The 576,716-nt window shown below is 38.7% G+C and overlaps 6 protein-coding genes across 25 annotated transcripts; 3 read left to right on the top strand and 3 right to left on the bottom strand.

The window, feature by feature from the left end:
- Positions 1-60,565: 60,565 nt before the first annotated feature.
- On the bottom strand, positions 60,566-95,773 carry EPM2A (EPM2A glucan phosphatase, laforin). 9 transcript variants are annotated; one of them, XM_071433330.1, is made up of 6 exons: positions 95,368-95,382; positions 95,037-95,143; positions 83,430-94,216; positions 69,477-69,603; positions 62,990-63,231; positions 60,566-61,576 (listed from the first exon to the last, which is right to left on the bottom strand). In XM_071433330.1, the coding sequence occupies exons 4-6, from the start codon at positions 69,539-69,541 to the stop codon at positions 61,296-61,298; spliced, it is 588 nt and encodes a 195-aa protein (XP_071289431.1). In that variant the 5' UTR covers positions 69,542-69,603; positions 83,430-94,216; positions 95,037-95,143; positions 95,368-95,382; the 3' UTR covers positions 60,566-61,295. The 9 variants fall into 9 exon arrangements, with proteins under 9 accessions (XP_071289431.1, XP_071289439.1, XP_071289424.1 ...); XM_071433338.1 differs by lacking the exons at positions 95,037-95,143; positions 95,368-95,382 and adding an exon at positions 95,412-95,545 and having other exon boundaries at positions 83,430-83,604; XM_071433323.1 differs by having other exon boundaries at positions 83,430-92,561; positions 94,107-95,504.
- Positions 95,774-110,426: 14,653 nt separating this feature from the next.
- Positions 110,427-127,762, bottom strand: FBXO30 (F-box protein 30). Of its 5 annotated transcripts, XM_071433265.1 has the most exons (5): positions 127,481-127,762; positions 126,223-126,413; positions 122,875-122,979; positions 114,179-116,276; positions 110,427-113,339 (listed from the first exon to the last, which is right to left on the bottom strand). In XM_071433265.1, exons 4-5 carry the CDS (start codon positions 116,258-116,260, stop codon positions 113,136-113,138), a joined length of 2,286 nt encoding a protein of 761 aa, XP_071289366.1. In that variant the 5' UTR covers positions 116,261-116,276; positions 122,875-122,979; positions 126,223-126,413; positions 127,481-127,762; the 3' UTR covers positions 110,427-113,135. The 5 variants fall into 5 exon arrangements, with proteins under 5 accessions (XP_071289366.1, XP_071289376.1, XP_071289358.1 ...); XM_071433275.1 differs by lacking the exon at positions 122,875-122,979; XM_071433257.1 differs by lacking the exon at positions 126,223-126,413.
- A 33,532-nt stretch (positions 127,763-161,294) lies between these two features.
- On the bottom strand, positions 161,295-209,248 carry SHPRH (SNF2 histone linker PHD RING helicase). 2 transcript variants are annotated; one of them, XM_071433226.1, is made up of 30 exons: positions 209,033-209,247; positions 205,963-206,632; positions 205,396-205,525; positions 199,272-199,490; positions 198,872-198,950; positions 197,939-198,089; positions 196,534-196,639; positions 195,810-196,066; positions 193,777-194,472; positions 191,071-191,322; positions 190,223-190,301; positions 188,173-188,336; positions 187,826-188,082; positions 184,945-185,066; positions 182,365-182,453; positions 180,525-180,614; positions 179,844-179,951; positions 179,202-179,344; positions 176,700-176,873; positions 176,321-176,383; positions 175,065-175,290; positions 174,047-174,190; positions 172,754-172,855; positions 171,853-171,924; positions 169,925-170,113; positions 166,371-166,463; positions 165,737-165,823; positions 165,099-165,277; positions 163,257-163,337; positions 161,295-162,044 (listed from the first exon to the last, which is right to left on the bottom strand). In XM_071433226.1, the coding sequence occupies exons 2-30, from the start codon at positions 206,599-206,601 to the stop codon at positions 161,948-161,950; spliced, it is 5,088 nt and encodes a 1,695-aa protein (XP_071289327.1). In that variant the 5' UTR covers positions 206,602-206,632; positions 209,033-209,247; the 3' UTR covers positions 161,295-161,947. The 2 variants fall into 2 exon arrangements, with proteins under 2 accessions (XP_071289327.1, XP_071289335.1); XM_071433234.1 differs by lacking the exon at positions 165,737-165,823 and having other exon boundaries at positions 209,033-209,248.
- A 19,379-nt stretch (positions 209,249-228,627) lies between these two features.
- On the top strand, positions 228,628-415,840 carry GRM1 (glutamate metabotropic receptor 1). 6 transcript variants are annotated; one of them, XM_071433206.1, is made up of 10 exons: positions 228,628-229,219; positions 230,741-231,638; positions 266,683-266,932; positions 343,078-343,313; positions 366,721-366,967; positions 373,135-373,303; positions 375,191-375,317; positions 380,729-381,659; positions 398,422-398,502; positions 409,037-409,175. In XM_071433206.1, the coding sequence occupies exons 2-9, from the start codon at positions 230,876-230,878 to the stop codon at positions 398,480-398,482; spliced, it is 2,784 nt and encodes a 927-aa protein (XP_071289307.1). In that variant the 5' UTR covers positions 228,628-229,219; positions 230,741-230,875; the 3' UTR covers positions 398,483-398,502; positions 409,037-409,175. The 6 variants fall into 6 exon arrangements, with proteins under 6 accessions (XP_071289307.1, XP_071289300.1, XP_071289315.1 ...); XM_071433214.1 differs by having other exon boundaries at positions 228,629-229,219; positions 409,072-409,210; XM_071433199.1 differs by lacking the exon at positions 398,422-398,502 and having other exon boundaries at positions 409,072-409,316.
- A 32,607-nt stretch (positions 415,841-448,447) lies between these two features.
- On the top strand, positions 448,448-470,010 carry RAB32 (RAB32, member RAS oncogene family). The gene is made up of 3 exons (XM_071433155.1): positions 448,448-448,916; positions 466,041-466,318; positions 468,469-470,010. The coding sequence occupies exons 1-3, from the start codon at positions 448,688-448,690 to the stop codon at positions 468,616-468,618; spliced, it is 657 nt and encodes a 218-aa protein (XP_071289256.1). The 5' UTR covers positions 448,448-448,687; the 3' UTR covers positions 468,619-470,010.
- A 6,903-nt stretch (positions 470,011-476,913) lies between these two features.
- On the top strand, positions 476,914-575,814 carry ADGB (androglobin). 2 transcript variants are annotated; one of them, XM_071433136.1, is made up of 35 exons: positions 476,914-477,014; positions 489,725-489,869; positions 492,865-492,957; positions 495,195-495,266; positions 496,502-496,690; positions 499,315-499,454; positions 500,712-500,798; positions 502,333-502,544; positions 505,672-505,782; positions 512,556-512,650; positions 515,028-515,202; positions 515,930-516,020; positions 518,765-518,909; positions 527,784-527,829; positions 529,370-529,535; positions 531,432-531,495; positions 533,113-533,215; positions 534,371-534,503; positions 535,989-536,103; positions 537,533-537,700; positions 539,663-539,801; positions 545,228-545,422; positions 546,831-546,924; positions 548,461-548,595; positions 549,396-549,549; positions 552,662-552,849; positions 554,444-554,628; positions 559,611-559,807; positions 560,973-561,084; positions 566,593-566,699; positions 568,206-568,361; positions 570,202-570,310; positions 572,352-572,439; positions 573,604-573,787; positions 575,414-575,814. In XM_071433136.1, the coding sequence occupies exons 1-35, from the start codon at positions 476,953-476,955 to the stop codon at positions 575,561-575,563; spliced, it is 4,605 nt and encodes a 1,534-aa protein (XP_071289237.1). In that variant the 5' UTR covers positions 476,914-476,952; the 3' UTR covers positions 575,564-575,814. The 2 variants fall into 2 exon arrangements, with proteins under 2 accessions (XP_071289237.1, XP_071289245.1); XM_071433144.1 differs by lacking the exon at positions 505,672-505,782.
- The last annotated feature ends 902 nt before the right edge of the window (positions 575,815-576,716 follow it).

The raw sequence follows: 576,716 nt of genomic DNA, 5'->3' as shown, positions 1-576,716 counted from the left end.
GCAAAGACTGCAACTCAGTCTTCCTTACTCACAGCACCCAGTGAGTTCTGGTGCACAGCAGTCAGAAAGAACACTGATGGTCAATGGGAACATCTGACCAACCCATTGTGTCAATCAATCACAGAATTACTGAATATGCTGAGTTGGAAGGGACCCTCAAGAATCATGGAGTCCAGCCTCCAGCCCTGCACAGCACCATCCCCAAGAGTCACACCAGGTGCCTGAGAGCATCGTCCAAACACTTCTTGGACACTGTCAGGCTTGGTGCTGTGACCGCTTCCCTGGGGAGCCTGTTCCAGTGCCCAAACACCCTCTGGGTGAAGAACCTTTTCCTAATATCCAGTCTAAACACCTCCTGACACAACTTCAGGCCAATCCTTCAGGTCTTATCACTAGACTCAACTCAGTTGTACAGTTAGACAAAAAACCTGCTGTGAAGGACAGGGAGAACAAACAGCACAAAAAAGCTAGTGCCATTCCCCCTGGTTGCAATTCCCCCACACTTTCTGTTTCCCAGGGTGTTCTGAAGAAATAACCAAGAGGTAGCTGGGAACCCAGATGCAATAAAGCTGGGAGTGAAGACAGAAGAGGTATCAGATACATAAACAGTGGGTTTATGTTTCTAGAGATGTAAATATCATTTATAAAACTTGTCCAGAAGTTCAAAATCAAGCAAAGGACAGTAATGAACATCTTCAACACTGAACCACTAAATTAAATATGACATTAATGGGAACCATTTAATGTATTTCAGATCTGCTTTGATGGCCATTTTAATTAGATTGTTGATCTGCTGCTGACAGCATCAAAAAACCAAGGCTTGAAATACAGAACCTCATCAGATGTTGCTGGGTCTCAATTTCCATGTATAATTAATGAGATAAGTCTTTCTCTGGACACCGCTTGTAGGAGGGTAATTTGATTCACATGTCAGGCACATGGGTATTCACTGGCAGCTCTCCAGACTGTGACCTGAGCCCAGTGGTGGGCTGCTGCATCTGCTGTGACAGCCTCTCCCTGATTACAGGGCTAATAGGGAATTGGTCTGATTTAAAAGTCTTGTTTGTCACGGCATGTATAGACAAGAAGGTTAGATGAATTCTAATGGCAAGAAGGGTAAAGGTTACAAATACATCTCATAAACAATCAAAATTCCAGCAGAACTAAAACCTTATATGAGAAAGAGTATCCTACCCATTTTGATTTCATATGTAGGGTGCTGTCCTTCCTCTATCTTCCTAGAGACCTAAGGAAGTAAAAGGTCAGATTCTTTTGAACTCAAAAGAAAAAAAGGAAGGAGAGCAATTTTTCCGTGACCGTGTTAGATAGATACTTCTGAATGACACTGAAATGGTAAGAAAAAGAAACCTTATTTTTCAAAAGGGAAACCACACCATAACCTCATCATTTCAAGTACATGGCTAGTCACTCACCCTTTAGAAATGCACATGCATATTACAATTTATAATGTAACATTTGACTGTCAGAAAGTTTTAAAGTCAGCCTGTCTGCAAAAGTTGAGGCACGGAGCAGATAGAATTTGTGCCACTGTCCTCTGTTACCTAGAAAATTCTGGCAGTCCAATAGCATTTACTGTAAAGCTCCACTACTGCAATAGGCATGATTTAAGGAACTCTATCTTCCTTTGCTAGGAGAGCAAATATCAGCTCAGTAATAAATAAGACTGAAAACAAAGTGAGTAATTTCAAAGGGTCATTTATACCTTCAGTGCTGTACCTTGTACTTGTCATCCAGCCTCAATAAAGGTTCTGTAGGAATTACGAGCAAAGACTTTTGGAGAATAAAGATTTCCAAGTTGTGGAGGTATTAAAAAAAATGTCCTAAATGCAATTTCATTAAAAAGATCAATGAAAATGTGGCATGATCCATTTATTCAAATGAGAACTAAGTTCATAGCAAATCCATTATAAATATTAAGCATTCCAAACTTTCCTTCATTATTGTCTTATGGAACATACTGGATGAAATGTTCAAAATCAGTAGCAACATAGAGAAGTTCTTCCAGAAATCTCCATTAAAGCTGTCTCATAAAACAGAAACAAAGGCTTATGAAATTAGAAAGCTAGAAATGACACACAATGCAGAAAACGTTGTTGACTTACTTTGTAAATACACTTCTTAAGCTGTGAAACTTCTTCATCATAATATACAAAGAACTAGTTAGGATTCAGATAAGTGAATTGGGCTTTTGTAGTTAGCTAGGGCCTTTAAGTTCCATTACATTAATCAGAATGTCATGCTATATGTAAGAAAAGGGAAAAAAACAGGATGTATGTAAAATCAAACATGGTCTGTACAATTTAGAAGTCAGAGTGACTCCACTGCTCCTTGCCCTTCAGTAAGGTCCACTGCTTGTAGTAACCTCTTCCTTCTGCAAACCTGAATTCAGTTGTTATTATGTGGTCTGATGTTTTGTTCCAGGCCTGGAGTGCAATTCTGAATCAAATGTCCCCATCATCTCCAGAACTCCGCTACACACCTCCTTCTGTGGTACTAGTGACACCAAGACCCTTTCTGTTTTTATGGAGATCATTGACAGCACATCATGTGAACAGGCTTCAGATGACAGGAAAATACACTATGAGGGAGGGTCTTCAGAGGGTCTTCATCCCCACTGGACTGTGGGGTCCAGTGAGATTAAGTCCTTGGCCATTGCAGGCAGCAGGTTAAAAACATCCATAACAAGTTGAGAAAAATAGCAATCCTTTGGAGACGTACTGGGGTAGGAGCTCCAGCTTTTTCAGATCCCACATCAAAGATCCTGTTTACAAAAGGCAACACTGTCCTCTTAGCAGCTTGCCAGGTACCACAAGTCTGGCTATTTAGTCTATTCACCACTATCATCTACTCTTCTTTCTTCTCTTCCCCATTCATTGCCTTTCTTCTTGCTCATTTGCATGTCACTCTGCCAGAAGACTCCCTCTTTCTGATTTCTTGCCCCTTTTCCACTCACTGTGCTTCTGCAGAGGACACAGAGATGAAGGAAATATATGAAGTACACAGGTCTCTGTAATGTGACCCTCAGAACGACAAGGTAGTAATTGTTCTCTTCAAGAAATGAGCAGTAATTATTATGCTGTGAGTAAAAATGAAGTAAGGGCTTGAATTGACTTGTAATCTTTAAGATTAAAGACTTTGTGCACAGCAATTGATGTTTTCTTCAGATAAAACCCTAGGTCCTCCATTTATATGTTTTTGCTTTATCTCTTCGTCTTAAAAATCTTTCCCATTTGAATTTTCCTGACTTCAGGAGTGTTAGATAATTAAAACACCTACATGAAGTGCATTATGAACCCAACTAAATCACCTGAGCTATTGAAAGAAGTAAGTAGTGTGTGACTAGCAGCTGCAATCACTATTCAGTTAACAGCTGTGTGCATTATTCAATTGACGAAATTTGTTTGAACAAAGATCCACGTTTAGACCTGCATCTCAGGCTGAATGAGGGATGGCTGAAAGAGATGGAGCAGCATAGGACTATATTGCATAAATACTTGGATTTTTGCAAATCCAAGTATTTATGCAATATAAATGATAGTATAATAATAATATAATAATAATATATTATAATAATATAAATAATAATTGTTTATATTATATTATAATAATATAAATAATAATATTGCAATTAAATACTTTAGATCTGACATGTTCTATTATGTTTTTAAAAAGCAGGGGAAAATTAAACATCAGGCTGCCACATATCAGGTCTTCTCAGTTTGTAACTTGGCTGTCGAAACTAAAACTTCATTATTATTTAATTTTCTTAGTTTGATTTAAGTGAAAGTCTTTGCCTTTAAGGGGTAGCCTATATCAGTATTTCTGGAGATTTTGCACCTCTTGCAGCTCCTATTTCTAGGAAGGATTTCCCACTGTAGACTGGCTTGGATGCGTAACTTGAATTAACCTTATCAACAACTGAAGGGACAGGTGGCAACAAGGCAAAGGATGGAGCAAGTGCACTTGATCAGTGCTGAAGAAGGTTGGACAGTATTAATCCCAGGGACAGACTGACAGCCTGGGGGACTGGCACAGGAGTGTTAATCCCAAATTGTGAAAACAATTCACGACCCTGTATGATCCTGTAATTATAACACAGGAATAAGTGCAGCTTCTATGTCTGGAGGAGAATGGAGGCTGACAATGTGAATAACTGGAAGAGGCTTTTGCAGCCTGCAGATGTAAAATAAGAATTTCTGGGGAAGCTGGCTGTACAACAGAGCAGTTATGATCTTCACAATCCCCCTGCAGAAAGCCCAGCAGTCATCCCTCTCTGTGACACTCTTGTTTGCAGGTGGATACTTCAGGAAAGAGTACTGAAAGCTCACCTGGATTGGAAGAATTCCAACCCTCAGACACCTGTCTTAACAAGTGCTGATGTGCTGTAAACAATACTCCAGTAACTTTTCCTGAAGGAAAACAACAGTAGGTGGCAAAAATTTGTGGGTTTTGCACTTTCAGTTTAGCTGGGTCTGTCTTGGAGCATTTTCAACAAAAAAGGAAAAGTATCTACATTTGGCACCTAATATAGCATCTAATCATGTAACTACAAACTTCTGCCAGGAGATGAATACCTGTTGATCAATATATACATATTCTATATATCTCAAGGCATGTTTTAGTAAGCTATTTTATTACATTGACTTAATTAGAGGAACCTATGAAAGCCTTGAGCTATGAAATGCCTATCTTCTGCACATGATGCAAACCTGTTAAAAATTAAAGAAAATCATAGACTTCACAGTTAATTATGGTCAATTATGAGCATTTTACTCTGGAAAATGCTCTTCAAGCTAAACTGTTATATAACAATTTCCCAACCAAATACCTGCTTTCCTCTGACCCAGTGTCAATGCATTGATAAATTTAATGCCCATGATTGCAAGAAAGAGAGAACTATAAACAGAGACATCAACTGTGTGTGTGGCCCTGAATAAGCCTTTTCTTTTTTTGAGTAGCAGTATCATCATATGAAGTTTATCAATAACTAAATATTTTTAATGCATGTTCCGCAGTAGTACCATCAGATGCCTGGTGATCTTCAAAAAGCTTGAAAAGTGCCTGTCATTGGCCACCCCACTGGCCTAGGTTCATTATAGCTGATAATGCACACACAGCATAAAATATCCCTCAGTTGGATGAATTTATTCTGCTTCTTCACCTCTCCTTTACCTTGCACTCACAATGGGATCCCACCCACAGCAAGGGCATCCTAGTTTGGAGTTTCTGTTTCCTCTTACTGCTGTCTTATATAAAACCAGTGAGAGAGAAGACAGATCACTCTACTGGGTTGCTGGCAGCTCAGCAAACAACCAGAGAACCCCAGTTTTGGTGAAGTGGGCAGCCCGGTAATGTCCCAGGGGTAAATGTCAGACCATGCTCTCTTCACTGTTTGCATTTGCTTATAAAAAAACAAATGGGAAAAATTGGGCAGTGGTTTTCTCTACTTGTGGATGCAGCTGGCAGTAGGCAGATGAGAGTAAATGAAACAGATACATAGCTTATGATCTCTACTCCCTGCCTCAAGATAAGAAGGTTCCAGAAGGTTTTGGTTGATAGAGTATATGTACACTGGTATGAACTGTCCATTTTGCTGACAAATTTCCTTTGAGCATCTCTGAGGAATCTACAGATATTGATTAAACTTCATAATGCCCTAAAGTATCTCAGATTTCTGTTCCTATATAACAGATGAGTAGCCTGAAGGGCAGAGGGAAGTTTTGCCCAAGGTCATAAAATGAGATATTGACAGGATTAAAAATAGGTCTCAGGAATCATGGTATGAGTCTTCCTTAAATACAGTGCCTTTCAAGAACAAGAGGACATATACTGCAATCATGGTTTACATTTCCCAAGGCTTTCCTGTATAAAATATACTATAACAACTGACAGAATGGAGAAGAAAATGTGCAGTATCATGCAGAGGTATTTTATGAGATTGTGAGAGAGTTTCCAGCCCAGTTCTTTTTATTCCTTTTAAATAAGTGAGAAAGATCAGAAAAAAAAAAAAAAAGAAAAAAACATCAAGCAGTCCTCTTGCAGCTAATAAATAACACCAAGAATTGGGAAAGTACATGTCACTTTAATCTGCCACAATTTTTCTTTTTATTTGCCAAACATCACAGTAAGGGAAGATGAGGATATCTGCCTTCTATTTGTGAAAGAATTACCTTAGGCAATTTTTACCTAAACTTCTAGAGCTGGTTGAAATGTTTTCCATAACAAAATTGAAAATGTTTGCAGAATATTTTTATACCTGAATAGAGAATTAAAGTGGATGTACTGTTTTTCTCCTTGCTCCTCTCTCCCCTTTCTACTTGAAAGCTAGATAAGGTAAAATGGATGAAGTGAGGAAGAAGAAAATTAACAGGATTTGGAAAAAAAAAAAGGGGATATGGGATTTTGAGCATTGTATCAACAGATCAGGAAAAAAAAACCTTCCAGAAATGAAATATTACAGGAATTAATGTCTTGAAATAATGTTTTTCATTGTATTCATACTTGAAAATGGCAAAAAGTTTCAGGCTATATGAATCTCAAGATGAAAATATAAATCAGTAATGTTACAAGTTTTCTTTTTCTTGCTATACAATGTTTCCAGAAAATTATTGTTTTGCTATTATACCCTTAATTACGATTACTGGGTGTTATTATCTTCTTAAATTTAAAAGTAAAATCTTATCCTAAAATATTTATTTAAGTTTATGAATTGAGAGTAGTTCTACCAGTGCTTCTAAGTTTCAGAAAATGACAAATGTGATTCACCACCCCATAAACCTCTATAACAAACTGATGAATCAGGCCTGGTGTTTTAAACAAGGCACCACTTCTGGAAACTGCAAGCGACTTGTGCAGCTCTGATAAGTCCAGTAAGTGACTTCCATTGGTTTTAAGACATTCCAGTGTGCAGTCTCCTGTAAGGCTAGATGGTGCTTTTTGAGGGACTGGATCCCACTGGGGTCATGCCATATCTCCCACTGAGCTGGAGGCAGGGCTGTACTTCCTCCCTAAACTGCTGTGTTTAGGGTATTCAAAATGCAAGGTGCAATGGATCTACAGTGCCATATTGTGTTTATGGCTTCTCAGGGATAGTGCAGGGAATGAGGACTTAGAGGCTAGTGGGACACAGTGACACCTCTGCTCCCTTCTTTTGTTTTCATGCCCAATTCCATTATCTGTGGTATTTTATATTCAGACTTGCATAAAAACGCAGCAAAAAGCTATTACCTCTTTATCTTACTCCAGCTGGAATTTAAAAATAATTTGATTTGCATTACTTACTTACTGTATCACTTGTGAAAAATGTTGTGAGGATCACAAAGAGGGAGTAGAGATTGGAGCAGTAGGATCACAGACTGGGACAACTGGGTTTGCTTACTCCAGAGAAGAGAAGACAAAGGGAGATTTAATTGCTCACCTCCCCTTCCCAAAGGGGGGAAAACAAAAATTTTGACTCTTCACAGAAGGGCACAATGAAGAAAAGAGGTGGCAGTCACAAGTTGCAAGGAAATTTCAACTGGATATAAGGAAAAAATCACCATGAGGGTGGTTCAATGCAAGAACAGATTGCCCAGAGAATCTGGGTATCTCTATTCTTTCCAAATTTCAGCTGGGAATATCTTTATGCTACCTGCTCTGACATTGAATTTGGACCTATTTTGAGCATGTGCTGGACAAAAAGCCTTTGAAGAATTCTTTTAATGTATATTCTGATTATTTTTTGGGAATGCACCTAAGCATCATTCTGAAGATGAAAATGAGTAAAGGGAAATACTCTTTTAAAGTATGTTTTTCATTTATACCATGAATATAATTGGTTGAAAAGAGCACAATAGTAAAAGAATTTATTTTTTAAAGTGTTGGAAGGAGCAATTAAGGTTTTATAGCCTCTGCATTTGCTAAACCCGAGCATTGCCTACATGGCTTTCAAAGCAGAGATACACAGAGCAAACACTTTGCCACATTAAAGATTCCCTAGACTACCATCGCCTTTTGTTTCTAATCAACATAAGAAGCTTATCAAAATTTATCAATAAAGCAGGTGATGAATCCCCATGTGAAGTATAATGCAAGCAGGGGTTAATTAGAAAAGGGAAAGGTGAAGTTGCAAAGCTGTCCTTATGTAAATCCAGATCCCTGACTCTGTAAATTAGGGATGAGGGCTTCGGAAGCATCACCTGCAGTTTTGGCTATCAGCTAAGCTGTACACTGCTTTTCAATTATTGCAAAGTCCAGTCAGAAAGGTTTGGAAGGCACTGCTCAGCAAGACTTTCTGAGGAAACACTATTTTGGAATGGTGCAGGGTAGGATGAAAACTGGGATTTTGATAACTAGGCTACAATCTGTGCCAAACTGATAAAAAAAATCACACCAAGGAATATCTACCACAGCTTCTATCTGGATGTTAGTCCAAGCGCTCATAGTGAAGCATTTATTCTGCTAAACAATTTTTATTCCCATTTTTGATATCATTCCTGTAGCCAAGAGGAGTCTGGAAATATAGGATACTGACAGGGAAAAATTGGAATCAGGGAAACATGACATAAACTGCAAGTGAGTCGTGAGAATGAGATAAATCAAAATCTTTGGCAGGGAACTCTGCCAGACTTATTACCTTATATTATTCCTAATCTTAAATAATTTTCAAATGGCAGCCACTTTAGAACAAACTATCCTCCCCTCATGTGAAAAACTCCTAGATTCTAAATATGTGAGAAAGCAAGATTCAGTAAGTCATTTTCTAGCTCTAACTGGAGGATTCAGACACTCCTTTCCTTCATTATACATTAAGCTCCTCTGTTGTATTTGCTAGAACATAAACAAGAATGTCAAGCCTAGCTCAGAGTTTTATATAAAATGATTTATAGGATGGAATTGGTTGGGACTATTCTCAGAAGAAATCCCAGAGACCTTCCCATGGCCAATAGAAATACATAAAATTGGGTAGCCCCAAGGGTATACATAACCTTAAGTGACCTAATGTCTGTGCTACTTCTCACCGACATTATCCCACATTAATGCAAATTCGTAAATGTGGATTCGTGGTGTGAATTCATTGGTTGCATAAGTGCTGATTTATTGCTGTTTATATAAAGAGAGCATCCCCAGCTGGACTTAAATGGCCTCTAGGAGCTCCTTATTGTGTGCTCTGCTACAGGGCAAGCAGGGTGAGACTTCACATCACCCTTGGGGTCAGTAAAAGTTGGGGGAATATATGAACTCACTTTGCTGTTCAAGCGCTTGCTCTGGGTTGACAGAAAACCATGCTCAGTAATTCTTTTAATCCCCTCTTAGGTTGGTTAGGGCTTTCCATACTTATTCAAGCTGGAGACATGGAGACATGGGAAACATTTCAATGGGATGTTTCCTTACTTGCAGCAGCACATACAATCTGGAATTGAATTGTGAGCCTCTCCAGCAATTCTGTATATTCAGGTGTATTATCAATGGCCTCCTCCCACACACAGCACACCAATGAGATGGGCTGTTGGCAAAAAAAAGTAGAAAAATTACAGTTTGAGGAAGACATCTGTGTCAGAGATATCACAGTCTAAGGAATTATGATTGAAAATTAGTATTCTTATGCCATATAAACAGTTCTATTGCAAATATTTGCAAAAAAGTACATGAATGTGTAGACATAATGCTTTTTCATTAAAATCATCCTCATTTTAAAGTCCTAAATCCCTGTAAACCCCTGCCTCTATGCAGCTTTACTCTTTTTCCATTCCTCCAGGAAAGAAAATAAATGGGATTTTTCTAGGATGATTTATGTGACTTCTCAATCACCAGAGCACAACCAGTTGTCTCCATTTCATGGGAGATAAATAAAAGACTTGGATGTGCCTTAAGTACCATCAATCAGAGGTCTATTTGATTCAGTGCTTTACACATCACAGCTCTCACTTTTTCTACCCTGGACTGCAAAGTGTTTCCTTCCTAAGAAGAAGACAATGTTTTCTCTGTCATAGGGGAAAGATTTTGCACAGTCTACACTTTGCGCTTAAGATAACTTTTCTGAGAGGGTTTAATCTCTTTTCAGAGTGTCTTTTCTTGCAGTAAACACCTGCTCAGTTTAAAAATTTCTCATTGCTTTTAGGATTTTAGGCAATTTCAAAGTGAAGGTGTCTTTGGAAGCCTGTGTACTCAATACACATAGCTACTACCCATGTTTAAAATATTACAGCTGTCATTGGAAGCTGCCTTTCAATCAGTGTTAGCCAGCATAAAGTGACAGAACAACTCTGCAGGCATTTATCATTCCATTTCCTGCTCAGTAGTACATTATTCTCTGCTCAGTCCTTTTGCACAAAGAAAAAAAGAAACATTGTATAGTGTGCCTTTCCTTGGGAACTTTAGTACTATTATTGATGGCTTATTGTTAAGATGTGTTAATGGGTTTTCTTTTTTCATACAAGTCTTGGTGCTGAATACATATTTCCATAATGAGGTTTTTGGAAACCACATAGAGAGTGTCAGACAAAAAGTATGAGTAACATTTCTGCTACCATTTTCCATCATAGTGTTGTGACAAAACCATGAGACCTCTTAGACTTTCTGGGCTAAACTTATAACATCTATTCTGATACTGACTTTGCTTGTGAACTGATTTTATTATAGCATGGAACCATTCAGTTCTGGCGTCTGCAGAAGAGTTACATAATTTTACATCAAGGATAGAAGAAAGGTCTCTCACCCAAAAAAAGAACTTGCACTTAAATATGCACACATTAAAAGAAATTATTAATAGAATTTTAAAAAAAAGAGAGTTTGAAAACTGGACTTGAACATATAAATCATTGTGTCTACACGGAGACTTTGCTTGGACTCCTTTCCCCTCCAAACCCTCGGTCTCTGCAGGATGAAGACCATCCAGAGCAGACTGTGTTTCTTTCTTTACTGGGGCACTTAAGGAGATGATGAAATGCCTGTAATAATCATAACAAAGGTTATGCAGAGTCTGATTCTGCAGAGAGCATCTGACAGCACCAAGACAAAAATGGTTTTGTTTCCTTAAGTCTTCCCTGCTCCAAGGGCCTTTGTATGGGATGTGCAGCACTTCCTTGCGCTTTCATTTTAATAACTATCAACAAAATCTCTTACCAAGAAAGCTCATAATAGGTTTGATTTTTTTTTTCTATTTAGTACTTCATATTTTAAATACTTAAATATTTTAAATCTTATCACAAGGATTTTTGGATCGTTATGGATGGAATGTCTTTTGGCTTATTGCATGGAAAACAGGATCTCTTGGCTGTTTGGAGAGGAATCTCATATAATCCTCTATTAATATTCCAGGAAAGGTTTTGACTGTCAATGTATTCTCATCAGTCTAAAGGTTTCCTTTTTTTTCTCCTTCTGAATTGACATAACTAATGACAAGGAGCAGTAAAGTTTGAAGACAAAAGCCACTTCAGTCCTTTACAGCTGGCAATTCCTCTGCCTTCTTATGCTTGTGCAGGAAGTTAAAAAAACTCAGAGCACAAAGAAAAGGTTAGCATCCAGGAGGTGTGATTTATCTGCTTCTGGCTCCTGCACTCATCTGCTGTCAGGCTCAGATGATGTTTGTAGCTGCAGCTTTCAAGACACAAATTAACTGCAAAGTTTTTGCTGAAGACTCCCAGCTGAAAGGCTGGAGAGGTGGAGGGGCTGGGCAGAGGACATGGAGCAGAGGATCTGGAGAGGGCAGGGGAAACTCAGCAAGAGACTAGTGTTTTTTAAATACCACAGCTGGTTGGGGGAAATTGTAGATAGCAAAATACTTTTAGATAATTGCACTGTTCTCTCCCATAAGCTTTTGCTATAGATTTCTCATAGTTTGAAAGGGATGGAAAATGTCTGAACTCTTCAGAGTTGTGCCAGATAGTCTCAGCAGGATATGTTTCTTGGTGCCTGGCTTGCAGTAAACATAAGCTATTGACAGAAAATATATCCAATATGAAAAGAAATTGTCCCTTACCAAAAAACAGAACCTCATCTAAGAAATTCATAGAAATCATCTGGAGAAGGATTCTGTAAGAGAATAAATGCCTAGATGCTGACTGTATCTTCCTTTGCCAAGGTCTCTGGTAAGCTGGGAACACAAGGCAAACCTCTGGTACTGACTGCAGAAATGGGTTCTGTCACAATGCTCCTTGGGCCCATTGTGGTGAGAAACCATCACACATCAGCACAGAGCAGTGCCTGGGGAGGCATTGGCTGAGCAAAATTGCTCTGGCACCAGCCTCCTCAGAGTACATTTACCAGTATTTCGTATTTCTCATGCCCTCAAACATCCACCTCAAGAAGGGCCCTTTTGCTTCTTGTCCATGTCAGCTGTTTATTTATTACAAAATGCATGTACACAGAAGAAAAATAATTTTTTTTTAATCTCCTTTGTCCTTCCCTGACACATTTCTCTCCTACTTACATTTCAATTCTTCCTTTACCTCTGATTACTTACCCCAAAATTCCCAACAAGCAAGAATTCAGCATGTGGCAAATGCTACCCTTAAAATCCCAAACACCCACACACCAGCAACCAGGTGAAATTAAACCAGGGCAGGCAAGAAAAGTTATGAAACTTCTAAACAGTGAATGTTTCTGCAGAAGTTGCAGATACAATCAGACTGAAGAAAGGATAAAACACGTGGTTTGCAAACAAGTAAAGGAAGTAAAATCTATAAATCTGTCAAACCAGCAGACCTAAAGTTGTAACCTACATCAAGGAAATGGCTGTTAATATTTTTTCAAAGGGAAAAAAATATTAAAGAAAATCATCTTCAGAGACAGTCACTTGTCAGAAGCTGCCTCATGAACTCCTATTAAGGTAGCAATAGATTAAAATCTAAAGTGGCCCGAGTGCACGTTTGTATCTCAGACTGGCAGGTGCTGGTGATAGGTAGGAAAGCCTTTTCTGCAGCAGGTGGAGCCATCAATTTTTTAGAATCACTTTGAGCATTTCCACTTAAAACATTTACTTGCTACTAAAATGAGCTAGAATGTTGTCAATTCATTCTTGAACTAACCTGCTCTTTTCTAATGTGACACAAAATCTTTTCATGGCTGAATTGAGGTTTATAATAGAGTGCAAAAATTACTGTCTGGCTGAATTCCTGAGAGTAAGGACTCAATACTCTGTGGACTTAGCTGGACTAAGCAGCTGCTCATTTGAAGATGTGAGGGACAGGATTGGATAACACTTACAGTCTGAAATGCAGAGGAGAGAATTCTATATTGGTCTGGGACTGGCATTTTCACCATCCTCTCTAAGGCTCCTAAATATACCACCACTGAATATATCAACTTTTTATTGACTTTGTAAAGAGGGTGCCTCAGCAGAGAGGAAACAAAGACAAGGAACTACTGCAATACATAACTGTAAATGGTTACAATTTTTGGATGGAAGTTAGAGTTGAGATCTGTTGTATTCCCATGGATTAGTTCACAGGCACTTTGGGAAGTACAGAACTGGAAGCTGCAACTTGTGGCATCATTAAATATCTATGCTTGTTGCCCTCCCCAGCTGCTTTGAGAAAGCTCAGCTTCTAAAAGGTTTGCAGAAAGCATTCCCTGCAATTCCAGTCTCTGACAAACAGCTGACAGAATCTTTTATTGTGAGCTGTGTGCCAGACAGGCAAGGCAGACTTGCTGCTGTCTGGACCTGGAAATTGCCACCTAAACACTAGGGTCCCTACGTGTTTTATTTATGAAAAAGGATATAATCCCCAAGACTGACTGGAAATCAAACATTTTGTTCTTGCTACACCGCTGTTGAGAAGGAGAGTCCTATGGTTGCATCTCAAAACATCAAAGATGGAACACTTAGCTCATCTTTCTTATTTTAACATTATAGTTATGGATCATCTGTGTAATAATTCTTATACAGAGCATGGAAACATAAAGGATTCACAAAATATAGTAAATAAATAAATAAATAAATAAATTATTGTGTGTGTATATATACATGTATACATGTATATATACCTTTATATATGTCTATGTTCTCTCTAGTTCTCTGTAGGCTTCTTTCCATGCATATTTCCAGTTTGAAATCTGAAGTGGACCACTAGAGGAAGATCTACTTTCATCTATAGATGGGCAAACAGCTCAGGGACTTCCTGAACTTTAATATCAGCCCATATGCAGCCTCAGTTATTTTTCTTTGGATGCTTTCCATTTTTTGCCAAGATGTATGAAGAACAAATTTGATTTCTTTTTCACTGTTCTGGCACAGACACTTAGGCTTCTGAAAACCAGTTAATTACATAAAGCACTTTCTTTTAAATTCTACCAGTTTCAAATCACCATGGATATGTGGGGACAAAGGACAAGAGGCACAGAAGAACTGGCACACTGTACACCGTGAAACATTATTAGGCAGTATCAACCCAAGGAAAGTACCATTTTGTTCTACAGGGACACTTTAAAAAAGATTAATTCTCTCTCTCTCTTTCTTTTTAACAAGCTTCATTTCCAATGTGCTACCTTTTCTTTCAAATTCATTCTTTGTGTTTTCTTTTCCACAATTCTAACATGGCTATTGCTTTCTTTATAAAACTTTTTTCCATTGGATGAATTCATCCTCTTTCTTATCTGCCAGAGTTCATTGTATCAGGTGATTGAAATACTTAGTCTACTAAAAAATTGAGTGTCCAGACAGAGCTGATCTGTGCTGACCAATTAGTGCAAAAATTCTTTGGTCCTGGGGTGAGAGGAAAGTTTTTGTGGACTGGCAAAATTTTCCCAATGTAACTCTGGAAACTTCTAATGAGCAAACATCATTAATAAATTTCTGAAAGTCCCCTCTCTGCACCACTGTCGTGTAATATGGCAGTTGAAAGAAAAAGAGAAAAATAAATAGAATGGAAATGACAAGGGAAAAGGAAAAAGGAATAAGGAAAAGGACAAAAAATAAAAGGGTTCTTTTTTTTGTCTAGGTAGAACAAGCATCTTTACATTTAGCTCTTATTGAGATTACACTGTGAAAATCAGTCAAGCAAGACCCTGACCACTCACTATCCCATCTCACAGAACCAAAACTAAGGCTTGGAAATCCAACAGTGCTTTCTCTGTCCCTGTTACAAGGACTTGTACAAACAGCTCATCCAGGAATATTACATAGATAAATGAGCCACTAAACTCTGGCGTGGAACTTTGGGGTACATCAAGGATGAGTGGGTGAACCTGGAATCCACAAATGTGGTGGAATTTCTGTAAGAGGAAGAAAAATTTAGAAATATCTACATACATGCACTTCGTGTTTCAGGAGAGAAGGGTTGGCTTGTGTTCTTTTACCACTCGTATTTTTAAATCTTGATAAAAAAGATTGAGAAGATCGCATTCAGCCTGAAAAGGAGAGAATCTCTTACTGAGTAGCCAATCAGAGGTGCTGAGAAGTGACAGTTCTCAATTTTGAGGATTGAGGAACCCAGCAGGGCACTGAAAGCAGTAACTACACTAGAGAGAAATACTAACCACAGAGGTAAAAATGGAATTGACTGCATAAGAGTTGATAGAAAACATTTAAAAGCTTCTACAGATCATTGCATTCAGGAAAAGAAAATAAAAAATAAAAAGTTAGAGGTTTTCTGAAAGCTCCAGAAGTGAAAAATGTTTGACTTGTTATAATGGTGGTACACACTGAAACTCATTCTCTTAAGAAATTAAGAAAGATCTCAGGGATCCAGGGAAGAATTAGTATAAACATTTAAATGTGTGTGAGAGCAAAAATGAGAGAAGAGATCCTTTTAAAGCTTGTATTAATGTATCCTCAAAGCAACTCTAGTTTTGTTAAAAGAAACTTCTTCCAATGGACCTGATATTTCACCTGCACGTCTGAGATCTGACATGAGGCAGATCTGGGCTGGGGGAGGTAGGGGAAGTACCCAGTACAGAAAAGAAAGAAACTTCTAAAGTTAATAGCAAGCAGGCACAATGTTGAAGGAGAAAAAATAATGTCAGAGGAGAAAAAAATTTTTATGAAAACACCAGTATATTGAATTCGCAGGGAACGCCCGAGAGGGGAGAGAACGATGCATTGACTCCATCTTATCAGAAGGGTACTTAATTACTTTATTATGATATATTATTCTATACTATATTACATTATATTACATTACATCTAAACTGAATCTGCCAAGCACTCAACTCTGCACACAACTGCCCAGCATCTTGTGACAGCCAACAGTCCTGACACACACACACACACACTTGGCCCTGATAGGAAAGTAAACAAAACACCATCACTTTGGGTAAACAATCTCCATATTGCATTCTACTTTTGCACAAACACAGGCACAGCAAGTGATTAGAATTGTTTTTCCTTTCTCTGAGGTTCAGAGAATGTGAAACCCAGAAATATTCTTGGGAAGAATTTTGCTTTGCTTTTCTCTGTGAAGAGAAATGTGGTGACACCAGTAAGTTTCCAAATGGAAATTCCTCCTCTGTTTCCATACAAGAGGAATGGCTGCTAATTTGTTCCATCTGTTCTGGCACTTTGCACTGGGCTCAGTGAAGATGCTCAGCCCTGTGCAGCCAGGGGCTGATTCAAGCTGCATTACAAGTGCACACCCGTGACACTGCCCTGGGAGCTGCCGTGGCCCTGCTCTCACTGGGGAGGGCAGGAGACAGAAGGAGGGACAGTGTAGCTGCAGGGGCGTGTTTGCCACCTCTGCATCACCAGCATCCCTGCAAAGCAGCAGGCAGCCCTGGAGGAGAAGGCACAGCAGCCTCCTGGGACCACCTGGAATTCATCCTGCCTGCTGGGTTTGGGGTTTCCTCTCAGATGTGTGCCTGAGTGGCAGCTGCACCAGCAGCAGGAGCAGTCCCAGGACTCCAGCAAGGACATGGAAGGCAGGGGCCATCTCAGTGCCTCACAGCATTGTCCCTCTGCTCTTTGGTGGCATAGTTCCTCTCCTGCTTGACTCCTAATGAGTTCCCAAGAGCAGAGCATGTGATAAAGGACCAAGATTTCCAGCTACACTAAGCCCTCGTGCCTAAAGTATGCTAGCATGGAGGTCTCAGTGAGCTGTCCTCTGAGGTAATGTGTCTTGAAAAAGAGCTTTGAAAAGATTTCCCACTTGTGGCTTTAATTCTGTACTACAGCTGCAATTATTTAGTGTGCAAGGGTGCATACCAGGGTGTGAGGGAGCCCCCAAGTGCTGCTGTTAGGGGGAGAACAGCAGGATCAGAGCAGGGAGGGCTGAAGCCAAGAGCCAGGAGCTGGAAAGATGCACTGTGATGAGGACTTTGGCAAGAGCATGCTTGAGACCACAGACAAGGAATCACAGAGTTTGGCAGAAAAGGAAAAGGAGAGAACATGGGCATAGGCAGGATTGTGAGGTCAGAGGGGCCAACTCTGCCCAGGAATAGGGGGGCACCAAACAGGATGTCCAGTCCTGGGTGCATCCAGCATCCTGCTGCTCTTGGGGATGCAGCCAGCAACCACGGGCAAGCTTCATTTCTTCCATACTGCTGGGCAGAAAGGGCAAAAGGGCTCAAGGTGCTGACAGAAAGGGCAGGAGCCATCATCTGAATTTTATTGTGTTGTCTTTAGGAGGCCTCTCCATCCCTCAGAATCCTGACCTGCAGACCTGCAATGATGCTGCTTGCCTTCCCCACTGGAACTCTGCAAATCTCAGCTCATTAGCATTTGCAGCCTGCTTTAGAGCCCTTAACTGAGATGTGCTAAAGAAGTGAAACACATTAGGTACAAAGCACATGGATAATACTGATACCCATACAAAATATGCTTCAATAAAAGCTTAATAACTTACCAAGAGGCAATAAACCCAAGTGTTACCTCAAATGCATTATGCATGGCTAATTTCAATTGCTGGCATGTTTCTGCCTTGGAGAGACAATCAGCACACACTATTTCAGAAAAGGTCTTCACAGATAAGCAAAACATAATATAATAGTCTCCTTAGCTGGCAAAAATCAGTATCACTCCTGTGACTGCTGAGTCAGTTTACACCACTGCATAGCTGGGCCCATTTTGCTTGGAATGATCAAAATGACCAATTTTCCTCACCTGCTGGGACATTTGGGCACTGGGGCTCAGAGATGGAGCTGCTGGAGGACTGGGGTTCCCCAGACAAAATTACATACTCAATTTCAGTCACAAAGATTATGTCATGTTTGTAATCTATTTCTGAATTGAAAGAAATTCTTGAAATGGCCCTTGGGAATTGAGGGCACAGTGGCATTGTGATCGTTTGGAAAAATGCCATAATTACTTTTTCTATAAAAAGAATATCCACATCATACATTGTGGAGGAGAGAAGTTTTAAAGAGATGAGGCAAACTGACCTGAGTAGATTAAAGCTGAGGCATAGATTTTTTAGCAGAATGAGGTAGTATTGGATAAAATGGTTTTACTCTTGTCGCACTGAAATAATCATTGTAGGCAGCCCTTGTTCTTGCAGTGAGTTGAAAATTCTAGATCCTAACTGTAGAGTCAGTTCCCTGATCTCTAACTGCCTCTTAATGTGAAAAAGTGATGGAAATAATTTTTGTCATGTTCTTGCATGCTGAGAGGTCATAAATAATTAGAAGCATATTTTGTGAATTATGCCCAACTTACCAGCAGAAAGACATCCTGGAAGTTCTAAGCCTACTTGCATTGAAAAAACTAACCAACCAATCAAAAAAAACAAACCAGAGCAAATTGTGTTAATTGTCTCTAAAGACTTTTTATATTCTTGTATTCTCAGTGGAAAAACAGAAAATTGTATTTTCCTCCCTTTTTTTTTCTTTTTCACTTTATAGTTAAGCAGGAACATTTCAAACATTGTTCCTACACAGAAAATACCATGTATGTTCTTAATGTTCTGTGCTCTGAGCAAGCCTCATGACCTGGCTGAAACTTAAGCTCATAGGTGTGTGAAGACTAAGAATTCTCATCCCCCTTGTCTTTCTCTGTTTTGAAGGCTGCTTTTTCTATACACAAGGATCCCCAAATTCCACTCACCACATGGACTGGCTTCAATGTTCTTGTTTTTTTAGCCTCCTGCTCACTTCCCATTCCCAGCACCTCTTTCTCATACCCACACTACTCACCCCTTGCAGCAATTTGCAGTTAAGCTGTGAAGTTGCTCAGAAAACTAACATGGCCAGGAGCAAGTAATTTCTCAAGTCATTTTTCAGCCACTTCAGTCCCATATGTACTTCACTGAATGATGGCACAAACTATTTGCCAGTCCCAGAGGGAAGAGACTGAGTAGTACAATCTCTTTGGGAGCAGCACTGAATTATGCCATCCTAAGGTGGCTTTCCAAATATGCATGATACCAGTATCAGGCTATTATCATCCTGCCAGAGTGCCAGATTTTTAAGAAGGAAGAAGTGTTCTTACCCAAATGTTTGTTTCTGCTGCTCTTGCAGTGCTGAACAGCTCAGTCCTGGCACATGCAGTGGCTGCAGGGGAAAGGGGCTGTCACCTCACCTCCATGCTGGGGCTGTTGCCCTGTTCCCAACTTTTTAACAGATCCAGCAAAATTATATGCCAGCTGATGTGACAGAGACTTAATTTTCAGGTAAACCAGCAAACTATGTATACTGTGCATTTTAATTGAGCAAAGCTCAGAAATTAAAGCACTGGGCTCACACTGCACAAGGAAGTCCATGGAAGTCGCTTTGACACCAACTCAGTGTGCAAGCTGAGCTGCATCAGTGCTGTGATTCAAGAATATCCAAATGCCATATATTCTCAAAATTCTTCAGCTGAGCAATTCATGCTATTTTTTAGAAAGCTGTTTATAATCACCATAATTGATAAAATGCAGGAACACACTATGAAAAGGAAAAAAATCATCCTTTGAATGTCATGGCACAGCAGGAAAATGAGCAGGATGGTATTTAAACTGTGAAGTAATGTGCACACTTACAGTATAAATGTTCTTTATCAAGTATCATCAAGAGGATGACAGGCAAAATATGTTATATAATATCTTGCAAGAAGATGAGACACAAATCCCAACATAAGGAAACAAAAAGGGCTGATTTTCTGCTCTTTCCCAAATGGTAGAGGGAAGAGGGAAGAAAAGTTCATGCAAAGGTTAAAGCAAATTTGTGGAAAATTGGAATAAGTACCACCAAATTAAATAAACAATTAAACTCAGTGTCCAAGACACTTCAAAGATACAAATACCATCAGCAGATACTGGAAAGTAGTAGCCAACAGTTGTGTGGTAAGTTAGTCTATTACAAAGTAGACAAGTAAAAATAATGGATTTGTCTTTACTTTTCATATTGTTATAGTTTTATTCAGGTAATTTATGTAAACTCATAGTCAAGAGGGACCTCAGGTAGTACAACTGGTGATACTATTCACCACATCCCTTCTTCTTCTTCTTCTTCTTCTTCTTCTTCTTCTTCTCCTTCTCCTTCTTCTTCTTCTTCTCCAAACTTGTTATTATTATTATTATTATTATTATTATTATTACTTACTTACTTACTTACTTACTTACTTACTTACTTACTTCCTCTTGCTATTAATGTTTATTACTTACCATGGATGCACCAGAAAAATAAGGGCAGTAACTGTTGGTACAGCTTTGAGTGACTGTCCTCTTAAAAATTAAATCTTACTGCATTTTGGGTTATTTAGTGACTCCAGTGACTTTGTACACAGTATCTAAGGACATAAAAAATATATAAGACAAGAATAAAAAATTCTTTTATGCATTTTGTTACCAATTGTAAGAGTGACTCAGAAGTTCGCAAATAAAAACAAAATCATCCTTCAAATTCATTGCAGAATGAAGTTCCTTATGACACTGGTGAGCAAGCTCAATAATTTGTTTAATGAACTCAATCACAAATGGAGACTACACTGGAGATTGTTCAGAAGCAATTCAAAGTTCTTCTCAAAAGTAACTGTGTCGGGCATTTGGGCACTAAACCTCACACAAGTTTGAGAGGACACAGAGCTGGTTGCACTACCTGTGCCTCATACAAGTGTTTGTCAAAGCCAAGGGAGCAGGGAGGGGAAACAGTGACTTGTACCTGAAAAAGCACTGCTCCTTAATTCCTGCTGGTTTCATGCTGGGTGGGGGGAAGGAAAACAATCACCTCTCAGGCAGTGGCATAAACAGTGAGACAAAAGGCAGTTAATAGGCTTTTCACTATATGCCTTTTCACTCAATAATCTAATTTTAGATATATATCTATATATCTTTTCAAAATGGGCTTGTGGGGAGGTGCCCATGCTGGGATTCTATCTCTCTGCCAGGCACTTTCCACAGGGGCTCTGCTTCTCACAGTATCCCAGCACAGACAGCATGCTGCTTGCAGTGGTAGGGACATTTTCTGGACTCTTGGCTCTAATTCAAGTTTAAGCTCCTCTGCAAGGAAAAGCAGATGTCCTGGAGGGAGGAAGAATTGCTCTCTGAGGGCTCCCTTTGATGGCTAAGCTGTGTGATGAGCAGGGATGGAAACAAGGCACCAGCTGTGTTTCCTGCAGGAGCTGGTCCCATCCAGGGACACGTTTTGAGCCACCCCCTGAGCTGGATGCTCACGGGAGTCCTGTGTCCCAGGTTCCATGCCCTGTGCTGTGGTCCTGACTGCACAGAGGATTTGGCAGAAGCCAGCCCAGCACCCTGCAGTCCCCACTGCAGAGCTCCTGCCATGCTCAGGACAGCTTTAGACGAGCTTGGTCACAAACTTGGATCTAAACAGCCAAAGAGTACTGACATCTCATTGCAGGCTCCTCTGTCTGATACACTGTTCTGAGCCCAGATTTTCTCACTCTTAGTTCAGCTGTCCTTTTCAATAATTTTTAAACCAACATTTTAATTTTTGTTGTAATTATTTAGAAGAATTAATTTGCTCCTCACTATTCTCCCAGAGACTTGCACATCACTCAATCTTTGAACCCCTTTTGGCAGGGGAATAGTTTTGTTTTTCTTATTGAGCAAATGAGCTCTGTTCTTTTATTTTTATTACTGATAAGGGCATTCCATACTTCACTGGTAATACAGGCCTGAAGTCCTGATTCAGCACAGAGAAATGGCTCCAATCCTCCATACAAGATGAGGCTTTGGGTTAAGGAACACTTGACCGAACCCACAGATGTCCCAGTAAAATTCCTTTTCTGTGATTTTGCTGCAGTGGAATAATTTTCTCCCATGAAGAAGATATATATGATAAATGATCAGGTTATTTTTATTCTAAATTGTATTTTATATGAAGAAGTCATCAAAAAAGTGAGGATCCAAGAGGTTCAGTGTTTAAAGCCAGAAGGAGTCATTAGATCATCCAGTCAGGCTTCTGAAACATCATAGGCCATTAAATTTCATGATGGTATCTTATATTAAATCCAAAGGCTTTAGAAAAACTAAAGATTTTCAGGCACTCACATCTTTTGAGGAGATTAAGCTGCTTGTTGCAGCAGAATAGCAGAGAGACCAAGCTGCTGCCAGAGGAGCAGTGAGTGAATGGCAAAGAATTGATTAGGTGCAGGACATTCCTGGAAAATAGTGCCCTCATCACTGGGGAAAGTAAAAAAAAAAAAGCATCTGCCAATCTTCCCTGGGGTTTAAGCCACATTTCTGACCTCCAGGCTGAACACATCACGGACAAAGCAAGCAACCTGTATCAGCAAATCAAGGTTCCCAGGCAGTCAGTCCCACTGACTCGAGAAACAAGGCAGACTCCCTTGGTCAATCTAACCACACTGAAGAGTCTGCAGCATTTTGTCAAGACAAAGCATTAAATCCTCTTTCCTAAGAAAGGATTTTAGATGATCCTTTTCTGTTCATCTGATGGGAAATCAAGTCAGCACAAAGAAAGCTGACTGAAAGATTCAACTGTACTTCCTCAGTGGCACTGGTTGGTGGGATGGAGCAGCTACAGAGTTGACCGAGGCAAGGGGAAAAGTCCTCACCCAGCACCCACCAGTCTTGCTGGGTCCTCCTCCAGCTACGAGACTCTAAGAATAGTAAACTTGGAGTTAAGATCATGCTTGAAAGAAAATCCTGTTTTACATTCACAGCTTTTATAGTACCTGGATTTCTTAACATTTAAGAAAACTGACTCTATTTAACAGTCAGCAAATGTAAGCTTTGGTATAGAACAAGTGAGTAGAAAAACAAAAAAAAATTCTTTTCCAGGGAAGTTAGTAGAAGAATGATCATCTTGTTGAAGTGCCTAAAACTGCTGCCAATTAGGGTATATATTTATCATATGTTCACGGACTCCATTCTGCTGTAAGCTTCAAACATTTAAGATTAAACTGTTTCTTACCTTTTAGTGATTCTGAAGAGACTGAAAGATCCCCAAAATCCAGAAGACCAGACGGATATGGGCAAACCTTCATTATAATCATCTCACAATGAGGCAGCTGCATTCAAGTGAATTGTTCAAGGGGAAATCTCTGAAGAGCTACTTTGTCATCTCACTGCATTGAAACACATTTTCTTTGATTACAGCTAAAATCTAAGCACTCATCTAATTCAGGAACTCTCAACGTATTTCTTAAGTGTTACTTTTTTTTATTGAGCAAGGATAAAGTAAACGCTGAATGTCATTGTAGTACCAAAGACATCCTTCTGGATTATAGGTGAACAGGAGTCACTAAAGCCTAGCAGGCACCCATGGGATGCTTAAAATGGAATATTCAATATTCTGTGAATATCTTCTTGCCTTCAAGGGATCCTCACGCAGATTTGAGTTGTTGTGTTGTCAGCCACCTTGCTTGCTGTCTTGAAATAGAGTGGTAACCCATACAAAAGCAAACTGCAGCAGTATTTAAGTTCCTGAAAGGACAGAGGAGCACATTTTCTGCCTGATACATTGAACTTCCTGAGTCTTTACTCAATTAATTTCTCAGAGCTGACAAGGCATCCTTTATGCTAGGAGAAAGTGACCTTAGCACCTCTTATCAATATCTCAACAAAGATCAGCTCTTGACTGGTACCTTTGGCTCATGTGTCAGCTTGTGCATGTCAGAGGAAATGACTCTGGGCAGCTACAGGGGTGGGTGGTGGTGTAGTGTGTGTTCAGTCTCCAAGCTCTCCAGCAACACAGTGCACTGAAGCAAGGATGTGAGTGGCGTTTAGTTCAGCCTGTAAATGAATAAAAGCAAAGTGTCATCCTGTGCTTCAAAATGAAAAAAAAAAAAAAAATCCTTTAGACAGACTGATCTAGTTTTATCAGCACTGACTTAAGTGGCAGGCCAGGGTGAAAGTCTTTTGAAATTTCTATTTGCCAGTCAACACAGAAAAAACTCTACCCAAGGTTTACCTTCTCTGACAGATTATTAGACCCTCAAATACATTCGGGGATCCCCTCAGCCTGGAGCATTCACAAAGCAGACTTCTACAATAGTAAAACAGCTGGTATAAATTAAAGTTTCGTGCAAGTAAACTATTTTCATGCAACTTTTTCAGAATTTCCATGTTGTTAGCAAGTAGCCTGTAACTTGAAAGCTAGCAGGTTTTTGTGTCAAGAAAAACTGATCACTGTTTTCAGTGATCCATCCTTCATGCTCCCTTGTGGCAGTAAAAAACAGGGCTATAGCAGCATAACTTGACTCAGAGACTGCCTCCTATCCTATAGACAGTGAGTAAAAAGTGGTTATTAAAATAGCAAGTATAAGGCAACAGTGTGTTTTCAACTTGTTCAAAGGGAGACATTAAGAACATAAGACCAGCTCTTTGCCATTCTAGCAAGTGCACGAGAGTTTCAGCCTAACAATTATCCACAATTATCCCTGTCCTACATTTATCACCCTGGGCACCTCAAAAAAATCTCCACAAGCTTTGGAATTGCAAGGAGAGATCAGAGGCTACCAGGAGAGTGGGTCATAGGAAATCAAATCACCTTCCCCGTTTCCATTTGTAAAAACAAGCTATGCATCTAAGGACTCTGCCTCCCTCCCTGCCTTCCTCCAGGTGAGCAGCACAAGCCTTGAAGCAATGCAGATGCATTACAGACACTGCAAAGCAGGGGTTGATCCAGCCAGAGACTGAGGAACTCAGAGCCAGTTCTGTGAGCACTCAGTGAACTTAATGAGAGGCTTTCCTTGATGAAAATTGGCAGCTGGTGACAAGTTCAGGTTTTGAAGGGATGTATTGTGAGGGAATATGCAGACAGCATTTACAAGAGCCTACTTCTCTTGTCTTGGTCTGCAAAACAACCCTGATTAGGTAAAGATGATAGCAGCTGTTTATCTTTGAAGGTACACAGCTATGAGTTTTACATATTTGCAACAGCACAGAATCATCTCTTAAAAGAAGGTTAAGTGTCAGTGCTTTTTTTGAAAGGCAGTATGATACAGCATTGATACTACAACCTTAGGCTCCCACTTATTTCAAAGGATCAATTGACTTCGTAAACTCAGAGACAAAAGTATCTTAACACACTTCATTTTAGCTAAAGTGAAAAAAGCAGCTAAAAAAAGTGACAATTATGTTCCTAAAACTAGAAATTGAGTCATTTGGACAAACTGTGACACTCTTGTCTCTCTCCCTGGCAATCAGAAGACAGCTATTTTCTCTAAAAAAAAAGAAACAACTGGCTCAATGTTAATTCTTGACCTCTATGACTTAACAAGGATTGTCTTACTGCACATCATTCACATGGCAGACAATTTTTATCAGTGCTGACTCTAAGATGTCTTTTTGCAGCCTATTGTCAAGGACCACTACCAAAATCACACTCTTCTTTTTTTCCCCCCAAAGAAATTATGCATTGTTGGTGTCCTTGGAATAGCCTGCCCATACTCCATAGCAAGGCTTTGAAAACACCAGGCAGAGCTCTCTGACAGTACAGTTTGATTTTACTGAGCCCAATTCACAGTGAGCTTGTTGCTCAGCTCTTCTAGTGCAAAATGAACAATAAAAATTGAATAGATCTAATTATGATGTTATGAATAGATCTATGTTATGATTTTTTCCAGGTGAACAGAACTCTCTCTGGTTTCCTAGTTCTGCATCTGGAGAAATAGGAAATAAAGACCTAAGTAACTTCATTTGAAAAAAAATCAAAAAACTCATGTGCTGCTTCATTGCTTTTTCTCCCCTTTCTATTAGTGATTTTACACTAACGTTGTGAGTGTAAACACATAGCCTATTTTATGTGCTTTATTTTGTGCAGCTAAAATAAGATTAAGTGCATTCCACCAAGTTTTGCTCCTGTTTCTACTAAACACTGTGTGAACAATGTCATAAACCCTTGTGAGAGCACCAGTCCAGGACTTTGCAAATTGTTGAGGTGCTTAGGAGCATGTGCTCTGCTGGCTGCTATGGTTACGCTTCCAGATCACTTGATAACTGTGACTTCAAGACCATTTGAAGTTTCCCATGCAGTTTCAAGCTTATGCCTAGACTAGATTGATTTTGACAATTTTAAAACATGTTCCAAACACACAACAAACCCTTTCAATTACCATGCTGCTGAGAAAGACAGCAAATTTCAGGTTCAATGTTGATTCCAGCTATGTAGGCCAGTAGATTTGCTCTTGTCTGGCTCAGATCAGCTTCTTCATTTTATCAGAGATAAAACCCTTTTTGCCACTAATTCTCATAATTATGTCAGTATTTTTTTCCTTCACATGGTCATTTAGTATGTCTCACATACTAGAAAGAGAAGGTATTCCACACTGCCCATAAAAATGTGCTAGATTTTTCTGGTATATTTTACATGTGAGCAGCCTGGAGGCAGAAAAACTTTGGTCAGCCTCTTTGTTCTCAGTTTAAACATCATGTGTTCAGTTATCACAATGAGAAAAAAAGCACTTATAGAAACTTTTCTATTTAATTGCATTCAATAACTGCTCTAATTTCTTGATTATTAATCTTCTTCAGACATTACTGGAAACCCAGATTTAGTGTTGCAACAAAAGTATGACATAAACTCCACAGAAAGTTTAGACTACAGAAAGCTAAAGAAAGAATTTTTGGCCTCTTTTTTCTTTGGAGAAGTACAAGCTTCAGGCAATTTTATGTTTGTCCCTTTCCATAATTTCACCTAATACCCTTGAATGCCTTTACTTGTTCTCTGTTCCTGTACCACAAATATCCCAACCAGAAGTGTCTTGGTCAAGATGTCACTACAGCCCTCCTGTGCTAAGCAGCTTCAATTGGAAATTCTCTTATACATTTCCATTTTTCTACTATGAAATCATTATCTGGGATGATACTTGTCTAAATTTAAAATATTTCAAAACACAAGGTAACACTTATTTTGGAATGTAAAATTACTCCCCACAAAAATCAGAAGATTCAAAATGAGGAGGTGTGGGAACAGCACAACAGATATGTAGCTAAATCATAGGAACTTTATCCCAGAGCTTCTTATGTTGATGCAAAGTTCCCTTGCAAGTTTCTTCTCCACTGAACGTAGATGCTCATGCAGAAAGGGCAAAACAAGGCACCAGTTTGACCACTAAGCTTCCTGTCCACACCACCATTCACTGCTGCTCTGGTTAGTGGTGCTCTACTAGTTGTATGACTGGGCAAAGGGGAAGAAAGATGCCTGTGAAGGCTCAGGCAAAGCTTGATATCAGTCTATGTGAGTATTCAATTTACATTGCTAATGCTGAAGCAAACTAGGTACCCATTATGTAAACAATAAGTGACACATCAGACCATTCTATGACCTAATGAAAGCTATAATTTTTTTTTAATGTTATAAGCCAACTGGAAAATGCTGATGAGAGAGGAGTCCTTTCCCTGCTATTGCAGCAATTTACAGTATGGGTTTTAATTAGTCTCTTCCCTCCATTGCCCCTGTCTTTCATTGCAGAACTGACTTGTTTTCTCATTTGAAAAAATCCAGCCCTCTAGCAGCTCACTGGTCTCTGGAAAAAGGATTAACATATTTGAAGTCATCACTAGGGGCTTCAAGCAGGTGTCCAGAAGAGCAGATGTGAACTACTCTCAGTAATTACTTTCAGCTCTCAATCTGTCCTTCAATGGCTATTGGAAATTTAACCTTAAAGAAGTTGAACGGCGCTTATTCCTCATCATCTTGAAAGCATGTAAAACTCAAAGCAAGAAAAGTTACAACACAGGAACTTTTCCAGCTTTTCTTGACACAAAAGCCCTTGCAGATGCTTCTGAGATGTGAGATTAGGAGAGGTGGAGATTTTGCCTGAGATGTCAGAGTACTCTTGAGAGGCTGTGACACAATGGAGGAGGTTGTGCTCAACCAGAATTTGTGAACAGGCCAGCTAGCAACACCTGGCCACAATAAGATCCAAATGACAAATATTTTCAGGCAGTGAATCTGTATTTCCTGTCTGTCTCTAGTGGGAATATATCTTTCGTTGTATTTTAACAATAATACTTCTACTTGACAGTTGCTTTACTACAGAGTGTAGTCTTGGACGTGCTTTTTCACTTTGTGAAATACATCCTTATAGCAAAAATTATAAGGGAAATGAAATTTCAGCTCTGAGCAAAGTGATTACAGCAAAGATAGACAGGAATTAGACTATCCAAAGAATGCAATTTTAGGCTTTAATGATCACAGGCTCTGTGCTGCAAAATGCTTGTGACAGATTATGTTAGCCACCATATAGCTCCCTGCAAAGAGCATGTCTCTCTCATCCTCCTGGCCACAGTGGGGTTCTAATCTTTTCCCCCCATTAGAATGGCACATTTTTGAAAACACCTTGGAAACTGTAAAATGATGTCTTGGGTTTTGGTTTGCTTATCTGATACTTTTTTATAGCATTTTCTTTGAAGATAATTATCAAATTCTCCCTGGACCACAACCCTAGAGTTTTACTGGGTTTCTGTCGTTCTGTTCTGAAGTTTCACAGTTTATGTCAGGTCTCCTACCTTAAAAATCATGAAGCCTATTTAAAAATCTATTTTTTGCATAGAAAAATCAGGCTGTCTTCATAAGCCTAAACATACTTGACCAGGCTTCGCAATGTCAGCGATCCTAATTTGTCAGTTTAAAATCCCCCCCAAGAACTCTGAATTTTAAGTTTAAAGGGTTTCTCAAAACTCCTTAAGTTTCCTTATGACTGTGTACAATCCTAAAATATATCAAGCCAGAATTGTCTTAAATCCATATGCATCAGGCTTTGAAGTAATCTTTGTCTCTGCCCTATTTCAATAGTTATATTTTCTAAACACTGATCCAATCAACTGAACAAGCATTTCCTGAACAATCATCATTTGCTGTTCTGCTGTACCTTAACTTGACAATACAATCTCCAGTTCCACAGTGAAATACCTATGGGGAAGATAAACCATGCAGGGCACAAGCCATGTACTTGACTTTATTTTGTGGTGGCACACGTCCATGGCAATCCTCCAGCCCTGAGCACCACAGTCATGGCTCAGCTGTGGCCTCTGCCTGGACCCAATCTCCCAAAAGATCCTCTGGAAAGGTTTCATTTCTCCTTCTCTCCACAGGTTTTTAAGGCAGGAGAATGTCATAGTTTCAGTACCAGGAGGGGTGAGGTTGTACAATATTTGGTACAGCTGGGTGACATGTAGGTAGGGTCACTGGAAGAGGGACAGGAATTTCTGGGGACATGGTGCTGCAACAGTCAAGGGCAGATGTTTGGTGGTTTTGGGTGAATTTGCACCTTAGTGGAGGAGCTGCACTTTCAGACTGGTGTGACTGTGACAGAGAGGTCTGATTCCATTTCAGAGAGAAACACTGCAGCCTTTTGTTGCATTATGAGATAGCTGAATTTCCTAAATACTGGCTAAAAAATGACACTATCAATACCAGCACAATGGATATATTACCCAGCACATTTCTTCATCACAGTTACAAGCAGTCAATGAGATGTAACACTGTTGGATTTCTGCAAGTGTAAAGGACATTAAAAGAGAGACAGCTAATGGACAGAATAATAGAAAGTAACTGTAGAATGATCAAGAATTGATTCATTTTACATTTAAAATCAAAGAACAAATAGGAGTAGGTCTTTAGCTAAAGATTTGGACTTCAGAAAAGCAAATTTAGAGAAGTTAAGGAAACTGATTAGCAAAATCTATTGGACTGAGATGATACAGCAGCTTGACAGTGGAAGGAGAAAGGAATTGATTGCTGCCTAAAGAGCTGAAAGTAAGAGAAATCTTTAACCTCAGCCAAAATAAAATTTATGGAAATGTATTCCACACACTAAATATCCACCTTTGATAAGATATTTAAAAATATAATATACTACCTACTATAAGGACAAAAGCAAAAATCTTACAAGACCTAGAAAGGCAAAAAAGACAGATATGTAAATAAAGCCAAATTTCACTGGTTAAGACATACAAGGATATAGAACAGTAAATGGCAAAAAGTAACCTGAGCTGGATCCTGTAAGGGGTAAAAATCTGAACCAAAAAAAATTGCCATTTGGAAATCTGTAGCAGAAGGAAACAAGGAAAATAAAATTGCCTGTGGGTCCTGAAGATTGGGTAACCTGTAGATTATAGATCAGTTAGGTATGATCCCAAAACAAATAAACAATTTACCCAGATTTCCAATAACCAAGGATGCACAGACAGCAAAGGCAGTATATAGACTGGGAATGGCAATAGGGTAATTAAACTTAGTTCCCAGGAGAAGAGAGAAAATTTAAGGAGGATCACAAATGAGTGTAGGAGGGGAAGAAGTGGGAGTAGTCTCCACACCAGAAATAAGGTCTTGTACATTATGTAGGTGTGTTTGTGAGCTGCTTTTAGGAAATACTCCAAATCCCCAAATCTGGTACTTTCTACATTGAATCTACTTACAAAAAAAAAAAAGAAAAAGAGAAGTGGGACATAAGATGAGAAAACTTCTCCACAAGAGATCCAAGCAATTATCTTTCTTTGACTTCAGTAATATGGCTTTAAAACACCTTTGGAAGGAAAGCAGAACACAGACATGGAGATAAGCACAAAGTGTCTTGCCCATACCCTAATCTCAAAAGGGAATACCTACTAAATATGAATTTCTCCCACTGGTCTTCTTGCTGCTCCTGGCTCTGCTCAAGTCCAGCTAACTCAGTGAGAAACCCAAAAACAAGGAGAGCACAGGAAGCTAAAGCATTTAATCATGTAAAATACACATTTTCTATTGTATTTATACCATAAAAACACACACCACAATCAGCTTTTTTTTCTCCATTTCATTAATCATTTTCTGTTCTCCTAAAGATTATCTTGCTCTTTGGCTAGCTGGCCAGAATTTTTTAACGTCTTCTGGTTTCCGTTCATTTTTCTTGAACTGATGACAAAACTCTCGACTGACGTATTTTGGAGGAGGGCTTGTCAGGACATTGCCCAGTGATATTTAAACTTCCTGAACTTAAAAATACCTTTCCTAAAGAATTCTAGGGGTATGTCTGTCTCTCTTATATGTGACAAATGGTAAGACACCTGTCATTGACAAGCACGTTCAGGTCTACCTTAGTCACTTCTCCCTGATCAGATTACAGTGGAAGTTTTTAATGGAGACCTTCTTGTCCTAAAGGTCTCTTTTAATGTCCTGTACTCAAACATTTTTCAGCCACATCCATCATCCTTCTCCTGTGCTGGTATACTCATTCTGTTCTGCAAGATGATGCTTCTCAAATCTGTCGATGCTGCAGTCATCCTGTTTGTGTGAAAGTCATTGATGGAAATGAACAGGCTCAGATCTTCTAGGAACATCCAACTACCTCATCTTTAAAGCTGACTGTTTCCTGTGCAGTGGATTCCTGGGTGTGCTCTAGGTGCCTATAGAAACTTCCATATCTGAAACAGGCTGTGGTACTCAAATCTAAAATGAATAGCAATCAAAAGAGATATGGAGTATCTAAACTCCATTGAAACTATCAGATGAATTGTAGCCTTTATCAGGATTTGTCTCTTTATCTGTTTCCAGCCCACATGAAACATCTGTCATGTAAACTAATAGTGTTGTCACCATCAGAAGGGGAATGTCATCATAAAATGTGTTGTCACGCTGAAAGGGGAATAAGGAAGATGTTTAAAACAGAGATACCTGGCTGTTTTGTAAAGGAAATCTTCTACCTAAAGAGCAGTACACCTTAGTAAAGGCTGCAGAAATATACCATATGCAGGCAAGCATGTAAAGAATAGGAAGAAATGCAGGGCTTTTCACTATTTTTCTGTTGCTTTTTACGTCCCAGTTTCCTGAAAATATTACTGCTTTCAGGAAAAAAAAAACCAAAAAACCAAAACCACAAGTGCCTGGAGAAGAGTTATGTGGAAGAGTCTCTCTGGCAATATGCCTGGATAGAGGCCTGAGCATCCTGGTCTGAGCTTGGCTGACCCTGCTTTAAGCATGTGAACTCCTCTGATGCCTCTTCCGATCTGAATTATCTGATGATCCAGTGAGGCCAAGTTGCCTCTCTGCAGCCCTGTAGCACAAGCAGAAAGGCTGAGCTTGTACAGCAGGGTTGTGCTGGCTGCTCAAGGGCACAAAGTGTCTCAGGCACTCCTGTCTACTTTCCACCTCTCCAGGGAAGGATGCCTAGCAGGTTTTGAAGGAGCTCCATCACAGCCCTGTGAGACCCAACCATAATGCTCTGTGGGGCCTTAAATTACACAGAGTGAGCAGCAAGAGCCATGGCACCAAACAAAGCCAACATCCATCACACTCCTGCCCTTTGAGTAGAGCACAGTGCCCCAGGAAAAGCTACCTTCAGGCTATTCTGACTGCTATGCTGCCCCCTGGCAGGCCAAAAAATAGACATGTAAAAGCAACTTGCAGTCATTCTCACTGCAGATATGTGCTCCCACCCTAGCACAGAAAGGATGATGATGAACAGTATACAGCCTGTCTCCTGCCTGAAACTGCCTTGCTGGCCCTGCTTTAGAAACCAAGAAAAGAAAAGGAATCAAACCAACTTCAGATCAAAATCTTATTGACCCCTGGCAAACAAACCTGCAAGGACTGCAGCCATCCTTGCCTGCTGCTTTTCTAGGTTGGCTGCAAGTGACCTCATGAGACAATGATAAGAGGAAACCTGTGCAACTCCCCTCCAGTGAGTAACCCTACATCTGAAGCATCCTCTAAAAATTTACCCTTGGATGATGAAAGAAAGCTGAAGAAATATTACAATACACTCAAAAGGTTTAAAAAACCTGTATTCCGAAAGAGACAGTAAATTCTGCCTCGTTCCTTAGAAAGCCTTCAGTGCATGCATTCAACAAGAGCTCTCTTGGCTGTATTTCCAAGAGTTGGGTGATGTCAAAGATTTAGAAGTCCCAAGGCTGTGTCCAAGGAATCAGGAAAAAAACAAAGACTAAGAACTTTCTGATAACGTCCCTGACTGTCTGTTATGGGATCTGAGTCCTGGCACAGCAAGTGCTTGTTTGCCTTTTGAGGGTGGGCTGAGGCATGAGTGAGAATTTGTTCTCCTGGAGCATGACAAAGAAAAGGGTAACCTGCTTCTTAACTGAACAGGAAAAAAGATTCAAGCCAATTGCTTTTCCAATGTCACCTGGCTTTCACTGAGTTGAAAACTTCTTTAGGAAAATTCTGGGTTTGATTTACTATTTGAATTAAAAATAAAAATAGTACATTTTATTCTTCCTATACCAGAAGTTCCAAACTAAATAATTTGTCTGCATGGCTTCAGCATTAATTTCTTGGGGTTTTTTCGGCTGTTCTGTGCTTTGTGGTTGCTGTTGTCATCTACTTGAGATTCCCATGGTGTCTGGACATACTGCTCAGACTATATATCTGATGGCAGTGATAGGCCTCCTTGCTCCAAAATGTTCAGTTTATTTGATTTCATATGACCTTTGTGATAAAAGTTTCTATTTCACCTTTTAATATTCCCAAAGGTAAATACCAAACACCAAAATACTGGAAATTCTTTCCAGGTAAAAAAATCCATTTTCCCATCATCTCTATTTTTAGTTGGATAAACAGAAAATGAAAATATCTCTTGCTTTGGCACAAAGGCAGGATTGAAATCATGCTCATTTTGAGTTTATTTTATTCTTCTGTGTGAGACACTGTAGAACAACACAGGACTCTTCAGGTTCTATTCCTCAGTGGGGCTTCTCATTACCCTGTCAAGCAGCACCCTCAGGACAGCAGGGTTAGCCATGACTGGTGGCAGCTCTTGGGAAGTCTGAAAGCAAACAAGCTGTATAAAAAAGAAGTATCAAGGAAAAAACCCCATAAAGAAAAGAAATAGCTTGGCACCATGCCAGCAGGCCAGAGCTCATCCCTACCCCTTTTGATTAAACTGTCAATACATATTTTCTGTGGTGTCCCAATGCCATCGTGTTTGTCTAGGGCTCAGTGACACTGGGAGGAAAGGATTTAGCTGTCTGCAAAACAAACAAAGAAGCAAAATCACAAAGCTAGAGCAGGTGAGACCAAAGGCACAAACTCTCTTTTTCAATCAATAGCTCCACAGTGCTCACAGACCTGATCCAGGAGCCCGGCTATAAAACAGATGATGCCTGTGTTACCAACAACACCCTGGCTACGAGAATCATTCCCCTCTTGTCAACAGCAGGGTAAATCAATCCCACTGATTTCCACAGAGGGTTATTCCTATTTATGCCTCTATTCATCAGGAGCCAGTTGGGCTCTTAATGTGTCCTGGACATCCTCTGTAGCCTGTACCTCTCACTGAGTGTACCATGGCTACTCTCACATGCAGGAGAGTTTTGTTGGTGAAAAATTACAAGAAATTTAATTATCGGTACACTTCTGACCCTTGACATACCCCCACACTCTCTCCAGCCAGCAAACACCCTGATTTTGAGGCTGGCATTGGAAGGCACAGCAGTGCTGAGGGCAGTCTCACTATATCACAGAGCCATGGGGACCAGGAAAGGGGCTGAAATTGTAGGTCAGGCTGGAGCAGTTGAAGTGGAGCCCAGCCATAACACAAAGGCTAAAACTAAGCCCATAGGAAATGTCATCAGACCTTTAGTTATTGAAGTTGGGCAGCACCTTGATCCTTTGTTGTTCTGAAAAGCAGACAACACATATGCCTGCAGAAATGGTGGATTTACCTCTCTGCACAGTTCAGTTGAATTCACAATAAATTTTAAAACACTGTCACATCTCCTCACTACCATTGTCCTCCTACAGCCCCTAATTGTCTCAAGCTAAGAGATTTAGAGAGAGCATTGGGCAATTATATTCTAAATCCAAGCCTTATTTCTTTTTAAAATTTACAGGCTTGACTTAATATAAAAATATTCCCTTTAGGGTTTCTTGGCAGAATTTGAAACATATAAAATTATTTCATAGCTGCAGGAAGGCATGCTTTCTGAGATAATACTGGTTTATGTAAAGAGATTATTCAAATACAGTGGCAGTCTCTTTCAAAATATAGGAAGGTTACATTCAGGAAAGATCATAAGATTGCTTAACAAGAATTTTGGCAGAGTCATGCAGTAAAGACTGTGGCAAGTGGTGATTCTGATTTGAAAGAAATTTAGCTAAGAGGATAAAACTGTGGATGGGAGAAACTCACAGAAAAAAATCTCTGGATGGGGCAAAACCCACAGAAACTCTTGGAGAAAAAGCCTGAGGTGATTGTCGTGGAACCAGAGTTAACCTGGGAAGGCCATGCTCCACTAGTGTCAAACTGGTACAGCACACCATGAGCAGGATTTTAATCTTTAAAGCTCTTCACCAGGCCCACTCTCCTTACTCCACTTAGCAGAGCAGATCTGGGCATTTTTCAGATTCTTCCATTACTTCCAACAAAGAAGTAATGGGTCCATTTTCCCAAAGTTCTTGTTTTGTTGTCAGAAAACTACAGCATTTAAGGTAATGACATGAAGTCTTGTTTAGCAGAAAAGTAGAAAAAGTACAATTTCTCTCAATCGTGTCCTGAAAAGCTACCTTTTGTTTAAGCAGAAGGGACAATGCTTCAAGGGATGAAAGCTCACTAAATCATTCGTGTGCTCTGGCCTGCTCTGCCAATGGCTTTCTAAGTGATGCCTTTTAACTGGCCCAAAGATTTCCTCCCCTGCTGACCTGGCAGACATGCAAGCAGATTGGTCTCCCACTCCTGGTTTTGGTGTGCATTATCCTTGAACTAAAGGATGCCTCAGTTTGCAGTTCAGCTGTGATTTTGCAGATGGTAAACAATGTGGATGAGACTGTAGAAAGCATTGCTTTACATCTTGGAGAGAATCATAATGGAAAGGACCAAAATACAGTACATCAGGCACATCAACATAGTTTTTTTTCTGCAGGACCAGTTTGTCAACCTCTCTACATGAGCAAGTGCTGTTTGTTTAGAGGACATACCCAGAAATATTAGTTTCTGCATCCCTGTTTTGAAAACACTCTTACCTTTCTGCATTTAGCAGCCTCCTGTCCTGATGTTACAGCAAAAACATGCTCTTTCCAAGCTTTTTGAAATGGCTTTATGACACAATGCAGAGTGAGCAAGCATAATGCTGACAGTATATGTGCAAACCAGAATGGAACAGCAGCAAATAGACTCATTACCATCCTTCAGCACTTTGCTTCCTTTTACTTAAGTGATGCCTTGTACACGTTAAGTATGGAAATGAAGGATTGCAGGTAGTCTGATTCAATTTATTAAGTATTAAGTACATATTTAAGGCAAGCCCTTGGGATGTTAAAACATCTTTAGACAGAGATCCTCCAATAACTGAAAGCAGATTGATCAAGTCACTAAATGACTGAACTAAAAATTGTATGATTAAAAGGTAAAAGACATGGTCTTATGTCTCATTCTAATGAAATCATAGTACTTCTTGTGGGTGTCTCTATGCAAGCTTTTTTCTTCCTGATCATCTTGGTTTACCACTAAAATGTGACCCCTTCTTTTTATGTATGGGCTTCCAGCATGGGCATCTTCAGCAGCCTTAGTGGTATTCAGTGTTGTTGTCATGTATTCAAAACTAAGCTTGTGCAATTCAGGACATGAAGTGTTTTTGTGGTGCAACAGGACTTTTAAATAAGTGATGCAATGTTTAAAAACAAACTTAGCTACACTTTCAATAATATTTATTACACATTTGTCATTATTTTTAACAGATGTTAAGGTGCCTTTGTATTAATAACTGGGGGTTTAGAATTATGAGAACAGCACATTTAAATGATAAATAGTTGTGTCAGTTTATCTAGTACCTATATTTGCAATCTAAGCTTTCTTCCTGAGGGAATGAGAGGAATACAAATATTTTTGGTATAAACTTCCTCTATAATTTTTCTTTTACTTCTAGACCTTCCTGTTGCTATCATCATCTTTCAAATATAAATAGATACAGCAGTTAATATATCTGGAAGTAAGCAATTAACCTAAGGTGTTTTTTCTTAATTAGAGTTGTAAAGATAATATGTTTTAAAGTTTGATGCTAGTCATCCATGTGACCTTAGAAAAGCAGATAACACTCATTTCTGTGAAGTCTCTCAGGAAAATGAACTTCATGATTGAGTGCCTAGATCAAAGCTTATCTGAAAGCATCTGAGTTACAAAGATGCTAAGTTCATCCACATCTTCCCTAAATCAGTTTCCACCAAATATCTGGCCCAGCATTCCCCTTTCTTGAAAGTATAGCCAAATGCTTAATTCCTGGAGTGAAAAATATTTCTATAGATTTAAACAGTATCAAGAAAAATGACCATCTTGCTGCACTACTGCTTGTCGGAGGCTGGTGTTGACTTTGGATGGATAATAATGTTGGTCTGCAAAGGAAAGCACAAGATATCTTCCTTGGCATACAGAAGAAACATGTTGAACTTGGAGAGACAGCACCAGGGCTTCCATGTGGGGGTCAAATACATCCCAAGGAAGTTAAGGGAGGTGAGTCACCTGGAAATACTCAGGGATGCAGTCTCATTATAAACTACTAAACACTATAAAGCTCAGCAACATCCCTGCTTTATGTTGCCTTCAAGCCCTAATAAAATAGCTTTTCTTCTGCTCACGTCCCTCTTCTTATTTACTCTTGCCAATCACTTTCTCAAAGCAGTAGATTCTCTTTTCTGAGTTGCATGTTGAGCTGTTTACCTACCTACATTTGTTTTTTAAAATGGAGAATTCCTATGTTTGAATGGAGTGCAAATTCCCAGGCTGTATATCTATGCTGTATGCAATACCACTGATTACATACAGTGCTCTTTTTACATGGGCAATAAAACATGAAAACAGTAGGTCTTTTTGGAGTTGTAAGTGTGGGAAGAAAGTGTTAGGATGCCTGATAAGTATTCTCAAAATGCAGCCAAACCACATTTTTATAGGGCTACCTGATGGGAAAGCAACACCAGCAAAGCATTTTCAGCTGGTGTTGAGATATCCAAGTGACTGGTACTGAACATTTCAGAAGGAGAGGTTTTCCTTTTCTGTACTGGAGAACACCAGAATAGACAGATATCCAATATTGAAGTTTGCCTTGGTCACTGTGATCATTATCCAAAGTTGTTTAAGAAAAATATGTATTTAGGGAACAGATACTTCCTATTAAATTTTAATCATGCAAGACTGAAGGGGAGCAAAATCCCTTTTGATGATTAACGACATCATGGCCTACAGTTCTGCCCCTACCTTGGTCGTGCCTTTTCACACTTCCTATGAGAAGTCGAGGCTCTAACATGGGAATTTAACAGGTTTGGTAAATTATTAAAAAACTTATATTAACTAAGGGATATAGAAAATTTTGCATTAATATTTTTAATGTAACTATCAAAAGATTGAAGTAGCTTTTGAGTTTAGGTTGGACTAAAAAGTAACCATTGACTCTCCCTTTAAACACTGTATAAATGCAGGGTTCACTTAGTGCACTATCCCAGCTCTTGCAGTGAAAGGGCAAATGAGGCAAGAACCTTCCCCTTGCAGCTCTTCCAAACCTCTCTTGCAGAGTTTGTATCCAGGCCTCTGTTTGGGATACAGCTGGTCAAGCAAGACACCAAAGTTTTGCTTTTCTTGATGTGTCACATCCACACAGTAACACAGCCCAGTTTGGAAGGCTCCTCTTTGCAACTCAGTGCTGTTCATTATTCCCTTATTGTCTGCCCATACGCAAACTGCAAATAAATAATGAGACAAAAAGATGAATTCTGGGACAAAAAAAGTGTCTATTTTCCCAGAACTTATGGATTTAATCCTACAGCAAGCTCTGAGGCTGCATGATCATTGTTCCCTTGAAACAGCAACACACAGTTCTTCACTCTCTGCCTGATTTATTGCCCACAAATATGAGCCTGTGTACAGGTCTTGTCATCTGATACACTTGTTTTAGTAGTCCATATAATATGAATTGACTACCAGAAAATGCATATTTGTTTCACAGCCAAGATGAAATACAAAATATATTTCCAACTCCACCATTTTCCCCCCTGTTTATTGATATATAAAGCCAAATGCTATTACTCTTACTGAAGTCAGTGGGATTAGGAATGGGCTAAGGAATGCTTTCATTTACATGAGGTTACATGGTGCACTTTTGTGACCAGACTAAATTTAAGAGAGAGATTTTAGCAGCAGACAGAGGAAAGCAAGAGGTAAAAGACAAGAGGGGAAAGTGGTGCTGCTGGGTGGCACTGCAGCAGGAGGAGGGGCAGAAAGCATGAGAGAGCTAGAGACCCTTGGAAACTAGCCTTCAGCTGTCTCCTTGGGCCCCTCATCACTCAGGCTTTAATGATCACCAGTTATTCTGGTCACTTCAGCTACATTTTGCTTCAGTATCCGGGCTGTAAATCAAACATGACAACAGCAGTCCATTTTACCTGGTTGTCATGACATCAAATGAAAGATGCATTCAAATAATAAGATAAGCAACCCAAGAAGTCCATAAGGAAAACAACACTTCTCCCTTTAGTCCAGCACTTAAGTGGGGTGAAGGAAAAACCAGAAAAATACTTAGACCTTTCCTTTGAAAAACGGAGTCAGAGACAGGAATGCAGGAGAATGTTGTGTATGCCACAGGGAAACTGATCTTCACAGGAACCATTACACCATGGCTGTCAGAAAACACCTAAAAATGTCAGCTAAGGACTGCTCTCAGAACTTGGGAACTAGGCTTGTCTAAAAGTAAACTGGTCAGAGAACTGAACCCCAAGAGAGATCACACCAAGACAGATCACACTTCAGAGTTACAACTTGCTGAAGAGACTACAACAAATATAACAACACAGAGAAAACTGTTTTTAATCCCCAGTGTCAGAGTACATCTGGCATCTGTTGGTCAGAGTCATGGTACAGTCCTGGGGAAATTCTGTTCCTCCTCTGGATCTATCAAATGGTGCTGTCCAGAGTCCCCAAGACAAAGATTTATACATGCTAAGGTTCAGGTGGGAATGCTCAGTACCTCCCCCAGGGCAGGGAGTATCACAATGGACAATGTAACCCTGAATCATGAGATATTTTGGGAGTCCTTGATGTTCTAAGTCATTGCAGCTGCCTGTTCTGCTGGTGCCACCGAGTCCACCACAGCCCATTAGCAGAGGTGGCCGCTCAGGCTGGGTGTGACTGTGCTGGTGCTCCCCCACTGGGGGGTTATCACAGCTGAGTTATTTGTGAAGAAAAAGAAACATTAGCCTGCCTTGCAGGGTTTGCCTCTTTCTGTTTATCTCATTTAACATCCAGTTTGTAGCCTGAGGTGCTGGGTGTGCACTGGGCAGCTCCTGCATCATTTCCAGTTCCTCAGAAATGGTGTGGAGGGGGGTCCAATACACAGTTTGGTTACACCCACAGAGTGCTAAACTGGCACCCTACCCCTGTAACCAGGACAAAGTGTCACCCTTTGCACAGACCGGCTCCCAGGGTGTCAGCATAGCCCACCTAGTCAACAGTGCCAAGTGCACATTTAGGTCATGCAGAATCCGAGAGATGACGAGGGCAAGATGACTTTAACAGGGATACTGATGGTGCTGACACTTGATGTTGCTTGGATTAGACATGAGCTCTCCATGGTGGTGAGCCAGCAACTAGGGAGAGACAAACTGACTGCCATCATAGTTCTTGAGTATATTAATGCTAAAGAGATCTTTGTTTCAAAAACTTTGGCATGCACAAAAGCAAGAGGAGATAAAAACAACACCAAATCACCTGCTGCTCAGTTCCTCTGGAGTTAAAAGCCAGAAGCTAAAATTTTTAAATCCTTTGCACCAACATCTCATTAGCAAATGTCTCTGAGCCATTGATATGAATAACAATTTTAACTTCAAATACCAAATTACTTTTCTACTGTTTGATTTCTGGATGATGTAAAAGCCTGACAGAGAGAGAGCACCAGGTAACATAGGTGAGACCAGGTGCTGCTACAGCTCTGAAAACCTGAGGCTGAGATTAAGAAAAGAAAAAGAATAAGCACACATGAAAGTGAGAACACATAGGAAAACAAGAGATGTAGCTTTCAGTTTTAATGAACACAAGCCTTGTTTCTGGCCCCAGCATTTTTGCTTTCATTCCTAGGACACACAGAGGTAACTCTGACACAGGCAAATTTCTCTTAATTCTAGGAATTGCCTTGTACAAGATTAAAATTTGTAAGAAGTCTAAAACTTTAAAAACTACTTGTGCAATATTTGTTCTCTCTTGGGATGTCACTGGGGATATCTGCCACAGCAATCAGGAAGGATCTGTTCCAAGATATGTTTAAAGACATTGCTACGTTCGTATTTTTGTGTTGTATTTTTTTTTATGTTGTTGTTTGTTTGTTCATGCCAGGTATCATTGACAAAATAGCAAATAACAGTAGGAAGCTCCTCCTTGATTTTTGTCTTCTCAGGTTTCCCTGTTAGAAGGGAGACCAGAGGAGACCAGAGGAACCTTTTATCTCCAGGAGCCCTGTGCCCTAGCACCTATGGTTCTAGTGAGTGTAGTTTAGTAACCTAGTGATGCAGGACAAGTTATTGTGCTTCTTTGAACAAATGGATAGAGAAAAAGTAGTTGCAAAGTACTTTTACTAATAGAATTATTACCTAGAATAAGGAATTACATGATCCATTAGCAACAAGTAAAAAATTCGATGTAAATATATAGAAAATATGGGTTTGAATATACATACATATTTATATTTAACAAGGAAAGTGTTATAAATGTAGCAGGGAAATTGCACTATTATTTTTCCAATAAGAGAATGAAGCTCAGAGCCTACAAGAAGTTTATTTTGTGTAGAGTTTTCATACTGTTAAACATACTGTGAAAATAGAAGAACAATCACATTTCACAGGAAGGGACCAAGACAGCAGGTTGCTTGTGTGTTGACACTAAGTCTCTGTAGTTGGGGCATGCAAATGCTATAAAAAATTGCTAAAGTTTTAAATGCCTTTCTGAATGAAAATGAAAAAAGCTGCAGAAAATCAAGGTCAACCTGCAAATGTTTCCCATAAGCTTGTTGATAAAAGCCATTTTCTGGCAAAGCTGAAGAAAAATGTTTCTGCCTGGTTTAGGCAGAATTCAACAAGTGAAACTGAACTTGTATTTACTTGGGGTCCTAAATTAGCACAAAAGCAGCAAGAGAAAATATTTGAATTTCAAACTGTGTTTGAAGCACCTAAAATGTTGTCTGGATACCAGGGTGACGGACATAGCTGTCACTCTGGTGAGCTGGGAGAGAGGAAGGACCAGGTCCTTCTCTGTCATTGCACTGGCAAAAGGCAGGGTGATCATTTGTAGGACAGGTACTGGGAGCCAGGGAGCTTGGACAATTAGTTGTCCTTCTCATGAATCCTGGCATAATCCCTCAATGCACCCACAAAGCAATCTGGCTGCAAGGATGCCCAAACTATTAACATTCAGGTAGTCTTTAAAATCTCATCAATACCTCTTGAATTTTATTTCTACTGAATTTAAGGGGTTTTTTCTGCCTTAGCCTTTCCCTTTTGTGTTTTTCTTTTTTCTATTTTAAACTTAACAAAGACAGGCCAATTATTCATGATACCTGATTAATCCAAGCATTCACTTGGAAAGATCCTGCTGTAGCCTGATAGAAAAGGTGTGATGAATTAAAAGCCTATCTTTTGAAAATCTTCACAGAATCTGAAACTAGAGAGAAACTTTTTCCAAAGAAATCTTACTTTTTTAATTTGTCTGTTTAACTTTCACCAGTATTTATATAAGTCTCTGGCAACAGAGGAGGATGGAAGGTGATTGATGTCCCTGTGGCAGGATGCCCAGATCCATGAGAGCCTTTGGATCTGATCCTGCACTGATCAAATTGGCCCCCTCTTGAGGTAAGGGGACAGGATTTTATTTTGTGTTCTATTTTCTTTTTTTCACTTCCCAAATTTTCTGCTGCAAAGAATATAATCTAATCTTTTCACATTCCTGACAAATTTCCTTCTTTCTAGGTGCTCCTATCTGCTCCAGCATGATGTACTTAACTAGGTGAACTTGCAATACCATTTTTAATTGTGGTTCCAGTTCAATAAAACCCTCAAGTGTTGAACTGCTTTCCCACACAGCAATACCTTAATGTGCTAATGGCCAGCCACTCATGTTAGAAATTCCTTCACTGAACACTAGTAGCCAAACCAACCAACCCAGAAAAGTAATTTTTGCTAAGGCAATAAATTGCTTTTCACCTTGCTATTAAAATACAGCTAAAAAGCAGTGGTGAAGAATGGTAAAAAAATTACATTTTCCATAGTATTTCAGGAGATTTATGCTGATAAGTTTTAACTCTGAAATTTCAAGTAACCTGAAATTTTTCATTAAAAGTTAGAAGACTGACAGTACTGTCTTTTCACTTGGAATGGCCAAAATCAGAAAATTTTTCTGAAAGGTACTATTTAATTTATTTTCTTCTCTTCTAAAATTCTAGGTATTCTCATTTCTATGCAAAGGACTTCAATTAAAAGTCTATCTTCTTTCCTAATAATAAAAATAAAACTATCAAGAGCACAGAAAAATACAGCCCTGAACCCTCTTGCTCAGTGGTGAGATAGATGTATTTTATTTGCCTAACATTCTCAGCATGATTGGCTGAAGTCATTTAAAGATGATGATCAATGAAATACTGTTATCCACTTGGTGGAGGGAATTAGGACATGGAAATTAGAATTTACCAGATGATAGAATTTACCAGAAATTTAGAATGGGAACAAAAACAAAGCCAGACAAATTTCAAGTTTTGTATCTCAAACTCACAAGCCCAGACAGAAAGAAAAGCATTCACAAGGAAATCACCATGCCAAGTCCCATTACCTTGGTTTTACTCTGTGAGACTGAGAAAATCATTTGCTCTCTGTTTCCAGCACCCTTCCTCTCTTTCTACATTGCCCTTTCTTCAGTCAGTGTCTCCTACCAGGTGCCACCCACATAACATCCTCCATCTTCTTTGGCAGCTTCCTTCAGGAAGTAGAAGCAGCTCACAATAAAATAGTCAAATAGTGCTTAAAGAATTTTGAGCCACAAAGGACACGAAACAACTCTCATCTCACTTGTGTGAGAGATGCTTAAGAAATCAATAGCACTCCACCAGAACAAAGTAGGTGCCACTGAAGGAGACACTTGGTGATCCCCCTTTATCCTGCTCTGGCTCTTCATCAGTTAGGAATACAAACCCTGGCCCTCACTCCTCTGCAGTCTTCAAGAGGGACACAAATCTAAAGACACTTTTGAGAGGCATTATTTGCTCTGTTTCAAAAGAAATGAAGGAAATTAATGTTTTGGGTAGCTATTGTTTGATTTATCAAATAGTTGATTTTTTTCCTTACACTGAGTTTTTTTGAAGGGTGTAAAAGCATATGCTTTGGTTTGCTCCCTTTTTCAAGCCGAGCAACTGAATTCATTCACAGTCCACTCACTTGAAGCAAAAAGCCTGGTTCTTTTCATAGCTCTTTGTCTTGTTTTACAGCCAATTGTTTGCTTCTGCCAAGTTTTAATTGCACAGAAATCTTGACGTCTGTGAGTGTGAAAGGAGGTTTTCCATCATTATGTCTGATGGCTGTTCTGCTCTGTCGGTGATTATTCATTTACCTCCCATGTTTGCAGCTCTTGGCAGCCTCTGCTAAAAAACTTGCAGCAGTTTGGTGTTACTTCCTATTTGTCATTCACAGAATCATTTGTTTTCTGTTCTAGGAAAACATCAACATCTTAATGCAATTTATTCTTCTGATTAACGAGAGAAGTAAACCCATACGTTTTTCTAGTTTACACCCATTTTATTCAATAAGATACAGTTGTAGTTGTCCAAGAATATTTGAATTGAAAGCACACCATGAAATTTTAATCCTCATGTGGAAAAGAAAACATTTTAGCTGATTAGTCTCACTTTTTCCTATCATCTGCTACAGGAAACAGAGATATTAGGGAAACGAATTTTCAAATAATCAAGTAAGCTTGGCAAAGCAGTATTTTGTTTCCATGTGCTCACTGTGACCCATGAGGAGGCAGCTGGGTTTTATCTGCCATAAGCAGTAGGTCTGTCATTGGGGAATATAAATCCTGATGTCCTCTTTGTGAATCCCAAGACTATGCCCAAAACAGAGACTAAAATTCCCATTTCCTAACAAGTCCATTTAAAAAGTATATTTAGACAAATAGTCTTTTTCTATAAAGGCTTTGGAATTAAATCGTTTCTTAGTTAAGTGTGAAACAGGTCAGAATCAGTCCTGATATTCACTGAGGCAAAGCCATGAGCATCAGTGGACAGATATGTATTTACAGAATATGCATTTGATCCAATCAGTACTGGTAAAAGGCATGAGACTGCATTTTAACTGGGATCCTGACTCTCTATGAACTTGGATGATGGTTTGAAGCTGTAAGAGGCACCCATCAACCCACCCTTGGTTTTAGCAGACAGCTTTTCACTTAAAAGGAAGATAATTTCTTTAAGCCTTAAAGACAATGCTTTTTGCTTGAATTTTTAGCAGGAAGAACTTAACTGCCTCTTACTGAATAAGTAATGATTCAATACATCTTAATCAGAGTACACATCCCTCAGAGACTGAAGTTCTTGGGAAATTTCACCTGCAGCCCACTTATAACACCAGTTTGACAAAGTTCCACACTTGTTTGGTACTATAAAAAATGCAGATGCATTTCATCGTCATCTCACTTGTGCTTTCTCTGAAGGACATAAAGTCACCAGCCCAGACCTTTCTGGTAAAAATAGGTATCAGATGTATAATTTCTCACAGCAGTTGTTATTTACCACCCCTCTTCTTGCATGGTCTGTTATGGTATGGGAATGGGTTTATACTGTCTTCCTACACAACTTACATAGACCTTGGTGTCTTTGACCCCATTTTTGCATGACAACAGAAATACCCATTCAAGTGCAAACTCTACTGCAAAGTTTTTAGAATGAGTGGTTGAAAGATAACTCAGTTTTCAATCTTTTGTTTTGCTGTGGCAGAAGATGTCAGGGTACCATGGATATGGTCACCATCAACTTCTGAGTCCAAAGTGCTGCAAGAGAATCTGAGAGCTCAGCAGCCCAAAACTTTCTCTGAGAAATAGCCAGTTCTGCATAGTGAACAAAAAGCCTTGAGCTTCAGCTGGGGAGAGTAATAGATTTGCTTCTGGGTGAAAATTTTCATCCTGTAAAATGTCCCCCAGGGCTAATTCTGTGGGTATCAATAAGAGGCTTAAAAATACCAATTTTACCATGCAAGTGAATAATCTATCACTGGCCTTTCATCAGCTTTACTGCTGTTAGTGGGCCTCATATGGGTCTTGCTGATATGCAGTGTTCCAGTAACTTTGAATATAGTTTCCTAAAAGGCTAGATAATTTTGTGCAATCATTAACCACCTCTTGCTACTTGGTATGCTGAAATAATAAGGGTAATTGAATATCACTCTTCTGGATGTATGCTAATTGCCTGCAGGGCTCTGGAAGGATGTTTCATCCCTGTACACCACACAGCATTATTGGATAGGTAATTGGCATTATGGGAGCCTTCCACCTTCCTCAAGAATATCAGTGCAGAAGGCAAAATGTCAAGTTAGATGAACAAAGGATTTAATACAGTTTGGCAAGCCCTCTGCTCCTATGGTGCTGTGGTGAGCAGCTGATTGCAGGGTATGCACCTGCCATTGTGTAATGAGGTCCTGAGCATCCCAGGTCACTAATTTTAACCTGAAACACTAGCAAAAGCCCCAAACTTCTCAACATGCTAATTTCTATAGCAAACTCCATTAAAAGTAATGTTAAGTTGTGAATTAAAATTCATTTATGCTTAAATAAGAATCAGAAGTGACTATTCCTGGTTTTATAAACACACCATCCCCTGAATCCCTTTAATCTTCTCTGTGTGCTGCTGAATGTCAGGTAATGGAGGCACAGTGTGAGTTCAATTAGTTTAAAATCTTATCATTGTAATTGGGCAGGATGAGCTGTATTATCTTGCCAAATAGGACTCAACATTTTGAGGTTATTTACTAATTTTTTATATTCTTCCAAATGCAATTAATTCCATAACAGTTAGAAGTTAATATTAATTAATTAACAGGGTTACTACATAATTGTATGTGATAGACATGCTCAAATGAGTCCTTTGAGACCGCTGCAAGGTAGAAAGGGGGATTGCTACCATGAATACCAAATCTCCTTGGCAGACTGACTCACCTATAAATGATGCCCAGGGATGATTAGGAAAATGGCCCTTGCTAAAGATAACTCTAGACCATGCACTGCCACACACGGTCTCAGCTTAGAGATGCAGCAGATCATTAAATCAGAAAAACTTTGGTGAAAGCAGGACTCTTGAAAAGCTGTGTACCTCACTAGTTTCATCTGCCTTAAACAGCATTTCACTGACTTCAACAAATTTCTGTCTTCAAACTCTTTTTCACTAGCTAAATATCCTTCCCTAAAATTTCAGCAAACTGGGGCTGAAAATCTCCCATGTAACAAGGTATTTCCTCTGGGGCTGCTCACCAAGGACCCCTGCTCATGCTTGCCAGCATGCTGCTGCTCTGCTTTCTTCCCTTCACCACCAAAATAGCCTCTTCCCAACAGAAGTAGGGACATTGAAGCGTTGCTTCTGGGCTGCTGTGCTGGCTGTCCTGTTTTCTTGCAGACAACAATGTGGAAGCCACATAAAATTATATCACTGACCATCCAGTTGCTGAATTAAAGCACTGTTGCTATTCCACCATTAGAAATGCCACTGTTTATAGCAGCTGTAAACCCTGAATGCCTGTGCTTATCTCAGGTGCTGAACTGCCTTTTTAGCTAGAGGAGGCTGTTGTGATCCTGTCCAATTTCCTGACTTCGTATTCATTGTGCATTAGTAGGGTACTACTGTTATGATCAAACTTTCCTGGAGAAGGAATTCATTCCATGCTCCTGACTTGGGCTGTCTAGGGAGCCTGGGCTTCAGCAGGATGAGTATGTGAATGAGGCTCCATCAATAGCCACTGATTTTTTTGCAAGGACATTGAGCACCTCTGAGAGTTAGAAAGCATGTACTACCTAGATAAATTCAGAAAAAACTGGAAATTTGTGGGTTTTGATCAATATACTAGCTATAGGGTATGACAGGCAAATCAGATACCTTCCACATTATGCCTGTAATACAAACAGGTTTGAACCAGGTAAGCAATGAGATGAAGTGAAATTTATTGTCAGAAAATTATTTCAGTTGAATATTCATTTTTTAGCTACACTTTTATGTGAAGGTCCCCTGCTGTTTCTGCTGGATTCTGCTTTGCTTCTGTCCTTCACTCTGGGACAGGGTTGTTATAGACAATTAAACACATATCCAATTTGTGCTCCAGAGACTGTGGCAGCTGTACCTCAACAGAGGGCGAAGCCAGAGCAGATGGATAGAAGGTGAGTGCTGTCAGTCCGTCGGGATTGAAGATGCCACAAAAATGCAAAGAGGACCTATAGTTTATAAAGAAAATAAATGTCCTGACAGCCTGATGAAAGACTAACTCAGAAACCCTAATTCCCCCAAAAGTTAAGATCAGCTAAGATTGATATGGCTGCACTGTCAAGTGCTTCATCTTTTTATCCTTTTTCATCTTTTTTTTTTTTTTTTTTTTTTTTAATGAGAAACCAGACCAATCCAATCTGAATGAGGAAAGTCACCTTCCCTGGTGCTCCATTTAATTTTCCTCAAGCAATAGAAATGAAAATGAAAATTCCATTTCAAAAACATGAAAAGAGGAATATTCTCATGAAGGTAGAAAAAGACTTCAACAGCCCCACAAGAGAAACTTTAAAACTGTCACTCACATCCCTAAAAAATGAAGCCCTACAAAACAGAATGTTCAAACCCATATGTGGGTGCTGCATTTTTTTTTCCCTCAAAGACCAATAGAAACTGTAGTGACTTAAAAATTCAATAAATGCATGGCAAGGGAACGCTTGAGGAAGGAAGGAGAGGGAAGACAGAGCTGAATTCAAGTTAGTTTGGAAGACACTTTCAGAAAAGAATATGAACACTGTTCTGGAGCTCCCAGTTCTGCACAACAGTCAGTAACAAAAGAAGATGCTGATGCATGGATCTGTGGCATTCACATTCTCCAAAAAGATTCCTTCACCCAGGCTTTTTCTCCTGGGAAGCTGAAAGGCAGCGAGAGAGGCCTCAGAGAAAAGGAAAACAATTCTTATCTCATTTGCTTCTCCTGTGTTGTGCTCATGTGAAATGTGTTTGGAGATTGTTTACCCACAGGTGATTGTTCCATTGGATTCTGGTGTGAGTTGTTTTCACTCATTGGCCAATCAGGGCCAAGCTGTGTCGGGACTCTGGAAAGAGTCACGAATTTTCATTATTGTCTTTTTAGCATTGAGTAAGTATCTTTTATGTATTCTATAGTATAGTATAGTATTCTTTAATATAATATAGCATAATAAAGTAATAAATTAGCCTTCTGAGAACATGGAGTCAGATGCATCATTGCTGCCTTTGATGGAGCGCCCTGCATTTACAATATGGATCAACACTTAAACCTGTAATACTTTAAACAAAGTGCTGGTTTTAGCTTTATTCTGTATTTATTGTTGTTCACATTGTATCTGTTTCACATGCACTTGTCCCAATTTCTTATAGACCAGATGTTGCACATCTGAAGCAGTGCCAAGTCCCATGAGATCAATGAAACTTTTCACCTTAACCAGAAAGCAGGATATCAGTTTGTTTTCATGGGTTAATCTTTGTGATCATGAGCAAAGCAATCATCTGTGGCAGGGTAGGAATTTCCCAATCCCAGTGGAAGTAACTCTTCACCTCACCAGTTCTAGCCCAGCCAGAAGCAATGAATTTGGTATCTGCTCCCCTGTTGTCTACTGATCTTCCCTTTGTGTTTATATTACAGCAAAGATTTCCAGTCAGCCAGCTTGACATTTTTCTATGAAATGACAATTAAATGATACAGCTAAAGAGCAGTATGCCAAGGAATGACCAATTCAAGCATGGCAAATATTGACTGAAACAGAATATTTCAGAGTATGAGGTACTCACTTGGATTTTTCCATAAGCACCTCAAATATAATCAGCATTTGTATTCTCAGAATTTCCACCTGCTTTACAGCCATGCCTGCACACCCAGCAGCAAGAGAAGCTCATAACACTGTCTGCTCTGTTGCTAGAGAATTGAAAAAATGGAACCTGCCCAAAATAATTAAAAAAAAATTGTTTCTACAGGTACATGCTTTTACCAAACTACAGAGAAGTAAAAGAAACAATGGAAATAAATCCTGTGTTGATGAGGTCAGGGATCTGAAATCTCCCAGGAGAGAGGATGAGCAAGGATGGAGGGAGCTGGTTCTCACACCACGAGGTGCCCTGAGGACACGGAGCACTGGCACAGTCTATTGCACTGCCAAGTGAGATCAGGACAAAGGCACTTCTAGAGGGCTCTCTCAGGATCCTGCATCCTCCACAGCAAAGTGTTCTCCCTGCAAAGTGTAATTGGAGTTCCCTGAGGTCTCTTGTCAGGATGTCCCCATTAGAGGGTTAATCACAGAAATCATGGGATATATGGGGTAAACTGTAGGGAAGGTTTGTCCTGCCTCCATTTCACAGAAACTTAGAGATATTATCATGTGAAATACTAGCATAAGAGAATGTGTTTTTCCCTTGGAGTATCTTGTGGAAAAGTAGAAGAAAATACAGTTTAAGAAAATTTCCTGTCACAATATGGCTACATGCAGGGTAAATGCCTGCTTTTTACCAAGTGCAAAAGCATTATCATGCAGGATAGAAGGACAGGCTCATGGCAAAGGCAAATTAATCACCAGAGAACGTGGTATTAAAGGATCTTCTGAGGGTTCCTATATTTCCATACATATTTCACGTATGTCTTCCAGTCAGCAAGACACAGAAGAAAATAAAACTCCAAGAAACAGCAATCTCTGTTTGGGCCCATGTGTGAACAGGAGATTTTGATGAGAATGTGAGGGACTTTTCAGTAGTATTCTATAAACATCAGGGGCTGTAAATCTAGACCCTTTTTTTCCTCTTACTTTTTTGGGCATGATGGGAATATCTTGTCAGAATTGCTAAACCACACACGCCCACACACTTGGATGTTCTCTCATAGTTTCTTCTTCTGGTGTATTTTGTCTCGCTTTCCAGGTCTCTCATTTCCTTTCTAACCTGGTTTCTCCAGCTACCCTGTTTTTATACAATTTAACAGCAGTTCATCTTTGTGTTTTGCTCTGCCTGCCTGCCCAGATAGGTGGTGGGGCAGTGGGGCTGGCAGGCAGGAGGCCTGGGCTCTCCTCTGCCCTCTCAAACATGCTGCCAGGTGGCTGAGCAGGATTTCACAATGCCCCAAACACATTTTGTGATGACTTTCAAAACACTGCTCATATAAAGAGGCTTTTGTGTGGGTTTTTTAAGCATGAGTCTGTCTCTGGTTTTGTGCCCAGCTGCAGGAGCTGGCATTGCTACAAGCTCTGCTGAAGGCTAATCCCCACATGCCATGCTGCCATGCTGAGCCAGGGCCTCCCTACCATGGCTTTGCTCTGTTTTCCTCCCTTCCCTTCCCCCTGCAGTGCCCCTGGCCAGGATCTGGACTGCCAGAGTCCACAGCACCACTGCAATGGACACCCACCAGCCTGGGCCCAAAGCACCTAAAAATTGTCCATAACTCAGAGGTAGAGGTCAGTCTCTGCTGTAAGGCTGCCCTCAAATCCCATCCTCTGGCACACAGACACGTCCCTGCAGGAGGGTATGACCTGTCTGTGCACAGCAGAGCTCTCCCAGATTGCACTGAGCTCCCACAGCAACCAAAAAGCCATCCCTCACCTTGACACCCACTTTCAGGTCATGATTTTGTATATCCCATTTTTCAGGAATATATTTCCTGAGGGAATTCAGCCTAGTTCAAAATTCCTCCACTGTGGCACAAGCTGTTTGAGAGTGGCAGGTGAAGGCTGTTGGAATGGCTGCAAAGGCACATGTCCTTTCCCTTTCCCTGTCTTTTTCCCCTACACAGCTACCCTTGTTAGAAAATCACCAGTAAACTGGTGTTTTCCATGACTGCTCTCTCTCAACAGACTGTTTTTCCCTTTAAATTATTTTCAAATGAAGGAAAAGACAACAGGAAAACCAAACTCTTTACATTATAAGCCTATAGTATTTCTGCATTCCAAGTACAGCTTTTCCTGGCAGTACAAGGGTGTCTTATATGGGCTAAGAATGGAAAGAAAGGAAACATTTCTCCTTTGGTAAGGCAGCACACAAACTGTCCTCTTCTTTGTTTTCACTAGAAAATGTTGGAAGTAGTTGAATGAAACAGTGATTGTACATACACACTTTTTTTTGTCACTTACAATGAATGGCAGCTGCAGAAGGAGCTGACATCCAAAGGCCCCCTTAGATTCTGGGGTGATGATGGTGGTGCCAGCATGGAGCATTTCCAGACCTTGTATACATCACCTTCCAGGGCTGGGATTTACAACATTGCAGATTCCTTAGTGAGTTAAGGCTTCAGAGCACAAATATCATCTACACAAATATCATTTACATTTAATCTCTTGATGCTGATGTGAACATATGCCTCCACTTCTCTCATCTTTTCTGAAACACCTGAGATTATGGTTTGGGCTAAGGTTTTGTTAATTCCCAGTGGAGTTCATCACCTGCTTAATATTCTGTTATGTGTGTGCTTAACAGAGCACATGTTCTCCAATGGAAAAGGTGGAGAACAGATTAATTATGCTCTGACTCTTCCCATATGAAAACTTTGGGATAGGAAATGCACTGCAAAACAAACAAAATAATGTGGTTATTCCTCCAGCATGTAGCAGACTCATGGAGTTTCATCCCAGAGGCCGCTGTGAACACTTGAAGCTTATGCACACTGAAGAGAGCAGCAGGACTTGAATAGAGATATATTCTAGATTACTGAACAGAGAAATTACATCAGCTCTGGAAATATCCTGAGCTACAGACACTCAGAGCCTGGGGGCAGCAAAGTGCCTTTGATGTTTGCCCTGGTGTCACCCTGCCCTTGGCTTCTGCTTTCATCCACCATCTGAGTGGGGTGTTGGGCTGGGGCAGCCCTCAGCATCACCTCATGTCACTGCTCTGTGCCCTGTGGGAGAACAACTTCATTAGCCTCACTTTAGAGGGACTGATGGAAAAATCCTGCTCAGGTGTAGGATCCAGTAGGGATATTTATATCTAATTGCTATGATTTCTGCACATCTCTTGTAAGTGATTCAAAGCCATGCAGAATTCTCACATGGTTTTGTGTTTCCACTGAATAAAAGCATTATGAAGAAACACAGGTGAAAAGAAGCAGCTGTGGCACCAAACTATGTATAGTATTGCTCTGTTTTTTTGGCAAGTCTGTAATGAACAGTTATCAAGATAGAGTACAGAAGCCCATGGAGAAAAAAAATTCCACAAGTCAAAGAATTTTCCTCAAAGTTTCTGTGGTATGAGTCATTTCAAATGGGAGGAGTAGCAAGGGCAGAAATTACACAGAAAAGTACAGGAGTAAATGGATACAGACTAGAGAAAAATGATGCTCAGACAAAATACAACAGCAATATTGCTGAAAAATGCAGACTCTCACCAAAACACTGCAGAGCTTAGTTGGATTTCCAGCTACTCATGTACACCTCCATCCTTTTAATTTGCAGTCTTGAAAACCCTGATCTTGGGTAGGTTTGCTCTTCATTTTATTTGTGAGCTCCATGGGCTTCTGTACTGTTCCAGGGAGGCATGTGGCACATGAACACAGATGCTCAGAAAGGTCTGTCTGTTGGTGTGCACAACAGATAATGTCAGATATGGTTTGCATAAAGAAGTTCCAACACTTATTACCACCCAATGTCTTGAAAAATGAAGTGATTTCACTTTGCCACCTTACACATCTTGTTTGAGTCACTGAGCCATGTAACGAGAGTGTCCTTATCCTCAAATTCATGGCATTTTCTGGGGCACTTTAGTTGCAGCAATGAACCAATTTTTCATTTGTTTCATCAAACATCACAGTGGAAAATGCAAACAAGCACTTGGGCACCAAGTGTAAAGTATTCAACTTGAAATGACTGTACTGGCACTTAAATTTCCACAAGCTGTGTGTATTTTGTTAGATCGATTTGTATCTAAAGGATGTGTGAGCTGAGCAGAGCCTTTCAGAGCACAGGAGGAGAATCAGCCCATCACCTGCCCAAGTCTACTGCTGAAAAAAGGGAGGAAAGGTACATTGATCTGTATAAGGTATGTTTTCTCTTTGACTTTAACAAGTTTTTCTAAATCATTTTTTCTCATGCCTTGCCAAGTGAAAAGCAGGTTCAGCAGGATAACAGCACATTCTGGTAACTACTGCACTTCTCATCAATGTTTGTTTTACAGATGTGGGGGTTTTAACAAAAATTTTAACACAATGAACCTTGGATTTTCATGGCAACACAAAAACATAATGGTTTCAAACATAGTTTTATACTGTCTGTGCTATCCAAGAATATATTTTAATCAGGAATACAGTTATAAGTATATAATATAGACATTTGAGTAAAAAAAGATAACAGTTCTATGTTTAGTAATACCCCAATAAACCAGACATAGAAGCACAGAAATTATCCTATTGATAAAATTTCCATCAATTTCTGATGCAATTCTTTGGAGGGTTTGTGGTTTTTTTTCTTTTTAAATCAGAGTGCCACCGAAGGATACCTTGAAATTACAGCTATTCAGGAAAGCAGAATAAAACCATGTTTATAGCTAAAATTAAGTTACTGATTTTAGCTCCATAAGCAGAAATACACAAATGGAGAGCTCAGCATTTTCTAAAGTGTACTCGAGTCATGTTCTCAGCAATCAAGAGAGACCTAATCAGATTTTTTGCTCTCAAAAATAATGATCTTGGCAGATTTTGTTAAATAGCTTGCCAGGCTTTGCTGTTCCCAAGGGTGTTGTGTGCTTACGGTGATTGCTGGGTGCTGAGATGTGTTTGTGCCTCACTGCTGTGTGCCCTCAGCCCCTGTGTCTGTGTCTGCTAACAGCCTAGGGAGGTATTTCCAGTGCTCTGAACCCCAAGTGCAGATGGGAGGCTGTGGCTCTGCTGCCCCCAGGGCACGGGCGCTGCTCACACCTCAGCCCTGGAGTTCAGGTGCTTCCCAGCCACTCTCGGTTCACACAGCTCTCCCCGTCTCCCCCCCTGCCCTTCCAGCAGCACTTGCTCCCCTCCTTCTTCTCAGGTGACATGAGAGCTCAGGAAGGAAGGTCACCTGGCCACCTCCCCTGCCTTATCCCAGCAGGCTGCTCATTTCTTCAGTTCACACATTTTCCTTCTCCTGTTTCTCCATCTTCCTCTAGTACAGAGGAAGATAACTGGTGACTAGTATATCTAGTTATTGCCTTACAAGACATTTTGCAGTCCTTTACATGAAAATTTCTGCAAAAAATGAATTTATTTTACCATATAAGGAGAGTAGAAGACTTCAGAAATTAAGAGCAGCACTTTCTGCTTTAGTTGCCCATGGCTGAATAGGTAAATTAGGCTTAATTAAAAAAAAACTAAGACCAAACAAATAATTGAGATTTTCAGTTGTGGTGAGAATACAATATCGTGATTGTTTACATTATTTTTGAAGAGGGAACTTGGATGGAAAGTGCCAGAAGACAACAACAACGACAACAACAACAACAACAACAAAAAACCTACATCAAGTCTGGCTAACGATGCCAGCATCTGTTTATTCATCCTTGTTCCTTGTTGGTGAGTAAGACATCCCAGGTGGGAAGAAGGCAGATCAGAGTCCTGGCTCTCATTGCTAGACCCTGAGCTGCCTGTGAGTGCCATCAAGCTGCAATACACATGTGGCAGGAAAGTATGTGGGGGGTCATGGACAAGTAACTCTCAGTGAAATTTAAGATGGTTATTTAGACCACATTAACATGGAGTCCCACAGTACCTGAAACACTGTCTGATCAAGTGCTCACAGCACCCCCACAGCCACTGTGACTGGAGGCACTGGGAACAGCACTTCTCCATTTAGCTACATGTTAAGAAACAGAACAACTCAAGTAGAGAGATCCAATAATCCATTTCACCTGTAGTCTGGCTGGTGCCAGGGCCACTGCTGCTAGTGAGGATTTCCCACTCTGGCTCTCTGGCTATAAGCACAGGTGTTTCAGGGTGGGAGACATCTGAGAGGCTTGCCTGTTTCAGCAAGACACATGTGAAGAGAAAGACTCCATCAAGATGTGGTTTTGTTTAGACTTCCACCTGCAGCTATAATTTAAGCATGCTTTAGGTGGTGCCCTTCCCATTAGCTCTTCCAAAGCACAGCCACATGGATCCTATTTCTGAACCACACATCTCTACACAAAGGATTTATGTGACTGCCAAACCACAGGCCACCAGTAACCATCTTTGTGCTCATGAAGCTTCACCAGTTTGAGTGCACTGCATGAGTTAATTGCCCAGGAGAAGGTATCCAAATGGTCTGTGTTCTTGAAAGCTTACCCTTCCATGTTTCTTTTTTTTTTATACAGCTAAATATTGCAAACTGCATTTTAAGCCTAAACACAGTCTTTATTTCTTAACCTCTGTGTTTATGCATTTTATTGAATTTTTGAAGATTGGATTAATTTTCAGCATCTGATTTGTTGCAGTGACTTTGGGCTGGCTGCCCAACTTAACCATGGCTGCTAGTCTTGGATGATGGCCTGACCATTAATTATTTCCCTGCTGAAACTGCATTACCACAAAATAAATTTTGTTATAATGACATTAAGTAAAGGCCACAGAAACCTGTCCAGCATTAGAAATTTCTTCTTGGAAGCTTTTTTTATGCTTTTTCTTCACATTATCTAAATCAAGAATGAGATATCATTTAATATTTTACCAGTTTATGAATAAACAGGCCTTTTATTTTCCTTGCTGTAAATATAACAGCATCAGCGATGAAGTAATTATCAAATCACAGACATTATCCTGCAATCTTTATAAATTCAATCTCCCAAATAAGACAAAACATTTAAGCACAAAAAGATTGAATCATGTCAGGTTAAGTTAGTTAACATCTTTAGTTTACACAATATAACAGTTGTTACTTCATAAGACAAGTCTCAGTATGTAAAAAGGGTTTGATAAAATACTCATTACTCATTCTTACAAACATGGAAGTTTTTTAGCCACAAAATTAAAAAGTAAACTATTTAGGACTCTGGTGAAAGGAAGAGCAAATACATCTAATTAAGAATGAGCACCCCATAGGTTGACTGTTAGCACAACTGAAGTGCCAACAATATGTATTTTGGTTACTTGTATCAAAATCCTGCAATTATCCTAATATATGGTAATGTCATTGCCTTTGAAAATACTGCTTTCCTGTAATAATTTAAGAAGCAGATCAATTATGAAATCATGTGGTTTGGTCTTGCTGTTGGTGATGTCGTTCTGCTGCTGAAAGACATAAAAATTGTTAATTCCTTTCTACTTCTACCATTCCCAGTCTGCTCCATTAGAGCAGCCCATTACCCTTTACATTAGATTCAAATGGAAAATAAACCACAGGGTTTTTTTCCTGCAGAATACTTTTTAAGAAATATCTGCAGAGGTGATTTACCACTGAGAATATAAACAGAGCTGGAGACATTCAGCTAACTTTTGCTGCATTAATCCAATTCCATTTTAGCTAACAGCAGCCTGATGTTCATTATCCTTCCAGAAGGTAATTCTTGCTTGCCAAATATATGCTTTTTCCAGTAGTTATTATGCTTCTAAGTATTTTCTCATTGTTTTCTGCTGCACAATATGTTTTTTTTAAGAATAATTTTTTTTGTAACTTCATCATTGGTTTGAAACATCTCACTGCAATTTAATTATGAAGAATAAGAGGAGTAACAGGCTAATACACTTACAGCAAATGTCTTTGGCTACTTTAGATTTTTTTTCCTCAATTACAGACCAGTAAATTCAGTGGGTTTTATAGATTAGAGCTCAAAAAGGCCGTCATGATAGGTAATGGAATAACTCTGACTTTTTGCATTCTTGTTTTAAATAGGGATGTTTATTACCTGATCCAGCACAATCTACAGCCTTTTTCCTTTCCTTTACCCACGTGGGCTTGACTGGCAGTCTCAAATTTTAGTTTCACTCCAGAACAGAGAGACTGTTTTGCACATGATTTTGTGCAGCACATACAGCTCAGCTGCCGGGTTTGAGACTTTTCAGCCATGGAGAACATCCTGGTATCACACCTGCAGCCAGAGCTTTGTTGTGCTTGCTGCTGTACTGGGAGGGAAAATCATAAATTTACAACATAAACTAAGTGATATCAAAGCTCAAAGTGCAAAACAGCAAGTAAGGAGTAACGGAGAAAGGAAGGTTTTCAATAGTCACACCAGACACACCAGTTCCCTTTCATCAGCTTGCCTCACCAATCTAAAAATGTCCTGCAGAAGATTGTCACTAGTACTTTTGTGATGTCCAAAGGAAAAATATTCACAAAACTATACCCCTCAAAGCCAAACCCATCCCTCAAGGAGCTGTGCTTGTTACAAAATCACTTGTAAGAGAATTGCTTAGCTCCTTCATGTGCATAGCCCTGGGAAAGAATATATAGTATTGTTTGGCCTTATAATGACACTGAGACACTAACTATCTGGAGTTATACATGTTTCCAATTCAAGCAGCAAATTCTTTAATTTCATGGAGGTAAAAACATGGCTCTAACAGGGCAGAGAATACTGATGCTCACAGCATCATAGCTGTTTTCCCCAACTGATGCTCTTCTGTGATGAGTTATCAAAACATTTTAACCTGGTTCCCATTATTATGGGCTTCTTGGGCCCCCTCCAAAATAATCATTACTGTCTATCTGATTCTAATTCTTTTTATAGGAGCTCTTTTTCTCTAAATTTTGTAGTGCTGTAGGACTAAAGTAGCAGGGAAATATACAAGTACATAAACAAGAGCCTGTCTTGACCCTTTCATCCAGATTACATCAAGAGGTTAGCCTGTGGAAAGAGCTAATGATCCAATCAGCATAAGAACACATTACAAATTTGAAATCCAATACATTATCTCTAGATGCAGATTTATTATGTAATTATACATTTGAAGAAATTGAATATTCTTATAGGTTTGATTTTTCTGTTGCTGTAGTCTCTTGCAATGATTCCTTTAGCATTTAAGTTCCTAGTTGCATTCCACAGAAAAGGTTTTGAATGAATGTTGCTTGACAGAGAGGTCTTCACTGACACATGCAGGAAGGTAGCAATGAGGGGAAAAAAGGATGCTACAAATAGGAGCAAAGGGACTGCAAACCCCTGGGATCCTCCTGGGATCTCTTTGCATTGTTTGTTAGTGTGATGTTGGCAAGTTGCTTTCATGCAGTTCATGAGCTAATGAAATCTCTATGATGTGTGCTCCCAAGCAGTTCAGCAGAAAAGCAAGCTGAAGTGGCAATAAGCAATGAATCAACAACCCCTTGCTGAATTGACAGTAAACAATGAATTAACAGCCTGCTAGGGCATCCTTGAATCTGTGACTCCTGTGTCTTATGGATTCCTGCCCTACAAATGAAACATCAGTCTGCTTCCATTGCCAATATAATCAGAATTAGGAAGTAGCCAATAGAGAGTGGCTGTACTTAGTCATATACTTATTTGTTTGTGCCATGATATGCACTGCTCAGTCCCAAGAGCCTTAAAACTATATATATATATCCATATATATATACACATTACCTGTGGAACAAGAATCAAATCTGCAAGTATTTGCCCCAGCATGTATTACAAGTTGCATCTGGAGGAAAGGGCTTCTGTCAGGGATGCTTGGAAACACATTTTAAGCTTGCGGTTTCAAATAAATCTCAGCAGAAATGTAGAACTTAAGCAACTTGTACTCTCTGTTTCTCAGGCCATTTTCCTTCTCTCAGTGCTTGATTTTAAGGAGAATATGGTCACAAAAGCTCACCAATTTTACTTTAAACTCAGTCAAAATGAGGTACCTCCTAGGCAGGCAGCAGTAGCTCTGCACATTTTCATGTGAGCCCAACAGCCAGACAGGAGCACTCACACACTCCCTCTTCTCTCTGCTCTGGGCTAGGAGAAGAAACACCTCTTTTAGTCTTTGAAGGTACCAGAGGTGCCATATGGTCCACACACCTTTGCTGCGCTGTTTTTTGAGATTTCCTGTCAAACCGACACAGTGCAAGACAAGACATGGGCTGTCACCATTAAAGTGGCTGGTTCCACTTCTATATAGAAATATGGGTTATGACTCTTTTTGCTATTTGTGAAATTGGGAGACAAAGACACATGACAAAATGGGCTGCTGGAATAGTCATTTTGTCTTTATTTTCTCATCCATTTTCTAAACAGGCAGTGTTATTTCAAAAAAAACAGAAATGAAGTCATGGTCAAAACCACACATATAATAACTTAAATAAACATTTTTCTTTTCAAGATGATTGAAGCATAGGATAAATAAAATATATTATTTTGGACATTCTCCATAAACAGCTCATATCCAATAGTTTCTCCATTAAGTATTCAGAAAATCAATATTTATTACTTAAACCACTCTGTCACTGACTGCATCTTTAGAGGAACAAGTTGGAAAAAATGAGATTTCACTGAAGAATAAACCTATAGAAATTAGGATGATGATCTGCTCCATCCTAACCTGAATCTTAATCCAGTCAATCTTTGTAATTTTTTCTTCTCACTTTTTATTGCCAACTCTGTTTCACCTCACATCTTGTTAAGCGTCTACCCTAAAACCTCAGTTCCTATAGGCAAGTAGTTAAAAGAAAATCTTGTTTCCCTTTGCAGTTTCTAGGTCTCATAATTGCACCAAAAGGCTTGAAAACAGGAAACATGTCAGCTTAAAGAAAGCAAATAAAAAACTCTAAGGCACTTTTTAAACAAAATTCTCATCACTTTTACAAGAAGCTTTTAATCTGAAGAGGTGAGGTGGGTGCCTGAGTCACAGAAATTTCTAAGTCCTTGAGGTTCAAGTGTAAGGATTCCTCTTCACCTTCCTTTTCTTCTTCTGCTTTTCTACTCATGTATTTGATATGAGGACCGAAGATGCCCAAATTTCTGGTAGAAATCTTCTTCAGCACGATTCAGAGCTTCCTCGTCGATGTAGACCGCTGGTCTCCGGGAAGCCAAGAAGTACTGCACCTTCCTCAGGCTCCATCCCAGCACATACCTCAGCCAGCCACTGACAGCAGCTGTAGACCTGCCCACACCAGCATTGCAATGGACATAGACAGTGTGTCCGTTCTGCAGCAGCCCGTGCAGCAGGCAGACAGCTTGTGGCAACATCTGCACTCTTCCTAAGGTTAAAAACAAGGCACGTTCATTTGCACTGCACAAAGTCAGTTCGTGGCTGAGAATCTCCCTGCACAGCCTGATGAATTGTGAAATATAATGGCAGACCTGGCATATTGCACTTTTTTCTTTCTTTTCTCAAATGACTTTCTAGGCTAACTTGTTGTTTTTTTCCTTGCAATATAGAATCAGATCACATAAAACTGTAAAATGCCCCAAGTCTTTTCTAAATATACATTCTGATAACATCAGATGTGTGTGGCACATTCATTTTCAAAGGAACTGAGACAAGGAAGCATATTATAGAGAACAGCACAACTTACATAGCATTAAAGTTAGCGAGCCAAAAATGATTTTTTTTTAATGCCAGAAGTTTGTGAAGGTACCTACAGACTGTTGATTTCCAAAGCATTTTAATGAAGGCCATCAATTCAGTAAGTGAGGGAGGGAGAGCAGAAGAACATTTTACTGTACAACTTAAAAGTGTTGTGATTTCACTGTGCACTAAGCATACAGTCAAACAACACAGAATAGGCTTCTCACTCTCAAAGGGATGAACATACCATATTTTCTGACACTTTTCTTCTGGCTATCCTGGGAAACAGGGCTGCAAGCAGCAGGGCCCAACTGCTCCTCATGGCACGTATGAGCACTGACATTAAGCCCTTTCAGATCCCTGTTTTAAGGTCTCCTGTCTTCCCTGATGTCCTGTTGCTGATATGACAGTTACCTATTTGGGCAGTGGTATTTCCCTGTGTTGAAAGCAGTCGCTTCTGCTGGCAGGCTGCTCACTTGAAAACACACTCACTTTCTAACCTTCTGGTTGGAAACAAGACTTTGAACTGAGCATTCCAACCAAGGACTTAAAAGTACTAGTAACTGACGTTACAGCTCAGGTGCTATGAGTATTTTCAATTAATTGCAAACTATTATACAAATGAAGCTATGGAGTTTCATCAGACTGGGATACTACAGTTAAAGAAAAAGTGGGTTTTGGGAAGGGAACACCAGTCACACAGCACTGTCTCTCCCTTTTTAAACAGCAAAGGTGGCAAGCTGCCCTGCTCTGCAAACTTGCAGTCTTCCACCTATATTTTTATTATATAGGCTGAACTCAAGCAGAAAGTAAAAACAGTCAAGCAGTTATTGATGTCAGATGGCTTTAAACACAAACACAAATAATACTGCCAGACACAAAGTACTTCAGATGGCCTCTCTGCCTACAAGAAAATATGAATAATTTGTTAAAGAAAGCACAAAAAGAAACTATACCCCATATTCCAGCTATATTTTCATGCAAAATGTGCACAGAACTCCTCTCCCCTCCTCCAGCTGTCATGAAAGTGACAGATTATTATCTCCAAGTGTTTGTTGCTATTAATTTACTGCAAGAGTGACATGACAGACATGAGCATTACCTTCAGTGCTCATGTCTGCAGTTGGCAGCCAGACATAGGCAAGACCTTCTTCCTTATACAGTTTCATGAGGATTTCGGGGCTCATGGGTTCTGGGTAGCGGTTGCAGCCCCAGGAATTTTGAACAATGTCAGATTCAGTCTGGAAGTTCATCACAGCTGTAACACCCAGCTCATGCTTCAGCTTGATGGTCACGTGCTCCAGCTGCCGAGGGCAACTTCCCAGCCAGATGTTTGGCAGAATCCTAGCATTGAGACAAGAGTGGGGTTGATTACAGTATCTTAAGGAAACTGCCAAGTTCAGCAGTGTTCCTGTTCCAAACCTGCTTGACAACATCACACAAACACTGCTAAGCACAGACTTTTCATGTCAGGCAGTAAGAAACTTCTCGTTTCATTACAACTTATTTTGTTACAGTTGAGTTGGTGATGTCTGACACTGGGGATCAAGCTCCTAGACTACACCAAAGAGCCAGATGTACTGAGAAAAAATTTCAGAGCACAGTTATAGCACAGGTCTCCAATGCATCATTAATCACTAAGCTTGAAGTAGAAGCTTACTAACATTAGGAATTCAAATGAAAAAACTCTGAAGATTCATGCAGTTTGCACACACACGAGAAAAAAACCCAACAACAACAAAAAACCCAAACAAACAAAAAAAAACCACCAAAAACAAAAACAACAACAACAACAAAACAACCTAAAGAATTCACATTATCCAAATCTGCATTTCTTACTAATAAGTCAAACTGAAAGAAGTAATCCAACTCTTTAGCTACCACTATAATGAGGGAAGTAGGGAAAAAAGCATTTTGAACAGCCCTTCTGTGATGAAACTTGAAAATTAATGAGTCATTTTCTTCTAATTTTTCTCTGATCTCTTGGAGGCTAGTGGGAATCAAATACAGAATTACAACACATGTATAGCTTCCCTCAAGGCCTGAAGGATGAGAAATTTTTCAGGAAAACAAGGTTTATGTAAGATGGGAAAGTAGCAGAAATATGGTTGTTTATCTAAGACTTCTATGGTTGTCCCATTGCTAATTATGATAAAACTATTGTATATTTCAACAGATGTTGACATTATAAACTGAATATTTAGAAACTTGTTTTCAAATGAGCGGTTTTAATATGCATATGCAATTAAACTGATGGCATCTACAATGGATTATTCAGATGCTCAAATTATTAGTGATATACTTTCATTTCTTTATGCTTCCATTGACTTCAATTTTGAACATGTAATCTACAAGCTAAACAAAATATCCCTGCATTTAGTATAAAACTTTGCAAACCTTATTAACTGCAACAAATCTGTAGCACTACTAACTACAAACTGAGCAAACACTATTAAATGCAAATCTACAACAAAAGCAAGATCATCAGAAATAAAATGTCTGCCATGCATGCCTTATGTTCTTTCCCAATTTTAACCTCAGCAACAAATAGGAAATTTTTAATGTTTTTTTCAGGAGCCTATAAACCACTCTTAAATCATCAGGTAGCTATTTCCATTTTACTGTTCACAGTAATAGGTACTAGCATTTAATTAAGACCTGTAATTGACTGTCATTATTAATTCCTGCTATATTAGTACTGCAATATTATCAAAAATAAAAATTCAGATCCAAGAAGAACTAATTATTATTGTTTCCTGTTTGTAATTATTGTTATTGCTATAACAATAACTGTTATTATTGTTTCCATGGTGAGTTGCATACTAGCCACACAAACACAGCCTTTGGCCTTAACAGCCACTGTTTCAATGGGACAAAACACTTGATCTCAATATGTGGTAACTGAGACCAATTTAAACAAATATATTACATAGCAAATAACCATTTAAACCATGTTCCAACAGTGAGATCACGTGAAAAGATTTGACTTAACTTTTGTTTCACATACATTTTCAAGAATTGCCCAAAATCCAACATAACCAGCTCAAGCATTCCCACTGATCAGAGGTGAAGCTCCACTGCAACAACTCCTTCAGTGCCTCCCTTCCCACATGCCAGCCCACAGCAACCCCCATCCCAACCTGAGCAAGGACTGCCACAGGAACCTGCCACCATGATTAGGGCATTTCAAGATGCTGAGCGTGAGCTACAGTGCCCTAACAGATGCTGACAAATGGCTGGAGATGAGCAATGGCCACAAAACTCCATTCCTGGGACAGAGAAATGGCAATATCACTAATAACTTGTGACAATATGAGGATATTATTTCAAGAGCAAGAACATTAGTACCCTTCCTTCAAAGGCTTTCCTGGAGACTCATACATATGTAATTCACTTGATACTTTGTGAAACATCTAATGCACTAAATTACCTTGATGGGAGGAAAAAATGTGTGTTTTCTAGGATTTGATTAAATTAAAAGTGACTAAAGCATTCTTGAGATAAATAAAATTCTGAGTAGTACTTTTGCTTACTGGTAAACCAATGCCATATCATTTTTTCCCTAATGATTTTCTAATGGATGAACATCACAGCTGTGCTATCTGCAAGACCCCTGCGATACAGACCATTTGTTTATTTTGTTCTTGCAGCCTAACAGGTCTTGTACATGACAAGACCTCCTGTATTGCAGAACACTAATTGCATTTGCTGAACAATCTGAAGAATTTACCAAATTTTTATCATTGTCTTTCCCCACAATTAACTAAACTAATGGAGGCATTCAGAAAATGACCTAAGAGATGTATTTAGGACAGGCAATTCTTGTGAATTTATTTTATGATCAGGTCCTAAATTTTAGCCTTTGAGAGGATCAAGATGTGGCCTTGACTTTGGTCTACAAGCCCCTTATCTACCCACCTACAATAAACTGTAATTCTTGGTCTTATTGGCTAAGGCTTAACCACCCTTTTACCATGCAGAAAACAATACTGCAGAGCTTTCCTATCAGCCAATTTATGTAAAACTTCTAGGATAATCCTACTGCACAGTACCTATATTCCTATTTGGCTTTATCTAGTTCAAACCTTACCTTTTTCTGACACCAGAAGGAAGTAATAAAGGGGTTGGTGCATGTGTGAGTACAGAGACTAATGGAGAGTTTAGCAGCTATATTTTATATAGAAATTTTTTTCATACCCCTACTAAGGGTTTCATTATGCTGAGGATCAGGAAAACATACATACTGAACCAAGCAAGAATGTAGTAATTTCATTTTTACATCTCTTTCCTTAATGATATAACTTTTAGTCATATGATGATATAACTTTTAGTTATATCATTAGGTTAATCATTAATGTCCTTCTTTAAGTTGCCATTAAATTTCAGTAGGTAGCTAGACTTTAGCCACAAGACCATTTGGCATGGGAAAGAAAGTTTTTTTATGTTCCCCTCTAAACTGTCAAGTTATAGTGCTCTGAGGTCTCTGACAGCCACTGCTTTCCAGCTCACATGTGGGTGTATTCCAGCAGCAGATTATGTGATCCCTAAGCACATAAAAAAATATTAGGAAATTATTAGTGATCAATAGACCTTTAATTTTTTCAGCTGAACCCCTTTGATGTTCCAAAAATATCAAAACAGGATGGTGTTTTAGCAAAATTCTGCTTGAAACTTTGCTTTCATATAAAAATGGCACTTTGTCATTGTACATCTTTACTCTCTGCATCAAGGATAATAAACCACGTTTGGCTCCAGAAGACATGGTCAATTCAGAGACAGTTTATCAATGAAGAAATCACCAAGAGTGATTTATACATCAACACTATTTAGTGATCTTCTGAGATTAAGACTTGAAGATTGTCTATAAGCCCTTTTTTATAGGTAATTTCTGTCAGCTACTTTCAGCCTGCCCTACCTACACTTCAGTTCCCCACCAGCAGTATGGATACAATATTTACCTACCTTAAAGGGACTTTTAGGGGTCCAATGGATGAATTAATGTGAGAAGCTTGAGGTTGTGGTAACAAGGACTAAATGTTAGGGAAATGTTATTCAGTTTATTTTTACAGAATCCAGACTGAAGGCTGACATATTTAAATCCTGCTTTTTGACTTATAAACTGAGAAAACCAACAATTATTTATCATTACCCCTGAGTAAATATGGAACATGCTGCAAACGCTTGTACACTTCTTTTCCAGCACAGGTAAATTATTTTTAATGATGTAGACATATATTGTGTTTGTTGGCTTCCCCCCAGGACCCTGCAGTCTGGATTAAAATGACAATTCAGAGTGAATTATATATAACATTTTTATATTATATACAACAATTCAGAGTGAATATATCTAAAATACCAAATGCATTCCATTTAATCAATGTGTTTGCAAATGTTCTTCCCCATCCCTAAGGAGAAAATGAGTCTGAGGCAGTGAAAAATTAGCATTGTGAATTTTTTTTTAATGGTGAAGACTAATTTTCAGGCTGGTTCACAAAGCATCACACACCATACCTCTCAGACTTGGTACAGTACCAAACCAGGCCAGCAACTGTATTTGTAGGGATGTGATTTCCAGGGAAGCTGACCTGACCTAGGGGAAGACAGCAGGCTACTGCATCAGGCAGTCAGCTCTTCCTCCATGACACCAGTGTCTACTCTGCCTCTTCAGCAACTCCAGTTTTACTTTTGCTAATAATGCTTTGAGACAAACAGATCCTAAATTGAAATTTCCTTAAAATGCTGAGTTGCAAGTTGGGATGACTTAGGTACTGCATCCAGATCTGAGCGATCATCATTGTGCTAGGAGAAGGCATCTTAGAATGCACCCTAAAATTAATCAACCCTCTAAGAGTTACAGTTCTTATAGAAAAGGATAGGATTTGGCACTTTAGGAACACATTTCATAAGAATATCTATCAAGTACTGACAGTGTCCTTTTATCTTGATAGTTGCCAGCTTTAATCAAAAGAGAGAACTTTGCAAAACTAAGAAAAAATAGCAGGGTATTTGTCATTGGTTATTGGCAACAATGATCTATCAATGATTCCATTTGTTTATACCAGTGATATTTTTGACCAAGGTCCAGTCTATTATTTTAAATGAAAAGTGATGGATTGAATCATCCCTCAGTGCCAGGTGAAGGGGTAGCCTGTGTTAAAGCTTGCACTCCACTTTTCTACACCAGACTTCCTTAGATCCCATTAAGCATCTGATGACAGTGAGATAAGTACTAAAATACACATACAACAAAACAAAGCCATTTAGCTGAAACAACAAACAAAATAATGATTAAATTGACTCTGTCCTCCCTCAAGACTCTTATTTCCTAGTAAGGTATAGTGTGCAACCTCAGCTACATGGAACTTGCAGTAAAACTTCTGCATTCCCAGAAGAGCAACATATATAATTCAGTGAATTTACCCCCAGAATTTTGTGTTGCTTCTAGGCATACAGAGTGGTGTTTTTGCACCAATGTATTGCTATTACCCTGGTACCACTACAAGCAAGCAGCCCAAAGGGAATATAGGCCTGAAGTACAACTCCATTACAGACGATTTTTGCAGCACTTGAACTGCTAGAGACTGTTTTCAATTACACTGCATTCCTATTTCCTCCCCTGATGGCATTGCAGTAGGAACTCATTCAGAATTTCTATAAGGTGGATTTTTAATCAAAAATTATGATCTGTCTGAACCAAAAGCTTCATAGAAATTTTCAACTTTCAGCCAAATTTAAACTAGTTCAGAGACCAGATGTCTGTTCCCTGTCTCACATGACACAAAAAAGAGATTTCCAGAAGTATTGCTTTGGGCACATTCAAAGTGAGAATAAAGGAAACCCTCAGCTATAGCTGAGATGCTCTTTCATCTTTTCTGTATTCTCTGCCCTGTGACAAGGCACATCACTTTAAATGGCAATACCACTGGATTATGATGACCCAGAACTATCATCCTCTATGTGCTCCTTCTTTTGCCTGTGGCATCCTTCTAACAACATATAGCAGCTTATTCATAGGTCTGTGTGTGCCTTCCCTGAAGTACCAAATTAGACATCTCTCTTCCAAGCCTTCCTTGTTCTTTTCTCTGAACCTGTGACAGTGAGCACTTCCTAGAAATCAGATGAGGTTCCTGTACTTTTGTCAGAGCAATCTGGAAACACTACTTAGATTGCTGTCTAATGCCCTGAAATGCATTCATAGACAGAGAAGAATTTTCAAATTACCAAATTCTGTTCTCCATTGGAAGATCTGAGCATGTTCAAATTTTCTTTGATATGTAGAAAACACACTGATTACTATCCTCACCTCTGAAAACAATTTACAGACACACCCTCTTGTCTCCACAATGGACACAAAGAACAGATTATTTCCTTCCACTCTGTAATACCCTTTTACTTCTCTCTAAGTTACTAACACACTTCCACACAGCTTTGCATTCTTCACATACACACACACACACACACACAGATGCACTTGTCAAATATTCAAAGCATCTGATCACTCTTGTTTGCCTTTGGACTCTCTCTCTTTTTGAATGCTATGCCCAGTACTGAAAAGAGTTCATTTCTGAGAAGAGCCAAAGATTACTTACTTCTTGTGCTTCAAAGGCTTTATCCCTCTTTCAAGTTCCCTGGCAGTTCTTCTACAGCATGTCATTGCTGACCTATATTCAACATGGGATTCCTTTTTCAGGTTAAGATCTTTCCAAACAGATGAACCTACTCAACAAGGAGAGACCAAAGTTTGCCCAAACCATTATTAGTTTCAATTGCCAGTGGTGTCAAATTAAACTAAATGAATATGCAGCAGAAGAGCAGATGAGATTCACAGTTGATGAATGCATCTCTGCAGTATGTCTTGGAATAAATAATCTCACATGCATATCACTGTGTGTTAAGCTAACTATAATCAAATAGAATGGGAAACAGTACCTACTTGTAGTGACACTTGGTGAAAGCATAGCTTAATAAAGAGATCAAAGTGGAAATATGAGCCTGTACCAAGAAGTGAACTGAAAGTAATAAAAAATGTATAGTAATGGTCCAAAAATCACTGGTCCTACTCTATGCACTCAAACTTTGAACTTTTTACTAATATTTTGTTGTATCAAGAAAGATACAGAAAAATGAAAATATTAAAAATCAATTCAGTAGATTCCAGCAATTTCTTGTGAAAATGCTTTCAAATGAGGACAGACTAAGGATTTAGCATTCTTAGGAGGGAATTTAACAACTGTTTAAAGATCATATGTATGAAAAGGGCAAACCAACTGGCTTTATCTAAATAAAAGACATAAAGAATATCAAATTCCATATAGCTTCACCTATAAAGTAACTGCCAAGATATGAGAAAAATGGCAACATTTTTAAAATAATTTTTTAATCTTGTGTCTTCCTCCAAAATATGGACAGCATGGACAGATACCAAAACAGAGGAGTCCCTTGTTTGTCTTGCACAGGAATTCTGGTTTTACTATAGTCTGCTTAAACAAAGGACAGAAAGATCTCTCAGCAAAATGCCTCCTTGCCAATGAAATAATAATGTAGGACTGGGAGGTTATGACACTGACATTTCATTGCATATTGCATAGGGTACAACGGTAAATGGTGTGATCTTAATCCCTTCTCCTGTTCATTTACTGATAAAGTCTCCTTGCAGAAGACAAACTGATGGACCTTTCCTGATGAGAGGCCTGACTTAAGCAGGATTGACTAGGAACAGTCAGACACACTTCATTTCCCAGCACAGAGTCAAGAAGTAGTAGCCAGAGCAGGAGAGCAAGGTTTGATGATGCTATGGTCTGACTCCAAGATAGAATAAACAGGCTTAATAAGACCACTCTTATCAATAAAGATGGAATAAATGGCCATAACCTTAGCAGAAGACACCAAAGAAAAGCACTGATTCATGATAAAACTATATCCCACTGAAATGACACAGCTGCAGACCTTGTAGAAACTACTTATATTCTTGAACAAAAAATTGCTCTTACCTAAATGTCAAATGTAGAAGGAGCACAAGTCATTGCTTATAAATTTGTTCTGCTTTACCACTGAAAGAGTGCAGTTTATTGTAAAGTTAAGATTTCTACCTCAGGGCTTTAAATGAGGAGAATTAAAGAGGCTACAGTGTCGTTCCAAGGTGGTTTTTATACTTCTCCTTCTTATTTGGAACTCTGATGAAAAGCAATTAAGGTCTGGCAAATTTTCTACTTAGATGTAATTTGAACTACTTATCTAGTCTCTCACATGGGAGCAGACTTGGAATGTAGAAAGAAACACCTGCTTTTATCACTTTAGAACAACACTTTGTCAGCTTAGCAATATGCAAAATTTCTCAAGCCCTTGAATTCTGAGTCTTATGCTTAATAGTATCTTACTTATTCCATGTTCACAAATCTGTGGCATAAAACTACCTCATTTACTGATTTGCCAAGCAAATAAGTCATTAAGGTTTGACCTCAAGCTGACAATGTGCTAAAAGTAAAGCAGGTAAGAATAATATCAAACCTGTAACTGGAATACAGTATTACCCAGACATTCAGCTACAAAGTGGTTCCAGTGTTGCACTGCCCTCAGGTTCTGCTGTCTTAGGAAAGGATTTGCATAGCATCAGCTTGATGGTGCAAAAGGGTTTGATTGTGCTCCCTTTACCCACCAAAGTGCTCTTACAGCAGGCACCATGGTGCCTTGAGGTGCAGACAGAGACACTGAGCAAATGTGTCCATCCTAAGCAAAGTCCAGCTCTTCTCATTCACAACCTTCTGGTGCATTCTGTGTGTGCTTCAGGATTGTCCTGGCTTTGAAGTCACCAGGGGTACAGGACAAAAAGATCCACATGAGAAGAATTAAAGTCACATAAGACTTTAGTCTACACATCCACAAAATTTTCTCTTTATGGCCCATTTTCCCCTTCGTCCCAAACATTCCCTTACAAGGAACATAAGAGCTTTATTAGAAGAAACTAACAAAAAACATCTCATAATAAGAGATGCAGAGATTGATAGCATTCCTAACATCCTATACCCTGCCAAAACAGGGAACTTATTTGATGAAAACACGTAGACAACTGGGAAATAAATCACATCCCACACTGCAAAAATGACAATAGTATTTGGATAAGTAGTAGCACTATGCTTAAAAGTCACAAAATAATCCTTCTGTTGCATTCAGTACTCATAGACCATCATCAGGAAAAATGGGATGAAGGAAGAGAAACACCTGGAGAGCCCAGCAGAGAGTGCCAGAACAATCAGAGTTCTAGAAGACAAGTTTTCAGAGCAAAGACTAATATCAGAATGAATATAGTGAGATATTCCAAAGTCAACCACTCTGATTCTGGGAAAAAAGGAGTTTCCAAGCATATATTAAAGCGCCATAGAGGAGCAGAATACTAATTTGTTCTCCAAGTCTTCTGTGGAGAGAACAAGAAGAAATTAACTTGAATTGCACTAGGAAGACTTAAATTGACATTAGTAAAGCTTTTTAATGGTTGGAATAGTGAGGTAATTGGATGGGAGAATAACTGGCCTATAGAGTCTCATCACTAAGATGAGATCATATTTTAGATCAGGCTGGATAAACTTGAAATGATTTAAATGTAATTGAGATTAAGTTGGGGCAAGGAAATGAACTGGATACTTTCTGAGGTCTCTTTGAGCCTAAGATCTATGATACTATAATCATAAACTTTAATTTCCATTTCTGGAAGCACTACCTATAGTCATTTATCAAGTTTCATCTTGAAATAATTTAGGTTCCTTTTCCTTCCTGCCCTATTTGAAAGGTCATGCCAGAATTCAGACATCATTCCTTTGATGACAGAAACCTTGTACTAAGTTACACTCTAAATTCATTCAGAAGCAATTAATATCCATTTGATCTTAAAGAAGGTTCAATTTCAATAATTCTTCTTCCTCCTTTGTAGCAATTCCTGAACGTCTTTTACAAATAGTAATAGATCCTCTCTCTTAGTCTTCATTAAACTATGCTGTCTATCCCAGGAGTAGTCAAACTATGGTAGCGGAATTCCTTTCAAACCAATTTATTTAGTTTCAACTCCAGTGGCATAAAAGTTGCACATCCTGTGGAAACCACTCTCATTCATTGCATATTTGTTCTCCAGACACAATAATAGATTAAATTTATCGAATTTTGTCTCTCAACTAAGCTCACATACTCCAGTAAGTTCAGTGGAATTGCTGTAATCAACCTTGCAGTACATTCAAACTTATACAGTGAAAAGACCCATAGCATAAACTCTTCTCCCTTCTTCACTTCATTCCATTAGAAAGCTTAAAGCAAATTATTTATCTCTTATACTTTTTTATAATCTATTTTGTCTCTAGTCTAGATATGATCTAAAGTAATGTGGTCACACAAAACTTTACCCACACAGCCAGAACTGAAATGTGGAAGATTAAATGTTATTCTCCGTGTATTCAAAGCGAAATATTTTATGTCACATTTTTCTATGTATTTCTACTGTGAAGATAAGAAAGTAATGATTCACAAGCACACCAATGCCTTGTAGGACAGGGTGTCCAGATCTAGCCTTACAGGACTTTGCCAGAATTTATTTTCAAACTTACACACAAGTTTCAATGGATGCCTAAGGAGCACACTGTATGCAGCAGAAAGCAAAATTTGCTTTTGTAAGGAACGACTCTTCTTGCACTTTCATTTTATAAACATTCTCTGAAAGCAGACAGTGTGCCAATTACAGAAATACAGCCTGAGAAGAGAATCAGGTTCCAAGGCTTGTACTGAACAACCTGGAAAGGAAAGGACTCCTCCATTGGCTTGTGAGCATTAATGCCCAAATGCTCCAATTAAAGAATCTTGTCTGATGCAGCCATAGTTGCCAATGGTTACTTCCTACATATGTCTCCGTTAGATTGCCAGCATTCCCACTTGTTTTGAATTAGAACGAATACCCGGAAACACAAGAACAACAGGCTGCTAAACTCAGCCAGACAGCAATAAACCATGAATGTCTTGGCATTAGGAACGAGAATTTCTAACATCAATGCTTAGCAATGGGAATGATGCCACTGCTGGCACCTGTAAGTTAAATCATCTCAACAAAATTGACTCAAACTGCTACAAATGAACTTTAGGTTAATGCCCAAGAAGATTTGGGAATCATTAATAAAAATATATTTTGTGTTCTTTCCGAGTTTACCTATTAGCAGCTGCTTAGTAATCTAGAGTGGGAAAACAATAAAAGATAAATCCAGTTTTCAAAACGTAGCATTTCAGATCCAATGGAAATACATTGCAATGCTTCAGAAACAAGTGCATATTAATGAAAATTGCATAATTGCAAAGCACAGATTATTGCTAGGTGGCCTTGTGATCCACATGGCACCATATGCACGTGTACAAAATAATGGAATCTCTCAGAACTCCAACAGCCAGAGAAAGATGTACATTTATCCCTGGTGGTACCATCTGCAAGCAGCCTTGATGAGCTCTGTATCTGTGTTCATTCCAGAATTTATCCAGAATTTCTAAACCCACATCAGTTCATTTATTTGAATTTTAAAGAGGGACAGATATGTACTTGAACAGCAAAGGCTGGGGGAAACATCTTAGAAATATGGAGAAAAATGGGGTTAACCTCACCACATCAGTTACATAAACATCTAAAATAAGGTGTTCTCACAGGAAAGTCAAATCGGAGGAATAACATGTGTATAGGGCTACCACAAAAAATTGTCAGAAAACTTCATTTTAGATAATGTACCTGGTTTCTAGATTCTAAACATAAGATTAATAACCCTGGTGGATGAGTAGCCAACATCAAATGTTGAGGCTGGGATGGTAATGGAGCTACTAAGATGTTCCAGAAGAACCTATGTGTATCTTTTTAACACAAAACTACAAAGTATAGTGGAATGTCTTGAAGAAGTCTTGGATGACAAAATGGGAAAAAATCATGAGAGTTTAATTTATGGACAATCAATGCTGCAGTTTTTATTGGAGCGCAAAGACTGACATGAATTACCAGGGGTTCTCTATTTTTTGAAAATGTCTCTTTCTTTTCCTTTCAGACTTCTTTCTTTTCCTAGCAGTATCATTGAGCCTGTTTGGAAATTGAAATTTCCAAGCATTTGAACAAATATTCTAAAGTGACCTACTGTTACTAAAGTTTGTTTAAATGTGTTTACATTATCAGCTGAAGCTTGACTTTGTACATTTGTTAAACATACTGGATAGCCTTATTACCAAGACTAAAGATATATTTGAGAAGCTTTTTCCCTTTTATCTCACCAGATTGAAGCAACTCATTGTTACAAGGAAGCTGAGAAATTCAGTCTTCTGCAGTGAAAGCAGTATCTAACATTCTTTAGGACTGGTCTGCACACAGCCAACCCTCCAAGCTGGCAGCTGGACCACAGAAAGAAGGAGCATTAGAGAAATTATTTTGTTAGGGAAGCTGCATATCCTCCTTATCAGATCATCATGGCAAAATGAAGGCACTGGATAGAACTGTTCTGAAGTGCTTTAAAAAGGCAGTCCTGGAGAAGTTACTTAAACCAAAAAATAATAATTAAAAAAGAAAAGGCTCCAGAAGCCCACCAACATCAATCCCCTTGTAGTAGTGCCCAGCATCCAGCCCTGAACTGAATGATAGTCACAGAGAGCCTCATTGCTGACCCACAGCTGATGGATGGGAGGGAAGAGGAGGGAAGGAAAGGGGAGAAAGGGAGAAAGTAAGCAACCACCTATTCAAATATTACTTTTTATATATTCCACATTTTCTTGTGTCTGTATGAACTGAAATGCATATTTTGCCTTTATACTTTTCTTGATGCTTAAAATCATATATTCTATTACTAGGTTTTTCACATCAAAGAAAAAAGACATTTCATTTAAACTTATAAACCATGCTGTCTACTGAACCAATAAAGAAATACGCATTTCTTAAAGCTTGGCAATGTCTATGACATTTGACTCAATTTTTATCACAGTTCATGGGAGGACACACATTAAACTTCTGAACAGCAGGGATTATGTACCTGACTCCCTGAAATTAAATTTCCCAAAGTACAAGCATTAAAGGAAGGAGCAAGAGATTTTCAGCTCAGCCTCTTAATATGTTCCCTGGGAAGACAAATGTAGTTCATTTCTTTGTTGGTTTTTTTTTCCTTACAGAGAGAAAATTATATATGGGAAAATACAGCAACCATTTGATAATCTCTATTTACTCTTGAGAAATAAAATATTTATGTTTCTGAGACACCCTTCAAAGGAACTAGAGCTATATTCCAGTTTCCTTTCTAATAAAAAAATTTTATCCTTTAAGTAGGACTCTTCATATTTTCACATGGAGCTTCATTTTTTAAATCATCTTGTAAATATCTGGAGCATTTAAGCATGAAAACTTGCATTCATATCTCTCAGCATTTACAAAAATTATTCATGATGGAGGTAGCATTCATAACTTGATAGCTACAGGTTGCTACTGTTTCAAATGAAGTATCTTAAATGTTTTTCCCATTTCATTTAAAATAACTATGCAGTTGTTTATTTCAGATTTTTTTGACTTTCAGATCACCTCTTTCAGAAATATAGTATACACTGGGCAGGTAAGTAAACACCAAACCATCTGGTAGTAATAAAACATCTGATGGTATCACTTTCCACATTTGGGGAGTAACAACTCAATTGTTCTGAGGCTGTTTTTCTGTAAGAGTCAGCTCAGGGTGGCTGGGCCAATCTGCCCTAGGAGCTGTGCCTGCAAAAAAATCACAGGAAGGTGAGGCAGAGTGGGTTTACTCTGCTAACACACATCTCTGGTTCAACAGGTTCATCAGGTGTAACTTACATTAGTGAAGGTTTTCCAACAACAACCAGAAATCTGAATTTACTCCCTCCTGGTAAGCAAAATACCAGTCAGGATGTGTACACAATCTCTGCTTTTCAGAAAGAGTTCTGCTATCTCTGGATAAAATGCATTAAGAAATGCCAGCAATTACCAGCACCTAATAAATGGATGTAAAAGCTAGGAGGAAATAAATATCTGCAAGACAACTGGAACATCATCTTCAGTGAGAGAGTGATGCTGCCCCTTCCTTGTCATCCCAGCTGTGAGCTAAATTGCCCAGGATTTCACAATCTCAGTCAATTTCATTCACAGCCAGCAACACCAGCAAATTGCTTTCCAATGGAGACAGAACTTTACTCCCTCACTGACAACCTGAATTTCAAAGAGTAAAGAGGCAGGAAAAAGGGCTGAAAATCTCCAGAATAAATATGAACAAGCAGCAGGGAGACACAGTAAAACACACAGAGAAATTAGAAGCAACAATAGTTTCTGCTCCCTAACAGTGATACCCCACAAAAAATTCATACTTACTGGACTATCAACATTTTTCTGTTATATCCCACAGAGAAAAACAGAACTACGTTTACTCCTCCAGCTTTTTCCACGGAGGCTTCCCAATCTTCCTTCTGTTTTTTTCTCCCAGAATGACACAGAATTTTAAGTTTTTCTTAAGAAGTAAGGAAATCATTTTGTGCAGAGGCACATCTATGAAAAGATCCATTTTAAAGATCAACAGGTTTTAAGTAAATATTACCTATTACCAGCCAATTGATTAAAGGCCTCATCTTCTCATCAACAGCCAGACTGTGCTTGCTGCCATTTTACTAACGAAATACTCATTCCAGAAAATCATCTTTTTAAATAAAGAATTCTCAAACACCCAATGCCAAAACCACATAAGAATGGCAGAATGGTAAAGAAAACTACAGGAAAAAACCTCCAGAAAAAACTCACAAGACTAACCAGACACCATGCTAAGATTTTCTTTAGCTTATTCACATAGGGAGTGTACTGTTCATCGGACATTACTTCAACTTCATCCCAAATCCTAGCCAAAAATTTGTGTCCCTCAGTCACTGAAGAAAGCAACAAACCTGGCAGCCTGCTGGCTAATGGCCATTCATCAGGTTTGACAGACCAGTCACGGTAGGTGGAAGTAATATTGGGGCTTCAAATGCTGGTGACAGTCATGTAAAAATCTTTCATCTAGAAGCTCGGTGACTTTTTTTTCTCCTGGAAAAATCACCTTTTCTAAAAGTAGATTTCCCTTGCTACCATGGCACTCACAAGAAATGCAATTAGAAATGAGTGACATCCAGGAGTTTCCATGTCAAGCTCCTTTTGGGTGCTCAGGCAGTAGGTCACAGCAAGAGAACCAGAGCTGTGCTGGCAACAGCTATTTGCTAATGCTCAAAAAATCAAAATAATTGAAAAGAGAGTTCCTGCCATCTAGTTCATCCACAGTATTCCACTTCATGGCATGTGATTGCATTGCTGGCACATCCTAACTCTATTTCTGTTCACAGTTCACGAGACTGAGATTTGTAGCTAACTCAATAATAGCCTGGCTTGAGCTATCCCAGCTGAGTGCCATCCTGCCTAAGCAAGATCACAAAAATTAGAAAAATAGAATAATTTTTTCCTGGTTTTACATTATTATGTAGGGCACAGTGTGGGGAGTTCACGAAAGGAGAAGCTTTTTGTTTGCATGGACAACAAATGAGGAAGAAAAATGCATTTGTTAGCCAACACAGAGATCACCCAAATTACATACATGAAAACAAATAAGGACTAAAAATGGATCAAATTCTAGCCTCATAATTTGTCTTCTCACTGCTGGTCCTGTTGCCTTACACTCCCTCTTCATTTTCAAGAACTTAAATAAAAAATTGATTGAGTGTCACTTCTTACACTGATTTGAAATCCATTTTCTTCACAACAGAGGCTAGTAAAAGCATTTCCCAGCTCTAGCTGGGGGTGATGTAGAAAAAATGAAGACACACAAAGGACAAAAAATAGAATTAACCTTTGAACCATTCTATAAAAGGTGATTCCCATTGGTAAGGAAACAATGGTTCCAATTCATATTAGTGTCAGACTATAGCTCAGTACAATAAAACAATTCAAAGCAGTAGTCAGATACCCTAGTTTATGGGATAAACATATCAAAAAAATGTGCCTTCGAATATTTTCATTACTTAATGTACAAAATGAGCAGATAACTTCACAGTTAGAACCCCAAGTACAGAAATCAAAGGATGAACTCTTATTGATGTTAAGTCCTTTTGATCAGGACTATTTTACTAGAATACAATCAATGAATTTTGTTCCAGAGCTCATTATTTCTTATTCTTTTCTGTAATATCACAAGTATTCTTTAGGCACAGGGGACAGTTAGCTCTCAGCCTTTAATGTTAATTATGGTAATCTCTGTAGACATCATCACGTTTTCTCTTAATTCATGATGTAGGCATAAAATATCAGTGCAGCTTTCTATTATGGTAGCACATGTCACTGCACTCTAGGGGGTTTTTGTGACAGCTTACTATTTGAAGCCTTTTTTACAAATCAGTAATAAAAAATAGCTAAGAATTATATTTAAAACAGAAAGGCATTTTATTTTGTGAATGAGTTACAACCAGTAAAAAGAGGAATTAAAGACTAAAAAAAAAAGTGCTCTCTCTTGTATCTTTTTCAAAGGCAATTCTAATTTCATACTGAACCAAATATACTCAACCAAGTTCTTTTTTACCACCTAATTAAAGATGCATATCAATCAAGTAAATGCTCATTTTTCCCATAGAAAGAAATTCTGTGCTTCATCAGCAAAATACTGCTCTAGCGCCTCCAAAAGGTAAAAATGAAGCATTTCTATTTTGCCCTGGATCATTCTTCATTCACTTACCTATCCACATTAACATTTACAATGAAGCAGGGACACACATCTTATGTGACTCTCCTGATCATTCCCATTCAACACCTAACTTAGGTTATAACCTATATTACTGGCAGTGTTGTAGGAAACTGTCTCACCAACAAGCCACAAAGCATTTGTACATACTACATCATAAATTGTGTTTCATTTGCAACCACTGAGAAACAAAAATAGTATTTCCAAGCATGGGAGTAAATTTTATTTTATCGTTACCTTAATTTTGTCTTAGGGAAAAAAACCATTGATGATAGCAACACATTTGTCAAATTCCCAATCACTCCATAAACATGAAATATTGGTATTTAATAGCATATATGTATATGTATATATTTGAAATGCAAAAAAGGTACTAAAGAAACCCATGCCTCAAAAAAATGTTGTCAGGACCCATGGCTACTCTCATGTAGTGACTCCCCTGACTGTGGATTGCTAATTGGGTATTTTCTGCCAAAATGTTTAACAGCCATACAATACCACAGTTACAGAGGTTGTTGTCTGGGGAATTCACTTACACATTCCAGTTTATCTGCATTTTACATGCAAAGCATGTAAAAATTATTTTTCTTTGTCAGATTTAAAAAGTATGACTCACAAAAAGCACACACCTAAAATTAGTCTAGAAACAGGAAACTAACTAGATGGCTTTTCCTATCAGAGATATTAATTTCCATAGCACCTAATTCTGTCATCAAGCATCATTGTCTTCAACATATTATTTAAGGATTTTGTAATTTCAGGTGTCATTCCCTCTCTTGCTCTTATGTAATGCCTTTCTTCTGAGAAATGCAGATGTTTTTACATAAATAATAAGGTATACTACATCTACAAATTAGGAACTTCTGCCTTTCACAGATGGAACTGAAACAGAGATAATATGGCCTAGATTCACAAATTTTCTGAAGTCATCTACCCTCAGAAAATATTACAATAATTCTAATTTACTTTGGAAAATTACTTCATCCTAAGTGAACTCTTCATCCTAAGTGAACTCTCCTACAATTTGAAGCCATCTTATTGCAGTAATAATCTTATTGCAGTAATTGTGTTAGAACACAAAAGAGAAACTGATTGTTTTGGTTTGGCTTTTTTTTTTTCCTGAATCAGATTTTGGTTAAAGGTGTCATTACATCTCCAAAGTGAATATTAATGCCATAAAGGTATCAGTCATGACTCCTAGCTGTGGGAAAGCTCCATTTCACATTTACAAGAAATTAGTTCAACTCCTGCTGTGCTTAAAAACCACATTATATATTCTCCTACCTGAATGACCAACACAAAATGAGTTCTCTAAACATAAGTTTAAATGTAAGTTCACTAAATTATGAGAGATGCATCTACATCAAATAAGAAAAATCTGATTCCTCAGAGCACTGTTGTCTGCCTCTGCATAGTGCAAAATTGGTTTTGGCTCCAGCCAGAGGCAGGCTCTTCTCATCCTGCTGCAATCCAGTTAAAGCAGAAGCTCATGTTTTATGAAGAAGCAAGATGGCAACAAAGCTCAGAGCAATTGTTTCTAATTGTGATTCAACAGAGGATAAATAAAATCAGTCACAAGGCTCATGTGGGAACCTCCTTTGACAGAGGAAAACCTTCTTTTCTCATTAATTCACACATGGCAGCCCTGTTAAGTGGAGCAACATAGAGGATGGGCTCACATCAAAAGTTTTCATTGATAAATCACTTCTTTCCAGCCTCCACCACTGTGAGGATCATACAAGGGGTGACAGGACTCAGAATTTGTGGTCATAATGCTCCTTGCAGCACTGCTGCCTTTAGTACAGCATGGAAAAAGGCAATCTTAGCTGGAAAACCATGATCTGATCATACTCTGATGAGAGTCAGAAAAGTCAGAAGGATTGACTTTTTGCTTCTGTTTGAGTTTGGTTTTTCTTTGGGGAGAATGGGGGGTATATGGGTATTTAAAAAAAATGTATTAATCTTCATAGTACTCTTCTGAATTAATAAATCCATTGCAAAATAAAGGCATTTTCATCAACTCACTTCAGCTGCTCTGCCAACAACAACAAAAAAATCTAAAATAGATTTTTATTTTTGGGCTGCTTTGTTATAACCAGCAGAATGGTGAATCTGCCCCCAACTGTTAGTAATTAAAAAAAACATTTAAGGCTGCATATCTTCAAAGTATTAGAAAAAATTATGTGACAGGACTTTACAGAGTACGCTTGCTTAATATAGCTCAAAGAAATGAGATAAGAGTTACTAAGATGTACATATAAGGTTGCCTTTCAATGAAGGTATGTGTGTGAGAGAAGGGAATGAAGGAGAAGGCCTTCATCTGCAAAAGACTACACAGCCCAGAAATTTTTCTTCAGATATCCTCTAGCAGAATCTGCAGCTCTTTACCTAATCTTTGAAACACATAGTCATGTAGATAAGGCAGCATTAAATGGATCACTGCTGCCTCTGGAAAGGAAGAGAAGTTAGCCTTTGGTACTTAGATATTCACTTTCTGACAGCTGTTCTTCTTTCTCAAGAAAGAGAGAGCTTGTCTCTGCCAAGCAAAGATTACTTGGGATTGACAAGTCTGTGCTTTGGAATAAACAAGTTCTTTACTCTGATAGGATGTTGGAAACAGATGTTTAAGATCCACATAACACTTTAGACTATCAGGCATACTATATAACTTGAGGGGGTCTCAGGGAAAAGGTCCCTCTAATACCTACATGTGCCTGACAGTGTTTATGAATCCCTGCTATTCCAAAAGATACCAAGGGGAAGAAATCTTTCCCTCTTACACTGCAAGTCTAATGAGGAAAAGACAATTCTCCTTCCTACTCTGTGAGAGGGTGGAGATAAAGAGCACAAAGAGGAGACACCATGGTGAGGTTGGTGTAGCTGATAAAGTGGTCTGGAGAAATTCACACAAAACAATGCTACAGCCTAATGAGAGTACAAGTTTGATTTCTTTGATTAGTTTGATTTCTTAAAAAAAAATACACATCCCTTTGGGATAACTAACTGTTCTGTAATGCATGTGGCATATCAGGACTGCCAGCATTCACACAACTATTATCAAAACTTCCTGCTGTATCAATTGGCTGGAGATAGATAGGGGAAAAAGCTACACAGGGTCCCAAATTCCTCAGTGCACTTTGCTAACCTCCAGTGCTCACCCTGTTGCTCCAAATACATCCTGTGCTTCATCTGCAGCCCTAAAGGCTGGGTGCCCTCCTCAAACCTTTACTGTCTCCTAATGCAAGCCAGGATGCTTCACCAGTGGGACAGCGGACTCAAGTGAGCACTATGGAATACAAACATTTTAAGGCTTGTCTAAGTTTTAATATTTTGTTAAATACATGCCCAGAAGCAGAAGTCATCAAAAGTTGCTGTCAGTAATTGTAGTGGCTGCCACACAAGAGTGACAACATGTCACCAGTAAACTCCAGTGCTGGATTATATTATTTTTGTTTCTCAGGACAAGTTCTTCAGTAAAAATATCCCAAACCAAACACATAAGATACATGCAATTTTACACATGTATATAGACAAGCATTTGAAACTGATTATCCAGAAATTGGCACAAAACTTTTTCAGATGTGATGCAATGTAACAGACATATACAGGGTAGAGGTATCCTTGAACTTAGGATCTGCTAAACTGACATTTAATTGCAAAGACATGCCGAATCTTTGTTAAAGTTTACTGTTACATACATACAAACACTCCTTACTTCAAATGCAGCTTTCAGATATGCCAGTTCAGATTTTTTGTTTCTGTAACATTTGACACCAGCCAAGATCTGCACATTTCTTTTACCTGGAGTAATGGATAGCTTGATGTCCTGCAATATTGAAATAGAAATCGGTTGTGTGTTTCATCTCATCAGTATGTCCAGAGACTTCAATCCAGTGTGCTATTGGGAGGCAGTAAACTCCATCTACTATGTTGCTCTGGTTGTAAACACAACTTCGATCATGATGGGGCCCACTGCCTAGAACAGAAGAAAGGACAGGTGCAGGTTGTGTGTCTGGATAATCTTCAAAAAAAACAAAACTGTAGGGAGACTTGAACTGAGCATTCAAGGCCAGGAGCGGCGTTTCCTGCTTCTTCAAACTGCATTATTAGCAACTGAAGTAGTGGCAACAGAAGCACTGCCACAAAGCAAATATTTAGCATTAAAATAAAATTTTGTAGATTATTTTAAAAATATATTTTAATTTATTGGTTATTTTAAAACCGCCACAATATTAAAAACTCCTAAATCACTTACAATGTAAGAATAATTAATTTCACTTAAGTTCCTCATTTGATGTCTCACAGTATGTGACCTCAGTGTTTAATATTCTTGCTCAGTGACCTCTCCCAAGGGTATCAATCTTGCTGTGTCTCACACATGCCATGGCAGCCTGACCTTGGTTCAGGCTGACTTCTAAGAAAGTTGTGCAGATATGGGAAAGACCTCAGAGAAAGTTCAGAGGACAGCCATGCATGCTCAGAAAGGAAAAACCACCAAAAAAGGTAGGACTGGTGACACAGGATTTGTTACCAGCTTAAGGATTCAGGAGGAAAAACATCAAGGTGGAAAGGCATCAAAGCCCAAAGAAGGTGGCAGCAATGTAGAAACATAAAAAGGTGGAAAGGTATCAAAGCCCAAAGAAGGTGGCAGCAATGTAGAAACAGCAATGTAGAAACAAGGCAGACTTGTTTAAAGGGGGAAAGATTTCCTCTTCCACCTCATTCACAGCTGCCTGGCCAGCAAAGACTCATCAGATTCCTGCTGCAGACCAGACACATTTAGATATCTAGCCAAGGAGTTCATTAAACCTTCTCTGTCTTTTATGTTTGTGGACCAATAGACACTCACTTTGTTATCTTCAAATGCATGTCTCACTTTGAGAGTCTGTTCATACCCAGTAGAAGCTGCTCAACGTGACCCATGGAGTCACAATTGCAATGGTGAATGACCACAACTACCTTGAATGGCCTAGTTTAAAGCAAGATTCTTTTTCTTATGATTTTCCACCAATATTTATTACCTCTTCTTCTTCTTCTACAGCAATAGTGTGAGCTTTAATCAGAAAACATGTTTTTAATCCCAGTTGCTTACCAGAGTAAGCAACTTGAATTGAAATGGGTCACATCATCAATCAAAGGTTATCTAGCCTCCAAAAATACAGTACATGTACATTCTCCCCCCAGAACCATCTTTACATACTTATTGTAATACTAATTGCCATGTAGGAATAATTATCGTGCAGATCAGAAGTGACTTAGTCTATGGCTTGCTTAAGCCTGTTACACTTATACATTATTAATGATGTTAAAATATTTCTGAGAAAAATTACGCCCAAAGGAATATCTTCAATTTCCCACTGCACGTAAATGCATGACCAATTTTCAATCACTACAGTTAGGGAAATTTGCTAGAGCAAGAGCATTTTGGGAGATGTACTAATACAATGATTAGAGAGTAAGAATAACATTTAAGAGGAAAGCTCAAACCATCTCCTTATTTCCAGATGACATGCAGGCCATTTTATCATAATTGTGAAATATTATTATTTACCAAAATGAAAAATAAAATATGAGGCGGAAAACTATTTTCTCTTTCACATTGCTGAGCAATCATGCATCACATAGTTTTTTATTATTTTGATTATAAATAAGGTAAGCAAGATCAGTATAGTTTCAGAAGCTACAAATCTCACCACTATATTTTTATTTCACATTTCTGATTGTTTATATATTCTTACCACTTTTAACCAATACAAGAAGACAACAGCATACATCAACAAATACAACAGTGTAACAAAATTAATGGATGCTTATGACATTTAATTAATGACTTCATGCATGCAGCCACAAACAGCACACCTTGCCTTCCCCATTCTAGTCTCCAACAACTGTTTGTAGCCATGCTCATCACTGTGGCCATGTCCTGCCATCTCAAGGCTGTGTCTGATCCTGACCCCCACACGCCCACAGGCCCATGTCCTGCCCCAGCCTCAGCCTGTCCCCAGGGAGATGCCTGATGCTCAGGGCTGGGGCTGCCCTCATTCTCCTGGCTGCCTGCTCCTGACTGCCAGTCCCATGGGGTGTCCCTGCAGTCCCCAGGGAGCTGCCAGCCCTCACTGTGCCCTGCCAGTTTTGAACCATGGCTTTTTGCTACTCCCAGCCCTGTGTTTCCTTGTACACAGGTACCCACCATGTGCTTCTTACTGCCCCATTTCCAATTGCTGCTGCTTGAGGTGAATGCACTTCTGCCACCTGCCAGTTTTACAGTTCCTCATCCTTCTCCTTCTCCAGCTTTAATTCTTGTCCCTTTTTTGCCTTCCTTCCTTCTCTATGACCTTCCTCCTCCCTGCCTTTTTAAGTGCTGCAACCTCCTTGCCGTGTAACCTTACCACCTTCACCATCATTAATTCCCCTAAATAGCCTAAAACCACATATGGAAACAGGGCCAAGAGTAAGTTGCCACAAGATGTTTATTTTATTTGTTCCCTCAAACAGGTTTGGTCAAATCTCATTCTGAAACACTTTCTTCTGTAATAAATATTTATCACTGTTGATTTTTGTGCACCACTGAGCCTCAGCCTTCCCACTGTGGCTTTCAGACAAACCTGAATCTCAAAAGGTATGGTTCTGATTTGCCTTTAATAATCAGGTAAACAGTAGCAGCTTGCATTCATATCAGATTTCATGAGAAATGCCTAGTTCTTTACTACTCCTTATGTTAGATATTGATCTATGAATTAAACAACTTTCCTACTGAAGTAAGACATCTGTGCAACAGAATGTATATCAACATATTTTCAACATATACATAAATATTCACACGTGATATAGCTTCATACAGGAAGGAAAGAGTGCTGCCATCTTCAATAAATACTAATTTGGGGAACAGTATGATCAAAGTGGACTGTCTTCAGAAAGACTTCTTAAGGGAATTATGGAAATCTGCAATTACCAAAAAAGATCAGGTTTCACTACGCAGGTAATATCCACATGATTACACAAGTGCTTCTCAACAGAGTTTGCTTCAATATGCATTTAACAAGGAAGTTTCAAAATGAGAAAAAATTATTTTCTCAGTCCACATCGTGTTTCTGCTAGCACAATCTGTCTCAGGAATTTCACCGTATTTTGGATGCCATAAGACAACAACGCAATTTTTATACTATTTCAACTTTTCTGTTTCTAGGGACAATAGTAAGGCCTAGAACATCAAATGTTCCATTCATCTTTGAAAAAAAGGAAAAGAAACACAAATGTCCTTTGAGAAAGGGCTCACACAACAGCAAACACATGGTTTTACAGCTAAACCCATTTCTACATCAGTATTTTCCTTCATCTTGTTTTTATTCGTATTCCAAGTGGAAAAACACAGGTTTAATTATTTATCATTGGGAAGCAATGATAAATACACAGTCATCTGAAAACATGTAAAATTCAACCATAAAAAGAGGTAAGTTAAATATTTGGATAGTACTGATCTTCCCATTAATTGATCATGCTGGCTTTCCTAATTAAAGAAGAAAAGCATTTTGGTAGAGTTTATTAGAATATAAGGTCCTATCCTATTCTAGGATAGCATTTTATTTCCTTTAATAAGGTCCATTTTTTTTAATTTAAAACCCATCTTTGTGAATCTTCACAGCAAAAGTGCTCATCTGAAAGAGAAAGATTAAAATAAGTTTCTAGGCATTAAATTATAAAGTTTTTAATTGCTTTTGCACTGGTTGATCTGTACTGCAGATGGTTTTGTGCAGAATCCACTGACATAGGGAATTGCCAGAGAGCAAAGCAACCAAGTAGCCCCACTTACAGCTCAAGCCTCAGAGAGGGGTGCTTGAAAATCTGCAGGACTGCAGTTTATGGCTCCTTGTTTAATGCATATGAAGGATGATCAAAGGAGCATAAGAAGTGGCTGTACAAATAACTAAACAAAAGAATAAAACCAACGATCTCCATATAACTGATAAATGGCACTGGTAAAAGGAGGAGACCTGAATGAAGCAAAGGAAAACTTTGGGTTTGATCCTCCTTGGGCAGGGAAGTTGGGCCAGACGACCCACTGTGGTCCTTTGCAACCTGATTAATTCTGTGATTCTGTGAAAACCAGAAGCAGGTATAGGAAGTGACACAAGATGTGCAAAGATCTAGGACTGAAAAAAGGTAAGCAGAGACTAGAAGAGGATGTTCTGAAATTCAATCTAATGAGGCACAGCCATGAAACACAAAAGCCTGCAGTTACTATTTTATTACAGCTGTACTGCAGGCATGAAAGAAGTATAATTCAACAGTCTGCCAACAGCACAGACCCATCTTGACACAGAAAAGAACTGCACACAGATTGCACAGAGTGGAGAAATTACCAGCTTGATCTTAAAAGATAAACAGAATATGGGTCAATGAAATTTCTTATCACCATTAAAGAGTGGTGAACAAAAAACACATCAATAAATGAAAAAGATGAGATTGCCTCTCCCACCGTCTCTGCAGAGCTCTTTGCTCCAAATCTCTGCTCAGCCACTGCTCTCCCACTTACCAGCTTGTTGCACATCTTGCTCCAAGTTTAAATTTTTTCTATTCTGTGTTATGTAAGGGGAGGTATGCAGGAACTACAGGGCACAACTGCAGCCATAAAGGTACTGTGTATCTCATCCCTGCCTCAGCCTGACCCTAAAACACAGATATGCAACTTCCAAACCTCCAAACCCAAGTAAGGTAAGGGTGTTTCTCAGTTCACTGCTACCTCTTTAAAAACCACAGGGCTACCTAGATAACCTTAGAGAAACATATTAACTAACTAACCAACCCAAACCACAAGCAGCCGGACAATTTTGAGATCACCTACTTACAAATCACTCAGAGGACAGACTAACTCCTATAATCTTTGTCATAAGTTTTGCATGAACCAGCACACTTTGAGTGTCAATTCAAAATTTTAACTAGGTCTAAATATTTTAAGTAATTCCATTTGTATTAAATTAGGTCCTTTAACAAGGTAAATGAGTATCTTAAGTTCATGCTTAGAAATTCCCCTAGAAGAGTTTAATATTATAAGCACTCTGGGGGCAGATAAACAGGGAGGCGTCAAGGAATAAAAGACTTTTATAAAAAAAATAGTAGTAGAACAGAAAGTAAAGAAAACATTTTTTTTAAAAAATCTCAAAAATAAAGCATTTAAAAAAATAAGTTTTTGCTAGCTTCCTTACCTTTTATACCAAAATTACAATGAAGAAAAGTCTCAAATTGTATTTTGGATACAAGTTTCAGTTATCTGAATGTGCTACTGCAGTCTTGTTATCACACATCACTCAAACTGAACTTCCTTCAGTACACTCACAATATTCAAATTTACTTACCCTTCACACCAGATTCTGTCACAAAAGTCTCCCTGCTGCCTGTGAACAAAATTCAATCTCTGATGTTTTGAAATAGGATCTGTCTCAATCTTGCCAAGACTGAATTGTTATTGATTGTTAAAAACCAGAGGTGGGGGCGGTTCCCCTCATTGAAACTGAGCGAGGTCAAGCTTTTGAGAGTTGAAGTCTGCCACAGGCTCTGGAGTCCCACCTTCCTCAAGTCTCAGCAAAGCCCTCAGCAGCAGCCCCTTGTTTTAATAGCTCTGACAAATATCTCCAATTCTGTATGCCATGTACGAAGCCTTACCCTTATGCCTAAGAAAAGCATACTTTGATTTTTAATGCTATTTTTTTCTGCTGTCAGCAAACCATCTTCCCCTTAGATTCTGTAAGTGGCAGATGAATTTATTGTATTATTTAAATACCTAGTATTAATGTAAGACAAAATTGTTAATTTGTCACACCTAATTAAGTAACTCCTTCTTAACTGGTCTGATTTTCAGAAATGTTTCCTTGCATTTGCAAGCCGAGAAGGGATACCCAAAAAGAAGAAAACCATGTGCATCATGCACCACATGTTTCTATTCTATCAGACTTAAAGCAGACTTTTCAATTTCCCTTTTGGTAGAGTTGCTATATAAAACCATGGAAACAAGTTCTAATTCTATTAAAATCCAGGCTGAATTTAAGACTTTTTAGTCTATTTATTTATCCTAAGAAAATTCTTTGATGGAATTTCATTTTGAAATTATGCCTGAATTAAAACTAAATGGTTTACAAGAAAGCCATTCTCAACACTTAATGCTATTCATCACCAAGGCTTTTCTTTCTTTTTCTTTTTTTCATCAGATATAAGAAAATCAGAATTTTCAAAAGCAACTGTCAAAAATATGTTTTATTTCTCTCTGTAGTTCTGCTCAGGCCCAGGTGTTTTTCAGTGGGAACTTCTATTGTAGTAAGAGATTTTAACCAAATGCTAGACTTAATAATGAAGTCAGAGAAAAGCAACTAAAAGCAAATCTTTCTCATGTATAAGACAGTTTCTTTTCTGACAGATGGTAGAAATAGCACTACAGGAAATACAGATCAGAGAATAATGGCTGATAGCAACAAAATGTATAATCTAATACTATTTTCCCATTTGCTTTGACACTGTTTACTGTACTGTCTACTACTGATTGCTACTTTCTGTCATACCAGAAGCATAGGCAGGAAATGAGCTGCATCAAAATAGCAACCACAGCAATACTTTAAACGAAGGATCATCCCAGTTACTTATCACTTCTCATTCTTGCCATTCAAAATAAGTTGCTGAGCCCTACTGCATGCTACCACCACTTGGAAGTGAGGGACAGGAAAAATGGTAAATACAGGATTTGCATGAACAATGCATTTATTGTAAATTTGCTATTATAACCGCAAAGGCTTTAATTAGACTCTCACAGAAATCAGAACTGGACCCTGATTATCTCTGTGGGTAGGAGAATATACATGCCTGCCAAACCAGAGAATATGTATTCGCAAGTAGATGTATTTATTTTTATTCTTGTAATTTTGCAGTTTCACATTGGCCACTCTGTGTTGTTTTACTGATGTCTGGTTGTCTGCTCAGTATAAGCTGGTTAATGCTGATAAGCAGACAGAAAGTAATGAGAATCTTGATGCCATTTAATTATACAAAAATGCATGCTATGTTTAAGTCTTGAGGGGGTTGAAGAACAAAACACAAGGAGTTACTGCACTTTGTAATCAAAGTTTTCCTCCATTCCTTAAGGAAGTATTGGGTTGAAGAATTCAAAGTTATCCACTCGTTAAGTTTTGTCACATCTGAAAGGTGCTAAGGTATCTAGCACGGTCCAGAAAGCAACAGCCTTGCAGGAATACAATGCCTATGATGCACAATTATTCAACTATCACATAGCTTGTGCTTTATGTCCATTTCTAGTCACCACCTACTTCAGAACTGGGACTGGGAAAACAAGTAAAATTTGGGATTATTTTCAAAAGCAGAACAGATTACACTAAATCCTAATGCAACATGCAAGTAGCTGCAAGACGCTGGGCAGCCGCTGGCTATACACAGGGAATATGGCACCACCCAGTGGGAAGAGCGCCACATGAAACATCTGCACTAAAAGAGCCATGAAGAAACGTAACTCTTCAGGGTTCACTGGGGGTTTTTTGTTGGGCTTCGTTTTGTTTGTTTCTTCTAATAATGGAATTACTTTTGGAGGAAAAAAAAAGAAAAGAAACCATGGATCTCAGTTACAGAAACATTGTATCCAACTGTACTTCCTAGAATGGCCTCAAAAGAATTTTTATTTTGCATATCCTGCTAAGGCTTAGCCCCAAGCATTTTTCATTCTGTTACAATCTCTCCATTACAAATGACAACTAGATCTTACCTTCTCATACAGCCTTAGAAGAATCCCCTCCTTTTAATTAAGAAGTTACACCTTTTTTATTCAAAGAGCTGAGGCCAAAAGTCAGATTGCTTTAAGTTTCAACACACTTTAAAAATGAAATTTTAATGTGCTTAATTATCACCAATGTTTTCAATCAATCAGGTGTTCAACCATTGAAACATATTATTAGAATTTACTTCTGATATTTTCACTGATTGTATTACAATTATGTGAAAACCTTTATTACTCCATAAATTTACTGATCTTTTGGTTTATTACAAACAGGCTCACAGGAGGGTGAACTGAAAATGTTGCAAGGTCAACATACCACAGGCTGAACAATGTAATTGTTTCCAAAATGCACTGTATTGTATCATTCGTTTTGTTTTGCAAACAAGACACCTCCTTTTCTCTCCTTCTCCCTCCTTCTCCCAAAACTAGAGATGGGGGTTTTTTGGAAGGATTAAGGCTCTGCTCACCTGAACAAATTACTAGAATATAGGCTGACCCTGCTTTGGAGCTTTCACTGGTCATACTGTATCTGGCAAGCTTCGAGCAAGCTCCTTCTACACCAAATTAAGAGCTACATGAAAATCACAGAATAGCAGAATGGTTTGGGCTGGAAGTAGCCTTCAAGAGCATCCAGTTCCAAGCTTCCCACCTCTTCCCCAGGCAGAGACAAGTTTCAGTAGACCAGGTTGCTCAAGGCTCCATCCAACCTGGCCTTCAACCCTTCAAGGAAGGGGCATCCACAGCGTCTCTGGGAAACAAAGGATCAATACTACAACACAAGCTTTTGTAGGTACTACAAGCTTATGTAGGTTTTGAATAAAATTTATTTTTCCCCTTCCCAAAAATACATCATATCAGCTGACTGTATTCCATCATCTCCAAATACAGTTTGGGGCATACCTCCAGTAAATTCCCTGTCCTTTTATGCAGCATGTTTCTTGATTAGCACCTACAGTTTATTTAGATGAAAGTAAGGGCATAAAGGTACAGATGAGTGTTTCATCATAAACTCACAAAAACAAACTCAAGCGTAAGTTTCATCTTGTATTTATTTAGTTTTGACAGTATGCACAAATACTTTTAGTTTCCAAGCTGAGAGATGTGAAGTCCAGTTCTGAAGAATCAACATCAGAAACAAAGTACACAGACAGACACAGGTGCAGCTGGGAGTAAAAAAGGTACATACATTAATTTAGGCTTTTTTCTAAACCTATTCCCAGATTCTAAAGCTCAGCACAACCAACCTGTTTCCATAGATACCTCAGCATATCACAAACCCTCCTGGATAGGAGGCTTCAGCTTTCACAGTAGGTAAGCAAGTACCAACCCTGAAGAAACCCCACACAGCTCATGTGACCTGAGCCAGAAACACTCAATGGCTTTAAGTGACAGGTCCTGGGTGCAGACCAGCAACATCTCCCTGGGACAGCAGGGTCAAGTCTCTGATCCTTCAGGGGCACAGGGGAGTCTCATCTCCCACTTCATCCTCCTAGGGAGGGGGATTGTTCCCTCAAGGCACATGCAGCAACCCAGCAAATCCTGCACAGGCCAAGCCTTGCCTGAAAGCTTCCTACCAAAAGCCACAGAGCACTGGTCTGTGACTTTGACTCCTCTAGCCCACAGAAATAACTACCCCCACTTTTCTCTTTCAGTCTTCTCACTGTATTGGAATGGCTGCAATTTGTACTCAAAATACATCATAAAAACAATATGCACTGCCAGTGGAATTCTCACACACATACATGTCTTAAGAAAAAAGCTGAAGTAATTTTCTTAAATACAGCACATGATTTCAACATCCCATATATGTAAACATCTGACATCCATAACTAGACTGATATCCATGGACTACAGTTTCTCTGGTTACAGATGGATGCCTCAACTCATAAACTTAGAGCAAGTATCATTCTGCACTTTCCTCTATCCCTCATAAACATGTCTTCAAAATTGCAGATGTTCTGCAAGTGCTAAGTGTTTCCCAAAGCCCATTTTAATTCTAAACATGCAGAATACTAAAGAGACAATGCACAGCATTTGTTTAGCACAAAAAAACCCTGTTCTTTTCTTTGAGAAGGGAGTTGTCTTTTCAAGTTGTGATTTTTACAATAATAAACAGATGACAGCCAAACTGTCATTGATCAACAGTTATAAAAAACCAAAAAAAAGAAAAAACATTAAAACAAATTAGATTAAAAAGAACTGCAAGATTGCTTAGTTATTGGATAAGAAAACATCCTTAGGCTCTCTTCATGTAATACATGATGAACAATAAATTTAAAGGTTTAAGCAAATTTGTGCCTTCCTGTAAATATCAACTGAGGAAAAAATTGTTGATATGAAGGACTAATTAAAAAACTCTTCTGCATTTAGATGATATGCCCACTTGCTTTCTATCATTCCTGCAAGGCTGAAACTGAGCTCAAACTCCTGAGCATTCACAATGACAAGAACAAAATGCCAGCCAGGTTAATCCTAAAACTGCAAATCTGCTAAAACACAGTATGTTTACTACTCTGACTACATTTCCTAAACGTGCTCCCTAGAACAGACAGTAATTTGAGCTACCACTACTCCTAAACCAGAGAATAACCATCAACCTTACAAGTGCTGACTCTCTGTAGTTATTCTCCATTATTTCTATAAAATTCTAATTATTTCTAATTCTACTATTATTTCTATAATTGCAGGGTGGGGACTGCTTTATATACCAGTATCATTGTCATATTATGTACAACTTGGCACCTTCAAAGAGACCCAATTCTGCTTCCTTGGACAGATGTAAAGATTTTTATTCCATAAATTCACTTTTCCTGCAATTCTGGAAAAGAAAAACATGGTTAAAACAGGCAGAATATACTATTTGTTTTTAGCTGCTAAACAAAACAATTACTATTGTATGATGTACATAGTCCTTTATGATGTAAACTTCTGTGAATGTAGCATTAACACAAAGTCTTTTCTTAGCATAAAGAAGAACAAACAAATGCAACAGTTATGACAACATGCATGTTTTAGTCTACATGACAGAAAGGCAGTTCAAAAGTGTGGTATGTATTCTTAAAACGGGTGAAGAGCAACTGCTCTACAACGTGTTATTTTGGTACATGGATTATTATGCTATGAGTTAAAAAATGCCCTCACAAATTACCAAGCAAGCTGTCTTCCTTTCACTAGGTCAGATCATTCCTCAGGAGGTATATTTAGAGTTCTATTTGACTCAACAGACGATTGTCTGAGTGTTTTCTTGTATTTAAGATACTTCAATGTACTAGAACAGCACATGGAAACTGACTAATTATTCAACATTTGAAAACACACAGCAGGAGGAAACCACGCTGGAAGTACTACTGAAATAGCAAGAAGACTGGAAAAGCTGTAATTGAACTTCTCCCTGTGTTTTTCTTTAAGAAATCACACTAGTAAAATTTATGAGCCTGAAAACGCCATCATGACATTTCACCCTAGCGAAATAAAATAACCCACAGCATAGTGCATACTAGGAGATCCAAATTTCTTTACTTCTGGGGAAAGAAAAAAAAAAAAACCAACAAACAAACAAAAAAAACCAAAACATCATGACAATGGATGCCTAAAGTAAGGGGAGGAAAATGAAACTCTTTCAAATAACTTTTACCAACCTAGAATGGCAGCCTCCTTCTGCATTCACCCGCCTCCATCACACGGTTAAAAACCATTTTTGTTTGCGAGAACCCGCGTCAAGCCACGGCAGCCTGGGCGGCTCTACCTGCAAGCACAGCTCCGGCCACCGCCGTGCCGGAGCACCAGCAGATCGGGCTCAGGCACGGCCCGGCCGGGACAGCCCCCGGCGGCGCCAGGGGCGGGCAGCAGCCAGAGCCAGAGCCAGAGCCAGAGCCAACCCTCGGGAGAGCCTCGCACCGCCCCTCCGGGCAGGCCGGCACGTCCTTGCGGCCGGGCATGCGAGGGACGGCGCGGGGTCCCCTCCGTTACCTTCCCAGAGGAAGTGGCCGCCCTCCCGCCGCAGGAACTTGTACCAGAAGGGGCTGGCGGCGTCCTCGTCCGGCAGCGCCACCTCCGCCAGCCACAGAGCGGGCTCCTGGGCGGGCAGCGGGGCGCTCGGCCGCGCCCGCCTCATGGGCACGGCGCGCCGCGGGTCCCACTCGCCCAGCTCCGGCCGCGACCCGGCCACCAGCAGCTCCGCGCCGCCCTCCGTCACCCGGGCGGGCAGCACCACGCCGAAGCGGAACAGCATTTTACTGCCGCACAAAGAACGGGCTTTATAGAGGAGCTCTGCTATCGCTGCGGCACGGCCCGCAGCAGAACCGCCGCTGGGAGGCCGCCCGGGCCCGCCCTTCCGCCGGGGCTGGGGGCCGGACACCGGCCCTGCCCCTGCCACCGCCCCTGCCCCGGACACCGGCCCTGCCCCTGCTCCTGCCCCGGGCACTGCCCCGACACCGGCCCGGGGCCGGACACCGCCCTTGCCTCGAACACTGCCCCGGACACCGGCCCGGACACCGCCCCTGCCTCGAACACCGGCCCTGCCCCTGTCCCTGCCCCGGACACCGGCCCTGCCCCGGGCACTGCCCCGGACACCGGCCCTGCCCCTTGCGGGTCCCGAGCGGCGGCTCCGTCGGTGCGGTTGTTCCCAGCGCTTGGCTGCCGCCCGCACGTAGCCGAGGGAGCTTCCCCTCCGAAAGTAGCGGCTGGGAGTTCAAACAACGCCGACCCTCGATCGCCTCCTAAAGCGGGGAGGGAAAATCCTGTCCGCAGCTAAACGCTGGCTCTCCTGGTTGCCAAAGGCTATGCGTCACGTATGGTGACTTTAACAAGGATTATTGCTGCGTTAAAGGAAGCCATTGCAATTACTCCCAAGAGCCCAGGCTTAATTTAGCGCAGCAAAAACATCATTGAAAATTGCCATATTTGCAGCTACAAACAAGGACTGGCTGCAAATAAAGCTTTAGTGTTCATGATGTTTATGTCTTCCCCGCTGACAGCCAGCCAGTCGTGGTGAGAAAAGAAATGTGAAATGCTGAGGGGGGTTAGAAAGCTTTTAAAAGAAATCTGGAGTTCGCTGAACGCGTTCTGTTTACAGCCAGAAGGGGAAAATTTGGCAACTCCTACGTGTAGCAATACTCAGGACTTAAAAAGACTGAGGAAGAGGATGCAATCCAACCATTTAATGGGCGGTCCCCGCTTGAATACACCCATTTCAGAAGCTTTTAAGGACAGAAACAGAGTGGTAACTTTATTTAGGTCAAGTTCTGGGAACAGGATGAAGGCCTTTCAATGAGTCAAAAGAAATCCTGCCTCAATCCTGCCTGTTTGTTTCCTTTATTCAGGGGTGATGACCCTGAAGTGTATGTGCTGCCAAATTTATTTTTAAGAGTGCTTTAGCCAATTTTCACTGATACTCACTGAATTTGGGTGATATTCTACCAGAGTATCTTTTCCAGACATAACCAAAGCAAATGAAATTCTCACTGTCCTTCATTTCTGCTGGCTTTACTGTAGCACTGCTGCTTTTGTGGAACATTTTAATTTTTTTTTCTCAACCTTACAGTCAAGCTACCCATACCCTGTCTCATTATTGTCTTTCAAATATCTATCTCTTTACCATACACCTTCATTTTAACATTATAGACGAGACAGAATGTAACAACTTTGGAGTTTTATCCTAAAGCTCAAGCATGACAGGAGTCCTCAAACCACCCCAGCATATTCTGTCTGCATAAAACCATATGCTTCTGCTCATTCCAGTCACAGTCTCAGCTTAAAAACTGCAGGATCCAATAGGACATCTGACTGGCAGTTTAGTTCCTGGCTGTTGTCTAAGTCCAAGCGTAAAGAAACCAGCAATATCCATCTTTGGACAAATTTGAACTGCTTGATGCCTGTAAATATTGAGTCCTCATCTTAGACCCATAGGCCTTGTGGAACAAGAAAAAATTGTTCTGTAGACTCTGATGTGCCAAGTAGTTTCTTTAAAAATAATTCAGTCCATTTCTTCTCCAGGATCAGCCTTAATCCATTTTGTGCCACTCAATATTGTGTGCTAGATTAAGGTTAAAGATGACAGAAAGTGGCCAGCTTGATTTCCTGTGATTTCCTCAAAAGCCCTAGTGCAGATTAGGGTTAGGTTGAGAGATCAACAGGAAGGGCTGAAAACCTGCATCTACTGATGGATCCTGCAAGACTAAGATAAAAACAGAAATGCAGACTGGCTTAGGATGTCCCATGGCTGGGTATAGTGGGAACACAAGAGCAGTTTATATTGGTGAAATTGCAGGCTGAATGGGGGTTGTGGACAGGATAAAATTTATAAGCATTAGATCTGACACTGAGGAGCTAAAGGTACTGTAAGGTTTGTTTTTATGGTCAATAAACAAAGGCAAATATATGTTTTTTTCCCCCTATTAGATTTGCATAGTCTATGATTTATCATCTTCTAAACTGGAATTTCAGCTGGAGTAAAGGCAGGGAAGGTGGGGAGGAGTTCCATTTATTGTTAGTGTTTGGGATTGAAGGAGTTGAAGAAGTACTTCCACAGCTGAGCCATTGCCATAACCCTAAATTTAGTTTTAAGTGTCACCCTAAGCCTCTTAAGGAATTAACAATAGTTTCCTTTGCCAAAATGACCTGTTATTCTAGTCCTGCCTGGCCAGTGCTCTTCCCCTACAGTCCTCAACACTATTCTGAAACCTAAAAGCTTTCTCTATAATCCAGTCATCTTTTACAACCACAAATTAAACATGACTATTTCCTTTTTTTTTTCCCCACTATAGTAAGTCCTCATTCCAACTTGGCAAGCCTTACAGTTCCCATTAAAAAGCTTTGGCTACAAGGGGCAAAACACTAATAGTCAAGTTGTTTTTAACTGTCACAAAAACTACTGTCAATTGTTGATTCCTGTGGGAACAAACTCCCATCTTAGTGGTCTGTCTGCATTGTAATAATAAATGCTGTGCATCTGTGCCCCTCACAGCTGTTTAGGATCTCTCAGTATACTTAGAGCAGCTACTTGCTGAGTGGAAGCCTCGACTGACCTCAAATCGAACAGTGAACTAGCAACACAGTGAGGCTTAGTGCCAAGTTTATTTTAAAGCCTTCAGTTTATTGTTTCTACTACCATCCCAGGCATTTGCTAAAGCTGTTTCTAACTGGCAAAAAGGGAAGAATTGTATGAAAAAAAAAGCCAGCTTATTTTTACACAGCATTAGTGTGCAAGAAGGGACTCGAGAGATCACAGTTTCTGCAAGAATCAGTTGCTTCATGGATTTCACCTAAATTGTACCAATACCTAGTAGCCTTATGTAATTTCTAGCTAATTAGCTGGTTTATTATCCAAAATTTGTGCAGGTGGTGGGGATCTCACAGGAGAACTCACTGAGGCTATGTACCAACTTAACATCAACCAACCATTAGTTATTCATTCAGGTTTCTGCCTAATGGCTGTATCTGAAAGGATTCTAGGGAAAAGTCTGCATGTCCAGAAACTGGAGCTGTGACTTTATTTGCAGACATGTAAAACACATTTAAAGGCATTTTCACTTGCTGTGCACTAAAATTTTGCAGAATCACAGTTCTAACATTCTGCAGAATTCTAATTTCTTACAGTGTCTCTTTCAGGGATAAAATTGTCCTGGTATTTTTGTGAACCCAAGAGTTTTAAACCATTTGTTCCAGCCCAAGAAAACTTGGGCAAAGTATTGCTGGCTGAAATTTTAGTAGACAGTAGCTGAGAAGTTTGACAGTATAGAGCAGTACAAAATTCAGCTTTCCAAGTGCAAAGTCAGATTTTTCTTCACAATTTTCTTATTTGAAAAGTGTCTACTAGGTATAGAGAGAGCACAGAGTTATCTGATCTATGTGAACACAACTAAAATGACAGTTGAACTTATTAGTTCCACGTTGGAGTAGCCTGTGTCTGCAGTATATGTGTTCTTTAGTGATTCCAAACTTTTACCCCATAGCCCAGTTTGCAGCTTGGAACAGCTTTATCTGTTATTGCTGTACAGTGCTCTCAGATGATAATATTTCCAAGTAGGGAAATCTGTAGTGAGGAGAGAGAGTTTGAATAACAAAAACAAAACACAAATACAGAAAGATCTGGTTGGAGAAGGGAGGGAGTGTCCCTGATTGCAAGTCGTGGATGATGTTTAGATTAGCAGTGCTCCTTCCTAGACTTGCCTTTCTTCCCTTTTTAGGTCATTTTCTTTCTTGTAAAGATACAGAGAAAGTGTTATTGCAATTCCCAAATGTTTCTGCTAATTATAGAAAAGAGAAAGGCAGCATGTGGTACACAGTCTTGCTTGTAAAAAGGCAAACATTTATATTATGTGATAAGCTGATTTAGATGTATTAGTGATTTGGGTAAAATATTCATTCCTGTAAAATTTAGACAGCCTGTATTTCTTCAAAGAGATTGAGCTAAATATAAAAGAAACCCTATTCTAGTGCAAATAATTTAAGACCATGTTTTAAGTGAAAATTCATTATGTTGATTAATCTAAACTAATCAATCTATGGACCCAGACCTTCTAATGGAATTCTAACTGTCCCTCTCATATTAATTCTGATAGAACTAACACTCTCACCAATACTTCTAATTTGGCAATACAGCAGCTAAGAAATACTTTTTTAGACTGAAGACTGAAAGAAGACTAAGAATTAAAGAACTTGTTAACTTGTTAGATAAGCACTGCTAGCCCTAATTTTTAGCGTTGAGCTGTGTCAGAGCAGTGATAACTGCAAGAACCATTTTAGCTGCTTATTGCTAGAAGCAACCTTTTACGCAGACTAAGCTACAGAAGTTCTGTCAGGACTGGCCATTTCAGGAACTGCATTGGAAAATTATTCTGCAACAATAGATAGGACACGACAGGAGATGGTTTCCACTTTTGCTTGGGGGTTTGTGTAGCATTTTTTAAAAAAAAGTTTGTTGTTTTTAGAAGCAACTTGGCAGTATAAATATGCAATAACATTACAGTAAACACTACAGAAATACATACAGGAATAATTGATCTGGTAGGTTTCTTTTTTCAACATCCAGTTAAGCCCTCTGCATCCTCCCCAGCCTCATATGCCTTGGGAGCTGGAAAAAGTCCCAACATATTTCAGCACAGGGCCCTTTCAGGATGTCCTATCAGCCTCACCAATGTCCAGAAATTAATGAATATTGCAGACTAGTCCTGCACATGGCTTCTTTCCTGCCCAGAGTGAGCCACACAGTTTTTGGAGGGATGCTCCATGTCATCTGTGGTGCATTTGCACTGGGATGCTGTGACCCAATCCAACCCAGAGTTCTGGCAGCCCTAGCAGGAACATGGCTCTTCTGCCAGGCACAGAGGGATGAGAGAGGCCAAGGGCTAACTTGGAGATCAAAGTACATGGAGCTTCTTGAGAGAAATACAGTATGTAGCAGTAATCATTACAGTATTAACTCATTGTAAGCTTCGTTTTGTAAGCCTGTTACCACCAATGTTATATCAAGTTTCTAATTAAAATGTCTACTTAAGGGAAAAAAGAAGTGTTCAGGCTTGTTTAGAAACAAGACAGTGTAAAAACAAATATGTGACTGTATAGAATAGCAAAACTTTATTTCATTAGTTAGGAGAATGCGATCTGACCCAAAACTTATGTGCTATAATATGATATTAATTTTTAAGTAGAACAATGTGCCTGCCTTTTTTCTGGGGACACTTAAATAATCCTTCCCCTTTCAAAAGCCAATGCTCACAGATCCTAATAACTGTGCCCCAGTCTAATGCACCCTCTGTACCTGTGCAGGGTTTCAGTGTTCATGGGATCCCCAACAAATTACTGATTGATAGAAAACTCCTGTATATTATACTCCTGGGGTCATTTAAAGAAAAACTTAATTGCTTACTTTTCATTATGCAGACCTTTTAATTGGAATTGTTTTATGTATGACCAGCAACATTTCAGGAAGTCACACCCAGCATTACATGTGGAGAAAAAGGTGAAAAAAGCAACCATGGGAAAGGAACTTTAACTGTTCTTTAACCCAAGCCTGTTTGACAAGAGAACTTCCTTCTCAATATATGCTTAAGCAATAGGTTTCTAGCTCCAAAGCTGACTGGAATTTAATAAACAGCCTAAAAAATGGAAGTCTTGCTGACAAGTCCAACTATATTTTAGGTAAGTCAGAAATAGAACCATTTTACTGCATAATGATTGAAAGCTTTGTAACAAAAGTTGTTTGGAACAGTAAAGGGAAACCTTTAATGTTTTTCAAAAATTTAAGCAAACAAAATTGAAGGATATTATCCTTCAAGCCATGGCCCTATATCAGAAAAGGGAACAGAAACAATTATTCATTTAAGTATACAATTCTCAGTGGTTATTATATGCTCCTCATAGTAAAAGAAATCAAACTTACCGGTGACTGGCCCTACCAATCAATTTATTTTTCCAGTTATATTAAAAAAGTAAAAACAAATTAAAGCCTTCTTCTTAGACTGAAATTGGATCAAAAAACAAATCCAGAAGTTATCTTTGGATCAACTCATGATTTTTAAGGTCTACTAAAAGTGGCAGCAGAAATATAAAAAAAAATCAGAAAGCACCCTGCTTCCTACCCAACAGTCCCGCCACATACAAAAAATAAGAAGTTATATCACCAGCTAAATCTAATAAAACAGATTTAGTGCTCAAGTGTATATAACTGCATACAGAGTATCTTACTCTCTTATCTTCTTTCCATATATGAATCTATTGCTGTATCACTGCATGAATACAACACATTGCTGCTGCTTATCTTTCTGGTTTCACGTATTTACCTAATTTTCCACTGCAAATCTCCTTATTTTAAAGAAACTTTATTTTGACTGCTTTGGCAAGCTTTCCTAAATTCACTTACCTGGCATACAAATAATCCTTGCAAAGAAACAAGCACTACTTTCATCCAGTTATAAAGAAACTCTGGGAAATAGGAATTGCAGTCTAGAATGAGAGTGTAAACAGCCTGCAACTTAGCAACCTTCCACAGGCCATGGCAACAGCTTGCAGCCAAGAACCAGGAGATGTGTATGACATACTTTGCAGACTAGATCATTGACAGGGGACTCCTGCTACTTAATTTGGTATGTGTATGTTGCTGTGTACCATAGTAACCCGTTTCCACTTGAGCTCAAGTTCTCACACAGATGCCTCCCCATTAGCACAGCCATCCCTCAAGGTAATGCCACAGAAACCTCAGCTGAGCTGTACCTGGCCCCTAAGTCAGCAGCTGATCACTTGGTTTATCTTCACCTCTTTGAAAGAATAATGAAGATCAGCCCAAAACCAGATCTGTCATGTGGAAGCACAGCACACACTTCAAATATTCTCTGTGTAGAGTTACACTTGAATTACACATACATTGTCTTGAACAGCTATAAGAACACTTGAATTTTCACATGACATTATCTTCCTCAGTGCTTACTTTTTATTCTTACTGCATGAAACTATAATGCAAGCTGTCTGAAACTTCTTACACCTGTGCCCTCTAAAGTGGCTTTAATTTTACTGAAAAATAGCATTGAGCTCTAATTTTTAGAGATTCCTTCTTGGTTTACTTTTACACATTCACTAATCTGCACTTTTCCATAAGCATAAATTCTCAAGCTAAGATCATTATGGCTTAGTGCTATATAAAATATTGTTGCCAAATGCTTTTCCTATTCTGAGATAAATCTAAACAGAAAAGGTAACGGATTCATATATTAATACCAGGCATTAATTTGGCATTCTCAAGTTTACCTCAAATTCCAGGTAAGTGGAATTATTTTCTTAAATTATCAGAATTAGTTTTTGCTTGATAGCAAATTCCTTGTCTGTGAAGCATGTAGAATAAATCCTGATCTGATCTCTCACTTTTTAGGTTCCTGCCCATAAAACAATGAAATGGGAAGTTTTAAATATATATTTATATAGGAATTGTCGGAACTAGTTCCATGCAAATTTCAAGCACTCTTGAGTTCCTGTCAACCAACTAACAATTCTTTGTAGCATGTAGTAGAATATCATGTTCCAAGTTCTCAAGAACATAAACTTATTTAAAGAACAGTTTTTTTACACTGCACACATTTATGAGTAATTTAAATTTATTACCAAATACAGTTATCCCAGTGGCTAAAATATTTCAAAGGAGGAAAAGGCAAAGCTGATAGAGCTGTTAGACTGGCACAATGGCCAGTCTGGATTGACAGGGGCAGCACAGTGAAGCACTTGATATGCCACTATTAGATTTCCTTTGGAAGCATCCACATTTTAAGTGATTTAAACTGAAAGCAACTATTAAGCTCTGCATTTTCACTTTGACTGTAAGTATAAATATGCAAAAAAAATAACTTTACCTTTATAATCAATGATATTGTTAGTGTTCACTGCCCTGAACTGTATTAAATGACACATCAAACAAACTATCCTTCAGCATTTTGCAAAGACTGTGGTGTGCTAACTCAATCTGTTGCTTCCACAATCAGAAATTCTGACAGTACCATTTCTGGCATTGTGAATTTGACCAGCATTACTGCACAGTTCCTCCTCACCAGAAAACAAGTGTATTACCTGAGGAGGTACTGACTGTGGGTTCCAAGAATAACAGAGCACTTGTCTTACCTTTGCTTTCTGAACTACCTCACTTTCAGCTGTACACACACTGTTTTCAAATGACATAAATTCTATCAATATAAAATAATAAGCTAAACTAATTGACAGGGTTTCCTTCAATGCTATTCCTTAAGAATGATTATGCACACAAAAGACACATTTAATATTTGCACGTTTATCTCCATGCTCCTTCAGTCACTGCACATACTTGTTTGTCTCCATCAGCCATCCTCCTGTGGGTTGGAAGCTTAGTCTGGCAACTTATCAGCATCAATAAAAAAAAAAATCAAGCCTGTTGCCATGTGTGACCAGTGGAACAATCCTTGCTACAGCATGCTCAAAGCCAAGTTCTGCAGGAGAGGTGGCAATCACAGACTATCCACATCTGTACAAAACAACCATCTGCAGCACAGCAACATCACTGTTTGATTCCAGAAGGACCCTATGCTGAACAAGCATGAGACTTAGACTTTTTTAGATCTAACACTGCAAGAGCTGAGCCCATAATTATTTGCCTCCAAAAGTAACTGAGCCAAGGTGGCATTTTGTGTTGTAATAACTCAATTATATCTACCTTCTAATGCTTTTCCTTTTTATATTTTTATATTTATGAATACAAACCAGTATTCATATCATTTTGGCTCCATGTCTTTGTAGGGAAAGTTAAACCAATCTTACTCAAATGAGGTTCAGCTACGTTTTCTGCAAAGTGTTAAACACTAAACCTCACAAAGCAGGTTTTTCTCTCTTCGTATTTAAAAAGCATGAAATAAAAAGCACTGTCAGTGCCTTCACTTGCTAGTAGAAAGATTCAGAGTGACTCCATTCTTTTTTGGAAGTTGAAAGCTAAGACTTCATGAGAAGTAACAGAAAAATCCACACCCTCCTTTGACTTTATTACCACATAAAGGATTATGTACCTCTGGAAACACATATTTCATTTTCTGTGCTTTCAGACCATCTATTTTAAGCCACGGGTATTTAACAGAGGTGGAAGTTTTAACTTAAAACTTTATGAAAATACAACTGCAGTTTATAAAGCTATGCAAAAAAATGGTCTTTTACATACATAATTTACACTAGTATGACTGGGGAGTAAGTGTCTCAGTAGGAACAGACAGTGGGATATTATTATTTTTTGAACAATGCCAAGAAAACTACAGAAATTAAGGAAAAAGGAAATATTGAAAAGAAGCTCTTCCCTGTCTGAACTATGCAGACACCAAGAGAGACTGATCCTTTTTCTACTGCTTCCCTCAGACGTGTTTTTTGCAAAGTTCTGTGGATTTCATTAAAGCTCACAAACAATCAGCTCAAAATGTAAAGGGGACTATTAAACTTCAGCAACTGATTTAGGTACTATATACATTTTTTGAAAACTGCAATTCTCTGCCATTCAGAAATGCTTGCAAATGTAACAGCCTTTTCTTTAGGGACAAGTCATCGACTAGAGACCTATAAAAGGGAAAGCTACTGAAATGTTTCATGGCAATTGCCTAGAGTGATGGATGAATGGCACACTATTACCTAGAAGGGGTTATTTCAGACCTGGAGAGTCTTTGGTTTAGAACTGAGACGTATTTTAAGCAGCAACCCAAGTGACTCGGATTAGAACAGCTTGAAAATTGTATGGAAGTCAAATGGATCCACTCATTTCCCCACAAACACCTCTTTATGTAAATTTAGCAATAGTGTTGGCATATGACAGAATGTGAACATGTACAAATGTCTATGCTATGAATTTGTGTAACACATAAGCTAACAAACTTGTTCTATTGAGACCAAAACCACTCAAAATCTGTGAAAAGTTGTTATGCACATAATAAATCCATCTGGTAGTTACTAGCAGTCTTTCCTAAGTTCTGGTAAGGTTTATGTCTATACCACTAGAGAATGAGTGGTTTTATTCTGCATTTATTATTCTGCATTTATTAATATTTGCTTTGCTGTAGCACATCTTTTTTCAAACATTACTACCTGCATAAATTCCAGGAGACAAACCAATTCATTTGATGTATTGATCCAACTAAGCATAAAATTAACTCTACATGGATTTCAAAGAATTACTATAGTCATAGCTTTAGCATCTCACTTCATTTAAATGTGACTAGATCTATATGATCCATATAGCAATAAATAGTGACTTTTTTTTTTTCCTTAGAAGTTGCATTATGGGTAAGTTCATGAGAAGCATTGCAATTACAAGCTGTGTGGTGTCTGGGGGCTGCTTACCCTTACTGTGGGTGAGTCCCTAGATAATGATCCTCATGATAGTTTCAGCTTGAGCACAACTAACACTTTACCACCATGGATGCAAGCAGTCACTCTAACCTGGTCAAAATATGGACAAAAAACATGCTCATATGATCTTCATGCAACCATGAGGTACTTTGCTTGAGATCTGAAGTCACATGGCATGCATCAGTTGGCCACTTGTTAACTTTTCCCCAAGCTCTGCTAGGTCACCACAGCTGCCAGGGAATATTCATTTACTCCATGAGTTGTTCTCACCAAGTACCATAGTTAACAGTAAATTGTTCAATTGCTGTAAACCAAGAGTGGCTTCAAGTTCAAATAGAATGTTCCAAAGGCAGGCTGTGCCCTACCTTTAGAGAAGTGGATTTTAAACCATTTTTGCTGAGAGCACATGCATGGTCAGAGCAAAATTAAAGAGTTACAATTTACCTTAACTGTCAAAACCATAAATGACTCCATATTCTCCACCTATTTCAATGATTTCTTACTTAGAGTTTATTTCATCTATGGATGTTCTGGCCAACCTTATTTACCACACCTCTACACAAGGTAACTAATTCACACAGGTTTCTGTTGTTATTCTGGGACTAGTCTAGTTAATGTAGTAGCCACAAGCCTGCTCCTGCAAAGACTCCCTTCCATGGGTGGAATCTCCTACCAGAAGCCTGCTCCTCTGGGAGCCTTCCACAGCCCACAGCTTCCCTCAAAGTAGATCCACCTGCACCCTACATGGGGTCCTTCACTGGCTGCAGAGCTGATACCTGTTCCTCTGCAGTCCTCCATGGGCTAGAGGAATGAGCTGAGTTACCATGGTCTTTTCCATAGGTTGCAGGGGAATCTCTGTTCCCACATCTGGGACCTCCTGCCCCTAACCCTTTGTGTCCGCAGGGCTGTTTCTCTCACTTTTTTGTCATTCTTCTCTCACAGCTGCTACATAAGTGTTTTTCACAGTCTCTTAAATGTTCAGTCTCTTCTCACAGAGCTTCCTCCCTTTGGATAGTAAAATTAGCAAATCTGGGATCATTAAAGTTTCACCTGAAGATCAAAAGGACAGTAGAAAAGTCACATTGCCAATCATACAGCTTTTGTAAATGTGTTTTGTTTTGGCTTTGGTTTTCATTAAAAAGAAGCACTTGCTTATCTACATGCAGGAGATTTCATTTGAACGAAATATGGAAACTGAGTTTTCTATTTACTTCCCAGGTTCTCCTAACAACCATTAATCAACACTGTTTATACATTAAAAAAAAATATATCACTGAGGATTTTTGCAGTTCTTGGGGTAGGTTTCTTTTTGGTGTGGGGTCTTTTTCTTGGTTGGTTTGGTTCTAACCTTTAATATAAAGACTTCTGTGTATACCCAAGAGGCCATCTGCTGAAAACGATGATTACAACTCCATTTAACTGATGTCAAAGATGCAGATCACTTGGATAGAGTCTGTTTTATCACAAAATATGGAAGGAATTATTGTTGTATGCAATCCCATCTACTCAGTAGTCTTACTGCATTGTTAATTCAAGAATATCCTACCCATCTGTATATTAAAAAACCCATGCCCAGTGCTGTACCTTATAAACATCTTGCTTGTAAGTAAAGCCACCTTGCTTAGGCAACACAGCATCCAGTCATCCCTTCCTCTTCAAATACACAATGACGTGAGACTCCGGACAGCTGATGCTCATAAACAGCTGTCACAGTTCATAGCACTAGTGCTTTACCTTAACCAAGGTTCAAATCTCTCTAAGCAGCACACCATTTCCTGTTTGCTGCAAAGGCCTCCGGAATCACAGGTGGAACACAACTATAGAATTAAAATACTACAGAGAAAACAATATTCAGAAGATTACACAACACATAACAATCAAACATTAACACTCCTGAACAAAGTCCAGTGTAGGTTCATACCAGGTCATTGATTGTTCATTTGTTAACCAGTCACATAATCAGATTAGTTTTGTCCTGCAGCCTACCCCTGTGCTATGAATACTAATGCCAACCCAACTTTCATTTTGCTAGCACAATTGCCTCCATTTAAATCACAATAAACTTGAAAGTAGCTCTCCTGTTACATACTTGAAAACAGATTAGGTTGAGAAAAAAGTCAAATGTTAAATGAAAAGCATATAGCAATCTATTTTTTCTGTTCCTTTCTTTAACATCTTGTAAAATTCTTTGCTCAATATGACATTATGATATTATGAAACTGAAACAATTTTGTGAAGTCATTTCATCTTTTCCTACTATGGTTTTCCTGCAGCTCGTTCATTTTATGATTTAGGTAAATATCTAAATGTCAGCCCAGTTTACGACAAAACTAAGAACCAGAACACTGAAATATCCTCAAGACAAAAATCACATTTTCCTGATCCACTGTACAAATCTAGCCCTAATGAAATTCTAGCTTTCCTGTATTTTGCAGTAAAACTCTGTATATGTTTTTTTTTCCTACTACTTGAGACTGTTAAGGAGGCTGTATATCTACTGCTGCATGTATCACAGAATTTAGTCTGTCAAAATGGCAGAGGTGTGAATTTTTGCCATCATACTGCATCTAATGATGATTAATAATGTTGTCTTGACCACCAGGTTATTATTAGCAAGATATACTGAATGCCATCAGTCTTACTCCTTGCATTCCCTAACACATTTTAGGTCTCTTTTTCTGGCAAATATCAATAAAAACCAAGTAGATGGATCCTCTGCCTCTGAAGGACCTTACTTCTCTATTATTCTTACCAAATACTGCCTTTGATACCACCAGCATGTAGAATCCACATCAAATACATACCTAGCATTCAGTAGTGAGGACTGCATTCAACTTAGCTAATATTTGATTCAGGAATGCAAGCAGTGCTTGGAGACAGTTTACAACTAAAGCACATTAAAGCACAAGTAGCAGCAGAATAACTCCTGCTGTTGTGGAAAAACTGATAAATGGCCACTGAAACACAGCTGCAGCATGTACAAGTCAAACTCCCAGCATTCTCACACAATCTCTCAGAAGAGTCTGTATATGCTGGGACTCAATGCCCAAGTTATTCTATCTCTTCATTCAGTTTCCCTCTCCAGTTTGGATTATTGCTTAAATATTCACTACATGCCAAAAAGTCACAGTGTGAGACACCCATTCTTCAAGCTCTGCTTTACATGCCATAACTTTTTATTAATCCTATCTGATTACTACTTTTTTCTCCGTGCTGTAAACAAAAAGGTTCTGCTCATCTGAAGATGATCAAAGCTGTATGAACAGACATTCTGATGAAAGAAATTTAAATCTGATATTACAGCAGGCATTGAACTGTCCACTGAACTTAAATCTCATTTTAGAAAATTACACGCAGCACAGAAGTTTAGCAGTAGTAATGCCAGAAAAGCAACCTAAAACATACAGGCAACCACCCTACAATACTTTAAGCATCAAGAAAGTTAAAGAAAAATATTTCTTACACAGCAGAATATCTAATCCAGTTATGGAGAGAGAAAACCAAAATGTGGTTCTGTGTAAAAAGTTAAATAGGCACAAGTTTTTAAGATTGATCTCAGTGCGGTTTGGGTACCATTTTTATTTGCAAGGACTATTAGTATGCCAGTACTAGCAAGTGTCAGGGCAAAACATAAATTTCTGAGTAGTCTTCTATTTTAATGATGTTTTATATTTTGCCATTCCATAAGCATTCTGAAATACAACCATTATCTAAACACCCTAAATTTTGTTTCTGTACTATTCTAACCAACAACTTTCTAGAAGAAGCTTTACTCACAAAACAACATACTGAAAAATGTTCTTTGCAAACCAGCAGTATATCATATTGATCAGATAATCTTTCCACTTTATTCAGAAAAATCAGTTAGAACAAACCTACAAGCTACAATATGTGTCTTCGGTGTTATGTACTCATATCTTTCATTATGGAAGGGAATCTATGCTGCATAATAGACCAAAGCAATAGAAATGGGCAGATAATCTGAAAATTAATGACCAATCTTCATACTGAAATGTGTATAAATATTAATAATTTCAAAATTATGCAATGTTTGAATGTTTGCAAATAGTTTCCCGTATGCAACTTTAGTTTTGGAGTACTTACCGGAATCCTATAAGCAGACACTGAGCACCATGCTTGAACACCCAAAGGCTGGGGATGAGCTTTAAAGAAAATACACTCATACTAAAAGAGAAACTCCAAAAGTTTTATTAAGATTTCAACAGACATTGAAAAAAAACATTGCATAATGATTGAAAACATAACATCTTAAACAAAGTAGCAATGTGGTATCAAGTAAAAGAAAGACTGGAACAGCTGTCTATATATGCTGTACACAACATGTACCAGGAAAGGGATATGACATTTTTAAAATTCAAGGGCAAATGTGAACAGGTCACATTTTGATAGACTGACTATACACCATAGATGTTTTACAAACTGCATAGCAGTGTAAAAAAAAGTTTTATCCTAAGTATACTGTATTTCTGCATTTGGAGCAGTTTACAAGGCAGATATGTTGTTTACAACATTGATATTTTAATAGCTCTGGATTCTCATAAAAAATAAACTAATTTAACAAAAAAGCCTGTATCTACATTTGAAAATAAAAGTGCATGTATTGAGAAATAGTGTTATTTCTTAAAAAGAGTACTTTAAAAGTTCATTTTAATAGATCAACAACTGATGATACTTTAAATGCAGTTCTGCACTGTGCTACAAGCAAGGTTCTAACACCAGTTCCTCTAACTCCTCTCCAAAAGCACCAAGACATGTGCCTGCCTACTGTACTTATCAGGGCTCTGGAGAGTTACAAAGAATGCAGAGTACCAAAACCACCACATTGCTCACTAAAAAATACCAGTAACCCAAGACAGATGTTTTGAAGTAGATTTAGCCATAAATGCGAGCATTATCTCCTCAACTTTCAGGATCCTTCCAGTCACACAACTACTTTTAAACACTGGAGAGCAGCAGCAAGGAGCTATTAGAGCTGAAAGACAAGAACTGATGAAAGTCATCTCCTGTCTTGTACTGAAGAATCTGTGGGTAATGAGCATTTCAATGTATTCAAGGAACCAGGCTGGGGGTGTAAGATTCCTACCTAAAACCTAGTTGGTATAGTCAGATCTCTACTTGAATCTAGATTCTCCTTTCCAGATAACTGTGGTAACAGCTAAGAATTACTACAAATGTTGCTAACTTCTGTAGAGGGTTTACTCCTTTCTTCTCTTTACACAACAAAGAAGAGAAGTTGTGGAATGAGAACATGCAGTTTGAAGATCCAGGCAAAGCTTCTATTTGAGTTCTTATAATTTCAACTCATGGCACTGTTTTTTGGGGGTTTTTTCTGAGCACCTGTAGCACTCTGAACAGAAAAAAAGGCAGTGAATGTTTAGCTGGACTGAATCCAGAATGGGAAATGCAGAGATCCCAAAGCTGTGAACTGCAGCCAGATTAGCCATAAACAAGTGTCCGGTACAGAAATTGCAAGTAATAAATTTAGCCATTTTTGTAAACATCTCCTCCTTACTAATCTCTTTTTTTTTTCCTATAATGGAAATACACACTGTATTTCATTGTTTCGAGCTCTGGTCTGTTTCTGTTTTAGTTTTGTGGCACAGTTGCTAAGTGCAACAGGCTAGAGACACCGACAGTAATACAAACAAGTTGGAAAGTCAGTTCAAGTTATTAAAGTTTTGCTATACCAGGCCATTTTTCATAGCATGTATTCTCTGTTCACAAACACTTCGTAAGATCTTTCCTTATGGAAGACTGGAAGCAAATTGGAGTTATTGGTTTAACAAATGTGGATTAACATAACATTTCTGATATGCCTTATACAATTAACAAATTATGTCTCATCTTATGAAGATGATACATTTGCTATACATACCAGTAATTTAAAATGCTCCTTATAAAAGCAGCATTTTTATAGACAAATTAACAGAAAAGGAGACAATACATGTCACAATACCACAGAACAAGTAAAGCCCTTTCATTAGCTGCTCTATAAATTCATAACTGTTCATCACATACTTTGAGTTTCTGACTGCTCAAGCAATTTAACCCTCAGCCAACTGCAGGACAAGGAAAAATTTTCTGAACATTTGACATTGATATCATTGTAGGTGTGAGAGTAAAAACTAGTATTCCATGGTTTTAGCTCTAAAAGTTTTGCTCCCAGAAGTAAAACAACTTGTTAAGAGTTCAGAAGAAGAATAGCAATTGTTGACATGTCAAAACAAAGTTGTACTAAAAATTAAGCTGCTGTAAATCTGAGTTCACTTATATCATTCCTAAAAAAACCTTTCTTTTAAAAAAAAAGCTGATCCTAGATCACCTGTTAACTAGGAAGAGCATTAGAACACCAATTTAATGAGAAAATATGTGCTTAAAAGCTGTGTTTGAGACTTCTATTATAAAGTTTTGAATTCTTCCTTATCTTTCAAATATTTGGATTATAATTTGTTTAAAAAAAAAAAAAGACCAGACACTGAAGGTACAGGATTTGGACAGGACTTTTCTCTCACTACAATTCAGTGTTTCCTATCCAAATGTGGATACCATTTAGAGGCCATTTTTGAAATGTTATCAGTCAACAGCTACATGGGCACCAGTGAATCAGAAAACACACCTTAGGATTTTGTTCTTAAATTACATAAGTTAGATAAAACTACCCTGTCCAGCAAGTTCCGAATTTTTCAAACGTTAAGGCAACTTTCATTACTTTCCAGCTAAACAGTATTATAAAAAATAAATGTCACTTCAAACCTTATATACACAGTGACAGAGTAGATTTAGCTAGAAAGTATCTTTAGTACATTAATAAAGTGTCTCGTAATATTACCGAGGTTATATCAGGTGCTTGAGTGTATGTGCAATTGGAGTGGCTGCAGTACCTAAAGTACTGGCTTCAAAACAGAGCGCAGCGAGCGTCCCTCCTTGGTGAGCTCTCGCGTCACACACATGCATGGCAGCGGCACAGCCTCCTCTCTTCTCTCCACGGCGTTGTAGCTACACTTCTTCAAGTGGTCAGCCATGCTCACAATGTCAGCAAACTTCCACTCATTCACAGTACAAAAGGCTGTACTGAAGCGCCAGACCTAGGAAATAAGCTGCACTTAGGCTCACAGTGTTTCAAGATACCTGAACTCAGAGCAGGAAATCACATGCTTGTGCTATAGAACTTTCAGGTAATGTTAATAACTCATACTAAAAATCAACATGACAAAAATACACTATACAGAACTTAGTACTGTTTGTCCCAGGCTGATCCAGACTCCAAGACAACTCTGAACACTGGGAAGAAACAAAGGCAATATTTTTTGTGTCCACAAAAAATAGATACAATTGGAAGTTAAATGACAAGGTATTTTAAGACCAGCCACAATAGTTTGTTTCTTATCAACTTGTGCAACTCCAAATGAGTGCTGCAAATACTCTGCAGTTTGGAGTGGGGAGAATGGTAAAAACTGCATTACACAAAGGTCATCCAAAGGTTTTAAATTATTTCAATATTTAAGGCATTTGGTACCAAGGCAATAGATATGATCTCAACAGGCTTGAAAATAAAAATTGCTGTAAACACTACACAGGCAAGAAAAGCAAACTTTTGTAGGCAGCTTTCCCACTTCTATGAAATACTGATCTTAAAGCAAATCATGAAGTAATCTTTCAACATTTTAAAATATTGGAAAAAACAGAAGCTAATTTACTTACATCCAGCACAAACTATACAGACCCTACTTCTATTTCTCCAAGTGTGGAAAAGACTGGGACAACTTGCAGCAATTTTCACTTTTTCTATACAACAATCTCTTTCTCAAAAGGTTATTACACCATAATCCAGTAGTAACAGACATAATATTAAGAAAAAAAACAGAAACAGGACCAATATAATACTTTCCCTTTCACCTTCAAAATAAAAAAAATAGTAACTTACCTTTTCTTTTACCTGCCAAGAACTTCCTTCTGGGCACTTTCTCTTCTCCCAAAGCAGTATCACCATTCCACGTGCTTGAAGCAAGCTTCCACACACGTCTCTCATTAAACGTGACACTCTTGAAAGCTGACATAAACTAAAGCCATCTAGAAAACTAGCAATGTGCTGCAGCACCTCAAAAGGTAGACTACTCAGATGGTCGTTGTGTAGTCCAATTAAACAGCTTTTTGCTGGTTCTACTAATACTGTGGATATACAAGGCTGAACTCCAAATGACCTTAAATGGCGGTCATGAATAATTTTTGCCCCTTGTGTTGAAGGGCAAAACCTTCGTTGAGAATATGTGCACCCATAATATGCCAAAGGGCACCTCTGCTCCATCCAGCCATTGAGGCCAGCATGAATGTCTCCATGCACATTCTTAAAATGCGACGAAAATTCGTTCCTTCTAAACAACTGTCCACAAACAAATGTAAACATTGAACGCTGTTTCGTTTGGTATCTAGCCACATATTCCAATACCAAATCCAATCCAAGGGTCTGGAATGGACTTGGATTTGAGAGCTGTGGGTTGGCATGATCACATGCAGAAGCTGAAGCTATTTCCCCCACCATTGTATTTGTGGCCAATATAGCAGATGGGAGAGAAAACGTCTGGGTCCCAAAGTCAACGTGATACACATCGACAGCGCGACTTTCTGATATCCCCCTACCTCCGGGAGAATCTCCTAGGCAAAACAACAGAGCTGCAGTGATTAGATCAATTCCCTGAAGACCCATAGGATCTTCTGTTATCTCCAAATCTGATGTATCAACAGCTTTGTCTTCTTTGGGTGTTGACCAATAATGGTTAACAAGGAATCTGTATGATCGATGCCGTAAAAGCGAAAATGCATCTATGTTTCTCAATCTTTCTTGCTCCACTTGTCTCTCTAACATTTCTTCTTCATTAGCATTATGGGGAAGTAGCACATGATTAGCATTGCCATTAACTAAGTGATCAGCTGGTATTACTTCAACTTGTGCTGTTATAGGGCAGGAGCTGCAAGACTCTAATGCTTCATCATCATGAGATGCAGTACATTCACCATTTGCTACACTGGACGGTTTTGAGTTAGATACACCAAGATCTTCACTGTGGTCCAACACCTTTGAACATTCATTTTCTACATTTTCTACATGAAAACCATTACACAAAAGTGAGGAGTTACTGAGGTTTAGATTTAAGTCATGGTTTTGCACTACATCATAACAAATATCACAAGAACCATTTTGCTCCATTTGTGAATTTTGACTCAGGCTATCAAAGTTAATTCCCCCAACTGCTCCTACATTATCTTCATCTGGATTTTCAGAGTCAGACTTTTTATCCTGAATAATGCCACTAGAAGCTTGTTCTTTAATCTTGGGATCTTCTTTCATTTCATGTGGTGAAATGCAGAGGTTTGAACTTAACATACCAATGTCCCTTGTAGCAGTGTTCAGGATATCCAGAGCAGCAGCTAAACTTCTTGTTGTTTCTACAGTAGCTTGATAAAGTGCACCATAGGACTCTCCATCTACAGGCATCAAACAGTTGGTATGCACTGTATCGGGGGCACTTGATTTGACAGAGGTTTGCTCTCTGGATTCTGGTATTTGATCACCTGCTTTTGACATCATAGTTGCTACTTTAAGTGATTCTAATAACATGCGCTGGTCTTGAAGAGCTAAAGCCATATCTAGCTGCTCCACCTCATCGACATCTTTACTCAGGTTTTCATAAGATTTTCGGTCAGCATAACTGACTGGCCATCTATTCCACTCCATGGTACAACATACCACACTTGCAGGACAAACTTCTAGATGATCAGCAATTTTGTTTCGGGCTACTATGAAGGGACATCCAAAGCCACTATTCAAACAAGGCACTCTTTCAAGGGGACATAACATGCGGTGTTCCTCAGCTTTACATGAGTGAAAAACTGCTCCACAAACCAAGGGGCAGCCAATCAGATCACAGGAAATGCCCGGCTCTGGTCTGGTCATACAACGACGGCTGACACAGTTCACACAGTGTAAGTGCTGCTGATGTTCCTCCATGACTGTAAATCCAATTCTGAGTAAAGAGAAAGGAGACAAGAGCATATAATGTTAACTCAACATTGTTAATATTTACTAGCTACAATTTGCAGTTTTGCATGCTTGATCAGTAGACATTTTAAAAAAACAAGTATGTAACATCTTATTTCAAAGAACTAGTGCTTAAAAGTTAAGCTGAAAATTAAAAATACACATTTGTATCAGAGCCCAGAACATAGTCTATGCATTTATTTACTAAGTCTAATATATGCAGCTTCAGTAAAGATGTATAATCCTTCCCTGTGGAATAGCCCCTTTTCCCCACTCATTGCAAAAAGATCATTCCATGAAAAACAAAGCATGACCTTGGACTATATAGCCAACAACAATTATAAATGATACAATTGCACAGAGTACAGTGACAAAATAAAGGAAACCAGATTCATCATCATGTCCAATTCTCTAAATTAAACAGAGGCAACCTGTTCCCCAGGCTGCCTGTCACCTAAGCCGTGGACACCCTCTTCTTGCAGTTCTGTTTAAGGCAATCTGCAGCCTTCAGTGAGCATCTTAATTCCATGCCATGTCCCATTCTCTCCCCACTCCCTGCTTCTGACAGACTGCCGTCCTTTACAACAGCTCTTCACTCTTTTTCTTCATCTAAAGCCTATAGCCCCTCCCTTTATTTTCTAGAGTAGTTGTTGTACAAGGGTAGCAAATAATACTACATAATTACACTACATATTAAATAAGTCCTTTTATCTCTCTGCAAACATTTACATAAAACTGTAGTTGCCTACATGGTCCTATCTACATGTCCACTTCAACCCACAAAAAGTAATTTTTTAATGCATCCCATGGCCACCCTGATCACAATACCAGCAATTCAAAGTGTAAGGATATCAACAACTCTGCATAACAAGGCCAAACAGCAATAAAAACCAAAATATATATATCTTGATGGTGCAATCTACAACAAGATATTGACACCAACAAAAAATTAAATTCTTAGTTGTGGAAAAATAAACAAAAAGAAAGAAAAAAAAAAAAAAAGAAGAGTAAACTTTGTGTCTTTGTATCATACTTTGAGAAAGTCTGGAACTGCTCTCCAGCTGGAGTGCAGGCCCACACAAGTTACCAAGAGCTTCCCTATGCTCTTACAAACTCCCTCTCAGAAGTGATATCAGTAGGGATTAAAGTTCAGAGGTATCAGTGAATGACTTGTACAGAGCCAAATCTCAAAAATACATTGTTCATTCCATCTTTTCCTTACTCCTCTCCCTCTAACAATTTTCTTGAGAAATAAAATGCTCAAAGAATTTAAGATTAATAAAAATGGTTCCTTATTCTGCTAACAAGTACTCTCATGCATTGTCTTTAGACTAAACACTTCAGGTTTAATGCATTAAACCTTCTTAAATTAAAATTACTCTAAACTATAAAAGGAAAACTGCTTCCCTTGAAACTGAAGGCAAAAGGAAACAAAAGTGCCTTTTAGACACTCCACCTTAAATAATTTAAAGCATTTAAACAGAAATATATTTGACACCTCACTCACTTGTATTCTTTTATAATGCTTTGAAATTCATGCCAACTTTAAGTAGCAATCAGTCCTCAACCCCCCATGCTTCGTAATTTGGATAACTTAAATATTTTAGCCACCCACTCTCCTGAACACTTTTAACAAAAAGGCATATGTGCTACACTTAGCAGGCAAAACACAGCTGAATTTCCCCCACCATACCTTAGCATTTATATAGAGTAACAGTAAGTTTCAAATAAATTGTCAAGTGTATCAGTTGCTGGACTCAGTGACTGACTTGTTCAACATTTTTGCAAACATCTCTGGTACACAATCTGCTTTTGACTTGCAAATTAAATCAGACAGCATCTACTACAAAGACATTAAACAGGTTCAGTAAAGAATGAAAAAATTATTTGACTTCTCTGAAGATAATTTTAGTTCTTCCAGCAAAGCCCGCTCTGAGTAATTTTGCCAAATACTGTGGCCTGCTGCTAGACCAAAGAAAATCTCAGAAATGTCTATCAATACTGAAACCAAACTACTTCTCCTCAAGTCAACAGGTGACCAGAGATCAAAAGGAAGCTCTCAGGTTATGTGTGTATTTTAAAGTGAATAAGACAAAATGGAAATAGCACTGAAAAAGACAATTGCTAGTTTATAATGCCAGGGCCTTTAGAGAGCCCAGCCCCTACTTCATCTATCTAAACAGAGTCCTGCTCCCACAAAGCTGGCCAGAAGTGAGCCCCTGGGAGAGCAGCCTGTGGGTGTGTTCAGGCAGGAGTACCAATGACTCTTAGGATGGGACAGTGTATTGCTAACTGGGCTCGGCTGCACAGGTCTCACCTGCCCATGAGGGCACCCAAGATGACCTCTGCCTCATTGTGGGGGTTATGGATGCTCTCACCCTATTGAGCAGCTTCACCAGAACTCCAGGCGAAAAGAGGGCACTCGTGTCATGAGCTGCCAATGCCCTTTCCCACGGGGTGGAAAAGCTGGGTACAGTCTGACAGCAGCCCAGGGGTAGTGCTGTCAAGACTCACAGGACACCCACAGGAGCAGGCGTGTTCCTCCACAGCGGCAAGGGGCTGCCCTGGGTGCTGCTGCCGCATGGCTCCATGCTGGGCACATCCCGGCGTGTGGAGCAGGAGAGGACACATGTCCTTTCCAGAGCCTCATGGCTGCCTGTAGCCCATTCCATACTGACTGTGACACTTCAGTGGGAATTTCACATCAACACCATCAGATCATGTCAAGATGTGTCGCATGACAGCAATGTGGGCCAAAATTTTACAACTTTTGGGCAAGGCGGATGATCCACTTTCACTCAACCCAGAAAGGGGACATATGTGAATTATGTTGGAAAAACAGCACACACTGCAAAGCCAGCACTATTCTACTGCTTCTAAGCCAAAGCTGGCCCACATGCAGCAGCTCAGAACAGTCAAACTGAGCTGGTGTTTGCCTGCACCGTTTCTGGAGACATACCCTAAATTAGTCAACCATCATTAAATAGTATCTTTAAATAGCCTGAGCTTACACAGAACATTCTATTAAGACAGAAAAACATCCTCCTCCCCAGCACACTATCACACTGGTCTTTACAAGTCAGATTGTGAAACTTGAGTTGCACAATGATACTGGCTTTTCTCAGGCTCCTGAACTCCTTTCACTCATAAGCTAATATTCATCAAAACTTAACTATTTCATATAAGCAAATGACCTTTCAAAGCAAGAAGGAAACAAAATCTGGTGAAAACATCAAATATCACTAACAGACAGTGTGTGAAAGCCAAAGCTGACACTAAAATCCCAAGTCCTATCAATAGCTAGATGCTAATTTGTTCTATTACAGATGCTTCAGATTGGTTTTATCAAGAAACAGTTATGCACAAAATCGATTAAATAGCTGAAGTAACTTATTCTCTCAGTTTTTATACGTAAGAATTTTACTGGTCACTAGTATCAAGAAGCGTGATATTAATTGCCATTTATCTTAAAATCCAAATCCTTTGGCTCATTTTCTAAACATATAATTTAAAATATCTTCAGACATCAGTAGACCATCAGCAGAACATTCACTAAAATTCTGTGTTCTGCTTACAAGCCTTAACTCCTAAGTACCTCCTGCAAAACTTCAATTTAGTCAGAATGTTGCATTTTATTTATAAGTTACTACGAAGTCTCTTTAAATATATTAGATGTCCTTTTATGCATTTTTAATTTTAATACTTGAGCTTCAAACTCAACAGCTGTTTTGGGCAGTCATGAGTTCCTGGACTGCTTGAACTACTTTAGACTTCTGATATAATTCAATTCTTAAATTGCAAATTAAGTCCAAAGGAAAAAAAACAAATTACCCTATCAAACTGGTAAAATAAATAGATAAGACCTCAAGAATTAGCACATTGATTAATCAGCAAATGGCCATGACTCACTCTATTTTGTAAGCTAACTTTGTAAATCGCAGAACTTAGCACCTCTTTCATTCATAGATTAAGAGCATTCACATATGAATAATTTCCCATTAAAGAACCAGGACCAATATATCATTAGTACTATACTGAGAACAAGAACCACCCTCTTCCCAAATACTGCTTTGTAAAGAAAAGACCTGTTGGGTAAAGGGGAGATAAAGAAAATTCTCGCTGGAGGTAACAAGTCCTTTTATTTCCTTTAATACAGCAAATTGAAAGGGCTAACAAAGAATGTCATTGCTGACATAAAGAAAAATACCTGTTGTTAAAACACCAATAATATTGACAGAGTTTATATCCCACTGTGTTCCTTGTCACAATATGGTCAGAAGACTGTCAGATCAATGACTACAGCAAGAACAAACAGCTGTCCTTTTCTGATAGTGTAGTGTCAGCAACCAGCTTCAGTTCCTTCAGTTCAGGGTGCTGAAGTACATACACTTGACTGTTACTAGCAGAGAAACCTAAAAATACATCCCGTTCCAGTGAGGTGACCACTGCTCTCAGAATTTGTGCCATCACTTGATGTTATTGTACATACTATACAGTCAGCTGACTAAATCAGCCAGAACATGCTTTGAAAATCTATCATAATTAAAAGGATTAAAATTCCAGCTGCTACAGCCACGTGATTTCCAGTTGCTGTTGTAACACAAACATTAAAATAGCATAATAAGGGTTTCAGACATGCACAATGCTTCAGCTGCAAGTGTGAGCTCTCACTTTCTTTTATACCACAAAAACTTAGTAATACTTAGTATTATCAAACCCAAAGCCTGCTTGCTCACTCACTCCTATATGAATACTTTGGGGCCAATAAGACAGGAAATCACAGCAACCATTACTGCTATTGAAGCCCTCCATTACACAGCCCCCTATTATTCATCAAACCTATAAAGCTCAACTACTTTTAGACTCTTCTATCAAATTCAACTGAATAGACCAACAGGTTCTTAAATTACTGCTTCAAGGAAGTAGAAGACTGGAGACACACAAGCTGTACTACAGGTTTAAACTCCCAGGAGCATCCAAATCCACCCACAATCAAATACATGCAAACCATACTAAAAAATTCCCTTTTGTTTTGGACACTGCAGAAGTGATGCCTTAAGTTTTAGTTTTTATATTTTTCATATCCTGTACTGCATTAGTGTATAACTCTGAACTCCACACAGAGTGTTAGTCAGTCCTCATCACAGTTTGTCCTGAGAAAACAATCCTTCCAGGCCTGAGAACCAAGGTGATCATCACAGCCTCAGGCCCATAAACAAAAGTAAATTGGGGGGGAGCAAGCTTGGGGAGTGTGGCTTCATTACCTGAAGCTGTAACTGGACAATTAACCCGTGATATGCAAATAGACTACACTTGTATCTGCCCAAAAAACTCATGACTGTCATCCATCTTAGGTACAGCCTCTGTGAGGCTCCTGCACAGCCCAAGGTGTATCTGTTGAAAGCCTTTAATAAATGCTCACTTTATTCTCTAACTCTATCTAGCCTCTGTTCAAGGCAGCCAGTCAAAGGCATCAGAAGAGACAGCTGTATATCTTCCATCTTTTTCCCAGGTTTGTTAGGAGCTTCTCTTTCAGATGCTGAACTTAAATTCTCAATCTTACACAATACTAATTACCACCCCCTACCCCTAAGTTCATCAGGACAGCCCTGATTTCTGTTACAACAAGGTAGACCAGGGAAGCTAAAACTATATTCAAAACAGCTGGATGGATGAGTGTTCATTGCATTCTCAAACATAAATTCATCCACAACAAAGACAAGAGCATCTTCCCTGGCTGGTAGTGACTGCGCATACTGAACGTACTAGAACGGGTTTACATTAATTTATTGTTAATCACTGAAAACATGAAAAGAGCTCCTATTACTAAAGCCCAAACTACTATCTAAGCAGGATGCTACTTCAACCATTACTATCATAGTCTACAGCTATTATTATGTATTACACAAAAGAGACAGAAAAAGGTTACACTAAAACATGGCTTTCTACTGCAAGAAAAAAACCCTCAGGGGGACACATACTTCTGGAAAGATTCTAGTTTTATCAGTGGTCTAACATCGAAGGAATATATACTAGCTGCTTCTTTAAGCATAAATCAAAGTTACCTATCCACCTCACAAACAAACCAGACCAAAAAAAGAGAAATCTCTAACTACAGCAGAAACAATGAGCACTAGAATTATAGGGAATTGCAACCTTTTTTATGCCAACCTTATAAAGAAGACTTTTCCCTGTCTGCCCCTGCCCCAAATATCCTCTCTTCCTAGTGGCAAACCAGCTTCCTACCATTCAGAGAATACAGAGAAGTGGACCCTCCACTGACGCCCTACCTGTCTGGCTTTGTTACATTATTTTAGAATAGAAGCTCTAATGAAATGATAGAACACTTTCTTCTATCCTTGTTAAACTCAGTTAAAAGAGTGCTAAAAATCAAAAGCAAAGCTACTAGGCTTTTCTTTAGAGTACTTTTGTGACAGATCTGCCATGCATTCTCGCTTCCTTGACAGATTTCCCTGAGAAGAAACCCAAAGACCTCAATGTGCCTTTGGGCACACATGGACACAGGACAACTGCACGAGGAACAGCTACACTTCCTGCATGGCTCAGGCACAAAAGCACTCTACCTGTTGAGATGGTGACAGGGCAGAATCACCTAGAGAGCCAGTAGATTTCATGTGTAAAGCACTTCTGAACTTGAACACAGAGTGACTCCTCGATTGCTGCAGATTCTGCAAGAAATGAGATCAGAAGTAAGGTTTCATTTCAGGTGTAGACATTACTTTATGTATGTACAATCCCCTGAAAAGGTATGCGCTTACACTGTCTGGGGCTACAAACACTTAAATTTTTTGTAGATTTTATGAGAATATAAACAAGTTTTTAATAGACTTCCCAAGTACAACCTAAGTTCTGTCATTTTAGCTTATTGCTAGCTGTTAGTCACACTGGATGGTAACCTAATTATATTTAAGGCTGTAAGAGATTATTAAAAGTTATTATTCTGAGCTACTCCACTTAATTCACTGCTCTGATCATTTCAGGAAGAAAAACCCCAAACTCATATGAAAGACTGCAACAGCTAGAGAACTAAAAGAAATAAATAAAGTTAGATTCTTTTACAAACTGCATTTTAGTCTAGTTAAAATTTGTCCATCTTCAGTCTTCATACATGGGAACTTATTGAGCAAGTTGCTTACTATTAAAAAAGTTTTTAATGTAACAAAATGCTTCTTCCATTCCTTCATTCCCAAGGATTACCACTAAAACTTGAGAGAGGTGAAACCGAGGTGATATGCCCAAAGGAACAATGATATTCTTATCCCAATACCAACTCACAAATCCTCCAGAAAAGCAGGAAAGAAAACAAGCCATTTCTCAGTAACCAGAAACAGAACTACTGGAAAAAATAATGCATTCTGTATTACAGTAGGTAGTTTTAACCATCCAAAAGAAACCAAAAATAAATCCTTCTTACGTAAGATTTTAATTCATACATGCTGCTGCCGAAGAATTCCTGACCTCTGCATACTTAGAGAAATCAGGCCAAACATCTCATTATTGTACTGTTTCAGGTCTTACTACACAAGTTTAACCAGGTCCCATAGCAAAATGAGAAAACAACTCTAAGTAAATAGACTATGAAAGCAAGTTCTCTCCAACATCCTACACTGAAGTGCAATGTCATGTATTCTGTCCATATTATGTTTTCTGTTAAAAATATACCCTTGGTTGTAGACAATGGCCTGGCTAATATGTAGCAAAACAAACAGTACACAAAAAAATTTAACAGACATACTCACAAGGATACCTTATCAGATTACACTGAAGTAGAAATGATGGGAGTTTGTCTCAAAATATTTTGAAGAATTTGAAGTAAAACAAAAATATTCAATATTATAAGACAAAGTTTTAATAACTTTATTCTATTTTCGGGTATTTCTTATCAAATGAAAGACACTTTTTTCAGCAACTGTTAGGCTTTTCCTCCTTCCAAGCTGCTTGGTTTAAAAACCAATAAAACAGTAAAAAAAAAAGATAGTTTTAAATAAAACCATTGTCTAAACCAAACCTCACCTATCTCAAACAGCTGATGACAGAAAGCTGGGAATATATCTCATAGTCAGCATGTCATACCAGCTCTTTCAATATGTTTCTAACATGAATGAAGAACTGGAAAACACAAACATCTTCACTACAAGTTCATACAGGGTTTTAGGACATCTGATTATTCATCAATTTGTTATCTCTAATATCATTTAGACCACCTTTTCCAAATGTCAACAGGCTTGATGCTATTTCTTTTTGCCCAAGGACTCCAGCTGAACGATCCTATCCAAACACATTCCTTATCTGGTGACAACAGTGACTCAGACAAAACAAGGTTTTGTAAGAGCATTAAAGCTTTGCCAATAAAGCACACTCCTATAAAGATCCTATTTGCAATGAATCTATCACACCAGCAAATTTCTCTGTCAAACAGGACTTCTGGAAAACTACAGTTTGTACTAGAGACGTTCCTAAATAGATAAATAAAAGCCTGAACTTCAACAAATCACCACCCACCTTCCAGCATCTCTGCAGCAAAGTCTGAACCAGGTATCACACTCAGCCTGAACCACTACCTAAAGTTTTACACGAACAGCTGTAATTATATCAGAAGCTTATCTCACTATGCCTCTTATTCTCAAGTCTTAAGTTTAGACCTATCATTTTTTCATTGTATCTCACATTAAGAGCTCAGATCAATGTTAGACATTTGGTAAGAAACAGCACAATCTACTCAACTGGATGTCGCATTGACTGTAAGGGTTTGCAGGGTCCTGAAGCTTCAAACAGCATTAAAAGATTACTAAAAGATTATAGTAAGACACCAGGTGTCGCATCAGAAACTATTAAAAACAGTAGCTTGCAAAGTAAGTCAGAATCTAGAGCTCCCCTGCCATTTTAACTCTCTTGGCCTGTTTCAGACCAGTTTATATTACAAGACTCTTCAGTCTTTTTCCTTCATTCAATATTGAGACTAGACAGTGCCCTGACACTTAGGACCTTACACAGATTTCTCTGTAACTATCGATAATGTAAATATTCATTTCTTTGTGGTCTGTTCAGGAATACTTACCTCCCCTTATACAATCTAACCATCTCACCAATAGATACATTATCTTTATTCTCATTATGCAGATAAGGAAACTGAAGGGAAATTGTCACCAGTACAATGATGACTATACGTGATTCCCTGCTCCCATCTTTATTCTACTGGATCTCATTGCCAGAGGCAAACAGCATTTGCCTCCTTTTAGACAGAGCCCACCAATGAAATAGGTCTATGGATATGAGGAAAATTTTGCTCCTTTTAGCTCAATTGGACTGAAGGCAAACCAGGGGTTTCTTACACAGCTGAAACCTGCAGCAGCCACAGGAACTCATCTGAAGACTAATAACCATATGCTTTCTTCTTCACAAAGTTGTAGACTACACCCTCTGCTGTAGACACTCCTCACGACCTAAAAACCTGGCTGTACAAAAACAAGCAGAAATCTTGTCCAGAAGCTTTCCAACCAGATATTGCTTGTTAAACACAACACTTATTTTGCCCATTAGACTTCTAACTTTGAAGTAGGAAGCAAGGGAAATATAACCTGAATTTAAGAAGTTAATTGCGTAAATGCAGAATTTAGTGCAAAAGAAAGAATATTCAGGCAGCAGAGTAAAAACACTGCTTTTGCATAGCTTTTACCCATTCTGCTGGGATTCTCCTGTTCTCTAACACCTTCCAACTTTGGAAGCAAATGAGAGAAGAGACCCCACAAAAAGTCTCAGCTTGCAATACAATCCCAATTCACTCTCTCTAATCTATTTCTTCTCTCGATGCAATTTGACCACTATGGAGAAATTCCACATAGATATTTACATGCATACAGAGTAAAGCTGCCAGTGCATTTTTCAGTATTCCAGGTACTTGACTTGCTTACCAACAAAGTTCTTCTAATACTTTCTGTACTTCTGGGAGAAGGGTGCAGGGGGGAATGCCATAGATAACTGACATCCTCCTCAAACCGGATGCGTGCACCTTAACCCCCCAAACCACAGCACCAGTTAAGGTGTATCACATCAACGTGAAGCAGAAGGCAGCAGGTGAAGGACTTAACCATCCACACCAATTCTAGAGAAAGCAGAGGAGATATCTTGTCTTAAGTGCTAGCACAAGCAAGGTGAGGCTGTTACTTCAGGGGCACTGGGTTTGGACTAGTATGTTAACAAACACTTCTCTGGCATTATTAACAACACAATCGGCAAAAGGGAAACAAGGATTATGAAAAGCTTCTCAGCCAAATCCAGTAGAGTTTTACAGAACAAAAGAAAGCCACCTCTCAGCCCACGGGTTATTTCCCTTAAGAATTTTGAAGACCTGCTGCGAACAACAGCGACGCTAGAACTTTTGGAAGTGAGGCCACACAACCGTTCCAAGACGCGAGCCGTTCAACAAGCCGCTGTCATCTCCCTGTATGCTTCTGATGGCCGACCCGTGGGGTTACAGGAGTACAACCACATAACCCCCGTAACCTTCTTCAAGGAGGGAAACAAAGGCTCCACCGCACGTCAAAAAACTGCCATTAAAGAAAGGGATCGAGAGAAGAGAGAAAACACCACCTCTTGCACGTTCTGAGCACATCTACTCGAAATAACACACACACGGGGGATTAGACAGGGATTTCAGCAATACCTCTGCACTATTTGCTCTCTTCTCCCTCCTTTCACGCCGAAAGGCGACTCTCCGACTGCGGTCTCACAGCCCCAGGCAGACCCCGGCCCTACGCCTTCCCCACGTGCAATCGCGACACCCCGACAGCGCTGGCAGCACTGCGGGGTCAGAGGGAGCGGCCGCGGCACAGCTCGGTCCGCCGCCACCCGTGGGCCCGGCGGCAGCGGCCACTCTACACGGCCCGGCCCGGCCCGGCCGGCACAGAGCCGGCGCTCCGGGCCCCGCGGGGCAGGGGGGCGCGAGGAGGAGGCGACGCCGGCGGAGCCGCACACGGAGCCCCTCGCGGCCTCTGCCAACGGCGACCTGTCAGGGCTGGCGGTGGGGAGGCGCCCCCGGGCGCTCGGGCCCCCGCCGGGCCGCCATTTGTTTACCGCCCGGCTGCCGGGCAGCGGGCGCGGCCCCAGGCGGGCGCAGGGCCCGGCTCTCCCCGCCACTCGCGGACAGCAGCAGCAGCAGCAGCGGCTCACCCGTCCCCGTCGCTCCGCAGGCAGGCGAGCAGGCGCGGGAGCCTGCGCTGCGCCTCGCGCTTTCCCCCCGCCGGGCTCCGGCCGCCGCCGCACTCGCTCCGCTTCTCTTCTCTTCTTGCTTCGCTTCGCTTCGCTTCGCTCCGCCTCTCCCGGCCCGGCCTCGCCGCCTGCGGGGCTCCCGGCGCGGCCCCGCTCCGGCCGCGCCCCCGCCGGCCGCGCGCGCGAGTGCCAGGCACAGGGCCAGGGAGCGCGCGGGGCGGGGCGGGGCCGCTGGGGGCGGGGCCGAGGCCCGGGAGCGCGCGCGCCGGCGCGGCCCCGTTCGCCCTCGGAGGAGGGGGCAGGGTGCCCGGATATCGCGCGCGCGCTCCCCCCTTCCCCCCGCGCGCGTGCGCGGAGGCGGCCGCGGCCGGGAGCGGCGTGAGGGGCCGGGAGCGGCGTGAGGGGCCGGGAGCGCGCCGCTTGTGGGTCCGGCCCGGCCTCGCCAGGAGCCCCTGCCCTGACCTGCCCCGCCCCTGGAGTCACTGCCCCGGCAGCTCTCCCGGGCCCTCCTGTGCAGGCGGTGGCGCAGGGTGAGGGCACGGCCAGCACGGCTGCTGCCTTGAGTCCAGACAGCCCCTCTCCGCTCTCCTGGGGCCAGATCACCAGCCTTGGTTCCAGCGTAGATCCACCACCACCACCACAATCCATCCCGTTAACCAAAGTCACCTTTTCGGGGCCTCTGCAGGCACTGGGCCTTGCTAAAGCTGTCACTTCAACAAAATCTTTCCTGGCAGCCATCAGTAACACTGCAGTATGCCTTTCGGTGTTACCGACAGTGCTTCTCTAACACCTTTCTTGGAGTGTGTTAGACTTCTGGTCCAGAACTTTATTCCCAGAAACTTGGCCATGCACCCACAGGTGCTGATTACTGAGCCTTCCTTGGCAGGTCCTGCCCTTCGGCCTATGGAAGCCAGTCCTTTAAGAGGCTGTAGCTAGGTAGGAATTATACGGAGTGTTATCCCTGTGAGGGTTCTGATTCCTCTTATGCATGCCATGTTTTAAGGGGCTGCAGTGTGTCTTAAGAGTCATGAGGAAAAAAAAAAGCAGTTTAATTTGGACCATACCCTTTTTTCAGAGGGAGAATATTAAATGTACAGCTAGATATGTGTGGCCACAGAAGATACAGAGCAAGGAGATTAGTTAATTGACAAGAAAAATATTCTGTAACTTCCAGGAAAACCTTGTTGGTCTGCACCCAGCTTTTGAAGACCTTATTTCCATGCTATTTGTGTAGATTTTTGTTGGAGAGAGGTTATACATGTTGAAGAGCTGGCCAAATGTATCCTCTCAATCTCTCAGCAGCTAACCCAGGTGTGGGGAGTAAGTAAAAATGTGACTGTTTCAAGTTTGACATTTATCATCTTAGAAGAGTCTTACTTAGAGAGCACGAAGGAAAGGCTCATTTCAATAAGAAATCATTTCCACATTAGCTATGTAAGACAAAATGTAAGATGACCTTAATATTGAGGCTTCATTGCTAACACTTCCTATAATAAGTACTCTCAGGGTTGCCCCACCCTTATATGACAGCCTTGATCTTCCTTGATCCTGAGGACAGGCCCTTTTTTCCCCTCATAGGTTTGATTATAGGATCTGTATATATTAATCTAGCCAAGTGAGCTCCAGAAGATGTTAGGGATTGGCATCATGACTCAGAGAAGCCAAGCAGAATCATTTCATCTGCTCATCAGACAATTATATAAATTGCTGGGCAGAATCCATGCAGACAGTCACTGGTTTTCCCAACTGCCTCTTGCTGGCAATGCCTGCTGTGGGACAGGTGAGGTTACTGAGCTGCTCACTCTCACCTCAGTGGAGTGTGCTCGCTGCCTGGCTGAGGTGTTCATTACACGGGCTGTGGCAGGGCTTTTGTGGCTGGCTGGCTCTGTGCTGGAGCTGAGCTTCTACGACAGGAGCAGGGCTTTTTATTTTAATTGCTTCTTTTGAGTGAGGAGAATGAATTTCTCTGGCTTGGACTTCCTTTCTCATACTTCAGCTGGGACTTGTCTGCTCATTCAGTCACTCAGGGAACAACCCGTTTCTTCTCTAATGCTTTGGTGCATATACTTGCTCATAGTCCCATAGCCCATAGTGCCCCACCTGACAGTCATCATCATTCTCATGACCTGCTTTTAAGGTAAACCGGTGAGTTTTAATCATAAATTTTGGCTAGTACCACTGACCTACAAACCAGAGGTCTTTGAGGATTCACTGAGTGAACCACTGGAGGGGTTATTTTCTACTGGCTTAAATCCAAAATGACTGAAACTTCATTCTGGTTACTCATAAATGGAAAATGAATATCCGTGTCTGGTCCACTCTTGTTCTGTACATGACACCGTCACTGAAGTCAACAGGAGAGTGAAGTGTAAATTCTTGAGGCAGTGTGATTTGTGTCTCTCCCTTCATCTGAAGTAAAGTCTGCATCAAATGCCAGGGCACTTGCTGAGATGTGCAAACAATCTCCTGTAAGCGAGTGGCTGTATGTGCAATAAACCACATTTATTCCTAAGGTTGTGGGTAGTCCAATTTGTTTGCTGTCACTTTCTACAAAATGTGAGTTATTTAAGCACTTCTAATTTCAAATTTGAACTATCACAGTCGCTTTTCTCTGATGGGTATTAATGTCTGGAGATTCTTTCAACATGGAGATACAGAGCGGGAAAACAAATTTCAAGTGTTTCCGAAATGCATTTGCAAGTAGGTTTACTAATGCGCGAGCGTTCATATTTAGCAGTGTGTAAAAATAAACAGCTGAGATCTGCCCACAAAGCCACACATGCAATTTGCACTGCACAGCTTTGACAGCAGGATGTTTCCAAACAACAGAGACCTCAAAAGAAGTTTTTTGCAGCTCTTGAGCTTGTATTTTCAACCTAAGCCCATTAAAAGGTCTGATACTTACTTTAATGCCTTTATGGTTATACCTTTTCAAGCAAAGCCTCTCCTCTTTAACAAGGTGTTTTGTCATTAAAAAAAAAAAAGCTATTAAGTAGCCTAGAGACTTGAAGTAGCATTGTAATCATAGTAATACTTAACTTTTTTAAAGCTTTTTGAGTCGATATTTTAAAACATCTGGAACATTGATTATAAAAGAAGCTGCCTGATAAGCTAATGAATTTTGGGATTTTCTGTTGTTTCATCCTGCTCTGTCTTTAGCATAAGAAGGGTTTTTTGGCAGGAAGATCTGTCCTGTGGGGTCAGATGTTTGAATGTCAGCATAATTGCCCACGTACCTAGTTACAACCATTAAAGCTGCAGTGGGTGGTTGCTCCAGTTGTTTTGTGGGAATTCTTGGTCCTCTGGCTCAGGTTCTGGGATATAAATACCTTCATAATCACAGAATGGTTGGGGTTGGAAGGGTCCTCTGGAGGCCATCTGGTCCAGCCCCCTGCCAAAGCAGATTCACCCAGAGTAGGTTACACCGGATTGCATCCAAGCAGGTTTTGAGTATTTCCAGCGAAGGAGGTTCCACAACCTAAAAAAGTCAATGAAATTTTAATCCTGCCAAATTGGACTCCTTTGGTTGATTGTAGACCCAGGAGGAAGAGTGTGATACTAAGCATCACAGTGGTGGTCTTCTAAACAAAAGGAACTCAGAATGATCCAGTGCCATACACATGTGCAGGATACGATTTTCTGGGATATGATGTTGCCTCTTCAACTCAGGAGTTGCTTTCATGGGGAAGAGCTGTTTTCAGCCATGTGGGTCTCTCCTGTGGTTTCACAGGGGCTTCATCCTGTATGATCCATCCTTTATGAGAGGATGAATCGGACTCCAGTCTAAAGGGACAACTGTCCATGATGTGGAGTTACATCTTCCATTATGGATGACAGCTAGGCTCTACAGGACTTTAGGACTGAATTGTTCCTAAAGTTGTCTAAGTACACATAGGCATAGGGAACCTGATGGAGCTGTGTCTGATTTGGAGTAGTGGAAAGAGGGAAAGAGGGCCTCTGACATCACATTTGAGAGGAGCTGTGTGAATGGCTTAGTTTTACATAGCAGCATCAGGAGACCTCTCTGAGCTCATGGCAGGTTTGACTTGGAAGCTGCAGTGCTCAGGAGGATCACTGCATCTCCTGAACTTAATAGCCCAAAACTGGGTTTTAGCAGAACTAGAGTGCCCCATTAAACAAATAAAAAACAGTGACATAACGTCTTCACTGGACATAATTCTCTTTGGCACTAGTAAGTTCTTTGTATAGCTATACTTCAGCAATTTTTATCTGTTAGTATTTTTATTTTTTCCATATGTTTGGGAATGTTCTTTCTAGCCAACCTTGCCACACTGTGTGACCTAGTTTTAGTAATTCCAAGCTACATCATTTGTTTTGGAAGTAAAAGCAAAAAGCTGGCTAGCATTGTCAGGGGTGATTAATTCAGAAGACTTAGAAAGATTCAGTCACTCACTAGTGCTTTTCATTTCTTTTCATTTTTCCCTTACAAAACTGAACTGGTGGTGTGACAAATGTCACTTCAGTTTTTATCTGAGGGGGAAAGGAGCTGAAGGTCAAGTCATGGAACCACCGAAATGTTTGAACTTGTCATGCAGGGCTGCAAGGGGAAGCAAGGGTGAAAATATCATATCCATGCTACTGCCTTCTGCACAACACCAAGGCTTATTTCTGACTTTGGCAGTATCATGATAGGTGAGAAGAAGAGTCAGGACTAACAGGAGTGCACTTAGAGCTCATTCATCAGCCAGCAAACTTGAAACCATTTGTGCCTCAAAATGTCTGGCTTTAGTTTTTACCAAAGCTTACTGCCAGGGAGGCATGGTAGCTCCCAGCCCTTCGGACTGATCAGGAAGCAGTGTGCTCATTAGTCATACAGGAACAGCTGGCTGGGCTGTGCACACATGTGCTAATCCAAAAGAGTACAGTGGCAAGGAAAGCAAGCTACATCATGATGTGTGCATGAAGATATTTCAGTTTTTTTGGATTACAGTAGACTTCAGTGTTAATCTCAAGACAGTCGTAAGAATTCCACTTCAAACCAGTGTCACATTTTTTACTTTAAAAGCATGATGATGATTTTCAGTAGGCTACATAGAATTTTCTTTTTTCTAGTGAACCACTTAGTTGGAGTTGCTTCCCTGTTGGCTGTTAGCTGCTGCTTAATAGGACCATAAGAGACTGTGTGAGTGGAAAATTAAGTTGAATTTATTATTTCTGGTCATTCTGCCATAATTAGTACAATTCTGATAAAAAATGGCAAATTATAAGGTGTGTGTATGCTTCTCTAAAATGAAAAGTCATTTAATGCTCAAAACTGCTTGCTCAGGAGCAAAAGCTGAACAAGGAGAGGAAGGAACAGCTCTATCAGCTCTATGAGGCCGTGTATAGGAGCTATCTCCTTTCAAGAGAGGGCTCTGACACCTATATATACAAACCAATATGTCATGTATTCCAGAGGCACAGGACAGCTTGTCTTGCAGCCAAAGCAGGACTATCTGCTACTTAGAGGACTTGTTGTGGAACACTAACTTTTTTTGCAGACACTCATTTGAAGTAATTTGAGGTGAGCAGTGGCCTGAACCTGCACACAGACATGGAACTACAGATGGCCCAGGGCAGCTTGTACAAGTGTGGCTGTACTGACCTCATTTTCCACCACTGCAAATTAATGCACTTCTTGCAAAAGCTGTGGGGGTTTTTTGCAGAAGTATTGTTCACAAAGATGTACTAACAGTCTCTGAGAATTGATTCCTAATCAAATATGATTTTAGTCATACAAGGGATACACCCAGCAACAAGAACAATGCAAGTAAGTCAGTGGGGCTTTATTGACTCTCCCAATTGTACTTATGGTTCAGAGCTGTTATCAGCAATGCTGTTCACATCCAGGCTGGGGAAGTTTATTTGTACATATTAGTGTGAATTACTAGGATGGTAAAGGACATACTGAAACATATGTTAGGATTTGAGCTCAGGTTGAAAGATATATTTTTACTTAGTGAGCTTGAAAGATTTCTGTTTCTTTGTCCCTAGTATTTGCCCATTCGACAAGAAGAAATACCCATATTTGCTTATATTTCTGTCTATAATATATAGAATAGTATATATTCACATAGAATACCTTTAAACATTATATTTCTATATTATATATAATTATAGGTAATTTCTATATATTATATAAAAATTAATTATTTTCCTGCCAATAAGAAATTATTTTCCTACTCTTACATGGAACAAAATTCTGTTTATGGCAGAAAGTCTAAGTTTTGGTGACCAGATGCAAACCACTGTGGCTGTTTCAAAGAATAGCTAATACACTGTTTACCTCTTCATGACAAAACTGACAGATGTATCACAAGAAATAAATCAGAGGCATTTTTGGCATGACAATGAAAGACAGAGGGCTGTCAATGTGATCCTAAAAGGAAGAATTCTAGTAGGATTTAACCAAGAGAGCAATATTACAATGAATTCTCATATTGGGAAGTATATGAGCAAAATGATGCACAGAAGCAGTTTATTTTTATGTTATTTGTACAATTTGCCTTTTACAGTAATGTCCTCAATTCCATTTTTTTTTCTAAGCAGGCTGATTCAGCTGAGACTCTCTGCACAGAGAAGATAGGTTATTCCTTCATATTAATTGCCTGTGCCTGCAATGACAGGTTAAATCTGGCATCCTGCACACTCCCTTTTTCCAAGGACAAAGCCTTCCCTCTCCCTGGGCCCTATATATAGAGATCAAGTTCTAGGGAATGATGCTGGGGAACTCCAGTGAGCAATGCTAGTGAATCTCTCAGCATCGTGGTTGGAATTGCAAAGGGAATTCCCCAAGTGCTCAGTCACCCGGGGAAAGATCTTGATATGCATGTCATTGTCTTGATTCAGTTCTGCAAAAATAGTGAATTTCAAAAACAAGACTGCAAATTAAGGAAGAACTTTCACCATCCATAATAAAACAGATCGGGATTCAGAAATTCTACCCCTTTCACACCCTTGCAACATACCCAGAACTGAACATCCAGGTCAGCTGCACAGACGAAAATAAAAACTTGCTTCACTGATTGGGCTCTCAGCCCATAACTCCCTCCCATCACAGCTGTGCATAGAAGTTACTGGGGCTGTAGCTATCTCTCCTGCTTCATAAACACACGTGCTGGAGGCTTGCAATGTCCCACTTAAAGAGCTTTTACAATACCAAAGAAAGAGGTCTGCAGAAGGATTAATTAGGCAGAATTTCAGTTTCTTGTCTAGAAGCTGGAGACTAAATCTTGTCAGGTTTATGAACCTTAGACCTCATAACAGCTAACAACTGCAAAAGGCTGAGGAAGGCCACTTGCTGTATGACAGGCTAAGAAATCATTGTCACTTTGTTCCAAAACCCGAAAAATTGCATGGCAAAGATGTACCCTATTCCACAAAGGGAAGATGAAGTCAGCTACTGCAAATAGATGCTGATGTTATAAGGCTGCACATTTTGAAGAAGATAAAAGGTCAGCAATACATTTTTAAGGGTTTCTTATCCTCCCCCATCAGTTTTATTCATATGGATGAGTAAATGTAAAACAGCTATAGTTTATAATAGTAGACACAAAAGGAAATTCAGGTCCCTTTAAGACAACCACTACTGGATAACCCCCTGTGATGAAATCAAAACTCACTCTCCAGCTACATTTTGAGGAGTCTGTTTCTTACATGAACAGTAATCAATGTTGAATATGGTTTACCCCTTATGGTACCGTGATCCCCTTTTCTTCATAATTAGATGAGGCTATATTAGGTCCTCATAGGAAAAATGAAATAAATCAGATGCAATGGTAAATTACTTATTTATGCCCTTCAAAAATATTTTATGATGACATTGGTTTGCCAAGGTTTTGAATCACAAGGTGAACTAAGGACTGGTTTAACAGGATCACATGTTCCTAAAGTTTTGGGGGTTTTGTCTTTTTAAAGGAAGTCATGCTGTTGTGTGGACAACTTACATAACAAGGTCTGAAGCAATACCTGACATTTATCTCTGGAAGCAGAAGCAAACCCTAGTACTGTTTTTCTCAGACTTTGTTTGTTGAGTGCATTTACAATCTTGTGACTTTCAGACTTAGCATCTGTTTTGGAATCTGTTTCCAAATGTCACAGTGTCTTCTGCTTTGATTTCTTCACTTGTTTAATGTCAGTGTGGTGACTTTCAGATATATCTTTAAAGAGATAAACTAGTTTATAAAACCTTGTTGCCATGAAGGAGCTGCCATTAATGACTAAACCTCTACCACCTGACACCTATCAAGTAGATATTGTATTTTGTGTCATGGTATCTCATAAGCACTAGGAATATGATATAATATTTTCTCCTCTGATCTACAAGCTATTCTCCCTCTGGGCTTTGAATAATAAATCTTCTTGCTATTATCATCACTATAGGATGCCCCAGCATAAAACAATCTGTTCTTCTGGGATATTATAGTGCTCCCATTAGACAACTCCTGTTTCAGGACCCCATAATTCATCAGCTGAATGCTTGTAAATGTCACCTGGTTATAACTCCTGTAGGAGCAAGTACTGTTGTGTGCTTCTGGCACTGCATACCTTGTCTGATGAGACAGAGACAGATTCTTTGCTGCTTGTTTTCCTTTGGGACTACAAGTGTGTCATTTAAGCTATAAACTACCATCACTATGGAACTTTTCTTTTTCTGTGCACATCACTGGACAGGCTGCTCTAGAAATAATAAAAAGTATCAGTCCAAATAATGTAGACAGAACACAAATTGATTTTAATGGGATTTTTGCCTCTTTAATCATGGTTAAATAGTTTGCCATCTAGCTGTAATTGTAAAGCTAAAGTAAAAACGTGTGCTGATTGCTCCTTACTTTAATTTCTGCCAAGTCACTGCACAGGCTTGCTGCAAGAATTATTATTCTTGTAAAGGGGATGCTAAAACCCCGTGGTTGAGCACTGCTCTGGGCTATGTATCAGCTAAATTATGGCAGCTGGGATTCAGAAACTGCCATCTAAGAAACTTGGCCCAGAGATAATGTAACTTCATCTTTATCCTCACATCACACATGCAGAACTTACGGGCTTGCAAGCAGCTGCTGGGACACACCTGAATTCTGCAAAAATCTGAACAGCTGGATTGTAAACACTCCATTCTTCAGTACACACAGGGTTTTGTCTTTGGTAACTTTTGGGTAAGTATATAACATAAAAGCTATGATGCAGTTTGATCCACTAAACTTTTAGACCATGGAATGGGTTTTATCAGAAGTGATTTAACTAAACAGCAGAATCCAGTGACTAGATTTGATATTCATGCATCCCACAAAATAACCTAACTGTGAACTGGAGGAATCAAAATCAGATTGAGAAAAGCAGTGAGAATTTGCGAAATTTCAATAATAAAGTGGTTACTTATTCAGAAGACTCTTTAGAAAAAGGTACTAACTCCATTTCCCTATTAGAAATCCCAATTTCCACTTCATTTTCAAATAAAAATTTTAAATTTTCACACTACTTTTTAAACATTTTTAATTTTTCCAGATTTGCCAGAGGATAGAAAAAGTGAAAGACTGCAGGAAAAAAAAATTGTTCTTTTGTCTGCACTTTCTTCTGTGAGAGTCTGAACAAAATCAAAAATCAAAAGCAAAAAATTCCTGGGGTGGAGTCAAAATATCGTTTTCTAAAACAAGGCGATGTCTAAACAAGTGTTGGCCACTGTGTTGGATGTCATATAACCCCCTCAAAAAAATTTGCCTCAATGAAGTTTTTCACGGGGTGAAATGTTCAGTGACATTTATTTTATTTATTTCAAGCCTTTACACACATAAGTTTGCACACTGTAAAATTCAAAATTGTCCCTTAAAGTGAAAACTATGATGATCATTTTATTGAAAGATTTAACTTGAAATTGCAAGACAGACTACCCTAAAATTACTGGCATGCCTGTTGTGGATTCATTCCAGAAATATTTGAGTGCTTCCACCAAAAATTGCATGAAGAGTTACATGCACCCAGCTGCAGGCCCTGAGGGAAGGGGCACACATTGTAAGGAATCCTGCTGGGGGGGCAGCTCCTACTAACTTGCCCATTTGGCTCATAGTCAGTAACCTGCCTTGCACAGTGGTCCAGATTAAAACCTGATGCTACAAGAAATACTTGCTTCCCTTGGTAAGCCAGAGCTCTCGGCTGAGCTGGTAAACCAGCAGAGATGAGGGTTTAGAGAGGAAGATGTGATGGGCAGCTGGGAGAGAGCAGTTTATTGGTGTCTTAACCTGGGTCAAGAGCAGCTGATGCTTGGTCAGACCAAAGCCCAGGTACCTGTCCCTGCAGTCTGCAGCACCAGCTATTGCTCATCCCTGGCTTGTCATTCCATTTATTACTGGCAGTTAAGCACATTAGCTTGGTGTTTCTGCTCAGATCATCATCAGCAAAAAGGTAATGTATTTAAATTATTGTCTGTCTTCATTTTAGTAATGCACAGAGATGGACTGCAAACTTGTCGCAGAAGGATGTTTTATGCAGGTTTACAGAGGTACCACAATGCAAATCTACATTTACTTAACAAATTTTCTTTTCCACCTACATTAGCTAGTGACTATTTTAATGCTTTCTTAAATTCTTGAGTAAAATTATATGGGAATGTGTAATTATGAAATTATGAAAATATGTAAATATGAAAATATGTATGACTTTATGGTTAGACTGTACATGTTGTTCAGCTAAAAATAATGCAATAGAATTGGTCAATATAGAGAATTTATCCTCTGTGGTAGATTTCTGCTTTGACTTTTCCTTTTGACCTGAATTCAAAGGATGACTCAATTTTTTTTGTTGTTGCCCATGAAGTAAGAATTCAATAAATTATTATTTTAAAATTTCAAGCAGCTGTTTTTCAATTATTTAATCTCATAAAGTAAAGATCTTTGTTTGGAACAGCTTCAACTTCATTCATAAACTATTACGTCCAAATGAAGCACACTGATTTTCTTCAAAGCATTGATTGTTTTCATTATTTTCTTATAAAAGTCAATATATTCCTGTGGAAAACTATTCAATTCAAAAAAAATTTCAGTCAGCCCTAGATTCAGATTAATGTTTAATTATCATATAGGAATACAAGCCTTTCTTCTATAGAGGAGCACTGGACAGCTGAGGACAGAAAAGCTATAGGAGCGCAGGGGCAGTGTTGGCAGTCCATGTCCAGGGAGGGTGGATGAGTGGACCAGAGCAAATACACAGTGAGAAAGTACCAGGTATGGACACCAGCAGAGAAAAGGTGAGGTATTCTGTGCAATCGCCTTCTCAAAAGTAGGAGAGCCAGGCAGAGAGCTCCAGAGACAAGAGAAAAGACAACCCAGAAGAAAATTAACCACAAAAGTACTAAAGGTGCTGTTTGGCCTGACTCTTCGACTGACTCATGGCAGCAAGGATGCCTGTTCCCTTGGTCAGCTACAGCAGGTGTGTCAGATGAGGCTTTGTGTTGCTCAAGCCTCCCATTCTCTGTGATCTCCTCTCTTGACCAAAAGCCATGCATTACCTACCAGCTAGGTGAGGACTCAACCTTTCTGACGGCATCCTTTGTGTGTAATACCCATGAAATGCATTTTTCTTGTGAGTTGTTTACTTTCCATCCCCATCTGACTGCCTCTGTCACTGTGGGGAAACAACAAAGGGTGCCTTTCCACCAACTCAGGATAGGAAAGTCAAAGGCTCAAAACCTGATGCAAGCCACTTCAGTCATCACTCATTATGCTAATCTAAAGCAAGGTCTAACTGCGTAATGGAACTTTCCTATGAAAAGAGAAAACTTCAGGAACCAGAATGAAGCATGAATAGAGAAGCATAAACAGGAGTGAGGAGAAGGACCTGGGGCTTATATCTTGGGGTGGTCATAGTGGTGATTGTCACTGTGACAGAAAGGGCACAGAACCCCATGGCAGAGCTTTGTGAGTCATTACCTTCTCTGCTATCTATTGCCATTTCACCACTGTGGCCTCAGAGGAAATATGGTAGTCATTGTCCTTCAAAAGTTTTTTTATTTAATTAACTCCTAATGAGAATATTTGTATTAAAACCCCCTGTGCTTAACAACTGAAATGATTCCTTTGTTACATCATTAAGCCTCTTCCCTGGATTAAATGTTGATGTTTATGAAGTGCCATGAGAGCTCTCTTCTGTTCACAGTTGGACTTGATGATCTTAAATGTCTTTTCCAACTTAAATGATTCTGTGATTCTGTGCTTGTGAAGCACAATAGTGGTAGCAGCTTTTTGGCATCAGTCTGTCTTCTAGCCTTCACCTCAGAAGTATTCAGAAAAATAAAATCACTTTGATGGATTGACCCTAGCTGACATCAGGTGCCCAACAAAACCACTCTGTTACTCCCCTACTCAGATGGACAGGAAGAGAAAATGGAGCACAAAGCTCATGGGTTGAGATAAGGACAGGCAGAGCTCACTCACTCATTACCATCACAAGCAAAACAGACTCAATGTGGGGGAAATTAATTGAATTCATTACTGATTAAAATCAGAATGGAATAGTGATAAATAAACCCAATTCTTAAAATCACCTTTCCCCGACCCCTCCATGTTCAACTTCACTTCTGATTTCTTTACTTCCTCCCCTGAGTTGTGCAGGGAGCAGTGGAATGGGGGTTTGCAGTCAGTTCATCACACATTGTCTCTGCCTCTCCTTTCTGCTCTTCTCCTACTTCATGGGACTGGGAGGCCATTCCCATGAGAGTGAGTCTTCCATGGACTTCTCCAGCCTGAGTCCTTCCCTTGGGCTGCAGTCCTTCAGAAACTGTTCCAGCATAGGTCCCACTCTGTTTCTGCACACAGCCACACAGCCAAAATCCTGTTCCAGCATGGGCTTCCCACAGGGTCACAGCCTCCTTTGGGCATCCACCTGCTCCGGCATGGGGTCCTCCATGGGCTGTGGGTGGATCTCTGCTCCACCGTGGACCTCCATGGGCTGCAGGGACACAGCTGCTTGCCCATGGTCTGCACCACAGGCTGCAGGGGAATGTCAGCTCTGGTGCCTGGAGCACCTCCTGCCCCCACTTTCTGCACTGACTTTGGTGTCTGCAGAGCTGCTCCTCTCCATTTGCACGCCCCTCTCCAGGTGTGCTGTGCAGCAGGGCTTTTTCCCCTTTCTTAAATACGTGATTCCAGATCAGCAGAGGCACAGTGACCAATGGGCTTGGTCTTGGCTGCTGGTGGGTTTGTCCTGGAGCCAGCTGGCATTGGCTCTGTCAGACATCGAGGAAGCTTCTGGCATCTTCTCACAGAAGCCACCTCTGTGGCCCCCCACATAATCAAAAGCTTATCACACAACCAAAATAGAAGCATATAACTTACCAAACTGATTTTAACAAAAACGCTGTCCTTCAGAGTTAAAAATGCTGTAACAGTTCATATATCCTCAAATTTGCATCTATAGAGAAATTACCATCTTCTATATTTGGTGTAATTGTTCTGTGAGCTATTCAGATCAATAGTTACAGTGAAACAGTCCATGAACAGTTCATAAAAAGCACATCTGAACTGAAAAATCACTCTTGCATGCTTTACATCTATCCATATTTTGGTGGTCTTGTTTTTATTTGCCTTCTTGTGTCTTTGAATAAATAGCCTCTTATTTTAAGAAACAAAATTACTGCTTTTGAAATAACATAAGCCAGTGTATTTTCCTAACTTTGGTGGTGCCAGACACATCGTGCTTCTGATGCCACTCTCTGCCAGATGATAGATGAAACTGAGTTCAGCAAAGCCAGAAGTTAAAACTCAAATCCTGCTCAAGTCACTAGGGCACAGGCACTGGAGCATGAGCTCAGTGCTGTGCTGAGTTGGGATCCATGGTGTGAAAGGCTACACTGAACTTTTCAGGAATGCTCAAGGTGGCCCAGAGCTGCCCATACTGTCAGATCAGCCCTTGGTCCATGGAGGAGCGTGTCCCCTCCACATTGTTGGTGCAGGGTGGTTCTGACATTAATCCAGTGTGAACCAGAAATTCCTCACTCAAAACCACAGGACACTAGGTTCCCACAAAAAGGAGAATTGGCCAGTCCCATGAATGTTCTCCCCTCAGGGGAGAAGCTGTTTTCAGGTGTTGGTCACAACCCCTGTGGCAAACTAAGGCATTAGCTCAAGAGCTTTCTGACTCTGAGACTTTTATCTGTAGGATCCCAGTAAGTGTACTGAAAATTTGCAGGGCTCTGTGGCCTGGGGAGAGGCCACAGCTGCAGTTAGTCATTGTATGTATGTAAGTTAATAATGAGATCTTACAGTTTGAAGCAGACCAGAACCCATTCTGTCAACCTCATTCTTTATGACAGAGACCATGTGAAAAGGCACTCTTTTAAGGTGAAGAACATTCCTAGACTTTAATTTTTCTCTTACTGCATCTTTAAACAGGACAGTTTATTAGCTTCAGTTAAAGGGAAAAATAGAATTACCTGATGTCAACAGCAGTTTTATTCTACCTGTCAGGCCATTGTGACATATAACTAATAGGATGGGTGTTGGCAAGCAAACACAATACTGATAAAAGTTCTTGTAGTTATACTGGAGATGTTGCTCTGTATTGTATTTGTGAAGACAGTATGTGCACCAGCAGAAGTCTGAAGGTTAATGAAGAAATATCAGGAGACAAGGAGGCTTGTCAGCAGCTGCTGTTTGTACAAACCTTCATAAAGGGAACATTTCCATCTTCATGCACGCACAGCTCCATTAGAAGCAATCACTGTTAAAAGCAATTATGTTTATTTCATTAGCACTGAGGCATGAGATTGCTCTGCTCCAGAGTCTGCCTTTCAGAATGGGGTGGTTTGAGGGGAGCCTTAGGCACATGCTGCAGGCTTGCTTTTGCTGGCACCCTAATACTGCCCTCATATCATTCTAGTGTCTCTGAGGGGGCACTGCAGTGCATTTCAGGGAGTCCCCTGAAGCACCACACCTTCTGTTTGCCAGCATGGTCCTGGCAGCTTCTGAGCCTACAGCCCACATACAACCACATTGGATAGAGGTGCAGTTACAGGGACAATAAAGTGCCCCATGTGTCACGTGTAAAGGAATGCCCAGGTGAGAGGGGAGACTTTGTCAGTGCTGAGAGGGAGAAGGGCCACATCCCTTCTTCCCTTTCCTGGGAAGTAAGCTGGTGGCAGCCCCACTGACCCATTGGCACAATGAACACATTGCTCACTAGCCCCAGGCTGCCTTCCACCCAGCCACAGACCACTGTGGGGTGGGTGGTGAGCACTTGGAAGTGCTGGTGAAGGCCTAAAAGGGAGGTGAAGGAGAGCTAGAGGCATTAGTGTGCAAATGTCTAGGGGAAGGAACACTCCAGGCTTGGGCTCATGAGGTCCTGGATGAACACCAGCTTTCAGCAGAAGCTGGGACCACATGGTCCCTGGGTCCCTTCCAGCCCAGGGGCTCTGGAACAGATTCTTTGAATGCTTGGCAGAACGTAGATGCTCTAGAAAACCTGAGAGGAAGCAAAACTTTGTGGTGGAGGGGTTGACAGAGGCTGGTGCCATGGCAGCGGGGTGGAGGTGGAAGGTGACATGCAAATTCCTAAGGAGACAGCCTTTGTTAGCTCTCAAAGCAGAGCAGCTTAAGAGGAGAAAATGAACATTCATTAGTCTAATTTCAAACTAACAGCTGGTGCCAGACATGATTAAACTCACACTGTGTAAGGCACTGAAGCCAAAAGTACACATTTTCTGCAATAGGTGTTCAAAACCTAGAATTCGGGCAGTCTCACTCACATGTCCCCTCCTTCCACATGCAGAGTACCCTGGCTTCTGGGAAACTGTTGTTCTTCTCAATTCCCCAAACTGCACAGCTACTTGTCATGATTTTTTGCACATTTTAATAATTCACACTGCGAATTATGGCTATCAAGCCAAGGAATCTAAGTGTAGAAAGCTGTTGTGCATTGCTGGATTTTTCTTCTCAAATTATAATAGATATTTAAAAAACCTTCTGGAATAGTAAATAGGAAATCTTAAGTAGTAAATAGTAAATCTTCTGAATTTGACCCTTCTTTATAGTTGTAAGATCCTTTCTTTAATGTATGTTCTGAAACTGCACACATAGCAGGTTTTTGTTCTTGTCTATCTAAAGATCTATTCCCATGGACTTTGAGCAACATCAGCTTCTTGCTTAGTGTCTGTCAGTCTTTTAAAGAAAATTTACAGTTTTGCAGAATAGGCATACTTGCTCTCATTGCCTCATGTTACTCAGATCTTACTACTGATATTAGTTATTCAAATGGTGCATTAAATTTACACAAATTCTTCATGGTCATAAAATTTTCTGGAAACATCAGGAGGCTTCACAGATGTTCAAATGAGTAAAAAGAAACTAGGACAGGTCAATAGTGTGAAGAAAAGACAGAGAAGGCATAGAACTGTGTGCCTAATACTCAAACATGTGCTATTCTGCAGTTCAAGCCCTCCCATCTGCAGCACCAGAAGAAATAAACACAACATTTAGAGAAAAATAGGTTTCTTTCTGAGAGCAGGCCATGGCACATATTGCCACTCTTCTTCCTCATTTGGCCAAATTGTTTTTAATGCTGAACATAAACATTTCCCTTTTCAAAACCATGACATTTGACATTTGTAATTCAGGTATAATCTGGATCTGGAATGAAATAATAACTTTTAGCAACTTGTTATGTATTAACATCAGGTAATTTTATGTACATATACTCAGGCTCTGAAAGAGAAACATTTAATTTCTAAAGAATAAACAAGGAGCTATTAATTACAGCTGTGCTATACAGCAGAAAGACCATAGGTTCAAAATAGTGAAATAGGGGCTTGGGTATTTTCTTAGAATCGAGCTTTCAGCCATGGCATGGGGAACTGTGAACTGTACTCCCACAGGATGCCCAGTGGATATCTAGGAGCTACACTGATAGAGGATACTGAGTTGAGGAGATTTATATCCTCATTTACCCAGAATTTCTTTGGTAGCTGAGTAGAGCTCCCATTTTGGCTCCACAGACAGCCCTGAAATAATGCAGGCAGAAGCACTGGGCTTTTTCTTGCAGAGTTTTGCTGTTAAATTGGAAGGGGCCAATCTCCTGTGTCTGATCATCTGCCTGGACATCTGAATTGGAAGGCAGCTATTATAAAATCCTCTGAGTTTGATTTAGGGAGTTCCAGTATAAGTCTTGTTCCACTTTTACTGTTTGATTTTTGCTGCAAAACATTTTCTTACTGTGATGGTTTTGGCTTGGAGAGAATGAACTTTCTTCACAGTAGCTGGTGCAGGGTTTGGATTTCTGCTGTAAACGGTGTTGGTATCTCAGAGATGTTTTCATTGCTGCTGAGCAGGGCTTACACAGAGCCAAGGCCTTTTCTGCCTCTCACCCCACTTCACCAGCCAGGGGCTGGGAGTGCACATGGAGTCAGGAGGGGACACAGCTGGGACAGCTAACCCCAGCTGACCACAGGGATGTTCCAAACCATATGGGATCATGCTCAGCATATAGAGCTGGAGGAAGAAGGAGCAAGGAGGGGACATCTGAAGTGATGGTTTTTGTTTTCTGAAGTAATCTACCCGTGTGATGGAGCCCTGCTTTCCTGGGGATGGCTGAACACCTGCTTGTCCATGGGAAGCAGGGAAAGGATTCCTTGTTTTGCTTTGCTCATGCACGCAGTTTTTGTTTTCCCCTTCAGCTGGGTGTATCCCAAGCCAGGAGTTTTGTCACTGTGCTGATTCTGTCCCCTGTCCCACTGAGGAGGAAGCCAGTGTGCCTGAGGCTGCGTGGCACCTGAGGTTAAACCACACACACAACAGGTGACATTTCCCAGGGCTGCAGTCTCAGCACGTTTTATGGATCAGCTGCCAAACTTAAGAAAGAAAGCAACAACAAAAAATTGTCTGGATGGAAATCAAATGGGTGTTTATCTCTGATAAAACAAGCAGACCAACAAACAGGAACATTTTGAACCAATTCAAATGTTCAGCTTTTCCCAGAGGTTAATTGCAAAATGAGAAATTATTTAAAAGCCATATAAATGTATTTCTTTCTGAAGGCATTGAAATAATTTCTTTTCCAACATGAAACAATTAATTAAAATATCAAATATTTCAGTATTCTTATAATCCGGTCCTTTTTGGTTTAACTGGATCATATTGCCAAATTCACCTTCAAATTCTATGTTTCTGCCCCCAAACCTGCCTTCTTACCATACAAAAATTAATTTTTCAACTAGGTTTGATTAATGGTCTGAGAGAATAATAAATTGCTCAGCATCATGTAAGAAGTCAAAGCACAACAGTAAGCACCGTGTAGGTGCTTCATATGCATTTCCAGCAGATGAATGCAAAGAAAAGCTGGATTCTCTTGTGTTCATGCTATTTTCCACATTATCTGTCCTTGCACACTGAAATGCAAGTCACTGTGCACCACTGACTGTAGGCAGGCAACAAATAGGAATGCAAGTCTCTCACAGCTCAGCAAAATGCATGGTAAAGTGAGAAAATAGAAGATTTTTAACCATCAACACATTTTCATTTGACTCAAATAGGACAAAAAAAGGATTTTCACATGATAAACCGAGCCAAATGTAATTTTATGTCACTTGTGATACAGGATGTAAAGACTGTAATCTGTTCATGTGAAAGTAAGAGAAAAGAGACAGATAAAACGTTCCAGGCTGGGAATTGCAAGCAAACCTTTACTCTTGTAGAAATATTAATAGAATATTAATATGATAAGACCAAGGTTTCATTGCAAACTCTCTTGTACTTAAAGACTCCTGATATTCTTTTTACATGCTATCCATCAAAATTCACAGTGAATGAGGCAAGATTCCCAGCTACTGCTGGAGGGGACAGTGACAGAGGCCTGATGATTCCTTGTCAATGCTTCAGAAGCCCATGACTGAGTGACAGGAATAACCTCTCATCACTTCAGGAAAGAGCCTTTAGGAAAGATCTTCCTCATCTGACTTCCCTGAGGCTCTGCTGATTTATGCCTGATGGGAAACAGGTCTTGTGTCATGTGAAGTCCTTGCAATGATCAGAAGAGATTTGCAGCTGGATTTACAAAAGGAATGGGATAGATGTTGTTTTGTCTTTTTTTTTTTTCCTAGCATTCTGGTCTTTCACTACACTGATGGCCTGGAGTTGTCTCCTTGAGCTACTGCTACTATTTCTAATTTCCAAAAAGAAAAATTCTATTTTCTTTAATACTGAAAGAATTATGAAGAAATAAAGAGAAAATGGTTTGAAACTTCTGCTCTTACCTCTGACACAAGGATGTCTAGTGAGTCATCTAAATTCAGATTAAAGTCTAGAGAGCCCACTGTACTGCAGGAGCTATTTCTCCATGGCATTCAAAGTCTAACATTATCTGGCTGTCCAAATTTGGTAAGTTTTACCTTATTCAGTGAGTCTGACTACAGGAATATTTAATTGTCACTGAGATGAAATGAAATTACACAGATTACAAGGGAAAAAGCCCATCAGATGAAGACATAAAAATACCCTATTTATTTCATGTGGATGAATACTTCCTAGAATTTGAGGATTCTTTTCAAAAGAAAGGTACTTGGAATCTCCACCTCATTCAGGTCCTTGGCATAGACAAGAGTTTCAATGATTTCTGTATAAACATTAAAATTAACCATTTGAGTTCATACAACTGAGGCCAGTTTGATTCTTCATCCTAATTCAGATTTACCATAACCTTCTTACCTAAAGTTCTACAAAAGATTGCTGGATTGAAATTTATGTGGAAATACAGCTGTTCTGAGGCTCAGTCACAAAAAGTACAATGAAATAAGTACAGCAAAGGCAGAAAAGTCAGAATGTCTATTTAATTAATGTCTATGTCTATTAATTTCCTATTACTTGGAGCATTTTATACATCCTGAATAGAAAATATATTCTCCATGAAATAGATTTTTGACAACGCTGATAAAAAATTTTAAAAAATTAAATATTTTGACATTTAAGAATGAATAATTCTTATTTTAAGTCAATAGGACAAAGAATTGTGAAATTCTTGCTCAAACCCTTCATGTTTCCACTCCATCCTGTAGGCTGTTTTCTTCCCTGTGACCTACCCCTTGCCACTCACTGCAGCTTTCCCATAAATCCCATAGTGCACCTTGGCCCCTGGGATATGTGAGGCATTTAGACTAGCAGTCTCAAAGGAACATGACTCAGGGAAAACTCTTACAGGAGCTGAATATTGTATTTAAGGTGTATTTTGCCTAGAAATCCCAAGTCAGCAGAGTAACCTGAGCAGAGTAACAACTTTGCACTTCACCTACTGGTATTGCCTGGTGAGCCCCTAATTGCGTGTGATGCTGTCTGTAGCACAGAGCTAGTCCAGCTCATGAACAGATCTAAGTTTTAGGAAGACATTTCTTTTCTTTGACTCGTGTTCAGATCAGTCTTTTCCCCCAAGCATGGGCTTTAATGAATGCATTGTTCTGCAGAGGCCAGAGATAAAGTCTGTGTGTCCCTGGCTCTCAGAGCCACAGGCACCCCTGGAGGAGAGCAGCCAGCAGCTCTTAGGGACATTCCCTGGGTCTGCTGGCCTGCCTGCTTGGCAGCCCTTTCCTTTAGGAACTAATGCAGTGGGGATGGGCATCTCAGGAGATAAAACTTAGTCTGGAAACTCTCATCCCTGGCTGTGTGAGGGGATGACTCAGAGCCCCTTCATGAAACGTTATCATGCTCTAATCGAATTTAGCAGTTCCCTGACTCAGAGATTGCTGGAACAATATTTCAGAAAAACAGTAATTACTGCCCCACACCTTGTCACACAGGGTGGTTAATGATCACTGAAATTAGGAACCAGCCCAGCACCTTTTCCACTGGTAGCAATAGAGACTCAATAAATCTTTTATGTATGAGAGCAAACAACCTCCATCATTAAAACAATTCTGTTACTCTTTTTTCTTTTTCATAGGCCAATTCTTCAGTTGTGAAATACATTGCAATCTTGAAAAACTTCCTTTGGGAAATAATTTAAACAACTATTGGGGCCTGACACCTTCTTTTTTCTTACACAAGCCACCCACCCACAATTTCTTTAATAGAGGACAGCGCATTAATTCATAGAAATGCAAACATTTCTTATGCTAGTGTCTTCTTAAAAAGAGCAACAAGAGTCTTCTGAGTAAAAACTGAACAAGAAACCAAGCCTACCCTATGCTCCAGTATTAGTAATACCACAGGTTCCCCTTTTGGAGTTTTACCAAGGGGCCTTATAGCCACAACATAGAGTTAAGGTTGAGACCAGCAGCGGATCAAGGCATGGCTCAGTTGTCAGTGGCTCTGGAATTCCAATTTGGGAACCAGTACAGCAACCTGGAGGATGGTTAAGAGATTAGGGGAACAAAACAAACAAACAAACAACAACAAAAAAAAAACAACAAAAAAACCCCACCTGAATTTCATAAATGCAATCCAAGGTGTTTATTTTAAATTTCATTAGTGCTGCTAAACATAGATTCTGGAGAACTGGGGATTGGCTGGTGGAGATCCAGAATATTTATGTGTTGTGTGCAAGAACTGAAGCACCTCTTCCCTCACCTCTGTGCCTAGCACACTGTGTCTCCCGAAAAAACAGGCAGGAATGGAAAAGAACATCCTTTATTTTTCTTCTCAGATGCTCAGACCTCAGCAATCAGTGCAAGGAACAAAGCCTAATGTGGAGTTTGTATTAGAGCATGTGTAGCTCGCTTTTCAGGTTCCTGTTTGCAATGACCCTCTTGGTGCTGCTTACACAGCAGCTTCCAAAGGCTGACCTGGGTACAATTATAGACACTGAGAGACTGGGAGGTACTGACACCTTTGGATGGGGTAGGGAAGAGTGAAATGTTTATCACAGACTGTGTACCAAGAGGCTTTCCTGCCCCTTAGTGTGAAAAGGGAATTTTGATGAGCTGCCCAGTAAGGCTGCTGGAACCAGGTGGCTTTGGAGGTGCCTACTCTGACACCAAATGATGGCTTGACAGGACTCCACACCAGTGTGCATCAGGCCTGAACATTCCCTTTTTCCATGCACAGCTCACTCTGATTTACAGCTGCACTGGCAGCAGAGCAACCACAGCTGAGTGCCAGAGGAGCTGATCTGAAAAACACCTGAAGCACCAGAGCAGTGACCCACAGACACTCCCACAAAAGACTGTAGCAATCTCCTCCTGCTGGCAGTGGAGAGGGCAGACCTCAAGCTGAAAAATGATCTGATAGAGGAAGGTCCAGATGTGTCTTCCCCTTTCTTTAGTGTATATATGAACTCTCTGGGAAAAGTAACAAGGAAATCCTGGCTATTGCAATAATAGTAGACAGGCAATATTCAGCCTCACTTTGCCATAACAGCAAACCCAGTTGGTGATGTGGAAGAGATGATCTCCAGCCACAAGAGCTGTTAATTTGAGTGTGACATCCTCTGGGGCTCAGCTCCTGACCAAGTGAAGCTGTGCTGGTAGAGTTGCTGAAAACAGCACCAAAAAGAAGTCCTGAACTTCCCCCTCTGGTAAATGAGGGACAGAAATCCAGCAACATCTCTGGTTCAAGGCTGGGGCTAAGATCCCAAGAAGGTGATCATGCCAGGGAACACTTTCACAGTGAAAAAACCATGATACCTTCAATCCAGCCTTTCCAATTATTTGTTACAACCTCTGGTATTTTGCACAATGAAGAGAAGATTATTTCTTGTGTTTGCAGAGTTTGCACAGGGAGAGCTCCAGCTCTCTGTTTACCACTGAGTCACCAGCTTAACATCAACTTGACCAAGGCATGTGAAGCTGCAGCCAGTTACTTCCACCTCGGTGGCAGCAGCAGTTCCCTCTCACTGCCAGCTAACCCCTGGCACAGAGCTCTGCAAATGCTCCTCCCACACTGCAGACAGGAAGTTCCTGCTGGTTTAGGACCAGTTCTTACTGTAACTGAAGCAGCTTATGATGGTTTTTATGTACTAATTGTCATCCAAATTGCCTCAGTGGCTGTCTGTTTTAACTTTACATGCTGGAGTGGCTTGTGAGCTGCAGGATGTAGAAAAAAAGGCTAAATCAATTTCTGCTTTGAATGGATGATTTGTAGTTAAGAAGGGGTTCAACTGAGAAACAAAAATGCAACCATATGTTGTATCTAACTCAGAAAGTCTGATGCACAAGGGAAGTGCATCTAAAATACAGCTTTTCCATTCTAAATATTCATCATCTTCATCCTCAATTTTCAAAGTAGTTCACTTACTGTTCTCTTGGAGCAGAGGCTGAGCCTGTAATTATCAAATGATGCATACCCTGGCTCATGGTAGACTGAGGCTGGAACTGCCAAGGGATGGGAGGCAATTGCTCAGCACCCATTACAATTTCACTGACACTTAGAAGAATTAGTGCAATTAGAAATTGCAAGACACAGGAAATTCTCAAGCTGGCTCCAGGAATCCATGGACGCTAATTTTAATCTTCTTGAATGTAGGTTTTCCTGCAGAACAGAAAGTGGGGAGCAGATGCTGCCCTAGAGAGCTCAAATATTTTTCTTGGAAGAAACCCTATGCTCCTGTGAAATAGTTAGCAGGGGTCTGATCTGTCTCTCCTTTCTGTAAACATCCTAGTGTTTACAGCAACATCACAATGTTAAATATTACTGTACCAAATCCACATGTCCCAAGTCATGAAAAACTTCTATGAAGGCAACAGGAATTCATCTCTGGAAAAGGCAAGCTGCAGCTTGCTCTAGATGGATGTAACCAGAGCCAAAGTTTACTCTCAGTTGCACTGGCACGAGCACGACAAAACTGCATAAAGCTTCAGATTTACAGCGGACTGACTGACAGCAAGACATGTCCCTAGATACTGAAACATATCCAAAGGAACCAACCTGTTTGAACATCTCATTGGAAATGGCCAGTGGCACACCTTGCCTTCTGATCTTTCACTCCAGCTGTCACTTCTGTTTGGCTTTTAACTGTTGGAGGTCCAGATTTCCCCTTTCCCTTTTCCATATGCATGCCTAAAAATTTTTGTCCTATTAACACACCGTCTTCCTTATTCAGAATACCATGTATAGTTAAGCACAGGAAAACTAGATGTAGCAATAATTTCTTATTGTGTGTGCTAGAAAGAAAGTTTCTCCCTCCAGGCATTACCCATGCACTCCCACTTTGCTTATTGCAGTTCTACTTCACACATCCCCGTTCCCATCCTTCCTGGATGAGGATTACAGGTCCCAGTCATCCACTCACAGTTCCTTAAGACAGGGGATCTCAGCAGGGGCTTGTGGAATTGACACAGGGACCATCCTGTGCAATATCAGCCTGGAGGGATTCAGGAGCCAGATTCAGACTCAGCCTTCAGTCATATGCCATGGGTAATAGATCCCCACCTGCCCAAATCCAGAGGGGCTTTCCAACTCCTTCCCAGCCAAACCTCAGTATGAAATGGATGTTTTCAGGGTGATTCCACTGAAATCCCACCTTTCCTTTCCGACCCTGTACATCACATGACAGTATTTGGAGCAGAAGGGATGTCTCTCTCTCCAGCAAGGTGTAAGTGTACTTCATTAGTGTGAGTGCTGGTACAGGTGATGCCATAAGGAGCTCCCCCATAACACGCTGTAATGGAAGCCTGCATCTCACCCACACCAGCTACTGAATCAACCAGACTCCACTGTGGACTTTCTGTGCAATCATCTTTTAACAACTGCACCCCAAAGAGCCTTGGTGCCTTCCTCTTACACTCTTCACGCTTTGCTGTTTGGTTGTTCCAAAGTGTAACAGATGTATAAAAGCCCTGATCAAAGGCTGCAGTGGTTTTGACGGATGTACTGCTTTTTTGATAGGAAAAATTTATCACCTGCCTGTTTACACCTGAGTACTTCAGTATATCAGGTCATAATATGCTCTGGTCTGTTAATAGCTGTGGTGTTTTTCCCAAGGTCACACTTTTTTCTACATTATAGAACTGACACCTCTTGAGGAAGACTGCCTGGCTGCTCAGTGCAGGACAGCTGTCTAAAGCTGTCAGCCAAGTGTGGGGGACATGGAAGACAACCCTGCTCTGCCTGCACACAGCGCTCAGTAGCGGGGAGTGCTGAAAGGAACCCAGCAATTCACAAGAGCCTCTGTGGAGCTGCCTCAATAGACAATAAATACCACAGTAAGAGCAGGAACAGGATCCCCTTGTGTGCCAGCAGGCACCGTGCGTGACAGCTTGTGCTGCATGGCTCCAGGAGCAGCGTGCCAGCAGCCCTGGGCATGCAGGCAGCCCAGGAGCAGCACTGTGCCAGTGCTGGCTGCCCCTGGCCCAGGTGGGCGAGCCTGCTCCCCCCATGGAATGGGGGAGGCTGTGGCTCCATCTCCACTCCGCTGCCATCTGGCTTTGGGCACACGTCCCTTCACCACCCTCATGTCCTTTGCAGCTTCTGTGCAGTGTGGTGGCAGGTTGTCCCTCCCTGTATAACTGCTCCACAGACCATTTAACTCCACACAAAATATCCTATCATCATTTGTACTTTGGATTAGATCCCACTTGTGCAGTGCCAGAAAAATAAGGCCTTGCTGCAGTGCTGTCTTAGAACTCAGTTAAGATACCTTTTTCAATATAGTTTCTCATGCTTTGTCAAGAAGTTTGGTTTTATGAAACGTATCAGCTATTTTCTTCATTCTTTAGGTTCTATCTAGGTATAAGTAAGTGCACATTTTTTAATATTTTATTAAATTTTGAAAAATCTCAAAAGGAATTATAAACAGTAACACATGAACTGCAATATACCAAAGGGCCAAAGAGGTCTCCTAATTATACCACTCTCTTAAAAATAGTTTGTATATATTGGGATTGACCAGGACTGATTTACAGTTCTAGGAAGGAAAATATGATACAACTGATCCAACAGATAACTTCATCGAGGAGATGTCACAGGCTTGCTCTCCATGGAGCAGGAGACTGTAACGAAGAACTGCTGTAGGGAACAGTGAGCTGTTTCCAGAAGTCAGCAGTTTTGGAGCTGGCTTCAACCAACCACACTGGAAAGAATAATTATGGACCCCTGTGCTTCTACACATATTGTAATTGCAGTTTTGAATAACAATTATTTACATATTTGCAGAGCATTTCTATCAACTGATATTTAACAGGTAACATCTATCAGACAACTCTAGTCACGTAGTGAGGAATAGGAACACAAATTATTAAGCCCTGTCTCTCAGAAGGGGCACCAGCTATTCTTCCACAAACCAGGAAGATGGAAAGAAAAGGTAATGAATGTTACATCAGTCGGTAGCAGGTTATTATTTCAGTAGCAGGTTAATTTAAGACAAATTTATGTTCAAAAAGGCTTTGAAATAGCTGCAAAGCTCAAGAGACACTATGATGCAATTTTGAGAGCAAACTCTGAGCGCAAAAGAAAGGCTATTGACGGAAACGTTAACTCAGAGACCAAGAGAACACAAAGTTGTACATTTATCCATATCTGATAATTTTCAAATAACAATTTAGCTTTGCTACTTTCTAAATAAATAATTTCATTGAAATTACAGTAGCTGTATAAAGCAACAAAACACAGAGGTAATCAAAATACTCTTTTCTTGGCTTATCATCCAGGAATTTCACTTTTGGAACATAACTGAACACTGTTCTTTTCTCTCCTGTGGGCTGGTTTCTGAAAGTCACTAACTTGCTGCTGCAAAAGCTGATAAGTGTCCGTGTTCTGTTACTTGAGCAATTAAATTACAGGACATGAAATTGCTTGCAAATTCCTGACAAAATATCTGTTAATATGTAGTTATATGAAAGAAAACATTTTCTATCAAAACGTGTGTAATTATAGATTTAAGTCCAGGGTTGCGACTTTGGACTTTAAAACCTCTCCATAGAATCAAGGGCCCCAAAAAATGGCCATAAGGTGTCCTGTGCCCAACAACAGGTTTCCTGAAGTGTGGAGTGAGTGGAAACTTAAATACTCTTCAGAAAACCTTTCCTCTCTATTTTAGAATCAAATCCCCCAGGACAGGGCTGGACACCCCTCTCTACCATTCCCCTACTCTCACATTTGTCCTCTGTGTTACAGCAGCAGCAACTGTGGAGTAAGCAGAGGTACAACCTCCCCCACCTCATTTGCTTTGGTGCTTCATGTCCTCTAATTCTATTCTAGAGGCTTTTAATAAGAGCTGTAAATTATTCAGGGTCACCTTTGTTAAGAACAAGTAACACAAAAGAAATACACGCCCCACGGGGAAAAAAGAAAAGCCCTACCGAATAGTAGTAGCTTGTTGATGAATGAAGCACATGTTAAGAATTCTAGAAACTTTAGAGGAAATCTATGCTTACAAGATGTTTGAAGATTACAATACACAAAAGGAGAGAATCCCCAGAAAAATCCATGGCATGTCCTTCATTTGACACAGCTGGCTCAAACCTTCAGCAAGATTTCTCAGCACTTGTTTCCCTGCACAAGAGGACTGGGCTGGGCTTACTGCCTCTCGTCCCCACTGCAAACATTCTCAAGATGCAGAATTTCCCAAGTGGCAATAACAAAGTTCACTGTCTTGCCCCTTCAGAGACACTTGTTAATTTACAGCAGAAGTGATTAATTACCTTGCCTCTATTGAGCAAAACTTGCCTGTTTGGTTCAGGGAGGCTAATCTATAAAAGTATATATTACAAGTTTAAACCACTATCCTTCACAAATCCACAGCAAACTTTTGACTAGGGAATCTTATGACTTAGGTGCAATTAAAACACATCCCAATGGCTAAAACTTTTCAGTATTAACATTTGTTCAAGCACTGCAAAGCACTTTGTGTTCAGAGCCCATGAACTTTCAGTAAGAAAGTGACTAATATCTCAAATCAGGAACATAGAAATGTGCCACTGCATTTAGATGAACATTTAGCTCCAATGAATAGGCTATACTTGCAATCTTTCACCCTTTGTTTATTCATTGCTTGTATCAGTGACTCATTCCTCCCACAGAAAAATCAGCAGAAGGGCACTCAGAGGAACATTTTACAACTATTCCTCATTTTTCCCCCTCAACCTCCTCCCATCTCCTCCAACTCCATCTAGTATAGATTCCACCTCCCCTGCAGCACGTGCACAGCAGCAAATATGAATGGATCACCTGGTCTAAGAGATATCCTCTCCATCACTTTTCTGGTTGGTGGTGAAGTGCTCCAAGCTTTCTACCTCTGTGGCAGGAATTGTAGGATGGAATGTCTTTTAACCAGATCTGCTTACAAGATCTAACAACAGGGGCAGCAGTTACCTGGTATAATCATGTCCACAACTCCTACGTTAGTGCATTAAGATTTTGTAGGCTAGAAGAGAAACAACACATTTAAATAATACTAGGTATAATAAATATAATTGAGGTTAGTCTAGAAGTCTGTAGTTTCCTGGGTCTTCCCTCATGTCCTTCTTGTAAACTGGAAGAACATTAGCTGACTTCCAGTCAGCAGGGACCTCCCCCGACCCTTGGTAGATGATCAAGAAGGGTTCTTTCATATCATACACCAGCTTCTTCAGAATGCTGGGACGAATCCCATCAGGCTCCACAGACTTGTGAACAGTCAGCCAGTACAGGTAGTCCCTTACAATTTCAGCATTCACAAACAGAAAGTCAATGTTCTCATACTTGTGAGCCTCCATCTCAGGAGACTCCAAGAGTGACGAGCCAAAATTCCATCAAGGTAACAAGAAAAGGCAGTCTAGATTTTCTTCCTTAAACAAATGACATAGTCAAGAGAAAGTCTGACAAATGAAGATCATCTGTTAGCATAAAGAAGTGACAATTCATAGCAACATAATATGAATCCCATTAGCTCACTTGCTCCCACAGGATAGAAGGAAAAGCAGCATAAAACTCCCCACAACTATCTAAGCCAGCCTACACCAACAATTTACATTTTGAGACAGCCTACAAACAGTCAGACCTTACACTTGGTAGAATTTGGAAAGGTAGTTTCTACCCAATGTGAAGGTTACTATCAAACCAAGAGATGTTATATCATGGAAACAATGACACCTGTTCCTCAACTGATAAAATTTGGTTGGTGTCCAGTTCAATGAATGGGGCTGGGCACTTGCTTGTGTAAGCTCTATAAATACACAAAGCAAAGGAACTTGGAAGGGAGCCCTGTAAGGCTGATATCTTGTACACAGAAGCAAGCCAAAGCAGAGGTTTACAGGTATCTCACAATCCAATTGTCCAAGAATTACTGTAATATTTAGAAACCCTATATCATCTACACCAGGTGACTTAATTCCTTACCAATATTTGAAAGCTACAAATTCAACTACCTGTCCTCTTTACACTTTGTATGACTATAGAATACAGAGTGCCTACTTGGGGCTTAAATCCAATACTACAGTGAATCAGTAGTTGCCTATTCCTTGCTCCTTCTCTAAAGAAGGGAAGTCAGTGGATTCACTGTGATTTGTGACAGTGGCTCAAGTGCACTTTATGAACGCCAAAACTAGAGACTCAGCAAGTAAAAACTAGTAAGCCTCATATCCTACTCAGTAAGTAGATTACTGGGGTCCTTTTTGTGTGCCAGTTGTACAATATAAAATCAGATATACAAAAGTTAAAAGACTGAAATTCAGTATCTGATTCTACAGTGGTGAAGAATGGGGTGAACAAAAATATTATCAGTACAAAAAAGAGTTTATACCAGGCCACTATTGCACCATATACTGCTATTGAGATCGCCACAATACAGAGAGTATCATCAGACTATTTCAGAAAGCTTCAACCCATACAGAGTAACGCCTTACCACTTCAGAAGCCTTCAAGCACCTGCTCTTACAGACTAACACCACATCACTTGAGAAGGCTGCAAGCATTGTCCCTTCTTGTTGTTTAGCCCAACCTCTTATACCCCTCATGTTGATGCATTGCACCTGTGTGCCCTCTATTCCCTTTGGTGATTGGTCAGTGCCCCTGGGCACTCCAGGTCTCATTGCCTTCAATGCTGCTCACCTGCTTCTCACAGCTGGGGCCCATTGGGGATGAGGCTCTGCCACAGCCCCACTCCCAATCACCACAAACTCTGTGCCTGCAGGCTACAATTCTCTTTACCTCAGGTACTTTTCCTGTAATACAGTAAGCTAGTTTGACTGTAGCCATTTTATGGATTATAACTCTTTTACTCTACTTCCACTGACCAAACACAAACAATTCTTTGTAACAAACTGATCAAGCTGGGAGTGGGTGGAGGGTGGGATGAGATGACCAACACACTAAAAGAGAAAAACACAGGCAGAGGGAGAGACAGATGTCTTGCACCTTATTTTTTCCTCCATTAAGAAATCCATTTAATCTACATTTATAGCGTATAATCTTGTAAAGATCTCACTTGTTTCAGGCAACCAAGAAAGGAAGAAAAAAGCACAGGCACAGTGTCTTTGTAGCTCGCCTTTCAGTCTAGAGAAAAGCATAGCATAAAGATTTTAAGCATTAAGTCTTTAGATTACACTTCAGAAACAGGCTTTATTTACAGCTAGACAAACCCCTAGATTTCTAGGTTTTCCTTAGAAACTCATCTGATTGCTTACCTTGGGAGAGCAATAAATTTCAAGGTTATTTTTTTCTTATACCAGTCAATGCAAGATTGACCAATAGAGACCTTTTTCCCTCCAAATTAACTGAAGCACAGTTTCAACTGAACAAATAAATCTGTGATTCCTGAAAGAGGTAATGTAGTCATAAGGACTGCAAAAATGGATGGAAAGAGGACAGCACTGTGTCAGAAGAGACAATGGTAGGGAGCTGTTAGCTGATCCCCAGCTAGAGTCCAGACAGAATTTTACAAGAGGATTTATGTCTAATTATGAGTTTAATCAGACACAATTATTTTTTATCTCTGTAGGATCCCACTCACAGATAACTCTAATACACCTGCACACACTGGCAGATGTGTGGTTTGGACGGCCTGTCTCGCAAAAAGCATCAACTCTGTCCAGTTCTAAATATGAAACTTGAATATGCAAGAGAAGACTGAGGTAAATATTCTTCTGTGGTACCTGACCTGAAATACGCTACAATGAAAATTGTCATATATCCTGGACTTTCATTAGTATGTTAAAAAGTTACTTAACAGGTTAAGATGTGAACCTATTCCTGGCACAGGCTGATTTAGAGAGCAAGGAGGAACCTTAAATTACAAATTCTCTTAAAGATCCACAGTGACATTCACAGAGCTCAATTTAACAACACAAGTTTAACACCTCAGTTTCCAAGATGATCATCTTGTGTGGTTCAAGGAAGTTCACTATTTGCATCAAGCTTTTACAGATACCAAAATGACAGCTCTGTTCTACAAGGCACTGAACTTTATATACAGTGAGAAAACCTGTCCCAAAATCCTCACCAACTACAATTTAAAAAACTCTTAACATTCTTTGTTATGGAAATGAAAGAGATGAAAAGTCAGCACTGAGGTCTTTGGAAACAGGTGAAGCCTCATTTTTCAAGGGACTGACTTCACCAGGTAAATAATACTGTTAACCTGGATCATATTTACATGTTTTAGCAGGAGAACACATGAGAATCTGGTACATGCCTCTGGTAGGTCCACACAAATGTTATGCAAACACTGCAGTCAGTATTTATAGGTTTGTATCTTCTCTGGAAAATCTAATTTCTATGAGTATACTGGAAGTCCTAGGAAAGGGCAGACTTTGTTCTCAGCTAAGATACTGTCTTTCAAAAGTGTTTTGATAGAAGGCAAAACCATGACAGTACCATGAAAACAAGCTTATTGTGCTTTGATAAGAGAAAAGCACTGCAGATGTACAAGCTACACCCTTAGCAGGAAAGAAAAAGAAAAAAAAATTCATTTCATGAGAAGTCTCTTAAGATGTCTGAAAGAAAAACCTTTGTCAAAGATACTAAATACTACAAAAAATGGAAAAAAGCATTAAATTTGGTCTCTGTATTTGATATTATGTAAAACTTGAAGAATTCATTTTACTACTGACACTGACTATATACTCTGACAGTTCAACCCTCCAATTTCAAGAGGTTCTTTAACACGACTCATGCCAGATTTTAATGTAATATATCCAGAACTGTAGCTGCTGTTGCTCCAGGGCAGTCAGGAGAGCACCTAGAACCAGATTTTATGTTTCATATAACATCCTATGCTGTTATATGAGTATAAAACAAGGTAAGCCAAGACTAAAGACTCACGCAGTGCTTGATAAGAAGCTATGCTTTTGGTTAGGAATTCAAAAGCCACATATTTATACATAAACAATGAAATCATCATATTTATATAAATAAGCCTGATGCCTTAAGATTTTAATCTTTCTATTTTTCAAATCCTGTACTGCATTAGTGCATAACTCTAAACTCCATATAAAGTGTTAACTACTGTCTTCACATTTGGTCAGACAAAGCAGTTCTTCTAGGCCTAAAACTCAAGGACACCCCACAGCCTTGGGCCTGAAAAGTATAAAGAAAAGTGAATTGGGGGTGTGTGGACTGGGGGAATATGACTTCATTACCTGAAGCTGGAATTGGAGCATTAACCTCCTGATATGCAAGTAGATCAAACTTGTATCTGTCTGGAAAATTCGTGACCATCATCCCTAGCCTTGGGGAGGCTTCTTCTACCCTTAATGTACCTGAAGGCCCTTCATTAAATATATCCACTTTTATCCTTTTAACTTTGTATGGCCTCTTTTTCTAAGTAAGCCTGAAAAAGGCATCAAGCCAAAAACATGAAGAGGCTGGGAAACCTCTCATAACTGACATTTTTCAGTTTGCTTTTCTGTCTTCACATTCACTGACAACTATTTTTCCCACATCTATTTAATTAAAATGGGAGCTATGAATGTAAACACTATGTGCTTCCACAGTTTGTAGCACAGATACATCCTTTCTCAGAGTGAATAGCAGCTCCTTGTGCAGTCACATTGTGTCATATAATATCAAAATTATCTGAAGCTGATGAGGAAATTGGAATGTTGCTGTCCTCAGAGTTCCTGGACTGTCTGTACAGCATGATCTCCAGTACACTGTAAAATAATTTGGGCTGGAAGGGATCCATGGAGGTCATCTGGTCCAACACACCACACATAGCAGGACCAGCTTCGAAGGTGGATCAGGTTGCTTAGGGTTATTTGAGTTCCCAGTATGTTCAAGGATGGAGATGTCACAGTTTCTGTGTAAACTGCTTGATCAATCTTATCTAAAGACCCCACCATCCATTCCATTTCTCTTGCTGCAAACTGAGGGAAGTAGCCTGTTGCTTATGCATACACATTTGCCCACTTGCTAAACACAAAATTGTGTTTAACACCAACTGCACAAATGAGCTTGCTTTTGTAATACCTTCAGAAATTAATGTTATATAAATGCACATCCATACCCAATGACAAAAGGCTTAAAATTTATCGTGCCTACCTTCAGCAGTCTGAAAGTTAGCCTAGATTGCTTTTCCGAACTATCTACTGTCAAAAAGGTGGGGTAGAGTGTTCTTGCATATCTAAAGATGAAGCTTCACAAAAGTTCCATTTCTCTCCACACTTTTTCTAACTCAGACCAGGAACCTAATAACTAGCCTGCCTACCATAATTTAATGTATTTTGTATATTAAAATTGCTGCATCTTTAAGGAGAAGAACTAGAAAAAAGATCACGGTGAGACAATGCATAGAGACACCAAATAATTACGAAGTGATCAGTAGTGTAACCAATTAAGTTTTGAAAATTCCGTAGCAAATGCTTTTCTTGTTTTTTCAAACAGAGCATTAACTTAGTCACAGCTTCAAGTGAAAAAATGTACAGCAAGTTCGAGTCTTTAACTGATCACCAGACCAACACACATACAAAAAGCATAATTTAATTATTATCTTTTTGCCGTGAGTAAGCATTAGCAATGAAATATTTAACTGTCAAAAGTCTTTATGAATATCTAAAGGCCTAATACAAATATCCAAACTATTAGTAAACATTTGTAATTTGAAATGTTAACAATAAGACATTTAATAACTCTGCATCAAATCTAACAAGTCTTTTCTAGAAGAATATTAATTTACAGTCATTCTTTCTAACAACTCTTTTTACAATAAAAAAAATTAGATTTGTATTTTTTTGCTTCCTTTTCCCACCCAACCACCTCCCTAGTTTTGTTCTCAGACTGAGCTAATAGCCGATCAAGCCTGATGGTAAAAATCCTCTCAACCAAGGGTCCAAGATCTCGGTTTCAGCATCCAGCTCAAATTCTCTTTGGGAAAAAAAAAATCCATGTTTTTGTATAATGTGCAAAGTGCAACTTTTATCCAGTGCCATCAGAAGTGTATGCTGCTATGAACATCACCAAAGAAGAAATCAGTAAAAATTAAGACTTCTCAATTTCCGATTGCTCTCTTATGGACAAATGTTAGATGATGTCTACAGGAATAACAGATCAAGTGGATTTTATCCTGGTGCTCACTGGGTCAGGTACTTTCCAATTTCATTAGGTCAAACCAATGTTTTTACTCAAGTTCTTCAGTTTCCTCTGTAAAAAGGTCAGCCAAATCTGCCACTGTCAACACTGAGGCTTCTGACTGTTTCATGGAAGAGCTCGTGTGGCTGTAGGAAAAAATTGCATGTGAGCATCAGAGAAAGAATCAGTGTAAGAAATGAGCTGTGTGCACTGAAGACAGAGCACACAGTTCAGAGTCAATACTGCTCAGCTTTGAAGCTCAGCAGGAAAGCACACCTTCTGTCCAGGAACACTCATCAGCTACTGCTCCTGCACATTCTAAGTAAGATAAAAAGTCCATCTACTGTCCCCAATGTGGTCAACACCAAACACTGCAAAGGCAACAGAACATGGGATAATTCACTTTGACCTCTTAACATTTAAGGGATTTGCCTGAGCTTCCAAGCATGAGGTTTAATATTACTTTCAAAAAAATTAGCCCTCATGGGATCATTCAACCACTGTACATTTATCCAAATTTTATGTGTATAAGTAGTGCTATTTCACAGATAAGGAGAATAAATCATTCTTGAAGAGCTAAAACTGAAATCTTCCATAACTACAGCCAAAGATGTGCATGTAATTTTTAGTTTCATGATCTGTAACAGGGAATATTTCCTTAAACAAAGGCCTCCTCCTAGATCTGTCATGTGCATACCATCTGGTTAAAAGGTACAAACCTCTTACACTGTCTGCATAAGGAATGTAAATAGCATTTTTGGTCCTGCTCCAATCCATCACTGCTTATAGATTTTGGAAAGATAAACCACAGTAAGAACTGCTTTCTGTGTCTGCACACCAGCCTCATGTATGACTTAGCATCTGGGCAATGTTTGCATGGACTGTGAAACCAAGAAGTGTGACACAGCACCGTCAGATGAGGTTGGTAGGGTTAAAAAAATAAAATAACAGAAGAAAAAACCCATGTCCTGTGTTAGAGTTTATAACATATTGTTGCTGTAGTGGCAGGCTTAGTGCTACTCCATCAACTGCAATGTTTTTATACCAATGAACATAGGTAAACTGAAAAGATAAATCATACCATAATACATAATTTATTACTTGGGCTTTTATGAAATAAAATACACAAAACATAACCAACATATTTCCCAGAGAATTAAAATACCTTAAGCTGCAAGTTGCTGGAGGCAAGTTAAAACTTTTGAAGTCTTAAAACTGTTTTGCCAATCAAAACAGTTTGAAGAACAGTTAAAATTTATACATAAGATGTACATTCCTAACCATAATAAAAGTATGGTGGAGAACCACCTTTTCATTTTCAGTGCAATAATGACATTTAAAAAAATTTCAACACGTACCTTCTATCTACAGTTTTCAGCATAGTCTGCATTCTCTCTTCTATTGTTGCTTTTATCAGGAACCTATGAACAATCGTAGATCTGAATGTGTTTAAAAAAAAAGAAAATGCCACCGTAAGTGAGCAGAAGTTTTATTGTTACTGCCAAAGTTTATAACTATATTTTGTCTCATCCTAATTCTATTAAAAGTGTTGAAAATATGCCTCTAGTTTTTAAGAAATAAATGTTAGAAGCAATTAGCAAATTCCATTGACATTTCAGAGTGCTCAGTGCTTCCTGTAAACACACTTTCACTTTACTGATCACACACTAAATGAATGTAAGCTGTATTAGCTAAAATCCTAATGTAGATGCAGGTCAAAGTTCTGCTTTCTGTGTCCTTACTAGAAACATTCCTCCAGAGCCCAAAGGAAAAAAGAGTTTTGCCCTCTGGTTATATACAATGTTTATACTTCATTGTCACAAATTATTCCAAGAGACAAGAGCTCAATGTGATGGAAAATTAAACCTAATACCCAGAGTTTTAATAATATTATTTTTGAAGACAGCAAAACATAACAGTTTTTTTTTAAAGAAGTCAGTAACTGTAGTCAATAAACCCTGGTAAAATATAAAACCCAAAATGTCAATAAACACACTAAAAAAAGAAAATTCCATTTATGAAATAAATTTTCATTCTATTTATGAAATAAAATTTCAAAAACGAAAGCAGTAATTTAGAAAAGTGACCGGCACCAGAAAGTGAAATGGAAAAAAGTCAGATCCAAAGACAAAAATGAAAAAGAACCCCTTGCTCCCCAGTATAAACATTTTTCAAGGTAAGAACCCTTGAAAATGCTTAGATGGTTTTCAGGTTTTAGGTTGAAAATTTGGCAGGCAACATTTCACAGAAGAATGCAGGGAAAATGCTTTTGGATTCACAGGCCAAGGTCTACCCCCAAAAAAGAGAAATAAATAACTGAACTGGTAATAGTTGCACCAGTCACACTAAATGAGAGTATTCCCTAATGCTCAGTGCACTTGGAACACAGCCCTTTTTAAAAATAAGCCTAGCTGAAATCTTAATTCTTAAAAAGTACAATGTATTCTTGGTGGTTTTATTGCAAGGTTTTTGCTGCACCTTTCGTGCCAGCATCATGTAGAATTGCAGTGTGGGCTGTTGCAATCAATCTTTCCCTCACAGTTATAATTCTATGCCCTCACAGTTAATTCAAAATCTTTACCAAAACACATAAATATCCACCTGTTCATAAACATTCTTTCACATACATGCTCCTTCAGTCCTCCTCTCTCTTTGCTTTCATTTCCAGAACACAACCCCCACTATTCTACACTATTGTTATTCCAGAATTGACTGCAGCTATTTTTCTTCTTCATGTTCTGGGCTTTAATTTTTTTTTTTTTATAAAGTCACAAGACCTTAGGAAAAACACATGCATCTAATACGTTCAGGACAAACTTTATAAAACCTCTTTCAAGTGTTTAGTACTACCTATGTCAGAGCAACCACACTGAAACAAACAAGAGACATACAAAGTCAATAATTTCTTCAAAAAGACAGGGTGAGGGCAGAACTGTGGTTTACAAACTTATCAGTTCTAATGAGAATGTGCTATAACTTTTTTTTAGGAAAAAAAACCCAACCAAAAAAAGCCCCGGAACAAGGAAACAAAAAAGCCCCAACAATTTGGGCAGCTCCTAATCTGGAGCTGAGAATGGCCAGTTAGAAAGAACCTCTCAAGGAAACTCAGAAACACATAAAATAGGGCAGCAGCTGAACAAGGTATTTTCAGATCTATTCTGGACCATATCTAAAGCCTTGAACACAACTGTAAATCTTACTTGGTTTGGCCAATACGATGTACTCTGCCAATAGCCTGTAGCTCATGTGCTGGATTCAGAATGGGCTCCACGAGCAGAACATGAGTTGCTTCAATGATGTTCAGTCCATTGGAACCAGTGTGAAGAGGCAGCAGCAAAATATTGATGTTGGGATCATATTTAAATGCAGACAGGTTTTCCTAAAAGGCAAACATCACAGCAGTGTGACAGAAGCTCCAATGCAGTGCATGGGGGACAAGACTATATTTTCAACACTATATTTTCAACAAATTATGGCAGCTAATACAGGCTCCAGATCAACAATCTTTGCAGGTCTGTCATCCCAAAACAGATACATGACAGTCTCTGGAAGGCATGAACTTCTTGCAACACTGATCAGTGTGTCACATCCTTAACTTCCATGCCAATGCATCTTTCTCAAAAGTGAATGTACTGTTTATCTCCAAATGCTTTAAACTAGGACTTTTTGAGATTATAATTTTTAGAATTAATAAACTGGAGATCAAAATTTCTGCCATACAAATTTGCTGCTTTTTTAGTTTCTGAGATGAAGCAACGAAGTAAAAAGGATCAGATTAACTTCTATGAACTATGATTTTCCCACTGAAAATAATTTAAGAAAAATATCCTTTATGTACCTGAAATTTACTAATTCCATTGATCTGAGAAAAAACCATGTTGTTGTCATACAAAGCTTTTGAAATTATATCCAACACATCTTGCCACTGTAAAAAAAAACAAAAACAAAACCACACAACACAATAAAAGTAACTCAACATTACAAACAGCAATGACAACTAAAAAATAATAATTAGCTTCCCTAACAAAGATTAGATTTAAAAATTTTTCAAACTGCTAGGATTTGCAATTCTTTTAAAAAAAATTGGGCTAGAAACCAAATCATTCATAAAACTAAGCAAGACAGGTAATTAGAAAGATAACTTGAATAAAAGAAATTGGTAGCCATTGAAAAAACAGTTTTACAATGTATCAAAAACATCTGGACATCACATTTAGAATTATCCAGAATTTCTACTGCTTCCATACAAACCTAAGTGTTTGCCCTTTAAAGAAACAAGCTTTCACATCTGCTGACTATGATCATTATTCTTGTTCCAGTTACGAGACTTGCCCTACAAATCCTCAAAACAATCAAGTGGTTGTACAGAGTGATTCAACATTTTGGTAGCTAAACTAGCTCCTGAAAAGATTATGAACGCTTTAAACTCAAAAGACACATGCAAAGACAAGACAGAAAATGGTGATTAATACCGTTGAGAAAACTAAGGACTTAGCCCCTGGATCTTTAAATTGAATTTTCTTCAGTGTTCGGACCACAGCTTCCACTTTGGTGGAGTGACTTCCCTTTGAAAAGTCAAAGAAGCACATTAGTAAATTAGGATAGTAAAAAACGTCTTCCACATTCATTGCTTTATTAAATGATGTTATATTAGGTCTCTTACACATCTTACACAAAGTTAACAATGATCAGCCTTGAGGAGGGGCAGGTGAAGTAGCACTGAATTACTTTTACCTCTCCCTTATAATGCACTGCATTAGGGTCAGCAGAGTGTACCAGCATGAGCAGCACATGGAGAATGAAGTGCCATGCACACACACCCTCTGGTTCTGTCTGAGGCAAAGCAGACAGCCCAAGCAGTGCAGTGGCACCAAATGTGCCCATTAGGCCTCCTGCAGTTTAACTTTGTGGCACAGTCTTTAGTGAATCTTTCAAATGCACATTAAAATTTCCCTACCTTCACACCTTTTGAAAATGGACCAAGAAAAAAAACCTATCTGAATGCTATTTATGTTGCTTTTGTTTGTCATTCTGGCAACACCAAACTTACATTCAGTACTATGAAGCTTGTTAATTATATTTAAAACAGTATGAAAATTGTAAATATAATTGATTATTGAATGATGGTGAGCTGCAATGAAAACATCTTTCTAGTCTGCATTCAGAAGTATTTCAGTGCTTAATGAATCCAATACTTTATTCTACATCTTGTCTATTTTGATTTATGTACTCTTCCCTGTCCCCTTAGGTCAGCAAGAGGATACAATGAGATGGAATTCTTTTTCCATCTCCTTCAATATGTACTTTCTATTACAGCAATTTTACCTCATGTCTTTTTTAAAGTAGCCTTTACTTTCTTACTACACACATTGTCATTTCAAACTGTGCTAGATTCAGCAGGACAAATACTGTTTTATTTCTGTCTGCACCTGTCTTTTGAACATTGAATTAACTATGTTGGCTCACTACAATGACAGATCAAATTTACTGAAGTCATGCTGTGTGCAGAATTGGCTGGGAAGGATGTCAGCAGTCTCAGCACAAGCTGGGAACCAATGCTGGGCTCCTTGATCACTCACACATTAGGCAGCTAACATGTGAAAGACTTTCTGCAGACTGTTTTACCAAAGGCTGCAGTAAGCTGTGCTGTTTTATTGCCCAGGGTCCTCCACAGTGATTCCAACTCTATGTCACAGACAGAAACTAAGCAGCTTTCTTCCACATCATTTCTGTTGCACCTGGTAGACACTGACTGTCCATCTGACTGTTTGCAAAGTCAGATGGACAATTAAAAAATGCTTATGTTGGCAGGTCTGAAAGGATGACACATTTGCAGCCCCACAGCTACTGCCTGCTAATCATAAACACCTACAGTAAGGAGATCTGAGCCTAGCCTTTAGGACTTCCTACAGAATTCCAGGGTCATTTATGGCTTTTCCAATACTGTTCATCTCTGATTCAGTGATGACAATCCTGGCTCATATGTTCTAGCTGTCTTTTTCTCAGAAACTGTTTTGAGACCTTATCACAGATTCTTTTTTTCCCTGCTATAACAGATAGCAGCATTAGCCTCTGCTGTTGATTTTTCCACCCTTCAGATTCCTGTGACTCAGGTGTCACAAGGGTGACTTCATACAAGATCAGTAAGGGGAACTGTGGTGCAGAAAAGAACAGCACAATGCTCAAAGTGGGCACAGTCTTTCTGCTCTATTTTTTAAACAAAATAACTGTATAAAGTTCTTCATCCCTTTGTCTACATTATGTTAAACTATATTATATTGAACTTACAAGTGACTAAAACTTTGGCTCACAGCATACACAAAGATCTCAATTTTTTCTCTATGGAGAGATGAAACTGACAGAAACACTCTTGTTTTTCAGTCTGTCTTAAAAAATGGTATCCTATTCATTACCCCTACACCACGAGTCTGTCATTTTGTTAAATATTCAGATGACTATTTATAAAGAAATTGGCTAGATCAAACGAATTATGGAACAGTAAACATTAGAACCAAAACTACCCTCTAACAATTTCTGTCTCAGATGACAGGCTGGCAACACCCACTGTTATACTGACCAGACACAGGAAGCTTTTACAAAACCAAAACATGCAGGGATGCCAGTAATCTCTCTCTCAGTATAAAAAGCTTCCATTTACAGTAGTCCTTTGCATCTAAGGCATTACCTTAAAATGGTTAGTATCAGTAAAATAAAGTGTTAGAAAGAAAGAGAGGTAGTGAATACTTTAAGAGGGATTGAGAAAGATCTAATTAAAATATGAACACTGAAAAAAATCACACAATTTTCATATCTATTCTGAGTGATACTGATCTTAACCTCAGTATTCTGTAGAAACCATAGTAAGCTTGTTATTCTTTGTAAATTGTCCTTTAAAGGAATATGAGGTAGAATTTTTTATTTTTAACAATGTTGCTTGTGTACATAGTAAATACAGTGAAGCTACAGTGTAAATTTTTAATTTTTCATTAACTAAGAATGAGCAAGAAAATTCACACAGAATTCATATTTTTGGTTTGTTCAAAGTTTTTGATGCAGAAATACTTCAAGAACACACTACAACTCTTTACACAGAATAGCAGATGATATGTTCTTTCAGTGTCTTATTCATGAAATTTGGTTATTCTGGTTATTTTTTAATGTAATTTATGAAACATATTTGAAATTTTGTTAGAAATAGGGTGATGTCTCTAAACTATATATGGAATTAATATGTAAAAAGCCCTGCATGAAGTTGTGTTCTAAGAAGTAGCACTTGAAAAATACAGCCTATTTACTCCCCCTGGTGCCACATACTGTCAACTACTTTAATAATTCGAGTTAGGAATCATCTACTCATACAATGGAATTCCATTTGTCCAGGGAGGTTGAAATAACTATTGTGAATGTGGTAGCATTGTCTTCAATACAGGGTAGCAACCCTAGAAATTGTGCAAGGTTCAAGGAGACTTGCACAGGTATCATGGAAGTCTGTCAGCACAACTAGTTATTATTTTTAACTACACTAATCAGATTAAAATAATGACAAGCATTACAATCATTTTTTTATCCAGCTGTATCATAATAATATTTTTATTAAAAGACAGCAGTACCATCTAAATCAAAGTATTATCAATGTATTTTATCTTTGCATTTTAGCCCAGAATCCTCTATTTTTTTCACAATTGCACTAAAAACAGGTTTTTGGTTTCTACAAGACAATTCTACAAGACATTCATGCAGTACAAACATGTACCTATGCACTACATGTATGTCAGTATTGCTAAAGACTCATGAAGATGCTGTCTCTTCAACCCAATGAAAACTCTCCTTCAGTAAAAAAAGTAGATACAACAGTGCAATCAGGATTGAATTCCTACATGTTTGTGTCTAGAGGTTTTGTCATTAGGACAAACTATTTATAAAACTATATAGCACACTTGTCTGCCTAGATGTAGTATGCTACAAAACACAAGAAGTATGCACTGCTGGAGGTTTGGGCCACAGAGCTCCTGCACAAACAACTCACCTTTACAGGAATATCATCCTCCTGATTTGCAGCTTCTGCAGTGAAGACATAAGATATTTCTTTATGAGACGTGGTCTGCCTGCAAATGGCACATTTAATGGAGCTGCGGCGGGTGCCAACGCTGTACTGCTGGATGATGATTGCAATGCACTCATTACAGAAACAGTGTCCACACGTCAGCACTGCCCACTGTGCAGGAAACAAACCCAAACACAACACAGCTTCAGTTTTGGGCCAGGGCAAAGGAAAAACAGTGTACCAATCTATGATAAATTATATTTTCATAGAGAAATTATGTTACTTTCATGATATTCATCAGATTAAAGGACGATTTTACAATTGTTGCACTCCAGCTGCTAAAAAGCCTGAATTTTAAAGTTTTCCAGCACAGAGACATTCATGATCTAAAAGAAGTCTCTGAATTTATTGTTCATTGTTCGCATTTTCTCAGTTTTGAACTCCAGGAAAGACATTACAATCTTCCATTTCTATGAAAGATGATTCTTAATGCCTTATATATAAACACAGATTAGGCATTTACATACTTTTTAAAAATTACGAAAATGTTTTCATTTCCCTTTTCTACAATTCTTTATCTGTGCATTCATACTAGATTGGTCTTATTTAATAAGTGATAGAAAAAATGCTTTAATTCTTCCCTACTGGTAAGTCCAAGGTAGCATCTTTGGACTTAAGAAAAAAGATTTTATACAGTATCTTAATCTCTTTTTTACAGAATGTATGTGAAACAGGATTGCATTGCAGAAGTGGTTCTCCCCTTATGAACCTAGAGCATCTACGTGTCAGCTGGAACCTTCCATAACAGAGAAACAATTTGTAGACCAGTAGTTTTGAAATTCAAAATAATATCTTTTGCTGTACTAGCCTGTTCTTTAGGCCATTCCAAGAGGAATAACTAGAAGTTTTCATGGGACCAAGTAGCAAAGGGATTGACTAAACCACTGATTTTAAGCAGGTCTTTTAGGCTTTGTTAGGTTTTTTCAGTTGTGCAGAAACAGAATGAGAAGTATTTTAAAAGTTCTTTGCAACATGAAAACTGCTATCACCTAAAGAAACAGTCTTGCTGTTAAGAAAAGATAAAGAAAGTTAAGAGATTATTTTCCCTTTCAGTGAGCTCTTCCAGCTGTGAGATAAAGAATAATGGCAGTTAACAGGACTAACAGTTGTTCTCTGTAAAAATCTGTAGTACCCTTGGCAGAAGAACACAGAGGGGACTTTGGAAACATGGCAGGACAGCAGTTCATGCTTACACATATCTATAATGCAAAGAGAAGCTAAACCTCCTTAAAATAGCTGCCCTAAAAGGAAGAGACAATTTGGTTTTACCATAATGAGTCCTTTTATGTTCTTCCCTAATGCATGGTAAGTCAAGTTTAAACTATGGCTTTGTACTTTATGATATAGATTAAGTCTCACTTGAATTTCAACTTCTGCACTTCAGCAGGGAAAGAAATCCACATTGCCAGTATTTATTCTGTTGGATTTTGCTAATGTTTGCATATGTAACATCCTTTTCTTTAGAAGAAAAAAATACTACCAATAAGAACAATTACAATAAAGTACAATAGTACACAATAGAAGTTTACCTACTTCCTCTTTCTGTTAGCTTATAAATGGGAAATAAATCTTTCTGCCAGAAGTATTACTTCAGATTTATAAAACAATCATGAACTCACATTTTTGGAACTCTTAAGCAGATGTCAAAAGCTAAAAGAAGGAGATGTGCTTGCATCTGAGAAAGTTGTTATTTCAGGGGAGAGGCTGGTTGGTACATTACAGAAACAGCTCATTTTCCCTGTTTCAATACAACATCCATTTAAAAACAGATCTTGACAATTTGACACACAACTGGCTCAGCTCCAGCTAAAGATGTTCTAAAAGTAAAACCCGCTGAATAAGTATCTTACCTGTCTTCCCAGTTGGCGTGCACAGATTGGACATGGTTCTGGGTTAACTCCTCCAGTCGTTTTGTCCTGAGACTATAAGTTAGGAAAAAAAAAACAAACCAACTTTGTGTTTTGTTATTCTATATTTAAAATAAACTTCTAGAAAAAATTAATAATGAAACGCTTAAAAGAAACCACATCAAACCAAAACATGGTCTGAGCAAATCTAAAACATATCCATGTACTCAAGTCCACCTTGAGGAGTTAAAAAACATGTAACCTATGGTAAGCAAAAGGAGCACTTTTCATTCTGCAGTCCTGATGGCATCTGCAGCTCTATAACAGCTCTGAAAAATCCTGGTAAAATACAAGTTTCAAACAAGAAACTCCACATATTTTCTATCAGCTTCACATGGTTGCAAAACCACTTAAATTTTGCTTAACTATGTTTACTTTAACATAAATGCACTTACTTAAACACTATGATTAAAATAACATATAATACATGGAGGTTTTCTGTTTTGCTTTTTTTTTTTTTTTTAAATACTCACTTAACTCCAGAAGTGATTATCCTTCTGTTTCAGGTAAGCTCTTAGTAAAATACCAAAGGTATGCAGAGACATATATAATTTTATAAGGCTTCTACTAAACATGGCCCAGTTAGTTTTAATGAAAATTTTACACATCTAAAACTAGTTTATAGTTTAATAAGTACGTAATTAAACAAGTAACTAAAATATATAATGCAATAAATAATTTTATGAGCACACAGTAACACAAAGAACAGCACACTGAATTTGAAAATGTGATCAATCCTCACAGAAAATACAATTTCTTTAAGATGGAAGTTTTAAATAAAAATAATGGTAGGTTTTTTCCCTTCCACAGGGGAAGATAAAGACCAAGGAACCATTAATCTTACTTTTTCCAGATTAGTGAGGTACAGAAGTTGTCCTAATTTCTTTTGAAGTTGTGATTTGGCAACTGCCTTGTCGTTCAGAAGTTTCACTCGATTTTGCTCCACCTAAGAAAGCATTAAATATGTGTTAAAAAGGGTAAAAAAAGTTAAATTTCACAATAAGGCTTAAATTAATTTTTTTTGTGAAATTCAGAATATCTATTCATTTCCTGTACCCAGTATGAACACAGCACCATGAATGGGCTGAGATGCAGAATGCACATAAAATTGCTTTTTATTTTTTTACTTACATTATTAGTTCTTTAGAGAAACAAAATTAAATTAAAATAACCCAAATTTTCAGAAGTTTCTTTTGAAGTTCCTTCAATGTATCATCTCTTTTCTTACAATTATGTATATATATACCAGAATTAACTGCTGGTTTAAAAAACAATGTGTAAGAGACAATTATTTTCTTTATATTTCTTAGAAATGTCCAATTTTGATTTAAACTATATATACACAGACAGAAACATCAAGCTGACTTCTTTTTAGATTAATTACAGCTGATAGTGAAGAAGTTCAATACTGCAGAAGAGGCAGGCACCTGAAGGATGAAGGCCAAAGAAATGGGTGTTTCTTTTATGGCTGCATATACATGTATAAATCTTAAGACTTTATCAGGCATTTGTTAAGCAAAGTACTCCTTTTTAAAAATTGTTTTAATACAGAGATGAAATTTATTTCCTTATAGAAAGAAGCAACTTTATCTAACTCAATCTCACAGAAAAAAAGCACAAAATGTGTCTATAGAAAATACACTTCTGTTGGTGCAAAAAAAATTAAAAGGTTAAATCAACCCAACATTTTTTCTATCATCATAAACAGAGTCAGGGCTAGCTCAGAAATTTCAAAATACTGAAAAAAAGATTTTTCTTTGATGTGCTTATTTCTGTTTTATATAGGTATTTGTGAAAAGTATCAATACGGGTAAGCAATCAGGTCAACTTAATTTTCCACCCAGCTTGGAAAGCTGGGCAACTGCAGAGAAACGAAGTTGCTGCTCCTGAAAGGGCAGCAGTCTCTTAGAAATATGCCACTCTGTCAGAAGGCTAACAAAATATATCAGAGTAACAGTTTCAAGCTTAAAATGGCCCATGTACTCAACCTAGAAAAATTCTATACTCCAGCAAGCCTGCCTGAAATGAAAACAGAGACACATTATAGACATTATACATAGATCCAGATACAGATTTTAATTTTGTAGGAGGTAGGATCCTTCAAAAAGAAACCATTCTCTCCTGCCCAGTACTCTACCTCATGTGGCTCTATGATGTGGAGCACTGGTGGGTTTGGTTTTGGCTCATCAGGGTGACGCACTCTCAGTCGCTCTGTCGCCATGGCCAGCTCATCAATAGCAGACACGTGATCCCTAAGCACCATCCAATACTCATGAAGTAACTGTAGGAAAACCCCAAACAAGTGAACAGCAGAACTGAATTGAGTTACACTTACATGACTCTGCCATACAATGTAAAATGAAATGTGAGAATCTTTTTGGAGGAAGAGATAATATTTCTTTACAGCATTCAGCCATAACAACAACTGATTAAAATGGAAAACAAGCAGTATAGACATTATTTTGCCTGCTCTCTTCTCCAGCCTCTCTGGATAAACAACTAGAAATAGCCGTTGCTCGTTTCTTCTACAACAACTAGTGTTACAATAATTAATGCAACTAAAAATTCAGAAACAAAATGCCTTGAAAAACAAAAAAACCCTGATGAATGAAAAAAATAGTTATTTCACAGAGTATCATTCTTGTAGCTCAGTGTATATTGGAGTAGTACAGACCACTGAATCAGTATTTCCAAGTTACAATAGATGGAATCATAACACTGTCTTCATTCTCATTGGTATATTAGGCCCATCTTTTGTTTCCTAACATACAGGCACATGAAAAAACTGTGCTCCATCTTCACAAGACTGAAGGTAACCTGAATTACAGAATGGACCAGTGCTGGATTTGCTGAGTCTTGTTACATTCTGATTCAAGTAAACAGATGAACACATTTAATTATATCTTTATGCTGTCTTAATAGATGCAATTACATTGCTTAGTAATTTGATTAGTAGCCAGTATAGCTTTTAGAAACTATTAGCTCACATATAAATCATTTAAAATCAAATCCTGTAATAAGCACTGTGGAAAAGGTTGGTAGGCAAACCCTAATTTCAGGAATACAACTTAGATGTGCTAATATTCAGCTGCAATTTGTTTATAATAAATTAAATGGACCACACAACTGTCTGATGACGATGTAATTTACTGTACCTTATATTCCTTTTTCCATGCTTCAAAGAGCTCCAGGAATACGCTCCCTTCTTCAGTTACCCTAGCATCCATTCGATGAGCTTTGGCAAAGGAAAGAAGAGCTTTCAAAGCACGCTCAGTTTCACTAGTTGCCCAGAGCCCTCTGCTTGTGGTGGGCAAACGGTCATCGACAAGCCCTTCTTGGTCTTCTATCATCTCCTCGAATATTGCCATCTGGCCTTTAACACTTTAAAACAAACCAAGCACAGCACTTAGCACTGATTTGGTACTTCCACATCCATCTGTACTTATTCAGCCTTCTTATATACGATTAAAGGATAATGCAAACCAAGGAAATATAAACAGCTCTTTTATTACCTAGTCAAAAGCTTGCTTTGAACACAGTGACCTCGGTACCAATCCTCAGGCCATTCTGTCAGCTCCAAGTCATCTATAGCTTTTGTAAAGGCCTACACATCTAAATCATCTTTCAGTAGTTATTAATGTCACATTCATTAAAAACAAATAATTTCTGACTTTTTATATAAGCAAGAATTACAGTTAAACTCGGATGCAAAATTTGCTGTGTATTACACTGTAAAGAACAGTACAGCTTCCCAGTGCTCTCCTTGACAAATAATGCTAATTTTAAAATAATCCATTCTTCCTGATTCCAGCAGTCATGAAGCAACAGAACTCCCACTGGTAAACACTTCTTAAAATGTTTTCTCAGTAACCTCAAGACTTTTCAATCCAATTTTTACATTGTGAGGGATATGAGAGAAGTCCAAAAGAAAGCATGCAGAGAGCTGTAATCTATGTCTTTCAGTACTGCCCACTATGCACACTTCTCTGACACCCTGTGCAGGTGTCACCTTTCTTTCAGCTTTATCCTGTCTGAGATCTCTCATTGTAACACTAAATGACGTTGGTATTATACCATTTGCAGCTGGACTGCAAATAAATATTTGCACAAATAGGAGTATGTGTTAAATTAGCATACTTGTATTTATACACATGCTTCCTGAATATGCCACCACTTCATTTCAGATGTATGGTCATATTATAGTGGCTTGAGAGAAAGTAGCATGTATTCATTCCTTGGACACCATTTCTTCAAATGAAATTTACATAGAAAATGAAACCTAATAGAACTACTATCAAAGCCATCAGAAAGAAGTCTCTGTCATTGGGTCATATACTTATTTCAGACAACATAAACCAATCCAACTTTCACTTTTTCTAACAGTGAGAGATTTATAAAGCTATGAACTTACCTATGCATAAAGAGCTTTGACTCATATTCTGTGAACAATTCATCAGCCTTACAAAAGACACAGCTGCAATACAGAAAATTGAAAACAGCGGCACTCAATTTCATCAGAAACCCAATTATCATAAGCCCCTATTCCAACATAAAAAACTACACTAAATTCTTTAAAAAGAGCAAAATAACAGTCATATGTACACTAATATAGCTAACACCAGAAGATTTTATAAAAATAAAACCAAAGGTCATGATGCTAACAAATAGATCTGTGATATCTGTGTGCATACAACTCCTGAGTACATAATAAAGGCTTCAGTATGTTATTTCAAATAAAGGAAAATTAAGTAATACACATCTAAAGTATATTTTCTGTTTTCAAGACCTACTTGTTAAGTGGCAGTCTAACAGGTCGCAAATGGCAGATAGTGGCAGCCTCAATAACTTCCTTAGAAGGAGGCCCTTCTAAGTTTTTCACTGCTTCTCTTACAATCTTCTGGAACTTCTTCACTTCATCCAGCTGGGTTGTGAGTAGGTATTGAAGGCCTCTGCAGTCACGGAATCTGATTTAAAGAAAAAGAGAAATTACTGTACACCAAGACACATAATCCAAACTTGACTCAGTATTTTAAAGTAGAAGAGAAGTAGCTAAATAGCAATCTAGGACAACATAAAAAGTTTTAATAAAAAAGAAGCAAATGCTTATTCCTGCTACATGCAATGCTGTCAGAAATCACTCCAGTGTATCCCCAAAGCTGATGCCTGCTATCTTTAGAAAGACTCTTTCCAAGACTTGAGAGGTGGCCAAATACTAGTAGTGAACACCAACCTGCAACATTCTGGTCCACAATGCAGATGTACTAAATAGAAACCACTGCACATACAGTCTTACTTGTGTCTGTTGGCCAACAAAATTATTTTCAATGCACCTGTGCAATTCACAACAGACACATGCACACATCACAAAAATACACTTCATTCAGCAAGTTAGCTTTAAAGTTAAATTTATTAAATAAATTTATTAAATAATAACTTATTATTATTTAATAAATTTATTTATTAAATTTATTAAATAATAAATTTATTATTTATTAAACCTAGCTACCTACAGCTAGGTAGCTAGGTTTCAGAAGAATAGTTCACTGTTATGTAAACAGTAAACTATTCTTCTGAAACCTAGCTACCTAGCTGTCTTCACTTATTGGAAGGGTGGTGCAGTAATGACCACAAACACAAGTTAAACACTTGTCACATTGTGTTTTTCCTGAGAGCAGAAGTCTCTTGCTGAAAGAAAGTGCATCATTCCTACAAGGTCTGACATTGATGTACAAGACTTTGGCTTTACGCAATACATTCATATCCAGACTTAACAGAGTGCTGAGGTTGGAAGGGGCCTCAGGGTGTTGTCTTGCTCAAAAGCTCTCCTCAGGCAGGGTCACCTAGAGCTGGTTGCCCAAGACCATGCCCAGACAACTTTTGAGTATTTCAAGGATGGAGACCCCACAACGTCTCTGGGCTACCTGTTCCAGTGCTCAGGCACCCTCACAGAAAAAAGCATTTCCTGATGTTCAGAGGGAACATCTTGTGTATCAGTGTGCATTGCCTCTTGTGCTGAAGAAAAAAGAGGTTTTGTGTTTTTATTTAGATTATTCAATAGAATTAGGTAAGTACTGAAAATAAAAGATATATTTACTTCAATCAGGAAGAAATTTCAACCTTTTGGAATCGTGATGGCAGAATAGTCAGAATGCAGGATACATCTTTACATATGGAATTAAAATATGTGCATCTTGAGTATTTAAATTTATACACGTTTTATAACTTGTACACAGATGTATATACATATATTTATATATTTCATAAATATAATAAAAATGTATTTGACTAAAACATGATTCAGAAAGATTGTATTTAAAAGCGTAAGTTCATGTATCTGAGAAAATTGCCCGAAGTTAGACCACCAGAGCACTGTCCTTCCTATGTCTCCCTTTTCTGTGATGAACTTACAGACCTTCATCCAGAATGTACAAGAGGGGCTTAGGAGAAAAGGGTCCATTCAATCCTAAAATTAAGGGGAGACCTTATTGCTTTCTGTATTTATCTAACAGGAACATACAGAGAAGATTGAGTCAAATTTTTGTCAAAGGCACCTGGCAAAAGAAAAAGAGACAATGTACACATGATGCAACACAGGAAATATTAAGTAGGTAAAACAATTTTAATGTCTTTTTATCCACCAAGTAGGCCAAATACTGGAACAGGCTTCACAGAGAGACTATTGAATCTCCCTCCTTGGAGATACTAAACAGGTCAAATCGCTGTGCAGCTTTACTGGATTGAACAAGCATGGGTCTGGATCTTAAGATGGGGGTTGATTTAAGCAACCTCTGAATGTCCCTTCTGAATTCATTTCTCTGTAATTGAATGGTATACTGTTGTCTTGAACATGAAACCAACTTCAAATTCTTTGCTCAGAAAAAGAGTGATGCTATTTTATGGTGTTACACAAGGATTTTCTGATATTGTCTGTCTACTTTCCATTTAAGCAAGCCAACTTCTTTTACAGGTTACTTGATTTTAATGTAATAAACTTTGAATTCTTCTTACTCAGCAGTTTCATGAGTACAGAAGACTATAAAACCACAGTAGATAATGCAGAAGAACATTTCAAAGAATGCTTATCTAAGAGAAAACAGTTATTTTCCTGTTTTTCTTTCCAAGTCCTCTATCTAGTTGTGCTTTTTTCAGGGACTGGTTTTGAAACATAATTGCAGTCCAGATGCTCTGAAGCAAAAATGTCTGCTATCTAATTGCAACAGCTAGCACAGACTAGTAAGAAGACCTGAGTAGATTTATCTGTATTTAACAGCCTATTTCAGTTATTCTCTTACTTCTCTGCCATAGAGAGTTTACTTGTCTCCTGTTTGTAGTTGCAGGTAATTTCGTTTTGCACACGTTGAACAAGCTCCTCATCAATGGCATACTGTATTGCTGTCTGGATGACATCCAACCACCAAGGAGAACCTGAATGTATCTGTATGAAAAACAAGAGATTTATCCTTGAACGTTCAACAGAAAACCAATCTACTCATTGCAACAGAGGCATATACTGATCTTTAGTCCACAGTCAAATACAGACTGGTTAATTCCATGAAAAGTGGAGGATGAGAGTGTGATTAAAAAATATCCCGTCTTCTGTTGACATGTAAAAACATGACTAAGAAACTGTCTACATTCTCCACACCTTCATATTCCTTCAGTAGAATCAGATTCATCAAGGTTATCTATACAGAACAGTCACACAGAACTACTATGATCTCAAAGTTTCTTCCTTCTCTCTCTCTTAAAAGGAGATAGAGATCATTTAATCAGAAAAAGCAAAGTTCCCCGTGAAACTAAGAGAGCAACACTGATGTGACCATGTAATTTTAACTGGTGAAAGAAGATAAACAGCTAGAGTTATGGACAAAAAGATGAAAAAAATATTCTTTAAAAATGCCAAAAGTCAGACAAAACATTTAAGAGGCACCTGCCTTTCTTTGAAGTTCCCGAATGGTTTGAAGAACTGGCTGTAAGGCCTGATGGGCTTCTGCAACTTCTGCATTGGATTTACTCATATAATGCTGTCGGAGTTGTTCTGCCTGTATGGAAGTAAGAGCCTTAACTATGCACAAATCATATCTGTGAGGAATACTGCAAACATAAAAACTCCCCAACTACCATAGGACTTTCAAGTGGTTACCTATCTATGTGCTACCCACCCTCATTTGGAAGCAATATTTAGCAATATTTTTTTTTCCTCTAGAATCCAGCATTTATTAGTAAGCCACAAAAAACATGTGAGAAGGCAAATCACTCTAAAGATGCTAACTGTGCAACTTGCTTTTGGGTAAGCCCAAACAACACAATAGGAATGCAATGTATTACAAAAGGGAACTGGAATATAGCTCAGTATTTCTACTTATCTGTGTTGAATAAGCAAACAATAAAAAGATCCCAGAACAGTCTGAGAACAGGACAATTGAACTTACTCATAAAATATAATCATAATATAAAATTTACTCATAAAATAACAAGAATGGCTTATGCATGTAGTTAACTCAAAAGCTATTTCTTTTGAAATGAATTGTTGTTTCTTTTGTTAGAGAAAATGCTGAGGGGACAAAAAATGAAAACACGCTCTACATATTTATGTGAAAACAAAAGATGTTTACCTCTTCTGCAAGTCGGCTATCACGCAAAGTTGGGGGAATTCCTGGGTGCTTTGCCAATAATTCCATCAAATTATGTGTAGAATGAAGTCTCTAAATATACACAAAGTCAAGAGCAATCATGAAAAAAATCCATTGGAACATCCGTGACAGGAAAGACCTAAAGAGCAATGAAAGCTTACAGCAAGAAATTAGCATGAATTTAAAATCAGTTTTGCTTTCTCTGCTAATCTGAAAGCATCGTATAAAGAAAAATTCCTTTCCACATTTCACTGAGATAGGAAATTAAATATTAAAAAGACCTTTAACATCTCAAAAGCAAATCAGCAGGCAAGTGTGATACCAGGTCATCAGATCCTGTGCCATACTCACCCTCCTAATTAAAACAGCCCTTGACTATTATGAAAAACTAATTATCTCAGGGCACTTTCTTTGGTGCCTTTTGGAATATTCTGAGTATCCATTTAGCCTATCTAAAGCAAAATAAAGTGCAAGGAAAAGACCAGATACCAAGAGCTATAATAATTTTTCATATTTTTCATTTCACTGAAATAAAAGATATTGAAAAACACATGACCTTTTGGTACACTTTTAGGGAAAATAAATTTGATTATTAATATAAGGAAACTCTGCTCCTCTTCTCTGGCTTCAACCTTTGCTCCTCAGACCAGACCAATAATATTACGCTCCCTGCACAGCTCCCACAAACTCATAGTAATAACCTCCACTATCCTAAACTTGTGCCTTTCTCACATCCTGTATTCTCTTCACCTCTGCCCTATTACTATTTCAGTCACTCAAGAGGACTGGCCAGCAGTGATTTGCCATTATCCTAAAGAGCTAATCCTACATAACTGAGAAGACTTAACAGAAGTAAAATTTTATTACACTAAGACAACATTAGTCAGCAGATATTTCAAGGGGGGAAAAAAGCTTAATTGGATTGTACAATCCAGTAGAACAATTTAGTAACAACCTATGTGCAGCTTAACAAGTTTAGGCTAACACATCTATGCTAGGCGCCAAAAAAGCCACCAGGAAGTCACAAAGGAAAAGGAAGAATCAAAGAAGCACAAGAGGCATCAGGTGACCACATGCCACACAATCAAATAATAATTTGCTCATAGAAGCAAGTAAAGAAACAGACAACTGATCACTTATCTATGTATCACTAACATTTAAAATCTCTTGTTATGCTGAAGAAAATTTTGGTCGATTAAGAACTGATAGTTCTTGAAGAACAATAAATATGTTACTTAGAGAATTATGACTTTTTAACCAGGAAAATATATTCATATTTTTAAATAGTATTCAAAAGACATGAAGTCAAATGCCCAAAGAGAAAAGTCACTTCATTTCTTTTCTGTTTTGATGCCCTTTTATCTTCTGCAGTGCAAATATTTTATTATTCTCTATCATTTGGCACATTAATATCACTCTCAGTGCAAACCCTGCATTGTGTAATTGCAGGATGTAATATAACACTTAACATGAGCAGTCACAGTCACATGCACCAGACTGCTGGGAATTCAGCTTGTTAACTGTACTGCAGAACAGCAGGTGGAGATCATACACTGCTTCAGGGACATCAAGAAAACTCACAAGCAGGTTTTTACAAACACAGTAGCTTTTTTTTTTTTTTTGTCAAAAAAAAAGGAAACATGACGGTCATGGGACAGATTCCTATCTAAAGATTGTGATCAAAGATTGATATCATTACAGCAGGCTGAAAAAGTACTTCAGCATACCACTGGGATGAAGAAAAGACTGACCTGTTAAATTAAAGTATTCTAAAGTATTCCAGTTCTTAACTACATCTTTTTACATTTCAATGCTCACTCACTTGCAAGGAATCGGTTTTGAGCTTTTCTTTGTGCTCTTCAGATGATCTTAGTACTTCTCTGTACAGCTCTGCAGCCAATGCATATTCTCCTGAATAAAAAAAGAGTAGCAAAAACACAGACACATTGTGTTGGTTTTTAAATATACAAACAGCTATGACCTTACAAGTGTTACATTACTTGTAACATACTAAGATGTTCTCAGAGAGTCTCTATATTAAGTGCCTGTCTTCAAGCAATTTTTTCCTGGTCATTCCTCCCCCCAAAAAATTGGTAAAAAATAGAATATGATATTCTACAAAGACTTATACAGTTTTCAAATTAAATATCTTTTGTGACTGTAAGATCTGTAAATCTGTTAATCTTAAAATATATATTCATGGTTGCATAAATAAAAAAAAAATCTCATGTTGCACTTAAAAAAATCATTTACAACTCACTGCAGTGATGCATCGCTAAATTTGCACTGCAAATGCATTATTCACTCTCCCAGTGAAAACCATGAAAGCTGGGTCATACTTCAGAAATGTAGAAATGATTAGGTACATGCAAGAAGCATAACTACCGATGTAAGCTGCCAGCATCACAGTCATTCCTCAGAAAATAGCTTATATCAATTAAAAAGAAATACAAAATTGAAGTTGTGTATAGAAAAGCAGTGAAAAAATAAATCCATCTTTATTTGCTTTTCTCAACTGATGGAAATTCACTTAGCCAGTAATACTCTTAAAAACTCTCAAAACATGGAGAAGCACAGAGAAAAGAAATGCATAAAGACAGATAAGAGAGTAAAACAAAAAATCATCCTATCTATATGGAAGTGTAACAATTCTATGTCAACAAGATTTGCTGCTTCTTACATTGAAAGAGTTGCATTTGTAAGGGTGTAGTTCCACCATACAGGATTGCAATTACTAGAAACGGCCAGAAGTTATGGGCTGAATTTGCTAGTTGGAACCTTGTGAGGCCTCCCTTGAATTTTTCTTGCCCTGCCTGAACCTTTTACTTGGCTTAGCTGTGATAGCAATTTCTGTAATTCACTAGGTATCTATGGCTAATTTTTAGTATATTTTTAAACTTTTGTTTATTTTTGTGTGGTACAAACACAGCTTTATATAGACAGCAGTAATGGGCAGTTATTCCATGTAGAATGAGATATTTACAACTACCACAATGATGTAGTGTAGGGAAATAGGCCTAGCAACAATAGCAGAGGCTATTGACAAGTAAAGATATAGGATGCAGTGTACACTACAGCCATGGGATGCTAAGAGATGGTGCACAGGCTTGGCAGCGAATAAGAAAGCCATGGCTATAAACAACTCACCCACAGTCAAAGAAATGCAGACTTAGAGCTGGACAAAACTGGGTTTAGGGGCAACAAAGAGAACAAAGAAAGAGTATGTAACATTCATAAAAGGTATCATGTCCACTAAATTCAGCGTTTTCATGGAGCTGCAGACCAATGAAGAAAGAGAAAGATGCAAACATGCTAGCAAACATAAAAATGACCCTCACTGGACTCTTGTGTGAGGAAGAAACCATCAACACAAACATCTTATTCCTACTGACGAAGGCAGTGACAACTGGCAATTGCACTGCCACCACATCTACCAAACCATTGACCTCAGGGTCCAGATGAGTCTAAGTAGAAAAGTAAGCAGAAAAGCAGGACAAGTAGAAACAAGTAAGAGTGATTGTTACTCTTTTCTTTGCCTGTGGCAATAAATTTGGACCAATTATAGACCTATAAGTTTTCAATTATACTAAGATTAAATTCATGGCCCCACTTTTATGTAAGGTGTGCTTCCCCCTTCCTGAAAAAGAAGACTGAGTGTAAGAGTAATACTGGGGGAGGAGTTACAGACCAGAACTTTGCCTCTTTTGTCCTGCTTTTGTTTCTCATCAGGCGAAATTTTTATCAATCTGGTTTTCAAAATAGGCCAAACATAATTTTTGCTACTAGTGCATTTTAGAAGCATTACCTCTGTATGTAACTCTTTTTAAGCACTTAACTGTATCAGAAACACTTATCTCCATGCTGCAATTGTAACAAAGTATTCCAAATCCACTAACTACAGACTAAAGAATCTGAATATAGTCCTTCTGTGAGGACTATAAGAGAAAGTAAGAGAAAAGGCATTTTGCCTGTTCTCTTTGAAGAAAGACTTGGACATGAGCTGGAAAAATTCAAACAGCCTGTCAACTTTAGAAGAACTAGGAAAAGAGGCATTTTTACACATTCATAATGGAGTAATTAATTTTTGTTTTGTGGGACACTCAAGATTCATAAAATTATTTTTGTTTTCCATTCAAAACTTTTTTTGCCTTGTAATTTAGACAAAATCAATATTGACAGAGCTGTCTAGCAGCAGGAGCAGCAAAAGAAATCCTACAGTCAGCATAGCAGTTTGCATGGCTGGGGCACAAGGGAAGCCCAGAAAGCAGTACTGATAAAACAAAAGCAGGTTAAGTACAATTACACAAGTATGACTTCTTTCAATCTCCCAACAGAGATGAAGCATATCCTTTACTCCTGTGCTGAAAGGAGTAAAGAATATGCTATGGCCCTTTGGCCTTACCTTTAATGATATGAATACCAGCTAAGCCATTGAGAGCACACACCAACTGTCGGTGAGCTTCTTCACACTCTGTTCGACACTTCTTTTGCAGAGAGGCCAGCAGCTCCTCCATGGTCATGGTGCTGAAAAGGAGAGCAAATGGCTTGAATTTGAAACAAAATCACAGTACTGGAAAAGTAAGGGGGTCATGCTGAGCAGCATAGCAGATCATTACATGCATCCAACCGGTTTTTTTTGAGACTTCTTTACTTATTAAAAAACCTCTAGCTGTCAGATTTTCTTCCTGCTAGAGCTTTATCCTAACTTGAATGCGTCCAGAGGTTGCCATCTCCTGGAACACCAAGAAATAAGGAGCAAGAAGAAAATTTGAACTTGATAAAATAATCCTTCATGGGGCAAAATATTGTTCTCCTTCTGTTAGTGGTGAACTGCAAACAAGCAACATAGACCTCATTTTGACAAAAGCTGTTCAGATGAAAACAGCTATGACAGACTACACTTCTACCCTCTGCTACCAATCTAAACACAAAACACATGAAGTGTCAATGTAAAGAAGAAAACCTGTGAAATGAGAACAGAGAAGACTAGCAAAAATCATTCTAAACTTCCTTTTCTACATATGTCATATCTGCAGATTATGAGAGGAATTCTACTAGAAGAGAATTAGCTTCACATAAAAATACCAGAAATGAAGAGAATAGAGTGAAGAGGGAACAGAAATGAGGAGGATGCAAGAAGGAAGCTTGAAGGGTACTCTGGAGTAAAGCCACAGGTTAAAGAATCAGAGGACTGATATGAAGAGACAGGAGAGTAAACAATAGCAACAGCCTACAACAGATGACCTGAGGCTGCTTCAAATACCAATTGCTGCTGTTAGACCAGACACCACTCCCCTCCACTGAAACCCTGCTCCTCAGCCTCATTCACCTTCAGGAGAAGCATTTACTATCTGGTGTTCAGCAATGAACACCAAATAGTAAACAGAGTACTGAACTCTTGCACAGACTGGGCTCCAATTATGCTGGAAGGATGCCCTTCCCTAGGCCTTTATTTTACCTTCCTTGCAACATTATTCCAGTTGCAGAAACTGATTCTTGGTTTTATAGTACAGTGTTACACCAGAATCAGCTTTAAATCAATATAATCACTATTCATAATTACTGAATTCTGCAAAGGAAATAGTAAATACACATAACATATGCTGATACTTCCACCATTGCTACTTACCTCCATCAGGAGTTCCAACAAAAATTGTTACAGCAGAAGGATGTACATATAAAATATGCAATTAGATACACAGCCTGAGACTACCAAGTAAGGCAAACAGAAGGGGTTTTTACTCAAGTTAATTAGGAAAATCTAGAAAAATCTCTTTTGAGAGCTTTTTTTTTTCTGAGTAGATCTCATTTACTGCCTTCACTACACAGCTGGGAGAAAAAGGTCATCTATCATAGAACAGAATATACTCCAAACTCAGTTTTTTAATCCAGGCCCTTATCTATAAGCTCCAGCATCAACTTTCTTATTTCAGGAAATTTCTGTTATTCAAAGGTCCTAACAGAGAATTTCTTCATTATTCTCCTACATATAACCAAAGACAGGAACTAAATCTTCTCTCTATTCTGGAAATGTCCACTGCTGCAGTCAAGTTTGGGTCACAAAAAAAAGGTACGTAAACAGTGCTGAAAATTGACTTTTCTCTGGACACATGATTTTAAGAAAGATTTAATTTTCATTGCTGGCTTTTCCATCAGTTACTATGCAGCTGTCACTGTGCAACCATTCCACCAAAATCAACACAGTACAAAGCTGTTCCCACCATACTCTGCTCAGTTTACATATATTTCATTTATACTACACTGGCTCATTTTAATGCAAATAATCTTGTATGATGGGTGGGAATATTGATTTCTCCTACGTTTGAGTCCCTTGCTTCCACATTAGCAGACTGCCACAGTAAGTGCTACAGCACAGTGGCTAACTACTGGTCTCTGCTCAAGTAGGTGCAAAGTCAGCTTCAGCTGCTTAGGCACTGCAGGTGCCCTGTATAACAGAGCAAGGAGAAAAACACAAAACTTCTAACTACGATTGAAAGAGACTGAATAGAATGGATGGAATAGGAAACAGTATCAATAACACCAGCAGTGCTGAAAGTTGAAGTTCTTCCCTATCTGTAGTTTAAGAAAGAAACATAGACACCAGTCTGAGAGGTTGGAATTGAAACAGCCTGCTCTTTCACAATCTCCTTCTAACTGACTGAAAAGGTAGCAGCTACATTTCACAACAGGACTGGCAATATGGGTTTTTTTGGTCTAACAAAAGCTGAGACCAAACTGGTAGTTGCAGAGCACTTATGGGGGAAGATGATCTTGAAAGTATGCAAATAAAAGAGCATTTGTACAGCTTTCAAGTTTGGGTCTATATTTACAAATTCTGCAACCTCAAATTAACATTTTCTTTGAACTAAAGAATTATTCCATTCTGTTGATTCAATTCTTTCATTGTTCTCATTCATGAATGTGAGCTTTGTACAAGACAAAAAAAAAAGCAGTGGGCTTATTTATATAAACAAAAAAAGAATCTGGTTTGTTTCATACTCAATCTGTTACCTGAAACACTCTAGTCGTAGTAAGGTTAGAATGCCACTGGAGAATCAAATGCCTTCAGTACTATGCTCTTTAACACAAGAATTACACAAATTACACAAAAGTGCCTGTTCAACTTCTGAGGTCAGATTACCCTGGTGTGCCACAGTCACACATTTAACTCAAGAAGCTTAAATTAGACTTATTTGAGAACTGTACAAGAACTTGCATTGCTGGAGACAATCAGAGTTCTGCTTTGGATAAAGCAGGCCATTTAAGAAATGCCAGAAATTCACCTTTTCTGTAGTGGCAAGAACTCTCCCCGAACAGCTTGTGGGTGACAGCAGGCCTGCCTGAGCCGTAGCAAAGGGTATAGAATAGAAGTCACAGTCCTTCTATCTAGGCTGCTAAGCTTAAGAGTCCAGTCTGAAATCTTCCTGAGTTTTGCCAATGCATCCTGGCAGCACACCTCGTGCTGGCGATGATAGAAGTGTCTCTCCACAGGAGAGAAGTGAAGCCAGTGTATATTTTCTGTCTGAGGGGGGATTTGAATCTGAAATTAAAAAAAAAAAGTAAGTAATCTGCAAATAAAACTAATGATAAATGATGTTCAGGAATTCTAAAACTCAAAACTTTGATTTACTTGGTCAAGCACATCCTTCTTTGCTGATCTCCACATGATCTTGGCAATTAGACTGTAGAGAGGCCGAGGATTTTTCCTGCAATAAGGTCGATATAGTAGCTGGTCCCACCAATGTTTGACCCAGTAAGGATCAACTCCAAGGAAAAGGACTAATCCATACAAATCTGCCAGGAAAAGAGTTTGTGTTTTAATACTTTGCAATACGTCTCAAAAAAATTTAACTGTCATACAAAGCCTATGAAGCATAAACCATCTCCATTCTGGCCTTTATCTTTTGCACATGTTTTCCAGTCATTCCTTCAGCAAAATATTTAATTTGAGGCAGAGGACTGGGTGGTAGAAGGTGGGCGTTCTCTCCTTTAGCTCGTTTTTGATTTCCACACAACTTGAGAGAACTTAGCTGTTTGTGAGACACTTTCCCAATTTCAAGCTTAGCAGAAGAAAGCAAAGAATTTAAGCCTATTCAGAGCAGAGACAAGAGGCAGAAATTACATGATTGCATATGGTTAACTGGGTTTGCCAGGTTTTTCTAAACCAATATTGCTCAGCATCATTACTCCAGAGCCTGCTGTGCACCAACTGTCTGCTGCCCACAATCCTAGAAGGGGCTGCAATTCAGAAGAATTTTCCCTTCTCTACTAATGCATAAGAAATTAACAAAAGACACTACAATTGTTTTCTTGCTAATTGAGAGAATACATCTTGCTAATTCTGCCTAATTCAGAAACCTGTCACTTTTTGGAATGAAATTTAAGGATGTACTGACTTTAAACGTCTGTCTTAATTTTACTGGAAAAACACAGAAGCACACATTTAAATGCTGCATGGGGATACTGCAGAAACAGAGATATGTGATGATATCTTCTAGTTCTTGAAAATCTGGTGTCTACATTCCTTATTCTGTTAGCTTTATCATAATTCAGTATTCAGCTGAAAACATCAAGACATTGACCAAATACATCATAGACCAGAAGAAGAAAAATCCTGGAAATAATTTCTGAGCAAGAAGCAATTGTTTACCCAGAGCTCCTATCCCACCACATTACAGCAGCAGTGGCACAGATTGAAATGAGTCAGCAGTTTTCATCCCTGAAGTGATGAGGGCTGCCTTAGAGTCTGTCAACATGTATTATGAACTGTATGATATTTCAGATACGTATTAAATCAACACTATCACACACAGGGCCTTGAAGGAGATTCATCACGACACTAAAATCAATCATTTCTTTCTGCAGCTTTGCTTTATTAATGCTGTATTCTCGCAACTATTACATGTATTTATAAATTTAATTCAAAATTCCATTATTAATTAATCTATTGATTTTTACAACTAAGTATCCAAACAACAGTCCACAAATGCTTACACTGATTTATCCACTTTTAAACACATTGCCCCAATGTGTACCATATATTCCAAAATCCATCAGAGAACACAGGGAGACAAAGCAGTTAGTCAGCTCCCTTTCTTTTATTCTATCTCTGTCTGAAGCCTGTCTACAGAAACTGAGCACCACACAAAAAAAAGACAAGATAAATGTCACCTGCTAACATACAGCTACCTACTCCACACATCGCAAGTCATTAAGTCCTTACATAAGAACTGGAGATGGTTTCATAAGGTTTAGCATGATTTTTAGAATTTAAATTCATAGCAGCAGATACCCACAGTAGTTCATACAGAGCTATGCAAAAAGCAAATACAGCTTTGCTTGCTGTATTTGACAGTTCACAGGATTCTGTAACCAGAGCAGACTATCTGCTGTAAAGGTTTGATATTTTTCCACTCCACTAAGTGAAAACTGAAGAACACACTTGAGTCAGCTATTAGACACACAGCTTCTCTGGGAGACAAAAAGGTTTCAGCTCTTCGATTTGTATATTGATACGTGTATTGATGGCTTTATTATTATGCTTAAAGTTTATGGCTTACAAAGTTAGAGTACCTAGTGAATTCAGAACAAAACTAGCAGACATTTTAACTGCTTCAAAGCCTCACCTAGTTATCAGCATAAGGAAAGCCCAGAGATTACACCACTACATAAAATCTCACCTTCTAATCCTCGCTGCACAGGAGTGCCACTGACACACCAGCGATTGACTCCACTCAAACGGAGTGCCATCTCAGCAGCCTAATGAAAGAACACAGAGCCAATGATAGGAAAGGAAAAACAGAGTGGAACACAGTCTGACAACACGTGGATCTTATTTTTGAGAAGTCTGAACATCTTTTCAGCATGTACCCTTAGACCTAGAAGCAGCATTGGTGCAATATATTATAAAAATATATATAATATTTTTGATCTTTTTAGAAGGTAACTGAAAGCTGACAAAAGCCAGGTCCTCTTCCAAGCAATTAAGGGCTCACAGAAGGCAAACAAATAGCAAAATAAACTGTATGTTTAAAAAATTCTGAACATTAAAGCCTGTAAGGCATTATGTAAGTATCATTTCTGTCTTCCTGTGTTGGGCTAAAAAACTGGACAAAGACTAATTAAAATAATCCCTCCTGCAGACTGTATCCCTTGAGTTTGCAGACAGACTGCTGACTATTTTAGCTTCTAGACCCAAAGGACATATCTATGCCTCTGAGCCACATCACTGAACAAGGCTAGTGTCTTGTTGAAAACTATCAAACACCATATACAACATGATGACCTAGTTCTTTAAACTGTCAGTATAGATTATGCTAAGTATTTTTCAAGCTGGATATACTTCACAATCTTCCAAAATTCCAACAGGAGAACGATTCAATGGTAAGTATCTCCAACAGAAAATTCACTTCTGAAGAACAAGGGACAAGGACAAACTACATGAGTGTACTCTGAACATTAAGAGGGGGGAAGGAGAGACTCTCTTATTTTTTCAAGTTAAATGAATGCATGACCAGGAATGTCATACCTTTGCAGTGGTGCATTCAACCATCTGTGCCTCATCGAGGCAGATCCTCCACCACTCCACTGCCACCAAGGGGCTGGGGATGGCCATGTAGCGCTTCTGGTTCCTGAAGCGGCGCCCGTCCTTGCTGTTGCTGTGGGGAATGTCCACGTAGTTCAGCTCGGAGCGCAGGACGTCGTAGGTGGTGATAACCACCTCCTGCTCCGCCAGCATGTGCGGCTGCAAAAAGCCGTGCTTCTTCACGCCTTGGTACACCTACAGGGATTCACAGGCAACAGCACAAGAGCAAAGAAGGGAGGTAAGAATGATAAAAATGCTAATATATCAGTACAGCTTAATATGTGCAAGCTTTTAGCAGTGTTGCTCATATAAAAAGAAACTATTCATAAAATGTGTAATCATCTAATGGTATGGTGGGAAATTCATCTAAGTAACCTAATAATAAATACAATAGAGTCATGGATGCAAAATTTGTCAAATTTTTATGACTTTGCAAAACATTTATTTCCTCCTTTGAAGGAGAGAGGACTTCATTATTTTCTACAACAGTTATTTGTTATAACAGTTGTGTGAAGATTAAGTATTCCGTAATGTTGTATGGAACAACATTATACAAGTTACTGTTACATGTTCAGTCTTCTCTCCTTTATTGTAGATCATTACCTTTCTTCCGAAAACTTTACTCAATAAAATCTAATGGATGATTAGGCAAAGACAGAAATATGCATCAAAATATAAAAAAACCAGAAATTACACTCTGAGTAAAGTTTTACCTACAGAGATTTAAGAGATGAAAAAAAATACCCTAGGTAAAACACAGTCCCTGTGCACTAGCAGAAACCCTTCATATTGACATTTGTTCTATTATCAGAAGTACTTTTCTTATCTCCCTCATAATGTTAAGCCAAATCCCTTTAGAAACATACAAAGTTAAAATAACTGCTCTTTACCCCTTTATGATCAGCACATGATTTCACTGTTAATTTCAGTCTTAACCCTACTTTTTCTCCCAGTAATAATCTTCCTCTACCTTGGTGCATATGGCAACAGTGTTTCTGTCAACTGAAAGAAACACCTGCAGATAATTTCTTTCTATTGAGCCCCAGAGCGGGACAGCTGAGTAACTCAGCTCACTGCACATGAAACAAAGGAGAGAAGGGGAGCTTGGAAGGGGAAGAAAAAAAGAAACAAATTAACCAAAAAGAGCACGCTCTCTGAAGCACCCACGAAGAAACAAACTGCCAAAGTCTAATGATTTCTTCAAGTACTTATGAATAGATTTTGTGCAGATTTATAACTTGGCCAAGTTTTGATTGTTTTCACAGCAGCAGGAAGACAATCTACCACAAAGCAAGACTTACTGATAAATTTTAATTTCTCGTTCTATTACATAAAACCATTAGAATTTCCCATGGGTTGTAAGCAGTTGAAGAGTAAAAAACACATGTCACATGCAATGCAAAAGTTGTTAACATGGGAAACTGATTCTTTGAAACATGTCCATTACTTTCATTTTACCTCAACAGGAAATAAAACACCAAATTTTCATTTTGAAGCAACACTGAAAACAAGCCTCACAGTTGGCAGTTAGAAGAAAATGAAAACAATCTTGCAGAATGGAAGATGCCACACAGTTTAAAGTACTGACAATCAATATTTAAACTATTTTGTTGTCACCATGTACATCTATTTCTGCTAATTTTCATTAAAGCTGGTATTAAACGTGGACTGGGCCCTAGGAAAACCATGTGAGTTTTACACATTTGTTAATTCCTGCATTAAATCTAATTGGACTACTCACACAAATAGCACTGGAGGCCTAGAATTCATTTATATGTTGGGCAACTATGTGTAATAGTCAAAGGTACCAGATATATCTCTGAATACCAAGTTATATCATATCTGCTACTACTTTGTTCAAAATACAAGTGATTGATGGTTTTCAAAGCTCTTGATCATTACAAAGGCTCCTGACTGCTAAAAATATGAAGGAAAAAACTTGGCTGCATCGGTAATAAAAGACTTTTGAATACTGTGATATCAGTATTTTTTAAAAACCTGCATGGTGATTGTTACCCTAAGTATAATTAGATTCTAGTGGCAGGGTTATTAGAAATCAAGTAAAAGGACAATACATGGTCTCCAAATAAGCAACATCCTAATAAATTTGGTAGATGTTATCGACACAACAGCCAGGTTGTACCAGTATTGTTTTCAGTAAATACCAATGCCGAAGACTTCTTCTATAAAGCCTGAGAACCAGAAATGCAAAGCTACAGGCTTTACCTATGGAAACATTTTTTATCTAGAACAAAAGGAGGAGAAACAGTCTGAGAATTGCTTAAGTGCACGTGTACAGTGAGACAACACTCAAAACACCCATAGGCCTTCTTAAGTTCCTTGGTAGTCTTTCAAACAGCCTTCCCTCTCAGAAACTACATGTTGCTGCAACCACACAGAAATTTGCTTTCAGCCGCTATACAATCTACTCCACTGGTTTATCTCCCGGTGACCAGCTAAAACAGAGAAAGGACTAATTGCAGACTGTCTTTCTGGGACAGCAATGCACCACATAATGCCAAAGCATTGGTCTAGCAGCAAGAAGCATAGAGCTCTGGCAGAGAGGACAAAGACCTCTGAACTTTGAGTGATGCAAGCCCCAAGCCTTGATAAAATAACTCTCCAGAATATGAAGCTCTATAATCTTACCAGAACTCGAAGAGATGATGATCTTACATGCCTATTGATCTCATCTACCCACTGGTGGCAAATAGAACTTGGAGAAATTATCAGAGTCGCTCTTGTAGGAACTGGTTTCATTGCCACAAGGCAATGGGGACAGTAGAAGGGCCTGCTCTTCAGGTTCTCCTCTTTGTAGTTTACGCATTCTGCATGCTGCCACAGGTAACATTTCAGGCACTGCACACGAGCTTTGTAGTCAGCCAATCCAAGCTCACCACAGATGCATTCAAAACGATATTCAGAAGTATTAAATGGAAATATGGAACTGGTATGTTGTACGTTACTGCCAGCACGTTCTTGGGAATGTGAGGACTGGACCTTTGGGACTTCCTGCTGGATAACAGCTGTAGTTTTAGAAACATCAACATCAGGACGACTGCTCATGTCACTGGAGACAAAGAGGTTGCCATGAAAATCAGGAGATTTTGGGACCACAGTTTCTTGCTTAACATTTTTCTCTTCTACAGAGTTCTCATGATCTGCTTCAGATTTCCTGTTATTTTTACTACTTGTACAGTAATCATGTTCTTCCATGGCGATATTCTCATGTGAAGCAGTTTCAAAGACATTTTCAGATGTTTCATCACTGTTTCTTGATTCTTTGGTTTGAGTTTTAGCATCAATCAATTGCTTCTTCTGAGTGTTTTCTGAAGTCCTTGCTACCTACAAAGTAAAATTAACCAAAAATGTCAGACTTTACATTCTGGCTTGTCCAGTGACATTTAACAGTTACCAGTGCTACCTAATGTCTTCATTAATGACATAGCCAGAGGGATTTGCAAATAACACCAAGTTGAGCAGTACAGCTGACACACCTGAAGGACGGGATGCCGTCCAAAGGGACCTCGGCAAACTTGAGGAGTGGGCCCATGGGAATCTCATGCAGTTTAACAAGACCAAGTGCAAGGTGCTGCACATGGCTTGGATGAACAGATTGAGAGCAGCCCTGCTGAGAAGGATTTGGGAGTGGTGAGTGGGTGAGAGGCTGGACACGATGCAGCAATGTGCACTTGCAGCCCAGAAAGACAATCGTATCCTGGACGGTATCCAAAGCAGCGTGGGCAGCAGGGCCAGGAAGGGATCCTGCCTAGCTATTCATTCTTGTGAGACCCCAGCTGGAGTACTGCAATCCAGCTTTGGGACACCCAATATAAGGAGGATGTGGAACTGTTGGAGTACGTCTAGAGGAGGGCCACGAAGATGATCAGAGGGCTAGAGCACCTCCCCTGTGAGAAAAGGCTAAGAGAGTTGGAATTGTCCAGCCTGGAGAAGAGAAGGCTTCAGGCTAAATTACGGCCTTCCAGTACCTAACCAAAAGCTATGAGAAGCTTTAACAGGACTATTTACAAGAGCACATAGTGACAGGACAAGGGGGGAATAGTTTTTAATGAAAGATAATAGGTTTAGATACTAGGAAGAAATTCTTCACTGTGGGGTGGTGAGACACTGGAAGAGGTTGCCCAGAGACAATGATGCCCCAACCCTGAAGTGTTCAAGGCCAGGTTGGATGGGGCTTTGAGAAACCTAGTCTAGTGGAAGGTGTCCCCACAGCAAGGGGGTTTGGAATTAGATGAGTTTTAAAGTCCCTTCCAACCCAAACAAGTTTCTCCTCACCCTTTTTTTTTAATGACATATAAACACATCAGTACATAGATATTAAGGATTTATATTAATTTCCAGTTTGAGGATTTGGTTAATGTTTACCAGTGTTTAAAAAACAACTTAACAGTAAGAACAATACAACTTCCAGTAACACTATTTTAGAAGACTTGTGACAGATGTAGTTAATATTTTAGCCCCAAATTTTATCTACTTATGATTTCTGCTTCTTTATTTATAAGTGTCGAAGCAATTGCTGCAGTTTTCTTCATTTTTACCACTAAATCAGTGTCACTGAGCTCGTGTACATAGACAGTACAGCTGAGAGTAGCATGCAATTGGCAGAAAAAAAACCCAGCCTTTGCAACATTCTTTGAAATAACTACAGCAGCATGTTTTACCTGCTCTTTGGCTCTTTCTCGCTTCTTCTGTTCCTTGTAATTCTTCCCCAGCTTGAAGGACCCAGCCAGACCATGCCCTTTAACTTGTTCTACCACCTGTTCTGCAATTAGTTTTTCTAGAGTTCTTTTGAGAAGCCGTCTATTTCTCTGCGTATCGTATCTATATATAGAACTGATGTACTTAAATATTGCAATTATGGATGCTCCTTTCTTCACATTAATTTCCTTTACAGCGGCTAATATCATTACTCGTAAGCCTGTATGAAGAATCAAAACAAAAACTTAAGTTACCTCACAGAATGCGTATTAAGGTAACTCTAAACATAGTGCTCATCTAAAAAATGCAGATAGGCAGCAGTTTTGACAAGCTTTTACTTGACACAGCTCTACAGATTGCTGTTTTGCAATGATTCTAAAACAATGTTGGATAGCAATAGAAATAAATCACCCAATTTTCTTACTGAGGCATAAAAAAAGACAACTTATTTCATTTAAATGCATAAACTCTTTACAAAGACCTCTAATTGCATGGAGCTCTGTAGCAGAGTTCTGAGTTAGTAGCTTTACTTTTAACTGTGGATCATGCAATCCTACATGACAGAGCTCAGCAAAAGAATAACTTCATTCTGAAGAAGTCAAGAGTAGCCTTGAACTCATAGTCAGTGGCCAATATAACACAACGCTAAAAGCAAAACGTATTTAAAAACTCATCAGAAATACTTACTGGGATACTGTATTTTTTCCTTTAATTTAGGATCCATTTCCTTTGTTTTTTTCTTTTTATTTCCCTCTAAAGGTTGAGGTGGAACAAAGAAGTTCACAAGCTTACCCTAATGCAGACAACATTAAATAGTTATTAGCTCATGTCTCTTCACAGTCACTCTGACCTTCATTAATCTCCTCATATTTGAAAGTAAGCATGAGCTGCTACAAATATATGTTCTGATCTCACCAATTTGCTCAGATAGCTCTTTTTTAATCTACAGAGTGACACATCATTCATTTCAGTTTCTTGGCAAACAGTGTTCAGCACCCTAACTGAAACACAAAAAGCAGCTCTGAAACCCTCTTGGGTCCTCCACTGCTTTAGCATTAAGTTGCAGGAACCTATAGATGTAAGTGAGCTAGGTTCCTGATGGGGGAGGAAAATATATATTTAATATATAGCTAGAAAAACAAAAGGAAGTAAGCAATATAGAGGAAGACCCCTAGTCAGCTGTATAAAAAGTATGTTTCTCCTTTTAGGGATTACCTCCCAAAATTTTACTCTTATATATTAGCTGACATCTGTCCCAACTACTTACATCATGAAACAGTTTCAGTAACTCCAGCCCTCCAAAAGCTCTGGTTTCTACCTATTGTTATCAGTTGGTGTCCAGGCACTTTAGTGCTTTTACTCCTCTGTTTGCACTACTTGGTGCTGACCCTCTTATATATCTAAGAATCATCTTATTCTCTCCTTATATCTCTTATTCTCTCCTAATAAGAGAATTGAGTCCTTTTAACTGATAAAATGATAAGCAGGCAGGAGATCAGTATGATAAATGTGCAATGAAACTGGCTGCCATGATTTCCAAGGGGTGAAACTCACAAAGTGGTAAGAGTTTACTTAAGAATAATGGTCCTTTCCCTTCAGAAAAAATTTTTGGGTTTAGTGGATGTGCCAAATTTTCACAGTATGCATGATGAGGAAAGTGAAAAGATGGAAAACTGTTGCTAAATAAGCTCATTTATTATATGAAACAGAGGGAGAGCAGAAATCTTTACCCAGAATGTAAACTGTCCCTATTTTAGCACAGAACACTAATGGATGTTTGACACCCATCAATACAATGAAGTGAAGGAGAATGGCCTCCAACATAGTAAACTAAATTAAATTATTTATATACTCCTGAGCCTGTCCAAACTATATTAACAGTACAATTGCCTGATAAAACCATTGAACAATGGCAAAGGATCAACATGCAAACTGTTCCACCATTAATGCTGCCGTGTATCATGTCCTATTAAGGGAAAAACTTTCACAGTAATAGAGCTTTGAATATGGACTTCTAAAGCAATGAAAAGTGCACTTGCATTCATTCTGAATAGCATTTTCTTAATAATAACTCTCAACCTGGTTTCCTTACCTCAGGTAATGTCAGATCATCTTGTTTAATCTCTGGTCCAGTATGATTCAGAATAAGAGCCAACACTTCCACTGTTTTTCCAAGACCCATCTCATCTGCCAAAATACCTCCAGGCCACTGGGGTCCAGCAGTTGGATACTCACGGATAATGCTAAAATTCAAGTACATTCCCAGTGAAAGTCAGTTACTACAGAATGTTGTGACAGAGAAGGGTGCATTCAGGGACAGACAGCATAGCTTCAGCAAGGCAAAGTTTGTAAGGTGAGGCATTATCTTTTATTAGTTAAGCTGAGATAAACAAAAACTAGCAAGCTTTTTGCGTGTATGAACCAGATCAAGAAAAATACACATGCCAGAATTTTTAGATTTTTTTCACCTCTTAAGGCCTTGCCTTGCTAACCTTAGCATATCATAGCATTAGCCTCAAAAAAATTGAACTATTTTTTTTATTCACATGTGGAAAAGATCTGAAGGTTACATAGGGAAAAATAAAAAGCAAACTAGCAATCAAGAGGTTCTATTCTGACCAAGTTAATGATAAAAGAGAAACAGGCTTAGTAATGCAATACCGAGCATTAATAAAAAGCTTTATACTGCTGCCTTCCTTTGGACTTTGAAAACATTGAAGAAGATCAAAGCCTCCAATACTCTAAATTAAAAAAAATTAATATTAAACCATTAAATTATTGTCTTTTTTTAAGAAAAGCTTTAATAATTACATCTTCAACTTGAGATCTACATATTTATCTGTGCGTTACATACTTGAGTTTGTTCTTTTTTTCAAATTAAAGATATCACTGTTCTAATTCTTTAGTTGCTAACTGAAAAACAAGTTATGGAATATCTTATATCCTGCAGGATAGAGCTGCCAACACGGTTTTCACAAAGCACAACCCTGAGATGTCCTCAGAAAGAGTAACTATAAAAACGTACCAGCCAGTAAATGGATTATAGTAGATTTTTTTTCCATCCAGAGTGATCACCTCCCGCCATAAGAAGTGCAGCACGTTTTCTACGGAGAAAGTGTTCACTTTACTATGATGAAGTTTCTCTATTAACAGCACACTCTTTAGAATTATTCAGCCTTTTTTTGACATTAAGAGGAAAAAAGCTGAAGTCCATCTCAACAGAGCTTCAGGACCAACATGATACATCAATGGCTGCTCAGCAAAACCTAGCTTATTATTTAGTGTATGACCCAAACAATAGCTTTTATAAAAATACTAATGAAATAACTCACAAAACTTCTAATCAAACAGCAAGGAAACATTACTGCTGACAATGCAATTCCACTTTCCACAATTGTGCAAGTTTTTCAGATCCATATACTTGCCACTACTTGGAGTACTGGTGTGGTTCTCTCGGTGAAGCATCCAGTTCACAGCCTCACTTTGGTATGGCCTCAGAATGGGAATCAATGCAGGATGCTGCACATCCTTTCTCAGTAACTGGATATCCTGCTGATGGGTGTGCCGTACGAAGTCATAAAGCTCTTCAATATTTTGTCGCTCTAGTTCCGTGTCGGATTCTTCCTCATCTTCCTCCAGCTCGTCTGCATACACAAATAATTCAAGACATGCATCATCAATCAACTTGGGACAACATTTCAGTAAATTTTGCAGCAACATATTTAGTTTACATACATAAAAATAAGCAAAGTGTCATTTAAACATATGCCCGTGACTGCATCTGACTCAGCTAGCAGCAGTAGCAAACAATGAGCAGTTTAATAACTGAAATAAAGAAAAACATTGCAACAATGACAACAGTAATAATAATAGTAATAGCAATGAAAAGGAAAAAAGAGAGAGATTAAAAGAACCCAAGGAACAAGTGATGCACAATACAATTGCTCACCTCTCACTGATCAATTTCCAGCCCATCCCCAAGTGGCAACTGGTGGCTCCCAGCCAACTCCCACTAGTTTATAAACTGAGGATGTTGTTCTATGGTGTGGAATATCCCTTTGGCTGTCCTGGCCACGCTCCCTCCCTTCTTGTGCACCTGTAAAGCAAGGACTGAAAAGTCCTTGACTTGGGGCAAGCACCACTCAGCAAGAAGTAACAAATCATTGCATTACAAACATTATTGTCACAGTGAACCCAAACACACGGCACTCATCAGCTATTAAGAAGAAAATGAACTCTGCCCAAACTGGAACCAGGACACCCAAAAGTTAACATGCTGTAGTGAGCACAGATGTATACATAATCAGCAAAGCTCTTTCTTTAGAATATAGGTATAGAATGACCAGAACTTATTTATTTAATATAGACTTTCCACTAAAAAATTCCAATTGTTACAGAATCACAATTATCTCATGCTTCTGATTTAAATATTAATAAATGACCTTATTGAAATGAAAAAAGTTAACCTTAACCTATTCATCTGGTTAAGAAAATTGTAGCAGCAGGACAAAATATAACTCTCACCACTTGGATCACTGCAAAAATTCAGACAAGGCATGCTTTCAGAATTAAAAACCCACCTCAAGAGAAGTAATCACCCTTTGGGACAGAAGGCCTACCCTTCTTTTCTACCCTATAAGAAAGAAGGCCTTGTGCTTATGTATTTTTCACATAATTTGGATATATGGGCATACACAGAACTTAAACAATGTAGAACAAAAATTCATGAAAACTTCAAGGGCTGGAGTTCTAGAAAACAGGTATGAGAGAATGAAAGACTTGCAGGCCAAGTTTCAACAGTGTTTTAGGCCTAAAATTAAAACATCAGTATCAAAAAAATACAGACGGGTTCTAACCTTAGCTAGCACTGGAGATAAACTCACTCTGCAGAATTTTTGTGTTAAAAACAAACAAACAAACAACAACAAAAACAACAAAAAAAGCCACCATCAAAACTGGAAGCAAGTCAACGCTATCATTTGCAGCACAAAGTAACCTTAAAGTATATTTAACATTTTAATAAAGCAGCAAATGGCTGACACACTTAAATCAGATTTTAATTCTGATGCCTTGGGCTAACAAGGAAGAGATGTACCTGGCAGAAACCAGAAAGTTTAATCTTATCATAAGGCTCAGAAGCTGGTATTAGGATGCTCTTTCTTGAAAAGCAAAAGCTTTCCTTCATTCAAATGGATGATGAAGGTGAAGAATGATTTCCAAAACAAAAGGAGGAAATTATACGCCTATATATGGCAGCCATCAGTGCCTTCCCCTAATTCTTTTAAATCAAAGGAACAATCCCAGAGCTTGTCAAGGGAAATGAGAATACTGAAAGACATTAAGTTTCTACATATTCATGAAAACTATACATATGACTTATAACGTAAAGAAGGCAATCAGAGTGCACATGTGGAGTTATTAATGATCCAGCCAAATAAAAAGCACCAAGAAAGCATTCAGCTTTATATATTAGAAAGCAATCAGCATTATATATTAAAGAAACCATTCGAAGGGATCCTTTAACACATACCCCTCACTTTAGGAAAGAACAGAAAATTAGAGTATATGCAAAGTATAACTTTGATCAAAGAATTTGATATATAATGACACCTATCATTATACGTGCTAAAATAACAGTCTTCAAATCTCACATTTTTAAGAGTCCTAAATTGACTTCTACAAAAACTAAGTCTATCCAGAATTGTACAGGAGAGCAAAGACTGCAATATAATTTAAAGCAAATTTTTTTTTAATGCAATTGGATTTTTTTTGTACACACCTTTCTTGTTTTGTTGATTCTTCCAGAGATTTTTTTCAATATTAAATGGTTCTACGTACCACGGGGATTTTGAAAAGGATGCCAGGGAAGTTTATCCCTCTCAGTTACTTATTAAACAGTGAATATTTAATTATGCTTTCAACCATTTCAAAATGTAATTCAGTTACAGAGGTCTCATCTTAATCTTTTTTACATTTGGGAAACAGATGGCATTGTACTATCTAAAAATTCAGTTTCTCTGATGCTTTTCAAGTACTCTATTTAATTCCTTCAATGACTGAACTACAGTTCTGCTACCGCATCTGCAGTAGGATCTTTCCTTCTCCAGACTGCAGTATAACAATGTCTGCACTAATGAAACAGCCTAGATTAATGGAAAACTTGTTGCCTCACATATGGTAGTAAATAAACAAATACCAAAACCATATTTGTACAAAGAATTTATTCTTAAGAAAACTGAGGGTAAATGGTAAATGATGAAAAGGTAAGATGGCAGAGAACATCTGCCTGAGCAGGCAGATTTGGCTGAGACTCGGGGAAAACACAGTTTATGACCTTTGGAAGAAAGGGCTGGCAGTTCAGGACGACTACAAGGATGTTGTGAGATTACTGTATTAAATTTTGGGTCCCTCACTACATGACAAGAAAGACATGGAAGTGCTGGAGGACATCCAGAGCAGAGCAATAAAGCTGGTAATGGATCTGGAACACAACTCTTATGAGGAGCAGCTGAGGGAGTTGGGGTCATTTGGACAAAAATAGATGAGGGGGAGACCTTAGTCCTCTCTACAACTACCTGAAAGGAGGTCATAGTGAGATGGGCACTGGTCTCTTCTCCCAAGTAACTGAACAAGAACAAATGGCCTCAAGTTGCATGAGGGGAAGGTTAGATTGGGTAACAGGGAAAAATTTCTTCCCATAGAGGGCTGTCAAGCACAAGACCGGGCTGGCCAGGGAGGTGGTTGAGTCACCATCACTGGAAATATTTAAAAGACTTGTAAATGTGGCACTTAGGAACATGGTAGAGTGATTGACTTGGCAGTGCTGGGTTAAAACCTAAATGATTCAAGGATTCCATATTAAACATTTTATCATGTTTTTTTCAGATTATTTAATGCACCTATGGCTATGCTTGCCATAACAACACAGATGAACTTCCTGCCACAAAGTCTCAAAACCAGAAGGATATCACCAGAATGAATGGTGATATCCTCACTGAGTACAGTGAGAAAAATATATTAAAATTAAAAGTAGCAGTAGAGAGGTCATATGCGTTATTTGTGTAAATCCTTGAGCACAACACCATCAGCATGAGAATTTGCTCATCAGTGGGGGGAACAAGAAGCTTCATCTTGGAATGTTATTGTATAGATTTCACTTTAGATGGATATTGATAAATGTTAAAATATATACTTAGGTGTAATTTTACAAAACCTCAACTAATTCTGTTTAAAAACGGGTGGAATTTAAACTAAGTTGTTAGAAACATTTAAGAGAAATGCATTTATCAGGACAGAATCAAGGCTATATTATTTTATGCCACATCAGTAAGTTCATGTTCAAAAACTGTTAGGAAATGAAACTACTTTCCCATTGCATAATCACCTGGGGTCCTCCTTCACAAATATTTTTCATTTCTGTGACATGCTTTTTCTGAATTCAGAGTAGAGCATAATGCACACTATGGACTTACATTAGTGGTTTAGTGATCATGTTTTGTTCTCTAACACTTTCAGGATAATTCTTTACTATTGATTTGGTTTCATGAACACTGAACATTAAATTGATACATTTACTGAGCTATACACCTACCTACTGAACTGCAACCCTGCTTGCAACAGTTAGCAAAGACGCCGTAATTTTTTTCTTCTGCATTGTTTTCTATTCATCTACCGAATTACTACTGAAACTCCATGGCCTAGTCTGCTTGCAAGCTTTCAGTTGTTCTTCATCTCTGTTACGCTGAATAATACATTTAAACACTGTTGATACCACTTCACCAATCATTCTTTTTCTCAAAGAGGTAGTAATACATTAAGGTGCACATGCCTTTGTAGGACTTGACTGGTGATTGGCAATCATTTATTTCTGTTCTCCGTGCCAGCTATTTTACTTCGTCACTTACACGGCATTCACTGGCATGAAATCAAGACTCCATTATTATTTTACAGCACATAAAAACGTACATGCTCAAAACCAGTCCAAATCTTTACCAGCTGGCAACACAGCTCCTTTACAAACCTGAGCTGCTTGCATGGCTCATGAAAAGTTAAGGCACAACAATCCAATTTCTCAGGACCACATTCCTGCCCCAGAAACTTTGAGGGGCATGTCTTCCCTTTCAGAAAGTACCTCTTCACCTGTAAGCTACACTGAACCAGGTAGTCCCTATAAACACATCCTTTAGTGTACTGAGGACAAATGTCCCACGTTCCAGCAGAAAATTAGTTTGGACCTTAAAGTAAGTCACCAGTAATTTTCTTCACAATCTCTTTCCCCAACTCTTCCACAATGAGAAAATATGCAGAAAAAAACCCTGTGCTTTCTGCTATAGCATTACATTTATTTCAGCACTCTATCATATACCTTAGAGATCTCAAGTCTATGAATTCCCTGGCAACTGTTCTGCTTCTAATGTATTTATGATAATGTGTTTCTCCTAACAGATTTAAAACCACTACTATTCATTTCTAGACCTTAAAATATTTTTTCTTCAGACCTCTTCTTGGATCTGATTTGTCATGCTTTCAAACCTAAACTGGCATATTTGTGTCAGTCAGATTCAGTTTTTGGAAGGATGATTTCTTATGTGCAGTACCTTCCCCACTTAGTGAGTTATACTGGTCCATCCCTTGGTACACCTCACGTCGGTCCTCACAGCTGCACATTTGTTCTTCGCAGCAGGTAAGGATGTTCAGATTTTATTTTGTTACCTCTTCCTTTTAACTTCTCTTTAGCCTGAGTTGCCTGATTTTTATACAACTCTGCCTCTTCTAATTAGGTGCAGTGCTATTTGGGGAGGGTGCTAGGCTTTTGCCACAACACAAACTCTGTATACCACAGTCACTGAATCAGTCTTCAGTCAAAATTTTGAATCAACTCTACACTCAGGAATGAGACAAAGGTTGGTTGGGTTATTTGTTTGTTTGTTTTTTCCACAAGTTTCCTAAGACACCACAACATAAAGCCATTGTTTATCACCCTATAAATCTGTATTACTAGTAAGTGTAACCTGGCAAATATACCTCTAATTCTAAAATGATAGGGAGGCCCATGTTTCTCAGTCTGCAAAACTGTTGTAAAGCTGCATTTTGTAGTATTTTACATTGTAACTGCTTTACAATATAAACCAAACAGAAATCTATTGCCGCAGTTGTGTGATAGGCCCCAACCTGGGAACAAGTTTTCCAAACTTAATTCCTGGCTGTTTTACACTGTTCCTGTATGATTCGGAGAAGATACTGTAGATCTGTTCAAACTACCCCCATGGAACAGGGAAAACTGTACTTACTTCCAAAAAAGTGAGGATTCAAAACACCTCTATGATTCAGTATCTGTAGAGAAGAATTATCACCTCTGATTTCAGCATAAATGTATTAGCATATGATTAATGGGCAGATAATGGTATTGGGTGAATTACCTAATAATGCTGCCCAGAAAAGAGGAGTTGCTCTAGATGGCAGGAATAACTACTATTTTCCCTTACATTTACAACTACTACAGAAGACAAAACTGTTTCTGTTCATCAACAATCAACTTTATTGCATTACCTGGAATTAAAAAACTGTAGAACTTTTCCATGAGTTTTTGAATAATCTGATTAGCTTTTTTGGGTCTTCCACCTCCATCACTGAGAAATTCTGGTTTACTTAGCCCAGATTCAAGAAGGTAAATTCCAACCTGTGAAAAGGTTATACAGTTAACAATTTAATTAACAATTAAATTAAAAAAACAATTAATTTAATTGACAAGAATATTATAAACAGAAGAGCACAAAAAATAATAACAGTGGCTTGAAAATTAGCAGGTACAGACAGATATAATAAATCTACTAAAAACACCATGTAGAGGAAACACAACTAAAATCTTCTGTGATTCCTTCAGGTAATACATTGCTAATGGTGAAAAAATAAAAATATATTTACAGGAAAAACCACACTGAAAACATTACAAAAGCATGTAGAAACAATACATTTTCAGCACATTATAAATACATAGTAGCTGCCAGACTTTGTTCAGATATTTTTATTTTATATTTCAAACAAAAAACAAAAAACCAAAAAAAACGCCAAAAAAAAACCCCTCCAAAATTCAAAACAAGTATAATGAATGCATACCTTTAAAGCCTGAGCCTCTCCAGGTCTTTGATAAAGTCCAATTATCTTTTTCTTTTGCAACCATCTCAAATCTTCCAATATTTCACCACTTAAAGTTGCTTCCACCAGAATACGTTGTTCATAAGCGCCCAGGTACTCTTTTGTTTCATTACTGTGCTCGTCTTCACTTCTTTCATGAACACAGACCTGCAGCTCATCATCAGAGTCTCCTCTCATTAGAGTAAAGCTCCTGTCATGGAATTCATCAGCTAGAATTTGCTCAGAAGGCAGATGAAGAGCAAATTCTCCCAACAAAGCCTTCCAAGACCTATCTGCACGGTATGGCAAGACTATAATATTTAGCTGTACAGACACAGGAGTCAAGATGGAATAAGAGTCTTCTTCATCGTTAACTGTCAAAAACTTCACAGATTTTGAGCCACTGCCTTCTTTCTGTGCAAGATCTTCATCAGTGCTATCATCGTTTATAACGATGAAGGATGCAGAAGTGCTTGGAACTGGAATATGGTCCTCATTAGTTACTTCATCATCTAAAGCCACCATCTCATTTCTCCGGTCTTCATGCATATTCCAGCAGAGCTTTTTCTTCTTCTCCTCATCCACTTTGGATGGAGGTGCACGTTTCCGACGACTGCTCATTTTGCCGTTTTCTCAACAGTGCTTTCAGTATCTGCAAGGTGAAGTAAATCAGTCAACAACAGGCATTACAAAATCAAATGGCCACACTAGAATTTCACTGTGCAAAATTCTGGGACACAAATATATGCACTATGCACTCAAACTGTTCAGAAGTATTAGCTTTAGAGGGCCTCCTATTCCTGTGCCATCACACAAAGCTGGACATGAAGCATGGTCTCATACTAGATCTTACAAGTTTGCCAGACAGCTACAGACAAAGATCAACAAGACTGCTTCATTTCAGAACTCTTACTCAGAATCTTGTGGGATAGATATAAACCAAGAAGCAGGGGAATCCTTCAAAGATGGGGGTGGAGGAAGACAGCAAAAAAAACCAAAACAAACCTCCGCAAACAAAAGTGTAGAAGTACAGGAGATCTGGGGGCGGGAGTGGGGTAAATACACATAAAATTCCTCTTTTCTTTCAAAGCCTACAAAGAGCTGAAACTTAAACTTGACACAGGGCTAGTCTGAAGATGCTACTACATAGAATATGGTTTAGAGCCCAAGCTATGAAGTTCTGTCCTTCAAAGTCCCCAATGACCTTCCTACTAGTATTGAATAATTCTCCCAGGAAACTGTGCATCCTGGGCCCTGGATATACAAACTGCTTGCAGAAGAGCCCTTAGTTAGTTATTGTGCATTTCAGGGGGACCAATCAGCAAACTAAATGTAGAGTCTTACTGATACTGGCTAACTGCAAACCTGAGTCAAGACGGACATCCAACTCCTTAACTGACCCAGGCACAGAATAGACTTTGTGGATAAAATACAAGAAAATAATGTACAACTGCTAAATGGTATATATCAAGAAGCAAAATATAGAATATTGGATCCATCTGGGAAACTAATAACTACATAGGCAAAACCACATGCTCATAATTAAATACTCAAGCAAGTAGGAACTTTTTTCAAAAGATTTTTTACAAGGAGCCTGAACATAGCAATAGGTCTGTGACTTTATATTACACTTTGTGAGTATAGATATTTGTGTCAACTCAGCTTGTGCATACAACTTTTAAAGAAATGTAGGAAGAGGAAAACATTGTAAGCTACTAAATCCAGTACACCATATCCTAATGTTAAAGAGGTTTATGCTGGAACAGAACAGAATTCCTGTTACTGAATAATTTTGTAAGGGTCTCGGAAAAACCCAAAAAAAACCCCAAACGAACCCTAACTGATAATTCATGAAAGCCAAAGGAAATATCGTGGAATATACAAATTTTCCTCTGTTTGAAACTCAAACACAAAACCACAGACTCAATTAGGTTGGACAAGACCGCTGATATCATCGAGTCCAACCTGTGACTGAACACCGCCCTGTCAACTAGACCGCAGCACACAGCGCCACATCCAATCTTGCCTTAAACACCTTCAGGGATGGTGACTCTACCACCTCCCCGGGCAGCCCATTCCAATGTCTAATCACCCTTTCTGTGAAAAAACCTTCCAAAGGTTCAATCTAAACATTCCCTGGCGCAGCCCAAGGCCATTTCTTCTCATCTTGTCACAGTTGTTCGGGAGAAGAGGCCGACTTCTACCTGGCTACAGCCTCCTTTCAGGCACTTGTACAGAATTATAGTCTCCCACAATTACACAACAGACTTCAGGGAAGGAAGGGCGAGTTTTTCAAAACAATGCTCATGCACACGGTGCGATGCTGACAGCACTCGAAGCAAATCCCGACGGCGAGCACACACCGCACTTAACCCCGAGGCAGAAAGCTCCCTGCGGCATCCCGGCCTGCACGACCACGCCAGCTTGGGCATGGCACTCTGAGGGACAAGCGGGAGGGAACCGCTCTGTGCGAGCGGGGTCGGCCCATAGCTCCAGCGGCCACAACACGCACTTGTCTACGAGGGGAAGCGGCAGCCGCGCACGGGGCAGGGGAAGCGGCCGGGGTCGTCCGCAGAGGAGCCCCGCGGACCGCGGCTCCACCGCCGCACCGAGCACCCGCCGACCTCAGGGCCAGGGCCGGGGCCGGGGCCTCCCGCACCGCGTTCCGCCGCAGGGACGCGGACAGCTCTCGCTCTCTCGAACGAGGAAAGCGACTGGAAGCTCGGGAAGGCGAGCCCAGCAGCGGAATACGAAACCCTCGGCAGCCGGCACTGCACCACCGCGATGCCGGCCACCGGCGGGCTCTGCGCTGCTGCGGTGACTCACCGCCACCCCCCGGTCACCGCGCAGCGGGCCCGCGGCATCCCCCGCCACCCGCGGCCACTCGCACAGGCCTCGGGCTGCCCGGCCCCGCCAGGGGCCCGCGGCAAGGCCGCCGCGCACCTAAGGACTATCGCGGCAGGAGGAGCGGCCGCTCACGGCCGTAGCGGAGGACGGGGGCAGCCCCGGGGGCGCAGGGTGAGGGGAGCGGGGCGAGGAGCCGCGGACGTACCGGAGCGGTGACGCTGCTGCCCCCGCGGCCGCAGCTCCTCCCGGCTCGGGCGGGGCCCCCGCGGCGCGGGGGCGGGTCCGGGGGGCGCGAGACCGCGCCGCCCCTGGCAGTGCCGGACAGAGCCCCCGGGCAGGGCGGGCGGAGGGGCAGGCGGGTACGGGGGAGCACGAGCACCCGCGCTGTCCCGAGCGGCAGCCAATGGGCTTCGGGAACCGTGGCGTTTGCCCCGCCCCTCCCTGATGTCAGCGGAACACAGCGAAGGGAAGGCCGGGGAGCCGCGCAGGCGCAGTTGGGTGCACCGCGGTCGAGGGGGCAGGGCTTAAGCGACGGTGCCCTCAGTGGGGCGTGGCTAAGGGTGGGGTGAACGCTGTGTTGTGACGTCACTCATGTGGGCGTGCCCATACAGGGTGGTGCTGAGGGGTGGGCCCTGCGGGGGGCGGGTGCGTGAGAACGCGGTGGGGTCCTGGGAATGCGCGGGAAGTTCCACCTGAACCGGGGAAGAATTTCACTGTGCAGGCGGCCGTGCACTGGAACAGATTGTCCGGAGAGGCTGAGGAGTCTCCCTCGCTGGAGATAGCCGAGAACCGTCTGGTCGTAATCCCGGGCCGTGCGCTCTGGGATGATCCTGCCCGAGCAGGGAGGCTGGATCAGATGGAGCCCTGTGCTCCCTTCCATTGTGACCCACTCTGTGATTTTGTGCATGAAACACTTGGCAGAAGAGAGAAGACTGTTCAGGCATCTGACAAAAGCGATGGAAAGAGCGAATTTCTGGGCTGTTAGCGCTGCGAAAAGGCAGAATCAGGCCAATTAATTTTTAACAACAAATATCATTGCAGTAAAAACTACAGAAGGAAGCTGGTGAAGTTGCTGAAGGGTCTGAAGCACAAGTCCTAGGAGGAGTGGCTGAGGGGGCTGGGAGTGTTTAGCGAGGAGAAAAGGAGGATCAGGGGGCACCTTAGCACCCTCTACAGCTCCCTGAAAGGAGCCTGTAGCCAGGTGGGGCTTGGCCTCTTCTATCAGCCAGCCAGCCACAGGATGAAAGGACATAGCCTCAAGCTGTGCCAAGGGAGGGTTAGGTTTGTCAATGGGAGGAATTTTTTCATATAAAGAACAATTTAACACTGGAATGTGCTGCCCAGGGAGGTGGTGGAGCCACTGTCCCTGGAGACGTTCAAGAAAAGACTGGACATGGCACTCAGTGTAATGGTATAGCTGACAAGGTATTCAGTCCAAGGTTGGACTCTATGATCTCAGAGGTCTTTTCCAACCTAAGTGATCCTGTGATTCTGTGAAATGCACAGACTGATAATTGGAGACAGCTGTAAATACGCAAATAGAGAGCCCTTTACAGCAACAAGGCGGGGTTCTCTTTTATAACAGTTCAACCATTTTTTCATATTAGTTTTTCCAAATTAATTCCTTACTTGCCTGTGTTGATTTTCTGCCATTCTCAGCCTTTCTGAAAGGGTGGGCTCAGAAGAGCTGCTTGGAACCATGGTGTGCAGTAGCTTTGGAGTGTTGGCCCTTACACCAGCCTTATGTGGTTTGGCTGTTTTAATTCGCAATGTTTAATTTCACATTCCTAGATTAAAATTAGCTCAAAAAGCATCACTTGGTCCTATGTTACAACAGGAAATTGCTGCAGAACAGAGATGAAAGGGAAGACACATAGAATCATTTAGGTTGAAGAAGACCTCTGAGATCAAGTCCAACCTCTGACTGATCACCTTGTCAACTAGATCATGGCACTATGTGTCACATCCAGTCATTCCTTTAAACACCTCCAGGGACAGTGACTTCACAACCTTCTTGTGAGCAGTCTATTTCAATGTATGATCACTCTTTCTGTGAAGAAATTGCTCCAATCTGAACCTCCCCTGGTGCAGCTTGGGGCCATGTCCTCTCATCCTGTTGCTGGTTGTTGGGAAAAGACGCTGACCTCCACCTGGCTACAATCTTTTTTCAGGGAGTTGTAGAGAGCACTAAGATCCTCCCTGAGCCTCCTTTTCTCCAGTATAAACACCCCCAGCTCCCTCAGCTGCTCCTCATCAGACTTGTGCTCCAGACCCTTCCCCGGCTCCATTGCCCTCTGGACATACTCCAGCACCTCAATGTCCTTTTTGAAGAGAGGGGCCCAAAACAGAACATAGAACTCAAGGTGTGGCCTCACAAGTACAGGAGAGAATCACTTCCCTGTTCCTGCTGGTCACACCGGTGCTGATACAGGCCAGGATGCCAGTCTGTGGGACAGTGAGCAGCTGGAGTGATGCACTTTGCTAGGAATTCATTAAGCTATCCTGTTTCACTCCTACTACTGGTGTGCATCCCTATACATATGGATAGGTAGGGCAGGCAGCTACTTTTAAAGGTGTGACATCAAGGTTTGTGTTGCAAGATGTGAATATCAATTTTTTTCTTTGTGAACTGGCTCTCTTGATGGCAGGAGTGAAGGCAGCCAAAGGACAACTTCCATCACATTTACTGAGGTGGGGGGCGTGCTGTGAGTCTGTGGTAATGTAGATGCTCCCCACGTGGGACCTCAAAGGTGTGACTCCTCATGTGAGTGTGCTGCAGCTGCTGTTGATGACCTGATGCTGTGAGAAAGTCCCACAAGTGACTGCTGCTCACCCTCCTCCACTTGGTGAAGTTGGACTCACCAGCAAAGGGAAACAGGAAAGAAAATCATACACTTCCAGAACTCTTGTAAGAATAGTGAACAATAATTTGTGACTCAGTGAGATCTGTTCACAGACTCATTTACTAGGCTGTTGACAGGGCCATGGATCTCTTAATAAATCTTGCCCTTTAGTTAGCTCTTCTATTTCTATATTGTCCGTGTCTTCCATTAACAATTTCCTCTCCTGGATTGGGACTTTTGCTTTCTTTGGTAGTGATGATGGTTTTTGGAGATTTAGAATATAAAGCACTTGTGAAATTGAACTTTATTTTCTCATCTGTATGTCGTGAAAACTAGTAAGCAAGAGAGTAACATTTCTGCTTTCAGAGGAGGGGGAAAACACAATGGCCCCAAGAGGGTGCCTGCTGTACTTAAAAATATCTGTCTGAGCCTCTCTTTTTCTCTCACCCTTGTTTGGTAAGAAGTACCTTTCCTAGTTCTCAGGATAAACAACCTTTGCATGATCCTCCTTCCGAGGGAAGGAAGAGATAACTCCAGACAGAGTAACAGTCACATTCTGACCTTTCCTAGGTCACCATTGTCTTGGCACTGCTCAAACCCCTCCTCGCTTAAAGCTGAGAAGTCACTTCCCAGCTCTCCCTGCCCACTTATTGGGTCAAGACTCAGTACCCCTTAGAACTTTTCAACTCAAGAAGGAGAGAAAAGTGACTCAGATTCAAAAATACCCTTGGGTAGATGTGCACTGAAACAACACTAGAGGTCCTTTAACAAGTAATGATTTTATTTGAAGAAAAATTGACATTTGTTAACGCAACGATGAAGGCACACAGCTAGCAAAACACTACGTTGGTAAACCTTGCAGTATCATATGAGAAAGAGGAGGATGAAAAGTAGAGAGAGAAAAGAAAAAAGAGGGGGGAAGAGAGAGAGAGATCATCTGTCCTGCAGCCCAGATCATAGAGCAAGAGAGATCTTGGAGATCTCTAAGAGCAATGGAGATCTTTGAGTGTCGGGAGCACTAGTTCTGAAGTACACTCCAACAGAGTCAGAGGCACAAGTCTTACCAAAGACCTGTCCCTGCTTTGGGGAAGAAAGAGGAGCAGGCCTGTTGATTTGTCTGTAAGGTGGTTGTATTCTCAGCCTCTGTTATGAAGGATTTCAAATGCCAGTTTTTACTTTTGGAAGAAGTGGAGGTGAGACCATGCTGCCATCATAAATGGGGGCAGGGCAACCAATTTATATGTAAAAGTAACAATTTATACTTAGGAACTGTAGTGGGATAGAATATAAGAAAGTAAAGATAGTGTAGAAAGTAATCTTACCCCTAAGGAGTTGCAGCTGGGCCAATTATCAAAGATTAGGAGCAGACCTGACTTTAACAGGCCACAGCTGTGACCAATGAGAAGAAGAGTGCTATAAAGGAGTGGGGTGGCTGCTTGAGAAGGGAACTGGAGTCAGTTGGCTGCTTTGTGAAGAAGAAAGAGTCAGTGCTCTGAGGAGCTGCCTCTGAGAAAACACCAAGAAGGTATGAAACTTCTGTAATAGGAGACAACAGTATGGAACCCCTGCAATAAGATAACAACAAGGAACAAAGAGAAGGATGACAAAGACTGTGGGTCTAGTGAAAGGGCAGAGCAGAGCCATGACACCTTAGCAGCACTCCCTCTTCTGCTTGGCTGCAAGGAAAAGGATCATCCTCTCCCTCAGCACAGCATTTGCATATCTCATGGAAATCTCTTGGCTACATATCTTGTGACATATCTCATGGAACACTTGACTGTTATCTTGCCTGTTGTGGCTCCACTGCAGTGTTTGAGGCATTTCTTAGGAGGATACAAAGGGGTCTCCACCCACTGTGTCCATATTTTGTCTGAAGGAGTTTTGCTTTTCTGTCTAGCTACTTACAAACCTATCTTTTGAAATAAGGGTTGAGAGCAGGTGGAAAAATCCCTGTTTCTATTCAGCAGCTAATGACTAAGGATCCTAGGGATTAGGACTCAGTAATTTTTCTACTGTTCTAAAGAACTTCAGTGCATTAAGGAAGATAATTGCCATTTAATCTAACAAAATAAAGAGGAGCAGTATAAAGAGAAGAGAATATGACATAAAATAAGATCATGTGATTTTTTTTGACCACACTTGAGAACATAGCCTCCCTTGCCTATGAATAAAAATTCCCCTATGCTTTCAGTAGCAACTGTTAAAGCCCAGAATGAGTAAGCAAATAAAATCAGGAGAGGTGCTCCTTTGCAAAGGGTTTCTTTTTTGAGAGAGGCTGGAGAGAACAGCATGCTAGTTGTTATGGTATTTAAAAGTTCTCTTTTAGTTGCACAGGCAAGCAGAAATCTAAAGAAAATCAAAATTGTGCGCCTCCAAATTGGTTCTGGCAGGAAATGTGAATGTTTGTAGCAAATGAATGAACCTGAGGGCAGATAGACTCTGTTCCCTGCACTACAATGGCTGTACGCTAAGCTATGCCTCAGCAAACCCATGTGTTACTCTGGTGGTTAACTATTAGGAGAAATCTATTCAGCTCCTTTGATAAAAATCACCATGTGACAGAAATGGCAAGATGGACCCCAGTGGAGGCATAATATTGTTCCAGTCTATTTCAGATTAATAAAATTGTGAGCAGTATTCTGTGGCCTGGTAGGAAATTCTTTTCGTAGGTTAAGCTCTACCTAACTTCCAGAGTGTTTGGTGTATATATAATAGAAAATAGTATAACTGTCATAGTGGGACTTGGAAAGTGTTATCATATAATTGCCATCATCCACAGTGCATAATGCTGCTTGGGACAAAAGAGTGGAGGATTTAAATATTTTTTGGAGAGCTACAAAGAGCAGCATGTTATCGTGTGCCAGAAACCATCATGTAAGCCAGTAAGCTAAGAACGCAGCATAAGAAAAACACCATGGAGCTATGATGGCAAACTTCCCCTTTTTCACTTCTTCAGGGCTTCCACTCTTTTCTGTTTCCTCAAAACAGAGAAGTTCAACATATCACTTGTGCCCTTCTGCCTCTTAGCACAGCATTTCCTGGGGGAACCTACCTGCACCCCACAGAACTGCACACTGCAGGCCATCTGTCTCAGCTCACGTGTGTGCACAATTCTTGTACACCCTGGTCCATCTGCCACTCAGCTGAGCTACGTGCTGCTTTTGTGAAAACCAGGTGATACACCTGACCTCAGGACTGACAGCAGCAGCTGATCTGTTACTGGTGGGAGTTAAGCCCATTTCCCTTTTTCCAAGAGAAAAGGACAGTTAAAAAGACTATCTAAATATAGAGCAGGAAAAAAAAAAATAACCATGTCATTGCATCTAGGACATCATCTAGAGTTACTATGTAGGATTTGGAATCCAGTTCTTGGAGTTATTTAAATATATACTAAATAAGGTGTTTTCATTGCTTTAATATTCCTTTTATAAGCCTTTTTTAATGTAACAAAAATACATAAAGGAAAAGTTTGCAGTTCCTGAGAAAAACGAAACCTTCTAATAAAACTGGAATTAAATAAATAAAATCGTTAAAATAAAATCAGTAAAAGCATTTGGAAATTTAGGATTAAAATATAGATGTTTGTAACATAATACAGGGCACAATGGTTTGAAAGAGAGCTGAAGGATGCTCACAACAAAGAGATATTTCAGATGTTATCTATTAGAGATATATTTCTTGGCAGTGAAAAATGCTGATTTTCACACTCTGGCAAGAGAAGACTTGAATTCATAACATGCTCTGTAATATAAAAAACAAGCAAAACAAAACTGCTTGCAGAATTCTTACCTATATTTTATACTTTAGAAAAAAGGCAAATAAAATCGAATTTGAAACAAAAATGAAACTGTTTAGTCCAGAAATCTTCTGGAACTATTTTATTTTGGCCTCTTTTCTCATAAAGAAGTGATAAGCAGCCTTGGTAGTTTCTGTCAAAGAATATATGAACTTCATCAGGGTTGTTATTTCTTTGATTTATCAACTTAGAAGTACAGAAAGATCTGCAGTTCTCAAGCCAGAAATCAATTTGTATTTGTTTAGCACCAATGAAAATCTGCCTCCACAGATGTTTTCTTTGAGTTTGACAAGGTTTGATGTTAAAACAAGCACATAAATATTGATGTGGCTTCATTGCAGGGGGTTAATAATCATTCTCTTCAGAGGAGTATTATATTAAATTGTCTGTCCAAAATTCACCTTTGAGCCCGCTTGGGTGACTACCTGAGTCAGAAAAAGCAGCAGTTTCAGAGAGGGCAGCCTGTGCATTTGCTCTGGCTCTGGGCTGCAGGAGCAGGCAGTGCTGACTCATGGAATGCACAGGGCATGGCAGAGCCGAGGAGATGCCCCAAAGCTGTCACCAAACTGCCCGGTGCCTCGGGAGAGCTGCACCTTACCTGGGTTCTGTAAGTGCCAGGCAGCATTTCTGTGGGAGACAGAGGGAAGTTTCTCTCTGCAGTGTCCTGGGGAGGTGGAGACCATGTGACACTGAGCCACAGGGGAATTGCAGAGAGGCAGATCTCAGCTGGGCAGCAGAGCTGGCTGCTTTCTGCTGCTACTGGCACCTGGTCCCTTGTAACTATTCCCTGAAGGTACAGTAAATCTGGAACAGGAGAAGCCCGAGTGTGGTGGTACTTGGTTGATGCTGCTGTTCAGGGAGAAATGTTAAGGCAGCAGAAGCCTTTAGACCCTCTGTCATGTGGGTCCCTGGAACAAGTCTCTGTAGACAGGCACCTGAATCATCCCTGAGAGGAGATTTTGCTTTGGCCTGGGCATTAACTCACTAAGGCAACAACCTTAGCTAATGAGAAAGGATGTTTTCTTTGGATATAAATGTCATTGTATTTCTAAATGTGTGTACACTGAGGCTTATTAATCAAACTATATTTTTGTTGCCTGTCCTTGGCCTAAAATTTAGAAATGCAATGAGCGATAAGAAGTTAGTCTGGGACACCAAATGTGTATTTTAGTTTGTTTTCCTACAGAGTACCCCAGGGAGCCCAACCTAATGGGGGCTGATGGAATTGCCCATGTAAATGTGCAGTTCTGGTTTGTGGTTTTATCACCAGCACAAGTGGTGCAAGCAATTTAAGTATTTTGGTACTTCTATACATATTTGTATTTATATTTTGGTACTTCTATACATATCTGTATACACTTTAGTACTCCATACATATTTGCCGCTTCAAATTGCAGAAACGTAATCAAATTTTAATATTTTTCTATAATCTCCAGCAACTGTAGATATTTTATTGTTATTACTCTCTACTTTGCCCTTCCACATCCAGGCAAACCCAGATGTATGGATTTTGTTCTAGCTGTAAAACAACAAAAAATAATTCTGTCTGCTGTGCTTTCACTAGGGTAGATGCATAACCTGTAATGTAGCCCTACAGTTCCAAAGTTTGTACACAAATGTCAATAATAAACCATGCTTCAATCCAATCTCCTTCCTGCTTTCAGTGCTCTGCGGGATTTTCTTTTTTGACTGGTTTTGTTCCAAGGCATTGTCCTACACATGGCCCCATCTGTGTACCACAGGAGGGTCCATGCTTCCTAGCTGGGCTTGGTGGCATCCACATTCTCTGACTGGGGAAATGAGTCAGCAGAAATTACTGTGCATCACTGAGCACTGTCCCAGGGGAAAAAAAACCCACCTTGTCACACAATGAAACAATGAAATATTACATCTCATGACCCTCCTTGAGTAAAAATAAACCTTTTTAATTGAGGAGGTAATTGGAAGCTATTGAGAGATGAGCGAACAGGCTTTTATTTGAAATATGATTGCAAGAGAAAGTAATGAGGTCAGAACAAAATAAATATTTTCCCTTTTTTCCAACAAAGTATTACTTTTCATTAACTATGGTTTGTTTCTCTAGGCAACAGGAACATAATACAAAAATTTTGCAAAAATACTCTCCTGGGATGCTTATGGACCTGCAGATGTTCCTAGCTGATGAAATCCTGGATCTGGAGCACAGATGGAAAGTGATAAATGATTAAGATGTTATAGGATATAAATAACAATACTACAATGTTGTGTGTAGAGATATCAGCAAAACAAGGAATGCTTATCTGCTGGCTTGGTAAGCATCTTGTTTATGGCTGATCAATTTTGCAACAGTTCTGGCTCCTGCCCAAAGCACAAGTTGGTGTGTTGCTGCCACCCAGACTGACTCATCCTGGTCATCCCTGCTGGGCTGAGGAGATGGGATGGGTCCTGGCTGCCAGGCTCTGCCCTGGCAAACACCTGCTGAGGTCTTCCACCACCACCAGCTCCCTGGGAGCCCTACAATATCTGATCCACAGGGAGAGCAGTGAGGGCACCTAGGCCAAGGGTGGCTTTTCCTTTCACTTCTACTTGGAAACCACACTTTTCAGGAAGCCTTCCAGAAAAGATTAACCTGGTGGGAGGTACCTGCATTTTCCAGTTTTAACCCAAGTGGTTAGAAGTATGGCAGTGCCACGTGCTGCTGCTAATGGGATCCTAGAAAGGAGAAGAGTCAGGTGAGCTCCCTGTACTTGCTGCTGCCCTGGGGTTGGTCCTGCTCTGGGCACATATCAGGGCATTGTTGAAGAGTGTGATGTCAGAAGACCTGAAGACACATCTCTGGTAGTGCAGAAAGGTTAGCTTATTTGCAGAGAACCAGGCACTCACCATTATTTATGAGTTACCCACCAAAAGTAACCCTGGATGCCAAGTTTTGTTTTGCTGTGCTACCCTGGTAACTCCAGAAGAATTATTGCAGCTGCTGGTCTTGTTTCAAACTTTTTGCTCCTTGCTCTCAAGCCAAAACCCAGCATCATTTGAGAAGGGAAATAGAGGTAGCATCTACACCAAGTAAATCCTCACAGATATTTTGTTTCAACTTCTTGTGACTTGAAAGCTTGTGCAGTTTGGCATGATTGAACTCAGTCAAAATTTTTCTTTGGGTTGGGTTTGCCTGATGAAAGTTTGGTGTGGTTTGATGTTTTGGTGCCACCTTTCCTAGGCAATATGCCCCTTTCACGTCTGCTTCTGCCCAGGCAAGGCGGTTTCCTAAGGAGCCAAGCTGATGAAGTTGTTCCCTGTCGCTATAGGACAGGAAAGAACACAAGCACACCAGCGTTCTCAAGGTGAAGTAAAAAAGGGAAGTTTATTTTCTGACTCTAATATTTATAGTTTTACAAAAGTGACAGCGGATTGGAGGGTGACAGTGACACCTCTCCAATGACACTGGTCAAACCAACAGTCTATCAACTCTCTCTTCTTCTATAAAGGAATGCAAAACAATGAGTTATTTACAGGAAGTGTATGAGAAAGTTTACTACAAGAATGTCAACATCAGAAAGCTTAGAAAATCTTAAAAAACCAGGGTGACAGTTCCCCATATATGCCTTGCATTTCTGAGGGGTTCTGGTGATGTTAGTGTTGTTTGGAGCAAGAAAACTTCAATTTGAGTGAGCTTCAAGATATTAAAGTGAGGTAACATAAGAACAACCTGCTCCCAAGCAGTCTTTATTGTTTGTCCTTCAGCTGCAGATACTTCCCTATCTCACAGGCCTGAACTATTATATGCTAAACAAATAGCTTTCTACTGAATAGCTGACTGCCAATACACAATTACCATAATTACTGTAGGTATTGTACACTTCTGTCCACAGAGTAAGAACTGCATCTAATTAGAATCATCCCATAAACTGTGTAAAGATTTGATACTCCTTACCAGCACTGAATGCAGATTGCCTTCAAAGCAAACGTTTCTGAATACATTATCTACACTACGAAATTAAAAATAGCATCCAACTGAATAACATCTTCCTCTCACCCACATTTCATATCTTCAACCAAGATAGTTAAATCGGAAAAAGAGATCAAGCAGTTTAATCTCAGCATTCTAAAAAGTACAATTTACAACCGTGAAATGTTAAGAGACTTCTTTAACACTCCTTAGAGATCTTCCACACTCTCACACATACCCTGCAGCCTCAAGGAGCCACTGTGAACTCTGGTCTTGCAGCATCAGGTCTTCCTTTGACACCTAATGGGCCAAGATTTCTCTTTCATCAGTTGTGAGGGTTTTGAACTAGAAAGTATATGCAGAGGTGGAAAGTATAGCTGAAAACAGGTGTGGTTCTCACTTCACAGAATAGTACTTCCTCTGAATTTTTACTGGGTAGACTTATTTTTTTAGTTTTACTGTAATTTTAAATTTTACTATATTAGAAATGAATGAACAAAACTAAAAACGGAGTACATAACCAAAGCTGAAGGCAGTCTTCTCACCACATAATCCTGAATTCCTCTCCTTACCCTCCTTCTCAATTTCTAAAAGAAAAAATTAGGGCAAAAACTTAAAAGCTATGTTAAATGAGGGTGGAGTAAAGTATATGTGCAAATATTCTTTGGGATTAAGTCCTATACGTGTGTCATCAGTCTATGTACATGTAGTCACAAAATGAAAGCACACAAAGACTTTTCATGTGGGTTTGGGCTGAAGAATCAAATTTTAGGATGATTTAGAAAATTCATTGAAAATGTGCTATTTGAGTGGTGCATATTACATTGTCTGGTAAAGGAGAGCAAGAAGAAAGAGAGAGGTACAGATTTGTATCCCCTGTTGACAGTGGTTGGAATTTAGAGAAAAATAAAAGCCAGCTGAAGAAAAGATAAAGTAAGTGCAGGTATCATTTAGAAATCAGAAACACAATAGGAACTGAGATACAGCATAAACTGCAGCACAAGCATTAGTTGAATTTAAATAAAGACTTGGAAATCAATAACTGTCTATTACTGCAGTGACAGTAGCTGCCAAATTGGTTGAGCTGGTTTGGGTTAATTTATTGGGGACTTATGGTTTGCAGCTAAATAAAAAGTGCAGTGGTGATGAAAGGAGTCTTTTTAGAAGCTGTTGCTAAGAAAAGAGGAAACAAAACCAGGCATATGAAAACAAGAACATACTATATTTATTGAGAAAACATCCTCTAGAATAAAAATAAAGACTATGCCATGAAATTAGTATGTGCTTTCGCAACAGACTTGTACAGAAAACTTGAAAACCTCAAGGACACACTGTTTACATAGAATCATCCTGTATATGTGGACATTCTCTAAACAATGCAACTAACTGCTATTTAGACATATTTATTTTCTCTTTAGTGAGTTCTCTAATTTATTGAAGCAAAAGTTGATTACCTATGACTATTATTTACAGTATGGCAATGCAGCTACTCAGCCATGTATTCTTTCTGTACCTTCATCTGGTCATTGCTAAACAAGATTCAAGAATCACCTTGTGAGTTACAGTTAATAATCGACATGGTTTACCTGTAAATCTACATGATTTACCTATATGAGGGGAATAGGGGTTTTGTGAGGACCCCACTTTCCTACACAAACCTTGTAATCAGGCATGTATCATCAGCCTGCCTAATGATGCCTCCATCCTCCACCCCTGAAAGTCATCTCTCATGAGGACTCAGTTGTACCTCCCCAGGACAGAGACACTCCTTCCTGCAGCTGGCCCAGAGCTGGGCTGCCTGGGCACCTGCTTGCAACTGCTGGTTATTTCATAGAATCATTGTATGGTTTGGGTTGGAAGGGTCCTTAAAGACCTTCTAGTTTCAAGCCCCCTGCCCTAGGCCAGGACATGTTCCATTAGACCAAGTTGCTCAAAGCTCCATTCAACTTAATCTTAAGCATTTCCTGGAATAGGGCTTCCACAGCTTCTCTGGACAACCTATATCTGTGCCTCACTTCCCTCAGAGTGAAGAATTTTACCTGTCTCTCTCCCAGTGTGGGTATTTTTGTTGGTCTACTTCTTTTACTTGACTACTGACATTCAAAAGTTTGGACAAATGTATTAACCTTTGAGACCTTTCCAAATTTCAGTGATTTTTTTTCCTCAATCATCTTCTGAATATTTTTGGTATTTTGTCAGGAAGGGCTGTGGAGGCAATAGGCACAGTTAACATGCTGGCTATATTTCCTCAGACAATGAGGATAAAAGTCTTCTTTAATTGAGTGACACTCTTCTCTTTGAGTTTTCTTCACTGCTCCTGACCTTCCTTTTTGATCATTTTCAATTGAGCCCCATGTCTACAAATAGTAAGTAAGATTTTTTTTAAAGAAACTAATGGTTTTAGGTGCATTCTTAATGTCCAATTCAAAGTGTATGAGAGGGTCTGGTATTTCAGAACATTGTTACTTCAATATTTATAGAAAATCAGAATCTGTTAATGCCTTGTGAGCTTGTTTTGCTCAGGTGGAGCCAAAAATTTTAATAGTGGTTAAGGTAGATAATCAGGAGAGCAAACATCCACGTATGATGGTTGGAGCTCTGTGATCTAATCCATGAACCAAATATGAGCCATTAATCAAAAGTGGATGAGAGATATAAATGAAATGTTGCCTACTTTGAGAAAGGATGACAAAAGGCAACTAGCTGATAGAAATTCAAGATAAAAAGCATTTGAATGTACTTCCTGAGGACAGGCAATGAATTCAAGCTGCTGGATCAGCTGGACTTCAAACATTTTATCACCCGTGGTTGTGTTACACTTGATGTTTGCTTTCCAGCCTTAATAAATGCAATTTTTGTGATAAATCCATGGTTAGGTCAAAAAAAGTTGCATTGGTGGACAAGACTGAGAATGTCTGATTCTGGAGGAACCAGGATGCTGGGATTTGAAGCGCCCCAAGGACCAATCAGTCATAGCAACAAGCTGAGGAGCCAGGTAACCCAGTGAGGATCAAGGTCTTGACATCCCTGCAGTGACAGGTGGCCAGTGAGACAGTGCAGCCACTTCATCAGAAGGAAGTCACAGAGAAAAAGCAATTAATGTGTCATCAAAGCCACAGCAGCATACTGTCAGGGAAATGAGGGGAAAGAGAGCTACAACAATAATTCTAATAGATCCTGAAGTAATGAAATGCTTCCAGAAATGCATTGCTTGGATGGAAAGTCAAAATGATAAAGTCTGTGCAATTTCTGTCATCAAGGCAACTCCTTATGATGACAATAAATAAGTACTTAAAGAAACATATGTCATCTGATACTGTTCTCTTTTTTTTGTTATAGCACAGAAGATGTCAGAAAATGTGTAAGCATTAGTGAGAACTATTTTTTATAGTGCTGTGAACTATCCTCTCATTTTGTAGGAACAGTGCTTTTCTGCATCAAGATTTTGAACAAATGTATCAAGTAACTTGCAAATAGTTGGAGGAGTGTAGTTTGTATACCATATCCTCATTCTATTTCTGGGTATCAGATTCTTGTTGTATATGTCTTGCTTTAGGTAACAGCTATAAACTGCAAATAAATACAGTATTATATGGGCATTTTATAAGAAAACTCGTGGGTTAAGATGAAGACAATTTAATAGGAGAGCAAAAGCCATTCACAGAAGCAAAGCAAAATAAGGAATTCATTCCCTGCTTCCCATGGGCAGATACGTGTCCAGGCATCCCCAGAAAAGCAGAGCTCCATGACATGTAGCAGTCACTTGGGAAGAAAAACAGCATTGCTCCAAATGCCCCCTCCTTCCTCCCTCTTCCTCTGGCTCTATATGCTGAGCATGATGTTGCATGGTTTGAATTATCCCTTTGGTCACTCGGGGTTGGCTGTCCCAGCTGTGTCCCCTCCAAAATCCATGTGCACCCCCAAGTGTCCTTGCTGGTGGAGTGGGGTGAGAGACAGAAAAGGCCTTGGTTCTGTATGAGTGCAGCAGTAACAAAGACATCTCTGTGTTACCTCTCTGTTATCTCTGCATTGTTTCCAGCACAAATCCAAGCCACAGCCCTGCATCAGCTACTGCAAAGAAAATTAACTCTATCCCAGCTAAAACGAGCACGGATTTACGTTATTTTATTGAGTTACTACACAGTGATGTGCCATTCTGTCACATTGCATGCATTTAGAAAAATAATGAAAATAATGATTGTGAAACTAGAACAATAGGCTGGAAGTTCCCCCAGCTGACATCTCTGTGTTCATTTACAACCAGGTATAGCAAGAAAAAAGTGAATAAAGCTGACCAGTCTGCTGGCAGTGATTTTAGGCATCCTTTCCATGCATCCTGAACAATTGCAAATGCATAAAGGAGGTGCAGTGCAGAAAATGAGATCATTTCAGTTAAAGGTCACCAAAAAATCCTACTAATCTTTAAGGTATTCCATCCCTCCTTATTTTATTTGCTTTTACAGACTTTAAAAATCGGTATTTAGGGAAGCTGATAAAGTATCCTGTATACACTGTTGCATAAACAGCAACAGACTGCAAACGGAAAAATTAACATTCAGAGGTATTCAACATGTTAATTTGCACTCTTTTTCCTCTTCTAAATTTTTTTAAAGCACTGGAAAGGTTCTTTGAAGTATGTCAGGTATTTATCACACATTGTAGCTAAACTGATATTTCTAAAACTTCCCCTGATTATTTAGTCACGTGTAAAAGATTCTCACTTTGAAAAGACTGCTAGCCTTTTCCATCTCTGATATTTGTGATTTTTAGTATTTTTTTCCTTCTTTCTGTTTTACAGAATGTTCATAAGGGTTCTGTGTGGAGAAATGAAGGGCACAACAGCCAGTAAACACAAAGCTGTTTTCTTCAGTGCTTACTGTAGTCATGGGGAAAATTTCAGAAATTACTAGCTGGTTGCAGTTTGTCTCAGAGCAGTGCAGAGCTGTGTTGTTATATTGTACAGCTGGAGTAAACTTTCCATCTTCACAAGTCACTGGTGCCATTTGTGACTGCAATCTGCAGCATAAGGTCTTTCTTACCCTCGGCTGCAGCCTGAAAGCTGAGATGGCAGGAGAGAGCAGAAACACCTTTCCCTCATCCACACAGCAAGGACTTCCTTTCCATGTGTAGGTGTTACCAGTTTTCACTGGTACCAGACTGAATTCCTGCAGATGGCTTTACAAGGAGCTGTCCTTGAAAATCACTGGAAAAGTTGGCTAGCGGATGCTTCAGCTGCCATATTTCCCACAGAGTACCAAATCTGTCTCCATAAGGGATGGTGACTTCTTGTTAAATTACTTGTCCTGTTAGTTACAATCTAATTAAGTAGACCTGTCTCGTTAATTTGTATTAAATCCCATATATCCAAGGTACTGTCTCTCCCTTCACACTTATATAAGTCCCTGCCTGGTGAGTTCAGCCAGAATGATTCAGACTGACATTTCCAAATTAAATTAGAAGTCTGTGGATTTTAAATGGACAGTCTCATGCTCAGGAACTGTGGACCTTTGACTTTGAAATGCACTTTTCTTTTTGGCCTGGTGTAGCGTAAGCTTGTTGGAATACAAGTCCCGGCAGAAATTTATCTATTTACTCATGTTGTTTCTCAGGGGGGAATTTCAGGGAAATCAGGGGATTTCATGGCAATGGAGTTTTATCAAAATTAATCTAACTGGATAGAATTGATGTAAGTGGATGTTGTAAACATTGTGGAGCATTTTGGCCTAGGGGGCACCCTAAGTACATTTTTGCAGATAGAAAATAAATACAGGAATGATTTCAAACATTATCCGGGACTAAACAGTCACATTGTTTAGCAAAGGAGACATTCAGCTGACTTCTTATTCACTATTTGGGAGCATCCCCATTGCCATGACACCAAAATTTGTCTTTGGGTTTCACAAGAGCAAATGCCCAAGAAACCTTCAAGATTTGAGATGTGCCCTCTCTGCAAGGAATGGAAACCAGCTGCCTTTGACTATCGCAGGCCACTGCTTGGAAGGCAAGGCTTGTGGCAAGGGAACCCTTTGTGAGGTGAATTTCTGCACAGGAAAGATCAGGCCCTTTGTTTTCTGGACCACGTTCTTCCAGTCTCTCTCCTTAGCAGCCGGCATGAAGCACTGCTGCTGAAAGTTTTTTAATATTGAGTTATAAAAGCAATCAGTTACTTATTTTTAAATATAGAAAGAATTACTTGTAGCTTATTAACTAGCTCTGCTAGCCAGAGATGAAAACTGCTGAATGTCTGAATAAATCTGCTCTATTTATCACTTCATGGAGTCTATAATCCTCAGACAGTGTAAAAAATTTACAAGACATCTCTGAATACTGAATTTTGCACTGATTTGGATCTCACATTTGTTTGAAAGACATCTGAAATCATAACCAGACAGACACTTTCCTCCTGAGAAAGCCCCAGTGGAGGAACTTTTGTAAAGGATGTAAAATAACCTAAATCTGTAAAATATGCTGACAGTAGTGTGACTTGAGACAGTGGGCAAGAGGGTGTTGGATGACTACCAATGTTAACTTTCAAATTTCTGGGAATCCTTGGGTTTCAATGGGTGTCTATTCCCGTCCCAAAAGAAAAAAAAAAAAAAAAGGAAATGGAGAGTAAGCCCATACAGTCATAGGTTTGTGTAGAAGCTATTGTGAATTTCTAAGTATTTCAGAAGTGAGTCCTAAATTTCATGGGTTAATCCTATTTAATTTTAATGAATCTACTAGTACAGGAACAGCTGAGCAATCAGACCTTTACAAAGCTCCGTATATATGGACATCGATCCATTTATGTTCATTTCTTAGCTGTTGCAGCAGATAAGTGTAAGCAATCAAAACTTAAAAATGCTGTTGCTTTATTTATTACAGATAGGGCAACTTGAAAGCCTAAATACAAGAAAGGAGGTAAAAACCAATGCTGTAGCTGGCACATGTTTTAAACAAAAACCTATGAGAAATATTTACTTTGCTAAGAGAAAAGGAGAAAATTCAAAAAATAACAAATATATTAGTAAGATTAAATCCCTGTTTTATCTGAACAAGCCTGCTAGATGATTATTCCAAATCTTTGGTCACAAACAAACAATTCAGTATCTACAGCAGTGGGCTACCTATGCATGTTTTGCATGCACACTGTTTGTATATAGCAGGTGACATTTCTAAATCATGAAAAGAAAGCAGGTAAGTGAGCAGAATAAAAAGGACTGGAGACAATTTATCAGATAGCTGATATATATACATGTTTCAATTTATTTCAGACAGAAACACATGAGCTTTCTGCTTGTTTCCAAGGCAGAATAAAATGTATAACTTTAGCAGCATTGATCCTTGCAGAATAGCTTTAAATCTCCCCAATAATTTAGTTGGAGGGTCTGTACAGCTACGCAGTCAATCTGGCTTGTTTCTCTTGGTAGGAAGTAGAGGAGGGAGTAGCCCTGTTAGGGAAACCAAAAGTGGGATTTCAACAAAGCAGGTTTCCAGGATTCAGCCATTGCTACTCCAAACAAACCTCCTTTCAAACCATTTTCTACAATACACTGGCCTGTCTCATAAGAGCTGTACAGAACTTTTCCCGTAGAACATTTTCTGTTAAAAGAGATAATTCTGATGAAATAGGCGCAGAAAAAAAGAAATTTTTTTTGGAAGAAATATTGGAACATCCATTTTATGTTAATGATTGATTTTATCTGAAGTAAAAAACTGTTCTGCATTGTATAAAATGTTTCAAAAGAAAACAGAACAAAACACTTTGGATGCCATCAAAACAGAATATTTCAATCAACCTCCAAGTGATTTTTAAATTGTGTAACACGGGAACATGAAAATTATTCACTTGTCCTTCATTTCACAGAGAAAAAATATTCAACAGCAGGCAATTTCCCTTGGAAAGGAATTGCTGCTTACAAGACAGCTCCAGCCTTGCTCTGGTTTTGTCCTGATTCCCTTCTTGATGGCAGCTCATATCTCTGCAAAAAATGCAGTCCCATGTAGTGCCTCAAGGATGGTTACCAGATGATAAAGGGACCATCTGTTAAGAAATTTGTGAAGGTGGTAGACTGGGGACATGGGCTCTTTCTGAGGGGATCTGTGGTACACAGCAGGATCAGGAGGTATAGGAGTCAGGGACAAAAGGCAGTGGGATGACTCTTTGTAGGACAAAGACAGCAGTGCTGGTGGCCACCCACGGCTACTTCCCCTTGGGCAAAACCTTTGCTTTCCCCATTAGGGAAGGGGAGATCAAAGCCACTGCAATTCCAGAGCTGTCTTTCCCTGGCCTTTCCTAAAAATATCCCAGATGTCTTCATATGAGCCCCAGACTTCTGCCCATTTCCACCTACTCCCACCTGCTGCTGCAGGGGTGGGAGAGGCAGCATTTGCAGCCATGGCTGGGCACCAGGACCCAGTGACCTGCTTTCCAGTCTCAGCAAAACTCAGACCATCACTGAGGGAAAACAGCTCTGTGTGACAGCTCTGCACAAGCCTCAGCATAAAGACCTGCTGTCTTTCTGAGTGCCAGGTTACAGGGGATGAAGGCTACAGGGTGCTGTATGTCAGAAAGAACCAGTGGGAGCATTTGCAAATGCTTCCCTTGCCAAAGCCAGAGAAGCAACCCAAAATTAACCATTGGAATAATTTGTTGGTGTGCTGCAGGCTAGTTGTGTCAAGGGCAGAAACTAAAGTTTAATCATTAAAACATGGGTGAAAGGGAATTTGTTCCCCCTTTTGTGCACATCTGAATGTCTCTCCAGATCTGGCCCTGGCAGAACTGCCCTAGGCTGGCCTTGGGGAAGCTTCATGCCCACAGGCAGAGGACAGGCAGCCCTTCTGACCCTGATACTTGGGAAACATCACCTGCAGGGAAAGAGGGCACCAGCAACCCCCTGGGCTGGGTCCTCCATAATAAACACAGCTTGTGGATAAACACAGTGCAGATAACTAGCTGTGTGACAATAAAATCAGCTCAGATATTGACACAAGGAGAAGACACCCCTGAGGCAGCACTCACTGCAAACCCATCTCTGAATGAGCAATAGTTAAATGTTTGTCCTTGCCTCTTTCTTTCAAAAGTAGGGCAAATATCTATAGAGTTCCCAGCGGGGAGGTAATCTAACTTTAACTTTCATACAGTCAAGTAAAACACCCGAGACCTGTGTTAGGGATGCAAGCAGGTCGTCTGAATTATGATTATTCAATCTGGTATTATTTTAATCTGGCATGCCTCTCACGTGCTTCATTTAGGTTCATCTTGACCTGAAAACTGCAATCTCAATGCCTTTTATGCCTCTATCTTTACAGGTGATTTACCTTGTTGCAGTGTATTTTTTCTGGTTTGTTTTTTTTGTTTTTTTTTTTTTTCCCAAATATAAATATTTATTTAAATAGCGAAGCCCTGCCCGTGAGGCCGAACAGCACATTTCATTGTCTCAGGTCTCCCGAGCGTGGTCTGGGTCCCCTTCTAGCAGCAGCCTCTTGCTTTAACACTCGTTCTTGCTAATTGAGGCAGGGAGATAATGAATTAAGAGCCACGGGAGGTGAAAGCCAACGCCTCCCCTACAGCCGCAGCTCCGGGTGATGTTTTCTTACTCGTTTACAAGACAATAGCCGAAAAAATTAAGGACGGGGAGAAAATGACTGAACCTTCTGTATGAGATAATGGATGAGCCCGGGATGACCTGTTTTTTTCCTTGCGGTGGAGCGGTGCTGAAGACAGAGGGCACCCGCGCCCAGCCCACAGCCGTCGCCCCGCCGCCAGCGCGCCAGCTCGGGGCGGCCGGAGAGCCGCCAATGCCCGCTCCCAGCAGGCAGGGAGCCGCTGCCTCGCCCGGCCAGGTACGTCTCAGGGGTGACCCTCCGAGCGGAGCGCGGGGCTCGGCCGCGGGCCGGCCCGCGGGGCAGGCAGGGCGGGCAGATGGCCCGGGGGCTGCGGGGCTGCCCGTGGGAGCCGGCTCCGGGCGGCTCTGCTCGCCCGCGGGTGCGGACCCGCAGCAGGACGGCGGCTCCCTTCGGAGCGTCGCCTTCCTCGGGACCGTCCCCAGCCCCCCGCGCCGCTCGGCGGACACGCAGCCCCGCCGGCCCCGGCACCCCTGGCCCCGGCGGGGAGGGACGGAGCAGCGGCCAGCGCGGGGCGGTGCGTGCCGCGGCGGGCTCCGGGCGCCGGGAGGGGTGTGCGGGTGTGTGAGTGTGAGTGTGTGTGCGAGCGGGGCGTGTGCGTGTGCCAGCCACCGTGCGTGTGCATCCGGGGACAGCGCGGCAGCAGCGCCTGGCGGGGGGCAGAAGTTTTGGGAAGCGCCCCGCAGTGCTGGCGGGCGGCCGAGCCGGCGGTGGCGGGCCCGGGACAGCGGGACACTGGGACACTGGAGCGCCGGGGCAGCGGGGTGTCGGGACAGCAACACAGGAGGCTGCGGGCAGGGGACACCGGGACAGGGAGGCGGCGGACGGGGGTGCAGCGGGGCTGGGGCCCGCGGTCCGCGGCTGCCCCGGCTGCGGGCGCTGTCTCGGGTGCTGACGGCTCCTCGAGCAACAGGGACGAGGCTCGGCCGCGCTCCCGGGAGGTGGTTCCATCTCCCCTCCCAGCACCGCGTTCCCAGCCGCCAAGCCCTGTCGCCGGGCTCGCCGCCGCTCCCCGCCCGAAGCCTCTCTGCACGGCAGGCGTGCTGGTAAGGCACATCGGGGCTTTGCCCGCGGTTGCCTTAGTAACTAATATGTATTTTCCCCTGCCTTCATGTGTGTGCCCCTGACTGGATTACAGTTTTTGCCCCCTACACACGGAAAAGTTAATCTAAACTGTAGAGTGCTTTTTTTTCTTCCTCTCTTCCCTGACCTTTAAATGACATTTCCCGTGGCTGGCAGGGCAGACCACTCGCTTTCTCTTTTTGCTCACGTTATGGATGGAGAAAGGAAATGTCTAAACTGAGAAAGATGCCTTCAGGTAATCAGAATGCAAAGAAAGGAGCGCTTGTCACTCTGCTTTCAGGGCTGGGGCTGCTGGGGCCGGGCTAGGGCTCTTCTCTGATGAGCTGCCTACCCATAGAAACTTTTAAAACTTCCCGGGGGCAGAGGGGGTGTGTGTGCTGGCTGGAGATGTGGGAAGTAGCTGCCTTGGCTTGAAATGCAGACGCAAAAAGGATTGTAGAAACTCAACATATGTGAGTATGCATGATCGCATATCAAGGCAAAAAGTACATGATTTAATCCCTCTTGAAACTTCTTGTTGAGCGTCTTATCGGAGCACATTGCCCTGGGCTTTTGAGAAAGCAGACATCTCTAACTGTGCAGGGCTGCTTTATCGAGCTCAGGTTTGACATCAATTTCCTGGTTAGCCCATTTTATCCCCTCTTTCTATGCCACCAGGTTAAAAGTCACTAGGATGACGGCAGTCTTGGCACCTTCAAGAGTGATGCTGTGAGGCTTCGCTGTGATGGTATTTGGAGCAACCTGGCCGTCATCGGGGAGAAGCAGATGCCATTTCCTACATGTTCTTAAACCATGTGCAGGCAAGGGGAGCCCATGAAATTTGTAACCTGGGTCTGGATGACATCGTGCAACAAAATGATTGGTGTGCTGCTGGTCTTTTTCCCTGCTCTGCTGCTGGAGATGGACGTGCTGCCCAAGAGTGGGGGTCGGAGGGTTCTTCTCTCTGCAGCCTCCTCACAGCGGTCGGTGGCTCGGATGGACGGGGATGTCATCATTGGGGCCCTCTTCTCTGTCCATCACCAGCCACCAGCTGAGAAAGTGCCCGAGAGGAAGTGCGGGGAAATCCGGGAGCAATACGGCATCCAGAGAGTCGAAGCCATGTTTCACACTTTGGATAAAATTAACGCAGACCCGGTCCTGCTACCTAACATCACCCTGGGCAGCGAGATCCGAGACTCCTGCTGGCACTCCTCCGTGGCCCTGGAGCAGAGCATTGAGTTCATTCGGGACTCTCTCATCTCCATCAGGGATGACAGGGATGGAGGCACCCGCTGCATTTCCGACTCGCAGACCCAGCCCCAGACCAGAGTGAAAAAGCCCATCGCAGGGGTCATCGGCCCCGGCTCCAGCTCAGTTGCTATCCAAGTCCAAAATCTGCTCCAGCTCTTCGACATCCCCCAGATCGCCTACTCTGCCACCAGCATCGACCTGAGCGACAAAACGCTGTACAAATACTTCCTCAGGGTGGTCCCCTCCGACACGCTGCAGGCCAGGGCCATGCTTGACATCGTCAAGCGGTACAACTGGACCTACGTCTCCGCCGTGCACACGGAAGGTGGGTATGGGGCAGCCCCCGCCTTCCCGGGCCGGCCCCGGGGCTCTGCGCCCTCCGCGGCGGCTCCGCAAGGACGCGCCTGTGCCGGGTCACCCGCCGGGACCCGGCCCGGGCGTGCGGCTCCTTCCCGGGGGAGCGCCGGCCGCTGCCACCCGCGGGCACCGTGCGGCGAACGTGGAGAAGCGGGAGAGGTGCGGGGGTGCGTTCCGGGGGGCGGAGGGGCCCCGGCTGCGGGCAGCGGGAAGGGGGCTCGGCGGCGCAGGAGCGCCCGCAAGGGATCGGGCGTCTCCCCGGCGCTGTCCCTCTTCGCACACAGGGCGGTTCGCGTGTTTGTAAATAAAAGTTAACAGATGTGAGCAGCTGCATGCGGGGCGGGAGGCCTCGCCCCTCCGACGGGGCCGGGGTAGGTCCGTGGGGCCGGTGAGCCCGTGGGGCTGATGCTCCCGGTCGCTACCATCGCCGGGAGTTTGACAAAACGGGATCGGGGCTCGGCGGGGACTCCGAGGTGACTAATCCTGACTCCTCAGGATTAGCTGCTGGCTTTGCTGCGTGTGAACTGATTTCCTGGCTCTGCGAATAGTGAGGAGAGAAACCTGAAAATTCCTCCCCTGTCCAGGTAGTCCCTGCAAAGCCAGGCGCTGTGGGAAAGGGCAGGCAGAGGCTCATGCATCTTGTCTGCAGCTTGAGCAATAGTCAAAGCTATCGCTCTGCACAATCTGTTCATAGTCAACAGGTCTTCTTAATTTTAAATATCAAAAGAAAAATAGCGATAATAGCAGTTTTTTTAAAGAGGAGACATTGGTTTATAGCCAGGCTAGGTGGACCAACATAAATTGCAGCAGTAATTGCATTTGATAGAAAAGAAACTTGTGATATATTATTGTGATATTTCTGTAGTCCAGTTGTGGTCCTCAAAATGGGATTTCTAAGTATAAAATTGCAAATCTGCCCACATTATTGCTATAGCTTTGCAACTATTCTGTTTATCTGAGTGTATGTCCTGCATGGATTTGATTTTTATGATTCCCTGCGCTTACTAAGCGGACTCCACACCTTTCATTCTCACAGAGATGACTAAATAAAATGAGGTAAGAACATATATTGTGACAAAAAAAAAAAAAAAAAAAAAAAGGAATCTCCAGGAAGGGTTACATATTTACAACATTTAGAAGGGAACTGGATTGATCTGGACACAAAACCAGAAAATGCTGCAATTTGAGGGGGCTGGGGGACAAGTGAGAGCATGAAGCAATGACCTGACATTTGCAGTTCATTTATGCCCTGTTCAGATGAGAAAATGAGCTGCTAGCAAGACTTCAACATGAGCTATTAAGATTTTCTATTGTTGACAGATATGATTAGATCCTGTGGAAGGCCAGGATGACAAATAAACATGAAAGGGGTAAATCCTTTGTTGATCTAAATAGCCATCTCTCCCTTCAAGGCACTCTGGGGTGCTCTGCTAACTCACTGTGCCTGAAGAGTTACCTCAAAGGACTGGCTGCATCTCTGTCTCACTCCTGTTAACATTAGTGGACCTTATCTCTTTTGGAACAGACAACACCCTCTGAAGGTTCATTTTAAAAAAAGATCATTGTAAGCAGCAACTTCAGTCACTGATTGTGAGAAATTTTAATTAGATACCTATTTTTATAATGTTACTGACTGATGGAAAAATAATTGTTGCAAGATATTTTTAGACTTCTGAACTGATACTTTTGAAAATAGGGGTAGCCCACAGGGCAACCCTTCTCTTAGGAAAGGTCACAATTTCACAGATCATGCAGCTTGAGATTCAGATTTGCTTTTTTGTTATTAATCTGTGTCTGCCATTAATTTATTGTTAAATTAAAGCAAAAAATGTCACTGAAATTATGTAACAAGCTTTAACTTCGCATTTCTTTCCAGACAGACAAGTTATTTACCCTACCCAATTGCTGTTGGGTAGATTCCAAAGACTTTTTTTCCTTCTATTTAAAGTGAAGTTAGTATTCATGAAAATCGGTGTAAATGGTTGCATTTCAGTTGTTTCAAATCCCATACATTCACTGTATTGTTAAAAGTTAAATCATTCTTCAAAGACAACACAAAGCCACTCTGAATAATAGTCTGAGCAGAGCTGCTCCATCCATGCTATGTTTGGAAATAGGGGGATAAAGTGTAGTCAGAAACATTCCTCCTCCACAATTACTCATAGGCCTCTACACAGTCTTTATGGTGGGCTGCAAAATGTGCTGGGAGGAATTCTGGGGTATCACTGGTTGGAGAATCTCTTCAGCAGAGACTCTGAGGAAAGGGCATGTTTCTAGGAAATGCACAGGTTGGCATTGTGAAGAAGTTAATTGCTTTCCCTTCCAAGATCCAGTTTGTCCCCCTTTCCAGGGCAGGAATGCTGCTTTCTTCCCACCTGACCTCTGGCTCTCATGGGAATGGACAATGTTTAGCTCTTGTAGGCGCCCAGCCACAAGGGGATGCAGTGAGACCACTGAGCTGACTGACTGCCTGTGCCAGCAAGGCACACTCCTCAGTCCTCACTGACCCAGGGCAGGGCCATGGAAACTCCCCAGACACATGAGCCCTTTCCCAGCCTGAACCATCCAGCTCCTCTGCTTACCCTTCCTCTGCTTCTGCAGCCTACCTGAAGCTGGCTGAATGCCCAAACCAATACCTGGGTACACAATTATAGCTTTAATGATAATCAGAAATAAATAGCACACAATTTGTTGCCCAAGTTTCTTTACGTGAAACCTGTACATGCCATAAGAATGAACATAAAGAGGTCATCCATATAGGAGGATGTCTTTAAGTAGTTTGCATTTGACATGAAAATTTATCCTTCATGTGCCAAAATGATAATTAATTACTGATGATGACTTTTAACTACACTCCGTCTCCACACACTGGTAGGTACATGAAGCTGCATGGAAATGTGCCAGACCTGTTGGGGTTTTTTACACAGTTGTTTATTAAGAAGAATAAGCATTATCTGGGTAAAAACTTCTCAGTCAATAAAATCTATTTTCAAAGGTCCATTTAATACATTGCTTATCTTAGATTAAAATTTGCATATAAGACTCCACATTAAAGAAGAAAGAGGTTTAGTTATTTTATTATGTATCAGTTAAGCATAGTTGCCCATATAAGAGTAAATTTTTTCCCAGAGTGGGCAACAGTCGTTAAATGCTGTAACAAATCTGTGCATCTGTCAGTGTAAGGCTGTATGACCATATAGTAGTTGCAAAGAATTTTCAAGGCTATTATTTTTTTTAAGTTTTCCTCAAAGATAATTCAATATTGTAGTTTTGGCATGTCTACATCTGAAATTTTAGGCTTGAAAGCCATTCTTATCTTGAAAGGCACCTAAATGGACGCTTAACTTTGAGCCCAAACTTCCTATGGAAATCAAAGGCATCAAAAAGTACATTGGTTAAAATTAGGCACAATCCTTAGCGTGATAAGGGCAGAAGGAGTGACACTTGCCAAGGGTAACTTTCCAAGTGAGATATTCTGATCTTTAGCAAGATAACCTCAGAGTCAGGGATTCTCAGCTTAGACCAGGCAGCCACTGGTGCTTTGGTAGCACTGTGAAGAATTACAGGGGACACTTTCTTCCTTTCCTGGGGAAGAGCCCCCGGGCTGCCCCCAGAACAAGGCAAGAGATAGCGAGCACCACTGCTGTGCTACTTCCATGCTGAATGCAGAGAAAATGAATTCCTGGGGTTGCCATGAGAAAATACAGCGTGGTTATGAGATCGCTGTAGGTTACATTGACTTCCAAAACCCACAAGACAACTGCACCCCGGCTAGTGATCAGCATGAAGTCTCCACCAAATTCCTCACTTTTCCTGTTCCTCTTGTACAGGGAGCAGGAGAGATGATGGTGTAAATGTCCTTTTATCACCTCATCTTCCAAGTACGCCACTTCTGAATAAGCTAATAGAAATACTTAGTGCCTCTACCTGGACTACATTTCAATCATTGCCTACCTGTTAGCCTTATAAAATATATTGAGCATTTTAAAATGTATGTGAGCATTCATTTGAATGCTGTTTGCAATTTATGGACCATGCTTACGCTTTATTGTACAAATACCCCTTTATAAACAAGGTTTCCATTCCAACAGATTAACATGCAGACTTTGCAGAAGAAACTTTGGAAATTGAATGATTAAGATAATGGCACCAAATTTGGACTGTTTAGAAATTAATTTTAGAGAACAGTGAGATGTTTCTTGTCTTGATTAAATTTTGTCAGATTTGTATTGCCAGGCAGTTCATTTTTCTTGAGTATAAGGCTTAAAATGAATTATGATGAAGCAGATGGCACAATTGTAAATATTTTCAGATCAAAGTAGATGGTAAGTATATTATCTTCACAATGATTTTTGATAACCTGACTGCTGCATACTATCCATTGTACAGGAAAATCATAAACATGGTTATATGTGTTGGAAAGAGGATGGAAAGGATCGAGTCCTGCACTTTATTGCAAATTTCACAAGAAAATTGTGAATTTTTTACAAGTTCATTCAGTAGAACCTACTAAAGTAGCTTTAGATATGGTGGAAGATAACACTTCTGTTTGAAGATAAGTGGGGCTATATTGATCAAATAGCTCAAAGGAATGAATTTCATAAAATTGTGTTTAATTTCTCAAAGGTGTTTCTGATGATGTTTTATTATTAATTCTATGGTGTCACTCAATGATAAATACTTTTTGATAAAATTATTGTCAGGCAACAGATTAAGGAGTTCCAGTTCAAATGTTTGGAATTCTAGAGAGTGCAAATATTTCTATAGATAACAACAATTACAAAAATGCTCTTATAGGTTAAGCTCATGTAGTGGTATGAATTGGGCTGAGATGTGTGTTCATAAATGCAGATTTCAATCTATTTTTTTTATGTTTAACTTGCTTCACTAATCATCTTCAGAGGCTTTGTGACATGAAAAAAAGGAAAGACATATATCCCAAGGAAAACAGAAATTAGTTTCAAAACAAGTATTCCTACATTGGATGGATCCCATTAATTGTATTAATTAGAAGGTGCTGGGAGAATAATTTTCATAGATTAACATTGGAAAAATTATGGTTGGTGACAAACACCATAGAGATCAAGAGAAATTCCTTCTTGAAAATATATTGCTTTGCATTACTCCTAAATTCACAAATAGTAAAGCTTTTCAACTACACAACTGGCAGCTGCATGAGTTATATCAGCTCAAAAGGTTCATCGAACTCCTGTGCCTGCCTTCTCAGCAATACTGCTAGAGTTCATATTTATCAGTCAGCACAATGTGTTCATTTGTGCTTTATTTTTTTCTGCATTATGTCCTTGCTATCAGATTTTTATGTCCTACAATCCTTGTTAACTCCTGCATGTTTCTTGTCTCACTGAGGACTTTTAAAAATGTTAAATGACCTTAGCTTTCTCAAAAAGCTATGTCCAAATGCCTCTAAAATATACCTTTGGAACTTAGGTTTGTAACATGGAGGTGCTTGCACTGAGGTTTCTTAGACAGAAAACAAAAAGCTAAAATTATAGAGTAAAATGGAGTAAAATTATAACTAAAGCAGTGTCACCCACTGAGAAAGATTCTTTAGGGGCCTGATACATCAGTGAGCTGGTAACAGTAGTGAGAGACCAGAAGCATTGCACCTGCCACATGCAGCCCAGAAAAATGCTGAACAAAGTCATTATTAACCGTGGCTCCCTGACCCACATGAAGCAATACAGGGATTTCACTTTATCTTCTGGGTGGCAGAAGTGCTTGCTGCATAAACCACTGTCACAGATGGCAGTAATTAACATGTGTGCCTGCAGTCTGAACTGGAGGGCCATGAATTCATTGGACATGATTGCACCTGAAATAATTGTCCTTTCACCCATAGGTATCTAAGGAATGCTGAGGGTTATCACCAGACATGGTTGGAGAGAGGCGTGCAAGGCACAAATGCCCTCCAGTGTGTAACCAGCTCAGATTAGCAGGTCAGCTCTAATTTTTCAATAGTGTTTTCTCAAACACTATTATTACTATTATTGCTACTAATGTACATCTTAAAGTACAATTTCTAAATCTGGTTTGCCAGCAAAAAGTTGGCTGTTGAGAGAGAGGCTGAATATGAAAAGAAACAAGAGCAGGACAGAGCATATCTCCACAGTTCCAGTCTGTAGCAAGTTCCCAAGTCCTAGGGCTACCAGCCACCCATGACTGTTTCCTTTAGGAGTTTGTCCAATCCCATTTTGTATCATTTATACTTTGGTCTCTAGAGTTTCACAGAATCACAAAATGGTTAAGGTTGGGACAGACCACCAGAGATCATCTAATCCAGCCTCCCTGCTCAAGCAGGGTCCACTAAAGCACGTTACTCAGGATTTTGTCCAGATGGCTTTTATTTATATATCTCCTGGAGAGGAGATTCCACAATCTTTCTGGTCAGCCTGTTCCAGTGCTCAGTAACACTCCCTATAAAGAAGTTCTCCCTCAATCTTATAAATTAATTATATCTTGTGTGAAGAAATGTTTCCTTAAAACTATTTTTTGATAACTGCATTACCTTCAGAAGTTCATACAAAACTATTCATCATTTGTTAATCCTGATCATTATTCTGTACTTCTAATTCCAATATGAAATGTGGGCAAGCAAAGCTACATTCAGTATTCAGGGTAAAGGTACAGCATGGTTAAACTCCCTCATGAGGTAAAAATTTCAGTATTGCTCTCAGACCTTTCCTGATAAACTTCCAGTTGTCCATTACTTTTTTAATTATCACCATGCACTGAATGAATGTTGTCAGAAAATACCTTAAAATTACCACAAAATCTTCTTTGTAAATGTTAAGGCTTATTTTAGAGGCTGTTATACACAGGGTTATCCTCGTGTGTTACCCTTACTTTATTAACACAAATTTTATTTCCTACACTTTGGTTCCTATCTGTTAACCAATTATTAATCCAAGACCTTCTGTTGTATCCTGTACTACCTCTATTTCTGTCAGAGACTTTAATAAGAGACCTCATCATAAGCTTTCTTAAATCATAAATACTCTTAGTATAGTATTACTCATACGATTACCTGCTCCAAAAAGAAGGTATTTAGCTTCTGAGATATGTGGGGATTTTCTGAAAAGTTATGTTAGTTTTTCCCTGATATGACATATTTATTTATTTGTACCTTAATACTGTTTTGTCATTGTTCCTACCAATTAGCTTTGTGAAGAAATATCTGAAGTCTGCAGAAATATCATGTCTGTTGTTCACTGGATTACCGTCTATGCCTCTCTACTCTCCATAAATTCAGTTAAAAATGAAAACTGATATGCGAAAATATAAAATTGCTTTTTTCTACTTTGCTGCTTGCTTTTGTGCTAAGGCCTCTGTAACTGGTATTAACATGCCCCAATAGAACATCAACTGGTATTGGAAATTTTTTGAAGTCCACCTTATGAATTGGATTTGTTCTAAAATATGTTCTATTGATACTCAGAGACAATGGTTCATTTCCATCCTACATAAGGAATGACCATTGTGTGAGAACTGTCCTATCTGCCTTCACTGGCAGAGCAGACTGAGAGAATTAATTTAACTTTTCTGTTGTGGTTTTATCTTCCTTGAGTGCTCTCTTTATATAATTTGCTATCATTGAATATCAGGCTAGTTTCCCATTTCTTGAATATTTGAAGAATGGTGGGTTATTAGATTCTATGCCTTTATGTCTCAGAATTGTTTCATCTTGCTTTTTTCAGGTTTTGTATTTCAATTGTCAAGGTATACTCTGTTTTCTTTCCCTCATTAGGGCACAACCTAGACTTTTCAAAGTATTTTTTTAAATTTTATTTATTTGGTTTTGGTTATTTTAATAGCATTAGGAAATTTACTTTTTTGCTTTTTCATGCCAGCTTTTAAAATCCTTTTGGAACTTTGGCTCTGACTATTCCTGGCTAGTCATTATGTAATTTTTTAGTATTTCAGTCTTTTGGCTACTCCTTTTAATGTCCTTGAAATTAGCTTTCTCATCTTGATATAGTTTATTTTGCTTTGAATCAAACATTACTTTTACTGATTTTTTTATTTCACATGCAGCTCTTTTTTGTCTTATCACTAAAGTATAGTCACAATTGCAGACCACTTTTTGGATAGTTAAGTCTTAACAATTTGTATATGGCTTAAGACTAAATCAAGAGTTGCTTCTTCCTTTGTGAGTTCAATAAGCAAATGAGTAACACAAGAAACATGAAAAATAAACCAATACATAGTATGTAGGATTTGCCTTCATTCTTCATTATTTAACCTACAGTCTGGCACTGCTACCTACAGATCCAGAGTGTCTTAATAGCATTTTGTGACATGGGCATTGTGCATCACAAGCTGTTTCCTCTTCTGCTGAGCCACTGCCTAAGTGGTGTGTGTCTATCAAAAACCAGGTATTTCATTTTACTGACAAGTCATATTGTTTGTTCTGTAGTATCACGGTCCTTTGTTCAAACAATTTTAATTCATAATCTCTCTTGAATATTTTTATAGACAAATGAATTTCTTAAAGGATATTTGAATTATGTTAACAGCCATCAATGATTTATAAGTCCCTTGAAAATTTGACAGTATTATTTTAAGCATGTGCATTTGGCAGTTCTGGTAGACAAAGCAGAGAAGGTCATGTCCTGTGCTGGTGCAGAGAGCAATAAGGCACCTATCAAATGCTCACTGAAGTTAATTGGTGGCCCTCTGTTGAGACCAGTGGATTCTGAATGGAGCTCAGCACAGCCATCAGATGTTGTCTTTTCAGGTTATTGAGCTGCCAATACTCAGAAAGCTGTAAAAATCTGCAGGGGTGAATTCCACATCTAGGTGTATGCCATAGTTAATTGGGAGTAGTGCAAAATTGTGTGAAAACAAAACTCTGTTTGTTGGATTTGCATTGATATTAGAAGATATTCAGATAACATAACTTTTCCCTTTCAACTAGAAGGAGGCTGAATCTAGTTCTTCCCATTCAAGTTCCCCAGTGAATTTAACACTTGCTTCTCTTTACAAAATGTTTGAGGAACAAGCCTTCATTTTCTTAAATGCAGTTGTTTAACCAGCAATGTTCATCCTTATTAATCTGGGGGTACAGATGGGTTTGCACAAGCTAGTAATTTCCCACACATTTATTCAAACAAAACTCATCCTGGAAAACAGCAATAAGAACCAGACATGAATATTGCTCAAATGACAACTATTGGGAATCTGAATAAGTGTTCATAAATACTCTCTTAAAGTGTTTGGCCATGCTCCATTGAACATTGACTATCTTTTCCTAGGTGGAGTAGAATATAAAAGATAAATTTGTAATTAATTGTCAGGAAGCGAGAAAACCTTTGAAGCTTGTTTATGAGCCTTTCTTACCCATGTGGTGTTGTGGAAAGGCTTCAAAATGAAAATTTGACATGTAGAAGTTCATGCTGGATATTGAAATTGGTGATCCTCCTCCTGAGAGTCTATTTCCCTAACTGCAAGTTCCACATGAGTAGATCTCAGTCTCTTGCCAAAACAGCGAATATGTGAAACTGAATATTGGTAGTACTATTAAGAAATTCTGTGTTACAAGCACTGGAAAACTGTAGGATTATTTAGAAAGTAAAATCCCACTCCTATTGAACTATTCATAAAGGGTTACAGTGGCAGGCTGACAGCATTCTTTTGGAGGATGCCCTTATTTTCCAGGCCATATATCCTGGGAGGATAAACCTATTCAGCATTGGATTAAAACTCTACAGCTGTCAGCTATATGAAGCAAAGTGCTGAGCTGGGACAGCTGCTCCACTGGAACAAAAGTGTTGAAGATTTTGAGAAGGGAGAATAAGCCAGACAGCAGCCCTGACAGCAGCCCAGGCAGACTGGGTGTCTCTTAGTCCTTTCTTGTTCCCTTCCACCCTCAAGGCACTACAATTGTGGCTCTCAGGTGTCACTGCATTTCCAGTTAAATAGGCTTAACCTTCCTCTTTCAGGTGGATACCTGCACAACTCAAACCATTCTTTGTCCTCTGTCAAGTTAGACCAGGACACCAATATCTGACAACTTAGTCTGGGCATACTAAGTGACATGGTGCCAGTGTGTCACCTAGAGGCAGAATTCCTTCCATTCCCACATAGTGCCAACCTGGAAATGTCATTACGACAGGAAGGTTCTCCAGGAGTTCCTTATGGATTTGTCACCAAACTCAGAAAGAGATAAACAATACTCTATTAAACATATGCCCCTAACCATGCCCTAGTTGTGTCCTTCAATGTTGGCATGCTGAAAAAGGCTAGGATAAGGATGTAGTAAAAGTGGCATTGAGACACTAATGTGCAAAACTGATGCTCTGAAGTTGAGTGAGTCAACAAATATTGATTTCAATATATTATAGAGCAGCCAAAAATGGACAGTATTGAGTTATACCAAAAATCCAAACACAAAAGACAAATGAGCTATGCCAGACAGTTCTGGCTACCAAGAGAGCAATCCCCAGAATAATAGTAGGATGGTGATGCAGACTTCAACTGACAAAAAACTGTAATTAAATTAAAACAAATCAGTGTGATGCTATGAAGAATAGCTCTTCTCAGCCAAACCTGATTTTATTCCCTGATGAAAATGCAAACTTGGTAGTTACAGATTGGAAGTGCAGATCGAGTATCTTAGATTTCTTTTCAGGCACTGAACCAGTCTTATAGAATATTTTCATTGAAAAAGCACTGGGCAATGTCAGAAAAACAGATGTCCCATAAATTTAAACTCAGCACACTGATCTCAGCAAGTCAAGGGTGACCATCAAGTGCAGCTTACACAGGAGAATTGTGTCCTTGAAAGAAGTCCTAGTACACTTTATGATTATAGAGGAACTATGTATAAAAAAAAGTCCCAACCCAAAAGCTAATGTCACCCTTGAGAAAGTGGGAACTTCACCTCAATCTAAGGATTATTACTTTTAATGTTGGTATTTGCTCAGTTCTGTTATCAACCTTTAAAAGTCAATACGAAAATATTGAAAGGAGATAGGGATAAACCTCTGAATGATTTGAGGGCTGGAAAAAACTGCTTAATAGCAGGAATCCAAACCAGCTTAATCTGTCTGGTTTTTCAAAAGGAGATGCAGTTTTATGTGACAAAAATGCTTCTTTTCCCCCAAGCAAACAAAGATCTGCATCCTAATGGTTAAATGCACTGATTGCTGGTAAGCCAACAAATTCCAATTAGAAAAAGACCAATGTTTTTACTTGTGTTGCTGATTAATCACTGAGATAAATGACTTAGGAAAGTTCAAACTTTTGATGTTGTCTAATCAAAATTAGCTGCAGATATTCCAGAACAGTTTTATTTGGAATGCATGTCACTGGGGACAGCACAGCTGGATCCGGAGCAAATGTATGGGCTGGAATTTGATAGGTGGTATGGACAGATAATAAGAGCAGACAATTCTTTTGTCATTAAATCTTGTTCATTTGTGAATAGTTTTAATTATGTAAGGAGGTGAGAAAAGAGTAGCTTAATATTTTGTTTATTCAGCTGCCTAGGAACTGTATCCTAACAAAGTGTTCTGTGCTGTGGATACTCACTGTAGAGGAAGAGAAACTTAGGACAAAATAGTCCCATCAGTCAAATTCAGCCCACTCTTTCAGTTTACATGCAGTATTTTAAGTCAGTATTTGTCCTGTCATCAGCAGTTGGCGGCTGCCTGTAATGCATTTTGCTCTTAGACTACAGAGCCCCAGTTCCTACTGGTTTTGTTTGCTTGGGGGAAATTTCTATTTGCATGTGGAAAATTTCTATTTGCATGTGGAATTTATATTTCACTTATTCTCTTACTTATGACACAGATGTTGGCCCATTTGACTGAAGAAAACTGCAAGTTTTCTAAAAAGATGCAATGACATTTTCCAGAGGTCTCACCAATTATAATATTGCTTTGTACCTAAAATGATTTATGTGACAGCCCATGCAAAGTAAATGAAAAAATTGAAAAACACTATGAAAGAAAGCTAGAACTTGATAGCTAGGTTAATTAACATTCTTACCCAGCAGTTTTTCTAGAAATTAATTCAGTGCTGAATTTCTCATTATCTGTTTTAATTTTAACAGATGTAATATGAACATCAATATTTTCTGGTTGTTTCAGATCCCAACCAACATGTTATGACACAATCCCTTCATGCAATGAACATCTTAATGTCCTTTTCCAAGGCAACTTAGAGTATAGACATGTTTGTAAAATCCTTTGTCCTTGTCACAACTACTTCTGACTTTTCTACTGAGTCCAAATATATGTGAAATAATGCATTCCACCTTTGTCACAGATGTGTTGTTGTCTGTGAAGTGAGAAACAGGAATGCACTGGTACCATATCCGGAGTCACAGAACTGCTTTTTATAGTTCATATCCTGAGGACATATGAATAATAAAATTGTCTTCAAAGTTCTGGTAAAACATCTGTATTCAGAGTTGTGTTTGACTGTAATGAAGTCAATAGGAGCTATTGACTGAAATTTAGCTGTGATGATACTGTGTGATGATCCTGTAAGGTGCAGAAGGCTCTTGCTTGATCCCAAATGTCAAGTGAATGCTCTCTTAACTTTATGCACTTGGATTTTGGAGGGTAAGAACAAACCATACACTAGTCAATACAGTTTCTTGGGGTAGATGGGATCACAACAGTGCCCAGTGCCTTACAGGATGAGGCCAGGTGTGCTTATCTCACACTGAAGACAGATTTTCTACTGATAAAGCAGAGATTTATAAGCCTTGTAAGGGACTCTGCAGTGGGTTAGTCAAGGGGGAAACCAAAGGGGTTAGAACTGTGTATATCAAGGGATTATGAAAATTGATGAGTGGGTTAAATGAAGACAGCCTGCAACCCACTGGAGAAAAAAGGCAGGATTTTGGATGTGCTGTTTTGAAATTACAGTAAAAGCTAGTTGCTGCTGTCTTTCTTAATTTAAAGTGGAGTACTGAAGTAACTGATTAGGTTGGGTTTCTAATTTCTAATTATTTTCTAATTTTATGAATAGAAGATCAAGGTAATTAGGCAGCTAACTGAATGTTGAAACTTAATTGCATTTGCCCATGTAAAAGCTATTATTTATTTTTAAGTATTTTGTTTGTTTTGCTTTAATTACTCATTTGCTATACTGGATTACACTATGGTAAACGTCACCTGGATTTTTTTCCTCTCTCTCTGTTATAATGAATAATCTTAGAGTGCTAATTGGAATGTGCTTAAATTCTCAAGCTTAGGCAGCTCTTTTATCATAATGCATGCAGGAAAATAACACACAGGGCGGAAAAAGAAAGAAACGATTTCTGTGTCTCTGCCATACAAAGATTTCTGATGTAAAAGGCTTTTTTGGTGTTGCCAGGCTTCTTCTACTTCTACAAACTTTAACTCCCAAAGATACTATCTTAATTTGTCTAGCCTCTAACAAATACTAATTTAAAATTTGGAACACACAATGCTTTGTGAAACAGAAATTAAAAAAAGATATAGATAATATCTGGAATAAGCCCTATCTGTGCTTCATTTCTTAGGATGCAGGTTTCATTTTCTAACAGCAGCATGCAGAAAGTGACTGGAAGTGACCATGAAATGGCACTGGGCTGCCTTGTTTTGGGGGGAAATTTGTTGATATGATAGGGTTTTTGTTGAATCAGTTGCTTTTGCTAAATCAGCATCTTAGAAAAAGGAAAATATGCTACAGGAATCTTCTAACTGTCTCTGCCTCTGACTCCAGGTCTCATCATCCCATCCCATAATAATCATAGCCAGTACCTTTCTGTATGCTGCCTCCTAGTTTTTCCAAGGACTCCCTCTCCCAGGCTAGTATCTCAGAATCCCTATTGATACTTAGAACAATCTCTGAAAAGCTCAGCTGGCTTTTTATTGTTTTCAGAAGGTAGTGCCTTCTGGAAAAGCACACAAGTACTGCAAAATCATCTTCAGTGCTGCTCTTTTCATGTTTTTAACATAATCCACCAGATTTTTGTAACTTGGAAAACAAGGCATAAGCATCTCTGAACCACAGAAAATGTATGATCATGCCCCCAACCAATAGCAAGTGCATTTTCTTTAGACTGAAAAAACTAAATGCCTGAGCTGAGCTGCGAGCTTAGTTTTCAGACAGGCAAAGAATTTGAAAAAAAGCTTTGTAGTCATTACAATTAGATCATCATTGTTTTTTTTCCCTCTAGATAATTTTAATATACGAATAACTTTCAATGTGATTTCATTGATGTCCACTGAAGATTTGCCACTGATTTGTGTAGGAAGAAGTTTGGTTTTAATTATAAAATATAATATAATATATTTATATTATATATTATAATTTCAAGGCAAATATACATGCATATAAGCAAACTGTACATGCATATGAGGAAAGAGGGTTATAAAACACAGAACCTAAGAGGAAAGCCTGTACATCTTACAAACAGAAACACAATTGCTTCAGTTTGCCTTATTTTTGTGTAGGAAGATTTCAGGGATACATTCTAAAAGTGTTAATCTCTATAAAGAATTGCTCCATGGTAATGTAAATTTGAATTTCAGTCTCAGGGAAACTTTATGCTGCTACGAATGATCTTTGTGGTGACAAAGTCCATTGTTATTTAGAATAAAGGGAAAAGGGTTTTCTCTATACTGTAGTCAGGAGCACCAATAGGCAAAAGCATACATTTTAATAAAAGAGGGACGGGGCAGAGCACACCTGCAGGCACAGAAGCTTTACCCTTAACTTCTGCAACTTTGACTTCATTCAGAGCATTTAAGTTCTGTATATAGCAAGAAGTTGTGCTTCCTGCCAATTAGGATAAGACCCAGTAGAAAAGAGGGATCTAAATACATGTCACAGTTAAATGAAAAGAACACAACAAAACAAGAAATGTTTTCTCTTAGCCTAACACACTTTGAAATGGTGATTGGTTGCACCTTGGCTTTAGAGATAAGTGATTCATTCATGCAAATTTATTTATTATGGAAAAGGACAACTGAAATTATTTCAACATTAAGAAAATGTTTTATCCTGGGGCACCTTTAAGAGCCAAGAAAGGACACATGATAGGAGTTGTTATTATAAATGTTATCTCACTGATCACACTAACTGAAGAGGTTATGGATCAACCTTTCCCTGAGAAGAGGAGAAGACCATTTTTTGAAGCATTACTGTCAAATGTGGCACTGCTGTATTTTGCAAGAACTATTTATGTGTTTGTAATTCCCTGTGGAGGCAATAAGGAACCAGCAGCCAGCCACCCACACAGCTGCTCACTCACTCACTCCCCACTCTGTACAGAGGGGACAAGGAGAGATAATAGATAGAACAACAGTGAATCCAATCAGCTGCAAGTCCAACTCATGGCCCATACAGACTGCTATGAGGAAAGTTCACTCCATTGCAGCCAGATCCAGTAGAATCCAGGTCAAGAAACACCTTATTCAGTGATTAAGCCACTCTCCTATGTGAAAGATGTATTTTCTTACTCTCTCAGGTTGAAATTGAAGCTATGTTGCCCACTTCTCTGATAAGTGCTCTAAAAGTAGAACTGCTTGATTTGAACTTTCATGTCTGCTGAGGCCTCATTGAGTTTGTAAGATCACACTGAAACTTTCACAACTAATACCTTAGAGATAATGGCATTAACATTTCAAACCCTAGCCACGCAAGGACTTAGAAGTGTAAAGGTATTTAATCTTGATTTACAGCCTAGAGCACTCTTATGGACAATTCCTACGTTGCATGCTTTGTGCTTAAGTAGCCTGGATACCTGTGTGACCAACTGTACTTGTGAGATATAGGAATATATTACAGATCATGAAATGACATTTCATGCACTTAGGTTGGAAAGTTTTTCCATTTTTAAGATGTTCCCAAGGGTTGTAGAAGTTGTGGCGCTATGAGAACCTTAACTGTTTTGAAATAGGAGATATATTTTAGGAATACAGAGTACAGACAGAGGTCTAGCCTTAATGCCACTTGAGCAGAAGTTTCACAAGACAAAATTCAACTTAAAAATCATACAACTCTCCAGACATTTTCTTGACGGATGCCTTACATTGTATAATTGTACGTGTACAGTTAACTCATTTTGAAATCCAGCCTGGTAAGTTCCTTAATACCAATGCTTGTCTTGAAAAGTTGTTCTAGAATATAATTCCTTCTACAATTAAAACCCACTTTACTTTTGCTTTACTTTACTGTTGCTTTGGAGTTTGTTTGTTTGTTCATTTGTTTTTGATCTGAGAAGGAGACTCTGTATAGCTCACTCGAAGTCACATCTTTCTGTCTTTCATGATCTTGATGACTACTCTTTGAGATTTCACCATTTTTCCATTATCTTGTAATGCTGGATATCAGTGCAGAAGCAGTCATAATACTGTGAATTAGAGGTAAGGTGGTATAATCTCGGTTACCACAGTACCACACTTATTTGCATAACTAAACCCCAATTCTACTTTTTTTAGCCACAGCATTACCTTCAGGGATTATCTGTTATAATTACCATGCTAGTAATTGCATCCCATGATGGACTCCAATATCCCTTAAGTGCAGAGTTGTTAGTTCTTGAAAGCTCAAATATATGTGTGTATTTAACTGCATATTTCTTTGTCTGTGTCCAGTTTCTTGACTAACCTAGATCAAACTGCATTGGTAACTTGTCTCCCAATCTTGATGTCATTCACAAATATTATTGGTAATGCTTTTGTATTTTTTGTTTTTCCAGGTCACTGCTTAATGTTAACTTGTAAAATCTAAGGACAGATCCTTATGGGACACAATAAAGAGACACCCAATTGATTAGTGTTCCTTTACTGCAAGTGTATGTTGAAACCTACCAGCCAGACTTTAATCTATTTTATGTCTGCAGTACATTTCTTATCATTCCAGGTTCATAGCCAAAATGTCATGCAAAATGAACATAGATGTCCTGTGGAAATTAAATAACATTGCATTGGCTATATTACTCTTGATAACCAAGATTATAAATTCAATTATAAGAGATGATTTGGATAAATGAATTGGAGACACCTAGTTTCCACATACACAAAATGATTGGCAACCCTTACATTGCCCCATTCCCTCAATTTCTTTGTACACAAATTCCATGTCAGCTGACAGAATAACCTATTATTTTTTCCAAAATGGATGTCAGGCTGACAGACCTGCAATTACTCAGGTTAACTCACGTATCCTTTTAAATATTGCACAACACTGCCTTTGTTGCAGACCTCTGGCACTTCACAACTTTCAACAGCTATCAAAAATAGTTTCTAGTAGTTTAGAGGCTCATCAGCAAATTCTGTCAGAAGTTATCTGAACACATCCATTTAAAAATGCCTGACTTTTTGGAGCTGCCACTTGATTTCCTTCTGAGTTGGGAAGGGACATTACCATTCATCATCACCATCAACACCGTCACCATCTTCCGGTATGTATACATTATCTGTCTCTTTCCCAAAATGCATAAAATAAAAACTTATTAAAAGATTCTGTTCTTCAGAATCCCTTCTAGCACTGACCCATCGTCATCGTCACTTTTTTTCTTTCTTTTCCAAAGTTTCTGATTTCTAAAGCTTCTCTCTTACCTTTTGGACTGCAATATCACCAGTCAAACGGCATAATTTCATTTTTTTCTGTAGGAAGGAGGCCAATTTGAGATAAGCAGAGAAAGTGGCTGGGAGGGATTACTGGGAGAGGCAAAGGAAGGCCCAACTTTGCTGCCCAGTTTTCGGATCCACATTTTAGGATCTGCCGAGAGCAACCAACCTGTTGCCCCAAAATTTTCACCTGTCCCTAAATCCCAGGGACCCTCCTGTCATCTGCTAATGCTTTTAACTAACTTTGAGTCAGCTCCAGTTACAAAGCTCCCTGTGTAGCAGATGGCTGGTGATGCTGTGTGCTCAGAAGATGGAAAATCTCTAATGGTCTCACTCAGAAAGATTGTCCAGCCAACATTTGGTTCTTGAATCATTGTTGTACCTTTAGTTGGCACAACCTGCAGTTGGGTTTTGTATTGAAGGAGCAATGGTATTTTGTTTCTCAAGGATGGTAAGCACAGCAGTTTTCTCAGGGGAAGTGTCTATTCCAAGTGTTGTGTTCTGACATAACTCTATGAGAAAAGAAAGAAAAATGCTCATTTGTGGTTAAAAAAAACTACTTCACAGCATTCCATTGGTAAGAGACAAAACCAGCTTGTCTGTCTCTTGCTCTGTATACACACATGAATATACAGAAGTACTTCAGATGTTTTTCATTGAGATTGTGTTTTATGTTCTTCAACCTCTGTTAATATGAATGCCCACTCAGAATAAAACATTGCTTGGGGGTGGGAGGGGGGGAGAAAAGCCCCTATTAATCCACGCAAATTAAGTTGTCAAGGAAAAAATAGTTTGCAGAAAATCTCAAGAAATTTAGAAATTTTAAGAAAACCTGAAAGTTTTCTGCCTTTGCATTTTCTTCAGATTTGTTAAATTAAAATTGCAAGCATCATGTCAGATGAGCAGCAGTGCCTGTGAGACTGCATTTATCAAGTGCTAACAAGAGGATGAAGGAAAATTGAAATGCCATTACAATCTTATTTTTTGTTAAAAGTGAAGTACTAAATTTTGCACTAATTCATTCAGACAGATGATATTCTGGCAGAACTGACAACTGTAACAAAATGTGAATAAAGTGGATGCAATTCAGGAAGTAATGTTTCATCTTTTTTTCCTAGCACTATGATGTCAATGTAATAGATAACTCAGATTTGGATTTCTTTTTTCTTAAATCCATTTATCTTTGATCATCAATACTTTTTGTTATAGGCAGACACATACTTACAAAAATAGCAAAATCATTACCTTCTTAGATTGTAAGAAAAATGAAGCAATTAATCTGATTAATATTGCCAAGGAAAACTGTCCCATCTAACCTCTATTCCCAGGCAATATGCATGATAACACTTTCAAGTATGATGTTGTTAACAGCATTTTCTGTCTCAGGTTGGACTTTTTAATTGGAAATGCAAACATTATTAAGCTGCTGATGAGACTTAACAGAAGACTGAGTGCTGGAGTGGAACTCCTGAAAAATCACTTTCCTATAAGACTTCACTTACAGCTTTCTTTGGGTTGTAGGGTTGACAGCAAGGCTGCTAGTGAGTGTTCCAACAAGATATTGCAGAGGTTTTTCAGATGTCATTTTTACTCTTGATTGTTTGCTGGTTATTGAGATAAACTCTAATCTTTGGCTGAGAAGTGCCAAGTGAAAATCATCACACCAGGGTTTTAGTCCAGCTAAATCTCTGCCATTCCTGAGCTTTTCTTTAGATGTTACAATGAGGCTTCTCTAATGCTCACTGAGTGGAAGTGGTTACAAGGACAGCATCAGCCACAACTATTTTAGGAAGCAGTACAGGACACAAAGCTGCCAGACCACTGCACTACTTCAGAGGTCAATTAAGGCTTACATGAAGAGAGGTGATTCTCTCAGGCAGGTGTACTTGGAGTGTGCTACCAAACTTGGTCCCAGCCCCACTGAGAACCTAGCTGCTACTCAGTTGTCTTTCTGAGAGCATTTGCTTTCCCCTCACAACTGAGCAATGAAAAAATCTTTGTTAACAAAAAGGATAATCACATTCAGTTCCTTTGGCTGCAAACTGCTATGCAATAGATTATTTCAGAAGATTTCTGTATGTTAATTTGGTAAATAAAGTTTGCCTGGTTTTACTTTTTTTTATAATTGCAGTAAAGCGTCAGGAAATGCATTAAAAGTACTATCTTCAAATATCATCTTTAAATAAGAAGTTAAACTTACCCCTAGTTGAGTCTAGTGATTTACATTTTTTAAATCAGATCCTATTTTGTTTCCTCTCTAATCTCTCAATTTTATTTTTAGCATGTCTTATTAGTTTTGATATGTCTACTTTGTTAGCTAAAGAAGATGGAATAAGACAGTTTGGAAATACTGTCATTCTATACTGTGAGAATTCTCAGAGGCACTGTATAAGCTTGAAACCCTCATTTTTTTCAGCAGTCTTGAAAAAGTCTTGAGCCTCTGTTTTTGAAAAAAAAATCAGTAGATATATTAAAAAATCAGATAAATTTAAATTTCTTTTAAAGAGGTGCCATGGAAATATTTGTTTTCAATTTAATAGGAGCTTGAAATTTCTCAGAAAGCACTAACCTAAGATTAGGGCAGACAAACTATTTAAGTAAAAATGGAAATCCTTATGCAAAAAGCCAGTGGTCATCAGCCTTTGTTATTGTTGTAGAGTAAAGCCTTTTCACAGAATCACAGAATATTCAGAGTTGGAAGGCACACACAAGGATTGTGTCCAGCTCTTAAGTGAATGGTCCATACAGGGGTCAGAAAAATGAACACATTTCATTTTTAGATATATCTTGATGAAGTGGAAGATATATCTTTCACTTCAGCTGACCTTTAGCAGACTTTAAAAGCTTTTTTTACAGGGCCATTTGTCTTTTCTGATTCTTTGGTAACCTTGCCTTTGCTCTTTCACTAGTAAATAAGATGTATTTTATGATTTTCCAAAGTTCAGTAACAATTTCTGGGGATTTCTTATACAGTTAGATTTTTCCACTCTGTACATTAAGAGTTCTTTTAATTAATCTCAAAAGATAATTGGTTTATCTCTTAGATGCCCAAAAGTCTATGAGTGGGTTTTGTCAAGTATGCCTTTGTACTTTTAAACATGGCCCTGCTGTACTGCTGTATCTGCTGGAAATACGGTCCCCTTGCAACAGGCACCCAAAGAATAGAGAGAGGAATGTTGGAATCATGAGAGGCAAAAATGAGAAGAGAGTGTTGCTTATATTTATTAAAATCTCCAAACTTACACAACCTTCATCCTTTGGCCTCCCCCTGCATCAAGTTGCAACAGCATTTTTTAAATTGTCAGAAATGTAAGTCCCAACTCCTTCTTCTGTTTTTGCACTTATATATGCATGTAAATCCAGATTCAATAAGTTAAATCTGCATCCTCAAAACAGTAGTTTTTTTGTCCTCACTCTGTCATTTAATGTGCTTTCCAACAGGTTATAAATAGTCAGGTTATCAAAGCTGAAAATTGAGGTCTGCCTAACGCATCTCCTTCTCATAGTATGTTAATATGCATAACCATATGCTTTTCTGATTATATTAAAACCTGGACAGATGTATAGGGTAAGATTGTAGTTCATTTGGAAATACCATAGCAATGTGAGATATGTTTTTGAGGAAGAGCTAATCTTAGACACAAGATCTGGTACGCATAAAACATGAAACTCAATTGTTGTTATGTAGGAGGGAGGACTGTAGAGAAGTCTAACAAATGTACTTTAAGCTAATACAAGTTCTGTCCATAATTTTGAAGTTTGTTGTTGCCAATGATTTTGCAGGAAAGGGCTTGCTCGTGGTTGTGCCAGTAATTCCTGTCGTCAGGCTGACATTCCAAGAGCAGCCTTCTGCATTTGTATTCACCCTCCCAGACACATCCAAAGCACATTCACATCCTCCCCTCTGCCCTGCACCTGGGAAAGGGCTGCAGTGACAGTGGGAGAGAGGCCATTTTGTTACTCAAATAGTCAGCCCAGACCACCTTTGGGGGCATCCTTTGCTGTCCAAGTGGGAGAGTAACAGCTTGGAATGAGTTGCAATGCATTGCTCATGGAATTGGTTCATGTTGCATACATGAAGGAGTCTCTTATCTTCTTATCTGGGTAACCATCCTAGGGGGATTTTAACTGAATCCCTGAAGGAAGTAGGCTGAAATCTGTGACAACAATTTGTGTATGGTTTTAGACTGACAGTCTTTTCTCTCTCCCTTCCCCACTGATGTTTTATTTGTGCAATCAGGAAGTCTTGAACTGAATCCTGACGATACCAAAGGAAATGAGCAGTGGCTAATTTCAGTATTACCTTCTGAGGCTCAAACAGTCTCAAAGGAGACAGAGAAAAGTTTGCATTCAGACCATATTATAAACAAAAACACTGTTCACTATTTTTGAACACATAGATGGTGAAAATGTACCAGCATTTTAGAAACAGAGAAACACTACTGAAAAGGAAACTGTTAAATGCATTCTGCACCTTCTGAGGGAATCCCTGTCATGTAAGTGGGATCTACCCAGTCCTTGAGCATCTCTGCTCTCATGTAGTGCACACTCACAGATGCCCCAAAATTCCCTATTCCAAGCAGCTGTGGGTTTGTTTCTTTATTCAATTACATATAGAAACATCACCCTTTTAATCCAATTAATCATAGAGTCTAACAGGAGAGTGCTCTTCAGAATAGAGTAAGACAAACCTCATTTCATTAAAGGTGTCCTATAAGATCACAGTGTCATTATCAGTTCCTCAAAGGACAAGTGCATGCAAACCATACAAACAAACGATTCAATTGCATGGAAAAAAAGGGAAAACATTTACAATTAATAAAAGGGACATATCAGTGCCATCCAAAGTACCATGTGACTTGTATATCTCTTAGTTAAATCTTAAGAAGAATCATTATTTTCTTTCCACAATAGCAGGAGAAGCATTAGTATTTTCCAGGCTATTTTGATGAAATCTTGGTTCCGTACTAACAGTCATCAAATCTAACAAATATTATGGGGGAAAGAAGATGATGTGAGACTTCTATATTAGACAGATCTTATTTTAAGTTCCAGAAATGCTTTGTTGGAGAGAGAAAGAGTTTGTGTGAAACCTCAGTGGTATACAGAATTTGCATTGGCCTTTGCACTGCTGATTTTTTTTCTCTAAGAAGACCTATTTTTCCTCTCCATCTATTTAACATTTTTATGAAACTTTTATGAGCTTGCTGTCATAAGGGCCCTCTCTGCTCTTTTGGTTTTCTTTTCTTTTAACACTTGGCCGACCTAATACCTCTGCTTAACAACAATTTGTATTACTGAAGGTTAATGGTAATTACTTTAATTGGAAGAGAAAGTGAACTTTTTTTTCTGAAAAAATAAAATAAAAGAAAGGAACAAAGAAAGAAATTATGAAGCGTCCAATATAATAGAAACTGAATAATTGTTTAGTTTTTATCTCACATGTTTTCTATCAGCACCAATTCACTCATTTATATTTGGATTAGATACAAGAAGCTGATGATATTTGGCCTGAAAACATTCTATACATCTGAAAGATTCAGTATCTTCTCACTCATTCTTGCTTACATCTTGTCACAGGACACCATGCTATTTCATACCAGAGGCAGGTTAGTGATGTCAGGTTATACAATGCCAAAATGGAACTTGTAGTGTCTTGTGCTTTTGGATCAGAGAGAGAGAGAAAGAAATAGGAAAAGCAGAAGAAAGGTGGGAGAGAGAATGAAAAAAAGTGACAGAGAGAAGATTAGTTAGAAAGATATTCACCACCCTTGTGGATCCAGCAGTGTCCCATTTGTCCTTTTCTGGTTCTCTTGATGATGGGGGTCCCACGAAATATACAGTACATTCAGATATCCATGGGAACATGCCAAGCACTTTCTTTGCATTGGGGAGTTTTACACTGTCTTCTGCAACACACTCTGGACCTGTTGAAGGCCTTAGGAATGAGCCTGGTGAGTACTTCTGGGGTCTTTGATGGTTTATGACCCTTTTTAAAACAAGACACCTCATATGAATGTCCTGTGTGAATGTGACATTCCCAGTGGCTGGAGGAGTTTTACAACTGAGCCAGTTTGTATGAGGGAAGACTCTGCAGGATCTGCTTCTTATCTGGCTTGTAGCATCTGGTGATGGGTGTTCAACCCCTCTGTATGGGAGGTTTTGCTGTCATACACAAAAACTCTTCTCCTCCCCCTTGGCTGGCAGGGAGAGTGTGCAAACCTGGCCTCAGTAAATGAGTCTGTGGACTATGACCTGCCTGCCCCAAACCCAGCCAGAGTTGATTTTCAGCACAGCTGCTGGGTCTGGCTTTCCTTGGGGACACATTCTTCTCCTTCAGTCTTGTTTACTTCTCCTCAGACCAAAGATAATTGAACAATAGTGCCACCTTTCTTTACTCTCGAGTTCCCATCAGGTAAGCTCACAGTCCAAATTCCCCAAATCCAGGAGGCATATTTGGGGTGGAATGGTGATGACAGTGATGGTGAGAGGGTGGGCATTGATGGTAGCAGCCTCTTAATACAATTTGCTCAAAGTCCTTTGGTAATCTTGTTATTGATCTTGGATAGTGTTTAAGGCAATTATGATTTTTAAGTCTCTTATATATGCCCATGGTGCCCAGTCAGTGCTTTAGGGATGGATTTTCTGACACTCCTGGTGGTAGAAGTACATCTGTTGAACTGCTATATACTTTGTTGTCAAAAAAAATTTGTTGCTGTCAAGAAATATATGGAATATTTTAGTGTGCAGATCAGACCTACCACACAGGCTGTCATAAGATCAAGAGGCATCTATGTCAATCATTTATTGATTCAGTCACAGCAGAAATATTGAACACAATGAAAATCACTCTTTGATGAATACCTTCATCAAAATTCCTGGCACACAGGGGGCTGTGCTGTTTCCCAATGCTGGAGCAACCACATGGAATGGCTGAGGAGTCCCCCATAATGTTTTTGCCATGAAGCTCACATCTGAACAGCTGCAGATGTATTTTTCCTGGCTCTGAGATGTGAGATCAGAGCCAGCCATGTCAATGCTGCCCTCTGGCACTGTCAAGGCCAAAAGCTTTGCTTCTTCACTGCCAGTGGGGTGCCAAAGCTGAGGCCAGCAGGCCACCCAAATCTGCATTTCATTCTGCCACCTCACAGCCTGCTTTGGCAGTGGCTGACACTGCTCCTGGAGAGCTTGTACTCAGCCAGCTGTGCAAGCACGGCTGCCTTGCCCTCAGTAGCTGCTGCTTTTGGATGTGCTCAGTGCAGGCACAGCCTTGGCCTCTCTCCTCCATGTCACACCTGCCACTGCTCCATCTGTGGTCATGCCTCCCCTTGCTCTCCTTCTCCTTCTCATCCTGGCTTCCCCTCCCAATAACCAGGACCTGGTGGGGCAGAGGAGCCTGCCCTGCCATCAGCCTGCCTTGAGAGCAAGGGTGGCTCAGGTGCCAGGCTGCCACAGCCCCATCCAGGGCCAGCATGGCTGCTTTGCCGGCTCTGCCCTGTCCCAGGGCATAGCACCAGTGCCAGCTCCCCTTGGCCACCTTGCTGGTGCCCAGTTTCTCTGTGGGCTTTGGCCCTCAGAGGAACAGTTTGGGAAAAGACAAGGTGGTGGGAGCGAGCAGGGCTTGTCCAGCTTCCCTGGTACATCTGGGGCCTGCAGGCATTTTGTGGGCCTTTGACTGAGGGCCGCTCCTTGCCCTCAGCGCATTTTACCAGGAGCATTTATTTGAGGACAGAGCAGCTGAAGCCATGATGGAATGACATGCCTGCGTTCAGGTTGTTTTGAGCTGAGAACAGAAGGGTCCTGGGACCTTCTGGATGGCAGCACAACTTGTGAGTACCTAGAAGCCATTCCTCAGGATCTATCTGTAAGCCCTGGCTGTAGAGTAGGCAAGACTTCAGAGTCTGCAATGTTTGGAAAAAAAACCAGTATTTTCACCTTTATCCATGATTTGTCTTTTTTTTTTTCTATTTCTTAGCCCAGAAAAACGTCCTTTTGTTTTCCCTCCATCAAGCAATTTTACAGGTCTGTGTAGCAGCACTGCCCTCATCTCCTCGAGGATGCTTTCAGAACTGCATCAGGAGTGCTGCAAGGGCCTCCTGCCAATCCTGAGGCCTCCCCCATTAGGTCCTGGAGCACAGGAGGTGACCTGAGAGCATTCTTGAATGTGGACATGGGTGGGGGTATGGGAGGACTCAACCTGTCCAAGGTGTCATCCCTGGGGTGCAGCCTTGCAGAGCTGCACAGGTGCAGTATCTCACATGTTCAGGCTTATCACTTTCTCCTACTTGCATGTGGCCATTTTTTTCTACCTCTCAAGACTGCCCTTCCAGAGTTCATTCTTTTATACTATCTCTGTGGGAGCTGTGTAAAGTAAACTACTAATTTGTTCTTTACTTGTGGTAATTCAGCTTTTACATTAATTTCTTGTACTAGCTCTGCCTGTATTCCCAACATTAAATCACCTTTTCATATGCAGATACTGCGATAGACTTTGGGAAAAGGTATTTCAAATGTTTCACCATTCAGAAGCACACATGACATTTAACACTGTGTAACTCAAACATTTATCTTGTGTCAATCCTTGCAGTTATGAACTCAATTGGAAATGCTGGTATGATTATCTCTCCTCAACTTTATAACTGAGAGTACCTTTCAAACTCAGGATTTGGATTTGTTTTTTGTTTTGAATTTATTTCACATAATGTTATGAAATAATATTCATTTTCATAAAACCTTTAATAGACTTGTACACCAAGGCAGTCACTGTTTTTCTTAAACATATTTAATTTAAACCACAATTATTTCTAAAATAGCATAATATTCTTCTGAATAATAAGTCTACAGTATTCAGGGATTTGATAAAGCATACATCAAAAAAATTATCTTCTGGTTTGTAAAACCTGCAGGATTCTATTCCCATTAGATAACACAGTTTCTCTTGTGATGGATAAGATAAGATTAGGTATAGTTTTTTAGACAAAAGACTAAAATTTATCAGTTATATGTTATTCCAGATGTAATATAATTCACATCTAGAGCTGAGACTCACATGAACAGAATGTATCAGTGTATAACAATTATATGTAAACTAAAATTGCCTTAAAGGTCATGAACTTTTAGCTTTGGGGTTGTAGTTCAGTAGCTTTTTGGACTTCTTTTTCAATGATGAGTGTTAACAGCCAGTGAAGAATGAAATTTAATAGTTTGTTTGTCTTTCTTAAAAATTAATAAATATCCAATAGTTTTACCACTGAAATCTCACTTCAGTGGGAGTAGGTCCAAACATTAACTTCTCCTTCCTAAGAAAATGAGTACAAAATACTCCTCAGAAAATAACCACATTTCTAGCATCCTTTCCAGATACCTGCTGAAGTCATTGATAGTGCATGTTATTGAGAAGTGGTCATAGTATTGCTGACTCTTTATGGAGCATTTCATGATGCTTGAACTTCTAAGTGCCAGCCCATAAAAACATGTAATTTGTGAGTATCTTGAGTCACTAAAACAAAATAGCCATCTTTAACTCTCAAAATTTTAAGGAAAGGTCAGAAACCGATTGCTATGTGTCCTCAGGTTCAGAAAGCAGATAACCACTAGAAATATGATTTAAAATTTTCATTAATTCTTTTATGTTCAAACCCCCACATAGGGTACTCTTATGCATGATTTTTGATTGCTCAAGGTTTTAAATCTTGTGCTTGATGTGAGCTAATCTAATTGCAAAACTGCCAAAGCATAAGCAGAACTACTTCTTTCCTTCTTCTTGAAATTTCTGCTCATATTAAAAAAAGGGAATATTGTTCTCCTACTTTGATGTCACTTTTGGGTATCCTTGTTATATCTACTTTTGTAAATTATTTTACTAAGTGTAATATTCACAGCAAGCTTAAACCAAAAAGACATTATTATAGGAGTTGAAACTTTATTCTTACTTTTACTTTCCCCAGACTCATCAAGAAACATACACAAAAAAGTGTTAGACTTTTTTCTACTGATTCAAACCAAGAGAACCAACCAACAGTTAATGCTAGGCATTACTAGATTAATTTTAATATTTTATGAAGAAAACTGGAAGCCCCTTGCTGATAAGTCACAAACAGAAAGATGAAGTTCAGCAAGCAAATTTGTTAAAAGTAGTGTGTGTCAGCTAGGTTTGGAACTGAAATAGCTTCATTAGAATATAAACCTCTCAAACTCCTCGATAGATACATAATAAATAATCACTGGGTGTATGCTTTGAATACATTTAGGGAAAAACCGGCATGACACCACATTTTGACATTTGTCTTATTAGGCAAGTGTCATTTAGCATTAGTAGTTTCATTACTTCAGGCTGACTTCACCTGTGGCTGTATTTCTGACAAGAATATCAAGTAGTTGTTCAAGATATTGCACCTGCTGCTTTCAGGATGAAGGCTTAAATATAACCACTTTACTGAGTGGCAGAATTGTACCTTTTTCTGTGTCTTCTTTACTGAGGTAACACATCACTGTGGTGAGCTATTGGCAAAATGTACTTTGTAATTAGTGACAAGAACTAACCTAGAATTTAATAAAATTATGTAAATTTTCTTGTTTGAAATATAATCTCATTTCTCTAATTATGTTAGGCATAGTGTATTGTTTAATGGATGTAATAATCATCTAATTCATCATTTCAGCTTTTCTTTAAAAAAAAATCCCTTGTACTCAATTTTGGTTAGGAAAAACTAGGAAATGAAAAAAAGATAGTCTGGCCTTAACAGCTCACTTTCTGCATTTCTAGAAGGGCCTGAAGGAAACAGGCTGTAAGCACAGATGGCTGAGATCTGTAGTGTACTAAAGATGACTCAGTTCATTCATTTAACATATCCTTCTGGCCTTTGTAAGGCTAGAGTGCAGTTCCTTGGAAAGAATAAAAAAACTTTCCTAAGCTTAAATGAAGACAGAGTGCTTGCAGTGTAGTTTCAGTTTCAAATAATGAGTTTTCTTCTCCTTAGCTAAAAGATGGTAAGGCCTCCATCCAATACAAAGTCCTTTTGACAATGTCAAAGATAAACATCTAGGGAAATGTAAGGGAAACACTGACTTCCAGAGAGCCATGGGCTGGTCTGGAAGGCAAGATGATGGTGGTAAGGAGGACTTTGACACTGATGCATGGTAGCAGGCTAAAAGCAACTTCAGAACTGAGGAGATGGGCAGCTGGACCCAATTGAAGGGGTAGGAGGCAGTAACCAATCCAGCTGGTCTTCAGGACAGGGGAAAACCTCTAGTGAGTAGCAGTGATGTTCAACCTGTATTAAACTGTCCTTAGGGACCAATGTTTGCAGGACTTCTTTCTCTCTTCAAAGCCACTATACCTAGAGAAACTGAAATAGCCACTTCAGCATTCTTTATAAAGCAGCTTTTGGGTTGTTCCTTCCTCTGTAAACCACTTAGAATGAAGGAAGTGGTAGCTGTTTTCCTTTTAAGCTTTGCAGTTTGACTGAGATTTTAGGTCAAGTGAAGTTTGTAATTTTGATGTTTTCTCTGCTGTTTTGTCCTGACTGGTAACAGTATCAGAGCCCACATCCACACAGAATTCTACTTTTTGTAAAATAGCCAGTACTTCAGGGTTTGTGATGTACCCTCATAGGCTACTTTCTTTGAAGTTGTCCCTTAAAGATACCTGAGGTGAAATTTACTGAGCAAAGGAAGCTTTCTCAATGTAATTTTCTATCTGAACTCTGAAAAGAAATTGTGTGGTAAAGGACTTTAGGTAGCAAAGTCAACATTAGGTGTAAAGAGTTCACTGAAAAAGAAAAAAACAAATCCTACTTGGAATAACTTATAACTGGTAAAATTCAGCCCCTCCTGACATCAGTGGGACAGCCTTGAAAAAGATATTCCAAGGATAGAAACATGGAAGTGTTGGATCCTTGCCTTTTTCCCAGTGACAAAGAAGTCTGGCAGAGGCTGCATAGTGTCAGTTTGATGGCCCAGGAAGCTGTGTGCCAGCAAGGCTGCTTTCTATGAACACAGCATTTATGTTTGGGATAGACCACAGTAACATACACTGGCAGATCCATTTCCACAATTTTTTGGAGCTTTTTGTCAGTTAGGTACCTTCAGGGAATAAATACGGACTTTTATTTGTAACTGTCCCAATCAAAGGTGTGGACAAATTGATGTGAGTGGTTGAATTATTACAGCTTATAAAGTGACTACTTGTCATTTCAGATTCTGAAAGTTAGATGATTCTGTACGTGCTCCCAACTTGTTACTAACATACTAGCTTAAATCTGATGGTGAAAATTTTTTAGTTTGTAATCAACTAACAGTATACACATGATTATTTAATATGGTACTTGTAACAAATCCATTAAAAGTAGAGAACTCAATTTTCTCTTGTTTACTGACCCTATTCAAAGATGCTCCTGTGGTGTAGGGAGGTATACCATATTACAGGAGAGAAAACTGATGCTCTTTCTGCCTATTTTTCTTTTCTGTTCAGTGGTCCCAAACTTTTCTGTCTTTTCAAATTTGTATTTGACTCTGTATAGTTACTGTCTTATCTAATATTATCACTAGTTTTTACAAATTACTTACTGCAATATGTCAGAGACTAACTTGACAATCAGATCATGTCCTTACTTTGCTCTTCCCAAGTAATTTGCCTTTGCAGTAGTGAAGATTTTAAAAAGTTATTACTTGCTGGTATGTCATGCAGTCCTCTTGTTCTTATCTTTTTTCCTCTGCCAAAAAGTAGTTAATTAGTTGAGTAAAAGAGATGTATTGCAGTAAATCAATACTGAAAAATGAAACAGACTTCATACCTCCAGCAAGGTGTTTACAAGCTTGGGAGAGGTGAAAAAAGCCAGATCATAACACTAAGAGAGGAAAGAAGAGGACAATAAATAGTTTCTCACTTGTTAATTTGAAAAGGGGAACTTTCTTGCAATATGACTTGCCTCTGTAGCACCCTGCAGTCAAACCGGAATTTGTGGTTTTATTATTTGGTGCATTACCCTTGTTGTGTGCTTGCAGAGGATATGGGAGTTTTTGTGTGTTCACTTTTGATCCAGGTTGTGATTTGTTGTCATCTTATTGCAAAAGTCCCATACCTTCTTGGTGGTTTTGCATTGGCAGCTCCTCACAGCACTGACTCTTTCTTCAACACAGCCAGCAAACCCCACCCAACTCTCCCCTCACCCAGCTAACCCACTCTTTTGTAGCACTCCTCTTCTTATTAGACACAGCTGTGGCCTGTTAAGGGCAGGCATGTTTATAATCTTTGGTGATTAGTACAGCTGCAACTCCTCAGGTGTGAAATACCTTCTGCACTATCTTTATTGTCTTACATTCTATACCTCCACGATGGTTGTCATGGTTTAGAGGAATAAATGCAGCAAATAAGTCCCTAGTGGTGAACAACAGGTGACCTCACCTGAAGAGATCACTCATGGCTGAGGTGGGTGAAGTAACTCTTGCTCCCTACCTTTTGTCATTTTAAGTGCATTGGAGCATTCTTCCAGGCAGAGTTCTCTGCTGAGGGTTTTGTCAGTTTTGTAGGTGTCTCTCTAAATGGGTCTTAAAAGAGTAGTTGGTATTTCCTAATGACACTTAAAGCAGAGCAAAGAAAGAACAGTCTTTCTCTTCAGCATTATGGTCTTTAAGATTTTCTTTTAAATGGTGATTAGCCTATATTTCAAGGAAATTTTCAGTTCAAATATAAATGATTCATATTTCCTTATGTTATTGCCCAAATAAATCAATGGCTGATTTCATTCAAATATAGAGATTAAGTGGGATACTTTTTTTTTTGTTTTCAAGCCTCCTGAAAACACAACAGTTATATGGCTTGGGAAGACCCACACAGACATTCTATGCATCCCTTAAGAAAACAGTCTCCAGGATTCTCATAAGCACCTCACTGCTGAGCTGTTTCTGCTTCATTTCATAAATGAAAACCAAATGGTTCTCTTGATAAAGAGAATGGGGACAAATTTGCCAAACAGCTGTAATAAAGAAAAAGAACATAAACCTTTTAGATGGAGCTCATGGGTTCTTCTCCCCACACTACTAAAGTGTTAATACAACCAAAGAGTGCTGGTTTCAGTATAGCTGTGGCACAAATGTAATACTTACTGGCTCACAGGAGCAATTTATGAGGCTGAATTTTTTGTTAGTTTCTTCTTTTGTATGCCTTCTGTTGATCAAGATAACATCTCTGATTTTTACTACAGCATCCTAATGTTTTTTATTAAGATATTTAAGGCATGTAATGCAATGAGTGAGAATAATTACCACTATATGTAACTCTCAGCAGTATCTTTAGATATGCGGTTCCCTCTCAGAAATGGCCTTATCTTGAATTTCCTCAGAGGTGAAGCAAAGCTTCCTTTGGCCCCAAAAGAAAAGTGTTATAAAAATCCTCTTGGTAAAATTGTAGTCATATCAGGTTTAGAATTTACCATTATACTGCTCTAAAGACTGAATGAAGCATATAGGGAAAATGTGTGATTTTTTGATTAGGGTACAAGTTGAACAGACCATAAAAAAGGTTAAAAAATGGCAAAGGCTGTTTGAGCCCCAATTGTAGGGCTCAAAATATGTTACTGTCTCACCTAGTTTTGAGTAGAGGTCAGAAAGAAAATCACAATAATAATTATTTTGCCTTTTACAGCTGATCCTGGTAGCAAAAGGTAGTTTCAGATAAGATTAGATCTTTTATTCAATGGCTCTTTCAAAGGAAGAAAGGTCTTAGCCTGGGGCCCTGATGTAACTCTTCAATGACTACAATCACGAAGAGATTTCTTTCATTACCGGTTTCCCCTCTCAGCTGTCTGAGTGTGTATTGAAATGGATGTACCCACCAAGCTGGCACAGATGGCTGTGTTCTTGGCTATTGCACAGAATTAACTGGTGTTTTCTATTCCATATACACCCTTACATTGTCCGTACCTCGGTAGCTGAGTGCATTGAACAATCTATGTAGCTTATGTCACACATTCTTTTTCTCTCTGATCTTTTTCCCTGGAGGGGAAAGATGTGCAGCATGTTGTCTTGCTCTGGGAGCATGGCAAACAGATTTTAAGATAACCTCCAGGGTCACCAAGTCTCATCTCTGGCCTGTTGCAGAAACCTGCTTTACACAATGCTTTTGTGAGCTGAGCAAGCTCCACTAAAACATCAGACTTTGTGCTGCTACTGGACAGCTGTTATGCTACTTTCATATAAGGATTGGAAATCTTTCCTTTAGAGCTGCAGATTTTCTGCCTTGCTTTTTGCCTATTTCATCTTGTGTTCATGTTGTTCTTGATCTTAATTAGCTTTTCCCTTCTAGACTCTCTATCACACTTACTGAATTTATAGACACCAATCTTTCTCTTAGCATATGTTTTGGTAGGCTGATGTACTGTTAGTATGGGTTAAACTATGTTTGAGATAATTGTGATTTCATCAAAATTAAAGTTGAGAAAAATCAATCCAAATGGATTTATTTTTTCATTTCTTGCAACCATTAACTTGAACTACAGCAAAATTAGTGCTTTACTGATGTATGATAGAACCCTTCTTTAAAGTTTGGGTAAAAAACCTGCTACATATATTTTTTTTTAATATGCACTGCCTAAATATCTAATAGCATTCAGTTTAGTCTCCTGTCCCTCCTTAGATAGGACTTTAGGAATAACCTTACTGGTTTCAAGGGAGTCTCTGTTGAACAAAGTTCCACATGAAATTGGGAAATATATTCTGCTGAAACATAAAGTTCTCGCTAATGACAAGTCAGGGGTGAGGTTGTCCTGCCTCAAGTCTGGAACTTGAGGCAAGTCATCAAAGCAGCACGGCTCAAACTGTACTGCCTTGGAGTAAGTCCTTTGGTGAGTGCAGGTCTGGGCCTATAAATACCTGGAAATGGCTCCAACTGGGTTGTTCTCAGCATATGACAAGGCCACAGGGTTTACCCAAGTACAGGGTTGTGGGATTGGGCTGCTTGGTGTTGTGTTCCCACCAGGCATAGATCCTCCTCTCCTCCCCACACCCATGTAGGACTGCTGCTCAGGAGTACCTCTGGCTCACAGAAAAAAAAGCAGAATTGACCTGATTGCTGAGTATGATGTTGAGTCACAGGCTAGAAAAGAGGCCATTCTGCTGCACTTGGAATTTATGAGAAACTAGGGCAGCTCAGTGCAAAGGGCCGGGGAACTTCAGTTTTGTGTTTGACAGACCTGTCAGGTTTGTCTGCAACTTAGTATGACAATGACTGTCTTAGTGTGTCTCCATAGTGTTGATCTGTGGCAAATGATCCATGTTTTTGGAAAAATGCACACATTTCTACTGGGTTTATACAGAATGCCTGAACTGTCTCCTGCTGCATTTTCTTTCTGATGACTACACTTTTGAGGAGTTTTAATTTTTTTTTTTTAAGAAATTTAGCCTTATTCAGAATCCCCCCTCTTTGCAATTTGCTGTTTCAAACAGTTGCTGGAAACAGGGAAGTGGGACCTCTTCAATCACCACCTGCTTGAAAAGATTGGGGTCTAGAAGTGATCAGCATATCTGATTTTACTCCCTCATTAGATGAAAGAAACATTATGGATATGGATAACATCAAATTAATTATTCTCTTTTTGAACCATTTCTTGTTACTGTTAATAGATATGGGGTTTTTTTAATCCATCTGTTCCTCTTACATGATGGGTGTTCATCATAAGTCCTGTGCTCATGTCAGGCATAAAATATTCAAAGAAAACTTGGGGTTTCACCTGTTTCCATAGCAGAAGGCCCTCTGAGTTTTGTAAAACTGTTGTTTTGGCTTGCTGAATGTACAAATAGATGTGAATTTGAGAATCAGGTTTTATACATAGTTTGGACCACACAGTTTAAGTATTTCTGCCTTGGAAAGGGTTATTTCTGAAGTTCTTTCAGTTAGAAAGTCTCCTATTCTAAGAGACACACCATCAAGCCTAAATTTTAGCTGTCATAAAAATTGCTTGGTCAAATTAGACTTTGAAAATGTTACCAGATCAGTATGTTTTAAATGTGCATCCACCATTCATGTTCACTTTTGTGAACATGGACTGCATGTTAGAATTAAGTCCTTTTTCCCCTTTTCTGCTGTTACTGTTTTGCTAAATTAGCTCGCCTGTGGGTTATGCCATAGAAATGTCAACAAACTTCACTCTTACTGTCCATTCTGTCCCCTTTTCTACCTATCCATTCCTTGTTTAATATCCCCTTTACTCTCTGTTGTAAGTCAATGTAAGTAGCCCCTCCCAGAACTGCAGTCTCCAGTTCTGTTAAGACCTACTGATACATGGATATCCTGTTGCTCCACTGAACTCTGAGGACGTTCACTTTGATGGATCTCTTTTGCTCTTCCTTCTGCTAATGCTGCTTGATTTTGGAGGGGGAAACTATCCCTTTCCCATCACAATTCAATTGGTTAAATGCATGATATATTTTTTTTTATAGGAAATTATGGGGAAAGTGGAATGGAAGCCTTCAAAGAGTTGGCTGCCCAAGAGGGTCTCTGCATTGCTCACTCTGACAAGATCTACAGCAACGCCGGTGAGAAGAGCTTTGACCGCCTGCTGCGCAAGCTGCGGGAGAGGTTGCCCAAGGCCAGAGTGGTGGTGTGCTTCTGCGAGGGAATGACCGTCAGGGGCATCCTCATCGCCATGCGCCGCCTGGGGGTGCTCGGGGAGTTCCTGCTCATTGGAAGGTAAGGCTCTGAGCATGCTTTCTCTGCCTGTCCTCTCCCTCTTGTCCTGTACGCAGGCCTTTGATTTCAGAGCCGTGCAGCTTAGGCTACCGGTGATTTCCATATTTAATTGTTTACGGCAAGAAAAGTGGCAAGATGGTAGAGCAGATACTCAGGAAGGAGATATGATGATGTGTGCCAGCTTGATCAGTGGTGATAGCTTTTGCTGAACTAAATATTAATTAATAACTTTTTATATGGATATATGACATTACTGGTTTTGTGCTTTTGCACACTCTAGATTAATGTTTCATGGACATATTTTTAGACCTGAAGCAGGGAGTGAAGAATTCTGATTTCAGTATATGATCTGTGGCATGTGACAAAATTTTATGTGTTTGAGTAACGATGACCCCTCATAATTTGAAACTTCAATTACCAAGTGTTTTTGATTACTGGAACTTTTTTCCAGTCTCATGATTATAACCTTGCATTCTCAGTAGTACACTTTGCTGTGATCTTTGCTATTGAAAGCTGGGGCACTGATATTATGCAGACTGGTTTGGTTTTTAAAATGTCAGAATTGCTGATGGCTAAATGAGTATGTATGTGTGTTTTTATATCACCAAAGTAACAGTGCAGGTGTGTATTGGACAGAAAAAGGCTGCTTTTATCAAAATGAGAATGGTTGCTTTGCTCTACTAGAGTTTATCTTTTTAGGTAATCACTGAAATATAGTACATTTAGTTCTATCATGCATTTTACCCACAATTTCATTTTTTGTGATATTTCTTATTTTGAGGCTTCTTTGACTTTCACCTTGATTTCTGCAATGTCTTTGACCATTTTTCTGTCTTGATGAACATTGCTCAAATGATGAGGATGGATATTGTCTGTCTTCCATGTTGGATTGATAATGTCTGCTTTAATCCTTCTATTTACTCTCGTTTCTTTATTTGTAATTTTAACATTCCTTGAAGGAATGTTTAAATTAATTATTTCAAGGCCTTTGTCAGTTGTTTCCATGCCTACTTAGCTTCCGCTGTCATTTGATCCTGACTTCTATTTGTCCCGTTCTTTCCCTAAAGTCTTTGTGTCTGCGTTTGTGACTGAGATCCTCTCCTTTTGGTCTCTGCTGGGATATTGTCTTCCCCTGACTGTATTGCTCCTCAAAACCCACAGTTATGATTTCTACAAGTCAGATACCTACTCTGGCCTAAGGAATAGACTGAAAGCATTAAGTCAATCTCATCAATTTTTTGTTGCAGTCCTTGTTTGCTATCTTTTTGAAGCTGAGGTTCTAGAGTATCTCCAGAAGGTTGTGAAAATAAGATGTAGCACATTTGGACAACTGTCAGCACTAAAATAAAACAAACAGAAAGACTGTATTGAAAATGGTGTGTTCCAGATTGTGCACATGCAAGTGCACATTTAGTTCAAGTGCATCATTTAGTTTGCATCAGTTGAAATGAATAATGGAAGGCTTTGGGAGTGACACATTTTATGTACGGGTTTTCAGTGAATAGAAGAAACTGAATATAATAAAATTAGTCTCAGTGACAGCATCCCTTGTCTTTTAGCAAACACCCTGAAGCTTTGGACAGTGCTGTGCTTTCTTTGTGTATTGTCACAAAGAAACCAGTGTCTCATTGTTCACTGATTTTGTTGCTCCCTCTTGATGCTGATCATACTGAGAACCAAATAAATTAAACTTCCTACATTAGGCCACAAACCTTGGTTTCCTATTAAACCACTCAATCCCCTACTCCTTGGATATGTGGAATATTTAAGCTTTAAATTTTGACTTTGAGCCCCCAAACACAACACCTTCCTTCATGCTGGTAGTTGAGTATGGGAAACTCCTTTTTAGGGCTGAATGGGTTCTGTCAGTTGTAAAGCAGGCTGGTTATTGCTTTGCATAGTCTAGATTGTGCACAACAGCTGGTTGAAATAAAAAGTATTATAGGGCTTGCACATGTTCTTATGTGCTTGCAGAACTAAAAGAAAAGAAATTTTCTTTGAATTGTCTTAATTAAGTGATTTTAAAAAATGGCAAATTAGCAAACTTGTGAATAAGTAAGTTGCAGTGGAACTGCAGTGCTATGAATTTGGTCATCTATATACAAACAGGAACCAAGGCACACATTAATGTTACTTTGATGTGCTATTCAGTCTTTTTTATTCAAGTACCCAGCTAAGCAAAAAACTAAGAGCCTTTTAAGAACATTCTTTTAATTGAAGGAAGTGAGAGTGAATGAGAAATCAAGATTTTTTTTTTCAATAATAAGCTAAACAAAGCCTTTAGTTTACCCACAGGTTTATTATCAGCCACATTTTATCAACCCCACACTCTGCTCTGATTCACTGTAAAGAGGCAGCCTTTGCAAAGGAACACCTGGCTAAATAGTTCTCTTCCTGCTACATCTTCAATACTGCTATTTGTCAAAGTAGACAGGAACAGCTTAGCTTAACTAAATTCATGCTATGAGAAAGAGATCTGGGAACTAAATTTGACTTCTGTTTAATCCTAAGTTCAGTCTCCTTTACTACTGGAAGTGGGAGTCTGTTATTTTAGTGAGAAGGGAATTCCTCTCTCTGAATCTGGAGGGAGCTGGAATTAAAACAGTACAATAGATGAGGTTACAATACTGCCTGAGGCAGAATGGCAGATATTCTGAAATTGATAGTGTTGAAATGCAGCAGAGAATGAGTAAGAAAATTTATTAAACTACGAAATGATGATGATAAATTTTGAAAGAGACTGATAATGAAAGGGAAAGAAGGCAAAACTTGGTCATGGCTTTTTGTATAAAAAGAAATAATAGAATAGAATTGGAGTAAGCAAAGGCAAAAATTATGCAAAAAAAATTAACTGTACTCTTAAGGGAGTTCAGGTGATAGTTCTTTTAGCAGAAATTAGTTTTGATGTGAAGAGATTATGTAGGAAGATGCTCAACTTCATGTGTCTAATCAGGTTTATGCAGGCCACTGGGTTTTATATTACTTTATAAGAATCAGTTAGATTTTGTGAGAATTTTGCAAGATTGATGAATCTCCTAAATATCCCTTGAGATTATGCGTCAAGAAAAGGTGTGTAACTGAATTTTCAGAATCTATATGGGTAATGCAAAGCAGATGATAAACAAATGAAATAACCAGTTTTAAGAGATGCTCTGAGCTCATTGGAGAAGAGAAATTTTTAGATGAATAGTTGGAAATTAAAATGCTCTTTCACAATTTGTTCTCAAACTCCTACACTCAATGGTCTGTGTAGAAGTACAAAGAACTTTACAAAGGAAGGGTTATATTAGTGCACATGCTGGTTTTCAGTACAGTCCTTTGTAAAGGACTAGGTACTGCTTTACTTCTGTAGGCTTTCTGATGCTTTACAGTCTCCAATGTTCTACAACAGCTGCTGAATGGGCTGTTGTAGAACTATAAATTTTAAGTGTCAGTAGATCAATCTCTCAAAGTTTGAATGCTTAGCAGTGAAGGTATGGTTGGATTCTCTGTCAACCCATTTTGAAGGGCAAGTCTGTTCTTTCTATGTATCTAATAAAACTCATTTAGCATAGGATGATGAAGCTTTCAGAGTACCTACTGTGGTGAAATTTTTTCTGACTTTTCCCCCTTCAAAAGCCAATATAAATAATGGGTTTGGCATTTAAATTCATACTTTCTAAAATATTGACTAGGCATTATCACTCTAAACTCTTTGGTCCTATTATCTGATATGTCTGGATGTGTGGAACTTGATTGCATCCAAGTGCAAGAGTATACAGTTTGTTGGTGAGTTGACAGAGAAATGTGACCTGATGTGGTTAATCCCTGGGCAGCAGGGTGTGTGGGAGGATTTTGGCAGATGCCTAGGGCAGTTATCACCTTCCAAGGCCTGGGATTTTATGGCAGAACACACATGTAATCTCACTGAATTAGTACAGCATTTGACATCATTTGACAGAGGAATGCTTTGCCTACCCCAATCAGACCCCTCAGTTCCTTAGCACTGAGACTCTTGAGCCTTTTTTAGCTCCATCACAGCAGAGGAAGGAGAGCCTCTGCTCTTGAGGACACCATGGCTAAGGCAGGCACCCAAACCCTATGCAGAATAATCACCCCAGCTGTCAAAAAGTGGTAGCAGAAGTTGACAGGTCCATAACATCATTTAGTGAGGGAGGAGGAAGAATCTGGTCAGGAAGCTGGGCTTTCTGCGAGGAAGCAGGAGAAGGAAGTGACCAAAGTTTCTCTCTGTTTGAATATATTTAATTGGCAAGAAATTATTTTAATTTGCCCCAAGATGAGTTTTCTGCCCGTGATGGTAATCTCCCTTTCTGTATTTTAACTTGTGAGATTTTTTTCTCTCTGTTTTCTACCTTTGTTCTGTTCAGTAGGGTGGCTGGCAAGTGGCTGGGTGAGCATTTGGCTGCTGACCAAGCTTACAGATGACATAGCTTGCAGTGCCAAAAGCATGATGTATTTCTCTTTCATTCAGGTCTGACATCACAAATAACATAAGAGTATCACAAATACCACCTCACATATGTGGCTTAGAAGACTGCCTGCCTCTTGCTCCCTGATGAGTCCCTGGCTCATGCATTACTTATCAAATGACTGAGAATGTTCAACTGTTGATGGAATATTCTTCATAAGGGGGATGACCATCAGAGGATATGATTGTTCTTTTAAATTTGACTAGCTGAAAGAAAGATGCTGTACTCTGCTCTCCAACGCACCATGTCTTCATCACTTGGGCTGCCCCATATTTTTGAAAAATCAATGACAAATGTCCGCATTCTCCTAAAGGAGCTGAAATGTTTTGCAGGGCCAATGTGTTTAATTCATTAAGAATAAAAATTGCTATTTTTAGGTACTTAAGAGATTACAAAGAAATCAGTAAGAACCAACAATATGTTGTCAATGGGGGAAAACTCCTGCCTTGTGCTAGCACAGATTATCTAGGATAGCTTTGGACCTTATAAAACTAATAAAAAAAGTAGATATGGTAGAGTGTTGCTCATAATACTGTTTTATGCCAACTTGTTATGAATGGGAACGTGTTAAGAAAACTGGCAGTAATTTAACACTGCCAAATATATATGATTGAACCCAAACCATTCATATTCCATGTGCTGTTCTTTGAAAGGGCAGTCTGGGTGGTAAAACTCAGAGGTTTGAAAGTACAAAGTAAAGATGACAAGACAATTTTCATGCTGAAAATAAAAAGAAAAATAGTAATTTAAGACCCAAAGGTTTACTTTCCATACATTTTGCTGCAGAAAAGGGGACTATTTTTTCTTCCTGGTACCTCCATGACCAAAGATGTTTAGAATGACTACTTTTAATGTTTCTGTTGTTGACACTCCAGGTTAATGGAAGACTGTGTTTAAATAAATGTTTAGATATAATCAGAAGTTTAGCTAGGTTTGGATTCAAATTCATGGATTAAAATTGAGGTAACTTCTGTGAAATGCTGAAATAAGTCATTATCATTTTTCAAATCCTTTCAGAGTCTAACTGAAGTTGACATTTTAGCAAAGTATTGTCAATTAAGATAGTCCCACCTGGCAACATCTAACCATTTCTTGAATATTATCCAGGTTTGTAATGGGATCCACTGCTAACTTTAAAGTCTGAGACCTCAGAGCATATCCCTAGAAAATTTTATACCTTATTCATGGTTCATTTGGTAGTTGCAGTCTATCACCTGTTTACTATGACAAGAATTTATAATCTGTGTGGATGAAAACAGAATTACATGATGCAAGAAGACTGAGCAAACATATTTTGTTTACCCTCTAAACTACAATAACATCAATCCGTGTTAAAATGGGATTGCATATTAAGTGCCAATTAAATAGCAGTATATTTGAGCAGAACTGCATTTTGAGTCTTAATAAAAGAAGCAATACTCACTTTTAGAGACCAAAGAATACAAGAAGAATGCATATTTTTTATGGTAAGTGGGATTTATGTATTGCAGGGGGCAATTTTTAAAATATGGGGGTTGTTCTTTTGTCTTTTTACTTCTTGCTTCTATGTGATGTGAGTTAAACTAGGTTTTGTATGTAACTAAACCTCTTTCATATAGGCATCCAGAATTAGTTTTAAAACCATGTAGTAACCCTTAGCTATTTCTGTGTATGCACTCAGCACTTTAAATGAGGATGAAATGTACAGAAGTTGTAGGTAAGATATTGGTGTTTTGCAAATGATTATTAAAATACCAATTTATAAGTTAAGATGTTTTAATAAAGCAAATACTTACTCAGTTTTTTAAAGTGATATGAAAGCTTTCTGGCTTGACAAACAGGATGTTAATACCTGTTTTAAAGCAATATACACTGTTTAATGGTAGCCATTAACGTACCTTTTCCATAAATGAGAGAAAGTAAAGGACTAGTGGTTTTTTGCTTCTGAAGATGTAATGGAATTGATTATCAAAGCAAAGGAATTGTATCTTTTACTTCCTTAAGTCACTGGAATAGGAGAGGAAACAAAAACATACAACTAAGTGTCTTAATAAAATTACCAAATGTTATGCTTGAATTTTATGATGGTAAAATTTGTGGGGAAAAAACCCTCACATTTCTAGATTTCTTAAAACTTCTGGGATTCTAGCACAGTTTATGCTTCTTACTTAGGAAAGGAAAGCAAAGTTCAGTGTTTTCAAGTTGTCTTGGCATGGGTTCTGCAGGAAGAGGTATCTAAGCTAGTAATGTCCAAATGAATGCAAGGAAAGACCAACCTTGACAGAAATAATTTACCTTGAAGTTTTCTGCAAAGGTTTCCAACCCTGAAAATGTGCAAAATTTCAAGGTCTGCTTGTTGTCTATGAACTAGTGTGGATGTTAGATAATTGAGTTATTAAGTAGTGCTGTGTGTTAAGGGTTTATTTATTAGGCAGTATATGTTTTATCATGCCCCTGCAGAAAACAGGAGTTGGATGGCTGCTGCTCATCTGGAAAATGATGCTGTACTTTTATGTGAAGGAATCATATTGAATGATGTTATTTCAAGGGTCTTTGCATAATTTATGTAGGGCCAGACTTTGTCAGACACATCTCTGTGAGGCTGAGGTTCTTCATAAATGGTTAAGAACCAAAGCAAAGTTTGTTTTTCTCACAACAGTTAAAATAAGACCCTAATACTGTGACCTTTCAAATTTCTAGTTTACTTTCAGTTCCTTTTAGTGTGCAAACAGAAGTGAAACTTATAGAAGTTCTGATAAAAAACATGAGCAAAACCCTCGCTCAAAATATAAAACTCTATCATTTTTTGTAAGGTTTATTTTCTTAATTCTAAGCAGCAAATTAATCAGCTTTTTTTAAAGAGGAAAAACAGAAATTGAAGATTAATCTTACCTGGAATCATCATAATAATTTTTATGAATTATTATTTAAGAACAATTATTTTCTTGTTTCTTGATATATCTTGGTATAAAAATAGATTTTTCTCTTGCAATATTGGAATATATATCATCAACTGTTAGTAACAGTTCCAGTTTTTGGGTCACTAGAAGAACATTGATAATAGGGTTAAATTATTGATTGAAGATGATGGTAATTGCCTGAGCTGTACCCATACAAACAACACTTATTTTGACAGGCACAAGCACACCAAGGGGAAAATAATTTATGTTGCAATTTAAGCACCTTTCTCCTGCATTCTGGAAAGGAGGGAATGAACAGCTTTAGAGCTCCTTTGACTAATCAGTTGGCTGCACTTTCAGTGCAGAAACTTAGTGCTTGTTTAAACCTTTGGCTCATTAAGCAGAGAAGGCAAAATAAAGAGCAGGGTATGATGCTGTGGAGAAAGGCCTTATAATTTATATACTGCCTGTTTTTCATTAATTTTTTTCCTTCCTTTTACAAATGCCCTTACCCTAATGGCCTCTGCTGGAGAACCCTGGTACATTTCCAAGGCTGGAAAATGTGCACAACTTTCAGCAGTCTGAGGAGCTGAATTCATCTGAAGGGAGGCTAGTCCTGAAGCATCCTCATGAACATGCACTGTGAAAATTTTAGGTCATGCTAATGTTGTAATCTGGCAGCCAAATACATTATGTCTCAAAAGCAGAAATTAAAGTGACTACAGGCAATTGACCCATGTTGATAGATTCTTAGTCTGTTGGTTTTCTGCTGAATTTTTCAGCCAAGAAAAATCCTTTCAGTTTCTGAGGTATAGTCAGGCTTTAGGACCCAATGATGTCAAGAACTTGTTTCACAAAGTCAAAGCTGGCTCTTTCATGTTTCACTATTGCCTTTTCAGCACCACCAGCCTGTGGCGCTGAAAAGGCAATAGTCCTGCTATGGGACTAAAAGACTGTGGACTTAAAGACTGGCCAGCTCTTGGCCACATATCGTTCCAGTCTTTACTTATCTGCATCTTAGTTCAGTTATTTGTACCTCAGAGAGGGAGAATCAAAAGAAGAATTTTGCTTCAAAGTCTTGCAAATTCACTGCTGCCTGATAAGTGACCTGGCACTTATTTTAACCGACTTTAAACCGCATGCATTATTCACTATGAGCTATTTGTGGGTAAGCTTTGATACCTAGGGCTCATACAGTTATTTTACATGCTGGTGATTTGGTTTTATTTATTCATTCTGTGGAGAGTCAGTTTTAAGGGGTTTTTTCTTCCTGGCCCTCTTTGAGGGTAATACTGGAAGGATGTAATGCAAGTCAGAGCTAGAAAGAAAAATACACTACCGTTGTTTCGCTTAATAGAAATGGAGTGATCTCCTTTCTTCTGCTTTGCAGAATCAAACTCAATTCCTTCTTTTCATTGCTAAGATGAGGCTTAAAATCATCTCTTGCATGTCAACATGAGGATCAGGAAAGCTGCATAATAGGTCAGATTTAAGCAATTCTGTATGCAGAAATAAGAATGTGAATGTGACTCCAGTTATGATTTCTGCTTATTTCTCACAGCAGGGTGAATCATTATGAGTTGCCATTTATAATGTATAAATTTTCTCTACTCTTCCTTTGGTGTACCTCTGAATATACACTTTTAGCTGCTTCCTTATTGTTATATATTACTTGCATTCTTCAGTTCCTTGCATACTGTATTTTGTTCCTTGCATCTTCATCATCTTTCTTGGTCTTTCTCCCCCATTTACCCGAGTCTGGACTTTCTTGAACCCTCAAGCACCTGCTATTTTGTGTAGTAAAAAGTCCATAGTGCTGGTGTAATTTCCTTTCTGTTAAGTCATGAAGAGTTTTAGCATTTCCCTAATCAGAAATGGAGATAAGCAAAACTTGCTCTTGAAAATCTTACTCATATGAAGGAGATGCTTGAGGAACAGGTTAATTTCATGACTCTTCTTTTGTGTTAGGCAGATGAGCACCCTACACCTAAAGCCATAATTAAATAAACCTACCAATTTAGGAATGATGTAGCCTCTTTTTGTTTGTAGATGTGCAACAAGCAGTCAAAAAAAAGAGGCCCTCCCACTCAAAAGTATCTGTGCAGCTGTGTAAGACTGCTCCTTTTGTTGTTTTCAATTGTTCTTGATGGGACTTTGTATTATTATTGCTATTAAAAATACAAGATGGATTTGGTATCATATTAACCACTGTTGCCTTTAAAGACCTGAAATGCTGTAATTGCCTTGAATCTGGACTCATAAGCTATCCCTGGTATTTTAAAACTAAGTTCAGAGGAGAGGAAAAGGTATAAGGGAGAGAAACTAGGCCAGTGCTCTGACTTTGGAGGTTGACAGCTGATCATTCTCAGAGTTGCAAGCTGAGTGCCTGTGGGGACTCACTAAGGGGTAGCATAATGTAAGCAAAAGAACCAAATGCTGAAGTCTATTGAAAGCACCACTGCTAAGGCCAGCGCCCAGACTGGTTTCCAGTGGAATACCTAAAGAACAAGACTAGAAGTGTTAATCTGCTTGCATCTCAAAGGAATTGTCTCAACTGGGTGATTACACCATATTTTAAATGAACCTTGAATGGCAATGGGGAGCTTGCAGCATTTACAAGACACTCTCCATTGTCTCTAAGTTTAAAAAAAATAGAAGATGATAGAGCACATTGAGAGGTCTATGTCCAAGTATGACTGATTTCTTTTATCTGTTTGCCATTATGTTTATGGGAATACTTCTTAGATGGGGAGACTTTAATCAAGTAATTGTACAACCAGCTATTCCAGCAGGGTAACAATTGCAGTTTTAGAGAGATATAGGCAGAATTAAGAAGGAGGAAAGATAAAAGGCTAAGAAAGGAGAAGAGGTAGCACTAAAATGCAAGGAAGAAAAACATCCATTATAGGGAGGCAAATAGAATGTGGAAGTGGGGGAGGATGAGTTATAGAAGTCTTTATATAAGACAGCGATGGAGTGTGATAGAGATTTGGTTACAGGCAATGATTTTTTTTTTCTGATCTAGACTGAGGTATGTTAAGATACATGAAAAAGCAGAATCGTGATTCCAAACAGAAAAAGTGGTGGACTGCTAGCCCATCAGGCTTCCATACAAGAATGCTTTTGCTGAACTGAACCTCTCCACTAAAATATCAGGGGCTGAATTCTGTTTTCATGCTGCTGTGAATAATGAGTGACACTCTGGGTTCCTAAAGCAAGTGTGAAATAAGAATATCTTCCTGATATGAAGATCTTACCTGTAAAAAAGAGAAACATCCATACATTCTAGGATTGTGTTTGTCAGTGGTAAGCATTCAGTGCCTGTGATTCAAATTAAGATCTTTTACTTCTACTCTTTCTTTTTTCCTTTGTGAAGCAATATATCTCCTAGAATGTTGTCTGGCTATTTTGTTTTCAAACCAGGTGATTGATATTTCTTGTAATTTTCATCCTTGGTATAGAAATTCCAGATGTTGTTCTTGTTTAGAACTTCCTATTAACTTTGAGAAAAACTAAGTGGTGCCCATGAGTTCCCAATATTAGTATGAATATAAGAGAATGTCTTTGTACTTTACACCTGCTGGCTTTTAATTAAATCAAGTCTTTCTAATGGATCAGGGAATATGAGTCTACCTTGACTAATTTTCAAAATTTATGTTAGGCATAGCATCATGTTTGTCCTCATGTCATTTTCTAACTAAATGCACTGCTTTTAAAGTACTGCATGATGCAAACACTCTGGGGAAAGGACAATATTTTAGGTCAGTGAAATGCCATACAAAGAGGGGTAACCTTGGCTCATAACTGAGTTTGCTAAATACTCCTGCTACTCATGCAAACAGTAATAATATTTAAAGCTGAATAAAAATATTTGAGCAAAGAATGTGCAGGAAAGACCAAACACCAAGCAGAAGAGGAAGATAAATTATGTGTGCTTCCAAAAATGTTATTTTGATGTTGCATGAGGGCATGGCCCACTGCTAAAGTGGAGGTGCTCAATATCAGCAGGAGCAGCTGTTCCTCAAGTCCTGATAACCATGGAAATAGGTTGACTTGGAGCCTGGAGAAGAAAGTGTTTATTAACGTGCTGTGGTTCTTTCAGACTGTATAGGCACACTGATAAAAGCTTCCATTTCTCCGACAGAGCTCCAGAAACAGATTCTGCAAGGAGATGGAGACATACCTAAAGTCTCCTTTTCCTGGCTTAAGGCAATGAAAGTTGTGCTATCAAATCTAGTTCTTCATCTTTTAAAAATTGAAGCTTTCCTTAAGCCAGAGTCCTTGGATTAGAGAAAACTGGATTTGTGATCCCTTTGTAATATTCAGAGTTCCTTGTAATCAATGATTTTGAGATTGCATTTTCCACTAAAGAATGTTGCTGTTTCCTTGCAAGGTCTTCTACCAGATTAAAATTTACTTTTCCTGTTAACCTCAAATCCATTTGAGTCCCTAGACAAACAGATCTTCATATACCTGCTCCTTACCTATCCAAATTCTCCAACTCTCTGCTCCTGGCAGCCTCTAAAATAAACTTCATACATTGTTAATGCCTAAATCTGCAGCACAGTAAAAGCTGAAATAGTGGAGACACTCCAAGGATAAATTGAATTTAACATAAAAATGAGACATCAACTCTTGTATTTTCTGTGTTATTACATGTTGTATGTAACGTAATATGGAGCTTTGGGATCCATTAAATGAAACTGCCAGAAATTTTCAGACTGAGAAGCAGAAGGAGCCTTGCTGTGTAACTGAAGTCTCCCCTTGAGGCAGGGAGTGATTTGCATCCCTCTTGAAGGAGTCAGGTCTACTGATCATTATGGAGTATATGAAGAGTTAAATGATAGGGGCAGATGTACAGACAGAAAAGCAGATATGCAGTGTTCCAAATTATATGTATCTGTTTTCTTGGCTTTATTACATAACAAAACCCATTTATGTTGCAGTAGGTGGTAGCCCAGGAAAAACAAACCTCAGGGCCTTCCTTGGTCTTTGAAAGGTATGCATCTCCAGTTGCTTTTCTCCCTGCTGGATTTTCAAAGATCTGTACAAATGATTGATTTTATCATCTTTTTGAAAGTTTAGTGGCTGAACTAAGCATTCTGGAGGCAATGCTTATAGCAACCTGAAACAATTTTTAATGACTTTAATAGTGTGTTGCCTTTTTTCAGCAGGAAGAAGAATTTTATTCTTTGCCAACCCAAACATTTCTTCCTAAATCCAGAGCAATCTTGTGTCAATTTCAAAACAAATATGCTATTTCAAAATAGAAAGTCAGAAGGCTCCTATTTTGAAAATGCTGAAACGATTTCTTCTAGAAAATGTCAAAATAAATTGTCATAACATTTAACCCTCCATCATTTCCAAATTGGTAAGCAATTTTGATCTCCTCACAAGTGTAATTTCCAGCAGATGTATTATTCATCCATTTTTTTAGTTTTACTTATGCTTTTGAAATCCTGGCTGATAGTGGCTCCACAGATCAAAATCTATTGCTGTTTTCACTAGTCTGAGACTCCATCCTGCTCCTATGGATAATGATAATAATACAATCCTCCATTTTTTTCTTCTGTGACCTACACAAATGCAATGTAAGTTATGTGGACGGAAGTTCTCAGGAGCATGGGAGAGTGCTACATGCATTCACAGCATCATGGAATATGCTGCTCCTGATAACCATCATCTGGTTTTTTGGCTCCCCATAGAATTACTTAGCTTCAAGATCCTTATGTAATGTCAGCTTTCCTTTTATCGTTAAGGAAAGTGTTGATCTTTGGCAAAGCTATCTAGAAGATGTCCTTGTCCAAAATGCCGAAAGGGAGTGTTCTGTAATAACATGGAGCAGTGCTGTGAAAATACAAAGCTTCTGTCTGAGATTGGCCTTAGGAGATAGGGTATAAGGTATGCAGCTTAGCTTCTGGCTTCTCTTATCAACACTCATAAAAATATGTGCATGAGAGCACAGAATGAACACTCCCTAAACATGTCCCTAGGAAATAGCTGCAAACATGCGCTGCAGCACAGAAACTCCATGATGTATTGTGTCTCCTCCAGCAAAAGGAGGAGACACCCAAAGAGGAGCTTGCCCAGCTTCACAGTCCTCCTTTTAAAGGTTAGGATCTTCCTGCAGTACCAGAGCAAGGAGAGCAGTCATGCTGAGCTCTCTACACGTGGCCAAATTGTCCTCTAAAGGCACCTTCCTGCCTGTCCATCCCCCGTCTCCCTGCTTCCCTACTCCATTTGCTACAGGGATAAGACATGTGCAAAGTCATTCAAAAGTCCAGGAACTCCAGCATCAGATAAGGAGGTTAGAAAGCATCTATACAGAAAGAAACAAATCATTTTTTCATTAAATACTTCTGCCTTTCAGGACAGAAAATGATCCTGTTCTGGCACCATGCCTTCTGTTGCTGAGAAAGGAGGGAATTTTTTCAGTAAAGAGACAATAATCTCATTTCTCTTACCCTGGTTAATAGAGGGATCACTGTTAAAGTAAATGAGAGCTGTAGGTCACCTTCTGGTGTAGGAATTTTTGTATCTTGGACACTTTGGTCCTCTGGGATATGTAGAGGTTCCTCCCATGTAGGCTTCCCACTTTTGTCCTCAAATTTCTTACTGAGGTTATGTGGGCAAGGGCAGGGACAACATTCTTGTTCTGGATGGATTTGCTTAAAAAAGGCAGCAAATATGAATTAGGCTCTGGTTTTAAATTATTATTCCTACAGTATGCGCTTATGATTTAACATTTTATTCTGGACTACTAACTAGCAATTTACTAGTATAAAATGTAAGCAGTAAGATTATATTACAGTTTAAAAAGTGGCACAGAGTAGCATATAGTAGGGTAGCAAAGAATGAGCAAAGTTATTGTCAATATATCTTTAGCTTGACTCTAATCATGCTAATTAAGATGCCTACAGCACAAAAGGGAAGAAGATTCAGAAACGAGCTGCGACTTGCACTCATAAAGGTCAAAGAAGTTACTTGATTAAAAAAGCCAATGGATGTATTTATAAGTTTGTATAGAATAAAATGTTAGCTGTAGTCATGGAAGAAAGTGATATAATTTTATAGTAGTGACAAAGTGTTGAAGAAATTGAAAACCAGCAATTTTTGTGCTTCTTTTACCTGCATTAGTGCCTTGGTCCTTTTCTAGGTGTGCAGTAAGAGGTTATTTGTAATTTTGTTTCTAAATTCAGTATAATTGAGATAACAGTTTGTTCTAATAAATAGGCGACCTATTTGGGATTTTTAAAGACAGAATATGGTTTTGGTCTAATCTTTATTTTTATATTGTCTTTATAGCCATATACTTCATACAGCTGGCATGCGTGATTTCCTTGTTGCAAGAGTCTGTTGCATCTTATTATTCATTTACTCACTCTATGCTATATTTAATGTTTTCTTTAAATTCTTTCTTTGTTTTGTCTCATGCTCAAAGAGCTAATCTTTAATTGAACCTCCACAGTTTCTCCTATAATTTCTGGAGCATATCTGTTAGCCAAAAAAGCTCATGATGTTTTGAGAAGACAAAGGCATGTCTGTACACCAAAATATTTGTTAACCAGCAGATAAATTTGTGTCAATAAAATACCCAACCAAACATTCAGAAGTGAAAAAGGTCCATTTAGTTAGGTGCTTCCTTGCCATTTCTCAAGTTGTATGCTTCCTATTTTATACCCCTTCGCAAAATGAATTTAAGTTTGGGAAATATGTGTTTATATAATTTACATGCATTTCTTTGTTAGAAGTAACATCCGGACTCCTCGCTTGTACATAACAAGAAGGTAGATTTGTGATGTTGAGGCATTTTTGTTTTGGTTAACTTTACATTCAGTTGTGAGATGGGACTAACATTGGTAGGACGTGGAGCTGTACTTGACAATCCCTGGAAAACTAGTTGAAACTGGGGCTCTTCAACTAAACCTGAAGAGTCCTTGTGGCTTCCCTTTTTAGAGAGAGAAAGGCCTGAAGCTGTCTCCAGTCTTTTGTGGTACTGTTGGTGTGGGAACCACTTGACCTCAGGGTGGTGATTCAGGAAGCTGGTTCATAGCTGGGGCCAGCAGTGCTGGAGGCTCTTTTGTTGTCACAGAGCCTCAAGAGAGTGAATCTCTTGAGAGCTTGGTCAATCTCTGGATCCTTGGGCAACTGCCTTGATACATCTGGACTCCTTTTTGGATTGTGGTTTTGGTTGAGAGGCAAAAAACCTCTGGTTTCTCTTTTGTTGTAAACCAGATTTCTCCTGAATCTTGACACCCGGTAGACATAGAACCTGTCACTGATGCACTGTATTGAGCTTTTCTTCAACTAAAAATTATGTAATTTTAAGTGCTAGGTATTTTATATGGAAAAATAATAAAAAAATTCTTCTACAAATTAGTAGTTGAAGTTTCTCAAAGGGAATGAATGTCAGAGGGAATTTTTGGGCTATTTTAGAGAGAAAACAGGACTTAGATTTATGATTGGGTTTTTATCTATGCTGAAGTTAAGGACTGTATTATATTTGTGATAATAGAACAGCAATTTGTCTTTACATCCACAATCAGTTTGGTATAAATACATATTGCAAATTAAGAAGAGAATTTTAACTTTTCATCTTCAAATAAGACTAATTTTCCTGAATCTATTGTTTTTTTGCAAAATTAGATTATGTACATTTAATTTACACCAGCACTCAGACTAGGCATACTTAATGCAATTGATACAGCTGGCTGAAAGGGGGATATATTTTAAAACAAAGACAGATGTGAATCAGTGATTTTCTTTCATAGAAGTATGTAATTAAGTAATCTTCTGCTCTGAACTATGGCAGAAACGGAACCTTGGCTGCAACTAACATTTAAATAGCAGCCCTGTGTTTTGAGGAACAAAGGCTGATATTTCCAACAAAGACAGCATGTTATCGTCATCATCTCTCTGTAGTTAACAGCACCTGTTTCTGAAGGGTCCCTCAATGCTACCAGTTTTGCCATTTAAGATCTGTAGAACACTGAACATTGGGCTTTTTTCCACTATTTTTAATAGAAAAATTCTCTCAATGGTCAATTGTATATTCCAGGCTGCCATCTGCATAAAATCTGCTAATGCCATTTCAAGTGTCAGTGGCTGAGGTTCCAGGTAGAGTCTTTCCAGGTCCCACATCTCTCAGGCAAGGTCTCCTGTCCCTGCTTTGGGTTTCTCTGCAGGATAAAATGCACAGTCCCCTTTGTACTGCTAGAGCCAAAAGATATATTTGATGGGTACTTATGGCTGGCTTACAAATACTTCTGAATAATTCTTGAGAAGGGAAGCCAGCACTTCTCATTCCTTCTTTTGCCATTAATCAGTGTCACTCTAGCCTGGATTTTAGTGGTGCAGGAGAGTTTTCTCAACTGCTTAACATCCCTAGGGACAAGTTTTTTCTCTAGGTTCTCATCTACTAAATTTCCTTTCTTCCATCTTCTTCCTTCTTGGTCTCTCATCAGACACCTTCTGTCTTTCTTGGAATTCAAGGCAAATAAGAAAATCTTGCCAAGCACTTTCTTAATTACCAACTGACATGCTCCACAGTTATATCAAAATTAAAAACTCTGTTCATCAACATATTACAATTGATATTGATACAACATCCTCATTGGTTGGTTATTTAACATAGCTATGAGGCTAGACTAAAGTTTATGTAATATAAAGTTACTCTATCCAAAAATATCCGAACAATGCCTTTCCCACTGGGTACATGTTAATTTATTAGGTGAATTAACACTTATTTTCATGTTCTTTTTCCTGTGTGCCAAGAAGAGGAGCAGAGAGAAAATCAGAGAGCATATGCTAATTAACATGTTCTAATAATGGAGTGAGTCTGTCAGAGTCTCAAGCACAGAGGTTTACATAACTATTGGTTTCTTTTGCAGCTGCAATTATTCTGCATCAGTTCCCTTGCTTTCCCTTTTCACCAGACCATCAGGTAGAAGCAGGATCTGATGCAAGGCTTGCTGAGCCTAGAGAATCTGTTTGGTGTCTCAGTGTATGTGGTGAGGGAGGGATTGCAATACTGTGCTGGAGATACAGACACAGACTCACCAAAATAGGCTATAGTGAAGTAATGAATATTTAGCATGCTTTGCAAACCAAATTTCTGGAACAGCTGCTGACAGTGATCAGGCCTGGCGAAAAGAATGTTAGATTCATAAGAAAGTATATTTATGCCTTGCAGTCTGGCAAGTGTTTTGTTTATGGCAAGGTAGAGCACTTGTGGACAACATATGCAATCAAATGGCTTTTTTTTAACCTTTTAATGTATCAGAATACATATTCTTTAGAGATTTTTTTGGGGGTATGTTCCCACTCTGTGGCTTGTATTTGTTTAAAAGGTTAAAAGTCTGTGGCAACCATGATTTCTATTATTTCAGATCAGACTGAGAACTGAGACAAACTATCTGAATCCTGAATTTTGTGTTTGTGGGCAGCTGCTGCTGAATTAGCACTGAAAGTTTTTGAATCACTGCTTGACATTTCTAATAGAGCTGAATTTTGGAAGATCTAGAGTCATTTAAGATTGATGACCAAAATCATGAAGTAGGAGTTATTATGAGAACAGAAACAAGTGTTGTATTTCATCCCTATTCCCATCAGCACAAATACCTGTTCTTTGAAACAATACTGTTCAATATCTGTAGTTGTATCAGGCCACGGGCTACATTATTGACCTATTTAAAACTCAGAGTTGTACAGATTGTGCTGCTACTTCTCTTTGACTAATTTTTCTGAGTGCAAACTGGGGAGTGTATGTTGTTTTCAGCTTGAAGAAGGGAAAGTGCAATCTTTATCAAAAGCTTGATAGCAAGAAAATGCTGGTTTATCACTATTATTTCTATTTTGTTGCCCTGAACATATAGCAAATTGCAAATAGCTGGTCTTTTTGTAGTCTGTGAAATGGACAGTCTAATGCTTTCTTGTCTTTGTTTCTCTGCAGGAGGGTTTTGAGAATTAATGTGTTGATGCTTTACTGTTGTTCTATAGATTAGATCTACATATCCAGGTATTATCTAGGAATACTGATTGTGACTGTATGTTTCCTCCATTGTCCTGAAGTAAAAATATGCTGAAAGTCAAACGGTACTTTGGTTACATAAGGAAGATCACAAGGGACAAATGTGTGCTATCTAATTGGAATGTATTACTAAGTTTTAAAATTATTTCAGAGGAAAAAAGGGGCTTTAGTTTCTTTATAATATACTAGAGGGAAATCAGCAGAAATCTACATCCTTTACAGGCTGAGCAGATCTAGTGCAACACCCAAAACCACAATGTTACAAATGAAAGAGGACAACTGCCTTTGTCTCCTGAATAGTGATACCAAACGATATGTCAGCTACATTTGTATTCCAATGGGACTGCTTTTTTCACTGAGAAACTGGATTCTCATCAGTAAACATTCAATAACAGACACTCATTGATATGGTGATCTCAGTAATTTTTTATTTTAAGTTGTTTGGATGGAACTAAATACTGGTAGAAATCTTCACATCTCATTATTTTTTTTTTCCATAAACTATCCAGTTCTTCTGGATATTGATTTTTTAAAAAGCAGTTATTTAAAAGCACTGAGATGACTGTCTCTAACATACATGTTTAAGTGTTTCTCAACCATTATATGGGTATTTTTTGTTTGATTATTTTAATTAAAAACTCCCTCTCATCAAAGGAAGAACTTGTGGCTTTGAAGAAAAAAGTATAGATATAAAACTTGGTTCTGAATTGAAGTATCTGGTATTGGCAAGAAATGTACCATCAGTCAGTAATAAGAAATACCATGTAAAAAATTTCTCATAAAGGCTACAATGGTGAAAGATGCAAAAAGAAAAGATGTCTATCATCCAGCGGTCATTAAATATTATTACTAATAATAATATTAATAGGAATTGGCTGTGTCCTAGGGAAGCTTAGGAATCTGGGACATTTCATTAGCAAGAATGATTTCATTTTTAAGCTTGCTGAATTTCTTATTTCACAGTCTTGCTGGAATGCTTTTAAATTTAACACACGATTCTCTTTCACAAGGGAAAAAAAAGAGGGGGGAAGAGAAGAAAACTTCTGAGTGCACTCTTTAATAATGTAATATAACTTTTACTTTATGGACAATCACACTTTCTACTGGCAAGGCTAAATCTGGAAGGGCTGAACATCTGAATTCTTAGCTATTAAAATTTTAGTTCTGAAAATGAATGTGAAAGGGAAGGAATCTGGTCAAAATTCTTTCACTTTCACTTATCTTGACTTCTACAGGAAAAAATAAGTATAAAAAAGAATAAATATTAAGAATCTTGGCCAATTTCAAACAGATTTGGTAGACAAGTAAAGTTCTTCAGAATTAAAATTTGTGTCAGTCTTACCACAGCTGACATCTGTGCAGAGGGGAAACCCCAAAGCAGAGCTCTTTAACTCCACAGGAACTCAAGTTACCCCTTCTGCTTCTTGGCCAGGCAGCCAGCACGGATGCGGCCAGAGGGACTCCTGCTGAGTCTGAGGTCAAAGAAAGGAAGCGCCAAGTTGGGGGTCAGTGGTTATTCACTGGGGGTCTGGGTAGAAATGCAGAAACCAGATAGACAGTGCATAAGTGCTTTGTTAGTTGTGGTGCTTTGGAATTCATTTGTTACTGAAACAAATTGGTATAAATAACTTAGTGCTGAATAATCATTAGGAAAATTATTCATTTCAGTGACCTGAAAAATACAGTGAGTTCTGGTGTAAAAGGAGGATATAAGAAAAGATTAAAGTTATATTGTCCTTTAATGTTAAACAATTTGCATTTCACATGGAGTTTACTATTTCTTCAGCTTTCCAGCTTTGTATTTGCACTCAAACAAATAAACACTGTTGAAAACACTTTTAACTCTTACAAAAAGTTAGCTATTTCTTTTTTATTGTTAGTATTTAAAGACCTTAGTAAGACCTTCTGAAATCTGAAGAAGATTGATTGCTTTATATACAGACTGATACAAAGTGAAGTCAAATACAATAATAGTCTTGGCCAAAGTAAATTTGGTTCAAAATAAAAAATATTACCTTTGTTGGCTGCTCAGAAAATTTATCCACACACTATGGCATAAAAGAAGTTAAAATGTTATTTAAGAAAGGGATTTTGTATCAGAGAATTTTAGTTAAGCTTTTGGCTGAATTGCAGAGAGTAGTGCCAAGTGAATCTACCAGAAAGCTGGTGTAACACATACATTCATGCACACATTCTGCTATACTGAGCCTGTACAGGAATTGAAATTAAATTCCTATGAGCTAATGAATTCTGAAAGTGATGAAATGGCTGTTGTTGATTTGTTTATTTTCTCTGAAGATGCATTGCCTTCACACACTGGGTTATCTTGCCAACAAACAACATCTTTTGCCAGTTTTCTTGGAGTGTTTCCATTAGTAGAGTAACCTAGGAAGAAAATTCACACTGCCTGTGAATTTGATCCAATATGCTTTAGTGACTTATCTGTGAAGACATCTTCACATTGCACAAATACAAGCTGGAGAGGACATAGTGTGATGTGTGATTTGCACGAAGTTACCTTTTATGGCTCTAATAATACAAATGTAAAAAGTAAAAGTAGCTTGCAGTAAAGAAAAAAAACCCAAAAAACAACCATGTATGAGTATTTAGTTGCTTCAGTAAAGAGTGTAGTCAAAAATTCTGGGATTCTTTTTAACTAGCATACGTGATAAATACACCTCATAGATTTAAATGTCTGGCCATTCTGTCAGCAGAACTCAGATGTTGTATTTGGTGTTTTATATTTCCAACTGCTCTCATATATTAACAAGAAAAGTTAGGGACCTTTGTCATACTAGCCTTTTGGAAAATTATTAAAGATGGGACACTATAGTTCCAGCCAATCAGGGTGATGGATGTCCTTTGCTCAGGACTGATGGGTGCTGTGGGCTAAGATCTACATGTGGAGCACATCAGAGATGTGTCTTTTAATTTTGTATTATGAAAATGAGCCCAACTTCCTAGCATCTATCAGTATGTACTCTTGGTACAATAAAATCCTCAATGTTCTTCAGTGTCAGAGGCCTAAATGATGCCTTGATGACATTTTTGGCATCTTCTTGTTCAGCATGTTTAAGACAGAGTGACTAATCTAGACAGATGAATGGAGCCTGAAGATGACTGCCCTATGTATCATTTCTCTCAGAACATATAGATGAGCTTCTTGCTTTATTATATAAAAAGGATTTTGCAGATACTATGATGGATACTATACTACAACAGATACTATTTTGAGTTAAGGGCTGGTTTTCATTAATACCATTCTTGTTTTTGAAATTATTGAAAATTATATACTTGAACTTACTTGAAATTATATACTTGCACTTATAAGGTATCAGTGTTTTTGTTGTACCTGATATGTTGTTACTTTAATGTCAGAATCCCCCGCAGTGAAATTTCAGAAACTGTGCCAGACAGAGAAGAAGAAAAAGATATAAATTCTGTTCACAAATATGAGCAACTTAAATTATGTGGGACTGATCAGTAAACTATGTCTTTTCCTACTGCTTTTGAGGGAGTGGTAATTATTTATAGTAATTTTTGGAAGAATTTTATCAGATCTATTTGACTTGGGATATATATCCCAAAGAGGATCTGTCTTTAAAACTAATCAAATAACAGGCTTCAAAATGTATTTTTGAAAGTGAATATGCAATATATCTCACATTATCAATTCTGTCTTTGAACTATGAATGTCTTTTGTTGCCATACCAACAGTCTGGTTGGAAGCTGAAACCTGCTAGACATGTCTGTCTTGGATATGAAGGACTTTTCCTTTCAGTAATTTTGGCTTCCTATTCACTTTTTATAAGATCAAATCTTGTGAAATCCTGTATTATGAAGGGCAATACCACATGTGAAAATAAACTGATCATTTCATGTGGTGTGAATAAAGTAAGGAACAATATGGTCTAATGAGTTGGGGGTTTTAGATCTAATGAGCTGGAGGGTTTGCAGTGGACACTTTTTTTAATCTTTTTTTTTTTCCCAGGCCCTCCTTGTTTTCAAACAGTAAGCTTTCATTAAACTTATTTTAAGTTATTTTTACTTGATGACCTGTGGGTTTCCTTTCCATAAAGATTGCATCTTCCCTAAATCTCCTGTAGTCATCCAGTCTGTAAAGGAAAAGATGCTTCTTTGCTTAGCAACCTGGTGGATATACAAATCACAGCTTCCTTTTTTGGTTCCCAGGACACCTGTGCAACATCCATAAATATTTTAATCACAGACCTAGCAGAGTGTGGGCTTGTGTTAAAATTTTATAAGTAAACAATGAAAATAGATCTGGATGTAGATGGAAGGTAGTTAAAAGGGCAGGAAGGAAGTACTCGTATATGGAAGAAATCACAGGATGGTGTCAATGTGCAGCAATCAAGATAAGCTTTGCATGAAAAATTTTGCCTGTCACACAGTAGAATCCCAAAATCACAGACTCAACTGAGCTGGAAAGGACCCACAAGGATCATTGAGTCTGAATTCTGGGCCTGCACAGCACCATCCCAATGGACTCTTGTATGTCATTCAAGCGGCAGTGAAATTAAAAGCTCTGGGTTTGTGATGACTGTATGGGACCAAATAGAAGACTAGAAGGGCAAGTTGTCTTTGAGATTTCTGAAGCCAAGGTTCAAAATCCTTTTCCAGGTTTTTCCTTTGGGATTTGGTCTGTTGTATTTTTCAGCTAAACAGGTGGGTCAAAAGGGCTAGGGAAAGACTGGGATGGGCTTGAAAATATTATACATGTGCATCTTGTTACTCTAAAGTACAATACAGTCAACTAGACATAAAAATGCATCCTTATGTGTATCAGTATGTAGGTGACTTACAAAATTTCCTGGATCTTACATGGATGCATAATTCAACCACAATGGACTTAACTTCAAGCATGTTACTGTCAGCTTTCTCTCGCATATGGTGTTCAGAGGTAGATTCCAGATGCACTTTTGCTGTAGAAATCTGTCACTGATTTTTTTTTCTGTCCTAGAAACCACCAGCTAAGTTTATTTTTATCTTTTCAAATGACATATGTAACCTTGTAGCCAGTAAATTTGAGGACATTTTTGCTTGTAATAGGCCACAGATTTTCCCTTAGGCTCTATTTTGGCCTATCTGGAGATTTGTTTTAGCTTGCAGCGCTACTTGTCTAATGACCAGGTGACTATCACCTACTTTTTTCGGTGTTTGTTTAGCTCTCTATATTGTGTAGTTGTGATGATTATTGCTTTTCTGCAAGTAGTACACAATAAATAGTGTTAATTCTGTGTGGAATGAATGACCTGTAAGGCTACAGTGAACTGCAGCACAGAGAAGTAAAAACACAGTGTGACACTCAGGGCTTAAAAACACTGGTAGATTTATACTGGAGACTCTGGGCTGTAAGCAGCTCTCCAGTGACCAGCAGAGGAATGAAACATCGGCAAGTTTGTTATACAAGAAACAGATTTACCAAGAGTAGTTAAAAGAAAAAAAAAATCAAAACCAAACAAACAGCAAATTGACTTGCTCTGTGGTCTTGCTGAACAGTGAAGAAAAAACAATGTCTGCAGAATGTGTTATCAAACCTAAAAATTACTCCAAGTGAGGGAGAAGGAACTATCCAAATTGCTATCCTCCTGGAAAAAATTCTCTGGATGCTGCAGATTCCCCTTCTTTTCTTCTCTCTCCTGCATCCCTTCATTTCCCCGCCCCTGCCCCCACCAAATTTTGACCTTAAGAAGGTCAACAAAACATCAAAGACATGAAAGTTTGGATATATATAATTTTAATTGTGTATAATTATATGTATGCAATACATCATCCTACATTTTATACCATATATATATATGTAATAAAATTTTAGTATCTTTGCAACTAGGTTAAAAATAATGGGTCAGGTTTTTAAGAATAATTAGCTGCCAATAAATTCTTGCATTTGCATATAAGTTGTGTTCCTTTTCTCCTTGACAAAATTTTTAGTGTAAGAGATGAGCATTAACACCTATAACTTTCAAACAGCAAATGGGCAACACTCATCTAGGAAACATGGTATAACTGGTGGCACCCTCTGTATTGGAACCCTCTTAACCCTTTATAAAAAGGAAAATCTAAGTGCCATGACTAAGGTCACAGCTCAAAGGCTGATTGCATTTTGATGGGATCTGAATCACAGCAGATGAGTTCTCTAGGGACACAGGTGTTCTCATGCACAATTCACTGCTAGTCCAGTTAAATGATGTCTGCTATAAATAAATTACCTGCACAACCTCATATAAATAAAAGATTTCAGCATTAAATAAATGATGTGAACAAATAAAAAGGAAAGACTGACATTCATATGGCTTTAATTAAACCAGAGAGGAAATATGTTTTGCAAGAGGTTTTTTAAAGGAGAACGAATTATTTTTCACTGTTGCCTGTAAGCCATTCGGTGTTATTAATTTTGGGAGATAGCATTGCTTAAATGCCATAATAAATGCATGGTTGCACAGAGATGCTACCACTGCAATTACATGTGAGTTGGCATTTTCTCTAAATCTTCCTTAGGTAGTCACTTGGGATTTCCAAAAATGTTTTAATTTGACAAAATGTATCACTTTTGGTGTCTAACCAAAACTGCTTATATTGTTAATTTTCACCATAGAAGTGTTTGCTAGACAATTAGCCAACAGGTGTTACTTGTATTAATGTAAAAAAGAAAGGAAAATTAAATTATAAAAAATTCTGTCTCAAAGTGGGGTGGCTAAAAAGTACTATAAAAGGAAACGTAGCCTTTCAACACTGCTGAACTAAAAAAAGATAGTACAGATGTGCTAGGCTGGTTGTTGTTTGTAATTAATGAATAATTCCTATGGGTTTTTGATCCATTTCTGATAAAAAGAGATAAAAACGCAGATAAAAAGCAGTGTCTGCTTTGGAACCGTGTTTCTTCCTCAAAACCAAAAAAATTCTCTTGGAAAATATGCTTAATATTTATTCTAGGAAAAAGTGGATTTGAATATAGTTATGGTAAAATTTAAAATTCACTGTGCTTGGTTTTCCACTGTTGCTTCTTTTTAAACTGAATTAACTGTGGAAGTGTATGAAATTTAACAAGGGAAAGTGCCTGATTCTGCACCTGGGATGGAGCAGCCCTGGTTGTATGTGTAGAACAGGGAATGAGAGGCTGGAGAGAGCACTGTGGAAAGGGACCCAGGGGTCCTGGTCTAGGGCAAGTTGAACCTGAGTCAGCTCTGCCCTGGCAGCCAGCAGAGCCAAACTTGTCCTGGGGCACATCAGGCACAGCATCACAGCTGGGCAAGGAAGGGGATTGTCCTGCTCTGCTCTGCTCTGCACTGGGGAAGCCTCACCTTGGATGCTGGGGGCAATTTTGGGTGCCACAATATATAGAAGACATTAAACTATTAGAGAGCATCCAAAGGAGGGCCATGAGGATGGTGAAGGGTTGGAGGTGAAGCCATGTGAGGAGCAGCTGGGGTCACTTGGTCTGTTCAGCCTGGAGGAGACTGAGGGGAGAGCTCACTGCAGTCTGCAACTTCCTTGTGAAGGGAAGAAGAGGGGCAGGCATTGATCTCTTCTCTGTGGGGACCAGTGACAGGACCCAAGGAAATGGCATGAAGCTGTCAGAGTGGGTTTAGGTTGGCTATCAGGAAGAGGCTTTTAACCCAAAGGGTGTTTGGGCACTGGAACAGGCTCCCCAGTGAAGTGGTCACAACTCCAAGCCTGACAGAGTTCAAGAAACATTTGGACACCATTCTTGGGCATCGGGTGTGATTCTTGGGGTGTCTTACATAGGGCCAGGAGTTGGACTCCATGACCCTGATGGGTTCCTTCCAAATCACCATACTTTATGATCCTATGTTTCTATAAATACCCTTGAGGCTGAACTAAGCTGGTCAGTGCTGTTAGAGAGGAAAGTGCTGTAAGGACAGGAAGTCTCTCCTAGCTCATTTATCACATGAGAAAAAATTTTTAATGGCATAATTAAGTTAGATACTTTGCCAAGTAAAGCTACTCCTGAGAAAATGTTCATGCCTTTGTAGGAGACCACACCAAGACTCTTTTACCTCCTTTTCTGTATGAGCCTGGAGTTTCATGTACTCAAAGCCAAGTTTTGGGTTTCCAGATGAAAGCATAACAGTATGCTATTACTATGGAAGAGAGGAATAGCACCCAAACACAACACCTGTGTTTACTGTAGGAGTGTTTGCTCCTAAGCACCCGTGTTTGCTCTCTGCCTTTACAACTGCCCCCTTTATTGTGTTATTCTAATCTGTAATGATTATACCCTTTTTTTGGATACATAGTTGAGATTTATCTACAAATTAAGACACCTAAATGGAAGTGTCTCAGTTAGATGTCCAAGTGTATTATGTGACTGAGATCTCACTACAGCTACTTCAGAGCAAGTCAAGACAATCTTTAAACCAGTCCAGTCCCCTAAAACAGACACATGCTACCTGAAACATCATCTAGTCTCTGTCGCCTGCATTTGATTAAATTTTCTTTATAATTGCAACTTTGGCACCTAACTTGCTTATAGGCATGTAAGTAAACACACCTCCATATAGACATATATCAAGGTTTTGTGCTGTGAGACTGAATCACAACCAGTGCATCTCTTTTAATATTGTGGAGCATCTTGTATGATGCATGGAATATAGGTTGCATTGATTTGAATAAAAGTGTTTCTGAAAGATTTTTTTGAGACTTGCAATGGTGAAGTCACATTTTCAGACCTTCTAGGAAAACATGGAGTCTTAGTTTCTCCTTTCAAAACAACTTTGAAATAACTGCTTCCTATGAAATACCAAATCAAAAACCACACTACTAATTTTGTAGAGCATTGTTTTCCTTGAAAGAGAACTTCTGTGTTTCTAAATTTGAAACCTACATAAGTTAAAACTGAATTCTGAAATCTGTACAATTGTCTTTTACAACTGTGATGAAACCATGAAAGTATAAAATGTGATTTAATTTATGATCATATTTTGGAAGGGGTCGACCCTGGTCTTGTAGTATCTTTGAGTCTTCTCTCTGAACTGCAAATACCAAACTTTGCACACTCAGAAAATGAGGCATGCTTAGAGATTATAACCCCAGAGATTATGCAATGTGAGTTTTATAGAAATGCAGGATCTAGTGCAGACTAAAATCCACAAAGATCTCTTCAGTATTTTCACTTTTGTGTGAGATTTAAACAGGAGTCTATCTGCCTTTAATGCTCGCTTAGCCTTTTCTAAGCAATTGGAAAATATGCATGTAGCTGGTATCATCCAAATGTACAGGTGATGGAGAGGTATAAACACTACAACTTGGATTTGCTGTTTTATGTCAGTGTGAGGGTACCCACATGTACTCAGCTCTCTTCAGAGTACAGCCTTCCTTAGCTGGCATCATGATCTGTTTTATATGTATTGAATTGCAGGAAAAACTGATCACTTAGTAGTGACCTTACTAAATCCACTCTTCTTAGGACATAGATGACCCTTGGATACTTCTGTTTTCCATCAGGTACATAGTGATAGGTTCTTATAGTTTGGCTGACAAGTCATGTATCAAAACTAGAAACAAGCAAATCTCCACAGCTTTTCTGTTGCCTGGCCTGTAAAAGGCCCAGTTGTGTTTCTATAGCAACTGCAATGGGACAGCAATGATGTCATCACCCAGCAACCAGCTAAAATGCATATTACCTTATTGCAAATACTGGGTAAAGATAAACATTGAGTCATCTAATTGCTAGTATGAATAATTTTGCCACCTTCTTTAACAATTTGCTACAAAGAAGAAAAGAACTCATACCTGACTGGTCAAAACAGGAACCACACTCAATAATTTGAAAGAGGAGGAAGGAATAAAGAAAAGACTTTGTTGCCAAACTCTGTTCTTTTCAAGAATGTACAGTGTAGAAAATGACTGAAAATATTTTTTTTTTGTAGTCAACTTGTAAAACTTTGTGATATTAGTTGTGAACTTTGGGAGATACTGGTACATCTTTTGCTAAAAATAATTAATTAAACTGAATCATTGGCATACCTGTACCTGTCTGACACTATAGAGTGGAATTCTTGAATTATGTACAAGCCAAACACAGGATGCAATAGTTACTGCTTAATATTCTTCTCAGCTGGCTAGGCTTGAAAGAAAGGACTTGGTGCATCTCTAAATTATGGAAGGAGCTATAATTTTTCTCCAAAAGTCAATGGACAAATGAAATGAGCCAATCAAAATTTCAAGGAAATTTTATCTTGCTTTATCAATTTATCATCAAGTTGATTGAATATTTTTCTGCTGAATTTGTATAGAAGAGTTGAGTAATATTTCTGGTAGAAATTCTACCTTCTCTCCCCAAGTCATGGGTTTCCCCATTTGACCTTGCTGCCTGATATGGTTTCTGCTGGACTGGATCTGCAAGCCCTCATTTTCAAGCAGAGACTAAGACAAAGTTTCAGTCCTTCTGGTAGGAGTTGCTCACTGTTGTATCCCTACACTTCTGGATCTGAAAAATTAGTATCTTTTTATCAGACCTTTCCATAAATCTATTATGAAAAATCTTGGTGTTTATGATCTAAGTCTGTTTGACCCTTCAAGATCCACCCTTTATTTGTATACTCATTTCTAGAAAATTAATTTGCTAATTAATCAGTGGTACTCTTAGCTTTCTTGGTTACTGTAAGTGATGTTTGGCCCCTATTTGAACAGATTTTCTGTCTTTATTCAAAGAACTCTGTTTTCTTTCATGGTGGGAAGAGAAGTGTGAGATCTTCACTGGTGTTTTTGTATTTCTGTTGACTCTCACAAAGCAGGAGATCTGAGCGCCTCTGATGCGAGGTGGTACACAAACCTTCCTCTGTCCGCTGCAGTATATCTGCCCTCCTTCCTTGCTTCCAGTTTCAGCCTTAACTTCCTGATATTGCCTGTTCTGCCTTTGGTCTCTGCTTTGCACGTGCCTCATTTCCACAGGTCTTCTGCTTTAATCCAGGGTCTAAGTCAGCAGTTTCCTCCAGCTTGGCTTTTCAGTACCTTTCCCTAGCCCTGCCTTGGCTCTCCAGCTGCTTTGTCTAGTTCTGCATTGGTTTTTTTCTCTTAATATTGAATGCAGGAACTAATGCCCTCTACACCTGCCATTACGATTCAGAACTTTTCTTTATTATTATCTCAGCACTCCCATTATTGCATAAGTCTGAGGAAAAAAACACAAGCAGGAATGGCAAAGTTCAAATATAATGACATGATCTTCAGTATAAAGGTCTTATTATAAAAACCCCAGAAATTATTTCACAGGTACCTAAAAGAAAGGGGATGACACACAGAGAAAATGTTCTGTAAAATTACAGAGATATCTGCAAAATTATTTTGTTTATCTAACTCACAGCATAGGGAGAGAGCTGCCTTATTTTCTGTATCCTGAGAATGCTGTGATTTGACCTGTGCAATTGCCAAGCCAAGGGCTTTTGTGAAAACAGACCTAAATAAAAAAGTTAAGCAGGTGGATCAGGACTTCAGCTTTGTGAGCAGATGCGAAATGAATCCTTTGGAATGGTGTGTGAGTAGAAAAATAAAAGTGAGGGTAGGAAATAAACATAGACTGGGGACTAGGGCAGCAAAGAACTGTTGAAATTGTAAATACATTTTGTTCTCAAAGTCTGAATTATAACATTGCTTTGGCCTCTCAAAGTCCCAAGAACTGCTTCGTACAGCGTGTCCCTGAGCAAGACACAGAATAACATGTAATCATAAAATCATAGAAAGGTTTGGGCTAAAAGGGAACCCTAAAGATTATCTCATCCAGTCTCTCCTGCTACTTTCTCCCAACACCTTCCACTAGACCAGGCAGCTCAAATGCCATTAGTATTTCACCCCTTACAGTTCATTTCATGCTTTCTACTTTCTTCCACATAGTTTTTATTTGAAACTGGGTGTTTTCCCTGGATAAAATCCAGTGCAGCTGCTCTTACCTTAAGAAGAAAATAGGTAAGAAGCATATTATTCCTAGTACTGATATTTTAATTTAGTCCTCATAATTGCTTCAGTGAGTTAAACAAACATTTTTCTGCCTAAGCACCACAGCCAACTGTTAAGTGAACTGTGATTTTGAGGCTAGAGCTAAATGTGTCTTTAGTATTAGATAGCCAAAGCATGAATTATCTGTATAATTTTAACAGTTTCAGCTAAAGATATTGCTTGTCTTTTAGCAGAGGCTTTATGCATTTGTCTCCATGAGATACAAGGGGAGATACTGATATATATTCTCCCTCACTGTGAATATCTATTCTTAGGATGCTGAACCTTTGTCTTTCTTCAAGTGGCATGTTATCCTAGAAATTCCAGTTCAAAGATTTAATGAATTGGAGCAAAAATTCAAATTAAGTAAGTTTTCTGTAGTTGGAAATGTTCATTGGCACATTAATATCTTACAAGTCTGCCCTGCTCTGAAGAAAAATGGATCATCTAGAGATTGGACTTTTTGACCTGTGCCACAATTTTCTCTGTGCAGTCAGATACATCAGTGTTGTTGTAACTTAGAGCAGAGCTAACCCAGTTGGTAAATTAATCATTATACCAATGTAAATTGCTTCAGCTTATGAGTGTTTCAGAATTTTGAGTTAAAACACTTACAGCAACATTGATATGTTATTTTATTCTTATGGTCTGTATTGCATGAAGATTTTGTTTTTTCAGGTAAATGTTCTTATTTTTCTCTCTTGTAATGATCTAAAGTAAGGAAAAACCATGCACATCAAATGTTCATAATATATGACATTTCCCAAAAGTTCCCAAATTATTTTTTAAAATATCTTTTTTTTCCCCTTCATATCTGCACTCCTCTTTATATTTCCATATAAGACACCTGCCATTTGTCTGGTTTTTACCAGTTTCCACAGTGCCAGGAGGTAGTGCCATTCAGTGTTTGATGCTGCGTCTCTCAGTAAATGACACTTTTCACACACATCTGTGCATTACATCCCCTTACTGATATACCCACCTGCTCCCTGAATTGAATGGGGCTCACTGGATGAGAGAGGCAGCTCTCATTCTTTCTTTATGTTATTAGAGTGCTCTGTATCAGTTCATGAATGCTTGGTCCCAAATTTATATCCCTGAATTCTCAAAAAAATTCTTCATTTTTAGCTGGAAGCAACTTTAAAATGTCATTTAAAGGTGACTTCATCCACCTTCCCAAGGAAAGAATACTACTGGTACCTGTGCCTTCACCCTCCAAGAGTGCCTCAGCCACTCTATCTGGTTCAAATTGTTTGTGGTCAGTAGGCTGTATCTGTATTGCTCCAGTTCCTTTTACATCTATGCAAAATATTGGACAAGCCTTTCTCTCATTGCATCCTGCATTTTACATACCATTCTCAGCCTTCCTGAAATAGGAATTGTTTGTTGCTGTGAGATTTGCAAATCATTCCTGTAACAAGTTTTGAGATTCAGCCATCCTACATCTTAACTATAAGTAGTTCAAAAAAGTTGAGACTTTTATTAGAATTTGATCCATTATTTTTAAATTTGACTCACATTATAATGTCCATATATATAGATGTATTTGTTTACATGATGTAATAACACAGAATGGGAAATAACTCATTACTGGAATACATTTTTCAGCTTAATCTCAAACCTGTCTCCATTAGAAATGTGAGGTGTGGCAAAACTAATCAGCTATCACCTGTCATAGTAGTTTAATTAAATTGTAGTTTCTCTTTCTCTAAAAAAACCCAAACTGAACTCCCTATTTTTGAACAGACTGTTACACTATCTTTAATTAGTTTTAAGTAAATATTCAAACTTAATAATGCAGAAGCTTTAGTGAGCATGCTATGTTCCTGTATGCCAATGACATTTTTTCTAACCTAACATAATTTGATAGTTTTATGAGCTTCAACACAGTGTCAGTCAGTGCGTGTTCTGTATTTTCATGTAAATGTTCCTGTCATCAGGAGAAATCCTTGAAAAGAGAGAGAGAAGTAGAATGTTTTCTAATGGCTCATCCTGAAAAGGCAAAAAGTACAGTAAAGAAAAACTAATATGGTCCTTTTGCTGTATCATCTAACAGTATTTCAAGCAATTAGCTTTACAGTGGGGGCCTGAAACAGGAGAAATTCTCTTTCTCTGAGCACTTCAGCAACTACCTTTTCCAGGCAGGGACAGAAAAATTGCATTAACTGTTTTTTTGTGAAGGACGCTTCAGGCTGATCAGTGGCTTGTAGTTTGCTGAGTTTTTAATTTTGATTTAAATTTCTTTAAATACACTTTCCAAACCTAGGTGCTTTTACTCAATCACACTGTTATTCACTTTACTATAGGAAGGCTGGAGAGGGTTCACACAGCTCATTTCATGTTAGAAAACCAGTGGAAGTTTCTGATGTAGAAAGGAGGACTGCAGAAAAGAAAAAAACATTCATGAAAGAGAGAGGGAGAAGGAAAAATTTCCTCTAGGGCTGCTGCCCAGTCTGGTCTATCCCTTAGACGTCTTATCTGTTGTGGAGGAAGTGTCCCTGTGCCAGTATCTTTCTGTGGTCTGATGAAACACTAGCCTGGGAGACTGGAAACAGCTTAATTTGACAAGACAAACAGAGCTGGCCCATTTCAATGGGTCAGATCAGCTCAGGCCTCTCCCTCCCCACTGCATTACTCATTCATTTTGTTGGCTCAAGCATCTTTTTTCAGCACATGTGTTTTTTCATAATCAAGAGAGAATGCTAATTCCTACCTTTCAGTTTTTACTGAAGTACAAACCTGTGTTCAGTATTGGCTGTTACTGGAAGGATAAATTTTACAGCCAGTTTACAGGCAAGGATCGCACTTCACTAAAAAATCTAATATAAAGTCTGAATGTTATCCAAATATCAAAAGAGTATCAAAATTCAAGTTCTTTATTTAAACCTCAGATGGAATTGCTGAGCTAATGCAGAGTCTGTTTGCTAATAGATGTGCCTCTGATTGAAAGAAGGCTAAGTTAAATGAAAGTAATTAATATTTTTATGTAAATGTTAATGTTTCCACATGTAGTGTGTATTGATGTCACATTATAATGTCACATTATAATGTCAAAAATGGTCTTTTGTAATTTTATTGCTACAATTTAGCTGCAATGCTTAGATCAATGGAAGCCCCAAATGTTGATTTGGGATGCTGTTTGAGAGGTGATTGCAGTTTTTTTAAGCAGACAAAAAACACTCCCTCAATGAGAATGCAAAAAGCACCAAACCAGAGTTCATACCTATGTTATGGAACATCAAGTGACCACCATTCTGTAATACTTTTTGGTTAAAGTTCTGACAAAAAATAAATCTTATATCCAGATATATTTTCTACCTCCTGAAAAGGTGTCTCAGAGAGTTCCATCATTTTCCTGATTTTCTTGTTCCACTTTAGTGAATATGCAATTGGAATGTACCATGCTGAATAGTTCTAAGAATTTTCTGGCTTGTTTCAGTCTTTTTTTGGGAAAAAAAATAGAAAAAGAAAGAAAAAAGATGTGCCAATGTGTAAACAATCCAGGAAACAGTGAGTGAAAGCTACAATCTTCCCCCTGACCTTGTAGCCTGCTTCCAAGCTACAGAAATGGACTCCATTGCATGTTCTTCTTTTAGCTTCTTTTCTACACTTCAGCCTAATTGCTGCAAAAAAAATTAAGAGTTCCCTTTAGATTGACCAATGCCTTGAGACACCTGGGAAGAAATATGAGCCTTTCAAATTGCTTAGACAAAGAATGTGAACCCAAGTTTCTGTCTGTGTTAACAGCTTTAGCACTGAGTTAATGTGCAAAGTGAGCAATGCCCCTACTTAATCAGATTCTGCCAACCACGTTGCTGCTGCCTGCCTTGAGAGGCCCAAAGTAGGTGTCCTCTGAGAAGACCAGATTGTCCATTCCTAGTCTAATGGCTTGGGAATCAAGGACCTTCAACCACCCAATAGAGATGGTTACACCACAGTTGACAATGCTCAGATACTAAATTTAGAACTCAAAATCAGTCTTTTGATGGTTTTCATTCCTTTTTTCTGTTCTTCTGCAGTACAGAATTTGAATGACCACTATCATTACTCTGAATCTCGCCCTTATTATATTGCACATGGGCTATAAAGGGCTGAGCAGTCTAAAGAGATGCATATTTACTCTAATTCCAGCTCTGGGAAAAAAAACTAACTTGTTCAAGCTGACTCTGACAATAATTGCAGCCTGAAATGAGTCAATAGATTGCTCCTTGAAAAAGTAACCACTGTACATTTTACAGGCTTCTGAATGATATTGAAAGTTTCTTGGGGAAAATGCATATCTGGGGACTAAGGTGCTTGGTACCCGGTTGACTGGCACTAGGACCACACTGGAGAAACATTTCGGGCTTTATTGCAGTCAATTATGACTTCTACAGAAGCAAAAAAAGCTCATTACTTCTCACCATATTCCCCTGTATATTGTTTTAGATTAAATGAAAATTGAATTGAGACATGGTTACAACTTTTCCATTGCTGTGTTGAGAGGTCTGGCAGAGCCAAGCTCCTCAGTTGCCCATCTAAAATGTATCTGGCACCCCATTTTCCTAATGTCTGCTACAATCATTAAGGTCTTGCACAACACCCAACAAATTAAAAGTTGGCCATGATGATTACAGGATCTGCTCTATTAACAGTATCCATGAAAAGTGTTTTGTAGTGCTGCTACTGCTGGTTCCACTGCTGGGGCAATGACAAAATTGAATAGGATCACAGCTGTATAACTCCAGGAATTTACCTTCTCTGCTCTCTCTTGAAGTCACGAGTCACATTTGTCTGTACAGCGAGTTACTAAAAGTAATTTCTGAATGAAAAGCAAAAGAAAAAATAATTTCCACCCTTTCAGAATAAAGTTGCATTTTCTACATGTGTTTCATTTTCATAGTGCTGTTAAGCATTCTTTATATTTTTTTCAAACAGAATCTAGATACAGATTCCTAGGGCCATTCATTTAAGAACAGCTTTTATATCAGAAAAGATGTTTCTTCTTTTAGTGTTGGAACCACACCAGGAAAGGGATTTCACTTAATCCATTTTCTGAGGTGAATGTATCTTAGTTCCCCTCTGCAGAAGCAAATTTTATCCTAAAACGTCATCTGAAAATGAGAATATAAGATATTGAAATCAGAAACTGTTTTGGTGACCATCAAAGAAACTGCAAAATTCTTAAGCAATTATAGCTAGAACTGTATTTTTACACACGAAAATTACTTTAAAAAAAGGTAAGAAAAGTTAAATCCACATGCAGTCAAAGAGTTGTGCTGCTGTAGCTCAGGCTTGGACTTGAAAGAGATATAGGTCCATCACTTGAATACAAATTTTTTCTGGTGCAACACAATTGGCATGCTTGAAGAAGAAGAAAACTAATCAGGCCTAATTGGTGAGTTTTGGCCTCTTAATCAATTCATACATAAGTCTCTTTTTTTTTTTTTTTTTTTTTTTTTTTTTTTTTTTTTTTTTTTTTTTTTTTTTTTTTTGCCAGCTAGCAGGTATTGAAATGCACTGGGCACAAAGGCTTCCAGGCCAATGAAATGAAACCTGCTAACTCCAGTCATATAATGCTTTCAGGAGAATTAATATTTCTGAAGACTACCTAGCTGTTGTTTTGACTTGGGAACTTTCACCATCTGCAAGGTACTCTTGACAGAAACCAGATTATTATTAGCCTCTATTCATCTGTCAGTATTAGAAAAATATTAAACTGCTGCATAGTCCATCTTGATAGTATATTTGATTTGTGGCCTGCAATTTTAAAGTTTTCTACTGTATTTACTCAGATTAATTTTTATTACCAATTCTTCTCCTTTCTATTTGTCCTGCAGAGACATTCATATAGTTGACTCTTACCCCTAAGATAGCTGACTTACTTGCTTAGAGTGGAAAAAAAAAAAAAAAAAAATATATATATATATATATATTCCTTGAGCTAAAGGACTGTTGAGGACATATGTGTACCTTAAATGCTCTCTTTTGAAGTGTTTAGCCTCTGTAGTCTGAATTGGATCTCTGCCCTGTATAAATTTTCCTCCAAGATAAGTATGCTTGTTTTATAAGCCACACATTCTGTCATGTGAAGTTGCAACCCTAACTGCACATACCAAATAAATTTGAATCACTTTCTGTGTTCTTCAATGTGTTTTTGGAAGCTGTCTTTTTGCAGCTAAATAATAGCTGATATTAATGACGTGACATAACATTCACAAAACCAAAACATGCAAAATTCAGCAAAAGCAGTTTTAAGATTTGCATACTCAATAAGGAAGAAAAGGGAGGCTGATGGAAGCAGTGGAATTTATGGACCCATTGCATTTTTTTCTTGAGCAGCCATTGCTAGTTTGTTTTTCTGGGCATCAACTCTTGAAAAGGTGTGAAAGCTTTCTAGATGGGGGGTATCCCCAGTGAGCCCAGTGATCCTGTCTCTTTCAGCTGGCTTTCCCTAATTCTGCTCTGTGAGTTCTGTGGGCTTGGTGTTGCTGAGCCTCTGCCCCGTCACAGCCTCTTCTAAACAGAGGATTAAACAGCTGGATGGGGGGATATGCACAGGGGTCTGTACAGTTTTTCCCCAAGAGGCTGCTGGCAGGAACTTCTAAAAAAGAAAATTTTGAGCTGCTTTGACCTTGGCATCTAATAGCTTTTTCCCCCACTGTGAGATGCATTGTCTTGCATGTAATTTATTTTTCTGAGTTAGTATGAGATGTCAGTTCCACTTGGCTGCACTTGTAGAAAACCACTTCTTTGCTACAGGTTCTTCTTTGCTACATGTTGGAAATCATGTGGTGGGGAGGACGAAGACCTTGCATGTCGCCACTGTATGCATATAAAGGAGCCATTTATATTAATGGCTGGTGAAGAAATTACCTTTTTCCTTTTTTTTTCTTTTATTCAATTTTTTTCTTCTTTTATGTTTTTGTTTTAAAAGGCAAGAAATAACAGCTTGTCTCTTGGAGAGCAAATAACACTCTTTAAAAGCAGTTGCCAGGCAACCTACATTTACAGTTTTGCACTAAACTCTGAACAGCAAAGAACCTTCCCTTTCCAGCCCCCAAAATAAAATAAAATTGAAATAACAGACATACAGAAGACCCACTATTCTAGTGCTCAAAATGTTTTTGGTACCACAAAATGTCTTTTTTACAGTGATATTGAGAATGGAGCAATCTACTAGGTTAGGTAGGTAACCTTACATTCAGGTAAACGAAGGAGGATTATTTTTTTCTTCTGAAATGCACTTGTTTACCACAAGTTTGAGAAGGAATGCAGAAGAATTGTTGATAATTTTCCAATCAAACACTGAGAAGAAAATTTCACCCTGATCCTCAAGGAATGGTGTGAATCACAACTGTTTCTATGGGTATAGGTGCACACATTTTTCCCCAAGAGAGAATCTAAACACCTTTCATGTTCTAGGCTGCTACCAGGGAGATGGCTGGGGGCAACCTGTGGTAGGGAGTGGCTTCTCCCACTGCTTCACGTACTTTTTTGGTATGTGAAAATTTTTTGGTGAAGTTTTCAATGGAAATACAAACAGATATGTGAATTACGTGAGAAGAGTGTCAGACTGTGGAACTGCCAAAGAACCCCTGTGCTCTAACACAGAAATTGTTAAGATAGAGGTGCATGTACAAAATTGCTGTATCCAGTCCTGTAATTCTAGTGATTCAAATCTGTGCATCACTGAGACATCACAATATGAGCAACAAATGTTATTATGTGGGATTTTTCTTTTCCAAGAGTCAAATCAGAAGGACTAAGGAGAGTTGTTAAGGTCAATTCTAGGCATTGCCACCGCTTCAGAGTCAACCACAAGGAGAGCACTCACCTGAGCCCTGGAATGTGAAGATGTTTCAGGATAGAGCTTTAGGTTCAGGTAGAATTTTAAGTTTCATAGATTTATAAACCAAATTTTCCATGTCTCTGCTATCCTATGCAGAGTGGAATAAGCCTGTACAGAGCCCACAAACTCTTCTTCGAGCCTCTGTGTGAATCACAACATTTTGCATAGCTCTATTATCCTCCTTTGGAATTTTGTCATTAATTGTAAGTTTCCTTCTTAGTTTTCTCTTTCAAACTGTATAGTGCTGTATAGTGCTTTTGTGTACAAACCTGTCTGTTGCATTCTAGAGGTACATTTGAGTTGGGAGGGAGTTTATTACGGCTCCTGACGGATTCTTAGCCATGCAGGGCTTACTGAGAAGTGAGCTCTCTAAAGATAATGGTTTTGAATGCCTTTTGAGTGCGTTCATACTACCAGGAAAAAGACAATTAAATACAAAGATTGTAGGGGTCCTTGGCTGCTGAGTGCTAATCCCTTAATTTCATTTTATTCACTTCACTTTGCTCCCTTTTCCACGAGAGAAAGGCACACAGAACTACACAGATTTTAGTGCTTTGTTGGATCACTTTTGCCATGTGGCTCAGCATTGGAGCCGAGAGGCTCATGGCCTCCATTTGGCATATTTTAAGATTAACAATACCTTGGGCAGGAGGGACCAGATGGACATAGCTCATTGAACTCTTTTTTTTTTTTTTTTTGAGACAGGTTTTGGTCTGTAGAATACAAGAAGCAAAAGCACATTTCTGTATTGGTGTCTCCTTGTGTTTGTGTCAGCAACCATGAAGATTTTTGTTTTTGCAGTCACTTCCAGTTGAACTGCATTTTGCACAGAATTTTAAAGCCTTGCAATGTCTTTGATGCCTTCTCCAAATGACTTTTTCTATGCACAGCAAATAACAATGGGATGGATCAAGACATTGGCCTGATAAAATATTTGAGCTTACCTGGCAATCTGTCAGTGAGTTCCCTTCGAGCACCCAAAAGCGCTGTGCTTGCTTGCCTGCCAGTGTCAGCAGCACAAAAGCCATTTAAGGGTTTGAGTGTCCCACGTTCTTCGTAGTGTCTGTAGGCTTCCCCTGCCTTCTGCTCAGGGGAAGAAGGGGGACATAAAGTAGTACCCAAAAAATGAATTTGTATTATATGACTAGGGTTTTGTCCAAGAACTTTTCAGGAAAGCTTAGTGGAATATTCACAGTTAAGGAAGAGAATAGGAAAGATGATAAATTTATAGTTGGCACAGAATTGCAGAGTGCCTGAGGTTGGAAGGTCTGACCACTGGAGGTCAATTGGTCCAAATCCCTTGCTCAAGCAGTGCCACCTAAAGTTGATTGCCCAGGACCATCCAGATGGCTTTTGAGTATCTGCAATGATGGAAACTCCAGGCAACCTGTGTTAGGGCTGGCTGAACTCAGTGGTGAAGAGGACAACTCAGTGATTAAAAACTTTTGAATGGCACCTTGACCAACTATATAGTCTTGCTAATGCAAAGGCTTGGAATTAAGGACAGCCTCTAAGAATTTCCTTCATGAAATATTTATTTTCTTCCTATATTTTATAACAATATTTACAAAAATATAAGAAATGTCTTCTGGGAAGTTACGTGACATAGTTAAGACAAATAGATTAGTATTAATTTTATAAAAATGTGTTTCCTTTGTTCCTGTAACATTACTTTTCTAAAATGATGCATTTATAGAAAGCTGAAAATAAATTTAAATAGTGTTTTGGTTTTTTAAAAGGCCTTCAGTGTTGCCAGTTCTACATTAAAAATAACATGAAGATAGGGTCTGTCTTTTTGACATTAAACCAAATGTTATTATCAAATTACTCAACCACCGAAACTATTTGTAATAGTGATTAGTTTTTCTACAGTTCTGGTAAGGTACCATAAGGACTGGAGTATTACTGTTAGCTTTGGTGGCCTTCATAAACACCTGGCTACTGCTTCAGAGAACAGAGCCTGAACTTCAAACTGCTTTTGCTATTAACATTATTTAAGGTAAACTCAGGTTTTCTGTTCTTCTGTAAGTACAATATTGGCTAGAATACAGATTTCTTCATGCCTTTTCAACTATACCTGCAGACTGCAAAGCTGATTATTAACTCCATTTAAGCTTGCAGAGGTAAGAGGCTAATCATAGGCATTTTATTCTTCACAGTCTGCATAATGCTTATTGTTTTGAAAACACTGTGCAAAGTCTGCTGCCCATATGTGTAAATGCAATCTACTAACCTAAAAAAAAATAAAATGGAAAAGGTTTTTCCATCATCAAAATATTTTGTAAATATTTCACCCAAAGTTACCCTTTTGTTCTGTGGAATGTGAAACAGCATTTGGAGATACCCACAGAGGAACATGCATTGAGATGGTGGTGGGGTTTTCTTCTGGCTGCTGCTAAGTGCCTTCAGTACAGACCCCATATGTCTCACTCAGATGAGACTGTCACACCAGCTTGCTACAGCACTAGCAGTATACACAAGAATATGAGAACTTCAACCTATTTTAACTAGTTATGGGCCTTAGTTGTTTCAAAATGGTTTTCTTCCTAGCTATTTCAACTGTCCCAGATATTTGTGTTAGGGGGTTGTAGTAGTATCAGGCAACTTGTAGTTCTGTGTGTACAATTTACTACTCCAAATACTATTGCAGCTGTCAGATTATCAAAACACAATCCAAACACTAACAATTCTAAATGTACAGAATTTAAAAGAGACATTGAAATGCCAAACTGGATTTTAGGAATGCCAGCTCTTTAATGGGAAAGGTTTTAGATCAAAGAGAGGTAAAATTGGCATTTGTTTTGGGCTGTGACTGACACAACTAATTTTTCTAGAGACTTCAGCTGGTTGCATACAAGAGGATAATTACTTTTGACATTTATTATGCACAAAGGATAGTTATTTTACTTTCTTCAACAGTTGGTTTAATTTATAACAGAATTATAATATCTTTCATTTTTAGTGATTTGTGGATTATTTGTTTTGAAAATTTTGCAGTATGCTATGTGTCTTCCACTTCCCTTACAAGTAGAAATAATGCAGTCCTCTTTCAACCTCTAGATTTGAGGCACAAAGCTTGTTTTAAAGACAATTTCTGGGTAATTTTTTATTTAGCAGTCTATTTAAAAGAGGTCACATGCAAACCTAAAATGCAATATTTCACCTTTTTTTAATTTAGTAACTATCAAGACATAGGAAACACTTTCAGGCTAACAATCCTAACTGTACTTTATTTACAGGTCCAGATATTCTGCAGTTTCAAAACAATTACTCTAGCTTAAAAAAGTGTAAATTACTATTAAATCAGCTTAAAACATCCAGGTTTTTATTAATTATAAAATATTTCCATGTACATTTGTCTCAAAAATTTTTGAGAGTTGGTGTTTGTTTTGAAGTGGGCAGTGAAAATAGGTGGGTTATCTTTCCATCTGTTTCTATCAAATTTGTCCAACACAGCAATGCAACAATAAACTTTATCAAACTTGAGTCTTTTGAAAAATATCACAGAAATGGTGTATAAGACTTATGTTTCCAACAAATGTTTTTAAAGGTAAAAATATCAATGTGTCAGGTCAAATGCAATTTGACAATTTTTTAACCACATCCAGCAATTTAATAGTAGTGTAAGTCACAACAAATATTCCATATTCCTTGCTGGAGAAGAGAAAGGAAGTGTATATGTGCTGGCACACCCAGCCAGTGTCCCAGTTGAAATATCTACCCATAGTCTGTAAAATATTTAAGTGATATTGATACTGGAGGGGTTTGAGTATGTGCTTATAGTTGAGTGCTCCGATGAGTAAGTATGGATTTAAGTGTGCTCTTAAATATTCTGCTGAGCACAGACTTGAGCTTGTAACGCAATAGTGATCTATTGAATAGGTAGCAGAGAAACCACTGAAATCAGCGAGTTCCTGAAGGGCTGTAAAAGCCTGTCTCTGAGGAGGTTATTTGTGAGATTAGACCAATACCAGGTACCAATACAAGTATTCAGCCTCAAATTAAATTCAAAGATGTTTTAATATTCATAGTTTGCAATATGTTGAAAATTTCCTGTAATAATACAAACTAGACTTGGAGAAAATTCTGCAACTGGGTTTCTTAGAAATATACACATATTCTAATTTTTTTAACTCTTAAATTCGTTGATACAGGGTCAGATTCCAGTTGCAGCTGTGGTACACGATCATTCAGCAGATCTCCTCTCAGGTTTACTATTCAGCTTTTATTTTTTTGCATTCAACAGTTCTCAAAAGATGGAATGTGACATAAATACATCTTTTTTTAAGCTACAGTTTTTGGTAGATATTTTTATCCTAATTTCCAACTTTGCTTGGTTTTGTTTTCTTTTACTTCATTCCCTGCACTTTACCAGTAGCTATGTAATCTGAATATCACTTTCTATTCATCAGTTCTAGGTTGCTGCTCAGGCTGATCCAAACCTCTCTCAAGTGAATAGAGAAAGTCATGCAAAATTTGAATCCAATCCAATATCGTCATGCTCTTTAACATTTGCTCATGATTATATGTTACTGTCCAGTTCAGATTTCCTCTACTGTGGGTTATTGCTAATCAATTTTAAAAAATCATGATTTGTATAAAGTAGGGGAGAACATCTGTCCAAAAGAGATATCTAATTAGATATTCTATCCATGAGATTTGTCTAGGAACTGGCTATTTAAGCCAAATATTTCATAATTGAAATAGAATACTTCTAGCATTTCTATGATGAATGTTTTAAAACAGCTAATAGATTAAGTTCTTTGTGCTGCAGATAGGTTAGGCAAACTTATTCTCTATAATATAATTATATTGCAGGACTTCACCCAGATGAATGATTTAATTTTGGTATATGGCATTTTCAAACCTTGTGTAAGGTGTATTTTGGTCCTGCTCTAGAATTTCATCATTGCTCGCTATTTTTTGTTCTTTGTGCATTATAGTGTTTGCCAGCATATACAGTGAGAGTATTCCAAGGGAGGAGCAATATCCCTACAGCTGTAGGACCAGATCAGTTTTTGATGTGTCCAAGCAGAAGCAGATGCTTCAGGCTTCTCTCTCCTGCACAAAAAGAAGTGATCTCCAGTTTTTCACGTAACAACAGATCTCAAGGCTAAGTCCTCCCTGGAAATCACTCTGTTGCTGGGACTTCAGTTTATTCTTTTCCCAGATAAAGAAAGAATGGCTAGCAATAAGTTTCTCTGTACTGGTATTATCCAGAAATCATTTCAATGTGCTAGAAAATTCTGTACATTTATCACATTCATCAAATGATTCTGGCTTACAAAGACCACTGCAAAGACTACAGCAGTGTAACATGATTTAGTCATTTGATTGCTGAGTGGCAAGGGCAGTTCATAGAGGAAAGAGTTCCCGTAGTGGCGGTCATCCTGAGAGCAAATTTTGTGGGATGGCCATTGCAGTGGCTTAACTCCAGTTTTGCCCATTCTAATTTAGTGTTGTGAGAACTCATGCTGTCTAAAAAACCTTGAAATCCAGATCCTTTGCCAGATACCAGTGCTGCCCAGTCAATTGGTGCTCATCTCAACATTTTTAAAGCTGTGTCCAAGGCATTAGCTCCTTGACTCCTGCTGAATTTAATTGAAGTACAATTGTTTAATTTCTCTTTATTTTCTATGTGGCTTTTGAAAATCTGCCCCTGTAGACTGAATGGTAAATGTAGGATGAACCCTATTTGCCAGATAATAGGCTACTCAAAGTACTGGATATTGTTACTCTTGTTAGCAGGAATGGGTTTGTGGTCATTACCATGTAAAAAAGAAAAGGTCACTGTGAAAGAACAAAAACTTAAACTCTGTTCTGAGTGAAACATAAGCATTTTAGCCTCATAATCATATCCTTGCCTGACTTTTATCCACTTCAAGTGTTTCCTAAATATATAAAAAATATGTGAATATTTTCAGTGCTAGGCATTGAATGTACTGTTGGATAGGGTCAATATTTTTGCTTAGGAAAAAGTTCTGAAGCTGAATATCATGTCTGGAAACTGGCACAGTCACCATTTAACTTGCAGAAACTCCTTGGATTTTTTTTGACTGATAACAAACAGAAAAAAAGCACAATAAATTCTGTGGGTTTTTAATTATTTCACTTACACATCTCACCTGAGAATCTGTTTCTTTATCATACCCAAAAGCAAGTCCGAGGTGTGTATTTATCAGTTGTAATTTCCTGCTAGATCCTTTCCCTAAATATCCCTCTATTGAGGAAAGGAGCTGTGGAATTCAATATTCTTTTCACAATATGACTGAGTCAAGCCTAGCAACTTTAAATTTGTGCTGAGGAGGTGGAAGTACATAGCAACAATGTCATACTAACAGCCTGTAGCAGTCAATACAAGAATCAGGATTTTATTTCTGGACATTGCTAATTATTAATTATTTGGTATGAGTTTCCCAAATTATCATACAAACTTTTCAGCTGAGGCATGACATCAGTTTTGCTGTCATTTACTACAGCAAATATTTTACTCGTTCATTGAAAAAATTAAGGACAAACAAAGCAGCAGAAAATAGGGGTAGGGGGTAGGGTGTCAGCAGATGCTGTACAGAAAAATCTGAAAGCAAACTTCCTAATCTCATGGACTATTCCAATAGATATGTCCTATTAAAAAAAAAGAATCTGTTCATTAACATCTACAGTAGTCAGATTTGATCTGAATGAGATAGGCCCCAATTGCACCGTCAGCTCTAAGGTGATTAAAAAACCCTGTAAGCGACATAAAGATTAAAATAGTGTTTCCTTTTTTCTCCCTTACTGCACTTTGAACAAAACATTTGCTTATTTTTTAAATGATAATCAAATCTCAACCATGAAAAAGGAAGTCAAAAGAGGAAAACAAATAAAACCCAATGCAATTCTTTTTGTAATTGCTCTACACTAAGCAATAATTTCTTTATAATGCATTTCTCATATGGATTATAAGAACCAACATTTTCCTAAACTAGGTGGATTTTCAGGAAAAAAAAGATTTCTTGAGAATTTTGATGTCTAACTCAGAACACAAAACTAAAACTCCTGAGCTTAAGACCAGCATTTTGGTTTTGCACAGTACTGTTTTCCCATTTAATTTCACTTATACTTTCAAGCTTATTCTTGTCAACTGTGGCAGTCAGCACTGAACTTTTATTCCACACTGCAGTGTTGAATGATTTGAAAATGTCTCATGTACAACGAAAGAATTAAAAAATATGAATAGAACTGAAAGTAATAGATGTCCTTCAGTGAGGTGAAACACTGAAGAGGGCACTAAGGGAACATGTATTTAGGTAGAACCTCTCTTCCTGTGGGGACCTGGAGGCTGTCTATGTGTTCAAGGCTGGAAAGAACCTTTATAAGGCAGCATATGACAACATTACACAAGACCGAATCAATACACTTATATGTAAGAATACTCAGTTAAAAATGCTGGCATGGAGCCATCTCTCTGCCCAATAAATACCAAAATAAATTGAAACCAAACCCAAGACTGCTTGCTAGTCAGTGGGCAGATGCTATCTGTCTAGGGTAGGGATTAGCTATGCCCTTCACCTTTTCCCAAGCATGTCAGTACCTGTTGGCACTTTCTGGAGACATTTCATTGAAGAGAAAACTTGAGAAAAGAACAGATATCATCATTATTTTGTCCTGATAGACATTTTAATTGAACACAGGCTTTCCATTTATTTTTCTGATCTCTCAAAATTCATGTTGTTCACCAAATTTTTATATGTACAGATCAAATGCTTTCATCGTGAAATATGGGACAAAATCTACATGTTCAATGTTGTATACTTATTTATGCCAGTCTACATGTACTTGGCCTAATTTCTTGTTAGGAGGACCCTTGTTGGTATAAAAATAATGATAGCATGGAAAAGATCTGGAACATAACTGTGGAGAAATAGAATGATGCATGTATCATCAAACTTGTGTTCAGATCCTTAATTTATTTCTTGCCTGATATCATTTCACGAGAGGAGATAACATACAGCTTATATTCTTTTGCAAGAGATTGCTGGGAAAATACATTCTTAAAAAGAGAATAAATAATTGGAGGAAGAAGACATTTGTGATGAGGATATGCATTCACACACAGAGAACTGCTTCTTGACTTTATTCCTAAAGTTATGAAGTAAATCACTTGGCATTTAAGAATGTCATGAAGCACTCCTTAATTAATTAACTGTAAGGTTCCTTCTCCATAAGACACTGCTTTATTCAGTACGTGCTGCAGACCTCCTCTGGGTACAGGCAAGGCTGTGTCAGAAGGCAACTGCCATTTGGAGTAACTCTGCCTCAGGGAATACTGAAATATCACACGTATAATAAACAAATCACAGGGCAAGAAGACAAGGAGGATCAAGCTGAAGGACCAAGACTGCAAGAATGATCAAGTTGCAGGCAACTCTCAATTTTTTTGGGATCTGCTACTCCAGCTGGATCCCTACAAATCAATGGGGTCTCATAAGATTCATCAGACAATCCTCAAGAACCTAGGTAATGCCATCACAGAGACTCTGTCAATGATTTTTGAGTGATCTTGGGAACCCAGAGAGGTTCTAATTGACTGGAAGCTTGTGAATGTTGTCCCAGTTTTCAAGAAGGAGGATCCCAGAAACTACAGGCCTGTCAGTCTCACTTCAGTCACGTCTGTTAAAATCATGGAAAGGATTATTGTGGGAAGTACTGAAAAACACCTGGAGGAAAACAGCTCAGCCAAGGGTCATAACCAGCATGGCTTCGTGAGGAGAAAGTCCTGCTTGTTGAACCTGATTTCTTCCTACAATAAGTGTAACCCGCCTGGTTGATCCAGGGAAGCCAGTTGATATAATTTGGATTTCAGTAAAGCTTTTGATACAATCTCTCAATATCTCTCCTTCTGGGCAAAATGCCCAGCACACACCTGGAAAACCAAGTTACACAGTGGGTGAACAACTGGCTCATGTGTCAGGTGTAAAGGGTTACAGTGAGTGAGGTGACATCAGACTGGTGACCTGTCACCAGTAGGGTTATACAGGGCTCCATCATTGGCCCTGTGTGCTTCAAAATCTCTTAGGTTTTTTCAGTTCTTTTCATGACTTGGATGCAGGACTTGAAGGAATACTAAGCTTGCCAATGACACTAAATTGGAAGTTGTTTACTCTCTTAAAGGCAGAGACCTCAAAAAATTGAAAGGCTGGGCAATCACCAGCTATATGTAGTTTAACAAGGGCAGGTGTCAGATTCTGCACCTGGGATGGAGCAACCCTGGTTGTGTGTACAAACTGGAGAATGAAAGACTGAAGAGCAACACCTCATAAAGGAACCCAGGGGTCCTGGTCTATGGCAAGTTGAATCTGAGTCAGCTCTGCCCTGGCAGCCAGGAGGGTCAAACTTGTCCTGGGGCACATCAGGCACAGCATCACAGCCAGGCAAGGGAGGGGATTGTCCTGCTCTGCTCTGCACTGGGGCAGCCTCACCTTGAGTGCTGGGGGCAGTTTTGGGTGCCACAACATAAAGAAGACATTAAACTATTAGAGAGTGTCAAAGGAGGGCAACAAAGATGTTGAAGGATTGGAATTGAAGCCATGTTAGGAGCACCTGAGGTGACTTGGTCTGCCTAGCCTGGAGAAGAGGAGACTAAGGGGAGACCTGACTGCAGCCTGCAATCTCCTCGTGCAGGGAAGAGGAGGGACAGGCACTGATCTCTTCTCTGTGGGGACCAGTGACCTGAGGGAATGGCCTGAAGTTGTGTCAGGGGAAGGAGGTTTAGGATGAATATCAGGAAAAGTTCTTCACCTTTGGTGAAGAAGGTGTTTGGGCACTGGAACAGGCTCCCCAGGGAAGTGGTCACAGCACCAGCCTGTCCTTAGTTCTTGAACCTGAGTTCAAGAATGGACTCGGACACATGGTGTCACTCCTGGAGATGGCACTGTGTGGGGCCAGGAATTTGGCTTCATGATCCTGATGGGTCCCTTCCTAAGGAGAAAGTGTCTATTATAAAACAGTTTAACGTCCCCATTTATGATATTTTTTTTTTAAAAAAACCTGTCTCTGCCACAACACCCTGCTTACATCACATTTCTGTGTAATGCTGACAAAGTCATGTAGCACAAGGTTTTAGATGGTGGCCAGGCTTTAGAGCATTGAGGTATGATTTGCAAAACTGCTGAGTGTATTAATCTGTCATAAAAATTAATGTAAAACACATACAGAATTGATTAAATAAAATATTTCTGGAGTAGTAGTCTGAAAGACGGGTTAGTAGGTGTCCTTATTAGATTCCCAAATTAGTTTATACTTACTAGTTTTCTCTCATGTCTCAGTTCAGTTTCTGTGAAAAAGAAATAACTAACCCTCTTCTCCCATCTTGCAAGTGTGTTCTGAAGTTAAGTTCATTGTAAAGAAATCCATATTCTGAAGCTGTGCAAGAAAATGCATAAGTGGTGGTGAAAAGTTTTTTCTAATTTTTAATAATGTAACTGACATTTTGAAGGAACCAAAAATATACAGAAATTTGAGAGTGAACAATATTAGATGTTTGTTTTGAAGACATAAAAGTATTTTTTTTTTACTTTCCTAGCTGAAATATTTTCTCTATGAAAAACTGAAATATTTTAATTCAGATTCTTATAAATGAAAATTCTGTCTTCTATCTGAGAGGAATTTGCATTTAAAAAATGAACCATGTTAGAAAAGAAAAAGAATGAAGATGTTAACCCAATACTGAAACAAATTATTTCAATTTTAACAGTATTTTAAGCTTATTTGATATAAGAATTTTGGTCTTTTTGGCAGCCTAAAAAATCAGAGGTCTGAGAGGGGAGGATTGTATAGTTTTAAATTTTAGACATAAATGAAAAATGAATATTTTTGCCTGTGCCTAACCATTGGAAAAGCCACCATTTTGTCTTTAGATGTCTTGATTTTGCTGTTCTTATAATAATTAGTTTTCTGGGAAAATGAAGTGTAGGTCTTAGGTACCTATACCAGCAATCTCTACAAGCAACAATACCATCTAGGTAAAAACTTTTAGAAGTGACTGTTGGGGCAAAGGAGATTTTCAAGCTGGCACAGGACTCTCCTGTTTGATCTCTTTGCTCTGACCCTGATTCCAACACTTTTTATCATGGATCTCAGCCTGGTCTAACCTCTGAGCTTATCCTCTTTTGAGCAGAAGGTTGATCATTGCCCTTCCCTGGGCCCTGAACACTTAAAAGGGGGATGAGCATTGACTAAATGTGTATTTTCAAAAGAGAGTCTAATAAAAATTCTGTATGCCCTCACAAATTTCAAGATGGAGTCTGCATGAACTTTTCAAAGGAAGATCACAAGAGAATTTTTACAAAGGCAAAACAATCTTTTGCTGCAGCTGTGATAATAGGAATTACAAAATTGTTCTGGATATTTAAAAAAAATATCAATAGAAAAAGAGAGCCTGAGGTAAACAGTAGGCAAAGAGACAGGTATTTTTCCAAGTTAGAAATTACTGTGAACAAAATCCTACCCTAGGAAGTCACAGGCAATTTTAGTAATAAACAGCAATATCAGCCCAAGTTTTAGTAAATGTTTGGGATGTGCCAGCTAGGCAAAAATGTTCATTGGAAGCTGTTACCAGTGGGTTTCAAAAGTGTGAGATAATTCAAACAATCTGTATTCTTCAGTGGTGACCAATTCAGTAGGGTTTTCTTATCTCAAGCCTGGTCTCTTGTGTTTAGTTTATTTACTCATTTTTTATTCAATTTATTCAATTTATTCATTTTATTCCATTTATTTATCTGTACAATTTGCCATATTTTTGATTTAAACTTGCTCAAAGTGACACCTTGATGACTGGGGAGATTACCAGTGGCTGATTCAGAGAGAAAGCAAAATTGGTTTTTAAGTGTCAGAAATCAGTCTGAATAAAAAGCAAAGGGTTAAATAAAGTGTGGTTCTTAGTACTAATGCACATGTGATCTGGTGAATTTTTAAGTTGGTGCAGACAGGAAGCCATTTGAAATGTGTAATCACAGGAACTTTGCTGTGATTACAGCTTGATAAATTCAGTAAATGCTTTTACAAATGTTTTATATAATGTTCCACTCAATAAATATCTTCATACATAGTGGCTACTGCATATCTATGCATGCACCACAGTGCATGAAATCCCCAGGCACTCATACCCAGGCAAGCATGGTGAACAGAAAATACATTTTTTCATAAACCCTTGTTGAAATGACCATCAAAGACAAACAAAAGTGTCAAAGCATAAAGGATGTTGGGTTTTTTTTCTGTAAATTGAAAATGCATTTTTATGGTCTGGAAAGGACAATATGGTTTTTCTTTGGATCCTTTTTTCCTTGAGTACTTAATGTGATGAAAAATTACTTAAATCACCTGTTTTCCCTGTTCACAGGTTGTATCTTTTTGATATATCTATAGACCATTATTTTTATAATCCACTATTATTATGGTTTATTTGCATCCTTTGTGTTTTGTGTATTGAAATAGGTTGGATGAGTCTCAGGTTCTGAGATCCCTGCTCTAATTTGCAGCTTGCCAAGAACACTATAATATGTTATGTCTCTCTCCTTTGCTCCTTGATGATGCTATCAGGTTGAGTTATGCAGCATTAAAATTAGCATTAATGTCACAATTTCTCTAACTCTGTCACATCCTGTGTTTATTATGATGGTTTCAGATGGCAAGCTTTCATTTTGTTAAGTTGTGGGTGTCCCATAGTTTTATAATATTAAAACAGAAATAACCTAACTAATTTCTAAGTATATGTGAGGCTTTTCCTCCAGAATCTCTGTCTATGCAAGATTTCTTCTTCACATATTATTAGTCTAATCTTGGTAGACTTGGGTCTACCAGTCCTATTTTACTAATCTCTGTGATATGTAGAGTTGAATGCAAGATTCCTGGTGGTTTAAAATGGCACCCTGAGTCAGTTAACACCACTGTTTTTTTCAAGGAAAGATCCAGGCAAATTTGTCTTGATGTGGTCTTTGTGGTCATTTTGTTTACAAAACCCTCTTTATACAAAATGGCAATGTCAGAAAAATCTCAGTGATACTTGACTGTCTCAACACATTAGCACAATTTTAAAATCTTCACCTTGGCTTGATATGAATGTCATATTCCCCTTAAAAACTTCCAGGCATAAGAAACAGGTCTTGCATGGTTCTGCTCCAAGTTGCTGACTGGCCTTCATCACCTTAGACCAGTATATGTTTTCTATATGGTCTTTTTTTTTTTGCAAAATAACAGTTTCTCAGCTGTGCTGTGCTACCATCTTAGATACAGACAGGGTTTTTTTCTACACAAGCAGTTCAAAGATGCATTTGCAGTTGATTTTTGAGTAGTAGCTGGTAAAGTAGTTCAGTTTAAATGACTGTTACATATTTTAATCATTCTCAAATGGAAGTGGTTAGTAAGTTTAACTGAAGTATTATTTGCATGTCTCTGCAAATCTGCTTATAATTTGTAAGAAAAGAGCACTCCTTTTGCTATATTTTCAAACAAACATGCGAATAGATTCTGGGACGTCTCTTTTCCTTCAGTAGGGCTTTAATAATATTTACATTAATAATAATAATGTTTACATTATTTTGGTAGACTTTAATCCAAGGAAGTACTGTATACCTGTACCCTCAAACTCTACTGCCAGCATCTTTCCAAAATTTGGGGGCTTTCTTTCATAGAGCTAACAGAGGTTTTAGTGAACTGCCATGTATGTCAGCTATTTGCTGCTTGGTCCTTGATGTGTCAGACAGGGCTTTAGCCTTGACAGCAAATTAGTGCAGTCTTGAAAACTCTTGATTCCCTGCGCCCCTCAGCAAAGTGATTACTACAGTTCAGAAGAGGGTTCAGCATAAGACTTTATCTGGCAATAAATGAAAGAAGGGGATAGAAGGAACTCTAAAGCTGTCTCCAACAAGACCTCACACTTTTGCTTTCTGGGAACTTAGTTCCATTTAAAGATGAGTAAATGAATAATCATATGGTGCCCCAGCATCTTGGATAAACTTGTGTGGGTGATCTATGTGTTTTAAATTCATTTCCCTAGACATATGTAACTGTTAACATGCACACACTCTGTACTTACTCCAGACTGTTCTAATGTGTCTTTCAGGAATCTCTTCATCTGAAGCATGTTTTCTCTTCAATTTCACATTTCATTGACTAGATTTAGGTACCTATGCAGTACCTTTTAACCTAAGGTAATGCTTCTTAGTTCGGGTCAAAGCACAGTAGATCCTTACACACTGTAATTTTTTCTTTTCTCAGAGGGTGTTTTATCTTCCTGTCTCTGTTGAGAAAACATAAATAAACCGAGGTTTAAATTCCTTAATTCTGGATTTAGTCTCGGTAATCTGTGTTCATCTTCAGTTTAAAAGTACAAGGCTTTGCCTCCTCATCACAACAACTGGAAGTTTGATTAGTCTTTTCAAACTCCTGACAGTTTGCAGGAAAAACTTTTGGTTTTCTGATAGGACCACAGACACCTCTAAGACAGTGAACTCAGCACCATCCCCTGAAAAGCAGCAGAAGTAAATTAGGCAGAGTCTTTCATGTATAAAAAAGCTTTCAAAGATTCAGCTGAAATAGAGAATGGAAATGATTAGGTTGTCTCACTCTAGAGGAGTATAAAAGCCTTGGATTAGAAGAAATATGCACATCTCCGAAAGGTATGGAAGTACAGCTATGGAATGGCTCAAATGATGAATTCATGAAATGAAGTTAATTTGGTTTTGATCCACTACCTCAGTTGACTTTTTTTTAGTATGCTTCTTTTTGCATGCTTCATTACAACCTTCACTGGATATCTTCAAGTGTCACAAACTGCCTTTGAATTTTATTTCAGAAGGGTAAAAACTGTTGGAAGAGTTACCTTCTCTTAATTTGCTGTATATGTCATCTGTCTTTAAATATAGCATCACTATGGATATTCTACCTGTTACTACTGTCCTTTTACATCTAAAGCTTTTTAAATGGATTATGGCTTATTCTGTGAGTTTCCTCAGTCACATATTTTAAGGTTATTAGTCCAGTACATACTCAACTTATATCTACATGCTGTCCTTCTAATCTTCTGTTACCCATGCTAAGATTTTAGTAATTCATCCTATAGGTCACATTCATAAAAATGGGACACTTATTCCTGTAAGGTTATTCTGCTATTTTCAACTTTTATGGGGTGGTATTTTTATCACTGATCTTTTATGAAGACTGGGTGTTTTTCGACATTTAATTGTCCTGACACTGCCCAATAAACCTTTATTCCCCTCTTTCCTTTTTTGTGTGTCTGGCTGCTATTTTCCATTATGCTGCAAGTAACACTGACCTAGATTCTTCTCTTGGTTTTTAAAGACAACACATTCTTTTAAATTATGAGTTCTTGCTGGTTTTATCACCTCAGTTTTATTGCTTTCTACTTCAAGAAATGATGTAGTTCTTAGGATAGGGATATACATTTTCTCAAAATACATCATTATATCTCACCTCTTCTACACATATTTGCATTGCCACAGTATCCTCCGGGTTACCTAAGCATATATTCTCCACAAAGGAAATTTTATGCATATGGGAAAGAAAGGACTTTTAAAAGCTTGATAGGGCCCAAAGTGTCCTGCATTGTGCTACCCTTTTCTTGTCATCTTATTGCAGGGGTTCCATACTGTTGTCTCCTATTACAGAAGTTTCATACCTTCTTGGTGTTTTCTCAGAGGCAGCTCCTCAGAGCACTGACTCTTTCTTCTTCACAAAGCAGCCAACTGACTCCAGTTCCCTTCTCATGCAGCCACCCCACTCCTTTATAGCACTCTTCTTCTCATTGGTTACAGCTGTGGCCTGTTAAAGTCAGGTCTGCTCCTAATCTTTGATAATTGGCCCAGCTGCAACTCCTTAGGGGTAAGATTACTTTCTACACTATCTTTACTTTCTTATATTCTATCCCACTACACCCCTTGGATCTGGGTTAACCTGAGCTGAGACAGACTAGACAGCAGGTTAATGCTGAGTGCAGCTGTGTGCTGGGAGCTAATACCATCCTGGTGCATTGTTTCGTGTAAAGCCTCATGTCAAGAAGCGTTTGGAACTCTAAATTTAAAAAAAATCCAATTTTGGACATAAATATAAGTTCTGATACAATTTTTTCTAGTACATGGTACTATAACTCTATTAGTTTCAGTTGGTTCTGATTGACTCTAGTCCCAGCAACATGAGAAATCAGCTTATATGTTGGGTAAAAAGTTAAAATGATTGCACAGATTATGGGAATTTTTCATCTCCCAGTATTTTTGAATGAGAACTGACTGTATAATAATTGCAGAGTTGTTTGAATCCAACCAGATTCACATTTCCACAGCTGCCTGATCCCTGTCAATTACAACACATCCACAAAGCTTGGTCAATGTAACCAATGCAGCTTTGCTGTACATGGGTGCTGGGGAGATTTCTGCCTATCAGGTGGTAGACCAGGACAAGATCTAGCAGTTTCTAGGACATATCTGGAAAATGCAGATTTAATTCTTCCCATGAAAAAATTGCAACAAATTTCTTCATGTAGCCTTATAGTAACACAAATAATAGTTCAGCAATATAGCTCCTGAAATAGTGTTTGGGTTTTTTTTACTATTCCAATGTGCAACAATACACCTTTATTTGTGAGAATTCATCTTGTCTCTATCTGCATTATTCCAGATTCATTATATATTTTCAAACAGTATAATTGCAGTCAGTAAAACCCCATTCTATTTTGCAGTTATATTTAACCAGTGACACCTTCGCTGAACACCAATGTCATGTGACTAGTTCTTGCTATTGGCAGCTTTCTGTAAGTGAATATGTAAAATTTCTTTCACATATCCTCTTCCTCTGCTAAAGCATAGGGGCATTCTGATATCATAGGTGCCCTGTATTCAGCCTGTTCTGTAAGCATCCTATCCTTCAATTTTCCAAAACATCTGAAAATACCTAGGTCTGTGTACTGTTATCAAAATAATTCAAAACAGGAACTTTATTAACCCTATAACTTCGAAAGTCTCTGTCCAAGCTTGAATGCTATTGTGCTCTTCTTTCTAAGTGCTTGACAACTACTAATAAAGACTGTCAAGCTTGGAATGAATTTTCCCACAGATTTTACCATCCCTCCCACTTTGCACTCATTTGTCTTTTCTTCTTTGAAGTCTAGAATACCTAGGAATTGACTGCCTTCTTTAGGGCTTCTTTCAAATATCTCTGGAGCTTGAAGCTTTACATTTATTGTATAATTTGGGTCCTATTTCATAGCCCTGTCAAACACACTTCTTAGTCTTTTGTGATGTTCTGTTGCTGTACTCTCAAAAGTCAGAACATCATCTCTGTGCATTTCAATAGATTCAGTTCCTTCAAGAAATATGTAGCACTTAGTGAAAATTCTCAGGAATACATTTTAAGCCAAAGGAAGCCCATGAAACTACTTCCTCCTGTGTAGTGCATTGAATGTGGCTTGCCTTGAATTCCTCTTATTGGGGAAGATTTGTAAAAGCAAAGCAGATATACATTTAAATTAGTGAAAGAATAATGCCTCAATTCATGAAACTTTTTTTCAATCTATTTAGTTCTCTTAGATCTAAACACAAACAGATAAGGCAGATTTTCTTTCTGTGTTAATAGCACCTATTGAGAATCCATTTCTAATATCTCTTGTCAGTTGCTAACTAAATGGTTGAGTTTCTGTTTCTAGCTTAGAGATCTGTGAACCAACAGGATCTATGGCCTGTATACACATACCATTAAGGATAGCTGGTCTTCTACATTACCCTTTCTGGACTCTTTCATGACATACAACCTCTGCATCTCATGTTGGCTACAGCAGGTTTTAAATAGAGTTTGGGCAAAATTATTTCTTCCTACTTATTTTAAGTGAATTGTTTCAATTTTTGTTTTCAATTGAAGTCTTCAGCTTCACATGATAAGATCTCAATTGTACTGAATTTTCCATTAGGTATTTTTGTTTCTGATTCCATTGTTTGGAGTGCCCCTCATATTCTGCTGTTACAAACTGACCCAAAGATTCTGTCCCACTTCAAAGTCCATACAAGCATCTTCAAAGTTATATACCCAGACCTTGGGAACAGATGCAAATTTGGAAAGCAACAGGACTTCTTATGCACAGGGAAGGCTTGGAAACACACATGTAAGAATAACCCAGACAAAAGTCGTATCAGATAAGCAACACATGTTCCATTGGACACACTGACAAGACGCTGTTAGTCCTATAATATATCGTAGTTCCACTGATTTAACTTTGTGCTATACACACATCTGCCCAGCAGCCAACCTCATCAGAGCTGGAGATGCCAGTCCTCAGTTGTAGGAGGCCAATGTAACCAATACCCTGTGCTTCCAGGTCCTAATAATAATAATCTTGGTAACTGTCACTGATGGCTGCTGCTTACTTGGTCTCACACACCTTGTCAGCTTCGTGGCAGAAGCCAGAACAGCCAGATGTACTCCATTTTTGTTGTCATTTATAAAGGGACTGTGTTGTCCACAACTAGGCATACACAAGGGCACAAACTCTTAGTTAGAGATAAGGTAAACAGAAATGGACTTTATTTGGGTCATCACTTCACCCAAGATTGTCTCCCTTGCCACTACCTTCTGACCTCCCAATTTCTCTTAATCTCTGAATCACACTGCCTAAGTGCTGTGAAAATGCCAAGTAGCCAACAACTCCACAAAGCCCCACAAGCTTGCTTTCTGTCTCTCTTAGGAAAGAGAAATTGACTGTGAGTGAGAGGCTTTGGGCTTCCTCCTGAGCACAGCACTATCCTAATGGGTTCTTTTCATCTCTTCGATCAAAGTTCTGAAGCAGAAATATTCCAAATCATTTTTTGAGGCCATTAACACTGGCAAAGACCTGGATTCACAAACCCCAGGCATTTAAGGTAGTGATCTTCCAGTTCCCATGTGCAATTCTTCTTCAACCAGGTATGCAAAAGTTCTAAGATGCAAATGTTCAGGTCTTTTCCACCTTCCCCTACCCATTCCCCTATGAGCCCAGACCTTTCTGCACTCATGATGAGAGTTTAATATACATTTTGAGTTGACAGAGATGGGAACTGAGCTGGGTTAAAGTCTGCAGCTTTGGCTGTGGCATGTGGTGTTTTGGAGATGCACTAACAGAGGTAATGTCCTTTAGCCACCTCTCATTTGAGAGCAAATCCATTTGAACACAGGAGAGGCATGTGTGGCGGCACATGCTGAGGCATGGTGATTTTCCTGCCAAGTCCAAGACAGATTTTGGGAAAGCTAACAGGAACAGAGCTGAGCAGTGAGATCTCTGTGTAGCTGGGGAGCAGAGGGTCTGTAAAGAAATTACTACAGTAAATAGGTAACCAGTTTTTGATATTTTTCATTAAGTACAGGCACACAGGAATATGTATTCAAACACATACATAACCATATAGAGAAATAGCAACATTAAAATTGTTAGATTCTCTAAAGGCTAAAAGGGATTTGAAAGATTGCTTACCAAAAGAAAGGGTTCTTATCCCCCTCAAGTAGTAAGTAATATACATATGCCTTAAGATTATATCAGATATGTATTAAAAGCCCTGCTTCTGATTTGCATTATTTCAAATTATATAATGAATTTCCAAAGGCAGATCATTTTTCTTTTTCTTCAAGGAACTTGCAGTATAAATTACAAGAACAACGTTTGAAAAAGCTATATAAGCAATATGTATCAATAAAGAAGAATATGATTTTTTCAGCCTGGCTATTTGAGCATTCCTGTTTTCTGCCAAGTGGAGGGATATAATAGTAAACCAAACAAGAACCATATGTGAAGAAAAGAAATTGCAACCTATATAAAAGGAGATAGCTGGTTTGTTAAGAAAAGTTGGAGAGACTTACACAAATACAGCGAGAAAAAATAAATAGCAGGAAGGAAGTAAACTCATAAATAAAGATAGGAAATGAGCTTAAAATGACTAAATTAGCTCCTGCTTTAATCTTTCTCAAGACAAATGAAGATGAGACACACAGGCAAAAGTATTAAAGGACATTGCACATATAGCTGCTGAGATAAGAGAAAGAAATGAGGCAAATAATGCCAAGGATGTAAACAGGCAGAAGAAGGATTAAAATTTATGTTTTGCATGTAAAGAAATTAGTGTAAAATCATGCTGAAGAAGACTGTTATATGTATAAAATTCTGACAAGTACATGTAAAAGGGGGAGATGAATTCTGGGTGTATTGCTATGTAGATGTGAATTTTGAAACTAGAAGTAAATTTTCAAACTTTCCATCATACAGCAGTGAGCAAGTCCCAGTAGTCTGAAGCGTGAACCCAATCGCTAATAATATTTCCATCTCCTTTTATTTTGTTCCATCTTATTTTAGATATCAGATCTCAGATGCACTCTTTGTTCCAAAGAATTTTTGAATCAAGAGAACATAAACCCTTTGTTTTCTTTTCAACTTGGGAAAAAAAAAATTACTCTTTACTCTTTTTTAACTCAGACATTATACCCATAATTATCCCAGACATTCTCAGGATGCTGTAAACTGGTTTTTTTCTGTAATGCCAGGATAGCAGTGGCTGTTTCAGAACCCAGAAGAGAAGACATTAAGAAGTTAAATAGCTAAGAATTTAGTATCACACAAAGGAGTAGCTGGTGTCCATCTTTCTGGGCTACAAACCTGTCTGTAGGATCAGTCAAAGGACTCAAGGAGTTTTGTACTATGAAGACGCAAAGTTAAGATGGATTTTGAATTACTTAATATTGTCAGTGGAGTACCATGCAGCAGGTATATCTTGCATAAGTACTTTCTGATATTAGTTAATAGATTTTCTGGGAAATTAACTTGAGCAAACTGTGGAATGAAACACAATGGTTTCTCCTAGCCCTAGAGTTACATGTGCACTTCGGTTACTAACTATGCATCACTGTGCTTGGAGGGGTGTGACAGAGCAGCCTTTTTTTTTTAAATTTTTTGAATTCTCTAGTATTACTGCTCTATTTTAGTTACTGAAGGTATACATTAACACAAGAATCTTCAATTTCATTTAATTTAAAGCAATTGCTTAACTCTCATGATTTCAAAGAATGCCTCAATGAAGAAAATGCATAAACAATAAAGGTTCTAAATAGTCTCTGAAAACACTATGTATATTAATATATCACAATTTTTACATGTCTTACAATTGTATAGCCTGCAATCATCAGGTGTTTGGTTTATTTGTAATGTAAAAATCACAGGGACAACTTGTTGTCATTATATTACAAAAGTTCCAGTACCATTACATTGCAAGGGTTCCGTATTACTAGAGTTTTGTACCTCCTTGATGCTTCTTGCAGGTAGCTCCTCTAGGCACTACCTCATCCTTGCAGTAGCCAACTGACTCCCATGCCTACCAATCTACTCTTTTATAACACTCTTCTTATTGGCTACAGGTGTGGCCTGTTAACATCAGGCCTGCTCCTAATCTTTAGTAATTGGCTCAGCTGCAACTCTTTAGGGGGTAAGATTATATTCTATACCACCTTCATTTGCACATACTGTATCCCCCTACAACAACCTATTTGAAGAAGATGTGAACAGTCAATAATAAATACTTCAACACGGCAACACTTCTGAGGGTAAAGCATCTTGGTTTTGGGTACTGTGTTTAAGTTGGGACACAGAATAAATTACTGTTGTATTGTAGGGGGATACAGTATGGGTAAACGAAGGTGGTGCAGAATGTAATCTTACCCCCTAAAGAATTGCAGCTGAGATAATTACTAAAGATTAGGAGCAGGCCTGATGTTAACAGGCCACACCTGTAGCCAATAAGAAGAGTGTTATAAAAGAGTGGATTGGTAGGAATGGAGTTAGTTGGCTACTGTGATGATAAGGAAGAGTCAGTGCCTAGAAGAGCTGTGTGCAACAAACATCAAGGAGGTACAAAACTAGTAATATGGAACCCTTGCAGCATAATGATATTAGAACTCTTGTAATATAATGACAACATTGTATGATAGGTAGTTTTCCTCACCTCTTTTTCTGAGGTAGTGAAAAGAATTAATTTTTCTCGGTATTGTTTATTCTGTTTGTAACTGATTAAACAGAAGGTTCTTTGCAAAGCAGCTAATAACCAATGTGGGCTAGTGTTAGTTGGTTTATGGTGATGAGATGGTATGTAGTAAAGGTGGTGTCAGAGAGGACAATGGAGCAGTAGTATCTATTTCCATTATTGTTGAATGGGCTCGTTGGTTTTGAATGAGCTTCTGTTTCAATATAAAAAAACCCTAGGCTCGGTAAATTAGACTTTTGATTTCAAGGAAAAAAAATAGAAAAAAAGAAGGAGGACATCAAATCTGTGCTTACTAAGCTTTATGTCTTCTATTTTCTTTAAAGAGAAAAAAGATTTTTTTACAGAGAAGGCTGTCAAATGAATGCTGGTATGAGCTTCTCTAAGGATTTCCTGAATACAGCATTATAGAATGTTGTCTTATCAAACCAATTCCCACCACCTACTTCTCTGCAAAAACTGCCCTGAAAAATAATCTTTGCTATTTCTGGACATTGATTAGACAGATGCATAAAAAAGTCATTCCTCTGATCTCTTTGGATATCAGACAACACAGACCTAAGCTGGAATCCATTTATGTCCACAGGTTTTGAGTCCTAAGGTAGAGATTTCCCTGATATGGTAGTAAAACCTGACCTAGTAAATATTACTTTAATTGTCTGTTAATTACATTATTTTTCCCCAGAATTGTTTATTGCCTTCCTGTTTTCTTGACTAGCAGAATTATGTGGTGCACATAAATAACATATATAACGTATATGTACCTGACTAGAATGTGACAGAATGTTATCATTTTTTGGGAGTGATATTTTACTTCTATAATCAAGATAGAGTTTCTGTTTCCCTTCTGTTTTCTATGCAAAATTATAGTTTCCAAGTCATAATTGAATTCACAGTAAGAGTGTTATTGTGTTCTACTACTTACATTTTAGACAGTTCAAGCAGCTCTGTGACAAATACTGGCTCAAGCTCTAATTTTGTAAAACAGATTTATTTTTTGAAATTGCTACTCAGAATACAAACATGAATTTATATTTTAGTGGTATTTCTGTGTCTTGTAGCACAGTTAAACTTGATTATGGAATGTCTGATGGAACTAAATAACATTTTTATAGTAATTTCACTTCTTGTACTAGTTCAGACTTCCAGGGATAGTTCTGTTTTTCCTCTGCCAAAACTGAATAGTTCCCACTAATACAATGCCAGTCTTTTACAGCTAATTCTTTCAACTGATGCAGCATCCTTCTACTTAGTGGCATTTCAGTAGCGATTAAAATGTAGTTTTCAGTGTGCGATCACTGGCTGTCCACACAGAGATACTGTCTCTCGTGCACAAAATAGTGGCTGTTCCTCTGTCACTTAAATCATAGCAATATCTAGAGGCTTTCATGGAAGACTTCCATATCTAGTGTGAAAGGGTGAAGGTTGTGTAGTGTAGAAAGGAAGAATAACTGGGGAAATAACAGACAAGCAAATGAGAAAGAGAAAAGGGTGGGGTTGTAAAGAATTGCTTGGTCATAGGGGGTGTCAATGTCCAGGACAGAGTGTGTGGCCCTATATCACAACAAAGAAGACTTAGAGAACAGGTGAAAACTCATTGGCAAACAGAGTTCATTCCCATTCATGTAAATTCCCTTTTAGCTTTTATCTGTGGTTGCTATATAGATGATACATAGGTTTCACATCTGCAGAGTTGTCTCATCTCCTCCTTCTTCCCCCAATAACAACTGCAGAGGGGATTTCACTGCACAATTTAAAAAAAAATTACTCTAATTAATTAATAAACAGTTTTTGATTTTCAGTAATGGTTAATGTGGTGAGTATTTATATTTTTATTCCCTCTTAAGTAAAAACAACATGTTATTTCATAAAAATACAGTATCAATACTTTCCATTAGTATTGTTTCCATTAGTATTGTCAAATGGATCATTAGGTTAAATATTTTCCCTTTCCTACAACTGGAAATATGATTAATATGTATTGGGTAGGTTATGAAGTATTTATATTTCAAATTACATTGACGCAATGTAGGAATTTGCTACATTTCCTTCCCTCTCTGACTTCTCTCTTTTAATTCACTCAGAAAATTATTTTCTTGCCAATGGCTTTATACTTCTGTATTTATACACTCTTCTTTAAAACCCTCAAAATACTGATGTACCTGCATTCTTTCCTTACTGTTGTGTGCTCCGCCTGCCATGGACTTTCTGAAAAGCACCATGATTGAAGTGATCCTGATATTGCCCTCATATTCCTTCATTTCTCTAACTGACTGAAGTTTACTAATCCTGAGCAATCTCATTTATTATTCCTTTTGTATCCCTCAGATAAGTAGGTGTTGCCAGACCATAGTTAGAGGATCCAGAATCAACCCCATGGTATTCACAAGGGATAAGTAATTAGCTCCATGTAGAATTGCTGGTCTATCAAGGCTCAGGCTTCTATAGAACTGTCCTTTGTGCCCATTCTTCCTGACTGGGCCCATTAAAATTCCCCATGCTTTAGTTCTCACTGAGATGGGAAAGAAGGAGTTTTAATGCACCTGAAATCAAATAGAGAGGAAGGTATAGAACTAAGCACAGGTGGCCACCAGTAAAAGGTCAAAGGGGTCTTGGGAAACTCAAACATTTGTCCTTTCTAAGACAGCAGGGAGCAGATGAAAATACTCTGCCTGTCTAGCTTTTAATCACATCCCAGGTTCCTCCTGAGGTAGTACCAACTGTGCAGTCTTCCCTTACTTACGACTCATAGGACAAAATACAGAAAATCTAGAGCTCTTTATCTGGCTCTCTGCTTTAATCAATTTTTCCTTCTTTATCCCTTCTACCTTTTTGTGAGGAACAGTCCTTGTATTCAAAGTTTCAGACTGCTATTCTTACAACAGAGTCCCGCAGGAGTAATTTTATTGAAAAGGCTATTTTCCTTCTCCCCCTCACATTATTCTGTTAGGGATTTTGTTTTTCTTATTGTTATTGTTCTGCTTGGGGTTTTTTTTGTTTCTTTTCTCTTAACTTGCATGTGACTTAACCTTAAATTCTGTAGGTTTTGTTGGTATTTCAATGGATGAATACCAGCAAATATTTTTTATTTTGAATGCTTCCCTAGAAGTAACTGTTTTTTTTCTTATTTTCATATAAACATGGATTTAAAATTTTGCTTTCAGAGCTTGTTGATAGCGGTAGAGTAGATTTCTGTGAGTGGTTTCTTTGAGATCGATTCTAAACCTTTTGCATATCATTCAGCCATAGAGTAAAAGGAAATAACAGCACTGGGGACTTGTCACCTTCTCCATGGTTTTGAATTTCCTTTTCTTTCTTACCTTCAGGAAATGGCAATGGTCCAGTTTGTTGTCTTGAGGGTCATTCACTCTTCTGCCTGGACATGTTGCGTGTTTGTGATGATTGTAGCAGTTGTACTTGTGGGACAGAAACATTAAGCAGGCATTGTTTCCTATCTCTATTTAAGAGATTTTAAAAATCATTCAAAAGGGTGAAAGCTGAATGGATGCTGAACCTGGCCATGGCACCTGGGTGTCCCTGGCTCTCCTGGCCTTGGCACAGCTGGACTGAGCCCTGGCTGGCATGGCCCTGCCTAGGGCTCCCCCTCAGCTCCCATCTCCCCAGCCCTCAAGGAGCAGCTGGCCCATGCAGCATCCTGACAGTAGTCTTTACTTGATTCCATTTGGCTTTTACTCTTACACTTTTCCTTGTCCATAAATGCAGCCTTTTTACTCAAGACAAGTTTCTGCACATTGCCTTTCAGATTTTCTTTGCATATTCCAATACTGCATGAAGCAGCTGACAAGTACGTGTTTTCTGTTGCTCCATGCACATTCTTCTTCTCTGGCTAGATTCATGAAAGGAAGAGGAAAGAGCTCTCATTGTATCTTGTAGGAGGAAAGTCAGGTTAATCTTTCACAGTTGCACCTTTGTTCAAAAGCCAGACAAAGTCAGGTACTATTTTTAAGAAGGTTGCTTCAGTTTTCTGTTACTAAGTTGTAACATCATCACTAATTAATAGAATTTGATCCTAGGAACACTTTGATTACTCTGGGGTCAATAGATTAATGAAATACAAAAGAAGCTTTATCTTCATAAGTAAAAGTGTAAAACTTAATTTATAGTAGCAGATTTGTTGTCTCCCAAGTTACATGACTCTAACGATCCAAAGAAAATGACAGGAATGAGACAAATTACTTAAAGGGATATTGCGTGGACCGTAGATCTTCCCAAGCTAGAAGATCTCCAGGGATCTCTTTTAACATAAATTATTCCATGACTGCATAAATAAAGGGTACAGACATAGCTTCTACATAAGAAGCAAAATCTCCATCTTTTTTGGGACAGATGATCATTGAGACAAGTTTCCATCAGGAAAATATCTGATATCAGAAAAGATATCCAGACATATTGCCCTGAAGAAATCTTCCAATTCACTCACATACAACTTGGGATTTAGAAGGAAAAAAAAAGCTTTCTCAATCTCCAGTACAGAACTAACAAGAATTAATATTTGTTTTGTCCATTTTGAAATGAATCTGATTATATTGTGCATTAATTTGGTGATTGGGTAAATTAGGCACTTTGAAGAATGGAGGCCTTCTCAGATCTGACTTTGATGCATTTCTGTATTTTATTTAGTCTAATGAAATGTCAGTAGTTTCCTCAATGTACATTTACTTAATTTCACTTTGGCTTGGCCATATAAAAAATATATGAAACTCTCTTACTCCTGTAGTTTTAAGCATGTTAAAGTGCAGATACATCTAGTGTGAGCAAGATTTTGGTAAATCATTCTACTCTTTCTAAATATACAGCTGTTCATGATTTTCATTAATGCTTATAGCCAATAAGTAGGTTTTAAATATTTTTAAATAAAATCTTCAATATAAATTTCTGATTAGCATAACTTAAAATGAAACCTATCACTTTTAGTGGATCTTCACTTACATTTACACTTGAGTAAGTCTGCATATTAATTTTTTTTTTTTTTTACAGCAAATGCTTTAATAGCCACCTTTTCCTATCCCTAGATAGTCAGGAGGGTAGGCAGGTATTGCTGCATGCAAACTCAGCTATTAAATATGCACCTCACTATGGCTATTCCATGTCCCACATGCTACAAAATGAGGTTACTGTGGGATATATTATAACATCCTTCTGCATGCTAGCAGGAGCCTGTGTGAAGCTTTTCCTAATGCCAGTGAGTATCTGCAACCTTAGCTTTCCAAGTGATGCCAGCACAACACATGGAAGGAATACCACTTGAACAATCTGAATGATAAACTTGTGATCTGGTCTTCAATAAGTGCATTTAAACAAGATGTCATGTTTCAGTGGTTCCTCTGAGAAAGATCTCTGATAATTTCCAGTTATATTTAGAACCTTTTTGGTTTTAATAGGGACTGGATACGTGAGACCTAAGTGCCTAAAAGACTGCTACTGTCCTACTCTAGCTCTGCTTGCTGCAGCAGGGACTCTAAGGCATAGAGGTTAGCCAGGCAGTATTGAACTAAATTTGGTTTAGACAAGCATAGGCATGTTCTTAAATTTCTTATTCTCTAAGTGTATAGATACAGGAATAGACACTTACAACTTTAAGACATCAGTAATTGCAGAAAGGTAAATCAACAATATTTTTATACATTTTTAAATGCTCTGTAACATTTGCTTCAGGTCAAATATAATAGAATTGTCTGAACAAAGTGTATTATAAAAGAAATTCAAGTTATTACACATGTTTAATGTTCAGCAATTGTTCATTAAACAATTGGTTAATTTTCAGGTGAATTAATTATTCAAATAATTCATTGGTTTCTTGGTCTCCTAGCAGTTCATGAGCTTTTCTTTACTGACACAGTACAATGCTGTGCTAGTAGGTTATTGAAGTCTAATAATTTTATTTATTCTGTGTTTATTTATTCAAGCCTTAAAGTATTACTTGATTCTCTCACTGGAATGGTTTAGGTGCTTAGGAGACTCACTAGCATAATATGAATTTGATATTTCCCATATCAATATGTTATTTCAAATGAATGACTCATAAATATTTGAGTGGAGATTACATTATTCATAAACATTCATAGTAATCTGGATGTTCAATTATGCACAGAATGTGAAAAAGAGAGAATGGAAGATGAAGATAAATTTAAAATAGTTTTGGTAAAAACAGTCATTTAGGGAGATGTGATAACTTTGATTAATATCTTCATGGGCTTTGTGAATTTTATCATGGGTTCAATCATACTTCTTTTGTTCTTCATTTTATTCAATCTGATTTTCAAAGTCCATTTTAGTACATGTTGGTACAAATGGATAATGGGCTCTCACTGACAGCTGCCAGGTCCTCTGCAGACACAGCTTCATTAAAGGGCTAGCAAAGAAAAAAGCAATTCCTAAACAAAGAATGAGTGTGGAAAAGGCATTCCAGAAACCTTGTGCAGCTATGAAAAATAGTTTACATGCAAACCATGGAGAAAGCTAATGTAAGATATGTGATGTACTCTTTAGGTCTTCATATTTGAAATTTGATTTATATTGAGAAAAGGCCTATACATTCTGTGTATTTCTCTTAACTCTTGTAATATGAGATGGTTACAGTAAGTGATGGCTTGAGGGAATCAGCTAAAAATATAAACCCTAAATGGAAAATTTGGATTTTTATCCTGTGAAAGTAAACAGCTATCATGGAGAGATCTAAAGGCTGCAATTCATGCTATTTTGAAAGTATGATTTGTATGGAAATGGGATTCTAAGATGTTTCTCTATTTTCCTGTTCCTTGGCAAGAAAAAACAAAGCAAGGAGGGAAGAAAGGAACTATGCTTCCACTTTTTATGCTTGTGGTTAGGGAAGACATCTATGATTTAGGATTTTCAAAAGTGCAAAAAATTAATATTCAAGCACCCAGCAAGATCTGATGGAGTGACATGGAGCAAAGAGGGACTTGTGTTTACCTGATCACTTTCCTGTATTTATATATATATATATACACATATATTTCCATGTACTTCCAGTCTGTTCCCCTCCATATGTTCTCTCTTTTTCCAGTCCTTTGGATCCAGCCCCAAGACTGTAGTTGGCCGGAGTAGAGGCACGAATGATTCCGTTCCCTTTGATGCCTTTACATGGCTGCACAGAAAAGACTTCAGTCTCTAACTTTCAGGCTGGTTGGAAGAACCAGCAGGAATATTTCTTCCTAATTATCCATCCTGAAAAGGGATTACAGTTGGGCTCTTTACAACAGGAATGACCATCATATCCTTACTATCCATGTTCATTTTTTGGTGGAGTATTCTTGCACATATATCAAAGCAAAACAGCAGCAAGGGGATGCAAAAAAATCACCAGGAACTGGTACAGAGATGCACAAAAAAATCTGTTTTTACATTTATGTGTATTAATAAGATGTTAAAAATCTTGGATTTCACTGGATGTGACTGAAGTTCTGTCAGGGGAGGTTTAGGTTGGATACCAGGAAAAGATTCTTCCCTGGGGCACCTGTTCCAGTGCGTGCCCAAACACTTTCTGGGTGAAGTGGTTGCAGCACCAGACTGACAGAATTCAAGTGTTTGGACAATGCTCTCAGACACATGGTGTGACTCTTGGGGTGTCCTGTGAAGGATCAGGAGTTGGACTTTGACTCTTGGGGGTCCCTTCCAATTGGGTCCCTTCCAATTCAGCTTACTCTGTGGTTCTGTATTTCTGTGGTATTGAAGCCCAGGAGCACCTTAGATGAGGCACGATGCTAAGATTAAAGTTTCCAATTTGTGTGTGTTTGTTTAAAATTAGATATTCTTCTCTACACACATGCTTCCATTTGGAAAAGATACCGTGCTTTCGTGATGCCTCATGTTATGAATTTCAAACATGCAGAGCAAGGATTTAATCCACTTGTCAGTCTGTGGTGAAAGCATGTGCATCCCTTTTGAAAAATCAGCCGTTGCCTTAGGGAATGCATGAATGGTTGCTGATTTTCCAAGATATACAGCATTGTGCACCCTTGAGAACAGTAAAACCTTTCCTGCATAAAAGCAGCAACTACATTTAAAAATGCCAAGTGTATCAAGAGTCTTCACAGTAAAGACTCTCCAAGATATTGCCTGCATGATAGGCAGTGAAATTACATTATGCAAATTGCATGCAAATATATTCACAACATATGATAATTAAAACCTTTGTAAATACATATTTGCAAAATACAATCCATCATGGTCCACAAGGTTATAATCTACATTCTTAAATGAACAGTGCAAAAACTTTGAACATTCACATGAAAGTGAATGATGATAATTTGAAACATTGTGAACTATCATTTACCAACTTTAGGTTCTTTACAGAGTGTCATTCATTCAAAAAAAAAATCTGATTGATTAAATAAAAGATTCAAGCCCTACCAACATTTTTTGTTTGTGTGAAATATAATAACTAATGTGCTACTCTGACTGTGAGCTTTCAGTAATCATGAATGGGAAGTGAAAACTGTTGTGTGCAATGTCACAAAGCAGAGCCTGACAAGGACAGAAATTTTACTAAGAAATGTGGCAAATCACTTCCAGGAAATGGCCTTGGAATAACTTTTAAACTTTTAAAAGTTCTTATCTCAATTTCTCTCAAGAAATAGCGCCTCCTGTAGGACATTAGAATTGAATCCATAATGGGTACACAGAGCTGTCTCAAATGGAGCAGGGTTAACTGGTAAATCATACCAGTCTCTTCTTCAGTCATTCTGATCCTTGACATGCTCTTCAGTCTCAGTCTAAAATCTGTGCAGTCTGGCACCAAATGCTCCTCTTGTACCTTCTTTTATGTGTGCATGGCATCAAGGCAGCAGTCTTCTGATTACTTTTTGCTTTCTAAAGCTTTCCCAGAAGGAGCTTCAGTGCTTTTCTTCTTATGCTTCTAGTGTGCAGAACTGATATTCCCATGCTTTCAGCTCATTTTAGTCAAGAGTGACCTATGGAGGTGAGCAAACTGGAGAAATCTAAAGGCTGGAATTCAGGATACATTTGAGCCCAGCAGAGTTTGTGGAAAAAGGAAATGGATATGAATCCCAAAGTATGACACTGGTTGAGAAAGACAGGGAGCTAGGGAAGGTGATGACTCCTACCTATCTCCATCTCTACAGGCAGGAGCCAAACTACTGGACTATCTTGAGGCCTACATCTGAGGAGACCTTTCCAGCTTTCTGCTTTTGTGAGACCTCACCTGGAGTACTGTGTCCAGCTCTGGGGACCCAGAAGGTTTTGGACCTGTTGGAGCAAGTTCAGAGGAGGCCACCAAGATGATCAGAGGGATGGAAGATGGGTTGAGAGTTATTAAACCTGGAGAAGAGAAGACTTCAGAGCCTATTGCACCTTTCAGCACCTAAAGAGGGCCTGCAAGAAAATGTAGAGAAAATTTTTACAAGGGCTTGTAGTGATAGGACAGGAAGGATTGGTTTTAAACTGAAAAAGGGTGGGTTTAGATAGGATATTAGGAGTAAGTTATTTATTGTGAAAGTGGTGAGACACTGACACAGGTTTCCCAGAGAACCTGGGGATACCCTATTCCTCAAAATCTTTCAGGCTAGACTGGATGTGGCTTTGAATAACCTAGTCTAGTGAAAGGTGTCCCTGCCCATGGCAGGAGGGCTGGAACTAGATGACTTTTAAGGTCCCTTACAATCCAAGCCGTTCTATGATTGTATGTTATCACCTACTTGTCTTCCTTTCAGCTGAGAAAATTTAGTGATCTTGATTCTTCTGGTTTTGAGGAGGTCAGTCAGTTGCCAGCAGGGCTCAGGTTACAGACTGACAATACACAGCCTTTCAGCCTGCTCTTGTCAGCAGTGACATACAGGCTTATCTGTAGCCATGGGGTTAATTTCCTAATATTGCTAAGATTATAACACAGGTGAAAGTAAAACTATGCTTTTTAAAAAATTCCTGGTTGGCAACTAAAGAAAGCTCTCACACTCTTCAATGCAAGTGTGTCATTCTGGTGAATTAGCTAAATGAGTAAGTGCAAAAAATGACCTTTTGTTTCTCATGTTTGCAACAATACTCATTAGCAATAATGATCAGCACCCTTTAGCTGACATTGCTGACTGCTGGGATTGACTGACAATGCACATGCCTAAGGAGGAAAGTCACTTTTTGAGTTGCTGACTTGTGAGTATTGGACAGTCTCAATTTCCTTTACATGGCATCTTCTGTTTAAGGCATGTTTTACACAGACACTGAGTATCTTTGATAGTGCTCCTATTGCCAGAAAATAGGCTCATCCTCCTTCACAATAAGGTAGTTGTGTTTTTTCTTTGCATCAGGCTGGTGAAATAAAGGATTCTTTTAAAAAAAATCTATTCCCAGAAGAAGGCAGCTGAGCAATCAGCTACAGAGCTGTTCATGAGTAACTCTGGGCCTGATTCTACCACCTGTGATCATAGCAAGTGGCAACGCTGGTTTTTTTTCTTTTTCCTATGAAATTATTCCACTTGCCACACTGCTACTTTTTGAGTTGGCCTTATGCTGAGCTCTGTTTCCATCCATTCTGCCAGTAAAGAAAAGGAGTTATACAGTGCTTGCATGCAGACAGGAGAATGTGTGCAGACTTTTCCAGTGGGATGCTGTCAGAAAAGACTTCTGTAAAATGAGAAAGTGAAATTTGCAGGCTTCCATGTCTGACCAGCTCTAGAAATTGAGACCACTGGTATTTGCCAGAATCAAATAACAAATTACTTAAATGCTCCTTAGCACTATTTTGGGTTTTGTAGCATTTTGAAATACCTCTACATAAGCAGTGTCTGAGCCCCTAAAAAAGTGTCTGATTACACCACAGAAGAATGGTTTTGCAAAAAGTATTTGCAATGAAAATGTCCAGCCTTTTAAAAATATATGTATATAAGCCAGCATATAAGATTTGTTTTTAAAAATACAGCTATTAACATATCAACAAAATGTCTTGGCACTTGATTGAATGTTGAATTCTCTGAGTGGTGCTGTCCTCATACTTAAATGCAATAGAGGTTTGACAGAACAGCAGGCCAGCTGGCAGCCTTGAGAGCATGGCAAGAAGGCACTCAGCCCTGGGCTCTGCAGGGACATATATCAACATGACAGGGGAGGTGTACTGCCATGGACTTTAGTTTTGTGGAAAGGAGGCAAGGCACTAATGTAGCTTCTGAGCCTTTTGTGTGACAGTTACGGTCACATAGTTCCCTGCCACCCTGTTTGAATGGGATAGCTGCAGGGAGCTGCTGTGAAGGTTGAATACTTGAAACTAAAGAGATAGAAATCGTGTTAATATGATTGACTTATTTGGTTTTATAATGACAAGAATATCTGCTGTAGGCAGAAGGATTATTGCAGAAATAATTCATTTAGCATTTAAAAGGGCTTCCTGCTCTTAATTTCTTCTCTTTTATAACTTATCCATAAAGAAAATATCTCATAATGAAAAAAAGCTTCTTAAGAAAACATAACCTCAGCTAATTCAAAAGGGAGTTGCAGCTCTCCAGTCAGAGGACTCTAAATCAATTGTCCTCTATAGCTTTGGTCAGTCAGATCAAACAATTCAAGGGTGCAGGGATCAAATTGCCAGTCAGTATCCGTGACTAACAAATGTGTTTAATTTTCTTTACCTGTGAAAGGATGCTAACTCAACAATAATCACAGGGAAAGCAGTCCTCATAAACAGTGTGTTTACTTTTGTGGGTTTTCCTGTTTGGAAAAAGCATCTGGATGAGTAACTCTCTGAGCACTGTGCTGAGAAGCAGAGAAGAGCTGCTGCTGCATCACTTAAGAGTTAAGCCCTGAAGAGATGAAAATAGAAAGGCTGATTGCTGGTTGTCTCATCAGCCCTTGTGAAAAGCAGCTGACAGTATTCATGTTTGGAAGAGGAGAGGAAATTGGAAATCCATTCCATTTCTCCCAGTGTTTCAGTCACAAGAATATATGTGACTGCAGTTCAGAAAATATAGAGAGGCTAAGATGCTTAAGCCACAATTCAGTGATGTCCATTGTCACATATTAACAGAACAGTAAACTGATTGGAAAAAAAAAAAGCTTTCTTTCTTCAAATCTCATCAGTGCTAGTGGTAACTAGGACTTCTGATCCTCTGGGGTAGCTTTGAGCTTTTTCCCTTTCCACCTGATTTTTGTTTGTGAGTGAACATTGAAATTTGGATTTGGTATTATTAATGTCAGCCACCAGACTGGGACTTGGACCAAGAGCAGCTTGCAGAGTATCAGTGACCGTTTTTACTGTGATGAACACCAGAAAACCACAACAAAAGCTGTTCTTTCTCTCCTAAGAGCAAAAAGAGGTTGCTAGTTTGACACCCACATGCTTTTCCCTCCCTCACTGTTTCTGTCATCACTCTTGAAACTCCCTCACAGAGCTTCAGATCAACAGTTGCACAAGGCACCCAGCACCTTTCAAGGCTAGATTGTCACACACATGGACACTTACCAGGGATGGCAGTTTGGGTAATGGATATTGGGCCACCTCCTGAAATCTGTAGCAAAGGCACAGAAAAACAGGCTAGCACAAAGTGCTATGTGTAGTGCTACTTGCTATTCAGCAGGATGAAAGGAGGATAGTAGGTGGAATGTACTTGTTCTGACAACAAAAGAATAGTATGTGCTTCCTATTTAAAATGAAATTTCATTTTTTTTGTTGACTCAACTACTCAACTATTGGTCTTGTGATTCTGTCACTGTCATCTGACCATCAGTATCATGCTGTCACCAAGCAAAAAAAATATAATTTCTTTCCCCACTACCTTCTAGACCACTATCCATTTATTCATATGACACCAGGGGTGCAGTGCTTCCAGACAATCTTTTTAAAATGTGTATAAACAGCAAAAAGGAATCCAGAAAGGTGTTATAACAGGATCTTGGATCTCTAATAATCCTCCCACAGCTGCAGGGAGGGCTGCACATCCCACTTCGAGCAAATTTCACCTCAGTCAGCCTGCAGCTGCCAGGATGGCATGGATCCCCTAAGAAACCAGAGGATTCTTCTTTGCTTCCTTGACTTTACTGAAAGTAGAACTAAGCTCCCATATGAGCTTCAATACCCATGAACCATTTTTTCTCTGATTCCAATGATTTTTCTTCACATTTTACTGAGGATGAGACTTAGCAGACAGATTTAACAATTTGAGGAAGTTGAAAAGAGAATAAAAAATATTTGGAGCCAGAAAGAGACAAAGAAACATTAGGTGACAATCTGTGTTCCAGTTTAGGGGAACTTTTCAATGAGCTGCCCTCAGAGAACTCAAAATACACTTTCTCTTGTTTGGGAGATTTGCTCCATTTTGTCTTCAGAATTTATGTGGCCATTTTCCAAGCTAAACATATTGGGGAAGGGGAGAGGAAAATAAATAGCTATTTTTTGGCTGGTAGGAATCCAAGCAGTAGCAAAACTACCTCATTTCAACAAGGTCTTGTAAAAAACGGCTCAATTTACTTAATTCCTATGTCTTGCTAATGTTTCTGCTTGAGTCTACTGTTGAAAGCCAAAAACATTGTGACAAATAGTGAGTTAATTAAGTAATTAGGAGCTAATTACTCATACTGTAAGAGTGATCTCTTTCTTACTTTTCCCCCACATAAGAAAAAAATAAGTATTGTGCCTTTTTCTCCTCTCTGGTGAAAATTTCCATCTTGAATTATGTGAAATACAGAAAATTAATTTTCTTGGTTTTACCTTTGTATAGGTTATCTAGACTAGGATCACCTAGACCATGGTCTGTCATGAAGTAGTCAGGGGAGCATGGTACATTTTATTGTTTGTCCTCAGCATATGGACAAGTGGAGAGTAGGGTGATGCAGAGAAGCTGAACCATGGCATCTTTCCCTCTCCAGAATTTCAGGCAGTCTGCTGGGGCAGGGAGCAGGGATGGACAAATGGTAGGTTTTTAACTCTGTGCACCCCTGAGGCAATTCAAGTGCAGCTGTCAGGCCAAGGCTGAGCCAGGTGGGTGTCACTTGGGCTGTATTGGTACAAGACACTGAGTAACCTGCACCTCAGGCTGTGGGAAGAAGTGACCAGCAGCTTCTGACAGGTTCAGCTTGACAGAGAGAGTCCCTTTGGGACACTTCCAAAATCTGTCTCCCACCTGTGACCCACACCCTGCATCTCCCCCAGCTCTTTGCTTTTATAATGTGTTTGAAATGCAACAGGCACACACGTGTATCTCATGCTGTATGAAGGTATTTGTCAGCAGTTTGTAAACTCAGAAATTTTGGGTGGTTCTACTGCAAGGCTTTGGCAAAGGGGGAAACAGAGGAGAAATCCTGCCTCGAAGATGCCACGGAGTGCCATCTCAAAATATAGATTTTGAGATACTGAGACTAGGTTGAAAGGAATGCATTGATTACTCTGCACTTCCAGATGCCGCATGTCTCAAATAACTTCCATAATAGAGGCATGTGTTGTGTTTCAGATGTGGAAAGAATTTACTACATGGGTTTTCCTGTATTTTCATGGAAAATTGCCATTTCCTTTCTGGGTGCTTAGAGCAGAAATGCAGCAGTTAATGTGAATGCCAACTAAACCATGCAGCTGTTTAGTCTGGTGGCTGAGGACCAAAAGCTCACATATGTCCAGTACACAGTCACTTTACAACTGTTTGACCAGGACTGTGACAGAGCTTGCTACTTCAAATCTTCCATATTTTCTTTTGTGGCGATCCAGGCACACCTGTGCTGAGTGTCTCATAAATGCCCTCAACTGGTAATGGTCTGCACCACAACACTCTTCTAAAGGCTGTGTGTAAAAGGCTTCTAACAAAGACGTTCTTTCAGTCTGTCTGGAATTCAGGATGCAACTCTCTTTTGGGTGAATCTGAGACTTCTCTCAGTGGTGAATTGCATTTTTTCTCTTGAGCTCTTTACTACTGGAAGTGCTTCATCTGTCTGCTATTCACAGAAGCAGTGCAGCTGATTTGATTCTGAATGCAATAGACCTGGATCTGAGGTGCCAGAATAATCTATTTCTCTCATTACATGCCCAGCATTTTAAGATTAAGCAATGTCAGACTTATATTTGCACTTAAATTAGACTGTAAAAGCACTGTTCTTAGGGGATGCTAATAAGAACTGCAGAATGACACTAAATCAATGGGCACTTAAAGAAGGAGAGAAAAAAACTAAAGAACTAAACTGAAGCTCAGATGCTAAGTCCAATGGACTTTATTCAAACCTGTTAAGATAGACTTTCCATGAAATAATGTTGTCAAGAAAGAGCTTTATCTTCAGGTTTTAAAAAGCATCTCATATATGAAAAACAGGGAAGTAAAGCAGAAAGCCATTTTTCTTAATAAAAAAGAAAATATTAAAAAAAAAAAAAAACAAAAAGAAGAAGGATGTGGGGGAAAAAAAAAAGGCATTTTATCACAAATCCCATGCAGTGGGAGGATAGCATTTGGTTTTCTTTCTGTTTTGGTCAAGTAGTCTTACTTCATTCTCTTCCAACAGAATGCAATTCTCATGTCATGTTTGATTTGAATTGCTCTTCCACCTGTATGATCCATGCATGCTGAGGTCTATTTTGAAGAAAAAATCCAGGATTCTAGCTTGTTTTCCTTTTCAACAACAATAATTTTCTCAGTTTCCACCTCTTACAGGACAGCAGAAATTAGGCAGAATCTCTTCAGTCACAGGGATATCACAGCACAAGCTATGCCTAAATAACCTTTCCAGAAGGACAAGGATAAAACCTCATTATTCTGGATGAGTTAATGAGGACTCTGCACGAAATCAGTCAGACTGTTCATTACAAGTCGCTATCACTCTGCTTTCTCTGCCTGGATTTTTCATCTTTAGATTCCCCATTAATCACTTCCTTCCAAGGGTGCCGGCCTGCCTTTGGCTGGTAGCTTTTCCAAAACCAGCTTTCTGTCTTTGTGTAATAAGCAGCTTTTTGCCTCTTTTCAGTGACGGCTGGGCAGACAGAGATGAGGTCATTGAAGGCTATGAACCCGAAGCAAATGGAGGCATCACTATCAAGCTGCAGTCTCCTGAGGTGCTGGCATTCGATGACTACTACCTGAAGCTGCGGCTGGACACCAACACCCGCAACCCCTGGTTTCCTGAGTTCTGGCAGCACAGATTCCAGTGCCGCATCCCAGGGCACCCGCTAGAGAATCTCAACTTCCAGAAGAATTGCACTGGTAACTTGTCAAACATTTCAAATATTTTTTTCTGGTTTTTGAATCTGTGCTCTGGCAAAAAAAATTTCCTTGGATCTTGGTTTGGGTTTTTCTTCTTGTTGTTTTATTGGCTTTTTGTTTGGTTTTTTGAGGTTGTTTTTTTTGGTTGGTTGGTTGGTTGGTTTTTCATTAAATGTTTGTTGTTGGGGGTTTGGTTTTTTTTTTTGTTTAATTTGTGAAAAGAAAGATGGTGACCTCAAATTGTACAGATAATAATCCCAGCTCTGGTGGGAGTATATCTGGTGCTTGTTGCACAGCCTTCTCTCAATTTAGTTCTGCTCTGTTATAGAGCGACTTGCTACCATTTTATGTTTTAGGCTATGCTAAGTCTGAGTGCCCAAGTCTGTAATATGGCTTGTAAAAAATAGAGACATGAAATTTCAACAAAAATATGAACAAATTTATACTTTCTTTCCTCAAAATCAGCTTTTCTGATAACTGAGGAAGCAGGAAATTCACAGAAAATATTACAGCAGAAAACCAATTTTAGAGAAAATTTATTAATTTTAAATTTATCCGGTCATCTGCTTTACCTTTTTTTTTTCTTTTTAACCTATTAAAACATACACAGTTTGTTTCTACTATATAGCATTCACATAAAAAACATGTTTTACACATGGAAGTAAGTCTTACCTCATAGCAAGAGAAGTGTGCCTCTGCATAGATAATTTTTCTCTTCCATTCAGAATCTGAGAAAATGAGCTAAAATATTTCAGTAAGATTAAATTTATTAGTAAATTAAGTGAGAGATTTTGATGATTTTGATCATAATTACATTTTGATGAAATATTTCCTGAATCATTCTTGCAAATATTTTGTTTGTAGTTTGCAAATATTTAATTTGTAGTCGAAAATATATACTTGATGGTAAGGAAGTTATTTCCTTAGAAAGGAAACTAATGAAGCCTTACTTTTCATCCATTTCTTTCATATTCTTTACATTTTGACCTCCTGTATCGCCCAGCAGAAATTTCAGTTGGTCTCATGCTCTCTGAGCTGCATTCCCATAATTTCTAGTTCTTCCCTTTTCCATCAGAAATACTTCCTAATAAGGACTTCCACAGTACCTTTTGTTTCTCCCCTGTTCTATTCACCATTGAGGCACGTCACCAACTGACTTTAAACAGGCCTGATGTGCTGACTGGCAGCCAGGCTGGCCTGTCTGGGTGCTGAGGGACTAATAGCAGGCCAGACAGGCTAAATCCATATTGAGTTTATAGTGATAATTTTTCCTCAATGAGTTACTAACTTTAGACTTTACAAAATGTTGATTTTTTTTTTTTGTGTAAATATTTAGTCTGCTTTAGAAATGCTTCAACTCAGACAAAGAAGTTGATATAGGCCAACAGGGGCAAAAATTGCTAAGGAGAGTTGAGTGATTTATGCACAGTGCAAATGCACAGACTTCTTTTGTAAGAAAAGAAATTTAAAATTGCATGGTTTTGTTCATTCCATTTACACAAATAAATTTCATGCTGATGAACAAAGGTTCCATTTCAAGACATCTCAGCAGCTGTTACAAACATGGGTAGTTTGTTATCCAGCCTCTGGTTATGAAACTAAAAACTTGATATCACTAAAAGGTGATAAAAGTCACCTTTTATCTGGTGGATCAAAAGCAAAGGAACTCCCCACATGGTGACTTCAAAATTATGAGCGTGGGGTATTTCTGCACAGAATGCATAGGTGAGCTTTCAGACAGTGATTGCTGTAGACCTTAAAATTGTACTTAAGCCAAAAAAAAAAGAAAAGAATATCATGGAAGAAAAGTAGTGGAGGCAATTTTATTAAGAAAATGTCTTACTCCAAACTTTTCAGGATATCCCAGGTTTGAAGTCTCTGGACATTGGAGGAGTTCTGAAGAGGTATCATCACATGCCTGCCCAGTGTTCTGGGTTCTCAAGGTGTCAGGGACCACTAAATTCTGACAATACTAGTGAAACACAAAATCATTTATCTACATTGGTAGACTCTGACAGTTAATAGTGTCAAGTCAGGCATTCAGATATCTTTCCCTCCTCTAGAAAGCTGTCAATTTTTGCATGAAACCTCAAAATATGCGATACTTCTTAGGCTTTGCTGAAAAGCAATCAGCTCTTAAATTTGGTCGTGTACCACAGACAACCCTCAGGCTTATCACACACAACTAAAATAATCCGTAAATGTCTCAAGTCACCAAAGGGAAGCATCACAATGTATCTTTTCCAGTAATGACATACCTACAGAATCAAGAGATCTCCATGTCCCCAGCAAATCTGTGGGCAATACAATACTTATTTTTACTTAACTACACAGATCTGACTGCTGACTGTCTGGCACCACCAAAGCTTTCTGTGAACATATCTTTATCTGACATTTCTGGAAGGTTAAGAATGTCACTTTAAATACTAGCAGCTTAAAAGCTGTTTGGTGGAGACACTCTCTCCAAGGAGGTCTAGTATGACAGTGCCAAGAAACCGCCTTCTTCATCTCTCACAGATTTGGAGGCAGGACTTTTCACAAACTCTCTGTTAAAAAAAAAGAGTCTCTTGCCTCTTTCCTGCTTCACAAAGTATCTATGTACACAAATTTGAAGGAGAAAATCCATGATGCTCAATAAACAATAAGCACTATTATTTGAAACCCATTAAAAGTGCCAATAGATGATGTGAATTTTTGTGGTACTAGAAATTTAAGTACTGCTGCCACTCCTATATCACTCTAGGAAAACAATCAGTAACCAGTACTGGTATCAAGCACCTTATCTCCAGTATATCTAAGAGCTTTTTCTCCAACCTCAATATTCCTATGAAAAGGAATGTAAGGCCATGCATCATGGAAAAAGTTAAGTCCCCTGTGGTCCCAGGAGTCCATGCACATTATTAACAGGTGTTCTGACTATCTCTGGGTCATGACCTCTTTTGTATTACAGAAGTGCTCTGTTAGTCCTTACTCAGAACAAAACACACCCATACTTTAACACAGACAGCAATTATCAAAGGCAATACTGCTCAAGTTTGTTTTCCATGTCTAGAGAGCTAACATCTCAGGAAACTATATCATGAGAAAAAGAACTATGTGCAAAAGTTCTTGTGATAGGCAAGCATAGTGTAATTGTATTTACACAGCAAGGGGTTTCCTAGGAGCAGACAGAAGCAAGAAAAAAAATAGAAAAGACAGTGTTGTTCTTTGAATACCTTATTAAAATATATTCACAATATTTCAACCTATGTTTTGAAAAAGAGATTAATAGCAAAGTTTGTATCTGTTGAGATTTTTCAGTTACTGCCTGCCCATTATAATTTACTCGCATACAATCTAATCAGTTTACTGAGTAATTTATTGAAAATTGCCACTGGCATGTGAGGTTCAATTTTTATCATTCATGGATAGGCAAGGACTTCTCGAGCAATTACAGCTGCTGCATCTGCAATTTCTCACACCCTATTACTGTTGAGTCAGCATTAGCTCAGGATTGCATACTCCCCATGAAGCAAGGGAAAGCTAGTTCCTAGAAATCTCCCTTCTCTGATGACAGGAATTACTGCTGGAATTCCCTCATTCAGTCTCTGAGAAGACTGATGTTGTTCTTCAGAAATTCTCATATTGCACTGAGCCCTGAGTGCACATGCATATTTGGGGAAAAGAAAAAAAAGTATATCTGCTCTAAGCGCTATTGGAAAGAAGCAAGTCCGAGTGTGCTCTACTCCGTGAAGGCTGTAGGATGCCTAACAGTTTGCCACAATTTCACAATAGCTCATCTGGATTACTAGAACTAAGTAATAGTAGCAAAAATTCTTGGGAAGAGAAGAAATCCATCAAGACTATTGCAGTTACTGCTCATTTAGAGCATCCCTTCTTGCAAAAATTAAACAACTTACTTTTCCCACTTGGGTGGCAGCCAAATGAGTGGGAGCTCTTTTTGACTCATTCTTTGCAATATTTTAGCCAAGTGCCTCTTGTAACAGAATGCCTTTCCCTATCCCTCTCTCCTTCCCTCTTTCTCCTGCTGCTATAGGAAATATTCTTCCTCAATAGGATTCAAGTATAGAAATTTTATTACATGTAGATGTATTGGATCTGGCTGAGGTTGGCTTAACTTTCCCCACATCAGCCCTCAGAGTGCTGTACTTTGTATTGGTAGCTAGAAGAGTGTTGGTAGCACACAGTTTTTTAGGACACTGCTGAGCAGCGTTCACACAGCATTGAAGCTCTCTCCCACCCCACACCCCCACCCTTAGAGTCTGGTAGGCTGGGAGTGAGCAAGACAGCAGGAGGGGGAAAAACCAGTTGACCCAAACTGACTGAAATTTCCACACCATATGATGTTATGGTCAGCAATAAAGGATGAGAGAAATTTAATTTTTATTTAATGTATTTTTCTACCCTGTCCTGCTGAGGAGGAGGAGTGAGAAAATTCTTGGTGGGCACCTGCTAGCCAGCTGAAGTCAATGTACCACAGCAGAAAACACACATTTGTATGTGGATATTCTCCTAGAGTTTTCTGGATATCTAGCAGGCCATAACTACTTCCAGTACAAAGTTGTTCTTAAATTGTCTGTGCCCCTAAGGTACTTGTAATGTATCCCATGTAGGTGCTACACTCTGTAGGTAACATCTTACAACTCTGCATGGACCCCTGACACACAGCAGAATTCAGAAATTCACACCATTCTTCATGCCCTTCAGATAAGAAGTCAGAACAGAACAGAGTGTTTTAACTGTAATAAAAAAGGCTGTTTCTGAATTTGAGGTACTAAGACAGTATCTGACTCAGGATGGACCTGACAGAAAGTTCCCTTAGCACACAGCCTTAAGCACTGCCCCAAAGAACAGTCCCTACTTATCTCAGTTCATTAGAAAACAGCCTTTTCTGCATTTTGTAGATTGTACACAGATGATAGACTGTGTATGCCAGTCAACAGAGTTCAGATATTTTTCCAACAGACTTGTAGGATGTTTTCCCAGATCTGATAGCCCAAACGAAGGTGGGGGTTTTCTTTCCATACAAAAATACACTGGCTAATCTTTCTCTGTTGCATGTGGTGAGCCCACATAGGTCAAAATTAAATACAAGTCATACTCACACAGAAATGATATAAAACTCAGTGCAGTGCAAACACTTGTAGGGATGTCTGAAAGCTCTTTTACAAAATGCCTTATCCTCCTCCTGGCAGATAATACAGTGGCTGGAGTTTATGTAAACCAGGTGGGCTGAGTCCTCCTCTGCACCACAAGAGACAGTTATGAAATTGGTAATGGAACTGATGCAAATAACAGATTATGCTCACAGCAGTTCATCTGCCGGGACAACAAAATACATTGGCAGGCAATCAGCACAAACATTTTTCAATAGAGCAAAGTGGAACAAAGTGGGCAATTCATGATTCATTCATCGATTCAATTGATCTTTGTGATGAAGGGTTATTTGTCAGTGAATGTATTTGTTGCAGATAAGAACAAGAATTGTAGATATTTTTTGTTCCAAAGGAAGTCATAGTCCAAGTTCCCTTCAGGATGCTTACTCATACTTTGGTCATGCCATAAGGATTTCTTTATCTGCTAATTCCTGTCTTGGCCCAAGAGAACTGCAAGCAATCAGTCTGAGTGCATCCAGAGTCACAAGGATCATAGGATCACTCAGTGTAGAAGGTAGTTCAGGAAGACTGTAGTCCGACTCCCTGTAAAAGCATGGTAAGTCATCAGTACAGACCAGGTTGATCAGGCCTTGAAAACCTCCAGTTGGCAGTGTGTCTGGGCAACCTGTTCCACTACTTGACTGTGAAAAAGTTTGGCCTCATATCTAAAGAAAGAGTCTAAACCTCTCTCGTTTCAAGATATGCCTATCATCTCTTATTCTTCCACCAGGCCTCAATATGAAAAACCTGCCCCTCTCTTCTTCACAACCACTCCATGTGTATGAGGTGCTGTTGTAAGGTTCCCCTGCAGCCATCTCTTCTTCAGGCTGAACAAGCCCAGACCCTTCAGCCTGCCCTCAAAGGCAAGGATTGCAGCTCCAGGTCATCCTGATGGCTCTCTGCTGCAGGTACTCCAGGTTAACAGTGTCTTTCTGTACTAGGGATTCACAAACCACATGCAGGGTTCTAGGTGCAGCCTGATGAGTGCCAAGTTAAGGATGGTGGTAGTGGTTAGATAATCACATGCCTCAGTCACTGGTTGGCTGTTGTTACCATCCTGCTTACAGGATGCTGCTTGCCATCACTCCTGCCACAAATCTTTATGTCCACCTTATTCTTGTGTCAAAATTGGACCTAAGAAGGTGTATCTTTTCCCATCTCCTCTCTGCAGCAGACATAAACTTTCACCACACCTGGCCAGTTCTGAAAGACCACCACAAATTGTCATAACATATTAAATCATGCGCAGAACATAATGATAGCAGAAGAAGCTTGGGAAGAAGGCTAAATATTCTAGAAGAGGAATTTATGCTTTGGTACGAATAAAACCGAGTCATACTTCTTGAGATGTAAATGTCAGTGAATATAGATTATTTTGTGACTGTAAAGACCTTGGGCTACATTTGGTATGGCCATAATCTGAAAGAGATGTGGAACACAGGGCAGAGGTGGTTTAGGTATTAGTGACCCACACAGCAATACAAAAAGCAGTGCAGTGTTACATGGACATACCAGCTCAAATAGTGTATTTATATCTATATTTATATTTATATAAATATCTAATATTTATATAGTGGAATATTATCCAATCATTTCAACAATTGGTTCTGAAGTCAGGTGGGGTTGTTAGCCTCTAGTTAAGATTTCTCTGAAAAGCATCCCTAAGTGTTTGCCACCATTATCACCTACTCATTAAAAAGTAACTAGTTTTATCCTATCCATACTCACAGTTCTTATAATTTTAGTGAAAAGTTTTGGGTTTTTTCCTGACATAGGATATCTGTGGTTTAAAAATGGTACTCCCCAGTTCAGTGCCCCCACCAAGACTCTCCCAAACCAGATGCCACTCACTTATTCACCCCTTCCCCTTCTTGGTCCAGGAATGGAGTTGAGAATTAGAGGACAAAAGGTGAAAGTCATGGTTCAAGATAAGAAAAAATTTACTGGAAACAAAAATGAAATAAGAAAGCGAACAACAGCAGTACAATGATAGCAATGGAAGGTATAAGACAAAGGAACAAAGAGATGATTTACATGAAAAACTGCAACAAATACCAACCAACTCTTCCCCACCACACCACCTTTTCTCCCATGGGAGGGGAACAGAAGAGAAAGTTGCTTCCCCTCACCTTGGCAATGATGTAAGATGGTATCAAATAACATTACAGTCTTGGCTACAGCCCCTCCCAATGATTTTGGCTGAAAAAGGACAAGGATAATAACACATTTTTTAGAAGATCTACAGGACCCCTACTCATGTCATGATGTTTGTTTTTCTGTTTTGTTTGAGATGTTCTCCTTGATTGCATTTATTGCACCAGATGGGGAGACAGAAGACTGATGGCTGCCTATTCCCATCCTGAGACACAGTTGTACTTGGCCAATGTATCTGGATTATATCCAGGCCACCAGTAATGGAGTTCAGAGCTTCTCTTAATCAAGAACTTTTTTCTCAAGACCCACCCTACTTTTAATAAATCTATATGAGATGACATGAGGTTCTCCTTTTCTCATCTCAGTGGACAATGCACTCCAGATGTCTACTTGATTTTTCTACACTTTTCTGAAGGAGAGAATGCATTTCCAGTGAGAGCTGATCTGAGTTGTTTCCAGAGATGAACAAATTAGATCCAGCAGACTATATTAGGGCTCATCCTGCTGTGTCAGACAAGTGTGCAGGTGTTTCTCTAAGAACATTCTTTTTATCTCAACATCTGCTGGGCTCCCCCACGGAGCACCTCTCCCATGAGATTCTTCATCAGCAGAAGCACCTACAGTAGGAATTACTGCCACTACAATAATTCAGAAAAAGTAATTATAAGATAACAGCCTGGTGTACACTCTTCCAAGTCAGCCACTGCTGGTAAATCAACTTTGTTGTGTATAGGAGACATATTTTTAAGCTCTTGAAGAAGGAATCAAGTTATTGACATGCCATAATTTCTTCAAAATATATTTTACATCAAGTATCCTGTGACTTGTCCATGCTCACCTCTGCTTTGCATTCTCATTACATATTTAGGTTGTGTATCACACTCTTTTTTCCTCAGTATGAGGCAGAACATCCTAGTGATCCCAGGAGTGATCAAAACTGATAGCAATTTCATTGGCACCTAGAACAAAGCCTACTGGGGACAACTTGTCTGAAAATATTCTAGTTGCTACTTTTCTTAGTCAAGTCTTTTTTACAACAGATAAGACAGGAGAGTTGTAGTTTCATTTTGTTTCCCAATGTTACAGGCAGCTTTTAAGGATTAAAGATGAGGAGGATTAATAATGTGCTTACTGTGATAAATCATGTGAATTAGTCAGAAAAGAGATAACGGCCAGGTTTTTGTTCATTTGGTTCTCCATTTTTGTGTCCATGTTTGGAAAAAAAAGCAGTTATATTTTTCTTACATTTTCTATTTCCAAAAACACTTTTAAACCAGGCTGTCTACAAGTATCCAATAAAAATAAATATCTTTCTTCTTTTGGGACCCATAACAAAAAAATGACATCATCGTGAAATAAAGGAGAGGCACAATATACATGTGCCTTTGTAAACAGCATAGAAGACAGTTTACAGAACCATGCATATTACAGCAGCATATGACAAAAGTTTTCAGAATCTAGACCTACATTTTCCATTCTGAATTTTAACAGTAAAAGTTTGCATTTCTGGGATTAAAAAGTCCTCATGTGGGCGTGTAACACTGAGCCTTCTCCATTATATGGATAAACTGATGGTGCTACTAAGGAAGAGGATACCTGAATCATGCTCCCTTGTGCCTCCTTAGGGCTTTGGTCTCCTGTGCCTAGAGAGAGACAGGGCCACTCCTGACTGCTCAGATTGCCATAGATGATTTAAACTTTTATCAGGAGCACAGTGAGGACAAAAGCACACAATTAAAAATTGACTTGTTCCTAGAAATCAATTGTTTGTGCAGGTTGTGCATCAGAACAATTAGCAGAGATATAAACTTTTAACCAAACCAGGAAGTCAGTCAGATGAAATAGCACAAGTAACTGATCTGAATACAAAGCAAGCTGCTTTCTGTCAGCCCTCCATGTCTTTTATTAGATTATATCTTCCATTTTCTCATTTACCTGTAGGTGGAAAGTTTTAAACTCAGCTTGCAATTTTACAGGTTGTCATTACTGGCCGCGTTACCCCATAAATACAGGTGCAAAGGAGAAGCAGTGGAGGCTAACACACGTAGGCACAGTCCCACATACTCACACCTGTCTAGCTGCAGATTAGAGATACTCTTTGCACACAAGGATATTTTCTGAAAAATAGTCAGTAGTGTTCTTAAAATAAATGGGTGCCTCTTAAAAGATTGTGGGCAAGTAGTGGCATAAAGAACAATAAATTATGAGCCTGAGTGGTAAAATCTAAACCATGAAAACCACAGAATTTCCTATTCAGAATATGCTGTGTTGGTATCCACAGGGAGAATAATCTGATGGAAGGTGTGTGGTCTGAAAAGCAGTGCTGCTAGAATAAATCTCTGTTTTCCCATTCATCCTGGGATGTCTGGGGAAGTGCAGAAGTCTGCTTGTGTGGACAGAGTTAGGGAAAAATGATAAGATACTGCCTTGACACTGCATTGCTGGCTGAGCCAGAAATCCACTGTAGCACAGCAAGGCACTAGACCAGATGATGTCAAAATGTTTCCTCCAGCTGAGATTTTTGAGATTCATACAGTAGAAAGTAGCTTTGGAGGAACCCACAAGTTCAAAGCTTCCATTTAGCTCTGGATTCAGGCTCAGCTCTGTAGGAATGAGAAAGCAGAGCTGTTTTCTTCGAAGCAGTAGCACTGTACATATCATGCTAGGCAGTGAACTCTTCACTTTCTGCAGAGGCCAGCTTAATCTTCAGCTTTTTCTAGGCTTATTTTGTCTAAAAATTCATACTACAGGGCCTGTTTTCTTGTGAGATCCCAAGTACCTGAGTGTTTTCTGCAGTGTCACATTTGGCTACACCCAGGAAAACAAGAGGCGGGCTAAAATGGATGCTTTTAAAATTCTTTCAAATCAGAAAGAATTCTGCTTCTGTTTTTCTGTTGAATTCGACATGTGACTACAGATTAGGGCCACTTATTTTATCTTCTGATTTGCTTAGCTCTACTTTGCTGCTAGTCATTGATGCATTGTCCTTCTGCAGACATTTTTCAGAAACTCCTAATCATAGTTTAGCTTTAAGAAGGATCATTTCTGTGTTACTGAACACAGCCCTGGGCAGGTGTCTGGGTGAAGGGAAAATAAAGTAGGTCTTTGTGATCTGTGTATTTGTGATTAAATGATTACATTTTGCAAGGTTTAAAGGGAACCCATGGATGCTCCTAACAATCATTTCAAAACGATGCTTAATTTCACCAAAAACTGTGAGTGTACTCTGCTAATTTATAACATAGCCCAGCTGGTTAGGGTGGCCAAGACCACTTTGCAGCTCCAGAGCAGCTGCATCATCTGGCTTTGGTCCTGGGAAGCCAGGGGCTTTTCTGTAAGGATCTGCATGTTTGCAGGACTGCTGTGTAGCCTGGTCCTTGCATATTGGATATTCATGTGGCTCCAGGATCCAGCCCTTCACACAGAGGCTGTCTTTGTGAGGATATGGACTATTAAAGACAAAACAAAACCCAAAAGCAACAGCAAACTTGGCAAAGGAGAAATTTGGAGTAAGCTATATTTCTGCGGAAGTAAAGCACATTGGTGTTTGTGTTCATTTGTATTCTGACAGCTAATGCTGGTGGTTTTAATAGCACCTTAGCATTAAAAACAGAACTGAGGAAGAAGGTTTGTACTCTAAGAATAATAATAAAAAAACATTAAAAGAAAGAAAAAACCAGTAGTACTGGCTGATGGGTAGTACAGACATGAATTCTGAAGCCCTTCTAAAATCAATAGTGATTTAAAGATATCCACAGTAAATAGAGGGTATCTTTCCTGGCTACTCTTTGTACTTATGCAGAACCACTGGAATTTAAGATAGGAAAAGATCAATTATGCCAGCTAGTCTGTGTCCTACCATAAGGGGAGTACTTGGTCTATTAACATGAGATTTTGACTCACACTTTTGAAGTCCTCAGAATCTCATGCCCATACACTGACCACAACTGGCACTACTTAGACATTTACAAATCTATATCAATGGAGGGAATAGATTTTGTGATTTGTTCCATTTTCTGTCTCCATGCCACATAGGGCAGAGATGAATATGTGTATTTTATTACAATCATCATATTTTTCCACTTTCCAATCTAATGACCCTGACTTTTGTTTTGGGTTTTGTACTGGTGCCATATATTTAACATATACTGAGAATAGTTTTCTTGTAAATTCCTTTGCCCCATTTGGGGGTAATACATTCTGTGGTTCATATGAAAGTTGCTTATTTTCAGCTCTGAACCAGCATTTTCTGATGAAGATGCTCAAAATTAGGCTCCTCAAGTGCATGTTCTGAGACCTAGAAAAATTGGCCTGATTTTTAGGGGTACTGTTCTCCCATAATTTCTATGAAAGTCAACAGCAGCTAGAGAAGTTCAGGCATTAATCAAGTCAATTAATTAGGTGCCTGAATTCAGGTTCTTAAATTAAGTATTGCATGGTGGATAATGTTCTGAAAGCTGCAGTACAATTACTGAGTTCCATCTCCTTCTTTCAGATAAGGTCTCAGGCTTCATATAAAAAGCATGACACCTGAAATATAATCAGTCCTATTTCCTGAACTTTCTATTTTTCTATTGTAGTGTGTTACAATGGAACATCTACAAGAGTATTTGACTCAATTTTTTTTTCTTTTTATTAAGAGTGAAAACTTGATTAAAACTAGCCAAATAGCATAAAAATCTGTACACATTCTTTTACATTTGTAAATGAATTTGATTTTAAGTGTGTTCATTCCTGTCTCATGTAAGAATAGCAGCAACTTATTATCTGCTAGGCTTGTTCCAAATAACTGATCTGCTAAGAATAGTAGTTCTAAATATGTCTTTAATTGAGCATGCGAGTAAGGCAGCAAGGTTATATAGCTACCTAAGGGAGAGGGGAAGACTCATGATTGGGATTTCTTTCTTTTAATTGTTTCTCCCCAGGAGTTCAGGTCATGTAGAAAATGGTGTCTGTGGGATCCTGTTCTTAGGGAATCTTGGTCAGGATCCACATGGCACTGGGAGAAGGCTGTGAAGAAAGCAAAAGATGAAGGCAGATCCAAGGTCTCTGTGATAATAACTAGATTAAATAATATTAGGATTAAATTGGTGCCTGAGGCCTTGGGCATTTGTGGGACCTTGTGGTCTTGTGGGGCCTTGGTGCCTGAGGCCTGAGGCCATGGACATTTGTGGGACCCTGCAGAGTTTGAGAGAGGCTCAGAGATAGTTTATTGTTGAGCTCTAACTGACAGAGGTAGCTATGTGACACACAGTAATAGCAACAAATTAAATCATCTGCTTTCATATTCCCAAGAAAGGGGACAGAAGAAAATAAGAGAAAATAATAAGTATACCACCACCCCAAAACAACCACCCAACAAAACCCATGACTCCAGATGAGAATACAGCCTCTGAACAGGCTGAGACAGATCAAAAGCCATTCCATTCCATTCCATTCCATTCCATTCCATTCCATTCCATTCCATTCCATTCCATGCCATGCCATGCCATTCCATTCCATTCCATTCCACTGCTTGCGAATCTTCCATTAAAGTAACTGTGCTGCTGCCTATGTCCTTTAAATGCAAAGGCTGAGCCTGACTGTTCAAATGCCTTTGTTGGCATTAAATTTTAGCCAGTTAATGAAATAACAAGATGGATATCAAATGCTATATTAGAATTTGAAATCAGCATCTTTGTTGATTACATATACAAACCATTCAATCAAAGAAAAAGATCATCTGGCATATTTTATTCCTGATTATAGGATGAGATATTAATTTCCAATTAAAATAGGAACTGAGAAATAATATGTTTCTGCAGAAGGTGAATAATAATTTCAAATAAGTAAAAGAACATATTGTGGTCATTTTACAGGCAGACTGTACACAGTCCAGCATTTGAGGAAAACAATCATAATAATTATTTGTCAAGCTCTCATAGTAATTGCTCTCTGTTTCAAAAAAAAGATGCTGTAATCACATCACATTCTCTTCTATGTTGTTTTTTTTTTTTTTTTCTAGAATGTATATGTAATTTAATGTTATGTCCTAACTATCTGAATTAGTGTAGATTTCTTTTAAGCCTAAACTGCTTCTGACTTGATGGAATCCCAAGTTCAGAATCAATATTTTATTGATTTCCAGTTTAAAGCCTTGAGTATCATGTTTGAGTATTTGACCATCATAAGCCACTGTATTTCCATGTGATTTCCTGGTCAGTTCCATGAGCCTTCCAACATGTGATCACAATATTTTAATCAGGGATGAACTTCCATAAGCTAGAATGCTGAATATTGATTATTTTTATGATCTGCAACTAGATGAAATATTTTTACAGCGTACTTGCTTCATGATGGAGTTGATTCCAAACATTTTTATTAGAGTGTGCATAAAAATGAATGTCCATAACTTTATTTCATTATGGCATTTTAAGTATACTTCTGGTTTGGCACATGACTGCAGCCACGGAAATGATGGCACATCAATACAAAGTCATGCTTCTTTTCAAACCATTTGTACTGCTGCTTACTTGGGAGTATAAGATACAGGAAGTGATTTCTTTTAAATAGGGGCAATTATTTTCTTTTGTTGTTTCCCAGTGTATTAATTCCAAACAACAGGAATTAAGATAATAGCCAAAATGAGGCAAACAATAACTTCAAAACTTAGCATTTTTGGTAGGTTTTTGTTATCTTGCTTCACTGTTGAACATTCTGTGAATTGTACTTCTCAAGCTGATTTCATTGAAGTGCACACACAAACATCACAACTATGAATCTTTTTTTTTATTATTCTTTGAAGTGGGCTGAGTTTTTTCACGTTGCACTGAGCTATACTTTGTAGATCCTTCTATTTCTATTTCATTAAAAACTAGTCCTTGCTGCAGAGCTATTTCATCAAGATCATTCCACTGAAAGCTAGGAACAAGGGGAAGCAATGCAAAAATGTCCTGCCAAACCTTTAATAGTCCATAGCAATGGATGTATACAGAAGGGGTTTCAAATGCCAGCTTGCAGGCTTGTTTAGAGAAGAAGGAATCTCAGCATATCATCCTCATAGGGTGATAAATCCTATATTTTTTGGTAAGAAAATTTCTTATGAGGTACTTTATCCTAATGGGAAGAAACTCAGAGGCTTCAGGCCATGTCATCCCTTACAGAAGCTTTATTAGGCTGATGAGCTTCTGTCAAGCCATCTGCTCTAAGTCAGTTTCTCCAGACCTGCACTTAACAGCATGTCCCCCTGTACATGAACTTGTGGAATTTCTCTGCTTGTTACCTAGTTTCTTTCTCCTTTCCCTCTTGCTTTTGTGGACTTACATCTTGCAACTTTTCAACTCTGTGATCAGTTTCTTCAGCTCTCAGTGACAGGAGTTATAAACACACGGGAACAATCTGTGTAGATTGCAAAGCCCGTGGTGTTGGAAAGCTACACCTTGCCAGGGGCAGCCTAATGAAGGAAGAGACAGCACTCTCCTGGGGCTCCTGGCATGCAGACAGATGTGCTGTTAGCATAGCCCTCAGGTGGTGCATTATATTTGCCTTCAAGTCCTTTCTTTCACTGCTAAACAACACAAGAGACAGAGTAGGAAATGCAGATTCATGGAGAAGGGGAAGAGGAATATTTTTCTCCAACACAGCTTCCCACTCCACTGATGCAGTTGTGACAAAGCCATACTGGCAATTACTGCAAAGGCCTCCAGTCTTCCTCCAGCCTCTCCTGAAGGCAGACAGGGGCAGCAGCATTGCACATCAGCTGTAATTGCTGGTGAATACGTAATATCTCACTCAGACATGGCCTGTCTGCTCATCCCTGCATTGTCCTGTGGCATCAGGCATGCCCAGGCCTCACATTCACTTGATTTTGCAGGCAGGACAGCCCTAGGAAGGTGACAGTCTTCTCATCCCCTGCTTGGCTTCTCTGGGTCACAGAAAGGAGACTGTCTACTCTCCTGGACAAAGGCACACTACAACACATCTTCATCATTTTCCTCAGTATAAGCATGAGCTATGTGCATTGTCACTTGCTGCTGCTCCTGGAGTCATATAGTTGTGTGAGAGTCTGAATGCCCATGCAAAGAGGCAGAAGGAGCAGAGGGGGGAGCAAACTTCAGACTCTTGTATCTGTTTAGCAAAGTCTGTAGACTGGGAGATGAAGGAGGAGTTAGATCAGTTTCCTTCTGTTTTCTCCCAAGTCATGTGGTGAATTCAGACTTGGCATAGGGCTGGCAGCACTGCTGGGTCCCCTTTCTCCTGCCCTGTGCTTAGAGACTCTGACACTTGCTCTACATCTGACTAATGAGTGAGTCAGCGACTAGTACAGTCATTTCTCCTCACAATGTTTCAGCTTCACTGTGGCACTGTTGTATTTGTGTATGCCAGACTTGTTCCAGAGTCTTTGACACAAAGCTCTTAAAGCCCTAATGTGCTTACATAACATGATATGGAGAACCAAGAAAGTAAATTTAATTCTTTCCCCACTTCTTCTGACACACAGGAAGAGACAAAAGGAACTTCTAGAACACTGGGGAATAACGTGGCATACTCACAAAAGCAGCAAGGAAATTGAAGACACTGGTGGTGTATACTATATATAAAACGGGTACTAATCTTCAAAGGTTTAGGTGTTAGATATCTGAAATGAGGGAGAACCTGCACCTTGATGGCTGAATTCACATTCTGGTTTCTTTTAGCCATGGAGTTGACATCTGTAAAAGATATGCTGGTAAAAATAAATCTAAAATCCCCAAATCCTTTTAAATTCAATATCAACTTTATTTCAAGAGAAGACATTTCATCAGTGATTTGAATAACTTTGCTAATGATAAAAAGAAAAACCCTCCATACAAATACTGCTGCAGTTACCATCTTGTTAATGCCTTAGAGAATTCTAGTGCAAATTTTTGAGGAGCTTTTGCTGAATACCCAGCTTTCAAATGGGTGTTTCTATTCTCTTCTCTCTAGTTTTATATAGAAGAATAGAAATACAGTAATCCCAATTAAAAAGCAACATTCACCAGATGTAACAAAGCAGTAGTATCTAAGAGTCTCATAGATTTTACCATGCTCAGAAAGAAAATAGCAGGGTGTCTCAACTGGTAACTGTAATTGTATCCTAGCTTTTCAGGGAAAAATACATCAAATGTAATTGCATGAATTTAATCTCTTTGCTTGGGGAAATAAAAACCATTTGAAGAATAGAAGCAAAACCTTTCCGATTTAATGACATTCTGAAAACAAAGTCTGAAACCCCGTGCACTTCATTTACTGCTTCATGAGTACTGTAAGATGTCAAATGTTTATCAGCATGTTTCAAAATCTGGTGTAGAACCTGCATTTTGTAAGATATTCTTTCCTTTTAGCTTCTCCTGTGAAAGCTCTGCTTCCTCTCTTGCCAAAAGGGGGAAGAACTTGCAGCTCTAGAGAAATGCATTGCTTCCTTTAGAGTGGCAACATGATGCTCCGGGGGACGTTAAGGAAAGATCTTTTCCTTAATGTATATAAAAATACTCATCCTTCCTCAGCCTTACCTTACAAATACAGGAGCTCTGTCCAGACAAACAAATAGTTCGCATACAAAGGAAATTGAGTTACCTGTTTCATCTCCTGCCTTTCTGATAGCTCTATCCTCTGTGCATAGGATCCCTGTAAGGGATCTCTCCTCTCTTTCACTGTATTTAGCTGCCTCTTGGACTTGCTTCCCTGCTGCTAGAATACAGACACCAAAGTGAGAAGTAAAGTGGCAACCATTGCACATATCCTGTTCTGTCTGAAAACAGAATAGTAACTGTTTTTCTGGGAACAGAAACCATAAAAAAACAATAACTTACCATGATGGGATCATTTGTGGTAGGTTGAATGAAACACATATTATGGTCTGTGTGAAATTTTTCAGCCTATCAATTCTCTCTCATGAAAATTGCAAAAGTTCTTTTTAATTGAGAACAAAGCAAAGCCTTGTTTTTTTCTGAACATATTTTGGCTGGGAAAATATGCTCCCCCAAGATAATTTTTCCACAAATTATTGGTGGTCACATTATATCTTGCACATAGAGACAGCAAAGTCATTGAGACAGCCCACAACAAGTGGAACCTGTGCTCCTGATTCACAATTGCTTGTTCTAGTCACCAAATCCTGGCCTCTTCCTCATAGGTAGTGAGCTACAGCTTGAACTGTCTTGGAAAGCAGGCGGTTACATAGGAAATAAAACTTCAGGAATTCTTCTTACTCCATATTTGACTGTGGGCTGGAAAAAGTGTTTGGATGTTTTCATATAGAATAAATGACTTGTTGCCTGTGACTTGGTTTTGGACATAGTGAGTACGGTAGCAGGAACAAAAGTTCATTTTTATTCTGAAGATGTGCAGATTTCATTCAGCCATACAATAATAATGAACAGAATGTATTTTTTATCAAAAAGGCGATGCAAAGAGAAAAAAACAAAAGATGCACAGGTTTTAAGCACACCATCATTGTACTTATCATATCTAGAGAAATTATAACCTCTGTTACTCATTTTGCAGTGCCTTGAAGTGAAATTTGTTAAATAATTTTGTTGTTATCTTTGAAGTTAGATAATGTAAAAAGATGTTACAAATAGAATATAAGAGGGAGTGAGCTGGCAGTGTTTCTAAAACATCTGAATCAATAATGGCAAATGAGTTAAAACAAATGAAAAAATATTTTATACAATCATAGTTTGGCATGGTTGTTAGAGGATTAGCCATTATTGAATGTTCCCATGTGCAGAAAGATAAGCCAGGGAAGGAGACTGACCTGTCTGAACAAATACCTTTGGCTGGAACTCAAGATAGTAAAGGAGAGTTTATGGCATTTGAGTAAAGGGGAAACCAACTCAGCAAGACTACAAGGATTTCATTAGGTTATACAGGGAGAAAATTAGAGGGGCCAAAGCCCAACTGGAGCACAATCTGGAGCACATTTTCTTTCCTATGTGTACAAAGATAAAACCATAATTAAATATTTAAGCATCTAACTAAAACTGTTCCAACTTTTCTAAGTAGCCAAATACCCTAAAATTTTACAAAAATCACCATTAACTAAGTTTTTTCATCACCATTAACATGCCATTTGGTTTCTAGAATAATCTTTAATTCTTACCTTTAGAGTCCCAGATTTAAAATGACTGGTCAGGTCAAAATGCTGACCTTCTGCCCTGCTCCTTGCAAGATCCTATGACACAAATTTGTTGTGGTTGAAGTCTGTCAGGTCTTCTCTAGCATGAGACACTGCAACATATGTGACATCCAGTGCTTTCCAAGGACATGCTATTACCCTAGCACCTCTCTACACAAACCTGCACAGAGGAAGATGAGCAAATTTTCTCAGAGCCACTGGGGGTTCTTTGATTTCAATGGAGCTTTTTAATTTCAACTCTGTGGAGCCTGACCAGAGTTAAAGCAGATCGTTAAGGGCTTTGTTCAAATGGCTCCAACTGCTGACAGGCTTGAAGCATTGGCCATCTCTGTAGGAAGCCTCTTCCAGTGTTTGGCCACCCCATGGTAAAGGCAGTGTTTGTTGGGACTGAAGGGGAGAATAAGAAACCTGCCTCCACAATTTGTCCAATGGATATGGATGTTTGCTAGCAGCCTGAGTGCTGCTCTACCAGTTCATACCCAGTATTTTTGGAGGGGAGCCCTCTTTACTCCTTGTTATACTTGCATAACCCATATTTGGGTTATGCAACCCAAGTATGGCAGATTTTTTTCATCTCATTTCATTTCATTTTGTTTCATTTCATTTCATTTTCCCGATAAAATTTTGCCCCAATTGTCCTTCCAGATTTATTTATTTTTTGCATAAATTAGCACTCATATTCAATGCAGCCATCACCCATGCTGTAACTTACAACAAAGCAAAAATCTCATTTGGCCTTCCTATGAAGCATGGCAGTCCTGTAAAGGACAACTGGAAATTGAGAAAGCAGTCTATACAATTTTTAATACCTTCATACCTCTGTCACCAGAAATGAAGACAGTTTTTATGACAGCTGGTAATTTTTTTATTTCACCCTAAATATTCAGCAGATGACCATAGCAAATGATAAAACTGTCTGCCTATTCCAGATGAAATATTGTCCTTTATAACAATTTTGCTGAACAGATTTTGGCTTTTTAAGCTAATCAAGAGTCATCTATGAACAGACTGTGTTCTTTATCAAATGTCTATGTTTGCTCAAAATTTGCCAACTGGCTAGATTCCCCAACCAAAATGTTTTTACATTTATTTCCATCACAAATTCCCTCCTGCCCTAACCTTTCTGAGGACTGCAAACAAGTAATATTTGGTGCTGAGTTTTATATTGAATATCAAGAGAAGAGACACCTCCTATCTTTACTTTTACATGATAGTTAACTCATGGCTTGCCATAATTCCAATAGCCCATTTTTTCTTTATTTCAGTTTTTCAAGTGGGATTTTCAAAATACACTCTCTGTTCTCGAGAGCACTGTTAGCTCCACACTGAATTCACAATAAAGGCACTAAATTAATTTCATGGCTGCTTCACAGTCACATCCTTCTAAGGACTTAGCTGAAGCTGGGATTATTTAGCTGTGAGATGCATTACAGTAAATGGAAAAATTAATAGTGATTTTCATGAAAATTTGGACTCTTTTCTCTTCCTTCTCTACCTGTCCTTCAGTATCTTTCAGCACTATTGGGAGATTTTTCAGCAGTGTGCAGCTAGGATGTGGTGTTTGGTTTTTTTGTTGGGATTTGTTTGCTGTTTTTTTCTTCTTTTCCTTGCTGGTTAGTAGTGTATGTGTGTACGTGCCCTCATCCTCTAAGATTTACTGACAGACACAGAGACTAAAATCAAAGCTGTGATAAAAAAAATGACCAAGAGTACTGAGAAGCTGTTAAACTTAAATTATTAAAGGAAGATTTGCATTACGCCCAATAGAAAATTAAGTATGATATTTAGGACACCTGAATTCTTCAAGGTCATTCAAAAATTAATGGTCTAATTTGAGTGACTTCAATTAATCCAATATTCACAGGACTTATGACTTACAGCTTTTCTTTGCTTAGTGAAAGCTAAGGTCTCTAAAATTAAAAAAAAAAGTAAGAAAGCTAACAAAATATTTTTCTATTAGTCTCTGTAGATCAATGATATTTTCTTCCAAGGGCTGAGAAACAAAGAAAAAAAAAGAAGTTTCACTGTTCAGGGTTCTGCTTTGCTTTTTGTTATATTTCAAAGACTTACTGAAGAAAAATACAACTTTATAGAGATGGCCAATGACAAATATTGTTATACTTTTGCATTTATATAAACTTGCCCTATGAAAACTTAATTGAACACTGTTTTATCTCTGGCTGAACACAATTACATGATTTCTTTTGTTTTAAAACTCCACACATTTCTAACTGATTGTCCTAAGTGAATTTTACAAATTCAAATGCATAAATGTATCAATAATTTATAATGATGAAAATGAAATAGAGTGGATTTTGACTCTGGGAAGTTAAGTTTAGGGAAAACATGACTTCTCATTCTGGATTTACTGAAAAATATCTTATTTACATATAAGGATTTTTATATTACTGATCTGGAGACAATTCATTCAGACAATTTACATGTTGCTTTCCACTACAATACAATTATTTAGATAGGTGACATTGAGGCAGTCACCTCTGTAGTGTCAGACTATATGCTTGCAACCTTAATTTAGGTTTTCATTCCAAAATAGTCAAAAGGAAATTCTTCAATCAACAACTAATTATTCTCTTTGGAGGTGTGCATATCATATTGAAATATGATAATCCAAAGCAGGTTTTACTGAGTCAATACACACTTAAGGGAGTGGCCTGTTTTTAAACATTGGCAAATCCTTTTACATTTCATTTTCTACCTCCATCACCCACATGAAGGCTTGCCTCAGGAAACACATGGATGCTATCATTATCTCCTGCCAGCATTACTGATGTTTATGCTTCATTTTTTAAACTAATTTTAAAAAATGAGGAAGATCTGAGATAAAATTTCATGTAGGAAAGGGTATATAGTGGGTGCTGTGCACTATCTGATTTTTGTGATCTCTTCCATAACTCGCTGCTTAGAAGCTTCACAAGAGGAATGCTGTGCCAAGCCCAGGTTCTTCCTGTGTCTCATTCACTTAGGGACTGAGAACAATTTCATTTTCTAGCTAGAAGAAAGCAGAATCATTGATAAATTCACTGTCTGCTAGTCCTATGGGACTAATCAGCTGATAGAACACCCTGGCAGATAATTTTTTGAGACTATATATTAGCATATACAGGCATACAAATGTCAAGCCATGCTGTACATAAGTGAGGGTGCACAAGCACTGGCATGCTCTCTGCTTCCCTGGGTGAATGTTCTGTCATCTTGCATACAAGAATTTTTTATTTTTTCTGTGTTTCTCAGCATGAATCTGAGTGGTGTTTGTTTCATGTGATTTGAATGGGAGCTGTGAACCTTTTCTCACAAAGAAAGTTACAGATACGTTGCCTCTGGAAAGAATTTTTTTCTGCTTTCTTTCAAGCTGCTCCTTGCTTGGTGATGCTGGTGGTGAATGTATGGTAGTGAGGAGCACATGAACTCATTCAGTCAGATTATGCTATATTCACAAAGCTTTTTAAATTCACCATCATGTCTGTTTGCTATGTTAAGCTCATCTGTGAAATAGTTACTGAGGCAAAATTTTCTTGCCCAGCTGCAATGCAACCCAGGGAAAGCAAGATAGACATGCCTGCATTTGCACTCTCTGCTGTCCTATGAATTCTCAACTGAAATTTCTGAGTTTTAGGGCAAGCAAGCTGAAAAGACCTACCAAATCAGAGCCTTTTCCAATGATAAATGTAAGGACAGTCTTCATAGTTTGATTTGAAAGCCATATAATAGCTGCATTGGGGTAAGGAACTATTTTTCAACTTGAAAGTTTTGGTGAACTTGCAGATTTTTACCTCCTTCCATCATATTAAAATGGCAAACATCTTCTCCAGCCTGGATTCAAGAAGTGCCAGTTAACAGCTAGTCTCTCACACATCCTACTTCCCTGGTGTACACAAGGTGTTCCTGAGACAAAATAACAGAGGCTGGATTGCCACTGCCTGTTAAACATCGAGTAACGTGGGAGGCCTGCAGATAAAAGCAACTTGCAGTCTGGAGCATATTGTCATTGAATGACTCAAGGGGAAACAAGCAAAACTGGAAGGTTTCTTACTTCCAAGCTGCCTTGGGCCCCGCAGCACAGGTCTGCAGTCCCTTGGGGTCAGCACTGGCAGTGCCCTGCAGCAGCTCAGCTGGCAGGAGGCAAGCAGGGAGCAGCCCAGGACCCAGCAGGGTCTCTGATGTGAAGTGCAGCCCAAAAACAGCACCTTCTGACAGTGCTGGCCCAGCTGCAGATCAGAGGGAAAACCTATGTGGGGAGAAAACCACTGCTGCCATGTTGTTTCTGATCAGAGGAAGGAGACTTCAGTGTCTGCTCCTGCTGCATTTGCACAAAACCTTAGTGTTTCAAACTTTGGCTGACTTTTTTTTGCAACCCCATACTGGCATATCTAGTACCACTTTTAACTAAAAGGATTGTTTCTGGTAACTGGAGAAGTGATGTTGATTTACATTGTTTAGTTATTAACACTGAAAGGGACATTGCTGTCTTGACCCTCAAAAACAGGAGATTAAAAAATAAAAACTTCAAATGTAAAAAAAAGTCAATTTTTCAAAGAAATCACTTTAAAAATTATTTCAGTGGAAATCTATCTTCTTGATTAACCTTTCCTAAAATAAATAATATTGTGGAATGACAAGGAAAAATTTTAAAAAATTACAAAAGATAATCAAAAGCTGACAACTTGATTAAATAGTTGATTTCTCATGAAGCATTTCACTTTTAATGAATTCAAGATCTCTGGGGTGGTGGTGGGCATGTGTTTTATTTATTTATGTATTTATGTATTTTATTTATTTGTTTGTTTGTTTATTTAAAAATCCTCGACTGGCACCTTGTTTATGCCTCTAAAGCTTTGTAAGAGAAAGAAGGAAATCCTTTTTATATATCGTTGTTATTTCATATCTTCATGTAATTTGATCTTTCTTTATAACAACCCTTTTTTTCTTACCATTGTAGGCAATGAGAGCTTAGAAGAAAATTATGTGCAGGACAGTAAAATGGGATTTGTCATCAATGCAATATATGCTATGGCTTATGGGCTGCAGAACATGCATCATTCCCTTTGCCCCGGACACGTTGGACTGTGTGATGCTATGAAGCCAATTGACGGCAGCAAGCTCCTGGAGTTCCTCCTCAAATCCTCATTCATTGGTGTTTCTGGAGAAGAAGTTTGGTTTGATGAAAAGGGAGATGCCCCTGGAAGGTAAAGAGGTTTCATCTCAGCTATTAAACCAGAGGGTGGGAAGTGGGAATGTTACTGTGCTTGGAGATGTAGATTTCTTTGGCTTTTTTTCCTGAAGCATGGACCATTCTTTCAAGCCAGGAATAACACTGGTAACACATGGTATCTTATATTGGGACAGGAACTACAGTAGAGCTTATAAATTTCTGGTGCTACAGGAGATGAAAAACCTTGTAACTCACAGACTTCTGGTGTGCAAGGTACTATTGGGTCTCAGTACCAGGGTTTTAGCATGTATAAAGCCTATTACAAATGATTGGAATTTAATGAAGAATTTACCTGACATGTTTTTGAAGAGAGGGCTCTAGAGCTCATCTATTCCAACTGGAGCTCTGCTGAAACCTTGCCAGAGACTAGTGTTGATTGGTAAGATCCTTTATGATCTCCTTAATTTGTTTCACTCCAAATAGAATCAGATCAGTCCTTGAATTTAAAGATAGGTCTGTGTAGAGCAGGACAAATAATAGGGGGCTTTTGGCAGAAGTTTCTGTGTTTCACTCATTTGGGGTCTGGTCCCAGCTGTGGCAGCTGCTATTGTTTAGCCCCCCCAGCAGACACAGGATGTACCCCAGCAGTGGGTAAGGCAGCACCTTTGTGGACTTGGATGTCACCTTTGTTTCTCTTATGGTAGCGAACTGGCAGAGATCTTTCCTTTCATTTAGTTTTGTGCGTTCCATTTTAACACAGGGATTTTTTTTCTTTGTTTTCTTTTTTACAAATACATTTAATTCAGCTGCTGAAGTACAAAGTCCATTATTAATTGAAACCTACCCAGGGATTGCTTCACTGAAGTTTGTTTTCCTACTGAGTTGTTGAAGTGCTATAAAAGGCTCTCTCACTCCATCTTTGGGCTTATTGCATAAGTGCATCTGAGTGCCAGCACCACACAAAGGAAGGGTTCTGGAGCAAACAAGAGTTTTCATGTCTTTCCATGCCTCCAATGAGTATTCATAAGACACAGTGGTCTTAAAGCAACTCTTATCTCTATTACTAGGTTTTATTAGCAAAACTGGCCAATATTTTTCTATTTTCTAGATTGTTATGGTTTTTTTCTATTGTCATATTTAAACACTATATAGGTAGGGGCATAGAATATAAGAAAATAAAGGTTGTATATAAAGTAACCTTACCCCTAAAGAGTTGTAGCTGGGCCAATTATTAAGGATTAGGAGCAGGCCTGACTTTAACAGGCCACAGCTGTAACCAATAAGAAGAAGAGTGCTTTAAAAGAGTGGATTGGTTGGTTAAGGGGGAGCTGGAGTCCATTGGCTACTGTGAGAAGAAGGAAGAGTCAGTGCTTAGAGGAGCTGCCCATAGGAAACATCAAGGAGGTATGAAACTCTTGCACGAAGGAGAAAACAATATGGAACCTTTGCAATATAATGACAACATATATACATTTAAACAGTTTGTTACATTTAATTAGTAACAAAAAACTAGTCAGTTTGGTCTTGTTGAGCATTGACTTCAGAATTTTTTAGTTGAAGATACAGATGAGTTGAGGTTAGACTTTGAAAGTAAAGCAAGAAATTCCCTTACATTTGACCACATACGTATCATCATAAATGCATAAATCAAGTCTTTGCACATATAATTTAGATAATACAGAGAAATTACTGCTTAGTGTAGCTTTATGCTTTTTGAATGCTATTTGTGTCCATAAAAGCATTACTCTAGCTTTGCACATGCTATGTTTTCTGTCTGTTAGCTATTTGATTTGATGTTTAGATGTAATTTTCCAATTTTAGCCTAATTCTGATTTATTATTTTGTCACCCAAGAGCATTTCCACAACTCTCATCAGTACCAAGCATAAAATTAGATTGAACAGTTGCTGAATTTAAAACATAAGAGAGTTTATACCAGGATATTCCTCTGAGTATGCCAGAATGATAGAATTTATTCCATCCATCATTTTTGTCTATAACAAAGTTCATTTTTCTTGATTCCCTGGCCTACTTAGAATTTGATAGGTTATTTTAGGTAGGGAATTTTTTTGTTATTGATCCTCATTTATATTTTCACAGTTGTAGCTAGCAAGTTTGGGCAAGGAAATTCAATTAACCTTTTTGTTATTCATTCTGTAATCCTTGAATCAATCTGTGGCATTTATAACATGGGCAATATCGTATCAGAGAATTGCTGTGTGTATATGAACTGTGACCTGCATAGTCCGTCAGATCCTTGTATGGCAGCAGCAGTTTAACAGACTCATCTGTAGCTTCAGACGGCTGTAGTGCTTCCACAGCTTTGTGTGGAAAGTCTCTTCATGCATCAGTGAACAGACCATAGCACTGTGTCAATTCCCAGGAGTTTTTGTACCTTAGCAAAATGGACCACATACAGAACCTAAATATAGCCAAGTCAGTCTGCTATGAAATTTCTTTGTTTTTTGGCTTCTCTATGCAAGTGCAAGAATGTCACACAAGTGTGTAAAATGTTTTTACACATCTTGTCCTCAAATCACGTGAACAAATCAACTTCCCAAGGTGAAATAATATTCTTCTTAGAAGGCAGCAAACTTTCTCATAATTTTCAAAATCTGTGAGGTTCTTTGAGCAGTTGACTCCCACAAAATCTTAATTGTCATCATGATGAGCAGAGAAGATAGAGTTGCCTATAATTATGTTAGTGTGGCGCTCCCATAATCTTCTGTTTTGAAACCCATACAGCTTCATGAAACCTTAACCATTTGTTTAGACGCAACTCTTTTTCTATCTCGGGCTCAATTCATTGTTTCAAGGTTTTTATCAAAATGAGATTGGAAAACACAAAGTGTGTATTTCTTCTGTGAAGAATCTTTTCTTTGAATATCTCTTATGCAGAAATACAAAGGAAACTTTTATTGGAAGGGCACAAATGCAGTCATTTAGCTGGCTGCACTGCCTCTGAGAAAAAATGACATGGATATAACTCTGGAAACTCAGCTGTCTGTGCTCTCTATACTGTCATTAAGAACATGCTGGTAAATTTACTGCACTTTTTACTTTCATTGAGTAGCTCCCATTTACTTCCTCTGTAGCAATCACATCACTCAAATTTCCAGAAATGGCTGGAGAAGGTGTGAAGGATGCAATAGTCAACACAACATCCTTCTCTGGAATAAGACATATCTTTTAGCTCTGGTCTATTTTAGGTAATTGCCTCCTTTTATCTTGTGGTTGGTATGAAGAACCTTTCCTCTCCAGAGCAAATGATTTGCATAGACCTCTGACCATAAAATGCTTTGTGACAACAGGCAGGAGAACTTTCAGCCTCAACAATGAACCTTTGATATGTGGAGAACTGCTGAGGTTCACAAACTAAGACAAAAGTTTCACCTAACTAACATTTCATCTTAACTAGACTTGGACTTAGAACCATGTAAGTCTATTTAGTTCAAAATTTCCAACAGCTGTTCAGGCTTCAGTCATGACAACGCTACCTACCCCAGTGCTTTGAATGAATAATCAAATTTTGCCTTATGCAAGGCCTTCAAACTTGTGTGTAAACAATTTTTTTTCAAATATGCATTTTTATTTCAGAGTTTGGATTAATGGGTGGTTATTTCATCCATTTACATCCCAGCATTGCTCAGCATCTCTTTTCCCTCCTGTCCTTCAGGATAGCAAACATCAGTATCAGTCAGGTATTATGGCTGTGGGAAAGGATAACTTCAGCTATCTCAGATTAACTGGAATAAGAGTGTGCCTGTGACCAGCTGATTTATATTCTGGCTTGCCTTACAAGTAACTTGCTCATAAGACACCATCTACTGGGTCACATTATTTCCCAATATACCAGAGAGCTTGCTCTTATGTTAAAAGAATGATTAATTTTTTTACCTGCTGGATGTTTCAAGGGCTTCTTTAAATGCTGCCATGTGTGTGAAATACAACTGCCTCCAAGAAGTCTCACTCTCTGAGAGCCTCACAACTCTTGTCAAATCTTCTTTTGGGGTCATAATTATTAGCATGGACACAGCCGAAGGTTGTTCAAGTTGTATGTATGTGAGAAAGGGGATGGGGAGAGGTATTCCAGCACTGAATTTGTCTTTGCTCGAAGCACAGATTTTTCATTAAGAAAAAGAAGGAAAGGATAAAGAACTTAAGCACATCTCCATATACCAAGTGTATTTGCTAGACCACATTTTTCTACTTAAAATTCAAGCTGCATATCAAAGCTGCAAACATTGTACTACAACTTGTCATAACGCAAGGCTGTGTAAGAGCTTTTAATCTACATACTTTATTCTTTGACAGGTAACCTATAGGAAAGGGAATAGTTTACAAGAACACAGGAGAACCTCTTAATTGATATTGCATTGTCACTCTGTGCCTTGTGATGTATTTTTGTAAAAATGAAAAAAGTATGTGGGCTCAAAAATTCCATTAAGGGAATGTGAGGTTTTAGCAATCTTTTATTCCCCTTCCCGAATTAATTTTCCAGCCCAGAGTAACTGATTTTGTGTCAGTTTAATATAAGGTCAAACTGAAATCCAAGTACATTTTCCTTGCTAGGAAGAGGAATGCTCATTTCTACTGAGCTTTACTCCTGTCTGTTGAGCATCCATTATGAAATGCCTGACTTTCACTGCTTCTTGTTATCCTGATTCTTCACAAGCCTGGAAACAGCATTTCTTTTTTTAGGCACTTCCTTTAGTGTTAGAGCTGGGATATGAGAAGCAATTGTTCTCCAATGAATTTGAAATTGACCCGTTTCCTAAGCAATGCCTTGATTAGTGGCCAATTCCCAACCAATGGAGCTGCCTCCTGCTTGGAGCTCCATTGAACTCAGTGGCAGGGTTCCTTTTCACACGTGATTCAATGGAGCTCTGCAGTGGCACTGGCATTATCTGAGCATGCGTATTTGCAAAACTGAGGTCTAATTACAGCTGTAAATAAGCATTTCTTCAAATCATCTTCAACAAAGACTTAGTTAGGAAAATTACTCTGTTCTACTCTAGAGAATAATTCTAGCACCTCTTCCCTCTGTGAAGTGCAGAGAGAGTTGAAATTTTGCATATTTGAACCTCAAAATGGAAAAGAAACAAATGGATGTCTCTCTTTGCTCACAACCAAACATCTCAATTTTATTTATGGCTTGTACGTTGCCTACCTTGCCTTTCATTCTTAATGCATGTACAGATTAGCAACGCCCATTATAAACAAAAGATTTTTTTTTTCTCTGGAGACTGAGACAATCCAGTACAGAAGAGCAAGGCAGTAAATCCCAGGCTTGGAAAATATAAGATGCTTTATTTTCAGCTTTAATGCTGATTTCTTGTTCTCAGTGCTCTTTCTCTTGTCATTTATTAAACAAAGTCCTCCCCCTTCCCATCTTAAGAGACCAGGATGTGGGTTTAGCCTCTTTTGTGGTTCTTCCTCTCTGTACATGCTCCAACATTCATTCTTCCATTCTTGCTTATTTTCTACTAAGAATCAAGTTACATTCTGTGGGTAAAAGAATGAATATAATAAATATCAAGAAGGGATGCACACACCTCAGGTCCAACACACCGAAGGCAATGGGGCAGGCTGGATGTTTATTGTAGCAGTTTTTTATGCTTCCCTTACCTTAGCCTTGGGAAGTGCTCTCCTCCTTGCCTAGGGTGAGAAGTAAATGTTGAGACTGAGGTGCTAACTTTTCCTGACAGGATCACTGGGCTGCATGAAATGAATGGTCGAATTTAGAGCTTACAGCTAACTTACGGCAAACCAGTTCGATTGGTCTGAGCATTTCTGCTTAAGAGCTCCCAGCAAGGGCTATATTTTACAACCAACCTGCACGGAGACACAAAGTGAAGGTTAAAGAAGTTCTCACAAATTATTTGAACTAGCAGCACCCAGACATTGCCTACACATGCATCTTCAGCAGAGTTTACTGTCTTTGGTGTACAGTTCTTCCTGGACACGCAACTTTTTAGCCATAATTTTATGCAAGGAAGGCAGGCAATCAGCATTTGTGTGCAAATCGGAGCTGACACTTCCTGTGATTCTGCTGCAAATCCTAAAGGATTTTGGGTTTTTGTGAAACAGAAGTCCCTGGAATTAGGGGATAACTTGAATATTTAGAGGCAGAAGAAGAAGAGCAAGGTAAATTTATGTCCTTTATGTTGCAGAACGGTGACTCATTGTTTTTTCCTTGCAGATATGACATCATGAACCTGCAGTACATAGAGCCCAACCGCTACGACTATGTCCTCGTTGGGACCTGGCACGAGGGCGTGCTCAACATTGATGACTACAGGATTCAGATGAATAAGAGCGGAATGGTCCGGTCAGTGTGCAGCGAGCCTTGCCTGAAGGGCCAGATCAAGGTGTGCCTCAGACACTTACTTTCTGCTGTAGAAATAGGAATATCCAGTCAGTGTTTTTTTCCTAAACCCAAGCAAGCTCCTTTCCAGCCAATGGGTAGGACTTCCTTTCCTTCAGGAATGCCAAAATGATAGAATCCTAGACTAATATCTTTCTTTAACAACAGCATATACAGGCCCATGTTTTCTAAAATTACCCGTTGTACAGATGCAGAATCTTCTAGTGTGACAGAATTTGAGTTTCACCTTATGTGAGAAAGATTTTCACTTAGTCATTGCCTACAACATTCAGTGGCTGTGATTCACCTGGGGGCTGATCTTGAAAATATTGTGACCCACAGGAGTCCAGTATTTTGTTCCAGCAGTTACACCTGCAAGGAAAAGTTGAAAAAAAAATTCCAACAAGCCCCATGCCTATTTATATCTCATGTTCACAACAGGATGTATGGAAACACAAATGAAATAACTCTGTTTTCACCAAACAGTAGCACTTGCATCAGGCTACAAATAATTTGTTACCAGTCATGTCTGGATGATATAAAGACATGTTTCACCACTCTCAGAATGGTATGGATGCATTAAGTTTAAAATGGCATGAAGCCATTCAGCAAAATCTCCTTAGAGTAGACTTCCCTTTCTATTTTCATTTAATAAGCACATTTGCTGCTTTTTATTTCTATATTGCTACTCTAAAGAATAAGCAACTGATGATTTGGCAAAGGCACAGTGACAATCTCCAACATCTTGGAGGAGAAACATTATTGGTATTTACCACCCTCCAAAACATCTTTTTTCTGTTTTTGAGGTTGTGCAGTTTGTGTATGTGTGTATATGTAAACACTATGCATAAAAAATGCCAGCTTCAGCTCTTCTTGAAGCCTATTGGACTCTCTCCACAGACTGCATGAGGAAATGTTAAACAAACAAAAAAAAAAAGCCCAGAAAGCTAGTATTCAATAAAACAAAATTTTGCATTTCATTACTGTACTCATCTCTGCATATAGATGGATAGGAAGACCTGGAAGAAAAGACTGGATTTCTCCTTCCTGGCAAACAAGGACAGAGTTTTTGTCAGAGCCCTAGGAGCCAGAGATATCCTTAATCTTTCTTTCAGCCTCAGGGTAATGAAACTAGGAATCAAGACAAAGAAATAATCTTTTCAGCATTGGATCATGACATTTAGCAGCCCTCACAGCAAAGAAAGAAAGTTTTCAGGGACATTTGTCCCTAAAAGAGCTGCTGTGAAGCATGAGGTTGGTCACTGCTTGCTTTTTATTTTTTTTTCTGCTAAAACCCAATAGATCCTTTTAGCAGGATGTTTTTTAATTTGTTCTTATTTTAATTTCTATTTTCACTTGTGTAATGAACCCCAAGGAGACTTCCAAATCAATTGGAATGTATGTTTATGTGAATGTGCTTGTGTGTACATGTATAGACATGTATTTATATGCATTAATTACTCCTGATTCTAACCTTTGAATTTGTTTACTGCTTTTTACTATGCAATAGATATTAAGCATGGGCTGAGCTGCTTGTCCTGACCTCTGCCATCTCACAGATTAAGCCTCAAGTTTGATTGAAAATATGACATTCACCATGCCTCTGTAGAGAGGGAAAATGGTTTTGTACTTTTAACTCAGAACAGCTCTCCTCAAAACAAAATAAAATTGGCCCTAGAGGTTATCCTTGAAATCCTTAGCACAGATTTTAATACAGGGATCGATACAAAAACATGATTGGTGTTTTCTAGCTGTTTGAAATGTGCCATACCCAGGAATCCTGTCTTGTTTTAAACACTGTATTGTGTTATGTGTTTGCTGGGGGGTGATGGTGTGTGCCTCTTTGTTTTCTGATAGAGGATCAGAACCGAGGATGTATTTTGTATTGCAGGTGATCAGGAAAGGAGAAGTGAGCTGCTGCTGGATTTGCACTGCTTGCAAGGAGAATGAATTTGTTCAGGATGAATTCACCTGTAAAGCCTGTGAGCTCGGCTGGTGGCCAAATGCTGACCTGACAGGTAGGCATGTGTCCCTCCAAACACATTCTTTTCCTGCAGGACAAGAGGAGAGTGCTGTGTGCTGGACAGTAAGGTGGCAGCACGCAGAGATATTAAAGGTACATATTTGGACACATGTTCCACTGCAGTTTAGGGTGACTGTCTTTCAGCTTAGTGCAACAGCAGAGACAATAAAGACAGCAAAATTTCTGCCAAAAAGAAATGTTATAGTCTGTTCCTTTCCTTCATTCGGCACAAGTATTTATAAAGCTGTTAAGACTCTAGTGACCTCAGCAGCATTTGCTGCAATTTAGCAGTGACTGTTGCAAGAGTTCAGTGCATTCTTGTCATATTGACTTGATACTCTTTTCTGACCATTTTACCATGCAATTAGTAGCACTTTATCTGGGATTTCAGGACCTTCAGTAACTGATTACTGGACTCTTGTTTGGTATAAAGATCGTTTTCACTGGACCCATCAGCAAGAGGAATTTTAACAAAATCCTGAGAAAAGCTGTCTGGAATAAGTTAAGTTGCCCTTTTGTATATGCCTTAAATGAGTTGCGTGCTTTGGCACCCTTCTGTTTATTTTTTACCTATCAAGGTCAACCTCCACTTCTGCTCTGGGCTTTGCAGCAGCCACTACCCCCCAAAAAAAGCTACAACACATTGAGAAGCATCACCCTGACCTTAACATTTGCTTTGTATCACTATGAAAGATTAGAGTCACCTCTGCCCCATGTCACCTCTGCAAATCTTGGATGTCAGCATTCAGCAGGACATTATTTCTAGTCATAGAAACAATCTAAACACCTAGCCAAAGATCAAATGTGCAACTTAACACGTCTTTGTCCTTTACCATGACTGGCTGACAGATATTGCTGCAACTTTTAGCACATAGACAAAATCCTCAAACTTCAGTTATTTTCTTCTATAAGATACTTCAAGCTAGTAATTGAAGCCAAATGAGCTCTCAGAGCATGTATTTTGAGAGGGAAACTATCTACTTCTCCAGGTAAAAATACAGTATTAATCACAAGAGACCGGTAAATGTGACCCATTGTCTGACCTGGTTTTCCATGGAAAATAAGTTATGGTTGTGTCCCAGATGTGTGTGTGTAAATGTCTATTTTCCATAACTCCCACTCCCACCACCCTGCTCTGCCCGTGCTCTGGTATGCAGCTAAACAAACAGATTTGTCAGGATACAGAAATCTTCTCAGACTCTTCAGGTTTCAGGTCAGTGGGTTGTAAGGAGAGGAGTTAATGAAAAATATATTCTGTAAGGGCCCAAATCACAGAAACACATCTGGTATTAATAGACACAAAAAAATCCACAGAACCTTTCATACATGGCCTGACTATTTGAAAAGCCCATATTTAATTCCTGCTCCTAGGACATATCCATACACAATCAGGTTTTGCTGGTCTTGGAGGTTCACAGAATTGCTTGTACCAACTCTTCAGGGAAGAAAAAGGGATTTATTGATTAAAAAGAAGCCAGAACAAAAACCTGGTGAGAGATCAATATGCACTTGAAAGAATATGGTTCAGAGCTACCAGCTGCTCAGAGTTGCTCAAAAGGGGTCATGTCAAAATGACAGGCACTGCTGAAAAGAGCTGCGGAAAGAATCAGTGCTGGAAAAAGTCTCCAGGGCATGTTGCAATCTATTAACTTTTAATGAAATCAGTAGATGACCTGCTGATTTGTGTTTCTTCTCAGCAAGGAGACTGGACTGCTGCTGTTCTGAAATCACAGTAACCTCAGCCAAATGACAGCATAGCCATCGACTTATTTCCTAGAGAACACTGAAATGGCAGTCTGCTCCTGCACAGCTTCTTCAGTCTGTCTAATTGAAGAAAAAAACCTTCTTTTTTAACCCCTAAAATTGATTTACTTGAACTATACTACAAAGTACAAAGCTGTGAAAGGAAGCTGATGCTAGCTATCCTAATCTTTAGAAGAAGGGGATTTATCTAGATAAACTCTGTCTCTTGAACCTTGTGGGAGTCACCATTGGTATGATTTAATCTGGAATTCTCTTTTCTTGCCAGGACTCCCATCAAATGTGTTTTTATAGCTTGATTTTATGTGTTGTATTCATACCCTGACAGTCACCATAGCATCTAGACACAGGCGGTAACATATCACAGTGCAGATTGTTTTTCCCTTTGCCTTAAATCTTAAATGCTAAACATGTATGTGGTTTTAGACTCATTTTCCATCCCAGATGGAGGCTCTAAAATCCTTAATCCTTTTAAGAAATGTGATGCACATACTAACCTATTTTGTAAGACATGCTTTTCAAGGTGCTCATTTTCTCCATTTGAAATCAGTCTCTGTGGCTCAGCAATCATTTCATGACATTTTAATTTTATTTTTAAATGTACACAACTTTTTTAGATTGCTTCCCTTAAATATGAATGCAGTGAAATGGACTCAGTGGACACAAAGGATTTCTCACCATAGATGATGAAAACCTGACCTGAGAAATAGTCACTAAAGCCAGTACCTTAGACCTTGTGCCAAGAGAAATCTTTTATAGTACCAGAATATAAGATGGATGAATGTCAAACTAGTAAACTCAGTTTACATAAATCTTAAATAAGCAATAAAACAAGATAGGAAATGAAGTTTTATAGTCTTATGAAAAGAATCATAAGTTTTTGGAGCCAACAGTTCCCTGGGATGGGTTAATGACCTCACAAAAGATCATAGTATCTCTTATCGTCCTTGTGCTATGAATATAGTAATAAAAAAAAAATTATTAGCCTTCTGATCTTGGAAATTATTCACAGTCAAAATGCAGGGAAAATAGTACATGAAAACTACCAGATAGCTTTTACCAGAAAATTTTAACTGTGAAGCTTTTGCTCTGATTTTTTTGTGGTTTGGTTTAATTGTTGAGGGGGCTGTTTTGTTTTGTTTTGTAAATGCATGCACAATTTCCTGAGTGTCCTCCCCCAGTCTCAGTGGGGGTCCAGAGCCCACTTTCTCCTAGCTGGGAAATGACCCACCTTCACAGGTGCTGACAACCAACAACTGTTAGCTGGTAATAAGCAGCCTAGGGAACTTTTTGCAGTTTGTACAATATGTGGTTCTTGGGCTTGCTGGTACACAGGAATTACACTGGTTTAATGAAACATTTCTAAGCAAATCTTGCATGGGATAAGCTTAGAGTAAATGATAGGCTTAACTACCATGTTGGATCTGGGTTAAGCCCCTGAAAATATAGTTTAAAATGGAGTAATGTGAGTATGTCTTGATGTTGTTAAGTTTAAAGTCCATATTAAAACTTAACCCTTCCAACAATGACTGACCAGATTCTTGTATGAGAAGAATTCACATGTACTAATCAATAAGCAGGAGCTTCTGATCCTTAGTCTTTTATTAAATCATAGAGGAGCCAGCTTCCAGTCAGGGCTGCTAAAGCCAATGGCCAAAGGTTCACACTTCTAATAAAGAGGTTTTCCTTCCTATTTCACCACAAGAGTATTGGTTAGAAGTACGGATTTCCTGAGTCTTGAACAGACCATATTGAGCAAATTAATTTTCTTTATAAAATTTTCTCTTTGTTTTATAATATTTTCTTTATAAAATAAGACCTCTGGTAGCCATTGCTATAATTTCTAATGTTTTTCATGTTACGGGCGTATGTGAGAACAGCACCTGTAGTTAAGTCAGCTTGAAGACAGTGGACAGAATTACAAAACCTTCTTTCAGTTCACATGACATTGGCAGACATTAAAAGTTCAAGCAGAAATTTTCCATGTCAGGACTTTGCCTTGGGCTAATTTTTTTTTTTTAATTTAAACAAAAAAAAAATTCTCTCCTGTTTCTCAAAATGAGGTTACAGTAAAACTGTTCAACCCTCATCCATACCTTATCTTACTTCTCAATTATTTGGAAGGAAGGACTTTACATTACAATACAGGTATCTACATTAGAGTAGAAATATCTAGTGGTACTTTTTGTCACCATATGGAAAATGCATATAAATTAGGCAAAACTGTGGGACTCAGAAACTTTTTTTTCATAGATGGTTTCTCCAAATACACTCCACACTGAGGAGGAAGGGACTGAGCACAACTTTTGCCCATCACAACATCAGGGCCCCTGTTAAGATCTAGCAGCAAAAATTAGAGGAAAATATGCTTCTCTCACAAGCTTGCTGACATTACCATCTATTCCCTGCTCTTTTTGGCCATGTCCAAGAACTCAGGCAGAGTTTGGGAGCAGCCAGTCCAGGACCAGAAAAGCTGGAGCAGCAGCAGTTTGTAATGAAGATATCTGGGTGGAGAGGTGGCTAAAAAACCTGAACTGTTAGGTGAACAGAGACAGGATGGTGAGGGACTGAGAGGAAAGATACTTGAGAGTTGGGGGAAAGGCAGAAAAGTTGAGTTGTGTCAAAGGGAAACTGGAGGAGGACAGAAACAAGAAGTAGAAGAGGCTGTGGATACTTCCCTTGGGATAAAGGAACACATTTAAAGCATTTTAGAACTACTAAGTCAAGAACAGAAATTAGAAAATGCCGTAATGAAAGATGTCCATAACAGCCTCTCAACCATAACATCTTCTTACACAAGGATTTTATTTTCTCTGTAGTGTTTATTGCTGGTATAACTTCAGCACAGTGAGGAAGATATCCAGAGATTCCTTTAACTTGAGTGTGGGAGAGAGCAGTTAAGTACTGTCTTAACAGATACATATATTTGCACATCTGTACTAGTTAGAAAGGAGAGTCTTTCCAGTTTTTATCTAAAGGCATGCATATTCTGTGGGTTTGACTCTTCCAAGAGAATTAAATTATATTATTTAGAGGGAAAACAATGACAAAATAAGAATGAGATACTGTGAAGAGAAAAAAAGCAGAAGTGTGCTAAGGTGTAGTATCTATGATATAGTTCCGTTAAAATTTTGGCTTTATTACCACTTTTCCATCCACAGACCTCTGATTAATTTATGGCATTTATAAAATCACTCTCAAAAAAAATGGAGTAGATCAAACTATAGTGATTGTGGTAATGATTGAATAAATTAATCTGAGAAGGTAAAAAAACCTACCTGTTTGCAACAATGCTTTCCCTGCTGAAATGAAGAGATGATGGTGACTTTGTCTGTGTTCTGTTCCCAGCTGTACCTTTGGTCTTCTGTGCTTGTAATCAGGTACCTCTAAAAGCAGATAATTCCAAATCTAATTTCCTGTTGCAGCATTGTGAGAAAATGTTTGGGACACCTTAAATGGATGGCTGTTTTTTGAACATATTCATCCAAACTTTTCCCTCATGCAGTTCACTCCTTTGTAAAATGGTTTTAATAATCCACATCACATAGACATATACTAATGCTTGGATTATACTGAGATCCAGCAAAAAAAGGTTCTTCCAGGAGCTGCCTTTCTAACGCTCTGTTTCTCTTCTGTACACTGCAGGCTGCGAACCCATCCCTGTAAAGTATCTCCAGTGGAGCAATATAGAGTCTATTGTGGCTGTGGTCTTTTCCTGCCTGGGGATCCTGGTCACCATGTTTGTCACCCTTATCTTTGTGCTCTACAGAGACACCCCTGTTGTCAAGTCCTCCAGCCGCGAGCTCTGCTATATAATCCTGGCTGGCATCTTTCTGGGTTACGTCTGCCCTTTCACCCTTATAGCTAAACCCACCACGACCTCCTGCTACCTCCAGCGCCTCCTGGTGGGCCTCTCCTCCGCCATGTGCTATTCCGCCCTGGTGACCAAAACCAACCGCATCGCGCGCATCCTGGCGGGCAGCAAGAAGAAGATCTGCACCCGCAAGCCCCGCTTCATGAGCGCCTGGGCCCAGGTGGTCATTGCTTCCATCCTGATCAGTGTGCAGCTGACACTGGTGATCACGCTGATCATCCTGGAGCCCCCCATGCCCATCCTCTCCTACCCCAGCATTAAGGAAGTTTACCTTATCTGCAACACCAGCAACCTGGGCGTCGTGGCTCCTGTGGGCTACAACGGACTCCTCATCATGAGCTGCACGTACTACGCCTTCAAGACTCGCAACGTGCCTGCCAATTTCAACGAGGCCAAGTACATTGCATTCACCATGTACACCACTTGTATCATCTGGCTGGCCTTTGTGCCCATCTATTTTGGGAGCAACTACAAGATCATCACCACCTGTTTCGCAGTGAGCCTGAGCGTGACAGTGGCTCTGGGGTGCATGTTCACTCCCAAGATGTATATCATTATAGCCAAGCCCGAGAGGAATGTCCGCAGTGCCTTCACCACCTCAGATGTGGTGCGTATGCATGTCGGGGATGGCAAGGCACCTTGCAAGTCCAACACTTTCCTCAACATATTCCGGAGAAAGAAGCCAGGGGCTGGAAATCCAAAGTAAGTGGATTGACTGCAGGTACACATCTATCTATATATGTCCCTCTCTTTGCCATTCTCTCTTGGTTGACTGTAGTCTGCTGAATAGTAAGGTATGTAATAGTTTTTCATTTCATGTGTAGCAGAGAAGGTGGAAATGACCCTTTATTTCTAAGCCTCAGATGGATATTGGTATGTTGCTCATCTTCTCTCCTACTCTGAAGGAGCCCTGTGCTCAGCTCCCTGTACTGCTGGGGCAGGTCAGGCAGTGGCAGAGTGACCAAGCTCCATAGCAGCTTCTTGCATCTCCCTGTCACATGTGCCTGTGTACAGGGATCTCACGCCCTGATGTGCAGTCTCTCTGCACTATGTTCAAACTGAAGTGCTACTGTAGCCTTTTAGAAAAGAAATCTCTGTCTAAATGATTATAAATCACATGTACTTGCCTAAGGCCACTGGAATGTGTGTGAAAGCTGAGGACTGAACATAAGTTTTTAAGGTAGTGTATTGTGACAGTCCTCATGACTGTGATTCAAAACCATCCTCCATACTATCCCTGTACTCTATTTAATACTCAGTATTATGAGCAATACTCTTACTCATCATTTGTGTAAATCTCTCCATGTTCTCAAACTCAGCGTTGGTGTGAAAGTTGCAGAAGTCAACTGATGGTGAAAATGAACTTGCATTCACATCTGTGGAACTCGTTATTTTCCTTGCTAATAATTAAAAGCAACCCAGATGCAGCAGAGCAGGAGGTAGAACTGTTACTTCAAACAGCATCTCCCTGTGAGGACCCGTCTGAAAATTTGCATTCTTTATTATCTTACTGTTTTTTAATCTTTAAAGAAGCACTATAGGGGTACATATGAGCTTAGATATTTTTTGTCTCAATTAAAAAAAAAAAAAAATTAAAAAGCACCAGTGAAACCTACATTTCTGAGCTTTCCAATGGAACGAAAATTCAGTTAATTTCCAGTTTTTTGGGATCTGTAGTTTTCTGAGTCACTCAGGTTGGTTTTGATTCAGTTTTCATAAGAACCATTTTGATCTGTCCTGGTGATAGAGGTAATGCTGTAGAAAACCCATGCTGTGATCAATTTTGTCTTTATGCTACTTCAGTACATTTTTTTTAATTTTTTTTTTTTTTTGCTAGACAGGGGGTCAGAAGGGAAGGGAATGGAGACATAAGGGACCCAAATACACAGCTCAGTGTGCCACAGAGGCCACATCAAGGCAAGGCTGCTGACTCCTGAGCTGGCCAGAGAGAGAGCAGGGAGCAGCCCTAACAGCCACCACCTACAGGGAGGTGGCCAAAACTCTCTGTAGCCCAAGAGCATGAATTCCATGCAAATAGAAAGATGGAGCCTGATCCACCTTCCTCTGACTCTATGGTAGTTATTTAGTTATAGTTATCTAGGGACTCAGACATCTGTAAGAAACTAGTGTGGTGTCCCTGCAGTGTGGTTTTTGGCTGACAGTGTTGGTTTCTTTAAGTTATGCCTGTCAAAAAAAGAGGACTTTTGAATATTTTAGGTCGTGACAGACTTAATAACTAATTCTCTGTTCTGCTTATTCTTCTTCTACCTTTATTTAAAAAAAAAAAAAAGTAATTTAAAAGATCCAAATGTGATATACTTAGAACACGGATCTTATTATGAGAGAATATTATATCTTGTTCAAAAGTTAAGCTTCTTCCTCATCATTGTCACCTTTAAAACTCAACAGGGCTTACCTGAGTTTTTTAGCTATTTGTTACATCATTTTAGTAAGATTTTCTTGACCTCTATGTTAAGCCTGCATGAGTGTTATGAAGCAAAAAAAGGTCTACAGAGTTTTAAGTTGCTTTTCTAAACTAAAAGCTCAATACCTAGCTAATACGCCTTTTTTTCCCTCAGGTTAAGCATCTGTGTCTTTTATACAGCCAAATTCCCACCTCTGTCCTAAAGCTCTTGTGCAGTTACTGCATGTTGTTCACCTAAACCAGCTCAGGTGCAGAGGCACCCTGGGATTGCTGATGGAAAAGGACAGCTCTGTTCATGGGCATGCAGAACTGAAAGAAGTTTAATAGATAAACATGAAGCTTTGGAAATAAAGTCACAAGGCAAAACAAGAAGTAATTTCAGGGCTTTGGATGGGTTTTTTTAGCTCCTAGCTGAGTCCACTGCAAAGTTTCTGAGGACTCTGTGACAACACAAATAAAAAAGTGAGTCGCTGTGGAAATCAAGAAGGAAAAAGTAGAATTTGCTGCAGCCTTGGGAGCACTTAGGTAACTCAAATTTGTAATCAGGTCCTTCCTGAAACAGGACTTAAAGCTGCTGGTACATGCTCAATGCCCACAGGAATGATCTCAGACTGATTTTCAATGGTTTTGTTTGTGGTTTGGTTTTGGTTTGGTTTGTTTGTTGATGGTTTTGATTTTGTTTAGTTTGGGTGGGTTTCTTTTATGTTTGGTTTGTTTGTCAAACACCAAAATCTGGGATTTATTTGTGATGTTTTCAGTAATTCTGTAAGTATGTTGCTCTGTTTCTAGAATCTTCAGTAGTGTCTCACTGTGGCCACATTTTTCTGTCTATAAGTGGCCAGCAGTTCTGCACTCAGAAGATTTCTCTTCTAGATGTATTAATCTATCTTCTTGTTATGCCTTCTTCCTCTTCCTAGTTTGTTTTTCTTTTTCTGCTTTTCAGTTTTCATCTCTTTTCCTGTCTGTATCAAATCTCTTCTCTGCTTAATCTATTGAATTCCGATTCCTAAACAGAAAAGTGGCATCCATCTGAATTAAATTGGTGTGGAGATACAGGGTTAAATTTAATTAGTTTTAAAAATGGAAACTGTTTTACATTTACAAGGACAGATAAAACTTATATAAGCCTTCATAAAGCATTTTCATGCAATGTTGTGCTGTTAGTTTAACTAGTATAGCTTGGAGACTAGAGCAAGATGAGACATTCTTACTTTCTCTTTCCTAAAGTAGAGCAAAAGAATTAAGACAGACCCCAGGGAAGTCTCCTAACACAGGATCAATTAATCAATTCAAACCCTTCAGCTGCCTCTGGTGCTGACATAGTGGTCAAAAAAGTAATCTTGAAAAATATCTCTCCCAGCTGCATTGCCAACAGAGTTTCAGTGAAAATAAATTTCTTAGTAACACTGGTGTTCACATAAATAACAGAGCACACTGCCTTTACTGATCTGTTGCCCTCTCAAGATGTTACGTGCAGTCTTGGGGGTTTGATCTTGCTCTTACTTTGGTTGAGTTAAACCAGGAGCAATTACAACCAGCACTGTTTTCCATAGAGCTGGTTGGGAATTTTCCAGTGGAATATATGTTTTCTACCAGAAAATTCTGGCCCTTCAAAACACTTCATAGAATTGGGCTTTGCTGATAAGTATTTACCCTGGGCTGGGGGGACATTTTTTCCCAAGGAGAGAGGAAGACATTGGGAAATTATGAGGGAATCTTACCCCAATAGTTAAAGTGCTCACTTAGGCTAAGAGTATCTCCTTCATTTCCCAGGTAGATGATTTATAACTGGATTGTGCACTGTCCAGGGCAAGTCTCTTTTCTGTGTGTTCTTGTCCAGCAGTACTTTGGAACAGAGATAAAAATATTGTGGTGCAGACCCCTGGGAAATACTTGGTATAATTCTGTGAGAGAGTTTGAATCTGGGTCTGAGGGATCCCTTGTGAGTGTCCTCAGTACCAAGCAACTGTCATTATTTCCCTCTTGTCAAATGAATACTTAAATATGTATAAAAAAATGGAGCAGCTCCATCAGGAGAGATGAAGAGAGAGGGATATCTGCTGCTTGTACAGAAGCTTTGTGGGGACATTTATTGTTCGTTTGCTGCTTGAAGGTATTACAAGATCCTGGCTGTTATAGGATGATGGCATAGCAGCATTTGTTAGGAGAGCCTTTTGCATCTATTTTTTATTTTTTCCAGATGTGAGAGGGAAACATTTGTGTATGGATCTTGCTGTGATTTTTATCCTTCTTCTTGGTCTCAAAAGTTATTTTGGTCTATGAGGAGGTCAATGAGCTTGAAGAGAAAGACACTTCTACAGTGCCTGAATGCTCCCTTCTGTACTAGATGAAGAAAAAAACAAAACAGTGACACTTCAGATGCTGATTCTGCTGAGGGTTCAGGAAATGGCTTCTCCAGGAGTGCTGTAGGGGGTTGCCACAGAGAGAAAGCTCATTTTTTGTCTTTGGATAATAAGTTCCAGGTCTGGCAGTGATACTTATCTGCTCCCTCAGTCTTCACATCTAAATTATTTTAAAATTTATGGTTGAGACCCCAGGGCTGAACACAATTTTAGTGCATTTTGAATCAGAGTTAGTAAGGATTTAATTGTTGACATGCATTATGTAGCAAAATCTGAGTTAAAAGGAAGCCAAGTAGCAAGACTTACTGAATGGCTAGGACTCCCCATTAATGCATAGGCTATCTGCTTTTCCCTTATTATTGGAGTTAGATCCCGATATTGGCAGATGGAAGGTGCCTGGGCTCGTCTGACCCTTGCTGCTTGACCAGAGGTGGCAGCTGTGGTAGTTTCACCTCAGAGACACCTTTGGCTGGCTGGATGTTTCAGCTGGCACTTGGAACAAGTCCAGGCAAGCAGGAACTCAGGTTTACCTCTGGTGGAAAGGCTTTAGGTGAAGTGAAGGAAAAGGAGACGGGTCCTGCTGGAGGGTTTTGATCCAGAGCTTTATTCGTAGCACACAGGCCTCTGAATCCAGCAACAGCTCCAACAGAACCACAAACCATGTGGTCGCCGTGGCTTTTAAGCCCGGGGAGAGGGGGAGGGAAGGGGTAGGTATGCCACCAACCAGGTGGGAGGGGGGAAGTCTCAGGGGACAAGTGACACCTGGATAGCTCAATGTTACCAGATGCTCAAAGAGGCATCTTTAGAACTTTGCCAATCAAACGATGCCCCTTGCTGGAACGTTAAGATTGACAGACAGCACTTAGCAAGGGGGCAAGGGAGAGGGGAAGGGAGAGGTTGTTGGCACACCTGAGGGAGGAACTGGGATAGCTGAAACAGGGTATTACATCACACTGCAACCTTATAATTTTAGTATATTTACATTTAATTATTTTTCATCCAGCTGTCTGCCTTTAGGAATGAATAGCTGATTTAAAGTACTTCTAAACATGTAATTTATCTTTTTCACACATTTCAGCAGTCCATGCTTCTAGACTGCTGTCACAGGCATCCAGTCACCTGGGCCACAGAAATCCCAAATGTATTTATTTTATTCCAACAAAAAGTTGCAGACAACCCAACATCCCCTAGTAACTTCTTCCTGCCTCCCTTTATCCTTTCTTCCTGTGTGCTGGCTTCCTACATATAGTTTTTTAACTGAGAATCATGGTTCTCACTGACGTCTAGTAACATGTCTCTTCCTTAACATGGCTTAGGGAACCACCTGCTTTTTTGTCTTGCCAGTTATAAAATTATCTCCAGGTATTATGAAGTTGATGTTTCTCTTTACATTAACTTGCTGAGTTGCCATTTCATCTTGAGCAAACTGTACTTACAAGCCATGCTTTTCTGGGCTCATTTCCCTTGGCCATCCACAGTCCATAAAGGCTTTTGGGCTCTTCACCTCCTTCATTTTCAAAGCTTCCCACAGACACGTGGTGAGGGGAATCTTAGCACAAGTATGTCCAGAAGATTTTGTTTCACTGGTTTTTATGGTGTGGGAGGAGGAAAGTGCACAACGAAGCATGGCAAGGCTTGTAGCTTCCAGACACAGAGAGAAAATATTCAGCATGCTCTGCTGCAGTTGCTCAAATGTAGATATTTTACAGCCTGTCACTTAATCCAACCTAACAGCCCTGTCACAGAAATAGTTTTCAGGAGTACTCCATCTTCTCACTATTATGCTATTATTCTGCACAGTCAATATTCTGTCTTTAAGCAGGGGTTACAGAGGCAAGGAGGGAGAGAGAAAAGTGTGAACAGAATACATGAAAGCACTTGCAATGTAAGTAAAACAATGCCTTTTGTCCTGATCTCTACAGGCTAAAGTAGGTGAAATGGAAACAAACCAATCTATTTTAACCTGGCAACAGCCACAGAGGTAATTTTTCACTCAGTCTGGCTAAAATGTATCAAAATTTCTGAGTAGGTTTAGTGGAAAGTACAAGCAGGATTAATAAAAACTGGTTGCCATTGTACCTTCTCTTGTAAAAGTGATATATTAAATCCTGTGCTTCAGGACAGGCCCAATGTGAGAAGTATTTTTTTTGGTCCTGAAACGTGTCATCTAGCCTGCAGTACACAAGAATTATCTTTAAATGCTTCTTACACAAATTAGCATCTCGTGTAGTTTTACCTTCCTACAACAGTGCCAAACCAGTATAGAGACAATTGCTGAATCTGATAGGAGATGGTAGACTACCTTGCTTTGCAATTTAGAAACCTGATGCAGCGGGTAAACTTCTTGTGTCCTGCACTAGCATTGCAGACACAATAAGACAGACCCTAATTTTTACCATTACAGGCCTTGGAAAACACCATATTCCAAGGGATTTTCAAGAAGACCCTTAAGCCTGCTTTGCCTGCACAGCCATCCTACTGAAGCTTACCCCAGAGGGAAATGGCATATTATGAAAGAGAATTTTGGAACAGCAGAAAAGATGTGAGCTTCTGCCAGTGGGAAGTTTACACAGAGATTGAAAAGAAAAAATAAATTGGCAAAATTGTACAGGACAGAGAAGGTTGTTTATTTAAACAATTTGTTGCTGTATATCTGATCTCTCCATTAACCTCCAATAAAATGCTGACAGCCACACCCTGTTTTTGGGGCAAAGGCACCATGGGGCACAAGGTGCTGTCCTGGTCCATGGCTTTGAGGCTCCCAGCTCCCAACCAGGGCATAGGGCTCCAAAACCACTGAACATTTGGTTCACCTTTGCATCACACTCAGGAGGAGTCTGCTTCCTTCACAGGTTGTTGCAGATGTGGCAGCTCTAGAAGGGCTCCTGGTGACCCAGCTGTCACAGGGAAGGCAGGGGGCACCCTGTCCTGGCCTGATTCATCTTCCTATTTCAGCCCTCCCTGATATTTACCCAGCTTCTATATTTAGTGTAGTCCTCCACCCTTTTCTGAGGTTGCAGTGCCTTTTTGGGAAAGCCTCTTGCATGCTCACAAAGGATAGCTGTAGGTTTTAATGCCAAATATCTCTCTCTCAGCAGCTGGTATGTTTGCTGGCTATGCTGGGCTCTTTACTGGTCTTAAACCATGAAAGATTTTGCAGACGCATAGCACTGTGACATGTAACAGCTCTTACCCAGTTCTCTTGTGAATGTGATGTGAATTTCATGTAAGAAAATACAACAAACCCAGTCAAGCTGTTCTGTCCTTGTCAGTATATTGATTTAAGTGAAACTCCCAGATTGATTTAAAACTCCCAGAGGACAGTTACATGGTTCCAAAGAGACTCTTACGACCAACGTTAAAGAACTGGGAAGAAAGAAAAAATAACGGGGAAGTGTGAAACTTAAGATTCCAATAACAATCTTTTCCAGCCCTGCTGCAGGGTTTCTCTGTTAAATTTGATCTATTAATTATATCTAATATTGTCTTCCATAGCCTTGAATTCGCATTGGATTATGATACACATATATTCTAGTTCTGGCCCACAGACCAAAAATAAAATACAGAATAAGGGATAAAAGAGTTTCTCATTTAAATAACTACTAAAACCCATACTTATTTAAAAACCAGGCATGGCATATGTATATATCAAATTATACACCAAATTGTCTATCTGGGTGTATATGTGCAAAATAACCAATCTGGTGATAGTGGGTTTTTTAATCCTTCTAATGAGAAATAAGGGGCATAGCTGCATAAAGCACTGTAAAAGGTTTCCTTGCAAATTATACCAGCTGAAGAGAGTCCCAGCTCATGCATAGCTGATTACATGCCATTCCTAAAACAAAATGAGGAGAAGAAGTGGACAAAAAGACATGCTATGATTGGGATGTTTGCAAAACCAAAAGGCCTGGCAATTTAATTTCAGTCCTCTGGGCTTGCTTGCACAGCCAAACAGAGGCTGCCTGAGACTACATTTGGGAGAAATAACTTGGAAAAAGCTATGAAGTTCTGCAGTGACTTCCCAGAAAGAAGAGTGGGGATAAACCCCCCTAAGACAAAACCCATATAATGAATAAATTTACAGGATACATTGCCTACACCCTGAGCTCCCATCCAGACTTCTGCTCCTTTATCACCAGAGTCACATTTTATGTCCAGGGTACTTTAAATGAGAGGGCTGTTGTGTAAGGTACTATGCAGTTTCCTCCTTTTCTCAGAAGTTCCCAGTCTATGGCAGTTTTACCACAGTATTTTCAGGGATGGGCACAACTTTGTTCTCCCAGGAGATTTTGACAGGACATATATCTAAGGCACAGTCTCCAAATCCATCCTGGTTCTTGCCAAAGGACTGCTGGAGAACTTCACTTTACTACTCCTCCTTTTGTTTTACAGCTCTCAAGATGCTGAATCACAAAATGTTTTTCTGCTTGGGGGCACTGCAGTAGCACCAGGCAGCTTTGTTTAATGAATCTTAATACTTAAGCACAATGACAGAAAGATACAGAGTCACATCAGAGGGGAGCTTTGCAGTTATCTACCACAATCTCTGCTTCCTGACTGAGGGGAAGCAAAGGCAGCACTACAGAAATCCTGGGGAAAGCTAGTATCTATCTTGGCATAAACCACAGGAATAAGGACACCACTCGTAATTTAATTTCTTGCTTGACTTGACACTTATTACATTTCCTTGTATTTTGGTACTTGTATACATTATTCATATCCAGTTAAGATGCTGCAAAAGTGCATCAACTCATTAGTGAGTGATACAAACAATTGTGTTCCCATGTAGGGATAAGCAAGTGTTGCTTATCTGCTTAGCACCACACTCACACATTATTTTGGTTACAATTGTCTCTATGAGAGAAATAAGGAAGAAAACTTTGCCTTTAAAGAGTGTCAGATACATAAATAGGTGTTAAAGGTTACATCCAGTTAAGCACCTAAACCCCTGGATAGTTCTTTATATTTCATATAGAAATCAGATTCCAACTCTCATAAGCACACCCTTATTGAAAAAACCAATCTCCACACCCATGTTGTGTGTGAGTGTTGCTCTGAAATGTAAAATGGAAATGGAATGAAGAACATACAAGTCTTCTAGAGGTCAATTTAACAATTTTAAGAGAAGAATGCAATTTACCTCCTTTCTATTCTCAAAGTGTGATGTTTCAGCCCATGCCACTGGTGCTGACCTCACCTCAGCAGAAACTGAGAGAGAGCTGTGACATTGCACAAACATGTGATAATTCATGTAAAAATACTTGCTAGAATAAACATGCAGGCTGTTCTGCAAGCATTTATTCTGCAGGGGTCTCTGAGCCGCCTTGTGATTTCATACATCATTGAACTAGTTTAGGGGTGAAAAATTTTGGGTACTGAAGGGTATCATGTGGATCCCTGATATTCTTTATAAATAAGAACAAGACTGTAAAACAGCAGAAGTATTATACACATCTATATACAGTTAATACTGGAGTTTATTTTTTCCTCAAGTTAAGACATCTGAAAAATACTTTTGATTCATCCCAGCAATTAGTGCAAAGTTACTAATGGAAAATGCAGAACTACTGCTTATTTATTTAATCCTTTTCCTTGCTTAGGGGCACATAAGAGGCACATAGGAGCCCAAGAAGGGGAAAAAAATTGCATGTCTTCTCTTTCACTGATGTGAAAGGCATTTTGCATTCTGGCTTATCCACTGAGTTTATCCCTTCTTGTGATGTGCTCACCCCTTTGTTCAAGGATGCCTCACAAAGCAAAACACCACAAGAAAAACTGCAGATATTATGATCACATGCCAAAAAAGCATCTGATTTTTAGCCAGACTCTGTAATTCACAAATGAATCCTATCCCCAGAGAGAGAAGGTAGTCTGTCTCTGTTAAGGGAATGTAGATGAGTATGGTTCTACACCCTCTTAGAAATAAAATCTGCACATTCAGACATGTTCATTTACAAATACCTCTGTATGGATATTATGGATAAGGCAAAGCAAAGACTAACTTCTTGTGCACTACTCAGTCCAAAATCTGGATGTAGTCTTTGCTAAATATCTATCCCTCAGACATGTGTAATGGGCAACTTGCTTTCTTATATTTTTGTTCTTGGGGTTTTAAGAGTTCGTAAAGGGAAGAGTGACAAATTTAAAAATCTCTTTCTTGGCTTTCTGCTTGACTTCTTTTTTGCTTTGTTTTTGGTTTTGTTTTTTTTTTAGCTAGTATGGAGTGATGCTTTTTTTTGCTTGTCTTCTGTTTTTCCTCTGTCCCAAACACACTGAAATCTATTCACACCCAGAGCAGAGATCTGAGCACATTGCCCTCTCTTCTGTGTGTTCTTACCTCTGTGCTTCAAGGACTCTGAATGTTATTGTCATTCATTGTCAGATCTCTTTTAGGGTTTTTAGACCAAGATATAGCTGTAGAACAGACTCCACCACACAGAAGAAATAGACTGTCAAAGAGTCAGTAATAAACATGGCCAGCATGAGAAGCTAGGTTCTCTCCTGTGCAAAAGGACTCTAAGAAACCACCTTCAGTGTGGGTTGAAAATATATTGTATCAATATAACATCTGCCTCCACACTAAAGTTGTTAAGAGACTATTTAATTTTGAAATAACAAGTCAACTAATTCTTCAGCGCATATATGTGCTCTGGCATTCAGCCTCCCACACCTGAGAAGCACAGGTTAAAAGTCATTATCACTGTAAACAGCAAACAATTGTGCAGGCTGAAAGCAATCACACAATTTGTCACTTTCAAGCCCACTTGACAACTAAAACCAGGTTTCTTGTTAGTTCATTATAGATAATTTACCATTTCTAGCTTACTGCTTCAGTTTATCTCTTCTTAAGCTGTTTCCCCTTCTCTGCTCTCTCTGGTTCTTCTTTTGTGGTGTGCAGGATGTGGCTTTCTTCCACCCTATAAAACTATCCTTACAAAGAGGAAAAAAGAAAAGAAAATGAATTACTGTCTGCTGGATTCCTCGAGCCAGATTTCAAGGTCAGATAGACACTAATGTCAGCACCAGGGAAACTGTGCCTGATGCCCATGGTTTGGGGAACAAGGGTGAGAGTTGTCCCCTTCAGCAGCAAATTATTAGTTTAGCACAGCTGTGCTGCAGCACCACAGCCAGAGATGTCAAAGCTGATCATAAACTCTATCAAAACAAGTGCCCCTTGATCTGATTATACCAACTCCTTGCTAGTAAATTGTTTGCTGGTGTTTGCAATTTCAGTCTGATCAGCCCCAGAGAATCCCAGGTTCAGTTTAAATAACTATCTACAAGCCACCTTCTAGTTAGTAGATCCTCCTTCTCTTGACCAACACTATTCATCTTTCCTCATCCTTGGTGTATTAAAGCCAGGATCTTCACACACTTACTTAGAGTTCTTGTTAGTCTTCCCCTCTACTTGAAAGGATTTTTTTTAATGTTATCTTCTGGCCATTTATTTTCCTGGCACAACCCAAATTTTCAGATGGTTCCATTCAGCCTGTTTTGGCTGGCTTGCAAGCCCTGCCTTCCCAGAGAAAGGATTGTCTGGAAATTGGGTCTTATTTCACATTTCTCATATTTTTTGCATCTCAAAGCCCCCCAGACAAGTTGACTAACCAGATAGCCAACCCACCCAGGAAAAAACCAATCAAACCAAAGAAAGCAAATCCCACAGTCTGTGGAAACCCCTACAGAGGGATTATCTGCCTCGGGCAGGCTGACAGAGACTGGCAGGGAGCTACACCTGAAAGTGCAGCCAGGGGAGCACAGCCCCGTGCAGACGGTGCCCGGCGAGCAGATGAGGGTGTGGGTGGCACCAGCCCCGCTGAGCCACGGGCTCCCGTGCCCAGCTGGCAGCTTCCTTTGTGGGCTCAGCAGGGACTGCGTGGGTGGGCAGTCACAGCTCCTGTGCCTGGGCGCTACAGGCTCTGGTGGAGCACAAAGTGTGGCCCCAGGCATCTCTGTGCTCCCCAGCCAGGGAGCAGTCCTTCCTCCTTTGCTTTCCCATATCCTCTGAAACATAAGGCTGTATACATTTCTTAATCCTTAGTGTTATATAAGTTATCTCAAAAATCTCTCCTGCCACCATCCCAGACAACCAAGAGATTTTCATGCAGCTACTTTGGGCTATCATAGCCTGTAAATCCACAAATGCTTTAAGCTGCCCTAAGCCAGAACTGACACTCAAAGCCTTCCTTTATCCTATGCCATCACTTTGCCAACACAGGGACAAGAATCTGGACAGCCATGCTGTGAAATCAATTTGGGAAATAAGAGAGGTTTTTTTTCTCCTTTCTTTTTCTGGCGTGATTGTGACCTAGATTAGTTGTCCCTGTCATTCCCTGCCAGATGATTGAATAATTGCACCAAGGGTTGTGCTGACACAGAGGAGAAGGTGGAGCAGCAGAAGGGAGCAACTGGGGAGGGCCAGAGCATGCCCCCAGCACACAGCTGGCTCCTGCTGCCCTGGGGTGACCTGAAGTACACACAGCCTATGCTCCATCTTCACTATCCAGCTCAGTGCCAGGTCTTTCTGAGCATCCTTCTGAGATTATGTTCTCCTTGGTGATCTTGACCCTTCTGTCCTTTTCAGCAGATGTTCACACCTCAACAGAGAGCATGTGCCATGAAATCCCTCCTGCTTCTCAGTCCTCTGTGGGTGATAATTACCCATATACCTCACTCTGCTGGGTGAGGGTGAATAACCCTATAGACTTGTACTGCTCTTTGCTCCACAGCTCTTCATTTCTCTCCAAAACTTGTCGCTGTGCCATTGATTAGCATAATTAATTTTAAACCCAGAGCAATTATTTCCAGACATCACTTAGACTGGAACTCAGGCCTTGTGTTTAAAAAACTAAATTGTACCAAGAATCTCTCCATCTTCCCAACTTCTATTGGCTTAGAAATCTTTTATCAGGTCCTAGGTCATACGAAAGGCATTGAAAATTCAGCTTCTCATCCTACAGGAAAAGGACCTGACCTTGCTTCTTTTTTTGTAGATATCTTTTAATCCAGCCATGACAACTGTACATAAAACCTGACCTTTCAAAGACACAAACATCTGAAGAGGAACATGCTTCTTCCTAGGAAGATGCTAGAACTGGAGAGGCATGAGGCTCTGGGATGAGAGTTTAGTTGAACACTTCAGTGGTCTGGTTCATCACGTGAGGTTTGCTTACCTTCCCAGTCACCTTGCAGACTGCTGGAGCACTGAGGAGGTGAAATGCAGGCCAGAAAGTTTCTGGTGCTGCTGAGATATTCCTTGGGAGTGCAGAGGACAGCCAGTCTGAGTGTTGGAGCAGGAACCACTCTTGAATGTGAGGCAGTGTGCCAAAAGTTTATGGTAAAAGGTTTCTCCTTTCCTGTACTAAAGCTAGGGGTTATATATAAGTTCTTAAAAACGAGTTTATTCAGGGCTATCACTCAACTTCCCTTGAATATCCTCCCCACTTTACTTTTTTTTCCTGATGTTGTTGATGGTCAGTTGTTTCAAATGAGATTGTGCAAATTCTGGTGATATGCTATTCTGTACTTTTTTCACATGGGGAATGAGAAAGATTTTTTACAGCTTGAAGTACACCAAGGGAGGGGGATCTCTGACCACGACTTCAAATGATAAGTAGCACAGTGTACTGCATCTCAGTTTTCTTGGGCACCAGATAGATTCATTCTGTTTCGAGAGTCTGATTGAACAGAGGGGATAATTCCAGAGCAGAAGGTGAATGTTTCTAGTTTCACAGCTGCACAGATATAAAACATTGAAGATAGGAATTTACACTTCCTATAGACCTGACACAGCTGTTTGCCTCGTGGGATGATTCATTTACACTTAAGAGGAAAAATGGTGGCAAGACTGACTCTTCCCTCTGATGCTTTATATTCCTCACTGCAGATTTCAACAGGCTTGTTACCTACCCTGTTCTGAATGACTAGCCAGAAGCATTTTTCTGCTTCAAAGAACATAAAGTAAAGCAATTAAGTCACTTCTTTCAGGGACCCTCTGCACTGTCACCCTGCTTCCTCTGCCAGACTCCCTTTTATTGCACCCAGGGGTTCCTTATAAAGCAACTCAGACACTTTCATGATGGTATGCCAGCTCCTTGTTCAAATGCACAGAAGATCCATCCTGCCTCTGGGCTCAGGATACAGATAACTACTCAGCAGGAATTACCCTTGAGAAGATTGCCCCCAAAATGACTCATTAATCCTCCTATTGTAAAGATGGGTAGAGTATCTAATGTTTTATAACCAGAGAAATGTATAAGTGCTGTTACTGCCTGCAAGGCTAGGAGAAAGAAGCAGGGATACATTGCCATCATTAAAAATAAAAGAAAAAAAAATAAAGGTATAGAGATGTGGGCATTAATTCTGAATCACAGCTCTGTAATATTAGCACACACTACTAGGAAGATAAAAGAAAGCCTACAAGGATATTTCTTATTCAATGCATCAAAAGTGTTTATTAATATTTACACACTCGAAATTGATTTGATAATTGGAAAATAATTAACTGAAATATTATCAACACATGTACTACATTTCCCATTTTATAAATATAAATTTCACTGTAAATTCAAATTCTACTGAAGCATGAACCCTGAGATTTAGGTGATTTCTGCTAGGTATATGCTGTGCATCACCGTGTGGGGATCACCCTTGACCTTGATCAAAAGTCAGACCACTGCTTTGATGGAGCTTGGCAGTATTTTAACAACAACAATGCAAACCAATTTCCAGAATGCAAACCTGGCCAGGCATCTGGGGGTTGCAAACTCTATTAGATGCAATGTCTGTGTCTGATTTTAGCTGAGCAGCACAACTGCAATCCCAGTAAGAGAGAAGTTTGCTGTATTTTGAACATATTTTGAGGCATTTTGAACTGCTTGAAGAAGCAGGCTTCTTTCTTCCTTTCACTTTAGGAGGATTTCATAAAAAGACCAACAAATGCCCAAAGCTTGGAGAGCAAACTGCTCTGAGCTCACTACAGGGATATAGATGAGTAAGAAGAAGCACAAAGGGGGTGCAGCTAAGTAACCCATAAGTGACAGCAAATGGCAGCATCTGAGGAATGATGGCTGCCAAAGCCTGTTGACTCAGAGGGATCCAAGTTCCAAGCCATGTTCTGAAACAAAACCTTTTCCATGGTCCTAGCAGGGCTGTCTGTGGCTGTGTGCCCTCCATTGAGTGCATAGCAAAACGTGTGTGAAGCACATTTAGCTCTGGGTTTTTCTCTCAGATAATCAACTGTGTGTCACTACTTGTTTTGTAAAATCAGCTCCTGTGACTGAACAAAAAGCACAGGAAGTAGAAAGCTCTTATTCTCTCAATTGATTAAGAAAACTGGAAGACTGTAGAAATGCTGAATATTCTGTCCAATCAGAAGCCTAATAATCCCTGCGACTTTAATAGGGTGGAGGAGAGAGCATGCTAGATATGTTCCTAGTCATGATCACATTTAAATTTCCAAATCTCAGTGATTCCATTACAACCTGGTAAGGAATTAAATTTTTCTAGAGGCTTCAAAGTAATCAGGTTGGCAAAATTGCTCAGCAGAATGTCTTATTTGTGTTTTATTCATAATAGTTCAGAAGTCATCTCAAGGCATCTACTGCTCCCAAATGGGTATGCATGTGTTCTGTGTACATCATGCTGTGCTCCTGTGCTTTCCTACATGGTGAGAGGAATGGCTTGTTGGGCTCATGTGCTGAGTACGTATTACATGCACACACCATCCATGAATCTGTCATTTGGAGGTACACAGAAGTCTGGTCTGGCAAGCATGCACTATGACTGTTTGATGGGGAGAAATGCTGAATTTCTATTTGCATTTTATTTGCAATACAATGATTTTTGGGTTTTTTTTTTTTTTTCAGAAATTCAGTGATACATTTCAGTTGCAAAAATACCTGAGATTTTTGTCAAAGCACGTGCTTGTGTGTATATTATTTTTATTGATACTGGGGAAGACAAATGAGAATTTGCATCTGCTTGACAGGGCAAGGAAGAAAAGAAAAATTAAATAGAAATCATCCTATATTAACAGCCCAAACTGCAATCTGCAATTCTGTATTGAATTACCATTGCAGATAGAGTGCTTAGGAGACTATTCATTTTGTGTCTACCTCAATAAACCCAATGCTTCCTTTAAAAAAAAAGAAGCACAGCAGTGAAATCACATATAATGAAAGCTAGTGACTATTCAGCCAGAATTCCAAAGTAAAAGAAACATTTAGAAAAACATATTAGGGGAAGAGAGACAGAGGAAAAAGCAGCAGCTGAGTATATATTAAAAACTCCACCAACAAAAACATCTGGTAATTCTTTTGTAAATAAGATGTGAGGGGCAGATGCTCCTTTTTTCATCATTTCATCCTAAGTTGAGAATACCAGGGGAGAAGTTCCTCTGACAGCTAGATGCACAGCAGCCCTTGCCATCTGGTATGTAAAGTGCATCAAGGCTCAGCACAGGAAGCAGAATGAACATCATGGAAATCTGTTTTAACCAGTATTGTGCTGGAGCCAAGGAGATAGCTGTGTGGAAGTTGAGGTGACAAGAGGATGAAAGATGGGAAATCCCAGAGACATAGGTCAGGGACAGGCACCTATTGAGTGGTATAGCCACCATGTGTGCACATGTGTATAGCCACTCACTGGGTGTGTTTTTCTTTTCAATCTTCAGGAAGAGGCAGCCAGAATTCTCGCCCACCAGCCAGTGTCCGTCGGCACATGTGCAGCTTTGAAAAATCCCTGCAGTGAATGTGTAAGAGAAGCTGCATGACAAAGAGTGGTTTTACCCCTTGCTTTCTTTTTCTCATTGGTTTATCATGTCTAATGATGGGACAAATGTGGTGCATGCCATTAAATATGGGAAATTTGCTTATGTCCCCTTGTTTCACACAATACTTTAAACATTGTCCAGATGTGATGAAGAGGACATTAAATAATTTTTTTGAACCTTTTACATTTATTTCTACATGCCTACAACTTTGCAAATATGTCCTCTTTCTTGTACTAATTTTATCTTCTTTTTTCCATTCAGCCAACATTTTTCTCCTTTTTGTAGTTTTGCATAGAGATGACATTATCCTGTGTGCTTTACATGGCAAGACACCTCTGCTGTGCACAGCTCTTGCTAACCCATGCTTGTTAGCAAACTGAGGCTGCAGACCCAGCTGAGGGAGCACAGAAAACATTTATTTTGGTGGGATTTGCAGAAAACAGGGAAATCACAAAAAGGCACATGTAAATAAAACCAGCAGGATTTTGTATAGAAACAAACAGCATCTCAAAATAACAGCAGTGAATCTTTTTTCTGTTGTAATTTCTGAAAGATGTTCAGATTCTGCATTCAGCAAACAATAGCGAAGTTCTGCTCTTCGGAAGCAAGAAGTGCAAATACTGCCCTCTCTGAGCAAACACAAACACAGTGCAGAAAACAAGCAAGCTGTTGCAAAACCAGAAAGACTTCACCTCATTTCTCCCAGATCTATGCTCTTTTCCATCTGATAAGCAGCAGATGTGTAACAGTCTTGCTCCCTGCCCCAGGGAAGATTGTGCAGTGACTCGGTGGAAGGATGCTTGTGATCCACTGACACAGCATTTTGGGCAGTGCTCCCCGCTGCAACCAGAGATGCTGTTGCACTGCTCTGAGTATGTGTATGTCTCTGAGAGTCTATGCAATCTGTGGGCATGTAGCAACAATGTTAATTCAATCCAAACTGCCTCTCTGATTTGCAGATCAGAAGAAATCCACAAATGCATCATACATTTGGAGCAGTTGTGATGGCTTTTATGGGGCTTGTGCAGCAACCAGATTTGGCACCCTGAAAAGTGAACTGTACATAGGCAGTGTAAGGAGCAGCACAAACTATTTGTTTCTATCTTCTAGTCAGAACAATATGCCTCTTTTTTTCTGAACTGGAACAAGTGCTGCAGATTCTCAGGGTACAGATCACCAATTGTCTGTCTGGAAATTCAAATGGGAGTCCAACGCAGGCATACTATTAGGACGTAAAAGCAATTGCAACAACAGATTCTATTCAAAAAAGCATGAACACAAGCTGTGAAACTCCTGAGCATAGGGAAAGCTGAACCTCCTGCTTTTTGCATGACCACTTTGCTTGGATATTTTTTTTCAGTTTTGAAAAAATATCCTTATCCGCTCCTGAGAAACACCTCTGGTGGGACTACAACCTGTCAATGGGTCTGCAAATGCTTGTGGTAGCTGCCCAGATAAGAACACCTTCAAGAAGCAGGGGAGTTTTTCAGATCTGCTGAGCATGAAGCTTGCTATTTTGGTTTTTCTGCCTGCCTCTGCCCCTCAGGCTTTCCCCTCCCTCCAGCCAGGACTGATGTGTTCAGAGGCCTGGCAGGGCTGCACTATGGCTCAAGGAAGGGCACGTCCTCCATCTGCAGTCTGAGCTCCCTGTGGCCACACAGCCCAGTCTGAGCAGTAGACAATTGTCCATCATATCACCAGCTGCCCATCACCACCACCTGGTCTCAAGCCTCAGTCTCATCCACCAGAACTCCAGCAATTTGTAAGTCCCGAATTTCCTTAGGAGGCCCTGCTTCATCATCCCAACATGCTGGAAATCACCACATGCGCTATGGTTTCCCTCAGCTCCCACCTACAAGCAAGTAGATGTAAACTCTTGAAACTGTCCTGTGTTTTGATGCATATAATACTTAGCATCATTTGTTTCACCAATCTTCATCTCCATTCTCTGTGCAATGGAGATGGTTAGAAATGCAGAATCATCAAAATATAGAATCATAACATTTTATTATCATATTAAACCCAGAAGCATCAGCTTGGAGTTTCAGGGCTTTTTTTCTTTTGAAGCTGCACATTTGTTACCATGGAAACTTTCGGATACACCCAAAAACCCACAGGCTTTACAGGCTGCTTTATCTACTGCAGCATATTAGGGAGAGCTGTACACTACATACAGGAGGCCTCATGACTAAGCTTCCTGTGGCAACTTGGCTAAGTTTGCCACAGGGTTAAGCACTCCAAATGCTGGCATGTTAAGGCAATTATGATGGCTCTTTAAGCCCCGTTTAAACTGTTGGGAATTTATTTTATTCTCAAGTATAACAGGGAGTTTGACAAGTTATTGTGGAAGAATGACATCATTGACCACTACCCCTGCAAGGGTTGCACACTTTTTGGCAGGAAATATCCAGGGAAACAGGTTTTTCTGTTCATAAGGAATTGCTCCTTTTCTGATACAGCTATAGACTAGGAAATATTCTGGCCATGCAGTATAATTTGGCCCTTTTTTAGCTTCATTTAGAGCTCTCAGTTGGGCATCTCTATGCCATGTGAAATACTTTTCAGCCTTGGTGTTAATGCCTTCGAGATGCTTGAAAAAATCCCGAATATATTCGCATATTTTAGTTTTATCTCATGCACTCTGTCTTATGTCCCCAGTGTTTTATTATTGCTGTTCACTATACAGCTTTCAGCTTGTCAATATCTTTTTGGTAAAAAACATTGTGGCCCAAATAATTTTCCATCAGAACCACAGAGGATTACAGAAAGCAAGGAAAAACCTCCAACTGTCCTAATTACTATTAAACTGCATTCATAGGAAAGATCTGCTGATCTCTGCACCATGGTGAGGTGCTTTTCAGTGGGGAATACAGAATTCATGGGCAATTTTTGTGGTTTTATTCTATTCAAGTTCATTAATTAGTATTTCTTATTCAACAGCAACTCCATGGCATTTCTTTTGATGTAATATTTTTTGAAGGTTGTTGATCTTCACAGCCTCCCAGTCCTACAGATTATTTTGCCTTGGTTGCACCCACCTACACTTTTTGTAAATGAACTTAATTGTAGCATTTTCTTTGTATGTTCCTAAGCTTTCTAGGTTCCTTTGCTCAAAACACTGTACTTTTCAGTTTTCAGGTTCTATCAACTGTGCTCCCTTCTGAGCCTGTAAGAATAAATACTTCAGGTCAGGCATTGGCATTGGCTGCACTGTCATAAACATTTATTTGAATTTGCAGCATGAAACACACCTTCAGATAACCCAAATGAGCTTCTCCGTTGATTCCTGAGGACCTATGATGACTTACACCATGTTTTCTCATGCATTAACTTTATTATCCTTAAAAAAATTACAAAAACAATTCAGTAGGATGAATTCATTCTGAATATTCAGTGGGCTTTACTTGTTAATAAGAACGAAATAAACAGATTCAAAAGCTATTAACTACTAAGAGCACTTTTTAATTTCACTTTGATTTGCAGGTTTCTCATCTTCATTTCTTGAGCACTGGATGAATTTTCTTGCTGTTTCTGACAAATTGTTTATTATCCTGAACTCTCTATTATCTATTAGATTGTTTTCTCAAAGCAGCACTTTAGTAGTTATTTGATTTTTTTTTTCCAAAGCACCTAATGAACGCACAGGAGAAGAAATTTTTTTCACTAATATTGGATGACTGAAATATGACACAGCTTCTTTATTTCAGATGAGACTACAAATTTCTAGTAGTAATTATCATGAGTAGTCAGACCTTCATACACATTATCAGCGTAATAGTCTCACACCTCTGTTGAGCTAGGTAGATTTGTGATACATGCTGAACTTGTGGGACTTCAACTACACTGAAGCAATGCACTGACCATTGCTCTCACCACCTCCCACTCTCCCCATATTCACAACTCTACGAAAGCTTGTGTACATAAAAATTATTGTTACGTCTCAAAGTAAATAAATCTACTTATTTTGGGACATTTGGCTAGATCTGAGCTGTTTGATTTGGAAGTAATTCCCTACCCCTAGGGCCAGGTATAAGCCTAGCAGCAACCCACGTCTATGGTAGCACAAATGTAAAGTGAGTGACCCCAGCCCTGGTTCCAGCTTTGCCCGTCTGGGGGACCAGAGCAGAGAGGTGAGGGGGGCTGCCAACCTCTGATCCTGCCCGAGGGTCTGATCCCAACCTGGAGACCCCGTGGATGGAAACCAGGATCTCATCACAGGGTACTCAGCCTAGGCACAGCTACTGCATCCACATTACAGACTGTATAATATTAAGATTTCAATTTAAAAAAGAGAAAAATATCCCAATTATCAATAGGGTGAATATACATTAGAAAGCCTATCTGCAACTCAGATAAAGTAATGCTTAACTTCTGCATTAGAGTAGCTTATGAAGGAAATTATTTGGTTACATTTAGTTTTACATAAACCAGTGGCCAGACAGAGAGTTGGAAAGGCAGCTCTGGACTTGAGCTCACTCACAACATCTCTAAGTATCATCAGGTTCTGCCCTGGCAAGACAGTATGACATCATTATGTTTTCCTGTATTTTTTGTAGCTGTTTGCATCGTACATTTAAAGCAGTGCTCTAATTAACATAGAATATTGTGTCCAATGCTCAAGGCAATTTTGTCCAAAAAAAAAAAGGGGGAGGGAGGGACGAGGGCAGGCAGGTAAAGGGAGGAGGGGAGCAACAAGGAAAAGTTAGTTAAGTAATTTAAATTTCCAGAAACACAAGTGGGAGGTTAAACATTGCTCTAATTATACAGCACTAACAAAAGCATTGGAGCCATGCTGTGAGAACAGTTTTAAGTTCCTCTTGTCACCAAGATAGAGATTATAGTGTAAACGAGCTAAGGCTGAAATTGGTTTGTGATTTCTTTTTTCATTTATGTGATTATATGAGGCAAAAATCCTGAGTATACACCAGATAGGGACTGAGGTTGGTGATGGCTCCCTCACTGATGAGAGAGTGCCGAGAAATTTTACCAACCCTGGTTTAAGAGATGGGTCCCTAGAACCAGTGCTCTAGAGGTTAGACTTGCAGGCACACGCAGACCAGCACAGCTTGCTTTGCTAATGAGCAGCAGAGCTGGCTGTGGCAGCTCTGAGAGTGGCTGCTCAGTGCAGGGAGGTATCACTACCCTGGATTAAAACCTGCTCACTCCCTTAATCACATTTCATGCCCCAGTGGCCTTACTGAAATGGAGACAATAACAGAAGAGACCTTGGGGATACCAACAAAGCACCTGCAGTGTGCTGCAGTGCAGGTATTAGCCTTAAATTTTCAGCTTGTTAGCTTAGGCCCTGGGAACTGTGAGGCAGCAGTGGGACACAGCTTTAGTCAAGCTCATTACCACTTACCTGACTGCAGGGCTGGAGAAAGTTTGTAGTTTACTGACTGCCTCTCTCTGGGCAGGGCAGAAATTCCTCCACTGGTTTCCCTAGGATGGCATCCATCAGCAAGTGCTGTGTAGGGATGAGAAAGGTTTTGTCCAATGCACAGCTTTTGAACGGGGCATTTCTTTTTTGTTCTGCACACCAATGCCTCCAAATGCTGGTCACCTCTGTGTCAGTGCTCAGGGACAGCTCTGCATGTGCTACGCTCCAGAGCCAGCTGCCAATGGCTGTACCTGGGCTCTCTGAAGGGAGGAGCAGCATTTGGTCACTGGGCAGTACCTGACACTGACCTCCTCTGGCTGCTGGTAAGACAGTTCAGGATTTGTTTCAGACTTAATTTTTTCCTGACAAAGTTGATAGGCTTCTCAGTTCACATTTTATGTTCATTCCTAAAATTTTATTGTAATAGAAGGGACTGCCAGGTTATCCCAGTGCTTCCTACTGGCTGTGGCATTTCAGTTACCACAGTGACTACAAGGAGGTAGGTTGGGCCAAAACATTGGGCTGGCAAGGAAAGACAGGTAATGTTTATTATTTCTCCCATAATAGTCTCCTCTTCCTCTGGGTAATTACCATTGTTGTTTAAAAAAACACAAACAGCCGAATATATTAAATCTGTGCTCTGTGTCTTGTCTAACACCACCAAGCTGGCTCAAATGACTGCATCACTCATCTCAGCAAGATTAAGAATCTTAATTAAGGTTCTTCCTCAGCTCATGGCCACTTGAAGAAGGTAGCAGACCAAAACTCTGGCATCCTGAAAGGACAAAACAGGGTATAAACTCTTAACAGATCAAGGAATGTCCCTTCCTGTTCTAACAGAAAGGGCTCTTTCACAAACACTTTGCCTGACTGAATCTGAAGCCAGACCTGAAGCCATTTTCCAGCCTGTGGGTTCCTGGAGTTAATCTCATCAGAAAACATACTACCCTGCTTAACTATTTCATGTGCTATCAATTAGGGATTGTTATGCATAAAACATTCAAGCTAAAAAAAAAAAAGGAGACAAAGTTTCAGGCCCACAGGACTCAAAGGTGATTTAATTCTCTATGCTTGATATCAGGTTATAACTTTTCTGGTAAAAGGATCAGAGGTCTAACTTACCTTAGACCAATGTGACAATTATTTTTCATCTCAGAAGCATTCGGCCTCTGAGATGTAAAGAAACCTTTTCTATCCAACATCTAACATAAGTCATCCTCAGAGTCCTGAAGTATGGAGAGAAGCCAACTGTTGTGGAGTACTCAGACTTGACACTGCTCCAAGAAAGCCAGAAAGGTCAGATCCTCCAGGAACTGGCAAGAGCAGGACTCTGTTCTTGGCCTGAAATTGGACTTGGGTCTGGGGAACTCCTGGTCACAAGGAGGGACCAGATTTTGGTCATCTGGAGATACTTAACAATGAACAGTGAGCTGTCTAACAAGTTATAGGCATGTCCTCCTGTTGGGCAGGCATTTTGAACCATTTTGAACCATAGTCTCAGACTTGGGTGCATCAATTCTTTCAAAGAATTTCAGGAAGTAACTATTAGGATCTGAAGTTGTTTTGCATCTTGTTTAGTGTCTACAATAAAGAAAGAAAGCTGAAAGTGCCCTAGAGTCATACAGAGAGTATGTTATAAAGATCAATGCATGCATTAGAAGCAAAATTTTGAATTACCAAAAATAGCAAAACCTCTGCTAATGAAATTAATAACTCACACTAAAAATATACTTACTTCTATTTACCCTAAAGTACAAAACACATAGATAAAGCTGTGGTGAAAATTGAGAAAAAGCATCTAAATTCAAAGCATGATCTTGCCTATAAGCAAAAGCAAACCTACCCTATGTGCTGATAGGATACCCAGGAATCTGCCTGTACATGTAGACTAGGTGGGAGGATTTGGAGAAATAGTAAGTGGAGTGTTACACTGGGTATACTCAAGTACAAACCTTAAGATCCCTTGAGACTCCAAGAAGTTCACTTCTGTGCAGAAAGTGTGAAGTCTAAATCCTATGAGAAATTGACAGGAGAAAGGACAGAGTTAGGAAAGATAAATGAACACATGGTGGACACGAACTGGGTAATCACCCTACTGATAAAATGAAGAAACCACCACTTGGTGCCGTCTCGTCACTGTGCCAATGAACATCAGGTTTTCAATACCCCCATAGTGACCTGGCTTGGTACCCTCTCTTGCCTTTTTGTGTTAAACCATCCCTTCTACCATTAACCCAGGCAGATTATTTTGATCTTGGCCTTCTCCAATGGGTGTTTCCTTCAAAAAAGGAGATGGCAATCACTTAGCAAGTGATGACCACACAGTCAGGATTGTCATCATTGCTTTGCACAAGTGAGACAGCTCCTTCTCTCACTGAGACTCAGTTCAGGTCTGAGCTTCTCCAGACCCATCTTTGTTTTTGTCTAAATGTGAATTAATGATATTCAAGATGGCTGCTCTTTGTTCCAGCATAACAAGTGCTCTTCTTGCATTTTAATGATTAATTCTTCCTGAAAGTGTCAAACTCGATGTGTCCCCCTGCCAGCCATCCAGCAAGACAGAGCCCAGGTATTTCTATGGCAGTCTTGGGACTCCATCTCAAAATGTGACTCATTAACAGGCTAGCAGTGCCTGAACAGAGGAACTAGAGAGAAAGAGCTGGAACAATAATCTGAGGCAAATAATCCATGGATCTTGTCAAATGGATCCCACAGAGAGCCACTGCAGCCCTAAAGCTCTTTGTCATGAGGCCATTGGAGCCATGAGCAGTAAGGTCTGGCAAGCAGAGGCAAGCAGGACCAGCTCTCCCTGGCGAGCAAGTTGCTACCAGACAAATTTAGATGAAATGGTCAGCTCACATTTGGACATTGCAGTCCCAGCACAGTTTAAGCATGGCCATTGACTTGAGACTATGGAAAGTGCTACAGAAGAAAGAAGTAAGAGCAGAATTTGAGAGTGAGGGAGAAGGAAATGAAGTAAATAGGAGCAAGACTTGCAGATAGAGGTAGTGAGCTCCTTGAAATAGCTGTGCTTGCCTTTGATGTAAAATACAAAATCTTGGAAATAAAATGAGATAGAGAAAAAACAGATGGTGTGAGGAAGGATTCAAAAGTGAGGTGATGCACCAGAACTAGATGTGAAGAAATAAGTGATGCAGAAGTGGACTTAGCACAAAAGGCAGCAGATAATCATAACATTTTTTTTTGTTTGCAGTTATTGTAAGCTACAGCATCAGCAAAATACAAGAGCGCTTGACTTATTTTCCTCACTAGAAGAAGATACTTGTTTTGAAGTTAAAGTAGACCAAATGTGTTTCTGTGTGAAGAGTTTGCAGTTCTTGGCATGTTAAACATTACTTTAAAAAACTTTCACACCCAAGAGTTACACTCATTTGCTTATCTTTATAGCACATTAAAAAAAAAAAAAAAAAGTAATACCATAGCTTATTTGATCAAAACAGGAATAGTTCTAAGCCTTCATTCTTATCTTTTCATTGATCACTATAATATAGATGTTTCCTTCTTCAGTTGTGAACATGACTTTCTTATCTCTTAGGTTAAAGCTCTAAATCAAAACAACTCCAGGTCCAATCAACTACACGCTTTGGGGAGTTATGAATTTTTTAGTTTGGCCCTTTCATATGCCCCAGTTCCAACAGAGGTGGTGAGTCACAAGTCCAGCATTTGGAGTCTGGAGTTGGAGATGAGTTTCCCAGCTTGGATCCACCTAAAATTCTTTTTTTTTTTCCTCCAGGAGTACTTACTGCTTGACAGAAAAATGACACATTGTCATGTATATTTCTTTTCTGTTTTGACAGATTTACAACGCTGTATGTCTTGTACCAGTCTCTTCCAGCTATGACAAAGTCAGTCAATATGGGGGGGTTTTTTTATAAAATACAAGTGGCAATTATTTACCCCTTAAAAAAGAGAACCATGAGAGTCTGAGCAAGGGAAGCAAAATGCTTACAACAATACTGCAATACTGTAGGGGAAACGATCTCCTCTAGTATATGCAGTAGCAGGAGGTGAGGCTGCTGTGCCAGCCTCCCACTCACTTTGTCTCCCATCTGCATGACAGTCTCAGGGTCTGAAATGTAATTCTTTGTTTGCTTCTGGGCCCTGAGGGATGAAACCCCGAGATAAGGTTGATTCAAATAAATCATGTCAGAATTTCTCTCCGTCTCTGGTTTGCACCCAGATGATGTATTTTAGAATTTGTGAACCATCTCTACTGCCTGACCTGCAATTAAACCGTTGCTTGGTTCTCTAAAGCACTGCTCAGCTCCCTGTCCCACCAGCTGCTCACAAGCTGCCACTTAGCTTTGAGCACTGCTCACTTCAAGGGTACAGGGAAATGCAAAAACCTACAGCTCCTCAGAGTGGGACCTGACCCTCAGATCTTCACTCAGCCAAACTGCCCAGCGTTTTGGTGGGACACAGCCCCTATGAGGAGTAAGAGGATTTGACTCACCATGGTCATGCTGCTGCTGGTTCCTCCTCCCACACAAACCAACTGTTTTCAGTCCCAAAATTTTAGCCTGGATTGTAAATAAACAGTCACCCGGGAAGAAGTGCATTTACCTCCCACCTGATAGAAGCCCTGGGAGTCCTTCATTTCTCTGTTAGCTAATCTGTTTCTAAGGGGAAGAGGGAATAAAAGGGAAAGAGGGGGTTAGAAACAATTTATCTCTCTACTCAGTTTGCCAAAGGCTATGACTGTGGATTGTTTTTCTTCCAACAGCTTGAAAATATTTTCTAATAGCTGCAAATCAGGCTTAATTAAATCTTTTCCTGTGACCTTTTTCCTGTGTTTTTTTTCTTCTCCCCTGCAAAATGGTGAGCAAACCTAGATACCAAATGACAGCTCAAGTCCTCAAACCACAGATGGCCCTCCCAGAGCCCTTCCCGCAGGCTAGCCTTTCCAGGTTGGCTGTAGGATGGATAACCAGCATCACTTTTGAATGAAAATCGTAGTGTTGTTTTCTCATGTAGTATTTCTGGGAGGACATGAAAAACTGGAGGGGGAGGCTTACTAATGAGGCAAAGCAATTAGTATTTTTGTAGGCTTGTTTGTTATACTGCCTGTGTCTTCGTAATGTAAATGCAAATAAACCATCTTTATTTTATTCATAGTTCTAATGGAAAGTCTGTGTCATGGTCTGAACCAGGTGGAAGACAAGATCCAAAGGGGGAACATACATGGCACAGACTCTCAGTGCATGTGAAGAACCAGGAGACAGGGTGCAATCAGACAGCGGTGATCAAACCCCTCACTAAAGACTGCCACGGCCAAAGTCTGACTTTTACCGACATCAGCACTAAGACTCTGTACAATGTGGTGGAGGAAGAAGACAGAGAGCCCGTTCACCTCAACCAGTCCAACAGCCCTTCCATGGTAGTGCACAGGCGGGTGGCAACGACCCCCCCGCTGCAGGCCACAGCGGAGGAAACTCAACTCTTCTTGCCTGAGCAGTCCCCCAAGACCCTGCCCCTGCAGCCACAGTCTCTCATGAATCAGCTGCAAGGAGTGGTCAACAAGTTTGCCACCGGCATCCCCGACTTCAACGCTGTCCTCCCCACTCCCGGCTCAGGGAACGGCATGCGGCCCCCCTGCCCACCCCCGCCACCGCAGCAGCCGCCCCTGCAGCCTTTCCAGGTGGCTGCCTTCAGCCAGGAGCCCCTGTCTCCCCCGGCTGAGGAAGCCGAGAGTGAGAAGGTAAAGCTCATTCAGGGATATGTGTATGAGAAGAGCACAGAGGAGGAGGAGGACGAGGAGCCGGCAACCAGCAAACTGACTCTCGAAGACTCTCCCGCGCTGACGCCCCCATCCCCTTTCCGGGATTCAGTGGCTTCGGGCAGCTCCGTGCCCAGCTCCCCCGTGTCGGAGTCGGTGCTGTGCACACCCCCAGATGTGACCTACGCCTCTGTCATCCTGAGGGATTATAAGCAAAGCTCATCCACCCTCTAGATGCTGCAAGAGACAAGACAGGAAGGACTTTGGGAGCTGCCCACTGGGAGGACTTGTGGAGACAAGCCTCCTAGGGCTGCAGGAGAGAGAGCAGAGAACAAAGTGACAAATGACAGGGCAAAAATTTCATCCTGCACTTAAATAACTAAAATGAGGCAAAAAGATAATAAAAAATCCATTCTGAGGGCTCAAGATTATCTATCTGTTAAAAATAAAAGTACTTTGGGAAAATGTTAGGAAACCACAACAAAGCACAAACTAAAGGAACAACTTCTATAGCAAAAAAAAAAAAAAAATAAAAAGAATAAACACGCAGGAAAAAAAATATAATCACACTTAGTCACACCCTTTCTTGGCAATGCTTGAAAAGGACTCTGGTAAGTGTGACCTGGAGAAGTCATTAGCACACCTCATGACTGCTGTTTGTCTGCTATGGGGGTAACACCCCCAGGAGCCGTATGGGCAGAGTGTGGTGCGGGGGAACAAAGCTACTTGTATATGAGACATATATGCATAAATACTTTTTTCCTGGTTTCTACAGGTAGTATAACTGTGGAACTTTCTACAGGTGGTATAACTGTGGAACTTAATTTTGGGGAGAGGAGATGAGATAATGTGAAAGCACATGGATCTTACTGACTCCTATCTGAACGATTTGTTCTTCATACTAGGCTGCTTTTTGGGGGATTTGGGCTTCTTTTAATGCTGATTGTGAACAGAGCAAGAAATATGATCAAGTTAAGACTCAAGAGGTTTCTGAAGAAAGCCTTGCCATAGTACTTGTAACATGATAAGGACTAGAAAAACTGCCCTTTTGTAAAAGGTTGCAAACCACGTGGCTAAACTGTTACACAACATTTCCTGTAGCAGAACAATATTTATTGACTATCTTTTCATAAAACAACATATTTTGCCATGCCATTGCATCATTCCTTTGTGTTACTTTGGAAAAAAATGCATTGAGAAATAGCTGTTTACTTAGAGCAACAACTGTTAGTCTGGAGAAAGGGCAATTCCACGCTGGGGGTTATGGAGCCTCCAGGCAGCAGAGTGAGCGTACGTTTGTGTATCTGTATGCGTGGGTATGGTGTGTGTGAAGAGTAACGTCCAATAACTACCACTGGAAGATTGTCTTATATACTATGAATATTTTTATGTTTAAATCATGTTTTTATATCGCGTTGGTACAAATATTCGATAGATCTTTGAAGGTTTGTATGCTGTGCTAACACATCCTTTTTTTCATATACAAGCTGAGACAGTCGTTACCCTTATAATAGGGTGCTTTGTTTTGCAGATATTTTATGAAGTAGATATATGATATTAATAACCAGTGCATTGAGAACTTGTTATTTTACATGTTTTGCAGCAAGTGTGGCTAACAAAAAAAAAAAAAAAAAAACAAACAAAAAGAAAGCTGTTTTAGAACTTGCAGGTGAGAGACAGGAAAAGTAAACCAACTATTTCACTGCTTCAGATAATTTAAAATGAAATCATGTCAGGACAGGAAATTTCATCAGTGCTTAATGTGTGCATAAATTTCCAGGTTTTGCTATTGACAGTTCTTTTAAGCCCTTTATGATGTTTGGTTGCATGTTCTTTTCTTATGCATTCACTTCTTGTGTTTAATATACAATATAGCTTAAAGGTCACTTCCGGGCATTTGTAGTTCTGTCATTTATTCCTCTTCCTCCTCTATCTTTCATGTGTTTCCTAGAGATGGTCCTAATCTAAAGCTCCCAAATGACTGGCATGATAAAAGTCCAGGTCTAATTGCTGCGATCTGAACTTAATTATAATGATGATTACCTATTTATAAATGTGCTTATTATACATACACAGATCAGGATTTTAGCTGCTATGATCTTTGCTAGTGCTGCTGAATTCAGCTGAGGACGACGATCTGTCCCACAGTTCCACACTTTATTTCAAAAAATATTTTAAAGGAATGTCTTCCTGTTAATATAGTTGCAAACCTTGATTTTAACCATGTTTCTTTTGAATATTCTACCAGAGCTTTTCTGAATTAATCATAATTCGAGTATTTTTTTTTCTTTTCACTTGAATTTTAAAAAGTCCCTCTTGTTATCAATTCATCTCTGAAGATCCAAATCTCATAGTTTTTCCCTAATTATGCAGTATTGGTTTTGGAATGTTTGGCTCATATTCAAAACCAGAGACAGTCTTTTTTTCTCATCCTCTTTTCACAATATTTGGTCCTTTCAATATTACTTGTGGCCAATTGCTGTCATTGTCCTGATGTGGAAAGCATGAAATGACTTTGCCCAAAGACAAGTTTTTGTCAGTATAATGATGTCTCTGTAATGAATTGAAGACACCTGAGGGTTAGTCAGCTGATTTTTTTGCTCTGCTTGGGGCTTTTAGGGGGATATTTTCTGTTGCTGTTTCTTTTATTTAAAATGCTGATTACTCCTTAAAGCAGTGAGAAAAATGCCATCTTTCCTGATCACTGCACTGGCAATGAATTCTATCTGCTAACAATTGTAGTATAAGATCTGCTGTGCTGTTTCCAAAAACATACATTGTCAGTAGTACAGATACTAAGAAGCCAGTCTTTGAAGATCTGAGAGATAAGAAAAAGAAATTCAGCAGATTTGTATAGACAAGGAGATGGCAATGTGGCAAGGTACTATACTGTTTTCATATCTGTCTGCTTTGAGCATATTAAGCACTGATTTTATTACTGCAATGTAATTATATCATGAGTAGGAGTTTTCTTGAAATTCAGTATATTAGCTTTTAGTTTGTAATTGTTAAAACTGGAAACATACACATACGTAAATATATCTAAAGAGCAAGAACTCACCTTGTGTATGCAGCTGTATGAGCTACAAAGCTTTCTGTAGAAGTTCTTTCTTTTGGTCTGTCAAATGCTTGATGAAAACTGCCTTTTTGTCAAAATGATCTTGAAAATGCTGTAAAATAAATATTTTCTATTTATTATTTAAAAATAGAAAGCCACAATTTTTAATTTTTTGTTTCTTGAGTAGGAAGTAGTCATGTATAGTAGTTCATTGTTCCAGGGCTTTTCAGCATCATGAATAAGAGACAGTGGGATATTTAAATGGAGGTAGGTATTGATTAAATTGTGTCATGAAGGTGAGATGGTGGAGGGTTGGAGGACTTTTGCTTAGGTAATAATCCTCAGTGTTTTGGCTTCCTAATAAAATTCAGAAGCACTGTAACTATGCATTCAGGCAGACAAGTAGTAGAAGAGAATTCAATAGGAAATGACAGAAAACTTTGCTTCCCAAGGACATGGGAAAACACCAGCCCTTCTCTAAAAATCGTCTTTGAGATGTCTGCTTCTCCCATCAGGGAAATTGCAATATGTTTTCTTGACAGCTATAAATGATAGGCATTGATCCACTCTGGCATTTTGTGTCCTACCTTTACTGCTTCTGGATAGAGCAAAGTACTGGGACTCCTGGCTCCTGCTCTGCAACTCACAGGCACTGTGGCTTTTTGGTGTCTCCTGAACTGCTCTGTGCCTCAGCAAGATGCTTCTTGGAGGGCTGCTGGGTTTTTCAGAAACAAGTGGCACTAAACATAGAAAACCTAGATCTTTTTATCTTTACACTTGTGAATAGGCCTGTGGCTCCTTTGTTTGGATCTGGCCTTGCAAGAGCCCATGTCTGAGGAGTCAGTCCACCTACAACTACTGCAATGTAGGAGTACAGACAGTAACATTTCATTCTGTGGTAAGTGCCAAAAGTTTGGTCTGTTTGTTCATAGAGGTTTTCTCTTTTTTTATCCCTTTTTCTTTTTGTTTTCAAAATCTTTTCTGTCTATGTCTTAGTAAGAGTTCTGCTGACCAAGTGTATTCAGTTACAAAAACATCTTCAGAGAAACACAGCACTTACTCACCTCCAGAGCAGCCAGTGCAATGCTGCACAAGCTGGTGAAAAAAAAATCTAGAGCAATTTTTCACTGGCTAAATGGATGGCTGGACCAGAACCACGGAGCAGCAAAGCACGCTTGAGATTTAGTCTCCATCCTTCTGTCAAGGACAGAGTGTTGGCAGCTCCACCAGCCCAGCCCATGCCCCTCCACCCAACCTCTGCTCAATAACTTGGGTCTCCAGACTGGTGTCAGGTACATTGTGCATGGAGTAAGTGGCTACCAAAAGAAAAAGGCAGTGGAAATTTGGCCCCTGGGCTTGTATCCATCACTCTTTAGACAAAAACGGGAACAGGTTGCTAATATCTATACTACACAAGTCTGAGTGACTGTTAAAAATGCTTCTTATATGGAAGTGGGAAAAGAGTGCAGATTGCATTGTTGTGGTCGTTTTTTTTTTACCAAATAAATGAGTCACTAGACACTTGGCAAGTATCTGTCTGCAAATCATTGGGAAGGAGAAGCAGACACTGTAGCCTATTTTTATCTGTGTAAGATTCCCAACAGGGATATTAGCAAAGAAGATAAGGAATGCCACACTGCCAAGTGTGTGGTACTACCACAGGCCCCATATCTGGACCTGGACTCAAATTTTGGCAAACCCTGCAAGCTCCCAAGCAGAGATGGTAGAAGAGAGCAGGAGTGACTGGTTGCCATTTCCAGTACTACAGGTAAATTGTATCCTACTAAAAAAACAAGCAAACTATTCTTTGCCTTTAATTTAACTTCCAGATCTCAGTAAATCACACAAAACAGGACGGCTCCCCCAAGAGAGCAGGTCACTCTTTGGCACCAAGCAAGAGCATTTGTTTTCTACTTGGTTTCACTGTGGGCGTAAGCAATGTATCTCTACAGAAGTAAAATATCGTCGTGAGTTGTGGGTTTCCATAACCAAAAGGCCTCTAGGTAGGTGGAAAAGCAGCTGGCACAGATACCAGTGCAGACAGATAAGAGTTTAGGAGTGGTATGTATCTATGACATTTAATCCACCCACTTTATTTATTGCACACCGTTCAATGTGTAGGTGGCATGAGATCCATTCCCCCACCTACGCCACGGTATGGTGTGTGGGACTCCTACCTCCCCGTGCTGCTCTGAGGCTGAACCAGGAACAGATCTGCAGGACCTCCCTCCTGGAAAGATGGTGTGCCTGAAGGACTGGCTCAGGGCAGACCAGTCTCTGGTCAGGTCCCTGCTTTCCTAACACAGGGTATCTTTGCAGTGCACCAAGAGTGTATTTTCCTTGCAAGTGTCGCCTAGAGATGGGGAAGTTCGGTGCCTTGGAATGCCTCAAAATAAGTCAATAGTTTAAAAGGAGCTGTTTCCCCAGCTGCCCTCCAGCAGCCCCTGGTGAGGTGTGCCCCACAGCTGGACAGACTGTCAGTCCCACAGCCATAATCCAGGCTGTGATGGTCCATCACTCTCCGCGTGCCCAGCAGCCCGTGCTGCCCTGTCGGTGCTGTACATACAGCCCTGAGCAGGTGCCTGGGGGGAGCTTCACGCTGCTGCTCCCTGAGCTGCTGGCACTCAGAGGTCTGAGTGGCACTGAGGGCCCACTGTGGCCTTCACTGTTCCCAATAACACAGGAAAAGTGATGGAGCAAAAAGAAAGGCAACAACTTGACCTCGCAAGAAAGGAAAGCAGGACTGTGCTGTGGAGCCAGCAGGGTGTCCCTTATGGCTTCTGACAAAGTCCTGACAGCTCCTGTGGTTTGCATCTCAACAGACATATGGAGTTGGCTCTTCATTCTTTAGCTACTCTTGTTAGGTAATACTATAATAGACAAACTGCAAAATTATCAAGGCAAAATGCTTAAATACCACTGCTGGGAGCGATGTCTCTCATGGAAGCTGAATCTGAGCAATGTTTTCAAAAATGTATGCTATAGGAGTTTTTTAATATATCTTTTAGACTTGAAAATGCACTGACAAATCAATGTATTTTTATTTAGGGAAGGAAGCAAAAATGAGTGTGTTTTCCTGGGATGTGTTATACATGTTTTGTTTGAACACTTAAACAGAACAATTAAACTGTATTTTAATTTGGCAGGCACCTTGGTAATTATTTTGATTTTTTGCTGGTTTGTTTCTTTTTTTTTGGGGGGGGGGGCATTGGATTGATGTTTTTTCTTTTCTGCTTAAAAATAATGCCTAGAATACTTAGCAAGGTTATTAACTGTGCCAGGATTTTCATGGGCATCTGTGTGATGCTAATTTAGAAACTGAAGCCTCTCAGTGCCAAGATCCTCAATGTGTGTGAATCAGCGTTAAGTCCTGAATTATGTCATTTTCCTTGAGAAGCTGGCTGAGTACCTGTGCTGTTAACTTTTGAGTTTCTTCAATATTCATTTCCCACCCCAAGCTCCATTTTGCAGTTGTGAAGATGTTGTTCTTATCTCTGTTTTTGAGGCTGCTGTTGCTCATTGTTCTTGTCATTTGATGCGATGCCTTTGCACCAGCCTTGGCACAATTACAGGGGGAAGTGCCCATCAGGCTGCAGCTCCCCAACAGTGCCAAGAGATTTTCCTTCTGAGTTCGATTTCTCTTTTTGAGAGGTGGCTATGCTGCATGCCCTCCAATGTGTTTTTTGTGCTCTTCTGGGGCAATCTGGCACATGTCATACTGCTGGGCATGAATGTGGTGCATCACAGCCTGGCCCTCAGCTCTGACCCCAGTTCAGCTCTTGATTCTTTCAATGACTTCGGCATGTTCATCTACTCAAGGGTATTTCAAAGCTGCATAAGGAAACTGTGTTCCCTTACAATGGACACAAGTGAAAACTGAGCTTAGAAACCTTCAGATATGTTTAAAAACTCAGCTGGTCTTTCCTTTCAACTCAGGCCTGAACAACTCAGGAGAAGGGTGTATAAATAAAAGAAAATTTTCACAGTCCTTTTACTCTCTTTCTCACCTTGATCTCAATGCCAGCTTACTCCAGCTCATTCTTACTCAGCCTCTTTTTATAGCATACATGGCATAACTGTGGAAGTGGCACCATGCAGTTCAATAATTTTGAATCATTTTCTGTATTTACAGTTACGTCATGATCAGTGTTAAAGGAAGATTTGTGATGTCTGTGAAAGCTTAAGGAATAAAAAAGAGCACAAAATGAGAAGGCACAACAGTCACATCAGCTGGGGCAAGCTTAGATGCTGCAGCCATAAAAGTCATCAAATAAGACTACAGTCTACAACACCGTTAATCCTCAGGAGGACAGAAATGCTAGCAGGTCTAAGGTCTAATTTTCCCAGCAAAATCCAGGCTTTGAGTCTCAGCTCCAGAATAAAGCTGTGTCGTCAGATTGCAATACCACCATTTGAAAAACACTCAGAGCCTTTTCCTCCTTAGTGCTGGGTTGTTTTGTTTAAGGTAGATATCATCATCTTCAGTGGCTGCTGTGCACAGACCTTTCCCCAGCACTTACAAAACATTCAAAGCCTTTCTCTCCTTAAAGCTGTTTTTTTAAGGTAGATGTTATCAGCTTCTGTGCGAGGCATACCCTGTCCATGGCAGGCTGGGCATGGGGCAGTGCTGGAAGCAGGATCAGGACCCGGGTAGCAAAAGCTTTCTTGCACAGTGTTCTTGTTTTAGACATTTGTGTTTGTGTTTCCTGTCTGCATTTAGAGCTCTCTGAGCCCCAGCACCTCTGTTCATAGCAGCATGAACAACACACAGCTGGCAAAAACAGCACAGCAAGCAGTATTTACTCGCTCTGTTGCTGGGACTTTCCCTTATCTATGTGCTCCATCTTGCTGTCACAAACAGCTTGTCACCTGTGACACAAAGGGGCAAGCCTGACTGAAGAAACAGGGGAGACAAACACTTTCTATGCAAATGCCTCTTGGTGCTAAAGGCAGGGAACACTGATTTACAGAGATCAGGCATGTCCCACAGGAGAGTCCCCCACATGCACAGGAGACAAGGTGCCCACACTGTCACTGGCTGAGGATGAGAGACAGGGCACATGGAGCCCTCTCAGGCTCCTTGAGACCACAGGGAATTTTACAGGTGCTGTTCACCAAGACAATCAAGATCTATGTGTGACCAGTTTGGGACAAAGAGCTTTGAAAAGGACAAGGATGGGAAGTTCCCCCTTGACATCCTCCTTCAAGGGACTCAGGTCACAGGGTCTGTGTGAGTGTAGGACTTCTTCCTGCTGTGTCTGGGATGGCCTACAGCCCACCAAGGCTCAGCCTCCCTTCACCTTCAGACCCTCCTGAATTCCAGCCCTAGCTCTTCACACTTGTTTCTCTCCTTCCACAGGGGAAGACGCCTGTAGGGAGTTGCAAGACTCTGGCTGTTTTGTTTGCTTGCTCCAGAGGCCTCTGCTGATGCATTTTCATCTGGCTTCTAAGCAAAATGCAAGCTGAAATGTGAACAAGTGTTTGTCCTGTGGGCACAAGTGGCAGGGGTAGGTCTGCTGTCCCTGTCCTGGCTGGGAAGGGAGAGCAATTCCCAACCATGCAAGTATTCCACACAAAGCATATGATAGAAACAAAGGGAGAGGAGCTGCATGAAAGGCCTCTGTGAGTTGTTTCACTCTGATGTCCATGAAATCCTGGCTAAATCATGAAAATCCAGAGTTCTGACTGGGCTGGATGAGAGAAGTGGTGCATGCTGTCCATTAGACCTTTATATCTTGCTCCTTATGGCCCAAGCTCAGACATCCCTGTCAGCAGTGGATTCTCTCCGAGTTTGTACTCACTGTCACAGTGGCAAAGACAACAGAAGGAAAACACAGAAGAGAAGGAGCCCAATTAGGCAACAAGTGCATCTGTCAGCAAGAAGAGCTAATTCTTAAAAGAGATATTGGACTTAATAGCTGAGATGTTACGAGTTATTCTTCTACCACTGTGTTAGGCTCAGTCCAGCCAAAGGCTAGGAGTAATTCTTAGCAGAGTATCAAGAAATTAAAATACTCATAGTCCTGTTGTAGTAACACCATGACAAGAATTTCTCCATCTTCTGCTTTTCTGAGACAATCTGAACCCTTTAAAAATTTTTAAGTGGAACTCTAACACCCAAGTTTCACGAGGATGATTAATGTCAAATGACCAAGACAGAGGAATAAGGATCCAGCTCTTAATATTAAAGTTACAGGAGATATATTGATAAAAAGTAATCTTCTCCTTTAATCCATATTTGAAAGTATAACTGCATCTGTAGAGTAATTCAAAGGAAACCTGTATTATTTCCGACCAGGAAAGGTTCACTCAAGCAGTGAAATATTAATTTTATTTTTTAGTTTACCATAATGTAAAAAATTAGCCTCCTACAAGCCATTGAGTATGTATAGAAATTGCATCATATCAGCTGGGGAGCACGTTATGTCCTACCTGATCTCAAGAAGAAAAGGGAGAGGATTCTCCAGGGAGGAGTATTTTTCCAAACACACTTGGTCATGTTTTCTTCTCTACAAAAGCAACTACATGTAAAGATTCAGTATGCAGGCCTTCCATGTTGCCTAATACACGATGTGTTCAGCTAAAGCCTGATGCTGAGTCATCCAGTCAGGCCAGTTTTGCTAACTTTTCCAAAAGCTCTCTCTCTTGCAGGGAACTCATACCTGCCATGAGTGGCTAACATGCAGTTGCCAAGGTTAAGAAAAAGAAAAAGAGTCCTCAATAGAAGGCTGGGCACTTCCTTTATTTTGAGAGGAAAGCTCTGCATAAAACCATAAAAAATTACACTTTACACCATATCTTTGCAAAATGATTGAACTACATTTGTCTTCATCATTGACAATCACATCAAGCCATGGTGAAAAGGTACTTACTGGTTTTAATCCAGTAATTAAGAGACATGAATCCACCTTTCAATTGTCGATAAAGAGAACTTTAATTTGAAAACAGGAACTAAACAAATTTACCTTCCCATGCCTGAACTGAAACACTGAAGTTAGTCAAGAGAGATTTAAGCCTCATGAACCTCTGCATTTTCTGTCACAATTGCCTCTGAGATTTTTTAAACTGATGGCATGGCATCTTACAGAATATGTGTTTACACTTGAGCAGCTACGCCCCAGGTCCTTTCTGCCTCTGATATTCATGTCTTTATTCATCCCAGTACAAGACACTCCAACTCTTCAAAGGCATCTGGAAGGCTACTAGCATTCCTTTCCTAGAGCTTTACAGAGCATAAATAGTTATGGATTCAGTCTGTCTGTAATGCAGTGTGTTTGTGTGGGATGTAGCACTGTCCTCCCCATTTGGCAGGTGAGGAGGCTGACACATCGTATATTAACACCAACATTTGCAAATATTTTCCTAAAGCTAAGCAGTAAGTTCTCATTTTGACATTTAAAGAAAAAAAAATAGCCTGTTTCAGTTCTTATCTTCTCCTGAAATTAATGGCAGCTACAGATATTAAGCACATATATATAAAACGTGACCTGTTGGTCTCACTTCTAATGGTTTTAGGTACTCTTCTCTAAAAATGTTTCAAACTATTGCTTCAAGGCAAGTCCTGTAGCACAAATGAGGACTGATGGCACTGAGCAAAAAGAGAAGAGATTCTTCTCTTTCTACCCTACGATTTTTTATCTATACTCATCTTGAACATTAAAGACTACACTAATGTCCCTTGGTATGATCTAGTTCCAGACCTAGAATTCTGGAACAGGGCATGTCCAAAATAAGATTGATTATTATTCTGTAGTTCAGATTTCTTTTTTGACATGGCTTAGGTCAAAGACTTTAATTTTGTCACCACATAACCATCTGCCATTTATAGGATCTCTCCCTCTCTTGCAGTGCAGGGAATGTGCTCAGATAGTGAGCAGATTCCCAATGCTTTGTTGGTTTCCACCAACATGTGATGAGAAGGGGAGCAAGCTTTCTTTATTCAAATTCTTTCAAATTAATCGAACTAATTTTGTGCCATAACTCTCCTGTGAGGCATGGGGCTTAGTCACACAAAGATGCATATAAAACTGAGACAGAGAGAAAAGGGTCACACCATTAACTGTGGGTCCCCATTCTGGCTAAGCTACTTCAATTTACATAATCTTATAATATTATAAGGAAGTCATAAATAAGATCACAGCTTTGCTATTTTGGTACCACATATGGCTGCCCAGAGATGGAAATAAAGCCTAATGTTTTAACTTGATGAAAGATAGTTGTCTAATGTCTTTCAATTCCCCTCTTCATTTACTACATGATTTTCACTTACCACATAATTTTTATTTACTACATGAACGTGATTCACTCCCAAAACAAGTTAATCCTGCTACAGAATAGAAAAATAGCCCATAGGAAAATGGTGTTTGCTCCCATCTTTAAAAGCTGTCTTCACTTGTCTATACAAAAGGAACAAAACAAGGTTATGCTTTTTAAGCATAAACTATTTATATGGGGAGCATCTTTTGACCCTTTTGACCATCTTTTTCAAGCTGTGACATGGCCTGGGCTTGCACTCACCAGCAGAGCAGGTCCAGCCTCATGGCTGCTGTTCATGGCTTGGGCTGTGTTGATTCACTGCTCAGTCCTTGCAGTACCTGAGTGGTGACAAGGGATCCTCACCCCACCACAGCCCAGCCTTACAGGATGGTGGGGTGCTTTTGCCAGGGAGTTTACAGCATATATTGGGATCTCTGGCTCACCCTGGGAGAAGTGCTTTGTGTCAGATGGGTCTGCTTCCCCACTGATCTCCTAGAGCTTCTCTGCTCCAGGGAGAAGTTCCCAGTCTCCATGCCAAGTACCTCATATCCCTCTGGCAGACACAGCTCAGGCCTAATCTCCATAGTAAACTCAGACTGAATTTCAGTGCTTGTTAAAGAAATGTTGGATGTTTTGTTTTCTTTTTAAGTGAACAAAAGGAAGTCTTTTATTTGAACATTTAAAATTCGGGTTGGTTGAACTCTTGGAAAATCACAGCCCAAATACTTTAACGATGTTTCCAGCAGCTTCAAGAAAAATCTTACAGCAGGAGATGCTCTAAAGCTTTAAGGTAATGCCAAGTAGCATTCCTCAGCAACACATGTCAGAATAGACCATCAGCCAAATTCAGAAGTAAAGGAAAGCTCCTTTCCTGCTGTAATTCCTGCTCAGTGGCATATCTTTTTCGGTCCCAATCTACTGTCAAGCAGTCTTTCTGGATGAAAATCTAGATGCATCCATTATCCCCTGACGTTTATTGTGACAGTGTGCTATTATGATGAAAGAAAAGTTATTCATCTGGGAATCACTTGACAATATAAATGGTGCTATTTTGAGCTTTTGTTGCCACTACAATTAATCAAGAGGCAATCAGTTTGGTGGTTTGCTTTTTTCTTTTCTTTTCTTTTCTTTTTTGCTTATTCTATAGTTTATTTAAGAAATCTGGCAACTTCCTTTGCTAAGTAGTGCTAGCTTTTGTATTCAGTCCCATTAAAAGCCAGTTTTTATCAATTTAGCAAGAAGGACTCTGCAGCAGCTTTTAATAGTGTCACATGCTCAGGCTTAATGGGCAAGACATAAAATGAAGGATGTAAAAAATACTGCAAAGACTGATAAAGCTCCTTTTCCCCCATGGCTAGTTCCATGTGCAGGCACATCCAGCCTGCTCCACCTGACAGCATTCCCATCCATTTCCCTTTGGTTTAGTTCTGTGTATGTGCAGTGGGGCCCTGGTATTTCATCAGACACTTCCAGTGGAAGGGACCTGCTGGGGAATGATGTAAGAAGCCACAGAGGAGCCATAAGATCTCTGGTGTCTCTGTTTTGGTGAAATAAATGACAGACATATGAGAATACCAAAAAAGTTTACTTCATAACCTACAGTATTGGAAGGAATGCTGCATACCTAGCGCAGATAGATGTAACATGAGATAATAGTCTCTGATGGATGATTAACAAATAACAAGTAATTGGTATTGCCAACTTCTTCTTTTCTCACATCTAAAATAAACTCAGTAAACTTCTCTATGGCAAGGAAAAAGCCTTCTAATCTGTAATCTGAAAAGGAAGAAAAATCAAATAGTACTATGTGTCTAAAATGGAATAGAAGAAATCCCATGTTCATTAAGATAGACAAGCATCTCAGTGAAGAAAAACAGTGAGAGAAAAAAGAGAAAATGTTGTAAACTCTCATTACTTAGGCAATTTCCTCATAGCTTTAGCAACACGTAAGAAGTAAGAGTCAAAAAGATTGGGATTTTTAGAATTTTAATTAAACATTCTATTAGCTTTAAAAGAGTACATCTCTTGCCCCTTTCACTCACCTGAACTTAAAAGGAATGTATATATCAGCCAATAGGAAAGTTAAATAAATAGATAAATAAATCAAATGGGATTTTATGTAATTTCCAAGTACGCAGCAAGTAGTACTGGGGGAAATCAGGAAGAAACAGTAGATGTGGTTTTATCTGTTTGCTTGGATGCTCCTTCCCTTTTTCTCTCATTTTCTGATTCTCTCTGAATTGCAGATTTTATCCTATAGATGGGGAATCTGGCACATTTTAGGATTCCATGAATGCAGAGCTCATTATTTCTGAATAAATAAATAAATAATGTTTCTGTTATTGGAAGACAGAAAACCAGATTCGTTTGTATGAATCCATTTTGACTGCTGTATCTTACCTACAGGGTCAGTGGAATATACAGGTAAATCCCTCATAGTCAGTGGAATTCATAAAAGGTCATTGATCAGACCCTGTGGTCTCATAACATCAGGAAGAAGGCAGGATTTTATTATTCCACAGTGATGCACTGAGACTCCAGACATCCACAGGGAGTCCTTGAGCACATTCTCTCCATAGGATGCCAATGTACACATGCAGTTGAATGCCAGACCTCTTTTCATCTGGGGTTGTTCACAAAGTGTGGTTGGTGATACATAATGTGAGGCTGACAAAGCTGACAAAGCTGGCAGTATCCTCTTAAAAAAAAAAAAAAAAGTCTGAGGTGAAAAAAATGAAGCATTTTCATGGTTCAAAAAAGAAAAACTTCAAAAAGATTTCAGAAAGTATTATCTTGGCTCTGCTCCCAAGCACTTGAGAGCTGACTGCCAAAGTATTAAATCTCCAGTAAGATAAAAATATCTGTTCATACACACACACACACACATTCAATATGCATCTAAAAACCTATTCAAATAATATTAAATGATTCAAACTGGCACAAGCATGAAGCCTGCAGAGAATATGGCAATCCCTTCAGTAACTGTTGCCTTGTCCACAGAAACTTTGCCAGAGAGAAATTCTATAAAAGATCCAAGCTCCAAGCACATCTCCTGCCTTACTGCCACAGCACAGGAGGCATCTCTTCCAAAAAGATTTGCAGCTTCTTTTAAATTTAGGGCACAATGTACCCTGCAACACATTTCCTCCCATACTAATGGGGAGACTGCAAACACAGGTGATAATGTTTTTCAGCTATTAGTTTTTAATAATTCTGGAAACTTGCTCTGAGTTCATTTATTAATAAATATTTATTTGCTAAATTTTTCTTGATGGCAACTGCTGCTTTTACCACTGCCCTGTTTCCAGTACCGTTCTACTATGACACCACTGAAAAATCCTCTTTTCCCAAAAAGGGAATGAATACCATAAATTTCTGGCAAAGGAATCCTGTCCAAAGGCACAGTCCTAAAGTTCTAAAGACACCATCAAGCACATGGTTCTAATGGTTCTTCTCTTGATAAACAAGAAGCTAAATAGCAAGTCTGACTGTAAATGTGGGAACTAATAAAATCAGTCTCTGGTAGCAACATGCAACAAGCTCAGAAGCTTTGCAAATGGCCACGTGGTCATGACCATAAACTTCACACCTCCTCAGTGTTTATTAAATGTCTCTCTCCTGAACCTAGGAGCAAGAACAGGGGTTTAATGAAGGTAGGTGGGACCTGGAACTGACAAAGCAATATGTTTTTCTTCTGAATAAGTATTTCATTAAAAGCTCCATGCCAGTCAGCCCCTTGTAATTCCGCATGAGATAGGGAGGAATTCTGTAATAAGTAGTTAAGTGTCTTGCCTAGAGAGATACATCACCACTTTTTTATATCACAGGACACATCATAACTTGAAAAATTACATGAGAGGATAACTAAACTAGAGAATTCTCCATGCCTCCAGGCCAAGTAGAGCACTGGCTGATCCATTAAAATATCTAATTGTGAAGCTTCATACATTTATCCAGAATATGAATGCACACAGCCTTGTTTCTCCAGGTAAAACAGCTCAGAATTGTGCATCTTGCTTAATCTGAGGAAGATGAGCATTCAGCACATTTAAAATTGTCCACATGGAATATTCCTCAGTACTGAGGAGCTACCATCATTTTGCATGAAGAAACCACAGGAGTGCTTTATTTTAGGGTGGTTTGGCTGCTAATCTGCATCTGCCTGTGCCTGATGAAAGCTGTAGTTTGAAAGCTTTGAGTTTCCTTTATCATCTGTAGGCAAAGCCTTGCACCAAGCCCTGTATCTTCCCACTGTGCCAGGGTTTCCTTCCTCCACATTTTCAGTCAGAGCAAAGGCAGCATCTGATATACCTCTCTCACCATCTGCAGCAGCAGTTTGCAATTTATACATTTATGATTGCACTGCTGGTGCTGAGGTCAGGGTGCCTGTCTGGGTTTTGCAGAAGGAAACATTCCAATAAAAACTATGAGACGTGAGAAACTGTAGGATGTTAATAATCTTTGTGTAAACATTTGGCGATTGGGATTTATAATGACACAATTGACAGGGTATTATCTAAAACACCTGTTGAGAACAAGACAAATGGCTAGCCTAGACTGAAGAGGAGGGTGTTGCAAAAATGAGAGATGATGTTGCTGGTTTTGGAGATTAGCTTAGAACTGCTGAAACACCCAGCTACTGTTCATTGTATTTCCAAATTGCTATGTGAACCTGATGGTGAGATACTGAGCCTAAAGGTTGCATAATAGTAGAAAGAAATAATTTTTTATTCTCTTTTTAGAGTAAAAAGTGAACTTTAAAATTATTTATATCATTTGGATGAAATAATACAAAAACCCTTTCGTCAAAAGAAAAAAAATATTACCACTATATATTTTAATGCTAGATTAAGTGAAGGCAAGTGTGCTTTAATTATGTTCTGTAATTTGGACCATAATTAAATAATTCCGTTTTTAATTTAGCCACTCCACTATTTTGGTTTAGATTAAAACAAGCAAAAAAACCCCCTCAACAAAACAACCAAAAAAGCCACAAAACAAAACAAAACAAACAAAAAAGAAATTAACTTCTGTTAGATAGACAGTTCTTCACAGAAGGATGGACAAAGGCAGAGATCTCACTGGGTTGTTTATAAAGAACAATATCATTTAAATCTAAGCTGAAAAAAGAAGCTATCAAAAGCTTTTGTCCTTCTGATGTCAGTTCAACAGACTGCAGTACTAATAAGCAAAAGTCACAGATCAAAGGATACAATTACAGTGACATTTGAAGCGCTATTTTTATTAATGGCATCATTAATGGTATTCTTTGAAAGGCAACTCCAAACATAGGCCCAGGAATAATTTAAGACATGATTTTAAAGCACAGGGTGGTAAATCATGATTTTTTTTAATAAAAAGAAAGCCATTAGTTTTTGCACACAATCTGCTTTGATAAGACTGCTTGGAGAAATCCACGGTCCGAGTTTGTCCATGCTAATGTTCTTAATGATGTTTCATTTGTGTTACCCCAAAGGACAATTTCTTCTGGACTTTGGAAGCTGGCTTTTCAGAATCACACCAACATTCCAGTAAGGACAAAGGCTTTTGCAGGTAAGAAGGCAGGTCAGCATTACAGAGCTCTCCTTGCAGATAAGCCTCTCTGATGGGAGGTTGAGACATTGCTGGGGGCTTGATCTTGTTTCTTCCCAGGTGCACACAATTTACCAATACCAGGGAATTTGCTTCCAGGGTACCTGGTAGTGCATGACCTTTCAAATTCACTTCATGTGGAGCAGGTCAGAGGTGTTCTGAGCACAGAGGCTGCAATCAGGCTGTTTGCAGAATGCACCAAATGTGACAAAGACAATTATTGGGTCCAAGTGCCAGGCAGCAGCAGGAAGGGGTGAGGCTTCTGCAGCTCCAGCTCGACGTGTGCTGCTGTACACAGAAGCCCCAGGAGCTACAGGGATGCTAAAGAAAATAAATCAGATTTAACACCTGGCCCTGAATCATACTGGAACAGTACAGCTCAAACATCTGCAGTTAAAATTCCTTACTTGGATTACATTTGGGGATACATCCTGTCCCATGATGCTGTTTGACCAACAATGAGGTCACCATATTTGGGGAGCTCTTAACAGCATATACCAAAAAAGACAGCATCTTCCTTAATTTTACTTTTACAAGAAAAAATATGAACAGTTATGTAGTTCCTTAGTCCTTGAAATTGGTTGGTTTGAAATTGACAAACTTAAGAAATGCAAAAATTTATATGTTAGAGAAACACAGAACTGCACTTGAATGGTGGTGGCAGCATGATTCCCTTTAATTTTCTGTGTATTTTAGTGCCACGCAAAAAATAAAAAATTTATTCTGCTCAATCACTGGCATTTTTTAGAGCATACAGGACAATAGGTATCAGCTGCAGTGAAAAATTCAATGAAAGCTTGCTGGAAGCCACAGCAGATAGAAACACCAATCCATAGATCAGCATTTCAGTGTTATTATCCTTCAGGCTGTGCAGATGGTGGTTTGCCTACTGCCTGCTCTTTTCAGGCACTGGCCCTAGTTTCAGGCACTATCCATGCCTTGTCTCATTTGCATCATTTTAATTTAAAACAATAGTCTTTAAATTTCACAATGTTTTCAAGCTCAAAGGTGCCAGAATGACTTGGATAGTGGCAGACATCTGGAGAAAAATATAGACAGAATCTGGAAGTGCTATAGATTATTCTTACTCAAGCTCCAGATTTCCAGTCCTCTCTGGTTTAAAACTCTCTTCTCTCCCCAGGGGAGGTACATATTTCAGTGCACTTCCATGCTTCTGAGCCACTGCTGGCAAGAGCAAAGCTGATTACTTTCTCAGTCAGGAGGAATTGGGTTACTGATCTTGGTACTCAATGGGTGCTGTACCTGCACCACACAGGACCAGTCTTGTTCACCAGAAACACTCTTCTACACTGAGAGTCTTAAAATATTTTTCTTTATGGAGCCTATTATGCTGATTTATTTTTGTTGACACTACAGGATTTCAAAGTTTGCCAGGAGGCTGAAGTCCTAGAAATTGTGGCCAGTTTGATATGAAGCTCCTGGGCTCAAGAGACATTGGATATTAAAGAGGGAGGCAGGTGCAGGAAACAAAGCTTGGCATGACAGATTATCCATCACATGTGGCAAGGACAGAGAATGGCAGTGCCGAGAGAGCAGCAGCACCCAGCAGCTGTGGATGGGCTATGCACAGGCCAGCCTGCATCAACCTGCTGCTGAGGAAAACCAGTTCTCAGAAACTCCTGATTTCCCTTGGGCTTGGATGAAATGCTCATCATTGGCCCTCCTTGGGGTTAGTGCAGAAAAAAATGCTTCTCTGTCTGTTTTCCCCCTGTTTTTGGAACCCTGGTTACTGAGAATTTTAGACTTTCTGTGCTGACAGGCATTGACCTCCAAGAGAACACTGCTTTTGACCTGAGGCCGTGGAGAAGGCTTCCAAAATTGAATGACAGAACTGGGATTATGGGTGTGTAGTTTGAATAGAAGTGTGTAATATCACATTGTGGAAAACTTAAGAGTTTAAGGTTTTAGACTATAGTAATATATATACAGCAAGATGGAGGTTTTAGGGTGGTGGCTGGTCCTTTCTCTTCACTTTCTTCTTCATGGTTTGGGTGGTATTGTGTAATTGGATAAAAAAGTCTGCATTGCAGGCCATGGGTTACTGGATTAAAAGTAAAAATAATTTAGGTGTCATTTCTTAATTGTACAGTTTATCCTTGAAAGGCCTTGTAGAGAGAGAGATACAGCTCCATTTTTAGTTTGTTAGAGTGAGTGCTGTAGAAGTCACGGTTTGTGAGACTGTAATATAGATAAGAACTAATAAATATCTGACTCCAAAAAAGAAATACCATCTCGCTCATTTAATCCTGACCTTGGCAAGAAAGAAGCAAAGAATCCACACCCCTGCCCTTTAACTCCCCAGAGTTCTTATCAGCACAATGTAGTTTTCAGTCCACACAAGAAATCACAGCCAGCTTCTGTGCTGGGTGTGATGGTGAGACTTTAGCCTATGCCTGGGATTGCACTTGGAGGCAGGTACACAGCAACATTATCAAGAAGTGGCTGGATTGGAATTTGTTTTGTCCTCCTGGGAAACAGAGCCATCAACACCCTGCCCTGTTCCTGTGAGCATCCCAGCAGGTGAGGTTAGGGGGGAGACTGGAGATTTTTATACCCTCCTGCATAAGGAGCTGTGAATTTTCAGCTAGAAGGAGCACTGCCAGTGGTATTTTTATTTTATACAGAGTAACTACTAGTACTGCTTTCCATAGTGCTCTATTGCTTTTCCTAAAGGTGAAGACCAAATACAGACACTGCAGTGTATTCAAGGTTTCCTCTTCAGTGGGTGCTAGGAGCTGCTCATAGAAAGCATTGCCAGAGAGGTTTTCATGTTGAATGAACTCCATGAGGTACATGGGTGAATAACACAGCATCCACTGCATAACTCTGGCTACCTCCTTCCTCCTGAGCCATATGATGCACCAGGCTATGTGACTCAGTGCAGGTCAAGTTCAAGAAGACCAATAACAATAGGTAGAGAAATCTCTCTATTTCTCAACTCTAGTCACTCAGCAAGTGAACATTTGATTTTTTTAAATACAAAATATCAGTGTCCTGATCAGTCCTCGGCTGTGACTCACCTTGCACTACAAAATAATACAAGAAACCTTCATTTAAGGTGCTGTTCTGAATCAAGAGGTTCTCCATTCTATTATGTTGCATATACTTATATTGCCTGACAATATTATACTGATTATGAACAGAAAAAACACTGTAGGTGCTACTACTTTCTCATGAAAGTTTAATCAAAACAGAAATATTGATTTCTTATAGTTTTAACTTATTATTTTCCAGCCAAAACTAAAATACCTTCTCAGTCATTCCTATCTAAAAATTAATATTACTGAGTTTCAGGTAATGCATGTATAAGTCTTAAAATTTGCAGGAAAACCAGGGTTGTAAGACAGCCTTGGAGCACAGGGTCAGTATGGCACATTTAGCTCCTAGCTCTGAAGTTTATATCCTCTTTACAAATAAGCCTGCCTTTTCTTCAAATATATTTGATTGGAGTTCATATCCATGTTATACACACATACAGGTTTAACTATTTTGCTTTTTGTTCCAAGAGAGAAAAGCAAGCAGAAATACTTAGGGGATAAAAAAAGCCAAACAAACCCAACCCCAAAGCATTTTATGTAGTCTTTTTCAGGAAACTCCAAATCCTCTAAATACTAGTACTTTTTTGAACATTCTGATGGTTAAATCCTTTGACTTTCTGATGTAAATGTCTTTTATCTAAATTTCCTTCTAATTAATTTTCTAAGTACTCAGAACCCTCAAAATGGGATTTTAAAAGTATTTTTTATATTAGTATTTTTCCAGAAAAAAAAATTCAATTTATCCAACCTGAAATGAATTGAAAATCCTGTTTAGTACTGTTTGCTCTGTTGATAACTGACTTTATGCAAGTAACATCACCTGGTGTTCAGTTTATCTTCTATCAAATGAGAACAAGAATCCTTCATAATCCCATTTCTCTTTCTGTCTCTTGGGTGGAGAGACTCCACTGTGCTCAAGGATCCCATGGAATGTCCATCCTCCAAGTGCTGTTGGACTTAATAAAATTTAATAACACTGAAGTGGAACCAAATAGTCTTTCTCTTGCCTAATATTCACAAGCATGATCAATTACTTTCAGAGCATTTCTCTATACGTTTAAAACTGGGTCTAGTTTTAATTTTGCTCTTATGAGGGTCATTCCACATTGAAACTACTTTATTTTGACCTTATTTTCATAATTACATTAAGGTTTTGTCATATTCACTTTCATTAAACTGAATTAAGTCTTCACTTTATTAAACTGTGATTCCCTCAGGTTAGGGGAGAGGAATGAAATGGCATGCAAATATTTCCATATTGAACTGACTTCTTTTTGCTCAGAGCTGTATTATTTAATAATTTTAAACTTCTTTCCCGTGATAAAAAATCTAGTTTCTCAGATTTAGCATTCAATTTCTTAAAAATAAAACCAGCAACATTCCAAAAGCACTAGAATGCATTTATACATGGTACTCACCTGAAGATACATGAGGGCTGCCTACCCATGAACATTGTGATCATCCCATGGCTACAAACATGGCTGCGTCCTGCTCCTAAATTTTCGTCAGACCTGCACTGCAAACTTTTTTACATCTCTGCAGTTTTTTGAAAACTCATCCATTCCTATGTGAAAGGGTCAGACTGATAACATCTCGGCTGTAAGTGCTGTATTTGTTGACTATTCCTGAGTTCCAGCTCTTCAAGATGTCCATTGCAATTTCCTGATCATTTTTAGACTAAAATGCATTTTGTGAGTTCTCAGTAGGGTATGCACAGTGTGCTGCAAAATAAACTCCAAAAATGGAAGGGATGCTGCTGGATGACCTTAATCATTAAGTGGATCAATATGCCTGTGTAAAACTTTTGATGAGGGTTACTTGGTACACAATTTTTTTTGGTCATGATCCAAAACTTATTTAGCTCAGTGCTCAGTGCAAAGACTGCCTACAGAGGATTTAGATTATTGTCTGCATCTCCATTAAATCCTTTCAGCCACTCCTCTCTTTCATACAATCTCAGCTTCATTTATCTGATACTTGTTTCTTGTCATGTCTTAGCTCCCCTTTTGAAGTGCCTGTGGCACGTTGTCTCCTTATCCTCTTAATAAAATATTCTTGTGTCTTCTGAGTCCAGGGGATATTTTAAAATTAAAAAAGGCCCAAATACTTATTCTCACTGTAAGTGGTATGCAATTTTATTAAAAAAGTTGAAGTAATCCTAGAGTCGAAACCGAAGGCAATGAATGACCTGATATAGCTCTCTGGCTCTCATCTTGTGTGGCACAGCCCCACTGGAGAAATGCTTTCCTGAGGTTCAGAGCTCTCTGCTGCACTGACTCCAGCTCCTGCCTCATTCCCATTGCTTTGGCTCCTCAGAGCTCCCCTCCAGGCGTGCAGGGCAGAGTCAGCTGAGCTGCTTTGCACACCCTTGGGAGTGGTGTGGCAAAGATCTCCTGCTCGCACTACAGAGACTCTGCTGCTGTAACTAATTTACATTGTAGATGTCAGCAGGCTAGAGAGAACTGGGCTAATATTATAAATAAGAATAATCACAGTGCTTTGCTCAGAATTGAGAAATAGGTGAGAAAAAGCTTATCAGAACAGATGGCTTGATGCATACCAAAAATACTTAGTGAACACGTGATTGGATGTGACAATCCTTATTGTTTCACACACCCAGATTTTGATGGCAGAAGTCATACCAAAATTTTTGAATTGTGAACAAGGCTTTTTCTGCAAAATTCCTGGGTGGAAACTTAGCATATATGAATAGTTTCCCTGTGGGTCTGGTTGTGTCAGCCACTCAGATAACGTAAGTGGAGCTGACAAAAGCTGCCTTCCTTCTCTACAGTTGCACCTGCCAAGGGGGCCTGGTTGCACAGCATTACCCAGTAAGGTGACACAGCTCTGCAGCACCAGCTGACACTGCTGCCCTGCACAGCTCATGCTACACTACCCCCCAAAGGAACAGTGTTCAGTCTGGACACATCCTCAGGATTCAGATCCAGCTTTAACCTTAGTAGTACCCTATAAAAGCTAAGTCAGCCTGTAAAAACAGCAAACATAGTTGATCAGTCATTTTCAGAATAATTGTAAAGTATTTGTCCTGACAGCTATAAAACTAGGCCTTATCCCTTAAGAAGTCAAATGATGTGTTCAAATGCTCTGCTCAGGCACTTCCACCTGAGAGCTGTTTAGCCCAGCAATGGCTGACCTTGCATCAACAGAAGATCCTTGTTCCATTTTAGTCAATGACAAGAATGTCAGGGAGCCACAATAATAGGAAAGATCTCCATTAATCAAACAGAAGTGTTGGTGTCTTCCCTTTCTCAGGAAAGCTGCTGTGCAAATAGAGTCAGAATAGCAATAGGAAGAAAACACAGGACAAGGAACACTTTTTGTCTGACGTGTACAGTAGGAAATTATAAATGTGTTGATTTTGCTAATGATTTGGTTTTGCTATAGTTGATCATAAAAGTAGAATATTCCTCCTCTCTGGAGATCTTGTGTCTTTTTTAGTGTGGGTGGAGGAGATATCTCTTTGTCTAAATTGTCAGTAAATTGGAAAAAGTATCTGAACTTTCTACTTAAAATATCTCAAAATTGTCTAAAAAAGATAAAACTGTCATAATACTTTCAGGAGAAAAGGATGGAAAAGATAGGAGACAACTGGAGTGTGATTACAGTAACAATTGCTTTTCATGTGAACATCATTTTGCTCCTGGGGGAAAAAAGTCACAGGAATGAGAGGTTTATAAAATACTATCCAATTTCCTATATTTCATAATTCTTGGGCACAAGTTTGCTTTCACCTCTTTCAGAATTTTGAAAAATTATCACTGCCTGACAGTTCTAACATTAAAACCAATTAGTAATAATCTGGCTTTTCTCATCTGTCTCTTGACTACAATTCAACAGCTAGACATGTGCACATAAACTTCGAACACAAGTAATGAAGTGACAACGTGCTATGATAATGCAAATGATAATTAGGTATGTCATTGGTGCTTCAGTCTTCTGTGAGTCAGGTCATAGTGAGAAGATGTCAGATTACTGGAAAGAAATGTAACATTGTGAATGAGAAAATACCATAACCCATAGCCTTACAGTGAACTTCAAAAAGGGTGAAAAAAACCCCCTTGAGAACAGGGGCCTTGAGCCATAAAAGTAATAATTTATGCCTCTGCAATTAGACATGGTATCCTTATGTTTGGTGAAAATTGTAGCATACGTAGTTTTAAAATAATAATGATTACACTCTTTGGACTTCAGGAAGCAATGAATTCATTCTAATAACTAGACTTTCTAACAAGTTAAATGAGGAAATGTGATTGGTTTACAGAGAAGAACTGGAATGTGAGAAAAAATTTACACTTCTGTATACTTCTTGTGCCTCATAAGACTCATTTTATTGGGATCATTATTAAATATAAGTAGGTCCTTGCAGGCCTGTTTTTAATTTAAGGGTGTCAAAACTGAGGAACATGGTATACAAGCAAGAGCTTGCAGAGTAGAAATGAATGATTGCATAATGAAACCAGATCCACTGGTGTGAAGTTTCTTATCTGCACAGTCTGCTCATTACATTTCACAGCAACCCTACAATTCAAGAAACTCATTGTCAAGCAACTAAGAATACATTAAGCAATGTTTGCTGCTCAACAAGAGAAGTCATTCCTAGTCATGCTTGTCCTTCCAAGCAGAAAGGGGAACAAAAAAGAAAGGACAGTCATGTCCTGTGCATCATCTGTAGAATGGATTTGTTTCACTGCACATAGGGAGAGCTGTCCTGGAACAACCTAGGAGCATGTCATGCTGTGTGGAAATGTTCTCAAATGCTTCCATGCCTATCGCATGATTTTTCTTGAAACAATATGCTCCCTAAATTATTTGGGAACAGTTTGTCTTTTCCCTTGTTAATATTATATCCACGAGGCCAATTCACTCAAGGAAGTGAGATTTTATTCATTTGTGAAATACAGACCAAAACAAAAGAGATTAATAGACAATGTTCTTCAGGTTAGAATAATTTTATAATTCTGTTCAGCTTGCCTATTAGCCTTGTTTAAGTTGTGAAGTTCAAAGCGTAGGAGAATTGCCTTCCTTGGTGTCTTTATGCGCAAGTGAGCTGCAAGTTCTTGGGGTTTACAATTACAGTAATTTCCCTTTGTGACTGCAGATATTTCCAGTGCTGTGAGGTGCTTCTCCACTCTGTGAACTGTGTGTGTCATTAAAGAGGTTTAATCACATGCCACACATATGCTAACATCTCTGCTTTCAGTCTTTATACATGGGCTGCATGAACTTAAAATCCAGCTATTTAGTATTTCATTTTGGGACTGTACCAGTTACCAGAAGCTCCCAGATAATTTTTCTCACAGCTGTTCAGAGTTCTCATGGAGTGGGGATGCAAAATGGAAAACCCTGGTGTAATACAGTGATAACTTAGGGCAGGCAGAGTAGGTAAGCTGTCATCCAAACTTTGAGCAGTCTCTAATGGCACAAGAAATAATGAATTCTCTGGACAATTCAGTGGCATGTTTTGATCATCATGAACTATTTGAAATGAACATAGAGACAGCAAATGCACATGCTAGTCAGTGCTGAAGTAGGAGGAGATCCACCAGACTTCACTGCATGTGTTTCACAAGGACCTGTTCTGGCGTTTGCCAACCTCCACCAAAGGCCAGTTTCTCTGCATTACCCCAAATGCCCACAGATCAGAGCACACAGGATTTAGTTTTAAAACTAATCTGAAAATTCTATGGGGCATATACCACATCAAGCCCAATAAACTGCTTCCAAAAAGATGAAGGTTTGGATAATTAGTGATAAATGCACATTCTAGACAAACCCAGGAAATGGGTCTATTTTCTGAAATTCCTTTAAAATATATGCCCTCCACAACATACTGAGGAGGGTATTTTAGCAAAAGAATGGACAATCAGCATGCATTCATCATACAGCAATTATCATAGGATATGCTACCTTTATTAATAAACAAGTTTAACTGAGCTAAATTCTGTTAACCAAGAGGCATATTTTGTCAGAAAATCTAAAGAAATTGCATGGACCTCAGGCACTGGTATGAAAGTGCACAGCTTTTAGTTTCCAGATTTTTCAAACCAATTTATGTACTTTTTTGTGTCTGAAATATATTAGCATTGTATTGTCTAGTTTAAGAACACGACAGTTGAAAGAAAATTATTTTGATTTACCTTTGCAAACATTTTCTCCTGCTATTATCCCTGCAAATATCTGAGCAGCCTTCCTCTAAAAGAGACTGAAAGCACAAAACCTCGTATATATCTGTGGGTATTTTTGCCTTCCTTGAACTAGAAATATTCTCTTATTGAACATTTTTTTTTCTTTTGTAGGAAATAGAAATTGCTCGTCGTTTGCCAAGGATAGTCTATGTGTTTACAAGGACTTCATGTTCATCTGCCCATCCATCCTTCAAATACCAGGCATTGAAAGTTCATTCATTTCAGTCATATGTAGGAGGCTTCCAGCCTTAATTAAGTCCTCATAACTTTCAGAGAAGTAAGGAACCAGATTTATGCTATGTGTCCAAATCCCACCACAGGAATCAGATGGAAGGGTCCATCCCACATTCAGCTGGGCAGCAGTGTTCCAGCTCATGAGTGGTCACCCCAGTTCTGGCCTGACAGTTGTCCCGAGTGCAGCTCCCTGCCATCCCCAGCACGAGTGGTGTCTTCCCCAGTGGGTACACTGAAGAAGTCACAAGGAAGAAATGTGGTTTTCCAAGTGAGAAGACAAAAGCATTAGGAAAGTGAAATTACACAATTTCATTCAGTTTCATCATTCCACTGAAAAGTCTGTGTAAATGAGGAATTTGCTTTTGTTGCTTCAGGCATAGAGCCACTTATGTATTTGGGCTTTTATCTTCTGGTTGAGCTTTATAAGATTACCACTGCTGTGATGGTGAACAGGCATGATGAATGATCAAAACTGCAGAGCCAATGAGCGCCAAGGCTGCTCAGCACTTCCCGGAGGAAAATGGTTTCATCCAGGAGAATGAGCACTGGATTGGGTCCCAAATTCCAGCTCTGCCATCAGCTCCCTGTGTGGCCTCCAGAGAGGATTTTGTTCCACTTTCACGGACATCAAATGGAGATAATCATGCATTTCATCTCATAGCAGCCATATGATCATTAAAGTTCATGATTCATTTGGACACCGTTGCACTCTAGTATGCTCTGGAAAGGATCATGAGGAAAGAAGCAATTCTGCACTCCATGGTGTAGCCATCAGTTAAGCAACAAGGATAAAAAGAGTGAACAGATGTTGGATTCTCTAAGCATACTGCACTACAATGAATGGAGCTGGGAACAGGTGAAAGAATATAGTTGTGCCACTAAGGACTGGCACTTATATGGTGCCAAATTAAAGTTGGATAGACTGCCTCATTTCTGAAATTTCATCATTTTGAATGCTTGACTTTTCAAATAGAACATTATTTCCTAACTAAGCAAAAAAATGGTTTCAGTCACTTGTACTGCGCAAAAAAGTCCACTGAAAAATAGAAAATATTCTGTTCTAAAAATAGAATTCACACTATCTAGAATGGGCAGTGGTTTCTGGCATATTAAACAAAGAGGTTAAGAGACCACTGGCTGATATATGTTTAAATCCAGCAAATGAGGGGCATGGAAGAAACTCCCACTTTTGGATGTGCCAAATCCGTGCAGGTAACCTGTAGTCTTTGCTCTCTCAGCAGTCATTTGAGAGAGCACTGGAACACGTTAGCTCTGAGGCATGACTCTCAGCTTTCCTACACTAAACTCATATATTTGACACTAAGCATAATTTAAGCACTGTGTTGGATTGAGTCTGTTTTTTGCCAGCCTTGTAGTTTCCCTAAACTACTGAAGTTTCTGCAGGCCATTTTATAGATGTTTTCACTGTAATTGGAGAGATATAAACTGAAAAACCATTGAAAATAAAATCAGGACTCTTGAAATACATTGTTGGTTTAAAAAAATTCAAGTTTGCTGTTTTGCACACTCCTCAAATTTCAAACACCTTGAGTAATTTTCTGAGAAGACACAGAATAGTAGGTCATCTTGGGGAAAAAAAAGGACTTGAGACTTCTTTGAAGTAGTTTACAGGACGCTGCTGGAAGAAATTTTTTCATTTAGGAGAAAAAGAACAAAAAGAAAGAAAACTCGGTTGGTATCCACATATGTCATGTGACAAGCTGCTTTTTGAAAAGGCTGCTTATGGTTGTTAAAACTTTATACGCATCTGAGAACCAATTTTGATAAAAAAGCTCTCTGATCTCTACCACACATGCAATCACATGTAAGACAGAAAGTGTTTGCTAGGCCCAGCAAAAGGAAGTAATGTCAACTGTAGCTTTGGGACATTTTAAATAAACACCTTCAGTTCTAAATGGAACTTCTTTATATGCAGTCTGTGACTCTCTGTTCTGTAAGTGATTTTCCTTCTGACAAGAACTGCATTCTTTGGTGTTTTGCATCTATGACAGGAAGCAACTGTAAAAGTAGCTCAGAAGATATGAGTCCTGAGCTCTGTGACCAGCCAGCTTGTTGTTAGGAAGAAGATATCCTTCATCTGGAAGTTAGGAGTGAAGAACTTTAGTATGTCTTTCACAGAAACAAATCACTGACTCAGAGCTGCCACAGCTTTGAAAAGGAGTGGCTTTGCTTTTGTCATCCACAATACTTCATCCCACTGAATTTGCTGTGCAGATATTTGAGGCAGGGTTAATATTTGAGAACTATCTCTATGACAAAAGCAAATAGACACCCTTAAATTTGTTGATATCATCACCATTAGTTACAGGATTAGATTAAACAAACAAGGGAACAAACTTCAGACAATATAATTTCTAAAATATTCAGGTACTCTTTGTTTCTATAAATTAAAATACAGACTAACAAATAGTGTTTGGTTTGTAAACTTAAAAGGTATCTTAAAAAGATGTTTACAGAAGTTACATTTCTTCAATAGAATGTCTTACCAGGAAAAAGTAGGAGAAAAAAAATAAAAAAGAGACATTGAAGAAACAAAAATAGGTACTGATAGAAAATCAGCACTTAATTTTAGGCTACAACAATTTTCATCATGACTGGACTGCAAGATGTCTGTGCTGAATTAGTTGCTTGTGAATGATATAAAGTGTACTGAAAGCCTGAAAATATATCTCTGACATAAACAGACTGCTCACAAAATAAGGTACTTGGAAGTAGAAAGATTTGGTACATAACTCATGTTACCATGGTGAGATGGAAAGCAAGATAAGGATTGTAACTGTGCTCCAAGTACTCCAGTTGGAAGAACAATACTGAACCTAAATATGCAACTCAGTGGCAGTTTTATGTACTCTCTTGGCAGTACTTTGAAAATATCTAATAATAATCTTGATAGCAGACATTAAACCAGATGCCCCTTTCCTTGCTCATGGAATTAGCAACATTTATATTCTAATTTTCAGCTTGATTGTTATTCAGCTTGCAAAAAAATTTCCAAATATATTGATCTGATATGGGTATGTCTCATTATTTTCTTTAATTAGTTCACCTCTCTAACTAGCTATGGAGCCTAATGGATTACAAAAAACAAGCAAAAACCAGCAAAACTGGGCTTTTGAAATATTATGTATGGACAAGTGCAAAATTATTTACTGATAAAACCACCTGCAGCTACCTTTTAGAAGGGTATTTTAAAAGCATTAAACACAGATGTTCAGTTGCTGGGATTTATGCCTGGAGTGAGGTCTTTATTTCTTTTTATATTCAGATAGTTTAGAGGTGTGTAGGCTCCATAGAATAGAGGCTGATGGAATAAAGCTGCAGCTTAACAAGATCCACCTGACGGCAGCCTTTGACTGTTGCTAACAATGCAGAAAACAGGCAGGGGTTGTTTAGATGGCCAACAAAAAAAAAAAAAGTAAAAATTATGCAAAAATGATAAATAACTAGCAAAAAGAAGCTGTGTGCATGTAGAACAGCAGTACAGTGATGAAAACTGGCACTGAGCCAGGAGTCATGCCAGTTTGAAGGACAAGAATGTCTTGGGAGCTGACCAGAGCAAGCATAGATAAACTATTGTCTTTGACCCTCAGCTGATCAGCCAGCTGGCAAAAGTGCTCAGACCCCACTCCCTGGCTGCCAGCTCTTTGTGGGCTGAGTGGTGCTGCTCCTCAGGAAGGATCCAGCAAAAGAGGCACATACAGCCAGGGGCAGGTTAAGAGCTGGAACACTGTGATGGGATACACATGGAAGAAAGAAAATGGCTTCAATGGCACTCTAATCCTGCTTACAAACCAATTAAAAAATAAAAAAAAAATTAAAAAGCAGTGTTTTGCTCAGTGAATGATAAATCTAAAGATTTTTTTTGTCTGCAAATACAGGTAAAGTGATTGGGCATTAAACCCAGCTTCATTCTCACATGCTCACAGTTGTCACACACTGTCTTCCAAATATTTTCATACTTTTCCTTAAGAAATGATGACTGAAAAAACTCACTATTTTGTTTAGACAAAAACATTCTCATTTATTATTTATCAAATACAATTTGATACAGACTGAGACTGATATATATTTTTTTTGTGATGTTTGTTTGTTTGTTTGTTTGTTTGGCTTGGGTTTTTGTTTGTTTATTTGGTTTGTTTTGTTTGGGTTTTTGTATGGTTGAGAGCAGGGCTATAAAACCATGGTCCAAATACCCACAGAAAAGAGGAGCAATGAGGATAAGACAATACAGTATTGCAGAAGAAGCTACTAGCTTTCTCAGTAATGAAGACTGGGAATCTCCATTATTGTTCTTTAGCCTGCTTGAAACCCAAGGAAACCTTATCCATGCCAGGTGTCTGCCTCAGGCTGAAAAGCTCTAAAACCTGTAAACAAGACCTGTTCAACCATTTCTCATAATAAACTAATTGTGGGGCGGGGAAAGGGGGGAAATGACTGTCCCAAATCAAAGATCAAAAGCCTCTAGACTGGAAAGGTTGTAATTCCTGTCCTTGGCAGTAGGATCTTGAAAACTGACAAAGGGTAGCATACATCAAACTTCATGCATCCATAAAAAACCCTTCAAATTGGTCAGGTTTTGGACACCTCAGTTCAAACATTAATTTTAGCAACTCACAGTTAAAGCCAGTTGTAAGAAAGACACTCAGTTGCAACGTAAATTCCGACACAACTGCACATAAATAAGACTGAAATTGTTATATGTTTTTATCATAATGCAGCTTGCTCCATTATATGGCTTCAGGTTCAAGCCACACAGCAGCACTGAGGTTGACAAAAAATGCATAAGTATGGTTAGTTTATTTTGTTAGAGAAGCTTGCCCTTTTGAATGTGAAGAGAGAGAGAAAAGGGCACTTCCATGTCTTCTGTGATTGCTGTGAAATTGTGCAGCAAAGAAGGCAACTTTTTCAAGTTTTCAACTGAATGTGTAATGAGTGAATAACCATGATGTGTATTAAAGTCTACATGCATATTAGCTGTATTTCCAGGTCTGCTGTAATAGTTATCTTTTCCATTCTGTGTCCCACCACAAAAAATAAGAAGCTGGCTGCATGTGATGAAGTTCATGCATAGGAGTGAACTCAAGAAAGTGCAGAGGATGGGATGAGTCATGATGACTGAATTTCTCTTGCTTAAGTGTGTAAGCAGAACGGGAACTTACTACAAAAGTTTACAAAATGTCACAGAATGCCTTTTGTTTCAGTTTTCCTACTTTGCTCCCCATGAAAGATGCAATAAATGCTGTTGCTTTAAAGGGTTGATACAGATTAAATAAATTTTAATTATTTAAAATTAAATGGGTCAATTAACATGGATTTATTTACAATAGTGTCTGGTTGTCACTCATCACTCTAAGCATCTATGTAGTTTGGTATCTATGTTTCCAAGTCATATCTTCAGTCATATTTCTGTAGCTGCAGATATTATTCAGTGTGATACATGAAAAGTACATTTTTTAAACAAGATAAGCTAAGAATGATAAGGATTTTTAGTTAAGAGGGATACAAAACACTATGGTGAGTTATCAACATAAACATAAAAAGGAATTTCTAGAGCCTTTCAGTACTTCAGTCTTAGAACCATTTAAAAAACCACACAAAAAATGCTTTCCTAGGGCAGCTTATGTCTGTGTGGTGCCTACTGCAGAGCCCACCCATGCCCAGCTGGAGATGCTACAGTTTGCTGCTGAGTAAATCCTCTCATCTCTCCTCACCTTCAGATCCTCATGGCCTCTATCTTGTGCTGTAGATGCTAAGAGTAAATCATCACCCCACAGATAATTGCCTCATCTTCTATGCTGATGAGGGATCAAAACGACCCAGACTTTATGGAAGAGATCAGGTGGAGTCACTGTGGATGGAAAGTAAGGGCCTTGCATGGAAAAACTTCTGTTTCCTTCCTAGCACATCGCTTGGGAGTACTGAGAAGAATTGAGGGCATGGCTACTGAATGTGGGAAAAATTGTTGAGGGAATAAATGTCCACACAGAAGCTAGAGTGAGCAGCTAGCAAAGGAAGAAAGCTTATCATAACAATCCCCTCAGTATTTCAATAACTATTCCATCTTGCTTATCCGAATCCCAGTAAATGGCTGTCCTCCCTCCTGGCCGGTCTTCACACTTGCAACAATGTTCTATAAGTATTTACCTATGTTGCCACAAATCTGCCTGCCAACAACACACTGGGGGCTCATTGCACTGGTTCAATACTAGAGTATCGAACTATCTTCTTCAGAGTGCTCATAATGAAGGCAAAGAGTTTACCATTCTCATGCATAAAAAGGAAAAAAATAAATATTTGCATGGAGACAATTCAAAAGCTGTTTCTCTCAGTCTGTCGTCCATGCAGATGGAGATTTACCAAAATAAGTTAGGGAAGGAATCAGCAAATCTGTTGCACTTTCGCTACAGCTTCCTCCTGCTTTATGTGTTGCAGTCACAGATGATGAGAGAGTCTCTCAGTCACTTCACTCAGTGCCTCAGCAGTATGGTGTACATTCACCTCTGGATAACAGAAAAGCCACAAAAGACTTTCCAAAAGAACAGAAGTAAAAATAAAATGGATATAGCCCAGAATTTGGGTAACAGAATTTGGAAGCCTGCAAGTGGGGAACAAGCAAGCTTGATAGCCATGTGAAAATGGTATTCCAAGTCAATCATTTACTTGCATAGATTACAGTGAGAAAGACTATCCCATCCTCTGTGCAGGACCATCAGGCTCCTTAAGGAGACTTCTGCCTGTGATCATCAGGGACCCTCTCCAGGAGTTTGCCAGCAAATGTCACTGTTTGACATGACCTCTTCATGGCTGGTTTCTCTTACTCTTCTGGACAGAAAGATCCTTCCATTACTACACTTTTTGCACTATTATTTTACAGGCTTTAATAAAAACTAGTATTTATTTTTCTGGATTGTCCAATATATATTTATGGTTGTCTAATAATAGTTTTGTATGCATGCACCCAAGATATATTTTACAGCAGCACCAGTATTTCTCCAACTATATCAGTTTGAGTATGAATAGAACTCTCCTATATGTTGAGAATGTTTTACAAGTTCAAGCCTGCATCACTCAGTTAAATTTGTGGTCAGGAGACAAGAGTGTGTCATAGTGCATGGCAGGAAGCAAAGCCCCAGGCAGGCTTAATACTATCACATAATCTTAGCTTTCTGGTCATGGGTGCTCTCATACAGCTGATGGCATACAGTGGGCAAAAACTAGGCATGCATTTGTAGACTGTAAACTCACATATAACCTTCAATTAATATTAATTCAGTGCTTTTGCGTATATGCTTTGTTGTCCAGTGGTTTACTTGACCATAGAAGCACTTTTCCAAAATATCCCCAGCCTTCCATTCCTGCCTTGGTCTCCACTGTTTGTATGCTACTATCACAGCACTTTGGGACATTTCCCTCAATCCCCACTGTTAAATGAAAGCATTCAGTCCCCTGTGCTGCTCCAGCAGAACACTCTGGCTGTGACCATGGTATTTCTGTAGAATGCAGATTTATGTTGCCCTTGACTTCTGGGAAACACTCTGTGAAGCAGAGGAAGTGCTCTGTGCATCCCCCAACAGATCAAGGAGGCACACAGATAACACAGTGTGCAAACCTGCTCAGTCATAGTCTCCAAGCAGCTCTGCATCCTCATATGCACAGGGAAATTGTCCGTGTGCTGTACATACATTTTTTCAGCCACTCACACCATCCTTTCAGCTATGAATTTGACTTCTGATGTAACTGCAGAGTAAGTTAAATGCATCCCTCTGCTTCGGGCAAGAATGTGCCTCCTACATCTTTCCTGGTCTAACTGGCTGAACCTGCTGCTGGTCCCTTTCTCAGCACTGGCTGACAAGTAGAAACATGAAAAATCTCTCATTCACTTCAGAGAGGAAAAAGCTCAGAAGAATAGGAAAGTGAGTATGAAAGAAAGCAATCATAAAAAAAAAGGTAAAAAGTGAAAGGCCTAAACTGAGGTCAGGGAAAAAATAACATTCATGGGAAAAGGAAATAAAAATAGAGCAGAAAAAAAATCAAAGAAAAAGAAGGCAAAAAGAAAAGTTGTTAAAGAATTACAAGATTGGCAGCTGTTATGATGAAAATAGAAAGGAGATAAGGCAAAATGGTGTGTAGAGGAAGTGGAGGAGAGACTAACATGGGAAAGATTAGAAGAAGTAGTCTTGAAGGAAGAGAGATACAAAAGCCATTACGGATCAGAAAAAAAGGAAGCTAAAGTGCTGTCTTACAAGCTAAACTATTTCACCAATTCATTGTGTAACAATCATGAGGCTATTAAAATTTCTGTAGCATTTCCAGTGGCCAGACAGTTCCTTAAATCCAACTGCTGTTGGAAGCCAGTGTTCTGACATGTGGATAAACATAATTTAGAAGAGGAACCCAGTGGCTGGGCAGCCACTGGTTGCAACAAAGAGCAACGGTAAAAAAAAATAAATTCAGACCAAACTTCAGCCTTTAGGATGAGAGGGTACCAAAAGCCTGTTTTGTAAGATACACATTTCTCTTCCTCATTCCTGAGACCTCCAGTGTAGAGAAGGGGAAAAAAAACAAAACCCACCAAAACCAAAGAGCTTTTTATTTTGTATTTGAAATATGAAGCACACATCCTATTTAAAGGCAACCAACCAGATAAGCTAAGTAATATGGCCAAAAATAACCCTTTCCTGGTCTCCCAGTGCAGGCAACTGAAGGTAAAATATAATGGTTTTATCCCAATTACTGTACCATAATGTCAATAGCCCTTGTTCAATAGAACTTTTTAGTTGACATTCAAGTGACAAAGAAAAGCCAGTTAAAAAGTAGAATTACATGTAAAAGACCAAGTGACACAGAAATTAAGCTCACAATATGAAGATTAGGTGGGTGTTGATTATATTTTACTCTATAACCTCATGCACGATTGATTGCACTGCCCCAGAGACACAGGACTACAAATCACTGAATTTTTCCAAGCTGTTTCACACAGGTATCAGCCAGCTTGATGGAAATTAATATTAATGAAATTAAGGCAAATTATTAGTTCAGGCAAGATGTACTGCTATATGTTTGGCATTATGTAATGTAATTAGTACTGATTAAACTATTAATCATGGAAAATTATCAGTCACATTTTGCCCTTGTTTTTTTATACTGACACCTCTGTGAACAGATGATGACTTTTGTCGCAGACATCTTTTTAACTAAAAATCCTTTCTTTAGGATTTTCCCTTCTGAGAAGCTGAGGCCTCAGAAAAAGAATGTAAGCAATAGTTATCTGCTGCTGTGGAATGCAACAGGTGGATTTTTGATTGGGCCATCTTGAATGTTTATAATTAATGGCCAATCAAGACAGAGCTACCTCAGACAGAGTCCGAGAGAGCTGCCTTTTGTTATCATTCTTTTCTATTCTATTCTTAGCTAGCCTGCTGAGGAAACCTCTTTTTCTATTTCTTCTTAGTATAGTTATAATGTAATATATGTACATCATAAAACAATCGAGCCTTCTGAACCTGGAGTCAACATTCTCGTCTCTCCCCTCATTCAAGAACCCCTGTGACCACTGTCACAGACTTTTATTGACTTCTTTGGTTTTAATATTGGTTCTTATCACTCCAAATCAGTATGTGTGAAAAAAAATTAAATTACAGTCTTCTTTTGCACTGTTGATATGAAACTAAAGTATCCAGAAGCACTTGTATTCAGTTTACTACTAGTAGTACAGTTAATAATATTTCACTTAGTTGATATAACTCTATCCCTACCAAAACCAGAATATCTGTCTTGCCTTGCTTGAAAAAAATAAAAGTAGCAGGAATGGAGGAAGTAATGGGAGGAATTAATTTCTCTGGCATCAATGAATTTTTATGACATGTAAAACAAAAATGGTAGTAGGCAGGCCTAACAAATAGTAGGAAATACATACAATTTTGCTCCTGTCTATGCAAGGGAAAACAATTTATCTAATGTCATGAAAGACCTGCAGTCAACATGCAAGCATTCCACACCCTGGTATATAATTACAGAATGTGCCTAGTAATCAATTAATACAAGTCTCCCAGAAGGTAAGAAAGTAATGTAATTACTGTCTCACATCTGAGGATTAAAGGCCCCAAGACTCCATCTAAGCCTGTGGAACAAGGCTTCTGCATCCATCCTAAAACCCAGCCACCCTTACATGAGCATGTGACAAGTCATTTCCAACCCACTTTGGTTTTTGCAAGACAAAGAAAAACTTTGGCACCTATCTGGGGAGAAATTTCAGTGCATGCCAGCCAAATTCCCTGTCTGAATGGACCATTGTGATGAAAAAGACCTCAGTCTAGATATAGCTAGAGAGGTTTACCAGACCCCATAGTGGTTAAAGTACCTGTACCTGAAATAATATTGACTCACATCTGCCTCCAACCTCCCGGATAAAGACAGTGTTACTTGCTTGTCTCATCTATTGGCAGGTACCTGGACTGCCCCGGGCCTCCTCCCATCAAGAAAAGAAAAAATCTTGTTTCTAAGTTATATTCTTCCCCCAGTTTATATTCTGGTATCATTATTGCTGGGCAAGAAAATACTAATTACAGAAATTGTCATGGAGTTAATATAGCATGACAAATTAACAAATTTACCAAACCAAAATCCCCAAACACAATTTTTCTTCAAGAATGCTGTCTTTTCTTGCCTTATTTTGCCAAACAGCTCTTCTATTCACCTACTCCCATCTATACTGCATGCCCCATCTTTGTGTGACATGGAAATACACATTCTCCAAAGCCACCTAAGGATATCTGGATCATTTTACTGAGGCCATTAATTTAAAGCATTGCAAAGAAATTAGTATGTGCAAAGAACTGTTATAGTATCAGGAGCAACTGATGATTGTTTGACAGATGTTACCATGTATTTGAAGCGCTACTTTCTTTCCCACTGGGGGCATCCCTTCAGTGCTAGTTAGATCTTCCCTTGGGTTACTGGCCTCTGTACACACAGGCTGTCCAGACAACCAGGTAGCATTTCCTGTTTGGGGTGGTTGCCATTGCTCTGCGGCACAAAATAGTTCTGTTTAGGTATTTACATGACAAACAAACCTTACAGCATGGAGACACTACCACACAATTTCATCCTCTTGTTACTGGCACAGACACCAGGGGTTGTGTGTTTAATTTGAAGAGTATGTTAGCAAAGATTTTTTTTTTCCCCAGCACCTGTAATCAGCACCCATGGTACTACACGGTCCTACGGTCAGGAAACTTGTTTTATGTTGATTTCTAACAAGGTGTCTGTTTCAGAGAGGCTGTGAATTCCCCATCCCTGGACCTGACTTTGAACAATCTGGTCTAGCGGGAGGTGTCCCCGCCCATGTCAGGGGAGTTGGGACTGGATGATCTGTAAGGCTCCTTCCAACCCAAACCATGTCATGCTCTATGAGTGCCTTGGATAATTTTTAAAACAACCAGAAAAGAATAAAAATATTTTATTAGATCAATTTAGCAACAGGAGGGAACCAAATTTAGCTGTAGGTGTTTGATAGCAATCCGGCAGATGAGGAGGTGATGTCTGCCCTGCTCACCCGAGCCTTTCCTCAGAGCGGCCATCGCTGTGTCACAGCTGCCGCCTGGGCACGGGCCGATTTACCCCGGTGTCTCAGCACAGCACGGCCCGCATTGCAGGCCCTGTTTGCCCCAGTGTCTCAGCACAGCCCGCACTACCGGCCCTGTTTGCCCCGGTATCTCAGCGCAGCCCGCACTGCCGGCCCTGTTTGCCCCGGTGTCTCAGCACAGCCCGCACTGCCGGCCCTGTTTGTTTGGCCTGGTGCCTCAGCGCAGCCCGCACTGCCGGCGCTGTTTGCCCGGCCGGGCTCAGCCCAGCCCAGCCCAGCCCAGCCCACACGCAGCCCTAGGCCGCACTGCAGGGCCTGCGAGGGCAGGGAGGGGGCCGGGGCGCAGCACCCCGCACCTATAGCTCCCCAAGCTGGCTCCTGGGAATGCAGGCTGGGAGGGAGCAGGGCCACTGGAAGCCTGCCATCGGCACGCATCCTGACAAGGCCCTCTGTCCCATGGACCTCTCTGCCGTAAAACTCTTTGCCGGACGGTGGGGAGAGAACCCGGGTGCTTTCAGAGAGTTCACCAGGAGAAAACTTCGCTACCGCCACCACCGCTGGAAGCAAAGTACCAAAGAAAGGTACGAACAGAGAGCTGACACGTCGCCAACCCAAGCCCTCTTCTAAGGCTCACCCCGCGCTGCCCTGCCGCTCCCAGCCCGGCCCGCCCCAAGCGGCTGCGGGGGAACTCCTCCCGCCCCGACCTTTCCCGGTCCCACCTCCCACCCGGTGTCCCAGAGTGGCGGGGCGGGCGGGCCGCTCCCTCTCCCCGCCCCTCCCGCCGCCCTCCCCCGGGCCGCTATAAGCCCGCGGAGTTTCCGCGTCCTGTGACTGCAGTCAGGTGGTAGCTGAGGCTCCCCGCTCCCTCCCACCCTCTGTCCCGCTTCGTCTTCCCCCGCCCGGCGAGGGCCGGCCCTGTGGGGAGCCGGCTGGGGAAAGTTGGGGGAAAGTTGCTGCCTGGGAAAGTTCAGAAGCGGGAGAGCCGCGGCCCCGGCAGCCCGGCCTCTCCGCCGCACTCCACGGGAGGGAGGGAGGGAGGGATGGCCGGCGGGGAAGGAGCGGGCAGCGGCGTGCCGGAGTGCCGGGAGCACCTCTTCAAGGTGCTGGTGATCGGGGAGCTGGGCGTGGGCAAAACCAGCATTATCAAGCGCTACGTGCACCAGCTCTTCTCCCAGCACTACCGGGCCACCATCGGCGTGGATTTCGCGCTCAAAGTCATCAACTGGGACAGCAAGACCCTGGTGCGGCTGCAGCTCTGGGATATCGCAGGTACGGGGCAGGATGGGCGGGCTGCTCCCCGCAGGGTGCGCCGGGCGGCGCTGGGAGCCTGGCTGTCGGGGGCCTGGCACACGGCCTCTGCGGAGAAAAGCGTGTTTTGGCTGGGAAATGTCTCTTCTTGGTTTTTTTTTTTTTTTTGTCTTACCCCTTATAAGCAACCTCTCATTCTTGCCTTTGAGATGTAAGTAGAAGGAGGTCTTGACGTGGGAGTGAAGTTTTTCACTTTTTACGGGCTTTGCTCTCTCTCGTTAGCATACTTTGTGGGGCTCTTGGCTTGGCCCAGGGTTTTACAGCAGTCCTCGAGCAGCTGCTTTGCACTCACTGCTGGATCCAGGGCTCCCGGAGTGTTCCTGCTCATACTGCTCTGCCTGAACTGCTTGTCTGCGTGGTGGTGGCCTTGATTATGGCTGCTGCTGAAATAAATTCAGGGTTCTGGCTCTGTAATGCATTTAATGTACCCTGCTTTACAGGTTAAAGGTAATTCAAACAGCTAAAATTGTCCTCAAAGGAAGAATGCTTAAACTTTGCATGCTTGGAGTCACCTGGTTAATTTTAAAGTAGTTTTCATCCCTGCTGCATTGAGTGAGGAAGTGGAACTTCTGTTATGCTTAGTTCTATATTCAAGTCACAAATTTGTGTGTTAGAAGCATACTATGAGCACATGGAAGCAGAAAAGTCCTGTCTACTTGTCCAAACATGCATTATTCCTTTCCTATATATGATTTAAACCTGTTCTTCAGCATCTCTCTTGTTTCCAAGACTCCTCCTGTGTACCTACCATGGTTAACTTTGCTTATGCTGTGGCGTCAAATGCCACAGAATAATCTCTGTTTTGCCGTGGTCTCATAAGAAGTCTGTCCCTCACCTCTGTAATCACTTTGTTTGGTACTGCATTTCTAGTTTTGTGTGCAACCCAGGTGTTACCCTGCAGCTCCCCTCATCTCTGTCTACCACTCTCAGAATATCTCCTTGTATCTGAAAAAGCAGACTTTATTTCAAATGCTAGTGTTTAAACTTACACTGCTGGAAGACACAAGGGGAAAAAAGCTGGTAGTTACTGTTTCCATTAACTTTATGCTTGTCAGTGGAAGCTCAAAAATGAGGAAGTGTGACATGTGGCTGCTGTAACCCTGTGACAGACCAGCTGTACATCAGCTCCTGGTCTTTTTGCTCTAAAATGCTTCAAATGTGATTCCTCAAACTGAAAAGCCTTCGTACTGCCATATGCTGAAATACACCATGGATCTTTCTGTTGCTGGCCTGCAGGGCAAATGAAAATATTTTCTAATTGCTGTTTTGAAGAGCGAGTAAGATGTTGGCAAGCTTTCTCTTCTGATGTGTTCCTCTTGTGAGTCAGTTTTAACTTTCTGTGACTCAATTATCAGTATCAGCACAAGCTATTGCAGTCCTCTGGGTATATTTAGCGAGCCTGGGGTTCCAAAGATTGAAGAGGGGAGGCTCTTGGCATCCTGGGGTTTGGCAGGCTGCCATCCTTGTGTTTGACTTCTCAGCCCTTTATTGCTCAGACTTGGGTAGGCTGTGTGCTTTGCCAAAGCAATCTGTTTCAACAGCATACGCAGAAACTTAGCTTTAACTTGTCACAAAGTTTGGACAGAACCTATTTACAGCTTGGGAAGTTCTATCAATACATCCATGCATTAGTGTCATCATCCAGAAGACAGTATTTCTCATTCTTGATTATTGCCCTTGGAGTATTTTTGACATAGCTAGCTGAAGACTAAGTTAAGAGCTGCTGACAAATCCTTGGAAGCTTGTGGTAAATTAGTTGAAGAATTAAATTTATTGAAGAATTAAAATTTTTCCTGTCACTGAAATATTTTTCCTGTTTTATAAGACTTTTGTATGAAACCCCTGACTAGTCTTTCCCTAGCAGTAATTAACAAGGAAGATACAACTGTTCTTCAGTTTGCACTCCAAACTCTTAGTCTAATCTGCTAGTTTAGGGTATTCTGTTTCCACAGGGCTAGGGGAAGCTTGCCCAATGGAAAAAAAAACAAGACAAAGAAGAGAAGTAATCTTGGTTATTTTTGACTGGGTTGTGCTGAGCCAGTGTGACAGCAGCAATTTGGACTTCTATAGCCCTTGACATCTGAGAGTTAATTAGTGAAATAAAGAGTATTTTAGTGTCTGTACGGGTATTTGATGGTCTTAAAGCTGTTGAAGTAGTCCTCAACTTGGGATTGTGTTCTGCAGCTCCTTATGTATACAATCAGGAATATTTCTAAATACTTGAGGATGTTAACAGATTTATATTGAAGTTATTAGTTAAAGAACCAGGTTGAAGATGGCTTCTATAATCATAGACAACATTCTCTAAAGTGCTTTATTGAAGTGTAGCAGTGTCTGAGCATGTGATAGTCATTCCTTTTTAACTCATCAGCCCAGCTGTCTTCTGGCTTTCAACAGCTTGTAGATAATTTTGCCTGCTGGTGTGTGCAGACAAACGGCTTTAGATCTCTTGAAGAGATCTGAATCTTATGGTAAGTAATGTTACATGTGACTTCCCTGCAAGCAATATACTGCTGGCATTCTGAATTTATTTTGATGCATTTAAAAAGGCTGTTGAATTAAAGTCTACCCCTTAAGCATAGAAAGGGATGTTATTTTCCCTAGATCAAAGCTTGTGCGTAACAGTTCATCGTAAGAAGCTTTCTTTAAAGAGCTGGGTGATGCAAGCTAAGGTTTTGTACCTAAGTCAATGATAAGAACTGACCCTGTAGTTCATGCATCAGCTAAAGATTATAATGCAGATACTGATCATAATGCTGGCTTCTGATTTGATTGTAGGAAAAGTGATGGATGTTGTGCTGTTTATTGCAATGCAGTAGGTTACTGGATAACTTCAAATTCTTGTGCTAGCTGAGGTTGTTTTGGTTTTGGGTCTTTTTTTTTTGTGATTAGATAATTCTGTCAAATAGAGCATGACCATGTTACACTGCTTATGCTTTTTCTTTTTTCTGCTGAAAATAGCCCTCTTGTTGTAAGGCACAAAGTAGTGCAAACTCTTGCAGCAGCATCAAAGGGGAAGGGATGTAAAATAATGAAGAGGGAGGAAGGTTACTGTTGTACCTAGACATTTGTATTGTAGAGATAGTCAGGTGCTTTAGTTTTTAGACACAGGTTGTAACTTCTTAAATAAAGGTGATAAAAAAGCTTCAGAGTAAGACTGATCAGTCACTGTCAAATTATCTTGGTTACAGCATAAAGAAAGAAGCATCTGAAAGGAGGTGAACAGATTATATGTGTGTTCATGCAGGAACTTTAGCTGCCCTTAGGCATTATTCTCGGGTTCTTTTGTTTAGTTGGCTTTTGTGTTTTGTTGCCTTTTTTTTTTTTTTATTTTGATGCATGAAGTAATGAAAAATTATCTTTCTGGATAAATTCTGAAAGTGTTAAAGGATTGATCAAAGGACATAAATGGTTGGCAAAATAAATAGGATGTAGGAATGAGTCATTGTAGTCAAGAGATGCAAACCAAAGAAATCTTAATGATAGGGAAGTGTTTTTATAGTCTATTTCAAAACAGTAGAGATTCCTACTTGACAGACGTGCTGCACTGCACTGACCACAGCGTGCTTAGGTGTGTGTGGCATATTGATGAAGCTGTCAGGTGATATTGAAAGAGCACTTAAAGCATTTTCAGTATCATAAAAAAATTTGAGCTAATCTAGTAAAACCAGCAACTGTGTTAGTTGTTGCTTTTGTGCTCATGTTGACTATCACTGTCACTCACATCAGCCTGTATGAAGTGCAGTTTGCTGAGAGCAGGTGTGGTAAAGATCATAGATAGTGGCTTGAGGTTGGCTTCTTGTGAAGAATGTCACTAAGGGCAACTTTTAGATGAATTTGATTTTAAAGCTTTTTTTGAGGAATTCTAAATTAACTTTTATGTAATAGCATTCTGCTTCCAGGATTTTATTAAAAATTCTTTGTATAAATATTTATTGAAACTGAAATAATGCTTTAAATGGCAGAGTATGGCTATGAAGTTGGCCAAACAGAAGAGAAATCATTGTACTTTGGTACTGTAAACATGCTCTACAGGCTTTCAAGAGCTGAATGAAAAGCAGCATGTAGCATGTAAATTTGTTACTAAAATCTTGCATGCCTCCTTGAGAGGAACCGAACTGTAAATTGTTATAAGTATACACAGGACCCCAAAAGGATGGAGATATCAGACCAAGTATTTTGGTTAAATACTAAATTGAGGAAGAGTCGGAATAACCCATCTCTTGTATGAAGACAAAGTAAGTGTTAAGATATGTGAGTGGATGTTAAGAGCAAGTTAACTTTTTAAGTAACTGTTAGACTTTTCTATAGGAAGCCATGAGAAATGGGAGTGAGTACAGGAAACCATGGATGTGGTTGACTTTCAAAGGCATCCAGGCAGTTACAGTATGCGAGATAGCTTTCTTCCATATGAAAACCCTATTTCAAGCAGCTCTGTATTCCTGCTGGTCTGCACTTGTGCCATTGGCATGTCTTAGAGGCTGCCAAGTTGCTTCTGTGTACTGGGGCATTAGCTTGTGTCTTGAATTATGGACTGATTTTATTTTTTTAAAATAAGGTCTAAAGCAAGTGTTAAGTGATGCTACTGCATCCCTGAAAGTCTATAGGAAAACAAACAGAAAACTTCTGCTGTTTGTATCCAGACCTGGCTCTGTGCCAGAGGCATGTATGTTTCGTTTGCTTTGTGGGGAAGTCTCTCCCAAGTATGGAGAATTTGAAGGCAGCAGTCTCGTAAAGTAGTTAAGGTATTCTTGTTGCAACTTGTCCTTAGCTACAACATGTGTTGAAGGGATTAAAATGGCAACTCTTGCAGAAAAAAAAAAGAAACATGAGAAAATTGCTTCACTATGTGCCTGGTACAAGTGAGCATAAGGTGGAGGCGAGACAATCCAGGTGTGACCTTCCCTCAAATGTGGAGGTTTTTTTCTCACCACTGTAAATAGTCTTAATGAGTGAAGGATGTGCACATGAATAACTGTATCAGAAATGGATGGAGAACTTGGAGCTCAGAGTTTTTTCAGAAACTTGTAAGTTTCCGAGGTTGTTTCCTAGTTTATATAGTGATGGAGGTTCCAGGAGGAGCCTTCAGGTAGAGATTAGGAGTGCTATCATTTTGCCTATAGCTGAGGCAGGTCACAAAGCTCCCAGTCAGGGCTGGGGAATCTTCTATGTGATTATGTCTTCAGACTCATGGAGATGTGAAAGACTTAATTTCTGACTGCTTCCTGCTCACACATGTTTAAATATAAATCTCATGAGAGAAAATTTGCTTAAGGGTTATGCTTACTGGAAATATGCAAGACTAGCAGATAAAGTTTGGGGATGGGAAGTAGATGGCCTGCTCACATAGATTTTGAACGTAGAGGCAAGAAACAGCACTGAAGGTGCATTTTGTTTCCTTCTAGAAACCATCCATCTGTGGGAAATCTTGTGTGGGTGTCCTTTCTTATGACTTTTCTGGAATAGCTGGATTTGGGTTATGAGCTTTCACTTCAGAATGACTTGCTGTGCTTGGAGCTCTACAGCTAAATATCAAAATAAGTTCTGAATGTGTTAAACTTGGGGTTTTGGTGTTTTTCCAACTTTCAGACATCTCTGAATACAAATAGATTCTGCATGTTTTCTTTTTTGGCAGTCCTGTCTAAATACACTTTTAATAAAATGTTATTAAGGTATGAGGTATGTTTGTTGGTCTAATGAAGGAATTTCCACGTCTTACCAGTGGGGTACCAAAGCTTTCATAATGGCAAAGGTTCTTTTGCTTAGTACTATGTTATGTAGCCACTCAAAGTGCTGTATATGTTATTTTGGACTAAACCTATACCAATTGTGCTGATTTAATTCCATAAGTGTATGGGAAATGCTACTGTCTTGGTATTGGTGTTGTAAGATAGTCTAGTGTGGTAATTTTGATTATGCAAGACAGGACAGTTCAGTTAAATGGGAGAATTGAGACAGATGTTCTTTGATTGTCTTGGAAATGAGCTTAGAATTTCCTCATAAGACATTTCAAGGTGTTCTATGAGAAGTGGGGTTAAAGATGTGATCCTAAAAGATCACCTGATCTATACAGGCTTAAAATAAAGCTCAGTGTATTTATCTTGCAGGTACTTCTAATTTTTCCATTTCAAAAATGGAAAAGCACTTTGTGCTTGATTGTCTATTCACTATGGAATAGATGGTGCTTCAGCCTTATTTTCAAACAGATGTCGCACAGCAGTTGGTCAGAAGCTTTTTGCTTCCTACAAGATCACAATAAAAACTCTTTCCCAGTACTCTGATACAGAGAGTAGGGATGGCTGAATGGATATACATCAAACAGGGGAAATCTAGCTTAAAGGCAAACAATACCTAAATTTTTACATGCAATACAGTAGACAGAAGGAAGAATAGTATGTAGAGCTCAACATAACTAATTTTTGGATTAGTTTATAAAACTGGAGTTCTTTGCAGAAGTAATAATCTCACGTGGGTCACCCACTTTTCTGAAGGCAAGTATTAAATTCCTGCCCTTCATATAATACTGACTCAAGTAGTCAGAAATTAAGCTGGTTTGACAAGTCAAGCACGTTGTCTGCACCAGTTTGTCTCTGAGGGCAATGTTGAATATACACTTTTCTCTTAATGTATGGCATTCACATGAATGTAAATCAAGCTTTATCAACTCTCCTTTCATCTTCAGAAGTTGCAGCTTCAGAGTCTTGGTGCTTAACCTTATTTACATCTCCACTTTGCCTCTTACTGGTTTGGTTTCCTTTAGGTGCACATTAGGACAGGGTGTTACCAAAGTGCATATCCACAAGTACAATTTGAGTTGGCAAGTGCTATAAAGGGGTAATTTGCTATAAAGGGGTAATTCTCAACTTATGTCATAAAGCAAAGAAAATAATCTTAGCTGACTGGTTCCAGAAAAGGTATTAGCATTCTGTAAAAAATAAAAGTCTTCCTCTCAGTGGTGAGGGAGACCACTGGATTCAGTCTCACAGCTGTCAGACATATCCTCCATGAATTCCAGTGGTAACCATTGCTTTGCTTTTGTAGTCTGCTGTAAATGGTTCCCTCCAAATACTTCAGAGGTTCAGAAGTGTGATATGCCATGTTAGAAAGATGTGATTTGCAGGAAGGGAATGTCTGTTTATGTTTGTGCATGGAAATATAGGGATACCTCTTGTGAAATTCCTGCAGATGTTAAAGCTAGCATGACCAGCAGTAAGCAGTGACTACAAAGCACAGCATGCTTCTCAAGCTACTGTGGCACAGTGTTCAATATTCAAAGATCTCTTCTGGCTATGGAGACACAAAAAGAGGATAAATGGAGTGTGATTATGCTTTGAGAAATGGAGGGATTTTAGGGCTTTATAGAGCTTGCTTAGAAATAAATGTCTTAACTGTCTAGAGAAGTCTGGCAAACTCTCGCTAGCAGTGGGTTCTGCATTAGCAGGTAATGAAAACAAATATTCCTTATTGTATGGATTTTAGCAGCTTTTCAAATAATAGGTTGAGAGGTAGTCTCTGAATGTCACTGCAAACAGCTTATGGAAACTTGTTCTTTAAGTGCTTCCAGGCTAAGAGTGCTGGGTAGAGCAAAGTGGCAGCAATTTGATACAAAATTCCAATCACACACAATGTGCTATGACACATTGACCATTTTAGAGATTAACATTTTTTCAGTCTCGTGATAAAGTTGTTCTGGAGACAAACTGACTTTAGAATTGTTCTCCTGTGTGCTGTGAAATGCTGTAGTGCCATGCAGCATCACTGTGAAGCACACTGTGCAGCTGTGGCTGCAGGGCAGCACACCAAAGGATGTGGATCGGAGGGTGGCAGGCATGAAATAGCTGAACTCTGGCAGATTACTTGTTTGGGTAAGTCTTGTTCAAGCAAGGTAGGCAGTACCAATTCATGCTGTTGCTGGCACTAATTGGACTATGTCAACTCCTTTGAATACTAATGCAGGGGAATTGTTCTATACATGCTGCATTTGACAGCTAGTTAGAAATTGTTTAGCTTGGTTGCATTCTGATTTTCTGGGGATTGAAATCTAGTGCTTGAACAGTGACTTTGTCTCTCGCTGTTTAGCAAAGATGCAAAAAAAAAGATGGATTCTTATACAAACATGACATACTGCTGCATAAAATAAACACAATGTTGGATAAAACCCACTGAACTCTAGGTGCAGGTGTTGCCTCTCAACTTCTTAAAGACACAACAGTAAGCTGTTGAAGTCAGTTTGGACAATTAAGTAATTAGATTAGCCCAAGACTACAGGCAGCAACGAAAAGTTTAATGTCTCTGTCTCTCTGGGAGCCTCTCAGGAACCCTGGGCCAGTCCCGAGCCGGCAGACACTGGGGGGAGCAGCCCCAACACGGCCGACAGCGGGGAGACACTGTCTGTGTGTGCCCCGAGGGTACTGAGGGCACCTGGGCTGGCAGGGAGACACTGTCTGTGTGTGCCCCGAGGGTGCTGAGGGCACCTGGGCTGGCAGCAGGGAGACACTGTCTGTGTGTGCCCCGAGGGTGCTGAGGGCACCTGGGCTGGCAGGGAGACACTGTCTGTGTGTGCCCCGAGGGTACTGAGGGCACCTGGGCTGGCAGGGAGACACTGTCTGTGTGTGCCCCGAGGGTGCTGAGGGCACCTGGGCTGGCAGCAGGGAGACACTCTCTGTGTATGCCCTGAGGGTACTGAGGGCACCTGGGCTGGCAGGGAGACACTGTCTGTGTGTGCCCCGAGGGTGCTGAGGGCACCTGGGCTGGCAGCAGGGAGACACTGTCTGTGTGTGCCCCGAGGGTGCTGAGGGCACCTGGGCCCGCAGGGAGACACTGTCTGTGTGTGCCCCGAGGGTACTGAGGGCACCTGGGCTGGCAGGGAGACACTGTCTGTGTGTGCCCCGAGGGTACTGAGGGCACCTGGGCTGGCAGGGAGACACTGTCTGTGTGTGCCCCGAGGGTACTGAGGGCACCTGGGCTGACAGCAGGGAGACACTGTCTGTGTGTGCCCCGAGGGTACTGAGGGCACCTGGGCTGGCAGCAGGGAGACACTGTCTGTGTGTGCCCCGAGGGTGCTGAGGGCACCTGGGCTGGCAGGGAGACACTCTCTGTGTGTGCCCCGAGGGTACTGAGGGCACCTGGGCTGGCAGGGAGACACTCTCTGTGCCCCGAGGGTACTGAGGGCACCTGGGCTGGGCGTCTGTGCAGCACAAGAGACACCAGAGACATCGGTAGAAGAGAAAGGGCCAACTCTTAGCAGGGGTTAATCCAAGGTTTTATTAGGATCCCAAAGGAGCTCCTGCACCTCAGGGGGCCTCCTGCCGAGAGCCCAGGGAGATGTCCCAAGGTCACATTTAAAGGGAGGTGGAAACCAAAAGTAGATAACATTTTACCAACCAATAGGTATCTCTGAGGGATGGGTACTGGGGGATAGACATATAGGACAGCGTATGGGGCAGGGCTTGGGGGGCTGACCCCTGGCCTCTGGCTAATCACTCGACGACTTGGACCGAAACTTCTCGTTGGGGGGGATGGGATGCTGAGTGATTGACAGAGAGCCAGGGTGGGGGTTTGGGGATGATCTCATCCTGGGAGAGGGGTAACACAGGTAAAGGGAGGGGGGTACAGTCTGGGATAAACCATTTGGGAAAAATATGGGAATACAAAACAAAACTACTTCAAAGTATTACAAAATATAAAAACGCACTACAACAGTTTCAGTCTTGCTGTAAAATTCCCAGTGACGGCTGTGCAATTATTTGAGGGAAAACTTTGTCTTTGTGGGAGAGAATGGCATGCCTTTTCTATTAGGTTGGTAGAAGTGATCATAGCTCCTGGTGCAAATCTGGTGTCTAGCTTCCAGCACTTGCCATCCCTGTGCTCTTGCTGTTTCACGGGTAGTGAATAGGACTGTCCTGTGTTAAAGTATAATGATAGCAAGCAGTGAATGGAAGGACTGGTCATTGATTTTGAAGTTTCATGTAGTTAACAAATTGTTAGTTTAGAAACTGGCTGTATTGGGAAATGGAACTTCAAAGCAAACTGCTTCCTAACATTTCAGAATGAAATAGTGACTTCTGTGAACATGTGGAAATACTTTGTGATATGATCTAAATAATCAAAATACTGCTGCACTTAAGCTGATATTCATCAGTAACTTTTCAATGGCTACAGGGTCTCTCATACATACTGAGTCTGTACAGTATATATTGTCAGTGTCAAGCCTCTGATACTGCATTGTTCAACAGAACGGCTTCAACTGCATCTTGCAGCTTTCTAATATAGACATAACCAGGGGATCAAAGGTTGTCTCTTACAATAATGTGTGAGTCAGTTGAACAGGGATTAACTGGCTTTTGCCCTGAAGACTGTTCTGAAGCATTTGGGAAAGGGTTAGTGTTGGGAAGAGTCTATCCAGTGGTCAGTTAACTTACCCATACCAACCTTAGAAAGAAAGGGCACTAGCAGTTGTAATTGTCTGAGGCTGCTTTTGTCTGTCAGAAACGAAGTACTGCAGTCAGTGAGGTTATTTCTAGTACTTGTCTCATACAGGAAGATATAATATTCTAGTAATTCTCACTTCCTAGCCTGTGTTTGTCACCAGAACCACAAATAACACTTTTTCACAGTGGTGGAAAGTAAAAGTCAAGCTGGATCTTCCTTAACACTTACAGGTTTCTAACATCTGCTAGAGCTGCTAATGTCATAGAATCACAGAATGGCTTTGGCTGTAAGGAGCCTTAAAGGTCATCCAGGTCCAAATATGCTGCCATGGGACTTGACCATAGGTTGCTCCACCCAACCCGGACTTTGAGCATTTCCAGGGATGGGGCATCCACAGTTTCTCTGGGCAACTTGTTCTGGTGCCTCACCACCATGACAGTGAAGAATTTCTTCCTAATATCTTTTCTAAACCTACTCTTAATTTAAAACCATTTCCCTGTGTTCTGTCAGTACATGCTCTTGTAAATAGCTCATCTGTGTCTTTCTTGTAGGGTTCCCTTTAGGTGATGGAAGGCCTCAAGTCATCCTGAAGCCTTTTCTTCAGGCTGAACAATCCCAACTTTCTCAGCCTGTCTTCACCAGAGAGGTGCTCCAGCCCTCTGATCTTCATGGCCTGCCTCTGGACTCACTCCAACAGGTCCATGTCCTTACGTTGGGGATCCCAGAGCTGGATACCACACTCCAGTTGGGGTCTCACAAAGGCAGAGCAGAGGGGCAGAATCGACCTCCATTGCCTTGCTGGCCATGCTGCTTTGGATGTAGCCCAGGATACATGTGATTTTCCTGCACTCCTAGTGCACATTGCTGGCTCATGTCCAGCTTCTCATCTATCAGCACCCATAAGTACTTCTTGCCCCAGCTGCTCTCAGTCTGTTCATTCCCCTGCCTGTGTTGGGACCCCAACCCAGTTGCAGCACCTTGCACTTTGTCTGGTTAAACCTCATGAGATTCCCATGGACTCACTTCTCAGGTTTGTCCAGGTCCCTCTGGATGGCATCCCATCCTTCAGATATGTCAGCTGCACCACTCACCTTGATGTCATCTGCAAATTTTTCCGTCCTTAAATAAATGCATAGTTCAACACTTCAATGGTTTTCACTTCTGGCAACTTTACACTTTTAGCTGAAATGGCTAAGACTGGGGATTGGGGAGCCATCTGGTATTAATAGTCTTGGAGTCTGTCTCCTCTCAATCTACGGCTACTATCTGTGGGAAACAGCAGGCAGACACACTTGAATGTGAGCTGTAATATTGATAGTGGTTCGGTTAACCTACTTCTTGCAGAATAACAGATCCAATCTAATTAGGTAGGACAGTTCTGGGACAAGATGTGCTGGTTTGGGGAGGTGGGGGATAGCTGTCAGCAGTGGTAACTTGCCAGTAACATGTTTATATACCTCTCTAAAAAGGAACTTCAGTCAACTCACACCTGACCCTGGTAATGCTAAAATGTACATTAGATGTCTGGAGAACTGGGAGATTCATCCTCAGGGCAGTTCTGGGTATTTGCGGTACTTTGCCCAACATCCAGCTGGCATCCAGAGTCTGGTCTTTTCCTGCCTGTGGCCCTTGAAGGGCTTGTTTTGAAAGTGACAGTAGTTCTAACTCAATTAGAGGATTGGACTATGTTCCAGCCATTTTGGATGGGGATTTAGTTTAAATCTATCACACTGGATGACAGTAACTTTACTGCGAGTTGGAATTGTCACTCAGGTGTTCCTGAAAAAAGAAGCTTTCACTCATTAGTTGATATAAACTATTAACTAGTTGGTATTGCCTATTAACACATTAATATAATAAGTAGTCTGGAGGAAGGAAGCTTGACAAACTCATTATTGTGCATGTCCAGCAGTGATTTGTACATTTAAATTGCTTTTTCTGGCTCCAATTCCCATCATGTAGGAGTTCCAAGTTGAAATTATGAGTGAAATAATAGGAGTCTAGGGTATCTTTTTTGCTAAATATTCACAAGAACTGCTACAATGGTAGTTCACACTGCTGTAATAAACAGGACACTAGTGTTTCTCCCTTATACTGAGAAAGACTGCTCTAGAAACTCTTTAAAGTGTACTTCAAGGCAAGGCTGCAATGATAACTTACCTTTTGCAGTAAAGGACAAATATAAAGCTTCTAATGTTCAATCTTAAATTACAGCCCATAATTTATTTCATGTAGTTTATAACTTACATTCCAACCCCATTACAATATAAACTGGGGAGTGAGAATAGCTCCCAAGTTCTAATGCAGTTTTAAAGTCAACTTTATTCCTGTGGTGCTGCTGTAGGGAGGTAAATTAGTTCCTGATGCGTGTCATTGTGCAAATATTTCACTTAAGGTTGTTGCAATTACTGGAAAATATGGTGGCAATAGGTGCTGAGTCATTTTGATATGGCAACTATCGTTAGAGAAAGCAGAAGTTTGCATTACATGAAATCACTTCCATAACCCCAAATTAAACTTCTGATTCCTGTGACTGTCCTGTATCTTAGCTCCTCATTTACACCTGAACTACTAAAAACTGTAATTTAGTGGCCTCAGATTTATGCCTAGTCACTGGACCTACCAGAATGATTAATCTTGGGCTGTCCTTTCTGCTGTACTAAGCAATTAGTTATCTTCCTGCTCTTTTCTTTCTGACATTATACACACTGGGGATTTTAAGTCTAGTTTAATCTGATCACTTTTTAGCCTTTTTCTTCTCTGGGGCTATGATCCACTTTCTGTACTGCTCAACACTATTCACATATGGAGAAATGATTATAGCAAATATCTTGCTGGACAGAGGAAGGGGCATGACAGATCTCTGAACTGTGCATGGCAGAAGCTGAGACGTTTAGTTTTAAGAACAAAGAATTATGTTCAGCCTTTAGAATTTGGAGGATTAGTGTTTTGTAGTTTGATTTTTCTATATGAGAGTTTGTGGATTTGTTTGAGGTTTTTTTTTTGTTTTTTTTTTTTTGTTTTTTTTTTTTTGTTTTTTTTTTTTTTGTTTTGTAGTTGGTTTTTTTTGCCTTGCAAAAGCTGTGTCTGAAATTCCTGTTAAATTTTCAAATTGCTGTCTAGAATGCTCTGCATCCTAGACAGGAAGGTCAGCGTGTGTTTTTTCAGTAATGACATGATTATAAAGGAAGTCCACTCAGTTTAAACTCAATTCTTTTCCCACCTCATGCTGTATACCTTTTACCAAACAAAACTCTTACCTCCTGGGCAGGCCATGTTTTATTGCTTCTGTCTTTGTATGAAATACAGTATATCCATCTTCATTAGACTCCAGACAGGATGAAAGAGCAGTTGCAAGGTAGTGTTCAGGTCAGGTTTATTGTTAGTGGATGTGAATTCTAGAAGTGAAAACAGCTCTATAACAACCTGGTTTGGGTTACTCTAGAAAAGGGAGGCACTCATTGTGTGATATTTGACATATTAAAAGGCATTAATCTCTAAGAATCCAAGGCTGTTGAGCTTGTGTGTGGTTAAGGGTAAGAGATAGCAAATCTTCCTAATATAAAGCTTTAATCTAGTAAGTAAAAATAGAAGCTTTCTTGCTGATAGGCACATCAGTTTTCTACTTTCACCCAAATTAAAACTGCAGAACAATCTGTATTGATGTTTCTCCAAAACTCATACTACAAGAGAGGTAAGAGTTGTTGGAAATAAGAGTTAAGTGATTCTTGTGGACAGCCAAAGCCCTTGGTTTATACTGTGGCTGCTATAGAATATCAAGCAACATACAGTTCCATGCTGACTTCCATTCCTAGCAGGACTGCTGTCTTCTTACATTGTGAGCAGCCACTGTACAAGGCTGCCTTTGGCAGACTCCTCAGGTTTGGTTCTGAGCTATGCTTTGTAACTTTGTTGCTTTGGAAGCCATATGTAGCATTGTACTAATTTCACCTTTTTGTACACCTTATATGTGATGTGCGTGTTTCAGGAATGGTTATTGCTATAGGAGGCTCATCTGGCCACCTTGTCAGCTGCTTCTGTCTTTACTGCTACAGGATGGAAGAGCAGTAGGCAGGAAGGGATTCAGTCAATGGTAATGTCCTTCACTTGCAGCCTTGTTTATGTACAGCATACACAGCTGTCTGAGAAAGGGTAACTGACTGATCTTTTCTGCAATTCCTAAATAACTTAGCTTTCCTATGTAGTAATCATGCTCTGTCTATTCCTTATGGTAACAATCTAGTAACCCTTCCTGCAACTAATCAATACAGCTTAATTTTGTTATGTAAGTGTTCATCAAATATTTGGAAAAACAGCCTTAAGTAAAGCCTGGAAGCCTCCCAGCTCTCCGGCAACTGAATAGCGAGGACTCATGGGACCATTTTCCTTGCTGCTTCAGATTCATGCTCAGTCTCATGTAAATAACAGCAAGTGGTGCTCAATTCTGGACCATTTCAGGGCTGAATTGAAGAACTCTTTTTCTGTAGAAGACTGAGGTTGATGGAGGGCATTGTAGACCTTGAGATTACACAGTTTGTTTTGTGGGGCTGTCCTTTGGTGTGAAAGGATATCTCCCTGTACCGGATACTGGGGTCAGTGCTTTAGCATAGTCCAAGGTGGCAGGAATTGGTGGTGAAGCTGACAGCTCAACAAATGAGGAAGCTGAGAAGGAGCTCCTCAAAACTTGTGTGGTGCCCTGGGCAGTGACTGGCTTAATGTAACTAAATTTGACTGTGTGGAACTCCATTAAAAAAACTTAACCAAAACTCCCAAAACCAAAATCCCTACATTCTACAGGGGGAGTTTCTTTTAATGTGACATCATTGACATGCAGAAGGAGTAAAAGCCTTCTGATCTAACTCTTCCTCAATGGTACTTGATTAGTGGAAACAGTGGTCAGTGGTATGGTTTCTAGTAAGGTTATTCTAAAAACCTCTTTTAGGCATAACAGTCCAGCCTAGGGAGACAATATGAATTACTTGTGTAATCTGTTTAGGAGAATTCCATTAGCAGTGTGGCTTTTCCAGAGGCATAGTCACAGAGATGCAGGCTTGGTGCCTGGCTTGTTGCATGGTCTTAAAGTCCATGGCATTAATGCTGCTTTAAAACTTGACTTTTGAGTATGGAGTTAAGAGATTCTTCTTGGATCATGCTTGTTCTTACACAAGATGTAGTGGGGAAAAAAAAATGTGTAAGCTCTGTTCTGAAGAATGTGCTGGGTAGTGATGCTGCTTTTTGCAGCATCACAGTTTAAAGTGAACAGCCAGAAATAAAGTCCACTTCTTTATAGTTCTTTGGATCCTTAATGTGGCTGTTGCTGTTTTCAGGTCATTCTAGTAGCTGCTTAGGCAACCTTTTCTGAAACTGTCTGTAGGGAATGAGCTAATCTTACTCTGAATTACTGACGTTAAAATGAGGCAAATGAGCTGGAAAAGAACACGGCTGAACAGGATCTCTTGTCACCTTCATTTATTGAATTTTGGTCTCTTTCTGAGAAGGTGATAACACACCCAATTCTCCTTGTATCTGTTTGTCCTTGCTAATCAAAGGTGGACTTGAATGTTTATAAACAGAGGACAACTAGATTTCCAAATACAGCTCTTCTTTTATCTGTTTTTAAACCTCATATGCATGAAAAGATAAAAGCTCAAGTGATGACACACTGTAAAACTAAATCATAGAGTTCAGGGACTTCTTTTCCCAGTGAAGACTTCCAAACAAAGCAGAAAGCTATTTTAGTAGCCCGGACTTTCCAAACAATGTGCTAGGACTTGATACTGCTAGACACACTCAAATGTTAACACACCATGATAGTCTGGCCTTTCAAACAGAAGAAAAAGTGAACTGGCGCACTCTAATTCTGTATTTCAAGTATTCTGGCTAAAGTAGTTGTACTTTATAAGAAAAGGCTTTTTTTGAGTTTTCTCTGCTTTATGGGCAATTGATTTTTTTCCCCTTGGATTTTTGTTGTGAATAATTGTACTTTAACTGTTCGTGCTTTAAATCCTGGGATTGCTGTAGAACTTCTATAGTTGAAAATTAATCCAGAGTAAATCTTAGACTTGAAAAAATGAAGTCAAAGTTAACAGATTTAGCCAGAACTGTTAAGCTAGCAGCTTCTTTTGAACTTGTCCCTAAGGAAAAATCTATAATATAGGTGACTTCTTCAGAAGATACTTTGAAGATTGTTAGCCTAGGAGCTTGCAAAACCCCTTGTTGCTCACCATTCAGCAAAAGGCTGAGTTTAAGTCTTTAGCTGAAGCAACTAGATTAAAATACAAGCCTTAATATTCTTTGATGAAATAATGATTTGTGTATAGCTGTGTTGGTAGTGTTTTAGGCACTGCTTGTCAAAGAACTCTACTCAACAAATAAGTTGACTATATAAGTGTAGAAGTTGAGGGGTTTTTTAAGAAAAACTCGAAGTCATAGTTGGGACTGCAAACTACTTTAAGCATCTGACTTGTCATGTATAGTGTAAATAATAGCTGTTACAATGAACTTAGGTGAGATAGAGAAGGCAATGTTTTATGCTCTAGGTGACTAGACCCAAATGCCAAACTTCTGTGGATTAAGCTGATACACTAATCTGTTTACACTGAATACAGTTTGTGCTTCAATATAAATATACTCTGTGACTGTCCTCTCTTTCAGGCCAGGAGCGCTTTGGAAATATGACCAGAGTATACTACAAAGAGGCAGTTGGTGCTTTTGTGGTCTTTGATGTCACAAGAGGCTCCACTTTTGAGGCTGTTTCAAAATGGAAGCATGATTTGGACAGTAAAGTACTACTTCCCAATGGCAGCCCCATCCCTGCTGTTCTCCTTGCAAACAAGTGTGACCAGAAGAAAGATGGCAGCCAGAATCCCTCTCAAATGGACCAGTTCTGTAGAGAAGGTGGCTTTGTTGGATGGTTTGAAACATCTGCCAAGGTAAGCTTAATAGAAAAATATTTTTGTCTCTTGAATATTGGCATGAGAAGGGTGAATATAATCATGTAGGAAATAAAATTATCAAGTATAGGAAGTGGCAGTCAAATTCAGCAAAATTTGAACTCATGTTTTGGCTAGCTTCATTCCTGAAGATGAGGCATATTTGGTTTAGATGAAAAGGTATCTCAAATTCAGAACATCTTGAAACTATCTGGAAACCTTGATTATCTGAGTTTGATAAGTTTTTTCATCTTGCATGCCTGAGGATCAGTCATTTTTTAGACGTTAACACTACTAAATGCTGATCAAGCTCCCCAAAAAATTCAGGTCATCTTTAGGTGCAGGTTTTTAAATTGCATTTTCTGTTGTCACTCTTTTATATAAGAAACAGCAAGATTTGAAGTGAAGAAGCTATTTGTTTACTCATTATTACCTACCCACAGTGTTGCTAAAGCACTTTTCTATTTTATCAGGCAATGTCAAGATTGAACTGGAGAAAAAAAAAATTGTTTTGTATAGTAATTTAAGTTAAGAAAGACAACTGCTTTAGTCAGTTAACTTGGAGTAATTTAATGTGTTATACAATTTTAGTCTACAGATGTTTTGTCAATGCACAGATTAAACTGGCAGCAGCTTAGTTGGAAGTGAAATTCAATATTTCCTTAAAGCCCAACTGATTCTTAAAATGAAGGACTCCTCTAGATGAGGACTGTGTGGCCGACAGACCAGTTTACTGGTCTGGCTGATAAATCCTTTATAAAGTAAGATAGGTCTCAAGGTCCTGCTTTTCCCTTGTCTGGCCTACTTCCTTCAGCTGCTGCTGCTGAAGTGTTACACAGTGATGTTTAGACAACTCTTAAAGAGTCTCTAAGAAGACTTTAAGAAACAAAGTAACAAGTTGTTCTTTGTTTACTTTAAGAGAAGGATACACAGTTAAAGGAATTAGTTAAATTAGCTAACCATTTGTTTGCGTTTGGAAAAGTATTTCCAAACTCACCCATCTGCTGCTAAAAGCTCTTTGAAGCTTTTTTGAGGCTCTTTGTACTCAAAAAAAATATCAAGTTTTTACTTTGGTAAAAGTCTTCCCCAAACCTTTACCTGCCTGTAATACTGCTATGTATAAACTGCATTATGGCATAAAAAATAAATGCCAGTAATATTGGGGAAAAATCTAATGTGAAATACTAGTGGCAACTTGTATTTTAGGTGGCATTTAAGATGAGACAGTGTAAAACAAGGTTCTTGCTGCAGAGAAAAATCCAGGCAATAAGTTCTGGCTTAGGTATTAATTGACTTGTTTAGAACTCTGAGGAATTGTAGTTGAAATTGCAAAAATTTAGGATAACTATCTTGTTTTCTAAGTATACCAAAATAGCTTATGGCTTTAAGTCCTGCTTACTTGGATATTCTATTAATCTGCTTTTGCCTTTCTGTTGGAACTGATAATTGGAAGTAATATACTGGGCTGGTATTTCCTTTGGAAGCAAAGATGAGCAATTCCAAACATGGCAGCCCTGTGCTACCAGATGGCCCAGCCAGGTAAACCTGTGGCCAGAGGCCCCTTGGCACTAGGCCAGCTTGGACCCTCAGAAACTGGGATATTCTGGCAAAGTACATCTCTAAGTGTCCTGCACACATACATTCTTTAGGGTGTATGGCAAGGGACTTTTCAAAGTATGCACAAGAATATGTAGAGTAGCTAGATAGGGCACCAGGAAATTGTTGTGATTTTGAGGATCATGGAAAAGATAAGTGCATCCAAATTCCATCCAAAACAGAAAAAGGGTCTAAAAGGTAGGACAATACTGCAGATGATGTAATTGCCTAGGATCTTTCCTGATGCAGAAATGCACTTAGGCATTTGTCAGTCTTCCAAATGCAGGTGACACTTATTCCCCTGACTGCCTACTAGGTTCGAATCAGATTTCAGCTTGTAATATGGATGAATAATTTTGTGTCCAACCTTTCTGCTAACTTTTTCAGAAAAAAAAGGGTGAGCGATGACTTCTTGCACCTAAACTGTTTGTGTTCTACTGATGAGACTGAAGAATTATTTTCTTTTTGGATAGCTTTAGGAAAGTGTGACTCTTAATAGGAATGTGTGACTGTTTCAAAAAGATCACTGACTTCCTTGCTTTCAACATTTTTAGGACAACATCAACATAGATGAAGCTGCTCGATTCTTGGTGGAAAACATCCTTGCCAATTACAAAACCTTTCCTAATGAAGAGAATGATGTGGGGAAACCAAAACTGGACCTAGACCCATTGAAAGCAGAGAGTAAATCACAGTGCTGCTAATGCTACCACCGTTCAGTAGATGTGATGGGATGAGCAGCAGGACTTCGCTTTAAATCAAAATGCTGCTATGGTGCTGCGATGTGACAATCCATATGGGGTGTCTGGTACTATCTGAATTGGTGACTCATTTGGGTGTTTACATATTCTTGTTTAGCATGAAACTGAGTAGCTTGTGAGTTATCATTCCACTTGCTTGAGTGTCTGCATCTAAGTCTGATTAGTGTCTTCTTACTTGAGAACATAAGGTAGTGTTTACACTCCTAAAAGGAACAAAGACAACATTCAGTGTCTAGTTTGTTTCTAGGACATATGCTACATTCCAAATAGGACTCACTTTTAGGTGACTCGACTCTTGCACCTTTAAAGTAAACTTTTCCTTTGTCACCATTTATGTCCCACGTGAGCCTTCTCACCAGCACAATTGTCCCTATTTATTATCCCCACCATGAGGATCTGTTTCTTTGCTAGTTCTCCTGGATCAAGACCTCCCAGAAATCTTGAAGGGGCCAATGACAGATGGGAGGTATCTTTCCTAGTGTGATCACTAAGATTGAGTGAAGTAGATGGCTTTTACCACTGAGTAAAAGCAAGATGGTTGTTATTGTGTTTAACAAGGGAAAGACATTGTTATAGAGATACTAATAAAAATGCATCTTCAGCAATTTAAGGCTGAATATTTTCAGCTAATACTTTACATATGAAACACATTAATGAATACAGTTGTACTGCTGGCACATAGTTGTAGTAACCTCACCCCATGCGCATCCAGAAATAAGCATCTAGTAACGTTTTCATGCACTAACACTGAAAACTTTTCCAAGAGTACAAAAAGTATCTTACTGGCCTGTGATGATGAACTTTTTCTTCTGTCTAGAGATGGTTCTGAATACCATGAGCAAGGAGAGAGGTCTTGAGGGAAATAGCTTAATTGGTTCATGCTAGTCTGTCAAGCTTTCTGTCCCAAGCTCTGTCTTTGTCAGTTTTAGAACTCTTTTGACTGCTTTGAACTAAGGAACTGGCTTACCAGTTTGTAACTGTATACTGAGATACTTATGTTTCTTTGTTATAACACTCATGTATTTTTGGCAGCAAATGAAGTTCAAAAGGGTTAGAGATATTTCATGGTTCTTGAATGTGTTCTGGAACTCTGGCTCTGATTGGCTCAAAGGCTTTGAACCTCCTCTTTATTTTAAGGGTTTCTTCTGTCCTGGTACCTCATTACTTCAGAAGTCTTACCTTGCTGGGTTTGATGGTGCTGATGTTTAAGTAAACATCAGAACTAGGTATATGCAGGATTTGACATACTTTAATCTGTATTGAGATTTCTTAGGCTGTCTTTTTTTCTAAAGAGTAACATACTTTTTAAGAGTCAAATAAATATATTTGGGCATCTTTTGTGTGTTGGTGTATGCTTTTGAGAACATGAATCCTCTCATATGTTCCACCCTATACTCAAATACTTCCATTGACATTTGAAAACAACTTTATCTTCTAGTGTGTGCTATATTAAAGAATTAAAGTTACCACAGCAAGGCTTGGCATAAACCAAAACTGAGTTTATTAAGCTTAGAATCCTAAAATAATTCAGATGAAAGGAATCTTAGGATGTCTTCTAAGCAGTGTCTTTCTCCAAGCAAGGTCATAGCACAGTGCTTAGGTGTTCATGTGGTGTGGTCTTAACCTCAAGCCATGGAGACTGTATGGCCCTGGGAAAGTTGTTTCAATGCTTAACTTTCCTTGAGAGTTGAAACTATCACAATCTTCCTATTCAATCACTTGAACAACTCCATTTTTACTGTAAACTCACTTCCAATGTTTAATCTCTGCTGTACTGTCTTTGTTTCAACTTTAATTAAAGCTGCACAAATGTTAATACCAACTTTACTTCCACAGAAAGTTTCCCCAGTTGTAGTGGATTGTGGATTTTTTGTTTTTTGCTTTAGTGTTTAGATTCAACAGCAAAATGGAGACCAAACTCATGACTGCCTGAATCTCATGACTGCATGAATCTCATCTGGGTCCTGTCACTGATAATATAATCCTATATTATTGCAGGTTATTTTCAAGAATGTCTAAACTTTTTCTTGAAGAGTTACTGTTGCTATATTTAAGCACTTTCCTTATTTTGCACATAACATCTTCTAAACCTCTGCATGAATGTAGGAAGAACATGACTCTAAAACTGGTAGAATGGTACTGGTTTAGATACAGGTTGTTACTACTGAGGCCAGTAGTATGAAATTACCTGCAGGATGTAGTCTTTTTTTTTAAATCTTCTGTCACTTGTCTGAGGAAAAGAATTGGTGCTTAAATAGAATGCTAGTCTTGCTTTGTGCTACAAACTACATTCTCACTATCCCTCTGTGGAGAAGGGAGCATTGTGATATTTAAAACTGAGCAGGTGCATTAGGAAAGCTGATCCAGGCAGAACAAAAAAACTAAGAAAAGACTGGCCTGAGGAAGGAAATGGTAGTGTCTCCCTGGTTGAGGGAAATGGGACTGCAGTTCATGCAGAAGTGTATAGGTTAGTTAAACTAGTCATGAAACCCTATTCTAATTAACCCAAAACCTTTGACTGGAAAAATATGTGGAAAACAGACACAAACAGTGACTTTTTCAGTATAGAATTTTCTGATGTATTTTTCTGATGTATATAATTTTCTGATGTATTCTGATGTATCTGATGGGCCCATGATAGAGCAGGTTTTCTGACAGGTCTTGGGACCCTGGGGGGAGTCTATGCTGGAGCTGAAGTCAGTTCTGAAGGACTGCACCCCATGGAAGGAACCTACACAGTAGCAGTTCAGGGAGCCCAGGGGAAGAACTCACATTGAAGAAGTTTCTGGATGATCCTCCTAAGCCCCATGCTGGAGCAGGAGAAATGTGAGTCCTCCCCTGAGAAGGAAGGAGCAGCAGAGACAGTATGTGATGAACTGGCTGCAAACCCCCATTTCCCGTCCCACTGGGTGGAGGAGGTAGAGGAAACTGTGAGTCAAGTTAAGCTCAAGAAAAAAGCAGAGGATGGAAAAGGTGTTTTTAGTATTTAGTTTTTATTTCTCATTATCCTAATCTAATTTGATTTGTGGTAAACTAAACTAATTTACCTCAATCAAGTCTGTTTACCCATGAGAGCAATTGTGAGTGATCGCTGCCTCTTACCTCAACCCATGAGCCTTTTGTTATATTTTCTTTCTTCCATCCAGCTGGGATGGGAGTGATACAGTGGCTTTGGTTGGCACCTGCTATCCAGCCAGGGTCAACCCACCACACAAGGAAACTGCTTGAAACTTAAAGAATTGTTGTTTTCGATGGCACTTTGCCACAAGATCCCCAAAATCACTGCTTTCTTTTATTTAATAGCTTAAGGAGCAAGAACATTCTGTCAGATTGTCCACCAGGATGCTATTTCATTTCATTGGGTTATTGTTTTAAGCACAATTATATCCGACAATGTGGAGCTCAAATGGCTAGAGCTGTGGCACATGGCATATGGATGATGGCATAAGTGTGACAATAATTTATGTAATTTTTATGAGTTTCAGAAGTTAGAGAATGTAAACTGTTGTAGATTTTTTTATTATTTAGAGAAGACGATAAATTTTTATTTGGTTAAAACAAGTTAGAAGACATCTTACATCAGCTTATGGTCTTGTTTCTAACTTTTCATGAAGAATGTTAATCACATTTCTATTAAAACATATTTATACAGCAATCTTACATTTTGCATTTTTCAGATAGTACAGCTTTTTGCTTTTAGCCTGCATATACAACTGCAGCCGCAATTAAAACACACTAAAGTTAATCACTGTTAAAAAGGATTTGCTGTGATCTGCTGTATGCCTTTACTTAAAACAAGAAGACTTAACTTTTTAAATCCCCTGCAAAAAAGGTTATATTCTTAATTATAAAAAAAAAAGTTAAAACAAAAATACTAAAGTAAAACAGTGTACTAAGAGATTTAATAGGTTCTGCAGTTCTGTAGTTTACACTTCATTAAGACTGTGTATTCTCAATTTTAAAAAAATACCCTTCTGTCCTTCAGGCTACTGTCACAATTTCATTGTATCTTTTTAGTCAAATATCTAGAATTTTTAAAGGGGTAATACTACTTCTTCTGTCCATATCTGAATTTTTTAACAGTTCCAATAGTTAGAGAATCACAGTTGTCTTATTTAACTCCAGATTTCAGATAGGGTTTTCACACTGTATCAAACCCAGAAAGCCTTTCCTTTTGACATAGAAAGATATTCCTGTATCATTGAATGTAAATTTGCAAAAGAAAGGCAATGGCTCTATATGATTCTGTGAGCTACTTTGATTTTCCTCTGCTGCCTGCTCTTGGGGCATACACAGGGATAATACATTGGGATAATGTTTTATCCCTATATTAGAGTGGAGAGATGATCAAAGTTGTGGTGGGCCTCAGTTCACACTTTTACATAATTTAGTACCCTGAGCATTCCCATGGCACTTGATGGTATTGCTGTATTTAAATTGGACTTAAACAGTTGCTTGATACTTAGTGGAGTGTTTTGGGTCTGTGTTTTCTCCAAAATGAGATTATAGCATGAGAATGTGCTAGAACGTGCTCTAGCAAATAAAGAAAAAAAAAGGGTAAGTGGAAATAGTAATATAGGACTCTGATGACCCCCACCTTTCTGGCAGTGTGTCAAATTCAAGAGAGGCTGGAATGTTGGAAAAATCATGTCCCTGACGAAATCAGATGAGATGTGTTTTACCATAGATATTTTTGAAATGGCAGTGAAGTCCTGTGCTTAGGCAAACACTATTTTCTACTATGCAACTGGCTATCTTGCATATTTCCTCCTATCTTGTCTTATTCCATCAGTTTACCCAAGAAAACTCTCATAATCCCCTTTACTCCCTAGCCTCACATTAAGAGTTAACAGACTAGGGCTGCCTGTGCATGGTTTCAGTCCATCTGTTTGAGGATGGTTTTGCTCAAATTCTGTTCCCTGGCCTATGTCACCTCAGTGACTGACTGTTCCTGACACAGTGCACAGACTGCTCCTCCCAGGCTTTATCACATGCTGCAGTGTTTTCATTTTCTCAGGCGTTACCGTTCACCACTCACAATTGCTCTTTTTTTGATCACCCTTCACTCTTTTCCTGATCCTTCACTGTCTGCACTGCCGTCCTCCTCTGTTCATTATTTCCCACTGACCTGTACCTTCCTAACAACTCTTCCACCCACTCTTTCACTTGGCAAACAGATAAAAGAGAGTATTGGAAGTTAAAGGGCAATGGGTTTTTTTTAATCTGTTAAAAGCATTAATTTCAGAACCTAGATTTTCCTATCATTTGATAAAAATACATGGGAAAAAAGTCTCAAAAACACAACACAAAAATCCTTTAATCTTGTGACTGTTGCAACCTCATGCTTGAAAATGAAGCATCTCTTCTTACAGAAGCCTCTAGGTGCTTTTGACCTTAACCCATTTTTTCACAGAAGTCTTCCCAGAACCACAGAATGGGTAAGGTTAGAAGTGGCCTTGAAAGACTGTGTAGTCCTACACCTCTGCTCAGACCTTGAGCAGGTTGCTCATGGTCATGCCCAGTTTGATAAAAAACTCCACAGTCTTGCTGGGAAACCTGTTCTGGTGTTTGACCAGCTTGACAGTAATTAAAAATAAAATAAAATTTTATTTTAAAGAGGAATTTCTCATATTTAAATTCTCACATTGATTCTAATCCTGTCACTTGGCATGTCTGAGAAGAATGAGTGTCTTTAGCCTACTCATCACTTATTCTACACGTTCTGCTTTGCCCCAGTCCCACACTCCTTAAGGCAAAAACTTTTACTCTCTAGTTCTGAAGTCCTTGTGCCCTCTGTAAAATCAGAGGAGACTTAAGTCTGAGCTCCAAAACCCCTGAGGGCTTTTGGTAGTGTTGCTGTTCATAGTTATTCTCTTTCTACTCTCTCCAGCTACTATGTGTTGCAATAAAAAAAAATACAAAATAGTTAAGATTGAAAGGCTGTTTTCCTGTAAGTGATTTGTATGTGCTGTAGCTGTTGCTGTGATGCTTTCAGGGAAAAACAAAGAAGCTGGTCTTTTGAATGGTACCTTAGAAGAATGATGACCAGAAGGTCATCCATCCATTGCTAATCAGTACGTGCTGCCTTAGTATTTGTTTAGTGACATCTCAATGAGTTCCTTACACTTGTTTTGTTGTCTTGTGCATTTATTCCACATTTTCTGCCAGCTGCCTCAACCTTAACAATTTCTTCCCTTCAGGGAGTGTCTGTCAGATATACTTCATGGCTTGAGACATTAGGGCAGTGAAACAGCCGATGTGACCTTAGAAATTCTTTGCCAGTTAGAAAACTAGCTTGTTTGAAATTCAGATTAATTTCTCTTTCCAAACAAGCTGTCCTTGTCATTGCTGTTAGGTTATGGAATTCTAAATGAACTTCTTGCATAAATAAAGAGATGTAACTTGATGGATGTTAAACTTGAGTTCTTGTTTTTCCTTCTAATGCCATCACTTAGCAAACAAACTTACTGTAGGATTGTATGGTAAAGGTCAGGTCCATTCTGAATTTCCTATGTAGTAATTATCATTTAACAGAGCAAAGAATTAAAGCCTCTGTACTTGATTATGCTTTTCTGATTTGTGCTCTTCCTCCTCCACCACCCCAGGCACTCAAACTTCAGTTACTTTTATGTTGTCTTTCACAGAAGTTTAATATGAAAGTTTTATTTGCTGGGATGCTGCAAATTTCATTGGTCACCTCAAGATGGAAATTTTCAAGAAGGAAAAGGAGAAGGAAGCTTTTCTCCCTCAAGAAGGAGAAGTTTTCCTTCTTTCAAGAAAGTAGTTTTCCTACTATGAAAACTTTCATAATTGCCTCTTACATTTATACATATGTTTCATAGATACTCTTCCATAGTATTTTCTCTGTCCAGTAAGTATAGGAAAGGGGATTCAGAAGAATAGAAAGTCTGTAATTTCCATGGTGTTTTCATCTGCATTCTGAGACACAAACTGAATCCTGTCCCCCATCTACAAGTTTGCATCAGCATCCAGCAAGGTGTGGAGGTGAACAGCCCTGTGCTGGTACTGAAGAGGTGTATCCAGATGTTTGAACTCACCTCTTTCTCTCCTATTTTTATTTTATTTATTGCCCTAATCAATATTTGATAGCATAATTGTATGAAAAGAAGACCAGCTGTTCAGTTTGAAAAGAAATAAATAAAATTGAAATGTTTACTTGGCTCTCAAGTGAGAAGTGTCCCAAAGTACCTTGTTTAAAATGGATGCTGTTGGACATAACGCCGAAGGAAATGCCAAGCTGTGGAAGAATTCTGCACTTTGAAATTTCTGAGTGTATATCTGGCTGCCTGTCATCTTGATACAAATCAAGATCTGAATTTTGTCTAAAATAAGCCTCTAGATGTAGCAACATCTGCCTATTTTTCCTCATGTTTTTAATCTATTCATGCCCTCTGCAATTTGACAAATAGATTTTCATTGATTTTTATATTTGAAAAAGCTTGAATATGAATAAGCAAAGTATATTCTATTTTATCAAGAATTTTCCATCATTCACTACAGATTGGGAAACAGCAAATATGGTGTTAGAAATAGGAGCTTGTTAACAATAGTGCAGTCTCTGGAATGTATCTGAAAAAGTCTTCTTATAAACAAAGTTGTAGTAAACTATCTGCTGAATTCAAAACCAGCAGATTAATGCTAATTTTATCTGACCTTGGTGGAACAGTATTCACTTTGGTAATCATGGGCTTCATAGCAGGAGCTAATTAATTGCCTCAATCTGAAATTAAAAAGAAAGACTTGCATAATCTAGCTCTAAAATTTCTCTAGGCTGCCAGGGCAGAACTGACTCATAGTCAAGTTGCCATGGACCAAGGCCCCCAGGTCCCTTCCTGCAGTGCTGCTGTCCAGCCTGTTTCCAAGTCTGTCCATACATCCAGGGTTGCTCTGTCCTGGGTGCAGAATCCAGCACTGGTCTTGGCCAGACTTCGTACAAGTGGTGATCGCCCAGTCCCCTCACTTGTCCAGGTCTCTCTGCAGGGCCTCTCTGTCTTCGGCAGAGTCGACAGCTTCTCACAGCTGATTGTCGCGGGCCAGCAGACGAACTCCGTTCTTGGGACGGATTCCTGAGGCTGCCGCAGAAAGCGGTATCTGTTACCCTCCAAGCCAAACCTTTGCCCGTAAAGCCATTCCACGCCGTTCCTTGGGCTCCTCGGGGCTGGGCCCGGCCCCTCGCCTTGAGCCGCCCGCGGCCCCTCCCGCGGCCCGCGGGGTCGCCCGGCAACGCTGCGGACGCGGCGGCTCCGACCCGCGGCCATGGCCTCCAAGGCAGGCAAGAAGAAGGAGATCTCCAGCGGCGCCGGCACCTCCTCCAGAAGGTGAGAGCCCCGGGAGAGAGGGAGGGTGGGCGCGGGAGGACGGCAGCCCCCGCCGGCCGGCCCGACACGGGATGGAGGCACCGCCGTGCCCGGCCTGGGCTGCTGCGGCCGGCCGGGAACATCCCCGAGGCTTCTCTGTCTCGGCCCGGCCCGGGCGGCCGTCGAGGCCGGCGGGCACCTGTGCCATGCGGGCACCTGTGCCAGGCGGCCCTGTCGCCTTGTCACCGGCCGGACACGGGTGCGTGCCTGTAAACGCCGTGCGGGCAAACAACTTGTGCTGAGAAAGTTCACTTGCTCGCGTGGAGGCTTCAGTAAAAGTGGTTCCTAAAGCCGAGGAGGAGTTTGGTTGCTCCTGGGGTTTTGTTTGTTTGTTCAAACCGGGAGCCCAGCTCGAGTGGAAGTTGTGCTCCCTCCCTCTGCGCTCCTTGGGGCGCCCCTGCCGGGCAGCGCCGTCCTGCCCCGGCGGTGCCGTGCGTGTCCTGGAGCATCCCTGGCTGGGCACGCAGACCTCGGACCTTGCACACAGCGAGGGGAACGAGGCCTTCAGCTGCTGCTCGGGAGCCATCAGAAGTTAAGAGCTCACTGAAATGATTTTGGGTTTAAAAGAACCTCGAACCTGTCAACCAAGACAATAATTTTGGAGTGGGGGTGTTCTACTTTCATCAGGGAGAGGAACCAAACTAAGTGCAGTTTTGGGGGCAAAAAAAAATGACGGTTATAGCACATCAGTTTCCCGTACAGAAAGGAAAGAAAATTCCTAGTGTCTGGAAAGTTTGCTTTATGTTATAAAGAATCTGAGGAAAGCAAGTATGATAAGGAAAATAATTTTTCCCATTAATTTCTTAACTATTTCTGTGTAAGTAGCATCTCTTGAGTTATTTTTAAATTATTTGCTATTTGCTGGGTGTTTAGTAAGAATTTGTATATTTCTGTGTAAATGTCTATTTCTTCCTGAAAAGACAAATAAACAGAGAATATTGACATTCACTCTCATTGTTTTGACTTGTGAGCTCTGTTTCTATGGTGTTAGCAGGTTTCTCATCCTAATGTAAGCCTGAATTCATGAGGCTGTTGGTATTCAAATGAAAAAGGTATCTCATGTATGTGCTTATGGCCATTGCTTCTTTTTTTTTTCTGCCATACATGAAGATTTCAGTTGTATCACTTATTTCTCTCCTGAAGTCAATCTCAAATGCTCCTATGTGCTTATTTCATATGTAGTTACACAGCCTTTACTACACAATAGTTTCTTATATTTTCATGTTTCTACTTTATGTTTCACACCTTGATTCCCATTTTGCCAACTTTTCTGTTGCAAGCTGCCAGTATCTAGTTCCTTCTCCCCATTGCACCCTTTGCTTAGTAACTCTGTTGTTGTTCCTGTTTTGGCCAGGGAAGTGGTCACAGCACCAAGCCTGAGAGAGTTCAAGAAGTATTTGGACAGCATTCCTGGGCACGTGGAGTGACTCTTGGGATATGTCCTGTGCAGGGCCAGGAGTTGGACTTTGATGATCCTAGTGGAATCCAACTCAGAATATTCTCTGATTCTCTTTGATATTCATTCATTCTGTTACCCAGCTTGTTCAGGATGTTTATGAGGCAGAGATAATTACTGTAAAAATTTTGTCTAAATCTATGAAAACATAAGTAATGTAACTATTCCTGTATTTGAAAGAGAAATGGATATTTGGAGCCTGCCTGAGAAAACATTGCCTTGTAACTTTAGTATTCTGTTGTAATTGCAAGATAGATTTTCTGTTTTATTTTAGAACAAAGCTTGCAGTTGCAAGGACAAAAATGTTAAAAATACTTTGTCTTTTGACTAATACTGTCCTCCTGATAGCAAACGTGACTTGTTTTTTATATGTCTCTAATGATCAAAATACTAAATAGAAATATAAGTAATAGAACAAAGAAAAATACTAATTTTTCTTTTAACAATTTTTAAAAAAAATCCTGAAATCTGTTAGTAGTTACCAAACAGAATTAGTGTTATAATTTCATCTGTTGTGGATAAAATTAATGCAGAAATCCTCTGAAAGTAATGTGTACAAACACCTGTGCAATATATTTTGATCCCCTTAATATCACTTTTCTCAATTTCTAGTGAAATCAGGCTTCTTTTTTTTCCCCCACAAGTGTTTAGAAGAGTCAGGACAGTACATCTGTACTGTGGAAAATCAATCAGGATTATGGGTGGATATATTGCATTGTTAGAGTGGGACCTCAGAAACATATGGAGAAGGCAGGAAAATTCCTCTGGACTTGCTAGCCAGACTTCCCCTGGGTCTCTGCAGGATACTCCATTGAGTCTCTCATCATTACTGCTTTCTAATTAGAAAGCAATTCCCTCAGGAGCTAGGCAGCTGCTGGAGATGATGGGCTGAAGAGCTCAAAAGAACTGCTGCCCTTAGAGCTTTTCTGAATTGCACCATTAAAGGCTACTGAGAATCTGATCTTTCCCAGGTTTCAACAGCTATGGTGAATAGGAATTGATGTCTTTGATCACTGGAAGAGATTCTGGCTAGTAAGAATGGATAATGAATTAAAATGCTTTTAAATTAATTTGATGAAGCTCTATGCCATCAAGCCCAATCTTCTGATTAAGCCATCAGCAGCTATCACAATTAGGGTTTGGGCTATTAGGGACAAAAATGAGGAGTTAATGGTCAGTGCCAAGAGAGGCAAGTGATTGTGGTAATTATGGCACAGACAGAGGTCACCAGTGTATATAGGGGAAGGTCAGAGCAATGCTGGAGTACTTTTTAAAGAGATCACTAACTAAAATGTACTGCTGATGTGTCCTTAAGGACCAGCAGAGACAGGCTGAAGCCTGCACTGGCTGGAAGAAATTATGTTTTAGCTGTATGCCTGGTTGATTGCAATAAGTAGCAGGTTGCTGCACCAATGCCTCGGATTACCTAATGTTTGTTATTAAGATTAATGGATGGGAGAATAAGAGCAGAAAAAAATAGTGGAATTGCTAGTTCATTCTTCAATTCCCATAGGCCTAGAATAAGGTTTCAGCCATGGCTTGTGATTGAGGTTTTATCCACTGCCAGCAGCTGTTCTTTAGGTTTGGTAGTTTAGAGAATATAGACTGACCAGATTTATTTTTTGATGTTTTGGGTTTTTTAGATAGGCTGAAAATTGAGAATGGTAAGAACTCATGACTTGTGGGTAAGAGCATGGCAATTGAACTTGAAGCTTTTAGTGGACATCTCATGTTAATGTAAGTTTAATAGGCACTAAAAATTTACATGGAATCAGTGAACAAGCCTGCAGAAAAGAAACCTGTTGAAAAGTATATAAATAGATAGCAACTACATCAAGCCTGGGAAGTGCTTGAGCATTATTGTTAAAAATACTTATAGTCTATGAAATTATTTGACAGATATTCTAGATATGCCTTTATGCTCTTTGCATAAAGGTTTTCAGTTGCAGTATTGTTTGGGACAAGGCGCTGGGCTACAGTTCACTCATTCTCCCACTCAGCACTCCTGTTCTCTGTTTGTGGTCCAAGAGGGTAGCCCAGTGGTACATCTTTGACTTGCAACATATGGTGCAACATGTTTTATTTGAGAGAAGGGGTGGCTGTGTTATGGTAAAAACTGGTTACATTCCTGTGGAGGTCCTTATGCTTGTTTTTGACTGTGCACGTGCTACAGTCAGAGTTGAGTGTGGTTTGAAGGTTTATAACCAACTTCTGCTAAAGACTTGAAACAGAGTGAATGTTTTGGACAAAAGACATACTAGCCCTGATTTTGCATTTTTTTATTAGGTGTACTCATTTTATGGTTAATTCTGCCCAATTTATTAGAAACTGGGCCTTTAAAAAATATAATTAGTTTCAAGTGTCATGGTTTAACTCCATGTGGCAGCTCTGACCCACACTGCTTGCTAGCTCATCCCTAGCAGGATGAGGGCAGGAATCTACATAAAAATGCAAAAACTTCCTGCATATAAAGACAGCTTAATAGGTAAACATCAGAGTAAGAAAAGGAATTCATTCACTGCTTCCCATGGACAGGCAGGTGTGCAGGCATCCCCATGAAAGCAGGGCTTCATCACATGTAATGCTGACTTGGGAAGACAAATGTCATCAATCCAAACATGTTCTTCCTTCTTCTTCCCCCAGCTTTTATTGCTCAGCATGACAACATATGGTAAGGAAATTCTCTTTGGTTGTTTGGGGTCAGGTGTTTGGGCTGAGTCCCCTCTGGTCCCTCCTCGTGCACCCCCAGCCTAGGTGCTGGTGTGGAGCTGTGTGAGGAGCAGAAACAACATTGACTCTTTGTAGTCACTGCTCAACAATAACTGAAATATCACTGTGTTATTGACACTATTTCCATCACAAAACTAAAACATATCCCCCCTACAAGCTGCTCTGAGGATTTACTTCAAACCTAGCCCAACCCAGTACAGCTACTCACTGGACTTCACAAGGTGAAGATTTGAATGAAAAATTTTAAACCTTTACTGCATTCATAATCTGCTTGACAATTGTAACTGGTAACATATTACAAGATTTTAAACTCTTACTACAAGGCTGATTTTTGATAACTTGTGGGGCTCTTCTGTCTCAAACAGCTCAGTTCAGATCCTTTCTAACCAGAGCCAGTTAAGGCTTCATGAGACCCTGTGAGTGGTGTATCTTGAGCTACAGCAGTTGTTCATCTCCAGTTTGCAGCTACTGTGTTTGCAGTACTGTTACTACTCCTGACAAAACTGAGGATGTTTTGAGATCATGGTCTCCTTTAGCATGCTGTTAATTGCAATCCCAAGATAAACAACTGTTTTGGGTTGAATGCCTGTCTGCAGTCTTTTGGAAGGCATTTCCTGCTCTCTCAAATAATTTAGGCACAACATAAACCTGTGATGGCCCAGGATTCCAGGACATCCAGCTGCATAACTGAAGGGAAAAGTTTCTATGTACCTTAAAATTTAACCAGTTGAAATTCTGAGCAAGTGGTACCATCCTGCACATAAGTACTTTCCCCAGACATAGCAGTGTTAGTGAATAAATGTGTTGTGATCTTAGGTTCATGATTGTTCTTCAGAAGTTATTTATTGCATCATTGACCATCTTCAAGCTCTACTACTGTACTATTGTATTAATACCTAAATTCTAACCTGACAAAAGCTAGAGATGTTCCTGAAGTTTTTGATTTGTCTTTCTTAAGCTCGAAAGAACCTTTCATTTATTTTCATTGTCTATTTTTTTTGTAAGTAACTCATATTTCCAAGGGTAGTAATATTGTTAGTATCACAAAAAAAAAATTCTAAATTAGACCTAGAATTTCTGACCAGAAAAGTGAAGCTTTTGCTTTCAGTACCTGTGCTTCATTAATCAAAATTTTTTCAGTAAACGCAGTACAACTTTACATAGTCAATTTTTGGGCACTTTTTACTCCCTTCTACTTTTAACTTTCTTTTTAGTTTCGTGCTTTGTGTTGAGATAATGATTTTTTTTTCCCCAGGTAATTATGAGAAGCATACTAGAATAGCATATAAGCTGACCAATAAGTTTAATTTTTTATTAACTAGATTACATGTTAATTAGAAAATTATGTATTCAAATTAATTTTCCTAGTTAATTCTAATTAAAACAAGGAACCTCTGAGAGCTCAGCTTATTTGATCTGTAGATTTCAAACTTCACGGACTCATGGGCATGAAAATATTAAGTAATTTACTAGTGGCAATATCACACTAAATGCTGTACGCCCTACTGATTTTCGTTTTAGGTTTTTCTTTCCATGAAACTCAAAGCACTGTCAGAGAATCTTACAGGCAAACACTCCACGAGCCCTGGGTTGGAGACTGTACAATCAGACTGTGCAAAGAGGAGTTTTGACTTCTATTGCAGTGAACAGTGTAAAGAACGGTGTGATGGAGAAAAGCAGCTTTCAGCAGAACTGGATAGCAGAAAATGTACTGTCAAAAGAAAAATACTAATACGTGTGCTTTGAAACGAGAAAGCATTCTTAAAGTATAATGTTAGAGACTCTGTTTGCCAGGGATTATTCATCTATTTAAGCAGAATGGTCTTCATCTTCTGTGAATTCTCTGTAACCACCATGGAAGAAATGGGATTTCCTGATTTTCTTAACAATGCATGCAAAATGCTTTTTAAATGGGTTGGCCTAAATCCTCAGAAGCACTGTCATGCTCTGCCATGCAGAGACTTTTAGGTCTTGGTTAATTGTTCAGGTGCCATACAGAAGGCACAAGAGGTTTTAAAGAAGCAGTGCTGCACAGTTCATATTCTTCTACTTGACCCTTGAGTATCAAACTTTAGTGTCAAAAGCAGTCTTAGCATTCTTATATCTGGGTCTAACTTCAGCTTATAGCCTTATAATGCCTATTCATTTGCTGCTAGTTGGAAGAAGAGTACATTGATCAGACAGAAATTTGATCTGCAAATTGGATGTAGATGTTACTTGCTTTCAAATCTGTGACTTGGTGGAAAACTGGAAGCCCCCGTTGTTTGTGGCAGTCTGTTCACTTGGCCTGTCACCACCACCTTTTGAAACCAGTTAACCTCAAAAGATTTGGACAGCTCACAATCCCACCTAGAGCACAACTCAGAGTCAGCCATAACCATCTTGGAAGAATGCATCAGAGATCACTTCTTTTGGCTGAGATTGGCACCTGAAAATTACTGGAAAAGACATTCCTCTTTCCAGCCTCTTGCTATGACATTATCTAGGTATTGGTATATCGTATTTCCACCTGTAGTACTGGATAGAAAGCCCACTTCTGCAGACTGTATTTGTTTCTGTGCGTTACAAGGGCTCATTTAAGAGCTAGATAATACAGTGTTTCTGCCTTGGCAGGCATCTCTTGGAATTAATTTTCAATGTTCCACTCTTGGGAATGTAATTTAAAAAAAAAAAAATTTGAAGGATGTCTTTTAAATGTTTAAGTGACCTCCAGTGTGGTAGAATGTGAAAGGCTGTCCAATGAATGGCATCCAGGCAATCTGATGCCTTCCATTGTGAAAAATGTTTTTCAAATAAGTAAAAAGTATTTTTCTCCATTCTGTATTCAAAGCTTTTTTATAGCAGATCTTTGGCTCCATAGAATCAGGAGCAGAGAATTTTCACTACAGCTGCCTCTCAGCACAGAAAATGGCAAGCTGAGTTTTCTGTCATTGCTCTTGCAGGCTACACGGTCTTGGTCTGCCATTTGAAAGCAGCACATACATGATATTGTTTCTCAAGTATATAATGCCACCTGATTTTACTTCTGTCTTTGAGCAGTTTACATATGGTAGTTTGTGCAATAGAAATGGGATTTGTTCTTCCTGGAATGCAAAAATTAAAAGATCAGGGTCCAAAATTCTAACATTGTACATGAGCTTGCTATGAGCATGAAGGTTGAATTTTACATGAATTCCTCCAAAAAAAGAAATTATTTTTTTTCTGCTTTACATAGATTTTGTCACACAGGAAAAAAAATATTTTGTGATCTATATTAAATATTCAGTTGCTTATCAGTCTATTTGTCACCAGTTTTTTGAATACATCTTCATGTTTTTCCCTTAATACATGGAAAAATTTTATTACTTGATTTTGTGCTTTATATTCAATTTCTGACTTCAAGTTTTTATATAGCAAAAAGGTTTAGTTGGGATAAATGGATCAAAACAGCAGAAGATACTCAATTTTAGCTGGAATTCTAAAATTACAAGGATGAGAATTCAGACAATATTTTTAGGGCAACAAATTGAATCAGGCTGAAAACAAGGAGAACAAATAAAAATTAAAGTTTTAAAACCTACAGGGCTTCTAAACTACTATTTTTTATTAATTTTTCTTTCAAGTAAAGTCCAAGTCATGCTACTGTGTAAAATTTGCAAAAGGATTTTGCAAAAAAATTTGCAAAAAAATTTGCAAAGTATTTTACATTTAGGGTTTTTCTTCCACCTCCTATAAATTGGAAAGCAAACCAAGAAGGAATAACTTGGTTTCCATTAATGTGAAGACAAATATAAGTAAGAAAACATGTAGACTTCTAGCTGGCAAAGCTAAATGTGAGGCTAGGTAACCATCTCTCAGCAAATGTGTTTGTGTGCGCCTTCAAAAGAGGCTCATCCTTCACAAGTTACTGAGGTTTATTAGTAGTTTGTCTGACACCTACAAGGACATCAGCTATGTTTAGAAATGAGAACATCACACTTGGAAGCAGTGATTGAAATTGCAGACCCCTTTAAAAATTATATATCTATAAAGAATATTCAGTTGGTGTTCATCTTTTCTTTCTATCATCACTTTAATTTTCCGGCTTGAACTTGCTTCACACAGAAGGTACTCTATACTTTTTGGGGAAGAAATCCTACCCCAGTACACAAAAATGAAATGACAATAAAACCTATTGTCATAGGCTTTTGCAAGCAGCTGTGATTGCAGCATAGATGGTTTACAATTATTTGTTCTGCTCCTCATACCTGAGCTGCATCCATGGCATGGGTCTCCCCAAACATGAGAGCTCTGAGTGCATAGAGTATTTTGCTTCTGCAGAGAATCCCATATGTTTTGGCTCCAGTATCCAAGATAAGACTAATGGCAAGGTATTGTAAACCACTCATTCATATTTTGGCTTTATTTTGTAATTGCTGCTGACTATGCTAATAATAAGAAGAAAACTGTATTGCCTTATTAGCTGCTTATTAAATTGTCTGATTGTGACTCTTTCTGTTCATTCCTCTTCTGAAGAATGACACTAGGTATGAAGAAAAAGAGGAAATCATTTTGCCACAGAGTTACTGATACTTGGCCAAACTTTCCTGTATCATTTAGAGATTCTTATGAACTCGAGTGTTACCATGGTTTCTGCTCTGGGTTTCTAAGATATTCAGATCCTACTTTTTAGAAATCATTTCAGTGATTATAGTTTAAAAGAACTTTCTACTATAAATAAGGTCTTCAAAGGAGTCTTTTGTCTTTGAGGTTGGAAGAGATTAAAGAAAAACTTAAGTAGCTTCCCTGCAGGGCAGATTTTGATAAAAAGTTGAAGCATCTGTTTGTTCTCTGCCCTCTTTTTCCTAATATAAAAGCTTTACTGAGGACAGAAGTAGTTTTTTTTATGACTATTCAAACAATTCACAGAAAGTGTCACTTTTTTTTTACTGCCTCTTGGTGACTTCATGATTTCTAAAAAATCACAAAATTATTGTTGTCCGGTGGTCCAGATTGACATGGGTATTGGGGAAGGAAGGTTGGAGTAGCCGTGCTGTTTGAAGGTACCTACCAATGCTTCTGTAATTCTTGAGAAGACTCTCATCAGTGTTGCTGGGTTCCCTCTCTAAGGAATGGCCATAGATAATTTGCAGGTAGATTTATCTGTTTTAGGAAGAAAATATTTGCTTCCTAGCTTCCTAGACTCCATTAACCAAGTTGTCAAGATCTTGCTTGCAGAATGGGGTAGTGCACATGTCTACAGACTAAATGACTGTATTGCTTGAGAGCACATTTCCAGTGGGCTTGTTTCCTGTCTCTGTATTAAATCTGAAGTGTCTGAAAAACTTAAGTTGCAATCTGTCTGCATTTCCCTGTTGTGCTTGTCCGTCCTGCCATCCCCTCTTTCCTCTGTTGGCACTATATAAATTACACCAGTACTCTTGGAGAAGCTGCTTTAAGGGTTAGAGGTGAATTAGTGCCAACTTCATGGCATTTCATTTGGCAATTTATTCTTCCTTTTTCTCCTTTAGGGTTTAGCACAGGATTAAAAGAAAGTCTGCCAGTAATTTGGTTTTAAAAATACTGTTGCACAATGAACCCATCCAGCCTGAGCGTAAAATACCAGTAATTTGCATTGTCCTTGTATCTTACAGTTCATTTCAATGAATTCTCACAGTTATATTATTCAATTCTTGTAATAGAAGAACTTCTTAATAGCATTACTCAAATGCAGTATTTTAATTAATTCAGCAGTCTTTTTCACTTATTACTTATATTTGTAGACCAATTAAATTGCTGTTATTTGTGAATTTTCCAGGTCTTGTTGAATTATCGTTTTGAGATGCAGTAGCATTAGACTTCCACAATTTAGTTTAGGCACCTCAATCATAGGTAGCATTGTTTCCATGTATTCCAGATTGTTAATGCTGAGGATATTCTGTTATGTCAAAGTGTGGTAGAAAGTGATTATCTGTCTTGGTGTGGTAGTAAGCTAAGTAAGTCTTCCATATCTCATTGTTGCATTTTAAAATTATGCTTTTTTATTATTCCATTATTGTCCCAAATCACTCAGAAATCTTATAGCAAGAAATGAGGACAGGCTCTGAGTAACATGGTCTAGTGGAAGGTGTCCCTACTCATGGCAGGAGGGGTGGAACTAGATGATCTCTAAGGTCCCTTCCAACACAACCCATTCTATGATTCTATGAATTACTGCAATTATCATTAATTTTATTTGTGAATGATATCAGAATATCTTTATTATTGGTATCAGTAAGTGAAATTTTCATGCTTCTCTATAAATTTGGAGAAGAGCAAATGCAGATTTAGAAGTACAAAAAATATTCAAAAAAATAGGAGTAGCTCTTAAATATTTAAAATTGATATGTATACCATTCATATTTCATCTGAAGTAAGAAAAAAGTACAAAAAAAGAGAATTTTAACTTACAAATTTTTACTATGTGTAAGAAACTACCAGGAGTAATATTTAAAACAGTGTTAGAAGCGTTCAGGTTTTAAAATATCACAAATGTTGAATCTGTTGATACAGCCAGCACTTAGTTTTTCATTGTTCCTCATGCATGTGGTAAGCACAGATGCAAAAGATTCTTTGAAACAACTGGAAATTATACAAAGAAACTGATAAACACCTCAGGGTTTTTCAATTCCTGGTTAAATATTATTGAATACAGAATGAAGTGTCATTTGAGTCTTCAAGAAAACTCTGGAGAAAATATCATGCCATTAATGTAAGATCAAACCTAATAGAGTCGATTTACAGATGACTGAGGTGAAAAAGATGAAAAAATAAAGCTAAGTATCGCTCTACAGAATTCATCTTCCTTCCAGTTAGAGAGGTAGGAGCTATGTTTGGGTGGGTTTTGCACAGCAGAAGGCACAGATGGTATTGAATTTTAACAGCTGTCTTCCATTAAGAGTTATTGGTAGTGTGGATGAACGTAGTTAATGTCTAGACAGTGAGAAATCTTTATTTTTACCCATGTCTTTGTCCTTACTATTGCTAAAGTATTATGGAATTATGAAAAACATTGATTGAACGGTGCATCTGGGAGCCATTTAGTCAAACTCCTACTCAAGCAGGAGCAGTTACATCAGGTTGCTTAGATCCATGTCTGTTTGAATTTAAGGTGTCTCCAAGCACTGCATTTACCAAAATCCAAATCAGACTCCAGTCAACTCCCACAGTACCTTTGCTCCCATTGCAGCTAGTCCCATGGAGCTGTGTGTGTCCAGTTGCCTTAAGTGCTGCCCAGATCCTTCCTCTACTGTGGATAATGCTTCACTCCCACAGACTTGGTAAATAGACTCTTGGACTGGGGAACGACAAATTTGCCAACAAAACCCAAGACACAAAAAGACATTGAGTATCTTGGCCTTTCCCATGTTCTTTGACACTAAGCTGTTCCCTATCCCACTGAGCAGCAGACATGTGCTTCCTCATATGCCCTTTGCTGCCAGTGTACTTACAGGAGCTTTTTTCTTTGTCCTTAACATCCTTTGATTATTTCTACTCCAGCTGAGGTTTTGCTTTTGTAGTTTCACTGCTCTACACTTGAGCAATGCCTCTGTTCCCCCAAGTGACTTGTCCCTGCTTCCTTCTGGGTGATGCGGCTTAATAGGATTTTCAGGTGTCATTTCATAGACAACATTTTCCTTAGTCAGACTTAGTCATTTAAGTAGTTTCCTTAGTCATTTAAGTAGTCTGTGCTTGACTTTGGAACATGGTTACACAGTTTGTTGCATTTATATATAGGAACAATGAATGAATATTCCAGCTAATTCAGCTTTTCAGCCCTTTGTATGCACTGGAAAGATGAAGGTGCACCAGCGCTACTTTGTGGCCATGAACACATTGGCTATTAGTCCTGTGAAAATCCTTTCAGCCTCAGCAAAATTATTGCCAGGATTGTGAAAGCCAAAAGAAAGTAGTGAGAGTACTGGTAGCACAAGAGCCCTGAGAATGAAACTGCCTGAAGACAGCGCTGGCTGGTCCAGCAGCTCACAGATGCCTAGAAGTGGGAGTCCTTTTCCTAAGGGCTGTATCCTGTATCCATGGTAAGCTCCTTCTGGTTATCTAAAGAAATAAGTCAGAAGAAATGAAAGAACACCTTCAGATAGGTGAGTGAGTTGAACTGAGTGATGAATGTTAGGACTGGCACAGGAGAGAAAAGAGAGCCATGTGGCTCTCAGGGAAGGCTCAGCAGGGAAAAAGAGGAGGGAAGAAACTGTCCTCCTTCTGGTTTTGTGCTTCAACCACCCAATTTACTTCAGCAGAAGTATAAATGCATTAAATATTTTGTTGGTTTATACCTTATAACAGCATCAAGCACTTTCTAAGATAAGTTTGCGTATCTTAGTGACTTAGTGACAAAATGTTGACATAGTTAAAAGCACTAAAATTCCTATTACATTAAACAAGGAATATTTTATAAGATAAAATACTTTCTACTACCCTTGTCTAATACTGCTGTTCATTTTTATTTATGCTATTGTGTGTTTTCTAGGCCATCCATGCTTTCCAAGGAAGCTGCTTCCAATGAGAAGTGGAGATTTCCTATTTGGCCAGAATGGAATGATGCAGATATCAATGCAGAAAAATGGGATGCTGGAAAAGCTGGAAAAGAAAAACCTGGAAAAGGTCAAATTTCAGTAAGTTGTGTGACACATATTATTTCTACTTCATTTTTTGTATTTTTATTTAATAGAGCATTTGCCACAACTTCAAAATAATGTGTTACTGATAAATATATTTATTTTCAATCATATGTTTTCAATATGTTTAAGTAGTTCCTTACTAAACTACAGTAATAAACTAGAAACAATTGTGCATTGTTTATTTGCTGCTTTTAAAATGAACTGTTAACATATCTGTGTGCACATTAATGGTTTTAAAAAATACAACCCTCAAATCTATTTCATAGCATAACTAAAACTGGGGATCTGGAAACAGCTGAACTGTTGTAGTATGTCAGGGCACTGACACACTCCTCAGGGCACTGCAGTTTCTGTGGGCTCAAAAGGTTTGATGCATCCATTTTTTATGGCAGAAATTGATGTTGAAGTACTTTCTTTTGTATGCTGCAGTTTCTGGACATGTGAAACACTGTCTCCAGTTCTAGTATGTACAGCATGATTTGAGGGAATATTGTCATTTTGCAGAAAGTAAGCACCTGCCAGATTTTGAAAAATTCCTGTTTTCCAACCTTGGAATGAATTAAAAATCTCATGGATTTTTACTCTTTCACACTGGTTATCATTCCAGAGTGTATGGGTCTTCTATACAGAGTAGTAGTAAACTTATTTCTTAAAAAAAATTCTTAAACTCAGCATCTTAAATTGAAATTTAAAATGCATTAAATGCCATTATTTATCACATATTTTATATGCAAATTTTGCATTGTTAATATATTTCTTCTGAATGTGTCCTTATGTACTATGTTTTTATTTCCATATATATTTCTAGATTATTTTTTTCTTATCCTAAGGTTGACTATATTGTACTCCTATGGGGCCAAAGTATTGTTTTGAGAGGAGGTATACATTCTGTACTGAAGACTGCCCTAACTTGTCAAGTAAATAATTTGCCTTTGTGTCCTCCTGTTCCTTTACCGCTCTTTTGGCGTCTTTGGGCTGTGCTCAACATTTATCTAGCACTAATTTTCAGGTCTACCAGACATTATAATCATACATAAACTTCAAATGAACTATATATGAAAACCTTCTATTTTAGCACAAGAGGTTTTCTGAGTTGTTTACTGGACTCTTCAGTTCTTCAGCTACAAGCTGTATGAAACATTGCTTCTTTTACATGTTTAAAGGAATTATATGCCAGTCACAGCAGATGAATTTACAGATCTAAAGTATTTTTAACATGGCCTCTTTTGATCCAAGCAGGTAGCCAGAATTCAACATCATGTAGGTTATTTCATTTGGAAACAAAATTAGTAATGTCATCCAGAACCTTGAAGTACACTTGGAACACGAATATGAGCAGTCCTATTTTCTTGTGTGGGTAAAGAAATCAACCTGAAGTGATCTCTTTCCTTGTAACACCAACCACCTGAACACAATGCTCTCTCTTAGAGCTGTGCACTGTGCTCCTGAGATTATGCATTTGACCTTGTCTTTGTCTTTTGTGCTCATTTCTTCCATGTCCTTCCTGTAGAACTTGTGGTTGAGACTCCTGTCCTTAGAGCATGAACCCCTGAAACTTGGCACTTGTCTCTTATAGCCACCTTAAATAAAAGATAAGTTTAAACTTGATAAGTTAAAACTTGATTTTTTCAGCCTGGACCTATAATATTCTGCTTCAAAGCATTTTTTTGCAGTAATAAGCTAAAGAAAGGTTGTATCTTTCCAGGTGTGGGTTTGGGTTTTTTTGCTTTTTTGTGGGTTTTTTGTTTGTTTGGTTTGGTTTTTTTAGTTTTGCATAGTGTCATGTCATTCCCATCTGCCTCCTTTCTGTGGTTTATCTAGTGCTTAGGAGCTAAACTTTCCTGTTATGCCATGAAATCAGGGTTGGATGTCTCTGAAAGCAGAATATAAACACTGTTAATACAGTTTTGTATTGTCCAGGCTCCAAGGAATTCTTTAAGCTTTCAGAAAAAAAAAAAAAAAAAAGAAAGTATTCCTAAAGCATTCCATCCCTCCCCTCCTCCCCAGCTTCTCTTTTTTCCTTCAGGTACTGAAATAGGTTGTTGCAGATTATCATGTTGAAGGAGCTTACACAATGAAAAAAAAAAACCAAAAATTTGGGGAAAAAGTTATTTGGGGATCTTTGGTTTGTGTTTGGTTTTTATGCCTTTCTGATGCACTTTGTTTTGTCTTCCTTTAATCATTAAGGACTCAGAGTATCACAGATTTTTGTTCCTGGCAACTCTTTCTCTGGTCTGTAGAAGACAGAGTGCGTTGTAAACTGTGAAACACTCACAAGTGTATAATATGCCTAAAAACTGTTGAAAATCCCGGCACTAATAAAAAGCATTATCCATGTAACTGATTAGTTTCTCAGTCAACACAACCTGTATCAGAGGCATGTCCTCATCCCACGTTGTGCCAGTAAGTAAACAGACATCATATATCCTGACGCCTTCTGTGCACATGGAGGATAAGCATCACTTAAAAAAGCAAGTTTGAAGAAAGCTGTATGAGCCTCTCTTTTTAATGGGCTAATTCATGTTGTATAATTATAGCTCTCTTTGGTTTCTATGGCAGTGCTAAATGCATGTAACATGAGTTTTTTGTTTCTTAATAATCACTTTAGATATTTACTTTTAGTGTTCAACTTAAAAGCTATAAAAATAAATGAGTTAGAAAAAGTACATAGGAATAGCTTGATAGAAGACTGACTTAAAAATTTAAGCTTTTTTTGAAGATCTTTCTGAAAGAGGAAAAGAAAAATAATAATTTCATATAGAACTCTTAGAAAGTGCAGACCATATAAGCTTCTCTGAATACTGCACTGCATCTTCACCTTGGGCCTTGGGCTCTTTTTATTTAGTTGTATATACTATTAGTTCTTTTTTTTGCTATTTTGCTCCTTAAGTGAATTATCCTGTGAACAATATATTATTTTAAATCTCATGGAAGATACAATACTGTAATTATTAAAGGTGGTCCTTTTGTTCATACATATTTTGTGTAGCCTGGATTTGATGATCCTGAAGGGAAAATAAAGTTGCCAGCATCCTTAAAAGTGCATTCATGGAAACGTCCACAAGAGTTTTTAACAAAAGAGGTAAGAAACAAACAAAGTCATGATGAAAAATTCCCAATTGCCTAACTTGTGAAAAGTAGAGTGAAATTAGCAGAGGAAGTTATTTCAACAGGTAAAAGCCACTTGACCATGTGGTCAGTCCTGTCCTGGAGACCAGTGTACACGAGGGCTTGGTGACCTGTGTGACAGCTCAGCTGTGCTGCTTGCATGGCTGGGCCCTGGCGCTGGAAACCCTGAGCCCAGGCTGAGCTCACACTGCTGATGGTGATGGAGGAGCCCGCAGGCAGCTCCTGCTCCTTACTGACTGTTATATCCCCTGCATCTCCTTGACTTTATCTAACCACAGCAGCAAGTTCTTCCTTTCATTTTACAGCAGAAATTGGGAGCAGGGTTATTTTCTTGTAAGAATATTCTTTCGTAGCTCAAATTGTATCACAGGTCAGCAAAACCAAAATGGATGGGATCTGCACAGAATGCTGCATAGATGAATCAGAGGCCTGCTTGATGCCATACAACACAGGTTTCTCTGTGTCTAAAAGGACATAAGATTACCCATACTAATCCCATTCCTTACAGTTAGCGTAATAATAGCATTCTCAGTGATACTGTACAGAATCTGAGATTTAATTATTAATTCAATGTGTTAATGGGATAAGACCACCATGGATCAGCACTTCCTGGTGCAAAACATCATGGTTGTGTATCCCCCCTCATCTGCTTCACTTTTTCACTCCCATGTTCATTATTTGGAAGACAACTGGACAGAGAGATGCCTTTCTGTTTTTACAGATGCCTTCTATTTCTCTGTTCTCACTTAAGAATTACTGTCACAGCAGAAAAATTTCTGTATGTTCCACCTGAGCAGGTGTCTGAAGTACTCATATTTGTCATGAAACCATGAACTAGCTTTACCAGAACTACATTACTTTTTTTCACTTCAACTATCATATTTTTCTGGGCTACACAGAGTACATGTCTTTGACAGTACTTGTCTGCAAGGTAACCATAGCATTTTAAAATTGTGCATAGCTTTAAAATTAATTGCAGAGAAAATAAACAGCCTCACATTTCAAAGGTTAGTGTTCTCCAATACTGTTAGCAATCTAAGGGTTTATGTGATTTACTTCAGATCATATATTGAAGTTTTAAAGCACTTGGACCACCCTTCCAACTTTTTCAGTCTTGTCAGTTTTCCTTTTGTCAGCTTGTCAGTTCCATTTTTTATTAACTAGACACTAAACAGATCTAAGTTTAATTTTTAATGGAGAGAGGGGGAGAGGTCAGAGGAGTAATTGACAAGACCAAAAGATTGGATAGGAAACACTGCCAAAATGCATAAACTGAGTGGAGGTATCTGAAAGATGAGGGCAAGAGAGCTGGCAGCCCAGAAAGTCATGGAAACATGTATCTGTATTAAAAATAGCTTTTAAAATCTATCTCTGGAGTATGATGAAGAAAGCATTTGTTTTCTTTAGGACCTGATTAAAACTTTGATGCTTATTTTGGTCCAATATATTTTGAATCAACAAGCAATGGTTACCAGAGATTTTATATAAAAATTAATGTAAATTTAAAGCGATGAAAGGCTATTAAGAATTATTTGTTACCTGATATATTTTTAACTATAAAAGAAAGCATAAACAAGCCAATAGTGTGGCAAGCAAAGAATCAAGCAATTAGCACCAATACATGATGAGAGGCACAGATACATTTAGTTCAATAAACTGGAATCCCAGTCTGTTATTACTAAACTGCTTACAAAAAGGAAATGGGCTGTACAAGAAGAAAATATTCATGAACACAACATAAGGCAGCCAAAGATATGATAAAGTTGCTGTTCAGATGTTACCACTATGTAACTGACCATGAGAAAATAAATCCCTGTGAGCCCTGGTAGGTGGCTAAGGGAATCTCAAAGTATAGACAGTGTTATGATCATGATTTAAATGCAGAACTGCAAATATCTTAAGAAATTGAGGGCATCTCAATTTAATTATGTGATTATTCAATTTGATACTCTTTAAATCTCCTGGTAAAAATAATAATAATAATTTATTAAAAATCTGAACCTACATTTAAGGAAGTTTTATAAAGAAATACCAAACCATCTACAAGATGATCACTTCTAGTTTTCAAATGTGTAATGCATGCTTGCCAGATGTCCAACATTTGCATGTCCACTGCAGTTAAATGCTAATGATAATTTAATTTTCTCCAGATAATTTAGTTATGGACCTAACTGATTTACTTTCTACTAGGTTCCTGTGATAGTCCAAAATGAAACCTCATTTGACCTTGTTTCAGCAAATGAGCACATATTTTGTTGTGAGGTAGGTGGAAATTCATTAATGTCCCTTTAAAAAAATTATTTCCTTTTTATCTTTCTTTGACTTTTTGAATTTCACTCCAAATTCCTACAAAAAAGAAATGTTGTGGGAAGTTTTTTAAGTGGAAAATGAATGAAGGGGGATAAAGTCACAAGAAATTATCTAGATTATTATAATTAGTGTTTATCTTTTTTAGAAATTGAAAAATCAGTGATGGCAAGAGGTTTTCCAGCTGGATAATATTGTCTAAAGAAAAGAGTAAATAAAGGCCATGTTATAAAGGATTTCTATTTTTTACTCAAACTTTCTGGAAGTCCTAGTGGGCGTGCATGTGTGTGCAAATGTCTGTGATCCAATCTTTTCTGTCTCTCCAGAGTTTAATAAAGGTTTACTGAATTTCTGCAGGTCATGGAAAAATGTAAACCAGATGGAACCAAATCATCTGAGTGCCTTACTGAATGTAATATTACTTAATAATTTCTATTTAATTCAGTATGTCAATGCAAATTCAAAATTCAGCACCAGAGATATAAGGGAAGAAACACCAGAAGACAGGTCATGTCAATTTTTAAGTCCAAAAAACCACTAATTTATTCTAGGACAAGTTTCTTAGAATGTCCATAGAACCACTAATTAATTTTAGGGCATGTTTCTTGTAGTAAAAGGTTTTTTTCATTTCCGTATACATAAATCCTAATAACAGTTTGGTAATACTTGTGAAAGTAAGGTATACATCATAAATCTGCATATCATAAAACTCATGTATAAAACATGATTAGTTTAAGTTCTTATTTTAAGAATTAAAGATTTCTAAGTACAGTTAATAATTTAGGATTTCCTTTATGGAGTACAAATAATGACTATTCAAGGCAATATTGACTTTTAGCAGCTGGCTTTTAAAAAGCAATTAAACAAGTGACAACTCACATGCCCTGTAACATAATTTATTTTAAGATCATATTTCTTAGTTTTTCTTTGTTAAATGATGAATACCTTTATTTATATTGTGCCTTTACTTAGTTGCATGAAATCTTGTGTTGGTGTAGATAGGTATTGTAATGATTTTAAGAGAAGTTTTAACAGCGAAATTATTTTTTCCATTAAACTATAGCTATATTTTTATGTCACTTTTTTATTTACAACAGGGTCTGGTTTATTCTTTGTTCATTATAACTTCACATTTTTTTCAAAATCTGTTACTTGAAAAAACTTTTTTTTCTATTTTTCTCTTGTTTTAGCTGATGAGATGGATTGTAAGTGAAATCTATGCTGTCTGGAGGATATATAATGAAAATTCCTTAAATAGTGAAACACCCACACTTGTTTGGAAACCTTGGGAACACATTTATGGCTTATGTAAATCTGCCAAGGAGCGCGTAACAGTGTACAATAAATTTGGAAAATATGCATTGAAACTTTATTGGATGGTGAGTGGTTTTCTCCAACAATATAAAAATATGATGCAGCTAGCATGGCAAATTTTAATGGTTACTGGACATACATTTTATTGTTGAAAATACATAGATTTTTAGGAGTAGAAAAACTGACAATTTGTTAATTTGAATGCTTGTTAATTAAAATGTCTCTTATAGTTCATGTGATTGTTGTACAACTTGTGGCCTGATAAAAGTGTTATTACTTGCAAAGGCAATATTTTATTTTTGTAGTTTTTTAGGTTTGATGCAAATGCTTAGTAGAGTCAGACACGTGGCCCACACCTTTGGTGTATTAGGCTAAATTTTTTCTTTTTATATTTAAGTAATTCAGTTGCCTGACTTTACAGACCTATTTGTCTCTAAATGTGTTTAAAGATAGTTAGATACTTCCAGTGTGAAGACCATTTTCTGAAGAGGTACTGGTAAAACTAAAACATCCCAAGGATTTCTAAAGATAATCGATAATAATTTCTTAACACATTTGGCAGTCAACAGGGAACACTTAATTGCATATTGAACCTCATTTTAATAGAGAAATAGTAACATATAAAATAAATGACATCTAAAAGTTATCTGTGTTGTTGGAGTTATTTCAGTTATATTTGCCTTTTGGAAACAGAAAATGTCACAGCATGCTAAGACCTATAACTAACCCTACTAAACTTCCTGTTGCCCAAAGCTGAAAATATTTCTGACACAGTTAGTTGGAAACAAAAACTTGAAAGTGATCTTCTCTGTAGGGGGAACAGTTATCTAATTTACATGCCTGTGCTTTCCTCACCCTTACTACTGCCTTCACTTGTGGAATAACTTATATTTCATATAGAAATGAGTTCCATGAGTTTAAGAAGGCACAAATTGTATTGTCCAAGTTCCTCAGCAGAAGACATTATTCTGTGTGTGAATTTAATGCTGCAGATATTATGAAGTCATGTGGTAAAATACTACATTTTAAAGCATATCCAAGAGTTACCAGTGCTTCATTTTCTTTGTCACTGTTTGTTACACTCTTTGTCTTTTTTTTGTTTGGGCCTGTGTGTTTATTCAATTTTTTTTCCTCTGGGTATACAGCTGTACAATTCAGAAAGAAAAACAGCAAAAAAGAGGGTCACCTGTTGGAAGATTAAAAAAAATGTACAAACAAGGAAAGACAAATATCAGAAGAGATAGAGGAGAGATATGTTTCATAGGAGAAAGTAGAAAAATAAATTAAAATGAGTGCAAAAGCTGGAAGAATAATGAACTGATTTCACTAATGTTCTGCACTGAGTCCTGAAGACATTGCTGTACACAACATCAAACCTGTGGATAATATTTCTTTTTCACATATTTGACAAAATATAGAAATTCCATCCCACGTTCTACTTTCACTTTGCCTTCCTGAGGTTTATTGAACTTGTTCCTGTAGTTATTTTTTTCTCACTTTTTTCCATCTGTAGACCTGCCCCACATTTTTTTTAATTTTTTGGTTTCTTTTCCTTTATTTATCAACTTATTCTGTTCTCCCTAGTAAACTTCAGCAACTATTGGAAGAGGAGATGAATATGTGATCATATCCCTGACTAGATCCTTTTCAAACTAGGGAAGTTTAAATATTTTGTTTTGGTTGTCACAAAATGGTTCTTATCCTTAAGAATATTAGCTTCTTTTATGGCTTTTGAATATCTTTGACCTCTGGACTAAATTTGTTTTCTCCTTAGACCTATAGAATTCATAGCATTAATCAGCTGTCATTTCAGCTTGAACCCATAGCTTAGTTACAAGCAGAGAACAATAGTTTTGCACTCTCTGATAACACATGGTGAACACTTTAGTGATTTGGTCATTCTTCATCATTTTGTGGATGAATTAACAGAAGTATTTGCTAGGCCCACCTATTTACTATCATATCTTCATCACTAGGACAGAGAGTTTTATTTGAAGAATGGAAGACAAGATTATTTTGTGGAATATTAGCTCAGTTTACTAATGAAGTATCTGGTACTGAAGATACCAATACTTTGTCTTACCTCTTTGTTTCTTATTCTGGAAATACAGAATTTTTAAAAAATATATGTATCTATATTTTTTTATTTTTTTACATTTGATCATTTTGTGTTGTTTAGTATAGTGTTTTACAAAATACTGTTGTAATGTGTAACAGGAGACTAACTGCAGTCAGTATCCCCAGGTAGTTTTTGGGAAGCAAGGGGGACTGCTTATGTCACAAGTATTTTCCAGACTGATATCTAAAGAGACATTTAAAAAGCTGCTATCTTAGTTAAGCCTTTTTTTAATCATTAGTGTTTCTCAGGCATCTGTCATGGCAGCTGAAGAAACAGTACTGAATGCATGCACATGATGTACTACACATGAGATGAAATATATTTGGAAATAGCAGCAATTAGATTAATCTCTGGAACAAATAAGTCAGAGCAGTAATAAAATGCTATGAATGCTGTTTCCATGTTTCTCATAAATTATGTGAGAATTTTTTTAAAGCCATCTGTGATGTAAATTGAGTTACAGTAGAATTGAGTTCTTGGGAAAGCATTAAAAGTTCTCTTGCATACTCTTTACTTGTCAGCCCACAAACTAATTTTTTTTTCTGCTTTTCTCCCCTTCCCCTGTCACAGGGGTGCTGGAGGAAGATCATTGTGGATGACACTATGCCATTCAGTGAAGAGGAGAATTTGTTATTACCAGCTACAACGAGCCAAAATGAACTTTGGCCAATGTTGCTGTCCAAAGCTATAATTAAGTTAGCAAATACTAGGTATGTTTTGTCATCTCACTTTTGGTTTGTTTTGTGAAGTCACATGGTAACAGCAAAAAGTTGATTTAGTATACTAGAAAATGTATTTTGGTACATTTTTGTAATGACAGTTATGCGCTTCCAAAAGCTGACACTGTAAATCAGTAAAACAAAATCCTCTATAGCTACAGAAGGCACAGGATTTCATTTTTAGATGTGTTTGTAAATTTATTCACAGAAAACTTACAAAGAAGCTGGAGTACTTTCATTATTTGCTTCATTTGTTTGACTATATTCCTGACAACTTCACATGTGGCTTCCCGCCAAACAGAAGTACCTGTGAACTGTTAAAGAAATTATTATTGTGAGCCTTGATCAGTATTGACTCAACCAATGTTGAAATTAGTTTTGTGAGCTTCTTTTGATACCTTTGCTACAGTTGTGCTGTTGTGTACAGTGATCTACTTCCCTAGAACTGACTGGAAAAGTAGAAGATAGCCTATGATGCAGTAATTGACAATTATGGCTACGGGTTCCTATGAAATGAGGAATGAAGACCAAGAGTTTAAATGAATAAGTTTGAGAAAATAATTCAAAACACAAATCTGGGTAGTGAAGCTTCCCTGTTCTCATCATATCAAGTTATGTTTGTCAGAAGGGTCATCTAAAGTATGTTGACACAGGCTAAGGAATTTCGAGAGGTGCCCGTTAGGAAACTGCAGGAATGTGGTTGACATACTGCATTTCTCCAGAGCACAAGGGCTAGCCATGCAAGTGCTGGCATCTTTGGCCTTGGTCCTCTCAGGAAACCTCTCCAGAGAGTAGCAGAGTGTCAATTTGAAAGAGTGAACTTTGCTAGAGTGGAAGTGAACCAGCTTGTTCAGAATAACCTGGGAGCTAGAGAAGCTGCCTAGGAAATGGAAGTTATAGAATCGTAACCCTGTTTTCGCACAAGGAATTTCAAACCCACATCTCCAACCCTGCAATTGTGTGCATGTATACATAGTATGCTTGCTAACAAAGGTGAAAAAAAATGCCATTATACCAGAGGGAGCCATAAAATAATGGACCTGATGCAAAGGCATTGACTTTGTAGGGGAGTAGTCAGCAGTGATTTGGAAAACTAAAATTGCAAGTAATGACTTGTTTTTCATCAAACTATTCTGTGTATGATCTTATTCCTTATTACATTGTCTTATTACAGAAAGCAATGTAGACTACAGAGTTTACTGTAGTTGGTAACATTATAATTGTAAAAAGTCTGCTTTCGTCTTATAGTATACATGCAACTGGAAAGAGAGAGATGGAGGACTTTACAGTTCTACAAACACTGACTGGATGGATACCAGAAGTTATTCCTCTCCAGTAAGTTCTTTCATTAAGCAATTTATGTGTCAGTTATTTAGTATTTAATTCTATAAGGCATTATTAAGAATAAAGCTGAACCCTAAAAGTCCTTCACCATCAATTTTGGAAAGTGAATGGTTTATAGTTCAGGCACTTGGGTAATGTACCTTTGAGAAATGCAATTTTATTGTGTTTTTCTTTGTAAGTCATACAGTTTCTTGTAAAGCTATTTATCATGCTGATGCCTATTCTTTATAAATTAATTTAACTAATATTAAAGAGCACAAGGAAAACAAGATTAGAGAAATCTATGTTGCATTTAATATGCAGTTATAAAATGTCTGCTGATAATGATAATTTTATATCTGAATATACCATAGAAAGTATATGTCATGAATTTGGAAGTAATCAGTGTCAGCTAGTATGGTGTTTCCCCCCTTCAAATTGTAACAGTTGGCAGATTTCTAGCTTCAACCAAAAATAGCATTTCCTACCTACAATAACATTTTTCTTGTTTCCTACGTATTTTATGTTCATTTTGTATTTTTAAAGAAAGACATTCTGACTTTTCAGCTTGATATTCTTATTACTAAATTAATTACCCAGATACTGATACTAAATATTTAGATTTTTTCTTTTGAGTTACACCTTTTTTTGCCTTTTGATATATAAATTCAAATTAATATCTAGATAACAAATAGTTAGGTTTATATATAATTTACTTAGATATACGTGTTTATTTATAACCATATTTCGCTAATAAATAATCCAGTCAAAGAATATTTATTCAATTTTTCAGTAATTTTTATGTCTCAAGCTATGCTTGCAATTAAGGTTTTTGATATATTTGTGTCCTACAGTAGTGTGTATGTAGCTCATGGACTTAAAAATCTAAGTAGCCTAAATTTTATTTCTTTCTATAGTTAGTTTTACAACTTCAACAGCAAAAAACAGTATTCACTTCCTACAAATACATTATATCATGGAATATGAGAATGTGAATACTACAGAGTCTTTGGAATAGTAGTATAAGATGACTTTAGCTCATTTTAATATCACTTATTTTTTTAAAAAAAATTGAATGCAGTTAGCTTGCATGAGACTCTGCATGACCCTGTTTGAGATTATTTCTGGAATGACTGAGTTTCTGTGGAAAATCAACATGACTGCAACTGTTACATCATATCAAAAACTTTCCAGTTTGGAAGTACCTTTGAGATGCTTTTTAATATACAGAGTTAGACTCACATTATTGTAAGGTGTAGTTGTAAAGTAGTCTGCAAGTTTCTCGGTCACAACTTGTATCTGCTAAAAATCTTGAGAAAAGATGCTTTATTTGCATGCATCTCTAACCACCATCTCTTTTTTTTATGGGCCTTTCATAAGCTGTCTCAACAAATATTTCTGATACAGAGGGTGTTGTATCTACTAAAATAACCCAGTAGCATTTTTTAGAGTTGGACTGTCATTTGTGGTATAGTGCTGTCTAAATTTCCTCTCTTATTGGAAATATCCCTACCATTGACATATACATTTGTGTTTTCTCTTAAAGGCCTGAATACTTTGACAAAGTTTGGGCCTTTTTGAAAGAGATTGTGCCAGAATTCATGTTGCCAGAGAAGAAGGCTCCAGAACTTGAGATTACTGAGGATGATACAAAAACTGAAGAAACCAGAGACTCAGAGTTAAAAAGTGAACTTTCATCTGTGAGTAAGCTGCCAGATTCAACTGAGAGAGCAGAGACAGCCAGTAACATTGGCAAAGGTCTGTAATTTTACATAGTCTAATCTTTGTAGGCCAAGCTTAAATAAGGTTAACATCATGTCTGTTTCAAATAAGTATAATTTGCATATATTGCCACATACAACTCTGTGGGTTTGTTGTTTCACCAAACATGTTGCTTTTGTTTTAGCTATAGATCTCATGAAAAGCAGTACTAGTCTTTTATTTTATAAAAATAGTTTCCCTTTCTGGCAGAGATTTTTTCAGCTCCATGTCACAGTCCTTTCTCTAAAATTGAGTTCCTTGCAGAGAGGTTACAGTTTCTCCAAAGGGAACACTGCTCTGACCATCAATTAATTATATATTTCATAATGGGTGTTGTAAAATGTGATTGCCTACAGAGTTATGACAAATATGTTCTAACTCTACCTGCATTTTTTTATTTATTGCAATTTTTATTTTATTCTGTTATGTATATGCAATAATTTTCTTTAAGAGCTGTTAATCATATTTACACTTAAATTTAAATATTTAGATTTATGAACTAGTTTGTTCCAGTATATTGTTCTTCTTTTTTTTTTTTAATTTGAGAATGAATTTTCCTAGTTGCTGTTTTTAATTTGAAGTCATGGGTGCAATTTCACAACACTTCTCATGCCTTTGGAGAGTACAAATCACATGCTAAAATTTCTATTTCTTCCTAGATTTTCAGAAAAATCAGTGACTTCCTTGCTTTGAATCCCAAATACTATGTCCCAATGTCTAAAGTGTTATAAGAATCTTAGAAGTTACCTGGCTGAGGTAGTATTCTCTCTTCTTAGGAAATCCTGTTATCATTTTGACCCAGCCATGAGTGGGGTAGATATTTCAGAGTTTGGAATGGACATGTCACTGGCAACAGCACTGTTGTTCATCCAACAGGGTGCTGTCATTTTTTTCCCTTAAAACTAAGTAAATGTAATCCTGCTTAAGACTTAAACATTCATTAGTAACTGAAATAGCTAAGAATCAGGGAGCCATTGTGTCCGATACAGCTCTGTAGTCTCCAACTCTGAGGCTAAAAGCTTTGTTGAGATGTTCTGTTGGTGTTTGAGATTAAAGTTTGGATGACACAAAGCCATCCATGTCACCATAAGAGATAAGGACCTGGAGATCCTGGTGGACAACAAACTGTCCCTGAGTCAGCAGTGTTCCCTGGGGGTCCAGAAGGCCAATGATGTCCTGGGATACATTAAGAAGAGCATTCTTATCAGGGCAAGGGATCTGATCCTGCCCCTTCACTCAGTCTGCATCTGGAATGCTGTGTCCAGTCCTGGGCTCTTCAGCACATAACAGACATGGAGCTCCTGAGTGAGTCCAGCAGGGAGGGCAATGAAGATGACTGGGAGACTGGAACATCTCTGATGAGGCAAGGCTGGGGAAGCTGGGCCTATTCAGCTTTGTGAAGAGACAGCTGAGAGGGGACCTCATCAATGTGTATAAGTATCTAAAAGATGAGTTCCAAGAAGATGAAACCAGGCCCTGCTCCATGGTGCTGAACAATATCAAGAGAGGCAATGGGTGGAAACTGGTGCACAAGAAGCTCCTCCTGAACCTGAGGAAGAACTTCTTTACTGTGTGAGTGACTGAGCAGTGGAACACATTGCCTGGAGAGGTTGTAGATTTTCCCTCACTGGGAATGGCTTTAAACTGGAGATATTCAAGAACTGTCTGGATGCAATCCTGGGCCATGTGCTCTAGTATGACCCTGGTGGAGCAGGGAGGTTAGACCAGATGACCCACTGCAATCCTTTTCCTCCTGAAGCATTCTGTGATTCTGTGAAGCTGTGAAGCTGTATTGTGCAGTTGACACAAAGGAAGGAAGGAAGGAAAGCCATCCAAAAGGACTCGGACAAGCTTGAGAATTGGACCCATGAGAATCTAATGAGATTCAGAAAGTCCAAGTGCAAGGTGCTGCACCTGGATTGAGACAATCTGAGAGCAGGCCTGTGGAGGACATGGGGGATCTGTTGGACGAGAGGCAGTACATGAGCCAAGAGTGTGTGCTCACAGCCCAGAAAGGCAGTTGCGTCCTAGGCTGCATCCAAAGCAGTGTGGCCAGCAGGATGAAGAAGGTGAGTCTCCCCCTCTACTCTGTTCTTGTGAGACCCCAACCTGGAGTGCAGCATCCAGTTCTGGGGTCCCAGCACAAGAAAGACATGGTCCTGTTGGAATGAGTTCAAAGGAAGGCTACTAAGATGATCAGAGAGCTTGAGAACCTTTCCTATGAAGGCAGTCAGAGAGCTGGGATTGTTCAGCCTAGAGAAGAGAAGGCTTCGGGGAGAACACCTTATAGCACCTTCCAGTACTTAGAGAGCTGGAGCCGGACTTTTTACAAGGGCATGTAGTGATGGAACAAGAGTGAATAGCTTTAAACTCACAGAGAGCAGGCTTAGATTGAGTGTTAGAAGGAAATTCTTTCCGACAATAGGGAGTTCCTGACACAGATTCCCCAAACAAGTTCTGGTTGCCCAGTACATGGAAGAGGTCAAGGCCAGGTTGGGACTTTGAGTAACATGGTCTAGTGGAAGGTGTCCCTGACCACAGCAGGGGGGTTGGAACTAGATGATCTTTAAGGTCCTTTCCAACCCAAGCCATTCCATGAGTCTATGATTTTTTTAAAATGCATTTAAGGAGCCTTTTCTTGTAGTCTAAGTTCTAAGACCTCAGAGAATGTTGGGTCTGTGCAAGACTTTCTGCTTCCATGTCCATTGGGAATCTATGCATTGTCTATATGTTTTGGTTTTGTTTTTTTTTTTGTAATTACTGATGCATGAGAGCAAGGATAGGAAGAAAATATGTGGCACAGTGCCAGAAATACAAGGATTTCTTACACTGTAGTAAGGACATAAAAATTGTGCAATAACTAAAAGGTGGGACCGAAGCCATTCTGGCTCCTTCTCAATAAATCTTCATTTACATCTTAAGGACTACTTTTTATTTTTATTTATTTTAATTAAATTACATTAGTTTTTTATTGTATCTCAACTCTTGACTTCAAAGAGTTTGTGGTTGATTGTTTTTAAAATTTATCTAAAATCTTATTGAAGCATTTGCACTGTATGACATTTGACGACTCAAAGTTTTTATCTTAGAAAGAAAAATATTTAATCTTTATTTTACTTAATAGAAAAGGCAGAGCAGAAAAAAGTAGGAAAGAAAATAAAAGGAGGAGAGAAAGAAAAAGGCAAATCTACAGGCAAGTTGGGAAAAGCCCAAGGCCTTCAGGACTTAACTGAAAGTAAGTCCTTTTGTTTTGAAGAGAAATACAGACAGGAGTTATATGTAAAGCAAAAGTCTTTGCTTTAATTTTGTTTTGAACTTAACTGGGGGGAGTTTGTATTTACTTTTGGTTTTGTTTAAATTGTAGTTATTTATAGCTCACATTACACACTGAAGTCATTCTAACCTAATCTGCAACATAGATTAAAAATAGTATATTGCAGTACTTTGTTTTAGTGGCCAACTGTCTTACAGTTGTTCTGTGTTTAAAAAACAGCAATCCTTCCTCTTTTGTAGTTTATTTGTTCAATATCTACTTTATACACAAAACTGCAATTGGAAAAAGCAGGAATGCTTCTTTGTTGAAGGGCAGGGGAGCCGGGGGGGGGGGGGGGGGGGGGGAAGAACTGTTTGTTAGAATTCATTCCATGATGTAAATCTAAATTTTTTTTTAATCTTTGTCCAGGAAATACATAGTGGTGAACTTGATTCCTGTATTGATATATTCATAACAGCATAAAAATTAATTATTAAGAATTAATTAAATTCTTGCTTTGTGCATTTATATTTAATGCTAAAAACAAACAAACAAACAAAAAACCACAAGAAAATACATTTAAAAAAAATCAAAAGTAAATACTAATCAGACAGCTAAACAATCAACCAAGATATTTCAAATTTATTAGCATAAACTATAGAAGAGTTTCACAAATGTACAATAAGCTTATATGCTCTTGACTTTGCTTATGTTTGGATACATTTGGCATTTCCATGTGACTAGCAGCAAAAACCACTTATTAACTTGAATGATTTGCAGTTGCAAATCAGTAGGTGAGAATAGGTAGAACATCTTCCTAAGGGAAATAACTGCAAAGTAAAAATGAAATTTACTACATAAATGGTATTCCTGCTTCTTGATTTGAATCCTGATTAAAATTAGAAATTTAAATAATTTTAAACTGCACCAAACCAAGATTATGGTTTGTCTTCAGCAAATATATTTATTTAAACTCCTACCTTACATACCACTAAATGAGTCAAACAGCGGTAAATTTTAGAATACATTGCAGGAATGTAGTTTGCTTTAGTGCAGCAGGTGTGGAATAAGAAAATAAGGTGTTTCATGTGAATATAAGTACAGTGACTGACTAGTACTCAAGCATGTGATGGAGAAAAGAAAGCAAAGGGGAAGCAAAAGGATCTAAGATATGTATTCTAGAAAGTGTGCAAAAGGAGTGAAAGAGCATTTAAAAAAAAGAGGCAGTGCTTCCATATGAAAAGTGACATGATATTTAGATCTTTATCCTGCCACTTATTGCACAGTTTATGCTTTTTTGTGAAAGACAGATAGTGTCCTGTGAAGAGGTTATTCAGAAAGATTATTAATTCAGGTCTCAAGTACACAGATCAGAGAAATCTTTTATCCTAAGTTTGAACCAAAAAAGACTTTTGGAGAAGAGTAAGAGCTAGGTATCCCTATAGTAGCAGAACAAATTTAAAATTATTAGACTGAAAGGAAAAAAAAAAGGAATTGAAGTTTGAAATAATACTGAATTATGATGCATTTTTGTTGTGAGAGTGTAGCCAAAAGAGGGAAATTTTGCAGGCTTTATGAGACACATGGTCTCTGTAGACTGGCCCAGGACAGTAGAACCATTGTTGTGCATAAAATAACATCACAAACGAGGTCTTGATTCAAAGTCAGACTGCAGAGGCAGTAGTTGTAAAAAGTTCCTGAATTGTTCTGGTAGAGTTTTGTAACAGTGAAACAGTGGCTTTACTTAATATAGCAACATTTTTTTCTTTTTGTTTTTTTCTTTTCTTTTTTTTTTCATTTTAAGTGATTTGAAAAGTGGTTCATTCCCATCATGATAAAAGTGCTTATTTTCCAGCTGCAAGCTTACACTCTACCTGTTGACTGTTGATTTCAAGGAAAGTTTTCTTCTTTGTGATAAATATGGACTATTTCTAAAGAGATATTCAACTGCTCCAGATGTTACTTATATTTGAATTTTAAAATGGCAAAGCCTTCTGTATTCATTGCATTGTATATTCATGACCTTTTTATTCATGACACATTGAAGTACCAGTTACTGCTAATTACTTGGCAACTTCTCTTACAGGCTTTTGATTTTGTGTGGGCTATAATGTTGTCATGGATTGATGCTGTCTGGCAGCTAAGCCACCACCCATCCACCTGGTCACTCTCCACAGTGGGATGGGGCAGAGAATGAGGACTGAACCCTTTGCTCAACCCAGTGTTCTTGCTGGGGTGGTGGAGTGAGAAACGGAGGATTTATTGGTGTGTGAGCTCAGCTCAGCTGTCACTGACATACTGGTGTGTTTCCCCCAGCATTTTGGTGATGTATCTAAAACAGCACCACAAGGGCTGCCCTGATGAAAGCTCAATCCCAGCCAGATCCAATACAAACATATGCAGTTATGAACCACTTGCACAGTCAGACCAACGCCTGCTGCACCCCACAAACACAGTATGATCATCGAAGCATTGAACTTGTTTCACTATTCATCCAGTTGTGTGGATCCAGCTGAATAAAAAACCCTTGAAATGGTCAGTCTGAACTCTTCCTGAGAGCAACCAATTTTGTCTTTGATAAAGGACTTATCTGAATGACTTTGATCTGACTTTATCAGTCAGCCAGTCTTTGAGAAGTTCTGGTAGACAATTCATGTGTTCCTACTGATCCATTTTAGTATACAAATCTGTACTTATCCACTCAGCAGCTTTTTCTTCTGGTAGCAACGCTTTCATGCTTAGGGTATCCCCCTGTTTTATGAGCAGTTTTTACACTGAAATTATAAGAAATGATATGATATGATATGATATGATATGATATGATATGATATGATATGAGATAAGGTACTGTGAGGTAAGAGTCCAGAGTGATGCAAGGTCCCCAGGCAGGTGTGAAGGAGAGCTGCTTTATGGTAAAAAACAGGCCTTTTTTGTGCAGTCAGGCCTTTATCACTTACATACTTTTAAATCATAACAAACATAATTCAACCAACCACCATACACCATGATGTGAACACGTTATGGTGACATACCTTGCTTTTCTGCCTCTAATTCAGCTGAGTCACTTTCCCATAGTCCTTTTCTGCTTAGCTGCAGTACCAGACCTGAGCCATGATTTTACAAGGCCTTCCCTTTTTAAGGTTTTACCTATATGCAAAAAGGTAGTCAATCACCTTGTTCCTATAAAGAATCACCACTTGGCTTGTATTTCGGTTTCCAAACTACTGAGTTTCTAATAACTTCTGAACTGCTGGAAAGGGAATGCTATTCCATTTGAAAGGTCATTAGCTGGGAATTTGGGAGTTTCTTCTAAAAATCAGCCATGTATTTTGCTCATCTCATTGTGCCTTGATACAAATTCTGTATTTAAAGACAATATTTTCTATGTCACAGAAGTGTTGAGATTATTATTATACTTGGAAGTTTTTGAACTCAAGTAGATCTGTAATCATCAGAGGCAATGAGATAAATCTCACATAACTGTAACATTCTTATAAATTTTCTTTTACCTATTCAAGAGTTTTCATTTACAAGATGGATTGAAGCCTAATGTTTTGGTTTTCAAGTGCATATCATCATTCTATGATATTTATGTCAATTCTGAAGAGCACACAGGTTATTTTTCTGAAAACTCAAAACTTCCAATATACAAAGCTAATCCAATATGCAGAGTTAACATCTGAGCTGCAGACCTGATGGTCAGGATATTGAAAGCCAACTGATGTGTTTTCATAGAATGGTCTGGGTTGGAAGCAACCTTAAAGATCATCTAGTTTCAACCCTCTGCCATGGGCAGGGATGCCTTCCACTAAGCCAGAGTTCTCAGAGGCCCCCCATGCAACTTAGCCTGGAACACATCCAGGGATGGGGGATCCACAGTTTCTCTGAGCAACCTATTCTGGTGCTTCAACATCCTCACAATTAAGAACTTTCTTTCTAAGCCTGCCCTCTTTCAGAGGGGTCAGTTAGAACAATTGCCCCTTGTTCTATCACTCCATGGCCTCAAGAATCGCTCTTAAGCTTTCTTGTAAGCTCCTCTTTAGATACTGGAAGGCTACTCTAAGATCTCCATGGAGCCTTCTCCAATCCAGGCTGAACAACAAAAACTTTTTCAGCCCTTCTTCATAGGAGAGATTCTCCAGCCCTCAGATCCAGACCCACTTTTGTGGTCTTCATCTGCCATCATTAGTCCTTGGAAAATTATACTACACCATCAACTCTTGTTTGATAGATAAATATTTAAAAGAAACATTAAGAGTGAGAAAATTCTTTGCAAGTCATATGTAAAACATATAATAAACAAATAAAAATTGTTAAGATCTATTAAAAGAAACAGTTTTAATTCCTGACCTTTTTTTTAAGTGATTGGATATGTATTTTGCATCAATCAATTAAAATCTTACTTTCCCTTCACAAAGGGACGGAAGCATTTTTTTGGGTTGTTAGCGCTCATTCTCTGTAAGTGAATTTGCAAAGCTGCAAGTGCAAAACATAAGTACCTATACGGATTCAGAATTTTTTAACAAAGCAGGGCAGAATTCCTATATTCACACTGATGGATAGAAATAATAGGCTTTGCTGAATCTGTTTTGTTGTACTGTGTATTATAAAATTTTTAATCTAATAATGCAATTTTATCAAGCTATCAGTTTGAACTAGTTTCCCCAAATACTGAATCCACACTAACCATCATTAAACTTGGTGCCAAATAATTTGCATACCTCATCCTCATTTTTTGTACAATGAAAAAAGATCAAATAATATGCAATTTTTAAAGCTACTGGCATAATGTGCTAGTATTGTTATAGTATTATTAAAGTATATATGATGTGCCTGGTTAATAATTTGCATGCTCTAATAATTTGTTCATTGCTCTTTATTGTCTGCCCTGCAGACATTTTATTTCACAACCCATCTGGACTAAATATGACAGCTTTACATTCCACTTGGTATTTGATTAAATACTTTTATTTCAGAAATACTTCCCACATGCAATGAGATTGGTATGCCTTGTGAAACATAATGTTCTGTAAATGTGCAGGACAACATAGCTAATATTGCTGTGTTTGTAACATATCAGATATATTGGTAAGTATTGAGATTAACGTTAATCATAGCCTTGCTTTTGAGCAAGTTGAAACCCACAACTAACACAAGAGCTGTGATTAACATGGGAATCACAAGCATGCAGTGAGAAAAACTAAGAGTCCATTGGAAAGTAACACTTACTTGCCTTTAGCTTATATTTAATTGGATAATTGAATTCCTGGAAGAATATTTCAGATGCAAAGATATTATACTTTGAGAATAAAATGTGCATACCCTCTAAATAAATAGATTTTAGGTCTGATAAATCATATTTTCCAGACACTTGCCTATTTATATGCAGATAGCTTTGTTTTATTTAATTCCACAGAAAATACCTATTCTCAGTGCAACTTCCAGTTGAATATTTATTAGACATAGAAAGCAATTATCCTGTATTTGAGGTTAAGCTGAAGGGAACAATGACAGATACAGATAATTTTACTGGAATGTTAGATGAGAATAGAATCAGAGAAACATTTAGGTTTGAAAAGATTTCTAAGTTCATTAAATCCAGCTGTTAACCTGTACTGAAAGCCCACCACTAAACCATGTTCCTCAGTGCCACATATACATATAGTTTAAATACTTCCTGGAATGATGGCTCAACCACTTCCTTGGATAGCCTGTTCCAATGATAAACTCCTTCTGTGAAGAAATTTTTTCCTAAAAAACATTCTACTGAAAAACAGATGTCACAACCTTGTCTCCAAATTTTCTGAGATGACTAAGGAAAAGTAGAGAGAAATAGATACCTTTCTTTTTGGGATGTCTTTTTGTTTAAACCAGAAATGTATATTTCAAGTATTATGTTTTAGACTTTTAATTTCCCTTCAGCATGAATGAACTGACTATCAGACATCTTTGTTTTCTCTTCATGATTCAGGAGTTAGCAGTGGCTTCTTTCACAGATAAGAGTAGGAGATGATCGTGTGGTTGCCTAGTGCAACAGATTTCTGGGGTTAACAAAGTGAATGTGCCCCTGTTTCTATTCCTTGTCTATATCAGAATTACAGGCAAACAATTCTATAAGGTATGTGGGATAAGAGCTTCATACTTTTTGAGGCAGCCATCATTACCTCCATTTTTTCATCTGCTTGACAGACGTGAGAGCAGCTACCCAGGTTTACAGGCTTAGAGTTAGGGTTATTGTTTGTGAAATTACTTATCTCTATCTCCATATCCCTCCCTTGGCAGCAATGGCCAGAGCTCTGGCTTTGGATCCTTTTGTTGGCAAGATCAAATTTTACCTTCACTGGTGAGAAGCATTTAACTAGTACTGACCAATCAGAATGGTTTTACTTCATCTACACAGATTTTGTTTATTGTTTTCTTTATGCTAGTATCTACCATTTTTAAAATTTGAAATAAAAAAAAATGTTGAAAGCTACCTCTGACCTGTCATATTTTTAAATTGTATTTTATGTTACTAATTTATGAAAAAGAAGTAAAATATGCAAATGCTGACGATTTAAATGACGTGGTTTTTTCTGTCCATGGTTTCTATTCAAAGTGCATTACAATGAGCTCTTCTTTTGAATAAAATAACAGTCAGACAAAGAAAATAGTAATAAAAATAGGGCAGAGAAAGCACAATAATTTAGTGTGAGCTACAGCTACATTTTTTACTATTTTCCTTCTTCTAAAGCACGTTGATGTTTTCTGTGCAGAATCACCCACACCACCCGAGCCAGAAATGGTGGCGTACGCTGGCTGCATTCCGCTGCACTTGTTTGAAGAGGACATTTTTTCATTAACACGAATGGTGAGATCTGTGCTCTCAGGACAGGAAAACATTACTTATTTTGTTATCGGAGTGTTTCATTTTGTTGCAACAATGTTGTAACTAAAAGAATACAATTAGCACAGTGGAACAGTCACTAGATGATGACTGTCAGTTAAATTTATATTTTGGTACTTTTGTGTTCTGAACATGCATTTTCCTGCCAAAGCCTGCTGATTTTACTCAGCTTTCCTCCACTTTCCTCAGGATCCCAGAAGCTGAAGACTCCTGGGAGAGTCCACTAGATGTGGACTAGAATACGTATCATGATGAGATACTTCTGAATGGAAAGTCTCATTATTTTAAGGGCTACTTGAAAAACATGAATTTTAATTTTTTTAAGACTGCAGTTAAGATTCCCTGATATGCATTTTCCAGTATGTTGCTTGTTGTTAGAGCATGTTATAGAAATACCATGTTTATATCAATTTCTGTCATTAGTGTTGTAACTGGTAAAAGCAGCTGGAAAAAAGTGTAGCCCTTAATGCAGTTGGGGTAAAAACAACAGTTAGATTTCCATTTAGTCACTCACACTCCTTAGAAAGCTTTTTATAATGCCAGAACAGGCTTTCTTGAATTGATTATTAACTAGGCTTCCTTTTTTTTTTTGTACCTTTAAATTACATCTATCATAGTTAGATCATTACATTTTAAGCTGCCTTCTCAGGAAACTGGTAAGCTTCATAAAGTAAAGAAATGTATAGAAATGTTTTCCAGGTGTTACGCTTTAGTGCACTTAATTCTTGCACTATTTTCTTTTTAAAAATTGTGCTGTGTATTTTAGGCAACTTTGTAGATTAACTTGTTATCTGTGATATTGTTTTAATTTATTTTAATGTAAGGTCTCAGTCAATATTGTCTCTTTGCTAATAATAAGTAATGCTAGTCATCAAAAAGCAAAGTGGAAGCAGGGACATGGGCTTGTATCTTTCCTGCCACCTTAACACCCTGAGTCTCAAACTTGACTACAGTCTGTTGGGATATAGAGATTACTGAAAAAGAGGTATGGCAGACCAAATAGGATGAGACAGATGAATCTATATGTCTAAACTAGTTTTTTAGTAAAGACTTGACAGAGAAATGGAAGTGGACAGAAGTTAAATATAGAAGTGTAGAAGATTTCTTATGGATAAAAACCCCACCATATTCAAGGGCTGACAAAAACTACACTGATTGAAATAAAGTCTAGAAAATGAATTCACTGGGATAAGAGTTGCTCCCTAAACTTGGAGAAAATTTTGTCATTGACTGCAGTTGTGCCAGAATTTCCCTCACAAATTTTTGCAGTAGCCCTTTTAGCTTTACTTTCTAGTGTGGATTTCCTTGGATTGTTGTGGCTTGAATTTGTCTTAGCTTGCTCAAATAAAATGAAAAAAAAAATCAGTAATTGAGTCATACAAGTCTGTAGTGTACTCAATAGCAGCTAAATTCTCCTTTATGACACCTAACTGGTTATATTCAAAATCTGTTGCAATCTTGGAGGTTTTAACTGGCATTTTTAATTTAAATTGTTCCCCACTCTTCAACTAACTGACAACCACAACATTCTTCTCTACAGAGCTCATAAACACAGAACCAAAGGAACATTTTAAAATTAGTAGAAGCAATCAGAGACTTGCTGATTAGTATGGTAAAGAAATAAGTTATCAGTGATTTATTTAGCATGTAAAAGAAAGTGTGCTTTTAAAATTAAAATTATGTACAAATCTTCTAACAGAACTTTCAGCTGTGATGTTAAGTACTAGACCATTATTATTTAGTGGGAAGAGCACCACTCGATGTCCACATCTAAAATTCCTCTTAAGTCTGTTCCTAAGGGCTTCGGTATATAGGTCAACTGAAGTGTCTTTATTGTGTTTTATAAATGAGCCATCAAATAAAAAGCCTAGCTTTAGTGTTGTGTTGATTCAAAGCAATACATTACAAAGTTTTTACAAATTATCTAAAAGAACAATTGATTTTAGAATTTTAACAATCTATAAACTCAGTATGGAGTAAGGACTTTTTCTCCCAGAAAGTGTTTTAAAGGATTATTATTTAAAATAAAATATCATGCCTATTGTTTTCTTACATATTCATTCTCTTCACTTGTAGGTTATGGTTATATAAATAAGTTAAAGAAGTGATGAATCTATTATAAAAAGTAAAATACATATAAATACTTCTAAGTGTACTTTTGGTGCTGAATGTCAAATTCTAATCAGCATGTTTTTGGATAGTCTTGCCAGATGGACTATATTAATTTCATTTTTTATAAAAGCTATTAAATTCCTTTGTGTGCATACTATTCTTGTTTGTAAGACAGATATGAAGAGAAAGAAGATCTGACCCTGTCAGGTTATCCTTCCATGTTTTGTAGGCTGATTCTTCAGAGAAGATGAGGCAATATGGGCTTTCCCATATACATAGCCATCCTGTCCTGATCACTAGAACAAGGTCCTGTCCTCTGGTAACACCTCCAGAACCACCAACACTTCCTCCTTGGAAGCTTTTCCGTACAAAACAGGAAGTTGTTGTGACATGTGAACCCCCAGGTTTGTCTACTAAAAACTCCAAAATAAATCTGTAATTACATTTTAATTAGTTCAGGACCACACTTATGATCTGTTAGCTTAATTTCAATTGAACTCAATTTTGTATTACTTCCTCTTAGCCATATTTCCTACATGCTTTAAGAAGTGTCTTAATTTATGTTGAAAAAAGCACTCTAGTGGAGCAAATGAAGAGGGGATGTTATCAAAATAACACAGAAGCTCTCTGATGCAGAGCCATGAAAGCTTCTGAACACCTTTTAAAAATTTAAACTATGTGACTAGTCCTGCTACATCAACTCACAGGTTTAGAGTAATTTTTTTCTAGGGTTGTCTGTACTGCAAAATGGAGTTAGATGCATGATATGAGATAGCTTGAGTGTGAAAGTGTTGCAGGCAGGTTAGCAAAGTATACTGGGATAAGAAATAAAGGAAATTGGCAAAGGCAAAAAGTGCTGCCATAGTTGTTTTGAGCTACCCTGGACAACCTTGCATATAAGTTGGCATAATTTAATACTTTGCAGGCTGAGGAACAGAGTGTAATGCATTTATTTTTTCATTATATGTCACCTAGAACCTTCCCTGTGTTTTCTGTTTCATTCAAGTGCATGGGATGATACCTGGAAAATTATTTAGGGGTGACAAGTCCCCATTGGAAATTATTTCTCAACATTAATAGTATTAATCACTTTTATGAATGCAAATATTTAACAAGTTGCTTTTTTCCCAGAGCCTGTGGTAGAGAAACCTGAAAAATTTGTTGAGATTGCTAGCCTATTTTTTAAATACAAATTGGATATTATCAAAATACCAACGGACATGTAAGTATATAATGTAGTTTCAGCATTAGCATTGTGAAAGTGCACTGTGAAAGTGCAATGGCTTATCTTTACCTGTGTCACAGGGAAAAACTGCTCAGACCATTTCTGAAGTACATCAGGACAAAGCACTCTGTTCATGTATTGGTGTCATGTAATTAAGGAGCTATCAGTGAACTGTACATTTGGGATCCATATTGGCAGTACAACAGCTAAGTTTGTATACTGGACACTTACAAAGTGCTAATAAACACCTAAGAACTTCTGAACACCTTCCTGTAGCTAATCCCAAGATGTTCTAATCAGGCACACAGGTGCATACATACACAATTATGTTCACCCTCCAGTCTTTGAGGCTTGCAAACAACTCCTGTTTTGGGAGTGCAGCACACACTTCCTGTTGGAGATGCAAATCTCTGGGCTTAGCTTTTCTCCCTACAATCTGCTCATGTCTGCACTGCTGAGAAAGTATCCCAGGGAGTGGACATCCACACTTGTCACATCCAGGACAGACAGTCCCCTAGGTAGATGGACACTTCTCAGGACTTGTGACATTGGAGGACGGGGAGTGCTGTCAGGTAAAGACACATTGCCAGATTCTCTACCCAGTGGGTCCAAGGATGTAGAATTTTTGCTAGATTACTTCTGCCAGAAATAAGAATATTCTTTGAAGTATTTCAAATTTTTCTTCAAACTACTGGTCTTTTTTAATTCTAACATATAACAAGGAAATAATTGACTAGCCAGTCAGTATTTTCCTGGGCATCCCAAGTTTGATATGGAACACTTAATGTTTATGAATAAAAGAGGCTGTTCTCTGTTCATGATTGTTACAGTAGGCCTGAGAGTGCAGGTGAAAAAGCTCATGGTCAAAACACAGCTTTGTATAAATGCCTTGTGTTAAAGACTGTTTGGAAGTCCTATAAACCCTAGAGAACTAAAGTCTTTATATAGGGTGTCTTAGAAAAGTTTCAGAAATTGTTGTATACATGACTTCTAGTCAATATTCCATGCTCAGCATAATACTTGCTCCCTGATGAGAAAAGAAAGATTACCATAAAATGTATCAGAGCTGTGTGCTTTTCCCTGGGACACACTGCATAATGCACTTCTGTCAGGCTTCAGCTTATGATGTGAACATTCAGACAAGTTCTAGAATTATTCATCCTGTCTCTCTTATTCTGATTGAGCTTCTGTCATGAAGAATTGAACGTGTCTTGTACCCAGTGTATTGGATTATGGAGGATATGCCTTTTCTTGAGACTTGAGTCCAACAATAGGTTGTAAATTGTTGGAGATCTGTATATTTTCTTAGGGTGTGTACACCTTTTGTGTAGTACATCTCTAATAAACTAACTAAATTTGTTTAGTTTTGTCTAACTAAAACACTACATATGTGGCAGGTTCTACATTTTGATCATCATAATTCAACAGACATAATAAACCAGTTGATATTTTAAATTTTTATTTGAACAGCGGCATTTTTCCATGGATGACATGACCTTGGAATATTCTGGGAATGTAATGTTTTGCTGGTACAGTTGCATTTCATTAGTTAAAGGTACTTAAATTACTGCTTGTTTTCAAACAGCAGGAGTAGAAATATATTATAATGCTCTAAGCAATTAACAGGCTATCAAAGTAATGAGAGATTTGATACTGAAGATGTTGAAGTATTTGCACTTTAGCAGATTTTATATTGTTTTTTCACATTTGATAGATTGTTTCATGGTCAACTTACCCCATTTGGGGAAGGATAGTTTATTTAATGTGCTAATTTTCCATGACAATTTGCTACTTTAATCTTTGTAATTTAATTAACAGGTAGTAGCCAAAAAATATATAGCAGGTATTAATATTTCATTCAAGCAATATAGCTGTGTAAATAAGATAAGGGACTTAGAAACACAGTTGGGACTGAAAGTTTTTAATCTCTTCCTTTTCTTATATTAAATTATTTTGAAACACTTAAAGGGAAAATAATTTTGACTGTTACTGCAAAAGATCTTGATCTTTCATTATCTCAGTCCTTAGAAAGGGGGCTAGATAACACATGCTTAGATTTTAATTTGTTCTTTATTGCTGTAATAGCACAATTACACGCTTAAGTCTAATTAGCATGTTTGCAAAATTGTTTTGGTCTTGTTCTTCTCGTTCTTCACTTAACAAGTAAAGAGTTACTTATATTTCCTTCAGTTTTTACTCCTGCCTCCAGTGAAGTCAGCAACAGAGCCTTCTTTTGCTAGTACCAGAATAGGCCTGCACAGGTTTCCTTGGTTATCCTGTGTTTTAGGGGTCTGGTAGCTATGGAGACCCATTTTGAGGGAAAAGAAAAAAATTATTCTGACACAAAACAAACGTTTTGTGTCATTAAAGTAGTGTTTTTAGACGTCCATTAAAGTAGTGTTTTTTCTTGTCTAGGGGTCATAGTAATTTATTCATTTCTGTTTAAATTTATTCATAGTAATTTATTCACTTCTGACATTATCATCTAGTTTTCAGCTGGCTTGGGTTTTGCTTTTTTGAGGGTTAGTTAAGAGGTCTTTCTATCATAGGTTTGTGTGTAGTTTCAAGCCAGTAATGGCAAGAAATATATGAAGATATGGATTCTGTGCTGCCCTAGGAATCTTTCAAAATAAAGGAGACACAAATTATTTTGACAAAATTCTGTTAAGAATAGTTATGAAGACTGTCATTTGAAAGAAAATGCATGGATTAAAGTGTTTGCGTTCTCTTTTATTATATAGCCGCTTTTCACAGTCTGCCCTCAAAAAAGGATTTCATTCTATGTCCCATCTCACTTCTGTTACTGAAACTGATGAAAACGAAAGTGACAGTAATGGGGATATGAATCAAAATGGGAGACACTCAAATGCGGAAGATTATTCTCAGGTAATAATATTTCTGTTTTTTAAACTTGACCTAGTTTTATATTACAAAGGAGAGGGAAAGATAAAATAAAACTATTTAGTACTGAAATACATGTTTTCAAAGACGTTGCAGAAAGCTTTTTCCTTTGCTATTTAACTAACTTCCCTTCCCTTTCCACTTTATAGTCATATTGATGTGTATTGATTGGGAAATCTTTCTTAGTGCCTTTTCTTCAACTTTCTTTTTTATGATTTTTCCTCACATTATGAAAGTTCTATTGCTAACACTGTCTTGGTTTCACTCTTCAAAATCCTTCTGATAGTAGTATTTTAAGAAGATAATCTGCAGTGTTTTAAATAAATATTACTTTATATTATGAATAGTTTATTTTGACTGCAGAGCAAGATGTACCTAGGCATGTGACTACAAAAATGTAAACTTTATTAACACGTCTAAGAATGGCATCCTATTTAAGACTGAATGGAAGGACATCTTGGTAAGCCAGAAGCTTAGGCTTCCTGTGTAACTCTGTGAGGGAATGACATTCCTCCAAACAGGTTCATTGGATGCAGCACTGACTACAAGCTGGCTCAAACCACCCAAGTCAACGCTAGTTACTAGGTAGAAGTCTCCACTTTAATTTTCCAAGATAGATAAGATTAATCTTACATAAGTTTAATGAAACATTACCAGGATCACTTTGGAAAGTTGTAATAACTGATTTTTGTAATATTTTTTTGTTGTTTCTGTTTTTAAATGGAATGTGTATTGTGGTGGTTTGACAGGAAATGTGTTTTTTGGGATGCTGTGTTTTTGGCCAATGGATATTCAGACTTTAATATTGGCATTTAACCTGGCCATTGGGACATGGACACGCCTCTGAGAACACAGGGTTAAAAGCAGAGCTCTCCCTTGGGAGGGTCCTCTTGGGCTTCCGGCGGGAAAGAGTTCGGGTCTCTGCCCCGGCCCAGCTGCTGGCTGGGCAGGGGGAGGGGAAAAGCCATGTGGCCGGGAGAGGTAGGCCTGAGCCCGGGGGTGGAAGGGTGGAAGAGAGAAAGAGAGAGAGAGACACCGGGAGCCATCGGGCAGCCCCCCCTGAGAGACAGAGAGAGAGAGAGAAAGAGCCGCTGCCTGAGACTGTGACCTTGAGACTGGATAAACATGGGCCTGTGCCGGCAGCACGGCTGGGACGGAGAAGAGGGGGGGGTTCAGCCGGCCGCTTGTAGGAGCTTTTAACCCCTTTTTGGAAAATGAGAACTTTACAGAACATTGACCTCTCCTAGAAGATAGAGTGGAAGATGAGGAAGGAAATGTGCAAGTGTGAGAGAGGTCTGGGTGAGTGAGAGATAGAAGAGTAGAGAAGAATCCTAGTGGGAAGAGATGATGGAGTGGCTTTTGCTGGACTCTTTTTGTAAAGCCATGGACAGAACCATGTTCCTTGTGATACAGAGACTGCATTCTAGGGGGAGGCAATGGCCACAGAACCAAGAGGGTTCAGTGTTGATGCCCCCCGGCCCCAGGGGGTGAAAAAATATGGGGGGGACAGGTGTCCCAAAGGAGAGATTGTGGGGATAGGTGTCCCAAAGGAGAGACTGTGCCTTTTTTGGATCAGGACAAAGCCTCCTTAAAAAGACAACCCTAGAAGCAGCTCTGGTCCGTGTTCAGTGGTGAGAGCACTGGACATGAAAGGAAGAGGTCACGACGGCAGATGTACTCCGGGCGGTGCCACAAGTGACACAGGAACACATGAGGCTTTGATTGTGTTTCCAGGGGAAGCCCATGGTACAAGAAGGACTCCTCTCCTCTTGATGAACTGAGGATTGATTGTCCAAAAGGTGGTGCTGGACCAAGAGTTGGTGATTTGGGGAATAGATGTATTGTATTGGAAATTTGGTGGGGGGAGGAGGAAATGTATTTGTAAGGTTTTCATTTTCCCTGTGTGTGTTCCTTTTATCTATAGTTGTAGAGTAGTTAATAAAGTTCTAGTTCTTTTTTTTTCCCTAAGTAAGAGCCTGCTTTGCTTATTCCTGGTCACATCTCACAGCAGAAACCAGGGAGAAGGTATTTTCATGGGGGCACTGGCATTGTGCCAGTGTTAAACCATGACATGTATATGCTACCATAGTCTGCTTTTAGATAAATCTTTAAGAAAATGCTCCTTCTAATATTTAAATTTTACATGCTTAACACAGAAAGAATGATACTTTCAAAGACTTTCTGAACAATACATTTCATGAAAAAATATTTCATATAGGGAAATAGTGGGCAACATAGAGAAATAAAGAAACTCAATATGACAGTGCCAACATCTCTTCATTTTCATTCTGACTGCAGCAAACACTACTCAGAAGACCATTTGATAGCATTTCTCTTTTGGCTTTAAATTTTTAAATTCATGGGAGGTAATTTTCTATGTAATTTTTGGAGTGTCTATTTATATTTCCTCTGTAGAGTACCCTCATACCATTTTTATATTTCAGATCTATATGTATGCTGTGTGTTTCGATAATGTACGTGTGTGGTTATCATTAGTGGATTTAATGATTTTAAAATAAGGCAATTCTGCAGTGAAGAAGAATGCTTTACAATAGAACATATCTATGACCTGTGATTCTGTGGTATATTTAGCTCTTCAGTATTTTGTGTGCATTTTATAAAGAATAGCCTAATTAGTATTTCAATAGTATTTTACTTTTAAAAGTATTTTTAATAATGGCATCATATAAAAATCCTTACAAAAAGCAGCAGGGTAAAAAGGAGCTGTAAGTATGTCTTGGTTTGGAATAAATTTGGAAGAAAACCTCTGAAATGAGGTACCTCTAGAAACAAATTCAAGCGGCCCCTCCTCCCCACCAGTGTGGGAAAGATTTCCTTGGAGAAAAGTGGAAAAACCTGTTTATTTTAACAAGCAAAGTATTCACAAATATGAAAAAAATTAATAATATTGAACAATGGAACCACTTGCTGTTCTGAAGAGATGGCAAATTAAGAAAGTCCTTTTTGCTGTCTGTAGCTCATCTTGCTCAGTCTCTTTTCAGTCTCTCCTGCTCTGGAACATGCTGTGTCCCAGGCCTCAGTGGGACATAGTGTGAGCATCCAATATCTTTTCTAAATTTGCAGTCCAAAACCAGTTTGAACAGTTCCAAAAAAAATCAAAACAAAACCATGCTACAGTGCAAAAAACCTCTCTGCTTCAGCTAGCAAAAAAACTAACTAAAAGCAAAATAAAGTTCTTTCTCACTGTCCATGCTGCAAGCAACACACACCAAAAGAAAGAATGTGAACCAACAAGTGCAATTTCTGCAAATTCTGTGCTTCTTCTCCCCCTTCTTCACTCTCAGAACCAATCTTAAAAGTGCGAAATCTAATATCCAACATAAACAGGACAGATGATTAGAAATAAAAGTCTCATAAAATCACATTAAAGCAAAGTAGCATCTTATAGCATATAATAATTATTGTTTTCATTACTTCAGTCTCTAGGTGTAGAAATATAGATTTGGCTAGTTGCAAATTAATAGAAGTTTATGTGCTGGAAGCATCAAAGGAGTGTGAAACATCCCTTAGATTTTCTCCCCTAGTCCAAGAGTGATTTAGAAGGATGATCTATTACAGTAGGACATGCAGTCAAGGAGACACAAGCACAAGTATGAAAATACATGATAAAACTGGAATGGTTGGAAGAAGACATGGATGTGATGTAGGCAGGGCAATCTGATTCAGACATGGAATGTAAGAAGTTATGAACAGCTAATTGACTTGCACATGAACTTTACTTTTGCCTCAATTTTAAACCTCAGTTGAAAAATTCTATGTCTGTTAATAGCTAGAGTATGCAAGGAGAACTTCATTTTTACAGATTAGAAAAGAAAGTGGTTTTTAACTTGGAGGGCAATCTCCTTTTTTTCACATATTAAATCTTTTCATCAACAAAATTATGTGGATACCTCTCGCAAATACATAAAGGATGAGCTTGCTTTCTGTAGTTTTTAAACTTGAGATAATAATATATACTTTTTAAAAACAAATCAATTAGTGATTAAAAAAGCAAACACTGAAAGAGAAACTTTGATATTCCGAATTCACTTTATTATTACTAATTTTTAGAATTTTGTATTGCAACATACTGAATGTGAATAGCTTTGTCTCCATTTTAAACTGTGTGATTACTAGTCAGGAGACATCAGCTTTAAAACCTTTGATACAGATTTGGTAAATCTTTGGGATACAGCAGTTCTATGCTTTAAGCTGACTGAAATTCTGTCACCTGCTGTGCCAGATGCTCAACTAGTTTAAATTGGCATATTTCAATTTGCTCTAATGTAAACTGCATGAAGTAACTTTACTGAATATCTGATTCACTGTTCCTAAGGTCTGTTGTCACAGAAACAGAGACGAATGATACATGAAAGACAAAATTCTAGGAGCTGGATGTACCTTCTTTGAAAAATATGAAGTTGAAAGACATGCCATTATCCCTCATGTCCTCAGAGTATTCATGCTGAAATATAGAAATGCTTCATTATTGAATTTTTCAAAAAATTTTTTTTGCTCTGACTTTGCCATTCACTGATTTTATGGTCCTGGTAGCATTTGGATTTGCACTAGGGAAAATATTTTAAAATAGCTAATTTTGGCAGTTAAATTGATCTTGAATCACTGTTCTTAAGAAAATGCATTTTGTCAATTTTTTTAAAAAACTCCATAACATAGAGCCAAATTCTTATATGGAGAGGCTCTCTTTTATTCTTGTTCAATAGGAAGGTAAGTAATTTATAAGTGTAGCACACATTGAAATCCATGTGAAAGTATTTTGTGGCCAGGAAAAAAACAAAACTGTCATCATATATAAATTGCACAGTCTTGCAGATTTCTGCAACAGTAATTTTGTCAAACACTTCAGAGAAAAAGATTATCCTGGAGTAGATAGATGTTTCCTTGTAGATCTGCCATTCAAAAGCTTACTTGAATATTCTTCATTGGGATGAATTTTTTGATAGAAGTTATCTCCAATTCCATTGAGAATAAAGCTCTATGTGTTCTGTTTGAGGAAATGCAAAGCAAGAAAACCAGAATATGTTTACCATCAGTATGTGCAATGGCTACTAGATATTTTAATATACTGACCTGATTGCTATGTTCATATGTCTTAAGCAGAACACTCATATTTCTCTTTGTGGCCACTTCAGTGTCAAGCTCCCTGGCAATGCTAATTTTTAGCACAAAAGTGTTAGAGTCTCCAATCTCTCCCAGTGACACCATACAAAAAACTTGTTCTTCAATGCTCATGTTTCCTTCATGTTTTTTGATTCAGTCTGTCCATTATCTTCTTGTGTGTAACTGATACCATTTTATTTAATCTGCATGCTCTGTTGTGTGCTCTTTTCATGTTCCCCATAAATGTTACTGATTGTTGTGTCATAACAAGCTTTTACTTCTTTTCTCTCCAATCCTTCTTGTGTTGTATTTCATAAGTGTTATGAATTGGTATTGAGTCACCAGGAGAGCTAGGTAAGAAATAAAACAAATCTATTTTCCTTACAAATGTTATCATTTTGTAAATTACTTCACCCTGCATGAAATGGAAATTCCCTGCTTATTATTTTCAGGGAAAAATTACACATGACATATAAGGCACATGAATGAGAAGAGAGACTTGAGAAGAGGAATTTAGACATTTGTAGTACACAGACACTTTAATGGGCCCACAATTATCCACTTGCACATGCATATTGGGCAGCTTCAACATTACAGACTGAGTAAAAGAGGTGCCAAATTTGTAATCCCGTATTTTTAAGCTATTTCTATATCTCAGTTTGTGTACAGCTTTGCAGATGTTTGTTCTTTTGTAACATTTCCTTTTTTCAAAACCCAGCTCTGTTACCTACCCTCACATTACAGGTAAAATGAGAACTGATATTCCATTTAGTGACTGAGGAATAAAAAAAGACTCCCCAAATGACTGTAGATGCAAAACCCTTTGATATAACTCTCAGGTGAACGTCAAACCTTGAAATTTAATACAGGTTTAGATCTTAAGAAATATTTTTGGTCATCTTTGTCATTTTGAAGGAATTGAAATGGATTTTTTATTTTAAAGAAGTGTACCTGAATCTTTATTCCTTCACCTGCACTTATAGTCAGAAAACTTATTTTTTTAAGAAGGCTGCTTTTTTCACAGAGTAACTGGTGTGTTAAGTTTTGCCATGCATAATTTGTACAATAGAAATGGCAACTGTTTTTATAGAATATCAGATAAATTTTAAAACTTATTTTTTGTTAGATTTGAATAAAATAAAAATCTGGCTAGTGTTAGGAGGCTGAAAAATATGAATTGAAACCTTGAACATTACAAGATAGCTATAAATTTATGAATTACCATTATTTTTTACAAATATGCATTAATGATTATTAAATTTAAGAGATGATCAATTGTATTTTTAAGTCATCTACAGATTTTTCATTCAGATTTGCCATTCATTGAAGGAAGAATAATTATTTCTCCTAGAATCTGTGTGCATCATTCCGTGTTCACAGCTGGATCTAACTATTTTCTGATTTATTTCTTTATAAGATACTGTGGCAGCAGAACTGACTTTTTAGACAACGCGCGTTCATTAAGGAGGAAAAATGACTTTATTTTCTATTTCTGTGCCAATGTCTTAGGCACAGTACATGAAGCAATAGTATAAAAGAGTGAGAACTTTCTTGACATTCGTGTTGTCTCCAAGTCAGTGAAGATTAGGTAGATGAACACATCCTACACCATTGAAAAAGCAGGCAGCTTTTGACTGTGTTATGCTTGTGCTCCAAAAACTGAGTAAATGAGCCTATGGGAGTCTCTACACAGCTGTGGTTAGACTGGTTTCACAGTTCAGACTGCATGAAGCTACTAAGAATCCAGATTTTCCAGGGCACCTTCTCCTTCTTTACTGGAAATTCTGTTGATGCCATTTTTGAGGATTTTCTTTATCTTTCCAGGCTTTCCTGCTGCCAGCTGTTAGTACTGACAAAGTAGCTCTATATTAAGCTGCCTCATGTCCATAATAGAAGTGTGGGTCATGTGTACTGTCCATGAGCAGTATATTGGGCAGAAAGTGCTAGACTTGTTGGACAGATGTTGCAGTCCCCAAGGCTTATATTGTAAATCTCGTACCTTTTATACTTTGGACATGCCCAGAATTTCTGAGAGGAAACTCAATAAATTGTACAGCTGACATGTATCTGTTTGGTAAGTCCTGTGACTCCCACAAGAAATTTGGCAACATTGGAATTTTGAAAGTTGTAGGCTCACATGGAGAAATATGACAGCTCTGTGTATGTGTACTTCTGAAGACACATTTTAAAGGGAAGAGATAGTCCATGTGGTTTTTAGACCAGTATGCTGAGACATGACTCTCAATGGGACATGAGAAGGGATCACAGCTTGACTTGTTCTGAACAGTTGTGTGTACTGAGTTCTGCAAACAGGAGCTGAAGTACATGGATATTTGCAAAATGTGTCCTTTTCAGCTCATAGAAAAACAAAAAATTAATCTTTAAAAATAACTGTAAAACACAATATATTTCCACACAATATAAATTCTTAACCCAAGTGTTAACAATTTCAGCAGTGTCTTAATTTTTCTCTTAATTGCTCTTAATTTTAGATCTGTCCCCAGCTTTGACTCATGAACATCCAAAAAACACAAAAGTCCATAACACACTGAGAATAGAATTTCAGATTTGTGCAGTGCAAAAATGGGACTTCCAAATTTCCATAATAAACAATATTACAGTTAAATTATGTGCATTAAATTATTTGTCACTTCCGGCTTTGGGATAGAGACTCTTAAATCCGTAGTTGATTTGCTCAGCTCTTTCCTTTGTTAATTCAGAGAATGTGAAACACCTCAAATTTTGTTAATTCAGAGAATGTGAAACACCTCTCAGAGGTGAGATTCCTGAGCCTGTTCCCATGTCCTGAGCCCATAGAGATTTTGTAAAATGCTGCAGGAAGCCTTTTACTGGATCTAGAAATTAAAGTAGGAAGCCATGAGGTTTTCCTCTAAGGAAGCATTCATGGGTCCCTTCACATAGTGTAGGCAGGGTAGTCTGTAATAGGAGGGTTGAAGTAGACCTGTATTTCCAGCACAATCACCTTGTGCAAGGTTTAGGTACTGTTGTGACCTGCCATCCAGTCTAACTCAGACTCTAAATTATGTCTGTCTGCCCCTCAAAATGTATTTCTTGATTGTACTGAAAAAGCATAAAAGCTCCAAGTCAGCACAGCTCCCACAGCTCTTCTTTGAAATGCAGAACAGAAAATCACTATGTATGTCCAGCTGCTGGCCTGGTCAGTGCCACCAGCTTCAGCATCAGCACCTTTAACACATGTGAAGATATATGAGGGTGTATATGAGGAGTTTGGGTGGGGAGAAGGGTGACAAATCTGGGTAAAGGGAGACCTGGGATGAAAGGAAGCATGGAAACTTGTTTGTAATAGCTTTTTTAGGCTTTAATATTTGCCTTTGAAAAAAAATTGAATTGGTTGTAGAACAGGAATATTAGTTCTTAGAATAAAACATACTTTATTGTCATAAAACAGTAATATCAAAGAACATTGTTTTAATAGTGAAGTGGTATATGAAACAGCTTTTATCTCACATTGCAAATGACATGTACTTCTCTAGAAAAACATCAGTTTGTTGCTGATATGTATGTAGGTATTATGATGAAATTTGCTACTTTTATTTTTCTTTTAAAAACCCAGCCCAAACCCATGATGATAACTTACCAGTTTGTTTCTCTGTCTCTGGAAGGACTCCCCCAAAATCAGGTATTTTCTCTCACAAAATAATGCAAGATTATAATCACCATCATTACTTTTCCTTGTTTTGTTTTTTCACTGTATAGGAGACCAGTCCCTTGTTGCAACAAAATGCAGAGGTACTCAGTAAAGGTAAGTGTGTGTAAAGTTTATAGTCAGATTTTTACCATTCCCATGTTGTTTGGTGTCAGTGCTAATCCTCATGGACATATATCAGCAGTCTTACTTATTTATGGGTGTTGGTTTTACAGTAAAAGATTTCAAAGAACTGCTAATAGTATATATAATTACTTAAAATCTTTAGGTTTGTGTTCAAAAAAATTCAAACACTTCTCATAAATTACTCTCCAGAAACATACAGTAGATTTTGTACAGAGAGCTCTTTTTAAAGAACTGTGAATTATAGTATTTTCTTCTTTTTTTGCTGAAAAATTGCAAAAAAAGAACCAAAAACCAGCTTTCATTTTAATGTGTGTTCCTTTGAAATATGTTTTACATCACTATTTGAAGAGTATTCAAAATTTTTTCAAAACTAATACCACATTTTTTAAATTACTTTGAAAGCTTGAAGGATTTGGTCAGAAAAATAAGAGGCTCTTAAAAATAAGAGCACTGTGGTCATTTTACTAGAAGCCTAACACCCATGCTAACTTAAATTGAAGAGGAAATCTCGATTTTTCAGCTTTCAGGTAGTTTTTCCATAGTTGAAAGAAAGGAAATAGGCCTTTGGTGCATTTCTTTCAGTTCTTGAAAAATAGGTGCAAACTAATTTAGAGCCACACATTAGCTATGTGTGTATTGGTGATAATGAAATATTGCAAAGCACATTTAAATATAAATTATGTATGTTTCTAATAGCTTTCTCATTTGTTATACCTTATGTTTGAATATTACCTCATCTTTTTTCCTCAGCAAGCATTCTAAATTAATAGCTGTTCAGTTCTTCTGTTCTCAGTTGTTGAGCTATCTCAAAACTTCTTTTTGGGCCAGTTCAAAGATTTGCAGTAACTACTGATATGAATCTCAGAGAATAAATGTAGAGAAAGTTACATTACAACACAAAAAGTTATTGAGTGATTGCAAAACCTGGCTACGTGTTGATATTTTGGTATGAATCTGACATTAATTCTGATTTTCTGATGTGATTTAGTACAAATCTGTTTCTGTTTAGAAGTGTTTGATTTGTGTGAGTAGCATCATAGAGGTACTAAGTATCAGAGGCAAGGCTAGGCCTTTGTGTCCTCCAAATTTCTCTATATTTTTTTCTGTGCGTTGTAAAATGCTGCCTCATTAGCCTTTCACTGAATAGAATCTTTGGACAAGGGGATGTATTTTTCTTTATACAGATGAATTTAGGTTTGCTGAAATCATATGTATGTATACCTAACAAGCTGATTTTGAAGATTCTAGGGTGCAGTTCTATATGTGGTAGTTTATTGAGGCAAACTACTTAAGCAGCTGCAGATTCAAACCCTTAATTTCTGTATAGGGTTGCTTCAGTCACCATATGAGTTATTTAGGTTAGTGGGATAGCTTTTAGTTTTAAACTGTATGCATAATAACTGATGTATGCATAATTTTCTTGTAATTTTAGGGTAATTTTTAAGAATGATACTACTTTAAATTGCATATTGTCACTGTATTGGATCTGTGTGTCTTTTTATCTTTGCAGAAGAACATGACAATATCAGTTTAGATACAAAACAAATGTCAGAAAGAGCTGATATGGATATGAAGAGCCAGACAGGGACTAAATCAAAGGATGAAACAGCATCAGAAAATATTTCCGTTTCCAGGGAAACCTGGATTACCTTTGAAGACTTCTGTATTTGTTTTCAGTAAGGAATAGAGGGTTTGGGTTTTATTCCATACAATATACTGTATAACAATGGTAAAATTCAAAACATGGCTATATAAAAATTGCATCATCATAACAGGTCTTCTTTGTATAGCTATCCTGCCTTTCAGGGTGGCTTCAAGGCTACTCTTCAGACCATATGTACTGTCCCTGTTGACAGTTGAGGGTCTGTGGCTGCAGCCCTGCTCTCTGCCCTGGGTGTGTCCTCCAGAATACAGTGGAGAGCACAACACCAGCTCCATAAAGCAGCTGTCAGACTGCAGCTGGGGTGGAAGATTGTAGGTCATGGAGTGTTGTGGCAATTAGGTGCTTTTACCACCCATGAGGCACTGGACAGGCACAGTCTGCATCAAGACAACGCAATTCTAAAGAAAAAAAAAGTTGTTGAAATCTGTTGCCATCAGCATAGCTTTGCTTGATCAGTTAGATGTTTTGTCTCACTCCCTTTTCACTATAGTTCCAAGGCATTTATGCCTCTGAAAACATAAAAAAGCTAGTGTACTTGTAGCATCATATCTTCAGCTTCTGTCTTTCAGATTTAAAGAGCCTGGTACAATACATATCCTTTAGATCCTTTAGAGAATATAGGATTGCTGAGGGAAGTAATTTTATCAGAGAAAATTCACCCAGTTCTTTTCTTGTTTGAATGTGTAACTGAGATTTCTTTATGAAGCTTCTATTTTCATAAATAAGTGTTTAAATTCTACTGACTCTGTAAAGAAGAATGTATAACTTTTATACCAGCCAGAAGTACAGGAAATTTAGGAATAAAAAGCCATAGATCAATTTAGACCTTGTTAAGATTTCCATGCTACTTTTAGGTAGTCCTAGGTCCAGGAAGATAGGACATTCAGAAAAAAAAAAGTATCACAAGCAGTTTAATTTCCTTTAAAAGTCTTGGTCACATACAGAGAATGTGAAATAAGAACTTTCTACCTTATTAGCCAAATGTTAAAGTACTGTTGACCTTTTGTAGACCCATATTAATACTAATTAAGGCAAAAAGCATTTGTCAGTTTCTTATCTCTAAATGAGTGAGAGTTTATTTTCACAGTCAACTGATAAAGTAGCTGTTAACAGAGCATCTTCATTGACCTTTGAAGAATTTATCCCTCAGAAAAAATTAAGCACCTAAGATTTTGATTTTACATGTCTGTTCAGTTGAAAGCTTTTCCTTCCCTGTCATGCCTACCACTCTAATACACTGAAAATAAGAAGAATGTTCATAGTCCATATCACTTTGAGAAGTGAGGAATATTTCAGTCATTGTAGGAATTGATATGCCAGCAGTAGATCAGGATTTCTGTGAAGTTTCTGAGTAACAACAGCATTGATTCAGATCTGATTCCATCCTCAATTAAAGCTGAAGCCACTTATGCCTCCCTTGGTGAAATCAAAATCAGAAAAAATTGTAGTCAGGAACTATATAGCTTTCTGAAGGTCTGCAAACAGCACAGGACTGAAAAAAAAACATTAATAAAATATATAAAACAGTCCATCTTTCAGTTATATTTTGTATAAAACTTCATTCCAGTAATTTTTATGTGGGTATGGAAGTTTTAGAGTAATATTAGCATGTTACCATTTACAGGTTGAAAATAAACTAATTAGTGGGCTGACCTCCAATGGAAAAGTGTAGAAATGCAGCAAATATAAGAATTAATTTCAGCTGCTTTCTCTGGAGATTAAACTTATTCACCTTTATTATAACCAAAAGTGTTGAACCATTTTTGAGGAATAGCCGTGAGTCTGACTTGTGAAAGTAAAATAAATGTCTTGTGCTATGAAATAGGCATTTACCTAAACTATGTAATATCTGCTGATTATTTTCTTACAGTCATAAATATCTTATATTTCAATTTTATGTTCTTCTTAGGAGGCTGTATGTTTTCCACAAGCCAAATATATATGCTTATAATTATCAGAAGACAAGTTTTACGGTAAATGACTGTATTGTGCTTTCTTTTTCTTTTTAAAGTCTTACATAATTAGATAGCACATATAATCCTAAAGGATACTGGTAGAGCATACAGAACTGCTATTACTGAAAAATAATAATGCATTAAGATTACTGTAGTCAATACAAATGTATGTTTGCAAGAAAATATGTAGCATTATATATATGTGTTTAAGAAAAGGAAAAATGCTGTGGAAAGCTACTGCACAATAACAAAAAATGGCTTATGTGAAGAAAAATGATAGTGAATCAGATCTCCAACACTCTTTATTTTGATTTAAAACTACCTCTTAACAATTTGATGCCTAAATTGAATTTAATGATGATCCAGCTACACAATCTGCTCTTCAATTCTCCTTCATCTTCCCCTGTTACCTAAAATCCAAACTGTGAGTATGTTTAGCATAACACTCCATTTTCTCTGTAAATGCTAAGTCTTTTTGCTATTTACAGCACCCTGCTGCGGGGATTTAGAAATACTCTCTAGTTACATTCGAATAATGGAATTTCTCTAAACCTGCCATTAGTTCATATTATCAGGAGGTTATTCAACATGCTTGAATATCCTGTCCCAGCTCCTATTTTATAGTGTATCTGAAGTGTAATTGTAGAGTACAAAAATGTAAACTCCAGGCGTGAAGTTCATGTAAAATCCTGTACTGAGAAGATTAACTACATGGATTAATGCTCCATAATTGCAGTACACCTGCAATTTCCCACCTCTCTGTAATCACATCACAAGAAATTTTCCTAATGACTGCACGATATACTTTTGAAAGCCATAATCAGCATGAAGACTGTGTAAGCCTGTGTGCTCTTGTGCCAAAAAAAACCCTCACCCTTTGCTGTAAAACCATTTCAATTTCTAACATTGAAAGAGATTATATGTTTACAGTATTAGGTAAATTCTGTATCATGCTTATAAAAGAACATTTTCATATTATGATAGGAAGATATATATACCCAAAAAATGGATTTATATAGCTCTGGAATATCCAGGAAGACCTGTACTGTAATAGTTCTGAAGAAAGAAGCTCATTCACCATAAGATTTTGAAGAATTACCAGGAGCAAAAGAATCATTCTATAGTTTCTAATATTGGCATAGAAATAATGTATTAAAGTTAAGAGAGAAAGATTTTGTCCTCATAGAGATTTGTAGGAGAAAAACCCCTTTGTAAGGGAGGATCACTCATATCTACAAATTCAAAGAGTACTTATTTCTTTTAAGTTTTCTGTAATTAATTAGAATCAGAAAGTTGCAGCAAAACCAAAAATTTTTGGTCTTCTGTTAATTATTGTTTGGCAGTTAAAAGTACTGCATTTTGGTACATATGACAGTATAATATAAAACTAGATATATTCTCATGCAAAAATGTTCTGTTTCCTTTTATTTCTTAAGTGAACACTATTTTACATGCAGCATGAGGCTCTGGGCTTAAATGACTTGTTCTGAAATTTGGAAGTAGTGACAATTAATTGCTTACTTCCCATACCATACCTTAAGTCACCATATCTAAAATCTTACTCCTACTTTGTATAAGGCCAGTTGGACAGCATTTAGTGCAAGTGAATGAACAAATGTCCATTTTTCTATACAGTCTTCTGATGAGGAAGTCTTCTATTATTTGCTTGTGGACAGTGTGATGCCCAGTGAAATGCTGGTTAGCTTTTCTGCGTTAGTACACTGGTATGTCACTGAAGGTAAGGCCAACACACAGAAGTACATGTCAGTGTTGTGTTTTCCCATTCTTGAATATGCTTGTGCTGTTGTGTTTATCTGTTGTTTAATTTGGCAGTTTGAAAGTTTAGCAATAGTTTGAAATAGTCAAATTGGTTTTAAGGAATACTCTAATATTCAAGCAATGCTTGATCATTATTTCATTGATGATGAGAATTTTCATGAAAGAATCCCTTTTCTGTTTGTTATAATTTGCTGGAAGCTTTTCATCTGTATATTTCTGGAATGGATTTTCTTGTGTTTCTTGTGGTTTCTTTTCTACAAATTCCATTCTTGCAAGCTACTTTATGCCTTAGCTGATCACAGTGCAGCAAAAACAGCAATATAACAAAAGTAATTTTCTGAAATTATTTTTAAACTGGTACACAATAAGCCCTCAAGTACCTTTAAGTTGGATTTTTCAAAACCTAAAAACTTGAATGGTTTAAATAATAATTCCTTGTATTTCATTAAAAACATAGAATGGAATTCAGGAGAGTGATGGCATTTTATGGTAGTTGGCTTAGGTTAATCAGATATTTAAACACTTGACATGGATGTAATTTAATGCATCTAGAGTGGAGTAGAGAGAATTAAAAGCATGCTTCAAAAAAGCAAACTGACCATTCTGTTAAAATGATTAAACTGTAAGCTATAAATGCAAATAAATATAAATAATTATATTTATTTAATTAAATATTAAATAAATAGCCATATTTTTATGGCTATATACTTAATTTTCATGTGGACAAAAAGGATTTGTTTGGACTTTTACAGCAGCCTTAAGTGATTTGGAAGATGCCTGATGTGATACCCTAAGTTTTTAATAAATACCTACTTTATTTCTTTAACACCATCTAGCCTCTGTTCTGCATAGCCTCTCAAGGCATCAGATGTAAACATCTTAGTAACACATTTTATAACCATTCTTTTCTATCAAATAGTACAAATAAGCCATGCTGTGTACCACTGATGCATTTTAAGTGACTGGTTTTTTCTGTGTTAGCAAAACCTAAATGAATATTTTAATGATTGTGAAGTAGGTGCAGATTCTGCACAGGCGTGTCTGAATTTTATTCACCCTCTCCATATTATGTGGGTAGTGTTTTGTTTTGTTTTGTTTTGTTTTCTTAACCTAGGTACTCAACAAGAATGTTCAACAGGTGTGCTGAGGGTTGAATATTTCTCTTGGAAATCTGTGGCTCCTGGAGAAGTTGTGTTAAAAATGCAGACATCTGCAACCAAAGCTACTGTGGTAAATCTTCCTGTTGGGTATGTATGAGACTTCATTTCTGTCCTGACTCTTTAGTTAAGGCTTGAAATGATTGTTTACACAGTAACCCAGTAAAGTTTATTTTCTAAAACATAAGTTTTGGGAGTATCAGACTGGTTGATAGCTAGGATTTGGTAAGACTGCCAAATTACTGTGAATTTACCAATCTTTTTATAACAATTCTGAGTTCTTTACTCTTACTTAGGACTATTTAACAAGAAAAATCACACTGACTTGCTAAAAAATATATTTAAATTCCTACAAATTCCTACTTAAAAGCATTTCTAACTAGAATGATTTGAAATATTCCCTGGAGTAGCAAGAAAAATGTAAGAATTAGCATTCTTAGTGGAACTGTAAAAGCATGATGCTACCATAGGAGGTTTCAATGGTTTTCTTGAAAAAGGATTTAAGAAACATGACAGGGGAAATTATTCATGAAGTCTTGCATATCTTACTTCCCATTCACATATTGCTTAATATGATTTTTTCTTTTTGCATGTAACTCTAAATATTCAGTGTGGGACATTGGCTGATTGTTTAAATAAAGAAATAGATAAAAAGCAAGAGCCCTTGATATGTTATTTTCTGAAAACCCTTCCAGGGAAACCAGGAAAATGACATCTTCATGTCCTGTCATAAGCATAATATTCCTGCCTAACTAACTGAGGCCTTCTACTTTCCCAAAAAGAGAAAATCATCGGTTAAAATTCAAAGAGATGAAACAAAATGTATTTTTAAAAATTAAGTAAGATGTCAAATAAATAAATAGGCCTAGAAAGAAAGTACACAACAGGCATAGAAAAAAATACACAACTCTAGCATACTGAAATTAAGTCAGATCTTTAATAGAGGTCTTTAATTGATTTGATTCAGACTAAAACTGGAATAGTTATTATTATGTTTATAGACTACATTCACATCTAGTTCTGGATTTACATGTATTTTCTCAGCGTAGTTCTAAAAGCTGCATCTCTCTGTACTGTAGGGGGGGCCAAAAATGTGTATCTTTTTGCACCTGTAAATTTCAAAGCTAACAGAGATACCATCAACTCAAATTTATAAGCTTCCCACCTTTGATTCTCTTTATTCCAGTCAGAGACAAAAGTCAGATTTAATTTACAAAAGGTGTGGGAGACAAATGGGCTTATTGAGCACTCCCCCATTTCATTCCAAAAGAGAAGTCACTTGGTAAGCATTGAAGGTGTTCTCTTCCCACTGTCTTTTAGTGGCTAAGGAGCCTTTAAATTGCAGTCAAAAGAAGATGTAATTAAAAACTACCAGTGTGTCTGGGGGGCATGAACTCTCCTTTCTTGCTCTCATTGCTGAGTCTCTGGTTAACACGTTGAAGGTGTGGCCTGGATAAGCTTCTTCACCTAAATACAATTCTGACAATGATATTACCAAATGCATGAAAGAAAAACCTTAAGAATTGTTGCAATTAAAAAAAAAAGTTGTTTCTTTGGGTTTTTTATTGATTTTAGGCGACACATCCTGCTCTTCACAGTAACTTGTCCCATAGGGCACCACATTCAGCTGTGTACCATGGTGCCATGTGTCTTTGGAGAAGAGGATGCTGTGATGCCAGCTCTTCAGAAGGTGTGCATAATGACTAATCAAACATTGTGATAACAGTTTTTCTGACTACTAATTAAAGTGAAGTAGTACTGGATTTCCATTTAGAGTTATTATATTCAATGGTATAGTATTAATTTTAATATGAAATTGGTAAGGGCAAAAAAAATATGTGTTTTACAGCACAATAGGTACTAGATGTATAGTGCAAAAATTATTTTACATAAATATGTAAGTTAAAATGGGGTAGTATTGTGGTTTACATAGAAGTGCAGCATAAAATATGAAAAATGCTTTTGTTGAAATATGTATGTCAGGGTAGGTATAACTCACTCTTTGAGGCATGTCATAAAATACATGTATAAATATTAATTAGTATTAAAAAGTACCTGCCTATTTAAATAAAACCTCACAACAGTGAAGTATGTTTAGTCCCATGAGATCACATATTACTCACCAGGTCTGAAAGCAGCTTTTATATGTAAAATGAGTCATTTAATCAAACAACTTTTCATAGCTGAGATAAGAGGCCCAGGGGAGAAATCACTACAGCTTTTGTTCTTCATTGTCCATAATCCAGACACCACTGTCATCCATATTTTCAAGGTTTCTCTAGCAAGCAGTAGGCCCAAATATTTGTTGAAGACCCTGAGGGGAGGGAATATATTTTCTAGAGAACATTTGTGCCAAAACGTTTTAAAAGGTGAGTGTAACAGCAAATTTACATAGCAGTATAGATTCTGGGTCCTAATAATAGATCCTAAAACAGCTTGTGCAAATCTATCATATTTATTGTGATAAAAAAGTTGAACTATAAGAAGTTGGATCATTAAAAATATCTTATGGCTGTATTCTCTCCTTGCCTTCAATTTTTGGATGAAAAGGTATTTCTCATCAAGAAAATAAAGCAGAATTTTATCCTTGGGTTTTTCCTGAACTTTTTTTTGAAGCAGCTTCTTTTCAGGCTGTCATTTGCAGGAGAGTGTTCACATTCTTGCACAGAAATCCTGATGAAGATTATTGATGCTTTAGGCAGCATGTATTTGATCATTGCTTTCAGCAGGATACTAATGATAATTTGTCCTTCCATAACAGAAGGTGCGGAGCACTTCAACTGACACTATTATCACTGCAGTAGAAAGTCTCTATTTGGGTCTTATTTTTGATTAAATTTCCTAGGACTAATGATAAAGGAAAAACAAAACAATGAATAGATATATCTTATGGTGCCTGTTATTTATTTCACTGGCTAAAATCAGTGAGAAATTGATATGCTTTTGAGTATCAGAGACATAATTGATTTTACAGTTTATAATATTAAGAACAACTGAATGAATTCCAAAAGTTTTGTAATTCATCAGAGAAAAAAATGCTTGTATTCTGTCATGGCCCAGAATGAAAACCAAAGAAAATCTTAAAATCTAACAGTGGTTGGTTTATTCTCCTTCCTCAGGAGAGCTCTCGATTTATAGAACAGGGTACAGCTATACTGAGGGCTGTTGGAAATGTGATAAATAATTACAGCAGTAAGGATGAGCTTCCTAAAGCCTTGAAGGAATTGGAAGTAGCTTATTGTCCTCCTGGCCTCCAGGATGCTAAAAGAGCTGAAGAAAACATCAAGGTGAGCAAATAATTTGAACAAGTGCATATCTAAAAGCTACAGAAGCTGGATAACTGCTTAATGTTGTCATTACCCTCTTCAAAATAATGCCTGTGCACTTGGCAAGGACCACCTGCATACTGTGAATATGGCATTCATTATAAAGTGTAAGCCCAAATTACATAACTTGCAACTGTATGATAATTATCTTTTTTTAAGAAGAGAAACTTCAATGTGCACAGAGTAGCACATTCTAAATAGAGTCTATTTTTTGTTGATCTAGTTTAGCATACTTTGGGGCAGAAAGCATTAGCTGTGTTTAGATGAAAACTTCATGTTGAATTTGAAAGATACTACCTGAAATGCAGAAAAGTCTAATGTTGGCTTTCTGCGCCTATTGTTGATGGACCAGGAAAACATTATTACAGCTTATATTTCTGAAGCAGTAATGAGTTCTTTCATTCACAGTATTCCAAGTTGGTTTTCTCTGTGTCTTGAAACTACACCATTCTTATTCAACTTTTCTGCTCTCTATGCACAATAAATTAAAGATACATAATGAAAACATTACACTTTTCTGTAGATCTCTATGGTATAACTTTCCAATATTATAAAGAGATTGCAACAATCCATTTTTATAGAAGATACACTAGTCTTTATGTGTATGCAAATGTTGATCATATTGCTATAACTTGATTTTTCTAAAGTCAATATTTTATATATTCTAGATTCATTTATTTTCATCAAAGTACTAGAATGCTCATGCAGTTTAGACTGTTATGCATATATTAGAAGACTGAATAGAAAAAATGGTTTAATATTTTTTGTAATTACTGATATTAAAAATTAGAACACTAGCACTTTTATACATGGGTTGGACACCAGCTAAAATTCAGCACAATAACAGAATTAATAAAGAATGATTACAGGTACACCACTCATGAAAGAGGTAATTTACATGCCAAATCCACCAGGAAAAAAAATTGCTTTGAACTCAGGAATGGAATAAACAAATTTTAAATGCAGGTGTTCATAGTGAAGTATGTGCAAAACTTTGAGACCTTAAGAAAAATTCAGTAGTCATAAATACATATATCACTTAATTTCTCCTCCTCTCAGAAGACCAATGTAGAGCTGAAAAAAAAAAAGAAAGAAATTAGATAAATGAAAGGCATTGAGCTAGCAGTGATTCTAGGATGAAAATATGGAAATTATCTGTCTTTAATACAAACAGTGAAAAATTATTCTGAATACAAGAAAGGATCTACTGTATTCTTTCTTTCCTAGTTTTACAAATTTAAAAATAAACAAAATATTTATTAGTATTAAAATACATAAAATATGTTTCCAGAAAGCAGAAAAATCTGAAACTAAGAGCAATGAAACATAAAAATCTTGTCTTTTCCAGTAAGTTGTTACTATGTTCTTAAACTCAGATTATGAAACTAGTTCTGTAAAACACACTCTAAAATTCCTATCTACTAGGAGTGGGGGAGGAAAAGACTGGATTTCTGCTCTTTAAAGAGAAACAATATGTTAAAGCATAAAAATAGAGCCAAATCTTCCCATGCTGTTGTATTTCCTAATCCTGAAAGCATTCCCATTAAGTTACCTGTCTCTATTCTGAAACCTCATGTTTAGAACTCCCATTGTCATTATAGCAATTATATGTTCTTCTGTCTTCTAGTATGAGGTCATCAACCCTCTACACATAAACCAGGATGTTTCTGGGTGATAAACACACTATATAATAAGTCCTATTTTCTTGTTTTTATAAGCCAGGCATGAAACAGGTTTTGTCTCTGTTGTTGTCTTGAAGCACTATAGTCCTACAGTTGGGATCAATTTTCAGATACAGTATTTGTTAGAGAAGTTAAAGGTTTCATTTATACATGGTAAGAGAAGAGGTTTTGAAACAATAATGAGAAGCAATGTAAATAAATCTTTATAAATGAATCATTATTTTCCTCTTTCTGATTTTAGATTTTCAACAATGCATTTTGGTTTTTGATTGAATATGTATCAGAGAAGAAGGATCTTTACAAATATAAATTTGCCTTCAGGTCCTTTACTTTGGATTTTGAAATCACTAATATTTCTGGGGATGACATTGTGTTTTCAGGTAATATATTGATATTGCTAATCACTTCAAATATCACTCCTGCCCATTCTTATTGTCAGGAAGCCAACTCTTCTCTCTTCTTGTTTTTTCTTGCTTAAGTAGGCGCAATTAATTTTTAAGACTAAGACTTTTACTGTTGAAAGGACATCCGAGGCTCATCTCAGAACAGAAATGATCCTTTTCTTTGTTCCAGAAAGTCTATTCACCCTTTGTTAATTTATAAAATTGCCCTTGGTCTTCTTTGAGTTGCATTTGTCAGTATTAACAAACATTAGCAAACATCTGCATTTTTTACCTGTTGTACTGCACCTCATCTCTTTCATTCAAATCATCAGCTGAAAAGACCTTCAATGCCTGTATTGTTCACAAAATGAGAGTGAAGGAAGGCTCAAGTTAGTACCTTCATTGAAAGTTCAGCTATTTCTTAGTGTTGGGTTGAGAGGTTTTTGTTTGGGTTTTTTTTGGGGGGGAGGGGTATTTAAATTTTGTTGTCTTGCTTGCTTGCTTGCTTGTTTTTTAAGCTTGTTATTTGGGAAATGACTGTGTTGGCTGGCCAATTGGCTGGCTAGTCATACCCATGTAGTGTGGAACTGGCTACAGCACCAACTGCCTCTTCTCCAGCCTGTGTCAGGGAGTGCTGTGTATCTGAACATACTCTGAGAGAAGCCATTGGAAGGCCAACATATTTATTACAATAAATATGGGATCATTCTCTTCCCACTGTTTCTTTGCTTCATTTTTTATGCAGGCTGGAGTTTTGCGCAGTTAGAATTAAGTTTGCCTGGCAACCAAATATATGGCTCTTTTCCATTTTAGGACTTATTTTTCAGTCTCTATAACTTTTTAATCTATTAATGTTAGCATCTAGTTTAACCATAAAAGCCTTATGTACTTGATTTCATATCAGAACAGAAAAATAATTTATCTGATTGATGGGAAGAGACGCGATCACCGTTTGAAGGCTTTTTATGGGTACTTAGCTTTTGCTTTGTCTATTGTGAACTTACAGAATAAAGTGTTTCTACTTGATCAAAAAAAAAATGATACTAACTTCCTTTGATTACTCATTTATTCTGGAAAAGTAGTATAAAAAAACTAAATTTAAATTTAAAGATATTTACACAAATATCTTTACTGACACAATGTTGTAATATTTTGTCCCTTTAAGAAAGCACTTATAAGCACATATATTTGTCTCTCTTTACTGGGAACTTTCCTTTGAATCTCCTCTTATCTGAAGGTTATTCTTACTGTGAGGTACCAGGTATTTTTCAGAGAATTACATCCCATGACAAGAGTATGTTGCAAGGGTCAGCATATCGACATTTATCAAACCATTTAAAGTAAACAACACCTGTCGCATTTTTTAAAGATTACTGTGCTACTGATTTCTGCATTCAAAAAAAAACCCTTAAACACTTGTCAGCATTAGAAGACGTTTTTTAAATAGATTTGAATAATTAGCACAGTTGACAGGTTGTAACAAAGATCTCTTAAATTACTAAAGTATGAGATCCACTGTGACAGAATATTTTTTATGAGTTGGGCAGTGAATCAAAAAAGTGGAAAAAATATATGGAGAAAGAAAGTTCTGTTTCAGTTTTATTTCTTCCAGTGTCCAATATACCCTTTTAAACTATTTGCTTTTCTAAAATTAAATTACAGGAGATCCCTATTGGACTGGAAAGGTAATTGTTTCCCTTTGGTTTTATTGATATTGGACATTTTTTGACCTTTATTGGCATTTTGCCCTGCTTAATAAAGATTGCTTTGGAGTAAATGCATGCTTTTGTTCAGGTTCCTTCCAGAAACATAAAGAAATAAAGCATAAACCAAGTGAACTGTCAGGGGAAAGAGGTAGATAGCAGGAAATACCAGTTGCAAAGCACATTGTAGAAAGGCCTAGAAGGATTGGCATCAGTTGAATGCCCTGCCCCCACATTAGCTCTCCTGCATTGTCAGGTTGGTTGCTCAAATCTTGTCAAGACCTGAGGCTGTAACCTTTTGGAACCTGACAGACATCAGTGTAAACTACCATAACAGATGAATAAAATATTTTTGTCATCTGGGTCTGCAAGTATATCAGGTCAAATCTGAGCTTTTTTTTTGAAATAGCACCTCCATTTTATATTGGCATATTCATTTTTCACTGTGTGCTTAATTAATCTCAAGATTTAGCAAGGGCAAAGATATTATGGTTTACTGCAGTTAGTGGTCATGGCTGCAGAGGTTTCTGAGAAGCCATCCTGAAAATGATCTATTCATATCTATTTGACTGCCAAGTGTCATCCATCTTGGAGCAATTAGCAGAAGAGCCACCAGACACAAGTGGAAGACCATGCCATGTGAACATTGAAAAAAACATGGAAGTATCTGAAGCTGAGTGCTTCCCCATGGCATGGTTCTTCTGTTGTATTCTGGGAGGAGAGTGAATAAAGGGGCCCTGCAGAACTTTGGGCAATCATGAGGTAGTGAATTTACAGAGGTATGTGATGTTTCCTGGGAAAGGAAGCATATCAGAATGCCTGCCTGCTCTCTGTTGCACATTTTCTTTTTTTACCTTGTCCAGGTTTCATTGGGCCCAGTATTGAACCAGTGGAGTCAGTGGAGGTCTGTGGCACTGATTTTCAAGAGTCTCAAACACTTAATAGTCATTTAGGCACATTTCAGGGGCTACATTTCTTTGTCGTGGATAAATTCCAATTTTAAAGTTGGAAGTGGAGTGCCCTTTGTGTACAGTTCTCTTAAAACCTTCTGGTCTGAAATTTTATCTAGAAGTCAAGCTGTTCTCTATAAGCTTATCTTGACTGTGAAACTGTATTTGGAAAGTCCTGCTCAGTTCTTTTTCAGAACAAGCTTCTCTCTCCTCCAGAAACATAGGTTAAGATGATTGATTATTTGGTTGTGTTGTGTTGCATTGTGTGAATGAAAAGAGAATTCTGAACATTCGTTTCTTCTTGCACTTTGGATTTGAACTGGAGTTCTAATAAGGGGTGAGGGAAAGTTTGACACTATTTGGTTGAATATGTAAAATGCCTCTTGAGTACATGCAAAATACTTCTTTTTCAAAAAATCTTTCCTACATTACCTCCAGGAACTGCAGTGATTTTAAGGGGAACAGTGTCTTGCTAGGCTACTTTGAAAGTTTCAGTTTTATTATTAGCACAGTGTCTTCTGATTAACAGCTAAGGTGTGTCAGAGATTTTTGACAAATCTGTTTCCAATCATAATGTCAAATTTGAAATATCCATTAGTTCAATACTGATGGACTTAAAGCATTCACTAGCTCAAGACTGATTGATTAAAAATATTTCACAATATACATTTCTCTGCTTACAAGAAAAAATATTAAGAAATGTTAAGTTAAAAAGCCTTGAAAGATGAGAATATTTAAGACCTCATTATTTTGCCTTAAATGTTGCAAAAAATTTTTTTGTTCTTATGATGTTGTTTAAAAAAATTAGAACAAAAAGAACCTCCTTATGAATATAGGAATATATACTCAATTTTTGGGTTTTGACCTGATCTGTGGTAACTTCTAAAAGTTTCTATAAAAAGAATTGATTTTTGTGTGACAGTCCATACAAATTTTTTATATTTGTGTTTTCAGAAACAGTTTAACATTTAACTAACTTACTGTATATTCATATATTGTTTCTCCTCACAAATGAAATGTTTTATTTCTAGAGTTATTTACTTCTAGTTATGGGGTCTACTTGGCATCTTTAGTGGATGACTTTTTTAGCTGGTTCACAGGGCAACACCACACCAATACTTTTTGTATTTACTTTTCTATATTGTTGATTCCTGCTCCACGTTAGAATATTCTTACCTATTAGGTCAATCTGTGTGTATGTGTGCTCATATATATACAACTGTTTTTACAATACATTATTTTGCCTTATATGAGGAATGTATGCTCTGCAGCAGAATTCATTTTTCTGAGCCAAAGCATGAGCTGAAAATCGAAGTCTATTTCCTTTCCATGAAGAGAATGACTAGTGAGGTCAGAAGTCATCTTGCCACTGGGTTATTTAATTGTAAAATAGATGAGTTTGTAGATTGAACAAATTCACTTTGAAGTGTGTTACAGCGATGAATGAATGGAAGAGCCAAAACCTTTCTGGAGATGCTCAGACAGGACACATCTTAGAACATGTCAAATTCCAGTTGGATATTAGGGAAACTTTTTTCAGCATGAGACTAGTCAAAAGCTGGAAAAGAATGCCCACTTAAATTATGGAGTCTCCATTGTTATGGAAGTATTAAAAAACGGACTGGACGTTTATTCAAGAACAGGAGCAACCTGGTCTAAATTCATCTGGCTTTGTAAATGGGATTGGACCAGATGACCTTCAGTGGTACACTCAAGTCTGTATTCTGTGATTGATTATATGTTTCTGTTTTATAAAAGTGGCTGTGCCATTCATAGTGTTGACTTCTAATGAGGTTTCTTCTGAAGTGGGGTTGTGTAATCTTCCAGTCCCCAAGCATTAAAGAGGCTTTCTAGGGTATGAAAATACAATACTGACAAGAAATGATGGTTTGAGAACACAGCCAGATTTAGCAATATTGAGTAAAAGTGATTAGATTGAAATGTGTGATCTGGCTGATGAAGGCAATATCTAAAGACAGCTTGCTTGCCTGCAATGTTGTCTACATTTTTCAAGCAGATTCCACTTCTCCTTTTGTTTGTTGGTACTTCCTTTTACAGCACTGTTTCCTTCCTATCACACTGTCTTGCTCCCTTATGTGTGCAGTTCCAAACTACCCCTCTGGCATTGGCCCCTTGGAGTGTTGCTCCCACACCCTTCCCTAAGTCCTGGTTCTGATGGTTCCCAGAATGCTAATTTCTAGGCAAGAATGCCTTCAAAGACCTCATTGCTAACCTGTCAGAACCCACTGATTCCTGTTGCACTTCAAAACTCCTTGATAACATACAGTCCGATATATGAGCTCTCCCTTTTATCATAGATCTTACCCTTATTCCATGGCTCCTTTGTGAAGGTTAAAAAAAATGTTTTGAACAACACTGGTGTTGAAATTATTACTTAATAAAATTATCAGATTGAGAGGCAAAAGTAATTAAAATCTTGTGAAGCCCTTTAGAGCTGTGTACAGACTCAGACTCTAGTGTATCCTCTGCATTCATGATTGGAAGAACATTTTGAAACTACAGCAAGAGATGTGATTTTAAAAAATGCCCTACAATAGCTGTCCATGAAGAGAAAAAATTAAGTTATTTGATATTTGTAACTAGCAAAGTAGCTGAAATTTTGACTGTGTAATTATACAGTATATTTTCTCCAACTTATGATAAAAAAATACAAGACTGATATTTCCATCATAGATGATTTATGCTTGAAATCACTCTCTTGCTGTTTTGTGTTTATTTGTTTGTTTTTTATTTTTTAAATTTGTTTCAGAAAGCAACAGGAACAGGACTTCCAGCTTAGTTGATGTTACTCATTCTTCCAATCCTTCAGAGATCAGTGAGGAGAAATCTCTCAGTAGTTGTGAGAATCAAACTCCCACATCTGAAGAAGAAGCAGCAGCTCTCAAAATTCAAGCCATCTGGCGAGGGACCTATATTAGGAAAATACTGAAGAGCAGAGAACCAGGTGTGTCATTTATAAATACCTTTCAAAAATGTTTCATGCTTCATCTTATTAAAATCTTCACTGTTAAGAGTTTCTTACTAATTAATATCTAGGTAAAATTAACTGAAACTAATGAAATAGAACTTGTAGTTCTCTTAAGTATTCCTAACCACTCAGTTAGCACATATGATACTAAAAAGTATATGAAAGATACACCCCCCCTAGATTTGCATAGATACCAAACCAGAATTTGAGAATTTGTAATAATGTAGATTTAGGTCAGAGCTGGGATAAATGTTAAGGGTTTTTTTCTGGAAATGTAAAGGAAATCATACAAGAACCTAAGCATCATAATGAGCAGTCAGTGGAACAACACAGTACCAAAGCCTGATGCTGTCCTCCAAAGATACTGTACTGATACTATCCATCATTGTTGTGCATATAGGTAGAGGAATCTTGCATAGCAGTTTAGGACTTGTAGCATATTTCCTATTCAGCGATTCTATTACCTCAGCTGGAATACTGTGTCCAAGTACAGTATCCAGGGCCCAGGAAGAAAGAACAAATTCAAAAGATAGAAAGATAACAACCACAAAATTCTGAGTAAAGTTGCAAAGATCATTGAATATAGGCCTTGTACTTACAGGTTGTTAGTTTGTCATTTCAGAAAGACCAGATAAGAAAAGACTTTGCTAGAATTTTTAAGTACTCACAGGAGGAAAGGAATTTCATAGTAACAGTCTCTTAGGCTGATATCCAAAGGTTAACAAGAAGATCCTTAGTCCGACATTCAAAGTTTGTGGCTTGAATCCACGCACATTTAGGTTAGAAAAAGTGATATTTATTTTTAAAAAGATAAGGTATTTATTGGAATAAACCAAGATTTGTATTGTACTACTGAAAACTTTCAAATCAGTCTAGTCTTCATCTGTATTCCATGTATAGAAGCCGACACCTTGAGATGACATCTCATCCTGTTATGTGAGTTATCCAACATGGATGGGGTGAATTACCCATTAGAGCTGCCCAATTCTTTTCCTGTTAGCTACACAAATAGTTTAGATGCATCCCTACCCCTTCCTGGTATCTGCAAATGAAAGTTGCTGGCAGTTAAATAGAATTTTCTCTGAAGACAGAGATTGCCAAATATCACTGCAACATGTTACAGTGAAAAAACTGTAAATTGGAGAAAATATTGATCACATAATTTCTGCAGCTGTAGGTGTGCCTAAAAGTACAAAGATGGTGATGAATGGAAAATACTCTGTCAAAGGAAAAAACAGTTTTGAGCTCAGTGAGACTTCTGTAAAACTCCAAATAAATAAGGCAGTTTACTTGTATATGTCATATTTTTCAGAAGTATTTGGCAGGTGTAAATTTAGAACAATACAAAATTGTTATATTTCATAACTTATTTTATTATCTCTAGGTACTAAAGAAAACACTGATGTTGAAGAAACTTTGAAAAACCTGTGGACTATGATTGAGTTAAATTTTGAAGAGTGTGCTGTAACGTTGTTAAGGTAATCATGCAAAAAATTAAACTATTTTATTGTAGGCAGTTGTCATAAACTGTTTTTTCACAAAAAGAGCATTATTAGTGTCAAAATTACAAAACCCTGATGGAAGGGATAAAATATTTTTTTACTAAATATATGCTATGCTTTATTCTGTGTACCCTACATGAGTAAAATCTAATTTTTAGATATGTCACAGATTCTTTCTGATTTTTTTTTGTCTAAAATATTACCTTTTGCATGTATTTAATTTTTTTAGTATTTGGTAGGCTGCTCAATAAGTATAGATCTGATACGGATTCCTTAGTTAAACAGTTAACCAGTTAATTTAAGGATTTTTTTTTATTTGTGCTATCTGTTAAGCAATCATGATTGACAGTAGAAAGAAGATAGCTCTGCTATGTAATTGTCCATAGTTTATTATCTCAACGGGACATTTTTGTCTCACTTGCTTGAAGTAGATGTATTTCTAGGTAGTAGAAATGTAGTAGGTGTATTTCTATGCTTTCCCTGATATTTTATTAGAGCTTTTGGAAAGGTGTCTATTCTAATTTCAACAGTGTTCATTAAGTCATTTTGAAGCCTAACACTCTCTGGGGATCACATATTTCCATTAAGTCCTCCAAAAATCTCTCTGCAAGTGTTCACACAACTGATCTAGCAGTAAATCAGTTCTTCCAGGGGTGAGGAGTGAAAACTGGCAATAATTACTGCCTGTGGATGTAAATCCTCATTCCTTATAACCAGCAATTTGAGCAGCACTCACACCAGGTATAATTTCATATCACCTTTTAGTGATTCTAATTTTGTAAAACCTGTGTACATTGGTAGGATCAAGACTTTGCAACCACAGCCTTGTTCCAAATGTTAGCCTTCCATTTTAGCTTTGTAGCATTTCTACATCAGCAAAGATGAGATGCAGTTTTTCGTCTGCCTTCAAACTTATAAAACTTATGGGGTTCATAGGCATTGTCCTAAGGGATACATTTGAGTGTTAAAATCATGCTAAGGTGCTTGTGTTTAATTTTTTTAACAGCTGAGAGATTTCTATTTAACATAACCATCTAGCACCTTGGCCAATAAGTTTTGTTTTATTACTTTATTGTTCCAAAATGTTTTAAAACTAAATAAAGAGATTTTAATATCCTAATGATTCTACAGCTTTAGGATTACAACTTAATATAAAGAAAGTGAAGTTATGCTAACTGATATTTATTAAAAAAAAAAGAAGGAGGTAAAGTTTTGTAGAAGCCGTAACATCTTGGGATATTAGAAGCAGCTACAGTCACATGTAAACTGATGGATAGAAATATGTGTATATATTTGCCATGAGGTCTGAAAGAACTGATCCCTCCATGATTTTTTTATTTAAGAGTGAACAACTACTAGTGAAACATTAGTAGCACATTTTATGTTGTTGTTTTACATTCATGCACAGAGTAGTGTTCTTCATGATCAGCATTAAGTGAGTATATATATATATATATATATATATGCCATCCTGATTAGATTGAAGTCTTTATCTTGTTTTCTGCTTTCCAGAGAAATATTTAAAAGAAACTTTAATTCAGTTGAAAAGTTTCCTTGTTATGATGATGAATCATGTAAGATGTATTTCACTGACTATGCAGTAACATATACTGATCAACCACCAAATGCCTGGTTTCTAGTTTTCAGGTGAGTTTCACAAAGTCCTATACAACTCTTATGGGGGAGTAGTATTGATACACTCTGGTTTTTCACTAACCTGCTTAAAAACTTACTTATCTGTCTGCTTTCCTTAAATTCTGGCATGTACTTGTTCTGGCTTTGGCTGGAACAAAGTTCATTTTCTTCTTAATTTCTTCATTTTCTTCCTAGTAGCTGGTAGAGTGCAGTGTATTTGGATTTAGTGTGATAACAATATTGATAACCCACTGATGTTTTGGTTGTTGAGTGCATACCCCAAGTCAAGGACTTTTCAATGTCTCACGCTCTGCCGGTGAGGAGGTGCACAAAAATCTGGGAGAAAACACAGCCAGGACAGCTGTTCTGAAGTGGCCAAAGGGATGTTCCATACCAGAGAATGTCTTGTTTAGTATATAAACTGGGGGAGAATTACCTGGAAGGGGGCTGATCACTGCGCAGGAACAGGCTGGCCACTGGTCAGTGAGTGGCGACCAATTGTATTGAGCATCATTCATTTCTTTGGGTTCTGTTACTCTCTCTCCCTCTCCTAATCATTAAAAATATTCATATTATTAGAATATTTATTATTATATATTTTTTATATTGTTAAACTGTCCTTAGCACATGAGATTTGTGTTTTCTTTCCGATTCTTTCCCTCAGGTATGTTGGGTGTGGGGAGTGTGTGAGCAGCTGCATTGTACTTAATTGCTGGCCGGGGTTAAATCCTGGCAATATTTTTTGCTTTGTATTGCATATATCCTTTTATTTGGGAAAATAACTTTAATATAATTTAATTTTTCTTTTTTAGAGAAATATTTATTGTCCCAGAAGACATGTTTATATTGACAAAGGTGTTTACCACTATCCCTTTCTGTAGACTTCATGTTCTTGATAATGACACACTCGAGGAAATGCCACATGCCTTTTTCAAAGTGGCACCTCATGTTTATCCCAAAAATAAGGTAAATGCAAGAAGTTGTTGTGAAAAGTACAATTTTTAAAATAATAAACAATGCCCAAATTCTATGGAGATTTTTAGCTATGTCATAGTGTTAGTAGTGTTCTACTTAAAAGCACACCCTTATTTATTAGCAAGTTTGAACAGAGACCACTCTTGATCTGCTTCTGTGCTGAATATTTATTAGTAAACTTTTGATTATTTTCTCCTCTGTACTCTTTCCAGCTGCTGTTGTTTTGGGGGTTTTTCCTGTTTATCGTGCATAACACTGAGCACAGTAAACTTTGTGCCAATGTTTAACTTGTGGCCATAAAAAGTTTGAATAAGAAATGATAAAGATACATATTTTCTTCCCAAGGGTAGAACACAGTAGCCCTAGTGATTCTGTCAATTACTGATGAAAATGGCCCTTTTCATTGGATTCCTCCTCTTCCCTATTGAAGAAGCCCTCTCTTAAACCCTCTCAAATCCACAGTTTTGTTATTGTTTGTTAAACTAATGGTTGATATTTTGTAATATTAAATGTGGTTAGTAGCAGTAAAGAGTGATTTTTAGAGTATTAAAACAGAATTGTGCAGGCATGCTGTATTTTTTTACTTGTTCTTATTGCATTTCTCAGTCACTGAGCTCTTGTGTTCCACAGTAAGGATATAGCCGCATGCTCTCCAATTTAGCTTGTTTCTTCCTATTTCCAAATAGTTGATTATTGTTTCAGTGGAGCTGCACATGCTTTTGAAAGTTCTATCGATGCTTTGACAAGACATTTTGCAGTTAGTAAACACAGGATACAATGGTATTACTTTAATCTGTTACATTTTTTTTTGTAACAATATTTTGTTAAAAATAGTCAACAATGTAGTACATCAAGCAAGAAATTATTCAGTATGCTTGAATTCTTAAATGTCAGTATTATTACATAAAAATTCATTTTTGGAAAAAAATACACCTACCAGTTCTGCTTCCAAACTATGACTCAGCAATTTACAACAGAGATAAAAAGGAATTCTGTCAACAGATACTGTTACCCTGCTGCAGAGACACTTCTGGAACACGTTAAAGTTCATTTCAGAATGATTGACAATGAAGATAAAATCTGTACACTAGCAATAAAGTCTGTCTTCTTTTTGCAGTCTTTCCAACCTAGATGGAAACTGGGTACTTGCTTAGCATTATTTGGATTTTTTTGTGCTGCATTAAAGTGTTTTTTTAGTGGTTTTTTTTCCTACTGCTGTATACAGTTGAATTTGTTTTAGTTCTTGGTATTTTTTTAAATTATACTCTCTGTATTATTCACAAGTCTTTTGAACAGACTGTAGAAAAGGATAGAGATAAGCACTCAAGCTTCAGCTGACCTACATAGATAAGAGTTTAAGAGATCATCACTACCACCATATTTAGTCTAGAAAATAGAAGTCTGAGCAAGGACACTGCTCAGATATTTCTCTTGACTAGACATAGAAGGATGTAAGGGATTCATCTTACTTTGCCATAAAGTTAATTTGGGTGGTATATTAGAAAACAATCCTTTCTGATTCTAGAGATAGTGAATTGTAACAAGGTATCTAAGTAAGTAGTAAAACCTCTTGAAGGTTATTTACAAAAGAGACATAAATTTAATGGGGTTGTTGACATATATTTTCTTATTTCTCAGTAGTGACTTGATCTTCCTACCAGACACAAAATTCAGTTACTGTGTTTTCTAATTGCTTGTAGTATTCACAAAGTGCCCACTCAAACAAACTTTTGGTCCTAAGTCTGAATTTTATGAATATTTTTAGTGAACATTAGGATTGTATAACATTAGCTTAATAGATAGGTATACAAGAGAAATGGTGAGAATTTGTTCTTCTCATACATGCCCTGCTGTCAGAAAGCAGTTGAATATCTGGATAAATCCTTCTCCGTTTGCAGGTGTACTTGATAAGAACAGAGGGACCTGTGACTCTAAGCTTAACTAGATGTTTAAATAAGTGAGCTCTCCTGAATGGTTACTCTGAGTGGTTGCTGTTACCTTATGGTGATTAAAGGTTGTAAAGCATCTTACTGCTACAACTGCACAAATTGGAATAATGAATAATTTATTTCAATTTCATTCTAAATATTCAGTATTCATGGAGCCACAACCCTGAATTACTGGATAGTCCTGAAATCACAACCCTATTTATTATAAGGATTTTTCAACAAAGCTTTTTGCTGGTAAATGGTGATTTCTCTAAACAGAATTTAGAAAAGGACTGAAAGAAATAGAGCCTTTCAAAGTTTTTTCATTTGGACAATTTCTTGGGTGGAACATGAAATTTTAATATTTGAAATATGGGGATAGTAGGGATAGTCAGACTACATGAAAAAGGGATTTAATGCTGAGTTCCCCTGCAACATTACAAGTGGCCATTTCACTCCTTATATCCTTTTTTCCTGCCCCTGCCTTTCAAGTAATTACATTCACATTGCCTTCATTTTCAAAAATACAAAATAATCAAAATTTGAATCTTTTTATGTTATATCCTGGCTCCTCATATTCTCAGGACTCATAAAGAGCACCTAAATCTGCATCAGCCTTACTAATTGTGTGTTTCATTTTTTATTATTTTTTGAATTTTCTAATACTAGACATATTTTTCTTAACATATTTATAAAAATAAGATAAATATCTTGTAGTTTCATGCTATATCTGCAGTGGCATTATTAAATTAGGGTAAATGTTAATTTGAAAACTGAAGTCTGAAGTAACCTGATCTCTAAATTTCCATGCAACAAACTCATCCACCCCTACTTTCACACTCCCTAAGCATGAAGGCACATTTTAAAGCATGAAATACTTTGGTAACAAAGTAACTTCAGGACTTTGGTTGTATCTGCCCCTAAAAACACCTGCCAGCTTTCCAGTTAGATGAAATTGGATTTAACTTGTCATGTACCTTTTTGCCAAATATAAATTGCTAAAATAAGGGATGCTCCATAAGTTAGAGTAGACTGGAGTTATAAGATTCTTGCTGATGAAGGACATCTTATTATATAAAAAAGTGTAATGGACAAAAAGTGTGTTGCATGTAGTCACAGAGTGCCTTTTGAGTAGTGGTTTTGCCACATAAAAATGGCTTGTTTTCCCCTTTCAGAAAGGTTACACTTTTGTGGCTGAAGCACACACTGGTGACCAGCCTGTGCCAGGTGGCAAATGGAAGCTCCGCTTCTGCAGCTCCCAGAGTGCCCTTCCATTTCTCGCTCGTGAGGCTGTCAACGATACCTTCTCTACTCTACAATTTAAGGAGTATTACATACCCAACAAGGAGTTTCTACTGTTTAGGTAAATATTGAGAGAAGGATGAATAAATTCTGGAGTTTATATCAGTCATCCCTAGCAGAAAAGTGTGTTCTTTCCACTTTCTTAGAAGGGGAAAATATTGATTCAAATATCTGAATGTTATGGGCTATCAAATTAACATTTGATTAGTGAAAATATTATTTGTGAAATATTGTCACTACTTAATGAGGAACAGGTGTGAAGTGCACAGACTATAACTTTAAAATCAAAATTCAGTGTTTTGCATTTCTGTAAGCTCTGTCTTATCCATATGCCGATTACTGAAATTCCATAGTACTTTTGGGAAATAAACATGTATTGAAACACTCTTTTCCCAATATATCAGACCAATTTCCATCTTGCAGTATTGACAAAAAAATTAATATTTGTTTTATTTTTGTGTGCTGATTCTTTTAGGAGAATATATTTAACAAACATGAGATTTAGTTTTTATTAATCGTTTTTTAAATTAATTAAAGTTCATTAAAATCCATTCTAAGTTAAGAACTGACCATTCCTAAATTGCTATACTTAAGTTTTTACACAAAGAACTTTGCATTGCACTACAACAGGCCCTGTGCTTAGAGTTGATTAAATGTGTGTATTTTGAAGATTAATTCCAAAACATTTTACCCTAATTACTGGAATATTTTCAATATTTTTTTCAATATTGAATATTGAAATATTCAATATTGAAATTTTTTTCAATATTGAATATTGAAATATTCAATATTGAAAATTTTTTTTTTTCAATATTTCAAACCAACAAATTATTATTATTGGGATAGAGGTCTCTTTAAGAGAAGGAATCAGTTTCAACATAATTGAAGAAAGCATGTAATGAAAAAAACCCAAATGCACTAACATTTGGTAAGCACTCTCTTTCTTGATTTTCATTCTTTCATCCTTCTGATGTTACCAACCTTAAAAATAATGATATATTTTTAGCTCCAAATGTGCTGAAGTCAGGGTTATGGAGTTTTTGTGTGTTTTTGTTTCTTTGCTTGTTTGGTGAGATTAGTCATAACAATTTGAATTTATGGACAAAAAGCATATAATACATAAACCAATGGGTTACAACATAACAACTATTTGAACAACATAAAAACAATTATTTGAATTTTTTCCTCTGACTCTAATTCAACAGGTTTTTAATGCCACGGTCTTTTAAGCTGACCAAAGTAGCTATTGCCATCAAAGGAGATATCCCTATCCTTTTGAAAGCAAATAATCTTTTTTTTTTTTTTTGGTTAACATACTTTTATAATGCTACAGTTCCCTAATCTGGCTAATGATATTCAACAAATAAAAGTACAGTGGGCATTCAAATGTCTATTTGGACATTAGATAAGGCAATAAAAAAAAAAGAAATAGCTAGACCACCCAATTTTTCAGCAGCAGCACTTGCTTTGTTTGTTGATTCACTGCATTAAACTTCACTACAGGAAGCTTAGCCCATCAGATTCAAGGAAAACAGTTTATTTGTAACTCAATTTTAAGTGTTTGCTTCCAGTTCAGCACAACATTAAGGTACTTCCCTAAAAAGAATGATCAAGTATAGTTGGTTATATTGCTATAATTTTTTCTTCCTCTTTAGGTATTTTGTAAAGGTCACAGCACCACATACTGCTACATTGCAGGTACAAACCTCTAATTCAGATGTGCTCATTAAACTACAAGTCCTAGATAATGAGAATGAAATTACAAGTGTCATTGGAAAGGGCAATGCAGTCATCCCAGTTTTTAATTTCTGGAGTAATCAATCACTTCTGAGCTCCCAGTGTAAGTATTTTATCCCATATTTAATAATTTTATTCACTGCAGGATATACATTCTTTCAGTAACTGTAGATAATCACGGAAAATGCTATTTTTCCCTGCTCTTTTCATTAACCTTTAATTTTACTGTTCAAAACCAAGAAGTACAATTGAATGAGGTAGATAATTCTTAGACATATTTTCAACAATGGACCCTGTAGTGCTCAGGTAATTTTAGACAAAAATTAAGTACCATCTGCCTGCCTCCATTATACTTCTTATACATAATAGATTTTAGAGACTACTGCCATGCCATCTTCTCTGATAATCTACATTTGTTTTCCTGTTTTCTATACACCTCACTTCTAAATCAAATGATTTCCATTTCATTTGTGTGCTATTTTGAATTATTCATTATAGTTGGGTTTCAATTTTAAAATTAATTCTTCATAAGAATTACAAGTTTGCTTAAATAAAGCAGATGTTTATAAGCCAAGTCTGCTACTGTGCTCTCCAGTGACACTACTATACATAAGGTATGTAAGATATGAAAGTCTTCAGTCCTTCTATGAAGACTTCTAAACAATAAATCTATAAATCTGAGTTTGCCTATTTGAGCTTATTGAGAACCTGAGGCAAAGACAAATTGCTCAAATACCAGATTATTGCTTTGCTAAAGCCCAGAAGAGCATTATATTTCTTCTGCCCACCTCCACTATTTTGAACTGTGGAGTTTTCAAACATGATCCTTTAGCATAATGTGCAATATGAAATTCCAATGTTTTATGGGAAAAAAAAAATTCATCATATTTGTGAAACATCTTGATTTCTGTCTCAGCTGCAGCTTGTTATTACCGGAAATGTAAAAAAAAAAAATTAGTCCTATGGAGGCCATGCTCTTGAAATGTCATTCATCAGATAAGAACATTGGGTTTTTAAAGGAAGTCATGGAAAACCTGTCATGATTCTCTCTGAGTTACCAAGATAATCAGTAGCTATTTTTGGTTAATGTTTTTGGAATGTGGAAGTGGACTAGCAAACTTAATGGTAGACTGGTAGAAATAGAAAGAGGAATGTATAAAATAGCTCAGCTTAGGATCAGCATCACAGTAGTGTCAGGAAGATGCCAAGATACCCTCAGTGAAGTGAAGGAGAAACTTTGCTTCAGGAGAATGTCTCCTTGCAAAGGTGATGGTCTGAAGACTGAAATAAGTTAAAAAGCACAATCAAGTGACAGAGAAGAGAAATGGGTTCCACCAGAGGCTGAAAGGGAGCGGATGGGGCAAAATAACTAGAAGTGGTGTTTTGCTTTTGCCAGTCTACCAGGACACACATGTGAGAACTTTGCAAAATACTCTCAGAAGTCAGATATAAACATTCTAGCTCTAATATGCAATCACACAAATAATTTCTGTTAATTTAAAATTACTTTAATTCACTTTGAATTATTTGATGAATTATCTGTTACATTAACCTGATTGAAAATAGGAAGGTTTTAGGAAGGTTTTTGAATCAGGGCCTATTTAGCAGTGGTGGACTGCTAAAATCCTGTTATGATTTTAGGCTATGTTTGAAGTTGAAATGAATATTCTGATGCTCATTAAGTGTGTGTGAGTATATAGAGAGTTGCAATTTGGAATGAATGACTGTGAAGCTGTTTGATGACTGTTTGTTCTTTTGTTTTACTATTATTTATATTTTTACAATAGTTATATTTTTGCAATGCTAGACCAACTGGCCTTAACACTGAAGTTCTTTTCCTGTTAATATACATCCTGTATATCACAAAGAAGATAGTTTGTGTGGAATCTTTCATAACATCCAAATTAAATGAAAATATTATGAAACATACGCAGTATAACCAATATGAGAGTCCTGTATTACCCAATCTACTGAGTGTCTCTAGGTTCAGTAGGGGTTCAATCTATGGCATTGTAAAAGCATCTTTCTTTGGTATTGTCAAAAGTGTTTTTATGGCCTGTGCAATAACAATATACAAACTCTCAGAAATACTGATTCCAAGTTCAGGTGAAGATTCATACAAATGACACTCAATACAACAAGATCCCTTCTGGCAGTATTTCTTTGTTCTCTAAAAAAGTGTGTTTTCTCAGAATAAGAATAATCAGAAAACACTGCTATACCATTTGCACCAATCTTGTTAGTTAAGCCACATACAATCCCTAGATTTGACACTTATTCACTACCACGCATGTTCTGCCTCTCATAGAATTGAACACTGTGTTGCCAGAAGTTCTCTTAAGTGACATTATTGCACAACCATCACCAATAAAACATTATCTTCCTGCCCACCCACAGCCTGTTAATTCATCTCCAGTCACAGCTGTTCTATTAATGTCTTTTACAGCTCAAAAACTACATTAAACCAACTGATTTTGAATACATTTACCGTTTCTGAGATGTAGCAGATGACTTGGACCTTGGACATTTGTTTGAAAATAAAGGACTTACATATTGACACACACATTGCAAGCACAATTTGTTTTGTTGATCCAAGCACAGCAGTTGCCTAAGCACAGATAGGCAAGTGAATGCTCACAATCCTTTTATTTTCCACAGTAGCAGTCTGATACAACCCTGTTAAAAAGTATAAAAATATCTTTCAGATATTTGTTTGAATATGGAAGTAAGGTAGGTGGAAGTTTCTTCTAGCCAGAACTTAGGAAAACCAAGAGTGACACACATATTTTTGTATATAGTAAGAAAAAAAAATTGGTGTTACAGCACCACCTGGTGACCATTGCGAAATTTAGTGGCTGTGTATGTATTTTTGGGAGCTTTTCCGGGTGATCTTTCCTGCAAAGGAAGCAGATTGACTCTTATGGGGTATTCCACCATTCTGAGAGGATTTATCTTCAAGGAAGGATCTTCCTCTGGGAAAATCTTTATAGAATTGTTCAATACTCAAGCTCTTCAGGTTTAGGAGAGAGAGAAGAGGCGAATAGTGAGACATTCATGAAAACCAGTTGTAGCCTAGAATACAACCTGCCTTGAGCTCTACCTATCTTGCTCAGTGGAGGTAAGGTCCTGCAGAGGGCAGCGCACATCTCCTAAAGCCCCGACACAACACATCCTGGAGTGGAGCTCACCCCTCTCTTGACTCCAAAGGAGTACATCTAAATAGCCTTACTGCTTTAAAGCTACCCTTTTGTAAATTGCATCCACTGGCCCTTACTAACAGTGCTCAGACAGGCACTGAAGATCATTCCTGACTTGAAACCTTTATGCAAATATTGCAAATTGTAAACTAAAGGCAATTTATGCAATGAGAAAATGTCTTTGTTCTTCCATCTGGAATACAGGTTGTTTCTTTGAAACAGGTTTTCTTGCAGATATAGAATATTCGAGATTCAGGTCTGTGGATATTGTTTCTTATTCATCCAAATGCACTTCTATTGAGTGAAAGCCTCATGATTTGGTTCCTTCTGATGAAAGACCTAATAATCTAACCACTGTGAATTACATCTACTCTCACCTTCACAGCATGGGACGTTAACTGATACCTAGAAAGCTCAGCAGCAGCTGAACAAGAAACTATTCCACAGTTACAGGCTTGCTTAGGCATACCTTTTACAAAATAACAGCCACGGAGTTGCAGCGCCTTAAAAATGGTTTAGAAGAAGCAAAGTTTTCTCTTCCTTCACATTTCTCTCACAGGCGTCCTTGCCACAGGGACAACAAGAGGGATGCTCTGGTCCTAAAGGTTCTGAATGCAATGCAGAAGAGCAACTTAGAACTTGTGATTAGGAGTTTGAGACCCCTTCAAGAGACCGTCTCTGCAAGGTCTGATTTTGATTTCCTGATTTCTACTGCTTTTCTTAGGAACAAGGAAGCACTGGCTTATGCAGAGGAAAAGACGCAAGAGGAAGCAATCCATGACATTTGGCTTTCATAAGAAACAATATTTCCTGGCTCTAATTGAGTTTCTAGGGCCAAACTTAACCTCTAATTGAGCATTTATTCTTTGACACACCAGCATTAAATTTTGTTCCATCTGGTGTCTAATAGTCCTCCTGTGAATTTCTCTGGATGTTTCATTAACATGCATGAAAGTGTGCATTTTTCTTTCAAAGTGTTGCAATGATGCAGTACCATCCTTTTTTTATGCAATGAATCCCAGGAGGAGTAAAGCCTCTTGTCTCAATGAAGTCAGAATGATATCTCTTTCCCAGGTGAAGCTGCTTGCCCAGAGGTGTTATTCTCTGTCCTTATTCAATTTTCTATGAGATGTTCACTTTTAGAATTCTTTTTTACTTTCTCTGTAGACATGCAGGCATAAGACCCCATCACAATGGCATTAGAAATGAAAACAAATTTATGTTTTCTGACTTAATATTTCTGTGCCAGACCTTATTTAGAATAGTCTAGTTTTCACAGTTTTACCACATAACATCTTCCTTAGTTGAGAATTATATACATTGATAAAGGATGGATCACAAATAAGGTGATCCTTTCACGACTGGCTCTTTTGTAGCTCAAGTTAGCTATGATTTTGTTTCAGGTTGACACAAAGAGATAAGAGACTTCTGTAAGGGTATGCAGTGCCAGAACTGTGACCAATGCACCTCTTCCCTTTATCCAGTTTTACACAATTTATTAAATTAGGTTAGCCACAAAGGGATTCCATCATAGAGAGCACAAGGCTCTCTACATTTTTTAATATATAGCATGGTACTGTGATGGTTAGTGCAGGAAAGAAACATGGTCTTTCAGGGGAAAAATTATATGCTTTATAAACTAACAACAGTCATATATACACAGTCTTCAATTTCTCATTATTTACTTTGAAGATATTTTTGATTTGCACTCAAAATGAAATCAGGGTAGTATTTGGAATAAGCATCATTTTAATTGGAAGCTTGTGAGTATAATCCAGTATGAGAAAATGGACTATGTCAATTGTTTCTGATACTTTCTGGGAGCATCTGTTTACCTCATACCAGTAATTCATAGAATTTCAGGACCTCTTTTTTTGTCATCTTGCAGTAAAAAACCTACAAGTTATTCAAAGTAGTACAGTGAAGGGATTGGAAACTGGACGATTAAAAAAAGGAAGTCGTAATTCATCAAAGGACAGCAAAGCTTCTTCCAAGACAGACCTTGTACAGGAATGCTCAGTGATATTAACAGATGAATCTTCAGTCTCAGAAAACTTTGAAAATAATGTTGGAAGCCCAGAACAAGTAAGAGTTTGTTAATCACTGGGATTTGTGAAGAAAAAAAAAAGCAAACAGTGAAGTATTATTGCTAATTCTTTTGGTACATGTGGAGAGATCTTCTATCCTTGGGTAAAAATGAGAATCTAAAATTAATATTGTCGGTAGTTTTTGAATGAGGTGCTAAAAAAAGGTTAATGTACATGTATGAATGACTAAATAAGTAGGGGGTTTCATATCAAGGTGATTTACTCTAAGTGTTGTTCATTTCACAAATCAAATACAAGTACAGCATAACTTTCACATAGAGATCAAAAATTGCCAGAAATAAAACTACAGTTTTGATGCATCAATATGAGCTTTCTTTGAAATATGATATTATAGAAGACCATCTGTAATAGTTTGCATAGAGAAACACCTATTTCCACTCAGCTGCAAGTTTTAGTAACAGACACATAATATCTGCTTCTCAAGTTCATGTTTGTCAGAGGCTAATGTCAAACCATGGGTTTTTCTTGATGCCATTTAGTATTGTCTATTTTAGAGAAATTAAGTATACTTTCTAAAACAGTTCTTGTTTTACATCTCCACATGGTTTTCTGCTGTGATTTTTTTCTTGCTAGTTGAATTAAATTACAACAAAATAAAGAAAGAAAACAAAAATTATTGAGAAATAGACTCCAAAGTTGCTTCTTTGACTCAGAACTGGCATTAGAATTTTGGAAAACAGTTTCTAAATATGATCATTTCCAATTCAGTTTGGACAACGTTTGAAACAGCCCATGGACCCTGTCACCTCTGCCTCAAATTAAGGCATTATTGAGTGCTAGTACAAGGGCTCAAAGCCCTGTAGTAAGTCTTAAAATCAAAGACAAAAGTCTTTGTTGTAGTACATGGCATACATAGGGAAGTTACATGGAAATCTTACAGGAATGTAGCTCCTTATTGTGTAGCCCAGTTTAGTTTTACTTGATAAACACATGAGTAATTGTTTAACTTCACAGGAATTAAAATGAGATCTGTGGAATTAACATTAATTTTTTAAGCTTCTTGTGAATGCTGTTGTGTGCAAGCTTGTAAATTAATTATGTGTTTTATTTGCTGAATTCAATAGCTGGCACTTTATTAACCTGCAGGACTTGAATGCTTGTTACAATTGCTATGACTTCAGCATGTTGCATTTTCTTTGCAGTCTCACCAGTATTCAATAGAGGCATTGGTGTTGCATGATAGTTGGCCACTTACTGAGAGTGAGTCTTTGCTTGTTCAGGAACTGAAAGAGAAGCAGAAAGATGATATCAAAGGTAGGTTAATCTAAGTACATATTTAGTCAAATGTATCATGTCACTGCTTTTAAAAAATATCTATTACTACAAGCAACATTTTTTCACTGTTTGAGTGAAATAACTAGGCCAGAAAAGTCTTTCTTCTGTAGTTCTTAGAAATGAAGTTTGATTGCATGAATCTACATCTTCAGTTCACAAAATATAAGGAAATCAGAGACTACACTGCAAGACACCTTCTTAGGGCCCAGCTTTAGGTAGATCTGGAACAGAAGCATGCCTGCTGATAATATAAGAAAATGCACTGAACAAGATGTGGGGAAAGGCCTAGTTTGGGAAATGTATTCCTTCTGTACTGCTGGGAGAAGAATTTAGCCAGAGAAAAGGCTAGAAAAGTTCCCAAGTACAGTCTGTATGTTTAAGTCATGAAGGGGACAGAGAAATTACAGAAGGTTTTGGGTTTTTTACAGATTATTGTAGCATTTCTTCTTAAGGGACAGTAAAAACCAATCCCAAGACATATTAAAAGCACTTAGAATCCTAGTCAGTATTCTGTAAATTAGATAAGTGTGTCATATTTTCTTCTTCTTTTATCAACCAGGTTGACACAAGATTATTTAGATCTTTATTATGTTAAAGTTTATCACTCTGGACCCAAGAGCCTGAGAGAGGCAAGGCTCTGCCACTGCACATTCCTAGATCCAACTGTTTGTGAGGCTGAAGATGAAATCCCACCAAGCATGTGCACATAGACACAGATACACACGATGTATATGTGTATGTAAGGGTGTATATATACACAGAAACACACACACATTGTCAGCTACAGAGGTCTCAGACAGACACTCAGCAGAAACACAAACAGCACCAGCTGCCTTATCTTGATTTTCCCTCTTAGGCTGGAAAGAATGGAAGTCCCCTAGACAGACTGTATATTTCTGAAAAGGCAGATTCTTCCACCAGCTGCACCTAATGTCCCCCATAGCTTGCCTCTGCATCCCCTACAATCTCTGAGGCTGCAGCCCTACTCCGGCTGCTGGTGCAGGACATCAACACACACATGCAGCTGATTCTCCTGTGTTCTCACCCCTAGGTTCCTGCAGAACCTAAAATATTACTTCCCAGCATTCATTAGATTTTCTGTACCATTAATATTAAAGTTCTATAACTCAATTTTTAAAAGAAGTAATAAAAAAATATTATTTGCTTCCTCATATACATACACTTGCTAATACTCAAAAATATTTATTTAGGATGGCTTGATTTTATTTACTAGTGGTATGTCTCACTTTTTATTCCATTACAGTTTTCTTTTTAAATGTCTGGTCAGGTCTTTTTTTCAGTAATTTCTAGTACTCTGGACTGAACTTAGATTCAACAGCAGTAATTGCTGATGGATATTATTTAATTTCTTGGGTTTGGGATATATGCAGCATTTGAGATTTTTTTCATTATTTCTTCAGTTATTATTACACAACTTTAAAAATATATATCTTCTTGGTTTGCTGTAGTCTGTAGTCAGTTTTAGTGGCATTTGAGGAGCTATGTCATGTAGGCTTACAGACTTGTACACAGCTCTTTTAGTGATTTCACCTGCTTGTATTTTGTTGTGTTCTTCACAATATCACATTTTCTTCCTAGATTATTCCATTCATTCTCTTAGTTTTCCCTGTTTGACTCCTTCTCACAATAGACATTCTATTACATCCTCTTACCCTTCTGAGTTGGCTACATTGTGACAGCTTGCACTTGACAATATCCTTTTATACAGTTCCTCCATGGTCTGTAAAACTGCAGGTCAAAGGAGGTGACTTAATCTCCTAAATTTCTTCATTAGTTCTCAGCTCATATCACTAAATCTTGGCAATGTCATGCGTGTTCTCTCGTTGAACTCAAGGTAGCACTACTCCAGTTCATAGCTCCCCTTCTCCATGCTAATTGATGCTCATTTGCAGTCAGTGACAACGAGCACTTTTTTTCTTGGGATTATTTTAAAATGGTGTAAATATAATAATTTTTAAATGGTGTAATTTTTGTGCCCTCTCAGAAATGCTGCCTTTCAAAGTAACCAAATCCATTTCACAGTTCTTATTAACTGAGTGTCTCTGCTTATACAAGGATACCAACAAATTGCCTAGGCCGCCAACAGAGTGAAAAGACAACTTATATCAAAAAGTTGAAACATCAATACTCACTTGATATTTAGTGTTTATCCTTTGTACCCCTATTGACAGCAATATTTATCTGAAGTGCTTACTATAGTTCAGTATTTTGGAGAAAAGCCCAAATGTTTATTCCTTTCTCTGATTGTGAGTTAGTCTTAAATCAGTTTGAAAACTGACCTTTACCATTTAAAATTGCCAACACAAGTTGTCAGACACAAAATTCATATAATAATAATGTTTGAATATAACCATAAAGGTATTATTTCACCACGTGATTTTTAAGAATGCTGCAGTGAGCCAGGTGAAAAATTTATGCAAAATGTTTTGCCTTTTTCAAGTATCCCTTTTTCATGTAAGCCAAGACTGCCATCTAGAGTTAATTTTGTATTAAAGCTAATTTATCATGACAATGATAAATTTCAACTCTGTATTAAGAGCTACTAAAATCTTTTAAAATAGTCTCCCTTTAAATTAAGACCCATGCTATTATACTCTTGCTATTCACCAGTATTATTAATACTTATTTAGAACATTTTTGAAGAAAGTAAATTCTCTGATACACAGATGCTATGATAATTTTGTATTTCTTGATGTTTGTACTTGTAAAAAGAACTGTGTTAGCAAAAGTTACTTTGTGAATAATACTTAGTCATATTTATTATATATAAAATCCCATTAAATGTTTCATTAAAGAACCCACTCTACAAAAAAATCATTAAAAAGGCATTAGGCAGGAAAACCTAAGTACACAGAAATTAGGAAGTTCCATGTAGTTTATTTATAGTGTCTTTATTCTTTCACCTTTCTTCCTCCCTTTTTTGTTTATTTGATTTTTGTTTTGGTTTGGTTTGTTTGGTTGGTTTTTGTGGTTTTTTGCCTCTTTCTTCTGAGCACTGTTATGGAGCAAGCTTTCAATGGAAAAAGACTTTAAAATGTAAGCTCAAGATTCTTGTATAAAAGGGGAACAATAAGCAGGCAATCTTGCAACTGCTAGCACCATTTTCAGTTGCTTGACTGTGTGAACAACATCATTTTAAGGTTCATTTTGTATTTAGGATTTTTGGCTATTACGTTTCTGGGTTCTTTGGTTTTATTTTTCTTGTAGCAAGATCATCACTTTTATTGTGCAACTGTAACAACCCCAAGCTGAAGCATCACTGTGTGCTGAATGCTAACTGCAGCACGTATTTTACATATTGCCTTAAATTAACTTAGAAGTGTAAGCTGTTGATGAGGGCTGTCTATGCAACTGGGAAAGCAGGAGAAGATGGAGTGCCCAGCTTAATCTTGCCCTAAGCCTACATATCTGGAGTTAAAGTAGGTTACCTCATTATAGCCCCTGTAATTTCTTATGCTTGTTTGTTCTTTACTAACTTATCAGGGTATGCTATAAGTTCAGAGCATCAAAATGTTATAATTCAGAGTCACAAAATATTTCTAGATACCAGACAAAGCTTGTAGTATCCCATGACATAGAAAGTCTTTGTCTGGGATCATTTAGCTAAGTACACTGAATGTCTTTGAGTGTTTGTGTAAACAATAAATAATTTAATAATGCCTCTCTAAAATTTAATAATGCCTTGAATAATGTATGTACACTGTAGTAAACCCCATAGATTTGGGAAAAGCACCATGGAGAATCTGAACAATAGGAATGCTGAGGCAGCAAAGAAGTTCCTGTCTCCCTGGACCTCCGCCCCATAACCTATCTCTGTAACCCTATAAGGCAATGTTACTTTAACCCTTACTATTGGTCAAATAGGGATACCCCTAAACCCTTACCATTCATTAAGTTTGGATTCTATCCAACCCTATAAAAAGGGCATACTGTGCCCCATTCAACAGAAGAAGAGCTGTTGCTGGGACCCTTTGCAGACTTCCCCAATAAAGCCATCTCTGTGGAAACAGTCAGCACCTCTCCTTCTCCTCTCTCTGCTGTCTGCTGCAGCCTCAAGCCAAGGGCAAACTTACCTAGTAAGCAAGAGCTGAAATCCTAAGAGCCTGCGATCACTATAGAGCTGATAGCCACCAAGCTTGCTATGGGGTTTGGCCCACAGCTACGGGCCTGAGCTAGCTTAGCCTTCGGGCATCCTGGCTCCCTGCTGACTGGGCCCCCAGGCTATATTGCTCTGTGTAATAATAAGGCCAAATCAGAGGCTTTATTAGTACACCAGACTGATTTATGGTGCTCCTATATAATGATAATGTGAAATTAAAGAGAGAGCCATTTATGTAGCAATTTTATAACTTTTACTTGTCTCATCACTGTTTTATATTTGCATTTCCTGTGGAGTTGTTTTACTATATTCAATATTTGTGGAGACCACTTTAATTTTTTGCTTTTATTCATTAATATGTGCCTTAGTAGCACTGAACCAATTTAAGCTTTACACTTTGGTGTAAAATGTCACTGGACATTTTGTAAGTAGCATGAGGAGATAAGAATAATACTATTTCTAGATAAACACAAGTACGATGTATGATGTAACACACTTATATACCATATAATATATATTTGTATGTGAAACTATATGTGAGCTACAAATATGTTTCTATGTCTTTAATATTTACAGCTTTATGTATCCATATAACCTCTGCCATGACAATACAGATCCCATCCAAAGCTCATTAACTGTGCAGTACAATGATTTGTCCTCAGTGGAAAGAAATTGGAAAAGCACTAAGTGAAAGATATCTACCTTAAAAGTATTAAATGAAAGATAGATATCTTATTATGATCATCAGACTGTGAAACAGTCACTCATATCAACTTTTTTTTCTGAGAGAAGTCCCCTGTTTTACTGAATCTAGATATCTTTGTTCTAGATAGTCTTAGGATGGGAGATAATGAGAACATTTACTTTACCTGGTTTGAGTTTTATACTTTCCTGGTGCATAACAAGCATAACAAACACTGACAGAGATTGTATGTAGAAGGGAAGTGAGAGCCAGGCTGTGATTTTGTGCATTGCAGTCTTTGTACTGACCCATACACAAAGCAGCAATGCAGTGACTGCTGGCAGGCACCATGGTAAACTCTCAGTTAAGCCCTGGGTAAAGTGTTATTTAGGACAGATAAGGCTGTCACAATGTGTTCACCTTGTAAGTATGTTTTTAAAAGTTGTTTGGTCCTCATATTCTTTCTTGATAGTACTTGAAAGTGTCAACTAATTAACTGGCTTTCCTTTGCCTCTCTGTGTGGTTGTTTTGTGCTGTTATTCCACCCTGGGTTTTATGTGGGGAACTATATTAATGGATAACAATGACATTCTCTCAATCCTAATGCATTATAACTACATTTGAGTAAAACACAGGAGAAAGTATGATGAGCACAGTTTTCCCCTAATTCTCACTTCTTTCCAAGTTAAAAAGATTGCAAATATTCCTAAATCAACCAGAGGATCAAAAGATACAGCATCTGAGAAGATAGAAAAAGAGGAGTTCTGGAAAGGTGCACCACTTGAATCTCAGGTGAGAACAAGGCCAAAGCCTCAATTTGTTGAATGTGCCATCCTTGCACTGAATATAGAGATATTCTCAGGTCTGCAGATCAGTACTGCTAGGACTTCAAATGTCCCTTGTATTTCTCTATACCCTCCTTTGCCACCTTTTTAGCTTAACACTTGAGAAATGTTGAATTAAAAAATTTGAATGTAAAAGATGTGCATCCTGGATTTAGATACACAATTTGCTCATTTCTTTGTTTATGTATAAAGGAAAAGGTGGTTGTTTCTTTTGTTGTTGTAGTTTCTGTCTCTGCTGAAGGCTTACCAAATTCCAAGAATTCACCATATTTGTGTCCCATTAATCCTTCATTGTAGTGGCTTCCATGGGTTCCTAGGGAGATGAAATAGGTTTTTCCACTGTAGTCAGTTCGTGTCTCATATATCACAATTGTCAGTAGCATGCAGACATACAGTGGCAGAAAAATTGGTGTGTACTTACTTACCTGGAAGTTCTTATCCTCTGGGATGGATCATCTGAGTGTTCTGTGGCTGTCTGAAAAGCTATTGCCAGCCTTTATGCCTTAAAAGGAATAATTGACATTACTGGTTGCAAACGGATTAATGGAAAGCAATGAAGGAACTGACAGCTTCTTGTTTAATGGCATTGCTTTTGCTGGGAATTTTCTGCCTCATGGTGTGTAGCTTAAGCAAAGAACCATAGAGCTTTTCATTAAGAAATCTCTACTGATTTTTTTTAGTTGACTAACCTTGCTGCACAGCAGACTTCTCTGTGATTCTGCCTTACACTAGAGTTGCTGTGATGATGGTTCTTGGGAGTCCACCACTAAAACAGATACAAGTCTTGAGATGGAGCCCTTGCAGAAAGAGATGTCCACCTATAGTCTCAAACAAGAGCTTAACTCCTAACCTAGTTCTAAGTCTTGGGCTTAAAGCTTCTCCAAATGATATGTTTTCCCGAAAAATATGCAGCACAGTATCTATTTTCTTGGTCAGGCATCAGATTAGTCAACTAGACTTCAGGCCCTACTTACCCTGTGATTCTGGAGAAGCCATGCATTAAGGTGTTGGAGAGACTGGGAAGTGCTTGGAAAAGAACCTTACGAGACAGAGCAAGGTTTATTTCTATACAAAAATCCCACTTGAATATAATAAGGCTACTAGTAAAGAAGCTTGTGGAAGGAGAGGAGAGGAGAGGAGATAAAACAATTGCATGAAAAATCACACAAAATACTCTTGTTCAGACAAACTGTTCAGTTTTGGGAGTGTGAAGCATGCTGCATGGGAGTGGGGGAAAACATGTGAACAAAATGCCTCGAAGAGCTTCCAGGCATTGCAAAGTAATCTTTCTTTCCTTTGGCAGCCTCTGTTTATGTCATAATGCACATCAAAGTCTGTCAATGTACAATGTGTATCAGTCAGAAAAATTACCAGTACACAAAACCATAACTTCATCCTAAAGAGTGGTAGTAGATGTATACCAGTGACTACATTATGTTTATGATGCTTTCAGCCAGGAGAGTCAAATGCCCCCTACTGTATTCTACGCATAGTTAGTGACCAGAAAGAGGCAGAGTTTCTGGAGGTGAAGAAGGACACCCGGCGAGTAGATGCGATCAGAGCCATGAAAGAAGCATGGGAGTCTGCAGAGCCAGGGAGAGCTGTCAAGGTAATATCAGAGTGATATTTCTACAGTGATGTTTCTTCACAAGTTCCAGGAGTTGTTGTAAATGGTAGAGCACTTGCCACAACAGAAACCTGCCTTCGTAGGGCTGTTCTCTTCACCCCTTTGGAAGACAGGAAATTTTACAGTTTAAAGCATTAAAAGTGATTATGTGCCTGACTTCTGGGTAGGAATCCAGATTGTCTACATCAGCCTTCTGTAGATCACTGAGACTTTAGGTTCTACTTTACAAAACATAGATAAGTTTCTCCTTAGAAAGCCCACTACCTCTACACATTTGCAAAGCTGCTACTTGTGACAAGTTTAATGTTTAGCGTGAACAGATTCTATCGAGAAATACACTGCTATAACATGCCAAAAATTATTTCTCCTGAAGAACTGGCAACTGGTCATACCCGTACCAAAATTGTTCCTTTCAGCCAGCATTCCAAATTCAGTCTGCATTGCAGGTTACCCAAGAGCCTGTAACACACTCGGTATGAATTCACAGTTTTGGAGAAGCAATACTGATCTAGTTGCCAGGTGCATCTGGGTGCTTTTGAAGTGACATATGCTTGAAATGGAAAAATAATACATGTTCTTTCTAGCAAAGCAAAAAGTGCAGTGCTGATTCAGAATTGGAAGCATCATTAGCAAAGAAAAATAAAATAACAAAGTGCAGTCTTCAAACTCATCTGACAGTCATTCCCTATCACCACCAATACCCTTAAGGTATGTACAGCCAGAATCCCCAGCTTAGAAATTTGGGTGTTTTAGTATTAACTTTCAGAAATGAATCTGAAACACGAGCCTTCTCAGTTACACTCTCAGATTTTCTCAGTTCTTTTCAGTGTGTTCAAAGCTCAAAACTTTTCCTGACACTACTCTGTTAAACTCTGAACTAAGGAGAAATGCTGCTGTGCAGCTTTGATTAGTTGTGCTGAGATTGAAAATGCAAGTACAACCTCCTAAAAGTTAGCTAGAAATGAATCCCCTTTGATGTGTGAAGACTCTTCAGAATCTGGTTCTATCACTGTTATCTTTTTTAATCAGAAAATCAACTGAATTGCAACTACAGGATTCCACTTTTGAATCCCCTTATGTTTGTGACTTTTTTTAAAACAGCTGTCATTAAGAAAATTGCAGCAACAATAGAATATGCTAAAAAAAAAGGTCTAAATTGGGGCTATGCTATCCAGATTAAGTAGCTTCTCCTCTCCTTTCTTCTTGACAACCTTGGCCCAATGTCTGCCTATTCCAGGGGTCAGAGACCCTCTGACTCAGGAAATTGAGTTCCTGACTCCAGGCTGACCAAAAGCCAAAGGGCTTCTCTGTCCATTCTGGCAATGACAGCCCTTAAGAGAATTCCAAGTGAGTCAAAGTCTCCTTCTGAAAAGACAGAAGTGCTGATGTCTGGTTTTGGCATCAAAGATAATTGAGTCTCAAAGGGTTTGCACTCAAAGGTCCCATTTTTCAAGAGGAAGTGTAAATCATCAGGCTATAGGAGCTCCTAGGAGATGCATTTGCCATACATCCAGCTATACAGTTTTTATTTTATTTTTAATCTCAATAGTATTTTAAACTGCCCAGAGATCAGTGATTTCCCAGCATTTCATTGGACAGACATCTTTAGGGTAAGTGTGCAATGTCTCATGACTGATTCAGTGGGATCCTGGCATCTTTTCTGATTCCAGAACCAGGCAGACTTGCACACTGCACTCTGTGACCAATAAGACCATGTTAGGTCTTATTGAAGACTTATAGAATCTTACTTTTGAAAAATCTTTGAGATTTGAAATATGCTGTAAAAGTTTTCTTATCTGGATTGTAAAACTTTGATCTGTAGGCTTTTCAGGAACGTGTGCGTTTTATTAATAAGTATGCTGTGAGAGATTCAGAGGAACCCATAGCTGAGGCTGAGACTGGCGACTTAACACCTGGTTCAGAAGAAGAAGGTAAAAGTACAGCTTTCTATGTCTTCTGTTCAGCATGTTCCACTCCTTAGGAAAGGGTTCTGCATTAAATACTGGTAGTAGATGGATAGATCAGCCCCGATTAAGGTGTCCAAATGTGCAGTGGCAGGCTTGCTCTCTATCCCCTCTTTATTTGAATTGTTTCATTGCTCTATTTCCAGACACAGATACAGCCTCACAGCTCTTGGAGGCTGCCAAGTTACCCTTAAGCAAACTTCAGGTAGCCCTTCTGTAGTACAACTCTAAATTAATTAATCTGAAATTTTTGGAAGTTTAGTGGAAAATACCTTCTCCCTCAATTCCAAGTACCAAAGTTCTTTACTGTAGAAATGCTAAAAAAGTGTTTAGCAGCTAAATAGCATGCCGGTAAGAGACTAATACACCCAAAGTAAAGTCCATGGAAGCTGTTCATGGAGAGTGGTCTGGAAGTGAGGTGTCAAAAAGTGCATATTGAGTAACATCAGTTTCCTGGAAGCTTCCATATGTGCTGTCTAATTTTATTTAGTAATTACAACTTCTATGGATTCTTCATATGTATTTCCTGCCAATTTCTGTACTCAGATGAAAAGTTGAACTGGGTGCAAGACTTCAACCTGTTTGTTGGTTTATATTTCCTTCTGTGATTACACTGAGGCCATCACAAAAAGGAAAGAATACTTCCCAGTCTGATTGTGACAATATCTGGTCATGACTCATGTGCATGGAACTAGAACCTGTGACCAGTACTTAACTATAGATTAGTATTTTTCCATCCCAGTAAGTAATCTTCACAGGAAAGATTCAGATTCAGAAATTAAAGCAGAATTAATCCTCACCTAATGCCTTTAATACAATATTGGTTACTTGAAGCAATATTGTTTCCTCAAAGTTACTGGCTAAAGGACTTCAAAATTAATGGTTGTCCACCAGGGGCTTTGTTCTAAACTAAGCATTTAGAGTTTAATATAATGTCTTAGGAAGTAAAGAGTGACACCCCAATGACTTTAAGTTGTTGTGGTTCTGTTCCACAGAGTGCAGCATTTGGCAATGATGAGATTGAACATTTCTGTAATATGCAGTATCTTAATGAAGATTTTTGTATTCTGGAGAATACTGTTTTAATGGGCAGTGAATAAGGCATTTCCACAGATCCAAGTCACTCTTTGGGACCAGCAGAGAAGGCTGGTATTTTTGTCTATGTATAGACAGTAAATATATAGAAAGTAATTATTTTAATGCTCATAAACCGCTTTCTATTTCTCATGAGAAAAGTCCAGGAATATTTTTAACATCATTCAATTAGTTATTGCTATAAGTAAGGTAATGAAAGAGTTTTTATAAGATAAAACTAGTACAGTCATCATTAAATCTCATCGAATTTTACAGGTTTTTTCAGCACATTGAGACAAATTAAAAGAAGGAAGCATTGAAATAATGACAAAGCAGCTCAGCCCATTGCCATGCTTAATATCAGATGTGTCATTGTACTGCAAGAATGCTACAATAAAACACAGCATGATTTAACCACATTATCCATGTGGTTAAAAAAATAGTCTAAGATTTCAGAATACCAGTTTTACTATGTTATGATTTTTCTTTAAACAGGTATTTCTTAAATTAAATCTTCTCCCCAAGAGGGAATATAATTTTTTTAAACTACAGCCAGGACTGCAGAATCAGATTTTTATGATTTTTTTAAACAAAAGAATATGATACCCAGAAATTGTTTTTATATCTTTTAGGCACTGCAAAGTCAATGTTCTTGCTTAGATTTACTAACTTTGATAAGTAGAGGGGTTTTAGCTAAAATGCACATATTAATTTCCTCCTAGTATATGTGGGTTTTTAATAGCATCTTCGATTCTATCCTAAGTGTTGGAAATAAAAGGGCAGAAATATTATACCTCTCCAGCCTATATTCTCATTTAATAATGTATTTTGCTGAGCCAAAGTAAGAAAAATTGGTATAAGAATTTAGGTGGATCTCCCTAGGATAACCACATAACCAGTTTAATCTGTTTTGTTTTTTATTTTCTTACCACAGGAAAGCAATCACCACAAACAGCTATTGACTCAAGATTAAAAACACAGCAAAAAAAATGGGAGCTTATAGACCTTAGTCCTTACACAAGGTAAACTGCCCTAACATAATAAATGTCAAAGGGATTGAATCACTGCACTTCATGTAATGAGTATCTGACATAAACATTTGAAGAAAATGAGTGTTAGGGCAAATATGCTTATTTCAGTCTTCTTGAAAGGAGCATCAAGATCACTGGATATTCTGAGTTGGAAAGGACCCACAAGGATCATCAAGTCCTGCTTTTCAGTGAATGGCCCATACAGGGCACATGCTTGGTGTTATCACCACCACACAGCTTGGTGTTATCAGCACCACACTCCAACCAACTGAGCCAACCCCAGGGTCATAAAAAAATTGTCAGGATGTTATGCAGTTTTAAAATAACATATTTAACAAATGCAGTGAATAATAGTTAATAGCTGAAATAATTGTACTGGTTACATTTATTATACAAAAGAACTATATTTTTGATTACAAGTGTTGACATGAACTTATTGAGCTAATTTAAATGCACCTCCTTGTTTGCTGTGCTGCAGCTATAACCCACTTCATGCTTAAGTCCATTTGTATTCAACGTGGCATTTTTGCATTTCATTGATCTTCAAAAGACTTCAAAAATGCTGAAAAATATACTCTAATTTAATTTTAAATTGAGAAAGAAATTGGCATTATACTGAAGCGAATAGCATTAAAACAGTATGGCAAAAATATGACAAAATATCTTCCACAAGCTTAAATCTTGTAAGCATTTCATTTGTCTTCAACTCCTTGATTTTTACACTAGTCATTTAGGACAAAATATAAAAGTATATTATCCACTTACCTGCCATTATGTCAAAAGCAAAAAAAGAACCCTAGAAGATAAATTGCATTTTTCTCAATTTTCAGAAGTATCAAAAAGTTCTGAAAACATATTTCTTGCAAATTAAAGGTGTCACATGTAGGAGTTTTTCATATGCTCGAAGATGAGCATGATTTTACAAATAGATTTAAAATAGACATTCAAGTATAAGAAGACCCGGTCTCAGGAATGTATTTTCTTATTGGTGTTATATAGAAGCAGAGGAAAAGTCACTCCTTAACCATATCTAAGCATATAATGGTGATGTTGCCAAATATAACCCAAATACTTGCCTATAGATGTTAAGCAAAATAGACATCAACCAAAACTGGATTTGATATGAGACAAATATCTGTTTTGCATTTCTTTTAGAAAAACAATATCTGAACCTGTGCTAAGAAATGAGTCTATCATTCAACAGCAACAGATACGTAAAGAAGAAAAATTCAATCATTTTAGACAACTTTGCATGCTGGCTATGGAACAAAGACAAAAAGAAGAAAATGAGAGGATTTTATTGAAGCAAAACATACTTGAAATGTATGAGAACCTGCAGGTATGTTTTCAAGATTACTTTCCAGTTAACTGCTGCTGGGACGTCCACCACTAGTCTGAATATCCTGATCGACCATTATCAAAGCTTTTGTATTCAGTACTACAGATTAGAAGCAACAAACAAGCTTGAAATTTCACTTGGGCAAAGGGTAAAACTAAAAGTTCTAAAGTAAAAATTAGTACTGCATGATATCTTTAATATGATATTCTTGGTACTTTCTTGATACACTCTCTGCAAAAACACTATTATATCACCATAAAAGGATGGTTATAAGTCAGAAAAAAACCAGACTGAAAACTGACATACATGACCAAATGCTTATTAAGTAAAGCATCTACAGTCTGACTATTTTTTTGGTTGTAGACTTGTATACAGCTTTTTGAAAAGTAATAAAAAAAACAATTATACAGGGGGATAAGTTCTTAAAGTGTCTCAGAAAATTTAGAGAATGCAGTTTCCTTGGAATATGCACAATGCCAGCAAATGAAGAATTTATATTATTAAACCTCAAAAAAGCATGTCTATAAATAATAAATGTAGTAGCATTAGTGTAGGATCCATTGTGAGGATTAACTCAGCCAATGCACTGCACATGAAATTGGCACAAGTATCTTACCAAATTGGCTTAACTGTTGAGCAGCCACAGGAAAAAATTGTTTGTTATAGTGGTGATACAATAACCACTATCAATCAGCTGCTCAATTCAGAGCTCTTAAAAGTGTATAAGAGACAGTAAAAATAATTTTATATCAAATCAACCTGTTTACAGAAATCTTACTTGAAAACATCTTAGCTAGTTCCCAGACAGCCTGATTTATATTACTCAACTACAGGTCAGCAAGCAGCCGCAGTTCTCCAGCAGTGGCTGACCCTAATAAGGATGCCAGTCCAGGTGTTCAGATGTTGCTATGATTTTGGATGCCTAACATATTGTATATTAGAAGGGCAAATTTTTCACAAGAGTAGAACCTCGACTCTTTCTAGAAACTATTTCCATTAAAAATGTTTCACAGTAGGAATTTAAAATGAGATTTATTTGTGAATATGCACACTGTGCTGATAAACACTTTTGCAGTTGTTTCATCTGTAGATCACAAAGAACTATATACGGATTTCCAGGTATCCCCATTTTTCAGGATGGAAATGGAAAGGGAAAGGTTTTCAGAGGTGTCAAAATCCCACTTGTCCAAAGTCTCATTGAAGGTCATTATGATTTAGGCTCCTTTAGCTTCTTAAAAGGCCACAACTCCTAAGCCATTCCAGCATTTCTAACACCTAGTTTTTAATAGACTTGTTTAAGACTGCAAAGCAAACCTGTAACTGAAAAGGGACTAGGTCCAGTTGGTAACTACTCTGTTGCCCTATTCTTCTTTCACACAACTATCTTATTATGCCAGCAGTTTAAAAAGGATTTTCCTAAACTTTCTCTTCTTCATGGTGAAAAGATTGACATATAGCTGTTTCTTTTGAGAAGACAATAAACATCCATGTAAAAAGAAAAGGAGAAATGCTCTCCTTGTACTTAGAGAGTCACAAAGTGAAACAGAACAGAAGGATGCAGTTGCTTGTGGTGAAACCAAGACTGATGTGTTGAGCAGGGCAGTATTGCTGTTTGTTTTTGGCCAGGCATCCTTGGATGAAGCACGAGGCAGAATTTACAGCATTCGGGAAGCATACAGAAATGAGTTGCTGGAGGCCGAGCGCAGAAAAGAAGAAGAACTGGCAGCCCAGGAAGCAGCCCTGAAAGCAGAGCGAAAGAAAAACAAAAAACGGTAAAGGTTTAGCAAAAAAAGTGTAGTTGCTAGCACTTGTGAATTTTATTTAACAGTTTGGGAAAGAAAGTTCATATGCAAAGATGAGAAAAAATGTTTCTTATTTTCAAGTACTTTTGGGCAACTACATCACATTTTATCTCTTTGCCTGTTGCTAGTGAAAAAATTTATCTAGTATTCTAAAAAGCTACTTGCCACTATTTAAGTTTTTATGCTTTGCTGAATAACTTTGCAATAAAATTCATATTCCATTCAGACTCTTCTCCCAAAATCCCAGTGCCTTTTGTCTTTTTATTTTTCAATCAAAACAGAACGAGTCAAGAATGAATCAGAGTTGAAACAGTGAATGCAACCTGACAGTTTTGAAAGTCTTTTGACCTGGCTCCTTAAATGGATGACAATTTGTGGAGTTTATCATAATTAAATAGTGACAAACCACACTTTTCATATGCTAACATTGGGAGGCTTACCAAATCCTGACTGAGTAGGCTCACAAGCTTTCTATGTACTGTAATATTTTTCCCTTCCATCATTCTCTTAAAGTGTTTTGGAATCTCACAGTAACTCTCTGTAGTGACAAACTCATGACACAACCTTCCAAGGCTTGTTAAACACTCCTTAAAGCCCTATTATTCTCTTTATTTCTCTTTTCTAAGATGTATTTTGCCCATGTTGACTTTGTTCAAATGACTAATTACAATAGACTCCCAGCTGGAATTTAAAAATATTTCTTAAAAGTAAACCAATGTGTGAATGAAGTAGCAATCACAGGCTTTTTATTCAAAGGGAGAAATATTTCCTCTAAGCTCTCGTTTCCATTATCACAGAATTCCTGTGTTTGTCATTGTGTCATCAATGACACAATGCTGCTTCCCTATGCATCTTTCTTTCCCCAAAAAACCACTCAGAAGTTATCACTATTACTTGAACACAATCTAGACTGTTACAATTGTGAAAACTCTCTAGAAAAGACAGGTGTTTTAAATGACTTAAAGTATTTTCCATGTATGTAGTCATAAGCAGAAGCCTGGGAAGTTAGACTAAGTATGTCTTGTATACCCGAAATACGTTGAGGATGTCCAGAAGCATTTCATTATCTAGGCAAGGTAAGAAACTATGAGACTCACCAATTTAATGTCAATCACAAGAAATTTTAT

This window comes from Agelaius tricolor, unplaced genomic scaffold, assembly GCF_023055355.1.
Source record: "Agelaius tricolor isolate 1412-34295 unplaced genomic scaffold, bAgeTri1.0.p SCAF_1, whole genome shotgun sequence".
NCBI lineage: Eukaryota > Metazoa > Chordata > Aves > Passeriformes > Icteridae > Agelaius > Agelaius tricolor.
This window is presented reverse-complemented; position numbering and strand designations above follow the sequence as displayed.

Bases quoted from the DNA above. Each gene is read 5' to 3' on its own strand.
- RAB32 (XM_071433155.1), top strand. From the start codon at position 448,688: ATGGCCGGCGGGGAAGGAGCGGGCAGCGGCGTGCCGGAGTGCCGGGAG. The intron at 448,917-466,040 runs GTACGGGGCAGG...CCTCTCTTTCAG, and splicing joins GCAGCTCTGGGATATCGCAG to GCCAGGAGCGCTTTGGAAAT. The intron at 466,319-468,468 runs GTAAGCTTAATA...CAACATTTTTAG, and splicing joins GGTTTGAAACATCTGCCAAG to GACAACATCAACATAGATGA.
- EPM2A (XM_071433295.1), bottom strand. From the start codon at position 95,629: ATGCTGTTCCGCTTCGGCGTGGTGCTGCCCGCCCGGGTGACGGAGGGC. The intron at 63,232-83,429 runs GTAAAAGAAATG...TCTCAATGCTAG, and splicing joins CAAGCTATCCATTACTCCAG to GATTCTGCCAAACATCTGGC. The intron at 61,577-62,989 runs GTAATGCTCATG...TTTTAACCTTAG, and splicing joins TGCAGACATGAGCACTGAAG to GAAGAGTGCAGATGTTGCCA.
- GRM1 (XM_071433171.1), top strand. From the start codon at position 230,876: ATGTGCAGGCAAGGGGAGCCCATGAAATTTGTAACCTGGGTCTGGATG. The intron at 366,968-373,134 runs GTAAAGAGGTTT...TTTTCCTTGCAG, and splicing joins AAGGGAGATGCCCCTGGAAG to ATATGACATCATGAACCTGC. The intron at 381,660-409,036 runs GTAAGTGGATTG...TTTTATTCATAG, and splicing joins CCAGGGGCTGGAAATCCAAA to TTCTAATGGAAAGTCTGTGT.
- FBXO30 (XM_071433265.1), bottom strand. From the start codon at position 116,260: ATGGAGGAACATCAGCAGCACTTACACTGTGTGAACTGTGTCAGCCGT. The intron at 113,340-114,178 runs GTAAGTTACTAT...CTTATTTCCTAG, and splicing joins CTTGGCAGGTAAAAGAAAAG to GTCTGGCGCTTCAGTACAGC.
- SHPRH (XM_071433226.1), bottom strand. From the start codon at position 206,601: ATGAGCAGTCGTCGGAAACGTGCACCTCCATCCAAAGTGGATGAGGAG. The intron at 182,454-184,944 runs GTAAGGCCAAAG...TTTTTTATTCAG, and splicing joins TGGTATTCATATCATTAAAG to GAGAATATGCATTGGCTGCA. The intron at 162,045-163,256 runs GTACGTGTTGAA...TTTTTCCTACAG, and splicing joins CTGAAAACTGTAGATAGAAG to CCACACGAGCTCTTCCATGA.
- ADGB (XM_071433136.1), top strand. From the start codon at position 476,953: ATGGCCTCCAAGGCAGGCAAGAAGAAGGAGATCTCCAGCGGCGCCGGC. The intron at 477,015-489,724 runs GTGAGAGCCCCG...TGTGTTTTCTAG, and splicing joins GCCGGCACCTCCTCCAGAAG to GCCATCCATGCTTTCCAAGG. The intron at 572,440-573,603 runs GTAAACTGCCCT...CATTTCTTTTAG, and splicing joins GACCTTAGTCCTTACACAAG to AAAAACAATATCTGAACCTG.